General features: G+C 35.8%; 2 protein-coding genes and 1 pseudogene across 10 annotated transcripts; 2 read left to right on the top strand and 1 right to left on the bottom strand.

The window, feature by feature from the left end:
• Positions 1–17876: 17876 nt before the first annotated feature.
• tgo (Aryl hydrocarbon receptor nuclear translocator homolog tgo) lies at positions 17877–162577 on the bottom strand. 8 transcript variants are annotated; one of them, XM_089238949.1, is made up of 16 exons: positions 162347–162577; positions 160273–160321; positions 69262–69342; positions 42727–42884; positions 42072–42151; positions 39109–39201; positions 36299–36416; positions 31745–31774; positions 30538–30732; positions 29632–29815; positions 29382–29488; positions 27039–27189; positions 25404–25612; positions 23473–23744; positions 23030–23135; positions 17877–19145 (listed from the first exon to the last, which is right to left on the bottom strand). In XM_089238949.1, the coding sequence occupies exons 1-16, from the start codon at positions 162387–162389 to the stop codon at positions 18952–18954; spliced, it is 2070 nt and encodes a 689-aa protein (XP_089095075.1). In that variant the 5' UTR covers positions 162390–162577; the 3' UTR covers positions 17877–18951. The 8 variants fall into 8 exon arrangements, with proteins under 8 accessions (XP_089095075.1, XP_089095073.1, XP_089095077.1 ...); XM_089238947.1 differs by having other exon boundaries at positions 29632–29830; positions 162347–162564; XM_089238951.1 differs by lacking the exon at positions 69262–69342.
• LOC149080016 (uncharacterized) lies at positions 40289–41513 on the top strand (annotated as a pseudogene).
• A 427-nt stretch (positions 162578–163004) lies between the features above and the next one.
• Positions 163005–405865, top strand: homer (protein). 2 transcript variants are annotated; one of them, XM_089238952.1, is made up of 9 exons: positions 163009–163132; positions 258889–259045; positions 274800–274931; positions 350605–350979; positions 389943–390064; positions 392411–392567; positions 396468–396587; positions 396739–396819; positions 402066–405865. In XM_089238952.1, exons 1-9 carry the CDS (start codon positions 163107–163109, stop codon positions 402249–402251), a joined length of 1356 nt encoding a protein of 451 aa, XP_089095078.1. In that variant the 5' UTR covers positions 163009–163106; the 3' UTR covers positions 402252–405865. The 2 variants fall into 2 exon arrangements, with proteins under 2 accessions (XP_089095080.1, XP_089095078.1); XM_089238954.1 differs by lacking the exon at positions 396739–396819 and having other exon boundaries at positions 163005–163132.
• The last annotated feature ends 13228 nt before the right edge of the window (positions 405866–419093 follow it).

The following is a 419093-nucleotide window of genomic DNA, read 5'->3' on the forward strand; positions in this document are numbered from 1 at the left end:
AATAAGAAAAAGAATAATGATGTCAAATAAATGTCTTAAAAATGTTTTTTTTGCCAAAATTTTGATATTACGATTATAAATACAGATTAGGGGCTACTTGGCAACCGAGAGGACCAAGAATATGTTTGGGTATACATTCGAATTGATTCGTTTTCCCCGATCGTCTAGTTTAACCATTAACCCTTTATCTACTGACGATACTTTAAAGCAAATAAAAAATAATAAAGCAAACTTCAACTTTAGTTTTTCCTCAGAACAATTATTGATTGGAGAGAGAGAGAGAACACCCTTCCATCAAATACCTATAGATTGTACTTCAATTTCTGATTTTGTATGTAGCATCAATCGTCTCCTATGTCAAATCCCATCACCGCATTCTCTTATATAGGCCCTGGTCAAACAATATTGTATAAATAAATAAAGCAGTGGTTCTCAACCTGAGGCCATTTGAGCCTCTTGTGGTCTTGGGATATTTTACGGGAGGGGGGGGGCACGGGTGAAAATCAGATGTAGGGGGAGCCAAGACAAGTGGTGAATAAGGGAACCACAGACAACTGTGAAGAAATAAAGCGACCAAGTGAAATATGGTGGGAAAAAATGTGAGTTTTTTCAGAATTCAGCAGAGCTGTGCATAGAACCAAAGCCATCTTTATCCATGGGTCCCATGTGGCAATGGCTTAGAGTTTAGAGTCCCCATGTCCATAGCAAGGCCGTAGCGGGGGGGGGGGGGGACCAGACCCCCAAGTCCCCCCCCCCCCTCCCAAATGTGAGAAAATAACCGGAAAAAGGGAAAAAGATGGTCAAATCTATTGTTCTATCACTTTGGTCCCCCGAAATGAAAGTGGTCCCCACGAACAAAATTTCTGGCTACGAGCCTGGATTATCGAGTGTGAATATGCAAGCTGTTACGGTTACTTCAAGCTAGGTATAGAGCTTCAGAACATCACTGCTCGAGGACCCATGATCATAGGCGGAGATAGACTTGGAAGTCTGGTGGGGGGGTGGCAAGATGATGATGATGTCAATTCATATATACATATATACATTAGATCAGTCGACTCCACCTTTGACGCCGTACGGCCCCCGTATCTCCGCCCATGCCCATGATGTGTGGACGGCCCTTGCATAAAACCCTAACAAGAAGAAGCTCGTTGAATATCTAGCCCAGAATAGATGCCATCGAAGCACAAGCCATCGAAGAAGATGAATCATCGTTTATCGTTTTCTAGCCAATTTTGTTTTTACTTCAGTCCTTAAACATGCAAGCCAGGTGAACCAAAACATGGCCGGATCTTCGAGGAAAAAGCTATTTTTTTCGGTAAGTGAAAATTTTAACGTTTTAAAATAGTTGAGTTAAGAAAATAAATTCTAAAACTTTTGTAGCACATTTGGCGTTTTTCCAGGGAATGAAGCTGCATTCGCGCTTGCGGATTCACTGATAATGACATTAACATGGCCCTCACAGGGTGAAGTTGACAAGGCCAACATATTGGTCACATGTTGACAAGGCTCAGAACGATTCTCATCATTTTTTGTTTTTTTCACTCTACAAATTCACTATAGCAGGAAAATACGGAAAAATTCCCTAAAATAATTCACTAAAAATACACAAAATTGACCGAAGGCCCCACAAAAAACCTAGCTTAAAAGCTTTGCTGCAGAAGATTGGCATTTGATCATAGCCTCTTTATACTATCTATATAAAAATATGGGCCTCGGCCACATGCAATAACTTGAAGCCTTCATAATCTGAAATTTTTCAGATGCGAATGAATAAGTACCTGGATTAAACGTTTTAAGAGGATCCCGTTTATAACACTTTTCCAGAAACCGTCGTAAAAAACTGTGGCGGAAAAACATGTATTTGAATAGGTTTTTGACAGCCCTAGTCTGCACAAAATTGAAAAAGTTCTAGTATAATTTTCTTGACTACTCTTTCCTTGAATTCGCCACCCGCTTTCTCTCCCCCCACTCCAGTATACAAGTGTTAAACTCACTCTTTTAGTCATTCACGTGCTTGTTTTGGTCACCGTTTTGTTACTTGCACACGCTCTAGGCCAGTGGTTCTCAACTTTTTTTGACTCACGGGGCCCTTTTTAGTACATAATTTCTATGGAGGAGCCCTTTTTGTACAAATTTTTTATGGTGGAACATTGTACGCCTGTTTTTTTAATCATCTATCGAATTTACTGATTTATTTTACTTCCCTCGAGTCGCCGCGGAGCCTCCGGGAAGTGCACACGGAGCACCGGTTGAGAACCGCTGCTCTAGGCAATGCCATCTTAACGCATACCTTCCCCTCCCAGGTGGAGGCCTCAAGTGTAGGGGAGGTGGGGGGAGGGGCTCGTGAAAATGATATCTGGTTAACATTTTCAAAATTAAACATGTCTCGCCAGATAAGGGCCTCCGAAAAATGAGCCCAAGATGTGGTTAAGACGGCTGACTCTACGCCACTCACTGAACTGGTTCCTCGCTCTGTAGGTCGCCTGTTTGGTCATTCAGATGCCTACTCACGCTCTAAGTCACTCTTTTGCTCACGCGCGTACTTGCAAACTCTCTAGGTCACTCTTTTTGTCACTAACTGACAGTCACTTGCTGTCTGGGCAGAGGAGGATTTATTTCAGCGCCGTTCTCGCATCCTACTAATTTTCTTGGACACTCACTCCTCAAATTTGCCGCCCTTCTGAACTTGCTGCCCTGGGCTATAGTCCTTTAAGCCCTCCCCCCCTCCTGTAAATACGACATTGTCTTCAGTGGTATGTGGGTTTAAAATCTAAGTGTTGCAGGAAAAAATTAAAAAATAGCAGAAAAAAATGCTCAGATCGAGAGTTGAATATTTTTGGAACTAATAGAAATATATGAATTAATAGTACCAATAGGCTCTCGCTAATCTGGCACATATCACACCAGGGTATGCTAGATTACAAAAATCTCCGAATTACTGCATGCTGATTGAAAAGCCCATTTAAATAATATAAAATTCTGTTCATAGCCATGCACTGATGTTCTCTTCCATGCTCGAAGAAAACCGGCTTAAACACGCCGGATTACTGGAGGGATTATTGAGAGTCTATCTCTACATGTGGAAGCCGGGAGGAAACTAGGATTTTTGCCACCCGGGGGGGGGGGCAAACATAATTTTTCCGCCCCTACAACTGTAAATTCGATAATTTTATAACGGTATGTTCTTTGTTTCCACCTGAAATTGCTACCTCTAAATTTTTCCACCCGGGGCAGTTGCCCTTTTCTCCCTCTAGTTCCGGCCCTGCCTTGTAGTATGGAATACTTTATTTGAAGACAAAGAATATGGGTCTCCGATACAAATATGTCCATAAATCGGGTGTGCAAAGCTGGAAATTTTTAATGAATTTTCTTGATTTTATTGTCTCGTTTGAAAATTATAAGCGGTAAATGAGGTATTATTTTTGTAAATACAGACATGTCATCAATGGGTAAAAGCTTAGTGTTTTTACTGTAGCGTTTCTTTTCATTCAAAGAGAAGATACAAGTTTGGTGTGTTATAAAATTTTCTTTGACTATCTAAAATAGTTCAGATAATTTAAAATCGTCAACGAGACAAGCAGAGACCACAGAGGGCCCAGCTGGGGGCTTCTCACTGATGTTAACAAAGCTCATTTGGCCGGTTCCAACACCGGCACGCAAAGTCTGAATAGAGAACAAAACTATCCTGTGGTGGACTGAAACCGAAACTGTTTTATCATGGACCCTTCATATGAGAGGGCAAAAGCTGCGCCACGTAGGTTCAGCCTTTTTTTCTGATAGCTTGTGGCCATTTAAAGTTTGAGCGATCGCATACATTTTTCGCAAGTGCAGTGTTCCCGTTACGGGTAAGGGACTGATTTTGTGTGTACGTAGTGCATACTTAATTGATAACTGCTTTTTTGTGTGTCGGGGCTTTGGATTAATTTTTTTTCTTCAAATCTTCAAGAATCTTCTCAAGGATACGAGATTTCTGGTATCCGAGGTAGCTCAGAGTTTATTTCCTCTGGTTGATCGAGATCACCATTTTATTAATATTATTTTGCCTAATTGCTATCAAAATGTCGCAAAGAGAAACGTTCAATACTTCACAGGGGTCAAAAAGTACAATTTATAAGGAAAGTACCAACTTTGTCATGATCATTTGATAATTTTTGCCGCACCACGGCCATTTTCTGCTCAGGAGGACTAATTAAACCAGGACCTACAATTTATTTCCAATTCCGAACGACAGCCTTTTTTTCACTCACCTAGAGGTTGGTGTGGTAACCCCTCGGTGTGGACTTCCTGCGGTAGCGATCTATTTCTGTGGTCATGTCGCCGTATCTAGTTTGACATGAAAAGCTGGAAAAAAATATTTATCGAATACATACGAATGCATTTTTATTTGTGTATATTGTTTGTCCGGTTAACTGTGAGCCCTAATTTTTCGAGATAAAGAAAAAGGAAGTAGGAACATTTTGAAATAATAATGTTTCACATCTTTTTGATATTCTGCTCTCTTTTCATCTGCAAAGTTTCCATTTATTTTTGTAGAATTGCACTTGATACTTTTAATATAATTTTTTTAAATCTGGTAATGTGCATCAGAATTCCTTTACAATGTTTATAAATACAACACATAGGCCTATTATTTAGTCTGCCCCTTCAAACTTTTTTTTCCGTGCGGTATTTTTTGCGCGGTAACCGGCACAAATATATACAAATTTTATTGTCAAAAACAGCTAATTCATCAATTGTAACATATTAATATTTATAATTATAATATAATATAATTATAATTAATTATAATATAATATAATTATAATTAATTATAATATAATATAATTATAATATAATATAATTATAATATAATATAATTATAATTAATTATAATATTAATATTATATAATATTTTTAAAAATATTTGACTATGTATTTGACTGAGGTGCTTAATTAGAACGTTGATCAAGTGCTTGCGAACACCAAATCGGACTCACGCATCGAGTACTCTAGGTGCTTCAGGAAGCACCATGGTGCTCGCGAGCAACGAGAAGGGTTGAAGACGACTCTATTGATGTTGTGGCGTTGAAGGTATGTGCCTTAACAGTCGCTATGAGCGTGAACCCATCGCAGTCAAGAGATGTGAGATGGTAGAAGGTTCACAGCAAAGGCAGTTGAATTTTCTTTCTTTCCTGAATTCATCTTCGCATCAGCCAGCTGATAAAATCCTTCGCATGGTAAAAGGTACAACGGATGGTATGGAACAGGCAAGTTGAATGACGGAAAATGATGCCATTGGGGCGGTTCGGGCCTCTCGCACAATCAACAGATCTTGAATCTTGACTTTTTCAGAGCCCTTATTCCACCGATGCAAAAACTTTGCATAGCAATGTCCGTACGGTGTGCGTGGCGACCTACTGCTCGGTATGACGTCGTCCGTGGTATGACCCAGGCCCGTAGCATGAAATTTCGTTCTGGGGGACCAAAGTGATAGAACAATAGATTTAGCCAGCTTTTTCCCTTTTTCGGTCATTTTCTCACATTTCGGGGGCTCAGACCCACAAGTCCCCGTCCCCCCCGCTACGGCCTTGGTATGACCAACCAACTTCCCGCATTTCGACCACGTTGGAAGTCGTAAAATTGACTAGATTCTCTACAACGTCAAGTGCATGATTGTTGTCTTCAGAAAAATGCAACGCTGATATATACCCTGCTCAAAACAATTAGGGGAGCAAGCAAAAAAGTGAAGAAAACCGTGCGAGACAGCCACGTATTGGCATACAATGGATAGTACACGCGTATCAATGCGCAATACAGAAAAAAGACGTAACAAAATTTGGAATTAAGCTTTAATTCTTTGAAAATATGGAAAAAACATGAAAAGATGATTTAGGGCAACAATTTGGTTACATGTAAACGATAAAAAAAAAGTACTGTTTAGACATGATGCATGAGTTTTAATAGGGCGTGTGGTCTCCTCGAACAGCTAAGACTGCTGCACACCTGTTTGCCATGGATGCGATGAGGTTATCGATCAGACTTTGGGGAATACTGTTCCACTCCTCAAGAAGTGCAATCTGCAAGTCTCGGACAGTAACAGGCGGCCTTGGTCGCGCAGCAATGCGTCGTCCGAGCATGTTTGGGACATCATTCAGGTCAAGAGAGCACGCTGGCCATTCCATACGCTGTATTGTTTCAGCTTCAAGCATGTTCTCCACCAGACGAGCTCTATGCGGTCGGGCATTATCATCCTGGAAAACAAAGGAATCTCCAATGGCTCCAGTGTAAGGGATGACATGAGGTCGCAGTATCTCGTCTGCATACCTTCGGGCCGTCAAAGTGCCATTCCGAATGATATGCAGGTCCGTACGTCCGCCTATGCTGATTCCACCCCATGCCATCCAACCAGCTCGTCTGTATTGTGACCTTTCACGAACGAATGCGGGGTTATTTCGAGTGCCCCTGTCCCTCCATACCAGAACACGTCGGGTGTCACACTCCAGACTGAATCGGGACTCGTCTGTAAACAGCACTTGGCTCCAATCATGTTACTCCCAATCTCGATGTTCAGCAGCCCATCTTCTTCGGGCCACACGGTGGCGTGGGGTCAACGGAATGCAGACCATTGGCCTACGTGCATAGAGCCCTCCCTCAAGAAGCCGATTACGTACTGTTTGGCTGGACACCCTTCGTCCTGTTGCCAAGAGCAACCGTCTTTGCAGCTGCGTAGCATTCTTTGTTCTGTTTCGACGGGCTGTTAACCGTATATACCGGTCATCAGTTGCTGTAGTGGCGCGTGGGCGACCTTGCCCTGGTCGACGTCTAACATTTCCTGTTTCTTGGAATCGATTCCACAGCCTTGCAACAACACTTCTGGCGACTCCAACAGCGTCCGCGACACTACGTTGTGTTTGTCCGGATTCCAGTCTGCCTATAACACGCCATGCCATGGATTCCGGTAAATCACGTTGTTGAGACATCCTCAAGTCACCTTGTCTCAAAAAACAATACGGCGCAATCGAATTTCACAGCGACGGCAGTAAAACAGACGTTTCTGAAACATCCCGATTTCTGCCCTTATCTCCTTTTTCTGGTTTTTAACGTCATGAACTTTGATTTGCGTATGAAGTTTTCTTCTTCCGTTTCCTGCTAGGCTTTAAATTATGGATGATTCATTTTATGTTACTTATCGGTATACATCTTTGCGTAATTTTGTTAAAACCATGTGCTCCCCTAATTGTTTTGAGCAGTGTATATAACGAGAAAGATAAACTGTCCACAATTGTTAAATGTTCTATACACCGTAACACCGTTAACACCGTAAAAATTTAGCCTATTTTATACTTCGTAAAAAGAAACTTTATGTGGAATTCTTTGAGATGATCGGATCATTTTTTTTTTTGGCAAAAAAGGGAAAATTATGATAATTATGAGTACAGAATGAATATTATACTCTCATATTTGTCATATTACACGAAAACATGTGAGATTAGTGTGACCATATGATCGTATATTCCGGGCCATAATGACTTTTTATATAAAAAAATGTCCAATTTTTTTCCCTCGTACATTCAAAGGAGCCACCGTTTATTTTGAAATTAAGGAAAAAAATTATATTTCCAACTTATAAATTATTATTACGATAATTATGAATAAAAATATGAGTACTCATCTCACATATCTGTCATTTTCGAACCTTTTTATTCATGAATTACATGCAATGATATCATCCCGGTTTCAATATCTCTTCCTGTCAGGGCACCAGGCCCTCTGCCTTGATTCGAAACAAATTTTTTTCTGCTATATCTCAGAAAGTAAGCAACGCAAGCAGTAGTGTATCTACGGGGGGGGGGGGGTGGCGGCTAAGCGGGCTATAGCCCGGGACGGTGAATTTTAGAGTATAGAAAGAGGGGGAGAAAAAACATTTTTTTAAATTCACGTTTCGTAAACGTGTGGAAGTGTCATGTGTCATTTCTATCGTAAATAATATATAATTATTAAACCACATTGTTTAATTTTTGTTTTTTCCACACAGACTGCCGTTGAAGTAAAAACGGCCCGTGGCACGGCCCGGGGGCCTCAAGAGAAGAGGGGCCTCACAAAAATTAGATCTGGTTGAAATTTTCTAGAATTCACCTGGTAGGGCCTCAGAAAAACTACTTGGCCCTGGGGGCCCATGATGCTCTTAAGACGGCCATGATTACTGAAGGTGTTGGAAAAAAGATAAGAGAGAGAGAATTCAGCCGACATCCCCTAAAGAAGTGGGGAAGCGGAGGGGGGTTATCTTCTTCGGAGAGCTATCTATATATGGAGAGTGTTGGTGCAGTGGTTAGAACGAAAAAGAGTGGTTCTTTCCGTGACTGCAGGCTGCTGCACCTTTCCCAGCTGACTACAAAGAACATTTCAAAAGCTCAATTTCGGCTCTCTTTGAAAGTAAAAGACAGAACATTCCACTGATTTTAACGACGCCCGCCATATGGGAATCTTCTGCAACAAAGATGCTTTTATTGGCTGCGGTCGGGGCTTTGGTGAGAATCGAATGGATGAATTGCAGGGGCGTAGCCAGAAATTTCGTTCGGGGGGGGGGGACCAAAGTGACAGAACAATGGATTTGGCCATCTTTTTCCCTTTTTTCGGTCATTTTCTCACATTTCGGGGGGGGGGGGGCAGACCCCCAAGTCCCCCCCCCCCCCGCTACGCCCTTGATGAATTGGATTACAATATGATTTTTTTAACTGGTTTGAGAATTGAAATGGGATGAAGCTGGTGACCACATAAGTCTATATCGGATGCATGGTATGCATCTATATCAGATTTATGATATAGATCTGTGTCTGCCAGATTTACAATATCGGCCTATGTCATTGCAACATAAATCTATATCAGCCTTTGTCGTTACCACATAGGTCTATATCCGATGTATGATACGGATCAGTGTCTCCTTAGATAGATCGATATCAGATTTATTATATAGATCTGTCTCACAGATTTTTTAGCCAGAACGATATCGTAGTCCAATATTGATCTATATTCGTAACTGAAATTTTACGACATAGATCTATGTCCTTGTGCTGCTGGGGTCAGTCCAGAACAACATCTGTTTGCAGTCACTAATTGGAATATAAATAAATCGTGGTACAGAATGGTAGGCGGGGTCACGCGATTCTGTTTACTGGTCCTATAAGGACAGCTCTCCTCATGTGACGTTTTCCTGAAAAAAGGGGGGGGGGACAAATGTGAAGATTGGCAGAACCCACATTTTTATTAATTGTATACAGTATTACAAAACTACATTCGGTTATAAACACAGGATTACCAACAAAACGGAAAAAAGCTCCTCTTCATGTTACACTTTCCTGACGAAAACAAAGTAAATATCAAATATAGCTACTCATTTCTGATAAGTTCATACGTTTTGTATTTTGTGAGAGTTTTCTTTAATGATAATTCATGAACAATCGCCACAATTCAATCTTAGGTAATTTGGATTCCTCTTTAAGGGTGTGAACATAGTGTGTCCGTATTTCCGATTCTGGAAACCCGATGTTCATTTTCGTTTCAAAAAACAATTTCCAAGACATTGGCCTATTGAATCACATGATATTCAACTGTCAATTAACCGGAAGCATTTTTAAAATTAGTCATTACTGAGCATTTAGCAAGCATTTCCGAAATTAAAAATAAGCATTTAATAAATTTTATATCAGAAATGTGCGGTGATGCGGGGCCTTATGTTAAGTTGAAAAACAAAATATCATATATGATTTTTTTTTCCGATACAGCGACGCATACGTTCATGTGGTGATTATTCCAAGAAATGCGGTACTGTATTAAACTACATGTACCGCAATAAAAAAATATACGCAATGAAATATAGAAACAAAAGGCCACATTAAAATACATATTAGTTATTGCTCATTTCGTTTTAAATTCTAAATAAAAATTAATTACCACTCAATAAATTCCATAATTCTAATAAAAAAATTAATTACCACTCAATAAATTCCATAATTCTAATAAAAAAATTAATTACCACTCAATAAATCCCATATTAATTCGTATTTAGAATCAATTTAATATTATAAATTTGATTATTCAGACCTGTAGAGTTGAAATTTTGGAAAATTGTCTGGAAACTGATGAACATACCAAGTTTTGGAAACCATGAAGTTTCGTGGTGCATTTTTGAATATCACTTAAGAATTTTTCACAAAAATTGATTTCGGTATGACAGAAGGAAATCTGTAAAATACGTATTATTCTAACCTTTTAAATACCAAATTAACTTTTCAAAGAATTTTTTACGTAATCTATACCATTATTATATTTTTTTATTACGTAGCTTTCAATATAAAAGTAGCATAGGAAAAAGAACAAAAATGTAAGGAACAAAAGCAGTTTAATTAATAAGAATTTCCTTGTTTTTAAGTTTTTACTGAGATAGTTGAATTCGAAAAACGGGAGAAAACGCGGCAAAAACTAACGGACAACGCTTCTTTCCCAACTTTTCTCCGATTTTTTTAATTCAGGTATATCTGTGAATATTGCACTTAGAAAACGAAGTTTCTTCGTTGGTGTCAGAAGAGGGAGACTGGGCAACAACTTTTTAAAATTCTGCTAAATAATTTTTTGAAAAAAATTATTTAGCACACACCAATTTAATTAGCCCGATAGTTGAAAGTTTTGCCAGTAGTATACGTCTCTAATAAAAATAAAAAATACCAACTCAAATATGTTGAATAATGCATAATAATTAATATTAACTTATTAATAAGTTAATAAAGGCTTGCCATAATTTGTTTTATACATTTGTTAGGGAACATTTCGCAAAACACCTACAGAGGGGTGAAACAACCTGAATTTTATTAATTAACACATCTAAAAAACGAATAGTCCCACACTTATGTTGTCATCTGCCAATCACAAAGTAATTAATACAAGCCTTTATACTTCAAAATACCAATACCCAACAACATATGTAAGGGATGTTACGAGAGTAAAAAGTTGGTGGTATTATAAAGTAACATCAGTAGATAAAGAGATTAATGTGCTATAACATGTCTATAAAAAATGCAAAAAATTTTTGAGAACAAAGTTTTTCTATTTACATAGTCAAAGGCTTTTGCTTTACCTCACCAGTTCCTCTCCATGAATTCTCAAGAAACTTAGGTTATGCCTTAATTTGAACATTTGCTAATTTTTCCAAAAAAAACCCCTTCTTTCCTAACTCTTTTCAGATTTCAACACCCTTTTCTTTCAGTAGAAGCTTAATGTGGGTACATCATGCATTTGAGTAAATTTTATATTAGAAACACTATTCAACTAGTCTAAAAGGTGAAATTCTGTTACGTTTCCTCTTTCTATTCAATGAATCTTCTACCATTGATCTTTTACTTAAAATGATATTTGAAATGCTCTTGACATTATGTTTGACATTTATGACATCAATATGTATGACATCCACATCATTTAAAAAAAGCAGCTCTGGACAAACACTTCAATAATTATATATATCCAAAATTTTCAATAACTTTTCTTTTTTCATGAAAAACAATTTTGTTTTTCTTTTTGAGCAAGATATTGTGCTCAAAGGGAAATCACATCAGCAAATAATTCATTCCACGAATGAATCAGGAATGGTTAACTAATATGTCAAAGTAGGTAAAAACCAATGTAAAGAGTTATATTTCGAACACAGTTTCTCTCCTTGTTACCAAAAATGTGAACAATAGATTGAGGGAAGGGAAAACATGTTATTGGAAGAAAACTTAAAAAATATCTGGGGTTGCCATTGAAACAATAAGAGCGTTTTAAAGAGGCAAGATATCTCCTTATTGTGAAATACATATAAAAGCATCAAGCTAGGTAAGTTGTCTCATATTGCTGCCTCGCACAACTATATCATTGTATACCGTCGCCAAATATATCTTAATTTTTTAATCCACTATATTATTTCATGATCTCTGCATGTTTGGTATCATACGAAAGAGGAATAATGTAACTTTGTACAATCATAACTATTATATTATTTTCATTTACAAGGCGGCAACTAGATGCTTGGTCACCCGGGGCAAGCGTGCATTTTGATGCCCCCTTGTCATGTTGAAGGAGAGGTTTCAGAATGAAATTTGCCCCCCCTCGTGCCTTATACCCCACCCAGGGTATAAGACCCACCTGCTCCCCCCTAGTTGCGGCCCTGTTCATTTATTATATTTTATTGAACGTTTGCTGTTTAACACCTGGGGTTCCAATGTCTAGGTATAAACATGCTACCACCCCTTACTGCAGCCATGAGGCTGTTATAAATCAGGGTGTTGGTTGTTGGCCTCCTCCTGGTTAACACTAAATCTACCTTGTCTTTGTTTTACCGTCTTGAATTATTTTGCTACTAGCATATGTTTTTGTCCTATTTTATGAGAATTTAACTATAAATATTTATCTAGTATTGCTTAAACTTATTAATCAAATACGCAAAAGATGGCCTTATAGTTGCATAAAGCCTTGTATAAACTAAAGAGAAGAAGAGTTATAAATAAGATTTTTGGAAGCAGTTGAAGAGAAAAAAACAAATTTACCAAAAAGAAAATATCATAAATTTTTAGGTAATACAAATGATACTATATAATTTTATATAGATAAAACATTATATTTTATAAACATAAAAAAATTCAAATTAACTAAATGATTAGTTTAAAAGTTATAATTTTTAAATTCAAAGTAAATAAATGATTAGTTTAGAAGTTATTATTTTTTTACTAAACATCTGAGAAAACCAGCACACCATTCAATTTAAATCTCCTTTGACTTACGAGATGGGATTCCTTTAAATCTCCTCTGGAGTTGAGGGGTTAATAAACAGTTTCGAAATTTGAATATAAAATGATTGAAAGTTTAACAAAAACAGAATCCATTTAACTGCCAGGGACTTTCAAGAACTAATTTTATAAGCAAGGTGGTTTAAAGTGATAGCCTAAATGCTTTAACGCAATATGACTAGTATAATTCTGAATAAACTCACTTTACATAATTTATTTGAAATTTTCAGTTGAAATATTTTAGCACACTCGCATCAGGCAGAACTTTCTTATAAAATAGGGTGTTATATGATATATTAATATTTCAATACGTGTCATTAAAACTGCAATAACTATTTTTGTAATTAATACAGTAAAACCTCCCAGAAACGGCCACTAACGAGATTGTGAAAATGTGGCTGCTATTAGGAGGTGGCCGTTATTGAAAGAGTAATTTTATTTCTGAAAATTACAACTAAAATTTACGATCAACGTATATAATATGTAAAATGACAATCCATTCTGCAACTCATTACGATAGTTTTATAAATGATTATATTTTGATATTATAATTGATGAATTGCGATCTGCAGCACAATATGACATCCAAAAATTCAAACTTGCAGTGCTGAGGTAGAACAAAACAAAAACAACTTAGCACGGAAAACTCATATGGACCACGATGGTGCTTTTTTTGTTTTCTTTCCAGGGTGTCCCTAAATCCAATTTGATAGCTATAGACATAGGCACTGACATACATTTTTGTATAAAAAAGATTGACATATCCTCTTAAAAAATTAACGCCCTGGATATTTCTATTCCTATTTGCGAGCACCATTTTTTGGATGGAATCAGTGTTCGCCAATACGCATCAAAATTCAATTTTACTCCTCCAAGTTTTATTGAGGTGTGAAAATACTCCTTCAAATTTTAAATATTTTTTTTTAGTAGAGCTATATATTTCTGTTTTTCATTAAAAAAAATACCAGTTTTTACAAAATTATTTAAAATTTTGGGGAGGAGTGAAATTACTCTTCAAAATTATTTTTTTCTCCTTCAAACTCCTTCAAATACTCCTTCAAATTTTAAATAATTTTTTTAGTAGAACTATATATTTCTGTTTTTCATTAAAAAAAATACCAGTTTTTACAAAATTATTTAAAATTTTGGGGAGGAGTGAAATTACTCTTAAAAATTATTTTTTCGGATAAAACTTAACGGAACAATTCCTTGGAGTAGGGAATGCTGAACAAAGGGTTTCTAGTAATTAGATAACTTGCATATCCCCCTAGTGATTAGAGCACTGACAGCATGCTTTCTGTTGTCCCGTATGATCTCAAGTGCTTTTCCCTCTTCACTGCCTTCAATATACCCATCTAGCATTTGTATCCAGTATAAAGGAAAGCATACACAATACTTTTTTCCATGACGTTTGATGGGGGGGGGGGGGGAAGCTCCCTTGAAAATTATTTTTTCTTATCACGATATTTTTCTTCCTGACTCTATATCCAAAGTGGCCGTTGTTTGGATGTTGCTTGTAATGTTAAGTCTATGGGACGTCTTTAGTTCCAAAAAATGTGGCCGTTGTTCACAGGGGACTGTTAGAAGAGGCTTTACTGTATATTTTATTAAAATTTTCAGTAGTACATAAGTATTACTAGCATTTTTGCTTCTTACCCTATGTCTTGCATGCCATTTTGATTGGAACAATATCATTATCTGAACTGTCAATTTCTTCATATTTTTCTTTGTTTTCCCAATCATTTTGTATATCTGATCATAAAATTCATTTTCAAATTCATTACATTTATCTATTCATGGTAAAAAAATAAAATAAAACACAAATTAATCTTAAAAATTTATTTCTGTGGTGTAATTCATTGATAAAACTTTAATACATAATGTAAATAATTTCACTAACAAATGTAATGATTTATTACTGTCATATACAGGGTGCATAACAAACAGGGAATATGGCATTTTACTAGGGAACCATTGATCCTATTAGAGGTATACTTCTAATAAAAAAAAAGTTTTCGGAAATAAGAAACTGCAGTATTCAGATATGTTATTCATGTTTCAAGGGGTTATATATAGTTATTGAAATAAAAAACTTAACTTTTTACATAGTCCCTGTGCGCTCCAAACCCCAATTAGAAAGTTGTTGCCCTGTCTATGCTAATGTAGTATAAATAAGAGAAATATTGTGTTAGTTTATGACGTTCTTTCCAAGATTTTCTCAGATTTTTAAATTCAAATATCTCAGCAAATATTGTGCTTAGAAACATGGAAGTTTTTGTTCCTCGGGAGAGACAGCAACAACTTTCTAATTCAGTTTTTGAGCACAGGGTGTCTGTATAAAGTTTTTTTATTTCAATAACTATACACCCCCTTGCAATATGAATGACCAATCCGAGGTCTACAAGTTATTTGGATACTTTTCTAATTAGAAGTATGCTTCTAGGATCAATGGTTGACCAGTAATTTGGGGTGTGTGCTGTTAGCAATGCACTCCGCTATATACAGTGGAATTTGGTTAGTTAAAACTTGGCTAATTCAAATTTTGGATAATTTTATTAAGACCCCTTGAGTTATTTTATCTAATTTAATGTTAAAATTTCTGCATTCAATTTTTTTTTTTGGATAATTTGAAAATGGAAGGAAAAATAATGATTTTTGAGTGAGAAAATTTAGTTTGGAAAAATTCTACAAGTCAGACTGCTTTTCTCGATCAATTTGTTAAACAACAAATAATTAAAGAAAAAGATAATGTTTGAAAATTCTGTTTGTCTCAACTTGTTTCTTTGATAGATTACCATTTTTTTACCCACCGTTTTAATTTGCCCATTTTGACATTGTTTAGCCGCAGTGCATCGAGACTGCTTCAACCTATAGGTTGGTACAAGGTGTACCATCCATAGTCTGAATCTTCTGTCATCATTAAGAGTATGGAAAATATTGGAAAGTTCAGATTTCAATATGTTAATGAAAGTACATTTCCTTGATAGTATGAGAATGATAAGCAAAATTTGGGAATCAGGCTTTGAACATGGTCAAGACATTCTGCAGCGATGCTGATTCCAGAACAGTGGAATAATTTAGAAGCTACGATCAATTGTATTATAATTATAAATTATTGAAATTTGGGAAAAAGTTTTGTAACTGATAAAATTTTAATAATTGATTATAATTATCCTATATGAATGTTAATTACTGGGGTGGGAAGTGACAAAGTCCATTTGGGAGCAGTTTTGAAGCAGCAAAATATAGGATTCTGAGCAGTTTTGGAGCAGATATTTACAAATTGGACCAGTGAAATTAACTTTGTTAAAAGAATATTTTCGCTACCCCCACCCCTTTTCAAAATAAAACAACTGCAGTCTTTTGTTATCAAACATCTTTTCATCTGCTTGATTTTTGTTGTTTCGAGATTTTGACATCTTGTTTGAAAGAGTGGCTGTCATAAAAATTTTCACCCCAGTCTATTTAAGATGACAAACTTTTTGCTTAGGGCACTATTTGCTGTCTGGAAAAGCAGCAGTTTAAATAGGCTAAAAATTTTCTTTAAGTTTTTTCAATTTTTTTATACTCGAAAATAAATTGTTGCAAAGTGGGAGAGAAATTTGGAAGATTCAAAATGATGTTTGGCAATTCAGCACTCGTTATTTGGCGAAATTGGCGATTTAACATGTTACTTGGCGACATTGGCGATTTAACACTCGTTATTTGGCAACATGGGCAATTTAACACTCATTATTCAACAAAGTTCCTAAATTAGCATTTGTAATTCAGCGGACTTGCTCTTTTACTCACAGAGTGGAATTTTTTTCATGAAACATGGGGATTTGACATAATGACGATTGACTACAGTAATTTTTGTTGTTTGCAGTGGCAATTTTTTTTTCTTTTGAAAACGGAAACTGACTCGCATTTGCGCTTTGAAGCTGAAAGACCATTGCAAACCATCTTCAGCTGCGGTTATTATTGATCACGGTTATTATCAGGGTTTCACGATGGAAAGCCTGATGAGGTGCCAATAGTTTAAATAAGGGACCACAGTTATCTCAATCCCATTTTTGGGGTCAAAGTCGAATGCGAGAACTTGCCAGGAAAATTTGGAAATTGATTCAAAAAATAAAATACCCTACCTTCTATCTAATTTCGCAAACTTTTCTGGACTTCCGGCAACTCTTTCAATGAGAGACCAGATGAATTATCAGTTCAACATGCTTGTAGCACTTTAAGAAAAAACTCTTGGGGTAAAGCTATGAAAGGTAAATAAATATAAAATATTTTTTGATTGAAAATTTCCGTTCAAATGTAAAAATATCTCTGTAGTGCTTACAGTGTGAAAAGCACACATGGTTATATATAGCCTGTGAGTTTTTTCCCAGTACTGTACTTTACAGTGTAGTCAAACTACTTTCCAACAGAGACTACTATTTTTTTAAGGTCACAACATAGAGCGACTACAGAAGATGGAAGGAGGTGGTGCTGAAAAGTACAGAGGAATAAAACACGCTCTTCTCAGAAAGAATCGTTTTGCGGCAAGCAGGAACAAAAATTTTTTGGCATCCTTTTCGAAATTCCAGACACACTGAGGCAAAATTTGCTATTTTTGCTATTTGATGCAGAAAAATTTGAAAATACACCATTGGAGCACAGTGGCACAAGATGTTAATTTTGGTGCAGAGTTCCCACTCCTGTGATTAGGTTGCAATTTGTTGTCATTTTGGAAAGGTTAATTGGATAATTCAAACTTTTTTTCTGTGACTTTGGACTTTGAATTAACCAAGTTCGATTGTAATACATACAAGTTTTATCCCCCCTTTTCTAAGAAATAAAATTAAAATCACATGCCAAAAAGAAAAAAATAGGCGATGACTTTTGTGAGTGGTACTACATGATTAAACTTACGATTCTACTAGTTTAGCTTCTCCTTTCCCTGCTTCAACAAAAAAAAAAAAAAAAATTGCTGGCTATGGAGCAGATTTTGTTGCATGAGGGAAAAAAAATGTACATTTTTAACAAAAAGAATTTTGTTTTATTGTTATAATTTCTTTTTATCATTTCAATACACGGGAAAAACATGTGCATATATCAACCACAAAAAAATTTTAATAACTAAAATATGTCACAGAAATATTCATGATACAGAAATATTCATTAAGTACAAAGAATAAGAACACATTGGAAAATAGGTTTTCTGTATAACCCACTAAGTAATTGTCAACACATTTTAGAAAATCCTCACAAGTGGTTGTGACATTGAAGTTTGAATTTCAGAGATGGATCCTCTGGTTATGCAGGATAGAGAGAATAAAATTACTAACATAAGTTGATTTCACTTCCACATTTGTACCATTTCTGAAAATAATTTTCTTAGTTGAATCTGATGATCTACAACTAATTTACATGATAAAAGACAAACAATTTCAAAATATAAAAATATCACAAGCTATATTTCTAATTTTGCTCAACTTTCGCCTTATTCAAATAGAATGAACAAGAAGCAGTCATTCAAAATAATTTACAAATGTGCTATAGGAGTAAGGGTGTGCTCATCAATATTACCTTACACAGTGAGCACAAAATGTTATTTATGTACACATACTTTATAAGGTTTGTCCAATTTGTAGAAACAACCAGTCTAGTACAAAAAAGCGCATACCTTATAAATTAGAAGTCAAATGATCTAAACAAAAATAATTTTTATATAAAGAAAAATTAAATAAAACAACATTATATATAACAAGTACTTTAAGTATTTTTTCGTATTCAATGAAATAATATTGCGACAAATAGAATTTCTGTTATGACTTTACAGTAAAATTCAAACATGGTGTAATGAACTAATGAAAAATATTTGCACTTATTTGGACAGATATAATTACATATTATGGGAACAAATATTAAAAATTGTTTGAGCTGAATTAGAAATAATATCTAGATTACAGTAGTGACTTTTCAGCATAATCATTTGGAAACAGGTTACACATTCATCCTCACTCCCATACCATGAAACGGAAGAATTGAATATACTTAACACATGCATGGAAATTAACAGCACATGATGAAAGAATGATAGCCGCATACACACTAAAGTGTGTCATGTTAATGTGATATGAATGAGAAAAGTATTAGTGAATTTCTCATATGTACAGGCAGCTGAATATCACTCTGGAAATGTATTAAACATGGAAAGATCTTCAAATGAAGATGTTCCACCTTGATCCAGCATTTGCAACATATCTGAAAGTTCTTGTTGAGGAGGGCCACCACTACCACCACCATGGGATTGAGGATGATTTGCGGTTGATGATGGAGGACCATCTGCTGCACCTGGGCCTTGCCACTGACCCCACAGACCTGTAAGAATGATTGGAAGTTATAAGTATTTATACTTAAAACTAGACTAATGGCCAGTCATGAAGAGAAAATATTTCTTTTTAACCAAATACATACAAAAAAATAGGTACTTTTGATATGTAAAACCGCAAACTAAACTAAAAACCACAAAAAATATGTAACTGTCAAACTGCAGACTAGCATTTGAGTTTTATAAGCAATTCTTCAGCAGGATGAGGACGGTCTCACTGAGTTCGGGGAAGGAGGAAGGGGACAAGAGGCCAAAAAAATTTAGGGTCCTCCATCCCCTTGAACCTCAATTTTATAAATTTACAAAGAGCATCTGCATCCAAAAAAGGCACACATAATTACAACATGTACAGAAAAATGCTGACCAATACTATACAAAACGTACAGAGGATCCCCACATCCAAGGTTGGCAAGTCTTTGCCATAAGGCGTATATACACTAGTGCGCAGATCATGCAATGAAAGCATTTGCAATTGTTTGTTCAGCAATTTGTATGGTGTTGTGAACGATTCTTGAGCTGTTTTCACTAGACCCACCTGGAATCGGTTTTTTCAACAAACACAAAGGAAAGAAAGAAGCACAAAGGTACTTTGTGTACCCATGAGTGGATTAGAACCACTACAGGGGGGTTGTGCGTTGCATGATGCAAGTGATATAGTTTGTCTTTTTCATTATGTGGAATTAACCAGTGTATAAAATTGTTTTCTCTTATTACAGATTCTTAATTTTAACCGTTTGGAGTCATAATATTGTAGTCAGACCACGAATACATCCATCCACACAATGCACATTCTCTAAAGTACTTTTCTACAGGAGCTTCATAAATTTAACTTGCGTTGTGACTGCAGTCCCGGTCCAGTTAAAAAAAGACTTAAAATTTGTATTTGCACTCAGATCTGCACAGAATCTGCAAAAACAAATGAAAGTTGTGTGTTGATAACAACCTCGACCAATTGAAAGAAATGAACCACTCGTGTTTGGAGGCAAGGAAACAAATTTCAGTCATGAACTGAAGTTAATTGAAAGTTGCAGACCAGGTGCATTTATCATCAAAGAGCAATACATTAAACAAATTATTTTTTAAACTTGGCATTGGACTTCAAATATAAAATTGTGACCTTCTCTATGAAAACAGCAGACATGGAACAAGTCTCTGGATTCCATTCCAAAATCCAGGCAAAAAGGTTTCTATCTTTACATACTGTAACTTCTTAAAAATTGGTGTATTTTCATTAAATATGATACTTTGTTTTTGAATAAAACAATTTTTTACTTGATTATCACTTAATGATTTCCACTATCTCAGCAAAAATCCAGTGATAATGCTTTAATATCTGAAATGTGAATTTTTCAGAGAAAATCGCTTAACTCTGAAATCGCACAACTCTGGGTAGTGTAAGTCGGGTATTACTGTACAGTGAAACCTCACTACAACAGTGTGCTGTATATAACACTAAATCCATCTACAACAATTTTTTTTGATTCGCAGAGCATCATTATATCAAAATTTGACTGTATCAGGGTTGGCAAGTTTTTTGCCATATGAGGAAAAAACCACGATAAAAACTGTCCCGGAAAAAATAGATTCTTTTTCCCCATCTGTGCATGCAAAGTATTGTTATGAATTAATTTTTTATTTATTATGCAAATGGCATAGTTTTGAACTTAAATTTTGGTTTAATAAATAATTTTTAGGGTTGGTAAGTTTTTGCCATAGCTGGAAAAAACTAAGAGTAAAAACATCCTGACAAAAATGGGTTTTTGCCAAGCATAAAACACAAATTGACACTTCTTGCATTTTGTCTAATGTCGTTTTTAAAAAAATTGATACAAAAGAATTATATATTTTTATAATGACACCAATCGTTCCTAACGACATGTGTTCATTGTACCAAAAGGAAAAATACAGGATATTCGTTACATGAAAACATTAGGAACTTTTCCTATAGGTCTTTGTGATGGATGTAATGGAATGATCGCTAAAACATGGGGTCAGTATAACAAGCATAGACTGTACCTCTATTTATTTGTAACTGTATTTTCCACCAGATTACTTCACAATATAACATTATAAAGTTGATTGTTATAATGATTGTTAATGATTTCAAGTCTCAGTTACATATAATACACATTGAGTCAAATGTTTTTTTTTTTTTTTTTTTATCATAAAACTGTTTTTACTAGTTTTTGCCACTGTCTCAGTGAAAATATCTTTTTGCCGGCAAAATTCCCAACACTGGCCACACCAAACAAAAGTTAATGAAAATAAAGAATTAATGCAAAAGTAATGACAAGCACAGATATTTTGTAAAGCTGATTTCTCAAAGGAACACATTTTCCTCCCCCCCCCCCTACTTTGCACCTGTGGAAAATCGAAACAAAGCCTACTTCATAAAAGAAGATACAACATTTCACGGGGAATTTGCTGATTTTCATTATGCTGGTTAAGACACCACTGAGTATGAAGGTTATTATTCTTTGGTCTGTATTTTTTATAAACTCTGTCACACATTTAGCAATTCAGCACAATGAGTATGATGATGCAGTAATGGCATTTTTAGCAAAAACAACTATGTTTCACCATCATTTATATTGATATAAGGCAGGGGAAGCCAAACTGACCTGTGAGGTAATTTTGTGTGAGCCCCAGACAAGGTAAAAATATTGTGTACCAAGTCTTTGATTATTATTTGAGTCACTTAGTGTGCTCATCATTTCTAGCGATGAAATAATTTATCATATTATCATCATACTGCCTTTGCTTTTTGGAACACACAAAGTGCTCATAAAGTATGTTATGGCCATTTTCTTCTTTTTTCCCTGCCATCTCGGTGGGAAAGTTTGTTGTCCTTGTATAGTATATTGATTTGCATGCAATATTTGGTATTCAATATTGGCAATATTTGGTTTTCAACCTCAAAACCTTAACTGACAAGGTTATGCAGAGCCTGATAATTACAAAGGGCATAAATATATCTTGTTTGATGGTGGAGTTGATATTGTGCCAATGACCAAGAGTTCAACACCCGGGCATTTACCAAAAACAGAAAAACATTCATTTTTAAATTTCAACATGGCAGGTTTGTAGCATTCCATGCTGCACCAGACTGACAAACAGAACAACCAATATTCTGGTTAAAGAAACACCACACTAGAGATATCTCTAGTATGATATTGGTTACAGAAGGTAGCTCTCACATAATAAGAATACACGTGTCACAATTTTGGTTCTATGTAATTTTATTGATATGCAGGAACACCAGGTGATGGTGCGCAAGCATCCTTTCACATCTAACAGTTAGTGTGCCTGATTCATGTGTGTCTTGGTTCATTTTATCTTGGTGTCATAATGTGTTTACCCATTCCGGACAACCTAGGAGTGGATGGTCAACATGATCCCAGTGACTGGTTTTTGGAACGCTTTTTATCAGGATAATAATATTCCGTCTTATTTGATGCATGCGGCCACACTAGGTGCTGCTATGGGGGGGGGGCGCAAAATCAATTGAGAATTTTTTTTTGTCTATTGAAATTCTAACTCTGAATCTATTGGATGAAATAATTTGTGGAAGAAACTGCAGTTTTTGATGCCCTACATCTAGCTAGGAGCGCAACGAGATAAACAACAAATATGTGTTGGTTCATGAAGAAATGGAGAAATAGAAAGCCTATAAAAATAGAAAGAATACAAAGAATCATGAAGAATGGGGAAATGGAGAAGTAGAACACTGGAGTTGTGGCCCACACGGTGCTGCAGCTGACCATTATGTTAGCCTAGGAACAGAAAGAAGGTGGCCACCCCGATATATAGATAGAAATAAAACACAACATTAATAAAACTTTTTTATCTCATGCAAAATAGAAAATGCACACACTTCTTGATCCTGGAGCAGATCCAAGTTGAGTATATGTTGGACCAGATGGACTACGTGCTGGTGAGTTCATTTGATTGTAGTTCTGACTAAAGGCTTCAGAGTTTGCCTGAAGGGGAAAGAAAACGAATTAAGGAAGAAGTAAACTTTAATCTTATAAACTACTTCAACAAACACCAACTATGGCCATATAGCTATATTGCAATTTACTGCCATTAATGAGATGGGTTGGAAATGAAGGCGCTGTCTATCGGTGGTTGCCTCAAGTTTGTTAAGGAAAATATCTATATCCTCTCTTGGGTTCGAACCCAGGACCGTGACAGCAACCTTCATGGTGGTAGATGAGCATCTTACCACCACGCCACTCGGGCATAATATTATAAACTGGTTTTATTCTGAAATGATAAAACCACTGATGAAAACATATTTTTTTAAATAATACAAACTTGTGCTAGATGACGCTGTGTCCAGGCTGCTTGTGGAGATGATGAAGTTGTTGTTGCAGAGGGCTTGCTGATCCGAGTAAGGACACCTCCACCAGCTGCACTTACTACAGCTGAAGGAGGAGTTTGAGATAATGAGCCACCTAAGCTTGCTGTCCCACCACCACCAACACTGGTACTTGGATAATTTAAGGCTGAATGCTGCTGACTGCTTTCATAACTAGCATATACAGGCTGCCCTGACCCAGGGCGGCGTTCTTGGATAGTTTGTGATCCTGTTTATTTGATAAATGAAAAATATTTAAAACTAAAAAATCATAAGATAAATGGAGAAAATTTTTTATTGATATCAATCTGTTCTGAAATTTTCTTAATTAAATACAAATACAGGAATTACTACAATTGTAGTAATACAAAATACTACAATTGTAGGAATTTTAACCATAATTTCCAACTAGGACTAGTTCATTAAATAAATAAAAATGATTTAATGAATAAAAATAAATAAACCAATAACACTAAAATTTCTTTTGATGTAGTAAAATAGAAATAAATAATTCAACTGAAGCAGAATTGAAAGTTGATCTCTCTCTTTTTAGCTATTCAACAATTTTACAAATACATAGATTATTGATCCACAAATTCAATAATCTGACATACTATATTTTGCACACTCAAAAAATGCTATTGATAATGTGACCACCTGATTAACAGACTTGTGAGTGTTCAATTTTCAAGACTCGAGTGTATGTCAAAAAGGATGCTAAAAAATACACAAAAACACAGTGGCTATACAAAATTCAATTTTTGCCATAGTAGTTATGATCTCAAATTTGATTCAGAATCTGAAATATAAAAATGGCAGCACTAACTTCCCACATAACACTAGATATGAACTAAATATGTACTGTTGTGTGGGGACACACATATTTCCGAAACTAAGTGAAAGAAAGAAATAAAACAATTGTTGAAAGAAAATAATACAACAGTAACTTTCCCACAATGGTGATAGACTGGGGCCCCATGCTTTCTTTTTCCACCTGTGTGGACCTGTTGTCACTATGGATGAAAAATTACAACATTTGCGCAGAATGACAAAACAACATAACACCATACAGGGTGATTCTGAACTCATTGGTGGAACTTTAAGAACACCTAAAGATAGAACACTTAAACATGCAATTTTTTTCATGCAATGCATGGTTGCAATGTAAGTGGTAAACCGCTAGATGGTGCTGTCAGTGGATTCATAAAGAACTGGTTTTGAAACTTAATATCATTTCTACCATTAGATTGCTGAGGGGATGTCTGGTTTCATGCTTAGGATGAGATTGACATGCATTTCATGTATGGTGCTGCGGATGCTAATGCTCTGGAAACTCAAAGACTGCACTGGGAGCGATTTTCGACAACACACACGCCAAATCTAAACACCTTTGGGCAATTACACGGGTATCTGTGTGAAACGCCCTTGTCAGAGGCATACAGGATATGCTAGGAGTGTGAGGACACCACAAGAAGCCCATTTTGTACAGACATAAGTTCAACTGATGTTCAAAGATTTTTAGACACGCATGTTGTAGGGGAAAATTCCCAGTGCAGTCTTCAAGTTTCCAGATTGAAGTCACTTCAGCATGGCGGCACACAGACGAAGCGTAACGGTAACATTGGGCTGAGGTCGAGCTTGAAGAAGAAATAGTCATGATTAAACAACTTAAAATTCATAGGCCACTGATTTCAATGTTTTATATATATATATATTTGTTTGATATTTGAAACAAATTGACTAAAAACAATGTGTATCAGCAATGAATTCTAATTTTTAAAAAAATGAAACTTCATTATCAATACCAACAGTTTTAGCCGTGTCCATTTTTTGTTCATTAAATGACAAGTAATTATAAAAAATAATCGTTTGATAAATTAGTTCTCACCAGGATGATGTCCTCTGGGAACAACTGAAGAATAAACGTCTCCTGATCTTGGTAAACTGTAATCAAGGCCTTCAGGCTTTGACTGTGATGTAAGTAAATTTGTTGGACCCATGCTATGGCTATACTGATTCATACCAGAATCTCCAGATGAGCTGACAGGTCCTGGTTCTGACCCTGAAGCAGGCACATCCTGCTGGTGATGAAGACTTCTGTAAAAACATAATTTTTGAATTGAATATTTAATAACATTTGTATCAGTGTTTCACACTTAAAGTTCATGAGCATTTAAAAATGAAGAATTTAAAAAACTACCTTACTTAGCAAGTCATCACACAACTTTTCATAAATTTATTCAATGGATAGACATCTGATATTACCAAGACAAAATATACATAATATGCATATGAATGGGAGAAAAATTAATCATTGCATTACCTACAAATCATCTGCTTAATACAAGTGAATAATTTTTAATTATTCTCATTAAAAAGTTAATGAGATGAAAATGGATCAATTTAAAAGAAAGTATATGCAAATAAATATATATATGTGCAAGTATAAAATAATAATTGCATTCAAATCTTACGACTTATATAAAGGGTGATCACAAAATGATTTTGCAGATATACGAGCCCCTAGCGGCCATAAAAATCAAATTCAAGGTATAGGTATTTTGAAGTATGCACTCGAGAGTGAAGGAAAAAAAACAAAACTTCAGCTTTTGCAATAATGGCAAAAGCAACAGAATTTCAAAAGATCTGAATGACCTGCTTTTTTTATGCATCGCTAAGTGATTGATGCAGTGAAAAATGATGAATGGCATTGGAACGGTACCTGCAGCATGATAACACTGGGACAAGACATAGGCAAAGAAAAGTGGCAACTGTGATAACCCAATATCACTCTAATGAATTTCTGGCTCTGGGGATACCTGAAATCGAAGGTGCACACATCAAATCCACAAAATGTATCCAACATGAAAAGTGAAATCATATGTGCAGTTTAAAAGATTCCTCTTGCCATGCTGTTTCATTGCTATCCATCATCTCCAGCATACAAAGGGTCATCATGTGTGAAAGCAGAATATGTTGCTTTTCTGTGTTCTCTGTCCTGGTTACTTCCACATTTTTCTTTGTCTTGTGCTAGTGTTTATGCTACAGGTACACTTCCAACACCATTCATCATTTCCTACAGCACTAGTCGGTTAGGAACACATAAACATGGGTGTTGCTTTTTGAAATTTTGTTGCTGTGACCATAATCATGAGAGCTAGAATTTTGTTTATTGCCTCATTTTTGAGCGCATACTTTGAAACACCTATATCTTAAATTTCATTCACATTGGTCAATCATTGCAGCTGCTAGGAGCTCACATATCTGCAAAGTTATTTTATGAGATCAATCTGTGTGTGTGTGTGTGTGTGTATATATATATACCTTACGTAAGTCTATAAGCCTAGGACAATATGGATGTTGTATGATATGTTTACATTTATAATATGTTATAAAGATTTTTTTTTTATCATACTGTTATATTTAAAAGTAACATAAATCAGTAAAACACAAAAAGTAACATAATTGGGATTTAGAATTCACATAAAAAATTGCTAAGATAACCATTTTTAAATAAACTTACTTAGCAGATGTGTTTGTGCATACAATATACTCCACATCATTTGTGTATGGATTAAGAAAGGCAAAACTACTGGTTCTCAACCATACCCATTCACGATTCTTGGCACGAAATCGATACATTACTGATAGCACTTGACCCTTTAGTTTTAACACTGAAAAAAGTATAAATGAAATTGTTCAGCACAATCAATTTTTCATAACACAATTACAGCCACTCACTGGCTTATGAAAATTCAATTTACAGACTTTTTGAGTTCCAAACCTGAATATTTGGTGTTCTTTACCATTTGTAAATTGATCTTGACTATATCTATTAAATGTCTTAATCAGATTTGCCTCTCTTCTGCCCTTCAGTTGCAGCCACCATTACAGAATTATGGGCATTTGAAGGAATTGGAATTTATTTACATACAAGAATGGATTTATGTCATATTATAAAACTTGCACAATTATAATGTACATTTACATACAAATTAAAAAAAATTTCACTTTCAAAACAACTTTAGCATTGCTATACCAGCAGTAGAAAATGGTAAAAAAAGTATTGTGAGACAAAGTTACTGAACAATGCATGAAAAGTATTTGGGGGAAAAAGCACTCAAGAAATCTGTAAAGGATTTTAAATAAATTAAAGAAAAGGGAGTTTGAAGACAAAGGAATATGACAAATTAGTTGGAAACAGAAAAGTTAAACTGGGACATGATTCAACTCATTGAAGCTGATGAGAAAGGGTAAACTAATGGGAACACCTGACAGAGTTATAAGCTTTGGTAAAGTAGTTGAAAGAAAAAAAATAGAAGAAAACCATAGAGTTGTGGGTTTAGAAACATACCACAAAATTTAGCTGTTTTTGATGAAATCCCAGAAGGCCTGTAGATACGAAAATATGAATCAAAATGGAGCCTGATTTCAGAAAGTGAAGGGAAAGACCCGGGAGAACCTAATTTAATTATGTTAACTAATTTAATTATCTTAACTAATTTAATTATCTTAACTAATTTAATTATGTTAACTAATTTAATTATGTTAACTAATTTAATAATTATTTACAAATAACTGTGTAACTAACTCATTTCCACATCATTTACAAAAATAAAGTTATTTTTCCACATCATTTTCCCCTCAATTTAGGCTGGACATTTTGTTTTGAACAAGACTACCCTGTTTCTCATCTGAAGTCAGCAGATGTGTGCCAAATTGATGTGTGTGTGTGTGTACATATATATATATAATTATTGGAATTTTTGATAAAAGAAAAAAATTCAAATTCAAAGTTAAAATTTGCTATCTAATTTCAATTCTAATATTAGTATTAGAATTCTGAAAAATATATCTTATGGACAACTATCAAGAATTAAAAAAACATGCAATAATGTAAATGATTTTCTTAAAGCATTTTCTGACTTTTTAAATGTCTTGAGTGGCAAAGGTTATCCGTCTTCCTTTATGGGTTTCATATTTTCCCCCACGTTTTTTGACTTGTTAGTTGACGCCACGTGGCTCATAATTTGTGGCATTACCATTAAAGAGTTGAATTTCAGGTAGGTTTTTCATTTTTTACATTTTTATTTTCTACTTTTAAACTTTTTAACACACTTTTGTGGAGGTATCCATTTAATATTGTGCTACTAATGTATTTTTCGTGTTTTTCTAGTTTTTCAAACTTTTGTATTTTCTAATTTTTGTTTTTTTTTTACTTTTAAAGCTTGTCTTTAAAAAAAATGTTGGGAGGGGGGGGGGGTAATTTTATGCCTTTTCTTGGCTTACCATCATCAGAAACATTTTTGCTGCTTGGAACAATATGGGGTTCTCCCCTTGAGAACGACCTCCTTAATGTTCTATTTATTTTTGTGTTTTTCATTTTTTAATTTTTCTTTTAATTTTTTAATTTCTAGTTATGTGTATACAGCTGCCTTTGGAGCTATACTCTGGCTTTTGAAATATTTTAATTTGAACTTTTCAATACATTTGGTTCTTAATAATATATATATATATATATATATACACACATACATATATATCAATCTTACAGACAGCATCCATTTCCAGTGTTATTCATAAGTCAAGGAGAGGTTATGTTTGAAAGTTTGGGAAAAAGTAAATACTGAATTAATGCAATATAAAAAAAGACTAATTGAATAAAGTTTAATTATTTTGCTGATACTCAAGAAATGAAAAAAAATAAAGTTGTGAAAGTGACATCAACAATTATAATTATTCTAGTTGAGCAGTAAAAAACATGGAGTAAACTTGAATAGTGATTTAATGGAGTTGTATGTAACTAAAAAATTGAACTAACATCAAATAGAATTGAAATCAAAAAATTCAAAATCAATTAACTAACCTTGTTCAAAACTTTCTTTCATATGAGTTTGATCTTCATGATGAAAAAAGTCAAAGCATGTCTTTCCAAGCAATTCTTGTGGCTGGTAACCAAGAACACCCTGAACCCTAGAAAAAAAAAATAGTTTGAAATAAAATAAATGCAGAAATTTTATTTCATATATTAGTTGGAATTATGAAGACAAAATAATGTGGTTTTAGAATGGAAGTAAATATAGTGACAAGAAATGATCGTGCTATATTAAATTTACCTCTGGTCAACAAATGTGAACTTTCCTTCCATGTTATGTCTTGAAATGAACTCATTAGAAGAATTTGATCCCATTAAATCACTGCTGTTTGGTGTACTTGTAACTTGCAGGCGACCAATTGCAACCAGGCAACAATGGCTACTGCTATGTGCATCTTCAGGATCAAGGCGATCGATTTGAACACCTGGAGGCAAAATATCTAATCAAACAACTTTAAATGTTTCATCAGTTATGGAAAAAAAAAAGTTGAAAACAACAAACTACAGTTAAAAACAACTTTATCATTGAGAATTATCATCAATAAACATTATATATTTACTGATTTATTTTTAACTATTTTTTTGTTAAGTCTTGACTTAGATGTCGAGTCAGATAATATCTTATTTAAAATATTGAAAAAAAACTCCAAAAAAATGTGTTTAAAAATGTCATTACAGGTCTTTGTAAAGCTGAAAGCAAAATAGTATTACAGTAGCCAGGGCTGTAACTAGAGGGGAATGGGGGGGGGGGGTAACTGCCCTGGGTGGTAAAATTTAGGTGGGAACAAGGAACACCATTACAAAATTATATAATTTTAAAGGCGTGGGGGGGGGGGGGCGGAAAAAATCCTAGTTACGGCCCTGACAGTAGCAATAAAATAGTATTTCCTTCAACTGTAAAAAACACAAAAAAACATTCAATGCAATTATTTAATGTATATTTGGTTGATGAGTGATGCAAGAAATATACAAAGGTTATTTCCAGTATTAGAGAATTTTCTTTATATATATAGAAATCTCAGAATGACCCATGAAGAAAAATTGGAGTAAAGTTGTGATTACTGAGAGAGGATAAAACATCAAAAAACGTTAAAGAAAATATGAAAAGATTTATATGAAGAAAATGAATTATGTCATTGATACAAACCTGATGGGGGCCAGTTTTTTATGTAACCAGTGCAGTGAACAACAGCATAAGCATTTCCATCAGTTGATGGGCCAAGACTGTTACGTTGCCTCAGCCTGTGCAAATGACCAGGACACATAGCATCTGGTTGAACATTACCTATTTTCATACGGCAGATGAAACCTCGACGAGAACCCATGCAGAGACGCATTGATGCTAAAGTAAAAACATTAGGCCTATATCAACACTATATTGTAATTTTAAGGCAAATATTTATTTTAAAAAATGTGTTTGAAATAATATTTAATTTATTTTTTGGTAAATTGTAACAGTTTTTCACTTCAGAATATAATACAGTAAAACCTGTCTAAGACAGACACTGTATGAGACAGACGCCTGTCTTGAATGGAATCAAAAGATAGTCCCATTGATGATAAATGCTTTAATGTGCATCTTCATCAAAAGGAAACATGCCCAAAATGGAATATTATTTTGGTCTCTTAACATTCTGTTTCATGCAGGTTCACTGCATATGCATATATATATATGTATATATACATATATGTGTGTGTGTGTTTCTTTAGTTCAGAGTGCCAGACATTTATGAAACTGGAATAAAAATATAAATGCACAGGTATATCAATGGAATATATGTTCTTGCATATCATAGCATATATTTTGATTAATAAAGGACAGTTTTCAAAGAAAGTTGCTATTGTTTGAGGCTTCACCAGGGCTGGACAAATCCCAGGCATCAGGTCGAAATGGCAAATGAAATATTGGTATTGGCACATAAAATTTTCTTTGTGTAGTTACTAAATTGCAGGCTGAAAGCACCACAAAATGTTTGGAACTAATAGCAACATATCTGCTAACATGAAAGCTATTACAAATCTGCCAACCCTTAAAAAGTCAAAAGAAGCATTATTTTGGACCTTTTTCTCTGGGCAAATATTTTTTCGGGACTAAAAATTTTTTCTAAGACCTAGATTTCTTTTGCAATTTTCCCAGCCCTGGGCTTCACCATGAAATCTGACATTATATGTCTAACAACCTTATAAAATATAGCACATGCAGGAATTTTGTAGAATTTTAAAGTGAAAACCAAATGTGTCATTAATAATATTTTAGCCCCTAAAAATTGCTCAAGCATTTAACATATTTTTGTTAACTATTTAAAAAAAAATTAATGTAATTCGAAAAATAAGAATTAAAGAACTGTACGCACATTGGTGGCCTTCTTTCTTTACAGTGCCAGCTACATAATGGACGAAAAAAGGTGAATATAAGAAAAATTACAAAAATGAAATATTGATGAATATAATATACCATATATACTCATTTATAAGCCGACCCCTCCCTACTTCAGGACCACCAAAACTGCAATGAATTGAAAACCTGTGTATAAGCTGACCCCAAAAAAATCTGTGCATTTCAAAGAAAAAAATTCTTACATTTTCATGCAAAATGAATATCTTATGGAAATTTAAAATAGAAAATAATTCAAACTTCTTAATCCATTTCTTCGGAGTCTTCAAGCTCATCGTAATCCATCAGATCATCATAGGGGATGCAGCATCTTTATTTTTATCTTCATTTGGGCTGTGTCATCGCCATCGTCACTTTCAAAGAGGATATCATCTTCAGTTCCGTCCATCGCATTGTTGATGCAAAACTTTTTGAAGGATCGGATGATAATTTCAGTGGAAACAGAATTCCATGCCTCATGTTCCCATTGGCACACTAGGCCAATGTCAGGTTTCTTCAAGGCACCACTTTTTATGGTTTCTTCATCATCGGAACTCATCCATTCGATCCACAAATCCTTCAAATATTCTTTGAAAGGCATGTTGATGCTCACATCTAAAGGCTGTACAATCGACGTTAGCCCATCTGGTATCAAAGTCAATGATGTTTTCGATTTCTTTGCCTCGGCTATGACATTATTGGTTCTGTAGGGTTTGAACACATCCTATACCAATAATGCCGGTTTCTCGAACACTGCTACAAAAATGACTACTGATTGCGGGGGGTCGATATTTTCTCATCAAAAACTGACCCGAGTATAAGCCGACCCCCCCCCCACTTGAGGAACGAATTTTTCCACAAAAAAACTCGGCGTATACACAAGTATATATGGTAATTATTGGTATCATACATTTTATTATTTAGAAACATGAAGCATATGTCCACGTGCATGAAACCTAAAATTATTATGGGGTTATTTTTGTAGACTTCATATTCAAAGAGAAAGGTCAAGTATACAGAAGAACACCTCGTTTATCCGAACATCAATATTCCGAACAACTCGGTCAACCGAACACCTTCTCAACCTCTCATTTTCAGTTTTCTATAGTCAATGATGCTCAACTTGAATTGGAACTTGAATCCTCTTATCTCCCAACTTGATAGCTCCCTTCTAACTTATGGTGTGCCTCCTATGGGTGAGCCTTAATGACAGGGAGGAGTGTGCCTTCTTGACAACAAAAAAGTTCTTATCACAGTTTTGCTGGGGAGTAAGAGTATCATTTGTTACCGAATTTTAATCTATTCCTTTGCATTATTAAATTAGTTTTGAAATCGAGTTCAGATAAGAGGTTCTACTGTATATACAGGGTGCATAGCAAACAGGGGGGCATGTCATTTTGCTGGCGAACCGTTCATCCTAGAGACATACTTCCAATTAGAAAAGGTTTCCAAATAACATGTAATACTCAGATAAGCCACTCGTGTTTCAAGGGGTTCTATAGTTATTAAAATAAAAAATAACTTTTTATAGTGTCCCCATGTGCTCCGAAACCCAATTTGAAAATTGTTGTCCTGTCTCTCCCAATATGCACAAAAAAATTTAAGTTTCTAAGTGCTATTCTATTCAAATTCAACAAATGAAGGAATTTGGAAAAAAACAGCATTAAATGCGGGTAAAATGGTTTACCTGTATTTAAAGATCAACTATCCTCTAATTTTTTTGAATTTGAATATCTCAATGAATATTGTACTTAAAAACATGGAAGTTTTTCAGTTGGCATCAGAACAGAGAGTGTAACAACTTTTTAATTAGGTTTTGGGACGCACGGGGACAGTATAAAAAACTCAATTTTTTATTTTAATATAACTATACAACCCCTTGGAACACGAATGACTCATCTGAGTACTACATGTTATTTGGAAACTTTTTCTAATTGGAAGTATGCCTTTAGGATCAATGGTTAGCCAGTAAAATGCCATACCCTGTTTGCTATGCACCTTGTATATGAATTTAATTGAATTTAAGATACAGTCTGTTGCAAAAAAATACATATGTACCCGTAAAAAATTCAGTTTTAGCTGAATTATATTGTTAAAAAACTTGTAACTTAAAATAAGGTAGTATTGTTGAAAAGCTATGGAAATGATCAAAATTTTAGAGCAAAAAAAAGTTATATTAAATGAAAAGAAAATGTGATCCGCCCTTAACAGCTATATAGGCCAACATCATAGGCGGCTGGGGGGGGGGCACAATGATGATGATGCTAATTCATATATGCATATATACATTAGATCAGTCGACTTCACCTTTAACCCCCCCCCCCCGTATTATTGCCCATGGCCAACATCCAGGGTGGCATGGAATAAATTTAATTTCTTATGAAAACAGAAAACTCCAGCTGAAATTGCCTGGAAGTGAGACACACTGGTACTTTAAAATGTTGTAAGTACACTTTTCTCATATACATACAATAAACCCAATAAAATCATGTGCTAAAATTTTGATCATTTGCATATGGTGTTTTACAACTGTCCCTAAAATAACTCAGAAATAATTAATCAGGAATGACAGTGCACAGTAGATAGGAAAAGGGAGAAAAGGGCATGAAAATGACCTGACAAGTTCCCTAGCCCTTAGGAAAAACAGTGGCAACGACACAGAATTTAGAATATTATGCATAAGTACACATATACACACACATTGTATAAGCATATAGCCAAGCAACATACACTATACAATAAAATAACTGAACTAATTGAAAAGCCAAACAAATCCTTTGACATAATTTTTTGAGTACGATTCATTATACTCATATTTATGGTTAGAATGTCAGCAACAAGTGATTTTTCAATGAACAGGAGTAGACTATTTATATAAGTGGCAGAGTGTGTGGTAGATTATTCCAGAATCTAGATTCCAAGGAATTTGTATTATTCTAAAAAACATTTGTTCTGGCGTATGGTAGAATATTAAGATAAGTATGAGATCTTTAGAATTCAGTTTGCTGGAGAATCTTTTTGGAAATGTAAGGAATTCTTAAGGAGGAACCTTAACATGAAACTTAAAATGAGTTCCTTAGATGCTATGCATGGCCGGTCCTACTGTATACATGCAAAACCTGGACATGGAACAAGGAAATAGAAAGAAAGATCAACTCATTTGATGTTTGGTGCTACAGAAGAATGTTAAAAATAAACTCACAAAATCACCAATGAAAAAGTCAGGAAGAGCAGTAGAAATCTCAATACTTTGATAAGAAATGCTGCAGTGGGGAAGTGGAAGTATGCGGGGCACATCTGAAGAGGGTCTGCAGAAGAGGACACGACACTGATATTAGGAGAATGCAAAAAGAGAGGAAGATCAAGAAGAATTTGAACAGAGAACCTGAAGGAATGGAGTGGACAAGAGTATTGTTTGTTAAAGAGACAAACTCAGGATCAAGTAGGATGGAGAGCCATAATTTCCAACTTTCAAACGGGAGAGGGCACCTTATGATAAGATCTTTGGGTAACTAAAGGTTATAATGGGTTTGCTTGTGTAGTCGAGAAATTTAATTGTCTTAAATATAAGATCTGAAATGAAATACCGTGACACTTATAAAGGATGTGAGCTTGACCAATAGGGATATTCTGATTATATGCTATTATGTGTAAAAATCTCCTTTGAAAATGAAAAATTTGTTAATGTTTTACTTTCAGTAGTTCTACCCCAAACCAGATGACAATAAGTGAGAAACAGAAGAATCATTTTATTATACAGAAGTATTTTTATTTTTCAGAGAAAGAAAAAAAGATTTTTGTAATTATTCTGATTCTTTGGTTCATCACTCTCCTAATTTGGTTCATGTGCTCATCCTACTTGAGATGACTGTTGAAATTTATGCCAAGAAATTTTACTGAAGAACTATACTTAATGTTTATGTTGATAATTTGGAGGAATAGGAGATTTGAGGGTATTTTCTTATTAGTTTGACAGAAAAGTAGGCATTTCCTTGCTATTTAAGATTAGTAGGTTACTGTTGAACCAGGTGGCAATCTTATGGGTGTAGTTATTAGTTGTAGAGAGAAGATCTGTGTTGGATGATACTTTAAGTAGGTTTGTACCGTCGCCAAACAAAATTAGTTCAAAATTTTAATTTGGGGCCGTAGCATTTTGTACACCATTTATGAAAAATTTAATCGATAGTGGTCCTGAGCTGCTTCCTAGTAGAACATTGATAGAGGATTGAAGCAATTCCGACTTGATATCACATAACTCTACATACTGATATCAATTTTTGAGGTAGTTTTCAAGAAGTTGCAGCAGGAGACCATAGTAATAAACTTCTCTAATTTTTTCCAATGAATTAGTGAACAAACATTTATAGAAGCATTTACATTGTCTTCACAATGTATTGAAAATTATTTTTTTATAACCAAAAAATGTTCTCCATAACAAATTTTTGGCTGGAATGAAACAACTTAGTTATATAGGGGTACACTCAACTGTATCTACAGAAACTACAATCTATAGAAAAGAGACAAAAGCATTTACTTTTAAGATCAAGAATTCGTCCAGCATTTGGTGATTCTTGGGTTGATAGCTGCTCCCTAACTTTTTCTACATCATCAGGATGTACCAAATCATATATACATGCATTGAACCAGTCTCCCTACAGGCACAGAAAAATATAAAACACTTATACATCAACTGAGCTTCTGTTGTTATAAAGAAAGGGGGAAAAATATACTAGAGACACATCCTATTTAATTCAAGGGTTCTTCTAAAAAATTGAACAAAGATTTAAAAATCTGTTGCTTCAAAATTTTTTTCTAAATTCTAAATTTCATCCCTAAATCAAGAGGCAAGAGCTGTGGAGGTCTGTCCAGATATTATCATGAAATCAAGAAAATATTTAAATTGAAGTTTGACAGTTTTTGGTGTGAAACTTAATTTTACACATTTCTCACTGAACTTCGTTAGCAACTTATAAAACTATAAATAATTATGGTAATTACAGTTGAAACTATAAACAACTACAGTAATGTTGGAGGTAATTCAAATTTTCTTCATATACATTTGTGCAAGGGATCTACATTATCAAGGGACTGCCAATGTTAACATTAGATAGTTGCTATGTTTAAGTTCATAGCCTTAATATTAATAATGCAGTAAAACCTCGTTACAACAATGCTCGATATAACAATACAGTCAAACCTCGTTAGTGCGTCAACTGGTTAACACGTCACTCCACTTACCGGGTCATTTTTTGGAAGTCCCAATTGTCCTCAGGCTGGAATTGGCACAGCTATTTCTTACTCCGTTTAACGAGTTGCTCCGTTAATGAGTGACTCATTAACGAGGTTTGACTGTATATCCCTCTACAACAATATTTTTTCAAGTTTTGTTTGGAAATGCCCAACTCTAATGTTAATCTGGTGCCTCTTGATATATCAATATAATCCCTCTACAACAATGTTTTCTTGGTGCGCAAAGTATTGTTATATCAAGGTTTCACTGTATTTGTATTGACATTCTAGACAGAAAGGAAGTGAATAACTGCCAGATAATGCTGCAGGAATTTGAAGGAGTAATCTGAAAAGACGAGCTCAGAAGGATTTGCAGAGTGTGGTAATATCTTCCAACCCAAGTCTGTGATTATGTTCCATGTCATTCATCCTGAATGTAGGCCCTATTTGTGTTGAAAGCAACTGGTCGTCTTCTTTTGCCTGTAGAAAGTATTTCTTCAGGTTGTATGGATGTTTGTTTAGAAATTACTCAATTACTGAAATTATTTGCTACTCAAATGTACTTCGGGAGTTCTGACTATGTGCAACAGAAGAGATTTATATGGTGTGTTTTGAAGTTGATATATAAGGTGTTATAAAAAAAATTCCACGATATAAATGAAGTTGATAGTCAAATTTGATTGAATTTATAATTGATTGAAGAGGCGTTTGAATATGAGTGTACAACAGAAAGATATCTAAATTAGTATAGATGGCTATTTCAGTTGTTGCTGTTGAAGACAAAATTAACTCTTCTTATACCATAGAATTTCAGCTGAAATGGTGTTTTTTATTTTTTTTGTCAGTCCTTGTGTGCAGAAAATGACTGTTGAGTAACAAAACTGATCAAATGATCTTTTTGTCTAAGCCCAAAATTAGTACGATACTATACACACCCTTATTTTGTTCTTGCTTCCTCCCCCCAGATCAACAGATAAGTCCTGGCATTGGCGTACGCAAAGGGGGGGGGGGGTTTGGGGTTCTAACCCCTCCCCCTTGAGCCAAGATTATAGTGTTATTTTGCAGGAAAAAATGTAAACCTCCCTCAGAAGGGGAAAAAAAATCTGAACCACCATCGAGAAAATTCTGCGTATGCCTATGAGTCCTGGCATTCTTGGCATAGCTGACTTCTTGCACCACAGATTATTGGTGAATCATTGATCCTAGAGGCAAGCTTCCAATTAGATAAAGTATTCAAATTACGTGTTGACCTCAGATAAGTCATACATATTGCAAGGGGTAGTATGGTTGTTAAAATTTAAAAAAAATCAACTTTTTATATGAGGACACCCTGTGCTTTCAAAAAACCCAATTAGAAAGTTATTGTGCTGTCTTTTCTGAGGCCAATAAAAATTTCAATGTTTCTAAGCGCAATATTTACTGAGATATTTGAATTCAAAAATTGGAGAAAAGTTTGGGAAAGAACAGCATAAACTAACAGACAACTTTTCTCTTGTTTATGCCATTTTGCTCAACTTTTCCCTGATATTTAATTCAAATATCTCAGCATATATTGCACTTAGAAATGTGGAATTTTTTTTGTTGGCGTCAGGACAGACATTGCACCAATTTTTTAACTGGGTTTTTGAGGACAGGGTGTCCATATAAAAAGTTAGTTTTATTACCTCAATAACTATATAACCCCTTGCAATATAAATGATGTATCTGAATTCTACTTATTATTTGGTTTTTTATTTAGTATTTTTTTGATTGGAAGATGTTTCTATGGTCAAAGTAATTTGCAGCAAGAAAAGTTAGCTGTGCACCCTGTATGTATATTATTTCACTAACTTGAATTAGACAAAGGCAGTGGTTCTCAAACTTTTTCACTCTCCACACCCTTGCCAACACTTATATGCAGCTCTCCAGAATAGTCTGACAAAGAACTGCTTGAAGGCATAGAACAGGCACATATAATGCACGCTTTGAGAACCATTGAATAAAGGGAAGGGAAAATAATTCACTGAAACATTCAGAACATGCATTATGTTTGACTTAAAAATGAAACATCTTGAAAGAACATTATAAAAAAAAATGAATAATGTCTTTAACTCCTTAATTAAAAAATAATCTCACTTGAGACTGATTTAAAACAGGTGCAACTGAATCAGACACATAAATTATTCTCCCAGTGTCACAGGCAATAACAAACAAGAAGCCATCAGCTGCCTTGAATATTAAAAAAACAAAACAAAATATCAGTAAATGAAGGAAAGTTTACTATAGAATTAGTATTATAAACTAAAAGAACAAATGCTTATAACTACCTCAATGATACCAGATCAAAGATAATGCTAAAAATATCATGGCTTAACTCATAGTTTCCCAAACGTTTTGTTCCATTGCTCCCTTCAAAATTTTTTTTGTTCTCTAATCACTCCCTTCAACTCAAGAAAATCTTCCCATAGGATCCTATACTAAAACCACAGCTTCTATCGCCCCCTGGATTATTCCATCACCCCCGGGAGGCAATAATGCCTACTTCGGGAAACACTGGTCTAACTCATTAAATCTCTGAAAAAATTCAAAACATTGATCGTACTTGGTTTACAAATAGGGTGTTGCAGGCAGGTGCGATTGAGCTGGGTGTAGGATCAGGAGGATTGCCACAACCACTGCCCATTCAACATTACTGGGAGGGGGAAGGAAAGTAACTAGTTGACCCTGATCATATCCTATCTTTATCCATGTTCCTCATTAAATGTCTATTTAAAGGCCCGAGAAAGCCTTGTAGGACTAACAGAAGTGTTTCATTCAGTAATCCTCCTTTCCCAATCTTGACTAAATCATCTTTGGTAAATCTTTCTTTAGGTATAACAATTCTTTATGTCTACAATTGTACAATAATAAACATAAAAGTACAACCATGGTCTATTGTCACAAGTCTTCAACTATGACTCAAAGAGACCAGTTCTTTGAACACAATTCTACATTTTTTTTCTTTGTGTAATCTCTCCTTATCTTTCTCATTTGGCATTATATCTCTTTGTTAAGAGGAGATACTATTTTGTCAGTCTCCAGGAAAGTAATTGTTTCCTGAAGGGTCCTTGGTACCTGAATTGGGGGTAGACTAACCAATGAAAAAGGGATAAATAAGTTAAGATGATTTTAATGATATTTGGAGACAATTATCTTATAATAAGATTAAATAATCGCCGTTTGGGTGTACCCAAAATTCCAAAACGCACACGGCTATACCCGTTTCAGAACTATATGAAGTTCCTTCATCAGTAGCAGAAACAAAGAAGAAAGAAAATATTGAAAAAACTCCTTATAGCGGGAGTTACTCGCTGTTGTAGACAAGAGTCAAATTCAAAATAAATTTAGACCTTACTCGGGTCTGTCTCAACCAAAATGCATTCTCTTTCAACAAACAATTCTATCGTATGATTGAAGGCCTTGCCATGGGAAACCCTCTCAGTCCTGTACTTAGTGACATCTACATGCACTATTTTGGAAACAAAACTCTTCCGTGAAATTCGTTTTCCTTTATATGTCAGATATGTTGATGATTGCTTCGTTCTTCTTGACCGTAACGCTAACATTGACCATATTCTAAATACTCTCAATTCCATTGACCTTTGCATTCAATTCACTATAGAGGAAGAAAACAATAACCAAATTGCATTCCTGGATGTATTGGTCACTCGCCATGGAACAAACTTTCTCTGCCACTGTATTTCGCAAACCGTTTGCTGTTTCTCTACCCCCTCACAACCTCTCTGCGCATCCTCCATCACAAAAGTATGCCTCGTTCTACACATACGTGAAGCGAGCCATTAATATCTGCTCTTCGCCGACATTATTCGATGCTGAACTGAATATCCTTACAGCAGTAGCGGTCGATCGTGGCTACCGTACCGCTCTCATTGATAATCTACACAGCAAACTGATTAAAAACACTTCCAAAACGCCTAAATTTGAACAAAAAAACTTGATCAGTTTGCCTTTCTTCCCAAAAACCAGCCAACGCATCGATAAAATCCTTCGAAAATACAATTTTTCTGTGGTTTTCACCCCCGTCAATAAACTTCGTTTCTCTCAACTAAAAGATCCCATTGACACACTCAACAACTGGGGCATCTACAGTATTTCATGCCTATGCGGATTATCATACATAGGCTAAACTAAACGTGCCCTAAAATACCGTTTAAATGAGCATAGAAGATACGTAAGCAACCAAGACTTTAACCGCTCATCCATAGCCCAACACTGCTGGTCCTTTGACCATAAATCTGACGTCTCTTCTGCCAAAATCATCCAAAAATGTCCCTCACCGTCTGACTTGGATTTCTTCGAATCATTCCACATCAACAAAAACACAAACCAGTTGGTGAACGACCTATCTAGCACACCACCCTTCGCAAAAATCTGGCAACAGTTTCTACAATAATTATGCTTCTCCATCAGCATCACTATCACGTGCTCAGTTGTGATTGGCTCCGCCATTTTTCTTCTTTTTTCCATCCTGTTGATCTACTCTTTTGTCGCTGGTTCATTTTGAATTTCACTCTTGTCTACAACAGCGAGTAACTCCCGCAATAAGGAGTTGTTTCAATATTTTCTTTCTTCTTTGTTTCTGCTACTGATGAAGGAACTTCATATAGTTCCGAAACGCGCATAGCCGTGTTCGTTTTGTGAATTTTGGGTACACCCAAACGTGGATTATTTAATCATATTATCAAACCCAAAAGGCAATCCTTTTCTAATTATCTTATATCTGAGATTTACACAATCTATTCAACTTTAAAATTTTTCAAAACACTGGTCATAGAAACGAAGGTGTTTGCCCACAAAAAACAAAGTCAGTGGAATCTTAGGGGGTATCAGTTTCTATTAATTCCATAATGAAAAGCGATTGCTTCAACAAAACCATAAAAAATAAATTTATATTGAAACACATACCCACTTCTCAGCTCAAAATTATATGCAATAAATAAATTTTAGGTGATATACTAATGACAACTTGGTTTTATTCAGAAAATAATGCATATGGTTTATCAAATTATAAGAACAAATGTATATAAAACAAATCTTACTTCTAGTATTAAATGTTTCAACTCCTGATCTGTTAAAAAAGATGGCTTATAAGTACCATCACTGCTAGTATTTCCAGTGCCTAAAAATGTTAAAAAGAATTACATACACAACGATTGGTAAAAAATATATGAATTACAAGTCACAAACAGACAACTAGATGCAACATCGAGATGAATTTTCGGAAGGAAAATTCTACAGGCTTCTGCAGGGAATCAAACCACATTCCTCTCTCAAATCTGGGCAAGTGCACTAGACCTCTATGCTACAGAAGCACTGATTTTCCTGTGTTAGGGCATATTTGTACACTGCTATATTTTTTTTTTCCAAATTATATTACTCAGAAAAGAGGAGACTTTTCATACATTAAATTAAGTTGTATCTAAAATATTGAGGTTTTCATCATCATAATTTTCAAACTCATTCAGTATGCTTTTGTAGGAAGTAGAATAAAACAATAGAAGAGAAAAATGAAGTAGAACATTTAGACACCTTAAAATTACACAAAGCATCTAAAAAGCGTACTCGCCAGGATTGCAAGTAGATGGTGGCTCGATTCAATGCAGAGGCCTGTAATTCCTAAAAATTACTTCTATATCTTAAGAAAAAACCAAAATAATACAAAAGTGATAAGTAATATCGAGGAAAAATTTTTACCCCTCAAAGATTTCATATGTGCAACAGCCATCCGCAATATTGTTAATTTGTCAGGTTTCCGAGCGAGAGCACTGCAGGTTGGCACCATATCTGACAATTCAGTAATATAAGCTGTCATTTTGTTACGCCTACGACGCTCAATTTCGCTGTGGTTTTCTCTGTTATAAAAGAAAAAGATCAGAAGTGAACCAACTGACAAATATTGTTGACATCAATATTTTTTTTAACTCTGTAATACATCGATGAAAAATATGACTGTTTGAAGTATGTTTTATAATATGTACACATGTGAGTAAATAGTTGGTGCTTCTACTCATTTGGAAAACTTTTCTATATGCACATATTCATAACAAATACATTTTATAATTTGAAAAGAATAAGATTTAATTAAAAAAAAATTTTTTGCCAGAAAATACCTGATTAAAAAAACGGGTAACTTTGACACTCATATCTATGGAACTAGAAGTAAATGAAAGTTTATGTAATTTATAATTGTTCGAATTGAATGTGTGCGTGAATTCATGTAATATTTCTTTACTGAAAACTATGAAATGTATATAAGTAAAGAGATTGTTTTCTGCAATTTTCAAACATAGAGGTGCAGAGGCATCGACAATAAATAAAACATTGAGGGGACTGAAAGTTGCCAGTTGTCCCGTACATACAGAACTCAAGTCTATGTGTCCACCTGGAAAATTTCTTAGCATTTGTGGGAAATCGTGGAGTCCGTCAAACAAAAGAATTTCTTGAAAAAAAAAAAATAAATAAATGTAGTGCAATACTTTTCCGGTGTAAAAATACTTGACTACATATTTTCTCCGGCAGATGGCAGCACACTTTTCAAAATGTGTGGGAAAAATTTACTCAAAAGGGAAAGTTTTGAGGGAAATTTTGCAAGACAAGGTTATCGTTACTGAGTGAGGGTATCTTTACACAAGCGCACTCGTCATGACCCCTGTTCGCCATGGTTTTGCTTTATAAATTCATCAAATTAACACACTGCTCTCTTTTGCTCTCCCTCTTTTTTCTTCTTATCTCTCTCCCTCTCCATGCACAACAACAAGGTTCCGACCGCAACCTTGACTATACTAAAACAAAGACACATAAACCCAAGCTCCTCCCCGAATCCATCAGTGAAGGAGTCTCCCAAGTTTGGAATTCACCTAGTATGCATTGCTTGGCTCGCTAAGAAATATTTTGTGACAGCCATACATGTGGATGGGAAATCCCAGCAAACCACTCAAGGACAACACATAGCGCATGCATGTAGAAGAATCTTAAGATGCCCTAATATACGCCAGGGCTTCACAAAGGGGAAAAAAATTGGCACCAGCAAAATTTCTTAGCAGCTATAAGTGCATTTTTCTTTCAAGCAAAAGCTGTACAAAATAGTTTTTTTAAACTTTTTTGGGTTCTTTTCACCTTGGTAAACACCATGACATATTTTCCCAATATTTTGTGCTGTCCTCAGACTAATTTATCAATCACACATAGAACAGTGGCTACACAAGTTGAAGAAAAAAAACTAGTGTTACGGGGGGGGGGGGGGAAATCAGGGAAACTTTTCAATTATTTGATCATTAATAAAATGCTTGACTGGTTAGCATACAAATCTCATATTTAAAAAATGAGGAAAAAAACAAGATACAATTTACACTGTGTAATTTGTCATATGTATATGTTACAGCAAAGTATGAAATTCTTCATCTATAACACCAATGAAAATAAGTGATTGTTGTTAAATTATAAATTTGAAAAGAGTTTTGATGGATAGGCCGCACGATAGGTTTTTTTTATCCAGGAAATTTTTCCCTTTGTCTCTCGTGAGTTCAGATGTGTTGAGGAGTGGAATAAAATACTAGATTTTCATCAAATTCCACACAATTTTTCTCAATTTTTGAGAAGTTTTAATTTGATGAAATACTAAAATTTTATATCACCCCTCAACAGATCCCTTCTCACAAGAGTCAAAGGGAAACATTTTCAAGAAAAATTGATGAAAACTGCGTGAAATTTGAATTTGATGACAATCTAATATTTTATTTTACTCTTCAACAAATCCGGACTCACGAGAGGCAAAGGGGAACATTTCCTGGCTTAAAAAGAACTTATCATGCGGCTTACCCACCAAAAATCTACTAAAATTTATAATTTAACAAAAATCACTTATTTTCTTTGGAGCATTTGGCATCCTGCAGTTTATCTAATGAAAATTTTGTCCATGCTTGTTTCATAGAAGAATTTCATACTTTGCCTGATTGTCTTTTGCCATTCTATAGAATGCCTAGTCATTATATATAATGCTTAGGCAACGTATAGAATAAAACCGGTATTTCCTACATTGCTTAAAATGACCAGCTATTGTATAATATGCCTATGCATTCTATAGAATGACGGATTTCATACTTTGCCAGTAACATTTTACATGAATAAAAAATTCACTCCCATAGGCGTCATTCAAGTATTACGTCAGGGGGAGGGGTTTGAATGATGCTTACGTCATCAACCACCCTTTATAAAAATTTTAAATATTCTTATAAAGACACAATGTGTCAAAAACGAGAAAAACCTTTTGCTAGTGTGTGGGCACCTGAACTAACATTCTCCCTATTGATAAGTCCTCTACAGAGTCACTTTAATGATCTCTAAATGTTCTGCAGATCTTTCAAGTGATCTGGAAATGTGTCGCGGGCCGCTTAAGTACTCTGGAACTGTGCCGCACATCACTCAAGTGATCTGTAATCATTCCTGGGATCAGTGCCATCTTAAAGCATGGGCTCACCCATGCACAGCCTGGGGCGTCAAGGGAAGGGGTCCTCAGAAAGATTCGTTGAATTTTTTGAGAATTTGACAGGTTGGTCCTTGGAAAAACCACTTGGTCAAGGGGTCCATGATGCTCTAAAGACGGCCCACCTCGGATCACTTAAGTTATCTGAGAATGCGCTACGGGTAACTTGAACGATGTAGAACTGTACTGGGGTACCGCTTAAGTTCTTTAAAACTGTATCAAATGTCACTGAAGGGATCACTAAATGTGCAGCAAGTGACTAAAGTGATATGTGAATGTGCAACAGGCCTAGTTGAGTGATCTGAAAATGTGTGACGGGACGCTTAAATGCTCTGAAGTTGTGTTACGGGTTACTTAAGCAATCTGTAAATGTGCTGCTTGGTTCATTTTTACAAATTTAGGTTTGAGGCGGGGACCACACCAGATAACCCCAAGGGCTACACTCGGTCCATGGGTATAGCATATATGGCTTAGCGGGCAGGTCACAATGAATTTCTCAGAAAGAAATTTTGAGTTTTTAGCCTTCAAATAGCATTGAAATTAACAGACATTTATTATAATAACTACAAGCCTGGAAGTTTAGGCACTAAAAATGGTCAAAATAGGTACGCAAAAAGGCACTAAAAATACCTAAAATAGGCACTAAAAAAGTCATTTATGATTTATTGAAGGAAGAAAATATAACTAAAAACTAAGGTATTAAGGGGGTCCAAAAACTAGCTGAAAAATTGGTTGCACTTAATCTGTCTACTGTTTCAATTGGAGTTTATATTAACTGCATTACAAAGTTAAATTGATTTCAAGCCCAAAATGAAGTATTTGAAGTCCCTCAGGTCAATTCCAGGGCCACAATTAACAGACACATAGCCCAAAGAGAAAATTATCTGTGGGGGTACCTTTGAGTTATTAATTCTCGTTTGTTGTATTTATTTGGAATAATCACTATAGTTGAAACATAGCTACTTTGTTTTATTGTTGTAAAATAAATTTACCTTTCTTCATATTTCAACATATGCAGGGCTTCTTAAGTATGGACAAAATTTTGCTGACAAGGTAGAGGGGGCCAGAGTTTTGCTGACTGGTAAAAGTCATATATATATATATATAAGGACGTAATACTTGAACTGCTCCCCCCCCCCCCCATAGTTATATTTTGTAATTTATATGTAAATAATGGCATTCACTTATTACAGCATATGTTACCAGCGACTCTGGAAGAATTTAAGCGCATAGGGAAAATAACGCAATGATTAGATCATTCACTGCTCGGGGATCACCTAACAGCGCTTTCAAAAGCCGGGTCCACACGCTACGCAATTCTGAGCAGTCCAAAGCACGGAAGCCAAAGGGGATCCTCATGAGTACAGCCCGAAAGTTCAAGCAAAATGCCATAAATGCCTTTTTTTGCTTATTTTCAAACTTGTTTGGTAAAAATGTCTTTTCAAAATTTTCCTGCCGCAAATGCCTATTTTGACATTGTTTTATGTTTATTCGTGAGTTATAGAGGCCATATTCTGCACAACTTAGATATATTTAGTATTCAGAACTTCAAATCATATTGCTGTTTTTTAAAATATTCAACCCTTAATACCCATTCTTATCAGAAACCTCATCCCCCAACCCATTCAGATGCGAATAGGCATATGTGGCTAAGAAGATAGGAGTATTTTTGTTAAGCAGAAATGGCAAAGATGCATAGCTTTTTCATCTCTGCTTTACATACATAGTTTTCAGATAGAAAAAAACATTGTCAAAATTGCATCAAGATTGTAAATTCTTGTTTAACTGCTTTGCTTACAAGCGACTGACAAGAAATTTGGATGATCTCTATTTGACGAATAGGTGATAAATATGGTAACCTTGTCCTAACCTAACCACATGTTAGAAAAAGGAAGGAAAGAAAAAGTAGAAAAGTAAGAAAAAACAAATGAAAGGAAAACAGTATAATACATAAGTATAAGAGAGAGAGATAATTATTTATTATAGTCTTATCTCTTCCCCCCTTATCTGTAATACTTACAGATAGAGTAGGTACAAAGTATATTTCTCGTTTCACCCTCATTTACCTCTTCTCTTTCGCTCTTAGATCTACATAGTAGAAGAATATATAGATAAAAAAAACTTTTTTCTTGTAGGGTTGCAACAAAGCTTCGCAGTGATGAGAAGAGAGGAAAGAAAACAGAGAGCTTTTTTGAATTAATTGCATTGGCGTTTGGACATAATATTACATCCTTGACCGTGAAGTGGTTAAAGAAACAGAATTACAAGATAAAATTATTCACTAATGCTTTGGTCAGATGGTGTTGGACATGAATGTTTTTGTTTCAGACAAACACAACTCATATCTAAGGCCGGGATTACACTATAAAAGATTCATTTAAAAGTTCATTTATAAAACTTGAAAAATGCAACTGATAAGCCTATTGGTTACATTTGAGCAAATTCACCCGATAACCTTATTGATTTCATTTTTCAAGTTTGATAAATGAATTTTTATGAAACTTCTATAAAACTTGAAACTACCAATAAGCGTATTGGATATATTTACACAAATGTAGTTGCATTTTTCAAGATAACATTAAGAAGATAACATTATACAACCTTTCTAAAACTTTTATAGTGTAATGCTGGCTCAAGAAAAAGCTGGAAATGCGTTGGAAGTTATGTTTCTTCATATGCTTTGTGCATAACATGTGTTGTTCACGCACAGCACAGCAAGCATTGTAAATAAATAGCTGACCTGTGAATATCTCAAGAGCCCACCAGTTGATATCATTGCTCCAAGAGGGTGGGGTAGCAAGCTGACAAGTCTCTCTGTAGTCCATGTTACTCTGATTTAATTTTTTTTTGCTCCATAAATGCACTGTAAACACATGCACGTTTGCTAATTATATATTAATTTTTCAATTTAATTGTATACCTAATCACTTTTTTTTGCATGATAACATAAATTTAACTTGGCTAATAATGTAGTTATTATAATCTATTATTAAAACAGTAGATTGAGTGAGTACAGTAAATTTTTCAGCCAATTTTCGGACCCTTAATGTTGTAGCTTTTAGTTATTTTTACTTTATTCTACTAATTATAAATTCCTTTTTAGTGCCTAAACTTCCGGACTCTACACATGAGATTTTGTAGCGAACGGACGCGATTTTACTGTGCTCCATTCTCATGAATCACTAAATTAATCTCAAACGATAAAACATCCTGTTGTCCTGTAACCGCTTTTGCAAAAAGATGGCCAGCAACATTCTGCCAAATTGTTACCTCCATGCAATGCCCATTCCCTCAAAAGAAGAAGAATGCACAAAACTGGCAAAGGATCTGAAGAACTTTGCCAACAATGCAAGCCACTCTGAGGAGGAGGAAAAACAACGGAAAATAACCTGACTGAACACCAAGGTCCACATCTTTCTGGGTAGACGCTTCCGTGACACTAAGGCAATATTGGAAATTACGAAAGCCTCCAGAGTTTGCAAAGAAGACAACTCTTTCTGGAGAATTTTCCAATTCTTCAAAGAACTCTGGAACATGCCAAAAGATAACACCGGCTAGAAAACGATGAATGAAATCCTTCAGAAATTCTTTCACCTCGCCTACGTGCACCATCATCAAGCAGTGCAAGCAAAAGAAGAAACCAAAAATCGGGTATCCAGTTCCCGACCCCAAAAATCTGTTATTCACTCCGGTGAAATTTCTCGGAACAGATTCAGACAGCAAGAAATCTCAGGATCCTGAAAAAACAACTACAATCAGAAGAGATATGACAATCATAGCTCAACACTCCTGACGAGCCAATGGCGCCTTTCCTTTACAATGAAGTTGAAAATACGGATGCGGCTGCAAATAAATCTCTGGAGATTTATTTATTTCCGCCACAAAGTAAAGTGCCACCAATCCTGATTTCCTGTACAGTGAAATCTCAAAAGAACTGGCTAAAATCGGCACCTTCACAACAAAAGCTGACAAGGAGAAAGTAAAGATTTTTCCAGCCACCCATGATGACCACAGAAGCATCACTACCTTCTGTGTGTCCCAAAACATTGCTTACAATACTCTACCATTGGAAAACGAATGCTCTGAAAGCTTTGTCCTCAAAGGCCTGGAGCTAAATTTCTTGGATGTGGACATCGATTCAAAATTCAGCAACTAACACTTGGAAAGGACGGCAGCAAATTGTCCATCTGGCGGGTTGATTTGCCAGATTCCAACATCCAGGAAAATTCCGGATCTGAGGGAATTGGATTACCTCAAGATTAAAGTAAAGTTACAACGACCCCTATGAAGGCAGCAATTAATCATGTGCTACCGCTGTATGAAGTATGGTCATCACAGCTCCAGATGCATGAGAGTGGGTTTCATATAACGGGTGACCTGTTTACATTCTTTCCTATGAGTTTTGGAAAAAATTGAGCTTTTCAAAGAAATAATTGATCTATTTAACACATATATCATATAACACCTTAAAATTCTACATAAAATTCACTAAAAGTTATTTGAAGAATAATTTTATTCAATCAAATACCACAAATGTGCTTTTGCGTTTTTATGAGAAAACATGGAAATTAATTAATTAATATTTATTTTGAATCCGAAGGACAAAATGTACTTATTAAAAATCCAAGAACTCTCCTCATTTCCTAGTTTTTGAAATTGTGATTATCCATGTTATGTCGTCTACACACACGTAGTGCCGTCTTAACACATGGGTCCACTTGGGCACGGCCTGGGGGGGCCTCACAAAAGTGAGAACCGGTTCAAATTTTTGAGAATTCGCCAGGTAGGGCCTCAGAAAAATCACTTGGCCCGGAGGTTCATGATGCTCTTGATGGCCCCGCACACACGTAGCATAAAGATAAGTTTTTCCTACCTTTTTTCATTTATGTGTTGCAGCAAAATTTTCTAGCAAAATAGCATCTCTGAGTTCATACGTTTGTGACCAGAGGCATAGTATGCAGGAGAAAACATAGGGGGTGCCCTCCCCAAGATGATTAACAATTAGAAATATTTTAGTAAAAGACGAAAATTTTGGAAGAAAATACCTTTAGCCTATACCATATGTCATCTTCATCAATTTTCGTTAATTTAAAAATTTCTCTAGGATATTCCTTGTGCTTCCCCCAAACCTAATGTGCCCATCTAAAGGCTGATCTTGTGTACACCAGCGCTTGTTTGCAGGGTATTATAATGTGGTAGGCTTTCTCATGGTGCAACCTGGTAACGCAAATTCTACCAGAAGTCATTATACTGCTTGATCATTGTTTGACGCAGCATAACTTGATGGTCTTTGCACCAATCCAATCTGAAGGTGCATATGGACCCTCGAATGAATAATAACACATATCATAGCAAATCCATCTGAAAATATGTTTTTTGTTTTGGTGAAGTGCTTTTGTGCCCTCACCAAAACACCCTCTACCACCTTTGCTATTATGATTCGACCAGACATTCTATGATCAAAAGTGTTTGTTTAGATGTTTTATATCACCTCTTGAAGTTTGCCCCATAAATTCAGAATCGCCCTGTATTACATGTGAGCAGGCCCGTCATTTGGGGGGGGGGGGGGCGCCTGGCTTTTGAAAATACACTAAAAATGCTATGTATATATATATATACAAACATTGAGTACATGTGTTTTGCCCCCCCTGGAAAAAGTTGAAATGACGGCCCTGCATGTGAGAAACATCAATGAAGTAGAACCCCTTCCGCCACCTATCAAATAAAACGGTTACAATTCGTCGATCAAAATCAGCAATTGAATTCTGATTAATGTATTGCATGAAAAAAAACAATATATCATATGATACTAGGTAATATTTTATAAGTAATAATATTATTTAAATTTATACAAAAATTGCCACGTTTTTAAGACAAATAAATTTAATTGGTCGAATGGTCGACGCGTTTTGGCTCTTCAATGGAGAGCCGAAACGCGTCGACCATTCGACCAATTAAATTTATTTGTCTTAAAAACGTGGCAATTTTTGTATAAATTTAAACCAGGCAAAGTTACTCATTTTTTGTGATAATATTATTTAAATTGTTGGGTTCATCTCCAAATTTTAACAGTTGCTAATTGTGTGCGGTAAAAAAATATCAGTAATACTCAAAGTGTAGCTGTGATATCAACCATCCTAGATCTTCTGTAATTTTAATCATAAGTAATATGACAGTTAAGGGCGGCTACACATTGCGAGTATTAATTAAGTTAAGTTGCCACGTACTAATAACATTGGTTAAAATTCAACGGTAAAATTCATCGGTTAAATTCAAAATAAACTTGATAATTTAAATAAATATTATTTTTTGTAAAATATCAACTAATATCATGTCATTGCTTTTTCATGAAGTACATAAATCAAAATTCAGTTGCTAATTTCAATGAAAGAATTGTAACAGTTTTATTTGTTAGTTGGTGAAGGAATTCTAAACTGAAGAGCCAAAAAAACTGGTACAGGCATGCGTATGCAAATAAAGAGATATGGAACCAATCAGAGTACGGTGCTGCGGTCGACAACGCCTATATAACACAACAAGTGTCTGGCATAGTTGTTATATCGGTTACTGCTGCTACAATGGCAGGTTATCGAGATTTAAGTGAGTTTGAACGTGGTGTTATAGTCGGCGCACGAGAGATGGGACATAGCATCTCCAAGGTAGCGATGAAATTTGGATTTTCACGTACGACCATTTCACGAGTGTACCGTGAATATCGGGAATCCGGTAAAAAATTAAATCTACGAAATCGCTGCGGCCGGAAAAATATCATGCAAGGACAGGACCAACGACGACTGACGAGAATCATTAAACGTGACAGACGTACAACCCTTCCGCAAATTGCTGCAGATTTCAATGCTGGGCCATTAACAAGTGTCAGCGTGCGAACCATTCAACGAAACATCATCGATATGGGCTTTCGGAGCTGAAGGCCCACTCGTGTACCCTTGATCACTGCACGACACAAAGCTTTACGCCTCGCCTGGGCCCGACAACACCGACATTGGACTGTTGAGGACTGGAAACACGTTGCCTGGTCTGACGAGTCTCGGTTCCAGTTGCTTCGAGCTGATGGACGTGTACGGGTATGGAGACAACCTCATGGACCCTACATGTCAACAGGGGACTGTTCAAGCTGGTGGAAGCTCTGTAATGGTATGGGGCGTGTGCAGTTGGCGTGATATGGGACCCCTGATACGTCTAGATACGACTCTGACAGGTACGTAAGCATCCTGTCTGATCACCTGCACCCATTCATGTCCATTGTGCATTGCGACGGACTTGGACAATTTCAGCAGGACAATGCGATACCCCACACGTCCAGAATTGCTACAAAGTGGCTCCAGGAACACTCTTCTGACTTTAGACACTTCCGCTGGCCACCAAAATCCCCAGACATGAACATTATTGAACATATCTGGGATGCCTTGGAACGTGCTGTTCAGAAGAGATCTCCACCCCCTCTTACTCCTACGGATTTATGGACAGCCCTACAGGATTCATGGTGTCAATTACCTCCAGCACTACTTCAGACATTAGTCGAGTCCATGCCATGTCGTGTTGCGGCACTTCTGCGGGCTCGCGGGGCCCTATACGATATTAGGCAAGTATACAAGTTTTTTTGGCTCTTCAGTGTACTTCATTGATATCTTTCTCACATGTAATATTATAATTCTATGATTGTTACAAATATTTTCTAGAAGGCATATTTTTGCTGATGAAATTTTATTTTTCCACGTTTATTAGTTATGGACAAAAGTGCCTAAGAAAGGCATCATTTTTTTTCCTGGTGAATAAGTTTCCAAATTAAGGCCGTTTAGAGTCTGAGAATGCTTCCATGCACACAGTTGTTTGCTGAGCAGGAAAAAAATTCCCCATACTGTATAAGACAGCATGTTATTTATCATTTCGTAGAGCTATCGAAATTGTGTGAGCAAAGAAACAGGTCTGTGCACATGAAACAAAAGGCAATATGCACCCCCTACTACTCTAAAAAAAAAGTTAAAGGACACATTTCATGTTAGAATAAAATGTTCCCTTTCCTGCTAAGCATCTCAGTGTTCATCATGCCCCCCTCCATCCTGGAGCTAGGCCACCCCCCCCAGGTCAGATTTTTCATGAGCTCCCCCCAACATGAATTTGTATTGGGAAAAACAAAAATAGAAATGCATCTAATGGGAATTATTTCAGGCCCCCGAGCAGGAGAACTGAGAGACCCACTTCTTTTGTGGGGGGCGATGCAGGGACCTATGTTGAATAGATTTCATGATAAATTCTGGAACAATGATGTATGACAATAAATGTGAATTAAGAGGTGCTGCCTAGGCTCTCTTTCATTTTGACCTGGGGCCATGATGTTATTGGGGGCAGCAGTAGGGGACACTTTTTTTTGGATTAAACATACAAAGATTTGTTTAAGCACTGTAGAACATCCTCATCATCAAGGGGTCCAAGAAACAGCCTTAAATCTAAGAAGAGTTACGTGAGAAACTTTACGTTGGAAACCTCTGATGTATAGGACAAATATAGGCATAAAGAAATGAGAAGTCTGAACATTCCGGAGCCAAACAGCACCACACACTAGAGATTCTTCTATTCTATAATCGATTAAAGAAGGAAAGTCATTCGAAAAAATGTTGATAAAGAGTGAAATATCCTTAACAAAAAAAAGAGAAGGAACCTAATTTTTTTTCAGAAACCAGCTTCTCTAGAGATAGGTGACACTTTTGAAAGTGCAAGAAAGAAGGTGCGCTGAGATGAATTAAGCATTGAATAGCAGTATTTCAACACTCAAAAGTATTGCATTTACCTGCGTTTATTTATCCACTCGCACTTTCCCATCAAAATTATTTCGATGTGTAAAAATTTCTGTGAGAGTAAAATCACCGTCATAGTAAATCTGTCATAAAGTGCCGCCATGTCGCCTCATGCCTGGCGCCGACTCTGTACACACACACTATGGACATTTGCAAACCTTTGGTGCTATCATGGATGAAATATCCCCCCTGTAATTCCCAGTCTCCCCGGCAAGTATTTTGGGCTTCCTGAGCTGAAATTTCTTTTTTCCCACTATCGCTTTCTGTGTTGTCCTATTTGATATGTGTTTACTAACATTTTTTGATTATTTTTAATAACATGACTAATTCTACCATAAAGTTCTAAAAAATACATAAAAATCATAAAATTTTCTTTCCTCTCTGGAGAGAAGGAAAAATTCTACAATCTTTTCATCAGGACGGCCTTGACCTCCCTTTCAGCAAATGCCAAAGCAGTACAGATTTGGACTAATGGTGCTTTGCCAACAGGATTTTCGCTTTCTGAATCAAGTTGTCTGACTTGAAAATTTTCTCTTTACGCCAAACTAACAACAATTAAAATAACAAGCTCGTCCAGACATGTCTTGGGTTCGAAATTTTCAAGTAGATGAAATGGATAGACTTCGGTTTATCTATGTTTCTCTTATCCCCCCTATCAGGCAAAACTGATCTGACTTGAGATGAGCACACTTCAGTGCTAAAATTATTTTTTCAGGTAAATTTAAACTTTTTTTTCCCACACACTCACGCACTCTATCAAATTACATATTACACAATTTCTGCTTCATCCAGTCAGCATGGAGCCGCTTTTACCTGACTTATGGAAGAATTAAAAGTCCTTGGCATTCCTATACGATAATGCAGTTTTCTCAGTCGGATTCAGAGCTGCGCAAAACAGATTCGGGGGTGGAGGGTGGCTACGCAAAAAAATGACCATTAAAATCGCCCATGTTGTGCTAGTCACACCTCATAACTGGTTAATGCGTGGGTCGAAGCTGCGTAGCGCTGCGGGTGTGGGTCTGGCTTTAGAGAGAGTCCAAAACAATAGAGCAGCGGTTCTCAACCTTTTTTGACTAGTTTTTTGGTATATAATTTCTATGGCAGAGCCCGTAGGCCTAATTTTTATTTATTCATCAAAGTTACTGATTTATTTCTATTATTGAAAAATATTGATAACTATTTTTTTTTTCAAATTTACTGGGCTTGTTTATTTTCCTTGAGTGGCCACGGAGCCCCAACGGCTCCGCGGAGCACCGGTTGAGAACCGCTGCCGAAAACTAGTAGCTCTGTCACTGCGCGCATGCTCCAAAAGTATTTCAAGTGCATGTTTGCAAGTTGGTGCGCAAAATTTCCTGATACTGTTTCAGAATACTAGAAAATCGGCAAAGTTCGTCACGCTGGCTCATTCGCAATTAAGGCACCTGTAAAGGTATTTCTAGTTACGCTTAATTGAAACTAACGGCATTAGAGCGGTTATTGCAATCAGTGCCGTCTTAACCCATGGGCTCAGCCCCCGGGTCGTGCCCGGGGGCCTGAAGAGAAGAGGGTCTCACAAAAATGAGATTTGATTGAAATTTTCTATAATTTACCTGGTAGGGCCTCAAAACAAAAAACCGCTTGGCCCGGGGCCCATGATGCTCTTAAGACGGCCCTGATTGCAATCATTTCTTCGAAGAGACTGATTTTTAACGTGTTTATCGATCTTGCGTGATTACATTTTAACTATTTTTTGCTTTATTTTTCAAATAAAATCTACCAATTTTTGAAAAAATAAAAAACAGTTTTGAATAAAATATTATTCTTCTGCCTTCGTCGGAGGTGAAACAGCAGTGAATTGCCTCAATGGCGAGAGACCAGATTTGCAGGCAGTCAGAAAGGATTTATAAATAATTCTTTGGTGGAAAAGGTTGAGTGGTTTCGATGTTCATATTAATTTTTTCATCTTCTGTTCAAAAAGTCTTTTTACAGAGAGAGAGAGAGAGAGAGAGAGAGAGTAGACAGCCTCACAACACAAAAATTTAGGCACCTACCAATTTCCTTTCTTACGTGGAAGATGGATGACAGCACTTCTCGGACACGTCAGACGCGCACCTTAGACATTATAAATATGTAAGAAGACACATTGCCCATAGCATGCACAAATCCTCAAGATTATAAATTATTCAGAGGGATGTTTACGAGGTGTATGTGCGGTTTAGTAGTGGAAACCCTCGATCGATAACGGACACCCTTGGGACCGAAAATTTTGTCCGCGAAAGGGAAGTGTCTAATAATAAGTAGGATAATACACTGAAGCTCAGTGACGTGATTCAAAAATGTGTCCGTTAACGGGAGGTGTCCGCTAACGAAAAGTGTCCGTTATAGGAGATTCCACTGTAGAGTAGTAATTGTAAGTATATACTCAGATCTAAACTCAGCTGAAATTCGAAGCCAGACGGAGAATTGTCAGCCTGTCATCCTACTCGTGGAATCAATGTCTTCCAGAAGATAGGAAGCATTGAAAAAAAAGTGCAGGTAATCCAGTTAGAATTCCAATTCTGTGTTTCTTGTTCTTATTTTATACCATTAGCTTCAGGAAAATCATCTGAAGCTTTTCAGCAATTTCGTAGGAATAACGAAGTTAATCAGACACAGACTGCTCTACTACTTAACATTGTCGGAAAAAAAATCGATTTTGCAATTGCTTTACGGCTTAAAAGAATACATTTTTCGGTGAAGTCCCAATCGAAATAAACTGGGTAAAATGCCTATATAAAGGTAAGTCACGAAAACCTTAATGTTGAATCTGGATAGAGTAATGTTGTAAGTTATTTCGAAGGCTTAACCAGAAAATCAATTCGAGTACCGTGTCCCTTGCCAGATTTTAAGAAGAAAAAAAAAAAAAAAATCAGGAAAAGTTTTTTTACTGAATACCGTTTCATGCCGGATATCTTGAATGATATGATATAGGTGCATACTTGGGGAGGCAAGAAAGGTCACACATAAACGGTGGCGGGCTTCATTAAAATTTAAAAAAAAAAGCGGAGGGCCACCAAGACACTTATAAAGAAATAATTTTATATCGCTATACTATACTAATCAGTTGATTTTTACAACGGCTGGTGGGCAATGCGTTGAAGACCCCTGGCATTAGCGCCGTCTTAAGAGCATCATGGGCACCGGGCCGTGCCCGGGTGGGCCCATGCCTTAAGACGGCACTGCCTGGTGTATATATGCATATACTCGCGGTTAAACCTTGTTATAAGGTTATGTCAAGCAAGGCCGTATCTAGGATTTTTGCCACGTCTACAATTTTAAAATTCAATAATTTTATAAAGGTATTCTTTGTTTCAACCTAAAAAAATTACTACCCCTGAATTTTGCCACCTGGGGCAGTTGCTCCTGCCCGTCCCCTCTAGTTCCGGCTCTAATTGCCGAATGGCTTTCTTATTACTACGAAATAGAAAATTGATAGCTATCAAACTACCCGAGAATGAATAGTCATTTTCGGGTGGCAGTGTAAAGCTGGCGTTCACCAGAATGCGCACAGACACTGGGGGAATGGGAAAACCAGTTTTAGAGGGCCGCAAAGTTGCTTTTGCACTGGGCCGCAAAATACTTAGGTCCGTTCCTGCAAGACAGCTTTAAACACGCTTAGTCATTGTTCACGTTGATTTGTATGGTGCAACGTTTCAATTTGTATGACTAACCGTTGTGTGTTGCGCCATATATAAATCAATGTGAACAACATCAACCGAAACCTGTTTTGTCTTGTTTAATCGGTCTGCGTCCAGCCCAAGTTTTATGAAAGTGGAATAAATGATGCCCGAGTAATATCAAATGAAGAGAAAATTGTTTTATCTACTTTTCAATATAATGCATTCAAAGTCATTTACACGTTAAATATATAATTCTATAATATATTGCATAAAAATAAATATTAAAAAAAATCCAAAAATTTTCAAACACATGGAAAAACTTCCTCAAAACGTATAAAATAGCATGATCCAACAAGCGGAATGATACCAAATACTGTACGATTGACTGGAAACCAAGCGGAGATGAACATAAGTTCTGTAAAGAAAATTTACGTCTCAGCGGAAAAACCCACCACCGACCCTTCGAAGACCAGGCGAGTGCTCTACCATTAAGCTACAGAGGACTTGCATTTTCTTCTCTTAGAGCTTATCTATGTGCTGAATGGGGCCGCGTATGAGCAAGCTGATAGCTCTCTTAACTGGTCCCATTCAGCGTATAGATAAGCTCTAAATGTCAGTCCTTTGTAGTTTAATGGCAGAGCATTCATCCGGTTCTCGAAAGGTTGGAAGTTCGTTTCCCGTGTGGATTTTCTTTCCGGAACATCACCGATTGGTAACCAGTCGTTCATACTTCGTATGAACAGTGGAGCGTGACAACGCGTTTCTCTCCGCGGATTGGAATGATATCCAATCCGATAAAACGATTTAGGAAGGAGATCCCGCAAAAAAAAAAATGAAAACTGAAAAAAAAATTTAAACCAAGTAAGTATGTGCATATTCAAAATGATGATTATGAGGTTCATATTCAAAAGCACGAAATTTTCCAAATGCTTGAGATAGGATCAGAGAATGAAACTATTTTAACTAATTAAAGTCATCCATTTTTATGTAATAGTTAATTATTTAAAATATGGTTTTTAAAAATGTAATCAATTTCGTTCTATTTAAAATGATATCTTCTGAAAGGTCAACAACTTGAAATCTTTCTGGAAGAGGATCTCCGTACCTTTCAACAAGGGTGGCTCTTGCGTATCCCACCATAATTAAACAGCGTCCTTCACTGGAAAAGATGTTTTGTTGTATCAATTTTTCCACCATAAAGTTAACAAGAAATGTGAAAGTTGATATCCTTATCCAGTAATCAGCAAATACCTTTATGTACTTGTAAATAAACACTAATCTTCAACTTCTACCATTGTAGTAAATTATTACTTAAAAAATCAACTTTCCTTCAAAATATATATTTTTAGAGGCCTTAAAAATACTTCCTAAAACAAACATATTCATCTTTTCCTGTTTGTTTGAAATTGAACATTATTTGTTGTTTAAAGAACAAGACGCTCTTTAAATTTCCGAACTTATTCTTTAAGCCCTTTCTAAATTCAGTAATAAATTTTGAAATAGAGACGAAACTTTAAGAATGAATTCACTTAAAATGCCTGTAAATTTTCCGAATTCCTAGTACTATTTGCAAAATTCGATTGGCTGATAGAAACGTAGAAGTGCGCGAAACAGATGCGGTACAAAATTTGACAAAACAGATTCCCCAGTGCGGAACGAATCTCCTTCGTATTTTATCGCGCGACTCGTATTCTTTACTGATACTATTGGGAGTGAAATTAATCAATTTCAAGTGCACATTTTCGATAATCTAAGTCGTAAAAAACAGCGAAAAGTAAACAAAACTAATAAGATATAATAATTATATTATTTAGAATAAAATAGTTTCTGTAATTTTTCCGTGGTTCTCGCCACTGATGAATGCGTATTTTGGTACCAGAATAATTTAAATTATTTTGAAGTTTCTCTCGTGGAATTAACATATTTTCTATAAATAAAGGTTCTCGGTCCATAACTAGATAACCAATATTCGGTAATTCAAAGCGATATTGATCTTTTTGATTCTGAAAGAATCCAAGTTCGACTGCATTATCACTAGATTAGAAATATTATTTCGCAATACAACATATATATCATCTTCATCTACTACTTTCTATATTGGTATCTTTCTAAGGCCGGGATTACACTATAAACGTTTTATAAAAATAATTTTCTAAAACTTTCATAGTGTAATACCAGCCAAAGAAAGATGAGGGCTATAGCTTCTACTTGATTACGCACTCTTCTGACAACTCCACCTCCTTTAAAGACGGCGGTACAGAATCACCACAAAAAGGTGATAGAATATTGTAGGCGATTTAAAAGAGAATGTTTTTGCTACAATTGCAGAATTACGAAAATGATCAGCATAGCGCAATGTTCTCAGAGGTAATGAAACTATTCAAGTAAAACTTTGGTAATTTTTGCTTATTGATTTTTTTTAACCTTTCTGTACGCTGTATAGAACTTTTTTCAACCACATTGTTAGGAAATTCGTCTATTGTGGCTTCAGATTTTATATTTGTATTTTCTTCTACACGTGATTTTGGAACTAGTTCTTCATAAGTAGAACTCTTCTTTCACCGTAATTCCTTACAGTTTTAAACTCCAAACTAAAAACGCATAGAGACAATTATTTTTGATTAGGACAACAAAAGGATCAGATTGATTCAATGCACCCCTCTCGCATCTGTGCGTAATAGCGAAAAAATACGTGATATTTGGTAATCAAAATCAGTAAATTTTACGATTGACCTCGTTGGGCATTTTGTCTGTTGTGGCCTTGTATTTGATTGGATACAAATTTCACTGATTTTCAGAATTTTAGGCAGCCAACTTCAGCCTGTTGAAAAATGCAAAGAATTTTCGGTTAAAGGAAAAAAGGCCAGCCAGATGGCATTCAGACGAATGCAGATCTAAGCACGTGCATCTACGTGTTTTGTGATCCCATTCCTTTCCAGTGAGAGCCGAGTGATCTATATAGACTCAAAACTATGCAACAACTTTCTCTGCATAGCGCTGCGCGCGCGCGTATAGGGTTTTTATAATATTCAAAAAATGCGGATGAAAATAAATATTTTCAACTTCGGTTTTTCATATTTTCAGAATTTCGGTGTATAACCAATAAACGAACAACGTTTTTTAGTATGAATCGGTATGTACAGCAATTCGGATATTGCATATTTATATTACGGGTATTTCATTTCACGCATCGTATATAAAGTATACGAAATTTTATTTTACGGTTCTATTTGTTAAATCACATTCACGTCACGAATATGAGAGCTTGTTATATCAGCATCTACAATTTCAACCCATATTTCTAACCAACATTCAAACACGCGTTATTCGAATCCATGGCAAAGGAGAGAAATGCAAACGAAGAGATGATGAAAAAAGCAGTTCATTAGATGCAATTTCATCTATTAAGAGTGTATCCAATAGTTGTAGAAAAAGTTTTTTTATCAAATCAACTCACACAGCAATTTATCTTTCATTTAGTTCGATTTTAAACAATGTGTACCGAGATTTTATAATGTAAGCGCGCATGGCATTTGATCAAGTGGTTGTTCTTTTTCCGTGAGAGCATCCAATGCTGATGATGGGGTGATTATTAAAGACTCGATAACCTAACAGGATGGTAATTAGGCAACAAAGCAGGAAATTCAGTTACTCTAAGCAACAAGCTTTATGTAACGCAGCTCCACCCCATACAAACGGGCTAATCTTACGGAGAATCGCAGAATAAGCGATGGCTTCCGATTTGTAAATGCGCTCGAGTTGCTGCCTTCTTTCCGGTTTTACACTCAAATCAGCCTACAGAAAAAGGCTGGTTGTATGTACGACGAAACGCCCATTTTTAATCGCTTCTGGAGATATATATATAAATGTGGAAGTATTTTTTTTCTTTATACAAATCTATAATTTTAGACCGATTGTCGCCAAATTTCGCATACATACCAAACACCATGAATTGAACCATAGGCTATTTTAAAAGTTCATCAGAGCTGGGCAAATGTCCAAAATGGGCCGTCAGGCAACAATGGTTCCTGGGCCCCAACAATCACTTTCGGAATGTTTACTTTGGTTACTGTGGTTCCCTAACAATGCGTTTTAGACATGCACATACCTTTACAACGGTTTGTCACTTCTGTGATGCTGCTAGTATTATGTATAACCAAGGGCGCAGCGAGGGAATGAAATTTCTGGCTACGCCCCTGTGTATATCAGTTTATCATAATGGTTTTGTCACTTTTTCAATAACCTTTCAGTAAATGAAGAAAACCCGGGCATTGACGGGTATTATAGCAATATATAGATGTAAGTTTATGATCACAGCTAAAATTTATTTCCCGCGTTTCTTTTGTCCGATTAACTTGCCACGATAATTTTCAAGTAATACTGTAATGGTATAACACAAATATGATGAGGGAGAAAGATATTTTTTTTTAGTCTGTTATATACTATATACGTTGTTTGATTAAGCAAACTAACAGACTTTGTTTTAGACGAACAAACTTTGGATAAACGAAGTCAATTTCAAGAGATTTACCGCGTTTCATCCTTTTTTCCCTTTTTTACTTCATTTGTTAGCCGAATTGCTAGATTTTGGTAATCTTACATGGCGACAATTAGTACAACGAACAAGTTGATTCAATTGGTTGAGAAATTTTATTATCGATTCGTATTCCTTAAGTTACGTCCAGCGTTAACACTGCCGTGCACCAAATACGCATATTAATGCAGTAATTGCCGTTAATTTTTCATTAATAGTTTCAGCATCACGAGATTAAAAACCCATTACATCAATATATAAGTTAAATAAACCTTAGCAGGTTCAGTGTAGCTAACAATATAAATATTCCAAATGAAAAAAAATCTGATAAAAAATGTGCAAAAAATTTTAAATTAAAATAGCGATCTGCGGTATAGGTCAGATTGGAAAAGAATTGAGCTCAATTATAGAGTGCAACCTGAACTCTGCGAGTAGACAATATATTCACTAAAGCCAATCATTTTTCGGTATTATGGCTATTCCTAACAATGATGTAATTACATAATGATACTTTTGAAGCGAAAACGGTTAATGCTGCAGCACACATAAAAGAAAAAAGCAACGTCGATGCCACGGAAAAGTGTAGCATTGATTCAGGAGTGGGGGGGGGGGGTGGGAGGAAGACGCCTGATGGCAAAGTTGCATGTGCTTAAAAAGAGAATTCCCCCTCCCACGGCACCTCGATTTTTTCACCGAGTATAAAAGCGGTTAATTTGGAAAAGAAACGCGGCCGGACGTTGTGCGAATGATTGCCACCAAATCGAGAGAATATAATCACAACCTCCTTCTAATCTGGTTGGGCAAAAAGAAAATGAGAAGTGGGCGGGCGGACGATGGCATTACCGCTAAAGGTGGGGGGATAGATGAGGCTGGTCGATAATGCGATTTTCATTCGATCACGCGACGGCTGTACAAGATTAATGCGGGACGCTTCCACGCACACACACACACAGAGAACACGGACAACAAACTCGCTCTATTCGGATAAGATTTTAGATTGCAAGTTCAAGTGAAAACTAATATTTCTTCACTAGCACCGAAGGAAAGAAAACGAGAGTAGGAAGCAATTTTTTTTACGTGAGAAGGTTTGGGTAAAGGAAAAAAAAAGGGGGGGGGAATTCAAAACTGTTAATTATCTGATTCTTTAGAAGTATGAATGTTTCCGTAGTTTCTGAATTCGAGGCACAAACGCGCGCAATCGGGTCTCTTTCCCCCTCCTCAAACTCCACTCTTACAGAGTAATAGGGCCAAAAACATTTAAATTAACCATACAAATATTCATTCAGTGCCGGTTACTCACTTTTTCTCTGGAAGATAGACGGTAGCCCTTAATATATAAACTTTAACACATAACATGCACGACATCTACGTTAGGTTCAACAAAAATATAATTCCAACACAGTCACCTCTTCGGAAGTAAAACGGTAGTAAATTTCCCAGTGACAAAAGAGCGGGTTTGTGAACGGATTTAAGAAAGAAGCGAAAAATGAATAGCAAAGAACAATTTCTATAATGTCTGAAATTTTCGAAATCATACCACACAAACATCAAAATAAAAGTCAGAGAACAAGATATTCTTACATGTAAATTTGAAAATTCGAGCGAAAATTTAAAAATAAGTGATTTTATTTCCGATAACATTACTAATAATGAGAATTTAGCTTTTTTTTCAATACTGAGAAATTGAATTTTCTGGATGTTAATGCCGAAACTGATATTTGGAAAGAAAAGTGATTTGCCTCCTCCGGAAATCGAACCCGGGTCAACTTGCATACCGGGCAAGTGCGCTAACCAATACACCAGACACACACTTTTCAATTCCTTTTAACACGCATTAGTAGCGTGAAGCGCTGAGTGGAGTAGGTTGGCGCACTTGCCCGGTATGCAAGGGGATCCGGGTTCAATTCCCGGAGGAGGCAAATCACTTTTCTTTCCAAATATCAGTTTCGGCATTAACATCCACTCCACTCAGCGCTTCAGGCTACTAATGCGTATTAATAGGAATTGAAAAGTGTGTCTTTGGTGTATCAGTTAGCGCACTTGCCCAGTATGCAAGGGGACCCGGGTTCAATTCCCGGAGGATGCAAATCATTTTTTTTTCCAAATATCAGTTTTGGCATTAACATCCAGAAAATTCAATTTCTCAGTATATTTCAGGGCGAAAAAAAATACCATCTCTTTTTTTTTTTTCAATACTTTCAAATCTTTCTTCTTATGTGTTATATGTTCCATTATATTGTAAAAAAAAAACCAATTGATAATATTTTTAGGCACTTCTTTCACTGAGGAAAAACAATTTTTAATGTTGCTTCAACAATAAAAATTTGTATTGTTTTGGGATGTATGTACAGTAAAACTTCTTTTTTGCGGTCACCGACGAGACAAAAAAAAATCGCCCGTAAAAGAGGGGTCTCCGTTAATCAGGGGTTTGAAATACATACTTTTATTATACAAGGGGAAAATATTATTTGGCCGTAAAAGACGGGAGACCGCATCTGGAGAGTGTCCGTTAAGAGGGGTTTACTGTATTAGTAGTATTAATTATTAGTTTTTTCCTTCATGATATATGCTTTTATATTGGATTGCTGTATTTTGATTATATTTGACATCTATATTTTTTATGGGCATCTTTTTTCAGCCAACCTCGTTGGACAATTTGCCTGTTGTGGTCTTTGTGTTTGTATTTATATGGATCACCGTATTATAAATATGTAAAAATGAATACGAGATTCTTTATATTTATTAGTTATTTTGTTCAAACTTTCCAATCTGAGATGTTATTAAAAGGAATTTTTTCGTGATTCAGGATTTATTTGTGAACAAATCTAAATTTCCACTATTGATTTCGTAATAAAGAAACGTACTGTACATTTCAAGCCATCTTCTCTTCTACAGTAGAACCTCGACTATCTGGGGTAATGGTGGGAAAACAGATAACCGAAAACCCATGCTTAAACAGCCAGGAATAAAAAAATAAGTTGAAACAACAGTAATCACAAAATAGTGTAGATAAATTTCTGTATTTTATGTTTAAAACGAATATTCAGCGAATGCCCTCGTTCTAATGTTGTTCTAGTCACACCATCACAACTTCAATTAATGAATGGGAAAATACACGAAAAACTCAGATATAGTGACGTAGTTACCCAAGATGGCAATATTTCGGTATTTGCTTGAGCCCCCCTTATAATTTTATACCCAAAATTTAAATAGTAAACATTCACCAAAAGATCTTTGACCCTGGCAGTAGAACTATAAATGCCCGCTGTTTCTATGGTTCCTAAAGTAAAAAAAAATTGGGCTTCATAGACGTTGTCATTACAAGTGATCATTATCATTTTTTTCGCTCCACCTTCTTTCGTTATTAAAGACCGTCATTGAAGTAAAACACGTTTGAGCATCCAAATAATCCCATCTTCAATAATAAAACAATACCTTCTAACTTTTTTCTCAGCCACCTCGTTGGGCATTTTGCCTGTTGTGGCGTTGTATTTGTATTTCAAAATACCCTCCGCTCAACCTCAAGTTGTTTACAATGATTTCATGCATAGCTCTCCTTCACCTTCCACGAGGTTTTCATTTTTGTATCCCGGCAAATGCACTTCCCAGATAATCGAGGTTATACTGTAAATATTACTTTAACCATCGAACTATGAGACGAAAGTGACGTAAATGATGCTTTACACCTTTTACAGATCATTCAATTTTGATGAGCTACAAAACTGAAAGCGTAGGAAAAAGTCAGACATTTCGACGACTGTCTAGTAAAAGCTGTTATTCGCATATATTCTCGTTCTTATTCTTTATAAATGTGGAAATTAGGTCTGAACACCGGATACAGGTGCATGACGATGGTGATACAGCGATATTTCTTTTCCTTCGTAGAAATTGCGATGGCTGTAATCGTAACCTCTACACAGCATCTACAAAAGGGGAAGGGAAGCACAAACGACGGCTGACAGTTCTGGAACAACAAAAATATCTAGAACATGGAAAAAAGTAAATCGTTCGGATGTCACGCACAATTCCTAATGGTTCGGCGCCGACTGTCAGTCACAGTTCGTTTGGCGCAAAAATACATTTGAAACAATCTGTAATAACAGACGGTTTTTAAAAAACTCGATAAGAGCAAACTTTACAATTGAAGAAAAAATGAAATTGATAGGAGAGCTGAGACATGCAACTAAAATATTTCTAACAAGGGGAATGAGTTTCCACTGAATCTACGAAAGCATTCTTGACTACTTACAATTTTTTATTTTATTATATGCGCACATTTCAAAGTCAAAAGCACGCACATCTAGTATCGAATCGTATTTTCGGAGATCGAAAATACATACACCAGTTTTTTTTATGAAGAGGAAATTATTTTTTCTCGAATGTTTTTCACGTCTCACACTGTCAGACATATATCGACAACACCATTGATAAACATGATGGCCGTTGTCGGGAATAATATATATATATATATACGGTCGGTCACGATTAGCCGAGGTACTTTCCATAAATTCATATGAAAAAATTAAGTGCAGTAAAACGAATTAGGAAGCGCAAAACTGGTTCACCGAATGCTGAAGTGTGTAATAAGAGCTACGGTTTGTGAAGGTAGAGAACAGCCAGAAAAGAACATTCTAGACAGTGTTTCCAAAAATGGGCGATATCGCCCCCACGAGAGAGGGAAAGCGATATAACTGTCCCGGAGGCAGCCGTGGAATTTTATGGGCTTTCTTAGGCGGGGTTAGCCGGGGGAGATAGGAATTTATTCTTTATAAAAAGGAGTGGGAGGGAATATGAGAAAAATGTTCGAAAGACTATGAACTAAATAAAAATCTTGAACCTGTTGCTTTTAAAATAAGTTTTTTGAACATCCGTTACAGTAAAATTAGTAAACTACTTCACCAAACACCAACTCTGGCCATATCGCAATGTTGCAATTTACTGCCATTAGTGAGATGGGTTGGAAGTGAAGGTGCTGTCTATCGGTGGTCGCCTCGAGTTCGTTTGGAAAATAATATCTTATCTATATCCTCCCTTGGGTTCGAACCCGGGACCCTGACAACAACCTTCACGATGGTAGACGAGCATCTTACCACCATGCCACTCGGGCAATATATAATTAGGAAACTGGGCTTAGTCGTTATTAAGTCACAAAATTTATGAAGTCATTTTCACTCAGTCTCCACGGGTAACGTTATACTGAAGTCTGACTGTACTATATTCATTTGATCATTTTATTGCATTCTACAAGAATTAACTTTTGAGTATACGTATATAATTTCCACACTTCATGATTTTATTTATCCTCAGAACTATGCAAGATCCGTATTATACGAAGAAAGTCCGGTTCACATCAGCACGCATAATCGTGGTCCTACTGCATATACAATACTTCAAAATATGGAAGGCAAATAGCAGCACCAGCAGAACACGAAACAAGCAAAATTATGACAACATAAATACGTTAGGGTACCAATTACATTCTGTTATGTACCAATCGTTAGAAATTCCACACAGGAATATGTACGAAGTGCATGTGCGGTTAAATAATAGTTGCATCAGGGCCGGAACTAGTGGGGGCGGGGGAAAACTGCCTCGGGCGGCAAAACTTAGTGGGCGGCAGTTTTAGGTGGAAACAAAGAACACAGTTATAAAATTATCGAATTTTAAAGTTGTGGGGAGGCAGAAATACTAGTTACGGCCCTGAGTTGTATATAAAGTAATTTCAAGCAAAATATTCAGAAAGAACAATGTAAAGGCAGAGAACATTATGGGAACTCTTTGGCGTTTAAAACTAATTACGCATATCTGATGCAATCATAAAATTTGGTCTTTTATGACGAAAATAAATACAATGACCAAAATGCCTCGATCGTTTTGCCGAATAGGTAGTTATATTTTTGAACGAGTAGTAGTCCTGATGAGTATTTTTCGGTAATAAAGTTCGGATCACCTAATCAATGGTGAATGCACGTCTATCATAAACTCATTTTATCAGTACCAGTTTGTTTTTTCAAATCTTTTGCTTGTTGTTAAAGAGAAATGACAATGAAGTATGTGCGCTGTAGTATTTTTTGAGATTGTTCATTCTGAGACAAGAAATTACTTATGGTAAAAGTCAACAAAAAATATTGATACCATGTAAAAACGATGAATGATGTTAGAGCTGCTTTTAATTGATCAGCTTTTCAATCGATTTTTCAAAACGAAAACAAGACATCATCAAAAGACAACATTTTGAACATCAATAATTTGACGGAAATTTTTATGAGTTAACTTATCGAATCAAATGAACATCATAAAACGATTTGCATGAAGTCCAGAATTTCGTACGGACTCGTAACCATTCCATTTATTTTTCTCAAACGAGACGAATATGAATAAACTGTGGAGAAAAATCCGACTAGAGTACACATTAAAAGTTCAATTCCACTCTCGTTGCTGATGCATTATAAGTACAAAATTTGTGACGCTCCAACTTGCAAACTTTGAATCGAGAAACCTACTGGGGAATGTACTGATCTGCAGGGACACACAAAATATACAATCCTAATAGCATTTTCAGGCAAATATGAAATGGCATCATGCAGTGCCACAATAGCAAAAAATGAAGCAGTGCATGCTTTTGGAAAAAAAAACAACAAAAAACCGGTGCATTTCCTTTCGACTAATACTTTTTTTAGAGAAATTTTAGTAGGGAACTGGCAGGAAAATGCAGAGAGAGTCTGGCACAGGAGCAGCAACTAGGCTGTATAAGCTTACCTTGCAAATCTCTCTTTGTCCTGCATATTATCTTCGTCCATTCTTGTATACTTAGGGCCCTGGGCTTCCTCTTCATCAGAGCTGCAACGAAGATAATTTTTGTTCATGAAGCTCTAAACACTTCACGACAAAGAGAGACATGCAAACCATCAACCACTTTATAAACTAGCAGCCATATCGCTTCGCCAAATGCTCCCAAAAATAAAAAGTTTTAGTTTTGACTGCATCTGGATAAATGCATTAGGTTTATTGAATGCGAAAGAAAAAAAAATCTTGCCTTCATATTCTTGAGGACAGTGGCGAAGGAATCGGCAATGATGTTTTTTTTTGGTTCTGAAAGGCATAGTGTGCTTAAAATCATCCGCATTCTGTCTATTCTAGAGTTACACTTCATATTTAATTAAAACGACTTGATAAGAACACAAACATGCCTATTAAGTTTTTCCAGTTCACAAAAATTTAATAAAATATTCTTCAACTCACTGCTTCACTTCTTGTTAAAAAATTTTGAAACACAGTATGAATTCTTAGTTAAAAATTTTTTGAAATGACAGAGGAGAACGAATTCCGGTAAGTAATAAATCCATAACTTGTTTATGAAATACATACCGACTAATTCGTAAATCTGTTCATGAAATTGTTGAAGAAGTAATTTTAAAATGACACCCCCCCCCCCTCCTATATAAAAAATCATGGATAAGAAAATTTTTTCATTATCTTCCTTGGCATAATGAGAATATCGATCTGTAACGACTTAAATTACACAAGCACAATACGTATTTTCTAGCTCCGCTCTTTTAATTTAAATGAAATAACAGATAAGATGGAGGTCATGAGTGCACAAAACTCCTTCCACATACTCTATTTATTGTTTCCAAAAATACTGATCGTATTTAATATCAAAAATTAGAAACTATATATACAGTACACACAACTTTTAATCGAACGATGGCGATATCTTGGGTTCTAAAAGTTGTAGAATGAAGCGGTTTTCACCAAAAATTATGGTTTGTGATTTTTTTCCCGACTACTTGCAATTAGTCGTGATATGAGGAGTCATCTACATATTTCTTATTCTTCAAACTTCAAAATCTTCAATGTAAACCCTTATTTTTTTCCATCTTATCTGATTTATCGCATTGCATATTTACCCTAAAAATAAAATTTCATCGCTGTTAAGTATGAAAATGAGAGAGATATACACTCTAAACATTGAGAAACTGAATTTGAAGGTTGATGGCAGGGGCAAAAAACACACACCAAACAAGTTTCGAACGATAAATACTACATATGCTCCGCGAGTGTTTGGATTTAGCGCTGTTAAAAAATGAATAGTTTTTATTTTATGGAGGTGAAAAACAAACTTTTTTTATTACTCTTTTTAGTGACTTTATATCCGTGATTGAACGAATGTTTATACCATAATTATTTCAAACGATGTGTGTGTGTGTGTGTGTGTGTCACAAAGCAATTGCTTGTGACGAGAATTTCATCAATTTAGAAAAAAAGTATAAGAGTTTTCCGTCAAACAATTGCACTATTTTATATTATAACTTTGTTTCATTTCGCAATTTCCCAATTTTTAATAATGCTAAAAAAAATACAGATGAAACGAAATGCCGTCGTTTTAGCATAGACGACTCCACCAATAGCCACCACCCTAAACTTGGTGCACACTAAGATGATTTACGCTATTGGGAGAAGCGTTATTTATTGATTACTATCTCCATAAATATTAACATCAATCTAATTGTATGGTATTAATTTGTGAATTGTATGATATGAATTCTTTGCACATTATTATATTTACCATTTCACCTCATGAATGTTGTCTGAGGAATGAAACGAATTTCTGAACTAGTGAAAAATGGCAAAATTTCATTGTTCATTTGTTTACTCGAATACTTAAAAAAAAATGCTTGAAAAATTGGATGGATGACTTATTCATCGTATTACCGTACACTTAAAACAATAATTACCCGTTTCAGTAAACTTATGAGCTTCATATTTAAACATTTTCATATAATCGCTCATAGCTTGCGAAATAGAGGTCAGATTGGAATGAAAATTGATTTTGTTGGGTTTTCGATTATGCTGATTCGAATGAAGTAAAAATTAATGTATGCTTCTATTCATAAATTAAAAAAAAATGTGTTTTAATAATTCATAACTCATATTTTTAAAACAAGCCAAATTCAAAATGAGTAAAAAAAAATCATGTTTGGCCCGTTAGAATCTATCATTTAAAGTAAAAAGTAATGAGATACCTATATTATTTCAGCATTTATGCTCAAAAACAAGATGTTTCTGTTTAACATTGACACTCGCTTTTCCAGCCAAACAGTACGTAATCGGCTTCTTGAGGGAGGGCTCTATGCACGTAGGCCAATGGTCTGCATTCCGTTGACCCCACGCCACCGTGTGGCCCGAAGAAGATGGGCTGCTGAACATCGAGATTGGGAGTAACATGATTGGAGCCAAGTGCTGTTTACAGACGAGTCCCGATTCAGTCTGGAGTGTGACACCCGACGTGTTCTGGTATGGAGGGACAGGGGCACTCGAAATAACCCCGCATTCGTTCGTGAAAGGTCAAAATACAGACGAGCTGGTTGGATGGTATGGGGTGGAATCAGCATAGGCGGACGTACGGACCTGCATATCATTCGGAATGGCACTTTGACGGCCCGAAGGTACGCAGACGAGATACTGCGACCTCATGTCATCCCTTACGCTGGAGCCATTGGAGATTCCTTTGTTTTCCAGGATGATAATGCCCGACCGCATAGAGCTCGTCTGGTGGAGAACATGCTTGAAGCTGAAAAAATACAGCGTATGGAATGGCCAGCGTGCTCTCCTGACCTGAATCCAATCGAGCATGTTTGGGACATGTTCGGACGACGCATTGCTGCGCGACCAAGGCCGCCTGTTACTGTCCGAGACTTGCAGATTGCACTTCTTGAGGAGTGGAACAGTATTCCCCAAAGTCTGATCGATAACCTCATCGCATCCATGGCAAACAGGTGTGCAGCAGTCTTAGCTGTTCGAGGAGACCACACGCCCTATTAAAACTCATGCATCATGTCTAAACAGTACTTTTTTTTTTATCGTTTACATGTAACCAAATTGTTACCCTAAATCATCTTTTCATGTTTTTTCCATATTTTCAAAGAATTGAAGCTTAATTCCAAATTTTTTTACGTCTTTTTTCTGTATTGCGCATTGATACGCGTGTACTATCCATTGTATGCCAATACCTGGCTGTCTCGCACGGTTTTCTTCACTTCTTTGCTTGCTCCCCTACTTGTTTTGAGCAGTGTAGAACCCAAGATATCGCCATCGTTCTGTTAAAAGTTATGCGTACTATACGTATAAATTTACTGTTATGTTAAAAAAATTCTAGAAGAAAGTTGTTGATTTTTAATCAAAGAAAGTATGTTGATTTTTAATGACTAAAAACAGCAAAGTAAAAATGTGTTAAGAAAGACAATCAATTTTTTTCAAATAAAAAATTAACATGCCCTTCATATAATAGACGTTAACCATAAAAGTTTAACCTTATCATCACGCCTTCAGAAAATAAAAATTAATAAAAAAATTCGGTTGGTATTCTACTAAAATATCTATACCCACATTCAATTTTTTTAAATTTAAGGCGTAACACTATATCTCATATTCACAAACATTACATTCACAAATTATTTATAAGATGGTATTTATACACATATTTGATATCTAACATAACGACATATTTCTTTAAATCTCGGTCAATATCGCGATCTAGGAATTCAAACTTTTTGTTTTAGCCGTTGCTCCTGAGCTCTCACAATTTGCACACGACTGCCTATGCCCTATCCCAATAGCCCTATCAAAGCAGAGCCTAAAAAACTAATTGCTCATTATCAGGGTCCGGATGTTAATGACATTTGCATTTTTCAGTACTTTTTCACTTTTCAAAATTTCTTTCAAAATAAAAAGTAGGCTAAAATTTTTTTTAAACAAAAAAACCATTACTTTTATCGCTTAACTTGTATTTTCCTTTATAAATGACAAAGTTTATATAGAATCAATTCTAGGTATAAATTTAGTATTCATTAAAAATTCTAAGAACAGTCCACACTTAGCCAAACAACAAATGAAAGTGAATGCAAGAAATTCTAATCCTATGTAGGATGTTGAGAGAAATTTTCATTATATGAAAGGGAACATGGCATAGTACTTGCATGTACTACAGGGGGAGTTTTGAAATATGCAAACTCGTGTTGAATGATTTTGATCCGTAAGAATGCTGCATGCAGCAGTAAGATTTCTTAAGCTTTCCAATTTCATTTATTGAAGAACTGATGACGTACGTAAGATCAACCCAGCATTCTGGGGGGGGGGGGGGGTTCCATCTTTTAGTCCTTGCAGAGTATATAGCTTATTGAAACTATAGATAAAGTCTGTGAGCTAAAAGTGTTCTACATCAATTTGCTACCATGAAATTTGAAAACTTAAGGGGGGAAAAGCGGATTTATTGCCTTAGAAAATTTTTTAATGTCTTGATGTTTTTACAGGAATGCCTGAAATTGAAGAGAAATTAACACTGAGCTATTCAGAACTTCCTCTCTAAATACCCCTAATAACATCTGTTGATGTTGAAAAAATTTTATCCCGCCTTTTCAGAAATTTGATGAAATCTGATATTGAGAATGAATGTGATTTTCAATAGATGCGATAAATTTTTTTTTTATTTTAACTTACAGTTAATGTAATGACTTATTGAGTTTATAAAGAAATTCGTTTTGTTATTTTAATAGCATTTTTTGTCAATTTTGGGGAATTTTCTCTTTTAGTTTTTAAGAAATTGTTTCAAATTTTTAGGGCATTTTTTCGAATTTTTGGGACATTTTTAATGGTTATTTTTCAGGATTTTTAGGTCAACAACATCCGGGCCTAGCGCATTATTTTTTTAAATTCGAAAGTTCTCGCGCCTTAGAGTTTGAGAAAACCCCTAACCTAATCTTTCAACAATTAAGTCTCATGTGAAACGTTTAATCTCGCTCATTAGGATATATTGAATTAATAATGAAAAAATATTAAAGCACACGTGCTTCGTGTAGAGAAAAACCCGTCCACCTCAACGTACTTTTCATCCTGCAATATCTCACGGCTGTAGAACTCCAATTTCATTTATATCCCCATCAGGATATTCTTAAAATCGACTTATCAGAATATGTTAAAAAAACTTTATACAAGATAATAAATTAATTTGAAAACAAAGAAAACGCTACATTGATGTCTACTAAACTAATCAGTTTCACCAAATTTAAATGTGAACTCAATTTTATTTCACGCATTGTCAATAAAATATGTCTTGCTAAATAGGCACATTTTCACCGAAAATTTTGCTTCTAAAAGGTACCGATAACTTTAGCATTCACTATTTAACTCTATCTTAATAATATACCAATGTTATTGAGTTATGAACAAAACAAAAAAAAGACAATTTTAGAAGCGAAACTCTAACTGCTAGTATTAAAGATTAACGTTACTGCCGCAAATATGAACTTGCTGCACGTAAGAAATTTACTCCCATATTTCATGAATGGTCAAGATCAACTACGTGACAAATCAACAACGAATCATGGAATGCTGGTACGTGAGTACGCTAAACCCATTCGATATCCAAAAACGCAAGCATGTGTGAACATCTGTCTCTCACTTCGAACGGAACTTTTCTTAAGCCTATGAAGAGCGAAGTTGCAGTAACTATTTAGCAAGCTGCTCCTTCAACAGCATAAGTTGTTTATTTAGCCGTTTTAAACGGTCTTCATTTCTCATCTATAATCCGTGTATAACGAGAAACATTAACACGGGATTTGGCAAAAAGGCTCTTCCGAACAAACACTTAATTTTATCAAATATGATGATTTTCTCGAACTCTAATGAACAGTGTCACATTTCTTTTCTGGAAAGATAAAAACCTTAATGCGCGTTGAGCATAAAACGAATAGCCTGTATTTTTAAAAAATAATTTTGATGTTGTGCTCAAATTCATGAGGTAGATTATAGCCAACTCTTAAAGGTGGTTTAAAAGAAAAAGTTGAATATTAATTTTAATAGCCAAACTGATAATCTAAGAATAACTTAATATTTTGTCAGTTATAAAACCAAGAAAGTTATCATTAGTTCAGAAGAAATCACTCTCAGAAAATGTCCAGTTAAAATATTGATTGAATAAAAAAACAAAAGCAAAATGGAATCGTGAATATTATTTTGGTTACTTTGATCATTGGTCGTTTTTGTCGCAGCACGGTCATTTTTTGCACACGAGGGCAATTACCGGGACTCACAGTTTATTGCCGATTCGACAACGGGACATTATTTTATTTCATATCTCGCCAAGAGGTTGGTGCACTAACCTCTCGGTGGGGTAATTTCTGCAGTAGCAATGAGTTCTGTTGCCATGTTATTGCCATTTCTGCTGTTACTATCCATCATCAGGGCAATTTTTTTTAATTTTCCTCAAATTTAAGACAAGCATCCGAATCAGGCAATCATGTATGCTATAGAAAAAATTTGCGAAGTGAAGTGCACAAAGATATTTAAATCTTATTTTTAGGGCTGGGAATCGATTACAATTTTTAAGTTGTTAATAAAAAAATTTTAATCGATTAATCAAATTTTAATTGAATATATTTGTGACCATAAATTTTAATTATATAAATTAATATTAATAATAGATACTATAAAAATATATTTTATTCATTCTCTCGCACACGCCTACTTGGCAGATGTAAACAAATATAGGAATAATTAAGAAATTAAGGCTGCTCGCTTGAAGGAATTTAATATGCTAAACCTAATTTTGTCAAAACCTGTAACTTGAATCGTGTATTTGAAAAAAAAAATCGGTTATTTTAGGTTACTCACTGATTTTTCGAAATCATGCTATCATATTGTTGCTTGTTTTCCTAGAAACTGCTATCAAATGGTACATGAGAGAAGAGAAGCTGATGCTTCCAAGAAGTGAAAAACTACTGCTCATATGGAGACAATGAATTTTGGCCTTTTGTCTTCTAAAACCCCCCATTAAATTCCATTTGAAACTGAAACCATCAGTTTTTGTTGAAACAACGAATATTGATTAAAATATTTTCAAATATGGTCACTTTTCCAAAATATTATGAATAGGAACATAATTTGTAAGGCATCTAATCGGTTGTTTCCAAATTTTTCAAACAAAGCAATTCATAAATTTTTAATAAAAATTTTAATCGAGTTGATCAATTCGATTAACTCAACTAAAATTTTTAACTGCGATTAACAATTGATCGATTAACTGAATTGATTAATCGGACCAGCCCTACTTATTTTAGTATCGTATGTATAACTATTTTTCAATTCCCTGCAAAACTGCAATAGATATTTTTTGTACTAATCAACAACTAACCATGTACAGTATGTGTTTTTTTTTTTTACGAAATCATATTATATATTTCACGAAGATCGTGGAATTTGACCATTTCTTTAGTCAATCTCCAAGAGACATCCCACAACTCCTTCACCTTTACTGGTGAACAAAACATAACTAACTACACATAGCTGCAACTTACAGAATACTAATGAACTCGAAGCAGCGGAAGCGAAATGGGGAGGCGGAGTAATGAAAACAGAAAATTGATAACGGCAAAGAAAAAAACCCGGTAAATAGCAGACTGCACAACGGGTTATACGAGAGCATGAAATGCAGCTAGTACTGAAAATGAGCCATAGCTATTCAAGAACTGCAACAGAGGACGACAAATTACAACCTAACCTAAAGTCGCGTCAGGATTAGAAAATAAGTTTTTTCCTCTATATCATTTGCAACTTATCACTACCCAGATAAACAACTCAACAAGCTAAAAGAAAGCACAGTATGTATTTTTTTTTTTTCAATTTCAAAATCGCAGGTAATGAATTGAATTCTGCTCAGGTAATATTAATGTAGTATAGTAGCTTTCTGTTATCTCCATCTGGATAAAAAACCAGTTTTCCTACCATTAATTCAGAACAACAATCGCCACGGATGAAATGTAGTTCCAGTTTTAGTTTGGTGGTAAAATACTACCAAAGCGTGCGGTGGTTCTTGCCTTCTGAGGATTTAAGATGAAAGCAAAGAAATAATCCTTTTCGTAACAATAGGCATATAATAGCAATGAAAAACTAGAAAAGTCGTAATTTCTAAATGCTATTACTTCAAGTCAGATGATCTCATTTACACGATGGCAATATTTCTGCACTCTCTCACAGAAAAATATCATACTCACGGCCCCCACAAGGGCGAGGCTGACAGGGCTCCAGCCTTGGGTCTCGGGACAATTCTCACGACTTTTTGTCTTTCACGCTATAAATTCAATATAGTAATGCCCGTGTGAAATGGCGTTCTAGGGCCAGCCAAAGATCCCAGCCTAGGGGCCCTGCTGTAGCATGTGAGGGCCATGATCATGTTGAAAAGTTTCCTTAACGTAAGTCTAAAATTATAAAAGTAGCTTCCTGAACGTGAATTAGATTGGACTACATGAGAAGAGGAGAAAAAAAAATCTTACCAATCGTTGTTATTACAACCAAAGATGACTGATAATTACTTGAAATGATTCAGATATCATACTCCGAAATCCATATATAATTTTATTTTTTTTAGCGTAAAACACTTTCATATGAAAGACTTTAGAAACAAATCACCATTACAAAGGGTAAAAATAAACTAAAAACCACCAGATAGCAGCATCCCGTTCGTGTTTGTTAACATGTTCAAGTGGAGCGTGAGCTTTCATTGAACTAAAAAACGTCTACTAGGAAACACGACAGATAAACAAACTATCCTTTTCTATTGTTGCCCAAACAAAAATTTCACGCAAAAACTGACAAAGCAGTTGAAAAGCTTGATGACAGCGATTTCCGTAACATATTCACATACGATTCATCTTCGCTAGTACAAAACGAAAATGGCATGTTTTACACACGCAGAACAGTTAGGTGAAGCTGCGAACGAAGCTCTCACTCGAAAAGCTTCTTTTACCACGAAAGCAAATGTCAAATAATGTTAGTCGTTTCAACTGCCATGGCGATGAAATACGCAACCCAAGATAGTGATGTTTGATACAATAGCATGAGGCCTGAAGACACGGTGTATAAAGAACATGAATAGAGCAATGAAAACTAACTAATGAAGCATTCATTACAATAGAAAAAAGCTGGCAAGCGGATGAAGTTCTATTTTGAACAAAATGGTCAAAATAAATTTTATATGCCACGGAATACAATTTATCACAAGTACTATTTTCCTTTTTCTATTGTAATTTTTAATTTACGGGATAACAAAGAAAATCCAAATAGCAGGACTACGTTAAGATAGTTAATTACAAAAAAAAAAAAAAAAATATAACACGTGGAGCATTCTATTTGCTGAGCGAAACTAACTACAGTATTTTTTCACGCCTTGTTTTAAAGAAAAAAAAACAACTCCTAAAAAGTTAATCTACTGAAACAAGATTCCATTTACAGTATAAGCAAACAGGTATTCACAGGAGATTACAAGGATAGACTTGATCAGAAATTCTTTCATTCCGCTAAGAAAAGAAAATGAAAGGATATTCCTCCTCCCCAGCGATCACAAAAATGATAAGAACCCACGCGATTCTAGCAAAAATCTGCTACTAGTAACAAGAGAAGCCACGAAACAATGGCCCTTCTTCCCTTGATCGAAGAAGATAACAATTTATTCCCCCTTCAAGCATTGCTTCCGGTAGTACAACATAACAAAGGTAGAAGAGGCAACCGCAAATTCTGGTAACAATGATACGAGAGCATGGACCTAAGTAGCTGCTTGGTGGTAATATCCAGAGAAACATCAGATACTCCTCCCAGAGTGAAAAATTTTAAAACCAAAACTGACATTTCACCGCACTCATAATATGAAGCTAAAAGTTAGTGTAAAACAGCGGTTCTCAACCTTTTTTGACTTGCTTATTATATAATTTCTATGGCGGCCTCTTTTTTATTCATTTTTCATATTTTTGGAATTATTTAATTTTCCTCTAGTGGCCCCGGAGCCCTTCGCGAAGCACCGGTTGAGAATCGCTGGTGTAAAAGAATAATAATATAAATTGAAAATCCATCTTTAGAATATTTGAGTCCAAATTTTTTGACAGTTGATATAGATAGAAGAAATATATTTTCTCGACGGATTGATATTTCCTATGGATAAACTTAGAAATGAACTCTTTTCAAAAGTTCATTGTCGACTGAATTGGTACTAATAATTTGAACAGTTTATCCTACTATCTGAACTTGTCCAAATCGCATTACAACGCTTGCCTTTTTCCAAGCATAATACAGTGGAACCTCGTTTATCAACGTTCAAGAGGCTGAGTGAAAACGTCGTATAAATGGGTAAGTCGAATAACCAAGACTTTTTTTAGAAAATGACTTCACTCCCCACAGACATACAAAATATTATAAAATATTATTAGAAGTCTTGCCACGGAGAGCAACCGGCCTACAACGATACAATTAATTAGTCATTACATTTCGCTGATAGAAAAATTTATGGCAGATTGGCAGCACTAAACTTAAAGCATTACACAGAAACAAACTTCACATTCGGTTCACAACGCATACACGCACATTCCATCATGCACCAATTCCTTAGAAGTTCCGCAGAGGGAAAATAGACGAGGTGAATGTGTGGTTCAGTAGACTAATGAAACTACGATATAACGATTTTTAAATTACTGAACATGAGTAAAAACACTTAGAATTTTTTTAAATTATAACATTGAAAAAAAAAAACACTAACGGGTAGGATATTTGAATTTGTTTGAGATACAAATGCATCGCTGTCTGGTTTAATTGGAATACAGATGCGGTAATTTTCCCTTTTTATGCTGTTCTTTTTATGCTACTGAAACTCCAAATCGAATTTAACTTTTTTGTATGCGCTTCAATCTGAAAAAATACGGGTTCATAAATTAATAAACGTCCAAAAAAAGCAATAACACGACAAAGCTACAGAGCCACACCTTTTTTTCAAAGAAGGTGGGTATGAAGAAAGTTTATCAATGATATCATCTAATTTTTCTTCGAGTTGAATGTCTAATTGCAACTAAACTACCCTTGTGTCAGTATGCACTGACTGGAACGAATAAGGATTTCATTACACAGCACCGGTGCGAAACAAAGAAGCGATTGCCGAGAATACCTTAATATTACCTACAACGCAATTAGGGTGAAAGAGAAGAGGCAACATCCGACAAAGTCACTATTATCTTAATGAATCTTTTCCCTGCCACATACATACCCCTTCCTGCTACTCACATTTTTTTACGCAACTAGTGGTTAGTCTGGTAACAAACAATGTAAAAGAGAAAAAGACACGATAAGAAAAAAAAATGATAGACTCAAAACCCCCAAGAAACAAAAGGCAGCAGTCCACTCATAGCTATAGTGGCGTACACTAGCACGGGAAAAGCGAAAACCGATTTCTTTGAAATTATGTGTCGATCCATTAGAGATTCAACTGGAATAAAAGTACAGTAAAACCTCTCTTTTGCGGACACCGACGGAACAAAAAAATTCGTCCGTAAAAGAGGGGTGACCGTTAGTCAGGGGTTTGAAATGTGCACTTTTATTATACAAGGGCAAATTATTTGACCGCATCTGAGGGGTGCACGTTAAGAGGGGTTTTACTGAGTACTCATTGCTCCTAATATCCTCTTCTTACCGAAGATTAAAAAAAAAGATACCCGAGGGTAGACAACAATTACCTCTCAGCATGCTCGCGGAGAGAATTATTTAATCAAAAACGTTTAGAAAATAAAGTTTTTTTTTAAATACTAAAAGTATAATAGACATGAAACTTCGTTCGCAAAAAACCACTTACAAGCAGAATTTTCATCAGTACATACTAAAACGAAATGCCTGTGTATTGCCTGAAACTAATACTGTGTATAGTTATTATATGCATTAATAAAACACATTTTATTAGTTAAACCAGTGTTTTTGTACTAAGTATGAACTCAATTTGTTTGCCACATAACGGTAATTTCATATAAAATGAACACTCGAATGGTAACTATAGTTTAGCGCCAATTCCAAACGGTTCGACGAAAAAATCATGCCCCAGCTGAGATAGATGAGTTGCCACCTTGTGTGCCAGGCAATAAGTAAATAACTTGAGAACTTCACTAATATTCCTTCTCAGCTGCACATGCAAATTCCCCGAATATACCATTGGTGTATATCAGGGGTGCACAACCCGTGGTTCGCCAAGAGGTTTCATCCGGCCTGGGAAAAGTGTTCCGGTAGAAAAGTATCAATATACACATAACACGATAAACACCTGGACTGACCATATTTCCTTCATTCATAAAAATTCAATCGATTTACGTTGTTCCTACATCGAATTGCATTCGATAATGGATCCCACTTATAACGTTTTTCAGAAAAACCATCGTAAGTAAACGTTTTAAGTGGGAAAACGCTTTAAACGGCAAATTTGAAATCTCGATGAGTATCAGTAAAGCCGGGTTTTCTTAACCGCAGGTTTTTTGCGTCGCGTGCAGCGTGAAAACGTTGATTTGTTAAAGGGCCAGCCAATCACTTGAATGATCTGGGAATATGCTACGGGCCACTCAATTAATGTGGAACTATACTGCAGGATTATTTAAATAACCTGGAAATGTGCCGCCTAGTTAACTTTTAATAAAATTAGGTTTGAAGGCCATGGGTTCAGCATGTATGTTCTATATAATTCGTAATATGATTATATGAATAAATTCTATTATTTTCATTCACATTTTTTTCGCATTTACTTAGGTGCTGATCCCAACAAAGACGGGATACTAGATGTACCGATTATTGGCGTTTTTGTCAGAAGAATGGCAAAGTGGCAATCGATTGTTACGGCGGCGTATGCAACTGCCAATGACGCCTTACATTCATCGTATATGTATCATACCATGAAGAAGGATCCTGACCACCCACAAGACATTGCAAATATGTCGACTATGGTGTGATTAAAAAGCATTAAAAAAAACATATTTTTGGCTCTTTTTTGTTTTTCGTATTGTGAAGAACAGGGGTGCACAACCTCCACTCACTAATGCTACCAAGGGGTCCCATGCGCCCGCGAAAGGTGTTTTGGTAGGAAAGTATCATACACAACACAATAAATACCTGCGCGGACACCATATTTCCTTCATGAAAATCGGAATCCATACGGGATATTACCAATTTTAGCCAAAAATATTGTCAAATGCAAATAAAGTTGCCAAGTACACCCAAACAGCTGTCAAAAAACAAGTAAAGTTGCTAATTATACCCAAAAAATTTTCAAAGGCAAGAAAACTAGCCAACTATTGCTAAAAATGCTGAAATACAATAATCGCCAGTGGCGGGAAATAGAGAATTATGCGAGATGAATTTATATGACTATAATTGTGATAGTCATAATTATCATCTTATAATTTAAAGTTTGTGAAAATAATCTTTGATTTCAAAAATTCTCTCAAGTAAGCCTCGGTAAAAATAAGGGAAAAAACAGGACATTTTTCTCATAAGTTGGGGGCATCTAAAATCACGAAATGTCCCGAAAATACAGGTGATATCGTAACCTAACAAATTTCCGGTCCGCGAGCGTCAGAAATACCGCATATGTAGCCCGAGGAGTGAAAAGGTTGTGCACCCCTGGTGTACATAGTATATCGCAAAGTTTTTTTTCAGATTTGTCCAGCCCTGCTATAATCACATAGAAATATCAAAACTCGTTAGAATTATAGTATTTAAGGACATGTACTACGAGAACGTTTAGCTGCTAGCTAGTGTAGAGGCATAGTATGTTGTAAAAAATACTACGATGATTCAACTTTCAAGAAGTTACATGGTACAGTATATAAATTTTGTACACTGTACATTTTCACAACATTCCGATAACCAAAAGTGATTTGCTTCCAAAGCACAAGCACTATTAATTTCGTAATAAGATATTTTTGAGAAAAAGAGGTTCTGTGTCGATTCAACATATATTTTATGAAAGCCACAAATAGAACAAAAACAAACGAACTGAATAGGACGACGATTCAAAAACGAGAAGACCTTTCTCAAAACGTTGACTCTATAAGAGGATCAACAGAGATGAGTCGAGTAATGTGAATCAAAGAGGAATACGCTTATCAGACACACAACTGTAGATGTTGAAAATAAAAAAAAAACAGGCGCACTACGAAACGTGTCACGAATCCTTGGTACAACTCACGCGGTCACTTCGGCTGACACAATGGACACTAACAAATTATAACGCCTTTGCGTATACATCCTCAAAGTTGAACAATATACGAGGAAGGATATTTGAGGAATATGGAAAAGAATTTGAAGCATTCCCTAATGTCTAGAAATTCGGGACCTATTTTATTGTTTACGATTGCACGCACTACTATTAAAGTGAACACGAATAATACTGTAAATCCGACAAGACAATGGGAGGCTTCACCGCAGCATGAAAAATGAATGTTTATTGAAAGCAAAATGAGAGAGACACGGGAACCATCTGAAGACGATGAATATAAGACACTGATTGCGGCTACAGAAGATAACCAGGAAAATGAATTTCCCATCCATCCATAAAACTGAAAAACCTACAACTTTTCAAAATCAATTTTTTTGTTTCGAGACAGCATCAATGATGTAAAAAAATTTACATAAAATACATTGCTGTTACTTAAAAACGTAATTTTCAAGAAACCGAGATTAAGAGGGGGGGGGGGGGCAACACTGTAGTAGACGAATAAAAAAAATTCATATATTTCTATATCGGAATGTTCATTGTAATCCAGAGCATAGAATTAATAAATTTGGCCATTTCTGTAGCACCACGGTCATTTTCTGCACACGAGAGCTAATTAGACCGGGACCTATAATTTATAGCGAATTCCGAACGGCAGCGTTCGACATCGTTCTTTTTTTTGTATACTCACTGAGAGGTTGGTGTGCTAACCCTTCAGTATGGGACTCCATGCGGTAGCAATCGTGTTTTGTGGTCATGTTGTCGCCGTTTCTGTTGTACTTCCCCTCGTCAGGAAAGTTTCTGAAGAATCGGGTATCGAACTCGCGACACCTCTAAACATCCTTTGGTACTTTAGGCGAGTATCTTATCGACCTGGGCTACCGCGAGCGTAGAATTACAGTAGACTCGCGACTATCCGGCCCAGTTAAATAATAATAATAATTCTCCGTGATAAAATACGGAATAACTTACTTTTCCAAGGCGTTTCAAGTGCCATGAATCTGTAAAATCATTCATCAATCATTGCCGTCTTAACGCATGGGCTCATCCGGACACGGCCCGAGGGCCTGAAGAGAAAAAGGGGTCTCAAAAATATGAGATTTGGTTAAAATTTTCGAGAATTCGTTAGGTGAGGCTTCAGAAAAATCCCCTGTCAGGGGGCCCACGATGCTCTTGAGACGGCCTTGTCATCAATGAACAGTAAAATAAGTTTAAATAATTTTAAGAATTAAGTCTGCATTAATATTTTGTTTATTTTAAAAGTGTACGAATTCATACAGTATACGTGATTTTATATTCCCTGCAATTAAGTCAGACATTATAAAATTTATTTTTAAATTTACACAATATTTTTACTCTTGGATTTCCATTCTCGGTATAATAAATTTTTAAAACGCACAGTACCATAGACATACTCAAAGGAGGGATTTTCGGGTCAACCCCCCCCCCCCTTCCGAGATTATTTTGTATTTTTGTAGTAAAAAGCTAACCCTCCCCCGAGAAGAAAAAATGGTGGAAACTCACCCTCCCTCCGTGAAGAAAATCCTGCATACGCTACAATAGAGTAACAAGATTTTATAAAATACTGGCCTGTACTAAGAAGTCAGAAAATATGAAAAAAAAAGCGGGGTTTGGTTTAAAAAGTGTGTTTTAATGGTATGGTGGGGGAGGGGTAGGAAGTGAGCATTTACAGAACCCCGGAATATCCGGCTTTTTTGTTATCCGGCCTGTCCTTTCGCCACATTAGGCCCGAAAATCTACTGTAATAAGAAATAACTAAAGCAAAACATTTTTTATTCACTAAATTTTTTAGCATAGTTGTTGGAACTGATTTTGTAAACCCAACACTAGCGACCTATTATTATCTTATCTACTTTGTTAATTCTTATCCCTTACATGCATAGATTTACATGTGCAAGGTCCTTTAAACGTTCATCATTACAACCAGTTTGAAGAGAAAAATTCAGAATCACCTTTGCACAGTGTGAGGCCATATTCTTCCCATTTTGTATTTTGAATCTGCTGGTGATGTCCCAATTAACGACACCAACCCTTTGGTGCAGAGCATCTGTGACTCTGATTGCGCTAATTTGTTAAAATTTTTTTTTTACTTTGAAGTTTGCAACCCGAATTTTTTTTCTTACTATAGTTTGAATCACAAAGAAGGTGGTTATATATATTTAAAAAGTAATATTACTTCAACACATTTATTTTATATGCGATTTTTGAGGCTGTAAGTGCTCTTTACCCTCTTCACTCCCCATGTGTACCTTTATTTTTAACGGTTTTAAATGGTTACAATGATTTTTTCCCTTCAATTTGAGAACTGAAGTACACATACGGGTACCTAACTAAAATGTTCCTAGTAAAGATATTGATCCAAATTAATTAATTAATCAATTAACTTTTTTTGTTTTTAAAGGACATTTCGAGATACAATAAACAAATCAATCAAAAACAAATTTATTTTAATGGCCAGTTTTGGCTCAGATTTGAAGAGGTCCTGTATTAGCAATACAATTCGAAATAAATGTTTTTAATGATTTTTCCGGCTTTTTATACTTGTTATTAACTATGTAAAAAACTATTGGCTCGGAAAAAAAAAAATCATGAATTTTTTAAGGGCTATATTATTAAAACATGTTTGCATCATGGTTGAAGAGAAATTTTAAACTGTGCAATTATAAGGGGTACCAGTTTCACCCATTGCATATTTTTTATATACCCAGGGTTCCCACTCAATAAATTAGAAAAAGTAGGAAAAAGCAGGGCTAAAAAGTAGGATGGGGGGGGGGGGAGGGTACCCCCTTAGACAACATATAATCATATAATAAAAAAAATCACTAAATTCAAACAATTCAATTTCAGTAATTTCAATTATGTTTTTTTATATAGCACCATTTCAATCTATAAAAAAAGGGTTTTCTGTGTGTATGTTCTCAATACAAATCTACAATTTTAGATGTATCGTCGCCAAATTTTTCATATATACAAAACAGGACCCGACTTGAACGATAGGCCCCTTTAAAAGTTTGTCAAAGCTGGACAAAAACTGTTAGGCAACAATGGTTCCTGGGCCTCAACAATCACTGTCGGATTGTTTACTTTGGTTACCGTGGTTCCCTACCTATGCGTTTCAGACATGCAAATGCCTTTACAATGGTTTGTCACTTCTTTAATGTTGCCAGTATTGTGTGTATAATACATAGTTTATTCCTTTATAATGATTTGTCTATTTTTCAATCCTCCCAGTAATTGAAGAAAACCCGGGCAGCGTCGGGAATTATAGCTAGTATCCTATAAGATTGACTCAAGCCAAAGCAAAATGACAGAAATGACTTTGTTACCACAAAGCAGAATGTTTTGTATTGTTCTGCAGCGAACCCTACGCTGACTGGAAATGTTCTACAGTAAAAATTCCCATATAACAAAGTTTTCTACATTTTTCTTAAAATTGTTCCAGATCGTTCTGCAGTAGCACTGATTGTACTGCAACACACGCCATAGATTTCGGCATATTCTGCTTTGGGTTGGTTACAAAACAATTTTTGGACAAAACAGTGTACTAGCAACCACAAATATAAATCTTTTCTGTCTCTCCTCACAATATATATATATATATATTACATTATTTTTTTTGGAATCTTCCAAAGTGCAGAGTCGATCAACTCTCTTCGACAATGCACAGCAAATCATGAAGACGTAAGTTTTTCAAGAATGATGCTCCTTCGAGACCACTTCAAAAAGCACAGTGCAAAATGTATAAATTACAAGGTCCAATGTAAATAAGTCAAGGTGAACCGAATGGTTTTACTGCGTTGTCCATCCCTTTTTTAAAGGGATTTAGGGATTTGTTCACATTTTAATGTTCAATATGCCAGCGTAATCGTTTTCGACAAATGAAGACTGATTTCTAGATCTTTACTGAGCATTGCAAACATTGTTTATGCTTCTGCATGCCCTAAAAATACAGAGGGCAATTGAATGCTACAAACCAAAACCTAGAATAGGCCTGTGTATCAAACTGCTTTGTAACGCAAACTGTTGTCTCACTTATACACAAAACGTGTACCATAATTTTGAATGATGAATGTTACTCTCCAGGACCCTGAAATAGTAAATACAAAATTATTTTTTCCATCCACACAGAAGTTTTAAATGACTACCCTACTTTTTGAACCCTCAAACTAAGCAAATGAAAAATTAATAAACCAAATGGTCCAAATAACCACTCCCCACAAATAACCTTAAAAACGATACAATTTATGCTTTGGCAGAATCCTTAATTGCAATCTACTACATTTGTATTATTTGGCAATATATCGATGATTGCCTTCTCAATTAAAATCAATCCCACGAATTTTGTTGATAGGATTTGGTAAAAAGTAGGATAAAACTAGAAGAAAACCGAGAAAGTAGGACAAAAGCAGAACATTTTACCAAAAAGTAGGACGAGAGGGTGCCCTGTATATATCGACAATATATATCACAGAAAATGTGTGCAAGAATACAGCGTTTCTTGGCGTAAGATCGGAGATTTTAAAAAAATAGTATTCGAAGGAAGCATCGTCTTTTTTAAAGATAAAATTTTCGTGTAACTACGGTTTACTTTTATTATACAAACAAATACTTTAATGAATACTTATTAAATGTTTAGAACCAATTCTAAGCAGTTTGAATGCAATTTAATTATTACATATTTAAATGTTACACGATAATGTTCACAGTCAGTTTCCTAGAGACTGTTTTTGAAACAAAAATTAACATAGACCCTGCATGAGTGTAAAAGACGGCAGCGTCCAAAATTATGCTTTTAAATACGTAATCGCCGCGCCGGACAGGCCAAGAAATACGGCAAATGCGTTATTTTTCAGAAGAACCGAGATTAAAAATTTCAAAATATCCCTACAATTGTTCAGCGTGAATTGATACGAAAATAGATAAACCTCAACAAACGAATGAAAAGTGGAAAAAAACTGCCAACAACACATACACCTACGAGGTACAAATTGGAAAGGAAAACTGAATAACACTCGAGGCAAAACTCCGAAAGTCTTGATTCGTTTTAGGTAACTGGGAGCAATTGCGTAAGCACAGCAAACGAGCCATTATCTCTCGAACTGCACTTCCCCCACAAAACTATAAAACGTTTTTACTCGGTTTCTCTAGAGAGAGTACTGGGATGGAGGAGCGTGTCGCATAATTTTTTTATGATTGCTGCTGTAAGTGGAGAGAGGGCCTCCCCACACACACAAAATAAAAAGAAAGAAAACTGAAATCTCTCAGTGAAAAGAAACCACGTCCCTCTCACAACTCGCTCGCTATTCCTCGCCATCTTGCTAAGCAGAGAAGGGCAGCAGCTGCTTCTTGGATCGATCGACGCCGGAGGTTACAGAATGGATCGACAATAATTGAGAGTAATGGAACGGCAGGTGATGGGAGAGATTTCCCCCTCGAAGCTACCTCATGCTACTCTCTTCCCTTCCCTTACTGCTGTCTAGTTACTACATCGCTGAAAAGACGGGATGATATGCCGGATCTTACGCTCTGTCCATCTACTATCTATTCCCCCCCCCCCCCCCATTCACCTAACTCACGATCGACAATAGGCTAGCATGTGATCTCTGATCCCTCTTCTCGACCCCATGGCTAGTCTCGCTTTCTCTCTCTCGCGATATATCATCCAATGATTCCGGTGGCTGGTTCCTTTTCTATCCCTAGAATGGTGGCTAGTCATTCAGTAATCAGTGCTTTCCTTTTGGATCACGTACGTTGGATACGATTTCATATACGAGCCAAGTAGTCTTATGATGGCTAGTTAACGGGCGAGAAACTAGATCAATAGCCAACCATCGTCTTTATTTCAATTTCAATAATACACAGCAGAAACATATTTAGCGTTAAACATTCCAACGCTTAAGATGCTATCGAAGGTTTCACTATCAAACATTGAAAGTATTGAAGCAGTCGATGGTTTCTAGAAAGGTGAAGAAAAAAATAAATAACGGAAACTAATAAGAAAAATAGGTGAAAGATTGCAGGAAGAGAGGAAATACTATACAGTCAATCCGCTTACAACGCACTTAGAACGTTTTCCCGCTTAGTTTCTTTGTCCCGACTCTAATTATCATTAAGATTTCCCCTTAAAGCGTTTTCCTGCTTACGTGTTTTCGTGATTTTTTTTAAAACCTTATAAGCGGGATCCACTGTATTGCAAACCATCGTATACATGTCTAACAGAGGGGTTTCAAAAACTTGAAAAATAATACTGTAATATGAGAAACAGAAAATATTCATCAAAAATATTTTCCTTTGATACAGGAAGGAAGAAATGGTTATATTTACCCAGTAGGAGTACTCAACGCAAAATGCAAACGAACACACAAACATTTAAGACAGACCCGAATTTCTGATATAAGCTCAGAAGCATAAATTTAAAAAAACGCCAACTTAACGATTTCTAACAATGAGCAAAATTTATTTCGTGTAACCTACACAGGGGCCTGAAACTTTTTCTTACAATGACGAAAATTTCAGAATAGATCTATGTACCAAAAAAAAAAAAAATAATAATAATATTTTCTTTTGATATACAGTATGTTATGTTACGGTAAATGATTATCCATAATCATCAATCGTTTCAACAAGTTTAATAAACTTTCCTACATCTATCACTTTTACCAGTGCGGAATTCCCGAATGAAGTTGGTAAGTTTTATGAATATGGGAGAAATCATGCGGAAAAAATATCACTTAAATTCATCCACTTATCAGTATTTCCCGTACGTGATGGGTGCAACCACACATATTTTGTTATAAAAATTAAATAAGTTAATAAGGATAAAAACGTATAAATTATTATGTCTTGTAATGTTGGCTTTCTTCATATCTATCAACATTTTTAAACATAATCAGCATCACCGATCGACTCCATCATCTAGACTTCTTGGGGGGGGGGGGAAACCAAAGTGATAGAACAATACATTTGGTCATCTTTTTCCCTTTTTTCGGTCATTATCTCACATTTCGGGGGGGGGGGGCAGACCAGCAATTCGCGCCCGAGTGGTGTGGTGGTAAGATGCTCATCTACCACCGTGAAGTTTGCTGTCACGGTCCTGGGTTCGAACCGGGAGGGAAGATATAGATAAGATATTTTCCCTAACGAACTTGAAACGACCAGCAATAGACAGTGCTTTCATTTCCAACCCATCTCATTAATGGCAGTAAATTGCAATATAGCGATATGGCCAGAGTTGGTGTTTGGTGAAGTAGACCAGCAATTCCCCCCTCCCTGCGGCCTTGATTGAAATAATAAACACAAATCGATCAAAAAAAATATCAATGTGTGTGTCTCCCTTAAAAAGAAAACTTCATTAAATAAATTTAATTAATTTGGGTCGATAACTTTACAAGAACCATCGGAGTTATGTATATGTGTGCACCACAGGTTTCAATTTTGGAAAAGAATCATTAAAACCGTTTAAAACAATTCAAAACTTAATCCTTAGGGTCCACATAAGTGGACCTCTCTCACCAGATTTATCACATTTACCGTAATATATATGTTATTATTACTGAGCGCAGAGTATGTTAAACTATTGATGTGTCGTTGCTTTCTTTCAACACAGTAATGGCAGAATAAAGTAAACGCGTCCTTGAAATCTGCGCAATGAATGTTAAAAATGTATGGAAGGAAAATATTTCACTTTGTGGCCAAATCATAAATAACATTGAAAATAGGATGAAATTAAAGTCTAAGGAAGATATTATTAGAAAAAATAGATTACAGTGGTTTATTCTATTCTAACTTGCCTGGATCCCTGGAATCCAGGTTGTTGGAAAAACATGAGGGGCCTTACCGAGTTGAAGTGTCAACTCGGTAAGGCCCTTAATAATATCATTCGATCATCCCTCGCCGTGGGGGATGAGTAAATTACATTTTTATGCTTCCCTTTTTTTGAAATTTTGAGCAGTGTATATTGACTTCACTGCTACATTCTTTATTCTTAGATAATGGAATAGCGTAGTTAAAGAAATTAAACATTACTACAATGCTGGATTTGATAACAAAAAAAAAATTCTGCGAAAGAGTGTTTTGAAGATATTCAGAAGTGTAAAGCAAAAAATTTATTATAATATTTTTATTTTTCATCATGAGAGAGAGAGAAAATAATATTTTACCTCACTCCCAGCTTCCCATTCAGAAAACATGAAAGATCTTCCAAATACAGTACCAACATTCTAAAGTATTCTCGAAGGAATTTCTCCATGTAAAACGAATTTACGTCCGACACGAATATTTCATTTCTTATACGTTTTTACAAACAGAAAAGTCACAATCGCAAGCACGCAATCGACTGTCTTTTCAGAATACTAAAAACGTCCTACGAACAAGTGCTGAAAATTTGACACAGCAGTAAAGTATAGATGTTATACATACTGTACTACACTGGAATAAAGACTGCTTTTTCGCTTCGCTCTTTCTGAATAAAAGCCGTCATTTAAGTTACAAACTCTAGGGAAACCACCTTTTCTCGTCAGAATAAGAGCAATAATTTGCTGGTCGATATTGAAAAGAACACATTAGAAACGAGAAATTACAAAAAAAAAAAAAAAAATCACCACCAACACAGAATGAGGATAAATTTTAAACAAAGTAAAGAAACTCTTTTAGCGAAATAGAAATTTTAAGAGATGGTATTTTTTCGGCCCGAAATATACCGAGAAATTGAATTTTCTGAATGTTGTGCGAAACGAATATTTGGAAAGAAAAGTGATTTGTTTTCAATGACTTCTTTGTCCTTTTTTTTGGAACTGATAAACATTACCTGTCCAGCAATAAGATAAAATATTATTACGAATCACAAGTATCATTCCAGATGTTGTTAATCATTATTCTCATTTCATATTTTCAACAGAATGGATCAGAACTTTTGTACGGCTCCTATTTGTCTCAATATATTAATCAACAATAAATTAACCAACCAAAAGTAGGAGAATCGAAGGGCTTGCATCAAGGAGGAGTTAGCTGAGTCATTCTCAAATTTTTATCACCCACGGGTCCCTTACCCAATTCATGGTTCGTCTGCGGCTCCCCAGAATAGTTTAGTAGATATCTTTGATTATAAAAAAACCACTTTAAAACATAAATAGACACACAAATTAATATTTCCAGCTCGCCGCGACGCACACTTTGGGCAAGGGCTTGTCCAGACTTGATCAGTTGATCATTTTTGTCACCCACGGTTATTTTCTGCACGAGGACTAATTAGACCGGAATCTACAATTTATTGCCGATTCCTAACGGCAGTCGCCTTTTTATACTCATCGAGAGGTTGCTCCGCTAACCCCTTGATGTGGGACTTCCTGCGGTAGCAATCTTTTGCTGTGGTCATGTCGCCGTTTATGTTGTACCACTGTGTAAGGAAAGCTTCTGACAAGGACGAACCCCGGGTATCGAACTCGCGACACTTCTAAACATCTTTGGTACTTCAGGCGAGTATCTTATCGACCTGGGCTACCGCGCCCTGTCCAGACTTTTTTGTGAGGTCCTGTTTTTGTGAAAATTTTCTTTATTTTTAAGAAAAGAATAATTAATTTTGCGAAAAATAAGTAATAATAAGTTTGTGGGAAGCGAAGTAATCTAGTTAATCTATAACAAAAGAAATGAAATTTTAAATTTACGGTTTCATTAATTTTTATTTTGTGAAGGGTATGGAAAACGGACCCAAATTTTGGCTGGACAGACCCCTGACATTGGGAAACACTAGGTTAGATCTATTTAAGGCACTTTTGATCCAAATCTACTCTTTTGTTTAAAAAAAATTTCCTCCCTTTGGTACAAGACGAATGTGACTCCAGCAGTTAGTTCCTGTGTAGATAGAGAGTATACCATGGGTTTCAAACTCGTGTTCCGCGGAACCTTGGGGTTCCGTGACGGCTTTTTTTGGGGTTTCGCAAACGCCATGAAACCCTTAAAAATCCCGAAACCCGGGAGCTTTCAAAGAGGGAAACTTTCTTGTCACTGATACTTGCAAAGCTGTTCCTTATTCCGAACTTTAACGAGATAAGTGTCGTTCAAAAAAAACCAAAGCAAACATGGATGACTGAACAACTTAGTAACATAAAATTTTTTCACTTCGAATTTTTGAACCAGAAATTCATGAATGTCATTTTCCGTTTCATCAGGAAATTACAACTTGTAAAAACACTGGTTTTTGGTTTTTTTGGAAGTTTTCATCCACTAGAAGCGAGGATTCTTGAATTCCAAATATTTACGTGTACTTTACGGGACACCCAGGGCCATTTCAACACACGAGTCCCGTCCGAACACATCATTTTCATAGGGGTTTCCACGATAACATCTGGTACAATTACAATAATTGTGTAAATTAAGCGGTGGTGGTGCTTGAGCCGTTTCATTTTGTTCTAGGGCTATGATGTTGGGAAGGCAGTAGGGACACACTTTTTTTGGATAAGTATTCGAAAATTTGTTTGAATTCAACAGAACAGCCTCATTTTAATCAAGGGTTCCACGAAACAGCTTAAAACTATCAAGGGTTCCGTGAGAAGTTTTACGTTGGAAAACCCTGGCTTATACCATCGTAGCATTGGGGGAAGAAAGGGGCAAAAAAGGGGGATGACTCTTCCTTGGCCCAATGGAAGAAAAATGAGACTAACCCCATCTTGCTGCAAGCCCTTCAATTATGTGCCACATTTCGAAGGATAACATTTCACGCAGTAGAAAGGATAATTGAAACCATCTCAATTTCCACCAAGAAGTTTTCTTCATCTACATTTTCGTCGGAGTGATCAATTGAATAATTTATACTACTCTATCAAGAAATGCTCCTCCCACAGAAGTTCTTTCAAATTTAATTCATGTGAAAAAAATAATTTTGTGGCCGTTTTAAGAAACACGGCTAGTCGCTTCGAGATAATTCACGAGTTTCAAGTCACGCTTATAATTGAATGTATTGAAATGATGTCAGAAGTTCTGTAGGAAAAAGTAGCTTGTTACTCGAGACAATGCGCGCACAGTTAGCGAAAGAGTGATAACAAGCAATTATTAAACAATATAATGACAAACAGCATAAAATAAACTTTCAAAAAAATGTTTCTAACAATGAACCTTATTAATACCCTTTTCCCCCACTATATTCGGTTTCTCCATTTATATATCCCTCAGTAAAAACTTTTATTTATTTGTATATCGCCTGTATATGATGAGGACATTCAACCACTACCATCAGCGACGGGCAACTGCTTAACGTCTCGTTTTTTGAATACCCTCTTCATTACTCTTTTTTCTATCCTAATAACACAGATTGTGGTAAAACAGATGGCTCGAAAAACAGGAAACCGATAATTACTAACACGCTGCAAACGGAAATATACTTTATCTGAGATCCATCTTAATAAGGGAATGAATACATCGTTGTCATGGGCGTCGGTCATATCAGAGATGCGAATTCTAAAAGCTGAGATGCCACCTCAGAAGTCAAATTAAATCTCTACAATTACTAGATGAAAAAAACTATATTGGATTTTTTTTAAAACTCTTTTATATCAGTAGACTTGTGAAGTTCTAAAACAAATGATTGATTTTAACACTGATAACCAGAAAAAAAACGCCCGGATGTTGATGACATTTGCATTTTTCAATACTTTTTCACTTTTAAGGCATTTTTAGGATATTTTTCACTTATGAAATTCTTTCAAAATAAAAAGTAGGATAAACATTTTTTTAAACAAAAAAAAAAAGAAGCATTACTTTCATCTCTTTACTCTTGTATCTTCCTTTATAGATGGCAAACAAAGTTTATAGAGAATCAATTCCACGTAAATTTAGAATTCATTAAAAATTCCAAGAACTAACCACACTTAACCAAATAATAAATGAAAGCAAATTCATGAAATTCTGATCCTATATGGGATGTTGAGAGATAGAGGAATTTTCATTCTATAAAAGGGAACATGGTATAGTACTTGCATGCACTACAGGGGGAACTTTGAAACTAGTAAATTCGTGTTTTAATGTTTTTGATCTATAAGAATGCTGCATGCAGTGAGATTAACTGCAGTGAGATCTCTTAAGCTTTGTTTTGCCTTAGGAATATTGAAGAACTGATAAAGCGTATATAAGATCAATCTTCTGCATTCTGGGGGGGGGGGGGGGCATCCTTCGGTCCTTGCAGAGAAGTATGCAGATTATTGATGACATCGATGAAGTCAGCGTGCTAAAAAAATAGGTAGGCCAATTTGCTATCATGAAATTCGAAAAAATAATGGAGGAACGGATTTAATGCCCGTAGAAAATTTTTTGATGTTTTACAGGAACGTCTGAAATTGAAGAGAAATTAACACCGAGTAGATCAGATCTTCCCCCTCCAAATATTCCCCAGTAACATCTGCTAATGTTGAGAGAAGTTTATCTTGTCTTTTCAGAAATTTGATGAAATCTAATGCTGAGAATGAATGTGATTTTCAATAGATACTATAAGAATTTTTTCTTTCTTTGACTTCCAGTTAATATACTGACTGGTCAAGTTTCTAAAGATTTTTTTTGTTATTTTAATAGCAATATTGTCATTTTTAGGGAATTTTTCTTCTAGTTTTTAAGGCATTTTTTCGAGTTTTTGAGACATTTTTTATAGTAATTTTTCATGATTTTTTAGGTCAACAACATCAGGGCCTTGTTGATAAAAATAAAATCAATTCACACTATTATAAAGGCTACAAGGTATGACTCAAAAAACAGTGAATTTTTTATCTAAATTCATCTTAATTTTTTTCAATTTATCATTGCACAAAATTAACCCTTGTCCAACCTACAGTTCGGCTCGTTACACATTAGGCATAACACGTAAAACACTTCAGACCATGTTTGGTATTATAGATAAAAAAAAATTCATTATTCGAATCATTCGTGGATTCGAAAAGGGGATTTTGGGTTCTTTCCTTTATTGAAAACGAATTCACCGGAATTCGAATGAAAATTCGACGGCAAACTGGATCAATTGCTACGACTCGATTTTATGACGTTAAGTATGGATAAATAAAATTTCAACAGTGAATAAGTATCATGAATCAAAGAAAGATTGGCGAAATATAAAAAAAAATCAATTGAATGTTATGAAATCTTTAGAGAAACTGCGATTTACGCTATCTTATCGCGCATGATTGCATAGTACATATTACAAACAACATTGTTTATTTTAGCTAAATTTGTATTTTAACAGCAATTTTTTAAATTTTATTTGCTGTTGTTTTTTTTTTTCATCACAACGGAATTAACAAATAAAAAGTCATAAAACTTTTGGATTTCCGGCAACTGAGTCGTATCTATTTTCTTTGACGGATTTGCGCGCATTTAAATGTCCGAACGAGCGGAATAAACGAAACCACTAGTAAAAAAAAGCACGATTTACTTTCACCAAGCTCAACAACAGCACTGCCATTCTTAATAAAAAATTATTTCTAAGCAACGGTAACCGGAAAGCTGTCTCCATGAACTACCAAGCGCCTGACATTGATAAATCTTTATGTTTCGCATTTGTCGTTTCGCAAGAATCCGTAACAGGGAGAGAAGTTTGAAAATAAATGACGGCAAAAAAGAAAAATAGGGGCCCAGAGACATCCGAGGATTATGTAACATTTGCAGGACAGAATGGACATGTGGAAAAATCATGAATCGTACACAGTGCTTAACAAACATGGCAGGAAATATATGCAGAGAATGTTCCCTGCTATTTATACAAACTAAATAAATAAAATCATTTCCGCATTACAAGACGGATATAATTCATGAACTAGACAGTAAAATTTTGGAGTAGAATGAATACAGAAAACGATATCATTATTATTTTTTGTAAAAGAATCTCTGCATATCGACTTCTATTTTATACATAATACGTGCGTTTTATTATAATTCACATTTATATGGAATATTGACATTATCGCATTTCTAGGTGAAACTGTCGCAAGGGCGTAATTACACAGTCAAAAAAAATTTTCTTCAACATCGTTGCCACACCTTTTCAGGATGAAATTTTAACTTTCATTTAATCTACAGACAAATATTTGTTGGAAATTGTTTGAAAAATGTACAGAACTAATTCTAAGTGGTAGTTAAGATGCAATTTAATTGGTTAGTATTTGAATTTTATACTATAATGTCTATAGTCAATTTCCTAAAGACTGTTTTTTTAAGCTAAAATTAACTTCGACACCGCATCGATGTGAGCATACAAGAAATTATTGTGGGTGAAAATGTAAGCGCAGCGAGATATTTGGCAAGAAATGCCTCAAGTCCTTTTTCAAATTGATACGGAAGGATAATTTTTCTTAACCTTAGCTGTTTTAAAATTGCATTCAAACTAAGTTTGTGATGCAATAAGGGCTGTGCCAATAAAAAAAGGAAAGTATGAAACCTTTTCGGAATTAGAAAACTTATATGACACGATGAGTTTATAGAAACAGATACAATTCAAACACTCAAAATTAACTTTCCTGTGAGTTTTTAATATTACCTTCTAAAAACTCTGCTCTGGTCACTTTATATTTATTTAGATTTATTAAATTACTGTATTTAACCTTCACTTGTATAATAGAATTAAAAACCATATAAATGCATAACCAGGGCCGTAACTAGGGGGGGGGGAGCCACTTTTAGTAACATAGTTAGCATACCCTTTTAACACTTTTCCTAAATACATAAAAAAAACAAAAAAAAAACAAACATTCTACACAAAATATAACTTTTTCTTTACTTTCCTCTTACATAATTTTTCGTGAGACCATTTGTTACATATCACACATTTTAACTATGTCATTCTATGACAATCATTTGTGTCTATCAAAAATTGAATATTGGGCATCATTACCAGGGCTTGGCTATCATCATTAGCAGGATACTTTGTCGCCTGGGGCAAACCGGCATTTTGGTGCCCCCTTACCATGTAGAAGATGCAGTCAAAGGGTGAATTCAGCGCCACTTCTGGTACAGCGCCAGGGACACCAGACCCATCTGCTCCCCACTAGTTGCGGCCCTGATAATTACCATCTTTGCCACAACTGCTGTCGTTGTAGTCAGTTGACACAAATGGAGGTTCTTCATCATCTTCTGAAGAGGAAAAACTTCCTTCCGTTTTTCCGATTTACGTTTTTTTGGAGCTGGTTCCTTTACGGCTTAGACTGATGTTTTTCCAGAAGTTGATGGACTTTCAAGTGATATAGTGCTTTTTGCTTTTTTTTTCTTTTCCAGAGACAAGGCAGGGTGTCTCTTGAAAAAAAAACCTGCCACTTTCTACCTGAACTTTTTGTTTTTCTCAGAAAGGTGGCGGTGGCTTAAATTATTTCTAATGGCAAGTTGAAATTCCATTCTTTTTAAACCCTTTGTTCGTAATAAGTTTTATCCCTTTGTAAATAATACCCCAACAAATTGATCATCAAATCTACATCAGGAGATAAAACAGGCCTTTGTCCTAGTGGCACATTAAGTAATTTTTGAAGTTCATCTTCAGGTTTTTTTACGTAGTCTTTTAATGTAGATCCAGGTACTTAAAAAGCTTCCGATGCTTTCAATAGTCCCATCTCTTAATTTTTTACCACTGTTACCACCTTTCATTTTAATCTTGTCCCGCGCCTTTCTACGTGACATCTAGGGAAAAAAACCAATTTCGAAAGTGTTCGTATATCGCCTAGGGCAGTGTTTCTCAAAGCGGGCGTCGCGAAGCGCTGGAGATATTGATTTGTGTGCCTATTTACGCTTTGAAGTGGTTCTTTCGTAAGCGAAAATAACTACTAAATCATTGCGGGGAGTCACGAATGGACCATGAATTCACGTACGGGAGCCGCGGTGACAAAAGTTTGAGAACCTCTGGCCTACTGCGATAATGGGCTCATTCAAGTAGGCGCCATATTGAACATGGAGGCCTCCACCTTCGAAATCGAATCGCAAACCAAGAAACAAACTACACCAAAATGTAGCCTATTACAATCACTATCACTGCCTCAAATGATATAACATTATCACTCGAACTTTATTGATTATACTAAAAGTAATGAAAAGTGTTTATTAACTTATCGTACACGAAAATCAGAAAAAAATTCAAAGAGAAAAGGAAAAACAACACAGGTGTGTGAGCCTAGCTTCCACAAACAACTACTAAAGGGGAACGCTTTGTAGTTTCGGTAGTAGCTACTTACTAACATTAATGAAGAAGCAATCGTGGTAAAGGAAAGTAGGCGATATTTGAGTCCCCAATCTATATATATCTCGGAAATGTTCAAAATTATTCATTTGATCATTTGATCATTTTTGTCGCACCACGGTCATTTTCTGCACACGAGGGCTAATTAGACCGGGACCTACAATTTATTGCCGATTCCGAACGGCAGGCTTGTTTTTCATACTCATCGAGAGGTTGGTGCGCTAACTCCTCGATGGGGGACTCCCTGCGGTAGCAATTTTTGCTGCGGTCAAGTCGCCGTTTTTTGTTGTACCATTGTGTCAGGAAAGTTTTCTGACAAGGACGAACTGGGTATCGAACTCGCGACACCTCTAAACATCCTTTGGTACTTTAGGCGAGCATCTTATCGACCGGGCTACCGCGCCCCGGTAAAAGAGAAAAGGAAAAACAACACAGGTGTGTGAGCCTAGCTTCCACAAACAACTACTAAAGGGGAACGCTTTGTAGTTTCGGTAGTAGCTACTTACTAACATTAATGAAGAAGCAATCGTGGTAAAGGAAAGTAGGCGATATTTGAGTCCCCAATCTATATATATCTCGGAAATGTTCAAAATTATTCAAACTTATTTTCGATAACTCCACGACTGCTTTAGGGTGAAAAAGCATTGTCAAATGTTCCAATATCTTTGCCCTTTTAGTTATTTCAATCATTTCAATATATTCAGTACATTCCAATTCACTATAAAAAACCCTTAAAACTTTCTTCACGATAGGTGACTGACTGAAAATATTAAAAATTGCAGATATTTCTCTTGTCCAACATCAAGTTCAGATACGTCCAGCACAAAAGGTCGTCGAACTATAGAATTCCCGAAATGTTTCGGATGGCGCAGGTGTTATTTTTCTATTTTCTGTATCGAGTAGAGAACACGTTACGATTTATTACAAGATAAACATTGTCAAAAAATACCCGAGAGAAGGTTCGCGAAAAGTCGCATTAAAAATACGTTACAAGTTACACGTATAGAATTAAAAGCAGACCTATCACGTTGATAAGACGCCACGTTTTTAGAATTCCTGAAACACTGCAAAAAAAAAAAAAAACATAACAAGAAATGGCTCACGATGATTAAATCCATTTCAGTACGGGGTGAGCTGTAAATCCCTTTCGAGATGTTATGTACTGAATTGAAACACATTCTTTGCTCTGGTTGATAAGCATATCGATAAGCAAACCCTAAAACATAGGATCGTACATGTTCAAAATATTATTGAGTCTGGCTGTCTAGTTATACATACACTCAAGAGTAGCTTTTTTAATTTAGAAAACTAGTAAGTACATTGTATGTAAAAAAAAAGATTGCACCAACTGTGCAAGTCTCAGGATGAAATGTTGCGATCGGGGTTTTTTTTTCTATTGCTCTAGACTAGGATCAGCAATAAAATGAAATCTGCTGAGTATTTTACTATACTCAATGATCATATTTACCCATCAATGGATATTTTCTGCTCTGAAGACGAAAGGAAGGTCCAGAATGACGATGCCAAAATAAATTTTTTCTCAAATTGCGAAAAGTGATAAACCAGTCATCAATTGGACACCTAAACCGTCTCATCCACCCACTTCTGCATCTACCATGCATCCATTCACACCTCCATGATAAGTTTCATAGGCTGACTATAAAACTTATCATGGAAGTGTATGAGGAGTCATTCGATTTTTCCAGTATCTATCAAGGATCTTAGTGAAACAGTAATGCGAATTTGGCTAAAAATAAGAGTTGGAGCAGGGCCGCAACTGGGGGGGGGGGGGGGTCTTGTGCCCCGGACCAGAGGGGCGAAAATTTCATCCTTTTTTTTCTCTCCTTCAACATTACAAGGGGGCGCTAAAATGCGTGCTTGCCCCAACTGACCAAGCACCTAGATGCGGCCCCGAGTTGAAGTACTGTATGACTTCATATAAAATTAATTCCTAACCGAATCCCTGTTTAATCTATGTTAAACGCGATCCTACAAAGCGTTAGCGTGTGCGACTTTTTTTATTGGCCACGCAGTGTAGATTAGTTATTCGATGAGAAAAACCTTGGTCATCCCAGTACCACGGTAATTTTGTGAGCACGAGGTCAGTCCGGTACCTACAGTTAATAGCCAATTCTAAACGACCGTTCTAAAAGTTTTTTCTTTAGTATCTCTTGCCGAGAAGTTAGTGCGCTAACTTCTTGAGGTCGTCTTGGCACCATTTATGTTGTACCTCTGGGTCAAGAAATATTCTGATAAATGACTGAACTCTCAACAACTCTGAACATCCTTCTGTAATTTATTTAGGCGAGAGTGTTCTACCGACTTGTGCTACCATTACCCAAAATAACTTTAAACCACCACAAAACACTGACATATTTTTTACTATACTATATCGTATTAAAAGGAATTTGTGTGATTGCAAAGAGAACGACTCGCTAAACTCGGAGGGATTGAAAATCTATAGTTTGTAACTAGAAGTAGTCGCAAACAAAGGAATGCATTAGAAATGAATAAAGCAGCATATGCATGCCAACAGCACTTTAGTTTTCGAGAAAAAAAAAGCTAATGTAACTCGTCACAAGCAAAATTCAGAAGCTGGAAGAACATAACAAAGATGTCAGAATACAGGAATAAAATCGATGGTGTGAAAACGTGGGTGGAATTTTGTGAATATCAAAATTTCTTACATATGAAGCCTTCCAAGCGAGTGACGAAAAAAAAAATTGGAAACGCCGTTATATTTCATAACTACGAAAGAAATCAAATACATGTAAATGTAAGTTTTTTTTTGTTTCTTTTTCGTTTTTTAAAATAGACGTCAGAATTCCCAGCAAGTATTTCGAAAGATAAACAAAAGACTTCTAATTTCAAAATTTTTTTTTGGATGAATACAAAATGCACATTATCATAGAAAACTGAGAAATCATTATGCGATACTCTTATATTACGGGAAAAATTTAGTTTCGCGATGAAACTGTCGATTAAACCCATAAAAGCAAGCAGCGCAATTATATAAATCAATAGAATAACGGAAGCCCCATTAAAAACACCCGAGTACGTTAAAACAACACATCAACGTTGGCCGGCAAGTATTGGAAACTGCCAATAGAAAAATGAAAACATTTATTTGATAGCTTTTGTTTAATTTTATTGTTTTACACATTTCCTAAGTTAAGGGATGTTACGACCTCGGCTTCAAAAAGTTGGTTTTTCAAAAATGCAAAAGTTTCGTGTCAATCTGTTAATTGGTTCTTTCAAAATAAAAGAAAATGTAAATGAATGGCATGCAAAAATATCCAACAAAAAAACTTTTTCTCAAATTACTGTTTTCGGAGGTGCTTATAAAATTGAAAAAAAAACTTCACAAAGTTGCTGAAATTTTATAGAAATATTTATACGACATGTATCAGTAAAATGAAAAAAGCTCAAATGTGGATATTTAAACATTCGTTAAAATTTTATAAATTTGAAAAATTAAAAAAAAGAAATTTCTAAAATTTGAGAATTCAAAAATTTTTAAAAAATAATTTCCCATTAGTCAATTGCTAATTAAGAAATTTTATTGAAACGTGTTAAATAAACATTTCTACAAAAACTTCAGACATTCGATCAGAGAAAAACATGTTTAAAGTTTGTTTCTTAGATACTTTACACTACTTATTCATTTCTTTCTTTTGTTTTGAAAAAAACAAATTGACAACTCTTTTTTTTAAAGTTATGTTTGAAAAATCGGCTTTTTGAAGCCTAGTTCGCGACACCTCTTAAGGATTGTACTAGAATCTCAAACAAATTTAAGAATTGAATTTCTGGTTATCTTTTATTTTTGATATCGAAAATTCGAAAAAAAAATACACGGATGTCATTCAATGGAATATTATAAACCAATGCAAATACAACGAGTTTTTTAGAAATTTAAATCAAATATTTTGCACAAAATGATATTTTCTAACAAGCAAATTAAAACACATTATCAATGAATAACGAAAACTTTCTTGCTTTCGATTCTAAGAAATTCTTAGAAAAATATCGTGAAAATTATCATAAGTAGGCGATACCTACCGCCCCCCGCATAAAATAAAACCGCTACAAACACCGGTCTACAACCTGATGAAAACCATCATTATGCAATTAGCTGATTAGGTTCGCAGAGTTTATGGTGGATTTAGTTTATGGATTTGAGTTATTTTCTCCACGTTTCTCCAACTCTAGCGGTTGACTTTATCAATAAATGTTGCGGCTCATGATACAAAATATTATTTTTATATCATTTGCAAGCGTCAATTTAGTAATTGAGAGAAACCAAAATCTGATATTTTCACTTCAACAAATACACACTTTTCGTTATTTGGAAGATGAAAATAAATATGATCAATTGTGTGACAAGCGGTAACGAAAAACTATATCCTAGAATACTTAAAAATGAATTTTTGATAAAGAGAAACGGTTTTTCTAATTCAAACTGTACAAAATCTCCCTTTTAAAATGAATTCAAAGTTCGGTAAAGAGACGGCCAATTTCTTCACAAATACCATTAAATAAAGCATTTATGCACGTGTTTTTAAAACTGCAATATTTTGATCGGGCTTTTTTCCCATCCTTCGGGACTACTTTTTATAACAACTATAGTTAGGACAAACACCATGTATACCGTAAACAAAAGAAATTACTGACTTTTTAATGAATGAATTGGACAGAAATTAACCAAACAATAACAGATATCCAAGATAGGCAAAAGAAAATGTTTGGTGTGAAAAAAAGCAATACTTAATGCGCAAAATTTCCATTGTTTCATGAGAAAAAACAAATACTCGGTATTTATGTATACTTCAACTTCATTAGTGGCAACATTTTCCGCATAAAAAATCAATATCATTATCTGAATATAAATTCCTAAGGACATGGAAAACTTGTTCTAAACATTTTTTTTTTATTTGTTATGGCTTAATTTTTAAAATTGAATGCAATACGTGAGTATTCAGTTTTAAAGCACGTTGTTTTTATTTATGAAGATTGTGCTTAGCGTTTCGAGTCCATACCAAAAACTCACTATTCTAAACGACGGTTTAAATCACGATCCCACTAACTTCCTATTCTGAGCATAGGCACCGGAACCTAGGGGCTGAGACCATTTAAGCCCCCCCCCCCGAATAAATTTTGTAAAGGGGCTGAGCCCCCCAATAATTTCTGAAAAAACAATGCAATGCACCTTCCTCCACCTGCGTACGCGCTTGAGTCCCGTATATACTGGACGACCATCAATTTTCGGCCCCTGCAATGTTTTCTTCACGTCGGCGAATCTGATTCTGAGTAACTACAATGTTTAAACAAATGTAAAACAAATATTACACTTAAAAAACACAATTCCACTTAATTAATTACTCAATTCTTTTTCTGGCACTCAATTACCGATTCTCTTTCTCGCTCTTATATATTATAATTTATTATTGAACACAATGGATACTATCAGAAAGAGAAGCGCACGTTTAGAACCAGCATTACTAATCATCCATGCTATTAGTTTAAAGAATTATAATTCAGTTGATAAGCCAATGAATGTTAGCGAAAATTGTAGAAGTAAGCTTCATTTCAGCTTTTTTCATGTCCGATTTCTTAATAATTTTCTTCATTGAAGCATTCAACGGAATCGTTGCTCTATTTTTATTAAGAGATTTTTCACATGGACACGTTTTGTACGAGTCACATAATATACGAGAAAGATTTTCATACCTTCCTTTCTGGTTTGAAGTGCGTTAATATATAATATACTCTCTGCGTCAATCCATCCTTATTCATATTCTGTCATTTCTTTTATTTGTTTTAACCCTTCCACTTTTTAATATTTAAAAAGAGTATTTTTATTAATAGAATTAAGAGAATTTATTAATATGCTGACATACACCCACTTAAAATAAAGGGATATCTTATCCAAAACAGAAATATTATGTCAATGAAAGTGTTTGTATAATCAATATTGTGCTTTGGACGTCTTTATAAAATAATTAAGTTCCTTTAAAAACCTTTGCAGCACACCTATGATCCTTTCACGGCATAACGATACAAAACCTCCGAGGAAAAATTATGGAACACGTTATGCGACCTAACTAAAACCAACTTGTCATCTTAATTAACACTGTATACATACATTGTATAGCGTATTTACATGGATATTAAATTCAGTTATTCGATTCTGACTTCACGCATTTACTATTTTTTCTAGTGTGCCACATGCGACAGAAATCGCATTAAAATTAATGATTGAGTTCACTCTATAACCTTGATGTTTGAATACTGATGATACATTGGAAGGGAGATATGTCACGACTGTCTTTATCACTAAATGTATATTCACGTATTACTATATATTACTTATTTCACGTGCATACTATAGCATACTAATATCACAGATTATTTAGTTATACTAGAACCACTTGCACACATTTCAGAACACAATCACGAATTTTTCACAAAACAATAATTAAATAGCTTTGCATACTAAGCTCGATACTTTAATCATACCGGAAATCAAATCTGAAATTGATTACAACGTAACCATTCGACTGGATTATTTTATATAAATACTGTGCTCTATATATTTCTATCAAACTTTTTTCGCCCTCAGGTTTCATTGGCACGAGACAATGAATATTTTTCTTAAGGGGTGGGTGTCTTTGTTTGAAATCACTGTTCAAGAAGCAATCTACTTACACAAATCTACGTCTTTTGCTGTGAGGTGACGATGGTGTAGCACCGGGAGTAAGGGGCTGGGCAGTGGCCGTGGGCGCTGGAGGGGGCGCCGCCATGGCCCCGACGCCTGGCATCGGTCCGACAGCGGGAGCGATATATGACGTGGGCGGCGTGTAGTGCGGCGGTCCTGCGTAGGTAAACATGGCGGTGTCCACTAATAGTGGTCACTCGACGGCGGCTCTGTGCGATGTCATGTATTCCGCCTCTTGCATCGCAATCTCGCCATTCGAATAGTTGGCACGTGTTTTTTTCCAAGCAACACAACAACTGGACACTGGTCACCGTGACATAATACTCTGCATCAGAAACACGAGTCGTTATAAAAATAATAACCAAACGAAGAAACACAAAAACGAGCAGCAACTTCGGACATCCACAACCGCAACAACCAGTAAACTATGATGTGCGAGGGTGCCAGAGAAGAACAGCCGCTGTTCTCACACAGAGCTACACCCCAACCAACCCGCTAGCGCAGCACACAATGCATTGCCCTGCGCACCACCACCGTTCAGAGAGAGGACGTGTAGGGTGACCATATAGCGAGAGGAGAAAAGCACAAAAAAGCAGCTCGGTGGCGCCGTAATCGGCAGTAGTGATGGAACAACTCCACATTGCTCCAGCCGTTCTTCCCGTTCGCTGCCTCGACCTTTAGATAAATAGAGAAGCTACACAAGATAAACAACCACTAAACTAAATCAACGACAAGAAGTCACTCGAAAATGACGCGGTGATTGAAGACCACTGATATTTCGCTCTTTTAAAGATAATCGTTAATCGATTAGAATCAAAATTACTTTCATTAGATAAAAAGAAAAAAAGAACATTGAGCGTTATTTATACATTTCGGACATGAAGAAACGCCGGCTGGTCAAACGGGGTTACGAATGTACGGGAAGAAATACAGGTGATAAATGGCATGTTAATATTCATGAAATTGACTACCATCAGGAAATGTATATTTACCATTTAGTCTAGATTGACTGGTAGCTACGATTTCGAAGCAAATCGGGTGTAATATATTCTCGTCCTAATTTTGAAAGGGGCAAATAGCAGCCGATAAAAGTTAACTTTCGTTTTTTTTGGACACCATAACTCAATTGATGTAACAAACATATTTATTTGAACAAAAATCACCTACGAAATACTAAAAGTTAATAATAATCAACTTAGACACCAATCTCATTCTACATTGAAGTACAAACTTGTTTAAACTCAGATATTTTAGAAATTTAGTCTGAATATGAACAAATGAGTAATAAATTGAATGATCTTTATTTAAAACGAAAAACTTTTACATAGCAGTTGTATACATATACTGTATATATATACATAATATAGAATGAATATATTTTTTGGTTGATATATATATGTCCTGAAGAATTTTAAAAATTTATTAGAGTATATGATATACTCAACATGAATACATTTTTGCTTAATTTGATTTAACTGACATCATTTGGGTTTACGCTAATAGTTTCATTCATTTAATTCAAAGTTGTCTTCATATTTATAATTAATTTATAAAGAAGCAAATAATGTTCATAAATTTTTTCATCAATCAACATGCTTTTCCATATTCTTTCAACGGGTGAGACAGATTTGATGCTTTTAAAACACTACTAATTACTGCTTTACCCGATCACAACAGTTGTTCTTTTATCACTGCCATCTACCAGGTGATCCAAAAGTTTCAGAAAAATCAAACGTGATTTGAAAAGCATCGACGATGCAGTTTTCACTGAAATAGAGGAGTTTTTTTTTTTAACAACAAGTAATTCCCCGTAGCATACAAGACGTGCTAACAGGTAGCGCTTTCTAGATATCCACCGCAGGCGCGGATCCAAAGTGATACAGTCGAATCCCGTTATAATGAACGCCAAGAGACCGGAGGAATCACTTCGTTAAAACGAAATTTCGTTATAAAGGAATTCGAGGTTACCTAGCATTGTTCCTATGTAAACTTATTTGGGGGAATAAAAAGTGTTCGTTAAAACGAGATTTTCGCTATAACGGTATTCGTTAAAACGGGATCCGACTGTATGTTGGAGAGGGCGAATTAGTGGGAGCAAAGGGCGTACGGCGAATATCTGTATGTCGGAGGTAAAGGGCACCTTGTCAAAAGGAAAATTTCACGATAGCAGTTTAAAGATTTTTTTTAGTATGGCTTTCTGTGGAGCTCGCTTGTTTTATAAAGTGGATATCTCTTACATTATATATCTTACTCATTGTAACAGGACTTAGTTTCCTATACAAATACAAGGCCACAACGGGCAAAATGCCCAACGAGGTGGAGAGAAAAAGATGCCCATAGCAAATATGGATGTCATATATTTCTAAAATACAGCAACCCCCCCAATTACAAATGCAATTACAAAGACTATAAACAATATATATATATACACGATAAAATATCATACAATGCCCATAAAATGTATTTATGGTTGTCTTATTCTAAGTATGGATAGCTTCTCGATTAACCCGAACATGTTTATCGCATTTTTTTTAAACGTGTCACCTGTGTTAGAATTTACTACCCCCGGGGGGGTAAGCTATTCCATTTATTAACCCTATTAGAGAAAAATTCCCTGCGACACCATAACTTGGAATTGTCCCTTACCAAACGATACTGGTGTCCTCTTGTACAAGCAGTTGATTGACAGCGCATTAATAAATCATGGTCCATCCTATCCATACCGTTGAAAATTTTGAACACTTCGATCATATCTCCCCGACACCTGCGTTCATCCAATGTGAACATATTCAAAAAATTAAGTCTCTCTTCCATGTTTGGTGTTTGCATTACTCTAGGCGCGTGTGCCAACGAGGACATGCGTAGCTCTTCTCTGCAGCCCTTCAACCAAGTCTATGTCCCTCCGTAGGTATGGTCTCCAAAACCTTACAGCATACTCCAGTTCAAGAAGAACTGAACCTCGGAAAAGCGGAAGAATGACTTTAAAAGAACGCGAAGACACCTTTTTAAAAATAAAACAGAGCATTCTATATTCGTTTTTTTTACCACCGTTGAACAATGTTCAGAAAACCGAAGCCGCTCGTCAATGAGAATTCCCAAATCGGTAAGCCTAGTTGCATCCGGGATAGTGACACCATTCAACTCGTAAGAAAAACGTGGGTTGTTCGAACCAAAATGAGCGACCATGCATACCCCTATGTGTAGTGTAAAGAAAGTTCTGTAAATTAATAGCGTTATCTCAATATTGACGAAAACGGACATGGTGCCCTTTACCTCCGGCATAGTTTATATATATATATGTCTCGTATTTTACGGGCGAAACAATCATTTTCAATTGTATTTCTGGCTCTTAGAAGCTATATATTCTGGATCCGGGGGACACTCGATTCATTACAGAGCAGTCTATCAGTAGCAAATGTAATTATTTCGACTAAACTTTTCGTTATTAAAGAAATTCCCACGAATTTCTGTGAAAGAATAAATCAAGATATCACCCAAATACAATGAATGTTGCAGAAATAAGTCACTTCTTGGTTTAATTTTTTCCAGGTTTTTCTTTGTAGTGTTATATCCGAATTATTTTTTAGGTTGAATGTTTTTTGTATGTTATATCCACAAGTTTGTTTTAAGCGGGGTATGTAATAACAGAAGTAAAAAATACATGGAAGTGAATGGACCAAAAATCGGGATTACAAAATCATGTCATATCTACGGTATATCCAGGGTATGTTGAAGTGTACTAAATAACAGGTAAAAGGTAAAAATACTCGTACATTGAAGTTAATGGGTCAAAAATTGGGGATTAAAAAATCGTATGTCATATGCAGGGGTATGTTAAAGTGTACTCACTAGTTCAGCTTTTATACCAAATGCATTTTGGGAGAAAAAAAACTTGAAATTACAATTTATAAAACTGCAATTTTGTAATACTTAACAATCCATTGTGTTTTTCACGATTTATTAAAACAAATTGGAAAAAAATCACAATTTTTTTTTCAAGCAATAGCTATTTTCTTAATTAAATAATCTAAAACTGCAACATGGCTTTTTTTTCCACGATTTATTATAAAATATTTTTTTAAAAACTCTCACAATTATTTTTTTTCAAGCAATAATGTTACGAGTATGTTTAAGCAAATAGAGATGATTTTTCGAAAGAATTCTGTTGTTTACGATGTCAATAATCAAGACTACGATCAATACATAGAAGAAAACTTGAAGAAATGGTTCTTGGAAAACTTCTTGAATGGTGTAAGATGGTTCTTAAAAATAGATGGATTTTATGCAATTTTATAATTTTGTTCTAGAAACTACAGGGATTTTCACTCATCTTTCATCTGTTTCATGAAAATATTTATTGATTCTTTATAGCCTACAGTGTATAATTTCACCCTCTGTTCAATAATGAAAATTGATATTTCAAAAGACAATGAATTTACGATATTAACACCTACAGACATCACTACCAGCAAATGGATGATGATGATGAGTCTTTGATAGCTTTATACATGAAAATTAAACTGACAGCTGCTAAAATCATAGAGAAAGAAAGGTCAACTATTTGAACGAACTCACACAAAGCTGTTATCTTACCATTCAGCCTTCTTGAAACGACTATCTTCCGCTTTGTTTGTTTATTCGTCGTGCCAGGGCTTTTTTTTTTAATACGAGAGATTAGATTTACTATTAAAGTGGATTCTGAATAGCTATCAACACCATGGATTTATTCTCTCGAAACGACTGAGGAATCAAAAAGTTTGTAGATCAATTATCCAATCATTCAAAATATGGAATATACTTGGTGAAAGCAAAAAAAAAATGTTAGCAGAATGAAATGTTTGAAAACGTTTATGACGAAAGCATAATTTTGTGTACATATATCATAGCCAATGTCTGAAGTCTGTACATATATAATATAGTACAAACATTTTTTATCTTGATCTCTTTATTTTTAAAATCTTTTAGACATCCAGTCTGATGCAGAGGATCTTGATAACAAAAATATCACAGTAACTTATTTGTCATGTAAGTCAGTACTGAAAACAGCGTGGAGGAAGATAAAAAGTCGCTAGACAGCCAAGTGGTCAGCAATGCAACCTGCGATTCAATAGGTATGGGTTCGAATCCAAGTAAAGCATGAAAGCATAGCCGTTCCGAATCAGCTTCAAAGTCTCGGTCTAATTACCCCTCGCGTAAATAAAACGATCTTATCAATTAATCAAAAGAAGGGATAATATATAAGAAGAAAATATTCTTTCTAATGTTTTAGCTTGAGTTTTAGATTGTATTAAAAAAATAATTAATTTCAAAATTTATTGTAGAAGTAAGATAGATTGCTGACAGTTTCAATAGATAAGCAAAAAAGTTTGATATGAATGTTAGGGCTTATAAAACGGACATAAACATTATTATGAACTAAAAATTTTACTATTAAGTTCGTGAACAAACAAACTTAAATCGATTTAACTACGTAGCTCCGATATCATCAGAATACGAATTCAAAAAAAGCCAAAAATCAGGTGATCAAAAACATTCCTTTCAAAAAGCGCTCGCAAAATACATTAACTTTTATTAACATTACTACAGATTACACAAATCAAATAATTGGACTTGTCAAGGTCAAAGATACACCAGATTTTAAACAAGAGATAATTTTTATTTCAATGCAAATGCAGTTTGGGAGAATAAAGTTCTGTCGAGTCTCTAATGTAACGCAGTCACTTTTTCCGATCGAAAAATTCATTGTAAAGAAATAATTTTTGAATTTAGAATAAATTAATGATAATGTCAGCGTTCCCATAAACATTTCGTTACGCAGAAAAATTTTGTTAAACAGAAGTTTGTTATACAGGGAGTACTGTAATAAAAAAACATTTTTCGAAATAGTCTCAAATGATGTTCGAAAACTTTTCATATCATGCCACGATGTTTTCTAAGATCTACATTTTACTACATAAGATGATTAATAAATATTAACATGATATACAGAAGACTGGATGTTGTGAAGATATTTATTATTTGAGATGTTAATTTTTTAAGGAAGGAAAAAACTTATCTCTGCCTCTACCGGGAGTCAAACCCGGGTCCCTCGATTGCCCGACGAGTGCTCTGACCGCTAAGCTACAGAGGAGATAGAGATTTTCCTTCGCTAGAGCGTATATGTGCCGAACGGAACCGTGCAATGCAAAGGAAAATCTCTATCTCCTCTGTAGCTTAGCGGTCAGAGCACTCGTCCGGCAATCGAGGGACCCGGGTTCGACTACTGGTAGAGGCAGAGATGAGTTTTTTCCTTCCTTAAAAAATTAACATCTCAAATAATAAATATCTTCACAACATCCAGTCTTCAGTATATCTTGTATTAACAAGTGGAGAGCGACATTCATGTCAAATATTAACATGTTGTAATACAGAAATAAACAGCGTTTTAAAAACTAAATCTATCTACTCACAAAAATATTTGTATACAGGGTGATTCTAAATTCATTGGACGAATTGAGAGGTGGTACAAGACACCTAAACAAGCATTTTTTTTTTTAAATCATGGAATGGGTATGGTCGAATCGCAATAGTAAAGGCGCTAAAGGGTGCTTTTAAAGAGTGAGCAACAGCACTTCACCAGTAGCAAATATATTTTTCCAACGGATTTATTGCGATATGTGCTATCAGAAATTTTGCCACCTGAGGCGAAAGGAGTTTTCTTTCTTCACGTCTATTACCCTAATACAGTGGTTTCCAAAGTGAGAGTCACGACCCCGGGGAGGAGCGGATCACATTGATGATTTAGAGTAGTAATTCTCAAACTTTTGCCAAAAGTGGCTCCCTTGCTGTGATAACGTTTGTCGCGGCTCCCCAGAATAGTCAAAAAAAAAAAAAAAAAACCACTTCAATGCACTAAATAGGCAATCGTGAATGTCAACAGCTCGCCCCGATGTCCTAGAAAAAGGTTGGCGACGCCCCAAGAATTCGCCGCGAACACTTTGAGAAACACTGGTCTAATCTGGTATAAAAGACAACAATAAATAACCCAAAAATTTAAGGTGTTCTTTGTCGGAGACAAACTTGGCATTAATATAGTGTCGACGTTTCTGGCGATATTTTGGGCTGCCAAAATACAGTGGGGGGAATGAGTCGGGTCAAAACAAGCAAATTACAGTATTATTTTAGAAGCATCGTGAAAACCACTGCAGAAAAATGGCCTAAAGCTAGCTGCTTTTTATGGCACATTGTTTGCAAGAAGAGGAGTAAAACGATTCCGATAACAAACTGAAGGAAAACAGATATACGTATACAACTATCTTCATCGCGGTTTCCTTGCCCTAGTCAACGTTCATCCACGGCTTCCCAGGGCAGCCTAACAAAGAACCACTTCGAAGCAAGGAATAGGCTCATATGAGTATCTTAAGCGCAATGCCGCTAAGAGCCGTGATCCGCACTTTGAGAACCACTGGAATACAAAAACGAGCAGTCAAAACATTCCTGAGCCGAAATAGTAGCACCACGCTAGAGATAGGCATATCTCTAGTATGGTGATGGCAGAAAGAGGCATTTGTCGGAAGATGAACAAGGAATCAAAACTTGCTGAGGTATTCGGCAAAAAGGAAAGTCAACCGGGAAAATGTTGATAAAGAGTGAAAAGATCATTTACAAAGAACAAAAGAAACCTAATTTTTCAGAAATCAGCTTCTGTATAGACCTGACCCCTGAAAAACCTGATACATCCAAGTTCCCATCACTAATGGGATTTCGAACCTTCCCGAAGGATGGATGCAACTAGAAACGATATAGTTCGGCTATATCCGGCCTATCTGTAGAAACCGGCGGCACTTTTTGAAAGTGCAGGAAAGGAGGTGTATTGAGATGAATTGAGGGCATTGAATAGCAAAGGGTTAAATAGAGCATTTCAAAAGTATCGTATTTACCTTGGGCTTATTTAACCACTCGTGGTTTCCCCTGAAAAGGATTTTGATGTGTGAATATCTGCGAGAGTGACTAGTCATAATAAATCTGCTATAAAAAATGCCGCCCCAGGTGGTGCCTCGTCGCTTCATGCCTGGCGTCGGCCCTGTGTGCTATGAACCATTCGACGGTTGTAATGTGGGAGACCTTCTTTTGGTGCACACTGTTAACGTAAAACCCACCACAAGTCATTATACCGCTTCTCTTGGCGCAGTATGGCCTTCATGGTCATTGCATCAATGAAAACCAAAATCCAATCTAATCCGAAGGTGCATATTGTTCCAACATAATGAAGTAGGTCCATTTTTGCAGTGAAATTTGAAATTACTCAAACACTTCATTTCCACTCCAATGGATTGTATACGGCGAGCCCATTACACGGCACTCGTCTTCCATGATCTCTCATCTCTCGATTTATTTTTTGTTTGTTCATCTCTTGGGCATTGTGTAAGCGATTCCATTGAAACCTTTTGGGATCTCACTGCCAAAATTAGTTTCATCAATGCGGCACAAATATATTTTATTATAGCCTTTACACATCCGACCACATATTCAATGACGAAAAACGCTCGTATAGATGTGTTCTATCATCCCTTAAAATTTGTCCCTTCAATTCTCTTAATCACCTTTATACAAATGAATAACTTCTTTCAGAGTTGAAACATTGCAGTATCATTTTTATTTTAAGCCTTATACTGTGCTTCGTTCCCCACAATCAGTTTCACGATCATCTGAATGCGTTCTTCACATTGAAGAAAGTGATCTTGTCAACATCTCATCAACCGTTAGTCGAAGAGGTATGGTTTCAATTTTCACAGACGCGATCTATATTTTTAAAAAAGTAGAAATACTGGACTGAAAAAAAACAAACAAAAAAACAGGCTACACTGTCAGTAAAAAATTTGGTTGTCATTGATACTCTCGAAAAATGAGAGTTGAAAATTCGATTCTAATCGACATTTAACATTTCGGCAGATTCCATTGAATATTTTACATAGCAGATACTATATAGTGTGTCTATAAGTCCTAATTCGTATAGTTCAAATTCTCAAAATGTGTTCAGCAATCACTCTGTTCTAGTTTTGAGAGTGAAAATACATTATGTCACAAAATGAAAAATCTAATATATTAACGCGGTCTCCGTGACACACAAACAAAAAAAACAAAACTTTCTAACTTCCAATTAGAAAGTTTTGTTTTATCTCCTCTAAGCCCAACAAAAAATACTTCGTTTCTTAAAACAATATTCGAGATATTTAAATTCAAAAAACCGGAGGAAAATTGGGAAAGAACAGCATAAACTAATGGCCGCTATGGTGGTGGAGGGGTCATAGTGACGGACTCGCATCGCGAGAACCCGGATTCGAACCCCACCGTCGCCATAGTGGTGGTCGGCTGAAGTTTGTTTTTCTGTGGTTCCCAACTTCGAGGAAAAATACGAGCCGATCTCCCCGTTAAAAAGTCTCACCACAGAGAGTAACAGGCTTACAACGGTACAATCATTACACTTCACTCATAGTTAGAAAAAACTGATGGCAGATGGAAGCACTACACACAAGCATTACACAGAAACAACCTTCACGTCAGCTCACAACACATATACACACATGCCAACATGTACCAATTCGTTAGAAATTCCGTACAGGACTGTGGACGAGGTGCATGTGTGGTTCAGTAGTAGCAGCATAAACTAACGGGCAATGCTTTTCCCCCCCTCATTTATGCTGTTCTTTCAGAATTTTTTCTGTATTTTGATATTCGTATATCTCAGTGAATATTGTACTTGGTATTGTAAAAATGGAAATTTTTGGTGAGTCTCAGGGAAGACGAGGTAAGAAGTTAGACGGGGAAGGGGAGTATAAAATTTAGATTTTTTATTTCATGACACCTTGTATTTTCACGCTTGAAACTTTCTTTAGATCCGAGCACAACTCCGGTCTATCGCCATGGGCGATTCACTACCGAATGAGATGTGTCGCAAGTGTGAATGTGTGTACCTAACAGTCTGAGTGAGTATATAGTGTTGTGTCTGATTTTTCAGTGCTGTCATCTATATTTCAGAAGTGAAGTGTAACGATTGAATGTTTGTACCGTTTTGTGGGTCTCTGGCCAGACTTATTAACAGGGAGATCGGCTCGCATTCGCACCTCGAAGCACTCTTGCAACTGGTACAGGGAGGTATTTAATACATTTTGTGCATCTCCTTACGCTCTTCAGGGTAGTTACAGGTATTACGAAATCACTATGCAAGACAGAAAAGAGGTCCTCATGACATTGAGAACGATCGAAGCAGATTTTCGTACGTCAGTTTCGAACTTGGATTGACATAATTATTGATCTGTGGCAGGTTAAAAATTGGAACTGGATCAATGCTGGATGATGAACACAGTAAATAGGAGGAAAAGCAAAAACACCCGAAACCTGATGTGAAGTTTGTTTCTGTGTAATGCTTGTTATGTGTAGTGCTGCCATCTGCCACAAAAATACACTACTACTACTAAACCAGACATGCAACTCGTCCATTATTCTTCTGCGGAACCTCTAACGAATTGGTACATGTTGGACTGTGCGTGTATGTATAGTGAAACCTGGCGTGAAGTATGTTTCTATGTAATGCTTGTTATGTGTAGTGCTGCCATCTGCCACCAGTTTTTTCAACTATGAGTGAAGTGTAATGATTGAATGATTTATCGTTGTAGGCCTGTTGCTCTCTGTGGCGAGACTTTTTAAGGGGAGATCGGCTCGCAATCGCGCCTCGAAGTTGGGAACCACAGGAAACCAACTTCAGATCCAACCCGGATCTTCGCGATGCGAGTCCGTCACTATGACCACTCGACCACCACAGCGGCCACAAAAATATACTGTATGCTTTTGAATGCATAACACTATTGCATTCGGGAAAATTGAAGAAACCCAGAAGCTGTTTAATAAATAAATACTTTTATAAAGCACTTCAGCAGATTAATGCATATATTAATATTCACTTGGTGCGCAAAATTCTGAAAAGCAAAAAATTATTGGCATCAAACAAATTCAGAGTTTTTTCTTTAAAATTCAGAAATAACTGAGGCATTGTTTCATCAATCAAAATCTTAGTTTGATTTTCACAAAAAAAGTAGGGCTGGGAATCGATTAAAATTTTTAATCTTTTAATTAAAAAATTTAATCGATTAATCGAATATTTTCAATTAAATTTTTAAATACTGTTACTTTATAACAAACTTATTAGGCAACCTTTTTTTTATTAATTGATGCTAAAAAATATGTTTCATTGCTTCTAGCGACAGGTTAGTGAAATTAAACAGACATTGGAATAGATTAAGAAATTAAGGCTGGACGCTTGTAATACTGAACATTTCGGCATCCTAGAATTTCTTTACTAGGATCTCCACTTTTTTTCAGAAAATCGACTCATTTTAGGTTAGCCACTAATTCCGAAACCACTTCAAAAAAATCTTCATGCTATTACTTTTCCCCTCCAAATAGCACTGGAGGGTGGGAGGGGGCATGTTTCCAGAGTACGAAAACTGCTGTTCACAGCGGAGACAACAAATGTTTGTCTTGTCTTCCATAACTTTCACCAAACCCAATTTAAAACTGAAATCATTGCCAGTTTTCGTTGAATCGACTCGTATTACCGTTGAAAAATAATGTATGCAATAAACGTATTTATCGTTGAAAAATTCGATCAAAAAATAGTGAGTCCAATATTGTTAAATATGGTCAATTATCTGAAATGTTATACCTAGGAATATAATTTAAGATATCTCTAATCGATTTCATCAAACTAATCAAAACAAATTATGAACTTTTAATAAAAATTTTAATCGGATTGATCGAGTCGATTAACTTAACCAAAATTTTCTAATGCGATTAACAATTCATCGATTAACAGACTTGATTAATTGGACCAGCCCTAAAAAGAAGATTCACGCAAATGAAGTTAATAACAAAAAAAAAACAAAAAAAACAAAGTAACAGAAAAAGGTATTTTTTAGATAAAAAATTACATTACAATACATTAATATCAGCGCTTCTTTTTATGTGCGGGAAGAGGTTTCAGAGATAGTGGTGTGATTGCCTCAATAATCAGAATGTAAAAGCTCCAAGAAAGAAAAAGTAAAATGAGCCCTTTATTTAAATAGAAAGTCAGGCATAAAATATGAAGCAGAATCTTGTACACACAGTACGATGAAAAAATGTTTGAAAAAAAAAAACAAAATATAAAAGCTTGTTAATGTTTCAGTTTCGAAATGCAGAAAAGAAATTCTATTTATCCGTTTAGATTTAAATTCTCCCCCTTCTTAATCACAACTACGTTGTTATAAATAGTATTTTTCCATGACAAACGATTTTAAATTTTCAACTCGTGTTCCGTCTAAACCTTTGAGCTGGCTCTATTACAAAACGTTTGTAGGACAGGAGTGTTTAAGAAAATAAATATTAGTCTTAAATATCCGTAATCTTCTTTATAGATTCCTTATTACTAAAACAAAAAACATAGAATATGATGAAAACAAGGTATTCAACCTCACAATTTTAGAAGGATGCCCCCCCCCTCCCCACGCCTAAACCCGTTGGGATCCACCCTGCCTGCTTGTTTATCCAACCAATCACAGAACCGCAAATCCGAACATCGAGCTAGATATATCAGACACAAGGTGGTGTGCGTCAAAACAGGAGCCGTAAGAACGATGGCGAAACCTGTTCGGTATGGGGTTGCAACGGCTGCCCTTTGGGTCAAGCAGCACCTGTTTGACCCTCGAAAGATGTTTTAGAAGAAAAATGGTTGAGCAAAGTGAGCTGTGGAAGGAAAACAATGAGAGAGATCACACAATTCCAAGGCCGGACCGACCGACTGGCCCATGGGAACGGCCGAGTGGAGTCGGCCTTCAAGAAGCCTTTTCTTGAACGAACCAGCGGCTCCCGTTATACTGGTAGAAAGAAAACAATGCAGGTCAAACACCTCGATTATCACTAGCATTATGCCGTTCTAGGATCATATAAAGCAGGGTTCTCAACCTTTTTTTGTCCATGGCCCCCTTTCAACCATTTCTCATTCCTGTGGCCCCCCTTGCGAACATGAATAATTTTCTACTCCCTCTTCCTTTCTCTCCTCCCTCTCCGTTTTCCCATTAGAAGATAGTTATTTAAAAATTGTCTGAAGTATAAATATTTTTGAATTTAATTTGATTAATTTTTAATTTATGAAAATAACGAAAAAGCAAAATAAACATAATAGAATACAGTAAAAATAGAATAAATCCCTTGGGGTCACAAAGTATCTGTATCATCGTAATGTTACTTTTTGTGAAGTTTATTGTTTTGTGTTTTTCTCAGTTTGATTTGTATGTTTTATGTGTTGTGTCAGTCCAATTAAAAAAAATATTTTTAATCAATGTAAACTCTGCGCTTGAAGACGGCACAATGTCATCAAGTTACTGTACTGGATGAAATTTTTATTATTTCCAAATTAGTTTTTTTGTGTGTAAATGATTATGGTTTCATTGAGAAATGTCAGTTGTAGCTTCGAAAATACGCATTCTTATTATGATAAAAATCGCAAAATAGCAAGCAGTTTTATTAATTTTATTCTCTTCATGTGGATAAAAGTAGTAATGAAGGAGTAGCCACACAAATGAATCACAATTGAAAAGTTCAACCTTCCACATCGTTTTCAACAATAATACATGTATCAAAAATATAGGTTCATGTTGCAGCCCTACTATGAATTTAAAAAAATGAACTAAAATACGTGGGAAAAATGTTCAAATATTTGTTTGAACCATTTATTCCAGAGAAATCGTGTACGCAGTGACAAAACTGTTCGTGTGAACATAATAATGATTCATTATCAGGATTTCAAGCCCATCAGAAAATATAAATAATCAGATTTTCAAATACGAAAATTATCAATTTGTTGACTTCAATTTCGATACGGTGATAATCTGATAGTTCATTGGATGTGTGACAAGCTACCTTCAAGTGGCTTTTTGGTTCATAATGTGACCGCTCTCTCGCAGGCGAATGAAGCAACGTGCGTGTTGGCTTAAACACAACACAATATTTCACATAACAGTCCGTACTATATTTAATATACAGGGCGCATAGGTAACGGGGCATATGACATTTTACTAGCGAACCATTGGTCCTAGAGGCATACTTCCAGTTGGAAAAAGTACCCGAATAATGTGCGGTACTCAGATATTTGATTCATGTTGCCAGGGGTTGCATAGTTATTAAAATAAAAATGTTAACTTTTTATGCGGACACCCTGTGCTCCAAAACCCAATCGGAAAGTTGTTTCTTGGTCTCCAACAAAAAAAATCAATGTTTCTAAGTGCGATATTCACTGAGATATTCGAAGAAAGTTGGAAAAAAAACAGCATTAAAAATGCGGGGAAACCATTTTACCCGCATTTAATGTTGTTTTCCCCCAAATTTTTCCTCAATTTTTCGAATTTGCATATCTCGGTGAATATCGCACTTGGAAACGTGAAATTATTTTAGTTGACATCGGGAAAGACAGAGCAACAACTTCTTAATTGGGTTCTTTGGCACACGGGGACGGTATAAAAAGTTGGTTTTTTTATTTTATAGCTATACAACCCCTTACAACATGAATGACATATCTGAGTTGGACACGTGATTTGGATACTTTTCTAATTGGGTATGTCTCTAAGACTAATGGCTCACCAGTAAAGTGCTATACGCCCTGTTACCCATGCAGCCTCCAAATACACTTAAAAAGATAGTTTGAGGCGAAATACAGTCGACTCTCATTTTAACAAATACCATTATAATGGGAAAATATTGTTTTAACGGAAACTTTTCTAATTCCTCGGATAGGTTTCATAGGAACAATATAAAAATCTGGAATTCCTTTGTAACGAAATTTTGTTATTACGAAGTGATTTCTCGGGTCTCTTGGAGTTCCGGTCTAATGGGGTTTGACCAAAGCGTATTAATAAAGGGGCTTTAATACGCTTTGGGTTTGACTGTATTCCCCCCCCCCCCCAAAAAAAAAAAAAAAAAAAAATCTGACATTTTTGCAGTAAAGTAATTGAACTTCGGCAATTTGATCTGAAAGCAGTCCTTTTTATAATGATTATGTCCTTTTTACTTTTATAAATTTAGGAAGGAAACAAAAGGAAGAAAGGGTGGGGAGAAAAAGAAAAATGGTCAAGACGGGCTCGGTTGTGCGTAAATGCCTCGAAATTCCACTTGTGCGCAAGGGGATTCGTGCCTCACTCTCAGTTTTATGACAAAATTTCACATTTATGAGACGTTTGACTACAGGCACGATTAATCTCTATATATATAGCTTTCAATATTAACATATTTCATTTATACGAAGCACAATTTCAATTATTTGACACATTTTCATTTTGATTCGAACTCCAAATCTTTGGCATTTAGACATCATTTCCAACTATCAAATCCAAGCAGTTTTTGCAGATTGTGAAAACGCGTCGCTGAATTGGTTTTGCATGCGTATTATCAACACTAAAAACCATAAATTTTAGGTTGACAGATACAAAGATACGCATTGAGCGGGTTATGGACATTTCAAAGTGAGAATTTATTGCACTTTTTTAAAAAATCAGCAGATGCAGTGAGTCTCTAATAAACGGATTTAAATTGCTTTAAATGTAGTCATACGCCTTTTTAGAATTTTCTTTCTAATGTCCACAATATTGTTCTTGCAGGATAGGAAAATTGCATTGAAATTATTTAGGATGCTGCAGGCCAGTAGTAGGGCAGTTAAAAGGAAGCATTGCAGTATCGATTAAAAAAGCTTTAAAGATGTGGTGTCAATCTTAGAGGAAGTCCCAATACAGGGGCGGCTCGAGCTTACCTGCCGCCCGGGTGCGAAGCCTCATGTGCCACCCCTACTGGCAACCCTGCCAGGAGGCTGATAGGGCTTCGGTGAAGGGCACCTGGAGATAAACCTGATTCTTTTCTTTCAGAAGAAAGCCACACATCATTGTTTACCGTGCAAAATGTGCGTGCCCATACGTCCCGCTTTTGAAGTAGAAAATTTTTTGTTCTAGAATTATTTTACCATTCTTAATAAATGCCAGAAAGCTTAATCCTTGAAAGAGCACTTATTTTTGCGAGCCATCATCACTTATCCTGTAAAGATGATATTTAACCGGGTAATTTTTATTAAGAAAATTTTTTCAAAGGTATTTTTGGTATTCCAGGGGCCGGACAAGTGAAAAACCAAAATTTCCCTTTGCCTTTATTTGACTATTGTGGATCAAATTCTGAGTAAGGGTATGGGCCCTTAGGCTGGGATCTTTTGCAGGCCTCCTTCCAGTCAGATTTCTCACGGCCCCTTCTATAGTTTATTTATAGCCTGAAAAAGCCAAAAAATTATGCGAATTACGCCGGGCTCTTGTGGGGGCCATGGGTGAGGGAACCAAAATGCACACATGGCCCTTGTAATGGAGTACAGGGGTGGTGCTTGGCCATGCGACCCATTGTGGCCACACGGGGCACATCTTAAAAGGATGCTAAATCCGGGGTGAATGGGTAAAAAAAAATTCCATTGGCCAAAAAAAACCAAACTGTCGGCTCTGGAGGGCGCAAAATCCAAAATGAAGGGCCGAAAAAAATGTTTTGTTAGGAATTGTTTGGATAAATTGTGAGGGAGGGGCATGACCTTCTAAGGGTAGGGCTGACAGGGCTCCAACTTGAGGCCCGGGACTAAATCCTTATAACTTTTCTTTTTTCACTCTATAAATTAACTGCAGAAGGGGCCCCGTGGAAAATCGGGCATGGCCCCGTGAAAGATTCCCTGACGCAGGAGGGAGCAATAGGTAGGAGGTGCAAAAAATAAGACCCACACGGGTACAGATTTTGTCTCGAGCCGCCCAGATAGCTTACATTCTTGTTTCTGGTATTACGATCAGAGGCCTATTTTCTCAACGTTTCCGTTTTCGAGGTATAGTAGGACTCAAAAGCGATATGCCGTGAATTTTTACTGTGTTCAATTTTGTTGCCTTAAATAAAATCTAAGCTGCCGCCCCGGTGCCGCACCCCTTGCACCCTCGCTTAAGCCACCCCTGTCCCAATACATTATCACACAGCAATGTAGTTTTAAAAAATTTTTAAATTTCGTGGGTATTTTTCCCCCCATATATGATTTGATCTCTTGGAGTTCGTTATAACTGAATTCGACTTCATTTCTTTTCAGCAGAGGCAATGGATTGGCACCCCCTTTCAAAATTCATAAAAAAATACCCCAGAGCAATCATTCTCTATTCGATTTTTATAAATATATTCCCCCATCAGACCACTCTGTGCTGGCTGAAGATAGCTTTGTGCTAAACTAAATGGCTATCCGTCTGTAATTGCATGAAAACGATGGGTTTTTTACAAGCTTTCATTTTTCACCGATCTACTTCTTGGATTACATTTACTACCAGCACTCAAAAGAATGTCAATGAATGGCCAAGAAATCTTTGTCTGCTTTCTTTATGGCAGCCCTCTTTGAATGAAAAGTCTGAACACACACAATTTTCTGTCTTTACAGTTATTCCATTTTGCTTAAACCTCTTCTATAGTTTGTGTCAGGGCCTACTGTCACCACCAAGTCGTAAAACCACCGAGATTACATGAACCACTTTTTTTATTTCCTTCCCCATGTTAATGTTACTTGAATAGGGGAAAAATTGCGAAAAATATATTCTATGCATTTTGTTTGAAATTAAATTTTTTAGTCAGAGTGACTAAAAAAAATTTAATGTCACAAATTTCTTCGTGGCTCCCCTTTTGCAAGATTTTCATCCGTGGCCCCCCTGGAATATCCTAGGGCCCCCGGTTGAGAACCACTGATATAAAGCACAATCGTTCTCGCGGCATTAGAGCTATGCCAAGATCACAACGACATCAGTAAAGCTTTCTAAGCATAACTCAAGATTTACAGTAGAAGTTTCCAACGTTTTAGTTTGCACGGAATTCTTGATAGTTAAACAACACTGTTCCACGGAGCAGGGCCGTCTTAAGAACATCATGGGCCCCCGGGCCAAATGAATTTTTTGAGGCCCTACCAGGCAAATTTTCGAAAGTCTCAACCAGATCCTATTTTTGTGAGGCCCCCTTTTCTCTTGAGGCCCCCGGGCCGTGCCCGGGTGGGCCCATGCCTTAAGACGGCACTGCCACGGAGCCCAAACAAGCATTTCCAGAATACAGATATTTTTACTACTCTACCAACAAAATATTTTACAGCATTACATACATACGGGGTGATTATAAAAAAACTATCCCGACATATGGGCCCCTAACTATCATACCATTCACAGAAACTGAATGAAATTTTGGCATAAGGTATTTTGAGGTATTCGATCAAGAATGATATGGAAAACAACAGTGTCACTCTAACAGTTACGGTTACAGTGAGAAAATTTCGAAAATATCAAATGGCAACACCAAGTTTTTTGTATTGGAATGCGATCTCCATACTGAAAAACACTAAATAGCGTCGGAATGGCACCGGTAGCACGAAAATCCCCGGAGCTAGGCAAGGAAAAACTAAAAAAGGACTGCCGTGCACCAGAGCATTAATGTTCGTTTCATTCGTCACACCGTTTCTTCGGCTGAGATCCCAGCCTGATTAGTCCTCCACAAGGTCATGTGGAAAATTTGTGAAACACAATAAAATGCTTTATTTTATGCTGCTTCTCTGTCCTTATTGGTTGTCCTCACTTTTAGCCTATCTACCGCCGGTGATTTTCATGCTACAGTTGCCGTTCGAACGCTATTTAGGGTTTTTCACAATGGAGATAACATTCCAACAACAAAAAACTTGGTGTTGCCATTTGATATTTTCGAAATTTTCTCACTGTAACCGTAACTGTTAGAGTGACATTATTGTTTTCCATATCATTCTTGAGCGCATACATCAAAATACCTTATGCCAAAATTTCATTCAGTTTCTGTGAATGGTATGATAGTTAGGGGCCCATATGTCGGGATAGTTTTTTTATAATCACCCTGTATATATACAGCAAGTGTGTGTGCCATGTATACATCCGGACCTGCTGCACTCTGCCGTTGCTGGATTTGTGACTAGCCTGAGTGTGTTATCTCCTGTGGTGGTCATGTGGAACACATACTGCTGTAACAAACGATTTGGAGGCATTCTGTTCGTTATTTGCGTATCTTTTCTTTGACTTGTATACGTGAGCGCCACCTATCGGCTGTTTGAGGTTTTTCCTGTCTTAAAAAAGTTCCCGTGACCTAGCGATGCTAACCCCGCAAACCGTTTTTTATTTCGGTTATTTCCCCGGTTTTTATGAATTTTTAAAGTTTCTACGGACTTTTTGCCCACCCTGTATTTCTCTTTCTACTTTAATGGCAGCACAAGGTAGCACATTTGATTCTGATGTCTTCTTACTGGTTGAAATGAAATCAGTTATGGCGCGAGCAGTGACAGAAGCAAAGTATCTCTCGTATTGTATTATACAATTGGATCTTTTTGAGGGGCAAAATATTTAATTAAACTAATTTCGTTACTCTTATATCCTGTCGAAAAATGAATCAGCATGGATGTATGAGAAAGGAGTTTTCAGTACACATCCCAGACTTCCACTTAATTGTGAATAAAAATAGTTCATGAAATTTAAAGATTTAAGCAACGCACGTTGACGAACATTAACGAAAAAAAAATCCGTTGATTTGAATTAGAAATAGATTATTACATGTTAATAAGAAAAGTGGTATTGCGAGTAAATAATATGACATATGGGCCGAGTGAACCCACAGCCAATACACGCAACAGGCCTGTTGCGGTGCCTTACAGCGGGCGACATCACGTACTTTGGGAAACCCAGAAAAATAAACAACTTATTAGATAATGAATGCACACTGTAAAACCTTTTGAAAGTCATCTGTGCATCTCTATCACGTTTTAAATTTTTGCGAAAACTAATTGCCACAAATTCATACAGTTCACTAACAGAACATTTCATTATGACATTACTATAGGCCTGCATCGAGTTACAATATCATTATATTGTGAAAAAAAAAATTATATATCTATATTCCCCTATTTTATACCAAAACAGTGATTTTTAATAATACTCGATCATTTTGATGTGATGATTTGAAAATGACTTGTACATGAAGACTTGCGTGCTTCAACAGCACGAGGTTATTGTAAGTATACGCTTTTGTTTGTTGTTGGGACTTTTGATATGTTTCTATAGTGGAAAGAAAGGGCTCATTTCTACGCCACTGTTTTGTTGCTAGGGCTAATTATTTTGTTGACAACGCACTGGACCGTGTCTCATTTTTCCTTGTGACTGTGTTTTTTTTTCTTGCAACACAAAACTTCATCCTAACGATTGTTTTTCCCCCTTTGCCGAGCTTCTTTATGAACCGCCCCCCTTTTTTCGCAAACAACCTTTCCTCTTTCGACTAAACTAGCGTTTATTTTTTTTCACAAATATCTCTTGCCTATCACTCAGCACTTCAGGAACGAAAGCTTTTTTTCCCTGAAGCTGGGAGATTCTAAACTTTATTAACAAAACAAAAATTTCACACATCTCAGCACACTTCTCATAAAAATTTAAATTTTTTAAATTACCTATTTCAAGGAAGATTTTTTTTTGTTTTTAATTTTAATGTTGTTTCTACGGGCATGTGCAAGTCCAGAAAATATCCTGAGAATTTTTCGGTTGATATCTTTAAACTGAAGGATCAGAAGGCGAAATGAAAGGAAAAAATTATGAAAATTAATGCAAATCTGAATTCGGCCTGTAAAAGTTCACAATTCAGCAATGAATAAACGACATAAAAAATCATTTAAGAGAAATTGAGAGCATATTATTACAGTCCCCTCCTTTTCCATAAAAAATAAAACCCGTATACAGTATCAACCAACTGATTGACTTCTGGTAAAAAAGATTGCATCATCCCAACTTCGGATGGCGGTGGATAATAGCTTTAGATTTCAGGTTCCTCATTCAACTCGGAACTATAGAACAACGCCTCTCTACAGTGCAAAAAGACGATTACCAGAGAATTCAAATTTTTTTTCCCCCCAACACCAACAAAAAGTCAAACCTTTAGCAAATATACTAAATCTGCAGATGTTCTACAATAAAAAGATGATGAAAAACAAAAATTATTTTAGAGGCCGAATTTTTTTCCCCCATCGCAGGAAGAGTGCAAAGAAGAGATAGAAAAAATAGTAATAAAATGTACCGGGGGGGGGGGGGGAAGAGACACAAAAAAATGATGTCCGGATTTCGCCCTATTCGCGTGACAGCCTATCTGTTCTGTTTTTTTTTGCTCTCAGTCAGTCAGTAGCTTGTGATCCTCGAACCGAGACCGGATATTGAAGGAGGAAACGGCTGCGAAGAGTTGGTCGATGCTGCTGACCCCTCAAAATTCAGTAACCATGAGGTTTCGCTTAATGCAAGGCCAAAAAATGGTCTATTCATAGGTCTACAGAAAAAAATATTTTCTCATTTTATAACATCTTTCAGTGGCATTACGCAAAATTGCTGATAAAAAAAAAGCGCAACCGAATAAAACGAGTACAGTTGGACTCAACTTACAAGTGATCTAAGTTACGAACAAATGATATCCGCCGAAAATGCTTCGACTTTCGAGCAGATATTTCATTCCCGAGATTGAAAAAGCTCATTAGACATTGGAGATTTTTGACACTTTGAACTAATGACTGTCAGACTGTAACGGTAGAATTTTGCTAATTCGAAACTCTATTAACCAATGTCGGATTTTTTAGTGACGAGAAAATTATCGCCGAAGTCTGAAATACCCCTCTCCGTGAAACTGAAGCCTTCGCAAGTACAAATAAGAAACAATAATGCCTTTGAGAGTAATTTTTTCAAAATTCATACTTCGCTGGAGCAGCAGAAACATGGGCGGATATGGGGGGGGGGGAAACTCATCTAATATATACAATACTATATGCGTCTACCCATAGACGTACACAGAATTTTCTCAGGGGGTTTAAAATTTTTTTTTTCTTCTCGGGGGGGGGGGGGGGTTACGGTATTTCCTGCAAAATAACACTATAATCTCGGCGAACGCCAATGCGTCTACCTCTACCTATGAGCAACGACATTGAAATCAATTAGAAATGTATGTTAAAAAACTTTTTCCAGCTGCATAGCAAAGGATGATCAAATTGTCCTTTCGTCTGATGAACGTGTATTCGATTATAGATCAGTTTTTAAATTTTTTCTTTATTCCATCGTCCCTCCGCCCCCCCCCCTCAAAAATTTCTTTCTCATTATCCCCCAACTCAACAGAGCCCACCCATAGGATCCTATACTAAACCCATAGCATCTAACAACCCCCCGGACCATGGCCCCCACAAGGGTAGGGATGAAAAGGCTGCAGCCCTGGGGCGATTCTCATCATTTTGTTTTTCCCCGATATAAATTCACGATGAAGGGGCACGTAAAAAACCGGTCTGGGGGCCCTGCTTCAGGATGTGGGAGCCATGCCCAAACCACTCCATTTCTCTCAGTGGGCGATATTGTCGACTTTGGGAAACACTGGTATAGACCGAGAACAGGGGTGGAAAACTTTTGAGACCGAAGAGCCCAACCCGTCCACCTCTCGCAAGAGTTTGAAAAATTATTCGAGAGAGCTAATGATATATTTCTACAACTAAAGAAAATATATAAAGTGATAATACAATTAATATATATTGTTATATTGTATTTTTTTTATAATCACTAAACAAAACAATGAAGAGAAAACAACGAGAGAAAAATTTATTAAATGAGAAAAAAAAACCACAGAAACGGTTTTCATTAATTTTAATTGGTACATTTATGAGGAATGTGCCTTTACGTTGGACTCTTGCATTTAACTTGAAGCACGATTCCAAGTTGACATCAGTAATTTCGCTCCTCAATTTACAACTGGGTTGGGAAATCAAACCATATTCGTGATAGAAAACGATTGGTTACATAAATATGTAGACGCGATTCGATTATCCAGGAATTTTGCTTTACTGATGTTGGTTTGCTCGCCGTGACGTAAAATAATGGAGGTATCACCGTATTGTGTATGTGAATTGTATGCCGTACTCGTAAAATCTTTTATATTATGCGTAGAGTAAACTATACTGTGCTATGCTAAATTATTTTTATGTAATTAATATGTGGCATGAATAAAAGATTTAAAAAAAATTTTAAATCTATTTTAAAAAAATAAAGTTTTCTTCCAGATACGAATTTTCCATGATACACGTAATTTTTAGGAATGAATTCACGATAAATTTCAACGATCCCTTGAATGGATTTTCTTCGTTTTGCCAATGTATGTTTTATGATGTGATGAATAAAATTGAATTGAATTAAATTCATCACACGAGGTACCTTCATTTACCACAGCCCTGGTTTATCGCCTCTTGACTATATTTCTATATGTTTCGTGCATATATATTCAGCTGCTGCAACTCATTTTCAATAACAATGCTTTATTCACCGGCCCAATATTCACGTAAATGAACAAAGATGGTTCGACAAAATATTTGTAACACGGTTTGTTGCCTGCCCCGTAATTCAACATCCGGCATAATTTATAGAAGAACAGTCAATAGTCTACGCGTGATCGGCATCGTTACAAACGTGTTAATGTAGAAGTAAATATATTAAGGGATTTACTTAATTAACAAGTCATGTTCCTTAATAGCTTACAAAAGCAGAGTAAAGCAATTTACCACGATGTTTTTCTTTTTTTGTTTTTGTTTCTTGAAACTTATTTTAAACATCAAATCATACGTTGTTTGAAACATATGTCAATTAATTTCAAAAAATTTTGCTCAATTAGCAACATTTGTCTTAAGCCGGGTCCACATCCACAACGCTACGCGATTCTGAGCTGCGCAAACCGATTTTATTGGGGTGGCTATGCAAAATCGGCCATTAAAATGCCTGCGCTGTGCTAGCCACACCTCAAAGCCGGTTTTGAACGGGTTGAAGCTGCGTAGCGCTACGGGGGTGGATCCGGCTTTAAAGAAAGACCGATCACAAAATAATGTATATGGTTGGTATTTTTCATAACAATTTATTGCAGGAGTTCTCAAACTGTGCATCGCCAACCTTTGCCAGGGGCGCCGCTGAGCGACAGGACAACAAATGTTTTTTAAAAAGATCCTTTGTGAAACTACTCTGGGGGAACCGCGGGTGGAAAAAGTTTTAGAATACCTGACTTATTGAATGAAACAAAATCTGTTAATGTGTTTTCATTTTTTTTCTTTGCCAAATTAGAATCGCATCAGCTCTGTTATCATTTTCTGGTTATTCTACGGTACATGTAACTTGAAGGGAAACAGTGAGATGTGCTACAACACAGATAATATACTGTATTTTATGTAAAAATTTCGCGCATTTTGAAAATTTCATTAGAACACTGCCTAATGCATGAGACCCACCCGGCCATGCCTCAGGAAATCTCAAGTGTGTGTGTGTGTGGAGGTCATAACAATGAGATCTGAATACAATTTTCCAGAGTAAGTACCATACATAAGCTTACGCAAAGGGAACTTTCAGGAGTTAACCTTCCCCCCCCCCCCGAGATTATTATGGAGTATTTTTGTAGTAAAAAACAAAAAAGCCCAGGAGTAAAAAGTTGACCTTCCTCGAGGAAAATCCAGCGAACGCTACTAGCATCGTATATTCCTAGGGCCGCAACTAGGGGGGAGCAGGCGGATCTCGTGCCCCGGGCGCTGGACCCAAGGGGGTGCAAATTTTATTCTGAAACCTCTCCTTCAACATTACAAGGGGCGTCAAAATGCGCGCTTGGCCCGGGTGACCAAGCATCTAGTTGCGGCCCTGTATATTCCCGTGTATAAACCAACAGCCTATGATATAAGAACGAATTTTCGAACAAGAACCCCGTTTATACACGAGAAAATACGGTATGTAAATTGGTGGGCGGGTATTTGAAGCCAGGTAGAATTTCAAACCTCAGACAATCACTTTGTCCGAGGAAGGGGCTATTTCTTAGGACGTCCCAGCATTATAATATCAGATTATATTGTACCATTGTTATCATGGACTCTATCTGAACTCATGTATAAGCCGTGCGGTTACGTCTTGGACCAGAGACCAACAGTGTTGCTAACAATCAAAAAAATTTCTATATATATAACTAGATTCATTATCAAAAAAACAACTAAAAAACGGGCTTAAACAAACAGAATTAATTTTATTATTGAGATGACCATACGTGTCATATTTCACGTAATTTAATAATAGATTACTAGTACACAGGAAACTTTTTTGAAAAGTACTAGCAAAACAAGAAAATCAACTATATGGGCATTTTTTCAACTAAATGGGAGAAAAAAAAACTAGTTGGAAAATAACTAAGTTGGGGGCAACACTTGTGGACGGCAGCAATAACTCTTGTGTGACCAGATTTATGTTGCGAAACAATACTCCTGCTTTGTTAATGAAACATCCAATCATTTAAAAATGACTGCGGGTCAGAACGACCGACGAAACATGTCTGCTGCCATCTATCGGAAGAAATATAAAAGCCTGTTTCGCTTTCGGATAAAAAAAAAATAATCAGAATCTATTCGCGTTAAAATTAAACAGGACAAACTTTTTTCATTTGACAAAAGTTACGTCAATTATATCGAATATGCATTGGTGCTCAATCGAAATACAATTATTTCAGAATTTAGAGTGATTGGAATAGCTCAAATTGGAATTCTAAAAAAAAAGAACGTAAAGAAGTTATTTGCATTTTCTGAATTTTTTTTTTTTAGAGATTTGACTCAACATAAATTCAAGTATTAATTTGATATTTATAGAAAGTGAAATTTTTCGGCTAACGAAGACTTTTTTTTGCGGGTTTTCAGCCTCGGCTAACGAACGTGTTTAAGTTGACACGAATGCATGCACTCAAATAACAAGACAGTTAAACTTTCACACAATCATCATCAGAATTAATGTCACTTAAGCTCAATTATGTCCGCCTCATAATCACTTTCCAGATATACCTTTTTTTTTTTTCAGAAGTCATTTCATGTAAAATGAATTTTAAGTTAAGAGAAAAATGCATGAAAGGAAGAGCCCAGAGACTTGAATGTTTTTAGTGCACATGTTCTTTCAGTACAAGACTCTTAGCATCAAACTGAACGGTCTGGACATTCTAGGAAATTATCTTCTTTTTCATCTGCATGTATGAGGCACAGAAATGAGCTGACCACATCATATATGAGGACACCTACGAACCCGACTGAGTGGTGCACACTGTGTAAAATAAGACCCTCAGTGTCTAACGTTTTTTTGAATTCTCTTTCATCCAATTGCAAAACTATTCATTTCAACCTGCAGTCAGTTTTGTCTTTTTTTACAGTGATTCTTATTGTTTTATAAATACTTATCTTCAAATTTTTGGCCGCACCTGAAACAAATTAAATGATTTTCCATAAATACTATGACAAATTGTGTTTCAGTTAACGAATGTGATTGAGGAACGTATAAACTTTGTAAGTTGAGGTATGACCTGTTATACTAAGACTTTTGGAGATAGACAATTTCATGTGTGATGTATGATACTGAATATTATGCCTAAATATCTTTTGAGTGGAAAGAACATTAACAAATGGATTTTTAAAAAAAATGGATGAATGTGAGGAAAACATTTGGGTAACATGACCATTCATGTGAGTCTATAATCTTGAATTCTTTCCAGGAACACTTAATGCAAAGACATTAAGATTCCTGGTCCTAGGTCATGCTTTTTTCTGTAATGGTTACAATATTTTTTAAAATATTAAATTAATGGAATTAATTTTTTAACAAACATGACAAGTTTTTATATAGCAAAAAGTGGCAGGGAAGTATAAAGGATGGTAGAAGAGAATTGTTTTGATATTTAATAAGCTGTTGGAGAACAAAGAAATTTCAATTGACCCACTTCAGTCCAAACAACAAGTTTCCATGGAATTCAAATCTTCGTATGAACAGACATGCCACTAACTGACTGATTAATCTGTCAAGATTGCTAGAGAACTTCACAATAAAACATTACCCAGTTCAAACACAAACACCAGGAATAATGACAATAACGATAATAACTACAACCAGGGTCCTGAGGAAAAGTGAGAGAACATCAACTGGACTATCCAATACTAGAAATGAACCATAGTAAGCAAGAATATAACTATTGAACCCAGTTATGAGTAGAATTGTAAAACACTATGCACAAACTTCTCTAATAATTTATTAATTACTAATTCACACACACTAACTGAATTTATCCTTCCACTCACACAATGGTGAATATCTTGAAACAAACATTCACCTTTTTTTGTGATTTTTCTCTTCAAAATTTTTCAATGAGACAGTTTTAGGACAGTTTGGCTCCCATGTGTTGTAATATTCTTCTCATGCTCAGTTGTTATAATTTTCATATCATTGCAACTCTGTATAGCACTTTTAAGCAGGATTTCAAAAAAAAGAAAAAATTTTGTATACTTTTACCTGCATTTCTTAATGAACACTCTCAATTTCCATCTGCATTAATTTTATCATTTCTATTACTCTGCTGCTTCTGGTATTAAGCTCTGTTATAATGTGCACCAGCTACAGAAGTTGAATGTTACAAGAAAAGCATACTTCATCACTAAAATTCCATGTGTAGATTCCTAAGCACACTTAAATCTTCAAACGATACAGGAACAACACACAAAACTGGTAAGACCAACCAAATGTTAAGTGTAAAAAAGTGACAAAAACAGGCATTGTAACTGTGTATTATAGTACACAGAAATCAAACAGTACTTCATTAGCTCAACCAAGATTAAAAGTAGCAAAAAAAAGATAAAGAAAAGCAGAACTCTTGAAGCTAAATCATCACAGGGTTGAAAAACCTAGGTTCTTACTGAGTGAAAGTGTCTTGTAGATGAGTGTATTAAATTTTTACATGTCCTTTTCCAAAAATTTCAGGCATGTGATCTGCATGTTTTGTGCAAGGTATGTGAGTGATCTTAAGTATTGACCCTAAGTATTAATATTTTGTGGGCAACAAAAATTAAAGAGGAACAAATAATTGTGATCACCACTATTTTATATGTAAAAGTTTTATTTTGAATACAAAATTTTCATGACATGAATAACTTTCAGAAACAACTTAATAAGTTGAGGTCCAACTGTACTTACTTCTTGGTTGGCAAGGGAAAAAACAAAGAAAAAAAAAAAACAGAATTTTTGATTTTTGATCAACTTTATTACTAATGTCTATGCACCTGTTAATAACAATAACTCATGAATGGGCCAATCAAGAATTGGTGAAACAAATGAAACCATGGATTTTATTGTAACTATGCAATGAAGTCAATCAAGAGGTCTAACTCAGTTGGGTTCCAGGTAGACAGGTTGTTGGGAAAACCTGAGTCCTTACAGTATTAAGGTATTAGTGGGATATGTGAAATTATAGTGCATCACTGACTTTACTAATTAAAATGTTCTAGAAAAGGTTTTCTTCTCTCAAAAAATTTTCAAGTTGAAGTAATAAATATACCTTAATGCCCTGTTTATATATGCGAGATTGAGGTTAGTTTGGTGAATATAAACTTGCTTGGCCAATTTTTTTCCCTTGGGGGGGAAAAAAAGTGAAAGATTTGCACCCTTTTCTTTGGTGGATTTTTGGGGTTTCAGCCATCTTTCCCATAATCCTTTGCAATTTTTTTTACCTTAACCAAGTTGTAAAACAATAAATCCATCAGAAAGTGCAATATATATATATATTGGCATAATATATAGGCTTTACTTCTTTTTTCACTTTAGTATCTGACTAAAACACGGATGTTGTCATTTTGTTCACAGAGACAAAAAATGTGTCAGGCTAGTCCAGATAGAATATACATGGCATATGAAAAATTTTCAACAAAGTATGAATATGCCTATTGTTTGAAAATGGCACCAAAACATGTCGAAAGTTTGAAATTAAATTTGCTTTCTCTTCAGATTTATCATTTAACAACAAAAAATTAGATATTTATGACCAGCAAACCAGCAAAACCAAGCTGTTCTAAATCTTTAAAAAACTTCCCTACGCAAAAAATATAAAAAATACATTTGAATGAACTATTTTAAATTCAGCTTTTAGCTCTGCATAAAAAAATTAACAATGCTAATTAAGAAAGTTTTAATGTGTATTGGCAACAGCATGTCTCATTTTAAGTTATTCTGCCATTTGGATTGTGTACCACCCAACATGAATTGCATTGTTCAACACGATGATCTCTAGTAGTAGTTCGAAATCCGAAACATTCCTATCAAGGCTAAGTGTAATGCCAGCTATGTAAAACGTTAGAAATCATAAATTCTAAAAACAAATGTAAGTACGTAAATCTCTTTGTGTGATGCGAAATGAATGATTAGCAAAGATTATACAAAAAAAGTGTTGCAATAAATTATGATGAACAATTTTCATACAGTGGGCATTAAAAATAATCAAGTAATTCTAGATTGAAATCTAATTCAGTGTAATAATATAGCAGCTGACATTATTTATCAGTCCTACATGAATTCTGAAGATGGAGTTGCATTTTTTGGTCAATATTTATGGATCATTTGATAAAAAAAAAACCAGATAATACAATTTTTTTAGTTTCCTTGCACTTTGAATCGAACAAGTTCTACTGCAAGATATTTCATAAAAATAAAGCAAAGGAGAGACTCAAAAATCAGTAAAAATGCACTTCTCAATTGACACAAATGATTGAGAAACTTTCAAAGCTGTTACGAGATGATTATTGTAGATAATATTGTGTTACCACTTACCATCACACTGCCTGTGAAAGTGCTCAGAAAAAAAAATTACAACTAGCAACATAAGAGAAATAGATTATATAAATTTATGGAACAGTAGATAAACTTTGAATAACAATACTAACAGAAATCACCAATGAATAAGGCAAATATATGGAAAATACAAAACTCCTAATGCATGTCGTTTTTAGAGAAAAAATATATAACCACTAATCACGCTGACTGAGTATCCCACTCAGGTTGGATACTAAATCTTAACTGTCGGCTACTCAGTAGAAATGTCTGCTCACTTCAAATGTTGAAGACCACTGTGTTTGAACAGACATACTTTTTCTACTGAGCAACCAACAGTTACAATTTGGTATCCAACCCGAATGGGATCCTCGGTCAGCGTGATTAGTGATTATATATTTTTCTTCTGAAGATGGCACCCACTGTGTGGCAAAATGCATTAGGAGTTATGTATTTTTCATATATTTGAATTATTCATTGGTGATTTCTGAGTGTTGCATAAATTTATCTTGAAACTCAAGAAAATATATTTACGTATTCTGGTAAAATTTATTAAGTTTTACACATTTTATGTGTAGTAATGGTAACATGTTCAAGCTATTAAGAACAAACAGAGAAGACCTTCAAATATTATGCGTAACGTGTACCATAATTTCCAGAGTGAAAGGCCTACAGTATATATTACTTAAAAAGTCTTGCCGCAGAGAGCAACAGGCCTACAACGGTATACTATTCAATTATTACACTTCATGCATAGTTAGAAATATTGATGGCTGGTGGCAGCACTACACATAACAAACATTACACAGAAACAACTTCATGGAAGGTTCACTACACATACACACATTTCAACATGTACCAATTTGTTAGAAGTTCCACAGAGGAATATGGACGAGGTGCATGTGTGTCTGGTTTAGTAGTAGTATATATTGCTTCAAAGTTTAACTTTGAGTGCTAGCTACTTACACAAAAAGGTAAAGTTTCCCCAGCTCTTCCGAGACTATGTGAAGGATTTTGAGATTTTTTTTATTCAAATCTAATAGTCACAATTTTTAAATCAATAAAATATTTTGTTTGACTGCTAAATTTCTGAAAAAAAACTTGAAAGATTAATTAAATGTTTAATGTTTTGTAATGAATTTTCTTCAAATGCCATACTACTTGCATTATACATACAGTTGAACTTGGTTAATTTGATATTCAAGGAACAGCAAAACATTTTAATTATCAAGTTCATTAATATGGAATATGTGAATCAACCACATTACAACCTGATCAGCAATATTCATGAATCGTGGTAATCTGTTAGGAAACTGGTTAATAATTTTTGGTAATTATTCGTAAGGTATCAAGAAGATCCACACTTTCCCTTTACATATTAGAATTAATGCTTCCTGATATTTTCCATACATGCAATGATAAGAATGTTTCAGAATTTGAATTACAACTTGACTTACAAATTAAACAACACATCAAGTGGTTCACAGTCCAGATGCACTGTGGTTGAACAATGTTAAAATGGTCATTTAATTATCAATAAACATTAAGAATTACCAAGTTCCCATTTTGAAACTTTTTCATACAGACAAGTGATTTCTGAAATAGCTCATCAGCATCCAAGCCTTTTTGTTTGGATTTATAAAGCAAAGAAAACCTTTTCTCAGATTTAGACCATCCATTTTTCTGATCATCCTCATTTGTGATTTTTCACAAACCGAATTAAACAATAAATTCAATTGGGAACACAAATGAAATTCTGATATATGTTTGGCATATTATTTGGTTCCATTTTCTAAAGGACAAGCACTTATACTTTATTAACCCCTCAAGCCTGGAGGAGATTTAAATAGGAGTAGGAGAATCCTATCTTGTAGGTTGAAGGAGATTAAAATAGAATCGTTTGTTTTTACAGGCATTTAGTTAAAAAATTATAATGTTTAAACTAATCATTGAATTAATTTGAAATTTTTCATGTTTATAAAATAACAACTTTTCTAATAATATTGTATAGTATCACCTAATTTTTTTTTATTTTTGGTAAAATTGTTCTTTTTCTCTTCTATAATGGATCATGGCCTAAAAATCTGATTAATAACTCAGCCTCGTCGCTGTAACAAAGAACTACTAACTCAATTAAACAAGGCATATTAGCTCAAAAGGCTAAAAAACACGCTCTTTACAATAATATCTTGGATCCCTATGTGTTAAGCAGAAAACATTCATCACTCACAATAAAATATGATAAATGAAAATATTATAATTATGATTGTACAAAGCTACATTATTCCTCTTTTGAATGGTACTAAACATGTGGATATCACGAAATAATATAATGTATTAAAAAATTATAAGATATGCAGTTGGCTGCTGAGTGTCGGCCTGAAGTACAGGGTACGTCACTCGCCATTGAGGGGTTAAAATCAACCATGTAACTTGGGGTACCTCATCAAAAGTTGTCTGACATTTCTTCTAACCTTGTTCAGCAGAAGAATAACTGCACAGCTAATCAAGCCATATGCTTAAGTTTTAAAAAAAATTGCATCCGTTAAGTGTTCTAGTGTACATCAGGATTTGTTAAATTCTGTCTTTTAGGATCTATATTTCAGCAACTAAGTGGAAGCAAAGTCTCACATTGCTTATATGATTTTTTCAAACTGTTCATGTTTTCTTATACTAAAAAAAAAGAAATCAAGATTCTTTTCCCCCCTTTAATCTTCAAATTACATAAAACATTAAAAAAATTAAACAACAGGTAATTTCAACATTAAATTAGATGGGGAAACTCTAGGGTTTTCAGAAAAATTCAAATCATCAAATAGATTAGACTTAAAACCAAAATAACTTCTAGACAACGCGCACACACAATGTTCAATATCTCATTGCAAAGAGGAAGACTAAATGTGTCTAATAATTAATCCTAGATTCTGGTGTAATGTTATCATATGACGAAACATGAACAGTCACAAACATAAAGTACTAAAACTGTCTTTTCGTACAGAGAAAATCAATATAGCTTTGGATCCCAGCATGCTATCACTTTATAGACAGTGTTATTCAATTTGTCTTAGCATTTTAAAATGCTCCTAGAATCCTACTTCCTCCTTCTTTTGCTTGATAAAAACTAAGGCTCATAGTTAATTGGACAAAACAATATACACAAATAAAAATACATCAGTATGTGTATTCGATAAATATTTTTTTCCAGTTTTTCTTTTCATCTCAAAGAAGGTAGATACTTTCTTTATTAATGTAATTTTTTAATCCCTTTGAAACTATTAAATGTTTCTCTTTGTGACGTTTTGATAACAATTAGATAAAATAAGGATCTGAGTCAATCAGAGGAAACTGATTCTGAGCTACCTCGGACACCAGAAACCTAGTTTAATAAAGACGATCCTTGAATATTTGAAGAAAAGAATTAATCCAAACCCTGACACACAAAAATACAGCAGCTATTAATTATGTACTGCAGACACACAATGGTAGTAACACCACCCTTACCCGTAATGGGTCGCATTATGCTTGCAAAAAATGCACGTGACCGCTCAAACTTTAAATGGTCACATGCTATCAGAATAAAAAAAATCTGAACCTATATGTGGGGCAGCTTTTTCCCTCTTACATGTAGGATTCATGGTGAGACAGTTTCAGTTTCAGTACTGCACAACATAATTTTGTTATCTATTCGGACTGCATGCCGCTGCTGGGATTGGCCAAATGAGCTTCGTTTACATCAGTGAGGGACCCCCGGGTGGGCTCTCTGTGGTCTCTGCTTGTCTTGTTCTGTAGTTTATTTGTTGGCCAATTCATTAGGGGCCCTCAATTAGCTCTGCGTGACTCATACTTCATTCATAGGGGTCATTCAAGTATTATGTCAGCATCGAGGGGGGGGGCCTTCGGATTTGCTGACCTTTGATGACAAGGGGGGGGGGAGAGGAGGATTTGAAGGTTGCTTACGTCATCCACCACCTTTTTTGAAGCTATGAAATATTCTAAGCTGCTGACGAAATTTTGCTGACAAGGGGGGGGGGGGTGCAAAAATGGCTAAAAATCTGCTTACATAATACTTGAATGGCCCCATATCAGCTGAGTACTTGCCACCCAGCACTGGACCTGACTAAAGGGACTTTGTTTCCGTCCAGAGGGACCCCCAGGTGAGCCCTCTGTGGATTCTGCTCGTTTTGCTCAGTACCTTGTTTAGTCTTTTCTTGATCTGCTTGGTGTATGTACTGAAAAGGATGGGAACCACTGCTGTAAACTCAAACGTTAACAGACGAACTCCACTCGCTTCAGCAACTTTTGGTGTTCACGAATACGCTTTGAAGACTTGCTGATTTGTTTAGAGAACATTAAACATTCTTCTTTCAATTACTCGTACTCATGTTATAGACAATTATTTTGTGTTTCTGTGAACGATTTTAGAAATTCAAAGAAAATTTTATAACACACCAAACTTGTAGGTGTGGTCTTGTAGACGTGTGGTCTATTTATACTAATAATTCATATCTCCATTAGTTCCAAAAATATTCAACTTGACCTGCGCTTTTTAATGCTATTTTTTCAGTTTTCTCAATTTTTTTTCCTGGAACATTCAGGTTTTAAACCCACATGCGCCGCTACTGAAGATAGTGTCATATTTACAGTGGGGGAGCTTAGCAGGCTATAGTACAGGGCAGAAAGTTCAGAGAGGCCAAGAAAATTAGCATAATGGGAGAAGGGCGGTGAAATTTGTATAACCCTCTATAAATCTACCTCTGCCCAGACAGCAAGTGACTAGGTCAGGGAGTGACCAAAAGAGTAACCTAGAGAGTTTGCAAGCACATGAGCATAGGCGGAGATAGACTTGGAAGTCTGGGGGACAGGGCCATTATTTCTGGGGGGGGGGGGCAAGATGATGTCAATTCATATATACATATACACATTAGATCAGTCAACTCCATCTTTGACGCTGGGGGGGGGGCATTCACGCCCCCCCCATATCTCTGCCCATGCACGTGAGTGAACAAAAGAGTTTCTTAGAGTGAGAGTAAGCACGTGAATGACCAAACGAGTGACCTACAGAGCGAAAGACCAGTTCAGTGAGTGACCTAGAGTTAACTGTCTTAAGAACATGCTGGGCCCTCGGGCAAAGTGATTTTCTGAGGCTTCCCACCTGCAGAGACATGTTTACTTACTAAAATTGTAACCAGATATCATCTTCACGAGTCCCCTCCACACTTGAGCTTCCTACCGGGGGCGGGGCATGCATTAAGACAGCATTGCCTAGAGTGTGTGCAAGTAACCAAACAGCGACCAAAACAGTGTGCGACCATATGAATGACTAAAAGGGTGACTTTAACGCATGTGTACTTGCAGGAGTTGGGGGGGGGGGAAAGGCAAGCTGGTTATAGTACTGGGTGGTGAATTCGAGGATGGAGTAGTCAAGAAAATTAAACTAGAATAGAAGAAAGGTGGCAAAATTCGTGTAGCCCTCGGGTGGCAATACCATAAATGCGCTTCTAACTGAAGAACATCAAAATTACTCTCAATCTTCAAACATAAATTTCTCATTTACCCAAGTAACTTAGCAATAACTTCAGTGTCATTTAACATGCCAGGTTCAACCCGAAAACAGCTTACTTAAAAGACAAGATTGAAATCATCCATTTTGCAGAAGGGGAAAAAGTGAGTCTAATTATTGAAAACAGATTGAAACTTCACACCGAGAGAAACATCACATATGCTAAACAAATGAAACAAACTCATTTGACTGATTTTTTAAATTAATTTTCGGTCGTATGTATAGGACACAGTGTTTCAAATTGTGATTCAACTCTGTATTTTTGGTATATTCCGGGTAAGTCTAACTTCTGTGTACTATATTCTTCACTCAATACGCATCTTTCTGGAAAAATTCACTTATTCTCTTGATTTAATCCCCAAGCATTCAGTTGTGTTATTTAATAAATACTCTTTTATATGATGATACTTTTTAAACATATTAAATGCATATGTTACGGTAAAAATGATATATTATGTGGTTATGCATGATCACTGACCATTTTGTTAATTTATTCATTTTTGTTGACATAAACCGATAATTTACCATACTCAACAAAGATTATGTATAATCCAAGATCATATTGATAATTATGATAAATCTTCAATTAACTGCTAAATTGAATGAACATAACTATGGTCCACGATGGTGAATTTGATTGATACCTGTGAAAAAAAAGCCCACATTACCAGACTAATAATTATGGTTTTTATATGTTTTAATCTTTTTCATGCTTAATTTGATTTAGTTTTTATTGCAAAAGAGATGAAGTGCTCATATATATATATATATATATATATATATTATGAGCACATAATTAATTGGTCAAACATTAATTAAATTGGTTTAATGAACAGACAAAAGATTACATATACATTTTTCCATATTTACCAAGCTTTCCAACTTTGTTTGGAAATTATGCATAATCACTAGCAAAAGTGATGAATGTAATGAAATTTAATTAAACTTTTTTATAGAGATGATTAGTGATTCGTATAATCACCGGTGCATCACTTTTACAGTAACATATGCATTTCAATATTAAAATCTATCAAAACCAATTGTGAAGCCAAATGTCATATAACTGTGAAAGTCGTATAAACAGGGTTTCACTTATCACACCTCCCCATTAGCAGACACTCCCCTGTTCAAGGATAAAATTTTGATCCCAAGGGTGTCCGTTAGAGGCAGGTTCTGTACTCTGTATATTCTAATGAATTCTCCCATGCGTGTGTGTGATTGATTTAAAAGCATTAAAATTTAAGCACTTTGTACAATATCTTGGCACAGATATAAATAAAAAGAATACTGTGAACGCAGGCTACTTTGGGCCCAAAACAATAAAATAATGAAACATACTTCAATTACTGTGAATAACAAATTTTGAAACTAGTTTTGGTAGTTTTTGCTAAGTAGCAATACTAAGCAAGGCAACTGAGTGCATCAGTAGTTCACGAATGGCTGACTAGGCAGCAACAGTGGTGGGTTTTGTATGCTGTGATTGCATATGGCTTTCTCATCTCTCAAACTTTCAACTGTGGGGTTGTAATCCAGCTTTGTCAAGTTAGGCAGGTGCCTAATTAGAAACACAATTCAATGCTTTTAACTGTAGTATGATTAAAATTTCCTTTAAGTTTTCATTTTTCTAAAAACATTGATTGAAAATTTAAGCTCTATTAAAAAACTTCAAAAATATGCCCTACTTTGGCTCAACATTTTCATGGGCCAAAAAGGGTAATATTTTTGCAATCCTTGGTAATTTGATTGTGAGTACACTTAAAAACATAATTATGCGTTGAATAATTATGTTCATTTTGTAAATGTCTATCCTATTTCAAGTTTTTGTTTCCAGACTGGAAAGACAGCGTATTTATATAACACAAGTGTTAGCCTGGAAGTTGAAGTTATGCAGACTACCGCAACAATCACTTTTGAAACTGTTTAGATGAAATTAGATCTGTTGAAATAAACCAAAGGCAAGCTGCAGACAATTTCAAAATACCTTGAAGTACCATTAAAACCAACTTGAAAATGAATTTTCTAGAAAACCAGTTGAAGTTTATAATGTTTGGCACTACGTGCCAAGGAAGAACTAGCATTTGCTAGTCATGATTGAACATGTAAATATTGCCATTTTTATGATCAATACAAGTTGAAATATAAGTTTTCTTCCAAAAATTGAAGTATTATTATGAGCCCAGATTCAAGAAATACCACTAGATTTTCATTTAATGCTTTAAGATAGGACAAAGTGAAGTGAGCCAAAGTTACCCACATACACGGGCAACATTGGCCCAGAATGTTTTTGTTTAAATTAGCTTAAGTTTCAAAAACATCTGTTCTTCATTTTGTAGTGTTTGTTTTTACGTGTGGGCCACATATGAATAGGGAGTATTTACGTGTGTGTGTATGTATATGACGAATGAGTATAATAAATAATCATCACAGAAATAATAACACTACCCCTTCTATTTTTCCCATTCTCCATAACAATTTACATACATACATAATATATGATAACGTATCAATATAAATAAAGGTTAACGAAACCTGAAATTAGTAATATTTGGTTTATTGGAAAGTGAGTTTTAAAATTTAAAAAATGGGCCACATAGTAACCTGCATTTATGGTACATGAACTGATATAAAATTAGAAGTTGTCAGAAAAGTTGGTTGTGGTAATAAGAGTTTATATGCTGAGGCCAGTGTTTTGAGTATACAGAGAAACTAAGTTCATAAAAAAAATTTCCATCCGGTAAATTTTCCATAGGGTCCACATAAAAAAAAGGCTGTTGAATAGTCTTTACTTGTTAACTAGGAGAAGACCCCCTAATTGCTTCATTATGAGGACTACTCCTAGTCGATTCCTTCAAGTCCAATCCGCACTTTCTCGTGGTGCAGCCTGTAAGTAGCCATGTTTAACATATGGTGAACGGACGCGGATGGACTTCCTCCAACCCACACTGGCCAGTGTGGAGGATTATAGCCAAAAACCTTCTAAAAAGAAATTAGAGGAGACCATCATCCAGCAGTGGAATGAAAATGGATGATGATGATGATACATGAAAAAAATAATAAATCATATTTAACTCTATTCTGTTACTAAAAAAAAAAAATCAGGGAAATTCATTACAGGTATCCCTCGCTTTATGCTGTTATTTGGTTCTGCAAAATAATCGCGTAAGACGTAATTGAGTAAAGTGAGTGGAATTTAACATGGGCGAAATAGTAATTTGGGGAAGGGTCCTCCGGAATAAGTTTAATAAATTATATTCAAGCTCATAAATTAATCCGGCAATAAATAAAATCTATAAATCTTCTTTGTTTTGGATAAATGAATTTAATTAATACTATTTCACACATGCTATATATTTTTGGCAATCTTCAATCAGATGATGGATTAGTTCTGGTCAGTGAAAAGGTCTGCTTTCCTGAAATTTTTGGGATGGTAGGCTCATATATATTTTTTTAATGAAACAGTCAAGATTCGTTTCAGAGCTGCAACTAGAAACAAAAATTTGCTCTGTCAACTGGGCCAATGTCTATTTTGGCAACCCCTCCCCATGGACAACCGCTGTGATGGTCGAGTGGTTATAGTGCCGGACTCGTGATGCGAGGATCCGGGTTCGAACCCCACAGTGGTGGTCGGCTGAAGTTGGTTTTCTGTGGTTCCCAACTTCAAGGCGCAAATGCGAGCCGATCTCCCCGTTAAAAAGTCTCGCCACAGAGAGCAACAGTCCTACAACAGTAAATCATTCAACCATAACACTTCACTCATAGTTAGTAAAACTGGGGGCAGATGACAGCACGCACTACACATAACAAGCATTACACAGAAACAAACTATACGTCAGGTTGCACTACACGTACACGCACATTCCCGCATTTACCGATTCGTTGGGGGGTTCCGCGGGGGGGGGGGGGGTTGCATGTGTGGTGTAGCGGTAGTAGGTAGGGGCTCGGGGATCCATGATGTTCTTAAGTTAGCCACCTCGTTGGGCAATTTGCCTGTTGTGGCGTTGTATTTGTATTTGTAATTTTGAACATAAAAACAGTGAAATCCTGACAAACACAAGGGGCCATAGGAATATGCAGAATTTTCTCAAGGGAGGGGGGGTTTAATTTTTTTTCCTTTATAATAACACTATAATCTCGGCTTGAGGGGGTTAGAACCCCACACCCCCCCCCCTGCGTACGCCAATGCAAGGGGCACTATACCCTGCCCCATCATCCCCTAGCTTGTGGTCCTGTTAGGGGGCAGCATTATTTGTCTTATTCATGATTTCTAAATACCTTTTGCAAATGTGAAAATTCTATTCTCATTGGAATGATTTCTTTCAATCACAATTCTGATGGCATAGTCAATGTGTTAATAATTAAAAAAAATAAGCCATTTATTTTCTTGAAAACTGAGTGGGGTCAATAAAAAGTGGTAATGAATTTAACAATGAACAGCTTCTAGGTTCACGTATATTAGTGAGTTATAAAACAATTCAATAGAGATAACAATTTATTAGCTAACTCTGAGTGAAATTTCAACATTTTATACACACTTATCTTATCTACATCCTCAAAAATACAATAGATTTTTTTATTATAACCAAGGCCCGGATGTTGTTGCCCTAAAAAATCTTGAAAAATAACTTTAAAAAATACCCAAAATATTGGAAAAAAATTTCATAAAAATAATAAAACAATGTTAAACTTAAAAAACTGGTTATGTTTGAAGGTTGAAGGAAAAAGTTTTGCCATCAGCATCAAAAATAATATGTAAATTTTTTCTCAGGCTTTTTTTCTCTGACATTTAGATTTCATCGAAAATAACAATTTTTCGAATAAACAAGTTATAATTAACGAATCAGCTAGGAATACTGAGGTTATGGCCCCTACAAGGATAGGGTCACAGGGCTCCAGCTTGGGGCCTTAGACAATTCTTATCATTTTTTGTTTTGAAGAATCTGATCAGAGGGCTCTGTTGCTAGATGTGGGGGCCATGACTGGCATATGAGGGAGTGGGGAATAGAGTTTTTGTAGTAAAAAACGACCCCTTCCTAGAAAATCCTGTGCATGCCTGTGGTTAAGAAGCCAAAAAACATTTATTATTTTATTTTACAAGAAATTCAAGCATATTTCTTCATAAGTGCTCAATGTGATCAGTATTCATATAATTTTTTTATTCTTTGCCATTGTCAAAAATTTTAAAAAGTGAAAAAATATTGTGAAAATGCCAAAAATGCCCTAACAGTGAAAAAAAAAACAGAAAATGCAAAAGATGCAAAAAAATACAATTCTTATCAGCATGCAGGTCCTGATTATAACCATGTCATCTTCTCAATCTTCAATTTGCAAGCTGATTTTTGGAGATTTTGCATCATTAGAATAACATTTTGGACCAAATTTTACAGGTTTGTGATGTTTGAAATGAACTTTTCACAATCACATTATAACGAAATAAAAATATTGTAAGGCTGGGATTACATTTTTAAAGTGTTTGATAAAAGTTCACAAAATTTCAAAAAAATAACCAATAAGCTTATTGGTTACATTTTTGAAGTTTATAAAAGATCTCTTATCAAACTTTTATAGTGTAATCCCAACATAAGACTAATGTCTCTAGGCCTATTCATATAAAAAGTATTCCAAAAGCAATAAATATATTTATCAGAAAACAAAACTTGGCATTTCAAACAAAAATACATTTTTTTTTTCTCCTCCTTACTCAGAACAACTATTTTCTGAATAAGAATACAGAACTTTTGAACAGAATCTTTATTTTACAAATACTTCATATATTGATTCAATTTACTGGTTGACATTACACACACATACATTTTGATCATACTACTAGGTGGGATTGACAGGTATCTATGGCGACTAAAATTTGCAATTGGCACCTAAAATTTTCCATATGCGGTTACTAAATTTAAGTTAGGACAAAACAAAAAAATTTTGGAATTCATATCAGCATATATACTGATGTGGAAAGGGGTTGCCAAGTCTTGAAAAAGTTAAAACGTACATTATGTTTTCACCTGTTTTTTCTGAAAAAAAGTTTGGCTCCTACATAATTTTCTGGTGCCTCAATTTTTTTATGATTTGTTAAACCCTGATTACTAGTTAACACAAAATTAACTTCTTATAAATTCAAGGAATTGAATCAGACTTAAAAATTCTTTAATTAATCCGATATAATATTTGTTAATAAGAAATATGAATCAGAAAGTTAACTGCAAATGCTTTTATGAAAAGGTTCCCTAGGATGGGGTTTATCGCAGGCCTCCGGCTAGATTTTTAATCTATATTGAATTATAGTGTGAAAAACAAAAAAATGATGAAAACTATATCAGGCCCCAGGCTGCAGCTGTCAGTCCCACTCTTGTGAGTGCTACCCAGGGGTCTCATGTCCATAAGTGACCCCACCTTATGATATTTTGTATAGTACAATAAATTTTGAAAATAAGTAGGAAATATGTAGGCTGTTTATTTCAAGCTAAGTATGGGACTACCATAGCATCACTTTGCCTAAGGGGCTAATGATGTTGAGACGGTCTCCTGAATAGAAGTGGGATTAGCGGGGAGCTCAATAAATTCTAGGCCAGTGGTCTGGAGGCTAATCTTATTTGCAAAATTTTCATTCAGTAAATTCACTGAAAAAATCAATTCAATACGCATAAAGGATCTGACTTCTAGATGAGGGTCGAAGACTCTGGGTAAGACAAGGGAGCCACGAGAAAAAAATGTGCTTCAAAGGAGGCCATGGGCAAAAAAGGTTAAGAAACGCTGATCTAGAGCATAGTTTCCCAAAGTTTTTGCTCCATCACCCCATTCTTCACAAATTCTTTGTTCTCATCATTCCCCCCCAACTCAAGAGAGAGAGAGAGAGAGACAACCCATAGAGGATCCAATATTAAACCCATAGCTTCTACTGCCCCCAGACCATTCCAATCACCCCCAGTGGGCGATATTGCCCACTTTGAGAAACACTGATCTAGAGCATGTGTGGGGATGCAAATATGTTGTTGGTCATCCACGCTGTACTGTTGGCCGACTGAGAAAAAAATGCAAATCACAAGAACTAATGACTCAGTCAAGTTGCTGATAGCATGGAAAAAATATTGTAAAAATGGGCCACATATAAGATGAGACCGATGGAAAATGATGTGACAGGAAAGAAACAGAACTTGCAAGAACCTAAGAACAGAGAGGCTTGTACTCTTTCTAAGTACATTTCTTTTTGCCTTTTACCCCCTGTAATAGTAACTTGTAAATATTTCCTGAGATTGGGAGACAAAACTGTATAAATAGGGAAATCAATTTTGAACGCAGAAGTAATAGCAAATAATTACTTCTGAATGAATGAACGCCAGAACTTTGCCACTGGACTTATCCCGTTGCCGAGATCTCTTCTAGCCCAGCTTCATGGCAGAGTCTGGAACACAGAAGTAATAGCATGTTTCAGACTCTGCCACAAAGCTGGGCTGGAAGAAATCTCGGCAACGGGATAAGTCCAGTGGCAAAGTTATGGCATTCATTCATTCAGAAGTAATAGCACATTTTTTTTCATAACTTTTTTTTATTTTATTTTTATTACAATTGAGAAATTGATATGAACTTATGTAGGTGTAGCAATATGCAGAATTAAATAACATTATTAATATTTAGCTAAGTTATATACGTAAACAAATAGTATCTATGCTCTGCCAAAACAAAGAGACAACAGTTTACATTTTGGTTGAGGTCTGGAAGATTCTCCGAAAAACAGCAAGTCTACTGCAAATGCATTGTGATTGCAGTTCCACACAGTGATTATGAAAAAAATTTACTTTACTTGTACTTACTCAGTAGAAGAGAATTGTGGAAGTGGTATTCAAAAGCACATAAGGCTATATATAAAAATTGGTAACAAGTTATTCCAAACCAATACAACTAAATTTTTACTAATTTGAGGTTTTAAAACTATCATGCAAAGACTAATTTTTAATTGACCAAAAATAACTCAGGATATTATAAGCACGCAATTTAATTTTCAGCCCTTAACTTCAACCAATGTGCATGTGCGTGTGTTTGATAGCATCTACAGAAATTTGTATATCTTTCTGCTATTCAGTTATATTGAAGTACCATCTGAAAGTTTAAAAAAATACAACAAAAAAACAGTTGACAGTAACATTGACATAAGACCAAGGTAAAAGCAGTACAGTTTGGAAAGCACTATTGAAAGCACTTACGAAGCCACTGCCTCTTTTTTAATTGCTCTCATAAAACGCGCCACTGACGTTCACAAAATCACTTTGATAGCTTTGTGGGGAGGGGAAAACGCTGTTTATTACAATGCTTTAAAAACCTGGTTCCAACTGTCAAAGAGAGAGAATTTTACCCCTTTTAGCGGACATTACAAATACAAATACAACACCACAACAGGCAAAATGCCCAATGAGGTAAAATTGTCCTGGACAGAAAAATAAATGGAAAATGAGGAACTGAAATAATTTTGGAAAAGGATCTCTGTTCCACACAGTCAGAATTAGCAAAGAAACTCAGATTAACAAAGCAATCATGCGCCCCCTACAAGCTGGGAAAGCTTCCAAAATAAGGTTACCTGCGAACTCACATCTACAAATAAGAGTAGGCATTATGATGCTGTTACGCTATTTTCCTCCACATTCAAGACGTTTCCCTCTCATGACATTGTGAAAATAAAAATTCAAAAAATAAGTATATGATCCAAGTCTATGACAATCCAAAGTAGAGATGTTAAATTCTCAAGAATAATATTCACGAGAATATTCTTGAGAATATTGCCTAGATGGACTACTATCATAAATAACTTAAGAATATTCTTATTATTCTCAATAAGAATATTCTCCAGTTATTTATAAGAGTCCTTCCAAAGAATATTCTCAAGAATATTTAAAATAATATATGGGTCATTCTCACGAAATTGGCCTAAATTCTGTCCCCAGCAGTTTTATATTAAATTTATTTGACACAGAATTTTTTTTTTATCACTTTATTTATATTTCAGTTTCTGAAAAGTTGCCACTCTGTTTTAAATTTTTTCATCAACAAATTTTTAAAATTTGCTCAAACAAATTTTCATTTGTTAAGGAAATGTCCTCCTTCTGCCTGTCCCCGGCCCATTTCTCAAATTTTAAAATGACAACTTTCTATCTTGAAACAAAAAATATATTTTTAGGATCAGTATACTTTCATATTTCATCTTTTTCATAATTTTAAATATTTTTTATCAACAGTTCATAGCCAAATGAAAATTTTCCCAGCTTTTTTCCCCCATTTGTGACATTTGGAAGACATTGGTTCAAATCCTACAACACCAGTTGCCACCTATCAAATTTTGTGTTGGAAAGGTTAAGAGAGAGAGAGAGGAATGTAGCAATCACTTGAACCTCCTTTTAAATCAATTAGAATCGTAAATTAATTCACAAACTAGGCTTATTCAGGAAAAAGGAGGCGAGTGTCTTTATTAAATGTCCTTTTCCTGGCTATTTTTTTTGTGCGAAATATATAATTGAAAATTATTTTTACTTTTTCACATGTTTCAGTTCAGAAACATCTATTCAGTTCATCACACCATCAGATAATTCCTTCGATTCATCCATTCTTCATAATATTCAAGAGATACCCAAGTTTCTTTTTTATTTTTTGTGTATTTGCCTTATTCGTTGGTGTCTTCTAAATATTCTTGGGCAAAGTGGATCAACTCTTCTATACCCAAGTTTCTATTCTAAACCAACTTACCCTTCTCACCCAAAAACAAGACTTATTCAATCATCAGCTAAATGGATTATGTGAGTGTCTCAGTGCAGTTGAGGACAAACTTTTTCCTAGAGTGATATTCTAAAAAATGCCTTTAAATTAAAAAATAGTAACATATCAATCTCTGAAGACTTCTCATCCGAAACACGCAAGCTTCATGGGAAAATCTGGAACGTTTCTCAAAAATTCCGTGATAGGGACCAGAAAGTCAAACTTTTTCATAATTTTGCTTTTATAAATATGTTTGGGATCCCACTATCATCGATATTGTCCCTATCTTCCACACCCAATCTAGTACTAACCCTTCTTCGCCTTCCCACTCCTATCAAACCACAACGCCCCCCCCTTTATGCCACCCCTCTCTTGCAGCACTCGCATCATCCACCCAACCCCAAAATTGAAAAATAAAGTCTTGCTCTAAAGTTGGGAACCATTAACACTGAAAGTTTAAGAAATGAAGTTGATTTTCTGGAATCAATCTTACTTAGTCATAATCCCCACTTCCTTGCAGTAACAGAATCATGGTTAGACAATATGATTTTAAATTTTGAAATTTTACTGCCTGATTTCAATGCTTTCTGAAAAGACAAATTCTCGAGGAGGGGGTGTTGTACTAATTTTCAATAATTCTATCCCCCTTACTGAAATCCCTTTAGATTCTGACCTACAAATTGTTTGAGCAGAATGGCAGTAACCTGTTTCCCACTGGCCTTATTTTCTATCCATTTAAGGCCGGCTTTTGATTTTCACTTGTTTGTCCAACTCGAATCAATCCTTGAAAGTTTCCTTAATATACATTCCCTTCTTATCTCTGGAGACTGGAACCTCCCAGGAATTGACTGGAAAAATTTGAAATCACTGTCTGGCAACCACAGAATCAACAATAAAGTCTTGGATTTGAAGTTCAAATCACAATATCCCATTTATTGATTTCTCTCTTCATTACTCTATTCCTTCTTACAAACTCGCTACCAAATGTAATTTTAACAAAGCCAATTACCCTTTAATACAATTCATTCTTCGCTCCCACATTTCAATGATTTTCTATCAATATCCCCCTCCAACGATATTCATATTCTATGGCCAAATTTCAAACTTATTATAGACAAATATGTAGCTACAGTCCCGACAAAAATAGTTTTAGCTAAGTTTCTCCACAGTCCTTGGATTAACAGAGACATCATTCACCTTAAGAGAAAAATTCAGCATGCGACCTTCAAATATAAATCCAACAAATCTAATGCACTCAAATCCTCAATTTCTACCTCCCCTCGGAGTCTGAAGAACCTCATCTCGACCCAAAAGTCCAAGTACCTATCCCACTCTTTACCAAATTACTTAAAAACAAATCCTGCCGAATTTTGAAACTTCCTCAGGCCTAAATCTGTTGGACCAACTTCTCTCAAAATCTCCAATAAAAATGTCTTGTCTCCTTCAGATATTGCTACTGAATTCAATTTGGCTTTTTGCTCAGTTCTTTCAGTTGATCCTTCTCCTCCACCACAATACGCATTTATCGATTCTGTCCATAACTCAAAAATTTGGTCCTTTTCACTAAAGAAGGTATTTTAAAGTTACTAAAAAAGCAAATTCCATTCTGTAGGCCCGATGCCATTCCAAACTCCATTCTCAAATATTGTGCGGAAGAAATCTCTGACTATCTTCTAATCTTATTTAAAGTTTCACTGAACACAGACATCCTCCACACCAATATTGGAAAATCAATAAAATTATTCCCACTTGCAAAACTGGTTCCCTCTCCAACCCCCTTAACTTCAGACTAACATCTATTACTTCATTCTGTTGTCTGACTTTCGAACATGTTATAGCACAAAGAAATCCACACTCAATTAAACTCCATTAACTTTTCTTTCCCAACCAACACGGCTTCAGACAATCCCTTTCTACTACATCCCAACTGACAATTTTCATCCATGACCTTTCCAAAGCCATTGATAACAAGTTACAAACCGATATCTTCTTGGATTTTTCTAAAGCCTATCATAAAGTTCCGCACAATAGACTTCTCCTTAAACTTTTAAATCTTGCTCTTAATGTACAATTGCTCAAATGGTTCGAAGCTTTCCTTAAAAATCGTAAATAATTTGTTAATTTTAAAGATCATGATTCACCTTTTGCCACTATAAATTCCGGTAGTACTCAAGGAGCGGTTCTCTTGCGTTTTGTTTTTAATATATAAAATTATATATATATAAACCACCTCCCTGAAACCCTCAACTGCACTCACTGCTAGATTTTTTGCTGATGACTGTGTAATCTACCGTGCAATTAATCACAAGTCTGATCAAGAAACTCTCCAATGTAATCTTGTTTTCATTTTAGGCTGGTGCTCATTTTGGCATGTCTATCTAAAACAGTTTTCATGAGAGCTACTCGTAAAACTCTTCCCCTCGAATTCTCATACTCGATCAATAATGTAACCATATCCCAAGTTTCTCAATTTAAATATCTGGGTGTCATAATCTCGACTGACCCCTCTCTCTCCGCTGGAATAATCATATTGATTATGTCTACCAAAAATGTCTCAACAAACTTTTTTCCTTCACCGGAACCTCAAACATTCTACCAAGGGCATACCCAGGATCTGAATTAGAGGGGGAGCCAACTCACTGGCACTAAATTGATACGTCTATGCTGTGTGTCAATGCCCCCTTGCTAGGTATGCCATGCATTCTACTCATGCATCATTCTACTTGAACTTAATCTCCACCTACTTGCTACTCAAAGACGTATCTCCCACTTAGCCCTGCTTTACAAGATTATTCATTATTCATGGTTCGGTATTCTGACTAAGCCTTCCTGTTTCCAATAGACTTGACCACCCCAAAAAATTAAAACCTATTTTTGCCTCTACAGATTGTTTTAAATTTGGTTTCTTTCCCAATACCATAGCTGAATGGAACACAAGCTCCCCTCTACTATTATTAACTACCCCACGATCTCTGATTTCTTCTCAAATGTTAAAAAGCACCCCAAAGCAGAATGTGCCAAAATCTGCGACGTACGTCGCAGAACAATTAGCGCTACTACAGAACAATTTGGAAGAAATTTAAGAAAAAGTGCAAAAAACACTTACAAGTATATGGGGTTATTACCGCAGAACATTTCCAGTCAGCTGAGGGCCCGTCGCAGAACAGTGCTAAACATTCTGCTTTGTGGACAAAGCATATGTGTACATATCTACCGCGTCCTGTTATATAGCCCTTGAATGACCAACAATATTGCATAAATAAATATTATTTCTGACAAGCACATGTTTTCAACATGCTTAGTGTTTGATCAGTGTTACAAAATATGTAAAAATATCTTTCTCCTGGCATTAGGTAACCATAAAGAAGGTTTGACCATAAGTTAGGGGGGAAGTAAAAAAAATCCAAATTTCTTGATTGCAACATCAAGCTACAGTAATGTTTCATCTAGACTTTGCTTTGAGAATGCAACTTGTGCAAGGTTGGGTATTTGACTTGACTAGTGTCAAAAACTGGTTTAAAAAGTATAATAAATGTGTTAAAATATTTTTTTTTTTTGTTGAGTAGATCTGTTGAACAACCATAAACATTTTTTATGCAAACTAGGCTACACTTTGAAATACAGTAAAACCTCGTTAAGTCATCACTCCGGTTAAGTCGTCGTTTTTCTTCAGGCCCTTCCAGCTTTCATAGACAATAATGATGTTGAGCAAGACCTGATTTCTGCATGGGCCTCCACTAATTTGTGGCTCCAAATTGAAACAAATTATCCTTGTTGAAAAACCAGACATTTTTTTCCAAAGTCGAGGTCTAATGTGTGTTTTTCCCTACCCCGGGTCCTTCACAAGTCCCTCAAAGTGGACCCTGTGTTCGAGATCACCTTGTAGTTAGTATGTAATAGATTACCTTGATAAATTTTACCAAGATTACCTTGTAGTTGTTTCATGAAATAGTGATAAAGAATTAAAACACTAAAATTAAATTCCATCTGTATGTAAAATTGATATGCAGTAGTTCTGTTGTGAAGAAAAGCTAACTATTCTAACAGTTGCTCTAATAAGCCTAAATTAAAAATTACTAGTATAAATCCAAGTGTACCAATACATTTTAACACAATAAGTTAAGTAATAAAAGCTCTAAAAAAGGTAAAAATTTCAATTTTTTTTCTTCTGCAATCTATAAATTTTCTTAATATTAAAATTTTAATTCATATGTTAATAAATGTTATATTATTTTAAATTAATACGATTTTCACAATACTGACATTAAAACTGATAGCACTTCACTTAAGTCGTCACTCCACTTAAGCCGTCATAATTTTTCGATAACGTGAGGTGACTGCTTATCGAGGTTTTACTGTATTTATTTATTATATATAATTATTGAGTACAAAATATTAACTTTTTTTTTGTATTCTAAATTTTTTGGTCTCCACGAGATTGTATTGTGTAATAAATTACTGTGTGTGTGTGCTTAACATCCCATAAGAGCAATACATGAGAAATTTTACTCATTTATTCACACTCACAATATATCTTAGTACAAATCCAAAGTTTGAAAACTCGATTGAATGTGAGATGGCAAGACTCGGTAGCCAAAGCATTACCAGTTTTGCAAGTTGAGATGCAGCATTAATTGCAAAAACTATTGCGTTTAGGAACGCTTATCTACTAAATCATGGTATTACATATTGTTGTACTAAAAATAAGAAGTGATGGGGGAAAGTAGTTTCATCAACTTTCATATCCAACCAACACTGACCACGAGCATTTGCTAATTTTGTTATGCTGCCCAATTCAGAGCCATATCATTTTGCATGTTGCTGAGGTCTTTAATTTATATATTTGGTTGCAATCTTATTTCCAGTAAGAATATTGTTTTAATTACAGCATAGATAGAGATAGATTTGGAAGTCTGGGGGGAGGGGCACGGTCATTATTGCTGGGGGGCACAATGATGATGTCAATTCATATATACATTAGATCAGTCGACTCCACCTTTGACGCTGGGGAGGCAATGCCCCCTGCCCCCGTATCTCCCCCCATGCAGTACAGTCTGAAATTTTCAACATAATTTAATAACAAAAATCAACATTGCATATAAAAGATATATTGTGTGTAATTGAATAAAAGAACATTTAAAAAAAAGAAAATTCCATACACATATTTGTTTGAAAAATATAACTAGTTTATAATGACAATATAATTTAAAATTATTCTAAAGAGAGTAGAAAATTATTTAATCATTAAATTAAATATTTATAACTGGTATAATATTGCATTTTTAACATTACATGCAGTGTATTTATTTCCAATAGGAATTTATATAATGAAATTCACTATTTGAGGTTTTCACAAAAGTTTTTGATGCGACAGTTTAAACCATAATTTAAACCATCAAAAACTGTTATGTGTCAAAAACCTGCCAACCCTAAACTCGTACTCTAGCAAAACAGAGATAAATTAGAAATTGGTTGTCCCCATAAAATTGACGAAAAAAGGAGAAACACAAATAAAAATAAATAAAAATGCAATTGGCAAAAAAATTGTTCAGAGTATCAGTGCTTGTATAAGTGTCAAGCATTAATATCAAATTAAGTGCTAAAACAGGTAAAATGCCTCATCGGATTTGCCTATCTCTCAATGTGGTTATATTTCATTTTTTTCACCATAAATTTTTAACAAACTTCTTTGCTGACTATATTTAATTTATTAGCAGGTATCCCTAAGAATTTTTTTGTTGACATTTTTTTTCATAGCTTTTTTTTGTCAAATTTCTTGAGAATGACCCATATAATAAATAATCATTGTAATAAATAATCCCTATAAATAACACATGAGAATATTTCTTATTATTTTCAATAAGAATATTCTCTAGTAATTTATAAAATACTAGTCTTATAGAAAATATTTCTCATCAAGAACACAGGGAAAATTGAAGCTTGTAGCACACAATTATTAAACAAGAAAATGAAACTAACATAGATGAATTGCACAACTTGCAAATAAAAGTGATAAAATATGTAAGCGTATATACATTGAAGAAAACAACCGTTCTATATCTTAGAATGAAGGTGATTTTTGGAATAGCTTCTTTTGTCAATGAACTTTGGTTAAATTTTTTGCTTTCAACTTATTTCTGAAAATTTATCTGATTTTAAAAAGAATTTTTTGAATCTTTAAAAGGTTTGCAAAATCTTAATAACAAAAACTTTTGAAATCTCTCACTATGACCGAGAATATTCTGAGAAATTTTGAGAATATTTTCAAACTAAAAATAGTCATTATAAGTTGATTATGTCAAAAATTGTTTGTTTTAAATGTTTTTAGCAATGAAAGCTTAACTACACTGCTGGCCACCGTAAATGCAACACCCTGAAGGAAGCATGCACATAATATGAAATTTACAACATGCATTAGCGGAGGTGAGATATGCAAATGATTAGAATTTCAGCGCAGACGCACATCACGCGCGCCTGTGGCGCCACTTCAAAGCGCTATTTAAGGCTTGGAGATTTCGACGATTTGAAGTACGGCAATTGTGTTTTTCTTGTGGTTTTTTCAAAAAAACGATCAATTATGCCTCGTAAAAAACAGCGATCATCTTTTGATCAAGTATCCGAGTTCGACAGAGGAAGGATAGTGGCCTACCGAGATTGTGGATTATCTTTCAGTGAAATCGGTAGTCGTGTTGGACGAAACCAAACAACTGTAATGCGGATATGTGATCGTTGGATGCAGGAGGGTACGACGGACCGACGTGTTCGATCGCATCCACCTCAGTGCACCACTTCACGTGATGACAGGCGTATTGTGCGTATGGCAGTGACGGATCACTCAGCCACATCACGAACCATAGCACAGCACATTCAGTCTGTACCGCATCATCCAGTGTCTGCGCGTACCATTCGACGGCGTTTACAGCAGAGTGGTCTGTCCGCAAGACGTCCATTGCTTCGTCTACCCTTGACGCAGAACCACAGACGTCTCCGCCGCCAATGGTGCGATGAAAGAAGGATGTGGACGGCACAATGGAATGAAATTGTCTTTACTGACGAGTCACGCTTCTGTCTGCAACACCACGATGGTCGGATTCGAGTCTGGAGACACCGTGGAGAGAGGATGCTGAACAGCTGCGTTATGCACCGTCACACTGGTCCTGCACCGGGTATTATGGTATGGGGCGGTATTGGATATCACTCTCGCACTCCTCTAGTACGCATTGTCGGTACTTCAAAAAGCCAGCGCTACATCTCCGAGGTGTTGGAGCCAGTTGTCCTTCCTTACCTTCAGGGCTTGCCCACAGCCATATTTCAACAGGATAATGCGCGACCACACGTGGCACGCATTGTCCAAAGGTTCTTCGTCAATCGCCAGATTGAATTGCTTCCCTGGCTAGCTCGCTCTCCGGATCTTTCGCCGATAGAAAACGTGTGGTCCATGGTTGCTCAACGATTGACCCAGATTACATCCCCAGCTGCCACACCAGATCAACTTTGGCAACGCGTGGAAGCTGCTTGGTCTGCTGTACCCCAAGAACACATCCAAAGTCTCTTTGAATCAATGCCGAGGCGTGTGGCAGCGGTGATCTCCAACAATGGCGGTTACTCTGGCTACTGATTTTGGCAGGAACCACACTTCACAGAAGTCTATAAATTTAATCATTTGATGCTTGGTCAACATGTTATCTATAAAATAAATATTGTTGCGATATCTCTTGTCTTTCTTGGTGTTGCAATTTGGGTGGCCAGCAGTGTATATTTCATAGCATAAGCAAAATTATTAAAAATGTTTTAATTATTCAAAAGAAAAACTAATATTCTTGATTATTCTCCAATTTTTAAATCCAGGAGAATATTTTCACCTTGCATCTCTAATCCAAAAAGAAGAAAATTGTTGGCAAGCTTTTCAACTGGTACTGCAGAGTTATGTTCTATGCCTAGAAGGTGTTGGGGTGCATATGGTGGGATCAACAAAGGGGCAGGGGTATCTTATACTAGAGGATGTTCCAACTTGGTTAAATGGTTACTGCTAAGTATTACTGGCAGCAACTGATTCAGTGATGAACAGGAAGAAAAACAGGTTTTACACTGGTAAGAAAGACAAAACTTCAAACTTGATTACTGTGAGCTTGGGTAGCTCAGCTTCATAGCACTCTGTATATTCTTTTGACCTTACAGGTTTCTGTAAGTATCAACTGATTGATACCCACTTCAAATCTGGAAAAAATGTTGATAAAGTATCATTCTGATTTATCAACTTGAAGCAATCCTATTTTCTCTGAATCGAAATTCTGCATTTGCTTGAAAGATGGCAAAAATGTGTGCAGAGCAAAGCCATTTACTCCCATGTGATTATTAGTATTATTTATTTTTAACTATAAATTCATTGAGAAATCTCTCAGGAGGGGTAGCCTTTTTTTTTACGAAGTGGGTACCTAATAGATTCAATACATAATAATTAATTTGACATTCTCTCGATTTACAAATTTTCTCTAACCCTGTGGACACTCTACCCCAGTTAGACCTGTTAAAAGAGATTCTGCTGCAGATATTTATTTATTCTTGTACAATAATAAATGGGCGAATGTGTTATCAATCATGATATAACACTGGAGTGGATTTTCATGTGAACCATGAAATTTTTCAAGTATATAGTAAATAGTTCAAAATTTAAATTTGAAAGAAATTATATAAAAATAACCTAAAAAAACTTACTCTTTGATGCCTGGCTTTCTTTTCTTGATGGCTTTATTTGCATCAGCGCCTTAAAAGACAATTAGGTACGTATATAGGTCTATATATTTACATAATCCTGTCAATAATTTGATAAGGAATAACAATTGAAGCAATTTGTGTAGTAATAAATAGAAATACTGGAAGAATAAGAAATGTTACAACAAATAAATTGTATCCTGTAAGAGAGATGTAAATCACGCACTGAGGAAATAATACACACACACAAAATAACTAATGACGTAATATATGGGCTACAAGTGGTGTGCATCAGGCTTTTAACTTTTACACAGAGTGTTCCACATAGAAAACTTCAATGAACCTCACAGCCCATAAAACCCTTATACATTTCATATGGCCTGGAATATTATTGCAGACACTATATTTCAATTTTTATAACAAACTGGTAGGAACTTGATAAAATATACACTTTTTTAAAACTTCAATCACAATTTTTTAGCAAAATCTTTGAATATTATTTGTATAATCCAACATTTCCCAAGAAGTACATAAAAGGTTGTACATAGAATATACGAGTCATTCATCCTGTACTAGTTTCAATCTCCCTTGTTTATTTGGATTTTCTCTAAACTTTCCTGCCCACACCCATTCTCAACTATAGGCATAGCTTTTTAGTGTACTACACTACTTGAGAAATTGAAAAAAAATGTTTAGGAGCTAAGAATGATTTTGATTTTAAGAAAAATGGTCCTAAATATTTTTTTTACTTTTCCAGGACTTCCTGTCTTTTACCTATGTTAAAAGACACACTGTCATGAGAACAGAAAATTTATGTCATTCATAGACCCCAATTTAACAATCACATGGTGCAAATACAGATTTTTCTAGTCACCATGAAGGCACTAGTAGATTGATACAATTTTGTGGGTGGGGCTGTTGGTTGGAAGATACAACAAACCAAGGAGGGGCATGAATCCTCCCCCCAGGAATATTTTATTTTTTGCTCTTGGGGTAGTCACCCCATATGCGGGAGCATGGAGACCTGGGATTTATCAAGTGTCCCCCCCCCCCCTGGTGCACTATTTTTATTTTTCTATATTCCACACACAAGAAATTGTGGACCATTCACAGATGTAAAAGAGTTGAAAAGTAAAAGAAAACAGTTGAATTTTTTCATAAATGTCATTCTTGAAATTTCACAGCAATTAAGGATGATATAAAAAGACTGCTATAGAGATTATGTTAAGTAATCTTTGAAAAATAAGAAAAGCATTGGAGAAAAAAAAAGAAGAGATAACATGTGCCAAAGGAGAGAAAATGTGTCTGGTTCAGCGCCTGAGGCACTAGACCCACTTGCTCCCCCCAGTTGCAGCTCTGCATATATATAGATCTGTGAAGTAACTGAACATATGAATGGGGAAATATATTTACAGAGACGATTTTTTTTCCTATTTTAATCTATTCAAGAATGATAAACAATGAATGCTAGAAAATTTTAAGCATAATTTCATGAATTACTAATGGGGTTCCCACCTGCAAACATAGCAACAGAATATTGATTGATTTAAATACTTTTGGTTAGTACTACCTATATAAAAATAAATGAGGAAAACATCTTGTATTTATCAGGGAACTGTTAACATTTGTGATCTCATCTTTCTAAAAATGAATTGCAGATTTCAACCTAGAAGCAGCAAAACTTCATAGGAAATCGAAGATGCTTTCTATGATTCCAATAGGGTTCCATACCCTATGATTTTTTCAGTATTAAGTGAATGGTGATTGTAAATGAGAAAAATAAAAATATATAGCAATAATCAGTACTAATACAAATGATGAAAAACTAATCGTTATGACCGGAGGGCATTTACTGAATCGGTGATAAAAACCACTAACAGAAGGAAGGTGGAAATTCAGTGACAATGGATAAAAGCGTGGATGAGATATGTAAATTTTTTGTTACAATTTTTTTTAAATGTTGACAAGTATAACGGGACAAATTTGTAAACAAACAGCTGTGAAAACGGCGTTAAAAGGTCATTTCTCCATTGAATATTTTTTACTTGGCGCCTTATTATGTAACCTAGAGGCCTACCTGGTAACGTCTGTGATGGGGTCGGCGCAGTTGTCGCTGCCATCGAGTAGTTAGCCAGAGTTTCGATTGTTGCAAAACGATTTTCGCCGTATGCTGCCGTGGTTGATCATAAGGATGAATCGGACGCAACAATAAAATTAATAAACGAACTAACTGACAGTGTCAACAATGGTTCTGAAAACTCACACACATGACTGGATAAAATCTCAGCCAAGCGTTGTAGGGTTACTCCAAAATGACTGACAACTTTCGCCAATTGTTTGGAAATGACGCCAACAAATTGTGCTTTTATTTTGACGTAATAATGTAACTTATTGTTTGAATGATATTCTTGAGTTTGCTTCCTGCTCCCGCAAACTAGATTCATAGGAAAAAATTTGTAATTTTTGAACATACAGAAAAATTCAACATTAATCAAATGCAAAATCACTTGCGAAATACTCTTGCAAAATTAGGAATTTTTGGTGTTCTTGTAATAAAAATTGCCGTTTCTCAGAAAAAAGAAGCAATTTGTTGACAACGTTATACGGGAAGTGTTTTGAGGATGCAAAAATTTATTAAAATAATTTTAATCGAATCTCAAATTGATGGTTGTGAAAGTGCGATTTTCATTCATTTGAGGCAACCTTCGTAACCGAAAAATCGGCATGTTTGCGCATGCTCGCTGTTACAATTTCCGGTCCCTCCACATTGTCATGGCTGCCGACGTTAGTAGAGATGCATGAGCTAAGCTACAAGTCGATGGCTGTATTTTGCTTAGATGACTAAAGACTGTGCCAAAATGGGGTGAGTGGGACATATATAATTAACTATTTTACTTATCCTTTCAATGATTTCTATCAATTTCCTGCACAAAGTTATTCAACTGCATTTGAAGGCGCCGAATATCTCTGTTTGCAGTTTGACTCAACGTCAAACAGAGGGGTATAGTATGGACAATGTATGAATAGATCATTTTTATTTATGGAACTGCAGGCCATTTATGTAAACACAGATATTTAAGTTTTTATATTCTCCACCCTCTACTTCAAAGATTAGGAATAATGGCTCATAACGTATGTTTCCAGATCAGATCGAAGAATTCTAATATCGATAGGTTGTGTCAAAAAGTTTTCTTCACTAAGCATTCCTTGCTGAAGATTTTAGTGTTCTCAAGAGCTGTTTAATGTTTAAAGATTTTTTCGCTTATTCTAACCGCGGTTACCTTCGTTTATACTTAAAGTAATTTTCTAAAAATTTATTGCCCACTCAATGCCTAAGAAGTTGCTTCAAGTAACTAAACGTAAAATAAAAGATCGATGAAATTTATATAAAAATTACAGGCTCGTTAATGAATGCAAAAGAAAGTAAAATTCTCATTCAGAAAAAAAATTGGTTCTTAATTTTAGTACGTTCTTTACATCTCATAAATATGTCAGAAAAAGATCATGATTTCAATTTTAATTATTCTAAGTCATGTGGAAGATACATTCATGCTCCAATCATAGTCTATTTCAATTTATTTATCAAATATTGCTCTGTGAAAGAAAATAAAGGTCTGAAAAGAATATGAACGTGAATGTTGATATTGTAATTTTTTCTTTTTTTTCCTCTTTAATATGTGATGCCAAAATTAGTTCTGTTTTGGAGGAATTAAAATATAATTAAAGATAAATTTGGAAATATTAAAATGTGTTTTGTTTTTAAAACGTTTTGGTATATTTATGTACCCCCGCCTTCCCCCATTGGTTACTAGTGTGATCTTATTTTAGTAGTCTTTAAGATTTGTTTGAGACATAATCCATCAACTAAATGAGTTATTAGATAAGAAGATCTTGAGTAATTAATTAATACCTATTGAAAAACTAACAAACAAGAATCTCTAGCTTAATAGTACCTGGTATGTTCATATCAGCCAATATGCACTGAAACATGTGGATCTGTCATTTTTCACCATATTACACATGTACATCTGAATTTAAAAATTAAATTTTGGATACTTTTCCCCTTTCCAAAACAACATACTTTTTCTTCTCATTTACTATCCAATATTTTAGTGAATTTTTGGGGGGGGGGGGGAAAGGAAGGAAAAGAAAGGAGAGGTAAAAAAAAACCATGTAACTATTTCAGTTCAATCATGAATTTCATTTAAAAATTTGGGTTTTTGTTTACTAATTCTTCATAAATAAATATACATAAGCTTATTGATATATGCACAGCATTTTCATCTATGGGAAATAGCATAATTCCCCCTTTTTTTTTTATCATAACAGCTGATGATTCTTAATTTTAATTATCTAAGTTAGGTAGAATTTGAATTGTGAAACTAAAATAATGAGAGATTCAAGTTTTGGGTTTAACCAAAAAACCATTATGATTTCATTGAGGATGAGTATTGTGGTCACTCCGTTTGAAGACCCAGATATCGCTTGAAAAATTATAGATTTCCCTGAATTTAATAAAATACCCATTTTAATTTTATTTCTTAAAAGGATTGATAAATCTTTCAAAAAAATAAAATGTACTATGTTTAATTTTTTGTGATTTCATGTGATTTTCATATTATGTTGGTACAAAAATTATGAGTGTGCTATTTATCCTCGGGATTAAAAACATATTCCTGATAAAATTCAAATTATATTCTCACGGATATTTCCCAGGAAAAATAGTGATGTAAAAATGATTTTTTTTAAAATCAATTTTAGGGGGGAAAAAAGGTGTATAAAGGTGCTCATTGTGTATAAATACCATCTACCTATCATTCAAAATATAACCTGAATATAATATAATATATAAACCAAAACAAGCACCTGGCCTAACAATTTTTTTAACATACATAAAAATAAATTTTGTTGAAGATTAATATTTAATGTGTGTAGTGGGGTAAATATTTTTTGGGAACTTGATTTTGTTTCAAGCTGCACTTTGTTACAGTATAGTAAATATAACAGGACTGTAACAAATGTTTCTATTTTTATCAAGTCATATAAAGAAAAATTAACCATAAAAATTTATTTCAGTGCAGATTTTCAGCAACAAAATTATTTTAAAGATATTTGAAGGATGTTGTCAGATACCCTAGAATGTCATTTATTCAAATCAGTCTCTATTTTTTTCTTAGAATGTTTTTTCCACTAAATCTAAAACATCAATATAGTATAAATCATCAGTATCTAAAATTTACAATTTTTTTACTAATTGATCTTTTTTTTTCTTCATTCCTTCCAATTAATATAGAATTGGCAAGTTTCTTCATTATTCTAAAGATATAATTCCTTTGTTCTTAGAATAAAATTTTACCTTTCTTACATGTATATCTGGGCCTCTTCCAGTTGATTCTTATCACATCATTGGGTTATTCAATGAATTCAATGAGACTAATCCTTTCTTTCATTTTATTGAAAGGTATTTTATTTTCCCCCTTTCCATTAAGTGATTACTGTACTTTTGCGAAAAATTTCATAAATAAAGTGTTTATTTTAATAGACATATTCTGTCTAGGTTATACAGTTAAATTTGGTTATAACGGCATCGAAGATTCCACGAAATTTTGTCGTTGCAACAGAGGTTCGCGTTTTCAAGACCTTTTTTAAGTATTAGGAATATGATCACATACAATCCTGAAATTATTTCATTATGAGTAGGGTGACTATATTTTAGGGAGAAAAATGTGTGAAATTGGGATCATAAATGCGGGACATTGCCAATTCTCGCCAAAAATGTTCCAATTAGCGGCGGAATTGCGAAAAAATAACTTGAGTGCTGCAGCAAGTCTGCAATGACATAAAATGTATTTTACGGGAAAAAAGTTGAACATGGCAAAAATGCGAGATGAATACAGTATTTATATTTATAGTCACACATATTCATTGTAATATAATTCATAAAATATGCAAATTATATCCAACCCGATTTTTGTGAAGATTGTGAATCGAAGTAAGCTTCAATAAAATACGGAATATTTTTGTACGAAAGTTGGGAAAAATTACGGGAATACCTCGTATACGGGTCATACCAGTAAGCAAGCCAGAGCTCCAAACACCTGATGAATCTTCTTTTTTTTTTCATTAGAATAACACGATTATTCCCTCAATGTAATAATATGATAAGCTCTAATTGCAGAAATTTTTAGGGAAAACGCCATAAAAGCGAAAAAGTTCGTTATATCCGAGGCTCTTGCATTTTCATCGACGTAGTAAGCAAGGTTATAAGCCTGCTGATTCCCATATTCTCTATGGGAATCAACAGGGACAGCCAATTGGTGACATTATAGTCGAGGTCGCTATAACCGAGTTTGACTATTTTTATTCTCGGATACCGAAACGAAAAATATAAATTAAGCAACAAACATAATCATTAAACATAAAAATAGTTCATTCAATGTTTGAAATCAAATAAAAAGAATATGACAGTTATTTCAATATACCTCACTAGCGTTAGTTTATGTTAAGATAAGAAAAAAAATGTGATTTGATTGTATAAATTGATTTTAAGAAATCGAGCGTAAGAAACAGAAAGAACACCTTTTTTTCGGTCGATGCCTTACGCCAGGGCTTGACAAATCGAAAATAAATTTAGGCCCAAGCAAAATTTCATGAGCGCAAAGCATTTTTTTCCCGACAAAAATTGGTCCAAAATATTGTATTCTTTAACTTGTCGACTTACTGACTCTTTTCCATGCTGACAAACGCGCTGACGCAATTTCGATAATTTTATGCTGTGCTCAGACTTCAATTCAGCTATCATACGTGAACAAATATTAGTCGCCAATGTCAATTTTTTAGTCGGCATGGTGACCTGGCTCTTGGGATTTGTCCCGCCCTGTCTTACGGTAATGATCGTAAGGGCATTTGAAGTTGATCTAAGTCATTCAATTTATATCGGCACGTACTGTGACACGGGTAAAGTCCCGATCTTAAATTGGAGAATTCCCCAACCCACAATTATTGCCAGCTAACGTTATGTGTATTGTGATCGTTATATAAGAGTTAGCAAGTCTGCTGAATCAGTGGCTCTCTATCTGAACGGAAAACCGAAAATTTGAAAGAAAAATGATATCATCCAGGTACATCATTCGTCTCTCCATTTCATCTGTTCATAATTTTTGCCAGACAATGGTCATATTATTACTGGAGGGTGGATTACCAGGGATCGAGAAAAAAAATTTAGGCTCCAGATAAATTTCTTAGGAATCAAGCATAATTTTTTTTCCCAAGAAAAACAGTCCTACATAATGTTTTTTCGACTTTTCCGACATTTGACCTTTTCTCATGTTAGAAGACACATCATTATGAAATCAGAAAATTTTGTCTTATTCGTGCACTCTGATTTAACAATCAGATATAAGAAATTTTAATAGCATACTGATTTTACAGTCGCCATGACGACCCGGCGCCTGGGATTTATCAAACTGTTTATAGGGCATTCCAATGTCTAATTTTCCGTGTTATACTGTATATCGCTTGGAGTTGGGATTTTTTAGTTTGTGTGTGGCAGCTAAATATATTGGATGATCGTCTTGGCACCGTCTTCAAAAGTATCACTTCGACTCAGGAGACAATCTCATGAAGGCCGAGCCGGTTTCGGTTTTGAGTTCATGAAATCGTAGAGCGTCTTATGGTGCATTATGCGAATGCCTTTTGATCCGGTTTATACCGTCCCGGAAATTCGTATAACCTTTTAAGTGACACCTCTGTTTAAGGAACAGATGTCCTTATCCGTTTCCCTTTGAATAAGAACTCGTTTATCTCTGAATCATAGGCGGGGATAGACTTGGAAGTCTGTGGGGGGGGGCACGATGATGATGTCAATTCATATATGCAGATATACATTAGATCAGTCAACTTGTCAATGGGATCAGTCATGACGATGGGGGCAATGGCCCCTCCCCCCCCCCCGTATCTCCGCCCATGCTCTGAATATAGGACACCTCTGTTTAAGAGACAAAAAGTCTGGTCCCATAGGTGTCACTGTATGTTAAAATATAGTAGAAACTTAATTATAACGGACTAAAATTGGTATCAGTATGGGATGACCATATGGCTGCATTTTGTCCTGTATTTTCCGTGATAGTCCCTTTTTTCTGGTTTTATTTCCTCCATTTCGACTTTTTTGAAAAATGTTCCGGTTTTACCCGTTTTTTAGCCGAAGTTTTCTTGAATTTGTTGCAATATTATCATATAGAAGTTCCGAAAATTTCATGAATTGTCGCATTTCGCTTAGGGGAATCCCCCCCCCCCATAGACCCGCCCCTGCTCTGCATTAATCTTCAATTTTTCTTTCTGGCTAGCGGTATGAGTCACGCAGCGTATCCATGTTTACGCAAAACAAGACAACAATCGATGTTTAATCACTTTCTTGGAAATGCTGTTTAAACGAGTTAATTTTTTAGTACTTTTTTAAAAAATCACTTTTTAAACTCGGCAGATGAAAATAATCATTCTGTATTACAGTATATTAAAAAAAAATTTCTTTCAACTGTCCGTGAAAAGCGAAGTCCGTTATAATGAGGTTCTACTGTATTCTATTTGCAAAACTTCTATTTAAAAATTTTCTATAAAAAAATACACATGCTGTATTCTTGAGAAATTTACGTGTAAGATGATTGTATAATTATTATTTTTTCAAATATTGGGTTGAAAGAATGATCTTCATAAATGGTGTTGAAGGTATGTGGTGCGAAGAGGGTTGGAAACTACATCCATTGTTACTATAAGACAGCTTATTTGGTTTACATGGCTGTCGTGGGACGAAAACGTATTTCTCGAAGTAAATGGCCATTGTGAGTTTTTATTTGATGTTCTGGTCGTTGACATCATCTGAAGATGTTTGTGGATCTTGGAAAAAAGAAAGCCCCACGGTGTTTTTATGTTTCAGAAACGCTTCTGAATGAATGAACGCCAGGGGCTCTGCCACCGGATTTATCCCGTTACCGAGATCTCTTCCAGCCCATCTTCGTGACAGAGTCTGGAACAAAGTGAGTGTACCTAACAGTCTGAGTGTGTAGCTAGTGTTGTGTCTGATAGCTAGTGCTGCCATCTATACTTCAAATAGTTAGTGGAGTGTAATTAATCATTGAATATCTCTAACGTTGTAGGCCTGTTGAACTCTGTGGTGAGACTTTTTAACGGGTAGATCGGCTCGCATTCGTGCCTTGAAGCTGGGAACCACAGAAAGCCAACTTCAGCCGACCACCACTGTGACGCCGGTGGGGTTCGAACCCGGATCCTCGCGATGCGAGTCCGTCACTATGACCACACGACTACCACAGCGGCTCAGAAACGCTTCTGTAATCTTCCTATTTTAAACGTTCCGTATTTTTCCTGTTGTCATTGAGTTTTTCTAGCGTTTATTCGAATCTTCCACTACTTGAACCTGGTTCCTAAGGCTTCACGGGAGTAGAAACGAAGTTGCTAAGAATCAATAGAAATTCTTCTATGTCCTTTCTCACTTGCTTCATTATTTGTTTATTTTCTTTTGGGGTTTTTTTAAATTAAAAATCATCGTCAATGACCGAAATGCTACAAAACGAACATTGACTAGTACAGTAGGACCTCAAATCCCGACTCCTCGGGACCTAGGCGATTCCGGATTAGGGAATCTTCTGGATTATGGATTCACTTTTGTTTATTTCCCAAGTTTTCATATTTGAAGCAGTAATATACCTCTTTGATTCATATTTTCCTTTGAAAAAAATTATAAAGCAATAAATGCGTATAGCAACAGATGGTTTAATTAAAAACCGTAATTTATAATTTTTCATACCGTGTTACTAGTTATCCATAGAAAAAAATATCGTTATTCCTAAACATTTTTTGTAGTCATTGCTCGTATCCGAAAAAGACGGGAAATTTTTTTTTGTGCCTGAAGATTGTAAACGGTAGATTTTTTGGTTCCAAAATGTTCTCCACACAGTATTCTTACTGGTGTTCCGCGTTCTAGCTTTTTCAAAAGTTCGATTTACGTGTTACATAAAGCATCATATTTCCATTTGCAGCTGGGACCTGCCACATCACTTGACGTTTTCGGCATGTTCGGAAATTCACTTAGAATCACAGAAAAGCGCTAGACGAGTTCTAAAACACTGAGGTTAACTGTACAGCGCGGGGAAATGAAGAATGAAAAGTTCTTTTGATCAAAGCTGACTTTCTGACTGTCATTAAGACTGTCTGTATTCTGACTGTCATTACACGCAGTTGCCATCATTGTTTCCCAGAAGCCCCGAATATCTCAGAGGATATCAATAATAAGTGGTACCGAAAAGGAATAAAATGTCCGATGTACGAGTATTCGAAAAGACCGCGGTTGAAAAAATTCGGCTTAAGTGTCCGGATTATGGGTATCTCGATTTATTAAAAGGTGTATAAAAAGTAGGTGACCAATTAAATTTAGTTATTGTCGATTAGAAATGGGACGAATATTCGGTATTCGGCCCGTCCAAATAATGCCTAGGCATTCGGCTGAATATCTGTGTAAATCCAAGCACAACAAACTAATTAAAAAAAAAACTATATTAATTGGAATTTTTCGCATAAATTAAAAATTTGCTGACTATTTTATTGTGGGTGTATATCCCTTTTCTGTGAAAGATGTTATGTCAGGGTTAATTTCTAGGATAAAGAAAACATGAACCTGAAAATAGAATGCTATTGCAATAAGGTGGAAGTTAGTATGAATTACCCAAGTTCACTAACTGAAGGATGCACCTAGACAAGAAACATAAGCTATTGAAAGAGGCAAAATAAGAAAATAAGTAATAAATTTATGATGCATTATGCCTACTAGTTGAGAGTAAATAATGGTTGACATTTTTTTGACTAGATGCAAAATTGTGACAAATGTTGAAAAAATTGATTCTTTAAGTAATTTTAAAATACAATACCGTAGAACTTGGTTAATTTGAACTTAATTAATTGAAATTTTGGATAATTCGAACTTTTACGAACTCCCCTTGAGTTTTTGTCTAATGTTAAAATTTCTTGTTTAATTTGAATGCTTCGGATAATTCGACGTTGGAGGGAAAAAATTATGATTTTTATATCCGCAAATTAAGTGTGAAAAAACTCTAACAGAAGTCACATACACTTTGTTTTATTTGACCAAGCTGTTAAACAACAAATTTTCAAAGCAAAAGTTTTGAATATTCTGTTCTCTATTCTTTCTATTATAATTTAATGCCCACATTTTGATATTGTTCAGCTGGAGTGCATCGAGAATGTGTACCACTTGATAACAATTATGTTGTTCAACCTATGGATAAAGTGTACCATTCAAAATCTGAATCTTTTTATAGTCAAAGTACATACGTTAACGGAAGTATACTTCCTTGATAGCATAAGAATGACAAGCACAATTTGGAAGAGGGGTCATTCAGGTATTACGTCATCATCGATGGGGGAAGGGGGGTGGGTTTCCGATTAGCTGACTTTTGATGACAAAGAGGGATGGTTTGGATGATGCTTACGTCATCAACCACCCTTTATGAAAATATTAAATATTCTTAATGGCATCTTACTCGGTGGGCCAAAAACGAGAAAAATCTTTCGCTACTTTGTGGGCACCTGAACCAACATTTTCCCTAATGATAAATCCCTTACAAAGCCACTTCAACGGTCTCTAAATGTTTCTCGAATCCTTCAAGTGCTCAGGAAATGTGTCTGGGATGCTTAAGTGCTGTGGAACTGCGCTACGCATCACTCAAGTAATCCGTAATTATGCCACGAATCACTTTAAGTAATCTGAGAATGTTCCGCGGGTAAACTTGAGTGATGTAGAACCGCACCGGGGGGCCGCTTAAGTGCTCTAAAATTGTGCCACATGTCACTCAAGGGATCTCTAAATGTGCCACATGTCACTCAAAGGATCTCTAAATGTGCCACGGATCGTTTAAGTGTTCTGGAACTGTGTCGCGGGTTACTTAAGTGATCTTTGAATGTGCCACGGGCCTACTTCATTGATCTGAAAATGTGCCGCTTAGTTCATTTTAACGAAATCGGGTTTGAGAGGGCAAGTCACATCACATAACCTTCAGTGCCACATTTGGTCAGAGGGTCAAGGGTTTGTCATATAAATGGTTTAAAGGTGGTTCGCAATGAATTTCTTAGACATTTTGAGTTCATAGCCTTCAAATAGCATTGAAATTAATAGAAACCGATCATAATTACATATAAAGGTATTTTCTTTCGAAATTTCTAATTTTTTTCTAAATGTTTTTTACATTAAAATTTTTTTTTTTCGTCTGGGGGGGGGGCGTACGAGCCCCCTTATGCCCCTCTCCCGCTTACGTTTTTGATCCCACCAATATGTGTTAGGAGGTAGAGGGGTAGTGCTGACGAAATTTTGCTGACAAGGGGGGGGGGAGAGGGTCAAAAATGGCTAAAAATTTGCTTACGTAATACTTGAACGGCCCCAAACAGTTTCTTAACTGATGATTATGATTTGTTTCCGTAAATAAGTCTTTAAGCATGATCGAGAAATTCTGTAGTGATGTTGATTTCAGAAGAGTAGCTAAAGTAAATTATTATAATTACAAATAATTTAAATTTGGGAAGCAGTTTCATAACTGATAAAATTTTAATAATTATTAACTATTATCCCCCCCATATGAATGGTGATGATTAAGTTGCAATTTGTAGCCTTTTTACAGGTCCAGGATAGATTAATTGGATAATTCAAATTTTTGGATAAATCGAACTTCTTTCCAGTGACTGAATTTTGAATTAACCAAGTTCGACTGTATACCATCGGTGAATTTTATTGTCAGTATCATGAAAATAAAAGTCTTTCAATTATTAGTTTTTAATATTTATTTAAATAATAAATTGCATCATTTAAATGTAATATCATTTAAATGCAATATCATTTAAAATTACCAATAATTTGGGAATTATCGCGGAAAACATTTTCAATTAAAAACACCAATTTTATTTATGATTTTGATGAAGTTTAAGAAAATTAATATTTGGCCGCCTTATATTCGGTATTCGGCTAAAACAGCAGCCGAATATTTGGTATTCGGCCGAATCATTATTCGTCCCATCCCTATTGTCGATATTAGAATGGCACAGGGATTATATGCACAATCACAGTTGGGCCCCGCTTCCAGCACATATTTGATTGAGCGGATTATTTGATTACGCGGGAAACACTTCAATAACCATGTCACACCACTAATATATTGAAAATTAATGAAGGATCAATAATAATTAAAAAAAGAACACTAATCCTCCCTAAAAAAGCTTCAGGAATAAATTGAACGTTAGAGCGGAAATTTCGTCTCTCAAAAATCATAAATCTCATTTAACATTGCCCATAGAAAGAATATTAGGCTAAACCGTTTTCTGTAGGTCTAAATTTTAATCTTTGAAAATGTTTGTAATTCAAGAGTTTTTAGATTGAATGCATTAAACGGGATAGTTTTTTACATTTGCCTAGCATAGACAATTCACTTTTGTCAATAAGCGGCTGAATTTTTTCTTCACCTGTTTTGTTTACGGCCTAAATGCAACGTTACGTGATTTTTGTGCTTCTTGAATCCATAAATGTTTTTCCCCATGTATGACATGAACGCCAGAGCTCTGCCTATCCTATTCGAGAGCTCTTCTAGCCAGGCTTAGTAGCAGAGTCTGGAACAGACCTTTTTTTTTCAGCAACAGTCCCATTTTTCATAGCTCGATAGAGTAGAGCTATTTCGTCGCAATTGAAAAATATGTCTTCTGCATTGCATTACTTCCGGCAAGCATTGGATCTAAATTTCTGAAGATTTTTATTATAAACTGTATCGTCCACTGAACCAGATTAGATTGATTTTCAGTGGAATGTCGTAAACATCTAACTTAATTTTTTCTTCGCTGCGATTTATACAATCATCCTTTTGAAGCAGAAAAAAATTTAACCGCCACTTTTTGTTTAATCATAGCACAATTGATTAATGTTCCCTTGAGCATGAAACAATTTCAGTAAGCCTACAATGTGGTCGACATTGTCGGAATTTTATCTTTTCTGTTTTCTGTCCAAGCTTCCATTTTTCTTTAATTTTATAAGAATTTTTTTTAATGCTTGATACTTGATTTTGAGAAATCCCATGCACGTCTGCAATTCAAGTTTGCATTTTTCTATATTTTGTATTGCATTCTAAACCACTAAAATTTGTGGCACAAACTCATAGTTCCTTTTTCATCTTTCTACTGTTCAGGACAGATTATTACCAAGGTGATCAATGCCTTTACTTCATTATCCTGGAAAGTTGCCGAAATTGTTCTAATAAGCGGGGTATCTGTTTGTCCGTTACCCGATTAAGCGAGGTTGACTGTACTTCGAATAATCTAGGAAATCGTTCCTCACCACTTTTCGGATAGATCTTGCTTAAATATGAATGACAATTAATGACCCGAATACATTTATTAAATCTCTGAGCTATATTAATTGTAAGGATATGTCGCTCTTGCTGTTCATGATCTAATTGCCTATTCCACTGAAGTGATTCCAAAAGAAAGATTATACGCTCTGTTTGGTGGATGTCAGATTTTTCAGAGAATCGCGATCAAGTCTTATTGTTTTTTCTCTTTTATTGCATTTAGAAGTGATAGTAGTTCGAATTTAGCGGGAAATGCTTTTTCCTTCGGTAATCAAAAAAAGTGCTGTTTCGCCCTAGTATGAGCTGAGGCATTAGGGAATTCTATTCGAGCGTATTATATGTAAAGGAAATTCAATAGTTTGTTGTTCTTTGTCTATCTCGCAAGGCCTTCCCCCCCCCCCCCCATTTTTTTTCTAGCTTATCCGCGCTGGTTTGTAACCATCTTTTGTTATTGTCTTAATATTTATAAATAGCTTCTCTCTCTCTTGAGGCATCTCATAAAAAAAGTAAAAAAATAGGAAAAAAATATCTGATCTCAATGTTTTTCAAAGCGGGGCTCAGAAATCTTTTCGTTATACTTTACTCGGATCACATTGAGATCAGAAAGTCCAATGAGAGAGAAAGAAAACTGAGCATTTGCTTGGGTGGTAAACGGGAGAAAAATGTTTCGTTGATAAAAGCCAAGTTTGTTCAATAAATTTATAATGCAAAGTATGTCTGTACAGTGTTATTTCAATTCCGTGCTTTATATAAATATGGAATGTTATATTTCTGATTGTGTTGGATAACCAGAGGGCGTTGGTGTGTTTCAACTGTGATCGTAATTGGGTGACAATAAATTTCGAACCACGCTCAATTTACTTAATCCAGGTTTTAGTTGTAACATCACGATATCTCTCACTCTGATATTACAATCATAAAATTAACCTAATATTTATAGAGACCCCGTAAAAGCGCCTATATAATAGGGCGGACTCATCGTCTTCCATCTTGGAGTGGCAAAATTTGTTTTTTTTTTGTTCAAAGTGACGGCTAATTGTTAAAAAAAAGCAAGATAGGGAACACACACAGCGATTGTAATAGCAATAATACTGACGTCACACTTTGCTCAAAGATGGCGGATAAGTCAGCCTGGGGTGTCAAGGAACCCTACTCAAACCCTCTACTCAGTTTTTATTTGGCCGTGCACATAGTGCGGTGACCATGATGTACAGGAGTGCATAATAGGGACTAAAGACGAAAACAATTGCATTGTTTTGTTCTACATCGCACATACTCGAGAAGCGAGGTGAAAGAGAGAGAGAGTCCACTCAACGAGGTGCGCGATTTGACAAACCTGTTTGTTTTCACCGCAGTCTGTTGATTTTTGCTATCTGCTGATTGGTCCGTTTCTCCCATTTTTTTATTCCCCTCTTTTGTGGAGAGATCACCATCCCCTTACATTTTACAACCCCTCCGGTTATTTTCTCTATCCTTCTCTGTTGCTATGTGCGGGCATCTCTTCCTCTACCCCTATTCATTTTTTTCTTCCTAGTCGCAATTCTTGTAACTCGTACCTCTTCGCTCCACTATGAGCGTAGCCGCTGCGGTTATGGTGGAGTGAAGAGATAAGCTGTACGCGAATTGCGTCTAGGAAGAAAAACATGCATAGGGGTGGAGGAAGAGACGTCCACCCATAATAGAAGAGGATAGAGAAAATAGCCGGAGGGGTTCTGAAAATGTAAGGGTGTGATGATGATTATGCTATTCCTCCGCAGAAGAGGGAGAGAAAAAAGAGAAGTGGACCAATCAGTTGATATCGAAAATCAGCACCTCGAAGTGAAAACAAACACGGGTGCTCGAATCCCGCACTTCGTTGAGTACCTCTTTCTCTTTCTCTCGAGTATGTGGTTTAGAACAAAACAATACAACTGTTTTCGTCACTAGTCTCCATTATGCACTCCGACTTCCGTACCTACGAGTTTTCTTATTCATTCTGTTTTACGGAGCCTGTAGAATATCCTTCATTAACTGAAAATATGTTGTTGAATGGTAAATATGTTATCATCCTCCCGTTGGAGGAATCTGCAAAAATCTAGCATAATTGAGAAAATGCCTCTTACAGAAATAATAATTCAACTATTTCTATAGAACAGAGACAATTATAGATTTTTTATTGCCTTCTTGTGTCGTTAATGGTTGTGATATACAGTATATCGTATATTGACCCAAGCATCAAGGTTGTCGAAATAAAAATCTTTAAATTTTAATTTTTCTGAAATTTTGGTACGGTATGTTTTCATTTCTATATATTCCATCGGATTGAAATAAAAGTTTTTATTTTTTCAAACAAGCTCAGTCATAATCATGAAATATTTTACCTAACGTAAATCGCACTATGGTGACTACATTTTCAGGTATTTTATTGATATGGTTCCGAACCATGTTTTTTAGATCAGTTTAGATCTTTTCTCGTGTACGAATGACTAGTGTGAGTAGTCTTTTTTTAATAAAGTTTTCTTATTCGTATATCTTCCGTATACAAATATTTGTACATCTTGCATTATCGGCCTAAGGGCGATGTTCGGTCCTCATTTGTCTGTATACCGGATGCACTCGTGGCTAAATTTACTTCGAGGTTTATTGGAATCCCGTTAGGAATAATGTAGAAAAAATCATTTACCGACATTTTCAAGAAGTAGATCAAATTATTTGCAAATTCTGGAGGGTATTTGAAATATCTCGAGTGTTTCGCGTCGTTGTGTTCGCTACAATGGATGCGCCTAGATACATCACACTAAATTTAGGAACTGAGCAGGAAAAGAATGACTGTCATTTTTTGCGAACATATCACCTGTCTGACAAGAATAGCATATTGCAACGAATACAACAGTCGCTGAACCATTCTTGTTTTAAGAAAAAATTAGGAAGAATGACGACAGATTTTTAGATGATTTCTTTTCTTTCCCAAGTCTTGCGTAATTGGAAGAAAATTTCGCAGAAATTTCTAGGCTGTTTATAAGTTAGGCGTGGTAGCCAGGGAATTGTGAAGTAAGGCAAATATGACTCTTCCCCCCCCCCTGTCTTCCCCCAAAACTTAATATTTTGCAATTCAAATTTGTGGAGAACTACTTTTTATATATTGTAGAATGTTCAAGCAGACGAGACACAGAATATCAAAGTTCACTGAACTAATAGTGCAGTTGATTAGTTTGAAAAACTTCGAAATATTCAGACTCGTGGCAGAAAATGTCTTTTTTCAGACTTCACTTTTATTGGTTAGAATGAATAATTACGTAACAAAAAAAAATTAATTGCTAATTCTTGCGTATTAAGCAAGCTTTTGTGACATCTGTTTTTTTTTTTTAACTTTTTTTTCATACGATCTCTGACTGACTTGACTGGTATCTGACTTCAACTAAGTTGGACTTCATCGCTTAATCACCCAAACTTTATTTTTTAAATTTGATTGAATTTTGATTTCCTAGTAGAAAGATGTTGTTTGGGTATTTCCAGCTATATCAATATTGTTTTTTTTCTACTATCTGTGTTCAAAGCGTGTACACTACTGCGGTTTCTATGATACATTTCTCCCTGTCACTGAATAAACACATGAAAACATGAATTCGCTTTATTTAGACCTGTGTTTGCGTTGCATTAGCCCTTTTCTCTGTTTTTTCAGATAAATACGAAGCCGAAGAATTTTCAATGAACAAAAAGAAACAGTGAAAACAGTTTAAAAATTTGAAAGACCGTGCGTAATTTTCGCGGTCTGGAACATTCAAGAATTACTCTAGCCCGGTGGTTACGAATCTTTTGAGCTTTGGGAACTTCTATAACGAAAGAAGTATTTCAACGACTCACGTTTACAAGCCCGATGATATAAATATATTTTTCTATTTAAAAATATGATGTATGAGATAAAAAGTTTCTTTAGTAATTCACAATAAAAAAACATAATAAAGGAACATTCTAGCTTTTTATTCATTTTTCTTTTACGAAATAAAATAAATATTACAATTGTTATGTTCAAAGTTTCGATTTTTTTTGCTAAGGAAGCTGAAGTAAATAATATTTTCATTTGAAATAACTATTTTGGTTTGATTCTGATAATTATGTATAGTCCTGTTTGGTTGGAGACTATTGCGATGGCTCGAGAAAACTGGAGAAGATTGAATAACTACAAAATAGTGATAGATTTTTTATACAGAACGGAGTTTAAGGTTGAAGTTCGCGAAATCACTCGATGTTCATTTGAGTATCAAAGGAATACGATGTCCAAAAAAAAAGATATCACTTCAATCGAATTTAATTAGATGAACGGATTCTCTCATAAGTGACTTATTGTTGTCTGAATCTCTGCTGGGGCATGGTTTTTCGACCCAGTCATTTGAAAGAGAGTCTGAACTGTAGGTCTCGATCTAATATACCTAGTAGCGAAACATGGCGCGACAGTCACAGAAGTGACATGAGTTGTAGTCTACACCGTGCATTCCTTCACCGTTGAAAAAGTTTATTACCTGTGTGAAATTGAAACGGATTCAGAATTACCAGTCAATTTGCTCGACTTTCCAATCAGAGAATTTCTTACTCTGGTGGGAGTGGACTAATTCATTCGGTCAACATGGTCTAAACCAGAAATCTCCTAACTTACCTCCGTGTAATAATATGTATTGAAGGATTATTATAAGGTTATGGAAAATCATACATCCGAGAATAAAATATCCATTGAATGTAAAAATATAAAATACGGTATGAAGAAACAGAACGCGGCGAATTCCACGTGAACCGCCAGTAGTGACTTATGTCAGAGCCGCACTAAAAATATCTACATTATAAAAGCATATCATGTTTGGTACAGTCTTATATAACTACCAAGCGAAAACAAGAACAATGGAAACTTCTGATCCAAAGTTTTTTTTTGCCTCGAGTAAAACTACACGCTGGATAGTAACAGATTTAACTTTGTCATCCCTTGCCGTTGTGCACCTTGCATGACCTTGATCATGCCATCTGGATATGTGAGAAATAATCAAATCTTTTCTTCCCTTCAAAATTCCCTTGCTGTAGTAGTATTCATGTAAAATTTCAGAACATTCTGCTCAGTGGTTTTGGTTTTAGACTACTTTGAAAAAAGAGCACATCAATTAAAATCACCCTGGACATTACGGTTCCTTGCGATTCCGCTTGAAACAATTTTACTGTATCTGTTTAAAATTTGCGCAGTATATGTGTTCTGCTGTTATTTACACTGACACACATCGAACAATCATTAATTCACACAGTGGCACTACAAGTAAAGCAACGAAAACTAGGGTGGTTCTCACTGATGAATAAAATAGCCTTCATTTTCTGATTTTTTTTCTTCTCATTTTTATATTCATTATTGAAGAATTTAGTATACGGAAAACAAGTGTATCATTGCTCTTTCAAGTAATCATACCCTTTACTAACTCAACCTTATGTTATCTGTATAATAATTTGTGCTTCGCTGTCCCCCATAGATATATTTTTAAGTTTTTTACCCCAGATAATCAAAGATTCTGGTGCTGTTCCAATTGTTTTAAAAATGAAAAAATGGCTGCCGTTATATATATTAACCCCTATAAAGTGAGTAAGCCACTCCACTCAAGAGTTAAATCCACATGTCACTTTATAAATCCAATACACTCAACTTCTGATTAGATAACGAAACTGGTTTTTACGTACCCTTACAATAAATACTCCCTTTTGTGAGATTTGGAGAGGAAAAGGGCAAAAATATATAGCATGTGAACTCATTCGAGAATCTCCTAGTATTTTTCTTCATCTCCAAAACAATTACAAGTTGTTTTTGATTTTGGCACAAAAAAGCCATTTGTATAAGCGGACCAACTCCGCTTTCAGTGATGAAGAACAATCACCATTTTTGCGGACTATTCCCAGGGCTATATAATAAGGGCTGTTTCATGACGCGCCGGAATAGGGAGTACGTCATTGTCCTGACAGAACCGAGTGCACCCGCTTTGCTACCTTATTAACCCTAGAATACTAACTGTCTCAGAGACGTAGAGGCAGTTAAAAGGTAGTTTTTATCAGCTTTTTTTTTAGTATTCTAGGGTTAATTACGATAGTTTACAATATCTCTAATGAATCATTTCCAAAATTATCTTTTCGATTATTGTCATTAAGATTTTTATATTTCTTGCTTCGTTCAACCACTTATTTAAACATTTAAAATAAGTTTTACATTTGCTTATGAGATAACTTCCACTATATAAGAATATTTTTCTCGGATCCATTTTTCAGTTGCATCACGTAAGTCAGTAAAATTGGGTTGATTGAAAGCCAACTCTAGACAAATAACTTTCATTGTCTTTTGAATTTTTCTTTAGGTAAACCTAGAAGGCCATTGTTCAGGTAATCATAACCGCTAGGTTGAAAATGATTACTGCAAATATAAGAGCGTACTTACAGTTCACTTGATCGGTGGTCGGCTGAAGTTGGTTTTCTGTGGTTTCCAACTTCAAGGTGCGAATGCGAGCCGATCTCCCCGTTAAAAAGTCTCGCCACAGAGAGCAACAGGCCTACAACGTTACAAATATTCAATCATTACACTTCACTCACAATTTGAAGTATAGATGGCAGCACTGAAATATTAAACACAACACTAGCTACACACTCAGACTGTTAGGTGCACTCACTTTGTCCCAGCCTTTGCCACGAAGCTGGGCTGGAAGAGATCTCGGCAACGGGATAAGTCCGGTGGCAGAGCCCCTGGCGTTCATTCATTCAGTTTACTTGATATAGCCTCCTACATTCGGATACCCATATTTTGCGAGACTCTGGGTCTTTAAAAAAGTATGATAAGAGTAACTTGATCTCAAGTATCTTTGTCTTTCGAGAATTGTTCTTGCACGTTGCAATCACACAACTCATATATTTGTTTATCACTGATTCATACAAGCATTATAAAAAAAGTATAAAAACACCACACTATAAGGAGAAATCTCTCAATTAAAATAGTAAAATAAGCAACGTCAATACAGTACGTTTCGTGTGCTGATGTCGTCTGCTAAGAAAGTATCGGCTGTGACGTCACACAGCAGCCCCGAAACCACACCCAAGGGGGCAAATGGCCGTTTCATCATATAATCCTGGACTATCCTGAGCCTGGTGATCACGCTATTTTAGAAACCTGTTGTATTTTAAAATATAAATTAATTTAATTCTCCAAATAAAATCTTGGAAAACGGGTAGCTTCATATGAATTGCAATGAAATTAAATGCTGTCAAAATCATGTGTACCGGCAATTCCAGTTGTAATCTTTTGCCCTTCAAATTAACATTTTTTTTTTCTCACCCGTTGGTCAAAGAAACAAGTTAAACAGCGGAATCATTAATTTAAACTTTGCTTTAGCTTCGCGTCGATCGGTTTTTTGAATTTCTTAAGTAGCCGCCGTCCTATTTTCGTTTTCTGTGTCATTGATGAAATATATTTTTGGAATATTTTATAGTACTTCAAGTTAAGGTGTGCCAAGTATGATGGCATCAGGAGAGACAGGGCAACAACTTTCTAATTGGAAGTTAGAGCACAGGGGATACGTATAAAAATTTAGATTTTTTATTTTGTTATGCACTGTATTTTCACTCTCAAAGAACTGGTACAGGGCAATTTTTGAACGCCTGTTGAGCATTTTTTAGATTGGAATCGTACCTCTACGACGGACGGTTGATGAGATAAAGGCCGTGCTGTATAAATACCCCCTATCTTCGGTATCGTCTTTTCTATGCAGAAAAATTGCTCATATCTTCGTGTGCAACCATTTGTCGACTCCTACCTCTTGTTTTGACTGTAGTTTGAGTAGCTTTTTGCCTGGTCTAATGAACTATCATTCTGCGAATTTTTCGGCCGTCTAGACGCTTTATTCTATGTTTTTTTTCTGATTGGTGGAATGGACCATCTGCATTCTCTTTTCCTTTTTTGGAATAGACTAAGTGCGGTAGCTGACAACCCCAGAGCAAAAATAATATTAGGGGGCTTGAAACTGAAAGAACCCTTTTCTTTCCAGCAATGTTAGTTTGAGAAGAAAAAAAATTTTTAACAAAAATATTTCCCATTTGTTCGCTGAGGAAGAAAAAGCTTGCTTTTAGAAAAATTGCGGCCTCTATTTTTGGCGACCCGTTGCGACCGCACCTTTCGCACCTGCTTAACTCCGGACCAGCATCTGAGCCTCTACTGGGAAAATTAAATTAAAGAAACTTATACGCCTCTCTCTCACGAAAGTATTCCACCACAGGACTGCAACTAGGGCAGGGCAGTCGTGTCTGATGCCTCCGGTGCCAAATTTATCCTTTGTTCGTTCAAAACCGTAGGGGGTAGGACATTAAAATGGATGTTTGCCCCCAGACACAAAGAGCACATTTTTGTTTTTAGTTGTGGCCTACGGCCCCGCGATTATTTTTGTACTGGAACCTGCATGATTCTAGTGTTAACATTTAGTCACAGAACATTATGATCTTCTGATGTTTATTTTATCAAATCTCAAATAATGATAAATTAATATTTTTTAAATGAAATTTACAAATTGAATACAGTGAAACCTCGATAAGTCGTCACCTCAAGTTATCGAAAAATTATGACGGCTTAAGCGGAGTGACGATTTAAGCGGAGTTCCGTCAGTTTTAATGTGGAATGTTATGAAAATCGTATAAATTTAAAGTAATATGACATTTATTAAAGTATGAGTCAAAATAACAATATATTAATAAAATTTATAGATTGCGAAAGAAAAAATAATAGCAATTTTTTATCTTTTTTTATCTCTTATTACTTAAATTATTGTGGTGAAATGTACTGTACACTTTGATTTAAACTAGTAATTTTTAATTTATAGACTAACAGAGCAACTCTTTGAATAGGTAGCTTTTCTTCATAACAGAACTCTCTATTGCACATTAATTTTACATATGCATCAAATTTAATTTTAGTGTTTGAATTCTTCATTAGTAGTTGATGATACAGCTACAAAGTGATCTCGAGCACTTTTGACTTGGTGGAGGGGCCCTGGGCTGGGAAAAGTAAACAGAAGACCTCAACACTTGGGAAAGAATGTCTAATTTTTTTCACCAAAGATATTTTGTTTAAATTTCAAGCCCTAAATTAGTAGAGTCCATGCTTTCTATGATTATTTATTATCCGTGCCCGTTGCACTTTGACTTAAACTTGATTAATTTGATTCTTTGATTTACATAAATTTTGATTTCCTTGCACTATATGTAATCTTTGACATATCAATAAATTTTTGTTTTGCCGGAGATGCCCTGCTCTCCCCCCCCCCCCGGGGGGGGGCGAAGTGCTTACGTTGCTTCTTGCGACAGAGCTTGGGTGTCTCGCGGTTTGTCCAGTTTCTGCAATGGAGCCCAGGCAGAAATGAGATCTAGCTTGAACAGTCCACAACGTTCCAAAAACCTTAGTCGGCAAATGAACTTCCCCAGCGTACTTTCGTTACTTTAAACTGTTCCATTTGGGTATATAGGATTTTATGGTAACTTTTAAGCATATGGTAATGCTGTTAACAAGTTCTTTTTTTAATGGGAGCCATAAAATAGTCTGTTCCTCTTTCTCAAACTTTTTCATAGTGACGACTTAACCGAAATTAGCGACGAGTAAACGAGGGTTTAATAACATTGTGGTCTATGAGAGCTGGAAGTGTCTGAAGAAAAATGACGACTTAACGAGGTTTTACTGTATTTGATTGGATGAAACAACAGAAATGCCGAAATCGCTCTTTTGTTTCATCCAATCAAATATTCAATTTGTAAAATTTGTTTAAAATATTAATTTATCATTGAGATTTGAAAAATACATTTCCTATTTACTCACGATCCTAAATCCTAATTTATTTTTTTCAAATTTTATGTGTATGGTGAGATCTCTCTTTATTACATAATCGACTGTGTGATATGAAGTACTACGTTTAATGAAGGTAATAGATGCCGATCAATTGCCATGCAGACAGAAATGTTTTTTGAATGGTTATTGGTTTGAAGTTTATATGTTGAAAAGTTTTATTGGCTGGCTGGTTCTAGAATTTCATCTTTTTTGGAGAGTTTTAGAATTTCATCTTTTTTGGAGAGTTTTAGAACTCTGGAAATTCAGAAGAGTGTTTTATCGTTTTTATCTTATATGTGGCGTTGAGAGTTGGCGTGATCACTGGCTTCCGAGCAAAGTGAATTGGCAGCAAAGGAAACTCCCGATCATTCTAGTTCTCGGAGTGATTCCTGCTAGACCTTTCATCCTATTTTTCGAACATGTTGTGATACACGGTTATACGGCTGTCCAGTTTTTCGCCAACACACCTTTATCCCCTTCTTCGTTTCAATTTATTTTCTTTACGAGTTGGCTGGTGTGATTTGAATTTGCTCTACTTTTTATATATTATGTATTTCTCGTGCCTTTTATTTTTTTAGGATATGTTTGTTAGTGTCACATTCGTCGCATGTTAATTAACACATCCGCAACTTATTCGTCCTCAATATTAAAGGCGCCTCATTCACGGACACTCCAGCTGGCGATCAGATAACGCAAAGCACGTGGATAAATAATCGTTTCTCTGTGTGTGTGTGTGTGTGAGAGAGAGAAATTTTCATGTTCCTCTTTGTTCGGGATACAGTTGGCGAAAGAAAAAAAAAATCATACGTTCATTTGATGCATTATATTACGAATTTCAATGAGCGTTTCTCTTGTTCATCTGTGCAACTTTCTCTTTTGAATATTTTCATTTGTCTTTTATTAAGCGTGGAGTTTTCCCATGTCGTGCTATTTTCAGTCATATTGAAAAGTCGGATATGGTGAGCTTTTTGAATTTTGACTCATCTGCATAAATAAGATTGCTATGTAGTTTCGAAAGATTTTGCGGCATTAAGTGACTTCTTGACTTCAATGTAAGTTTTGAAGTGAAATATATTTGTAATTTTTTTTTAGTGAAGAAGAGATTCTATTCCATTTTATCAGTAAAAATATAACTAATTTGACGTATTCTCCTAAATATGTGTGTATGATGACCCTAAATTTTTAAATCTTAAAATTTTTGATTAATGATTTATCAGTTACTGAAAGAGAGGTGGAGAGAAGTTGTCGGGTGTTCATTTAAACTTTTAAACGCTCGTCCAGTGATTTGTAATTTATCGAATGAGATCGATCAACGAAGATACGTAGTTTTGGAATGGGTAGTTTTCGGAAAACTTACTTCATATTGTCAGTTTTCTTTTTCTAACGTTTTACCCAGAAATTTTTCGTTTTTATTCTCGCATAATGCCACAAAGTTGCATATACTGAGAAATTTACTTTTTTCTATTTTAAGTTCAGATCTAGGACTCAACTTTCTAGTGGATTCTTTCCACTAGAAAGTTGTTTATGTTTGATTGAATTCAGTAACTATCATAACCACAGTTTATTCTATTTAACCAAAATAATAACTAATAAAATAATTCAACGTGCTTCATTCTCTTTTTCAGTATTAGCGAATAAAATTATTATCTTCAGATTTTTCTCATATCACGTGACATTACACAAATTTATATTTTCTTTCTTTTTTATGCTCGAAATCAAAGGGAAAGTTTTGATCTGAAACTGCAATGATAGTAGTCAAGAGTGCAGAAGATATGAAATTGTACAAAGTACAAAAATACTGCCAAAATAACTCTTAACAAAAGGTTGGCATCCTTAGAAGGTTTTATCGGTTTTAGAATCATTTTGATTTGCATCGAGCATGCGAGGTTAGCGATTACAATAGTTTTGTGCTGGTATTTTACTTGATGAGACTACAGTAGTTTCCGCGATGGTAATGGTTGTCTGTATTTTGTAGCGAATCGATACATGCAATACAGTAGGTATCATAATTTTCTTCCTGGTTGTAATGAAAGTCTTGACATGCGAACCAATCATGTTTCACGATGATATAGTCGTTTTCGTGAGCGCAGGAATGATTCTCTTTTTTAATGTTTCTTTTGAAGATGTGGCTTAAGTTTTGATATCTTCTATGTTGTCGAATTAATAGTTTCGTTGTGAGTTAACGTAGAAGTATAATAAACGTAAGTGGAATCCTGATCCATCTTGAATTATTGAAGTCAAATTACCCGCTTATACAGACTTCCATTCGTGAAATAATTTAATTTTTTTTTCTATATCAGTAAATATTCGTGGTATCGTAAATCAGGGTTACTTGAGTCCTAACGTATAAGTTTTACCCTAATTAAAAAAAAAGTTTGTAGCTGTTCCCAGAACCCAGTTATATAGTTCGAGATATTTTGTAGTGTTTTTAATAGGTGGAAAAAGTGTGTATACACACAGGGCCGTCTTAAGAGCATCATGGGCCCCGGGCCAAGTGATTTTTCTGAGGCCCTACTAGGCAATTTCTCGAAAATTTCAACCAGATCTCATTTTTGTGAGGCCCCCTCTTCTCTCGAGGCCCCTGGGCCGTGCATTAAGACGGCACACACTGTGTGTACATTTGAACGTTGTTATTACCTTTCCACCATTTTTTATTACGGGTTATATTGCTTGTTTAAAAACGTTTTTTCGCACGCTTCAGTTTTTCCTGAATTTCAATCTACAATGGCACGCCATTCAAGACGAGTATATTTTACATCATGACTGTTCCTTAGCTTGACAATTATTGTAAGAAATCGTTAATTCTCGTAAAAAAGTAGCTATGAACACTGCTGAGATAACCTGAAAAGTGGGTTTCTTGGACCCAGTCCAGTAGTCCCTAGTCTTAACTAAGCCTCAATCATGCGTTTACTGAAATATTTTTGGAATACGTGAACATCAGATTTGTAAAGTGAAGGAGAGTAAAAATGATAACGAAAGACTTGCGGATAACTAAGAGTTCAAATTTAAAAAAAAAATATTTAAATATGAAAATGAGGATAAAACAGTTCGAAATCGTGCTATAGATAAATAATATAAAAAAAATTTAGTAACCTGTAAAATTTCACCAAAATTCCGGTTTTATTGCAAGAAAATTCATAAAATGTGTTGCGTTTGGGGGCTCAAGAAACCTTTTTTTTATTCAGTCACATTGAAAGTTTTTTTGTAAATAAAATTCATGAAATATATTGATACATATGGTTATATACGTATAAACGTATAATAAACTAATTTTCAAGTGTTGCTGAAATTTTCCAAAGTATAAAAAACTGATAAACTTTCTTTAGCAAAAAATTTTCTTTGAATAAAACTATAACGTCTGTGTTTCACTGATAGATGAAAAATTTAGTACAAAGTGACACATGCTCTGCTGCAAAAAAGGTTGCCAGGAGTCAAGAACTCAGGATGAACTATAACATTTCGTGAGAAAAAAAGAACTCGTCTGAACGTAGCGGTGATTATGAACTGAAAAATTTTCTCCCTATGAACACGAAAAGCCTTGATTGACATGTTGCGCTTTTAAGTTCATGTATTAAGGTTGCCAATCATTTTTTTTTTACCCTTTTATAAATTAATGGATAAAAAAAAAATCTTCCACCACATTTACGGAATCGCTTTTCATCTCTGATGACAACTAATATTTCATAACTTGAAAATAATCTTCCGAATTTTTTAATTAACTTCGGAAGTTAATTTTTATCAAATCACGCACATTTTTTTCTTTCGGTCTGCTCTATTTTTCATATTCAGTGGTATTTACCAATTTATTTATAATAAAAAGAGAACCATGCATTAATTGGTTACATTATTTTTCTATTCATTTCGATTCGGAAAAATGCTTTGGCAAACATTTATAAAATTTATTTACCCATCGTAAATCTGATGGGTTTATGGCAAATTTTATCCTTCTAGCTATGAGTGACTGTGATTTGTGTTGGAAAAAGTTCATTAGCATACATAAAAGAATTAATAGGATTCAGTGGAGAAATATCTAACATTCGAAATTTTATATTCCATTTGGCACCTGCCGTATTTATCGGTATCAACTCAATTTACAATAAATCGATCTATTGTGTGCAAAATTTCAATCACTGTCTGCCCAATTTTCTTTCACTTCCCTGAATTTGTCAAGTGAAGAAGAAAGATTTTAAATTTAAATCCTCCGTTGATGGGTGAGAGACCACCTTTTTCCACGTAATTCATTCTCTTCATTGGCAAATGTTCTCTGTCGGGCTGTTTTATCTATATGATGGGAAAAGGTGTGATAAGTTGGTCACACTCTATTCCCTTAGGTAGCAGTTGTAAAGAAAGACATTGGCGAAGAGCCAAGTAGTTTTAGACACCGGGTACGCCTAAAGAAAATTGGAGGTGGGGAGATATTTTTCTTTCAAATTTAGTGATTGATTTGGCTTCTCCGTTTCGAATTCTTTTATTTAAAAATTATTAATCTGGTATCCAAAGTTTTAAAACAAATTTTCACCCACTAACAAACTTGCATCCAAATCTTAGAGTCAGTTCATTGCCAACGGACTGGAATATAATAACCTAAAAATAATTTTTAAAAAATTATTGTGAAGTTGAACAACACCAGTAGATATTCGATGAGCCTAACTTGAGAAAGGAATGTATAGAGTGCCTAATAAAAAAGAATGATAGTGACAGGTCGATATTTGAATACAAAAATTTTCTTTTCACCATGCATGAACTCCGGTCATATCTACATAGGACAATTTACCACCAATTAAATAGCCCCGAATTCTCACTGCAGACAAAACGTCTCGAGCAGTGGTGATTAACTTTTTCCTATTCCGTGCCACTCCTCAACATGAAAACATTTATGCGTGGAACTCATTTTTTATTATCTAGGGTCACCAGACGGTCCGTATTTTTAATCTTCTCAGTGTGCTGGAAAAATGTAATTAAATTTAAAAAATTTGAACAAATTGACTCGGTATTTTCAATACTTTCAACACCGTCACTGATTCATTCTGTGAACCGAGTACTTATCAATCGGGTATATAGCAGCATATATCGTACCGACATCAGAAAGTCTTAATTTATACCATCTAAATTGTTTTCATGAACAGTATATTTGAGCTATTAGCTGAGTTTGGTCTGACGGTTTATTTTACTGTCCCGTTCGGTGCATATACAGGGTGATTCAAAACTTGACATACAAACTTCTAGAGGGGGTAGAAAACACAAAATAGAATCACATAGGAATACATGACCGAAAACCCCAACCTGATCAACTGGAGGGTAAACGAAGATGCAGAAATGACAAGCCAATAATGGGTGGGAAAACTCTTTATGTATAGCGATACTTTAAACGAGTCAGTACGTGTACACGTTAAGTTTCACAACAAGTGCTTAAAGTTCTTACCATCCGCGAAAAACGTCCGTTCATCCACGAAATGCTGGATATTTTTGAAAGGGTTCAAAAATCAATGCGTCGCCGTTGTGAAGCGTGCATAACTGTTGATTGTAAGAACTTTGAGCACTTGTTGTGAAACTTAACGTGTACAGGTACTGACTCGTTTGAAGTATCGCTAAATAAAGAGTTCCATCTATTATTTGGCTTGTCATTTCTGCATCTTCGTTTATCCTTCAGCTGATCAGGTTGGGGTTTCCTGTCATACATTCCTATGCGATTCTGTTTTAGAGGAGGTAGAAAACACAAACAAAGACCAAGGTTCGAATCCAGCTCGGCTTTAAGTCATCTAATTGTTTTTTCCACTACTCATCCAAAAATGATTTAAATTTTATTTTTCTTTGCTGGCACAATACATTGCAATATATTTTGCCAACTCTTAAATTATGAGTATGTAATAGAATCAATAATTATAACATATGTGGAAAAATTCAAACCAATAATGTTATAAAAATGTATCCGAACATAAATCTTTAGTATCTTTACATCCGATATTTAAATACATATTCGAATATCTATTTAAATATCGTTAATTAATATTAATCCACTTAATTAATATTAATTAAATGCCCTAGAAATACAGAATGTACCCACGCACGCGGCATTTAAAAAAATCATTATTCAAATTATTAATTTCAATAGATCTAGAGTCTTATTTTGACCTTTAGGAAGAGCAATAATATTTATCAACTTTAGCTTTGCCACTTTAATTATGTAGATTTTTTAATTAAATTTTTTTTCTCTTGTTTGTGTTGTCTATGTAAATGCAAGTTTCATTTTTCCCCCATATATTTTTCTATTTTGTTTTGTTTATTTGACATTTCTCGTCATACATTAAGAATTTTGTCTTTTTTGTGTTGTGTCTGTTTCTTCGTTGTTTATTTTTATCATTTCGTTTTTTATTTCACATTGATAATTTTGTCTCGTTTATGTTGTGCATGTGTCTTTTTTAACGTTTCTGTTCATGTCGTAATTTTATTTTATTCCTCAATTATCATGTAAGTTTTCAATCATCCCTACAGGCATCATAGCCTCTGGATGATAAATGTGTTTTACAAAAATTAATGTTAAATGTTTATGTGTGTAAATGAATAAATTTGATTTGATTTGAAATATTTATATAGCTGTTTACAATAATTAACATGAATGATATTCTTTCATACAATAATTTTTCTGTTTATTTTCAGTCGATTTTCTATCGAAAAATGCATATAGAAATTCGAATTTTTTTTTACTGAAATTTGTAATAATACTCTATCACATTTTCAAAAATTTTAAACGTGATCCACCTTTATTTGTTTCAATATTTAAGTTTGTACTATCGGTGTATACATTTGTTGGTTTAAGAAAGTAAAATCATGTATATTGCAATGAAATTAGCGCGATTGCACATTTTTGAAATATCTCGCGGAACAGCGGCAGAAATACCTACAATACCTTATATATCGTAGGTATTTCGCTCGCTGTTCGACGATCAGATACGGAAAAGAGGAGATCATACGGTTACGCGAATCATCTAAAGGCTAAAACAGCGTGATTGACTATGGTAGAGATTACGAAAAAATCGTACGATCACGGAATAGGAATGCACTTCCGAAATATGCCGCCCGGATTACAAGAGAATGTTGGTTCGATTCCCTGCAGAGACAGTCGATTTTTTTCCATTAATTCATCTTCTCATAAGGCAGTGGTCAAAACCAGAGCAAAATGATTTTCTTACAGGTTGCACAGCAGTGCGTGAAAATGTGTCTTCAGATATTTTTCAAAATTTGGCAATTTCTTTTGGAAAACCTTCGCTTACCCCACTTACTACCACGGCGTGCCTTCTCCCCTTGCTCTATAGAACAGTGGTTCCCAACCTTTTTTAGGCCATGCCCCACGAAATCATCTCTGAAATCCTGATGTCCCCCCCCCCCTTCCCGGAAGAAAGTGCACAGTTCCATAACAATTTTTTTTAATGTAAGAACCATTCTTTTTGCTTTGCGCCTCCTTGTATTTTAAAACGCAGAGTCTTTGCACCCCCCACACCTCAATTTCTGCCTACTTTAGCCTAATCAAAGGCAGTGGTTCTTAATAATTGTCCTGGGAGAGACTGGTGGGCCCATGAGTTCGGATGAGAAAATTAACTCATTGCTTTTTTCGGTATATTCTTTAACGGTCGGCATATAAGGATTTACTTTGAGAATAAAGATTTATCGGGCTGTTAGGTCATGGTCTGCTATTTCTTTCAAAAGTCGCCCGCAGCTGAGGTGGGCATTTTCAGAGGTGAGTCTGGTACTACCGAGTGCAGACAATAACAATTTACAAGACATGGGCGGAGATAATGCCCCCCAGAGTCAAATTTAAAGCCGACTGATCTAATGTATTTGCGTATATATGAATTGACATCACATCATGCCCCCCCCCCCCAAGTCTTTCAAGTCTATCTCTGCCTATGCTACAGGGTGTCCTGTAAGTGCTAACGCAGCCTTTATCTCATCAACCGTCCGTCGTAGAGGTATGATTCCACGTTAAAAAATGCTCAAAAAGCATTAAAAAATTACCCTATACCAGTTTTGCGAGGGAAAATACAGTGTGTCACAAATAAAAAATCTAATTTCTATATGCCCACTTTGTCCTCTAACTTCCAATTAGAAAGTTGTTGTACTGTCTCTGCCCTGAGGCCAACAGAAAAAATTCCATGTTCCTAAGTGCTATATTCGCTGAGATGTTTGAATTCAAATATTGGAGAAAGGTTATGAAAGAACAGCATAAACTAACGGACAACGCTCCCTCATTTATGCTGTCCTTTCCAAACTTTTCTCCAGTTTTTTGAATTTCAATATCTCAGTGAATATTTCGCTTAGAAACTTGAAGTTTTTTTGTTGGTATCAGGAGAGACAGGCCTACAACTTTCTAATTGAAAGTTATAGGACAGGGAGACCGTATATATATTTGAATTTTTTTATGACACTGTATTTTCACTCTCGAAACTGGTACGGGGTAATTTTTGAACGCTTTTTGAGCATTTTTTAAATTGAAACTATATACCTCTACGACGGACAGTTGATGAAATAAAGGCAGCATTAGCACTTGCAGAACACACCACAACTGCGGACACAGCATCGGAGAAAAATAGACCACGGCCTAACAGCCCGGTAAATCCTTATTCTCAATTACTTCATTGTTTGTGCATTGCTATATACAGAATATAGTTTTATAAAGAAGTTTGTGTGGGTTTCATTTTTCTTCATTTTATTGGCTCAGGTGTCAGCGGAAATAATCTTTCTTAAATTTTCCGTGGAACGCAAAACATTTGGTCAAACTTCTTCTACTGAAAGAGCAATGTACAAGAAAGAAGTTATCAACAAATTGTTAAAAAATTGAAAATTTGAACTGATGCAAAAAATAAAGGAACTTTGAAAAAAAGTTCCAAGCTTTCATAGATAAACTTAGATTGCCCCCTCGTGGAGCGCACGCTCTACGTTGGGAATCGCCGCTCTAGAATGTTAACGCTATTGCTTTTCTCATTCATCTTGTGAGGGAACCACCTGTGTTATTTCAGATGAGATTTACCGTTCTCTTTTACCTCGCACAAAGTCGTCTTTTTCAGCAATAATCAGGATTTCGTTCCCAAGAAATTCGTTATACTTTCCAATTTATGGTCGGATGTTCGTCCATATGAGGTAATTTACTCCCCCGACTATTTGAACTGCGATATAGAGTACAGTGCGAGACATAATTCTAAGACACTGAAATTTTAGTGAAATGACAAGGAGCGAAGTAAAAAATAGCAACAATTTCAAGCCGTTTTATGACGGCAAAAAATAACTTTATACCAAATATTGGAAATTAAAAAAAATATTTTCATGTTATTTTGTGGAAAAACAGAAAATGTAGTATAGACAGAATTATAAGACACCTACTGATTTTTTTTGAGGAAAATTCAAACAAATTACATATAAATTTACCAAAATCAATATTTTGTACAACCACCTCCATTGCTAATCAAAGCAAAAATGTGATTTGGCATGGATTCAACCAAATCAACGAGAGTGTCACAAGATACATCATTCCAAGCCTGTGATATGGCGGCTTTTACATGTTCGATGGAAGAGAATTGACTCCTACCTGCTTATACTGATCTGAAAAGAAGGGTGCATCATAAGTTTTCCATGGGGTTGAGATCAAGGGAACGAGCCGGTCATGAAAGAACATTGATGTTTTCTTGCTTGAACCACTGCTTTGTGTGACCTGACACATGAATTTGGCGCATTATCTTGTTGGAATATGCAATATTCGCCACAAAAAGAAAAGAAAAAAAAAGAACAACTTTATATATACCAAGTTGCTCCTGCAGAAGTTCTACGTAGCTTTTTGAATTCATTCTCGCGGGTAGAAAAACTATATCAGTCTTTCCTTGGGTAGAAAATGCTCCCAAACAATCATTGAACCACCAGCCATTTGACGGCTCGTTAATTGCAGCGTTCCAGACCTCAAAACATGCCAATATGAAGGGAAACCATCTGGACCATCAAGATTGATTTTTTTTTTCATCGGAGAACAGAGCAGAATACCACTGATGAGTCCAAGGCACGTCCTGTTTGTGTTTCAAAGTTAATGGAGGTTTTTCTTGATTTTCATCAATTTGATGTTACTCGTAGAACTTAAAACTCTAGAAATTGTTCGTTGTGAGCAGATGTTGTAAAGCAGATTTTATATTTCTGGATGACATTTTGCTCCTTAATGCTAGAGCACAAACATTGCGCTTTGATGGGGCAGACAAGCATTGGATGCTGCCAGATCGTTTTTCTACAAAATCACATATTCCATGATTTAAAAAATTTGTGACGGCACATCGAGAACATTCAATTTTATTTTCTATATATGTTTTATAAACACCGGTGCCACGCAATAGCAAAATTTCACAAATTTCACTTTTTTGAAGCACTACCCTGTGGCATTTTTTCTACTAATGAGGTACTTGTGAAGAAGGAATGTTTTTATTAGTTTGTTATCCACAGTTGACTTAAAAAAATGATTTGCATAAAGTAACGCAGTGCTACACTATTGTAAAATGTCGGAAATGAAAATGTCTTATATTTCTGTCCCACAAACTTCTTACTGGAATTCACAAAAATATTAAAATATAAAAAACTATTTCTCGGACGTCCTTGTAATTTCACTCACAATTGTGAACAACATGACCGATGCATGTACTTAAGTTTCATTATTGTGGAAATTTTCTTTCCGTTTTTTTATTTCGCGAATATTCGTAGCGCCTTATAATTATGTCTTGCTTATATATCCTCTATCTGCTGCTATCTACAGAACTGTAATGCTTGTCTACACCACCCTTCTAGTTTATAACATATAATGGCATTTCCACTCTCTTGTATGTACTCACAATATCATTTCGATACTAGCAGATTAATTGACATCTAAAAGCTAAGGACACCACTTTATTGTCTACTTCCTGCGCGTATTACACTACCGCTAACGGATGTTTATATAAGTATGTGTGTCTTGAACAAACGTAAGCAGATTATAGACGTTTAGGATTATAGTTATAGTTGTCAAGAGTAATTTCACTCCTCTCCAAAATTTTAAGAGAATTTTGTGTAGAGGGGAAAAATATTTCTTTTTTATTAAAGTAAAAAATAAATTAGACATGTGACTACCTTCTCTCTCTCTCTCTCTCTCTCTCTCTTCCCCTTAATTTATTAGAATTTTATAATAATTTTACATCGATTAGATTTTTTTCTTTATTGAGGAATTTCCTTCATCATTGGGGGAATCATTGGCTTATGCAAAGCCCCCCCCCCCCCCCCCAAGCCGAGATTATAGTGTTATTTTGTAGGAAAAAACGTAAACCCCCCCTTGAGAAGGAAAAAAAAATACTGAAAACCCCCTTGAGAAAATTCTGCGTACGCCTATGGGGGAATTATATAATTTATGTCAAAATATATTGCCATATGTTCATATTTTATAATTTATCCCGCAAAATTATTTCTTTCAGTATTTTAACGATAAATTAGTCGACATATCAGTTCAAAATAGTGCACTGAAAATGCAAAAAAAAATTTAGCCAGGTTTTCGGGTAAAATACTCCACTATGCGTCGTATAAATGTGAAAATCCCATAAAGGAGATATTTAAGAAGGTCGCATAAACGGCATCTACTGCATTGCTATAGTTCCACCTATATTGGTGATATAAGGGAAGTTTCAATACAAAGGAAGAAAGGAAATCTAATCAGAAAATTACTCTATTCACCAGGATATCACAAAAGGAAGAAGGATTTGGTCGCTCAGGGCACGACGATATCCATCTTGGACGCACAGGGCACGACACCTTCCTGAAATTAGCAAGATGCTAACTTTCCTTTTTGAAAGATAGATGTTGGCAGCGGAAAGAGTGATCATGTAAGATATGAGACGAAAGGCAGTTTAAATTCTGACACCATTCTGCTCGATGTAATGTATTAAAGTGGCGTATGCGGTCAAAAAAAGAAGACAGTTATGACAACACTAAATATTTGACATCTGATCCTCATAATTGTAGATGTTCGATGCAGGTGCAAATTTCCGACTCTGGCACATGGAAGTCAGGTGGTTGCTTCAAGATGGATAGAAGGAAAATTGATGCGAGTAAGAAAAGCATTTTTAAATGAATTCCTAGATGAAGATAGCTCTTGTCGGCCTTTTGGCTAAGATAAAAGTGTTAAAACTACATCTTCAGCGTTGTAGAAGAAAACTGTCGAATTCCATCTCTTAGCGTACGTCGGGAACACGTTTTGTTAGGTATTATTTCGGTGCCCTTCAATTTTTCAATTGTTTTTCATGAAGTCATTGGAATCCTCGAGAGACTTTATTTATCCTCGCTTAAGGTTTTCTTCGAACATAATGTTTTTACTCTCATCAATTTTCTTTTAATCCATGTTAGAGCAACCACTTGACTTGATTACATAAGATTCGGAAATTTGCAGTTACGTTGAACATCCACAATTGAGCGAATATCATGTCGGGTGTTTTGCGTGGCCGTAACCTTTCACAATAATATTCGTTCTAAGGTTTGGATATCAATGTATGTTTTTACCCGTAAGTCAAATGACATGTTCATTGTTCGTCTAGCTCTTGTGATAAAACCCATACGACAAGCATCACTGTTATTTCTCACATGTAAAGTCTCGCTCAGTTACACTCCATTAACCCGGGTATTTTATCTTTTACAACTACGGCATTCTTTCGTTTTTGAAATGCAACTTTTCGAATTGATGATGAAGCATTCTTTTCTCCCTCAACAAGGAGGCGGGTCTTCTAGATTTCGAACGGAACTTTTTCCTGTCAATTTAACTTTTGATAATTATTAATTATTCCGCCAACGATATTTATGAGCTTTGGCGAAAATCTATTGAAATTTGTACGTCGAAATATTTGGATTGTGACGCTTCGCATCTTGAGATCAATCAGTTCAATAATCTTTAGCAATTTATCTGAATCTCTTTTATTTAGTGTCTTGAATTCTCGTTATCCGAAAATTTTATTAGTAGAGCAGAAATTCACCTGATTTTGATCGGCATCGCTTTCTTCTATTTTAATTCACAATTTTTTAGCAAACTTTCTGAATATCTTACTCTTGGTGAGGAAAAGTGAACTTTGTCAAAAAATAATCTCGAGTTTTTTCCATGTTAAACCTTTTGTCATCGGTTATGTCTGGAGAGCTGACTAGTTCCCAGCTACAGCAGCTTTATCTGTGTACATTGCTCGTTGGACAAAAAAGGCAGGTACTTCTTTTCTCTCTCTCTATAATCATTATTCATAAAATTTTTATTTTGTTCTTAACTGTCAAAATAAATGGATATCTAAAAGCTTATCTGTTAATGGGTTTTTATATTAGGTGGGGAACAAAGTTCTTGCCAGAAATGATAGGTAGCGCCAGACGAGCTGCAGTAGTCGTATTTACAGTCCAATTGCCATCGTTTTGGTAACGTTAAAGTGTGTTCTAGTAGTACGCAAAATTTTGTTCGTTGTTTGCAAATTTTAGGTGTAATACGGGACGTGTAAAATGTCTGTTGAAAAATCTAAAATTCGTCACATCATTTAGGTTCACTGAAAATCCAAACACAGTGCTTTCCAGGCTGCAACCGGGATAAATTCCGTCTTAGGAGAGTCCACTGTAACTGGAAATTGCCTGGTGCGAGAGCAAAAAAGGTCGCCAGACGCACACTGACACACAAGAAGGTCACTTGGTCTGTCTGGTGGGATCACATAATCTATGACTTTCTTCCGAAAAAAAAAGATATTTCTTCCTTTTTATTTCTGTATCCTCTTTTCCAAGCAATAAATTTGAACTTTGTTCCCCACATAATATTGACAATTTGTTAGTAGAACTTTGAAACCTCAAAAACGTGAAAAAAACCGTCGGAACCATTAGTGAAACAATCGAAACAAAGTGAATTTTTCTATGAACAGAAAAACTCGAATATTTATAGATCAAAAATTTTCCCCGCATAAAATTTTACGCATAAAGAGAGCTAATCTATAACGTGCTTCACTTTCGCCGTTTTTGAAAATCAATGGCAGAAGATACTTGCTGTGGTCGATAAATTTCTCGCCTTAATAAAAGAAATTTCTCTTATTCCTTTGGGGATATTCAACAAAGTTTTAAGAAGCTTAAAGAATGCCTCAAAGAGAAAGTAGGAATTTAGGGGACTTTCAGTATCTTATAGAGTTCGAGTGCTGAGGAAACCTGCAGAATACTGTTTTTTTTAATGTATACTGACGGTTTTGTATTTGCTAATGAATTTTTTAAAGCTATTTTGTTCAACAATTACGTTAAATTTGTTTATGAAGGATTTGTGATAGTTTTTAAAAACTTTGTATATGCCGTACCTAAAATTCCTACAAACTGGGAATTCCCAGATTTCTTCGATTTTTGGAATATCAAGTAACGAAATAGTATACATTTATTCTCTTTGGGGAGATTTTATCTCTTCTCTTGCAAACATTCTCATAATTACAGTAAAACCTCGTTAAGTCGTCACCCTGATAAGTCTTTCTGTCTGCATGGCAATTGATCGGCATCTGTTACCTTCATTAAACGTAGTACTTCATATCACACAGTCGATTATGTAATAAAGAGAGATCTCACCATACACATAAAATTTGAAAAAAATAAATTAGGATTTAGGATCGTGAGTAAATAGGAAATGTATTTTTCAAATCTCAATGATAAATTAATATTTTAAACAAATTTTACAAATTGAATATTTGATTGGATGAAACAAAAGAGCGATTTCGGCATTTCTGTTGTTTCATCCAATCAAATACAGTAAAACCTCGTTAAGTCGTCATTTTTCTTCAGACACTTCCAGCTCTCATAGACCACAATGTTATTAAACCCTCGTTTACTCGTCGCTAATTTCGGTTAAGTCGTCACTATGAAAAAGTTTGAGAAAGAGGAACAGACTATTTTATGGCTCCCATTAAAAAAAGAACTTGTTAACAGCATTACCATATGCTTAAAAGTTACCATAAAATCCTATATACCCAAATGGAACAGTTTAAAGTAACGAAAGTACGCTGGGGAAGTTCATTTGCCGACTAAGGTTTTTGGAACGTTGTGGACTGTTCAAGCTAGGTCTCATTTCTGCCTGGGCTCCATTGCAGAAACTGGACAAACCGCGAGACACCCAAGCTCTGTCGCAAGAAGCAACGTAAGCACTTCGCCCCCCCCCCCCGGGGGGGGGGGAGAGCAGGGCATCTCCGGCAAAAAAAAAATTTATTGATATGTCAAAGATTACATATAGTGCAAGGAAATCAAAATTTATGTAAATCAAAGAATCAAATTAATCAAGTTTAAGTCAAAGTGCAACGGGCACGGATAATAAATAATCATAGAAAGCATGGACTCTACTAATTTAGGGCTTGAAATTTAAACAAAATATCTTTGTTGAAAAAAATTAGACATTCTTTCCCAATTTGAGGTCTTCTGTTTACTTTTCCCAGCCCAGGGCCCCTCCACCAAGTCAAAAGTGCTCGAGATCACTTTGTAGCTGTATCATCAACTACTAATGAAGAATTCAAACACTAAAATTAAATTTGATGCATATGTAAAATTAATGTGCAATAGAGAGTTCTGTTATGAAGAAAAGCTACCTATTCAAAGAGTTGCTCTGTTAGTCTATAAATTAAAAATTACTAGTTTAAATCAAAGTGTACAGTACATTTCACCACAATAATTTAAGTAATAAGAGATAAAAAAAAGATAAAAAATTGCTATTATTTTTTCTTTCGCAATCTATAAATTTTATTAATATATTGTTATTTTGACTCATACTTTAATAAATGTCATATTACTTTAAATTTATACGATTTTCATAACATTCCACATTAAAACTGACGGAACTCCGCTTAAATCGTCACTCCGCTTAAGCCGTCATAATTTTTCGATAACTTGAGGTGACGACTTATCGAGGTTTTACTGTATTTGAATTTTATGAAAAAAGAAAAGTTAAAATTCTTTGACTCTCTCTCTATATATATATACAGACAAATTTTCAGTATTATAACTGCAGGTGAATGATAATGTTACTATTTTTTTTCTTAAATATTTTTTTTTATTTAGACAAAACAAAATCAAAAACATACAAGACAGAAAGAAAACTACAAAGCAAAAACTATTTGACCCAAAGGGATATAATCCTTCCATGGGTCATAAACAGTAACACGAATGGAACAATCTTCTCTCGGCAACCTTGAGAGAGAAAGTCTACAAAAACAACAATACTCAATAATATTACACAATAATATTCAATATCAAAATTAACTTTTTTTTTAGAATATTACTTAAATTTTAAATGTTACCCCTCTGTCTCAAATTACAGTGATTAGTTATCAAATAAAATGAACTATTCAATATTCGTTATTTCAAATACGCAATTTATTATAGCTCTTTTAAATATATTAAGTGAAAAAGCAGTTGTCTATTAATACCTTATACCTCAATAACTCATTTCACAACCTTGGAGCATGAAAGCATAAAGACTTTTTATAAATTGTTTTTCTTGGTAATGGTATATGATATAGATTTTCTGTTCGCATAGTAGTACTTTGTGTAATTGCTCTTTTGGGATACCAGTAAGGATGTTTACACATGAACAGCAATACTTTATATGAATAAAGTTGACGTACGTTAAAATGAATTAGTGATACATCGCATTGCGAGAAATTATTGCTAATGGGTAGAATATCTCATCGAAAAAAATCATATAAACGTTAAAAAATTATGGATTTATAAATTACTGGGAGGGAGGGGGGGGACTTACGTATTCTTAGTCTCATATTATAACGTCTATGCTTCTACCAACAGTCGATCCTCGGTTTACGAACTTACTTTCGTTCCGGAAGTCCGTTCGTAGGAAGAGGGGGAATATTCCCGTCCAGAAACCGGGAATATTCCCCCCCCCCCCCATATATATATATAGGGATCAATGTAAAATTGATTAATTCGTTTCAAGGACCCCAAATAATTTATGTTTGAACTTTGACAGCAGTGCTTTACGTTCAAGTGCATAACGTAAATCAGATTGAAATCATTAGACTAACACTGAAAGCGCTTTTCCCTAGAGAACACAATCCCAACCTTACGAGATAGCGAGCTTATATCCCATATCGGAGCAAAGGCGGAGCTGTGTCTGGTTGCTTTAAAACCATCTATAATCTTGGTGCTGGCCACAATTCCTTCAAAACTGCATTCATATTTCTGTAAGTCACACTTGGTGCCAATCAGTATCAACAATATAATCAATAAGTATACTGCCATATCAATAAGAGCTATTAGTAATGTAGTATACAGTTGCCCTCGGTGGTGACACCATCGATTTTTAATAAGTATATTTTTACTAACATCCACACATTTTTCAAGCCTCTACTCAATGCATTGCCCACTTTTTTACTTCATTCTCCCTCTGCACCTACAACTTCGAATGAAAAAGACTCGTCAGACCAGGCAACGTGTTTCCAGTCCTCAACAGTCCAATGTCGGTGTTGTCGGGCCCAGGCGAGGCGCAAAACTTTGTGTCGTGCAGTCATCAAGGGTACACGAGTGGGCCAAATCCAAATTTCATCGCTACCTCGGAGATGCTATGTCTCATCTCTCGTGCGCCGGCTATAACACCACTTTCAAACTCACTTAAATCTCGATAACCTGCCATTGTAGCAGCAGTAACCGATCTAACAACTAGGACAGACACTTGTTGTGTTATATAGGCGTTGCCGACCGCAGCGCCGTACTCTGATTGGTTCCATATCTCTTTATTTGCATACGCATGCCTGTACCAGTTTTTTTGGCTCTTCAGTTTAGTTGATGTGCATCGAGTTCGATCTAGAAATGTGCGAAAAAAACAATCCCGATTTTACTGGGTGTTTATGGATTAAGTTCCTATACTCTGAATTGTGATATATGGACCATGGGAGGAAGAAAATTCAATAAAAATGTGCCGCTTTTCGCCTGGTGGTCGAAAATTGAACTATTTTTTATTGCATCTCTCTCGCATGGTCTTATTAAGATATACTGAAAATTTGGCTGTGTTCGGATAAGTTTAGTTTTTGAGAAAAACTACTCAAAATACACACGGGAACTTCAATTATTACGCCCTGTATTCAAGCCAATTAAACTTAAAGAAAAGAGATTCTTTGTTTTATGCAATATATAATTTCAACCCTTTAATTTGCAAGCATTGAAATATCCGGTGGAGAAAAATTTTGAGGGGTTATATTGTATATTAAGCAAGTGTGAGGTGCCCTCAATGCTATTACATGAAAAAAAAATTATTGTCAATATTTAAAAACTATGGGATGTTGCACTTCAGGGAATACACTGGATTTATCATTTATATATATTGGAATAGTTTAAATGTCCCATTTATTGTTTGCCAACTTACTTTTCTATCATTGTTGAAGAATGCACAGCAATATGTCTCCTCCACACATGGTATTTCTCTCCAAAATGCAAGAGTCAAAAATCATTCTTGGCTTGTCGTCAAGAAATAAGAGACAGTACTTTTCGGCCATTCTGCTGTCAATTATAAAAACTTCATAAACAGCTCACAAGTAAAAACTGAATGTTTAAGAGTTGCTTAGAAGCATCGATGCCGAAACGAGCTCAAAATATACAATGCCTTTATTTAAAATTATAAGAAACTCGCGTGTGTTGCTTGAGAGCAACACGGCCAAATAAAGAGTTGATAAAAAAAGAAGGAAAAAAAGCTGTACATATATAACTAATGAATACAAAGTGGTAACTATCGACCGCCCAATAATTACACACGTGATTCCTTGTGAAAACTAAAATGGTGAAAATATGAAAAGTATTTTCAGTTTTTTTATTTCACCTTATAATTAATGAGTAATTAATTTAACACACTTTGAACATTCATTACATCACTTCCGAACCCTGCCAAATTCACCGAACGTACATCAAACATTTTTGAAACTGGATTACAATAGTGTAACTCCAAAGAGAAATCAAGAAAAAGCAATCCAGTTTTTTCCTCTCTTCTGTGTGTGTGCGCTTTCAAATTTTCGAGGAGCATACACGTAAATTTGCCTAGTAATGTCTCAGAAAAATCACGTGTCCCAGATGGCCCATGGTGTTCTTAAGACGGCCCCTGAATCCATGGCCCCCACACGGGTGGGGCCATAGACTAAAGATATATACTACTATTATTACTTACTCTATGGGTGGGGCTGATATTCTGCCCGGGTGAATTTTGCATAGGTATTCGGACGAATATCTGTAAATCTTAGCACACCAAACTAATTTTAAAAAATTATATAAATTGGAATTTTTCTCATAAATTAACAATTTACTGATTATATTTTATTGTGTAGTGCATACCTATCCCTTTCTATGCAAGAGGTTAAGACAGGGTGAATTTCCAGAAGTAAAACATGAAGCTGAAAATAGAATCCAACTGCAGTAATGTAGAAGTGAGAATGAATTACGCAAATTCACTTACTGTAGGATGTACCTAAAAGACAAGAAATGTATTGGGCTACTGAAAGGGGCAAAGAACATCTAGAGTGGGAAAAATAAGTCGTAAATTTTATGATGCATTAATACTTGAGAGTAAATAATGGTTCACACTTTCTTAATTAGATGTAAAATTGTAACAAGTGTTATGAAAAAAAATTGATTCTATAAGCACAGTGATACCTCGGCTAACGAATGCTTTGGCTTACGAATTTTCCGGCTAATTAAGATTTTTTTTTGTGATTTTTCTGCTTCGACTAGCGAATACAGAGATTCAGCTATATAACGAACATTTTCGATATTTATGCACGCACTAACAAAATCTTCGTGTCGTGAGCTGAATCTTCACACCAATCATCATCAAAATTACTGTCACTAGGGCCCGGTTAACTCATGTCCACCTCGGAATCTTTTTTCAGATGTACATTTTTTCAGTGCGAGACTCATCAAGCTGGACAGTCTAAGATATTATCTTTTCCATCTGCATGTACCAGACTTAGAAATGAGCTGACCAAATCGCAAATGGATGAGGACCCATGAACTCGATTGCGTCGTGTCAATACGAGCTTTAGTAGACTAAAGCTGGTGTTGGTTGTGTTACATGCTGGGAAATAAAAAGATCAGCATCTCATTTTTCTGCATATCCTCATTTATGCAATTTTGAAGCTAGTCATTTTAGTTTTCAATCAGTTTGCCTTTTTATAGCATCCCTTTGTGTTTTAAAAAACGTATATCTTTAAATGCTGGCCGCTGTGGTGGTCGAGTGGTTATAATGCCGGACTCGTGATGCGAGGATCCGGGTTCGAACCCCACAGTGGTGGTCGGCTGAAGTTGGTTTCCTGTGGTTCCCAACTTCAAGGCGCAAATGCGAGCCGATCTCCCCGTTAAAAAGTCTCGCCACAGAGAGCAACAGTCCTACAACAGTAAAATCATTCAACCATAACACTTCACTTCATAGTTAGTAAAACTGGGGGCAGATGACAGCACTACACATAACAAGCATTACACAGAAACAAACTTTACGTCAGGTTGCACTGCACGTACACGCACATTCCCGCATGTACCGATTCGTTGGGGGGTTCCGCGGGGGGGGGGGATGCATGTGTGGTGTAGCAGTAGTAGGTAGGGGCCCGGGGATCCATGATGTTCTTAAGTCAGCCACCTCGTTGGGCAATTTGCCTGTTGTGGCGTTGTATTTGTATTTGTATAAATTTTTCGCAGAAGCTGGAACGAATCAAACGATTTTCCATAGAAATTTATGGGAAATCACATTCCGCTAATGAAGTGATTCCGGAACAAATCATTTTCGTTACTGAGGTATCACTAATATTAAAATAGAATATATCATTATTAAATTTGATTGTCAGCATCATGGCATCAAAAATGTTTTGGTTACCAGTTCTTTAATACTTATTTAAATAAAAAATTTAAATAAAATTAATTAAAATAATTAATTCATATCAATCATTCCAAATTACCAATAATTTTATTTTCAATTAAAAATGGCAATTTTATTTATAATTTTGACGAATTTTAAGAGAATTGATATTCGGCCAAGACATTAGCCAAATATTCGGTATTCGTCCCATCACTAGTTCTATCTCTGGGGCCCTGGACAATTATCGTTTTTTTATGCTATAAAAATTCACCATATCACTATAGAAGGGCTGTGGAAAGTCTCGCTTGGGGGCCTCGACAAAGATGCCTCTAGGGAGCCCTAAGCTCGAGTGGCGCAGTAGTAAAATGCTCGTCTCCCACTCTGAAGATTATCGTCAAGGTCCACGGGTTCGAATCCGGGCAAAGAACATCAGAAATAAGTTCTTTACCTACCGAACCTGGGGTGACCACCGATAGATGGCGCCTTAATTTCCCACCCAACTCCACTAGTTAGAAATTGCCGTATGGCGATATATGACCGGAGTTCGTGTGTGGTAAAGTAGTCTAGGGGCTCATGGTTGCGCCACGGCTTTTCATTGTAATTCTGAAACACAATTAACTTGATTAACACAATAAGCTTGTTGAATGAAATCGATCGCAGTTACAAATTGTCTCGATGAAGTCTAACAAATACAGTTAAAAAATTTTACGGTATCTTAATCTTATTTATGTGATAAAATGTATATGAAACAATACTCAAAACCATGTTTACAGAACAAACAGTAAAGACGAAGCTGTATTTTAAAAATTGAAAGCCAGGAGGGTGAAGGTGGCATGATTTTTCGGGGAAAAAAAATTAAGCATCTCGCATAGGGCCAGCAAAATTAGAAATGCCTAGAACGGTGAGAGCCTTAAGCCCGTCTCTGCGAATTTGGGCCCAGGGCAACTGCCCCCTTATAAATACGCAGCGGAATGAAACTCCATCTGAAAAAAATTACCAAGTTCTGCGCGAATCATGTAGGCTGAAATAAATTTCGAAATCGTCAAAATCTTTTTTGTAAGAAGGTCGATAAGATCGATTGCAGTCGCAAGGAAATGAAAAATCTTTATTACAACATGCAAAATTTGGCATGAAAATGTGACTCGATGAATAGTGAATTGAAAATATCAGTAACTACTAATTATTTTGAGTATGTCAATTCTCATAAAATAATTAGTTGATTTAAAGGTTCTGATTGTGAATTGTTGTTATTATTTTACTGTTTGTCACCTTCATCAAGTTACCATTTTTACAATTTTCATTGAAGCTTTTTATGAGTAACAGTTTCGATTAATTTTTAAAATTTCTCAAAAAAAAATTGCCGTTTTATATATCAACATGTATTCTGACCAAAACGACGACGGGAAAAAACGATTGCGCAGTAAACACGTACGTACTGTAGGCATCTTCCCTCAAAAAATTTGACGGGGAATGAGAACAAATTACCACATTTTGACAAAAAGTGCTGATTTTGGGAAAACATTTTTTCCAATAGATCTCGTTTGGCTAATGCTCTACAAATATTGGTGATAAATTTGCAATATGTTGGGGTGAATGTAACACGTAATAGCAAGGTTAAAATTACTCTATACGAAGAAGAAAAACCGCCAAATAGAACTGATGAAAATAAAACATGTTGTCTTCTAACGGGATTGAATATTTGTTCATTTTCAAAAATACTGCAATCCTCTGCTGAGGAAGGATATTACTTTCGTTGGTTGTTTGGCGCGTAACTCACCGTTACAAAAATTCAAAACGTTATAACTCATTAAATATTCGTTTGATCCTAAAACTTTTCATATTAGTTTTTCACAAGGGATTACGTGTATAATTATTGGGTGGTCGATAGTTACCACCCTGTGTATAGATAATTTTTTTTTTAACTTTTCTTGTAAAGTAGAAAAGTAAAATTGCAACTTTAGCAATTTTTTCAGTAAGATTGAACCAGTTCAAAATCATTACGGACTATTGTCAAAACTTCTAACCATCAGCATTAACATATTTTTCACATTTGAGGTGCGATTCGAATTAATATACAAATCTCTTTGTATCCATTCAGATCCTTGATCCCGATACTTGGATGAATACTTGGAATACTTTCTTACTTGGATGAATACTTGGAATACTTTCTTACTTGGGTGAATACTTGGAATACTTTCTTACTTGGGTGAATACTTGGAATACTTTCTTACTTGGATGAATACTTTCAAATTTCACAAGATCTGAAATTAGTAATCCAGGTCTGCCAATGAAAAAAAAAATGTTTTGGAGGCATTGCCTCTCGTTGATGCATTTATAAATGCCGCCTGGCAGTCAAGTGGTTAGGGCACTAGCTTCTCACTGTGCAGGTCTGGGTTCGAATCCCGGTTCGGGCATGGATGTTTACTAACTCTAACAAATTCGCTGGACGGATCATACTGATCCCTTGGGAATACGTGAGGAACACGTTTAAAAAAAAATACATATTAAAATACTGTCAAAAACAACTCGTGTTGAAAATTTTTATATTTTAAAGCTGATGATAGAAATGGTGAGCTCATGACAGAAATTCAAGCTCGTTTGTGTGTTTTGCACATCACGATGGATGCTCAGTTATCTTAAATTTAGAATGTAAAAATACCGTTATTTTACCTTGGTTATATACACTTGTGGCATAAAGCTATCGCGAGAACCACTTTTTTTTTAAATCAGAAAAACTGACGGTTTGAAGTAAAAATTGTAGATTATTTTTTTTCTGTACCGGCAGCTGGAAAACTTTCTCGTGGATCTCTACTTTCTCTCTCTTGTTATGAAGAAAGTTACATGTGCAACTGGAAGAAAATGGCTTTCGTAGTGAACAAGAAGTGTAATTGAATTTGCTAAACTGTCTCTCAGGTAGGCCGATGTTTGTTCATCATTAGCAGAAGTGCTCTCGTGTCTGCAGCTCTGCCCATTTCCACATTTTTATCCTATGTGAAGTGTTTTTTTTTCTCAATTCCTTCTTCGTAGAAAGCTTTATCTTTTCCACCTACGTAAGTAATTTTCTTTGAAAATGTGGTTCTCCAACGTTGTGTGTGTGTTCACAGTTCTAGAGAACAGTTTACGAAGTCAAGTCGGCCGTTTTATTATTTTTTTCATACTATTTCCTCCGCAGCCATTATGGAATAATAATTCCGGAACGGCGTTCTTCTAATCCTTTTGAAACTCTTCGTCGTTTCATTTCCCGGCTTTGTTTGCCTTTTTGTCGATTGTCTCATTAACCTATGCTAATAAATGCGATATCTGCCTCACTTTATATCTTACGTGTTTGATTAATTTTAGAGTTTTCTTAACTTCCTCTTAAAACTGGTGCTGGAATTTCGTATCGAGTCAAAAAAAAAATCAAAATACTATTACTAGACACACACACACAGTAAAATATAAGCGATTAATAATGACATATCGGAAAGTATGCAATAAAGCGATAGTAAAAACATAAAACGCTGTTTTTACGTTGTGAAGAAGTATATCGTTTTATCAGTATACTTATCTCCATCAAAAATTACGTAGCAGTTGTTTCAAGGTTCAATATTACTAAAGACTCGAGATTGATGCCCGCAACTACCTCAAAATATCAATGTTTAAACATTTCAATTCTGTATAAGGTGTATTCAGATATCAAAGTATTCAACAGAGTTTACCTCATTGCGAATACTAACGGAAAGAAGTAGATTTTTCATCTCTGTGTGCCTTTGCTTATCTTAAACCTCTGATCCGAATATTTATTTTTTATTTTTTTTTCCTCGCTTATTTACATTTATATTAGTTTTTTTCCCCTGCATCTTGCAAAATCACTAACAAAATGCTCACGTAAATCTACTTCCATCTCCGAACACAAGACATTCGGCTGAACAAGAGCAGAAGCCCACAATCATTTCTGAGCTTCCGCTGCGAAATCACCAGAAAATAGGTCGCGTGCAAATCAAAGGGTAAGCTTTCTTGAGAGCGGAAGGAACACATACAAATTGTTTCAATGCGAACAAAGAAGCACGGGAAGGGCATTCTTCACATAAGAAGCAACTGCTCCCTTCGAGGATTATTTGCCTTGTAAAACGGTGATTTCACTGGCTATGAAACACATTACGCAGAATTCGATATGACAGCCTGAAAAAAATAAGCATAAAAAGTACTTGAAGTTTTACTGTTGAACGCGCGCATACACAAACGCACAGAAGTTCTTAAACAAGACTGAAATTGAATGTTCACATGATTCTATTATGCAAGTTTTATGGAATATTCTCAAATTGGATTTCCCCAAATTTAGCTCATTTTTGTAAAGAATTTCATGCTAAGAAAGGTTAAAATTCATTATAAAATTCTCATATTGGGTCTAAATAAGTTTTTTAGTTTCGAACAAAGCTGTAGTTTAATTCCGTTTCAACTTCACAAATAATCAAGGTTAGCACAGTATTTACCGCGTGATGGTTTCTACCTGTTTTTATCTCGTAGAAAAAAATGTGTTTTTTTTTATGCCACTTTTAAAAAAAAATATTCTCCGTGTTTCTGCCATTTATAAGATATGTAGTTTTCTCTTCCCTTTTCGCATAAAAAATTATCATTTGTAAACCACAGGTGTGCAAACATGAAACACAACAATTGTCATTATTCTCACTGACATGCATATTTCAAATATAAATAAGCATATATGCTCATTTTAATGGACTAAAATCTTGCCAAAAAGTACCACTTCATATTATTTTATGCTGAAGCAACATAAGTAGAAAAAATTACAATAATTTTGGTCAAAAGATTCGTTCATCAAAATTGTTTTTAAAAAATGTTTGAAAAGTAATATTGTAACGAATCTATTTTCCCAGTATGGATATTTTTACTAACTCTCTGTGGCCTTACAGCACCTAATGCGTTTTGTTTGTTTATACGTTGTTAAAAGAAGTTGAGAAGAGAAAATCTATCTTCCAGGAGAAGAGAACGTGAGTTGGAATGTGGCTTCCGTTCTGTACGGTTGTCTGTTTTGAGTGTGCTTCGAAATAAAGGCTTCTTCTTTAAGTTCCGCAGTTTCGTGCTTTAATTGGACACCCCTCCAATATCAAGGGTTTAGAACTATTCCGCCATCTCCCGGAAAAGCGACGCACCTCCTACACGACGTCCCCTTATAAAACTGGCGCCCAACGTCGTGGCTCGAACTCAAGGCAGTACGAAACGGACATTCGAACTCGGTTGTGAGGTTCCTGATAGTGCCTAGAAGAAATGGCTTACCTGGCCAAAGGTAAGAAACGTGATTTGATCCTACTCGCTCTAGAATTAGGAGAGGAAGTTCCGAATGATTCGCGTGTAGTAGATCTCAAGCATATAATAACAAAGTCCTCCGGTTATGAGGAAGAATTCGTGAAAGCCCTGCTGGCTACTATTATCGGAGAAAGAGAAAGAGAAGAAGAACGAGCCAGAATAGCCGAAGAAAGAGAGAAAGAACGAATCGCACTAGAACGTTCGTTTGAACTTGAAAAGATGCGGTTGCAGCTTGAGTTTCAACGACTCTCGCAACCGGCAGAAGAGTCATCCGTCGCTCTCATCGATCAGCCCAAGTTCGACGTGAAGAGGTTGATCCCGAATTTCAATCCGAGTGAAGATGATATGTCGCTATTCCTAAAGTTGTTTGAAAGACAGCTAAAATTCTTGAAAGTGGAGAAGGTGAACTGGGTTGCGTATCTGCTGGGAGTTTTGCCGAATGAAGTTGCTAAACTCATTGCTCGAGAACCTGAAGATAAGGCTCATGATTACGACCACATCCGGGAGGTTCTCTTACGCCGTTTCAAGCTGAGTGCGGAAAGGTTCCGGCAGCTCTTCTCTACTCACAGAAAAGCACCTGGAAGTACCTGGAAGGACTATCACTTTGAGATCCAAAGTTACTTTGAAGGCTGGCTGTCCGAACTGAACATTGGAAACTTTGACGAGCTGAAAGATTTGATGATTTCGGATCAGATGAAGAAGAGGATCCCACCTGAAGTTAAAGAACATTTTCTGGATGTTTGGAGTGAGTGGACTACCCCTGATGAAATCGTGGAGAAGCTTGATGCTTATGATAACCTTCGAAAGAAAAAGAGCGAGATCCAATGTGAGAGGAAGAAGTTGCAGTCAAAGCAACATGAACCCCTTAGGTCCCCAGTGCGACAAAGAGACTTTCATTCTAATCAACGTGCGAATCCGGAATCGGAAGATGCAGGACGTCATCCTGTCTTAAGATGTTACGGGTGCGGAGAACCTGGTGTCGTCAAGTCCCGATGTCGAACGTGCAATCCTGCCACGAACACCCCAGAAGTTAGTGTCGACGAGTTGGACTTTTACAGTTTCTCAACTGAGAGACGTCAAAAAAATGCTATCGAAGTGATGATTTGAAACAGGCGCGGAGCAGTGTGTGCTGACACGGGTGCCACACATTCGGTGGCAGGGGAGAAGCTATATCATCTCCTACAAGAACATGGTTTGCCCTTTTCCCGCAAGACTATCGTTATGAGACTAGCCGATGGATATGCTCGTAGAGCCGAAGTCCTAACTACGACTGTGGACATTAACGTCCAAGGTAAAGTGATTCCCACCGAGATGATGGTGCTACCACAGGCCAGAGAAAACCGAACCCTTCTCGGTACCGACTTTCTCAGTGATGCTGGTATCGTCCTGGATGTTCAGCAAGGAAAGTGGTACTTCTCTGAAGCTCCTGAGAAGCGACATCCGTTCGTCGAAGGCCCATCTGAAAGCAGTGCCCTCCTGGCACTACCTGCTGAGTCACAATCGTGTCGACTTCGTGAAGATAAAGGTACCCACCTTACTTCTCAGCAACGAGAACTTGATTCATCCCCGGCGGAGTTCAAGCGATGCTTCAAGCCAGGGGGAGGCCCGATACCTTTCATCGAGCAGCGAGAACTTTATTCCTTCTCAGAAGAATCCCATAGATGCTCCAAGTTAGGGGGAGGAAGACCTTTCCTCAAGCACCAGATCAACAAGAGTGGTAATGACAGGGTATACCGCTGTAAAGGTGGCCCTGGAGAAGGCTACGAAAAGTGTCGTGTTTCAAATTCTCGCTCGACCTTGCGAGGAAGGCACGCTTGCTATAACTGCGGTCGACGTGGACATGTTGCCCGAAGATGTTGGGATCAGATAGTGTGTTACCAGTGTAAAAATCGTGGTCATATTGTCCGTAACTGTCCAGGCCGCCACGCTGATAAGCTATCCAGCCCAGTGGGTAAAGGAGCCAAGCAGTGTGAGCTGTTGAACTTCATTGTAGTGGAGAAGAGTTCACGGACTCTCCGCGAGTCCCAACGTGGGAATGATGTTTTGGATAAGATCATTGAAAACGTTGAGCCTACTCAGGAATCTGAAGATTTCCTTAACGGGAGGAAACAAGAACTCGTCTTGAATCCCGTAAACCAGTACCGATTCCAAAGGGAGTTGACTCCATTACGAGATGCTGAAACCCCATCCGCGGTTTCCCGGACCCCAAGAGAGCGGCGTTCTTCAAAAGTGCATCCGAACCCTAGTCGACGTCCCCAGAACCGGTGTGACTCAAAAACTGAACTTCGACCTGACACAAGAGTGTCAGCAGTTGCCCGAAGCTTCCCGTTCTGTTCGTCAGGAACTACTCCCAAAGGAAAGATGGCTGTTACTGGCTCCTCGCCGAGACGTCGTCGGAGCCAGAGGGGGAGATTGTAACGAATCTATTTTCCCAGTATGGATATTTTTACTAACTCTCTGTGGCCTTACAGCACCTAATGCGTTTTGTTTGTTTATACGTTGTTAAAAGAAGTTGAGAAGAGAAAATCTATCTTCCAGGAGAAGAGAACGTGAGTTGGAATGTGGCTTCCGTTCTGTACGGTTGTCTGTTTTGAGTGTGCTTCGAAATAAAGGCTTCTTCTTTAAGTTCCGCAGTTTCGTGCTTTAATTGGACACCCCTCCAATATCAAGGGTTTAGAACTATTCCGCCATCTCCCGGAAAAGCGACGCACCTCCTACACGACGTCCCCTTATAATATCTTAAAAAAATGCTTCTGAAATATAGGCTAGTTGAACCTCTGTCAACGTATAACCATTAGGACCGAAAGTATGATATCCGCTTATTCACTCATGCAAAATAAAATAAAATTGCTACATCAGATTTGTTTTATATGTATTCCATTAACGAAATTCTGCATTTATAACTTTTTACATGTAAATTTATACTATAAACGCGCTTTTCCACATATTTTGTGCAAAATTTATGAAGGAAAAAATGAATAGAAATATTTGGTATCATTTTTTTAGGAAGCGTTTACATCGTGATTGAAAATTTTGGACTAACAATAAACATTCATTTAAGCAGAGCTGCCCTTATGAGTATGCGATAGGTGCGGCCGCTTCGGACCCCACGCTTTTCGTGGCCGCGCACACGCGGAGTAGAAATTGAAAAAAAAAATTTTTTTTTCTTTTCATAATGAAAAAACAAGGCAGCTGCCCTTCAACTATTACAATTATTGCAAAAATCAAAGATGACCTAAGTAACACGGTAGGAACTTTTGATAACTTTTGATTAATGGACAGAAAATTTTGTTGGCAACGGGACTGTCAACCGATAGAAAGTGAAATACTACACATTAAACTGGCTTTATCCCTTTTGGATTCATCCATTTGTCGGTTTTTTCTTCAATTAACAGTATCGTTGACTGGAAACGGAGAAAGACGTTTTTTATTTCTCAAGCATAGAAGACGATGTACGCGGTGGGAACATAATTTACCCCCTCCGCCCCCCCCCCCCCCACACACACACACTATAAACTAACTTCGGGATACATAAAAATGGTTTTTATTAATTCAAATTCAACGAGGGACCATGATGGTGGACGTGTTTATATCTGACTGCGAAATATCGAGGTTCTATCCTGTATAGCAGGTGTTGTCAACGACCATCAAAATAAATAAGCAAATTTGGCAAATAAATTAGAAAAAGATGCCTACGGGCCTCCGCCACAGAATTTATACTTTAAAAAGTGCTCCGCTGGTCAAAAAAGGTGGAGAACCGCAGGTCTATAGCGAAATGTCCTGGAACTCAATGAATGAACGCTAGAACTTTGCCACTGGACTTATCTCGTTGCCGAGATCTCTTCCAGCCCAGCTTCGTTTCAGAGTCCGGAACACTTTGGAAAGAAAAATTCAACAAACATACAAAATTTTTATAATATATTTTCCCCGGACAATTGGGTACTCTTGTAATTCACAGTTTTTGTGATGATAACAGACGAGATGAGATTGGGAATTGGAGAAACGTTTCGGGATTTCGTTAAGACGAATGAATGTACATTAATTATGAAGCAATATATGTATACTTAAGAAGCAATTTTTTTTAGTAGTAAAAATTAGTATGGAAAACAAAATATTGAACTAAAAAATTCAAATTAAAATAAAAATTCGTGGCAACAGAGGAGTGCAATTTAAAAACAGTTCTACATGCTGCATCTAAAAATATATAATTTTTGGATGTTGGAATCAAAGCAAAAACAACTAGACGCAGCATGTAATTAAATTAAACTGTTACGTTATTTAAGAATTACATGAGCATCAGAAAAACAAAACAAATTTTCTGTACCATCAAGTGAGAACATGTATTGCTTGACAAATTTTTTGAAGAATGATAAATTAGTATTGAGAGTGATTTCTGGTGATAATGTATTGTAGAATTTTGGGATAAGTAAAATGTTTCTACAAGTGTTATGAGGTAACGGAAGTGAATACATATTATTTAGTCTATTTGAGGATCGAGATATATTTGAAGGTAAGGAGAATTGACCTTTGAATAGGAGGAGAATAGATTTATAGAAATATAATTGACGTAAGTATTCCAAGTTGTTGATGAAGTTGTATTGATGGTGTAGTAAAATTATTTGTGATGATTCTAATTATTCTCTTATGGAGGCTGATTATAGAGTAAAGGACTGAAAGGTAGTCAGAGCCCCAGACAGTTAGACCATATAGTAGGAGTGAGTGAAACAAGGAGCAATAAAGAGTTAGTAAAAATGACTGAGGCCGGGATTACACTATAAAAGTTTGATAAAATCCCTTTTATAAAATTCAAAAAATCCAACCAATACAGCTCATAGGTTACATTCGAGCAAATGCAACCGATAATCTTATTGGTTGAATTTTTAAAGTTTTATAAAAGGGCTTTTAGAAACCTTTTATAGTGCAATACTGGCCTGATTCAAGTAAGGTTTCAGGTAGTAAAATTTGTAAATTGCTAGCCGTGGTCTTTTTTGCAAGTACTTGACATGACTCTTCCATTTAAGATTGTAATCAATGTATATGCCAAGGTATTTAATTGTAGTAACTTGTTAATTACTTGGAGACATGAACAATTACAATCAGAAGTAATAGTACCATTGTGATTATATGGGAAATTAAATTAGGGTAAAAAAATGAATGTTAGTTTGGGAAGAGAAATTTATAAACTTAGTTTTTGATGTGTTTATCTGAAGGTCGTTAGCAACAAACCACTTTCGAATTCTAATTAAATCAGTATTGATTAGGTTAGTTAGAGATTGGAAATCGTCAGCTGAGTAAAGTAATACAGTGTCATCGGCGAAAGTTATGATATTGTCTTTTATGTTTGAGTTGCATAATCATTTATGAATATTAAAAATAATAATGGCCCCAAGACAGAGTCCTGAGAAAATTGGAAGCAAATTTGTCCTGGAACTGGGGAATCGATTCGTTTCGGAGCATATACCGTCCACAATGTGTTGAAATAGCTGTATAGAATGTATACAGAAATGAGATAAAATGGAAAAAAAAAAATTCACTTTTTACCAGTTATCCTCTTACCTGTTATTCACTTATAGAGATCCAACTATGTATGTGACCGTAGCCGTTGAATGTTATACAGAGCACCAAGCGCGCGCGCTCAAAAGAGCCTTTATATACAAAATTATCTATTACTATAATATTATTTGTATACTAAAGCTCTATATACAAAATTATCCATATGAACGAATTTATTATAAGGTAATTAACATATTAAACTGAAGAGCCAAAAAAACTGGTACAGACATGCGTATGCAAATAAAGAGATATGGAACCAATCAGAGTACGGGTGGTCGGCAACGCCTATATAACACAACAAGTGTCTGGCATAGTTGTTAGATTCGTTACTGCTGCTACAATGGCAGGTTATCGAGATTTAAGTGAGTTTGAACGTGGTGTTATAGTCGGCACTCGAGAGATGGGACATAGCATCTCCGAGGTAGCGATGAAATTTGGATTTTCACGTACGACCATTTCACGAGTGTACCGTGAATATCGGAAATCCGGTAAAAAATTAAATCTACGACATCGCTGCGGCCGGAAAAAGATCATGCAAGAACGGGACCAACGACGACTGACGAGAATCATTAAACGTGACAGACGTGCAACCCTTCCGCAAATTGCTGCAGATTTCAATGCTGGGCCATCAACAAGTGTCAGCGTGCGAACCATTCAACGAAACATTATCGACATGGGCTTCGGAGCCGAAGGCCCACTCGTGTACCCTTGATGGCTGCACGACACAAAGCTTTACGCCTCGCCTGGGCCCGACAACACCGACATTGGACTGTTGAGGACTGGAAACACGTTGCCTGGTCTGACGAGTCTCGGTTCCAATTGCTTCGAGCTGATAGACGTGTACGGGTATGGAGACAACCTCATGAATCCATGGACCCTACATGTCAACAGGGGACTGTTCAAGCTGGTGGAGGCTCTGTGATGGTATGGGGCGTGTGCAGTTGGCGTGATATGGGACCCCTGATACGTCTAGATACGACTCTGACAGGTGACAGGTACGTAAGCATCCTGTCTGATCACCTGCACCCATTCATGTCCATTGTGCCTTCCGACGGACTTGGACAATTTCAGCAGGACAATGCGACACCTCACACGTCCAGAATTGCTACAAAGTGGCTCCAGGAACACTTTTCTGACTTTAGACACTTCCGCTGGCCATCAAAATCCCCAGACATGAACATTATTGAACATAATGCGATAATATGATTAACCCAAACATTAGAAACAAACATTTAACAAAACATTAGAAACAAACATTTAACAAAACATTAGAAACAAACATTTAACAAAACATTAGAAACAAACATTTAACAAAACATTAGAAACAAACATTTAACAAAACATTAGAAATATACTGTATTATGTAATATATTATTTCTCTAATTAATCCGGCTTGGAAGAATATGAAAAATGAAACAAGCGGGAATGTAAGAAAGAAAAACATTGCTGTCTTGTTTCAACGCGGGTAAGTGTAGCAGGAGGAGAGACGTGAACATGATCCTTACGTGGTCCAAGTATTAAAAAGGCACAGCGGTGATATAACAACGTCGATCTCAAACAAAGAATGATCAATGACCGTTGTCCATTGTGCATTGCGACGGACTTGGACAATTTCAGCAGGACAATGCGATACCCCACACGTCCAGAATTGCTACAAAGTGGCTCCAGGAACACTCTTCTGACTTTAGACACTTCCGCTGGCCACCAAAATCCCCAGACATGAACATTATTGAACATATCTGGGATGCCTTGCAACGTGCTGTTCAGAAGAGATCTCCACCCCCTCTTACTCCTACGGATTTATGGACAGCCCTGCAGGATTCATGGTGTCAATTACCTCCAGCACTACTTCAGACATTAGTCGAGTCCATGCCACGTCGTGTTGCGGCACTTCTGCGGGCTCACAGGGACCCTACACGATATTAGGCAGGTGCACCAGTTTTTTTGGCTCTTCAGTGTATAAAGTAATTAAAAACATTAATTAACTCGTAATTTTAAAATTAACTAATTGACCAAGATCAATGCACAGCAGCTAATAGTATTTACCAGGTTTTTACTCCCCCCCCCCCCCAGACTTTACTAGTAGTGAATTCCTGAATTTCTGAAGTGATTCCGGGCTATTAGTAGAAAGACAGGTACCTATTTTTTTGAGTAGTTTCCAACAATAAATAGATAGTATAGTGAAACTTCGCTACAACGATATTCAATACAACGAAAAGATATTTTATTACGTTTAACTGATTACCTTTACAAAGATATTTTTCTGAATCTTGTTTGGAATTGCATACTCTAATGTTAAACACCTCTCTATAAATCGCCTAATAACGATTTAATTTTTTATTAACGATTTTTTTAGATTTTGAAACTGCTAAAACGATATTTTCCATATTTCGCAATAAAATTGCCTTCAATATATTTTTAAATTCCTTACACACACACACACACCAGTTCTTTCGAGGATGTTTAATGTGTAATAACATCGGAAGTTTGCATTATCTACCCTCCGAAAATGTCTACTACCACTTTACAGTATGAAACAACTGACTTAATTTTATTAATCAACTAATCAATTAGAATGTTTGGTTACGAACTATATTCTTTCAAATGCATTTTTTGATTGTATTAACAACGCCAATTCAGAAGAGACGCATAAATTTGGCGGGTACTGATGATAATGATACCTTTCGATATAATCCCTCTACAACGATATTTTTTCTTGGTCCGCAGAGTGTTGTTATATCGAGGTTTCACTGCATAATAAAATAATACATAATAATTTCGATAACAAATTGATATTATTTGAAAAACTTTCACCGCTTTCCATAACATAATTTCCTTGTGAGTCTTATTTTACCACATTGTTACGGAATCAACTATGAGGCTTTTAATATCCACTCAGTATTTTATAAGACTTCACAAGATCCAGAACGCAACTTACCTTCAAGCCGTTTTCCGGCACTGCTCGTACGTGTAAGGTGGAACTAAATCTAAACATTTTAGCTCTTTCAGTTTCTTTTTTTATGCATTTTTAAAGAATACAGTTTATGTTCTTACCTTTTAACGCTAAGTTGAATTCGCTTAACATTCACCGTTGTATTGTGTGTTTTTATCTTGTTATGGAAATTTTGAAAGATTTATGAAGCAATGCTATGGAACGTTCGTATTCTCCTCACTTCTTCTGAAAAGAAAGAGAATGGTCGTGTAAAAAAAGTGGAAAGAAAATCCATTCCTTAGATATATCGCCATATATTAAATGAAAGTTTTTTTTTAAAGATTTATTGCCATTAAAAGAACCCGTGAGTGAAACGTGTAGTATTTTTTTTCTTAATTTTTTTCTGAATAAAAATTGAAATACAGTAATATCTCACTTTCGCGTCGGTGCAAGGGAACAAGAAAAAAAAGACGCATAAATGAGAGAGGCGTCTAAGTGGATAGCATTATTTACTCATATCTTTGACCGGAAGTGCAGAATATCGTCTTTCTGTGGTTGCCAATTTCGACGCACGAATGCGAGCAGATCTCCCGTCAATAAGTCTCGCCACAGAGAGCATCAGAGGCCAACAACGGTACAAAATTCAATCACTATGTTTCATCCATAGTTTAAAGAATTGGTGGCAGATAGCAGCACTATGACAAGCATTACACAGAAACAAACTGGGCGCGATAGCCCAGGTCGATAAGATACTCGCCTAAAGTACCAAAGGATGTTTAGAGGTGTCGCGAGTTCCATACCAGATTCGTTCGTGTCAGAAACTTTCCTGACACGTGCACAGCAGAAACGACGACATGCCCACAGAAAAAGATTGCTACCGCGAGGAGTCCTACATTGAGGGGTTCAATATACTCACCAATCTTTCGGTGAGTATAAAAAAAAGGCGGCCTTTCGGAATCGGCAATAAATTGTAGGTCCCGGTCTAATTAGCCCTCGTGTGCAGAAAATGACCGTGGTGCAACAAAAACGATCAAATGACAAACAAACTTCACATTAGGTTCACAATACATACACGCATATTCTAACACGTACCAATTCGACATAAATTACGCAGAAGAATATGGATGAGGTGCATGTGTGGTTTAAGAATGTGTAGTAAAAGAATCGTCTATACCGCTATTGCGATTCGACCACACACCAAAATGCTTGTTTAGGTGTCTTTTATCACCTCTTAAGGTGGATGGTGCACGAAAATTTTCGGAAAACCTTATTTTCGAATTTTTCACTTTTCAGTAATATTATGAAATTTTCTGCGTCTAACAGTGTTCAAGTTTTTGTTCTACCTGTACCAGAAATATTTTTAAATATTTTAATATAAAGTACTGGCAGGCATTACACATGCTAATGTTTTCCACTAAAATGCTCTTTTCCCAAAACTGAGTTTTTTCTTAGATAAGGAACATTTTTTCGAACACCACTGATTCAAATGTCTTGAAACTTTGTGTGTCTTTCAACACTATGGTGTTACATATTTTAACACAAAGATTTTTTATCAAAATTTTTTTTTAAATTTTTTTGTACAAAATATGAGTAAATTTTGGAGATTTTTGAAAAAGTTGCGTGTTGGTGAAGTTAAAATTCCAGAAAAAAAAAACAAACAATAAAATCCTAAATGCTAGTATTAAATTGTATATAAATATCAATAGTATTTGAGAAAATAAAATTGAGTGTCTAAAGTGGATAGAAAATTTTTAAATGTCCCTTAAAGGAAGATTTTTCCCATAGGAAAGCATGGAAGCCAAGATTGTGCACCAACTCCCTTAAAGTTTCTTCCATGAATTTATAATCACTTTGTATACTTTTTACCACCCTCTGGCCCGTTCCAGTGCCCCATGTCCTCCAAGGACGATATCGCTTTGTTTAGGAAGCACTATTTTAGAGTATGCACATAAGAGATTTCTAAAACCTTTACAGGCTGAATTCAGATTCGAATTGATTTTCATTATTTTTTCGTTTTATTTCCTCTTCTGATTAGATCTCTCTAAATTTTAATTTAGAGACTTCAACCGAGAAATTCATGGAAGAAAACTTCTTCTATGTTTTTCTGAACGCATCTATATTCGGAGAAATTACTCTAATAAGGAGAACAAAAGCTTGTATTATTTTTCTCTTTAAAAGTGCAGGGTTTTAAAAAAATAAATTCATGGCGCAAGCGCTGAACTGAATGAAATTTTTGTTTTTAAAGTTATGTCCAAAACCTCACGCCTTCAAAAAAACAATAAAAACTGCTTTCATAAGTGAAAAACTACTTCAAAAAAGTATACTTTTTTATTAATTAATCAATTCCGAATTTTTTTTAATGTAAACAAAAAAAGTTAATATCTTAATTGTTCTTCTTTTTTCCACTTATTGTGGTTATTAGAAACAGACTGTTTTCTTCAGAACTCATGCTAAACTAGCTTCACTTGGAAAAGCGGAAGTGGATTATACAGTATAATCTAAATACGTACTTCACAAAAGATATTTCGTATTACGAAGAAGATTATACCGTAATAGAAAAAAAGGGTTTTTGCAATTTGAAATTATATATATTTCTGTGGAATATAAAGACGTTATTCCATCTTTCCTCCTCGCTTTATCTTTGTGTGTGTGTGTTTCCTTTTTTTTGTCGATTTGTATTATTTTCTTGAAAAAATGCCAGAGCTTTCAATTTTTTCTAAATCTTTTTGTGATATTGTTGGCGTTCAACCAACGTTGAACCATCAATTCCAGGATGCCAACAGCAATACTACGAAGTAGACAATATATAGTATGTAGCTCTTCTTTTCCTAAAAGAGACCATTTTACTCTCGCCCTTTTTTGCTTTTTTTTGTTAAGTAGTCACGCGAAACACAATTTTATATTTTCCTGTCGCATAGTTGGGCTCTCGACTTTGTTTAACTACACGCTTTAAAATATGAACAGAAGAGGCTGAACTTCAAAGTAAGATGCATTTAACTAGTTTTTGGATTTAGAAAGTTGTCCTCGAGAATTAAAGGGCTTGTGCAGCAAAAAGGCGTTGGTTTTTTTCTTCCACTAAACCAGTGGTTCCGAACCTTCTCATCATGCGTAGGGTGACCAGATGATGTGCCTGCCAAACCGGGACAAATCCTGGAAATCGTTGTTAAAAATCGGGGCATCAATTAATAATAACCGGGACGAAACCGGAACATTTTCAAAACTCTCATTAGGTGGGTATTACAGTGTGAAATTGCAAACTAACAATTGTATTACGAAAATATTATCGAAATACTTCTACACAGAGGCGCAAAAATGAGTAAAACATCAAGATATGGGAGCCATTGTTGCCAGACGTCCTGTCCCGTATATACTTGATTGAAGGGCGTATGCCATGAAGGATGAGATGCGTCACATTATATACTCATAAATTAATGTGGGGAGAACTTAAGTACTCTTGTCTCGTATTATAACGCTTATATATTATACTTATACGAACTTACTAATTTTTCCGGATGTCCGTTTGTAAATCGAATTGTTCAGAAACCGAAATAGTTTTTTTCCACACAAAGGAATGAATGTCAAATTTATTAATTCGTTCCAAGGACTACGAATATTTTCGGTGTAAACTTTCACAACAGTGCTTTACGCTCAAGTGCATAATGTAAAACCGATTGAAATCATTAGATTAACACTGAAAACGCTTTTACCTTACGAGATAACGCTTATGTCCCGTATCAAAGCCAAGGCCGGGCTATGTCTGGTTTCTTTAATTCATCATCTATTATATCAGTGTCAAAGCCCTCGAATTTTCTGCCTGCAATCTTGCCATAATTCCTTAAAAACTCAATTCATTTTTATTTCTTTCATTTCTAAACGGACTACAAAGGGGAAAAAATACGAGCAGGTTTATATTCACCACACATCTCCATACAAACCACGATATTGCACATTTAAACGGAGCTACAATTATTCAAAATGGGATCGGCGTCCTTTGGTTACATAAAATGGCAAAAATATAACTGTGAAATAAATTCCTAGCATATCTAACGTAGCTGAAAGTAAAAATGGAAAAAAAAATATTGAAAATAATTCTATTCCATTGAGCAAGCAAAAACCGGGACAAACAGACGTCCCGAAGGCCTTTTTCGGGACGGCGAAGAATAGCGAAAAACCGGGACATCTGGCTACCCTAGTCATGCCCCACTTAAGTATCTTGCAAAATCCTGATGCCCCACCCTCTTCGAGAGACGCACATGGGGCATAGTATGAGTCCCATGCAGCCCCCCCCCCCAAGATGATCAAAAGTTTAAAAAATAATTATAAAAAAATAAAACATTGAGAAAATCCTTTAAATATATATGCGATTTTAATCAATTCTGTGAATTTAGGATGCTTTTTGAAGGTTAAAAACTTAAAATTTCTTGGAGAATTTCTCTGGCTCACCTCTAATTAATCTATGTGCCCCTCCACACTTGTGCTAGACGCACACAGTGGCGTCTTGACGGTAGTGCCCAACAGGACCCAGGGCTCCAAAGGAGAAGCCCTACTTTATTGCAAAATTTTATTTATAATGAGATTATTTTTTCATTAATTTTGAACTTCCATAAATTTTGGAATTATTTTACCAATTATACGAATTTCTATATATTTCGAAATCGTTTCTTCATTAAATATGATTCTGCAATTACTCTGGAAATACTTTTCATTAATCATGAATCATCGTGAATTGCAAAATACTTTTTCTACCAATTCTGAAAGTATTTGATTCTGAAATTACTTTTTTCATTAGTTCTGAAATATTTTTTAAACGGAAATTTGGTACAACTTCTTTGACCAGTTTTGGAATACGACACCAATTCCTGATTGGTTTTTTAAATCATTTCTATCGATTCTGTAACTACGTAAATTTTTTCGTTCGCGGCCCACTGCATAAAGAAATCTTCGTATGCCGCATATGACCCGCATGCCCTGCATTGAAGGCCCCTGTTTTAGAGCTTCCGAAGAACATGGTATCCGTGAAAAAAAGAACAATAAAAATATAAGTAAAGTGAAGAGAAGGAAAAACATAAAACTGATTAGTTATTCAAACTGATCCTGAACAGGCTTACATGCTTACAGGCTTACAAACAGGAAACTCATTTGCCAAAACGGCAAATGAGTTTCAAAACACATAATAAGGAACAGATATACATAAACATATTATGAAAAAATGATTTGATAGTAAAAACCATAAGAAATGCAAAAACACTCTTTATTAATAACTCATTCTTGAACTACTCGCACTATAAATTAAATGCCCCCCCCCCCACCAGTTGAACGTGGGTTCCACGTTGGGAACCAGGGCATTGACTAAGAATTCAGCCCCCTTTTTTTGATCCAATACCACGATATTGTTAGTTCTATCTATTGAGAAACACAGGAACTAACTGCTGCAGTTACCTTTATGGCTGGTCCGATTAATCGGTTGATCGATCAACTGTTAATGACAGTTAAAATGTTTAGTTGAATTAAATTGACTATCAGTTCAAAAGTTTGAAAAATATTTGAATCACCATTTTCTTCAGATTTTTCAAAGGGGGGAGGGGAAAGATACAAGTCGATTCAGCGCAAACTGCTGATGATTTCAGTTCTGAATTGGCTTTGATGGAAGTTTTAGAAGTTAAGACCAAAATTTGTTTGCTTCACTGTGAATAGTAGTTTTCGTATTCGGGAAAAATTATCCCCCCCCCCCCAAAGTACCATTTGGGAGCAGTTTCTAGAAAAGCAAGACACAGTATATATATATATATATATATATATATATACACACACAGTAAAACCTCGATAAGTCGTCACCTCATGCCATCGGAAAATTATGACGGCTTTAACGGAGTGACGACTTAAGCGAAATGCCGTGAGTTTTAATGTGCAGTATTGTGAAAATCATAAAAATTTAAATTAATATAACATTTATTAAAATATGAATTAAGATTATGATATATATTAATAGAATTTATAGATTGCAAAAGAAAAACCGCTCAATTTTTTCCCCTTTTTTAGAGCTCTTATTATTTAACTTATTGTGTTAAAATATACTGGTGCACTTTCATTTATACTAGTAATTTTTAATTTAGACTAATCAGAGCAACTGTTAGAATAGTTAGATTTTCTTCAAACCCCAGAACTACTGCACATCAATTTTACATATAGATGAAATTTAATTTTAGTGTTTTAATTCTTTATCAGTAGTTCATGAAACAACTACAAGGCAATCTTTCACATACTAACTACAAGGTAATCTCGAACACAGGATCCACTTTGAGGGACTTGTGGAGGGCCCGGGGTAGGGAAAAGCACACATTAGTAGACCTCAACTTTGGAAAAAAATATCTGGTTTTTCAACAAGGATAATTTGTTTAAATTTGGAGCCCTAAATTAGTGGGTCCCACATAGAAATCAGGTCTTGCTCGAACAGTTCTTAATGTTTCAAAAACTTTAGTCTGCAAATGAACTGTTCCGTTTTGGCACATAAGGCTTTTATGATGACTTCAAAGCATATGACAATGCTGTTAACAAGCTATATTTTTAAAGGAAACCGTAGAAATGATCTCTGTTCTATTCTCTCGAACTTTTCCATGTGACGAGTTAACCTAAATTAGCGACGTGTAAACGAGGATTTAATAACATTGTTGTCTACGAAAGCTGGACAGGCCTGAAGAAAAACGACGATTTAACCAGAGTGACGACTTATTAGGGTGAAGACTTAACGAGCTTTTACTGTATATGGAGATTGAAAGTACAGGGTGGGCAAAAAGTCCGTAGAAACTTTAAAAATGGTTGTTGTCTTATCTAAGTATGGATAAGCTTCTCGATTTATCCCCTTATGTCGATTTAACATAGATGTGATGAACCCTGTCTTTTTTAAACGTATCTATTGTGTTTTTTACTACACCCGGGGATAAGCTATTCCATTTATTGACAACCCTATTAGAGAAAAACTCCCTGCGACACCACAACCTGGAATTGTCCCTTACTAAACGATACTGGCGTCCCCTTGTCGGAGCAGCTGATTGACGGTATATGAATAAATTATGGCCCATCCTATCCATTCTGCTGAAAATTTTAAACACTTCGATCGTGTTCTTCCAATGTGAACATATTTTAAGAAGTCAAGTTCTTTCTTCATAGCTCATGCCTTGTGTGCGAACGAGAGCACGCGTAACTCTTTTCATGTCCCTCTGTAGGTATAGTCTCCAAAACTTTACGACATAGGCTGATCATATGTCCCGGCTTTCCGAGACATTCCGATTTCTGCCAGTAAACGTTGCTGTCTCGAAAGCTCTTTTCGGAACGCTTGTTTCGATTTTGATTAGGTGACATTGACTTCCAAAGATATTCAGTTTTTTTTAATATCATAAAATAAACATTTACTTTGTTTTTTGATGTATTTAGTGTCCCTTATGCAAGATGGAAGTGCAGCGAGATGTATGGTCCTTGATTTTCTTAAACAGTATGATTGAGAATCATCCGATTTCAAAATGATTCTACACTTGAAATCGACCATTAAAAAAATTTTTTCATAAAACGTAGACACATTTCTCCCGTATATTCACATATTACTTATCTCTCATTTTATTCTGTGTTTTTAATTGTTAAGAATTATACAATTTTGAAATCGGGTAATTCTCTCTAAGTCACCCTGTAAAAGTACTAACTTGATATCGTCCGCTGCATACCAGAAGCACGAATGTACAAATTTTCCTTTTTTTTATCAGCTGTTTCGATACCTTGTTTTGCTATCTAACTTGTGCCTGAAACGCAAATGTGTATCCCTGTTGAAACACATGTTACAAAACATTTTACGAAAACAACTTCCATAGAGTAACATGGGTAGAGTTAAACATTCAAACATTTCCCACGTTCTTTTTTTTTACAAGGATAGTGCACATTCGTGATTCTGTCATGATGGAGCCGATATATTGATATTATTGTGCAAGTAGAATTTGATAAAATTACATTGTACGGTATTATTTGGAAGTTTTCATTTTGGAGAATCTTTCGCGACCCCCCCCCCCAGTTCATTGACGTGACCCACGGTTGGCACACCACTGGACTACTTCATCTATGAATAGCAGCATGTAGGGTCGTAATGAAATATATAAAATTCAAATATCTGCTAGTCGCCAGTTGACAGTAGCAACCTATTTTTGATAATCACGTGCATACGCATTCCGATATGTTTAATATGTTCAACACTGCAGCGAGCCGCTTTTGATGCCAAGAGTATTGCACTAAAAGAACGCATGCTCTGAAAACATGGCTAATTTTTCCTAAAATGAATTTCTATTGGCTGAATCTTTCATTTTACATGAAATGGCTCAAAGAATTTCAGAAAGAAAAGTGTAGGTACAACTGAAAAAGTTTCCGAGGCGGACACGAGTTAATCGTGCTCTAGGAACAATAATTCTGATAATGATTGGTGGGAAAATTCAGCTGACGACGCGGCTATGCTATGTTAGTGCATGCATTCATATCATCGAAAATGTTCGTTAGCTGAATCCGTATTCGTTAGCAGAAACAGAAAAATCATGAAAAAAATTTCATTAGCTGAAAAATGTAATCTGAGGCGTTTGTTAGCCGAGGTACCACTCTGCTTACAGAATCAATTTTTTTTTCAACACTTGTTACAATTTTACATCTAATTAAGAAAATCTCAACCATTATTCACTTTCAAGTATTAATGCATCATAAAATTTACGACTTATTTTCCTCTCCAAATGTTCTTTTCTTCTTTTAGTAGCTGGATACGTTTTTTGTCTAGGTACATCCTTCAGTTAGTGAACTTGTGTAATTCATGCTCACTTCCACATTATTGCAGTAGAATTCGATTTTCAGAGTTTCTTGATTTACTCATCCTAGAAATTCACCCTGACAGCACGGGAGGGATGCACACTACACAATAAAATATAATCAGTAAATTTTTAATTTGTGCAAAAAATTTCAATTAATATATATTTTTAAAGTTAGTTTGTTGTGCTTAGATTTACATAGATATTCAGCCAAACCGAGTATTTGGCAAAAGGGCCGAATAGCTGCCGAATATTCGTCCCATCACTAATTTTCATTATCAAGCGACATGAATAATTAATTTTAGCTGTCAAGAATCAGTAGTTTAGGAGTCAAGAACGATATCATTTCTTCGTTTCTATCTCTTTCATATCACCCCAGAGATGATGTAGTTAAAAGCTTAGGTCGTGTCGTTTTTCACGCTTGGAAGTTGCTGGCTCGATAATGAAACGACGCTTTCTTCATGTTGATATTGGTAGGGATATAGAAGGTTCCCTTAAGTATAAACGGGAATGAATATTTCGTCTACTTTATGGTCGTGCCCATGAAAGAGCAAGAAAAGTGATTTCTCAGTTATCAGCATATCATACATTAAGAAAGATTTTACGAGTTGCATATTTCTGTCGTGATGAGAAATTATGAAATCTCGTCCTTACTTGATACTAATCGCTCCCTAGTGACTGAAGAATAGTTACTTGCAGTTCAGGCATGACATGCTCGAGCACTGCTTCATCACTGCATCGCCATAATGACTATTTTATGATCCCTAGTAAAACATCCGATGGCTTGCGGCGCTAAGAGACTGCAGTAAATATAAGCGATGTGTCATGAAAACTTGGAATTTTTATCTCATATTTTTATCATTTGTCCTTGGTCCCCCCACTTCCTTACTGTCACCTAAAAATAATCATTTATAATGTGAAATGATGTTTTTCTGTTTTTTAAGGATGCATACCCATCGTCTGCCTCGAGTTTTGATCTTGAAGTTACATAGAATAGCAATTTTCAGAAATAAAAAAAGGGGATATGCATGTGTTGAACCTGAAATTATTATGTATAGACTCATCATTGTGTGAATTATATTATTATGGGTGCAGTACCACGTGAAATTGTTCGGTGAAGCTGTACGCTACGATGAAGGTCCAGGTTTCATCCCCTTGGTCCCAGTGGGGTCGACTAAAGTTAGTTTCCTGAGGTTTTCCAACTTGCAGGCGAAATGCGAGCCGGCTTTCCTTTTAAAAGAGTCCTTCAGTAAAGAAAAGCAGAACAACCCCCCTCACAAAAATTACGATCGACGCAAAATTCGAACATTTGTCACTCTTCAGTTTGGAAGATAACTATCTGCACTCCAAACACATAACCCGCATACTTTATAAATTCATGTATACGTCAAGGACTACATATAAGGACTACATATAAAAATCTTGCAGACTTTTACGAATTGATTAAAAGTTCCTCAGAAAAATGTTTTACGTGGTATATGTGAGATTTAGTAGACGTAGTAAAGAATATGTAGCCAGAAGACTGGTTGAGAACGAGCCGTTGCATGGGTATGTTAGAAACAAGTCTAGAAATCGATGATGTTAATCAAATGTGCTCTACTTACTTCTATCTCGTGGAACATGTGTCGGAAAGCATGGGAAGTCGAAGTCGCACCGGTGCTTGAAACCCTTAAAACCACACTTGACAATGAAGGAAAAGCCGGCTAATTTGTTTAAGAACATCTCGGACCATTTCATGTTAATTATGCTCTGGCGTTATGTGACAATGTGCGGTCGTATTTTATTGTCGAGTCATTCTACTTTGTCATGGTTCTTGTTAGTCACTGTGCGTCCTTTTCAAGCGACGTCCATAGTCGAGGCGTGAGTGGTGCAGTGGAAAGATGCTTGTCTACCACTATGGAGGGGAAGCCCAGGTCTGCGTGCTCGATCCCAAGAAACAACAATGAAAAGTTCTTTCCCTATCAGACTTAAGACGACTACCGATAGATGGCACCTCAATATGCTCTTGTCTTTGACGAAAAGAGAAAACGCGCGCGAGAACGAAAGAATAACATTTTTTCTCCACAGAGAAAGATTTCCGACCCGAATTTCTATTGCATTTTGCTATTCAAGTTAGTTTTATTATTGAAAACAGTCTCTAAAAATAACGCACACATCGAATAACATAATATTCCGAATGTATAGTATAATAAGCCACTGCTAGTCTAGGATGGTAAAATTGATATTTGTATCATGAAAATATAATGAATTCGCATAAGAAAAAAGTCGAACCCACCCCCCCCCCCATTTCCTGTATTTCCCACTCATAGAACGAGAATATACATGTTATACTGTACATGAAATCTTGCTTGAACAATAAATTAGTTTGATAAATGAAATATATCATTTTTAATTGTGCGCAATTACGTTATACTTATTCCAGTCATTTTATGAGTGGAATAAAAGTTTTTATAGACCTTTAAATTAAAACATAATAATCGAAGGCATTAAAGTTTAAGGGAGCTTTGAATGACTTGAACAGGTTTTTATAAAAAAAATTTCAAATGTCGCTGCAGATTCAAAAGCTTCATTTCTAATACTTTCAAAATTCCTTAACAGAAAATAAAAATCGTTTTAAATAATATTGATGTTTGATTCTTTTAAAAAAAAACACCATAATTAAGAAAATTAAGGAGAGAATCAAATAAAAAAAATGTTCTTTTCGGAACTTGATATTATAGGCCATGTAACTTAACTACTAATTGCTGCTACGAAGTTTATTTTTGCTATATCTGTTTTTCTCGGCTTCATATGTATTAGTGGTAAAAAAAAATACCAATCATGTAAAATCTACGTAAGTTGATCATCAACGGTGCAACAATCAACAGGGTACGTTCACTAGAATCAGCTTGATTTAAATCGTGATTGAAATCAACATTTAAATCACGACACATTTAAATTCTATTTTTTCTACATTCAACTTCAATTGCATTCTTAATAAAAATAACCTAGTATGGTATGCATGTGCGATCTGGGGATTATACATAATCACCAGTAAATGGTAAGTTTGATAAATTTTGTTCATATCCAAATGGTTGGCGAATATGTAAAATCACCGGATTTATTACATTTTTATCACTGTTCATAATTGTTCGTATATGAAAGAACTTGATGGATTTGTTAGAAAATTTATAGGGTATGATATACAGGGATTGGACAAAATAATGTGAACACCTGTGCAAAAAAACAACACTCGAGGGAACCTGTCTTATACGCCCGCCCTCTAGTGTAGAAGAGTTTCACTTAGTGGGCGATAATGTGCACACATCAGTCTAGTCGTAGCAGTGATAGCGTTCGGATGCAATGTATATTGGGGCGTCAAAACTTCGTTATGGCTGATCTCACAGATTTTTAAAGAGGCATGATTGTTGGAGCCCGTCTTGCCGGGGCCACAGTAATGAAAACGGCCACCCTTGTTGGTGTCGGGAGAAGTACTGTGTCGATGGTAATGACAGCCTATAGCAAACAGGGAAAGACATCATCTACCAAGCATAACAGTGGCCGAAGTCGAAGATGGCTGATAGACCCAGAAGGGTTTTGAAGCAGATTGTGTGGCCACAGAAAGCACAAGATAACAGCATCCCAGATAACATCTGAGATGAACACACATCTACAAGAAGGTGTATCGACAAAAACTATCCGCCGTGAACTGCATGCAGCAAACATACAAGGTAGAACGACTATTCCAAAATCATTGGTGACACCATGCAATGCCTTGAAACGACGAACATGGTGTCACAAACATAAGAATTGGACACAACAACAATGGTAGAATGTCATCTGGTCAGACGAATCGTCGTTCACATTATTCCAGAATAACAGACGTGTTTACGTTTGGAGAACGCCAGCACAAGTTTATGATGTTGACTGTCTCCTTTCTACTGTTAAGCATGGAGGGGGATCAGTGTGCTGTGGGGCGTCATGTCTTACTATGGTATCGGCCCACTTGTTGTCCTGGATGGGCGGGTTAAAGCATCGGTTTATGTCAGTATTCTGGCCGACCATCTTCATTTAATGGTGCAATATTAGCCCGTTCACACTGCTGGAATTGTCGGAGACCGGCTTGATGAACACGATGATGAACTGCAACACCTCGTGTGGCCCGCTCAGTTCCCTGATCTTAATATAATTGAACCTTTGTAGGGTATTTTGGAGGCCAAACTGCGCAGTAGGTTTTCACCTCCAAAGACACGTTCTGAATTAGTGACCTTTTTGCAGGAGTGGCTACGTATCCCCGTGACTGTGGTGCATGACTTGTATTTGTCCATCCCACGACGAATACAAGCTGTAATTAATGCAAAAGGAGGGCCAACAGCCTATTAATAAAGATTTTGTCTCATTTCACAGGTGTACATATTATTTTGTCCAACCCCTGTATGTAGTATATATTCTGAAAATAAATTAATTTCAATCTCACAGACACACACATAATTTTTTTTTTAATTCTTATATAAAATGCAGTCGTGTTCGTTAAAATTACACTATGAATAAATCGTCAGATTTAAACAAAATTTGTCGAAGATGCAGAGAAGGGTATAACATGCAAATAATCAGACATGTAGAGTGATTGACGTCCTCTATAAAATAAAGGCTATAGGCTGTTGAGAATGCAAAAAAAAGTGCTCAAAATTGTTCAATACAAATTGCTATGCCTCGTCGATGTCAAAGGATGTCATACAAACAATATATAGAATTTGAACGAAGGCAAAGTATCAGCCAGTGGGAAACGGGAATTCCTTACCGCGACATCAAGTAAACTAAGCCCCCGACAGGCATGCAACTGTAGAAATAATGGACTGAAGAACTCTCCTAGTGGAAAACATGGTAGTGGGCCTCGAGACGTGACAACACCACGGAGGGCTGATTAACATGCGTGGCAGTGACGTACCATACGGCATATTTCCCTGGTGATGAAGCACTATAAAGGGGACGATAGACGGAGCATTCGACGCACATGGAGCGGAAAAAGGTAATAAAATGTCAAAAACGGGAACAACGGACCAACGCTTTTCTCGAAATTTACCGACGTAAACACGCTGGTCTTCCAGGCATCTCGTGGTTGCCTGCGATATATTTCGGTTTGCGTCGAACAAAGACCTTTTATTACTTTTTCCTGCTTCGTGCTCGTCGAATGCTCCGTCTATCATCTCAGAGATGTCATAATGTCCGCATCCTCGACAATGCGCCGTCTATAATCTGAAGGGCAACGTGTAGCCATTCCTTTGCGAACGTCTCGGGCCGCATTGGACACATCAGTACAAACAATAGAATACAAATGCAAAGACTACAACAGGCAAATTTCCCGACGAGGTGGCTGAAAAAAATTATGCCCATAAAAAATATGGATGTCAAATATAACCAAACTACCCAATTTAAAAGCATATATATATCACCAAAAAAAAAAGTAATAATAAATTATACACTGACCAAAAAAGATTATATTTGTCTTATCCAAGTATGGACCATCCTGAGACAGTCAAGTTTTACCGCACTGTTGTGGGGTAAGGCTTCTGCCTGGTGCAGTCGCACTAAGCCCTGTAGGCTTTAGCTCTGTAGCTATGGCTAAAAACCACATGACGGACATTAAGAGAGTTGGCACCACCCGCGAACCTGACTCCGCTGGCTTTCGACTCGGGAATTATTTCCGTTTCGCCCAATCAGATCTGTACTGAGTAGGATGGCGGCGTCCGGTTTAATATATTACCTACATGGCCTTAGTTTCTGGGACAGGAATGAAGCGATGCATTGTCTAAGTAAGGGTAGCTTCTCAATTAATCCTCCTATGCTATCGTGCTTCTTTTAAACATATCAAATGTGTTAGAATTCACAATCCGAGGAGGTAAGCTTGTCCATTTATTGACAATCCTATTAGAAAAAAAACTCCCTGGGACACCACAACCTAGAATTGTCCCTTACCAATCGATACTGGTGTTCCCTTGTCGAAGCAATTGATTGATTGTCGGTGTATTAATAACTCGTGGTCCATTCTATCCATCCCGTTGAAATTTTTAAACACTCCGATCATATCCCCCGATGCCTGCGTTCTTTCAATGTAAACATATTCAAGAAATTAAATCTCTCTTCATAGCTCAAGCCTTGTGTGCCAAGAAGAGCACGCGTAACTCTTTTCTTCACACCCTCAATCGAGTCTATCTCCCTCTGTAGGTATAGTCTCCAAAACCTTACAATATACTTCAGTGCAGAACGAAGTAAGGCTCGGGACAGCGGAAGAATGAATTTAAGAGAACACAAAGAGACCTTTCAAGAATGAAACCTAGAGCATTCTATTCGCTTTCCTGACCACCGCTGAACAATGTTCAGAAAACCTAAGCCACTCGGGCTTAGAAGAGGCCACATGAAAATTCCCAAATCGGTGATCCTAGTTGCATTTGGAATGACATCACCATTGAACTCGTAAGTGAAACTTGGGTTGTTCGAACCAAAATGAGCGACTACACACTTGTCAACGCTAAAAGACATGTTCCATTCATTTTTTGACGATGCAATCCTGTTTAGGCTGGTCTAGAGCAACTCCCTATCGCTTTGATTCTCGACTACCCCCCGATCAACTTCACGCCATCTGTGAATTTGCTAACAATCCCATCGATACCCTGATCAAGTTTATCGATAAAAAGTAAAAAAAAGTGTGGGACCAAGCACTTCCTTGAAGAACTCCACATTTGACACATGTCCAATCAGAAAATTTCCGCTCACAATAACCCATTGTGACCTATTTCTCAACGACGATCCTATCCAATTCAACAAGTTGCCCCCAATCCTAATCTCATGTAAACGCTTCGAGAGTTTACCATTGTTGGACCAGATCGAATGCCTTCTGGAAGAAATAGATAAATTACGTCGATGTTTTTGTCATTTCCCAAAGCCTTAGTTACGTGATCATAGAACCAAAGGAAGGGAGGTGGGTTACATATGACTTCCCCTTCCTGAATCGATGCTTGTTTTCCGACAATACGTTATTCTTGTCTATCCACTTTACCAATAATTGCCTTTTGATAATTTCCAAAATTTTCGAGAATTAGCTCGTCTAACTGACTGAACGATATTTTGATACGATTTGTCCACTACCCTTTTTAAATATGGGAACCACATTAGCAAGCTTCCAATCGCCTGGAACGATACTCTCAGCAACACTACTTCTGTAAATCTGTGCAACTGGCACCAGCAGTTCATTTGCACATCCCTAAGGACCGTAGGATAAATATCATTTGGTTTTGGTGCTTTGCTTGCTCATATTTTTTAGAAGTTTTAGGATTTCCATATCTTATACCTGAACATAATTGAAGGCTTTATCACTCAATGACACATCCGTACTTTAGATATCACCTTCTCTATTAATGACTGACGCGAAAAAAAGTCATTGAAAGCACTACACATGCCTACATTGCTGTCAACCCTAAATCCTTCTATTGAGGGGAGGGGATAACTATCCCCTTACATCTATTGTTGACGAACCTGAAGAATGATTTTGGGTCAGAACCAATGTTATCTACTACAACTAAACCACACATGTACCTCGTCCATATTCCTGTGCAGAATTTCTAATGAATTGTTACGGAAACTGCGGAACTTCTAACGAATGGTGAATGGGCATGTATATGTTGTGAACCTAAACGTGAAGTTTGTTAATGCTTAGTTTTGTAATGTTTGTTATGTGTAGTTCAGCCATCTGCCATCAATTTTTCTATGAACAAACCTCTTGTTTACGAACAATGGGTATGACATCATGCAAAACAGAGAAGAGTTCTGTTCTGAATTATACCCACTGACCTACCACGCGCACTGATATCAACCGGTGTTTGAAAATAATCCTAACCTTTCCCTCGAAAGTTCGAAGATGGTTCTTCGAAAACAAGGAACCATTCTTTTATTGTTCGGTTTATCCGCGAAGAAGCTACAAAAAAAGTTAATAACCCAATGAAGAAAAGTTGTCTCCAACCGATTCCTGTGCAGGCAGAAATGTCGAGAACTTTGACACTGAGATTATAGATGATATAGTAAAACCTCTTTTTACGGACACCTCTGTTTTACGGACGAATATTTTTACCCCGCCGGTGTCTACAAAACAGAGGTTTTACTGGTTTGAAGAAACCAGATATGGCTCCGCTTTTGCCCCAATATATATTTGCTCAATACGTAACGGTATATAAGCCCGTTATCTCGTGAGGTTGGGATTGTCTCTTCAAGGGAAAAGCGTTTTCAGTGTTGATCTAATGATTTCTGTCGATTTTACGTTATGCACTTGACCGCTAAGCACTGTTGGGAAAGTTCACACTAAAAATATTCGGAGTCCTTGGAACGAATTCATGAGTTTTACATTGATTCGTATGGTGAAAAAAAAACTATTTCGATTTCTGAACAATTCGGTTTACGAACAGGCTTCCGGAACGAAATACGTGTAGTAAGTTCTTAAACCGAGGGTCGACTGTTGGTAGAACCATAGACGTTATAATATGAGACTAAGAGTACATAAGTTTCCCCCCCCCCCAGTAATTTATGATTATATAATTTTGTAACGCATCTCACCTTTCATGGCATACACCCTTCAATTACGCACATACGGGACGTCTGACCATGGCTCCCATATCCTGATGTTTTACTCGTTTTTGTAAAAGTAGTGTGATAATAATTTCGTAATACATTGTTAGTCTGCAGTTTTACACTGCAATTCCCACTAAATCAGAGTTTTGAAAATGCCCCGGTTTTGTCCCAGTTTTTAACAATGATTTCTGGGATTTGTCCTGATTTTTCAGGCACCTAATCTGGTCAGAACGCGGGACTGTTGACGGACCAAAAATTCGATTTTTTTAATTAGTACAGATCATCGTGAACATTTTGGTACCTCAATTTTGTGTCTACGAGCAGTAGAAGTCGAGATACGAAGAAAAATGTTCCACGTGAATATTAAAAGTCCTCAGTTTGAAGGGACACGAAGAAGACGAGGCCTCATGTTAACCTTATAAAGAGTGTGCACACAATTTTTCAAATCTTTCCGTTTTGCCTTTTTTGTTCAGTATAGCATCTGTGTTTTTAATAACATCTTTTCCTTTTATTTTTTGTTTGAAGTAAAAAACTCTGCTCAAACGTTTTCTCATCTTGTTTGTTTACATCAATATTGGTGCATGTGCTTCACTTTGTGTTCGACTTCTCTCGTATACAGTGTTATTTTTTAAATTTTTTCACAGTTATTATTTTTGTAATTAATACACAATTTGTGATATATGTAAATATGAAGTTGGCAATCTAATTTTAAGCACGGGAATTTTCTATAAAATGGAACAGTGCTTCCCAAATTGCTCCCAATTCTTCTGCACGAAAGAAAGAGCATTTCATCGATGTGTTTTTGAAACATGATAAATTTTGTGTATTCGTTCATCTCGAGCATCGAGAAATTACAGTACCACAACTATTGCAGTAGTATTATGCCACTGTTTTCATGACCGAAAAATATGAATTTGAAGATTGTGAAAGCAAAGAAATTTAACAAGTCGTTGGTGTATGGTGGGTTATTTTATGCAACTAAGTATGCATATGTGATTATTTTATAAGCTGTAATATTCAAACAAAAATTCAGGGAGGGGGATCTATTAATCAGGAATTTAAAGGGCGCGAATAACAACAGTGTTTTAATTTATTATGCATAATTTTCCTGTGAAATTTGGGACCCCCCCCCCCCCCTCCCTACACAAACCAATATAGATGAGCTGAAATCTATCCAAACTAAATCCACCCGCTTTATTTTAAACTGCTGGTCTTCCTCCGTTTCCATCACACAGCTCAAACGCCAACTTAATACTCGGTGACGTCTTATTCCTGACCGAGACAATCCCGACCGAAACGAAAAGCGTAGTATTCCCGACCGAAACCGCAGAGGACAGCTAAGGGGAGATAATGGGGATCAGGGACCCTCTTCTATTTCCGTTCTCGGGCATTTCCCCTTTGACCGATGGCCAGCTGTAAATTTCACTTTCGACGATAAGAGCAGGAAATGAAGTGGGGATGTTTAATCACAGTTACTGTGCGTTACAGCACCCAAGTTTAAAATTTTACAATTCAAATCAGCTTGAAAATTCATAAAAAAAGTGTGAAGGGAATTTAATCGGAAAGGAAGATGGAACGATAAAAAAAAATTAATTCATGATTCCTTAAAATTAAATATAGTTAAAAGTGTCTATATAAGAGGTTAGAATAAATTTTATATAATACTGTATATAGGGGCATACCTAGGTTTTTTGGCGCCCGAGGCAAACATTTTGCTGTGTTCGTAAATAGCACTGTTATTTTAAAAATCTTTCCTTTTCTCACTCTGAAATCGGAATTTCCGGTAAGTCGAACTTACGATAACTCGGAAGTTTTTTGTTGGCCGCTGCACATTCGACTTATCGAGATTTGACTGCACTTTCATTAACGTATTACAATTTGTACTTCCCGATACTTTTCATACTCTTGATGACGATAAAAAGATTCAGATTTTGAATGGTACATCTTGACACAACATAATCGGTATTAAATGATATACATTCTCGATGCACCCCAGCTGGATAATGTTAAAATGGGCAAAATACGATAACATGGGGTAAATCAAGAAGCTATCCATACTTAGAATAAGACAACCATAAATATTCATTATGGGCATTGTATAAAATATATTGTTTCTAGTTTTAATTGCATTTTTTTTATATGGCCATTTTTTTCTCAGCTTCCTCGTTGGGCATTTTGCCTGTTGTGGCTTTGTATTTTTATTGATGTCAAAGAAAGTGCAGAGAAAAACGGAATTTTCAAACGTTTATTGGTCTTTAAAGATTTGCTATTTAACAACTTGGTTGAGAACCTATAGGCCTGCTTCTTGTAGAAATTTTCGAAACCAAATTTGCTCATACAAAAATCATGATTTTCCTCCAACTTCGAATCGGACGGCTTTTATATAAAAGTGTTCGGATAATTTCTCACAAGTCCTTGAAATGATCAGAGGATGAATCAATCTTCAGGACGTCACAAATTTATTTACAGAAAACAGCTATTTAAAATTTTTCGCAAATAAGAATCTCGCATTGAGGATAAAGCAACAGCAACTCTCTGACTGATCTCTTGATCGCATCATTTTTATAGACTCGTTGAACGTTCGAGAAATAGAAGCTTCCAGCATCACTCGTAGTTCTCGAAGAGTGGAACTTCATGACGGGGCCAGACTTTTGCCGGGATGTTCTCGACCAATAGAATATCTTTCTTCTTTTCCTTATGGCTTTGTTAACTTGAGGGGTCGTCAGCAAAATTATGCTACCGATATTTTTCGTAACACTGCCACCTTCTTTAAAATTGTTCGTCCCGACAATTCAGTCTTCAAGTCGGTGGGTCACACTTGGTTACTCACTGAGGTAGGGAGCCAGTCTGTTGAGATGGACCACCTTGCATATTGATGATGGAGTCTTTTGAATCCGAATAACCACATCGTTCAATTTCTTCACGACTATGTAGGGTCCTTCCCAAGACGTGTGTGGAGTTTCAGACAGGGTCCTTTCCGGTGCTTCGGATTCCAGAGCTAGACGAGGTCTCCTTCCTCGAAGTCATAAGACATGGCCCTTCGCATCGTAGCCGTTCTTCATGTTCTCGGAACCGACGTTGATTTGGTCTTTGGCGATTCGACGATCTCGTCCCATAAGCACTTGCAATGGCGAGAATTCAGCACTCTTGTGGGCGGTTCTCAGTAACGGTCCCAAGATGTCCCTGGCGATTCCCCCGAACGGCGTTCCAACGTTGTGGTGTTGAAGACGGGTCCGGACACAGGGCCGTCATTTCAACTTTTTCCAGAGGGGGGGGCAAAGCACATGTACTCAATGTATGTATATGTATATATTTGTGTATATATATATGTACTATTTTTAGCGTATTTTTAAAAGCCGGGGGGGGACAACGGCCCCCCTTCTACCCCCCACCCCAAATGACGGGCCTGGGTCCAGGTGCGCTTCGGAGGATCTTTGAGAGCGGCGCAGTTCTTGCACCACTCTTCCACATCGGTCCTGGATTTGCCCCAACAGAATCGTTCACGAACCTTCTGGAGAGTCTTAATTATGCCGAAATGTCCACCGGTCGGACGTCCGTGCAATTCTTGTAACACTTCCTTCACACGACTCCTTGGCAGGACGAGTTGCCACCGGAACGTCTTTCCATCCTCCGACTCCCATTTGCAGTACAGCACGCCATCTGTCATCTCCAGGGAGTCCCATAGCCCCCAGTGCCTTTTGGTCGTCGGACTGGAAGAGGCGACGTCTTGCCACACTGGTTTATTTTCCCGGTGGATTCCTTCAAGTCCATTATTGGTCGTATGTCGGGATCTTCTAGCTGGGCCTTCCGGGTGTTCTTGTGGCTCCAAGGGTCTCACTTGAGACTTGAGATGTTATATATCTTACTAGGCCTATAGGGTTCGCAGGCCCATACTTTTCTTCAGCCTTGACGCAATGACGACGGTTCTGTGGACCCGGTCCTCTTGTCAGGGCGTCGGCATTTCTATGCCCTTTTTCTTTCCGAAAGTGGATCTTCCTCTTCATGCCATCGGGGATGAACCCTTTTACCGCTTCCGGAATGGCCATCGCTTTCTGTGGAGGAAATTTGTCACGACCACATCCAAGTAGGGCGATGTGTTCCCTCAGCGTGTGCAGCTGGTCATTTCTGATGTCCAAAGAAAATCCATGTTTCCTCAGGAAGTCCAGTCCGATGATACACGGGTCCTTTATATCGGCTACGAAGACGATGTGTCGGTAGGCGACCGTGGCGAACTTCACCGAGACTTCTAGTTTTCCGCGCACAGCCATTTTCTCTCCCGTGACTGTCTGCAGCGTCAAAAATGGTGGTACGTAGAGAAGTCGTTGCTGGAATTTTTGAGCTAAGTCCGTCGTGACGATGCTCACTTTGGCTCCGGTGTCGATTACCATTCTACATGGGATTCATCAATTTCACCTCTCACGTGGAGTCCATGATCTGCACCATGCAGCTGTGAAACGTGGTACACTCTAGAGCGTATTTCCCGTATTGGCAGCCGCGACTGAGCATGCGTTGCGATGGTGGCTTTTTTTCGTGGCTTTTCCAGCACATCCGTGACTTGTCTTTCCGGTTCCCACGACCGTTGGTGGCACTCTTCAGTTCTCTGATGATGTCCGCCGTAGAGTCCTCCGCAACAGCACCGCTGACCATTCGTCTGTCTCTCCTCGAAGCTTGCTGGGCTGCTTCGAATTTCATAGCGTAGACCAGAGCACTCTTCACGTCCTTGAAATAGTTTTCTCCGAACCTCAGTTCAAGCGCGTTCGTCAGGGCTGGATAGCTGGATCGGTCCTCTGCGGTGAGCGTCTGAAGCACTTCGGCAGCTTCCCCTCGAAGTGCGGCGGCTAGGTGGAAGGCGTTGAGAACACAGTCCCACTCATTCGAGAACTGCCATTGGGCAACCGGCTGTTGTTCAAAAATGTTCACCGTACATTCGTGCTGCCTCTTTGGTACTTCCGTTTGCAGCTCCGTTAAATGAAATGCGTGTCTGCTTTTCCATTATTACTGAAGTGCGCCATTATCCCGTACGTTACAACTGTTAGAACGCGCGGTTGCACGCTGGAATAACTTCACAGGGCTGGTGTCCGCGCCTTTTATTCACTGTAACGCAGATTTGCATACGGTTTCTTCTTCCCAGGTTACATTTGCATGCATGGTGTTCTTTTTTCTCCCGATAAATTTCAACAGGAATACCGTTTTAACGTTTGCGGAGCGGCCGTTTCGAAACGCGCTAGCGCATTATGTTAGACCATGCATTCTTCGATGAAAATTGTTTGTATTGTTGTGTACTATCACCCAAAGTTTTTCCCATCTTTTCTGAATCACCCTGTATAGGAATTGTTTCACTCTTTCCTTTCACTCCTTTTTTATGAGCAATTATTGAATTTCCATTGAAGCACATTCAGCAACTGCGTCAGTCATTTAACCAGTTTTCAAGTGAAATTATTGTACTGAATAACTGAAAATAACATCAAAACGATGTCATAAATAACATATAAGTGATTAATTACATCAATTATGTCCTATTGTTTATACCCTAGATCAGTGTTTCTCAACCTTTCAGAATACAAGGAATAAAATGTCTGAAACAATTTGACGGCTACTTAAGTGTCCGTCAAATTGTGTCCACCACTACAGGAGTGTCCCGTACTGTAATTATCGTTGCGCAGCAGATTTTTTTTGTAAACATTTGTCCCGTTCTTTTTAACGATACTTATTTCAATTTGTACTAATTACTAATGTTATAATACACACACACAGCAATTCATAATAAAAATTATATAATGATAATTATGGCAAAAATTATAAATATTCCTCTCGCATATTTGTGAGGTTCAACGTTTTTTCCGCAATTTTTCAGCAATTTTAATTGCAAACGGTGATTTTGCCCACTTTTGGTATTGTTTTTTGATGACTAGGCGACAACTGGCGATGTCCCGTATTTTACGGATTATAATTTAAGATCCCAGTTTTCACATGTTTTTCTCAATGAAACATGGTCATCGGATCATTTGAATAGTTTTTTCGTGAAATACTATTATACAATTTTGTTAACTGCGACTTGATGCAGCCCTTTATTTCAGCACTTTTCAGCTATTTTAGCAGTAATTAGCAAATTGAATTTAAAGCATTAAGTTATAATTTTGGCTTAAAATTTAGTGATATCCCGTTCTCAAATGAGTACAGCTTAACAAAAACACGTATGTACACTGGTGTAAGAAATTAAGAGAATTTGCAGACTTGGTCGATTATCTCTAGAATTACTGTATCGATTTTAATGAAATTTGATATGTACATACATTGATACAATACAAAACAAATAATCATTCAATAATTGTGTATGTGCGTGTAATACACACGCATGATCGTGCGTAACACTCGTTGGAGTCGGAAGGTATGAAACAGCGGTTGCAGAATAAACAAAAAAATGGGTTAATAGATGGTTTTATAGGGGGTATGGTCCTCTCTTACAGATATACAGGTCTCGCAGCGTGATTTGATACTTGAAATAAGGCAGTTTGTCATTTCCTGTGGCAATTGGTCCGACTCGTTCAGCAACGCTGTTTTCATTCCCTAGATGGTTCCCGGAGGGGGGGTTGCGTGTTGCAATTGCCCCCCCCCCCCCGAGCGTCCCAGACATGCTCTATAGCAGTGGTTCTCAACCTTTTTTTGTCCGTGGCCCCCTTTCAACCATTTCTCATTCCTGTGGCCCCCTTGCGAACATGAATAATTTTCTACTCTCCCTTCCCCCCCCCCCCCGTTTTCCCATTAGAAGATAGTTATTCAAAAATTGTCTGAAGTATAAATATTTTTGAATTTAATTTGATTAATTTTTAATTTATGAAAATAACGAAAAAGCAGAATAAACACTATAGAATACAGTGAAAATAGAATAAATCCCTTGGGGTCACAAAGGGTCTGTATCATCATAATGTTACTTTTTGTGAAGTTTATTGTTTTGTGTTTTTCTCAGTTTGATTTGTATGTTTTATGTGTTGTGTCAGTCCAATTAAAAAAAAAATATTTTTAATCAATGTAAACTCTGCGCTTGAAGACGGCACAATGTCATCAAGTTACTGTACTGGATGAAATTGTTATTATTTCCTAATTAGTTTTTTTTTTGTGTAAAAGATTATGGTTTCATTGAGAAATGTCAGTTGTAGCTTCCAAAATATGCATTCTTATAATGATAAAAATCGCAAAAAGTGGTAGCAAGCAGTTTTGTTAATTTTATTCTCTTCATGCGGATAAAAGTAGTAATGAGGGAGTACCCACGCAAATGAACCACAATTGAGAAGTTCAATCTTTGACATCGTTTTCAACAATAATACATGTATCAAAAATATAGGTTAATATTGTAATGATACTATGAATTTTAAAAAAAAAAACTAAAATGCGCGTGTGAAATTTTTTTTTAAATATTTCATTCATTCCAGAGAAATCATGTACGCAGTGATAAAACTGTTCTTGTGAACATAATAATGACTCGTTATCAGGATTTCAAGCCCATCAGAAAATATAAATAATCAGATTTTCAAATACGAAAATTATCAGTTTCTTGACTTCAATTTCGATACGGTGAAAATCTGATATTTCGTAGGATGACAAGCTACCTTCAAGTGGCTTTTTGGTTCATAATATGACCGCTCTCTCGCAGGCGAACGAAGCAACGTGCGTGTTGGCTTAAACACAACACAATATTTCACATAACAATCCGTACTATATTTCATATACAGGGCGCATAGGTAACGGGGCATATGGCATTTTACTGGCGAACCATTGGTCCTAGAGGCATACTTCCAGTTGGAAAAAGTACCCGAATAATGTGTAGTACTCAGATATTTGATTCATGTTGCCAGGGGTTACAGAGTTATTGAAATAAAAATGTTAACTTTTTATGCGGACACCCTGTGCCCCAAAACCCAATTGGAAAGTTGTTTCCTGGTCTCCGACAAAAAAATTCAACGTGTCTAAGTTCAAATTTTCACTGAAATATTCCAAGAAAGTTGGGAAAAAAACAGCATTAAATGAGGGGAAACCATTTTACCCGTATTGAATGCTGTTTTTCCCAAATTTCTTCAAGTTTTTGAATTTGCATATCTCGGTGAATATTGCACTTAGAAACGTGAAATTATTTTAGTTGGCATTGGGAAAGACAGAGCAACAACTTCTTAATTGGGTTCTTTGGCACAGGAAGACGGTATAAAGAGTTTTTTTTATTTATTTTAGAGCTATACAACCCCTTACAACATGAATGACATATCTGAGTTGGACACATGATTTGGATACTTTTTCTAGTTGTGTGTGTCTCTAAGATTAATGGCTCATCAGTAAAGTGTCATACGCCCTGTTACTCATGCAGCCTCCAAATACGCGTAAAAAATAGCTTGAGACGAAATACAGTCAACTCTCATTGTAACAAATACCATTACAACGGGAAAAATATCGTTTTAACGAAAACTTTTCTAATCCCTCGGATAGGTTTACATAGGAACAATATAAAAATCTGGAGTTCCTTTGTAACGAAATTTCGTTATTACGAAGTGATTTCTCGGGTCTCTTGGAGTGCCGGTCTAATGGAGTTTGACCAAAGCGTATTAATAAAGGGTCTTTAATATGCTTTGGGGTTCACTGTATTTCCAAAAAAAAAATCTGACATTTTTGCAGTAAAGTAATTGAACTTCGGCAATTTGATCTGAAAACAGTCCTTTTTATAATGATTATGCCCTTTTTACTTTTACAAATTTAGGAAGGAAACAAAAGGAAGAAAGGGTGAGGAGAAAAAGAAAAATGGCCAAGACGGGCTCGGTTGTGCGTAAATGCCTCGAAATTCCACTTGTGCGCAAGGGGATTCGTGCCTCACTCTCAGTTTTATGACAAAATTTCACATTTATGAGACGTTTGACTACGGGCACGAGATTAATCTTTATATATAGCTTTCAATATTAAAATATTTCATTTATACGAAGCACCATTTCAATTATTTGACATTTTCATTTTGATTCGAACTCTAAATCATTGGCATTTAGACATCATTTCCAACTATCAAATCCAAGCAGTTTTTGCAGATTGTGAAAACGCGTCGCTGAATTGGTTTTGCATGCGTATTATCAACACTTAAAAACCAAAAACCATAAATTTTAGGTTGACAGATACAAAGAGGCGCATTGAGCGGGTTATGGACATTTCAAAGTGAAGACTTGCGTGAGAATTTATTGCACTTTTTTTAGAAATCAGCAGAGGCAGTGAGTCTCTAATAAACGGATTTAAATTGCTTTAAATGTAGTCATACGCCTTTTTAGAATTTTTTTTCTAATATCCACAACATTGTTTTTGCAAGATAGGAAAATTGCATTGGAATTATTTAGGATGCTGCAGGCCAGTAGTAGGGCAGTTAAAAGGAAGCATTACAGTATCGATTAAAAAACCGTTAAAGGAGTGGTGTCAATATCTTGGAGGAAGTCCCAATACAGGGGCAGCTCGAGCTTACCTGCCGCCGGGTGCGAAGCCTCATGTGCCGCCCCTACTGGCGGCCCTGCCAGGAGGCTGATAGGGATTCGGTGAAGGGCACCTGGAGATAAACCTGATTTTTTTTTTCAGAAGAAAGCCGCACATAATTGTTTACCGTGCAAAATGTGCGTGACCATACGTCCCGCTTTCCAAGTAGAAAATTTTTTGTTCTAGAATTATTTTACCATTCTTAATAAACGCGGGATAACTTAATCCTTGAAAGAGCACTTATTTTTGTGAGCCATCATCACTTATCCTGTGAAGATGATATTTAACGGGGTAATTTTTATTAAGAAAATTTTTTCAAACGTGTTTCTGGTATTCCAGGGGCCGGACAAGTGAAAAACCAAAATTTTCCTTTGCCTTCATTTGACTATTGTGGATCAAATTCTGAGTGAGGGTATGGGCCCCTAGGCTGGGATCTTTCGCAGGCCCCCCCTCCCAGTCAGATTTCTCACGGCCCCTTCTATAGTTAATTTATAGCCTGAAAAAGCCAAAAAATTATGAGAATTGTCCCGGGCTCTTGTGGGGGCCATGGGAGAGGGAACCAAAATGGCCCTTGTAATAGAGTACAGGGGTGGCACTTGGTCACGTGACCCATTGCGGCCACGCGGGGTACTGCTTGCTAAATCCGGGGTGAATGTGTAAAAAAAATTCAATTTGCCAAAAAAAACCAAATTGTCGGCTCTGGAGAATCGGAAATGAAGGGCCGAAAATTTTTTTTGTTAGGAATTGTTTGGATAAATTGTGAGGGAGGGACATGACCTTCTAAGGATAGGACTGACAGGGCTCCAGCTTGAGGTCCGGGACAAAATCCTTATAACTTTTCTTTTTCCACTCAATAAATTAACTGTAGAAAGCGCCCCGTGGAAAATCGAGCATGGGCAAAGCCTCCCAGAAGTACCTAGTAGTATCTAGGAGGCTTTGGCAAGGGGCCTACGAAAGATTCTCTGACGAAGGGCTATGGAGAGAGCAATAGGTAGGAGGTGCAAAAAATAAGTCCCACACGCGTACAGATTTTGTCTCGAGCCGCCCAGATAGCTTCCATTCTTGTTTCTGGTATTACGATCAGAGGCCTTGTCTATTTTCTCAACGTTTCCGTTGTCGAGGTATAGTAGGACTCAAAAGCGTGATGTCGTGAATTTTTACTGTGTTAAATTTTGTAGTCTTAAGTAAAGTCTACGCTGGCGCCCGTTACAACCTGCCGCCCAGGTTCGCCGCACCCCTTGCACCCTCGCTTAAGCCGCCCCTGTCATAATACAATATCACAGCAATGTAGTTTTAAAAAATTTAAATTTCGCGAGTATTTTTCCCCATGTATGATTTGATCTCTTGGAGTTCGTTATAACTGAATTCGACTTTATTTCTTTTCAGCAGAGGCAATGGATTGGCACCCCCTTTCAAAATTCATAAAAAAATACCCCAGAGCAATCATTCTCTATTCGATTTTTATAAATATATTCCCCATCAGACCACTCAGTGCTGGCTGTGCTAAACTAGATGGCTATCCGTCTGTAATTGCATGAAAACGATGGGTTTTTTACAAGCTTTCATTTTCCACCCATCTACTTCTTGGATTACATTTACTACCAGCACTCAAAAGAATGTCAATGAATGGTCAACAAATCTTTGTTTTCTTCATGGCAGCCCTCTTTGAATGAAAAGTCTGAACACACACAATTTTCTGTCTTTACAGTTATTCCATTTTGCTTAAACCTCTTCTATAGTTTGTGTCAGGACCTACTATCACCCCCAAGTCGTAAAACCACCGAGATTACATGAACCACTTTTTTTTATTTCCTTCTTCTTCATGTTAATGTTACTTGAATGGGGAAAAATTACGAAAAAGATATTCTATGCATTTTGTTTGAAATTAAATTTTTTTAGTCACTGACTAAAAAAATTTAACGTCACAAATTTCTTCGTGGCCCCCGTATTAGTAGCCGTGGCTCCCCTTTTGCAAGATTTTCATCCGTGGCCCCCCTGGAATATCCTAGGGCCCCCCTGGGGCCATATGGCCCCTGGTTGAGAACCACTGCTCTATAGGGTTAAGGTCTGGAGATCTGCCTGGCCAATCCATCCGGCGAATATCCTCACTCTCTAGAAAATCGTCGAGCAGAAGAGCTCTATGTGGCCTCGCGTTATGGTCCATTAAAATGAACTCAGGGCCAACTGCACCCCTGAAAAGGAGAACGTAGGACTCCAAGACCTCATCCCTATACCTCACACCAGTCACAGTGCCTCTTTCAAAGACATGGGGAGGTGTGCGGCCATCCAACACGATGCCTGCCCAGACCATTAAACCTCCTCCGCCATAATGGTCGATTTCGCTGACATTGGAGGGTAGGTAGCAGGACCCTGGTTCTCTCCATATGAACGTACGCCGAGAATCGGTGCTTAGGCTGAACCGGGACTCATCAGTGAAGAGAACGGTCGCCCATTGATCCATACTCCAATCTCTATGCTCTCTGCACCATGATAAACGGATTCTCCTGTCCGTAGAAGTGAGCGGAACGCAAACAGCAGGTCTTCTTGCAAACAACCCTCTCTCATGAAGTTTTTTGGAAACAGTCACCCTTGATACACGGGTTCCTGTGGCTGCATACAAATCACGAGAGAGCTGAGAAGCTGTAGCACTCCTGTTACGCCTCGTTATAATCGACAAATGGCGATCTTCTCTGGCCGTCGTGGCTCTTGGACGACCTTACCCAGGCTTTCTCTCGATGGATCCGGTATCCTGGAACTGTTTCCATAAGTTACACACGACGCTGGGCGTTAAATTGAACTCTCTACAAATCTGGACTTGAGATTGGCCTGCTTCTAGCCTCCCCACAATTCGCCACCTCATTCCATCATCTAAACGTTGGTGGTTACTCATTTTTACTCTTACAATTTGAAATTAACCGATTGCTGCAAAATAACACCAAGAAATTCGCCGAGGTGTGCTAGCGAACGAAATGCGTCTTAACTTACGCGCTTATGAAGCCTGTTTCTCTACTGGCTCCGCCTACACACACGTGTACGCTTACGTATTTGATGTACAAGATTTGCATTTTTGTCTAGAAGCAGTGGTTTTACATTCAGTTCAGTTCTTTTCATGAAATTCGATAAAATATGCAAATTCTCTTAATTTATTTCACCAGTGTATGTTTGTATGGGCACAAATGGGTAAAGACAGCAGTTTCCTGCATTCTCTTCGATAATGTATGGTGAACCTAAATGTGAGGGTATAACTTTATTTGAACCCATATGCATATTACTACGCAATATCAATTATAATGGGTGAATGATTTTATCAAGTCTGCCTGCAGACCACCTATGCCATCGTCACGAGCCACCTCTGGTCCGCGGAGCATAGGTTGAAAAACAGTGCGCTAGATAGGTTTCAATGTTTTGGGTTTTTGTATCGGTAAAAATGGCAAGAATGGAAGATAAATGATAAAATCATTAAATATCAGCGTCACATTCTGGTTGGTTATAATTTCCATAATTTTTAATTTGATACTTTCCATAACTATTGTTGAGGAGGTAACTTGCAAATGCTTTTCGAATGAGTTGCTTGTATCATAGGCATATGACTTGGACGATAGTGGTCGATATAACGCTATAGAGATTGTGCACTAATACAGGGTGTTTCAAAAGACTCATCCGATTTATAAAAAATCAACTATTCAGCTTTTAATCCGTTTTGATCGAATAATATATAGGTAGAAAGAGAGAAATCTCGAGTTTCTCATGGAGTTGCCGACAGGTAGCGCCAACGCTCTTCCTTCGACCGCCACGTCAGTGTTTGTCAAGATTGGCTTTTCCCACAGTTATTAACCGATTCGGATGACTTCATTTTCCAGCAGGACTGGGCACCATCACACTGGAGCTTGGACGTTCGAGAATTTTTGAACAATCGCATTCTTTAACGATTGATCGGCCGTACGGGACCTGACGATTCAGTTAAACATCACTGGCCTCCAAGATCGGACCTCACAGTGTGCGATTTCTTCTTGTGGGGGTTTATAAAAAAAAGACTACGTTTATGTGCCTCCCCTTCCCGCTACATTAGTCGAACTGAAGATACGCATAACAGCAGCAGTGGATGCAAACATGCTCTCAAAAGTTTGCGATGCATTTGACTTCTGTATAGACAGACATATGTCGTGCATCCCAAGGTGGACATGTTGAGCACCTTTAATTTGGTTTGTAAAAAAACTCTGATTAGCCATGTAATATAAAATTAATCCTAAGTGTCTATGTGTTCAATATTTTTCGTAATATACGCATTTCAAATCGGGTGATTCTTTTTGAAACACCCTGTATTATGCGAGGATGATGTCACTCTCCGCTATCCATACGAAGGTTTTTAACAGCTGGCTGATGCGAAGATATATTTGGGAAAGGGAGAAAAATTCAACTGCCTTTGCGGGGAATCGAACCCACGACATTTCACTTTCCGGGTGAACGCACTAGACTACAAAGGCAACGAATATCTCAATATTTTCTTGGAGCTCATGTGCACTGAACAGGATGCATATTTCGCAAATGCACCGCTATACTCCGCGATATTACACGATTTTTTTCGTAAATTTTTCCACACAGCCAATCACGTTGCTTCAGCCTCTACGATAATTCGCTTAACTCTATATTTTAATTTTCGTATTTGGTCGCCGAACAACGGTGCAAACAAGGTAGACATTTCAAATGTGCAATTTTCAATGCAATATAATTCATTTTATTTTTTAAACACTAAGAGCACAAACTGAAATAGTCGAATAGCAAAAGGGGCGGATCACGATTTCAAATTTCTGCAAGTGTGATAGAAAATCTTTGCAAATTTTAGTAAAACATTTTCTAATTTATCAATGCATTTTTCGATAGCAAATCGACTAAAAATAAACAGATAAAAATTACAGTATGAAAAAATATATTGTGCATGTTAATAATCGTAAACAGCTATGAAATATTTAAACATCTATTTAAGTATCACAACTTCGAAAGAGAAAAGATGCCAAAAGGAATTACATTTTTTCAGAACATCATTATTGGTCTTAATTTTTCTACAAGTTTTTGTTATAATATTAATTGATTTATCATGTACTAAAATTTTGAGAGTCAGCAAAATATATTGTAATTTATTGTATCGGCAAAAAAAATAAAATTTTATATATAAATCATTTTCGGACGAGGAGTGAAAAAAAAAATTAAACGAACGAGCTGGATTCTCTCTCTCTCTCTCGAACCTTGGTTACCTAGTTCATACATAGTTTGGTACCCTATCACCTACACCTATATTTCAGTTGGTGGATCAGACCCTGCTAACTATCTAAAGCATAATTTTAATGAAGCCCACTGAAGCGTGAAAATTTTCCTTTTCTGTGAAATGTTTTTCTATTTTCATCACTCGATACCAATTAAACACGGGATTTTAATTTTTCCCTTACGCGAATTAAAGTAAACAATGTTTGTATGGCATACAGAGTGTTAATCGAAGTTATAATATGTTAACCTTTTAACTGCCGAATTAAGATTTGAATTGATTTTAATTTTTTTTCTATTTTCCTTTCCTTAGTTTAGAGATAGCCATAAAATTAAAGAAAAAAACTTTCCTGTATGTTTTGTGGACATGCCCATGTCCATAGAAAAAACATTAAAATTAAAAACAAAAAAATTAAAAAAACATATCGCCTACTTTATTGAAGCGTAAAAATTTTAGCGTTTTTGAAATTTATTACTATTTTCATCACTCGCTACCATTGACCACTAGATTTTAATTTTTCCTTTACGCGAATTAAAATAAACAATGTTTGTTTGGCTTACAGCGAGTTAATCTCTCTTTACAGTAATTGCATAACGAAGCCACCTTGTGATCGAAAGCGCAACAGATCGTACGATATTACAGTAGTGGGAATTATCGTAAACAAAGAAGAGACGTGATTGGCTGAAATCGCGGAATAGCGGTGCATTTGCGAAATTAACGAACGGGACCGTACATGGACGGTCGAACCTAACTGAGGCCAAAGTTCCCAATTGCTGAAATTGCCACCAGATGGCGACTTATTCGAGGATGATGTCACCCTCCGCTATCCGTACGAAGGTTTTTAACAGCTGGCTGATGCGAAGATATATTTATGCGTCCATGTACTGTCCCGTTCAGTGCACACGAGCTCTAAGGAAAGATTGAGATATTCGTTGCCTTTGTAGTCTAGGGCGTTCACCCGGAAAGTGAAAGGACGTGGGTTCGATTCCCCGCAAGGGCAGTTGACTTTTCTCTTTCCTAAATATATCTTCGCATCAGCCAGCTGTTAAAAACCTTCATACCCTGTATTATGATATTAATACACTGAAATAAATAATTTTCTTAAGCGAACATTAAATATTGAAAGAACAGATGTTCTATCATAGTGTTTTTTCTACAGGGTGGACAAACTCCGCAAAAACTTGAAAAATGAATAAAAAGCGGAAAAATAACAAATAAAAACGGTTTGCAGGGTTAGCATCGCTGGTCACGGGAATTTTTTTAAGACACTGAAAAAAAAAACCTGAAAAACAGCCGATAGGTGGCGCTGGTACGAGCGACTTCGGCGGAAATATGCAAATGAGACGGTTATGAGAACTTGCGCTTCTAACCCACAACCAAATCACCGTTATAAACCGTGTATGTGGAACTGCTGCACTGCCGTTGGTGGACTTGTGCCTCGCCTGCAATGTGTTATCCCCTGTGGTGGTGGTCATGTGGAACGCATACTGCTGTAATAAACGATTTGGAGACATTGTGTTCGTTATTTCCGTATATTTAGTTTGACTTGCCACCTACCGGCGCCACTTATGTTTTTTGTTATTTTTTCCTGTCTTGAAAAAATCCCGTGACCTAGTTTTTAATTTCGGTTATTTTCCCGGTTTTTATGAATTTTTAAAGTTTCTACGGACTTTTTGCCCACCCTGTATATAGTGCCTATTTCGTTCCACTCTTTCGAGGTTCACTAAGTTCTATCCTACTATTACTTTATGGCCAATAAGGCTCATTATCTAATTTTATCCTGCTTTTCATTTTACCCTGGGATCCCGGAAAATGTAAGAATTACCGTATGTATTTTAGGTGCGTTCGAAAACGTGAAAAAATAAACCGTCTGGTTGCTGGTATTGTCTTGTAAATTCACTGACGAAAAATAATTGATAAAAAATTTACAAACTTGCGCCATATGCGTATGAGTTTGATGGTATCTGTTTTAGGTGATAAGTATAAATATTCAATGATTAATGTATATTTGACATCAATAACTTTTTGGCGTGTACATAATAATTTGCCTCATAAGTACACTCGTGTGCAAAATTAAGAGAATTAGCACATTAGGTCGAATTTCTGAAAAACTAGTGAACAGATTTTAATGAAATTTGGTATACACAGTTGTAACAGAGAAAGAGATGTACCATACAAAAGTCATAGTACGTACACGTGATTGTCAGTAAAGCTCATCATTGCAAACATAGGGTATGGTCCCCTCTCACAGTCAGACAGGTCGCACAGCGCGACGGCATACTGGACACGAGGCAGTTGAGGAGTCCCTGTGGCAATCGGTCCCACTTCGGCAGCAACGCAGTTTTCAGGGATGGTTCTCGGAGGGTGATAGCGAGATGCAATTGCCCTCCCAAGAGCATCCCAGACATGTTCTATAGGGTTTAGGTCAGGAGATCTGGCTGGCTAATCCATACGCCGAATATCCTCACTTTCCAGATAATCATTGACCAGGTGAGCCGGATGCGGACGAGCGTTGTCGTCCATGAACAGGAAGCGAGGGCCAACTGTGACCCTGAAAAGTGAAACATAGGGCTCTAAGATCTCCTCTCTATACCTCCTAGCAGTCACGGACCCTCTACCAAACACATGGAGGGGTGTTCCTGCATGATGCCTGCCCAGACCATGACACCTCCACCCCCATAGTGGTCCATTTCCCTGATGTGGGAGCGATGGTATCAGGTATCAGGCTCTCTCCAGATGAGTGTACGTCGAGAATCAGTGTCCAGGCTGAATCGCGACTCATCTGTGAACAGCACGGTGCTCCACTGAAGTCTGGTCCAAGGCTGATGTTGCCTGCACCATGCTAAACGCGCTCTCTTGCTTGCTGCAGTTCGCGGGACAGTGTGGGTCTTCTGGCATAAAGCCCTCTGTCATGAAGCCTTCGGGTAAACAGTAAACCGTGAAACTCAAGTTCCAGTGGCAGCATGCAGCTCATGTGAGAACTGTGATGCTGTAGCAAAATTGTGGCGCCGCTCTGAAAGTGCCAAATAACGATCCTCATCATTGGTCATCATGGTTTTTCAGTGACCTTGTCCAGATCTTCTCGATATCGATCCAGTGTCATGAAACTGTTTCCACAAATTGCAGACGATGCTAGGCGTAACATCAAGCTCTGTAGCCACTTGCACTTGTGATTGCCTTGCCTCCATCTACCGACGATTCTCCATCTCATTCCGTCATCCGTACGTTTGTGGCTACTCATTTTACCTGACAACGTTTAAAATTGACCAAACTCTTGCGAGAAACACAGCGAATGTCGCCGAGGAGTACGAGCACACGAATCTTGGAAAACGCCTTGTGCCCTTATCATTCCCTCCGTGGTCACAGCTCCGCCCACACGCACGTGTACGCTTACGTATTCGACGCTGAATATTTGCATACTTCTTCGATGGCATTATTAGTACCTTTGGTTCAGTACTTTTTGTGGAAAGAGACACAATGTGCAAATTCTCTTAATTTTGCACATGAGTGTATTAACAGTCGATAATCCCCCCTTCTCATAGTAATTGACACCATCTAAATATTGGGTTTTAGCCCCCACCCCCAAGTTTTTTTTGAGCACTTATAATATTCCCAATAACTCTACACCTATGGGTTATTGAAGAATTTGCACGGTTATATCCTGTTACTTCATACGGGAAGAGATAAAAACCATGATTTTTCAGCTATTGGAAAAATTGACTACAAGAATACAGAACCTGATAACAATTTCAAACGTTTTCCCGAGATAAGGTTTCCAAGCGGGGGGCAGAGTAATTTCGTTTTTGAACAATGGGAACATACCAGGACACATACGGTGTGCCCAAGCATCTTACGATACCATGAGTTTTTTTTTAATTACAGAACATGACACATACACACAAACACATACAATACCAGGAAAAATCCATATACAGTATATAAAATTGGTTTTCCGGCTGTCTTCTGTATGTGTGTGCATATTCTCTTTACAAATCTAAAATTTTAGACCAATCGTTGCCAAATTTTGCATATACAGTCGAACTTGGTTAATTCGAAATCCAAAGTCACTTGAAAAAAGATCGAATTATCCACTTAATCTATCTTGGATCCGTAAAATGACTAAAAATGGCAACTTAAGCATCAATATTCACATAGAATAATAATTATTCAAATTTGATCATCAATTGCGAAACTGTTTCCCGAATATTAGTAATTGATAACTGTAATTTGTATTTTCTGATACTTTCCTTGCTTTTTTAAAATGACGGTAAAAGGTTTCAGATTTTGAATAGTACACCTTGCTCCATAGGTTGAGCAACTTAATTCGTATCAAGCGGCAAACATTCTTGATGCACTCTATCTGAACAATTTTGAAATGGGCATTAAATTATCAACTTTGGACTTGAAATTGTCAATGGTGCTGGTGTGTGCGCGAACACTGAAGCTTTCTTCTTCAATTGGGTATATTTACTTATTTATGTTATTGTTACTTTGTTTTTATCCGGGGAGTACAAAATAAACAGTATTCGTTCGACAATTTTCGATTGTCTCGTCGTAATAAAAGCGACATTAGCTAAGGAGATTTCATCAGAAATAAAAAATAAAAAAACATAAGAAAACAATACAGAAGATCAAAAATTAGTGTAAATATTTTATCTTGTTGTCGATATCTATGAAATTATAGTTGATATCTATGAAATTGCAGTGAAATATTGATATTTAGAGTTTGAAGGAAAAAAATCGGGTTTAACAAACCATCAATTTAACGAAAATCGTACGCCGGTATTAGTCCCTTTGAACGAGGGTCTACCATTCCCTGACATACTCCTGAAACGTTGGGTGCTATAAAGTACTTCTTGCTCTACATCCTCCTTCTTCAACTTATCCTCCCTTCCATGCCCCTGTGGCTTCGGTCGGGAATAAGACGGAACCTAATATCCAACCATTTACCTCCCATCGCTCGTCTAACCCTACTTTTGAAAATTATCCATGGCTGTTTTAACTTTGACACTTCCCATATTCTAATCAAATCTTCACATTTTTCCGATAGACTCAATCACTCTTAAAAATTGAAACCCCTCCTTTCATCCACAGATTTTTTCAAATTTAGTTCCCCCCTCCTCGAACAATTATGTATTGGAACAACATTACATCAAGTACTATAGATTGTACTTCAATTTTTAATTTTGTATGTAACATCAATAGTCTTCTATGTTAAATCCCACTATTGCATTCTCTTGTATAGGCCTCGGCCAAACTATATTGTATAAATAAATAAAAAGTGATGTCTCCATACAGCGAGATGGTTTTTTTTGTTTTTTTTTTGGTCAAAGACTTCCTTGTCTTCGAACAGGCCAATTATGAAACTTCGAACACCTTTAGATGACATGAATGAATGAACGCCAGAACTTTGCCACTGGAACCCCTTTAGATGACAGTAATTCTGAGGAAAATAATGTTTTTGAACCACAATGTGAGCAATTTTGAACAGCAAATGTTTTGAAATCATTAACATTATGCAAGAAATATACTTGAAATACTTTTTCAAGTAGGTTTCTGAGTACCAAAATGAGGAAATGAATAATTCTCAGTGTCTCGTCGTATAAAATGTTCATCAAATTTGTAATTATTTTCCTGTGCACACGCAATATCACTTTGTATGTTACTTACACAACAAATTGAATGTATAAATCACAACATAAAAACAACTGCAAGCGTATCATTGACTGACTAACCAGGGGAGGATCTAGAGCCCGCTGCCGGAAGGGTTAATTTTACAAATCATTTTATAAAATTACTTTCAGCATGGAGTGGCTATACGTCCTGCATTTTGTCCCATATTTTCTGTGATAGTCCCGTTTTCAGTCTTTCCCCCCATTCCGGCTGTTTTGAAAAATGTCCCAGTTTTACCCGTTTTTTAGTCGAAGTTTTCTTTAATTTGTTGTTGCAATATTATCATATAGAAGTTCCAAAAATTTTATGAATTATCGCATTTTGCTTGGGGGAGTGATGACCTCCCTTTCCCATAGATCCGCCCCTGCTAACAGCCCAACTAGTGGCTTTTTTCCAACTCGCTTCGTCTCAAGTACATGAAGTGGCAAACCTCTCACACATTCAAAATGACAAAAAAGTTTTAAAACATGATGATAATATAAACAAATGCTCAAATTCTCAAACTTAGTGATTTTTCAATTTTATGAGCAGTTTTTGGTTTGGGAGGAGGGAAAGAATTTGTTTCTCAAAATGTGTGTAAAATTTTGTCTTTGCGTGCATGATTTCTGAAATCTGATTCAACCAATCCTTATGAAATTTTGCACACTCATTAACCTAACATAGGTCTGTAGAATGAACCTAAATTCTTGAAGATTGATTGTAAATTTAAAATTTTAGAAATTTTGAAAAAAGTGTAAAAATTCTAAATTTTTAATGGGAAATTTAAAAAAAATACTTTTCCCCAAAATTTTGCAAAACCTGAGGTTCATCCTAATAACACATTTGTACCAAGCAAAGCAAAATAAGAGATCATTCTTACTACTCGTAGAATATAACTTACTTCAAAAATCATATATAGGGATATTTCAAAAGGTTTACAATGAAAAAGATAAGATTAGTAACTCTGCACATGATAAATTTTCAATCACAAAAACTAATCTACTTATTTATCTACTAATCTACTACTATTTAATTAATTTACAAAATAATGCATAGATTTGCCTTGCAGGGAAGCGCTAACCATCGTGTGCCCCCCCCCCCCCTGAATCCAACGATTTACGCATTCCATGACGTTGCAATTGTCACAAGCATGAGTGTATAAGAGGAAATTTGATGTGGAAATAATTTATTTATCTTATATATAAATGTGAAAGTATGTATGTATGTTTGTTCTTTATACAAATCTACAATTTTAGACCGCTCGTCGCCAAATTTTGCATATATGCCAAACAGGACCGGGATTGAACCATAGGCTACTTTAAAAGTTCATCAGAGCTGTGAAAATGCCCGAAATAGGCGAAAAACCGTTGGGCAACAATGGTTCCTGGGTCCCCAACAATCACTTTCGGAATGCTTACTTCGGTTACCGTGGTTCTCAAACGATATGCCTTTACAATAGTTTGCCTCTTTTTTAATGCTTCCAGTATTATAGTTTATTCCTTTATAATGGTTTGTCACTTTTCCAATCCTCCCAGTAATTGAAGAAGCGCCGGGTATTATGGCTAGTTTGATGTAAATTAAAAATGAATTTTTGGTGTTTATTTTTAATTTAGTACTCAACCTGGTGCGTAATTCTAATACAACACAATATCCGTGTTGTTATTAGAATGACCAGAGTACCGCAAAAACAACTACACAAAATATTCTATGTAGTCAGCGGAGCTTACTTGTTTCAAATTAATGGTGTGTAAAAAAATTCTAAATTTTTCAGTGATTTTTACTAGATTTCCAGTGACACCACACGCATAAAATAATTTACTGTACCCTCTATATATCCTATTTTCGTAATGTTCTGAATGATATTTTTTTCCAGGGAGCAACCCATCTTTACCACCAAAGCCCATGTCTTCCACATTGACCCGAAGACCAAACGGTCTTGGGTTCCGGCTAGCTCCCAGGCTGTCAACGTTAGTTTCTTCTTCGACTCCACACGGAACCTCTATCGCATCATCAGTGTCGAGGGTACAAAGGTAAGCACAATCTATTTCATCATATTTTTTCTTTCAGGTGTAGATGCTACATACATTCTATTTACGACATTATTAATCTTTTCCTATCCTATGTCGGATCTCGTCTGACAGATACTTTTATGTTTTCTGCTAAACATCTTGAGCCGCTTCGTCCCTTTAATCATTTTATGTAACCTAAAATAGAATGTAAGATCATGTTTATGTATTTTTCTTGTAACTTGAGATTATCTATATGTAATCCACCTAACTTTTCTCCGCTGAAAATGAATGAGAAATCGCAAAAGAATTGGACAGGAAAGGGTAAAAATATCTATAAAATTTACATTAATGTACGTTACACTATATTAACAAAAATTACCACGTGGACAGGGGCTGATGTAGGAGGGGCGCCAAATCAAAGGTTACGAAACAAATAATTACAAGAAAATTTGGAAAAAATGTTTTGTCTGCAAAATTTAAACCATGAATGTATTGGATGGAATAATTTGTAGATAAAGCTACAATTTTTGATGGATACACATGGTGTATGCGATATGTATGGTGTACACGGTGTATGTATATTTTTTTGGAAAAAAAAGAATCTTTTCTCTTGCTGTACTCATCATTGTAAACCTCTTGGTTGGAATAGATTGTTTGAATAATTTTATGCTTGAAAGTTGTGCTATTAATTTTGTAGAGTGAATAGGGGCTGTAGGTCAAACCTCATTTAAATTTTACAATAAAATTTATATAAAATAATAAACCTATCTCTTCTCAACTAATACAGAAGCAAAATTTTTTGCATTTTGTGCCCAGGCTCATTAGCGTTTGTTAAAAGAGGTTTATTTTATTGAACTTGGCGCTTGCCAGTTCTTTCTCCTCCTCTTTCTTTTTGTTGATCTGCTTGGAAATGAGCCAGTTCGGGTGTTACGGGCTCTTTCCCAGACTCATCTGTAGCATTCGGATCTGATCTTAGCTAATTAAACCCTAGGACTATGACTGCTGTTTTTTGAAAAGAGCGACAGGTGCAAAGTCCTCTAATAACACTTACCACAAAAATCTCTCCCTCTGGTGAGAGAAATGTAAAATTTGTGAAGTACGCACACTCGAAATTATAAAAAGCAACTGATAGGAATGGTTAGAACTTCCTACTTTCAAAAATTTTTATGCATCAAACATTTCTTCCCCGATTCAAATCATAGATTTTACGTTTTAAAAAATCATGTTTATCTTAAAATTCGGTTTTAAAAGTTTTATATTTTATTCAGTTTCGATTTTAAACATCGAACACTATCGCTGCTGTGAATGTACACTTGCAATAAAATAATAATAATAATTTTTATTTAAAAAAAAGAAGAAAAATACAATACATATACATACAATATTCTACTTAAGGGATCGCTTGATCCCTCCAGAGTATACAAACAAATATTTCTGTGGTGGCAAACACTTCCATACACAAGTACAAACAAAATATACAAACAGACAAATATTACAGAAGCCTTGGTGTGACAACACTGTAGTGGGGGCTAAGAAGTACCTTCCTATTGTAGTAAAAGATTAATATAATTAATTAGTGTTTTGAAAGCTCTTAATTCTTTTGCATATTTTATTTAATTTGGCAAATTATTAAAATATAATGGAGCTAAATATATAAATTGCTTTTGGGTTAATGTTTTTTTAGGTTGTATAATATTATATTGAAAACTTCGGATAGAGACATGTGTTTGTTCACACACACACGCACGCACGTTTTTTTTTTTTTCTTCAATATTAAATCTATAGTCTGATTGATAATGATAATTATAGGCAGATGGTGTATGGTTACAAGAGGAAATAATATTTATAGTTTTTTCAGAGGACTTTTATTAAAACACTTAAGTTGGACTCATAATCACCTCCCCAAACACATGTAGCATAATGAATAAGTGAGTAGAACCAAGAAAAATGAAGTGTATGAGAATGGAGGAGATATAATATTTTTCAAGCAATATAAATGAACATTCATGTATTTGTTACTAAGTCATAGGCTGAAATAGACTTGGAAGTCTGGGGGTGGGGGCACGGTCATTATTGCTGGGGGGCACGATGATGATGATGATGTGGCAATTCATATATACATAAATCAGTCGACTCCACCTTTGACGCTGGGCAGGGCAATTCCCCCCCACGGCCCCCCCCCCCCCGTATATTCGCCCATGTACTAAGTGCAGTTGCATGAGAGCTCCATTTCAAATTTTTATTTATAGTGACTCCTAAATATCTAAACACCTCAGTTTCCGAGACAATTGGCCAGAAACATTGGCAACCAGAACATCCCAACTCATGGCATCGAATTATAAGTGTTTCAATATTTCTATTATATAATTGAAAATTTATATATTTAGTTTTGTTGAGATTCAAGGTTAACTTATTATGCCTCAACCAAGTGTTAATTTTTGTTAAATCTTCAGTATCAGATTTCAACATGATATATGTTTGTTCTGACAAAATAATAGCTATGTCATCGGCATAGCTAATCAAATCATCATGCAGATCCAGATTATTGATATCATTAACAACGATTAGAAATAAAATTGGTCCAAAAACAGAACCCTGTGGGATGCCATTTTTAATAATCTTATATGTACATTTATTTTAACTTTTAACTGCTTGTATAACGGATATTGACGGATATATAACTTATTGACATTGTTATAAGTGTTGCCTCTCTTAGACCTGAACAATATCACTTATGCATAAGAATTGTATGATCAACACTATCAAAGGCTTTTTTCAAGTCTAAAGATATAGCAAGGGTTCTATCGCTGTCATTAATACTTTTTCTGAAAATTTCAAAATTGCCATCTCGGTATTCTTATTTTCAAGAAAACCGAACTGATTTTTCGAAAAAAAATAAAATTGATTTAAAAAAATTTATAATTTTGTGTTTTTCATTATTTTTTACACAATTTTCGAAAAAACAGACAAAATAAATATCGGACGATAATTTTTGAAATCATTGACATTACCGGACTTATGAATGGGTATGACAAGAGCATATTTTAATTTATCAGTAAAAACTCCACTGAGAATTGAAGAGTGTATGATGTGGGTTATGAACTTCAAATCATATTTACTGACATTTTTTAACATTTTTGGTGATTCCATCATATAACCGATCACTTTATTATTTTAAAGTTCATTTATTAAATTCTGTGTGTGTATATTCCTTTCCTCTATTTCAGTAACGACTATAGAATTATACTGGTTTGGTACTAAAAGCTCTATTTCATCAATTAACTCAGAATCTTCAGTTATTGCAGAATTTAAAAAAAATTCATTCATTTCATCCACTAATGTTTTAGAGTCAGCATTTACTGGAAGTACGATTTTATTTATTTTTCGATTTATGATATCATTAGTAACTTTCCACTATTTCTTGATGTTGTTACCACATTCTATAAATTTGTTATAGTAGAGAAAGCACAATCCTTTGCAGTTTTTATTTTCTTTCTTAATTGTTTATTATAGCTTTTGTAATCCTTTTCTTTATCATGCTTCTAAAGTATTTTGTTTAAAAACTTTATAGTCTTTCTTCAGTATTGACCATACATTTAAATTCATATGTAATTCATTCACTTTTCAAATTATTTGCTGTTTTGCATTTAGACTGTTTTGTCCAGAAATTACGATGCTTGAACATAATATCAAGAAATCTGTCACATAATACATTTGAATCGGTCTCATTAAAAATGTTTTCATAAAATTCATAATTTCTTACACATATTTTAAACTTGTCATAATTCACATTTTGACAAAAACGATTACTATTGTTTTGTTTATTAATTAAAAGTTGTGTATTAATTTCAAAATTACATTTAATAACCAGTGGTAAATGATCCGTTATCTCTAATTTTGATACTGCTGTTTCATATCTATAATTCAGCTTCGCGTTTCGAATAAAAAACGTAATCTAAACACCCTGACTTTCTTGTTGGTGTATTTATTTATGATAAAAAAACCAAAAATTCAGACATGAGACTCACTTAAATTACTAATAATTGATCTGAATTCATTTGTATAATTCATTCGAGAAAAATCATGTGGGATCTGTAAATTAAAATCATGCATAGATCTAACATTTCACTGTACAAATATAAGTCTTCAGCTGTATTCATATTCAAGGCAGTACTTGAAAATGAATATTTGTTATTTACGTATGCAATAAACGCCTCTCCTGATCTATTTCTATTTCGACATTCAAAAAAACTGTTATAACCAGGAATATTGTACAGAGATCTGTTTCATGATCTTTGATCCAAATCTCAGACAGTAATACGACATCAAATGGAACTACTAATTTTTCTAAATGTAATAATAAATTGTTAAAATTTTCACGGGCGCTTCTAATATTTACATATTGAAAGTTTCGGGACTGTTTGAAAAACGCATTAAATCATCGAATGTTTCAAGGCAAGGTAAATTGATACTTACATTATTTATTCCTGGAATTCTGCTGCTGATTAATTTTATCCAAGTCACTTATATATCACATGAGTTTTTCACCCTGCCTTTTCCTCAGCAAGACCTTGCTATCTCTCGGCCACGCAAAACCAAAATCGTTATCCTTCTTGAACTTCCGAACGTGGTAAAATATATCTTTGAGAGTCTTAAGTAAGATGATCATTTATGAATAACTTTTTGAATCACCATAACGTTCATCGATTTCACTTGCATTTAGTCCTTTCTTGCTTCGGATAGCGTCGATCCATTCATTTCTCACCCCGGAGTCTCTAAATCGGACAATAATAATAATTGGCCTAATCTTATTTTTATTTATCGTATTTACCTTATGTAGCTTCATTATATCATTCGGTTTAGACACGTTTAGGAGTTTTACCAATTTTAGTCACTACCTTCATCACATCCTCCCCCTTTTCCTCCGACATTCTCTGTATCTCGATGTTGCTTGACTTCGAAATCGTAATTCAATTTTATCCAGTTCATCGTAAATATGTTCTTGATTTTTTCCTTTAAAACATTATTTTCACTTCGCAACTTTTCATTGTCTATAATTCTTTCTTTACCTCTGATAGTTCAGCTTTCATGTCCTTGAGTGTTTTATCATTGAATTCGATTGATTTTCTCAATTCCATCATTTCAGATTTCAACACACTGCATTCTTCAGTGAATTTTTTTTCTATCTGTTTAGTCATAATTTGAAATTCTTCACGAATAATATCATGTATTTTTTCAAGCTCCAGTTTTTTTTAATCTTTGCTGATATTATGCAGTCATCAACCGCCATTTTTATTTCAGTTCAGCAGGCATTTTTTGAAATTTGAGTCCGTGGTTCCAACACATTGCGGATGAAAAAAGAATTCACAACCCAGAACATGAAAATACCTCCTTCCCTTCCAGTACTTCGCCTTCACAAATTGAACATATATCCACCATTGCTATGATTGATCAAAATAGATATATTAATACAAATATCAAAAACTCGTCATTCACAAAGAGATGACATATGTCTATGGATTAATTTTACTTCATCGACATACTTTTCTATCACACGCAAAAAACTTATATATTTTTAAAAAATGATTCATAGGAATGGAAATATTGAATAAATTTACGGAGCATAACAACGTGCGTGTCCTCCCTGCTTCGTGTTGCCACACAAAGTGGGGGGGGGGGATGTTTGTCCCTTTTTTGTATAAAAAATGCCGATTTTTTCCTATTCACATCTTAGCTAATAATTGATGTCGATAGAAATTGTCGTATCCAATTCCGGTTTTTCTTTTTTTGTCAATCATGGGTAGTTTTGCTCAAGTAGAGTAAGTATAACTAAAACAGATCTGTAGATGAAAGCCGGGCTTTAACTTGAAACGCAAAATACTTACCGCGCGCGCTACCAATCAAACTAAAGTGTTTACGAATTTATCGAAACTTTAGTAAAGTTTCTTTTTTTTAGCTGGCCGAAAGTTTATTTTCAAGAAAAAAGATAAAAGTAATAAAAATGGTAGAAGCATTTGTTTTCAGATAAAATATCATAGTATAATATGCGCATATGAGAATATCACTTATGAATAATAAAATATTAAAGTATGCAAGAGGTTGTTTGTCCTTTTTTTTGTATATTCATCCTATATTCCATAAATCTTCAAAAAATACTGTATATTTTTTACAGATTAATCTTCTAAATATATATTATACTCATTTTGGGCGCGCAAAAAAGCGCCGAGGATACTCGTGCTGCTATCTACTTTCTTTTAAATCTACTACCTTTTAAATCTATTGTATCTTCTAAGTTAGAAAATATATTTGAGTTAAAAAAAGGGAATATTTTTTATAACTTTATCATAAAAATTTATACACCTTTTCAATCAGAGTGTAATATTCAGGCATCTGTCCTGACGTTTTTTTGTAGGGTCTAGTTTTTATAAAAAGAATCAAAATTACTTAATTTTGTGAAAAATAAGTAATCTAGTTAATCTACATAAAAGAAATGAAATTCCAAATTTATGGTTTCATTAATTTTTATTTTGTAAAGGGTCCGTTTTTTAGATCCGGAATTTTTTGTAGGGTCCGGAAAACGGGCCCGAATTTTGTCTGGTTGCAGACCTCTGATATTGGAAGAAGAGTATGAATTTTCACAATTTGCAAAAACCATTGCCGATGGCAACTGCTGAACTTGAATGATGATTTTCAACGTTGTTAAGACATCGCTTAAGCTTACTGCCCAAACTATTTACGTAAATGTTGCTTTGAGAGCATTATTATTTTTGTACTGCATAGGTATACAGATGATGTGAAAAATAATTTGATAAATGAAGGTTTTCAATGCAGTGCAATACTTCACTAATTGTAAATAGTGCATATACTCAGGGCCGGAACCAGAGAGGGGCAGAGAGGACGATTGCCCCGGACGCAAAAATTTAGGGGGGGTGGAAAATTTTTAGGGGGGAAACAAAGAACACCATTATATAAAATTATCGAATTTTAAATTGGTGGGGAACGGCAAAAAGCCTAGTTACGGCCCTGCATGTACTTGTCTACATATCATCACCGATAGATGGCGGTATATTTTTGGAAATCTGCCCCCCCCCCCCCGAGATATCCGACCACGAGCCGCCACTGCTCAACACACTAAACTCTAGCGGCATACCGTTTCGGAATCACTGTTTAAAAGTAGAGGTGGGACAGATGTTCGGCCGAATGCAAGCCGAATAACGCTTAGCTATTCGGCCGAATATCTGTGTAAATCGAACTAATTTTAAAAAATTACATTAATTGGAATTTTTCCCATAAATTAAAAATTTACTGATTATATTTTATTCCGAGACGTCTATCCCTTTCGGTGACAGAGGTTATGTCGGGGTGAATTTCTAGGATTGGGAAAACATGAACCTGAAAATAGAATCCTACGGCAACAAGGTGGAAGTGACCATGAATTATATATGTTACTAGCTATAATACTCGGCGCTGCCCGGGTTTTCTTCAATTACTGGTAGGATTGAAAAAGTTTCAAAGGCATATACATACATTTCTGAAACGCATTGCTAGGAAACCACGATAACCAAATTGAAAATCCCGAAAGTGATTGTTGAGGTCGAGAAACCATTGTTGCCCGACAGTTTTTCGCCCATTTCGGGCATTTGCTCAGCTCTGACAAACTTTTAAAGTAGCCTTTAGTTCAAGTCGGATCCAATTTGGTATATATGCAAAATTTGTGTGTGGCGAGGATGGATCTAAAATTGTAGATTTGTATAGAGAATACACACACAGAAAATTAATTTTATATATAGATTGCCCGAAGTGCGGCCATTTCGCACGTCGGCCAAGAGTTTTGACCAAAGTTCGAATTGCAGAGATGATTCTGACTTTGGCCGGCCATTTCACGAAGTGGCTGGAGATCCCTAGCCAAAGCTCGATGTGCTGCTTTAAGATGGCCCGGTAGGAGCCAAATCAATTTATTTTAATCGCGAACGTGTGATACATGTCTTTATATATACCAGCTGTATTGGATTAGCTCCACGTGACGAGAGGGGAAAAAGTGAAATTTGAGAGAAAATTGAGAAAAATTATATAAACATAGTTTTTTGTTCCGAATTTTGGAAAGAAAAAATGATTACCGCATCGTGACTGCGGTTTGTTGGTTTGCCATAACTAGCGTGGACAATTATCATGGAAAAATACGCCAACTTGACGACGATCCCGAATCCTGTCTTTTGTTATCGGACTTTGATCGGGGATCACTGACTACTTCGCGAACGGGCCGGCCAGTGTCTGAAGTTCGAACATTGGCCAGGTCAATATTTAACGAAATTAGCCAATTCACGAAGTAGCCGGCCCCGTCACGAATTTTCCGATTTCGGCCTTTGGCAGTAACATATATATAAGTTCACTAACTGAAGAATGTAGCAAGACAAGATACGTGTATTGAGCTACTTGAAGGAGGGAAAAGGGCAAAAGCATCTAAAGAGGAACAAATAAGGAAATAAGTCGTATATATTTTTCTTTTATGATTCATTACTAGTTGAGAGTAAATAATGGTTGAAATTTTCTTAATTAGGATGTAAAATTGTGGTAATAAGAGTTGAAAAAGAAATCGATTCTGTAAGTAGTATTAAAATACAATATATCATCATTAAATTTGATTGTCAGTAAAAATCTTTAATAAAAATCTTTCTCAGTTACCAGTTTTTCAATATTTAATTAAAAATTGCGCATTTAAAAATGCGCAAATAAAAATGTCATTTAATTTGATTAATTTCATTTCATTTATTTCAATATCAATTCAAAAATCATTTGAAATTACCAATAGTTTAATTTTCAATGAAAAACACAAATTTTATTTATAATTGTGATGAATTTTAAAAAAATTGATGTTCAGCTGCCGATGTTCGGTATTCGACCAAATCATCATTCGTCCCATCCCTATTTAAAAGGGTCCTTGTTGAAACTCGATGCCCGTTTTATGATCACATGCTTGAATTGAAAGTTGAGTTTGAGAAGACGTTGACATCGCATAATTTCTCTCCCCCCCCCCCCGTCCTTGAAATTTATCGCACTTTACTACGAAAAATTGATCGTTTTAGTATCAGCCGAAGCTTTTCTTATTTCAGTCTTGTTTCAGGTTTCTAAAGTTTTACATGATGATATTATGCACTTGTGTGTATTCCTTCTTTGTTCCACAATATCGGCAGAGTAGTGGAGAGAGGGCTACGCATCTCGGGTCATAATGACCCATTTCCGAACAATTTTTACTTTTATTTATCCTTTCCTATCGATTTAGAGCCTTATCTTTTATGGAAGCGTACTTTTATTTTACTTCTTCTGTTTCCTCTAAGGCATTTTTTCCACGTAACGTTGGCTAGCTAATACGACAGTAAATAGTAAGCGAGGCGGAACGACACCGACGTCTGTCGCTGCCTGTTTTATTCATAAAGATATTGTTTGCTCCTAAGCTGCATGGAAAAAAAAGAAACTTAGTTTTTTTGTGTTTATTATTATTTTTTGTCCTTATTCCGATGTGGAAAATTCCTTTTAGCTTGACACGTACGTTCACTAAAGAGACAAACATTTTTTCTCCCTTATGTATGTGTTTTTTTTTCTCTCAGAGTTTGAAATTTCACCCATTTCATCCGCAATATGCGAAAATAAAATTGAAATAGATAATATTCTTTTTTCAGGGAACAAATGCAGAATTTTGTGTATGTTCACGTGTTTTTTACACTATAAATATATCTATATTTTAATACTTCATGAAAATCATGTGTATAAGGAATAAGCCATTAGATTGAAAAGTAAATCGCGTTCACGAAAAAAAATATTTTCTCACTTCTGTGACGTTCATTTCAAGTGTCAAGTTCGTAGAGATAGTTTGATACAATTGACGGTTCATATTATTTCATGGTGGTTGTTGAATTGTGGTTTCTATGCACACACAAAAATCGTACAAAATAGTTCTTATTACCCCCTCCCCCTCGGTTCTTTAAACATCCTACAAGTTTTCTCCAAAGATATGTCTCTAATGTTTATATCCAAATCAAGAATATCTACATGAGGATGCTCATCTTATATCGTACACACATTTTATGTATTACTTTTATCCACATTTCTTCATACTACAGTACATACCGTATTTTTTTTATCTATCCGCTTTCGTTTTTTAGAAACATAATTTTAGAGCAGTGGTTCCCAACCTTTTTTAGGCCCTGCCCCCACAAAAGCATCTCTTAAATCTTAATGTCCCCTCCGTACTTATGTTACGGGTACTTACTTACACCCCACCCCCCGGTGGTGAAACTTCATAGTTTCATAACAAAGTTTATTTTTTCCAAATAGAACCATTATTTTTTGTTTTGCCGTAAATTTTAAAACCAGGGGTCTCCCCCCCCCCCCCATCTCTGTCTGCTTTTACTTAGTCAAAAGCAGTGGCTCTTTTAATCGGAGGTCCTCGTCGGGGAGACTTCAACGGGTCCGTGATCCTGGATGAGAAAACCACTCATTGTTTTTACATTGGTATACAAAGAATATGATTTTCTAAAGGGGATTGTCTGTGGCCCTTAATTTTTCATTTTATTAACACAGTAGGTCCATGGACTTTATCTTACTCGCACAAATTTTCCGTGAAACGAAAAACGTTAAGAACCCTTAGTCAAAGCCCTTCCACTGAGAGAGAAAAATAAGGAAGTCATCAATAAATTGTTCAAACATTAAAAATTTGAACTGATAAAAAAATTAAGTTCAGAAGGTTCCAAGAATTCATAGAAAAACTCAAATTTCCCCCTTGTGGGGCGTTTGCCCCACGTTGGGAATAACCGTTTTAGAGGCTTGTGGCAACTACGTTAATTTTTGTTTCATGATCTTCATCATCATCATTGTCGTAGAACAGTCAAATAAGAGAATAATAAATTTCATTTCCGCTGTGGTGGTCGAGTGGTTATAATGCCGGACTCGTGATGCGAGGATCCGGGTTCGAACCCCACAGTGGTGGTCGGCTGAAGTTGGTTTTCTGTGGTTCCCAACTTCAAGGCGCAAATGCGAGCCGATCTCCCCGTTAAAAAGTCTTGCCACAGAGAGCAACAGTCCTACAACAGTAAATCATTCAACCATAACACTTCACTCATAGTTAGTAAAAAACTGGGGGCAGATGACAGCACTACACATAACAAGCATTACATAGAAACAAACTTTACGTCAGGTTGCACTACACGTACACGCACATTCCCGCATGTACCGATTCGTTGCGGGGTTCCGCGGGGGGGGGGGGGTGCATGTGTGGTGTAGCAGTAGTAGGTAGGGGCTCGGGGATCCATGATGTTCTTAAGTCAGCCACCTCGTTGGGCAATTTGCCTGTTGTGGCGTTGTATTTGTATTTCAACTTGTTGGAATTCGTTCTGAGCGTTTAACAAGCACTTTCTATTTAACATTTGTTTGCGAATAAGAAATAGTAATTACATGAAAGTTTAATTTTATCCTGGAAATGTTCAGCTCATACGAAAGCGTGGCGTTTAAGTCAAAATAAAAATATATTTTTAGTTTTCTTTATATACTACGGCGCATACGCTAAATTGAGTGAAACACTAATTTGTACTATTCCAGTCAATGTTATCTCACTAATCGCATCAAGAAGGAGCATTTTGAACAATAATGTAAATATTGCTGCTTTGTGAAGCGGTTAATGTTTAATTCATGGAAAAAAGAATTGGCATTTCAACGAATGACAATCAACAATTGGCATTTCACTATTGCTTCTCATACTGTTAATGTGTGCAGCATTTCATACTCAGTCGGTGAGAGTCTACAATTTGTGGTACAGTTTTTAAAAACCTTATTTCGATAGTTTTTAAAAATCATATTTCGATACAGTTTTTAAAATTAAGTTATTTACTACTGTTTTTGAAATGTTTCAAGTGGTGTTATATTTGTAGTGCGTAACTTCTTTTCCTCTTATATCTACACTGCTCAAAACAATTAGGGGAGCAAGCAAAAAAGTGAAGAAAACCGTGCGAGACAGCCACGTATTGGCATACAATGGATAGTACACGCGTATCAATGCGCAATACAGAAAAAAGACGTAAAAAAATTTGGAATTAAGCTTTAATTCTTTGAAAATATGGAAAAAACATGAAAAGATGATTTAGGGCAACAATTTGGTTACATGTAAACGATAAAAAATAGTACTGTTTAGACATGATGCATGAGTTTTAATAGGGCGTGTGGTCTCCTCGAACAGCTAAGACTGCTGCACACCTGTTTGCCATGGATGCGATGAGGTTATCGATCAGACTTTGGGGAATACTGTTCCACTCCTCAAGAAGTGCAATCTGCAAGTCTCGGACAGTAACAGGCAGCCTTGGTCGCGCAGCAATGCGTCATCCGAACATGTCCCAAACATGCTCGATTGGATTCAGGTCAGGAGAGCACGCTGGCCATTCCATACGCTGTATTGTTTCAGCTTCAAGCATGTTCTCCACCAGACGAGCTCTATGCGGTCGGGCATTATCATCCTGGAAAACAAAGGAATCTCCAATGGCTCCAGCGTAAAGGATGACATGAGGTCGCAGTATCTCGTCTGCATACCTTCGGGCCGTCAAAGTGCCATTCCGAATGATATGCAGGTCCGTACGTCCGCCTATGCTGATTCCACCCCATACCATCCAACCAGCTCGTCTGTATTGTGACCTTTCCCGAACGAATGCGGGGTTATTTCGAGTGCCCCTGTCCCTCCATACCAGAACACGTCGGGTGTCACACTCCAGACTGAATCGGGACTCGTCTGTAAACAGCACTTGGCTCCAATCATGTTGCCCCCAATCTCGATGTTCAGCAGCCCATCTTCTTCGGGCCACACGGTGGCGTGGGGTCAACGGAATGCAGACCATTGGCCTACGTGCATAGAGCCCTCTCTCGTGAAGCCGATTACGCACTGTTTGGCTGGACACCCTTCGTCCTGTTTCCAAGAGCAACCGTCTTTGCAGCTGCGTAGCATTCTCTGTTCTGTATCGACGGGCTGTTAACCGTATATACCGGTCATCAGTTGCTGTAGTGGCGCGTGGGCGACCTTGCCCTGGTCGACGTCTAACATTTCCTGTTTCTTGGAATCGATTCCACAGCCTTGCAACAACACTTCTGGCGACTCCAACAGCGTCCGCGACACTACGTTGTGTTTGCCCGGATTCCAGTCTGCCTATAACACGCCATGCCATGGATTCCGGTAAATCACGTTTTTGAGACATCCTCAAGTCACCTTGTTTCAAAAAAAAATACTGCGCAATCGAATTTCACAGTTACGGCAGTAAAACAGACGTTTCTGCAACATCCCGATTTCTGCCCTTATCTCCTTTTTCTGGTTTTTGACGTCATGAACTTTGATTTGCATATGAAGTTTTCTTCTTCCGTTTCCTGCTAGGCTTTAAATTATGGATGATTCATTTTATGTTACTTATCGGTATACATCTTTGCGTAATTTTGTTAAAAACATGTGCTCCCCTAATTGTTTTGAGCAGTGTATAAATTTTAGGTATGTTTTCTCGTTATTTTATATACACTCTTGTGCAAAATTAAGAGAATTTGCACATTGTCTATTTCACAAAAAATACTGAATCAAAAGTACTAATGCCACCGAAGAAGTATGCAAATATTCAGTGTCGAATACGTAAGCGTACACGTGCGTGTGGGCGGAGCTGTGACTACGGACTGAGATGATAAGGACACGAGGCGTTTTCGAAGATTCGTGTGCTCGTAATCCTCGGTGAAATTCGCTATGTTTCTCGCAAGAGTTTGGTTAATTTTAAAAGCTGTCAGGTGAAATGAGTAGCCACAAACGTACGGATGACGGAATGAGATGGAGAATCGACGGTAGATTGGAGGCAAGGCAATCACAAGTGCAGGTGGCTACAGAGCTTGATATTACACCCAGTGTCGTCTGCAATTTGTGGAAACAATTTCAGGACACTGGATCCATATCAAGAAGACCGGGACAAGGTCGTCGAAGAGCCACGACGAACAATGAGGATCGTTATTTGGCACTTTCAGCTCGGCGCAACAGGACTGCTATAGCATCACAGTTCTCACGTGAGGTGCATGCTGCCACTGGAACTTGGGTTTCACGGTTTACTGTTTACCCGAAGGCTTCATGACAGAGGGCTTTATGCCAGAAGACCCACACTGTTTGCGTCCCGCGAACTGCAGCACGCAAGAGAGCGCGTTTAGCATGGTGCAGACAACATCAGCCTTGGACCAGACTTCAGTGGAGCACCGTGCTGTTCACAGATGAGTCGCGATTCAGCCTGGACACTGATTCTCGACGTACACTCATCTGGAGAGAGCCTGATACCTGATACCATCCCTCCCACATCAGGGAAATGGACCACTATGGTGGTGGAGGTGTCATGGTCTGGGCAGGCATCATGCAGGAACACCCCTCCATGTGTTTGGTAGAGGGTCCGTGACTGCTAGGAGGTATAGAAAGGAGATCTTAGAGCCTTATGTTTCACTTTTCCGGGCCACAGTTGGTTCTCGGTTTCTGTTCATGGACGGCAACGCTCGTCCGCAACCGGCTCACCTGGTAAACGATTATCTGGAAAGTGAGGATATTCGGCGTATGGATTAGCCAGCCAGATCTCCTGACCTAAACCCTATAGAACATGTCTGGGATGCTATTGGGAGGGCAATTGCATCTCGCCATCACCCTCCGAGAATCATCCCGGAACTGAAAACTGCGTTGCTGCTGTAGTGGGACCGATTGCCACAGGGACTCCTCAACTGCCTCGTGTCCAGTATGCCGTCGCGCTGTGCGACCTGTCTGACTGCGAGAGGGGACTATACCGCATATTAGCTGTGGTGGTCGAGTGGTTATAGTGACAGACTCGCGATGCGAGGATCCGGGTTCGAACCCCGCAGTGGTGGTCGGCTGAAGTTGGTTTTCTGTGGTTCCCAACTTCAAGGCGCAAATGCGAGCCGATCTCCCCGTTAAAAAGTCTCGCCACAGAGAGCAACAGTCCTACAACGTTAAATCATTCAATCATAACACTTCACTCATAGTTAGAAAAACTGGTGGCAGATGGCAGCACTACACATAAGCATTACAGAGAAACAAAAAAAACTTCACGTCAGGTTTCACTACACGTACACGCACATTCCCGCATGTACCGATTCGTTGGGGGTTCCGCGGGGTGTGTGTGGACGGGGTGCGTGTGTGGTGTAGCAGTAGTGGTAGGGCCTCCAAAAAATGGCTCGGGGATTCATGGTGTTCTTAAGTCAGCCACCTCGTTGGGCAATTTGCCTGTTGTGGCGTTGTATTTGTATAGACTAATTTTCGGTTCGATCTCGCAACGTAGATTTTGGACATTCCTGCAATGATGAGCTTTACTAACAATCATGCGCGCGTACTATGACTTTCGTATGGTACATCTCTTTCTCTGTTATAACTGTGTGTTCATATCAAATTTCATTAAAATCTTTCCACTAGTTTTTCATTAATTCGACATAATTTGCTTCTAATTCTCTTAATTTTGCACACGAGTGCAGCTTCATAAAAGGGATTCTACTATTCACCCTGCTTATATTATTGTTATTGCTTGCGAATACAGTTGAACTTCGTCAACGTGAAACTAAGGAATTATTTCGTGTTAACCGAATTCCATGTTCTTATCTGGTAAAATTTTAAAAAAATTTCTGACGGGACCAAATTTACGTACATGTTTTGCGTAAAACGAAGTTCGACTGTACTCGGAATTCGATTAAATGAGTAAACATTAATTTCATATATCTTTTAATATAGGCCGTCATCAACAGCACCATTACTCCAAACATGACGTTCACAAAAACATCTCAGAAATTCGGCCAGTGGTCAGACATCAGGGCAAACACCGTCTACGGGTTAGGATTCGCCTCCGAACCCGAGCTTAACAAGGTAACAGAATATATTGCGTTTTACAACGACGTTTCTTCCTGCTTTCTTTAGATCATATATTTAACAGCCCATTTCCGACAGTTCACGTATGAATAAAAAATGCTCAAAGAGGGAGAACAGATCTCCTAATTGCACGAAGAATTTTCGTGGACACCTCTCAGTTCTTCTTATTTTATTTTAATTTTCAAATCATTACTTTGCCACCAGAAAATGAGTTTTACATGTCAAAAAAGTCACGAGTAAAAAATATTCTAAAAATTTTTTATTTTATTTTATTATGAATTCATTAGCATATTTACTGTTTTCTTTTTATTGATTAAATTTTTTTTCAGAATCTTATTGGTTGTGATATATTGAAAGGGGGGGGGGCTTGAAATATTTTGAATGTGCGTGTTAAGGTCAGCAAATAGAACGTGTGAACGAACAAAATCGATTTGGTTGGGTTGGGAAGAGAAAAGATTCATCGATTTTCGTTTGCGCCTATTGCTTGATGGCTGATCTTATCATGGGATGGATTGATGCTGTGGTACCTTGCAACGGAAATGAGTTCGTTGAAGTTCCGCTTTGGAATTCACGTTCTACTTTACTTGAAAATGGTTGTCTTCTCTCATAAAACTTGAATGGATTCTGGATACAGCGAATCAATTAGTGCATCAATCAGTTTCTCATTTGCGTGAAAAGTACTCGTTATAGTACAGAAAAAAAGTAGCTATGTGCATATAATTAAGCTTATAAATCAGAATTCGATAGAGTCGAAGTGTTTTAAAGGACAATGATTTTTTAATGCTTTCCAAATTTTGCTTTTCGAGCAATTGTAGGGGCGCGGTAACCCAGGTCGATAAGATGTTCGCCTAAAGTACCAAAGGATGTTTATATAGAGGTGTCGCGAGTTCGATACCTGGTTCGTCCCTGTCAGAAAAATTTCCTGACACGGGTACAACAAAAAACGGCGACGTGACCACAGAGAGTCCCCCATCGAGGGGTCAGCACACCAACCCCTCGATGAGTATAAAAACAAGCCTCCCGTTCGGAATCGGCAATAAATTGTAAGTCCCGGTCTAATTAGCCCTCGTGTGCAGAAAATGATCGTGGTGCGACAAAAATGATCAAATCATCGAACAAAATAATCGTAACATATATTTTAGGCCGAAGTCTTATTCCGCCGTTGAAACTTTGTTGTCACAAAGGGGGAAAAAAGTGAATTTTGTTGCGCGTATAAAGTTTTTTGCCGTGTTTTGACGGATTAGAAGTATAAGAAATGATTTCATGTGAATAAATGAGGTTTCTTTGAAAACAAAAAACGTGATAAGTTTATTGTAGGAGTTTGCTATAACCCACCCAATCGAGATCCAAACTATATCTCCACGCTTCATGAAGAAATTTCGTGCATGTGTAAACATAAGAGGGTAATAATAATAGGGGATTTTAATTATACGGGTATCGATTGGGAGAACATCGCCTAGGAATCAATATGAGAGAAATTTCTTAAGTTGGTGCTCGAAAATTTATTGTATTTGTAGAGGTATGAAAAGCTATTAGGGGCACATCAATTTTGAACTTGATTCTCACTAGTTGCGAGGATCTTGTTGAACATGTTTCGGTTGGAGACAAATTTTCTTCTAGTGTTCATATAGGATTACTTTTCTTAACTTTTTTCGTACCACCTTCGTGAATAAACCGAATAATAAAGGAATGGTTCCTTATTTTCGAAGAACCAACTTTTGAAGGAAAGGTTAGGGTTAATTTTCAAAGACCCGTTGCTGTCAGTGGGAAGAATTCAGAACAAAGCTCGCCTCTGTTTTGCCCTATGTCATACCTTTTGTTCGTAAAAATCGGGATTGTTCACCGCAACCCCTCTGGTTCACGAATAACGTGCATAATCTTTATCTTGAAAACAGAAGGGCATTCAGAGAATACAAAAGTGGAAGAGGTGACCTGCCATCATTTACTGAAAAAAGAAGGGCGTTGAAGAAAGCGATAAGGGATAGTAAAAAGGAAGTTGAATCCAGGTTGGCAGATAACATTAGCTCTGACCCAAAATAATTTTTCAGGTACGTCAATAATGAATGTAACGGGACGGTTGCCCCCCACTCTCGATAGGAGGGTCTAGGATAAAGAGCAATATATGTATGTGTAGTGCTTTGAATGACTTTTTCGTCGTCAGTCATTAATAGTGAAAGCGATGTACAAAGTACTGGTATGGCATGGGGTGACAAAGTCCTCACCGAAATACAATTGGTCCTAAAACGTCTAAAAAATGTATGTGCAAGCAAAGCATTAGAACCAGATAATATCTATCCTAGGGTCCTCAGGGAATATGCTAATGAATTGTTGGGGCCAGTCGCGCAGATTTACAGGAATAGTGTTGCTGAGGGTATCGTTCCAAGGAATTGGAAACTTGCTAATGTGGTTCCGATATTTAAAATGGTCAGTAGAAAAGCCGTGTTTAATTATCGTTCAGTGAGTTTAACGAGCTCCGTCTCGAAAATTTTGGAAATTATTTTCAAAAGGGAATTAGTGAAGTGGATATACGAGAGTGTGTCATGGGGAAGTCATGTGTAACCAACCTCCCCTCCTTTGCTTCTATGATCACGTGACTAAGGCTTTGGAAAATAGCAAAAACGTCAACATAGTGTATCTTCATTTTCAGAGGGCATTTGATCAAGTTCAACATGTAAACTCTTGAACTGTTTACATGGGATTGGGGCAACTTATTGAATTGGATAGAATCGTGGTTAAGAGATAGGTCACAACGGGTTATGTTGAACAGGGAATATTCACACTGGAAAGGTGTCACAAGCGGAGTCCCTCAAGGAAGTGTCCTTGGTCCTACACTTTTTTACTCTTCATCGATAAACTCGATCAGGTTATCGATGGGATTGTTAGCAAATTCGCAGATGGCGTGAAGTTGATCGGGAGTAGTCGAGAATCAAAGAGATAGGGAGTTGCTCCAGACCAACTTAAACAGAATAGCATCGTGAGCAAATGAATGGAGCATGTCTTTTATCGTTGACAAGTGCATGGTCGCTCATTTTGGTTCGAACAACCCAAGTTTCACTTACGAGTTGAACGGTGTTAACATTTATTATTATGGATGCAACTAGGATCACCGATCTGGATATTCTTTCTGTTGAGCGGCTTAGGTTTTCTGAACATAGTTCAGATGTGGTCAAAAAATCGAATAGAATGTTCGGTTTTATTCTCAAAAAGTCTCTTCGCTTTCTCCTAAAGTGATCCTTACACTTTTCCGGGGCTTAGTTCGTCTTGGATTGGAGTATGCCGTCAGGTTTTGGAGACCATACGTACCGAGAGACTTAGACTTGGTCGAGTGGGTGCAGCTCTTGATGGCACACGGGGATTAAGCAATGAAGAGAAGCTTTATTTTTTGAAAATGTTAGCATTGGAAGAGCGCAGATGTCGGTGGGATATGATTGAAGTGTTTAAAATTTTTAGCATGATGGATAGGACGGACCATGAGTTAATACATCGTCAATCAACTGCTTCTACAAGGAGACACCATTATCGATTGGTGAGGAATAATTATAGGTTGTGGTGTCGCAGGGAGTTTTTCTCTTATAGGGTTGCATACCTTCCAACTGTTACGATTTTATCGCATTTAGTACGATTTTGGCAAGTTAATGCGTTTATACGCTTTTGCTTCTAAAAATATGTTTTTTTGCCGAATCGGTAATATTGTCGTTTTCCTGCCTGTGTCGCAAACTGGTCGGCGTTATAAATCATCGATGAGCCGTTGGTCGACATTACTCCGTGGAACCTAGCTGAACATTCCCGCACACCCCACGGTGAGAAAGAGTGGACACCGCTGGAGAGGTTTTTTGCACGGAGAGTAATTTCCACGGAAGTTTTACTATAGTGCGGCTTTTGCGCCGAAGCGATGTCTCCAGCCGCCTCTGTATTAGACAGTAAACACTGAGTGATGCCAAAATCCTCTTGCATCCATTTGATGGATCAATATTTTTCTGAAATCTGCATGTCATCCTAGCCTTTTATGATTTCACGAATTTTACAACGTTTTATTTTTTTAATTCAGGCCGATTTTTCTAAATGAACTTGTGCCAAAATTGAGTTCATAATTCACGCATTTTTGATTGATTTACAATAATAAATTATTATTTTCTCGATATTCAAGTATCGTCGAAATTTTACCATGTCTGAAATATAAAATTACTTTTTATTGTTGAGTTGTTCGGGGTCGGTAGTTTTCATGATTTTTGAAACTTTTTGACAAAAAATAATGCCCTTGATTCCAGAGAGTGCGATATTATTCTATTACTGGGGGGGGGGGGGTATTTTTCGCCTATTGGCGGCCAACCCTCCCCCCCTTTACAACAGGTCTTGTTTATTTCATCCCACTCCTTTTTATCATCAGAGTGCTATGAAAAGTGATGTGAAAACACCAGCTTACTGACGAATTTTACAATAATAAAGGGAATAAAAGCAAATGTGATTCATCAAGTACCCCCAGAAAACTTCTCCATGGGGGATCCCAGACTGGAGCCCTGTTGGACCACGAAAATTTTTCACTTGCATTCATTTTACCAACAAATAAATTCCACGGCTTCTAATCAAGGACCCGGAACCCAATTCGCAGAATTTTAAAATGCAATTCATCCAGAGCTCCCAAAATGATATCTGTTAACATCCACATAGGGTTCCCGACCTAGAAGCTTGTTGGACATCCCCTCTGTGAGGGCCACGAAAAATTTTCATTTGTATTCATTTCACGAACAAATAAAAACCCATGGCCCCAATCAATTACCCGGGAACCAATACGCAGATTTTTATTGGGAGCCCCAAACTGGATTTATCTCGGCTTCCGCAGTTGCAAATTTTACAATGCCAAACAAAACAAAAATCATTGAGATTCATCCAAGGCCCCCAAAATGAAACCTGTCAACTTTTCCATGGGAACCGAGACCTGGAGACTTGTCGGACATCCCCCCCCCCCCCGTGAGAGCCACCAAAAATTTTTATTTGTATTCATTTTGGCAACGAATACAATCCAGGGCCACCCAATCAACGAGGCAGGACCCAATTCGCTGATTTTTATGAGGTCCCATACTGGATATATCTTCGGCTTCCGTTATTGCAAATTATTCGATGTTAAAGCAGCAAGAAAACCATGAGATCCGTCAAAGGCCCTTGAAAATGAAACCTTTTAACTTCCTCATGAAGGTATATGTGCAATACCACGCACCCGACCCTATGTGTTGCGAGCACTGGTTATATATGTTTAGTATACATATACATACCTCTCGGCATGGCCCCCACAAGCGCAGGACTGATAGGGACCGGAATGATTCTTACCACTTTTTGATTTTTCACACTATAAATTAACCACAGAGGGGCCCCGTGAAAAAGCTGGTTTGGGGCCTGCCAACTATCCCAGCATAGGGGCCCTACCGCAGGATGTGGAGGGCCACGCCTCTCGGTACATACACATAATTTGGTCCTGATGGGTCAAACGGTTCCCGATATATTCAGTAGTTAAATGAAAACTTCACCCAAAATCGTTACCGATTTCCATAACACACCAAAATACGTAACCGATTTCCATTGCATAGAAACAGGTTTTATTCGAGTTTTTGATTTTATATTATGGAATAGATATAAAGTTCTATTAATATATTAATCATTCTCAGGTAACTAGAATGTTAAATTTTTAGTTATGAATATTGGATGATTTAGCATCCATATAATAAATTTTTATTTTTCTTAATGTTTTCATGTGATCAGGGGAGACTGTGTCCCAGTGAGTGAAATCATATTTCATTTTAGATGAAACAGTAGCGTAAAAATGTCAGAAGATAGTCGCAAGCGAACAAATTTTTTACAGATCTGTTGTCTTCCTGAGAATGTTTTTTTTTTAAGTAAACTATATCTTTTTTTCTCATGCAGCAATTGTGTTTTTCTGATTATAATTATATAACTTCTTAATCAATTTTTAATATTGGGCACCCTTCCCCAACATCATCCTCCCCCTGTAAATCGGAAAACCGGCCGCTTTACGCTTTTTTATGGATAGAGTAGGATTTTTTTCTCCTGAGGTTGTGAATAATGGAATAGCTTACCACCGAGGGCCGTGAATTCTAGCAAAATTGACACGTTTAAAAGAAACACGATAAAAATATTGGGATAAATCGAGAAGCTATCCATACTCAGATGAGACAGCCATAATTTTTTATGGGCATTATATTTATATTTTATTATAATTATTGGTTTTTTATTGCTTTTATTGGTTTGCTGTATTTTTGATATAGTTTAGCTATGTATGTATTCGACATCCATATTTTTTATGGCCATCTTTTTTCATCCACCTCGTTCTGCATTTTGTCTGTTGGGGCCTTTGTATTTGAAATAAATGATTGGAAATCTCTTTGAACCCTTTCTTAACCATTTAAAGACTATTAGCTTTTCCCACGTGCACGAGTATATAAAATATCTCATATTTCTATTGTCGATCGAGAGACTAGTTGGCTATGTTTGTCTGTGTTGTCCTATGCTATTTTTTTCATGTAATATTTTATGTATCACGTACCGAATTTCTCGGAATCAGCACCGAATTCGGAGTGATGTGGGAAAAAGCATTGAAATACATTTGTGATCTCAGTGTAAGCACCTCATTTTGTCGTATCCTATTTTGTCACCGTTTGCAGGATAAAATTTAACTTTCATGTTTTTTTTTTATTTCCTTGTATTCTAAAAACAGATGTTGTTTTGAAAACGCTTTCCGTTTTCTCAGTACGTACTAAGCCAGAGTAATAAAAATTGTAGTTAACCCTCTAAGTGGCATTGACGCGATACACACCTTGCCTCCTTAAAATCTGCTTATTTAAGCTCTGGCAAGCTCAGATATTTTGTAATATTTCTCAATGAAACACTTTTCTCTACACCCCTTACTTTGCACCTGCTGAAAATTGGAAGAAAGCCTACTTTATTGAAAAAGATATGCCATTTTTCCGGGGGGGGGGGCTTAGTGATTTCTACTGTGCCGCAGAAATTGGTAAATAGTTGAGATATTTTCTATTTTATACAATAATGTTCGTTATTAATGTCTTGAAGATTAAAAACACCGCAATAGCATAAGCAAATATCCAAAATCATGTTTGTAAAAATGTAAGCGCCGTCGCATATTCTCTAAGAAATGCAGAAATTGCATATAAAGTGTATAATGATCAATCGGATTCCAGCCGCTGATTTAGAAGGGACAGTCGATCATAATGTATTAAAAAATCATAGTAAGCAATATCTCTAGTGATATTATTTGTATATTCTTGATGCTCAAGACTTTCTTACTGTATTAACGTACTCACGCTACTATTCTTGGTCCAACTGCTCGAGAGAATGGGGAGTTGATTGTAGCTTCTCTCCTTTCTGAACAAAGAAGTTCACAGAGGTGCATTTTCAAGCTCTAGTTGTATACCGAGCCAAATATTCTCTAGAGAGATTTTCCAATCAGTTTGACGTGCTCTCGTTTTACATTGTTTCTCAGCGGGACAAGCGCCAAGCTCTCCGTATTTTCATGTATGGGCGTGGTTATCACGACTTCTCTTCTTAAAGCATGCAAGAAAAACGTGAAAATTAATCGACGGAAAACCTCATCTGCATAAGCTTCTCGGTTTGATTGCCTCTGCGCAGGTTATTGGCTTTATGTTTTTACTGGAGGATCTGCGTGTATTGTTGTTCATTTTAATCTTTTCTCTCTTTTCCTCTGCACTCTCATATTTCATATCAGTAACATATCGGGAAAGAAATAAAAACGCAACTTGAGCAGTGTTTCGGAGTTTCATTTCCAAACTGCTTACGTGATTTTTTTGCTTTAATAATTTGTTACTCTCTGTATTTTTTGCTTCTCTTGATACTGTATCTCCATTTCAATGTTTGCTCGTATACATGGGTTACAGAATTCCTGAAACGAAATCCTCGTTTTCCTGTCAGACGTTACTTATCTTTCAAATTGCTTAAGTAGTGATCAAAAGTTTTCTTACTACTCAGAGTGGACTATTACAAATGTTTTTGTTCCTCAGTTGTAGACAGTAATACAAATACAAATACAACGCCACAACAGGCAAATTGCCCAACGAGGTGGCTGCATCATGGATCCCCGAGCCCCCACCCACCACTGCTACACCACACCCCCCCCCCCGCGGAACCCCCCAACGAATCGGTACATGCGGGAATGTGCGTGTACGTGTAGTGCAACCTGACGTAAAGTTTTGTTTTCTGTGTAATGCTTGTCATGTGCAGTGCCGTCATCTGCCCCCAGTTTTACTAACTATGAGTGAAGTGTTATGGTTGAATGATCAGTTTATTCGCTTTGTTTTATCTTTACTTCCCTATAATCAACGATTACCTGCGTCGTTAAGTTCTCGTCTTTAACGGAAAAAAATTTTGGTTTTTTTTTTATATCAATTTCTTACTTTTAAAAACTTGTTTCTTTTCCTCCTCCTGCCACGCCTCTCGGTACATACACATAATTTGGTCCTGATGGGTCAAACGGTTCCCAATATATTCAATAGTTAAATGAAAACCACCCAAAATCGTAACAGATTTCCGTAACACACAAAAATACGTAACCGATTTCCGACGCATAGAAACAGGTTTTATTCGAGTTTGTGATTTTATATTATAGAATAGATATAAAGTTCTATTAATATTAATCATTCAGGTGACTAGAATGTTAAATTTTGAGTTATGATATTGGATGATTTAACATCCATCTAATAAATTTTTATTTTAGGGTCATTCCACGTGACCAACGTAACATTCACAGCCGAAATGAGCTCTGTTTTTTGCTTGTAAATAATGGAATTTTATAAAAAGGTAGTTTTAAAAGTTATAAAACTTGTGCACCACCGCAGGGAATGGTATAAAAATTGTTGAATGCATAATTTTTACTCAATCTATTAATTTTTTTTCATAAATAGTGGCTGTGACCAATGTAACAGCTTTTATACCCCCTTAAAAAAATACTTCATTTCTTTTAGCAATTCCTCTGAATCTACATGTTTTCACGTCCCCAATTTCTTCACATTATAGCTTTCAAATGTTGAGTTTAATTTAATATACCTGCCAAAGCATCAAATTAAATAACTTTTTTTTTTTTTAATTATTTGTGCTCAAGTGCGTGTGACCAACGTAACGTGACCAACGTAACTTGCGAAATTGTAATATAAAAAACACATGTAAGCGGAGTAAATGGAAGCCAAATTCTTTTTATTTGCAAAGTATTGCTTATAAATTGATGTTTTCTGCGAATGGAATTAGGTCTCCAGTGTTTGTGTACATGTTTACACGCATATTTTTATGTGTTCACGTGATCGGGGGACTGTGTGTCCCATTGAGTGAAATCATATTTCATTTTAGATGAAAGAGTAACGCAAAAATGTCAGAAGATAGTCGCAAACGAACAAATTTTTTACTGATTTGTTGTCTTCCTGAGATTTTTTTTTAAGTAAAACATGCCTTTTCTTTTCTCATGCAGCAATTGTAAAAAATGGGAATTTGGAATATAGGATGTCTGATGTTTTAAAAAATTTAGTGGTATTAGAAATCAAGGACCTTCGCAGACGTATGAACTTGAGGTTATAAAAACGTAAAATATGAATGCACTGTAGGATGGTAGCAATTGAAATGGAATCGAAAGCCTTATCACTTCCAGAGCAGGTTGCAATGCTCACTTTAGTTTGTTTGTGTAAGCACAAATATTTCTTCTGTATCCATATTTTGCAGCTCTAATTTCCATATTATTTGTTGACATGCAGTACTGAACAACTAATTTGAACCGGATTTGTGATATTAGATACGAGCTAGTATTAGCCAAAAGCGGAATAAATGCGAGTAGGAATATTACGTATATAGAGTAGGTTTCGCTTCATTGGAGCAATGAGAATCGCATCTGTAATAATACTCGAAGTTTCGACAGTATTTATTCAGAGAAGTACTCGAAGTAAAAGCAGGATGCCTTTAGATAGCTAACATTTTTCTGATAACGATCGCTACGCTTCGCTTCTTGTATGCATATTCCGAAGTCGGGCTTTCGAGTAGAGCTATTTTCTAGTGGTAGAGAACGTATCAAAACTGATATTTGTAACGTACGTCATTTGAAGCGTTTTGCGTGTTCCTGACCACGCGTGGTAACTTAGAAATAGCGTAACTTGGAAGTTTGTTAAACACGGTGTCGTATTTGTTGTAAATGACTCAAAACTCCTGATGATATTTTCCTTATGTGTTGAGATGCGAAAGCTTTCTCTTCTGCGTTTCCCACTTAACTTATATGCCTATACTTTTTGATTGTTCATGAATAGCCCTTACATGATGAAAACAAATTGTGTTTGGTGCAGTATATCGGATTATGGGGGCCTATTTTTTTCGATTCCACTGTTGATGCCGAGAACCAATAAAACTTCCCCCTCTGATGCCAAAAGGCTCCTTATTACAAATGTGGCAGGAGGACTGGGACGACCCTAAACACCAAGGCACACTAATCCATGATATTCTGCCTCGAGTTGGCGGGAGGGCAGTAGAATGGTCACGAGAGAAAGCCAATTTTTTCACGGGCCATGGACCATTCCCCAGCTACCTAGTGGTTTAAAATATCAAACAACGGCAAATGCATACGCGTAGAAGTCGGCACACCACTCCACTATGCCACCAGCTGCCCCTACACAAAAGACTTCCATCTAATCAAACCATGGCAAGAGCTGGTGAAGAAGTGGTTTAGAAGGATGAGCCGGGGGGCTCGAGAATGAATCAAGAACACTGGAGAATCTCACGCTCTACCTTGAAGAAGAGGGCATCGAGAAACTGCACAGGAGAAGAATAGATATGGGCTCCCAGACGACCAGACCTCAGCAGCCTACAAGAAGATTCAGCAGACTGGCAACACGAGCGGCAAGAAGGCACATAGAACAACAAGGAAGCGACCCTGACACGTCCCCAGAGACCCCCGGGACAAACAGTGACATGGACTTGAATGATATGAATATGTATAAATACCGTTTGTTTACGACCTGATATAAATATGAAATTTGGTCAGTAGTTTTATTTTATGATGTAGAGACTCACTAAGAAAATATTTTTCAAAATTCAACCGCTGAAGGGATCATAAGGGGGTGCAAAATTTGCATGGAGTAACTTTAAAGCTATAAATATGATATTTGGTCAGTTGTTTTATTTTATAATATAGAGAGACACTAAAAGACAGAGAAAGAATTTTTCAAAATTAAACCCCTAAAGGGAACTTGAGGGGAAATTTTCAGATTACCATATCCACGCAGCGAAGCCGCAGGTAACAGTGTATCAATAATACATATCATAAATCAATGCTACCCATGAAAAGTATTACTGATAATAACACGAGTTATATCTATTGCAGTAAATGTGATTTTGCGTAATAACCTACCAAAACGGTCAGTTGGGCATAATAACTGATAAAAATCTGGTTATTATACATAATAACCGATTTATCACATTTACCGTAACATATCTATCTTTATTGATTACATCACTCATATTAAAAGGATGAAATAATTGATAATTAAATATCTTCTGTGGACTTTCTTTTTGAGAAATTAATAAAAGAAGATAGTGTCATATAATGTACGGCACCGTGCTTACGAATCTTACCTATATCTTTTACAACAATCCTATTCGCCTATAATGTTTGAGGCAGCACGATTGTTCATGTTTACGCGTGTTAAAGGCCTAATAAAAGGCCGTTGAAACCGATCGCGTAGACGGATCGATTTTTTCTCCTCTTTGAAGTCATCAGCATAATTGTATCCTTATTCCCGTACGAGGTATTGGAAAAATAATCAACTTCGCATGAGTATGGTAAATCAAACCGCAGTGCCAATGTAAAAATATGAAAATGAGCCAATTCTGTTTTTGCGCATTTTTTCCCGTGCTTAAGATGCATATACACTTGTATTCATCAAGATCATGAATAACGTTATTACATCCCACGACGTTACATATAACAGATACGATAGCTTTTGGTTTTACCAATCTGATGCAAACAGGAGTTAACTGAGAAATCTCCGTGGAACAGCTTTTGCCGAATTCCTCAGTCTCTGTCGTCTTTGCCGATTCGGGCTAGCTTATAACTCGATTACCTTATCGTGATGCAATTAGTCTCTACTCAAGTGATAAATCTAGTTATACTTCACTTTATTCGAAAGCCGTCAGTGACCAAATCTGGTTTTCGATTCGGCTATCATTCTTAGGAAGCAAACAATAGAAACTGCAGATCGTTCATTCATCTCATCCTCATTTTTTACTACAATAATTCATCTCATTTTGGAAATTTTCATTTTTATATAATGCCAGTCTATGTACAGTAGAACCTCCCATAGCGGAAACCTCCAGTTAACGGACACTTTTTTTAATTACGTCGAAGGGCTTCAAGGTATTTTGCTATCCGTTAATTCACACTTTTTGAATTACGTCGAAAAAAGGGCCTCAATATATTTTACTATTCATTATTATTTATCCATCCATTAGCGGACAAAATTTTCGGTCCCATGGGGTGTTCGTTATCGAGAGGTTCTACTTATTTGTGTATTATTTCTCGCTTTTCTGTGTCGCAACGTGCTGTTCTTTCACTCCACTGTAATTGGGCATATGTCTGTTGTATGAGATTATAAATAAATAAATAAATACGTCAGGGGTGTCCAACCCGCGGCGCGCGTGCCACGGTACCAGGAGTGGCACGCGAATGCTTTTCAAAAATTAAAGAAATTCTATTTTCCATTTCTCAATCAAAAAGATTTTCTCCAACTTTTAAACGGTCTTATTCTTATGAATGATTGTCTTGTAGGCTGCCAAACCTATATTAAGCATGGTAGGCACTCTTAAAATAATAATTATGTGATGAATTCCTATTCAATACGATTCTGTTCGGTTTTTCATCTTTGAGCATAGTAGTTGGATGTCCCATGTATAATGAGATTCAGGATCGTCTGCATAGGGAAAATGCATTGCCCCCTTCCTCCCCATATATAATACAATCACATTGTATATCCATGAATTCTTGGGAGGGACTAAGCTATCTTACAAAGTTAATTGGGGGAGGCAAGCACCCTGAATCCTCAGGTTCCGGTGTCTATGCCCAACATGGTGTAGGTAAGATGAACTTCTACCGATATACCTACATACACAAATCTGCGTTGCGATAATCGAATTTATGACTCGAAAATAAAAGCAATTTAGAACTCAAAAGAGTGACAAACTGAACATTTTTACGAACATAAAGATTTAGCACAACCGAAAAATATTTTTCAGGAACAGAGAGAATGCTCGTGTCCCGTAAAACGGGGCGTATGGTATGCGTGTTAAAATTCCAAGAGTGGCACGTGCAGTGAGAATAATATTGATTGTGGTACAGCAGCGGTTCTCAACTTTTTTTGACTCGCCTTTTCAGTATATAATTTCTATGTCGGAACCCTGTTTGACTCGAGAAGCCCTTTTTTGTACATAATTTTTATGGCAGAACCTTGTGGGCCTCTCTTATTTACTTATCTATCAAATTTACTGATTCATTTTATTTTCCTCGAGTCGCCGCGGAGCCCCTGGGAGTTGCACACGGAGCCCTTGGGACTCCGCGGAGCATCGGTTGAGAACCGCTGTGGTACAGCTTGGAAAAAGGTTAGTATTTTCAGTCGATAATAAACTAGTATTTTCAGTCGATAATAAACTAGTATTTTCAGTCAAGAAAAAGTAGATATTTTCGAAAATATATTTTGCCTGCTTGTTCAGATAAATGTGAAAAATGATTTAAAATATTTTATAAATAATTATCGTGTTTCCGTCGCTGCCCAGCCTGCGAGGGCTGTCTGGCGACTTACAAATCACTAGGGGTGGTATGTGAAGGGGAAAGACAAGTTTGTGCATGTGCATAAGTTGTGTATGTATGTGTAGAGAAGGATTGAAAAGAGCCACGAGAGGATTTTATTCACAAATCATTGCAAAATGAGTGCTCATCTAGAGAAAACACAAAAACAACGCAGTCGAAAGAAATATAAGTCATAAAAAGGGAAAGAGTAACGAAGAAAAAAAAAAATTGGCTTAACCCAGTGGTGGGCAAACTTTTTTAGGAGTGGAACAAAAAAGAAAAAATTTCAGTGGGCTGGACATATTCGGCCATTTATTCATAATTGGAATGTGTTCTATCTGTACTTTGAAGACTGCCACGGTTTCATTGCAAATGAAACACCGGTTTATCCTTTACAACTATGAAAAAATAAATATAAGTACAACATGTATATATATTTATTGCATATTATGTTCAATTTTTTGCATATGTAAAGAGGGTTTATAAATCAATTTCTATCTAAATTCGCACCACTGTATTTTCATATGCAAAAAGTTGAACAACTTCTTGAAATAACTTTTTAAAACCCTGAAAAATTGAAAACTTCTGTACTATTATTTTGAAATCTGCAGCGTGCTGGATAGAACCTCTAAGCGGGCCGTAGTTTGCCTATCACTAGCTTAACCAAAGAAGAAAAAACAAATTTGAAACCTGAAAACCATAATTGGTGATACCGGGGTTCCAATGGGTAGCGGAAACCCATCAAACCCCCTTCATCATTACTTGGCTGATTCAAATCTAATTAACCAAAGAAAATAATTTGGATATAACATACTACACAAAAAAACCTTGAAAAATATTAGTCTAAAACCGACATATTTGTATAGCATTCATTGTATGCGCGTGTGATATCCTTTTAACGTTTTCTCACAAAAAAAAACATGAATTTTTTTCAATAACGAATAAATTTCAAATTTCATCGCCACAATAGTTGCAGTCGTCATCTTCAGATAACGCCGTGCCGTAAGGAGAATTTTTTATTTTAGTCACCTGTGTCGACAATAAAGACAACTACTATTCTTACAACAAATTTTTGTTATGGGGCCGTTCAAGTATTACGTGAGCAGATTTTAAGCCATTTTGACCCCTCCTTGTTGTCAGCAAAACTCTGACCCCCCCCCCCCCCCCCGTTAGCAGAACTTCATCAGCTCTTCCTCCTACCTCCTAACGCATATTGGGATCAGAGATGTACGCGGGGGGGGGGGGAGACATGACCCTCCTTATAGTCCCCAGATGATCAGACGATCAAAAATTTATTTCTTGATGAAAAAAATATTTTTTAAATCAAAATTTCGGAAGAAAATACCTTTATATGTTATTATAACCAATTTCTGTTCATTTCAGTGCTATTTGAGGGCTAAGAACTCAAAATTTCTCTTTTAAGAAATTCATTGCGACCCACCCTTTAAGCCATATATGCTAAACTCATGGCGCGACGACCAAATGTGGCCCTCGGGGTTATTTGCTGTGGCCCGCCACCTCAAACCTAATTTTGTAAAAATAAACCAAGTGGCACAATTCCAGAATATTTTAGTGACCCATGGCACACATTTCCAGATCACATTCACAGATCACTTAAGTGACCCGGGACACAGTCCCAGAACACTTAAGCGGTCCGTGGCACATTTAGAGATCCCTTGAGTGATATGTGGCATAGTTTTACAGCTGGCCCCAGTGCCGTTGTACATCACTCAAGTTACAAGCGGCACATTCCCAAATTACTTAAGTGATCCGCGGCATAATTACAGATCACTTGAGTAACGCGCGGCATAGTTCCAAAGCACTTAAGCAGCCCGGACACATTTCCAGATCACTTGAAGGATCCGCGGAACATTTAGAGATCGCTAAAGTGGCTATGTAGATGACTCATCAATAGGGAATGTTAGTTCAGGTGCCCACAAACTAGCGAAAGAGTTTTCTCGTTTTTGGCTCACCGAGTAAGATGCCATTAAGAATATTCCATATTTTTATAAAAGGGGGTTTGGTGGCGTAAGCATCATTCAAACCCCCTCCCCCTTGCCATCAGAAGTCAGCAAACCTGAAACCACCCCCCCCCCATCGATGTTGACGCAATACTTGAATGACTTTTATTTAATAAAATCCTGTCCTGTGTAAACTAAATATCGTTTATGTTTTTCGAGATAATGAATTATTATTTTTTGTTTGTTACTGTTTGATCATTTTATAGATATTTATTCGAGGAAAATTTCCCTCAAATATTTCCCTTTTGAGTAAAATTTTCACACTTTGGAAAATGGGCTGCCAGCTATCGGTGAAAATATATTGTCAAGTACACTTAGTAAATCATTAAACTGAGTGTTTAATTTAAAAGAAATTTTTTTTTTTTGTTTGATGAACTCAAAAATTCCGCAAATGTCACGAAAATTCCTTCATGGATCAATTTTAGCCGAATTTTCCAACGACGGGCGTGCCCAGGACCCCGACTTCTAAAGGGCCCAAAGAATCCAAACTTCACACTTTTTTCTAATTTAAGGCGCCCAATATTTTCTTTTGCACCCGGGGCCTCGACCGACTTTAATCCGCCAATGCGGATATGGGAAATTTATCACTGTGGCGCGGAGACTAGCGCGGCGGCAAAGTCAATATATGAAAATATGAACTGAATTTGCCCTTTAGTAGAATCTCTTGCTGCAAGTTCTAAATTATTCTCCTGTAAAAGGAAGCGACATTTCGCTTCTGAATATCTTTTCAATCAAACATTAATAAAACCCACGGGATATATATCAGTTTTGAGACATTAAATTAACATTCAGATAACTTAAGGCATGATGATGCCTAGAAATGATCTTGAGGGGCGGCACCTTCGCGCCTTTATTACGGGTCTCCCCTGGTCAGCTTGCTAATCATACAGAATCAAACAATTTTCAGTCTTTAAGATATTTTTCTTGTGGCTTCATAATACAGTCTTATTAAGATTCGGTGTTTTATTGCCTTTATTCCATTTTTATTTAAAAAGCTCGATATTCTTATCAAAGCGAAAAAAAAAGTTGAAAATATCTGGTCACTTTCGAAATGAATGTTAAAAACTTTTATGTTCTTAAAAATTGCTATTTTTCGTTTCTATCGCAAGATAAGTCACCATGCATACGTAATTAGTTTTTCTGCATGTTAGAAAGTGGTGCTATTTTTAATCGCTTGGCAGTAAAATAAGATATAAAGATATGGTAGGAAGTGTGAGGAGCAGATAAAGTTGCATAATCGCCAACTCCAAGAAATCGAAGCATATTTATTTCCTGATTATGAGATGAGCACTGGCTTGCGCCATTCCAATCTCTCTCACTCACTCACTGAGTTGATCCATCTTAAATGAACCTTGTGTTGAACGTTACTTTCCAGACTCTTCCCTCTATTTTTCTATACTTATTCTTGAAAAAAAATCGGCATCTAGATACTTCAAAGCACCACTACAGTTCTAACGTATACTAAGTAACGCGTTTTTCTTAGTTTCCATTCGTAATGGTTTTTTTTTACTGTGTTATTCTCGGAAATCCAGAAATTCTACTCGTTAGAAAATATTTTTGTGGAGATGTCTTTTTCTAGAATCTCAATCTTTTCTGCTTTTTGGTCCTTTTTATTTTTTATTCACCGCATGTAGTTAGGTATCTCTACTTTTCTTTTCATGAGAGAGCGAGAGAAAAATTTCTTTCCGAAGTTATTCGGGATGACAGAATTTGGAGGTCGCTAACTTCGATCAAGATGATAAGACTTTTATTTATTTTTCACTTCTTGCTCCTGTATTTCTGATTTTTTTCTTCTTTTTTGCAATCTATTTTTTAATTTTTTTCTTCTTTTTTTTGCAATCTATTTTTTTAATTTTTTTTCTCTTTTTTTCTTTCTTTTTTTGCAATCTATTTTTTCCTTTTTTCTATCTTGGTATAAGTTTCTTGGCAACATACAGCTAATCTGATAACACGAAGCCACTAAATATATATATATATTTACTCTAGGTTGATAGATATTTTGAGGAAAGGAAAAATTCTAATAATGAATTAGCTACAGAGCTCAAAAAATCTATATGAATGCTCAAAGAAATGAATGAATTTTTTTTAATGATAAAACTTTTGATGTTATCTGTTTCAGTTTGGCTATATTCGTAACGTATAAGTGGAAGATGAAATTTAGAATTGGATTTTTTGTTTTTAAGAAAAGATGTAACCGTTAGGATACGTCCACACTCATATACAAAGTCGCAGAACACGTGTTCCTTGACAATGTTCTACGACAATCGCAGAAAAAATCGGGTGTTTTCGTTTTTTATAAGTCTAAGTCGCAGAACACGTCCACACGCATACACAAAATCGCGCAACACGTGTTCTGAGACTTGTCGCTCGACTTACTATGCGATACTGTGAATACCGAACTTATAATCAAGTAAATATTTTTTGTAGGATTAACGACTCGTTGTTGTCGCCCACCCACAACGTTGAAATTTCTATATACAGGGTATCCATGCTTAGCATTATCCATTGTCTTAGAGCAGGCATCTTCAACCCGTTGCTCGCGAGCACCACGGTGCTCTCTGAAGTACTCAGAGTGCTTGATGCTGGTGTCCGATTTCGTGCTCGCGAGCACTTGATCAACGTTGCAATTAAACAACAAATTGCAATTCAAAGGTTCAAGTCATCCTGAATCATGCATTCGTATGTCAAACTTGCCGTAACGATGCTCTTTTGATGATAGGTACAGGCAGTGCTCGCGACTGCAAAAAGGTTGAAGACCTCTGTCTTAGGACACGAAATGTTGCAAAAATTGCCACATATCATCCTAGATGTCAATTGAAAAAAAAAATTTCCTCAAAAGTTACGGGACTTAATTTTTTTATTCGGTCCCTGGGTCCTATAAGTCATGACTCAATAAAAATTCTTCGTGTCCTGACATAAAAAAATTATTTTACGATCAAAATATTGGCTGAGTTATGGCATGTTCAATTTCATGAATTTTAGGCACCTAACAGCGCATCATTCCGGTCAAGCTCTAAGGGGTCGTATAAAACTTTTTTCTAATAACAATATTTTCTTGATATTTTGTTCAATGGCATAACATTAAGAAATGTTGGAGTGCTTCTGGTAAATTCAATGAATCAATAAAAATAATATGGCTTATATATGTGACCCATTTCTCATTAAAGTGGGTGCTTCAACTTTAGCTAGCTATACTTCTGTCATTTTTAGTCGTAAAAGAATGAAATTTTTTGTGGTTAACATTTGTGTAAGGCCGGTATTACACTATAAAAGTTTGATAAAAGTCCTATCATAAAACTTGCAAAATGCAGCCAATAAGGTCAACGGTTACATTTTCTAAAATGTAACTAATAACTTTATCTGTTAGATTTTTCAAGTTTTATAAAAGGACTTTTATCAAACTTTTATAGTGTAATACCGGCCTAAGAAGGATTTTTTGCAAAGTACGACTTACAGGACTCGGGGACCGTATAAAAAATTTAATTTTGTAACTTTTTCAGGAATAATATTTTTACTTGAACGGCTTTTAGGATGTGATGGCATTTGAAACCGTTTTGAAATGAACACCAGAATTCTGCCACCGAACTTATTCCGTTGCTAAATTTCTTCTTGTCCAGCTTCGTGGCTGGAAGTTACCTCTAAGACTGACGGTTCAAAAATAAGCTATTTAATAGCGATAAGAGTGGACACTCCCCGTATAAGGGTGCATGTTGCTAATACTGTCTAAATTAATGCGATTTATAAAAAAAATTGCGATATAAAAAATTTTTGAAGCTCATATATGTAATCTAAAAAGTATTGTCATTATGAATTTTACTTCCTGCTATATCAGGTGTTTATATTAAATTTCAACATAAAATATAATTTATATAGATTTTTATATATTTTAGTTTAAGAGGTGTCATGACCCTTGACGTCGAATTTTCAAAAATGACTTCAAAAAATATTTCATTCAATTGCAAATAAAATACTAGGAATTTCTTGTCAATTGGTTAATTTGCTCTGTCAAAATAAAAGAAAGTAGTAATGAATTATAGTGTATATGTATACAAGAGAAAACACTTTGAACGTGATTTTTTTTCAGATTTTTCAAAAACCATTTTGTTTTTTAAATCTTTTTACACCGAATTCATTTCCATAAATCCTATGGTCATTCTTTTCTTCTCGCTCTCATACTATCTTCAAAATATTTTTATGTTTACTTATATTGTATTTATTTCGTTTCTGTAGTTTTTTTTTTTTGTTGAGAATTAATTCCGAACTTGTGGTGATGTCATTCGGAAATTTCATTTCTTCGTGGTTTAGATCACTTTTTTTTTCTTATCCGAAATAGTTACTGTTAAGAGATGAACGTGACTTGTGTTTCTCGTTTCGTTATTGGTTTCCGCTGCGTCGGCCTGCGGCAAGGAAAATAAAATAATCGTATACTCGTCCAAAGTGCATCCCTACATGCACTTGTGTTCTGGTATTTTTTTTTTTTTCAAAGAATAAGGGGAATCGTTCATGTAAGTTAGTGTATTGCAAAGGGCACAGTTGTCGTTGAGGGTAAACGTATTGTATTGCTGCTTCCGTTCGCTTAAATTGCCTGATGTTATAAAAATATTGGTCGTAATTTTCATTATATGTGATTTTCTGGGGGAAAATGCAGATTTCTATGTTCAACTTCAAAACGTTTGCATTTTCTCTTATGTCCGTCATTATAGCTCATGAATCCTTTTCAAATCATATCACCGAAAAATCATAGCATGAGAGAAATTATTTTACAATACGCAATCGATTGTATGGTCCAAAAATAGTTTTATTTACATATACTGTACTTTCAAACAATATGGGATGAATTAAAAGTCACTTTTAATTCTTTTGAAAAGTTCATAAAAATTGAACAAATTGCCGTACGAGTATGCAGTTTGCACTCAAATTGATGTCACGAATTCAGATTTTATTTTGCAATTTTTTGCTCTAGTCCGTGGAATTTTAAGATGGGTTATTACTCAGAATTTTATTTCTGGTGTATAACAATGAATAAAAGTTTCTTCAATCTCAAGTAAAACGGCAAGAAATACAATGTAAATAGATTTCACGAATTTACATTCTTCCCATGCTTTTTCAGAGCATTAATAAATGCCTCTATAGGCTCGTTACTGTATTTTAATATTTTTATATAAAATATAGAATGGATAATGCAATTAAATGCAAAAACTGTACATGCTTAGTTGAAATTAATTCGTTCACATACTTAGGAATTGCACGTTTAAATATGATATCATTTTGATGCTCTTCCTACAGTGTCCCGATTATTCGATATGGGTGGCACTGTCAACCAAAAACATGTAAGAAAATTATTTCGAAGAACGTAACTGTAATTTTTACTTTTCTAGTAGGACAGAAAATCGATCAAATTTTTTAACTGAATAATCAAAAAATTTTAATCAATTAATCAACCAATTAACTGAATTTTAATCGAATATTTTGCCGTAACTATATACTATAACATTAATTGATGCTATAAAAATATTTTTTATTCATGTAATGCATCTAATCGCTGGATGTAAACAAATGTAGGAATACGTAGATTAAGAAATTAATTAACTGCCCACTTGAAGCAATTTAAAATGCTTAACATATTTTGTCAAATTCTGGAGTTTCTGTCCTTGGATCTCGTCGGGGGTTTTTTTTTGTTAAATCTGTTATTTTCGATCGGTCACTAATTTCGAAACTACTTTCGACTATACTTGTTGCTTGTTTTACTACATAGAAACTCCCCTAAATGGTGCATGTCAGAGCAAGAAGAGCTGATGCTGCCAAGAATAGGAAAAACTACTGTTCATAGTGGAGACAATAAATTTTAGTCTGAACTCTCTCTCAATTCCAAAATGAAGTCATCAGCTTTCGTTGAATGAAATTACATTTCCTCATGCCAAAAAATGTAATCAAAATATTGATTCAAATATTTTTAATGTGGTCACTTATCCAAAGTGATATATGTAGGTACATAATGTAAGACATCGAATTGGTTTCTTTGGTTAAATCAAGTTAAATTTCAAACTTTTAAGCAGATTTTAATCGAGTTTCAATCGAATTGATCGAGTCGGATAACTCAACTAAAATTTTTAACTGCAATTAACAATTGATCGATTAACCGACCCGATTAATCGAACCAGCCCTAGTTTCTAGTACTAGAATTTTTCTTAGAATCAGAATTTAGTCTCTAGAATTTTTCTTAGTTCGTTTGATGTATTATCCATATCATAAAGCACGAAGTCCATATATTAGTATTTCTTGCTGTAAAAACAGACTAAACTAGAACAATGTTTCTGAACGCAAAGGACCAGAAAACTTCTAAAACGATTTGACGGACAACCAACTTACAGTAGGTGGGTTTTGTTGCCCATTTTCACTTCAAGGCAGCAATAGCATGAAACGAAACGAGAGCATATCTCCGACAACATAAATACCTTAGAGTCCACACATACAACTCAAACACACGTTCCGACATGTACCGATTCGTTAGAAATTCCACCACGAAATGGTTACGAGGTGAATGTAGTAGTTGTAGTATGTGCAGAGCCGGAACTAGAAGGGGCAAAGGGGGCAACTGCCCCCAGGCGTCAAACTTTTGGGGGCAGCAAATTTCAGGCAGGAACAAAAAACACTTATAAAATTATCAAATATCACAATTCCCCCCACCTCCTCACAAAAGTCCTGATTACGGCCCTGAGTATGTGGGTGTAATTTTTTATTTGAATCCATGTGAACATTTCTAATATTTGTTACTCACAGCCGGCCCCGTACTCACGGTAAATTATTGGAGGCTTTCCCTAGTTCTTAAATTGTTTCTTGCATTAATTCTGAATTTTCATCATTCTGAATTATTTCTTTCATTGTTCTTGTACCCATATTGTTTTTAATTTTTGTTAATGATTTAAAGTACCTTCTACTAAATGGACATTTAAACAGATACGCTGATGACACCGCTATAACCATAGCAGCAGTTAACTATGATGTTCTGAAAAACCATGCAGAAGCAGATCTGTGTAAAGTAAATATTTGGCTAAATAGTAATAGTCTTGAATCTTAATGAAACTACATATATCAACTGTATAATGACAACAGAGAACAATTGCAATTACAGTGTCACAAATCAGTCTATTCTTTTCATCATTGTGTATGCCCCACGATTTCTGAGGTCGATGAAATGAAATACCTGGAAATAACGTTAAATAGAAATCTTAAATGGAAATCTCACGCTATTGGAATCATTAATAAACTAAAATATATCAGTATTAAATTTTACCATCTGAAAAATATAATTTCAAGTTTATTTTCGCCATACGCTTTATTTTGCATGGGTATTCTTTATTTTAAAATATGGTATATGTATCCGGGGCGGTGACTGCAGATCTAATTTAGAACTTATGACAAATAATTTAAGGAAAACCATTAATATAATATCTAGTCAATATTCTTATTCTTCAAATATTGATTACAATGCTGATTATAAATTTGACATAAGCTTCATTTATATCGAATTTTACTGTTTCTACAGTAACCAAAATCCAACATGGTTCACATTGCGACGCACTTTCATAAAAACAAGACAATATGGAATTCAATGTGACATCATAAAACCTAAAAAAAGACACTCATTCAAAAACAATTTTTATATTTAGCACCCAAATCTTGTAACACAACAAGTAATGATATAAAATTCGAAAGAAACATAAACCGCTTCAAAAATTGCTTATAGATTTTATAGATTACATTAACTCCTTATAATTCAATTGCTAAAAATTTTGACTAAACCTCAAAATTCTAAAGAAACACCAATATATGCCAAGTGTTTAGCTAAGTTTGTTTTGTCTCTCTTATGCTTCTATACTTCACTTCTATGCAAAAAAAAAGAAAAAAAGAGAATGAAATACCATTGGGTAAAAATAATAACCATACTTATACTGTACCTATTGTTTGATCAACTTGTGTCATTTATGTATATTTATAATGCTGAGTAGTTTGTTTTAATAGCAAGTGTTTGCCATCGTTGAAATTATCTGTAGTTCGACCCTGGACAGATCAAATATAGATCCCTTGGGTCTATTATGGATATTTGCATTGATTTTCTCCCCCTCCCCATCCCATTGTGTTTGTTTTGTTTTTCCCTATTGATGTTTTATCTCTCCCCCCCCCCCACTCCACGTTATGTTTGCGTGTCAGTTCAGTTCTGAATTATTTCTTTCATCAATTCTCAATCATTTCTTTCATTAAGTCTGAATTTTCATGTATTCTGGAATTATTTCTTTCATTGGTTCTGAATCTTCATATTGGAGAAATGGAATTATTTCTTCCGTTCATTTTGATTCATCAATTCTAGAATTTTTTTCTTCCATTAATTCTGAATTTTCACCAATTATAGAACTATTGTGTCCGTTAGTTTTTAATTTTCATCAACTCTTGAATTATTTCATCAATAATGCTGGAATTATTTCTTTCAGTTATTTGTAATTCATCAATTCTAAAACATTCATTAGTTTTGCAGATTGTTTCTCTCATTAGTTTAAAATAACCTCCAGCGATGAATTTTTATCGATTTTTTGTGGTGATCTACATTTAATTGTGTTTTTAAAATTTTTGTATGGGTATTTCTCAGCATTTCTGTATGTGCTAAAATAATGGATGTCGCTTCCCTCACAAAATATAGAAAATTTGGAGGATGGTGGGGGGGGGGGGGGGCGGCGTAAACATTTGTGGTGTCCCGAAATTGTTGAGACCAAAGCGTATTAATAATAATCTTTAATACGCTTTGGTTGAGACGCACTTAGCCCCGCGTCTGGTAAGGGCGGCCCTTGGTATTATCTATGTGTATTATTTATTGTATCATTTTTAAGGTAATGGGGGGAGGGAGTGGAAGTATGACTTACTATTTTTCGCTAATAGATGGCAGCAGCGATTCTCGTTGATTCTCAAGGGTTCCATTAGACAGAATTAACATCCGTCCTCCTTTTTGGTGTCATTTCATTTGTCCTCATACGTTTTTAGAAAATTCGTCCTTTTGTCCACCTTTTCAGGTTTCCGCAATCATTCTTTTTTTTTTTGCACTCTGAAACATATCTCTTTGTCATGAGTGTTTGTGAGTGTGTTTTTTCCCCATACATTTTTACCAACGTCCTCGAAGTTCCGAGACGAATCCAAGTTGCCTCCAAGCAGGGCAGATGCTATTCTAACCATGGCCCCAGCAGCTGGGGCCCAGCTTGCCCCAGAATTACATGAAACAGACGGAAAGAGTCGGAAAAACAGCTCTTAAAGAAGAAAACCGCAATATCCATTTTGAGAATACTATACCATTGTTTGCTCACCAACATCAGATGCCATGTACTGAAGTGGGGGGTTACCTATTGCCTTCAGAAATAAAGAAAATGCAACAACACTCAGTCATAGGCGGAGATATACTTGGAAGTTTGGGGGCACGATGATGATGATGGCAATTCATATATGCATATATACATTAGCATTAGATCACTCGATTTCACCTTTGACGCTGGGGGACAATGCGTCCCCCCCCCCCCGTATCTCCGCCCATGCACTCAGTGCTGAATCCTCTGGTAAAAAAAAAACACTCCCAAAATATTAAAAAAAATTCTGAGGGTACAGAAAGAAAACCAACACCTTGCATCAGGGGAAGTAATGAAACTGACCAGAAGGTGGACACAATTCATCAAAGGCGAGAGGAGATGGGTCGTTTTATATATATATATATATTTATATATATATTTTTTTTGCTCCAACTCAAAATGTCTGTGCCAGACATATGTCAAAATGTCGAGAGACGTTTCAAGGCTATTGTATAATTTTTTTTGCTGTCATCATCCCACTTTTGCATGTGGTCTGAAATTCTGATGGAATATTTATATGCATATTTATATGGAATATATATATACGTTTATATATGCACATATTTTGCTATAAAAACTAAATTACTGTATTTTAATGTGTATAAGGAACCCCAGATTGTTTGGACATAAATACATCTTTTAAATTTGTTTCCAAATTCTATAATACTATCCACGTATAAGGATATAAGGAACCCCTCCTATTTTTGTATCCAATTTTTGGCAAAAAAAGTTCCTTATACACGTTAATATACGGTAAATGAAAATAAATATTATGGTAATGAAAAAAAACGTATTGAAATTCCATAATCAAACAGTTCTGTCAAGTAAATGCCGAAATTTTTTTTTTTCATTTATCATTGGTTACGCAAAATTAAGACACACGAAAATAAGCGTAGGGAAAGCATTTCGTCGATTCAAATTCTTGTCAAAAAGTGGTCCCGTTTCAAAAACTTTTGAAGAGAACCGCTATCATACAAAATAGACTGAATATGTAGCTTCAATGCGAATATATCGCCATCTAGTGTGTTCAAAAGGTTCTACTAAGTATCTTAGTTCGAAGAGTAGCCGTCAGATGGTAGCAGCATCGTAAAGTCAGGTCATCTTTTTTGGCATCAATGTGAAATATGATTATTTTTCAAAAAAAATTCAAATGTTATGACATTGAATATAATATAGCATGGATTTAGTTTCAAAAAATTGTTTTACAAATTATAAAAATGTCATATAATCCGTGTTAAAAGTTTAGGCACAAGATGAAAAACACAAATTTTAAATAATATTCAGAGATTAATTTAAGTGCAATTCAAATCGAATAAGATTAATAAACTTTATTGAACACAACACTGATGATTAGCTAAAACAATACAGCGAAACCTCGCTACAACGGCAAACCCTCATAATTACATTTTATCATATCTTGTTTGGAAATTTCTTTAGTCTAATGTTAGTATAAAACAGAGAGAGTTTTGGATAGGGAATCAAAACGCCGAAGTCATCGCAGTGCACGAGGGAGGAAATTTTCGGAATATTCATGTGCAAATTGGAAGGTAAGACCGTTGGGCAAATTTCTAATGTTTTTAACCTATCAAATCGTGGTATACGTCAAGTTTTTAAATAAGAGAGCGTTTTTGATGAAAAACTAAGATCAACGTGTATTTAAGCAGACAGGCTGGTTTAGAAAATGTTGTCAACTCGAAACTGTCTTTGTACGAATTAAAAAAATGCGAAAAATAATCTCAGGCTAAATATATCAAAAATACAGTACATAGACGTATACAGTATCAAAAATACTGTAAGTAGACCTACGTAAGGGACTGCAACTACATTTAACCGAAAAAGAAATGGTATGCTTACCATGTCCAAAAATCGTCACAGAAGGTGAGATTGAAGTGGGGCTAGAAATGTATGTTTTATGGCGACAAATAACTGAAAAATAATTTTCAGCGAGGGGAAAAGTAGAATTTGGATGATCATGGTTGCTGGAATACTTACTGGCACGACTTTGAGGATAGGTCATTTTTGTGGCATTCTTATCTGTGAGGTTTATGAGCATGGAGAACAATAAAATCCTCTAAGAGAACTCTATAGTTATCGAGAATGCCTACATTTCCCGAAGCCAGAAATCCTTCCAAAAACCGTTTCTGTCAATGGGAAAGATGTTTTTCAAAATGATACAGCAACAGGAAAATATTATTGACACTTAATTTTGGAAGAGTTTATCAACTTCGCCCAAGAATGTTAAGAAGACACCAATGAATAAGGCAAATACAAAAATCCTTATACATTTCGACACCAATGGGTGTCTTCTTCAGAGGACAAATAAATAACCACTAGTCAAGCTGACCGAGTTTCCCACTTGGGTTGAATACCAAATCTTAACGCTGGGTTGCTCAGCGGAAAAAGTACGTCTGTTCACTTTAAACGTTGTGGTCAGAATGAAGCTGTGAGCCTGCGTGAGATACTAATGCAGCGTCCTGATTGGACGCTTGTGAAATTGTGCTATCCGATTGGTCTATCCGAATTTTCTTAGGATTCCCGCTCGAAATGAATTTAAGCCATGGTGTTGCGATCGGGTTGTAGATTTATTATCGTTTACTAGTGTATTTTTGAAGGCCCGAATACATGTGCCTTCGTAGAAATCTATATATATATATAAAAAAAATCGACTGTGGACTTTGTGAAAAACTCTCGCTTCTTGAAATCTTCCCCTCTTGCCAACAGTGAGCGGCGATGGTCGATTTCTCACATTCCTGATTCCTAACACAGCGAACGCGTTCATTTAATTTTGCTTTTATGGGTCTCCTTGTCTGTCCTATATAACTAAGAGGGCAATCACCACATGGAATGTAATAAATGCCCCATTGTTTATTCTGTGGTATAGCATCTTTAGAGGGCATGAAACCAAAGTTTTTAGTGGGCACATCTATGGTTGTTAGATTAAACTTTTTATGAATCGGTTTGATCTTCAGTGAGAGTATTGGATCGTAGGGTATGACTACACTTTCTTTGAGTGGCCACTCGGTAATATTTTCTAAAGTGGTTCCTCGTGCCGGTTTTAAGAATTTTACAACAATTTTTTTTATTTTATATCAAAAATCACGCTCGAATTGTGACATTTCATGTGAGTTATAGATATGGTATTAAGGTACCTAATAAGTAAAAATATTAAAAATTTATTTCTGCTCTTAATTTCTCTTCGTATTTGTCATGTTTCCTTTTAAGTCCGACTATATCATACAATAGAGCGTATATTAATTTGAATAATTTTCAAGTTACGCTATGTATGTAGGATGGAAACCTGAATTATAGCAATAACCAATCTGAAGGCGAATTTTTTAAAATTAATTTTAAGGTTCGATTTTCAATGGTATCAATGTTCGGATTAAATAAAGATTCTGAAGTCTATAAAAAATAAAGTTAAATGATGAAATAAGAGTCCGAAAATAACAATGTTGGTTGTCTACGAATAATGTTATAGAATAATAATATTTTATGGCACATTTAATTTTTGATAATTTTTATCATGACAGTGTGAGCAATTACATCGCAATTTTTTTCTATTATTTCACGTTCAAGAACAAAATTCCATCTTATCTGTTTTCAAATATTGTCAGAGAATGTAGCTTGATGAAATGTCATATCCGTTTTAGTTCTTGTACGAGTATAGTATTTCGTGGATATATGTGTTTCATATATAAGTTTTTTAATAAGTGTATAAGTATTTGATTGAATTTATAGCGAACAGAAAACATGTGCATCGATATTCTATCTTTTCTCTAAATCATGGGTGGACATACCGGGGGGCGGGGGAGTCAGTGGCGGAACCAACTGATCTAATGTATATGCATATATATGAGTTGACATCATCACGCTCCCTCTCAGCCATCGTCATCGTGCCCCCCCCCCAGACTTTTCAAGTCTATTCCGCCTATAATTAAAATGTTTGCGAAATTAATAATGTGTTATTTCTTTTTGGTTACATTGCATTGATTTTACGTCTGTTTTGCAGGAAAGTAAGCCTTTAAAATTTGTATCAAGTCTTTCTACGAACACATTAAATTGATCCTCGCAGTTAGGATTGAAAAAATTAAGTATTGAAATCATGAATTCTTGATAACTTCCATACTATTTGAATCCGTTCACAAAAAAATTGTGAATGCTCCCGATTATGAAAGAATAATTTTGCTATTTTTCTGGGGTTTTTTTTCCACGTTTTGAGAGCTAGAACTGAATATCCTTCAGTATTCGATGGAAATCCATTTATATGGCTTTTAAAACCTTATTCCGTTCTAGTAAAAGGAAATCGTAAATGGCAGCAATGATTCTAAGTCTTTTGTATGAAAGTAGGCTAAATATCGGAAGCGAATCAATGGGTTAGTGCTCAATCACTTATGAGATTCTGTACAGCAAGGAAAACAAATTCACTTCTCAAACTTGATCGCATGTAGAAAGAACGAGGATCTGATGCCACATATCTTCCATTAATTTGATTTTCTTCTCGATCCCCTATACATGAGGTACACTCATGATGTTGTAGGACGTTGCCATCTTAGCCTAGATCTTTTCTTTCATTGAGGGAGAAAACACTAAGCTCATAAATTTGAGTTATACATAAAACGAATTGTATGCTTCATGCCAAGCCTGCAATTCTCCGTAATTGTTATAGATTAATCATTTTAAGAGGGAAAAGAGAAGTTTTGGAGACATTTTTCGGCATAAAAAGAATTGAGACGATTTCTGAAAGAATACACATACATTTATTTTACTTTTTTTTTCTTGAGAATATTTTTTACTGCAAGGGAAAAAACTGTAGAGCGACGAAAGCGTTTAAAGTAAAATATCAAAGTCAATCTATTTGCTTACATCATGGAGTAAATGTCTTGGTTGATGCGGCAAATTGCGTTTATTCTCGAGTGTGTGTGCCTAAGTAATTATTTTTTAATCTGCTAATAAATTATACAAATATAATTCTTTGTTCTTATTTGCAACCACGTAATTTCACGAATTTTTTCAGTGAAACGAAATCTAGTTGGAAACTGTCCACACTTATAGCTCATCATTGCAATCCATGAAACAATCTCGTGCTGATATATCTGAATTATTAAAAATAAATACAAAAAAATAGGATGAGTGTTGAGCTACTTTGCGAATTCATGATTCATTAGTTTTCTTAAATTATTTTGTACCTTTATCATTCCTGTGCTTTTTCAGTTCCAGACTCCTATACTGTATATATAATTTTATATAACTAGGGCTCGGATTTTTATGACCCTATCTTTGAAACATGCAAGCACCTTAAAATACGAAAATATGACCCTATAATTTTTCGCATTATTTTATACTGTATCTTTCTCAGTTAATGCTGATTATCTTAAAAACTAAACCGTAAACGCATCAATTTACTAAATTAAAATAATTAAATTGATTTCTAATTAAAACTATCTATATTCAAACTATCTATGTTCAAAATTCAAATGAGAACCCTACTTACCTTATGCACAATTCTTATTATTTTTAGAACGTTCTAGAATTGAACGTAAATTATTAAATGTATTATGAAATATATTTTGAAATGTTCAGCAGTTTTAAAACAGCTTTGATTTAGTTTTTTCTAAAAAATATTTGAACAAACCAGCAAAAGTCTTAAAAAACAAATAGAGTAATATCTGAAGAAGCCTTGTCGTAAAGCTGAAGTCTTGTTTTTTCAGTCTCGCTAACTCTCACTTTAGCTGAATAGCAATGTTTCTTCACGTTAAATCGCTTTTGTTCTAGAACTTTTAACATATTATTTAAAAAAAAAAAAAAAACTAGTATCACCGGTACTGAAAATATTTTCACTGAAATCCTGATGGAAAATTTTTTTAAACTTTTTTTCACTCTTAGCACTCAAATTTGGGCAGGGCCAGAACTAAAGCCCCAACTTCCCTGGAAGGCAATCTTGAGAGGGTGGCAAATTTTAGAGATAAAAATTAGTATTTACTTCAAAGCATAATGCAAAAAAAACCGTGACAGTAGGTTAATCGCACATGTAACTCGTAAGCATCCCACTGAGAAACTTCTAACAAATTGGTGCATGTCGAAATGTGCCGTAAATGTGTTGTGTATCAAACGTGAAGTTTATTTCTGTGGACTGCATGTTATGCGTTTTATGAAGTGCTACCATCTGTCTTCTGATTTCGGAAGCAAACAATTGGCAGTTTTATTTTATTTTAATTTATTCTGCCTGTTTTCTTGTGCGAGAATTTTAAATAATATAGACTTTTTTGATTGTTCTCTGTGGAGAAACTTTGGAAATCGGAGATTGGCTCGCATATACGCCTTAATGTTGGAAACCAACCTTCAACCGCATAATGGTGGTGGGGGGTGGGGGCTCCAAAACCAACTTAACCGCTCCTGAAAAAACCTAGTTACCGCTCTGACTTAAAACATGACGAAAACGCATGGAACTCGAAGATTTCGTTTGTCCTAATGAATAAGATCTTTCGCACGTAATTGGCGTGCTATGCATGGTTCCCCTTCAGAAGCATAATAAGGGGTCACCCATAGGAATAAAGTGGCTTTCGGGAAAGCAAAGGACCCCCCACCCCTAAAAAAAAGACAAGAATTTATTAAAAGTGTATTCTTTGGTGCACTTTAATGAATTCTTGTCTCTTTTTTTATTTTGATATTGTTTGATCTGTAGGTATTTAATGCATTTTAATAATAAAATACGTACAGATCAACTTTTTTGGTGGCCATTAAATATGATAATTGTTTGAAAATTCCTAAAATATGACCAGTAGCTCAAAAATGCCCATAAATGCCCATATGACTTGCCATAAAAAAGTATGAAATGTCACAAAAATTCGAGCCCTAGTTATGACACATACATTCACTATGTTGATTTCCGAAACCAATACGTTGTTTCCAACACCTAACATATTTTTGTGAATTTCAATCAGTATATTTAATATTTTTGTACAGTGACTTTAACTACGGTCTTCTGAATATACTATATAAAATAGTATAATGGGAATGTTCTAGAAAGACCCATTACTTTGTAAAATTCACTGAGACCGAGTTGCTTTTATCTTCTCGTTCGTAAGATTTTAATAACAAGTCTTCCCTTAGAATATATTCATGTCGAAATTATTGTGTTCTTAAAAATGTTAATTTGGTTTGCACTAGAATTCCACTTTGCGTAATGATTTTAATCCTCTTCTTTTCCTTGCGTCTAGAGTATAAATTTTATTTAAATAATGCCCATTATTGAATTACCTATATCAGCGAGATTTTTTTTTCATGCAACGCCGCGGATGTGACTGCTGTTTTTCGAGCCTACACAAACTAATTCATTATTAAATCTATTAATAATCCCAGAATTGAGCCAAAAGTTCTTTTAGCGGCATATTGCATACGTCTTTTGTAACTTTAAAGCTTAGTACGGTATATACCAAAAATATAATGAAAAACACCCAGCAGATTTATTTATCTTACTTCTTTTCTCTCGCAGCCGAGCCAGCAGCAAGGATTTGATGCTCCGGATAGGGAGTAAAAAACAAATTTTTTTGTTTCTTTCGCTTTAATCGTCCAATCTATTTAAATGCTCTAGGATAAGATACTTTCTTTTAAGTGTTTCTTCTATGAAAAGATCTCGAAAGAAAAATTGAATCACATAAAAAATTAAACGTTTTTAATACTTTCATTCCAATAAGTAAAAAAGGAAATGTGTTCTAAACCTTGGCACATAAGCGGAAAACGATAATAACCGAGTTTATTCGGCATTTTTTTTATTCAATTTATTCAACGCATTTCTTTCTGGCTTTTCAACCGCAAATTGCTGAGAAAGGAGGGGTTTCTTTTCCTTTTTTTATCATCAAGTTCGCCTTCATGGGCTTTTGTTTAATCTCAAGAGGAATAAAGGTTAATGAAAATATTTTTTTAAGTGAATGTAGAAAATTTTAGACCTCTACGCAAACGGAAGTTGCCTCTTTCGTCCTTAGTGAATACTTTGGTATTTCATGAAATTTATTATACATCTGGTTATAAAAAAAATGTACGTATGTGTTGAAATATACATAAGCAACTATTCGCCCCCCCCCCCTCCCAGAATCCTATGAAGAGAGTTCCACGATAAAATAAATAAAATTTAAGAGCGGATATATACTTCAAAAAATGCACACACATTCTGTATTTATAATAAAATAGTAAGTGTGGACCTCTTTCTGATGACGGAGCAGCAATAGATTGCATTGCTTGATGTGTTTTTATTTTAATGCGAAACATTGCTATAGATATAGAATACACATGGGAAGAATACACGATCTCTCTTAGTATCAATTTTTTCCCGCAATGCCTACCGCATTGCAAAAAAAGTCACATACAGTAAAGTTTCATTATCAGAGCACCTGTGCTATATATTTGACTCTTCCCCTACTACGTTGTGGGAAAATGAAATAATTATCATGTAAATTTTTTGATAAGTCATTTTAATTTTAATTAAAGCTAAAAAACAAAAAAAAATTCAAAAAATTATTTTGTACACGACGAATTAATTAACTTGGTACTTGAAAATTTCGTCAGCTCTATACGCTTACAATAAAAATAAAAAATACAAATTCAAATATGTTGAATAATTCATAATTATGAATATTTATTTATTTCACTACAAAGAAAGCCATGATTCGTTTTATACATTTATTAGAAAACATTTTGTAAAGGCAGTGTAAAACACTGCATTACACTTTTGTGTGATTACGCAAACACTTTTACAGGGACGAAACATCTAACTGAATTTTATTAATTAACATATTTAAAAAAATAGTTGTCCCACACTTGTGCTGTCATCTGTTAATCATTAAGTAGTTATACAGCATTTATACTTCAAGATATCAACACCCAACAACATGTGAGGGGGTTGCAAAATTAGTGGTACTTCAAAGTGCCGTTAGTAGTCAAAGGGTTAAAGATTTCTTTTGTCGGGAAGGAGTTAATTTCATTTGCTTTCACCAGATTCGTTTTTCATGTCAGCATACTTATAGTAGATTTTGAAGCATATCCTCTTGTTGACTTCAGGTAGAGGAAGAAAAACGGGTGGCTTCTCGCCTGTGTGGAGATAGGGCTATACAGCTGTTGCGGACATCTTGGCCACCATTATCGTGATCCCTTATCAGACATCTAGTTGAATTTTTTTTTAGTGTGTCATCAAAATGTCCAAACTCTGTCACACTCGAAGCATAACATCAGACACAATGCCTTAAAAATTCGAAAAGCTCCAAATGATGTGTCACATTCTGTTTTTATGAAACATTTCATGGACAGTTTTTATGAAAATTCTTTTTTCATCCAAATAAAGGCACATAAGTTATTCAAATATTTACTCATATGACTCAAGTGTTCACATTACCATATACAGTTCTACAATTTTGTTAATCCTATTTGATACCCATTACTAAATATCTAGCTCTTCCTCTGAAATACCTGCTGTCTGAAATTTTCTTTATTTGAAAGCCTCAGAACTCCAAAACTTTTAAAATGTGGAGGGTATTCATTTGTACTCCTGCAAAATATTTTCTAAAAAAGTTTATATTCTCATATTTATACTTAATTTTTTTTATCAAAGGATCTAATTTGGTTTTTCCTTTCTTGTAGAACTAAAAATACTATATTCATCGATGGTTCACCTTCGGTTGTCGAGTAAAGGTTCTGAATTTGTACCTAGCAGATGCTAGAAACTCTATGCACAGATAGGCTTAAAATAAATCAATGTGATTTATGTCCAATAAAATATAAGTATGTCCCGAACACAAACTGGAAGCAGTGAAATTTCTTTGAAAAGAACTCCTCCAATCTTTAAAACGATTTTTTTGACTTGAATAGAAACATTTCGGTATTGGAAGGAACTGCATGTATTAATAGGAAAATGGGGAATACATATACAATATATATATTTTGACTATTTTCAGCTATCTCCTTCAGAGGCAGAAAAATTCCAGGATTGAAGCCTGTCCCAATGGTAAAAAATCTTTCCACACGATAAAAGTTTAGCACACTAAAGGAAAAGTTTCTACACGATAGTAAATTGGCCAGTTGTATTTAGAAACCGAAAATTTGAACTTTTTATTTTTTATTTTTTTCATGAGTTACGGTTTTTTGAGGAAATTTTGACACATCCGTACCAAAAAGAAAATCACAAATGTTTCAAAGCTCACCGGTCATTATATAATAATGAGTATCAATTGTTATAAAATGTTTTACGAAACCATCTTCGTGGTTAGACCCGTGTTCGAAGTTAGTGCGATCCTTTGCATTGTATGTCAGATCGTTGTAACTATACAGTGGCACATACGTGTGTCACAGTATAGGTATAGTTATAGGTATGCATCGACATGTACTGTTTTCATAACGGTTATTTGTTTTTTAAGCGCGCATTTTCCTAAACCATCTTCATTCAATGATTTCAATGGTTTGAATCAGGGTTCACGTTGCCGATCGTCATTGCGCCAAATCGCGACAAAATATTTCACTTGGCGAATAAATAAAAGATCAAATCGCGAGTGTCCATTCGGTCTTTTGATGGTCAAATCGGCCATTTGACGCATGTGCAAAAATCTGGAAGTGAAATTTTAGTTGGCCAATCTTGAACAATATCCAGCTACTTTTGGTACGGTTCCAGAGGAGGGGGGGGGGGTTAACAGAGGCGATCAACCTCGTCTAGAAGTGCGACTAGTTGACCGCACCCCCAAGCGCCTACATGCAAAAAACAACCTGTTGTTTGAACCCTTTACTCGAGGATATTCTTTCCCTCACTATCATGAACCTCATTAAAACACCATTGCGAAACAGAATAAATGTAAAACATAGAAATAACAGTATTTCTGTTTCTGTTAATGGTCCCAGCAGGCAATAATTCAATTTCGAAAATACTTTTCAATTGTGGACAGCAAAAAAAAATCTCGGCGAATTCTTGAGAATTGAAATATATTTTGTACTGTAATTTATATTTTATATTAAACTATTTTTATTTGTACATGGTTTGCATTTTGATGTATTTTTCCATCTTGAACTTGATATACATGTAGTTAGTTGTTTTGGAATCAACATTTTATATGACGCGTCAATTTTGACTAAGGTTTTCTCTCATTTGGCTACAACTTTTCCATCTGATGAACCAAAGTGCTGAAATTGATTGATCAGGGGAATCCTGATTTGAATACACAGGATAATCCTGAATTCATGGGACAAACTCTAAGATTTGATATAACTCCCATTCAAAAAATTAGAATATAGTGAAAAATGGATTTTTGATGTTCAGATCTCGTTCATTTTAAAATGAATGAGATCTTGAAAAATTAACAGTGTAAATGACTGCAAAAAATGACAATGCTCTTGTGGCGCTGCTTGTCTTGTACAATTTTTATATTTTTCTTATGTTTTTTATGCCACTCACTAGCTAGGCATTATCTAGTGTGTTCTTGTATTGGAGTTCAGTCTGGCTCCAACTGTCGATCGAACATGTCGTAAAAATCTCTCTCTCTTCTATTAAATAACTTAAAAAAGAAAAGGAGTGATGACTCTGTATGTTTCCGAAATAACGACATGTTCGGTCGACAGTTGGAGCCAGACTGAACTATACAAGGACACACTAGATAATGCCTAGCTAGTGAGTGGCATAAAAAACATAAGAAAAATATAAAAATTGTACAAGACAAGCAGCGCCACACCCTGAAGATTGAGAAATATCATATATTATTCACATCTTCAATCAAAATCAATATAGAATAATATAAAAAAATGCTGTAACCATTCACAAAATTAGAATACTCTAGAGAGGCAAAAAAAAAAACTTTCAAAATATTAGAATATTTGTGAATATTTTATTGGTTGTCACTGAGGGCAACATTAGCATAAAATTTTCGATTGCTCATTTGCTACTACTATAAATACCTGCTAGGAAGCAGGTTTTAGTTAGTTATATGTTGAAAATGCGCAGAAAGAAAATCGTTTCGATTTCTACCAAACTTCTCATAGTGAAGCTGAGGGAATATGGCCTAACTCAACAGAAAATTGCCCGAAAAACAAGATGTTCTGAAGCAAGTGTAAGTAAAACTTTAAGCGCGACAGTTAGTTTTCAGAATAATCATAGTAGTGATAGTCGTAAGACAGCGACTACAAATCGTCAAGATAGAATTTTGAAGAAAATCGTGCAGAAAAACAGCTTCAGAAGGTTGCGATTTATTCAGAGAGAGTGGAAAGAAATAGAAGTGACTGCATATCACATCCTCCACCGCACTCAAACAAATGCATAAATTTGGATTTCAATAGTGTGTGCCTAAGAAAAAGTCACTCCCAAGCGAAAAACCGATAGAGTTCGATGGTAAAAAAATAGGCTTCCATGGGTAAACTAGACTGCGGAAACGTACTTTTTAGTGACGAGACAATGTTTTGCATGTCCCACGGTCATCGAGGCATCCCGCTTGTCGCTACAAACCCGAAACGTTCACTAAGCAATGTTTGAAACGCTCAATGAAATTCGTTAGCTCCGTTATGGTGGCGGAGCTGTATGAGCGTTGGGGGGCCCAGGAAAGCTTTGCATTTTGAATGTAACGATAACTTATAGTGTATACCAAGGAGTCTTAAACCATTTCATGCGACCATCATCCGAAGACGATTTCACTTTCCAACAAGATTCTGCATCTAGTCATACTTCAAAGACGAAAAAGGATTAACTTGAAGTAAATAAAATTAAAGTGCTTTCCTGTGTAGCCGGCATTCACCCAATTTAAGCCCAATAGAAAATTTGTGGGCCAGCATGAAGTGATGCCTGTAGCGATTCTCTCCAAAGAACAAAAATGGACTCTTGTTTACTTTGAAATCCGTGTGAGTCAATATCACTCTCTAGCAATGACTGTAGAAAACTAGTCAATAATATGCCAAATTGTTCATGAGATGTCATTAAGGCAAATTGGGATGCCACCAAGTATTGAATGTTTCTGTATTGTTTGTTTTGAAAAACCTATACTTTTTCTCTCTGGTTTATTATAATTTTTTTAACCAAGTTTAAAAGTATTATAATTTCATGATTTTTCGAAAAAATGCATTCCGTTTTTATTTTTAATGTATAATTTTTCTTTTGTGATATATTCTACAAACTATGTAGAATCCGTTGCACTCGTTTGAAATTTGAAAAATGGTGTTTTCATTGAAATATAATACAAATCTGTAATTAAATTTCGCGTTTTTTACTATATTCGAATTTTTTTGAATGGGAGTTGTATAAGATACCTGAACAAGCATTTATATGGTCATGGAATGTGTGGCGAAATCGCAATAGCAAAGGCGTTAGAGGTGCTTTTAGAGAATGCACAATAGCACTTCACCAGTAGCAAATATTATACTTTTCCTACGGATTTACTCAGATGTGTGCCATCAATCATTAGAGATCACGTGCTAAGAAAGCATAAAGAAATTTGCAGAAAAATTCGAAATTACTCAAACACGTATTTCTACTCCAATGGATTAGATGAGTGGTTCTCAAACTTTTATCTCCCGCGACTACCCAGAAAGGTTTAACAAAGGGACACTTTATGTGGCCCTAACAGGCACAAATAAATATCAGCTTCCCGTGAAGCCCCTGACAAAAGTTGGTGACGGCTCTAGCAGCCGCGACGTACAATTTGAGAAGCACAGGATTAGATAGTATTGGATGATACTGCGAGCCCATTACATGGCACCCATCTAACTCGACCTCTCCTCTCTTTCGATTTCTGTTTGTGGATCCATCTCTTGGCCATTGTGTATACAATTCCTATTGAAACCTTTAAGGACCTCATCGTCAAAATTAATGCCATTAACCAGTCATCTGGCCAACTAATTTCTCCTTGTGCTACCTGCGGTGCCATTTTTTATGAACATGCGTGCGCTTTTAAACTTTTTTTAGTTTGAACTATTAAAATATTTTGGAATATAAACGCGATGCACAAAGGCAAACTGAGAACAACTTGTTGGACTGAAGAATCACAAACACAAGAGAAGTGCATTTTTTATATGGTAGGAAGTGTCAAATAGCTCGTGTTATGCACTACTACGGAGAGCTTCCTTTGCAAAAAAAGTAAACATGGGGAATGTGTTGACACACATAAATATATTCCAAAAGTGAGGAGGGTTACGTTCATAATATGTCCTGTGACTGTAAGAAATGCTGCTGACTGATCCATATAGCAGCTGAACCTTTGCTAAAAGATATATGAGTTAGAAACAAATGCATCTTTTCAAAGAAATTCGAAATCGAAAAAAAGTGCTTGGGGATGCAACCTTGCGAAGCGCATGGCGAAGATAATAATAATAATAATCCCAGACCTTGGAACTCCATCTAGTGGCAAGACAATAAAGTATAAAGATTCCTGTGCAGGTAGCCGCAGCTGTATTTCGAATTATTCCGTCATATCCATGTGAGAAAGACCGGAAAATCACCATGACGTCATATTTTGTCGTAGACACCACCGTTACGTATGGCCGCGACGTCATATGCCGTCGTAGCTAGAGATGACTGGTTAATATGTCACCAATGTGTTTTAATAAACAGTTTGCAACTGTATAATTTATCCATATATTATTCGACTACAAAATATTCTAATAGACATTCCATGCTGAAAAATGCTTGTTCAGGTGTGTTCTATCACCCCTTAAAGTTTATCCCCCTGAATTTAGAATCGCCCTGTAGGAATTGAATTCAAGCATGTAAAACAACGTGCAAGACACGAGAAAAATCAAACACACCCACCGATCAAACTGACATAAGTTCTTGCATCTTGCTCGCATTATTATGCATTTCAAGGTAAACAGAAGTACTACTAAATGAGTGCTAAACTGTTTGCGTCGCCTGATTGCCTCTGTTCGAAATGCATTCTTTTCGATCAATAGGAAAATGTGAGTTTCCATGGGAACGTTTCGCGCTGTAGCGTAAATATTAAGTTACGAACTATCTCGCCCCCCGTTCTATCTATGCACGAAAAAACTTGAAGAGCTTCTACTATATATGTGTATGCGTATATGTGGAAAAGAGAGAGAGAGAGTATGAGGCGCTTTCAGTGATTCACTCTCCCGCGGCGATTTTTCTTTCATCCCTTATCCTTTCGTATTCAGGACAGGGAAATTGTATCTGCGATTCGCCCTTGCTTCCACCCTATGCATGTCCCGTCTGAGATGCTTTCACATAAAATAAATTTGGCGTTCAACCAAGGTGAGTGAGCGGATGGTCCAAGTGAAATTCTCTTTCGGACTGTTTTTTATACATTTTTTCCTACTGGTTCAATCATTCTTTATTTATTTTGAACAACGAAGAGACTAAACAAGAAAAGACCGCAGATTGAGTCCTGTGTGATGCTTGATAACTTGTGGATGGGCTCCGTGATTTTTTCTTTTCTTTTCTATCACTCGGTTGGTTCTTTCTTTTGGACTATTTACACTAGGGATGTGGATCTAAATAATAAGTCGGGTTTTTTTTATATATATTTATCTAGCCGTCTAGCTAACTCCCAGAACAGGCTCGCCTCGGACCCAATTGGATCAGTGGCTGTGAGTTCTATGAAGTGACGGTGAACGTCAAGAAATTTGTTTTGAAATGTCCTTTGTGCAATATACCGCATAAAAGCAAGATATATACGTGCTGTGTTATGCGGAAAAATCGTATGATCACCCTGTAACTGACTGAACTTCATAAACAGTTTCGGGTCTGCAACAAGCCTAGACGACAAAAAATACTCAACTTATTTTAGAGGTATCAAACAGAATATGTATTTTATATATAAGGTGATCGGTCAAGTACTTTGGCCGCAAACATGTCATTCATATTGCAAGAGGTTTACAGTTATTAAAATAATTTTTCATTTTGATCATTTTTGTAGCATCACGATCATTTTCTGTTCACGAGGGCTAATTTGACCGGGACCTACAATTTATTACCGATTCTGAACGGCAGCCTTTTTATACTCACCGAGAGGTTGGTGCACTAACCCGTCAATGTGGGACTCCCTGCGGTAGCAATCTTTTTCTGTGGTCATGCCGTTTCTGTTGTACCCCTGTGTCAAGTCAGTTTCTGACAAGGACGAACCAGGTTTCGATCTCACGACACCTCTAAACATTCTCTAGTACTTTAGGCCAGTGGTTCTCAACCTTTGGTAGCTCGCGGTCCGGTTTCATTTATTTTTCTACGTGGAAGGCCCGGTCAAATATACACGGCTAAAAGAATATTATAATAATGAATAGGAGAAAAAGGAAGCGGCCAATCACTCGCGGCCCGGTATAAATGATGTCAGGGCCTGGTAGCTGAGAGATACTACCTTAGGCGAGTATCTTATCGACGTGGGCTACCGCGTTCTATTAAAATAAAAACATTAAATATTTATACGGTTACCCTATCCCGAAAACCTCAATTAGAAAGTCCCTGTTTCTCCTTAGGGCAACAAAAACAATTCCACTTTTCTTAGTGGATTCTATTTGCTGAGATATTTGAATTAAAAATCGGATAAAAGTTGTGTAAGAACAGTATAAACTAACGAACAAGCTTATTATGCCTTTCGTTCCCAACTTTTCTCAGATTTTTCGATTCAAATATCTCAGCGAATATTGTGCTTAGAAACGTGGGGATTTTTTTTCTTTTTTGTTGGCCTTAGGAGAGACAGGACAACAACTTTTTAATTGGTTTTTTAGGACAGGGTGTCCGTATTGTTATATTTACACACTGGAAGAATATATATGTACACAATTGTCGAGATTTAACCCAGGCTCCTTGTGGTTCAATACACATTTAAATACGAAATGATGACTCATAAAAGAAAGAATCATGGTGCTGTTAAATTTCAACAATATTTAATCAAAAAATGATGAAAAAGGGTTTATATTACACAAAAATCAAGTAATAAAAACATTACGATAGCAAAATCTACATATTGCACAGACGATACTACATGTTCAATTATAATATTTTAAATTTGATGTTGGAATAAATCCATTTCCTTTAAGCTATCTTTTATGTTTAGTTTCACCATCTCCTCTGATAATTTTCACTTAATTTGGGTTTTAGTTAAATCTCCATAATTTTAATTAAAAATGTGGTAAGAATTTCCTTCCTACCTTTTTCTCCATACGGATGACCCCAACTTTCGATGAAAAGATGCAATGCCTACACACATCTTCTTTTTTTTTTGTCAAATCGATTCTTTGATGCCGCTACTGAATCTGCTCCTGAATTTTTTGAAATTCCAAAAGGGAAGTTTTAAGGGGCAACAACCCCCCTTTTCCCATTGGAATTTCGGTTTCAAAAAGGATCCTTCTATTAGGTGATGAAAATTATATGTATACAGATTAATATTAAAATTAACACCATTGGTCAATTCCACCCCCATGATCAACGATGCCTTGGCCATGCATTTGGGAGAAAACGTTTTTTCTGTGGGTGGTTTGTACAAAAGGAAAAGAAGGGGGCTTTGTACAAAAAGAATGAAAATAAAAATTAAGAAAAAAATAGAGGGAGCAAAGTAAAGGTTCATAAAACGACAAATATTCCCACGGAAGGGATGCGTAAATAGATCAAATAAAGCATAAAACTTAATTGCCTGCGGGTGGCATTAGAAGCCCTGGTCAAGGGATAGGTTTTCAGTATTGGAGAGAGAAGGGAAATACAGAGGGTATTACGCAGTCTTCGAAGAGGCCCTTTAAGTGTCGATAAAGGAGTGTTGAACGATGGAGGAAATAGAAGTATTTTGTGCATGTTTTGTACCTTTAAAAGGCTTTTCCCTCTTTATTATTATACTGGACAGAAACTCCTGCATGGAAGTGCATTGCTATAGCGCCTAAAGATAGCTATCGAAATCATTCAATTCGGGATGTCCTTTCCAGTATAAAAATAATAATAACTTCCAATAGAAAAAGGGGGGTTGTTGTCCCTTAAGACTTTACTTTTGGAATTTCAAAAAATTCAGGAGCAAATTGAGTAGTGGAATCAAAAGGAATCGATTAGACAAAAAAATGATATAGAAAAAGTGTGTTTGTAGACATTGCATCTTTCCATCGGACGTTGGGGTCATCCGTGACAAATTTGAATGGAGAAATAGGTAGGAAGGAAGTTCTTACCACATTTTTAATTAAAATAATGGAGATTTAACTAAAATCCAAATTAATCGGAAATTAGCAAAGGGAGATGGTGAAACTAAACATAAAAGAGTTTAAAGGAAATTGATTTATTCCAACATCAAATTTAAAATATTATAATTGAACATGTAGTTTTCTGTCTGTGCAATATGTAGATTTTGGTATCGTAATGTTTTTGTTTATTACTTATTTTTGTTTGTTTAATACAATCCGTTTTTCGTGTTTTTTTTTAAATTAAATATCATTGTAATTTAACAGTAGCATGATTCCTTCATGAGTCATCATTTTGTATTTTAATGTGTATTGGACCACAAGGAACTAAATCTCGACAATTGTATACATATACTGTATATTCTTCCAGTGGTCCGACATAACAGTATGAAAAATTGGCTTTTTTTAATTTTAATAACTTTGGAACCCCTTGCAATATGAATGAAGTATCTGAGATCTACATCTTATTTGGATCTAACTGGAAATTTAAATTTAAATTTGCCGAACCGTTGTTCCTAGATGTAGTTTGCGGTCAAGGGACCTCTAGCTGATCGCCCTTTATATATTTAACATATCCTTCCACTTTACCGGGGCTTAGATTGTCCTGGATTGGAGTATGGTGTAAAGTTTTGGAGACCACATACCTATGCAGAGGGACATGGGGGACTTGGTTATGGGGGTGCAGAGAAGAGCTACCGCTCACTTGTTGGCACATGGGGCTTGACTTTTTGAACATGTTTAAATTCGAAGAACGCAGGTGTTGAGGAAAAAGATTGGAATGTTTAAAATTTTTAATGGGATGGATAGAGGATAAACCATAAGTTACTTATACACTGTCAGTCGAGTGCTTCGACAAGGGGACACCAGTATTGTTTGGTGAGGGACAATTCCAGCTTGGAGTCGTAGGGGAATTTTTCTCGAACAGGGCTGTGAATAAATGGAATAGCTTACCCCCTGGTGGTCGCAAATTCTACCAGAATTGAGACTCAAAAATAAAAATACGATACTCATATTGACATGAATCGGAAAGCGATCCGTAGTTAAGACAACCATGATTTTTATGGTCAGTGTATTATATTTTATCATAGTTACTGTATTAGATTTTTTTAGTGGTAATTGCTCTTATTTTGGGTTGCTGTATTTTAGATTTACTTGACATCCATATTTTTTTATGGAAATCTTTTTTCAACCACCTCGTTGGTCATTTTTCCTGTTGTGGCCTTTGTATTTGTATATATATTAATATATAATATTAAACATTTGTACATCTTGCGAATATATTAATGTATCAGAACCTAATTGTGTGTGAAATCAGGTTTCATCGGAAGAATACGATTGAAATATCTATAGAATCCTTGGTTTTGTAGAGTATTATGTAACAGAATGAACGCGCGCGCGCGCGCGCGAGAGAGAGTTTGTAATGACTGGGTATACATCTTGAATCATACGACGTCAAATGTACATAAAACTCTATCATTGTTGCATACGCTTGAATGGAATTGAGTATATCATCGAAGCCAACACGAGTGATGTAAAAGCTGAATATTGTACCAAGGCACACACAAAACTGGTGAAAGCGACTTCACGAACCAAATGACACGAATTGCAACAAAACCGTCTGGGAAAACAGCATTAGGAAGAGGAGCCTACGGGTATGGGGTAGGTAAGTATAATGGCAAAATGCCAGACACGGATAATCCATTACAAGAGTCTCGTCGTATTTATATGACGAACCGGAAGCTGATCTGGATTTAATGGACGTTCAATTATGGTGTTCGAATTCATAAAAAAGTGTTCGCTTAATGGATGCCAGATTCAAATCTCTCACAAGTTCTGACGTGTACATAATTTACTATGCGTCAGGTTACCAGAGAAATTCAATCTAGGCCAGCCGCCAAAGTGCAAACCAATGCAGTGAAATCGAAAATCCGTGTACTTAAATCACTCTGCCAAAGTACGAGTCATTTCGAGCTCTTTAGTTATGTATGTGTGGTTTTTTATTTATTTATTTCTATTTATTTTATTTTATTTTTGTCGGAGTATGTAATTCAATAGGTAGCTGTTGTTTAATGCGATCACAGTCAACTTATCTTTCTGAAGTTTTCATGTGGTGGTGAAGTGTTGGTTCACGGTTTCAAATCCGATCCTGCTTTTTATTCAGTTGAATGTCGAAAAATATTGACAGTACTCCAATAAAAAAGCAAGTTTTTTTCATTGTCTGGCTCTACTTCAAAAGATTTACTCAAGTGTTTCAGTATTACAGCGCCTCTCAAAATGTGTGATGGGTTCACTTTTAAAAAGTAGAAAATCTCTTTAGCTAGACAAGTATAATATTATTTGAATTTATGTAGAGAAAAATAAAATAAACACTCGTAACAAAAAAAACTTAAAAAATCATATTATAAAAATTATATTTTGAATTTTATTTTAATGAAACTCTTGTTTCGAAAGGATAGATTTTTTGATTTAATACAGATTTAATGCTCCAATTAAGCGCTCGAGGGAATGGCGATCTGGTTTAAGTGAACAAACTGTCCAATCCCTTAATTCTATTTCCTTAACAAGACTTTTTCGTTACTGTGTTATTTTTGATGACCATCAAGAATAATTTTTTCTTCCTACATGGAAGTCGTCACAAAAAGATATCTAGAACATTGCAGAATCTCTTCAAATGATTTCTTTCGATTTCTCCACCAGACTGCCAGTTTTTTTAAATTCTAGGTATTTTTTAACTTGCTTAAGAAATAAATGACTGTAGTTACTATCAATATCGCTAGTTTACCTTTAATATGCTCCAAAAGCAAGCCTGGAACAAACAACGATCCAAATCCCGCCAAAATTCAACGTCATTACACCACGTGATTTATGCTAAACTTGCATAAATAAACCGACCATCGCTGTGAATAATAAATATTTATCTGTCATTTCAAAATGATTACGAAGTCTAAAATAAAAGAGTATTATTCAATTATTTTTCTTACTTTAAAATTCTCATCCTACATTCTTAGTGATATTTTTCAAGTGGAAATGTTGAAATTTTTCATAGCATTACTTTGCGGAAGAGAAAATTCTAAAAATATGAGCGAACACACACACGCATACATATATTTTCAGACTCGCTGTATGGTGTATGCGATTATTTAAAAGTTTTAGCAAATATGGTGTGATGCGATGGAAAGATATGGAATTTCATTCAATGAAATAGTTTGATAACTCATCAAAATATTTAATGGGGAATGTGTGCTGAATACCTGTGATTATATTTGGCTTGCTGCTTCTTAAATGTTTTTATTATTTTGATGTGTGCCACTGCTCTAACTCTGAAATTAATTGTAAATGCATCATTTTTATAACCGCGGACTTTTTGCTTGACCCTATTTTATGTTTCGCTCTTAAAAGCAACGTCCTAAAGGAAAATTGCAGTTTTCAACTCGAGGGCATTCCTGAAAACCCTTGTTGCGTTGCTTCTATCAGACCATATAATAAAAAGTAAGATATGAAGACCTCATGAATTGAATAATAATGAGAATGCATTGGACGTATGTCTCCCCCATACGCTGATCCAGAGGGGGGGGGGGGTGATAGGTACGATCACCCCTCCCAAGAGCCAAAAAATAAGGGGAAAATTTATCTGTCCCCAAAAAACACGGGACGATTTAACGAACCTAATTGTGTCTGCTTCCACTACTTTTGCGGCTCATGGTGTCTACGTCGGCTTCATTCACAGCCGATGATGTCTGCCTCAGCTCCATTCGAAGCTGGAGATATCTGCCCCTGCTTCATTCGCAGCTGATGGGGATCTACCTCCACTTCATTCGCTGCTGAAGATGTCTGCCTCTGCTCTATTCCATGCTGAAGATATCCGCCTCCGCTCCATTTGTAGCTGGTGATATCATCTCTGCTTTATTTGCCGCTGAAGGTGTTTGCCTCAGCTCATTGGGGGATTGCAATCAACCCTCCCAAGAGCCAAAAAATGAGGGGGGAAATTTATCTCCTATAAAATACGGGATGATTCAACGAACTTGAAGAATAAATCGCCCCTCCTAAAACATTACCTTAGATCCACGCCTGCACCCTGTTTTAGATAAACTATCGAATTGATTGGGATTATATTGTGAGAACAAGAAGTAGGTCGATCTAATAAACAGAGAATGTGTTGAGCTCTCTCTCTCCCTCATAAAGGGAGGATGATCTCAGGCAAGGTATTTTATATTAATCTTATTGCGTATTGAGTCTCATTGTGGCAATTACTGTCATGTAATGTAACTTAAATTGAGAGTTCGAAAAAAAAGCTGTTCATGAATAGAAATAGAAATGAAGATTTAATGGCGTCCAGTCGTGTCTCATAAGCCGATCGATTCAATGTTGATCGTAGGTAGGATTTCCTCAAGGAAATGACTATCAAGAGAATTCGACTTGTGTTCATTTCCTACTCAAAAATACGATGCGTATGTGAATGACTTGATTTCGTTCGTTCCCACACTTAACTGGAAGTTGATGCAGAAATAATGGGTTTATTGCTGTTAATAAATGGATTGTATCGTCACATAAATCAGTCATAGTGAAGAATTTCACATTTTCTATCATTGTGTAGAATTTCACACACGCACACAGTGTTACTTTCTTCATTATACTATATATATTTTTACAGTAGTAGATCTCGTGTAAAATTTGTCAATTACTTATGTTTTTTTGGTTTGCATAAAAAATTGACGAACATTAACAAACACTGCTGGTTGAGAAATCTAAGAGCATCATAGTATTGAAACTATTGTTTTTTCGCAATTTCATGATACATGCTGTGAAGGAACTTACTACTACGAAAGAGGTTTGATAGTTTTTTCTCCACTTGAAAGAGGAGAATGTCTTGTGAGAATTCAGTAGAAGTAACGTGCAAATAACGATCCGTACTCTGGAAGACGATTCTTTTACAAGATCCTTTCTTCTCGCGGGATATCTTTCCTACCTAAAAAAACAAAAACCATCTCTGAAAATATTTGGAATACAAGAAAAACTTTAAAAGCAACAAAAAATTTTAGTTCTAAAATTTATGGAAATAAAGTAGACCAACAAATGCTTTCGTGACTCCTGGTTTTTTTTAACCCTCCGTACAGCGAATCCACTTAGAATCGTGAAAGAATATATGTGCTGAAGCAGCAGCAAAACTCCAGCCTTCGAAGCGTGGATTGCAAAGAAAATGTGGGAATGCGGTTTCACGCTTAAGTTATCGAACTTTTAGTCGTTGACAGAAAGGAAGTGGGATCAGAAGTATGAAAGAAAATTCGAATATATCAATAGTTTAAAAAAAAATGATTGGAAAAACCTATTTTCAAACCCCAACGTCCCCAATTAATATTTGCCATGCACACGGGAACACCTCTGTACACTTCCAACGGTAAATCGAGCCCGCTTGTTTTCATACTATTTTTAATATGCGAATATATTTACCATATAATTGAGCAATATTAAATTTCAAAGTATTTGTATTCCCATGTGTTATGTTACAATACTTATTACCTGCTGCCACTCTACAAAAGTATCGATAGATATAAGGGGAACCACGTTTTTTAGCGACAAAAAATCTATTGAATCAAAAATCGAGATACATCAGATTCGGCGCTTCACGCATCCCAACCACTTCTTTGGTTACTTATACAAAATTAAGAATATAACCATTTTTTTTTCACTCAAGAAGTCCCTCTTGCGTTATCTTGTTCATACGTCATGCTTTGTTTCTTTTTTAGTTCTTTAGTCTGTGCAATTTTTAAATGAGCTCGTCCTTACGTTGCTCATTTTGACATGAATCCACCCGTCTATATATTCGTCAACCCTACATCTACTTACAAGAGACGGTTCATGTAATATGCCGTATTTATTGGTTTTTTTAAAATTATATCTAATAGTTCGAATATTTCAATTAACATTGATTTCACGGCTATTAAAAAAAAACTTCCATTTACCTTTCATCTGTCTAGATCGAGGTGAGTCTATTGTAACTGGTTATATGCATTATGTGATTTTCTCTCTGATTTCTAATCTGATGTTTTTCAACGGGGAATTTCTTCCTCACAAAATAAGTCTTTTTAATTTACTGTTTAAAATTCACATCCTGGAGGCTATGACTTTTTTTTTCGTATTTGCGTAGCCAAAAATTACATGTACAGTATAAAAAAAAGGGTAATGTAAAAAGTCAATCGTTAAAAAATACTGTATTTAGAGCTTACGCAATCATCAAGAAGCTGCGTCAGAAACGTCGAAAAAGCAATAGAAGTTTCGTAATTTCTTTCTCGGTTTAATTACGATTTAATGTTTTATTTGTACATTAAAATGATGAAGTCATTGGAGCAACAATTTTCACCAGGTTTATTTAAATTAAGAAAAATGTTTTCGTTTGAAATATCGTTTCGTTCATTATGATATTTGGTTCAAAGAATTTTGAGTGAGGTTACACTTTAATTGAACCATCCTGTAAAAATTACTTAAAGCTCGAATGTTGGTTTAAAAAAAAGATCGTAGTAGTATTTTTGAATATTCGTGATGAATGCAAACTTAAATGTTTTTTTTTACGTCAGAAGAAGAATGTAATCAAAGTTTCACGTGGCACCCAATTTTGTTTCAATAAATCACTCACACTTGGTCGTCAAAAAATCGTTATTAATTTCAATAATCATTCCTTGTTCTGATGTCCTGACTCATCGCTACATCTAATTCGTGGCTCTTCACGTGACTTGGTCAAAATTAAGATGAAAGTATAAAGGTATGGTTCAGAACGAGTTGATAAAATTTCTTTTAAATTAAAATGTATCGTCGAAAAATATATTTGTTGAGCTCAGCCAGAATTTTTCTCCGAAATACGAGTAATATCGATAACGAACGTAGAGAAACGGTCTGTTGAAAAATGCTGAATGATTGTGCCAGAGGTATTTATCGTAAATATTTACCTCCATTCAATCTCTTGTTCTTGTGTTAGGTAAGCAAGCACTTGAAGTTTGTGCCGGTGGCTGTTTTCCACTTCGATGAATGTTTTCAGCTGAGAAGTTGAAAACTACTCCAAAATTCAGGATGATGCAGGAAAGTCACGATTTCATCGGAAAACTGAGCTAGGGTGACCTCTTTCACAATCAGATCGATATTGTTCAAATGAAACTTTCAGAATAACTGTAGAACAGTCTCTCACCAACTATGAAGTTAAAACTCATCTCCGTTTGACGCAAAAGTGAGCTTGCGTTCAAGTCGTCTTTTGGTGATTTGAGTTTCTATGGATGACATAAAAAAAAAGTTCTTTAAATTGAGTCATTTCGTTCTTTCTCGGCTCTTCTCTATCCCTCTTTTTCTTTTATCATTATTATTGTTACTTCTTAGTCTTTAACTAGGATTAAAAGAGAAAAATGCTTTTTTAAAAAAATTGTCTTGATTTTTTTTTTTTTCGCTTTTAAAGACGTCTATCAGATACCTTCAACACTTATGAAGAAGAGCCCTTTTGTCTCTGGTGTAATCCAATAATTGGGAAGGTTAACTTTCGAGAACTGAGAACTATCCATTATTCTCTTCTTGGTTCTCATGGTTAGTTCTTTTGTCTCCATAGTTTTCTTTCCTCGCTACAGTATTTTTTTTTTTTCTCCTAACGGTAGCAAATGTCTTTCCTCACTCAAAATGAGCTGGAAGATCCCTATTTAACCCCCCCCCCCCCAACAAATAACCCTCGTTTTATGAATCACCTAGTTCTCTGTTTGTGCATTTTTTTCAGTAAAATATCTATTTAGTTTTCTTCATAAGCACACAGCTTATACAATTTTGTTATTTTGTATATTCAGTTGAATTGATGAATGTCAAGTTGATTATTACTGTTATTTTCTTACTCTGCGCAAATTTTATGCACCTTGAAGTCAATCTGGAAGTGTCATTTTTAGCTAATTTCCGTTTAGTTGCAAATTAATTTTGAAAAATTACTTATGTGCGTATACATACTGCACATTCAAAAATATAAACAAGTACTGCCTCTCTACTCATTTTTTCAATATGTTACTGCGAATCTGACTTTTGCTTTCATTTATATAACTTCGACCTAAATTCTGCAAAAAAAAAAAGAAGAAAAAACAGCTTTACATTATTTGCAGGTTGTCAGATTGGATGAGCTTACGGAGAATTACGTAGCTAATTTTTTTTCTTTTGTTTTTGAGCTGTGAGGAGTTGCATAGATATCAGACAGATTGCTGTCAGTGGCGAAATTAGTCTTGTTGCAGAAGTTCGTTATGTGGTTTCCTTCGAACACTTCCGTACTGTTTGTTTTTCTACGAGAGTAAACACAGTTTGTTTACTCAGAGCCGCCCTTGGGTGACTGTCAGCAGTTTAGGTTTGATACCGAGTCTTCATTTCCTCTAAACCCTCTGACTATGCTTGGACTCAGAGTCTCTCAGTCTTTTAAGTAATAATTCTCAGATCTATTTAAATATAAGATGATTCTTTTCTTAGAACCTAATCTGAATGCTGAAATATAAAGCCATTTAATGAGAAAGGTCACTTTTCCAGATTCTGCCAATGTAAATATCCTTAAATCTTCTAAATATTACGTCCAGTATCAAAAAATATGTTTGAGCAGCTTAGATTCTCTATATGCATCCTCTTTTAATTAGCAAAAGAATCTTCGTCTTTATACGTAGTCGAACCTACCTGTTAGTATCTCAAAAGAATCCCGCCGAACTATTTCTGCCAATTTACTACTTCATGCAATGTACAGGGTTATCATAAATGAATGACACAATTTTAAAAGTTCATATTTACAAAACTATTACACATAATATAATTAGTGATGTATGAAAATAAATAAAAACATTGCAGTTTTTTTTCCAGTTGCAAGTGTTCGATGTGTGAACCTTTCGTAACACGACAAACATCTAATCTGTAATCAAATTCATTCCACACGTTTTGCTGTTTTATGCAGTCAATGGTTAAAAAAATGGTTAAAAATGCAGCACCTATGCGTTTTTTTAAGTTCATTGAGTGTTTTCGGCAATTACACCACCATTGCCGAAAACAATGAATAAACTTAAGAACGCATCAGTGGTGCATTTTGAACGATGTTTTTAACTATTGATTGCATAAAACTGCAAAATGTGTGGAATGAATTTGATTACAGATTAGATGTTTGTCGTGTTACGAAAGGTTCACACCTTGTAACTGAAAAAAGACTGAAATGTTTTTATTTATTTTCATATATCATTAATTATATAATGTGTAATAGTTTTGTAAATATGAACTTCTAAATATTCATTTATACTAACCCTGTATTGTGATTGAACATAAGCAATTTCTTTCCCTAAAATATATGAAATTTGAAATTTTACATCTCGAATTTTTGAAGAGAAAACTCATTCGCTTTATAAAGATTTCTCGAACTAATCAGGCGCGAAATTATCTTCTTAGAATAAATAGCCTTAGAGCACGAATTACTTCGCTGAAACACACATTTCATATGTACTGCTTATTTTTATGTGATATTGTAATTTGAAATTGACCGATGCACTAAGCAGCCATGTAAAACTTCTTTCCCCGTTGTAAAAGCCCACTCCGTGTAATCTGTTTGATTATAAAAACTTGCTTTTTTTGTAAAATCTCATTTCTTTTTTGCGGTCGAAATTTGTAAATTCTCATTTTGCATTCCGCTGAATTGCACGGAATTTGTTATTTCAATGTCGGGAAAAAAAAACCTTTTTTTTTACGTCAACTGTAATGGAAATGACTGAAATTAGAAGGTGGAATGCATTACTTTTGGCGCTGTTGGCGCCGCCGCACGAACGAAACTTAAATCACTGACGTAGTGTTGCTCGGAAAGCCACCTTATATCACCGGCGGCAGCTGTTTGGTGGCAGTTGAGATTCGAGAAGAGAGAGGAATGAGGCAGCGCTTGCACGCGCTTCGTGCTCCAAAGCATGCTTTGTGTTTCGCTGGACGACACCTTGCCGTGATCATCTCTCTTTTGTGTTCCCTCTAATGGGTGTATTGTGGTCACAGTCGTCATTCGGTTGGTTGTCCGTCCTGCGCTCGTGTCAGGAGCGCATCATCCTTATAAGATCGTTACATCAAGACTCCCCTCCCCATGAGGACATGTGACGCTCGTGCATGGCATTATTTTACTTATCTTCAGCAGGAAAGGTAATTTATTATCATATTTTCCAAAAATTGCACGTTCTTTTTTCTATCGTAACATTTATGACTGGAAAAATGACATATCTTTTATGCCTCTGCTGCTTCCTTCCCATCAGTATATCCATGACAATCTCATTGTTCTATGAAAATAGTGATTGTTAACTGTATTTTTTTTCATGTGTATTGTGTGCAGTGGATACCGCTTATAACGTTTTTCAAAAACCATCATGAAAAACGTTGTAAGTGGGAATGCGCTCTAAATGAGAAATCTCGAGTATCAGTGAAAGTTGAGACCACGAAAATAAGTCGTACTAAGCGGAAAACATTCTAAGTCGGAATGCTATACGAGCATGGTCCTCTCATATCTGACAACAGGGCCCTAGGCTAGGATCTTTAGCGTGCTCCTCTATAGTGAATTTATAGAGTGAAAAAACAAAAAAAAAATGATATGAATCGTCCCAGGCGCCCGGGCTGAAGCCTTGTCATCCCCATCCTTGTGGGGACCCTGGTTATAAGCGGGATTCACTGTGCTGTGACTCTATTCTATACCTGAAACTACTTCTCTTGTTTTAGTATTTGAAACATGATGATTTTGAAGACTTTTTTTTAAATATATTAAACATTTTAGTTACAAAATTTAAGACAGGTGATGTGGTTATTATACATGTTTTGCAGTCCAGATATCTATTCGAAAGTTGATATTGCTTTTGTATTTTGGTAGTTTTTTTCCCCATCAATACTTTACACTTAAGTATGACCGATTTATTTGAGAAATATTAAAGGTTTTCGAAAGATTAACGTTAACACACACCTTACAGGGTACAATTAAATGTTATAGAATATTGGCTGTCATCGTAGAAATTTATATAAATATATTATATGTATATTATTATATATTTTTTCAAGATGTTCCAGAAATACATATGAGCTATATGTATCCGAATTATTATATACAAACGCAAGAGCCGCATTGCAGCCTGAATGCATTTAGCTAAACTTCTTCCTATTCATTTAAAGAGCATTCTGTTCTCTTACATGCTACTCTGCTCTTTCATTCCTGCTCCGATTTGTAAACAAACACATAAAGACATCGTTTTGTCTCTGTAGTACGATAAACATAGTGGGATAAATCGAGAAGCTATCCATACTTAAGTAAGACAACCATAATCTTTTTTATGGGCAGTGTATTATATAGTATTAATTATTAGTTTTTCTTTTAATATATATAAATTTTTCTTTCGTAATATATACTTTTATATTGGGTTGCTGTGTTTTGTTTATATTTGACATCCATATTTTTTTATGGGTGTCTTTTTTCAGCCACGTTGTTGAGCCCGTTTGCCTGTTGTGGCCTTTGCATTTGTATCGCTATATGATTCCGTTTTGTCTTTTGCACCCTTCGCGTCACAAAGTTTGCACACATATTCTAGAAACACCCTGTTCAATCATGCTTACTCGGTTGAGAAATGGATTTTGTTATCATGTATTGTATTATTCGTTCATGATTTCGGAAAACTTCTTGCGAGCTTTGATAGGTGCGTTAGCGTCAAAACGATGATATCGTCGACTCGTGTTTATTAATTCGTGTGTTAAAATTGACAATATATTTCTCAATAAGTTGAATTTTTTTTCTATGGAATGATACACTATCAGTGTTGTATGAAGCTCATTTGAGACTTAATATCCTCGTGATTTAGAAATCGGACAGAAGAGATCTTTGTAATAATTTAAACTTCGAATACATTTGAGGAAAAATAGCAGTTGATTAATACAGCATAAACACAGTTGATTCATTTCTAAAATAGGTGAAAGCTCAGTTAGTAGTTTCAAGTGATCAAACTGTGTTGGAAATTTAAGTCGAATCAATTTAAGCTTCGCGCGGAAAGATATTCAATATTTCACTAAGGAATAACATAATATACTACCATAAATATATATATAATTTTGTTTCCCCAAAACATTTTTATTTTTTTTAGTTGTATATGTGTGCATGCGGATTCCAAACTGATTCCGTTCGAAAAACCTTTTAAGATCATTTGATCTCTTTCAATGTGTGTGAAAGTATAGACTCTTTCAAACCAACTGCAAATACATAAACGATTCTGAGCTCAAATTTTATTCCATCTTCTGGCTTCTTATTCACAGAATAGTACGAGAATATCAAGTTTTGAAAATATTATACGGGTACACACTGTGGTTACTCGATCTCGTGCGAACTCATACAATCACATCATAAGCACTTTCGCATTGAATACTTAGCTGAAATGAAGAATGCTTTCCGTCATGTGTGTTTAGCTAATGGCTCCGGTTGTTTACTCGTGTCAGCATTTTCTGCTTCTATTGAATGGTTTTGTATAGCCACCCGTTATGCTGGTAACTCGCTTCACCATTAATCATTCTTAACAGGGAGCATTCTTATGCAAAGTACTTTTCCTCTCTTATCATGACGGGCACTTCCGTGCCTCCACCTGCTTAAGAAAATAAGAGGAAGGAGTTTATGCGCTGGATAATCCTTTTCATTCATATTCAGAAGGAGGTTCGCTGCCTTCTGTTAGAGATGCAATAAACTCAAAGAGGGTCGACTTCAGATCAAAATGACTGAAAAAGAAAACGTTTTTATTTTTGACTCCTTCTACTGGAAAAGTCGACAGAAAACGTCTAATGCTCATCGTTTTAAGGGCGAATGATTTATATGGAATGTCATTTTTGTGGCTGAGAGATTCGAGTCAAGAACAGCGTGGAGGTAGGGGTACGTAGTACTTATCCAGTCCATCTCCGGTTCAAATGGCATTCAATCTCTTGGAGATTATTTCTCTTTCACTCGTCATTCTCTTTTATTTTCCTTCGGCTCATCCATTCGATATATCAACAAATATTTCTGTGAAACTAACGATTTTTTTCCCGTTGTTGAGCACGACTGTCGTCCGTTGATAGAAAGACTTTATAGACTACGTTTCACATGTTTCTTGAAAGAATTGGGACCTGTCTGAAACAGAGTATGCATTTGAATCGGAAACTTAGCGTTATAGAAATTTAGTAATCTTCTCTCAGTGGCCTTTTTTTTAAAACCACTAGGTGGCTGAGAAAAAGATGCCCATAACAAGTATGGATTTGATATATTACTAAAATACAACAATCCAATTAAAAATGCAATTACAGAAATCAGATATATCACCTTAATTATTAAGATGAAACCCATCTAATGCCAAAACGAATGCTATTTTTTATTATCATGTTAAAGAAGGAATTATGATTCAAAAGAACAAAACGTGTGTATTTCGAACATTATAATCATTATCAAATATAGTTGTGTGAGAAATGCACTTCACAAAAATTTAGTATAAAATCTTAAAACATGTGACTGTCATCCTCGATAATACTGTACTCATTTGTTCTGTCATAGAATTTATGTCAAAAAGAGGGGGTCCTTGGAATTTCTATCGTTCTTGTAAAAAGACCATCAAAATTGTTCGTGTAGATTACGTGTAGCTTGTTTGCCTGGTTGCATCGTATGGGCCAGCAATATTACGAGGGTAACGCGGCTATTGCACAGTAGCATTCATTACTGTATACATGTATGTCTACATAATATGCATAAGCATGTGACGTATCAGAAGTGTGCACAAGATAAATTTGAAATCAAACTAAAGTTTATGCAAAAACTTAGCCTCAACTATTATCCAATTAGATCGACTGGTTTAGTCGTTGACTCTCGTTAGTTGTGGTTAGTCTGGTTAGTCGGGAGATAGATCGCAGTATTTCTGAGATAAAGGTGAGGTTCAGATTTTCTCCCATGACTGTTCGAAGGGTGCTGCTCCGTGAGTAACAAATGTTTTAGCAAAAAAACTCCAATTTTTTTTTACACTTTCGTTGTAAAAATCTCAAAATGGACAAGACCAGCTAGAGACTCGACTATGCAACTTTGTCACTGTGAGTTAGTTTTAACATTCAATGCTCAACCCGTGTATTCTCCACTGAATACACAATATAGAACTTTGCTCGTCGCCTGGGCTGGAGAACATCACTACTATATATATACACACTTGTTGATAGAAAACGAGCAGTATGGTCTAAGAAGATGCGTTTTATACTGCATTGGGCAAAAGTTTGCATCCTTGTACGGGAAAGAAACCACACGAAGTTAGACTGGTTTACCGAATTTACTGATTTTTCGGGGATTTCTGTGTATATTATATTGGTGCTCTTCTTGAAAAGCAATGAAAAAAAGGTTGCCATTTTGCGTAACCTTTTGACGCCAAGTGTTGTCGTGTCCCGGCTGTGACAAAGGTATTATAATAAAGAACTTTTTTTTCTTTACATATTGGTATGACACGGTTATACACACTATTTCCTGCGATATATAATTATTGATCGACATTCACTTTGTACGGGCAATGTGATTCCTTCCTAACGAAGTTAAGTCCAGTTAGCTGGTTTTCTGTACTTTTATTATCAAGGAATTATAAATTATACAAATAGAGAGAGAGAGAGAAAATGATCATATCAAAGCTGAAAGTAGGAGGCCGCAGTTCGAAACACGGGAAAGTCCTGATAAAGTAATTACATTATCAAACAACGGTTTTCTGGCGCTCTGTGTATACGAGCTAAAAATAATAAATAAAAAATTTTTCTCATGGTAGGAGTATGTTTCAAAAGACTAGTAATTTTTCCGAGACAGTAAACTGTAAATTCATATAAAAAAGTGATTGTGCTGAATCACATTATATTCTTCTAAGAAATAATAAGCTATGTTTCTGATCCGATTCATGTTAACCGAAAATTTCTTCGAATGCATGTATATAACTTCTGATTGAGAATCTGTTCTTTTGCTTTTAGTTTCTGAGTATTACATAGTTTCTTCAGCTATTAACTTTTTCCCATGTATATACATGTAAGTTAACGAATAATGTCTCAGATGAAATCATCACATGCTTGTATGCTTAATTCAGAATTCTCTCCCGTTTGTTTCAAGTTCTTGCTAAATGTACGGTATAGTGTCACTTTTAGCGAGTTCCTCGTTTCTTTAAGTTGATTTCGGATTCTTTACTTTTCCCTAATGTCTTTGCCCCTTCGAGGGTTGGAGAATGGGCAATAGCTGAGGGAACGCGTTAAAAGTAAATTAATCAAAATAAAGTTAAAGCGAAGAGAGAGAATGAATAAAGTCTATGGTAATGTTCACAAACCATTTGCATCTCTCTTCATCAAAATCTTTTTTTGGCTGGAAGCCAAACTTTTGATTCGGAGGTAAAAAGTGAAAAAAAAAAGTGTGAGAAAAAGAAATTTTTGTATGAAAAAATCTTTGTTCGCTATCAGTATATATATATTTATATATATACGTATTTTTTTATAAAACGTACACACGGGAAAAGTCTTTATAAAAAGAAATGGAGGGAAAGAGTGCATGTTGCCTCTTGTATAATACTACCATCGGTATTCAAGGGAAATAACAATAAAGTAGAATATGCACTCTCTCTTTCTATCCCTGCATTTTCTCTTGTTCGTGCATGTACAAGCAGTCACTAATTTGATGATTTGCTTGAAATTGACCTTCTAATCCAAGAAATGCATGGGCCTGCCTCGATCGAGTACATGAATGGTAACAAGAAGATGGAAGTGAGAGGAAAAACAGTTCGTAACAACGAGTTCGTAATTTTATTTCGCAAACTTAATCACATTTATTCCAGTAATTTTCCTAACATCATGTTCTGATTTTTATATTTTGTTGATGCATCGGTTCTTCGCTACTCCGAAAAGTTTTTCTTTTTATTGGCTGATACATGCTATCAACTCGTTACACTGTTTCTTTTGCTAGCTGTCCAGTAAAATAACTTTTACGATAACTTCGTTTTTCGTGAACGCTTATTTAATTTTTTCATCTTGTCAAATTTACCCGACTGCTATACGAATTCTCATAAATATTTTATGCCCTATACTATGAAAACTGTGCAGAGTTTTTATTATAATAATCTCTCTCAGTGTGATTTTTTTCATTAGAATATTAGGTTGATAGAGACAATAGTGGAAAGTGTAGTATATCGGTTATTCTTTATCACGTACATGTGGATATCGAAACAACTGTTGTATTCAAATTGTTTAAGTCTCATTGTTTACTCAAAACAGTCTTTGTGTTTCGGGAACGAGATTGAAATTCTAAAAGGTTCAGGAACGAATATGATAGGAATTCGAAACTTTGAATCTTTCTAGTTTGAACTCACGACCGTAAGACGTTTTGGAAAACCTGCTGAATTTGTGCCAAATTGTTTAAAAGCTTGCTTGCGTCCAAGTACGCGTCATAAATCAGAAATACTGCATGCCGTTTAGACGCCAAATCTTCCAGAAAAAGCAGTGAAAAAAGTAAACGTCGATTCCTTTCTTTAAGGCGTTTTCTCCTTTACCGAATAACGTGTGCAGAAGCAGGAGCTGCAAATATGCCTGCATGTCTGCATGAAAAAAAAAGCAAAGTACATGCAATACTCCAGCATGCATTTGGAATATTTCTGAATGAGAAATGAGAAAGAGGGGAGGGGGTGATGCAATTTCTCTATGTGGTTGTTTTACCCGATGCATTCAAAATTACTTGTCATCATGCACATGATAGCTTTTTATTTTTATTCTCCAAGTTCCAGGATGAGTATCTGCAGGAAAACTATACTTCATTTGTGATTGTAATCTTCTTTAATTTTGTTTATAATTACTCATGCTAGAATGGATCATTAATGCTCATTAAAAATTGTTTTAGTGTAATAAAAAATTGAATGCTCATTAGTGACTTAAGCGAAGTATGAAATCACAGCTGAGGTCATATAAGGTACTCTCTCTCTCTATATATATATATGTATATATATATGTATAATAATGAATCATGCACTATATATATATAATACTAAAGATATATTTATAAATAATCATATTTCTTATGCTAATGCATTCGGGTTTCTTTTACCTTTTTCACTTTTTTTACTGGAAGTGGGGGGGGGGGGGTTTGCCGTGATAGGATTCCCGATTATCAAAAGTTTTTTCTGTTCCTGTACAAAATTTAGTTTTATTATTATCTTTTATTGTTTTGATATACACGCCAACCGCTTTTGTTTTTAGAAAGGTGTTGTGTGCATGTACTGTTTCCGAGTCTTATTCGTGACACAATGCAGTAAGCAAACATTTTTTTGGTCTTAGAATGAAATAAATCAACAAAATGTCCCTCGAGCCTGTTGAGGTGTATCACGAGAGGGTTTTACTACCGTTGATGCATTTACTCTAGAACTTTTGTTTTCCGTGTTCAGTGATGGCATCGTATGTTCTCTCTGTAGATAAACGTTTCGGTTCATTCTTCTTTCTATTCAATATGATTACAATAGAGAAAACAAACTTATATGCGCACTTTTCTGTTCTTTATTTCGTACCAAGTGTCTTTTCTGATAATATGAGTGAATCTTTCATTGTTATACAATTAATCAAATTTCATTTATTTGCTATACTCCGATGAATATGCATAGGCCGAAAGATGTCGTTCAATATGCACAGGGTGCAAACCAAAGTCCTTGTACATCCTTTAATTTTTATGCAACTGATCATGGAATTTGATCATACTTAATCATAAACTTCTCCAATTAAAGAAAATATTCAATTAAAGTGTGGATATCATATATGTCATTCATTTTTTATACGAACCCCCCATGCCTACAACTTATATCTAGAAACTTTTCCTCTGCATTTAATGAGTAAAAAAAAAATTCCGCGTTTCCAAGTAAAATCATTACCGAGATGTCCACATTGAAACATTTAACATATTCTAAAAGGAGTATCTAAGAAGGAAGAAAAGTTTGATACTATGATTTGCTATAAGTACACACCACTTTTATAACTGCATCTATTTACATTGGACACACTGATGGGGATGTATAAAGAGAGAGAGAGAGACACTTCACATTCAACACTAACCATTATTTATTTCACGGTATAAAATGTGCTCAAATAAACAGTATCTTTATATAACTTTGTTTTTCTCATAACTAGTCCCCAAAGTAAGAATTTTTTTCACCTAAAAATGTGGGGGAAGCATATTTAAAATTACATACCTCGGCGATTATTTCACTTAGAAACGTGAAACTGCGTGTGTGTGTGCGCGCGCGCTTAGAACTATTTTTAAATTGAAATAATGACTGAAATATTTGCCCAATCGTTATGGATGTAATCAAGCCTTCATATTCATCTTATTCAAAAGTCCAATGACGATCAATAAATGAAGTTTGCATTTTGAGTTTTGAAAATGCAATTCATTTAATTGTATCAGATTAGTGTAGTTTTGATTATTTTAAAGCCAAGTAACCCAGAGCATCCTTATGCTGACCACACTCTACTGAATCCTTATTCTATGTTAATATTTCATGTCCCGTACAGAACCTCCTTTATATATGACTCGCAACCTTTCAAATTCTCTTCCGTTGCTTCATTTCCGACCTTACGTGTTTGTTACGGATAGACTGATTTCCGATATCTGCGAATCGTAATCAGAAAGATTCGAATCGAATTCCTACTCTCTATGGAAGAGATGGTTCTGACTCCAAGCGCTTCCGCTGTTATTTTGGATCTTTGGGCTATTCCAGTGTCCGGTTGCATGTGTGAGCTCAAAAACTGATTTAATTTTCCTATGAAGAATTATCAAGGTCCTTCTTCTTTTTCTTTTCGTGTTCAGGATAAAAATATCTGTCCCTACTTCAGAAACGCAAGAACTTATTTGTTCACCAACTAATGTCTTAGAACTAAATTACCATATTTCACAGAGATATTCAGAGAAAGAAGTTTTTTCTATTCAGTATTGTGTCTGAAACTCAGATTATAAAGGATCTTTTACGAAACTTGAAAAATACAACCAATAAGCCTATTGGTTACATGAAATAGTTTTAGACAATAATGTTTATAAAACATTTATAGTGTAATCCCGAACGACACGAAAAGTCGAAATCCTCAGAAATTCATTGTTGACTAATATGTGTGATAGCCGCTTCACTTACAAGCTATTGGCAAGAAATTCTGATGATCTCTGTTTGAAGAATCGGCGATAAATATGGTTACCGTGTGTTAATCGATAGTTTCCCAAATTTTTTATTCCATCGCTCACTTTAGAAAACACTGTTTTAACCTAACCGCATGTTAGAAAAAGGAAAGAAAGACAAAGTAGAAAAGTGAGAAAAAGACAAATTAAAGCAGTATAATAAATATAAGAGAGAGATACTTATCTATTATACTCTTATCTCTTCCCCCTCTCTCTTACAGATAATAGAGTAGGTACGAAGTAGATTTCTCTTTTCACCCTCACCTACCTGTTCTCTTTCGCTCTTAGATGTATATAGTAGAAGGATGCATCACGGAGGTAAAAAGAACTACTTTTTTTTTCGTAGAATTGCAGCAAAGATTCGCGGTGATGAGTAGAGATGGAAAAAAAACAGAGAATTGTTTTTGAATTAATGCCACTGGCGTTTGGACGCAATATTACGTCCTTTATCGTAAAGTGGTTAAACACGCACATCAGACTAGCATCTTTAGTATCGTTTAACCCTAAGGCCAGTTCCACACCCGCAGAGCTACTCCGCTACGAGACTCGCAAAAACCGGTTTTTACGATAAAATCTGTGAAAATCACCTCAGCTACACCTCAAAAACCTTTTTTTTGGGAGGGCAGCTCGGTGCGGCGTAGTTCTGAGTATCTATTGTCCGCCAGTTATTTTTGTTGCTTTACTTTCTACTCACTAAATGTTATACCTAAAACTGAAGAATTTATCGTAACCACATTGGAAATTTTTATATAGATGAAATGAAGTTATCACTAAATTTTTCATGCCACAGTAAGGCATCAGTTGCTATTTGAACTAATGACTTCCGACCGTCTGCCTTTCCTGGGACAAAGTGATTTTAATATAACTCAATCCATTTACCGCAGATAAATTACAAGTATTCCAATACTTAACAAGACAAGTTTTTATAAATTTCTTTTAGCACTTTAAAAAATATCAAATGTAGTGATAGAGAACGGCATTACTATTTGAGATAGCAATCGCGTACTTTTCCGTTTTAGTTACTGAGAATTCTTGTAAATTATTGTTTCTGCGACAAATATTCGATTCGTAGTTGCGTGCACCCCAGATCGGCCTCATGATCTATGTTTGTATGTGTCGGTAAGTAGTACCTACACTATAGAAACGCAGGTCATCTTTCTATCTTTCGGGTAGATGCATGCAAAATTTTGTAGGTTTTGTGGTCAAGCATCTTAACAGTCGTAGCATAGTTACAGAAAAGGTCAAGTACACAAATACATTTTTACCTTTTTTTTTCTTATTGGTAATGAGCCTAGGTCAGGGCTCAAGTAGTTCAATAGTTTTGCACTGTGGTCTTCAAATACCTTTTGAGAACGAAATCAACGTTTCATTGAATATAGAGAGGTGTTAGAGTTTATAGGTCATTCCTAGGGCCTTATAACTGGGCCTTGAGGAGCTGGTGCTAATATAGCGTGGCATCATTCCCCTGCCGAACCTTACGACTTACCCCCGGGGGTCGTGAATTTTAACACACACGTTTAAGAAGAAATACGATCAACACATTGGGATAAATCGAGAAGCTATCCCTACTTAGATAAAACAACCATAAATTTTTTTATGGGCAGTGTATTATATTTTACCATAATTATTGATTTTTCACTGCTCTTTTTTGGGTTGTATTTTTGATATAATTTAGATATATTTCACATCCATATTTTTTATGGGCATCTTTGTCAGCCATCTCGTTGGGTATTTTGCCAGTTGTGATCTTTGTATTTTCATCTGTATCATAGCATCACGTATATCAATAAAGGATTAATTTATTAACCCTTAACTGTATGCGTGTAAATTGGCTATCCGATGAGTTAAGGGACACAGAAACGCTTCGAGTCACGTTCGGTCTCTCATCTTCTTGCTCTACGCTTCTGGAGAGGAGCCACTCTCGCTTTCAATTCACGGAGAACTCTCGAAGCATCAGTTACTGCATTAACAAGTAAGCTGCACTAAAGCAAGCAAATGGCTGCTTCTTGAAGCACCCGCTCATGCTAAACAAAAGTTTTTTTAACCAAGTCTAGTTATTTGTTATGAATTAAAGAATTTCAATCATACTACTTTTCTAGCGTATAACTAACAAGCGAACAGTAAAACGACGTTCATGTAGGGAAAAGGAATGTGAGAGAGCGCGACATTACATTATTACGAATATGTATTAAAAGCGTGATGGACGCTATCAAACAAGTCACTGATTCAAAATGATATATAGCTAGACTATTTAAACTTTATCTTTTTCTCAGTCGCAGCATGATTTTTAAAACCCGCGGAAATTTTCTATTCATTTTTCATATTTTATACACTGTACGTGTAGTCTATTATTCAGCTTCATTTAAGTACTTGATTTGATATCACTTACGTTCGGTACAAACTCTCTTTTTCCTAAAAATATCAAATTCTTAACTGCAGATGAGTTTCATGACGATGGGTGCTCAGGAAACTGTAAACCCCAACAATATAAACATCAAATTATTAGAATCAAGGTGAGCAACTGAAATGGGATCTCGTATAATGCCCAGCAGATTGCATGCCTTCGGTAATTGATAGGAGCTTTCTACATAATCATGAACCTGACTATTGATTCGCTCAGAGACATTGAAGTTGCGTGTCTCCTGATATTGTGTTACCCTTTGAATATATTTCCAAGCAATTCCTTACATTTAGATTCTTTGCTTTTGACCTAAATATACAGAGTGGAGTCAAATTGTCGTCTCCTCTATTTTTGACATCAGAGAAGTGCTACTACTACTTTACTTTACTTTAAAGTACTTTACTTTACTTTAAACACCAACTCTGGCTATATTGCAATTTACTGCCATTAATGAGATGGGTTGGAAATGAAGGCGTTGTCTATCGGTGGTCTCCTCAAGTTCGTTAGGGAAAATCTTATCTATATCCCCCCTTGGGTTCGGGACCGTAGAGCGTAGGTAGACGAGCATCTTACCACCACGCCACTCGGGGGTCAGAGACGTGCTGTTGATGTGAGAGGTGAATATCAGCTGTGTGTGCGTGTTCTTGTGTGAACCTTGCTGCAGCCCAAGGTGTGCAAATCTGTTTTATCGCTGGATCTTCGCTGGTGGTCAAACTAATGTGATTCGAGTGTATTTTTCTTCGATACAATGCCATTCAGTATTTCGATTGAGAAAAAAAAAATTCGTGAAATAAGAAAATTAAACTTATTTTAGAGTGTATGAAGCAAGAGGTTCTTATATTGGTATGACACGAATTTAAAAATATCAAATAGAATTTGAATTTAGTTGCAAAAATATTATAATACATGAATATTGTTCAAATTTTAATATACTATTATTTATACTCTAGACCGCATTATTTATATTTAAAAATTCATATTAAAATTCATCAAACAATATATATAGATTTTTCTGGTAGAGTAAATTTTATAGGGAAATTGTACAGATTGATTCCACAATTCCCCTTGCCGTATTTTACTAGTGAACCGTTGCTCCTAGAGGTATACTTCTAATTAGAGAAGTATCTGAATATTATCTAGGATTCAGATACGTTATTCATGATGCAAGGGGTTGTATAGTTAAAAAAAATTCCGCGTATCTATATGCAGTATTCGCTGAGATATTTTATTTAAAAAATCAGAGAAAAATTGGAAAAGAACAGCATAAACGAGGGAAAGAAACGTTGTCCGTTAGTTTACACTGTTCTTTTCTAACTTTCTCCTATCTATGCTCATATTAATTGCTGGGTTGGGGAGGGGGGGTTATTTTTATCCCATTTTTATAACAAATTGAAATTTTCAAAACATTTCACGTATAATTTGAAAACGCAATTTTTTATTTATTTATTTCGTGTTTATGATGAATCTTCCCATCGATTTTAAAGATGATGGATGATATGGAAAAATGCACCATATGTTATCGCGAGTTTTGATGAGAGAAAAAAAAAATCCATAAACACAAACACAAAAATGACATTTTTGACGAATGACCAGGTTTTAGCGTGACATTTGAATTGTGGTATGATCAATAGGGGCTCATCCAGTTTTTCCCTTGCGAGTTTATGATATTTTGGTATAACGATGTTGTGAAAACTGCTCAATGCGTACAGAATGTTGCGATGCGATACCATGAAAGTAGATACTTAAAAAGCATCGTAGTTGTAACTAGTGCTCGGATTTTTATGACCTAAAAATCTTCAAAATATAAAAGCATTTATGACCTAAAAAACATGAAAAAAATACCTCAAAATTGGAAAATTATAAAGTCATATTTTTACATTATTCCGTCTCTTCTTTTTCAGTTATTAGTCATCAAGCTAAAAAAGTAAACACAAAATTAATCAATTTACCTTTTTAATTATAATTCTTTCCCCGAATTCAAATGAAAACCAACGCCTATCTTCTGCACAATAAGTGTTGTACAGTACGTTCTAGAATCGCACTGAAGTTTATAAGATCCAGTTTCAAATTTTAAGAAAAAATGATGTTGTATGGTTTCTTCAAAGAAATACTTTCTTCTTGAAGGAACTACTTTGAAAAGTTTTATTTTTTTTTAAATTCTGGAAAAATGATCAGATTAAACTATACTTGAAGAAGGCTTCTCATAAAGCAGAGATGTCTAGTTTCTGCAATCTCGTTGATTGTTTCTCAAGCTGAATGGCAGTTATATTATGCTGGAACTTATTACATATTCAAATCACGATGCAGTGGTATCATCGGTCTTTTTTTCAATCCGACAGACCCAGACATGGGCACATTTCCAGATCACTTAATTGACTCGCGGCACTATCATATGCCACTTAAGTGACCCGCAATACATTTCCAGACAACTTAAATAACTCGCGGCACATTTCCAGACAACTTAAATAACCCGCAGCACATTTGCAGATCACTCAAATGAACTGGGGTGCTATTTGAGGTCACTAAAGTGGCCCGCTGCACTTTCTCAGATCACTTGAGTGGCCCGAGGCAAATTTACAGATCATTTATGTGTGGCCTGCGACACGTTTTCAAACCAATAAAGTGGCTCGCACTCTGCAAAAAGTTGAGCAACTCTTGCTCTACAACGATATTTTTCATACCTTGTTTGCAATCGCCTGTAATCAAATGTTAAACTCCTCTTGATATAATGATATCCTTTACTACGATAAACCCCTCTATATAATGATATTTCTTGAGGATATTATGAAATCGCTGCTACGATATATTTTTTTGTATTTCACTCGAGAGAAAAAATATCCTTCACATACAATATATTTTTCAACTAATCACATATTTTAGTTCTTCCGAGGACGTCTCATAACTTCGGTATTTGGTACCACCTAATCACCGAAAATGAAGTTTGTTTTCAGTATCGCTGCTTTTTGTGTGATGCACCAAAGTGTATTGCGATAAACCTCTTCATAGGGGCAACACACACATATATCTAACTGAGAATTTTGTTTATCAACTAATCAATTAAAAAAATTTTACTGCAATAAAATACTCAAAAGAGCATCTTTTGGTGGTATTAACAACGCCGATTTAGAAAAGAAACCAACAGCAGCATAAATTTGATGGCTCGCGATGATAATGTTGCCTCTCAATATAACGCGATAATCCCTCTACAACGATATTTTTTCTTGGCCCGCAGAATATCGTTATATCGAGGTTTCGCTGTATTTGTTTCAACGAATATTTTTGTCAACAGAATATCATACTGTCTATCGAATGATACCATACTGTTCATGTTTCTAACATGGGCAGTTGTTGTCAAAAACGACACTTGTCATATTTGTTGTTTATATCTTGTTTATTTGTTGTTTTTTTTTATCTTGCCTCGTTTTTTATAACAACAGAAATGGACATGTTAGAAACATGAACACTATCGATATATCACCAAATGAGAACTATTTTATGTCGCTTTTTCCCCTCCATGTAGCGTGTCAGAAAAGACGTGACCTCTTCCTATTTATTGTATTTTATTAATTTATAGTTTTATTGGATGAACTATGCTAGCTAATAGGATCAATGTGTTTCTGTACTGCTCACTATGTCTTGTTTGATTAAATCTAATGAATTAAGTTCGTTTATTGTTGCTCAGGTAATAGAGTTTCGAAATAAATAACTCCCACTGCTTAAAGTGTGTTCATACTTTCCGGAAAACGCATTTAATGCATTTGACAGCCAGCACTTCCCGTTAACAGAATTATTGCTTGTCATAATCAGTGTCTCGAGCGTTATTACTCACTTGTGACGACTATAGCTTCTCCTATCTGTCAGTCTAACTTTCATTTCGGTTACCATGGTATTGTATGAAAAGAAAAAAAAGCTAATAGGGCAATCAAGTTAAAAATTTCAGTCAATTGCAGGTCAGTGGTGACCTCGATAATTTTTTCAGTCATCACAGAAAATGCTGTAAAAAGAAATGTCAAATTTTTGTATTCTCTCCCTCTTACTCTCATTTTTTAGTTATTTATCAATCCTTGTCGGTTTTTTAATCGATTTTATAAACATTTATTGAAAGTTTATGGTTTTCAAGAGTGTTTTTGATATTCATTCTATTTTCTTATTTATTTCGATTGAACTATGGAACGAAAACTGACCAAGATGAGATATTGCAATTGTTTAGCGATTACCAGGTTCGCTTATACGCTGTGTTTTTAGCACAATGCTAAAAATTCATTTTTAACGTACCGATTTTCGTTTTTATACATTGCATTCCCTCCTTTGGATGCTAGAACTCCGTTCGAACATTAAATCGAATTAAAATATTTTGCTCAAAAATTAATCTTCAAAGTTTCGATTTTTCTAAATTTATCTACAAGTCAGTCTAAAGAATGAATGAATTCGTAAATCAAAAATTAATTAAAACATTTGCATTATGTCGCAATAGCGTCATCAGTAAATCATTCACATATATATATTCAACTGTTGTTCAAGTTAATGAACAAAGTGAAATGACTACCACACTGTTCGATACACTTGTGGGTGGGAGAAACAACTTGCAGCACATTTTTGTAATAATATTTTGTACAGTATACGTATATAACTTACCATTCATAAGCAAAAATTATAAATGAACACGATCCACATTAATGGTAATTTCTGTGAACTTCATCGCGCCCCCTCCACTTGCATTGTTGGAAAAGAATCGACAAGCTCTAACAACTCAAATGGAATGAGAAATGCACTTTCTGAGATTCAAACTTTTAAAGTGCCATTAGCTACAAAGTGTAGCACTCAGAGAAGAGCCAGAAGATTTCTTAGCTGCAGTAAAACATTCTTTGCTTGCGCTTAGAATTGTCTTGTTAACCAAACGACTTCTTAATTCAGTGACTACTACAACAGGATGGTTACATCTTAAATCAGGCGAAACAGCGAATTTCAGTTGGAAATATAAAATGAAGTAAATAAGAGAAAGTAAAAGTTTCCAGAGAAAGATGACTTCTCTTTACATAGTTAAGAACATTTCACACTTTGGAAATCTAACTAAATAAATCTACTTATTTGAAATGGAGTTAAATAACATCGCTCACAAGCACGAAATATGATACTCTTTCTGTTTAAGCATGAAGTAATTCCACCCAATCCATCTTACAACTAATACGTTTTTTCCTTCAATTCCATGATTGATTGTCTGTTTGAAATGTCTGTAATTTTATGGGCATCTTTTTTCCAGCCCCCTCGTTGGGCAATTTGCCTGCTTTGGCGTTTGTGTTTGTATTAATATGAATGCAGTATTTCGAGTTTTTGGATCGATTGGCGAGAGTTTTGTTTTTGTTTTTTTGTTCGAGTTTTACAACATCTAACCAACTAGGATGAAACATAGATAAAAGTTAAGTCCTCATCCTTATTGATGCTTCATAGCAGACACTACCCTATGCTAAAAAATCATATCACGAGGTTCACTGACCGACCAGGTCAACAGTTGACACTGGTGGCAAGTAAAGAAGCACTGATCATAAAAAGAATTCGTCGATGAATTACGCCTAATCCTATGCAAATGTAAAACCGATTTCTCTCATTTTTATATAAATTGAACTTATATTAGTAAAACATTGTCGCATGACTCTTGTGGGTTACAAAAATGACAAATTATCAAGTTATAAGCATATGTGTAATTTTGGTTGGTTCCTCACGTATCTAACTTGAATTTTTGCAAAACTATTTAGATTACCGACATAACTCAAATGAAAGTAGCTAAATAAATATGCATTGATAACTTGCGTGGATTTTAATATTGTTTATGATGGTGTTTTTTTTTTTGTTTTTTTTTGTGATAGTCTTACTTTGAGGATTACCATGGAAGGTTATATTTCTATGTGTATCAGCATTATTCTGTTAGCTATTACTCTATATCAATATGATATTCTAACGTCGAATGGATCTGGAGAGAAAAGTAAGTTTATCCTCAGTTGGTGGAACATCGAACATTTAATACTGTCTTCGACCACATGATACTCTTTCGGCTGTCGCCGAGTTGACAGGCTGTTCGTGACCCTTTTGCTTTTATCTTGCTTCTTTCCTTGTGAAGATGGTACTTTTTTCCATCTTACCATTCTGTTTCCTTGTTCTTTGATATTCTTTTTTCTTTACCAATACCGTAATTTCCTTCGTCCATTTCCAGATGATCGGCTTCTTATTTTCCCTAGACCATTCCTTTATATTTTCATTGCCAACTGCTTCGCGAATCTAGTGACCATGCTGTTCATGTTTCACCAGTTCATATGCTTCTGTCTACTTCGATTATTTCGTAATTGTTAGCAACACACGAAAGAAACCAGGAAGCACGGTGCATGATGCAACCTAAGTTGCATGTCAACTAAAATATCTTCATAATCTATTTTCTTGAGTTAAAGTAATCTCCTGGAGGAGAAGAACACCTTTCCTTGGCTTTTATGACTAAAGCATAAAGCTTCGAACTTAAACTTCACAGTGGAAACTCAAAACTCTCAGTCGAATTTACCTCAGTTTATCACCGAGTGCACCATATACGTAATAAGCACACCAGCAAACGATAGCCTTTTTTCAAGAATCTAATTCTTTAACAAGTCAAGAGTCCCAAGGTGTCGTCCTCAAGAAATTATGAAAAAATTTAAGTACATTCATCTCGCCCAGAAACACATAAAACCAAAAAAAATTAGAGGCGGAATGCAATTATTAAAGCCGCAAAAAATTATTAAAAAGTGACAACAGTTGTATACTCATCGCCTCTCACGCATCTTAGCGATATACAGTGAAACCTGTGTTTAACGATACTTTCTATAACGATGAACCTGCCTATAACGGTATTTTCTTTGGTCCCGGCGGAATTCCTATTTGCTTAATGTATATGTATTTTGGAACCTGCCTACAGGGATAATCATTTTTTAGACGCACCTGTCTATAACGATAATTTTACCTCTTTAGAGAACTGGTAATACATTATATCAGGGTTTTTTCATCTTGGAAAACGACACGCCCCATGGTCCAGAATGTGAGACAACAAAAGATTGCAGCGCATGAGTGATAAGAAATGATTTCTGAACGGGACTAGCGATTGAAATGGAAAGAATTCGAATCGAAGAATCGAAAGAAATCTCAAACTCGGACAGTGATGTGCAAGCGTTCGGTGGCGCTAATGACGAAATTATTGCAGAACTTACCAGCCGAACAGAGTGGCGCAGTGGTAAGATGCTCGTCGTTCCACTATGAAGGTTACCGTCAAAGTCCACGGGTTGGAATCCAGGCATAGAATGTCAGAAAAATATGTTCTTCATCTACCGAACCTGGGACGACCACTGATATATGAAGCCTTCATTTCCCACCCAACTGCACTGGTTGTGTTTCTCAAAGTAGACTCAAATAAATATATGCGCATTCATATTTTTTTGTCAAAGCAAGCATGAATAACAAATGGTTTCAAATAAAAGCTCTGAATCGAACAATTCATGTCTTATTGAATTTGTAAATTATGGTTGTTTTTCTTTTTTTTTCATTTTGTTTCTACATCCCTAGTTGTATGATTATTCATTAATCTTTATTCATTATTTCTTTTGAATGATCAAATCCGATTCGTCTTCTTTTTTCTTCTTTTAAATCGTTCTTTCGATGCAATAAATGTACTACAAATTCAATGAATCTCTTCAAATCACGTTAAATCTCGCGTGAGATTTCGAAAAATCTAGTGTTCCATGCAAACGATTTCATTTTCCTCCGGCGCTCTTTTTTCGGGACGTTGATTTTTGCTTAAATCAACGTCTCGAAATTACTCATTCACCAGCTCTTCGCTTTCTGTTCCAATGTTGTCGATCACGTCTTCGTGCATTTTTTATACTCGTTCATTCGAAAGTTTTCTTCGAAAACCAGAAATGACTTCGTCCGTTTGAAACATTTGAATTCTATTTAATGGTGTCAGTATGTAAATTACATTTTCGGGCCAGAAAATGTTAAAATTGGCACATTCCTTTTGAAGAAAAAGAAGAGGTTATATCTGTTTAACCAGACTGGTTTAGTTTAATTAAAAGCCGTCGTATCGCTAAATAAGGGAAGATATCCGTGGACTTGGCGACGTTCATAGTTTGAAAAATTCACATTTTGACGTAATCGGTGAGGTAAAAATGGGCACGAACCTCATTAAAATTGGTGGCGATTTCGCTAATTTATAAACGTATTGCTTGTTCTGCTTCTTTTTTCACCTTTCTGATAACTACATTGCCGTCAAGAAACTCAGTAACAATTTCGGAAACTTCTAAATGTGCAAATGATAATTTAAATCAATAAACGAGTAATGAAAATATTTAAAAATCACTTTTGTGAATTTTTGCAGCTGAAATATTAGTTCTTTAGGAACGGCCAATTTCATTGGATTTTTACGGACTCATAATTCAAAAATGAGGAATCTTCTGGCTGGAAGTTTTTCCCGGAATACGCCTGTATTCTGTCTGTGTTGTTTCATTTTTCCGTGCGAGCTGATGGTTCGTTTCTTATTTTTGGAATAGAAGCTTCGTGTGACGAAAAGCAGATGCTGTGTGTACAAAGTAAATAAAATTGTCGAGGAAGTCGAATGAATGTCGAAAACGTTATCCAGGCGTGAATATACCTTGCAGCATGTCATCTTTTTCGATTCTCTCCTCAAATTGTTGAAAGGTTTAGCTCTCCCCACCATAATGTCAAGACAAAGTATCTATATACATGTGTGTGTGTGTGAGTATACAACCAAAGGACCCTTGGACAACCAATAAAAAGGAGGAGAAAAAGACGGGAAAAATAGTGAAAGCCTTATCTTTGTGCTATTTCTTTCCCAACTTTCGTTTTATGGAACAAATGACGCATTCCGAAAGATATCAGCGGTATTGAATCAACTTGGAATCCATTTAACGTTGCGATGCTTTCGACGGCCCACTAGCGTGATGATACTTTTCTGACGAGCTTCTTATATATTGTCCCTGAAATAGGTGTTAAGATTTGGCTGCAATCGAGAAAGAAAACAGATGAAAAAAAATATCTGCGCTCATCATTTCTTCTTCCCCGTCCGTTGTCTTTTATATTGTTAGTTGTATGGATGATTTTTCTCTTTGCTTTTGAATACACACAGGCCTAACCTTTTTCTTTTCATTAAAAAATAAAACAACTCTAAAGTACCGTGTATATACTTGTGCATTTTGACTTCGGATTTTTAACTCTTCCCAATGCGATTATATGTACGTATTTACTACATTAAACAATTTTTTCATTTATAAAAATCTGATGCATGTAGTACGAGGCACAAAATAAAAAAGTGATTTGCCATATTATAATAAAATTAATGCAATTCGTGATTTTAATTTTTTTTTTTCACATTGACACCACCAAACCAGAACATGGCTCCCACTCTGTTATTTTCCACAGATTTTGCTGTTTTCCACAGATTTTTGACATTTTTTGCTATGTATTTTGTAGAAGCGTTACGCCCACGAAATAATTCTGTATCAGCATTTCTTATGAGTATTTTTTTTTAGTTCTAATGAATGTATTAAAATTTCATCAGAAGGCTACATTGTGTAAACATGGCATTATTATTTAACATAATATACATTTCCAACTTACGATATCTTGGTAATCCGTTTTTTATTTTATTTTTGTACATTCGTATTATGAACAATGATTATTGTTTCGTGAACGGCTTTGTTTGGAAAATATTGTAGATGGATATTTGACTGTTTCGATTCAATATTTTAAAGTTAACTACGCATGAATTCGAATAACGCAATAACTAGTTTTATACCCCGCAACTTTTTCTCATGAATTGGGAGGAAGACTCTCTCCCAAAAACAAACTAATTGCTGAGAAAAATAAGGATATGTGATGCAAGAATGATGTTTTTGTCAGTATATAATATGCCAATTAGTATAGTACTTATCAAGTCTGATCAGATTCGATTTAGAAATTAAATTTGAAAACATATTATAATTTCGCGCTTAGAATTATTTGGAAAAATCGGAGACGAGACCATTTTTCACGCGAATGATTTGAGACATCTTTTATGGAAGAAGATAAAAACTACAGGCTGACTCGAATAAAACAACAATAATCAGATGCAAGAGTTGGCTGAATGGGAAAATGTGTTTAGGAAAGTACCGTAAATTTTCTGCGTAAAACCCACAATGTTTCTTAGTATACGAATCAAAGTTAGCTGCGTATTATCTCTCTCTGCAGCTTCTTTTTTTCCTGAAAGGTTAAAATAAAAATCAATATTATTTAAAGATAATTCGCAAGAATAGGTTTTATTTATGGCGTGTGAATGTGAGAGGATAAATCGATGTATTTTCTAAAAAAAACTGGTGCTAACCCTTTCCCTTCCTGAAGATTTTGTTATTGATGATAATGTAACAAGAAGTTTGCATTTTTCACTACTTTTGTTTTCCTCTGAGTGGAGATATTTGCATACGTAGCGGATTATGCGCAGGTAATTACGGTACTTTAAAATGATCGCAATTTTATTCATTGCATATATTTTGTCTTCAAGCGTATGTTCTGATTGTTGGATTTGTTCAACATAATGTATTATTATTCATATCATTAAAATTTATTTGTTTGAATATAAGGTCTCATGAGAATAAGTTTGTATTAATTCTGTGACTTACTTTCTAGTTCATCGAGAAGTTCCAGGAGGTGAAGGAGGCAACTCGTCAAGCAGCCCAGCAACAGAAACCCCAACAAGCTAATGGAAATGCTTCTACACCAGTTACCTCGGCTAGCGCCTCTCCATCAAGTAGCCGCAGCGTCCCTACACCACCGGTCCCGTCCCAGTCCCAGACTCCGACGTCCGAGGTCGTAGCAGGGGCACCTACTGAAGATGGCCCCGTAAACGCGACTATTAACGCGAATCAGCTCGATCACGTCGCCGTGAGTAGCCTGTCTTCGGGGACCCTTCCTTCCAATGTCAATGATATTGCTAACAGTCTCAAGTCGTCGCTGGTTGCGCATCAAAGGAGTCAAAGTCTCTCTGGACTGCAAGCAAGCAAGGTAAACACAGTTCATCCTATTGATAGCTCATCTTGGCTGTTTGGTTTTACTTATAATGGAATTGGTACGTTTACTTATGGATTTATTGCAGTCCATCCATGAAGTGTACAAATAATCTTTTCGTTCATTAGGTGGTGGTAAACGCACTTCCATTATTATTTTTTTAACGTATTTGTTATGTCTGCTTTATGGGAATTCCAAGCGTTGTTAATCAATGTTGGAAAATGAATAATGTTTGTAAGAATTTCCTCATCAAAACATTTATGTAATAATCTCTTGAATCTATTCCGCTGGTTAACATTTTCACTATTTTTACATAATATCATGTGTGAAATGCGTAATTAATTTTCATCTACACTTCTATTACTTCATCGGAGAAATCCGTAAGTAGAGTTTTTACATAGACAAATGAAACTCAAGGATACAAAATAGAGTTAAGTCATGAGATCTATACTGATTGCTCACATTACCTCGTGGTATCTCAAAAAAATGTTTGCTTCATTAAACTTTTTCTACCTTGATCATTTCTCTATGCTGAGTGAATTTTCACAATTTCTTACTGTAGAATGTACCGATCCGGTACTTGACGGAATAGATTATTGAGGAGGTAAGTACAAAGTATAGTGTTTTATAGGAAGAGCATAATATTTTTAAATTAAAGTTGAAACTTTTCAAGGTTTAAAATGTATGTATATCTGATTTCATGTCAATTTTTTATTTTTACTCAATGAAATACACGTATGCGCAATGTATCAAATCACGTAGTTTTTACACATCGACATGAATTGAGTACAGACATCGTAAGGCGTGTCGAATGATAAAAAAAAAACCAAATGAATTCGACTCTAATTGTTGCAGCGTAAGAAATAGCCAGTTATTTAAGTTAATCGTCTCTATACTAGTAATCTGTCATTGTTTGGTTGTTGACTGCTGACAGTGCAAGCATTGATAGAGACACGGATCACACAATTGCTCCTTCATCCCAAGTTCCTTACTTTCTTCCACAAATGAAGAATTTTGTCATCAACAACGAATGAGTAATATTGCTTCATTTGTAACGATACTGGGAGTTTCTAAGCAGTGCGAGGGAATGTGACTCAGTACCTATCGCTGTCCTGTATATCATCTGGAATGGGATGCTGACCTTTCAGCAGTATAGAATCAACATTCTTTGATTTGTCGCCCTTAACAATTAAGCAGTGAGAAAATTTTGTGACCAATAATCATATGCCTCACTGTACTCAATTTACAGAAAAAAACATGAATAAGCTTACCGAATTTTCATATACATGAACCACATCGAGCATGAGGGACATATGGGAAGAACGACAACATATCGATAATTACCTTCACAGACAGTCCAAGTGTTAAAACTTTTTTTTTCTGCATGTTCTTGATTGTATGAGCTATGGTATGCTGGTAAAAAGTTTTACATATCTTCGATACTTAATTTTTTGTAAATTTTCAAAGAAATGCATTAAGTATCCAAGATACAGTTGGATCCCGTTATAACGAACTTCAAGAAACCGGAGAAATCACTTCGTAATGACGAAATTTCGTTATAAAGGAATTCCATATTACATTATTCTTATGTGAACTTATCTGCGAGGATTATAAACTTTTTCGTTAAAAGAAGATTTTCGCTATAATAGTATTCGTTAAAACGGGAATAAATTGTATGTAAAACGTTTTGCCAGCATAGGATAGTGCCGCTGTTGTGGTCGAGTGGTCATAATGACGGACTCGCATCGCGAGGATCCGGGTTCGAACCCCACCGTCACCGCAGTGGTGGTCGGCTGAAGTTGGTTCCCGCAACTTCGAGACGCAAAACCGACACACAAACTAAGTACATATTTGGAAAGAACTGAAAAAATTCTAATAAGATGAACATCATTCTCATTGAAATATCTAGATTCATTGACGAGCTACAAGCGCTTAAAGATTGGCGGCATTTAAAATCGAATTGTCACCTAATTCTGTAACCGTCAATTCTGCAAACACCTTTCTAGCTACAATCGGTCAAATTCACCAAAAACTTGTCCAGTCCACCAGCTTTCGAAAGAGCCTATAATTAATCATATCGGTGGTCTGGTTCAGGAGAAATTCTACCTTTTGTTTGTAATACCCTCTTTTCGCTTCTTCGGCGTTGACCCAAGTAGAGGTTCGACGAACATTCGGGAAACGAAATTAAGGTGGATGAAAACGTATGTAAATCCATCACTATCTCAGATACGTAGATGTGCTCAAAGCTTCCTGCGCGTGCATTCTACTCATAGGTACAAAAACAGCGAGTCAATCCACATTAGCGAGCATGAGCCCATCAACTTCTTTGACATTTTTGCTGTTTATTGCATTAGCTCGGTCGATTTTTTTTCTTTCACGCTGAGCTCACTTTCTATTATTTTCTGATTCGCATGTTTTTCTTACATTGCTACAAATGAACCAAGTTGGTTCTTATTCCGTTGCAGTTTATTTTCCCTTTCATTTCTGAATTTTATTTTCGATTTCAGTCATTAGAGGGATCAAGTTGGTCGGCTGAAGTTGGTTTTCTGTGGTTCCCAACTTCAAGGCGCAAATGCGAGCCGATCTCCCCGTTAAAAAGTCTCGCCACAGAGAGCAACAGTCCTACAACGATAAATCATTCAATCATAACACTTCACTCATAGTTAGAAAAACTGGTGGCAGATGGCAGCACTACACATAACAAGCATTACAGAGAAACAAAAAACTTCACGTCAGGTTTCACTACACGTACACGCACATTCCCGCATGTACCGATTCGTTGGGGGTTCCGTGGGGTAGGGGGGTGTATGTGTGGTGTAGCAGTAGTAGGTAGGGCCTCCAAAAAATGGCTCGGGGATCCATGATGTTCTTAAGTCAGCCACCTCGTTGGGCAGTTTGCCTGTTGTGGCGTTGTATTTGTATTTGCATTTGTAAGTAGTTATACCTTCTAACCTGTAAACGGTTATGGCTCGTTTTACGAACGAACAGTACGTGGATATGCATTTGATTTATGGATTTCGTAGTGGTAACTCGGAGAGCCGAAGACGAGTACTGTCTGCGTTAACATGGCGGGTCTACGTTACCCACATCGTCGTATGCCCAACCGTGCTATATTTACCGCGATTCACCAAAGATTTAGAGAGACTGGTTTATTTGGTAAGGCGTACGAAAAGGGCCAGATGGCTTCTCCGCAACCGTCGAGGAGTTCGTGCTCGACCGAGTGGAGGAAGAGCCAAGTGTTTGTTCACGCCTATTCGAGAGAAGGTGGAATTTCACAAAAAAGAGTTGTGAATGTTTTACAGAAAAACCAGTACCATCCATACCATTTCACAGCCGTACAAGAATTACGGCGGTCAGACTTCTAAAAGCGGGTAACATTTTTCCGTTAGCTATTGGAGCGAGATATTGAAGAACTCCATTTCCTGAGATCGATATTTTTGGCAGATGAGTCAGTTTTCACTCGGGATGGCATATTAAATTTACATAATTGGCAACATTACGCTCAACAAAATCCCTTTGTAACGCGTAACTCATCGTTCCAAACGCGATTCAGATTGAATGTTTGGCTTGGAGTGGTTGGAAATGTTTTGATAGGTCCACAAATGTATTCCAAGGTCATGTGACTAGCGATATATATCTAGAGTTTCTGGAACATCATCTGCCAGAATTACTTGATGTCATACCTGCACCCCAACGAGCAGAAATCATTTTCCAACGCGATGGGGCCACTGCACATTCTTCAAATGTCGTTCGGGACTTCCTGGCAGAGCAGTATCCGCAATAGATTGGTCGTAAAGGGTCAGTTCTTTGACCACCTACATTGCCAAATCTGACTCCTTTAGACTTCTTTGTTTGGGGTTTCCTGAAGCAATAGGTTTACCGTACAGAGACAGTTTTCAAGACTTAAACAGCCGCCGCGATGATACTATAGTGAAATTAAAGGGTGATTTCTCGCTAAGAGCTGTAGTGGTTTCAGTTCATAAGCGGGCAAGGGCATGCATTGGGCAGGAGGGTGACCAATTTCCAAGGTTTCTAGAATATATAATTTTCCAAAATGACCAATTTCAGCAGCTGCTGTAAGTTTCGCACGTTTTCGAATGCATACGCGCTTTAATCATGAACGGAGATACGTCACTCTTTTTTCTTTTCATATTCCCTGATAGAAGACGTGGGGCAACGTCACACTTATTTTGTTTCTTTTTTTTTGTGTTTTGTTTTTTCTCAATTTCAATTTATTAATATGTTAGGTGAATGATAACAATACATTAGGTTAATGAAAATCACCAAGGAGACACCATGTCCCATACTAGTTGTTACAATGAAGTTAATTTAATAACATTTCAATTACCATACAATATAAAATAATACAATGAAAAAAAAATCAAAGTAGGCGGAGGGGGGTTGGGGTGGAAATGCGATTACACAAACACATATATTACCTAAACTATAAATATATATATAATAATGTAATAATGCAATGGTCACAGGGGGGGAGGGTGCTTTATTGATTATAAAAAAAATCTATAAATCAACATACGGTTATGTATGAATTGGACTGGCAGTGCAGAGTTGACAGCAAGGGGTATTTTAATTAAGAATTCGACCGGGGGAGGTGAAAAGACAGTAATAAACACACACACAACAGGGAGTGATTGAGAATCTGGGGATGAAAGTAAATTAATTAATTTAATTAATTAATTAAAGAAAGTAATTTTCAATATTGAAAATTTGTAGCAAGTGTTTTTTGAGGTTTTTTCTGAAAATTGAAAATGAGGGGGACTGTACGAGATCATTTGGAAGGCTATTAAAAAAATTAGGAATGAGAAAGCTAAAATGTTTTTTGAGAATAGTTTTATGAACTAAAGGCATTGAGTAAATAAAATTGTGTCTATTGGATGTTCTTGACGAGTTCAGAGATGAAGAGAATTGATTTTTTTTTTATGGTTTCAGGTTGAAGAATTTGTTTGCATAAAATGAAACGCGCGAAGTTTTTAATTGATTACAATGATATATTTTAAATATTTTAAATGATTAGAATGAGATATCCATTTTAGATTTTGATCAATATAAATACCTAGGTATTTTATAGAGGGTATTTGTTCTATACGTTGCCAATCACATGAATTATTACTAGTACAAATTGGTTTATGGAAAATTATGTCATAGTCAATAGGTGGAATATTGTGTAAGGAAAGTTGATAAATTTACTTTTGGAAATGTTGATATGGAGATCATTAGCAATAAACCAATTACGAACTGTTAACAGATCGGTATTTATATTGTTGATAAGTGTTGGGTATTCAGCTCCTGAATAAAGAATTACAAGTATCATCTGTTTCCTTTGTGTATTAACTTAATGCAAATGTTACTTTTCTTATTTAGCTTTACAATTTTCGTCCTTGCATCTGATGATTGCAGCAGGATGAAAACAATCAAGGAATTAAAATCGCGTCGACCAAAGCACCTCACGAGTTTTTTTTCTCCGTGAAAAACGCCGATTTCAGTGATGTACATAGCCTCTTCAAACCTTGGCCATCCACTGAACATATCTACATATCTGAAATAGTGATGTATTTACATACGTTTTCATCCACCTTAGTTTCGTTTCCCGAATGTTCGTCGAACCTCTACTTGGGCGAACGCCGAAGAAGGAGGTATTGCAAGCAAAAGGCTGAATTTCTCCTGAACAAAGAGAAAGACACCGATGTGGGTCATTGGAGGCTCTTTCGAAAGCTGGTGGATTGGACAAGTTTTTGGTAAATTTGACCGATTGTACCTAGAAAGGTGTTTGCAGAATTGACGGTTACAGAATTTGGCAACAATTCGGTTTTAAATGTTGCCAATCTTTCAGCGTCAATGAATCTAGATATTTCAATGAAAATGATGTCATCCTATTAGAATTTTTTCTGTTCTTTCCAAATATGTACTTGGTTTGCGTGTCGGTTTTCCAGATACTTCACAAATTTGGATGTTTTACAACTCTTGACACATTTTTTTCCATAATCGATTATCCGCCATAACTCGAAAACGGTTTGAGATAGTACAGGGTTGGTGGGGTGTTTCATGATCCACTTGGGCTTGCCTATCATCCCCTTTCGTTTGGAAAAATAGGTCGAATTCACCCTGTATATATAAATCAACAGAGTTGAGGTATCAGCAAAAGCAAAGCCATCAATTAATTCACTATAGATATTAATGCTTTTATCTAGTACCTTGAAGCAAATTTAAAATGACATTCAATTGAACATTTGAACCGAACATTATTTAACAGAATGAAATTAAGTAAATTCAAGTCTTTGTTTAACCGTTAATTAGTGTTTTATTACGTTTTTTTTTTATAAGTACGAGAATGATTAATAGATATCGCTTCTAGGGAAATGCAGTATACACATAAAACAATATAAACCGAATAGTACTGGGGTACTACGCGGAAAATACTACGTTTCGAAGAACGAAAAATCGCTGTAGATTTTTGCTCTCGAGAAGTGTCGTAGATAATAAACGCTCTCTTTTCTCATCAATTACTTCATTGTGTTTCTCGAAAGAAAAAATGATTATCGTGGGACTTCTGGATGAGAAAACATTGTTCTTTGCCCTCCAGTTTTTTCTTACATTCCATCCTCGTCATTCATAGCGAGAGCTCTTACTCCTCAAAATGAATCTTTAGTTGGTGGTAGAGAGAAAATCAGCGTGAAAAATAAAGTAGACTACTTCAAATTTTGATCGGAAGAGCTCTGGGCTCTGTTGCTTCTTCTCTCTAAGCTTTCAGGATACTCAAGTGCTTTTGTTGTTGTAAAGAAACCCTTGAAAAAAGGTCTGTGCTTCCTTTGTTTCTTCATTTTTTTCTATAAACGCCATAAAATACACATGATAGCATACTATGAACTGAGAGGGGATATATATACCACCAGCGGTGGTATTTATTTAGACTTTTAGTATTATCACAAAAATGAGAAACTTTGCCTTATTTTAATTTATATAAAAATTGCCACGAAATAGGTGGCTTGTTTCGTCAGCTTGGACAGGCTTTATTAACCTAAGTCGAGACAAAATTTTCAACACTTTGCAACAGATGGCTCCCCAATTCGAATTCAAAGACCACTCGGACGCAGCAAATACAAAGGCGAATTCTTCAGACGACCAGACCTAAACATCACCCCTCCATGACTCATTCGTGTGAATTCTGACCACGAGGTCTTGATGACGGCTCTCCATTGAAGAGCCGAAACGCGTCGAGCATTCGACCAATTGAATTTTACTTGTCTTGAAAACGTGGCAATTTTTATATAAACAGACTTTTAGTGTTAAGATATCAACAAATTCTCCACAAACTGATGTTCAACATAAAGCGATAGTGAAAAAGATGCTCTTTATTTACAGGCTCACACTTCTCTATGAATTCTGTAGGAAAGCAGAAGGGCTTCCTTTCTCCCGATTTATCATTGCGACCATGTTCTTTAAATTAAAATAAGAAAAACTACATATTCAACTAAGTACTTGGCCATATTTTCCTCAAATTCCTTCGCGTTCTTAACTCCTCGAAGCCAAAAATATCTCCCTCATCTATAAAATGTAGATCGATTATAAATATTCATGAATGTAGAAAATGCTAATCATTCATTTTTTTTCCAAATTCAATTATTGATTCATTTTATCTTATCATGGTTATCTTGTGTATACGAGAGTAAATTGAACCTTGACCTACAATTTCAAGTCGATTCTGAGCGATAACGCGAAATCATCCATACCCCATCCTGGATTCGTGCCCAGACGTGATGACCGAAATCGATTTTTCATCAATACACAGTGTAATTCTTCTCACTTGAATACTGTCGAGAGACAACGGCAACTGAGAAAAATGCAGATTTATAACTTTGTAAATTGCTTATTAACACGGCGTCGCTTGCTTTCTCAAAGTATTCAAATAAACTGCAGAAAGAAGAATCAAATCACACACACACACAATCCAAAATCATTGAGTGTATTTAATTGGCGTGAAATCTCTTTTCATTGCGAATTCTATACTTCATGCTTTATATTGCTTTTACCGATTTAAGCGAAAGAATGAGAAGTTTGCTAGATCTTAGCATATAACAGATGGTTGCGGTGTAGGTCAAATTAGTAAATCGATAATTTTAATTATCACTAATGACCATCGGTAAATATGCTGCTTTTGAAATCCGCAGGAACCATTATTTGGTTTTTTCCTTCTCTAAACGCTGTAAGACCATTAAGGAATCGTTAATCAGTGGAAGGAAATGTTTAATCATTAGTGCATCAAATCTCTACTGTACTTACCGTTAAGAATAAGTGAAATCAACCTTTTCAGTAATCAGAAGGTATAAGACACCATTTTATATGAGCTATACTCATGCAAGTTTTTCAGTCTCCAAAAAAAAAATTATCTATTCAAGTTTGATTGATGACCATTCCTAGTTTTCTCTCGATTATACGTTCCCAGATATCCGGACTTGTTATCGTGAATTACTATTACCTGTTGTCATGCTGTACTGCTTGTGAAAAATTATAAAATGCTGAACGTAACTTACACTCTTGAATATTTAATCGCACCCTTCAATTATCTAAAGGGAAAAATATATATATTTTTTTTTTAATCTAACATCACAGATTTTCAGAAGAAAGAAAATACACCTAAGGTTTGTTATAATGAGAAGAAGACTGAGTTTACCGTGATATTGTAGGCTTTGTTATCTATTCTTAAGCACCTCGTGTAGAGAGACGTTATCGGGATTAGTGAAGCTAACGACTTTCTGCATGCTCTCACCTATCCGAAGGGATGGTAGATGGCATCAGGATTACTGAAATCCAAGTTCCGCTGTCGGTCTCATCACAAGTTTATGTTGGTGCCCACCGATGCATTTACGATTAGACTTAATTAACTCGGCGCTGAGGTGCCAGATGAATTCTTGGATTTTAAAGTGTTTGATTTCAATGTGCTAATATAAATTATAAATAGTTGATTTTAGATTTGGAAATAGCTGATGCCATTCCGGCATTTATGATCAGACTCGTATGTGTTTCAGAACAAGAATATTTTATGGCGCACTCTTACCAATATGGTAATGAGTCTGAATGCAAATTCTGTTACTTTCTATTGTGTACTCGGTATCGTGCTGTCTACTAGCTTTGAATGGTGAATAAACTGTCTGTTTTATGTAAGAATTTTCTGGGAATCAATATTTTACGTTATTCGAAATGATATTATAGTGGTTTTTCTTCGATTGTAATTGTTGAAATATTGCATCGCTACAGAAAGATTGAATTTCTTTGCGGTGTTCTCATTTTAAATCTTGCCAAAGACGATATCCTTCTTTTTCTTTTGTGCCTTTTGGAAAACTTACTAAATGGAGAAAAAGTACCCGATCTTCTTGACAAATTGTAGTTAATGTTGATTAATGAAATATTCCGGTTCAGAGGAAAAACTTCGGACTATCTGTTTCAGGTTTCATGCATCATTCTTAGCATTCCATTCGTGGTTCCCTGTTCTTTGTAAGCGACCGACTTGGGAGCTTGTGTCATTTACCGCCCTAGAAGTCTGTCAAAGAGACATCATTTTTTTTCCATACATGGGAATTGCGGCGTTCTTCGAAATTAGATTTTTGACTTCATCCTGTGATTTTTTTCTTTTCTACTCATTTTGAAGGAATAAGAAGCAGGTTTTTTTTCCGTTCTGTTTGACTTCGGATTCGTCTTCTTCAATTACTTACTCCTTCATTTCTTCATTCTTTTCAAGTGTATTCGAAAGTTCGAAGAAAAGCCAAAACTCATTATAAACTCAATCGACTGTCAGAGTGAAATGATTGAATTTCAATTCAGATAATTCATTGTATTCAGCAGATTAGAAACAACGCCTTTTCATAATTCTATCAACAACGTAGAAATGACCAACTGTTTTAGACAGAATCGACTCCACAAATTCCTCGCTTTTTTCCATGTTTATGCTTACACTGTTGCCACCGACTTTCATCTTCAAATGGTATCTAATTTGCATCGTCCTTGTAGCTAATGGCATGAAGTATCAGTTATTTTATTTTTTTTTTTTTCATTTATTTAAACTTCGTTTCGGCACCTGTTTTTCTTAACACTGTTCAATATTTAATGGCAGAATCCATACTTTTCGGACTTTTCTTGTGTGTGTGTGTAAATGAGAACTGTAGTTTCTTGTTTGTAATGGATTTCCCTGATTTAATGCTCAGCTTTTGAATGCACAAGAAAGGGGGGAAAAAGATCCAGAGGTCTCAAGATAATAATGTTGCTCTCGTCACATTCTTGTGTATCTTTGGTAGCGGATGCCTGAGGGTTTATCTACTAAATGTAACCATGTATATGAATGTTTTCAGTCTGAATGAAACCGTTAACGATGGATGTCTTTTTCCCGTTCTCAAGCTTTTTCTGTTTTCTATTTTATTTGCATTATAACTTCCACATTGATTTCTTCATTTATCATCTTTTCGCTTTGCTTTCGTAAACATAATTTTTTTTAGGAAATGAGGTTATTCGATTATATATATTTTTTATTTCATTTATTTTTGTGAGTTGATGTGCTTTAGTAAAATTGGTGAAATGGATACTAGATTTTAGTAATATAGGGTGTCTCAGCACCAGGTTTAGAAACTTCTAGGAGGGTTGGGGTACACCTAGACGACTCGGAATCACATGACAATGCATGGTTGGAAATGCTTCCCTGACGCGATAGGGTACACAGAAACCACCAGAAGTGAAAGGACACCACGCAAGTGAGCACGCGTTTTAATAATAAGTACGCATCGAAAAAGTAATCGAGGTCAAAGGTGTTCAAAGTGTCATCCACGAGCTGTAATGCAGGTCTCACATCTCAGACACATTGAATTTCGAACATTCTTTAAGATTCCGGACATGTCTAGGACTTTCCTGCAATGCAGGCAATAGGGGTGTCATACACCAATGTTTTGGTATGCTTCCAGTGTGTGGGACTCCGGGAAAGTAATCAATCAAGACGTGATATATACAGCGATCGAGCAGGCCAATGCACCAAACTCCCGGAATCATCGCTTCCTTATAACGCCATCTAACGCGTCAGGAAAGCATTTCTGACCCTGCATTGCTATGTGATTCCGAGTCGTTATTAGCTGTTATCCAGAGCTCTTCGAGAGATAAAAATCCACACTCACAAGAACCAGTCCATAAATTAAGAAAAGTCAAAAGTAAAAATTATCAAGTTCATCCGCATGGCGTAAATTCGTGAGATTCATCTATAAGTTTAAATAATCAATTCATTCACACAGAAATTTATTTTGCATCTGGAGTTAAGTTCTTCTGTGAAGTAAGCATTCCCTATCTTATCTACACTGCTCAAAACAATTAGGGGAGCACATGGTTTTAACAAAATTACGCAAAGATGTATACCGATAAGTAACATAAAATGAATCATCCATAATTTAAAGCCTAGCAGGAAACGGAAGAAGAAAACTTCATATGCAAATCAAAGTTCATGACGTCAAAAACCAGAAAAAGGAGATAAGGTCAGAAATCGGGATGTTGCAGAAACGTCTGTTTTACTGCCGTAACTGTGAAATTCGATTGCGCAGTATTTTTTTTTTGAGACAAGGTGACTTGAAGATGTCTCAACAACGTGATTTACCGGAATCCATGGCATGGCGTGTTATAGGCAGACTGGAATCCGGGCAAACACAACGTAGTGTCGCGGACGCTGTTGGAGTCGCCAGAAGTGTTGTTGCAAGGCTGTGGAATCGATTCCAAGAAACAGGAAATGTTAGACGTCGACCAGGGCAAGGTCGGCCACGCGCCACTACAGCAACTGATGACCGGTATATACGGTTAACAGCCCGTCGAAACAGAACATAGAATGCTACGCAGCTGCAAAGACGGTTCCTCTTGGCAACAGGACGAAGGGTGTAAAGCCAAACAGTACGTAATCGGCTTCATGAGAGAGGGCTCTATGCACGTAGGCCAATGGTCTGCATTCCGTTGACCCCACGCCACCGTGCGGCCCAAAGAAGATGGGCTGCTGAACATCGAGATTGGGAGCAACATGATTGGAGCCAAGTGCTGTTTACAGACGAGTCCCGATTCAGTCTGGAGTGTGACACCCGACGTGTTCTGGTATGGAGGGACAGGGGCACTCGAAATGACCCCGCATTCGTTCGGGAAAGGTCACAATACAGACGAGCTGGTTGGATGGTATGGGGTGGAATCAGCATAGGCGGACGTACGGACCTGCATATCATTCGGAATGGCACTTTGACGGCCCGAAGGTATGCAGACGAGATACTGCGACCTCATGTCATCCCTTACGCTGGAGCCATTGGAGATTCCTTTAGGGAAGGATTATAATGCCCGACCGCATAGAGCTCGTCTGGTGGAGAACATGCTTAAAGCTGAAACAATACAGCTTATGGAATGACCAGCGTGCTCTCCTGACCTGAATCCTGAATGGACGACACATTAAGGCCGCCTGTTACTGTCCGAGACTTGCAGATTGCACTTCTTGAGCAGTGGAACAGTATTCCCCAAATTCTGATCGATAACCTCATCGCATCCATGGCAAACAGGTGTGCAGCAGTCTTAGCTGTTCGAGGAGACCACACGCCCTATTAAAACTCATGCATCATGTCTAAACAGTACTATTTTTTATCGTTTACATGTAACCAAATTGTTGCCCTAAATCATCTTTTCATGTTTTTTCCATATTTTCAAAGAATTAAAGCTTAATTCCAAATTTTTTTACGTCTTTTTTCTGTATTGCGCATTGATACGCGTGTACTATCCATTGTATGCCAATACGTGGCTGTCTCGCACGGTTTTCTTCACTTTTTTGCTTGCTCCCCTAATTGTTTTGAGCAGTGTATGTTAAATTAGGTAATTTTTTTTACGCGATTATTTTATGGAACCAATTAATCGCGTAAAGCGAGGGACGCTTGTATACACACGTCATTGTGTATCTAATTTTGCTCGAAAGTGTATTGCTTAACCATTTCATTCCCACATCAATCAATTGCAAATTCGTGGATCACCACTTTTTTACCCCATTCTGCCAAGGTAAGAAGTGGTATAGTGTTGGTGATGATGCGTACGTATAGGTGGGGAATCGCTGAGAAAACCGAAACAAAAGTGTTTGGGTATTGTGTTTTGGTTCTATTTGTGCTTTCGAAGAATGAATGACAGGTAAGAAGAGAAATCCTATTTTCGTTTACCGAAAAGAAAAGCTATTTTTGTTCATCTTTTCTATTTGTCTCTCCTCTCCAGTGTTTGTTTGGTGGGCTGTCATTCTAAAATTCCTTTAGTTTATTCTATTGTCAGTCCATGAGCTATTCTGATCGTTTTCCATCGTCAGCGAACCTTAAGCGATTTATCTGGTTCTCGCGGGATTCGTTGGGTGATACAAAACTTCCATTTCCGTTTACTGATAGGCCTGGCGTTCGGCCTCTCACTTCCGCCAAATGTTCTCCCAGATACAATCCGTCAAATCTATCTTGTTCGAATTTCTTGATCCTCGCGTACATCGTAGCGTATTATTAACGCGTCTACAGTTTGTCTATCTGTCTGACAGAGGAGGTGGGCTCAGACTCGGTGTCCTTTGCTGTTCTGTTGTAGGTAGAGATAGACACTCTCTCTGGTTCATTAATCTCTGAACAGCAGGAGTCGTGAGGGACACGATTAATGTCGTGAGTTTGCACTTTCATTTGCATAAATTAGTGCCGTGATGGCTTCCTGTTGGTTGCAAGTAAACTTGAAGTGAGTCCTAATGGACAGACGGTGAACAGCCGTGATTTGCATTTGAAACGCCCGTCACACCTCTAATTTTCTGTTTTCTGAACAGAATTTGTTTGTAAATTCTAATCAAAATATTTATCGGAGACACATATTAGCTATCATATGTTTCGAGTTTACAGATTTTGAATATCATTATGCAGCTTGTAATATACGGCGATTATTCATTCATGTATTCATCTCTGAAACGTATAGGCCTATTGCTTGGCCATACTTTAATAGGCAAAAGAGTCTTTTACCATTCAGTTTTAAAGATTTCTAAAGTTTATTCTTCATTTTTACCTTCGTTCCAGTGATTTGATGGAGGTAATTTTGTTTTCTTGCTTTTTGTTAGGATAATACTGTGCATACGTGTACTTTTTTACGCGAACCCTTAAAAACATGTCTGTTCAGTTACTCAATGCAACGCATTTCATAATTTCCTTTGCGCGTAATATTCCTGCTCAATACGACTAGTATAGTAATAGTTATATTATAATAATAGTTAAATTATATTCGTTATTATTTCTTTCCACCATCTAATTCAGATAAAAAATTAGACGCCTTACCTTTTTTCTCAGAGGCTTTCATTACGAAGACAAGAAGAAGAAAAATATGTTTGTAAAAATTTTTAAATGAGTATGAGCGCGCGCATGTGTGTGTGTAAAGAGAAACGGAAAAGAGGAAAGATATACTTTTATAGAGAAAAAAATTGACTTAATAAAGAAATTCAACTTTTGAATTCAAGAGATCTCGTTAGTCAGCTTTTGATATTTAACATAAACAGTATCTGCCGCTGTCAAAACCTTAACGTTTTGGTTCATTCTAAGGATCTGAAGTGTTCTTGCTTGTCTCCGAAACCTCATAGTGTTTGCTAACTTTTACCATGTGCAAAATCCGTTAGCTTTTTATATTGATTAAAGACACAAATATACAGTCCAAATACAGTAAAAGTGCGACATAACGAGTGCGGCTTATAAGGAGTGATTTGCAAGTTATTGCCAATATTGGAAAATTGGAAAATCCTCAAAAACAAAAAAAAAAACCAGTTTTTCTTTCTCTTTTTCAAAAATTAAACTGAGAATGACAATTATCCTCGCACATGTTTCTCGTAAGCATTTGTCTGAGGTGCTTCTAACAAAGACTGGACACAAAAAACTCTTCCTATTTTTAGGCTTTCCCACACGGGTTATGTGACAATTTTATTCGACTTTTGTGTCTCCCAGATCACGGTCATTTTTTGGAGTTTATTTGACCGAAATATAGAGTTTAAAGTTGTTTCTGAACAGCTGAACAAATTGTACTCGTATTTATTGTGATTAACGGGAAAATGTTAATGAATCCATATATCCCTAGAAGTGTGAGCAGTGATGTAATAATATAATTACAGAGATATTCAATTGCTCAGTCGGTCGGCTAAATCACTAAATCTTGCACAGATAATATTAAATTCTGTGCAAAAACGTTTAAGACAATCACCGAAAAAAAATTCATTTCATCACTAGAATGACCTAAAAGACGTTTTAATGAAGATAAAGCAGCAGTTTTCAACAACATATAACCTGACAGAGCAAAAAATTCACATTCGCTTATTACGAGAAGTCCATTATAACGACAAGTTTCCTCGTGATTGTGAGCTCTCGTTGTAACGGACTTTAATTGTAGTTAAAACAACTCTTTGACTTTTCCATTGGACACAGAAATGACGAAGAACTTTTCTATTTCATGTCGTCTAGCTATAACATTAGTATAATTCAATGAGCTTTTCTTTAAATTCGAGAAATGGGAAGTGTCATGTTTGAGCAAACAAGAATCTTCGAGGAAAAATCACCATGAAATTTCTCTTGCTCTATCTAATAGAGCACGTTAACCTCTAGAGTCAGGAAATTTTCTGGTTACACAATGAAGAGCCAGTTGATTGATAATGGCGATTAGCTGCTTCGCATGACAAATTAAGGTAATTGTTTTGTCTTTAAGAAGACATGTTTGTGAGTTCCGTATAATACTTATAGTTTTTTTCCTATCATTTTTATTGTTACTTTTTTTACTCTCTTTTTTCACTCTGTGCAGACATGGATATCTTGCATTGGAAATTACCGTGGAAACACAGAAATTTTTTTTTTTCCTATCAACCTTGTGATTATTTTCTCTTTCACTTGAATATTTTTTCTGAGCTTCTGATTGTATTTTTCTCCAAAAAATAGAGTGCATGTGTAATTTCACACGCCCTTACCGTGACGTTAGATGTGTCATCTTATAATTAAAAGCTACTCTCGTCCATGGCGAAATGAATTCTTTGTAAAATGAAGTTGTTGAAGCGCCAAAAATAACGAATGAAGCATAAAACAACCGAGTTTCACCCCTTTAAATATACTTTTTGCATTCTCTGTCACTGAAAATTCCTTGTTTTCTCAACCAGTTGTCCTTTTCTTTTCTCTAGATTATACTTTCCACTGATAGAATGACAATTTACATAGGACATAATTAAAGCTGTTGTTTTTTCCATTCGAAGGAACTTATGAAATTGAAGTTAAAATGTTGTATTTTATTGTATTAAGCCAGTGTTTCCCAAACTGAGTCATGTCGTTCCTTGGTAGGCGCTGTAATGGACTGATTCCAAGCTTCAATACTATTTTACCAACTTAAACAGGATCACATTATACACGCATAGCTAATGAATCCAACCTGACCACTCATCCCAATCATGTAAAACCGAATACATGTCATACCGACATTTTCAAATTCTGAACATGGGAACGCTCGCCATTTACGGCAAAGAATAACTTGACTGGTTAGATCTCTTTTGGGACCCCCTAATGTATTTTAAAAATCCGAAAAAGGGATGGGGGAGGTATAAGGTAAATAATAATTCGATAACCAGGTGATTTATATATCGCTGTTTATTTACTTCATATTTCAAATTAAAAGGTGGGGCTTATTAGAAAAGAATTTACAAAGTATAAAATAAAAATTCTGACTATATAAATGTGCACGATTAATTTCAATTTTTGAGATATATAGCAATAAGTGTATCCGCATGATTTGTAAGAATCTTAATATAATACTTCTATCCTTCTCTTCAGCACACTCCAGTTGCTACTAATAAATTTCTTTAGTCATGCAATAAGTTCGTCGTTGTTTTTTTTATTGTATATAGTGTAAAACAACATTTGTGACAAATTAATTACTGCTTGAAGATACCTTATTCCAGGTGAGAAGTCTTCTTCCAATACGTTAAGCAGTTTGAGATTTTTTTTAATGTTTGTCAGGTCTGTTTATTTTAAAAGTTGGCGTTTTTAAAACCTTGCGGGCTCTTTTTACTGGGATTGTGCTTGTATTCATGTTTGCATTGATTTTTTAATATAATATTGCATAAATAGAAAAATGAAATGAGCACTTGGTTGACACAAAAAGGAAGTGGGGAAAACGTTTATATTGTCACTCTGTTAAACGAGAAATTGAATTTTTCATCGGATGTCAACAAGCAAAGGCAAATGCCTCGTGGCCAAATCAAAAGAAAGTTGGTGAAGTCGCTGTTTTCTTTTGTCCTTTTTCGTTCCAAGTCTATTCATCAAATTGATCGATAAATGAAACAAATATTTTTCACATAGTTTATTTGAACTCACAAAGATGAGAATTTATTAACGAATCGTTGACATAAACTGAATCCTATCTAACATTCTTAATATAAAGATATTTTTGTTGCAGTTTGAGGATGAACACTCTTCTCGTGATTCTGAATTAATGATGCACCCATCCGTTTCAAATAAATGCTCGTTTAATAGATCGTTGCTTCATTTTGTATTTGGTATAGAAAGTAGGTTCCAGTATAGAAATAGATTGTCTGGCTGTCATGTCCCGTATATTAGTCAGGTTGTGGTTATTCGGATATTTTCTAAATATCTTTGATATTGATGCTGTTTGATGATATTCCAAGCATAATTACAAAAAAAGCTCGTCTATTTTTGTGTTGCTAATATAGTACACTCACAATACTAAATTATTTCAATTTATACATTCGTATTTTGTGCCTTGAAACATTGCTTGCATTTTCAGATAAATAATGCTTTGTTCCATACACCACCACATGAACACATTAAACAAGAACCCATAAGTCTCGTTCAAATCTGCTCAATGTGATCATGCATCATTCCGATAACTGAATAACTGTTTACACGGTGACGCCGAAACTCTCCCGTTTCACTTGTTTATTCATTAGCTCGGAAGTTCATTATTGTAATTGAGTTATTCGTAGAAAAAAATATTGAATAATGACTTTGAGCTGTAGTTTTTTATTTTTTTACATTGGTTAACTGATTCATTGTTGAATGTATTATTAATTTGATTATTGCTTCCGTTATCAAATCTCAATTCGATATTCTGACATGGTTCGCCGAAGTAATCTTTCCATACTTCCTTGATGTTTACTCAGGAACTCTCTCTCTCTTGGAAGTGTCAAATTATTTCTTTCGCTATTATTTCTGTTTCTAAGTCCCAGCTTATGCAAAGAGCGCGTGTACGTATAAATACTTTCTTCTGTAATAGCATTTACTGTAAAAATAACCATTGCAGGCTTTCTTGATTTTTGATTAATGCTTTAATCTCATTCTGCACCATCTCGGCTTTCTCTTTTGTTTGAAGTCTTATGCTTTGTTCCTATTGTTGAATGTCTAAAGCCGAAAAAAGTTAGTCCTTAAATCGTGTTGGTTTAGAAGGACAGTATTTTAAGAGCACATCAGCTCTTAATCTTCAAGTATAAGGAGAGAAACAAATGTGTTATAACTTTTCCTTTCTCTAGTAAAAATGAAATGACGTTCGCTTTCTATTTTTCTTTAACAGCTTGAAAATACAATATCGATTAGAACATCTACTGAAAGAAACTTGTTCCATTCAGGATTAATAAGACTAGGCTCTCTTTCTTATATCGAATTATGCCTTCGTTTAAATAATGTTCCTGTTTTCTCATCTTATAGGGATGAAAGACTTATAGTGTGGACCATGCAATTGAAATAAAAAAGAAATGTCAGATTAGAAAACTATAACATTTTAATTATTTTTTGTCTTTTTCAAAACATTAAATTTTGATTGGTTCATTTTGTATCTACGCATCAGTCTTTTTGTTGAATTTCATTGTTTTATTTTTACTACGTATTCGTAATTTGTGCCTTAGTTCTTTTCGATGTGAGTGTCATTTCCTCCTTATTTATCCTTTTAAAAAAATGTGTATGCGCGCCCGTAGTAAATTCACCCATGGACCATTAAATTTTGTATTTTTGTATCGTTGGAATGATAAAACTATTTAGAAATATTCGGCTAAAAACTCGTTTGTGTTTTTTAACAAATGATGGCAACCAGAACATAGCATTTTAGTTTGCGGCGAATCTATCCCTGGCAGCTGTATACAGTATGTACAGAGGGAGTTCGGGTGCGACAGAAAACCATTACAGTTGTTTATGTCCGCTGTGAAAAATTAAACCACAATTTAGAAGCTGGTCAACTAATTCAATGGTATTCTGTGAAGCAGCGATTGCCTTCTCCAGCATGCCCCAAACCATGCTCTATTTTCAATAAATCTGGTGACCTGGATGGCCATGAGAGGATGTTGAATCCGCAAACATTTGTTGAGAAGTTCTTAACAACATAGGTAGTGCAATTGGCTGTAGCATATTCATGACCTACGTGTAAGCCGTCAGATTCAGAATGGCAAGCAGAATATCCAATGGAAATTGCTTATGAGCGAGCACACAAGTGCTCTCAAATTAAGCACGATGCTCTCGTGCATAGAATGTATTAATAACATACTGTACTTGGATCTGAAATTTCTGTCATTTGCATAATTCGGACGATATTTTCATTCCGTGTTTCATGGCTGTCGCTGAGTTTTTTTATGGATGCATATATTTAGCGTATGTACGTATACATACAGGGTCATTCTATATTCATGGGACAATTTTAAGAGGTGATATAAGACTCCTAAACAAGCATTTTCAGTCATAAAATGTGTAGTTGAATCGCAAAAACTGTAGAAGGTGGTTTCTAGAGTGTGCACAACAGCATTTCAAAAGCAAATATCATATTTTTCTGACAAATTTGCTGGAATAAGTGCAATAACCCATTCGAGGGTGCAGGGTATTGTAATGTGGTAGGCTTGCTCGTGGTGCAACCTGGTAACGCAAACTCTATCACAGCTCATAATATCGCTTGATCATTGTTTGGTGCAGCATGACTTTGATGGTCCTTGCACCAATAAAAGACAAACTCGAATCCAATCCGAAGGTGCACAGAAAATCCGTCGAACGCCCACAGAAATTATTTTGTTTTTTGGTCAAGTGCTGTTGAGCACTCTCTGAAAACACCCTCTACCGCCTCTTGTATTCCGATTCGACCGCCTATTCTTCGATCAAAAATGCTTGTTTAGGTGTCTTATAAATACAAATACAAGGCCACAACAGGCAAAACGCTCAACGAGGTGGCTGAGAAAAAGATGGCCATAAAAATATGGATGTCATATATTTGAAAAATACAGCAACCCAATTAAAAATGCAAATAGCAAAAATTATAAACAATATATACACAAGATAAAATATTATACAATGCCCATAAGGAATACTTATGGTTGTATTATTGGAATGGATAGTTTCTCGATTTACCCTCGATAAAACATCTTAAAGTCTGTCCCATGAATTTAGCATCACCCTATATATAATAATCATATGAAACTGTTTCGTTCCATGTCCATCTGTATGCAGTGGCGTCGGAGCTGGGGGTGCTGTGGGTGCTCGAGCACCCACGGAAATTTGTAGAACGATTCCGAGCACCCCCAGAATTGATCCATAAATTGGAATTTCGCACATAAAACTGAAGACGAGCACCCACTGGTTGAAAACACTTCCGACGCCCCTGTCTGTATGTACGGTGTTCCAAACATTTTTGTGGTCATCTCTTTCTCGAATTGACAAAATTATCGTTTTAGCGTGAGTTGAAGGGAATATTTTCCTTCAATATCTTGCTTTGGCTGTGAACAAGTAAGAAACATTTCTGTTGCCATCTAAACTGAGTCAAACACGTGTTGCGGGTAAAGGAAATTATCACTTCAGTCATCGATTTTCGTGGAGGAAACAACTGCTGCTTCAGATCATGCGTCTCTTATTCGTCCAAAGAATAAAAACAATTTGAAATATATTCGGTTCGAGATGACTCTGTGTAATGAGGCGAGTGAAGTGTTTCTATTGTGCGGGATCGGATAGCCTTCATCCATACTAGAGATTTCCTCTTTTGCTATTCTAAAAAAATGTCTGGAATTCCACTATTACGGAATTCTTCGCTAAGGGAAAAAAAGATATATATATACTCTTTTTTTTTTCTCTTTCTCAATCTTTTCTGTTTGGCAGTAAGGCGAATAAACAATAAAAAAAATTCGCCCCTTCCCCCGTGATTTATGGCATGTTGTTCATTTTACAACCTTCCGGAACTTTTCTGATTAAGCAGTGAAAAATACTCTTTTTGGGCGTCACTCGAATTCCTGAAACTGTAAAAGAGTTTTTTTTTACTTCTGTTGAATGGGTTTTTTTTGATCAGTGCTCCATCTGGTATTCAAGTATTCTTATGTCAGAGATAAGTTCTAATAATTTAATGCTTTGAGCGCTGAAATATAAATTTTGTGACCCATAAAAAAGGGAATAAAAGAATAAAAACAAACATATATGCGTTAAAAAATACAATTTAACATTTGATCGTTTTTGTGGCACCACGGTCATTTTCTGCACACGAGGGTCAATTAGACCGGGACCTACAGTTCATTGCCGAATCCGTACGGCAGCGTTCGACATTTTGCTATTTTACATATCTTGCCGAAAGGTTGTTGCGCTAACCCCTATGTAGGAGGACTCCCTGAGGTAGCGATCTTTTTCTGTGGTCATATTGTCACTGTTTCTGTAGAACTCCGCGTCAAGAAAGATTCTGACAAGAACGAATCGGGTATCGAACTCGCGGCACCTTTAAAAATCTTTTGTACCAAGGTACAGGTGAGGTTCTTATTGATCTGGTCTACCGTGCCCCCACAGTCCGACAAGAAGTTATCATCGTATTTGTTTATTATTTAAAAGAAACCCCCGATACTTGGGATTTTGAATAGGGAGTGTACGAAAATATCGAAACAACTCCTGAATGCATGACTGAATTTAAACTTTTGTTATAGCGGATTGGTGCAAGTGGCGCTGTGGCTTTTCCGCTTTCAAGAACCTGTGCAATTTCCTTGACATATGGCAACTTTATTTATTGTTGAGACAGCGTTTTGCCCTGTTGTGAGCAAATCATGCCAGAGGAAACAGAATTCAAACGAAGGCAATTTGTTGAGATCGGTACCGTAGGTTACAAAGGTAGTGGTTGTTCTGGTGTTTCGCGAAGCACAGTTTTCATGATTACAACCGCATCCTAGTGTGGGTGGAAATTTGTGTTGAATGATAGAGATAGACGAACATTACATAAAATTATGAGCAAAAATAAGATGTTGGCAGCTTTAAAAGTGATAGCTAAACTGAATGCCTCATTCACAAACCCTATCGGCCCCAAAACAAAAAACATTCCATAAGCAGAGCATTTATAAACTATATAGTTACAATTCCAAAAGTACTCATCACTAAACCGCTAATAAAAGTGCGTCGAGTGTTTCTATATTTTTGTTCATGCCCTGCAGATTCCCCTTACTTAAAAGTTAGTTAGCAGAAGAACAAAAAAATTCATTTTTCTTTAATTTTACGTTAGCTGTTTGTTATTTTTATATACAGTGAAAGTCCATTATAACGAGAGCTCACAATCACGGGAAGAAAACGGACTTCTCGTTATAAGCAAACGTTAATAAAAGTTAATTTGATTTTTTTTGCTCTGTCATGTGATAAATTGTAAAAAATTCCTGCTATATTTGCATTATATTCATCTTTTTAATCATTTCGTTCATTCAGGTCATGAACAGACCATTAGTTGTGAACTTGATTTTTGGTCTCACTCTGAGATGTTCTTGTATAGAATTTCTCTCTCGTATTCTCAAAACGGTTCAGCCAACCAACTGAATAGTTAAAACTCTCACTGAGGTTTCGTGGACTCTCTCGATAACATTTTTCTGCTAATAGGAAAATTCTTTTAGCACGATTTGTGTTCACGAAAATGACTTAAGCTGCAAGTTACGGTCAAATAAACCTTGAAAGTGACCGCGGTCTCATAGATACCGGGAGAAACAAAAATCGAATTAAATCGTCACATTCCCAAGTGTAAGCGGGAAAGCATAAAAATATGAAAAGGGGAGTAAAAATTTGAGTTTTCTCAGTCATCCTCTGTTAGAAGTACAGTAAGTACTCAGAGTGTGTAATTTTGACGAGGAGCATCTGCGATGATAATTGATTAAATCATCTCTTCGGGGAATTTTTATGGATGTTATAGCGAAAACTTCATAATTTTTAGTCGTTATAACCGAATATTTTTTGTATCTTTAACATTAGTTATTTGGCAATTATTCGTTATAGCGGGGTTCTCGATATATACCATACTCGTTATAACGGACTCTTTTACTGTATTTTCAATTTTTTAACATGGCATGGTCATACCATGTTATTGAAAAGTTTTGACGTTTGTCAAAAGAGTACATCTTGCTATGTGTATGCTTCTCCCTTTTTCTGGTAGAGATACAATTTGGATTGAGTGCTTTTATCTTCCGTAAACTTGAGTGACAACCACTTTCTGTTGCCCGAATTGATGCGTTTTTCGGAGGGAAAGGTTCCGGTTCCTCATTCCTTGGCCATTCATGTTTAATAGAAGACGTTTCACGGACTCCGGGAATTGATACAAGAAAAGGAGGTATTGGACGTGTTCCCCTCCAGAACCTTACCCCTATTCCGCTTGAGAGGCGCCCTTCGCCTATTAATCAAACGTCAATACCACTAAGTACGACGCTTAGCTGCCAACTGACCTTTCTTTCCGATATTTCTTTCTCGACTTATGGATAAAAGAGTTGATGTAGTTTTTTTTTTTTTTTTCCCTTTCTGTCTTTTAATCAACAAAAAATGTGTCCCGGGATAGCGTTATCGTCTTCTGCTGTCCAATGTGTGTTTCGCTTCTCCATCCCTCCCTTCCAAAAAAGGGAATGTAATGGTTTTTTCTTTTTCTCCGTTAATTATTTTTGTAGCTGAATTTGTCCACACGAATGGTGCTTTCACTATCAGATGACCGAACTTATCTCATTGCCACTCGTGTAAAATGTCAGATCTTGATTGATGTTTTCCAGAATTCCCCGTTTTTTGGTTGCTTGAACTATGAAGAGAGACTTGATTTCTTTGATATGTTTACATTGGAGTCGTGAACGCCATCCTCCCCATCAAGATATTTTAACTTCCAAAATTGCCTAGGCAGAATTATTCTCATTTTAATCAAAGCAAAACACATGATTTTTACACTCGTTTATTACGACTTACATTATCGCGCTTGGCTTCCACTTTTAGTTTATACTAAATTGGCGCCCAGACATTGAAACATAAATGTATATATCATTCCATTCCCGCGGTTCAATTAACCAATCGCATTAGAGCTTTTTTTCTTAACGTGTAGAAGTATCTCTTATTTACTTTCACTTTCCTTGCGGCCGTTATTGTGTAGGGCTGCTCATAATTCTCGAGCAGGGGACCCCTTTAAAATATTGAAAATGTAGTATTTAGTGCCCTACGTGGAATTTTACTTGTTGGCATCAGGAGAGACAAGGCAACAACTTTGTGATTGGGTAGCACAGGGTGTCCGTATAAAAACTTAACATTTCTATTTCAATAACTGTGCAACCCCTAGCAACATGAATGACATCCGAGTACTACAAGGTATTTGGGTGTTTTTTCTAATTGAAAGCATGCCTCTAGGATCAACGGTTTGCAAGTAAAATACTACGTCGTGTTACCTATACACCCTGTATATTATTAACTGCAGTCGGACCCGCTTATAACGAACACATATATTACGAATTTTCATACATAACGTAGTTTTTCCTTGCCCCGTAAATTTCATATTGCATTTTTGTTGTTTTGATTGCTTATAATGAACACCGATTTCAGCAAAGTATGCTTATAACGAATTTTCAGCTGGTTTTGAAATAAGAATTGTCGGGAATTTCTTTGTTATCTTATCTAAATCTTTTTATTTGAAATTTATCTTTCACACAATGAGATCTTTTCCTTGGAAGAAAATCTATATCAGCGTTTTTGAGTATTGTAGAAATGGTAAAATCCTCTTCGCTTCACTTCCCCCCCCCCCCTTCCTTTTTTTTCTGTTAAATCCATAGAGAAGGTGCAGAGCCTTCTATACATCCTCTAAAGTTAAATCCGATTTGCAAAAAACTTTTAGGAAGGAAAGATTGAGACTTTTTTTTTTTTCAAGAATCCAACCTTCAAAACACCTTTTGTGCAGTAACACCTTTTTGGTGTTAGTGTTTGTAGTCCTTTGCGTGGGTCGGAGGTCCGGTGGCGCAATGCCGGCCGGCGTTCGGCCCGTGGTCTTGATGGCTGGCGGGGCTTTTTCTTTTATTTCCGCCATGGCCCAGCCGCAAGGTAGCCGGCTTATATCCCATAAGGGACAGAGCGGGGGCCATGTTTGGTGTTTGCATAACTCAAGCCCCGTGTACCAATAAGGACACACGTAGCTCTTCTCTGCACCCCTTTAACCAATTCTATGTCCCTCTGTAAGTATGGTCTCCAAAACCTTACAGCATACTCCAGTCCAGGACGAACGAAGCCTCGGACTGGAGTATTACACTATTGCTTCGGAAATCGAATTTATATAGCTGGTTGATAGAGAAAAATTGAAAAAAAGTGAGGTATCGGAAAAAAATTCAAGATTCAACATTGTTCGTCATCAACGATTTAGAACAAACAGAAATTGAAGAGAAGGTTCTTGGATGGTTCAATAAGAGATTGAGAAAAAGAGCTCATATTGATGTGGAAGCACTTCTTTTTAAATAGTTCAAAAAAAGCAGGCGAAAATGTGCAACAGGGGCCCGGCCCCTGCTAAAATAAAATACATTAAATTTTGCATTATTATTAGGCAAAAATTATTTTAGTGCAAAACATTTATCTTACACAATCATATCAGTTATGAAAAAAAAACGAGAAAAAGCGATTGCTAAATATTTTTGTTGAATTACGTCAGGTTTAAATAAAATTTTAAATAAAATTTTAATCTCTTTTTTTCCTAAACATATTAGTTTGATCTTTATTTATTTTAAGAATGCTTACAATATTGATAAACGCCTATCGTGTATGTAATTATGCTTCATTTCCCTTGAACGAATCATTTTCAAAACCGATACGGATGTAACGAAGTTCGCGTATAACGAATAGTTTCGCTGTTTTTTCCGACTTCGTTATACGCGGGTCCGACTGTATTCGTTTTTTTCCCCGTGATATATGCTCTTATACTGGGTTGCTGTATTTTAGTTATATTTGACATCCATAATTTTTACGGGCATCTTTATATAGCCACCTCGTTGAGCAATTTGCCTGTTGTGGCCCTTTGTGTTTGTGTTTGTTTGATTTGTGATTTTGGAAACCGTTATAAAATGCATCTATTCTATTTCGATATGATATCTAGTCAGATCATCTAGTATCCAATAATAGCATAGGAGTCATTGTTCTCATTGATTTAGATTGGAAGAATTTTTTTCCTCGAAGAATTTTAAGTTGTTTTACATTGCTTTCACTAAATTTTGTATTTAAAAAATAAGCTCTACTTCAACATTTAAAGTCGTGACTATTTTTTTTTACACTAACTTTTTCAACCGCTAAGCCGTGAGAAGATCGTAGGTGTGCCACGAAAACTTTTTAAAGAAATTTGACTAAATTGCTCCTAAAGAAGTCCAAACATAATTTCACAACTAATAATTAAGTTTTGTTTCGGAAATGTATCTTTTTTCAATAATAGTAAATTGTTTTGTCGGGTTAGTAATTAAATAATTAAAACTGTGCTTATTTAAAATCTCAGTTCAAGTGTACCGATAAAGTTTTACCGTTGTTCCAAGTGTGCCACGAGATAAGTAAGGGCGAATAAAAACTCCTTTACACAAACTTAAACATGCGCATTCTTTATTTTGTACCATCAACTTATTATTTTATAAACATCGAAAGAATTTCGTAAAAAATAATCAATTTGTAAGAGTTAACTACGTATGCGTGTTTAAACCGCGTCGTAAAATTTGTTAAGAAAGTTGACTGTAAAATGTGTTTCTAAGTATTCAATACAATCGTCTGAAATTGAATCCTTTCTTACACTTGTAAATTGTGAAGGCTATCTTATCGTTGAACCATCTATGAGGAACTTACTATTCGCTTTCAAACTCGTGTTTCTCAATCGTCTGACCAATATGCCATTCTAAGAGACATCTCGTAAAAGACATTCAACAGGAATGTTTCAGCATCCGATGATTTCCGAAAGAGAGTCATTCAGTTAAATAAATGATGTTACTGTGAAGAAACGAATACGTTTTAGCTTAATTAGATAGCGGAATTTTACTGCGATGCAAGTGGAAGTTCATTTTCTACACAAACTGATTTGTTCGATATAAATCTTTTCAGCCTGCTCCTCTCTTTCATCAATGAATATATATTCCGTTTCTCATACAAGAGTTCTAGGATGCCTCGTTATCGAATATTTTTGGATGTTACGCGCACTCTTTGAGACGAAAGTCTAATTAGTGAAAGAGGAGGAATTTTCGAATCTTGTTAGAAAAATAATATAATTTAGAGTGTTTTGCTTATTTTATTTCTTTAAAATCCTGATTTTAGTTTATTTCTCTTTGATAAGTTCGATATTTAATTGCGCTTCCTCGTGAAATTTTCGTTTAACTGCGTTTTTTAGGCCATTTGCATGGAAAAGGTCAAATCTGTTCCTTTAAATAGGTTTTGTATTTTCATTTGAACACGATTCTGTTTTCTATTGCATATACAGTCAAACTCGGTTGTAACGACATTGAAGATTCTATGAAATTTTGTCGTTACAACCAAGGATGACGTTTCTGAGACCTTAATTTGCGAAAACTATAATTAGATGCTATCAAATTCTGTGCACATGACGTTGCTATTTCATTAAAATCGGGGTGACCATGCTGGACGAGGAAAATACCGGAAATAGAAGGAATCATAAATACGGGACGTCGATTCTCACCAAAAATGTCAATAGTCGGCGAAATTGCCAATGCCATGAAATATAGTGACACAGAAAATCTGCTAAAATGTATTTCGCGGGAAAAACTGAAACGAACAAATATGTGAGATGAATATTTATAGTCATATTCATTATACACAATTCAAAAGTTATGCAAATTACCTTCATCCCTAATTTTAGTGAAGATTATGCATTAAAGTGAGCTTCGTTGGAAAAATGGGACATTTTTATAATAAAAAAATGGGAAAGATTAAAATACGGTAATGTCCCGTCTATACGGGGTCATGTCATGTCAATGATCAAGTCGGAGCGTCAAACATGTAATAAACCCTTTTTCGAACTCTAGGTAGGAATAGTGCAACAGACAAACATCGCCTTAATGTGCTGATCTCCAAGGCCGGAATTGCGCTTTAAAAGTTTGATAAAAAGATATTTTACACAAAACTAAAAAAAACAACCAATAAGTCTATTGGTTGACCAACACGCTTTTTGGTTACATTTGTAGAGCCTCAATATATATTCTTATATGTATTATTATTATTACTTTACTTTGTACATTGGCTCTCTCTTAACAAGCACGCTCTGGTCACGTGAAAGAATCTCAGTACACTCTGTACTGAAACACGAGATGATCACGTGACCGGATACCCCTTTCGGAGGGTCCGAAGGGCCATGTGTGTGTGAACATCAGTTCAGCTCCAGCTCTCACACGAGATGCACCAACGTCGTCTTTATCTCTCTTAATATAAGTACCATGTAAATAATATCTTCTATATAGCATCATAATTAAAGATAATGTATCTACAACTACGTCTCATTCATACGGAGTCAGATGCAATTGCGCTACCGTCACCACTTAGCATTAGATTCAGCACATTCTTCAAGTTTTAAAAAATAACTTTTTTAAAATTTGTAGTGTAATGCCGGCTTAATTCCAGGATTTTTTGTTTTGTGAAACGTTACAGAAACGGAAGCAAAACCGACGAAAATTTTGTCGTTATATCCGAGGCCATCCATGGGCGGAGATCTGGGGGGGGGGGCAGCATCAAAGTTGAAGCCGACTGATCTAATGTATTTGCGTATATATGAATTAACATCATCGTCATGCCCCCCCCCCCAGACTTTCAAGTCTATCTCCGCCTATGAGGTCATCGCGCTTTCTTTTATAAGCAAGGTTTTACTTATAAAAGGTGTTATTATACTGTATCCGCGACTTATTGACGTTATAGCCGATGTGTCGTTATAACCGAGGTCGTTATAACCAATTTACTGTACTTTTTTTGCACAGTGACCGTTTACTGTAATCCGCTACTTTCCGCTACTTACTGCTGTAGTACGCTACACGTAGCTCACACTCGGATATCTGATCTTTGTGTTTATATATGTTCACCCTCTCTCATCATAAAGTAGAGCGGATTGGCGGATGGACATCCTCCTCCCACATTGAGGTCACGTCCTGTCTAACTGAGTTCCGCTTTCGCTATTCAACTAAGCTACCGATTTTCGGAGCCATTTTTACAAAAGCTGGCCAGCCCGTCCCATTCATTCGGCTTATTATACAAGGGTGGTTTTAAAATAAGCAAATGTTCGATTTATTTCTCCGTAATGGAGCATTTCTTGATAACGGTATGTTATTTATTTTCGTTATTTCTTTCATTTTGAGATCTCGCCGAGTTCTGGACTGTATTGTACATTCCTTTTATGTCTAATTTATCTCTCTTACCCATTTCACGGAGAGAACGAGGCATATGAATGCCAGTAAATATTTAATGTTACGTCGGGGGTTTACCTCGTTTCTCTCGTTTGTTATTGGCGTGGCAAATTTTCAAAACATTTTTGGGTCTACTCGCTCGTCATTTAATCATTTTCGTTTTCAAATTACAACGGTGGATCCCTGCATATTTTTGCTACTTTTGAAGATAACAGACATTTACTATTGTGCATTAGTTATTTGTTGAACTATGGGTTTCAAATAAAAAAAAAATAAACGAAGAAAGGTTTTTCGGGTCGACAGATCATCTCGACTTTGACGAGAAAAACATTTCGACATTCAAACATTTCGTTTAACGTCGGTGGGGAATGTTTTATCGAGTTAAAAAAAGTTATACATACATATTTTCATCTCTCATTTGGCATCCTCTTCTACATATATTTATTTCATCTAATAAAATGCATTTTTGAAGAAATTCCTCTTTTCCATACTAAATTTGGTGAGCCATTTCAATGTTGATGTGCTTCGAGTCTATAAATTTTTCAATCGTTTCTTTTCCGTATTTTACCGTCTAGACTCTAGACCACAGTCTCTAGATTGACTATTCTCAAATATAAAGCTATCTTTTATGCCATAATGACTATTCTTATAATTTTAACACGAGTTTCGCAACTGACGTGGATATCGTGTTACGACTCTCTCAACTGTGCATTATGCGGTAATCGGGTGATTATCGTAAACCGTCTTTGTTCTGAGTTGGTTGAGCATACTACTGAATAATTCAGTATTTCAGTGGTAATGAATGGGTCTGCTCATATTGTTTGTGTCAGCGTTCCGCTTTTTATTAAGTTTGTTTTCATCATTGTTCCTTTGTATACTTAAGTTTATTCAAAATCTGACATTCGATTAAATTTTTAGTAACTTTCAGTTGCATTCAATATGTGTATATCAGCGTTGAAAATGATCTTAATTCTATCTAAGACCTTTGTCTTCGTTATTCCTGCTCTATATGAAAAGTAAATAACACGTTAGCAGGATAGTTCATTGATTGTTTAGAATATGTATATCCGACTGATTCCCCTCTTTTTTCTTCTAATGATTCGATACATCATCCATTGGCGTATCCTTGATTTACGATAAAATTGCAATTCTATAAACTGTTTGTGGTGGTGTACTTACAGTAAAATAAAAGAGGGATATCTGCTCTTTCCAGTTGATGACTTGGAGAAAGAAAAAAGAGCAAAAGAAAGACTTTTCTAATGTAATGTTTACGGTATTTAATGTTCCAAATCGTTTCTTTAGGCCATTTAACTTTTGAGCTCTAACCTTTCTTCTTTATCTCGTTCCAAGGAATCTAAAACTTTTTTATTAAGCCTATTTTTCGAGAGCTGATCATAACATTTTCTTAGCAAGAGGAATCTTGTCCTTTATAAAACTGATTCCAATAATTTTTTCAAGTTCATCGTGTCGTCAGCAGATGTATGTATTTTTATTTCTCGTGTAATAATATGTCTTCTTTCGAACCACGTGTTTACATGGATCAGTTCTATTTTGATCAGTTTCAACTATGTTTCGATAGCTACGTGTTTCAAGGCTTAAAATCTAAGTTATTAGGTAATAATCTACCATACGGAACTAATGTTATTTTTTACCAGACTTCCGATCGTTATTGCTGTTGCAAATACTTACCTGTAAAATCTGTAAATTACCGTGAATTTTAACATTCGGGAATTGTCTTTTCTTGCTAATGAAAATAAATATTTTGATAGCTGACTAAATTTTTCTCATCACAAACATAGTAAACTATTCAAATTCTCGATTGCATTTCGTTTTTTAAACGCTGTCTTTCTGAATTTAATCATTTTTGGATCAGTGATTCGTGAAGATATGATAATTAATACTTAAAATTAATGGTTTCTAAATTTTCTATATTATTTTATTTTATTTCAAGGACTATCTTTCGATTCAATAATGTGAGTTTTCACCGTAGTATAAATTTCTGCTTGTAAACATGAAGATGTCACCTGTATGAAAAATGATATTTTTCTCTGGAACACAAAATATTTGACGCACGAATTGACACTGACCAAACATAGAAAAAAAAATTAAATAATAAAAGAAGAAGATTCTTTGGAATCCTCTGCATAGAACCCATCCATTTCTTCTGATGATTTACGAGGAATACCGAACTTTTTACTGAGCTTCAGTGACAAAAATAGATGCTCTCAATGGGAGCTATTTCCAACAAAAAAAAAAAAACATTACTGATCATAAAAGATGATATGTAGACGATAATGGCTTTGATCAATCGCAAGTAAATATTTAGTAAATCTGAGTGATAGGGCATCTAAATATAAATTTTCGTAAATGTTTCCGTATATTTGATTGAAATTGATTGTGCGTTTATATGGGAAATTTAGAATTTATCATTTTTCAAAAGATGTTTATGATTATTAACTACGCATACTTTAGTGATTTGTATCGACATGTTGATTCTCTCTCTCTCTCTCTCTCTGTCAGTCTTATAAAATGATTTTCTTTTGTCTCGTGTTTAACCTTGTTTATTAAATTTATTTTCTAAATGTACACACGGGGCATTGCAATTTCAGTTTGATATATCGGGAACATAACTTTAAAAAGTTCTATAATACATAAAAAGAAATCTAGAGAGATGAATGTAAACGTCAAAAGTTATTAAATTACGATGAGAAATTGAATTTCGAAAAAGAAAATTGAAAAAAAAAAAAAACTTTCTGCGTCTAAATTTCATTGGATGAAAAAAAAAACGAGTTCTGGGTGTCTTTTGTTATTACTATTTGTATGCTTTTATACGAGTAGTAGTTTGAGTGTAGAATAGGAATGCTTTGCGTTTGGCTGCGAACGATGCTGCTGCTGACATAATCTGGGAGTACTAGATTCTGTCGTCCTTTCCTGAGAGCTTTACAGTCTTACAGTAGTGAGAAACAGAAGTAGCGTGTTTTATCTATTCTTTTTCTGTACTGTTGATAAAATAAGTTCCAATGCTGCTGGCAGCACCTTCTCATAGTCGGAAAAGGAAAATTCCCCAAAGTCGTGCGTTCCAGCTCAAATCCTTAGCCGTAAAAAACCCGGATCTTTCTCTGCGTAAACTTCCTCCGAATCTTTGTTCTGAAGGATTTTCTTCTCGAAAACCCTCTAGAATGCACAAGAGAGTTTTGACTATTTTTTTTAAACCTTTCGTGTATCATTTAGTATTCAGTTTTGTTTTTACATTTATTTACCCATCTTCTACTGGTTTTCTTCTTCGTAATGTTCTGTACTGTAAAGAAATTTCGAGAATTTTTGTTTGCAAAATTTTCTCTAGTGATTCTTTTTTTCTTACTTTGGTTATCACCGGAAACTGCTCTTAAATTGTTTTTAATTTCAAATATATAGCTTATAGAAAGCAATGAATGAAAGAAGAGTTTTAAACGTGTCAAAATAGCTCATAGAAGGCAAGGGCTTTCAACGTAGTCGCTCAATTCAATATCCCATTCAATTGTGCCTGCAATTTCTATTTCATCTACTAATTAGCACCCGTATGTTGAAATATAATCATAAAAAGCCGATTTCGTTTTGATTTGTCAAAACTACCTTTTAGCACGTCTTTAAATATCCAATTAAAAATCGCCAAAAAAATCTAAACGCTCAATCATCTTCCATAGAATTCCCAATTCTTTTATTAAGACACATTCGTCCATGTTATGGTATTTTGTCTGCATCTCCCTGTGACATTTTGTTAAAAAAAAAGTGTAAGCAATGTATCGTGTATTCCAAGTACGGCGACGTAAAAACCGAACTAGTTGGTGAATATATTATAAAGGTATAAAAATAAAACAAAGTTAAGTGATCTTGTCTTGACTGAAATTTTAGATGTTGAATGGTATATTCCGTGGCATATCTGGTATTGGCATGGCTCTGGTGTAAAAAATATTAGTGAACTGATATAAATATTTCTAATATCTTTCACTGAAATTCGTGTTAGGTTACTAAAAAAACTATTCATTTTTGAACGTCAAAAATCTGCAATTTTATATGTTCGGAAGTCCAATTGTAATTGAAAATAATAAAGAATAGGAATTACAAAGAGGAACAACAGCACATGTTGCGTTCAGATTTCATGTTTCGTTTATTGTTTTCGAATTGAATTTTCTATTTTTTTTATTCTGCTGCGAAAGTTCAAACCAATTTCACCGGCATAACTTTTGCATAACTTGGTAGTCTTTCAAGATGCACCAGCTCCCATTGGAACTTGCGGGAAAGATCTGAAGCCACTTGAAAATGGAAGGCAAGGGTTCTCTGTTGACGATTAGGAGAAATTTGCATTACAAAGAGACCAATCTTCTGCTTGCGTCGAAATTCAATTTTCGCACTTCAGAGGTGTGACGTGTTTCTGTTTGCCGATGGAGTTTAAACTATTGTATTCTGGATTGGAATGGCAAGCAAAAGCGTTGTTGCTATGTAGTGAAACTGTTAAAGAGTTTTGTCATTCGCATGTTAGTTTTCGTGACGCTTCAGAAGTCGTAATTCTGTTTCATGTTTATGTCAAGGATTTCCTGATGTAAAAACTTGTTATTGTGCTAGGTAGCCCCGCGTGTTTTACATAAATGGCTAGTGTTTCTTTTTCTGTTTGTTTTGAAATCGCGTAATTCTTGTTATGGATTTCTGTAGCGTGTTTTCAGAGAGAGACTTAAGTGACTTCAATAAATTTTACGGGCGCGGTAGCTCAGGTCGATAAGATACTTGCCTAAAGTACCAAAAGATGTTTAGAGGTGTTGCGAGTTCGATACCCGGTTCGTCCTTATCAGAAACTTTCCTGGCACAGGGGTACACATGACCACAGAAGAAGATTGCTACCACACTGAGTAAGTCCCACATCGAGAGGTTAGTGCACCACCCTCTCGATGAGTATAAAAAAGACTGCCGTGTTCGGAATCAGCAATAAATTTTAGGTCCGGTCTAATTAGCCCTCGTGTGCAGAAAATAACTGTGATGCAACAAAAACGATCAAATGATCGATAAATTTTGTTTATCTGTTTGCTCAGACATACTTATTGGTGATAAAATAATTTTTCATGTTTCGTTGCTTATGCATAAAAATAGTATCACCTTCCTAGTTTATTCAGATCCAGAAAATAAGAACGTTTTTGTTCCCTCCTTGCAATTTTCCGAAATGAAATATGTAAGAGGAATGCATAATTTCCTTCGAAATTTTGAGGAATCTCATTTAACCTTTTTTGCGATATAAAACTGTTATCCGAGAGTGAGAATGAGGATGAATCTCTGTGCTTTTGGCATTTGCCCCAGTTTCTTTCACGGTACAGGGTTTCTTTTCCTATTCTTGGTTGAAGTTCCTAAGTAGAACTGACTCTTAGAAGAAAAACTGCCATGAAGAGTTAATCTTTCGCTATTGGTGTTTGTGCGTCTACTTCTCTGCTAGAATTTTTTTTTCCTCAGTAGAGATGAGATCCACACAGATGGGTCTGCCCCGGGAGCTACAAGAAAGAGGGCAAAAAGATTTCTTTTTGATATACGAGAATCATATGGGGGGAAAAAAAATTTATATTTTTTCACTAGACATCTCGTATCCCGTTTTCGCACCCAATTGCAAAGGAAACAAAGATGCTTTTCTATTGTTTTTACTCAATGCTTTTAATTAACTATGCATGAGTTAGCATTATTATGGCTGAATTGAATAAGGTTTATAGCGTAACCTGATCGGTCAACTTGATTGTGCAAGGTGAGTGCTAGAGTGATTTTATTTTTATGCATGACTAATCAATGCCCTTAAATGCCGATCATAATCAATAGGGAAAGCTGAAAGAAATAGAATGACTGTTTTTGTACAGACAGAAACATCACTCGCATAATAAACATGTTTACTTAGATTTATTGATTTTTTTTTCTTCGGTATTATATGTGTGAGATACCTATGGTTTTTTTTTTCCTCTCGACAGGTTGGTTAGTATCAAAATGTTCCATGAATATCAATTGCAAGTTAGCTTTCTTTGCTGCGTAAATTCAATTTGTTATGTATTCTAAGATAAACAAAAAAAAGTATTTCAGTAATAGAGCTCAAAGTAAACTTGTCGATTATTTATACCTAAATTTTTTTATTTGTTCCATGACTTTCTCCTTTTCTCTGCGTGAAATCATTTTTTCAATATGCGATCGAAATTACTTAGCATAACACGATTAAAGTTTTTTTTTTTAATTAGAAGCGCAAGATGTTCTTCTTTGAAAAACCAATTATTCCTACCTTCTTTCTGTCAGAAACAAAAAACATTACGTTCAAAAATATTACTTTTAAAATAGTTCACATGCAAAATAAAAACATAACTGGTATCTTGTGATCTAACACTTATTCTTTCCTAAACGCAAGATCATTTGTTTAATTTTAACTTTTGTTGTATCGTTGATTTAAAAACCGGGATGATTAAATTAGAATAAAATAAGAATTTGGGAAATTGTCAATGAAAAATGATGTTATGAATTCTATAGGCTTCGTTTTTCCGTTCTGATCCAGTTTGCTTTTTTAAACTTCGTATTTAATTATTGTTAACTTGATTTCTTTCATTATTTGACAATAATTTAATTTAGCGTTGTTAAAGAATTTAGTCTGTAACTTTTGAAAACACACGCACAATTTTCCGTATTATACAATCATCATACAGTTTGTCTCAGTCACAAAGAGATGAAGTGGTGACAAAGCATACCATAAAGTGCATAAATATGTAGAACTAATATCGAAATACTGCGTGCATTCGTTTTCTTTGTATTTGTACATTGTACCTGTACATTGCTAAGTAATGTTTTAAGAGGGAAAATTGTCTGTTAAATAGAAGTGGCAATGTCATTATGTCAATGTAATAGCCTATGTGAAGTTTTTGTGAAGCAAGGAAATTGACATAACTACGGTCAGTCATGAAGAAAAGAAAGAAATTTCCATGGAAATAATGTATCATTTGAAAGTGATACGTATTTTTAAAATAAACCTTGATCCGATCGTGAAAATAACTCCCGATTATGAAGTGGGTAAATTATTATACAAAAAGAAGCTTTGCCTAGTTTCAATTCAAAGAAATTTTTTAACACGTTTTAACGAAAGACACAAATACAAATTTTCTTCTACTGGTTTACGCATTTCGGCCTTGCAACTGGAGTCTTTATGCAGTCTTTAGAGCATTTCGTATAAATCGGTGAAATAAAATTCATATTTATCCTTAAATCATGTTAAAAAATTTGTTTGAATAAATAGATTAGTGTTGATATTATTATCACATCGTTTTCCTACATCGCCTATTGGTTCTCAAAATATGACCATATGTTTTAGAATAGTATAAGATAATTCTCTTTTTTCGAATGTGACGTCAGTGCTGTCATTTCAACTTCTTCCGGGGGGGGGGGGGGGGGGCAAAGCACATGTACTCAATGTATGTATATATATATATATATATATATATATACCATTTTTAGTGTATTTTCAAAGGCCGGGCCCCCCCCCACCTAAATGACGGGCCTGTGTGACGTATCCCTCGTAGAATGTGCATAGTTAGACATAGGATAGAAAGTGAAATTTTTTTGTCTTGCTGCTTTAGCGTTTAGGTTTAAATTTCATTATAACCGTCAGTTTTCCTTGTTAGGTTCACGAATACAATTTCGCTGTTTGTCTGTTTGTTCACATTGATTTGTTGCGTTATGAATGTGTTTCAACTCTTTTATCTGAAGTATTGAACTTCTTCGATGTGAAAAGAAATTGGGGTAGCCTGTATCATAGACACTGTCGCGAGTTTTGACGAGAATACGTTTTTTGCGCCTTGAATCGCGTAATAGGCACTGAAATAATGAATTTATGTCATTATCATCAGCTTTATCTTTGGAATATGTAACAACAATACCTATTTTCGTTATGAACTGCTTGAGATATAGTGGAAAACAATTTTTTACGAATCAGGGCAGCGGGCCTAGTGCCCAGACGGGAAGAGATATTAGAACCGGAGTGATATTATTGGATTTGTTTTTTTAATATTCATCTGACGATATCATTGCTTTTGATTTGCGTTGCATACTTTGCGAGATATAACGTAAAATACTTTGTTACGAATCAGGACAGCGGGCCTGGTGCCCAGAAGGGAAGAGATTAAAACTGGAGTGATATCTCATTGGATTTGCCTTTGCCATGTGCATCTGACGACACCATTGTTTTCGAGGATGATGTCACTCTCCGCTATCCATACGAAGGTTTTTAACAGTTGGCTGATGCGAAGATGGATTTAAGAAAGAGAGAAAATTCTACTGCCGTTGCGGGGAATCCAACCCACGTCCTCTCTCTTGCCGGAACAGCGCACTAGGCTACAAAGGCAACGAATATCTCAATCTTTCCTTGGAGCTCGTGTGCACTGAACGGGACCGCACATGGACGGTCTGACCTAATTCAGGCCAAAGCTCACAATTGCTGACACTGCCACCAGATAGTGACTCGGATAAGTCGCCATCTGGTGGCAGTGTCAGCACTTGTGAGCTTTACCTGAATTAGGTCCGACCGTCCGTGTACGGTCCCATTCAGTGCACACGAGCTCCAAGGAAAGATTGAAATACCCGTTGCCTTGGTAGTCTAGTGATCTAGGGAGCTCTCCCGACAAGAGAGAGGACGTGGGTTCGATTCTCTGCAAGGGCAGTAGAATTTTCTCTCGTTCCTAAATATATCTTCGCATCAGCCAGCTGTTAAAAATCATTGTTTGTGATTTGGGTTGGGTACTTCCTGAGAGGTGAGCGTTTAAAGAATTTCGACACTCAACTTTTTGCGAATGATCCCAGTATCGTCTGATGATTTAAAAGACTCATTCACGTCAAAAAAAATGTGTATTTACGAAGAAAAAACATTATGCACATCTTACGACCCTTTTTTCTTGTGAGAAATAGAAATTGGAGGATTGTGGATGAGACGGCAATATTTCCATACAATTGATTTTGGTATATCTTCGATTTTATACATGCTCTTGATAATACTAATTAATATAAATAGTTTATAGATCTACATGAATATCTAAAGACATTCTGTTTCGGAGTGTTTTTCTATAATGTTGTTCATGTCGATTTGCTATAAGTAGTTTTTTATTTTTTCTGTCACTTTCTTCCATTTTTAAGGCCATGTAAGTTTGCTTTAAAATTTGTTCAAATAATACTATGACAGAACAAAAGCACCACACCGCTTTGGCTGGATGAGCGTCTCTATTTCAGTGGTAAGAGAATTGATGAGCTTACTTTTTTCTAGGCGACAGATAGTCCGAAGCATCAGGCTAAAGACAAGACCTCCATCGCCAGTCTGCCGCAGTCCACTGTCGAGGCTCAGCTCCGCTACGAAAACGACCGCCTCAAACTCGCTCTTGCTCAAAGGTAAGTCTTAACATTCGAACAAACAGCAATAAAAAAGTTGACAAATAATAAAGTTTTCTTTGTATTTGTTTGTGTGTTTGCTGTCATTCCAAACTTTCTGAGACTCGGTTTGTGGAAATTCTTCTCAGACATTTTTCTTTGACGTTCAATCTTCAAATAGGAAAAGTTCACAAGAGTTTTCGCAATTTTTTTTTACCATACTCAAAAATCTCGGAGCAATTTACTAAATCGAAAATTGGGTACGGAACGCTGCCTGCTATCTGTTAGCAAACAAGTTTTGTCGTGCTGTTATGCATTTTTGTACATTTATGAATTGCATTTTTTTTATACAATTATACACACATTTATACATTTTATACATTATTTATAAAATGTATTTTTATACATTTAAATGAAAGATTTATAAAAAATATTTATTCCTTCTAAATTCGGAATGTCATTTTTATTGAAACCTTACATTTCACGAGTGGTTCATACAGTCTTCGATGATGTTCATAATCATGGACATCAATGCAGACATGATCCATCATAACATCATGTCATTTAATAAATTATTTATTTAAATCAAAGATTATGAGCAATCAACAAGCGAACTGTCTTGAAATTTTCCGTTACATATACTGTGTAATTAACTTTCTCAAAATATTTACGAACTCATTTGGATATTTACGAACTCTGTTGGGTCACGATGATGAGCCGTGATCAAGATCGCCAATTGATTTATGATTAACGAATAGTTTGTAGTGTGTACTAAATGAAATTCATGTAAATAAGTAAGTTTGAGTAAAAAATAACTACCCTCAAGTATTACAAAAGATTCACTTTCGTAAATTTTTATAACAACCATCTTGAACAAGAGAATAACCATTGAAATGGCCACTCTGTCTACATTAACGAGGCATCCATAACAGACATTTCAGAGTTTTAGATTTTGAGACCTTATACGCCATATATATATTTATGTGCTTTATTTTCTTTTTTGGGGAGCTGTTTGTAAGAGCCGTTCCTTTTCTTCATTAAATTGAAATTAATAAATAAAACTGTTTGAGTCCTAATAATCTGGTGAATATATTTATCAGTAAGACAGTTTTGCAAGGTTTGGTAATTTGGTTTTGTATGAATTATTATCTTTTAGAACAAACACCAATCAATTTTGTTAATATTGTATACACTGTACACGGGATGCTCATTAGCCAACTTGGTCAAAAGTTAAAATTTCCTACAAAAGAAAAATGGCTATAAGCTAAGTTAATATATTTCAGTAGATCAACTCTGGCTGATTTTTTTTTTCTTTTTTTGCAATACATTGTTATTATCGCAGTTTCGATGCGTCCTAAAATGTAGATTCGATCTACTGTTTTTATTAAATTGGTGAAAATTCCATATACCGCGCATCCATCGTGCCTGAAATCTTCAAATTTTCACGCGAAACTCTCTTCGAATCTCAAAATTGTTTCCTACTCAAAAACGTGACTGTCATCTGAAACACTTTATCGAAAAGAGTTGCGGTGAAAATTTCTTGGTTACCAGTAATGATGAAAAGAAGCCGGTTGCCGAATATTTTAATGTTCTCCCTAACAAATTCAGTCAATTTCCGTCGAAACTTTTAACCCGTAACTGCATTTGAGGGTGCTGCCTATCATATATAAAAGTACATGCCTGAAACATATTCATTCAATTCTGAAAACTTGGGTCATTTTTAAGTTGAGAAACGGTACGCTTGCTATGATTCACAATGAATAAAAGAATTTTCGATGTAGTACCAAAATTTGCTCCACGTTTCATAGCAATTTCTTACTCGAGAGCTTCTTTCCCTATCTCAAGCACTTATTTGAAATCCTAAATGAGATCAGGATTGTTCAGAATTCATAAGTAGTTATACATGATATTCATATATGCACGAGGTTCTTGATATCCGGTTTGTGTATTGAAATATCAACTATTTAAAAAAAAAAAAAAGTTTTTTTTAGAAAATTTAGTTTTGAGAGTATGGTTTCGCTGATGTTTGATCATTTACTTTTCTGTTTCATCAGTGTTTTATTGGATAAACGTTGTAGCCAGAACTTTATTCTCATTGAACAATGTAAGAAACAGATATTAGCATTCATTATTCTGTACATCAGTAATGTTTGCTCATAGTACTTTCAAAATCGAAATTGTTTGATTCCCCTACTTTATTTAGAACTTCTCTCTCGATACAATTTCGTCACAGCGAATTTATTTCACGCAAAGCAGAAAATGGGTGGACTGTATTCACTTGTTCAACTAGAGCTGTAGTACTTGTTATCATTCGAAATTTTCGATGTAACTCTTTTAATCAAGAGTATGTAAATGTTTGCCTTTTAGCTCTGCCAATGCCAAGAAATGGGAGGTTGAACTCCAGACTCTAAAGAATAACAACGCTCGATTAACTGGAGCTCTACAGGAAAGCACGGCTAACGTTGAAGAGTGGAAGAGACAATTGCAAGCCCTGAAGGAAGAAAACACTAAGATGAAGTCACGGGTAAAGTCTTTATTATATTACTCTCTTTAGCTCTGCTTGCTTAGGAAACGTAAAATACTGATCTTTACAATATTCGAAAGGTTGATCGTCTCAAACTTTGGTTTAAATACGTTTTACTCAATCATTAAGTCCTTTTAAAAGCCACAGAATTTTTAAAACTACCAACGCAATGTAAAAGAATCAAGTAGAACCTTTCAATAGATTACGGACCATTTATTAGTGTAGGACAACGAATCTAATTTGCATTAGCAAGATGTCCTGGTTCATGAAGATTTGAGCTCTGACTTCTCTGTTGTTTGAGTGATAATTCATATTATATAGCTTTATTGTCCAAAGGATTAATTTCATGTTCAAGTAGGTTTGACTTAATAAGAATCCCTTCGAAGAAAAAAAATCAATTTATAAACCTTTGCCGAGATTTTCAGTTTTGCAATTCATTTATTGTATTCCTTTTCCTCACTGCAGATTTTTTTTCATCTGTCTCAGTTTCCGTATGCACCATGTCATTAAAGGGCTCTTTTTCTTCTAAAGGGAGTTTTTTCTTCTCGCCACCATCGCGAAACTAACAATGAAAAAAATTTCCTCAATACTAAAATAGAGGGAGGAAGTCAGAGATCATTTGTTTCACTTGATGTAGTTGCTAAGTTTTATTTATTTCTTATTTTTGTGTATTCTTTTTTATGTATGTATATCTCTTGTCCCTGCAAAGTAAAAGACGTCACTGGAAGTATTTGGCCGAGATTTTCCTTTAATTGGAAAACTGTTCGATTTGAAGAGATGTTCACACTTTTCCTTTTTTAATTCATTCTCTTGTACTATTGCCCAATTCTCGACTGTTACTCCTCCCAGCAGACGTCTTGCTGTGTCTTAGTGGAAGCGCGCTTTCCCTTTGGCTTCGTTTTCTCATCATCATCATTTATTCGTATGTACGTGTATGTGTGAGTGTGTGATGATTGTATTTCCCAAGTTTTCTGTCATTGATTCAGTAAAGCCATTGAATTCTACGTCTCTAATACTCGTACCTTTTCATGATAAAATCAGGCTTTGTATAGTAGACTTTTTTTACATTACGATTTTATCTTCGTAAATCGTCCTTTAATGGGATAGCCAAGATGCTGCTGATGATTTAATGATTGATGTCGGTTTGTAGTGCTTCAGATATTTCGTTTTTGTTTCGTTGAGTTGCAGTTTCCATTCGTTAATTTCTGAAGTCGTTAACTAACACAGTTGCATTCGATTAATTAAATAACAATTTTTCTTTTGAACACTCTTTAAAGTTTTTCTTTGCGTCAATTAGTCTTAAAAATTAAGATTAGCGTTTAAATTTCGATGAATTTTCATGTTTATCACCTATTTTTTCTTCACAATAAATCAAAACCATGAAAAAATTGAATATTTTAGTTAATGTGATGAACGCGGGCTTTTGGCGTGGATACGTATTTCACATGTCATTTCCTATCGTATATAATTTCTGTTCCGTCCATTTTAGATTCCACAAACTTGAGAATGCCATTTCTCATTTTTCTTTAAGTTCTGGGAAATAGAGAGGAATACAAAAAACTCGCCGCTGTACGAGTATTTCCCGTGAGATTGCATTGGCTTTTTGTGAATTCCCTTCACCTTTTCAAGGTTTGGATAAAAATTCGCTCCAAAGCTTCTCTATTTTTTGGGTTTCTTCATTTTACAGTATATAATTTAAATAAATTTTGTATAAAATAGTTATAAATAATTTTGGAGTACAATTTGTGTTTTATACTAACAAATTATTTAAAAATTCACAAATATTTAAACTTATAGATTGCATTCATAGAAACTGCAAGAAAAGTTGCAAAAATGTATATATATTTTTTCCTTCATAGCAAGATTTATTTCCATGTGAGTACATTGTACATATCCGTGCTCAGTCCTATCGCATCACAAATATTTTATGCTGCAAAAATACCTTTCACCACTTCAGCATTCATTTATACACTGCTTGACAAATGCTACGGAACAGTTATTTTTCTTTATACCTAATGATAGATATCCTTCACTTGACAAATGAAACTTGACACTTGTTTAATAAACATCTTGAAGTATCTTTATTATGTAAAACGGAACAGATATCGCCTCATGACAAAAAAAAGATAAGCAGAACATAAAAAATGCTCTTTACAGCAATTGTAAAAAGTTACAAAAGTGCTCGTTCTGCTGGAAATATGGACAGACAAGTTCATCAGTATGAAGTGTGACCTCCTCGGACACTGATGCACATTTGGCATCTGTTGTGTATGCTATGCTGTCCATTAAATTGCTAAGGAGAGCTTGAGGGATTTTGTCCTTTAATGCGATTGTGCAACAGTTTCAATGTTATCAGTTTACAAAAGCGCAAACATTACTTGCTCATTATTTTTTTTCAAGAAACTGTTGAATAACCATACTGATTGCATATGATTCTAGACACCAGCTACTATGGCGGGATCAGGGAACTCGTTACCATCAGCAGAATTTCCAGGAAATTGACCGCTGTAGACAAGGAGTAATGATGTGTTCGGGTATCATGAACAATCTCAGAAGTTCGCTTCATATCTTTCATGTAGATATCGTAAAATCACAGCGGTATTGCACCGACATTCTCCTAAGTCCTGTCCGTCTTTTCCGCGGCGCAATTCGTCCAAACTTACTGTTCATGAATGACAGTGCCCGTTCGCATAGGACAGATGAAGTGTCCAACGCACACATTAGCAAGTGAAGCTATTGAGCCCCTGCCATGGCTTGCATAGTCACCAGACCTAAATCCCATTGAGCACTCCTGATGTACTCGGCAGACATATTGCTCAAAGCCACAACCCTCTTTGAACCATACACGAACTCAAAACCACTTTGAAGGAGGAATGGGACAAAATCCTTCCCTCAAGCTCTCTTCAACAATTTAGTGGACAGCGTGTACAACAGATGCCAAATGTGCATCAGTGTCCGAGGAGATCACACTTCATACTGGCGAATTCATATCAGTTCTTATTTCCTGCAGAATAAGTACTTTTTGTAATTTTTTACAATTGCTGTATGGAGCACATTTTTTTCCTTTGCTTATCTTTTTACCCCATGTACTGATATCTGTTTCATTTTTTCGTAATAAAGGTACATCAGGATGTCTATTTAACATGTGCCAAGTTTCATTTCTTTCAAGGATGTCTATTGTTAAGTATGACGAAAAATAACACTGTTCCTTAGCATTTGTCAAGCAGTGTATTTGTGGTTATCAATGCACAATTGTTGAGGTACATCCTCTAAGTTATTTTCCATTTAACTATATTTTTTTTTTCGCCTTAATTCACCACCTTCAAGTGTGAGAATATTCTTGTATTTTTGATTAATTTATGCGAATGAAAGGAATTTAATTGAATAAAGAGTTAATCACATTAGTTTCAGAACAGAGAGAAAATAATCCACGAATCCTAAATTTTGCAAATTAAAAAATGCAGTCAGCATCAAAGCATCTGTGTGCCAAGTCTAATCTGTGAAAATACAAAATCTTGTTTTATGTGAACTCAAATTATAGTTGAAAACATCTTCAGTCCCAGTTTCGAATTCTCATTCAAAACAACTTGATTTTGTTCTTGGTATTTAATTATGTCGGAATAATTACCTTTATTTTCACATTTTTGATCATTCGGAGTTCTTGGGTGTTACTGACGTGAACTATATATTTTAAGATACTTAAATTCATTAATAGTATTAACCTCTCTACAAAATTAAACATTGATAAACATAATTATGGAAATTACTGAAGCTCACGAATTTGAAGGTTTTTGAAAATATGTTTCTGTTGAGTTGGAAGAAGCAACTTTGTTTTTATACTTGATTGTATCCGTACTCAGGATGATTCGAATCGGAGTTCTTTATGATGTTTTTTACCAGGTACTGGAGCTTGAAGCTAGCCATGGTAATCCAGATGCCATTGCGGAATTGCGCAAGGAAATTGGCACGCTTCGCAGTAAAGCGGATTCACTTGAAGTCGATGTTAACAATAAAGATAACGTAAGCATAGATTTGTAACAGCTATATATATTAGGTTTTGTATTTCTACTCATGTTTTCTGTTTCTCTAATATCCGCGCTAAAAATTCAACTATTTCTTTTACAATAAAAACCGCTCAGAAATCGAATGATATCGTTAATCTAAATTCTAGGAAATCGAATACATGCGGAAAAGACTTGAGGAGAACCATCTAGGGCAGTCAGCTGGACAGAAAGTGGAAGATAAGCTCAAAGTAATTTCTCACTACTAATCATAGGTTTTGTTAATAAAATTTATTTTCATCATAGTCTACCATTCATATAAATCTTTAACTTTCGTCAGAGACCCTCTGAAAAAATGAAAAAAGAACTTCATTTAATTAGTGCAAATCTTTTGTTGAAATTCGATTAATTAACTTTATTTACTCAATTTAATTAATTAATTAAAATTTCGTTAAAGTTACAGATGCTGAAAATTTTTCCTTTAGACGTGCGTTAGCTATTTTAAAATTTTGGTCTAAATTAAATTATTTTCGGGAAAATATTTCAGGTTAGCCGAAATGATAGGCATTCTAATTATTATGATTTTTTTTTTTAATCACATTTTCCTGAAATTTATTTTTCTTATTGCAATGGTGTGAAACAAACATCAATACAACATTAATCATATTGTAAAATTAAAAATAATTGGTTTAAGGTCGTTTAAATTATGCAGTGCTTTATAAAATTCTTTGATGAAATTAAGTTTCTCATAGAAATTAATCAATAAAAAACTCAAAAATAATAATAAAAAACAATTAACCATGTATGTGAATTGGTAAAAATTCATGCACATAATATGTTCCATTTTCAGCCTAACCGCTAGTGTTTCAAGCTAATGACTTTATTGGGGAAAAAAAATTCTGTATTGAACCAGTTTGTAGAGATAACAAAACGTTTGAGTTCATTATTAAGGAAAAACGTCATGGTCTAGTCAATAATTTTCATTTCTCACCCTCCAAAGAATCTGGTATCTACTTCATCCCATGCAAGAATTGCGAAAATGGATATATTGGCCAAACTAGAAGAAATCTAAATATTCGAGTTCTCGAACACCGAAAGCATGTTAAGAAGGGACGGACGGATAATTCGGCTATTGCCCAACACTGTTGGCAACATTCACATTATTTTGATTTTGATAAAGCGTTTGTTTTTAAAAAAGCAACACACAATTCTGAATTGAATTTTCTCGAGGGATACTTCATCAGAACATGCCAGAATTTCCTCGTTAATGATGGAAGAAACACGCCACCCATTTCGTCAGCTTCGACAGGCTATATTAACCTCAGTCGTGAAAAAACTTTCAACACTTTGCAACAGATGGCTCCCCAATTCGCATCCAAAGACCACTCGGACGCAGCAAATACAAAGGCGAACTCTTCGTACGACCAGACGTAAACATCACCCCTCCACGACTCATTCGTGTGAATTCTGACCACGAGGTCCTGATGACGGCTCTCCATTGAAGAGCCGAAACGCGTCGACCATTCGACCAATTGAATTTATTTGTCTTGAAAACGTGGCAATTTTTATATAAATAGACTTTTAGTGTTAAGATATCAACAAATTCTCCACAAACTGATATTCAACATAAAGCGATAGTGAAAAAGATGCTCTTTATTTACAGGCTCACACTTCTCTATGAATTCTGTAGGAAAGCAGAAGGGCTTTCTTTCTCCCGATTTATCATTGCGACCATGTTCTTTAAATTAAAATAATAAAAACGACATATTCAACTAAGTACTTGGCCATATTTTCCTCAATTAGTCTGAAATTTTGTTCTAATAATGCATTGCTGCTTTGCATAGAATATGTGTTTCAGTCGTTGGCGGATCTGTTCCGCTTCCTATGGCAGTCCTTTTTAAAAGTTGATATTTCACAAATTTCTACTAGTTTTGTATCGATATTAGTGGTGAAATGAAAGTGAAAAAATCAAGTATCAAAACGCTATGTAACTAAAATTTTTAGATGTATAATAAGTCTTTCCGGAAAAAAGGAAAAAACTTCAATAATAATATTGCATCTTTTATTAATATTTTTACTTCAGTGGAGCAGGTAATATTTTTAATCGCTGTGTATCAAACAGGTTTTCTTCTTTTGTATTTAACATGTTTTATTCCCTAGAAACTTGTATTTCCGCTTATTAATAATAAAGGAATACGGAATTCCGCTCGCTATGTTGCATGACATTTTAATTTAACTGTTTGGCTATGTACGCAATGCATCGTTTTCATTGTTGGCATACCTAATGTCGATTTCATTAGTTTCTCGCTTCATATAATGCGTGTTATGCAATCTTACACTTACTATTTCTTTCGTGGCCGGTAAAGCTAGTCCAAACACGATGGAAATCAGCAATCTATGGGGTAAAGAAAGTTGGACAAAATGACGCGAACTATTGTAGGTGTAACTTGGTTGAGCGCCAAAAGGATATATCTAGAATATTCGAAATGTGTGGCTAAGGTTCCACATTCACGTGGAAAAAAAAATCTGAATTGCTTTACACACACAGTTCAATGTAAATACAAATTAATAGCATCTTACACTTATGAGATATTTGTCGTTTTTATTTGTAGTTCCAATCATGCCTAATTCATAGAAATACTTGTTAACGACACGAATACTTAGGGTGTTTATGAAAATAATGAATTTAGTATGCTGTACTTTTCTCGCATACAGTATACACCTTCTTATTCATTTTGTTTCATCTCTTCGAGCGCTTTAAACACAAATGAAGGAAAAAACCAAGAGATTTGATTTTTTTAAGAACTGTATCCCCAGAACTGTATACTTAATGCCAGCTCTTAAGGGAAAAACCGCATAAATAAATATTTGTGTGAAGTTATGTTGGCATTCTCTGTATAAAAAGAATCGATGTATTATTATAAATACTGTATTCATGTAATGAATTTTTGCGTTGTTTTCTTTTGTGACTTCTTTATTTTTTCCTGCCAACTATCAAATTCTTAATAAATAAAATGCACATGATGGTATAAATTATGATATTACGCCATCTAACACATGATTAAAGTTGAACTGAGCATTTTTTTCGAGACCAGAGACATTAACTGAATGAAGTTATTATTTATAAAACGTATTTTATAAATAGGGATACGTAAATTTCGCAAAAAAAAAAATTAAAAATCAGAAATTTCGCATTTATTTGTAAAAAAAAAAAAACAATTCAGGTCAGAAATTTCGCATTTATTTGTAAAAAAAAAAAACAATTCAGGTCAGAAATTTCGCATTTGTACACACATATACATTAAAAAAAATTGAAATTTAAAAAATATATTTTGGAGAAGCTTTCTAATCATAAATTTAGGTTTAAAAATGATTTAGGTGTTGTCGCGGCTTCAGATGGACAAAATAGTCTACCTATATATGCTGGTACGTTTCATTTTTGTGCGCTGAATGTTATATGTGTAGAGTCAATTTATTTAAACTTTTCTCTCTCTCTGCTGCTCTCTTTCTCTCTCTCTCTCTCTGTTCAGCATAATAATATACTCCTTCACCATTTCCACCATTCTCATTTGTTAAAAAAAAATTCTTTTTTTCGTGAAAATACCTTTGAAATTGGCACTCAGAAGACGTTTCAAGTCTACCAACTTACTCCACAAAACTTACGTGAATGGATAGTTTGATCCCTCCAAATTTTCGATTAGTTCCATAATTTTCCTACAGAACTCGGAAGCGGAGGTCAACTGAACTCGTATTTTACGAACTAAAATTTCATTGTCCAATTTTCCTCTAAGAAACTTATCGTCGAGTTATCTGCATAGTTATTGAGAAAAGCAGCAATATGTTTCATACATTCGCTCGGATAAATGACAGCTTTGAACCGCGAATTCCGCCAGGTTACTAAAGGCGTTAGGAAGAATTTTGCTGGCAGTTGTGATACTTTTTTTTTTCTTTCTGGTAACTCAAATACGCGCTTTTCATTTTTCTTGAGGGCAAAAAAAGTTGTCTTCGTCTTGGCCACAACGGAATTTAGTTTTTTGAAAGCTTTAATGAATACGTAACCCGCGAGACTCACTTTATGCACCCAGCATTGGTAGTGCAAAATGCTGTCACCAAGAAGTGTTTTTAATAAGTTGAATCGCGCAGTCATGTAACATTTAACGATATGTCAATGAGATGGGAAGCGGGGTGTGTTTGGTCTTCAAAAGTCATATAACGCGCGAACCCCACCGTTGCCGCAGTGGTGGTCGTGTGAAGTTGGTTTTCTGTGGTTCCCAACTTCGAGGCGCGAATGCGAGCCGATCTCTCCGTTAAAAAGTCTCGCCGCAGAGAGCAACAGGCCTACAACGATACAATTATTCAATCATTACACTTCACCCGTACTTGGAAAAACTGATGACAGATGGCAGCCCTACACATAACAAGCATTACACTGAAACAAAACACACATACACGCACATTCCAACATGTACCAATTCGTTAGAAGTTCCGCAGAGGAATGTTGACGATTTGCATGTATGATGCAGTAGTTGTCATATAACTCGCGGAGTGATACTCGGTCCTTCATTTGAGAGTAATCAATTTCGTATTGTTTTATGGCAGTGGTTCTCAAACTTTTGTCATCCCCGCCTCCCTTACCCAATTCATGGTTCTTCTGCGGCTTCCCAGAATAATTTAGTGGATATTTGCACTTGTAAAAGAACCACTTCGAAGCGTAAATAGGCACAAATCAATATCTAGCTTTCACGACACCCGTGACAAAGGTTGGTGACTCCAACTTTGAGGAAACACTGTTTTATGGTGTCAATAAATTATAGCTTGGGAGCACGAAACAATTAACGACGTTCAAGTGTACATTATCGAGATTTCTCGTAAAAGTAGTAAAATTTTTCACATTTGTTCATCAAAATTTTCAAATTTTGCATTTATCGCGTTTATTTCGTAAATACCAAATTTACGTATCCCTAATTATAAACTATTCAATCTGCTTAGAATGTTTTTTGACAAGAACATTTGCGCAAAACGCAAGGGTTAAATGAAATACGAGCGGTGCAGTCAGTGGCGGATCTAGAGCTCACTGTTGGGAGGGGTGATTTAAAAAAAACCAAAGCCATGATGGGGTGACCATGCGTCCCGCATTTTGTCATGTTTTCCGGGACAGTTCTGGTTTTTCCCGTTTTTTTACTCCGTCCTAAATTTTTTGAATAAAATGCCCCAGTTCTTCCCGTTTGTTAGTCGAAGTTTTCTTGACTTTCTTACTCAATTAAAAACGTTGATACATGTAATTGAATGCAATATTATCATATAGAAGGATCCGAAAATTTCACGAGCATTACTGCATTTCGCTGTGAGTTGACTTCAACTACACTTAAGAGTTTCTAAAAAGGTTTAGAACTATTACATGGGGTGTTGCAAAAATAAATTATTATTGTAGAGAAACAATCGAAATGAAGTCATTAATATTTAAATAATTTATCTCGTGCTTATGTATACTTTCTAGGTTCTCCTTGCCGACAACGAAGGATTGCGCAATAGCGTGAGCCGTTTACAAGAGCAGCTGGACACTACGAAATGTAACAACAAGGCCAAACGAGGTGCTCTCGAGCAAATAAACCAGCGACTCGCTCAAAAGATCCAGGAACTGAAGGACATTCAACACGAGATCTCAAATTTACTCAATTCTTGATACCTTATGGCCTCTAATCCCGTGAGGATCGACTCGGAAACACACGATATCCGAATCCAGCGGGCATCGGGCTTTAAAATAGCACCAAACTAGTCCCCCATTCACACCCACCACTACCTATTTATATAGCCTGTTTCAGTTTTTTACCTCCCCTGTTCAAAATATGATTTCGAAAAGAACAAAATCGGTGAAAATTTTGAAAGTTTATCCTTCCCCCCCCCCCCGTTTTTTTTTATACGTATTTTACCTGGAAGGCATGTAAAGTTTCTTGAAGTTTCCACAATTTACAAGTTATTTGTTTCTTCTATTTTATTTTTATTTATTTTATTTTGTTTTTCTTTGCATAGAGTGAAGAAAGGCATTGATTACAGGGGAAATATATTGGAGTAAATTGGGGGAAGGGCGAATAGGAGATTTTGTGGTGTTTCGAAATATATTTGTAGGAGGAAATCTTAGTTAGAAGAGAAGAAAAAGAGTGATATTTCGATATATATAAATATATATATAATAAATATATATATATATATTTCAACAAAATGGAGGAAAATGGTGAGTCAGTTCGAGTGGAAGAGCGCTTTTCCTCAGTGAATTTTGTTATGTGTGTGTCCACTGACGCGATCAGATCAAGCCGCAAAATCGGTTCGTATCTGAGCGTTTTTCGTATGAATGAGGTTACCCGTGTACGTTGGTTTTTCCAGAAAAAAAAATTCATTTAGAATATAGCTCATTGCATGAGCTTTTGGAAGGAGAAAAAAAAATTTTTAGTTACATGCATTTTTCATCGTCAAACATAAAAGATAAAAATTGGATAAATGGTGCTGCATTGTTAGTCTGACGAGAATTTTTGACTAGTAAGCATTAGAAATATTGTTTTAGAACTGAGAATCACACATACATAATATTTTCCACATGTGTAATCAAACATTTTTTTTACAATATATGTAGGGGACAGTGTGTCGTTCTAGGCCAACCCGTTGCCCTGCACGATACTTTACGCACTCGAAACACAAAAGACGGTGCCATTTTTAGAGAATAATCATCAAAATAATGGTGCAAAGTGTTGTTTGTTTTTTTTCTTCCCTTTGTTTATTTTTTGTAAGTTTTTTTTTTCTTTATTGTTTATAGCTTTATCTCATTTTTATACTTTTACGTCCGTGGCGCTGTATAATTATTGGAAGGTAGCTATTATACATCGTAAAAAAAAAAAAAAGAATTATTATTATTATTATTGACGGGAGTTTGTTGACCGTCTTCAGGGACTGTTGCGCTGTTGTACCGAGAGCCACATGTGATGCGATTGGAAAGTCTCGCACTGTGTGTTCAAGTTCCTGTAGGATCTGATCCTTCTTTGTAGGTGCCTGCATTTATTATAGTTGTTGCGGCAATTTCCATGGCTTCTGGAGTTCGAGAGAATCATTTGCGCTCCAATTTTATCTGTTTTCGTAGCGAGATGGTGTGAATTGTTTGCACCATCGAAGTTTCTGGAGCTTTATGAAAACATCCTGATGAAAATCTCTAACTACATTAGCTTCTAGCGGATGCAATTTTCGAAGAACTGTATTTCGTCATTGGCCAGCCCTTCGTAGAAGTGTTTTATAACTGCTATTTGAGAAGCCAACTTTTCATTTTTTCATCAAAATGCATCCACATTGCAGGCAGCTACACGTCTCTACAAACAGATCAAGAAAAATGCGAAAGCATCTTTTGTTTTCCCAGTGTTTTTTATTATTATTTTTCTTTTTATGATATAATACTCATGAATATACTTGTATATGTATAATCTCATTACATTGGATCGGCGTTCAGGGCTGAATACTAGGGAAATAGGCTATGCAACTGTCCACAGCTATTGTGATTTGCTGTTTTCTTATTAGTGTACAAATTTGGTAATGCTGGTCTTATTGTTGTAATTAAATACTCATTTTTTCGAATAATTTATAAAAGAACAAATTTTCAATTCTCATTTATGGATAGAATCTCATCGAGAAATTATACGAAATATAAAGTCGCAACAGTATTAATTGTGAATGGTAGAATGTCTCACCTGCAGAAAAAGCAATATGTGTGTGTGTCGTTCGTTTTCTTTTTTTGTTAATGTACAAATGCAAATTATACTACAAAAAAACTGTTTCTCTAATTATGCATCGATTATAGTAAAAAAGAACGAGTCTACCCATTTAAAAAAGGACAAACTTATGTTTATCTTTACTTGTGGCTTTTCATTTCGTTTCCATATGTTTCTACATTTGCATTTCAATTTTTACAGATATCGCCATCTAAGAATCATAATTTTTTAATTTGTTTTTAAGAATGCATTGTTTGAATAAAAATCCTTTATTGAAATTTCCAAGTGGCTGGATGAAATCGTTAATGATGTAAAACTGATCTATCCAAGCATACTATTAAAATAAAATTATATGGAAATAGAAGTCTATGTATGTCCTTCATGATCATAGGCGGTTTCTTTCTTCTTTTTTTGAGACGGGTCTCATTAATATATTAATTAATTAATTCATTCATAATTAATTAATTAATTAATTCATAATTAAGAATTAATTAATTAATTCTTGCAAGATTTGTAAACAGTTTGATTGCCAACGTTCAATGGAGCCATGCTATACTGCCTTTATCGCAAGTACACTGAGTATGTATCCATCGAATTGTCATCGTTGAAGTCAACGTTAATTCATTAAGCTTCCCTTGAATTGAGGTGAGAAAAAAAATCGGCTCTTTCGAGTTTATGTTTGTCAAGTTTTAGTTTTACATTTGCGAATTCAAACCAAAACCTTTGGAATTTAACCGATTAATTAATTAAGGTTTATTTTGAACTCCGAACATTCAGTACTTTTAAAGGCTTTTACACAACGTGGGGCTAAAAAAGAAGTTGGTTAACCCGGGGTTACTGAATATTAAATATAGTCACACTCATTAATTTCAATCGCTGCTTTGTAATTTTTTACGAACGTAAATGTAATCACCCGAACAGTTGTTCATGGAAAAAAGGAGACTTTTTCATGCCTATACAGAAGCGTGCTGTGATCGATGATCCTATAACCTTTGAACACTAGTTCATGCGATTTTACTTCGTTTTCTGATGTTGAAATGTGTGACTGTGCATTACAAAAATGCGTTATACACGAGTGGCTGTCATGAGAAATTAAAATGATCAAGTTGGGAGATGGCCAAGTAACTCCTTCGACTCTTGTTGTACTTGTACCACAATGAAATTACACGAACGGCAAGCCTGTATGATAGCTTATCTTTTTTTCTGGATGTCGTCGTAATTTTGTTATGTCGCGTTCTTCTTTTTTCCTCTTTTTTATGGACAGAAACAATTTTTTCGACGTATAAATGGCGTGATACATCATCAGATTTTATGAAGAAATACCTCGGACTTTTTTTATATGTTCGTTTATTCGTATTTTTTACCCCGAGGTACAGCTTCGATTCAGATATCTCTTGTTGCCGAAATAAAGTTTAAAGGTTATGAGTTTGGTAAAAAAAAAATGTTGTTGCAGAAATTTTACTTCATTATGGAAGAAATAAAAACATATTAATGGTTTTTATGCTATACCTGTAAGATGCTGCGGTAATTAAATTGCGCACCCTATCGATGTGGTCATTGCTGAATATTTATTGAAATTAATCGTATTTTTTCACTTTTTTATCATTTATACTAAGTGACATTTACCAAAATATCGTAAATCAGCGATGAAAATCGTACATTTCATCCAGATAGAATCAAATGCATTTTAAAAGTGATACGTTCGCTTATCGAACAACCATCGAACACAATTATCTGAAGGAAGAGAAATAGAGAAATATTTAGTGATAAACAAATTACGATTTAGAGCATATCGATATACGTTACTGATTTTATCTTATTTTGATCAAAAATTTGCTTATTGTTTTTTTTACCCGCGTCTGATGAGTTTCAAGAAATATCTCACTCATTTTATTGAGTGATTGATAGCTTACGTTGTTGTAATTAAGTTGTTGTATAAACACTGATTCTCTGTCTCATTATACCTAAATAAAAGTTTACAATACTGAAATTTGCTTACTTTTCGTCCCAGAACATGTTTCTAATGCTCAGAAGTATGTACACCCTGAGCGTGGTTCGGATCCATTATATAAAGGCTGCATACAAATTTTGATAACAGTTTATACCACGAGATTTTTTTTATAGACATTACATTTTTTATACTTTTTTAGTTATGTTCACGTTTGTGAATTACAGGTGGAAAATATTTATACTATTTTGTCCAGAAACCGATTTCATTTCAATTTTTTTTTCCCGAAAACGGTGAAATCTACTTTTGCATGTAAATTTTATTTCCATTTCATCAATTTTCATTGACGATTTCAAAACTTTTTTGTTATATTTTGTAAAATCTATTAAAAAACATAAAAACTCTTTTTTTTTTAAATTTTATTTTTGGTTATTCGGCTGTTATTATTTATTTATTAAGATTTAAAAATACAAATTATAGTGAACCTCCTGCCATTATAGACGAATTGGAAAAAAATAATCAGATTGATGTCGACACACATTATCGCACTCATAAGAGTTGTACTGCTAACATAACCGGGGAAAAAAATTATATTAGCTCCATGTTAAAAACTCATTTAAGGAATGCAATAAGAGTTTTCTTTATAAATTGGTAATTTCAAGAAACCTCCGATCCCGTTTAGAAAATCTCCCATTATTTTTTGGGTGGTAATTATGACTTTATTTTAAGCCTTATTCAGTTTTCCGTGTTAGAAATCGAATGGTGCTTATACGACATGATGCAAAATATACCACATTTTTCTGAGTCACAGGATGGTTATAAATAAACTGACACTACTCAGACGTATGCAGTGCCCATTCTAATGAAGGTGTTTTGATGAAACCTGGTATACAGTATATATGGACCATGGGGTGAAAAGAAAGAGTTAATAAAAAAGTCCAATTTTTGACCACCAGGTGAAAAAGTGGCACTTTTTACCACACTTATCTTTCCCAGAGTCCAAATAACGCATACACTAAATTTTAACGAAATGCGTCCACCAGAACGTGCGCTACATAAGTCGGTAAATGTAATTAAGCTGAGTAGTTGTCAGATGAATTATACTGACATTACTGCGACCTATGTAGCGCCCGTTGTGGTGGGCATATGCGCTCAATCTCCCCGCCCCGTCTCCATGGCCCGCGATCTTGAACCTAATTTTGTAAAAAAAAAGCTAGGTCGCACATTTTTTTTTCCAGATGACGTAATTGACCCGCAATACATTTTCATACCACTTTAGTGACTCGTGGCATGTTTACCGATCACTTAAGTGACCTAACGCAGTTCCAGAACACTTGAGTGACCCACGGTCTATTTATAGATCACCGTGGCACAGTTCTAGAGCACTAAAGTGATCCATGGCACATTTAAAGATCATTTAGTGACCCGCGGCATATTTACAAATCAGCGCGGCCCAGTTCCAGAGCACTTGATTGACTCGTGGCACACTTCCAGATCACTTAAGTCACTCGCGGTACATTCCCAGATCACTCAAGCGTCTCACGGTACATTTATAAATCACTTGAGTAATCCGCGGCGCTGTTCCAGATCACTTAATTAAGTGGCCCGTGACATTGCAAGTCAATGAAGTGGCCCACACTCTCAGAAAGGTTGAACATCCTTGGTATGTTTAAACTATGGGGAAAAGATAATTGTGATTAAAAAAAAAAACGCTACTTTTTTACCTGATGGTCAAAAAATCGAAGTATTTTTTATTGAATCTTTCTTTTTTCTCCATGGTCCATATATCCTATACAAAAGAGGTGGCCAACTTCTCACTGTTCAATAAAATGGCCAGCTGCAGCACACCGGGGACCAGTAAAATGACCCAGAAAACTCGCAGATTAGTGTCCGTCACAAGTAATATCGTGAAATACGGGCAATTCAGTCTCATTAAAATTTTACCTTGGGCTCCACTTCTCATAAACTGATACATATTCATTGTTTATCCGATTCCCAGCTGGTAAATGCAGTGCATCAAAAATTACTGTTTCTTTTGCAAGTCCATTCGATTAGTACATCCATATAGTTTGAATTTTACAGGTAAAACACTTTCTCCACATATTTTTGCAATTATTATTTTTTCCATACCCCTGGTTTAGCAATCGTCGGGGCTACACAGTTTCAATAAACGCTCAAGGAATTGATTCATGCACCGGTAGACTTCCAGGGGAATTTCATTAACGGAAAGTATATATGCCAAAAGCCAGCCGCATATAGTATTGACCATCCGGAATGGATAAACACGTAGCTGTACCAATAAAATTGACTAGCTTCTCATAGACCAGGCAGACTTCCTGTAGATGTAGAAGGATGCACACATGCACCATTACCTGGTGGTACTCTTGTATGTCCATATGATATACATACACAGAACCAGGGAGAGAGAGAGAGAAATTTGTGTGATACGTGTGTATTCTTGTTACTTGAGTTACCTCCTTTTGGAACAGAATATCGGTATTTTGGTTGGAGAAAGTGTCACCAACGTGCCCGCTTTATTTTAAACTGCTGGTCTTCCTGTTTCCATCACACCTCAAACGCCAACTTAATATCTCCCCCCCCCCCCCGCTTACCTCCCGATATATCGCTCACCTATCATTACACTAACCACATTCTAATCAAATCTTCACATTTTTCCAATAGACTCAATCACTCCCAAAAATTGAAACCGTTTTTTTTGCATCCACAGATTGCTTCAAATTTAGTTTTTTCTCCCGTACAATTATTGATTGGAACATTCTTCCATCAAATTCTTTATATTTCACTCTCTGATTTTGTATGTAGCATCAATCGCCTATGTCTAATCCCCTCACCGCACTCTCTTGTATAGGCCTTGGCCAAACAATATTATATAAATAAATAAAGTGCCAATTTGAAATTTAGAGATGTGTGCTTTTCTGTTTTCGGCACAAAAGATCATCGTAATTGGGTGTTGGATTCTCTTGTTCATCCAATACGAGACACATTTTTGCTCTTTGTAATTATCAGGGCCTGCGTAGTCTAATCGGTGAAATTTCTAGGTGTTCTATGCTCAGAAGACGAAATGTCATAAGAAAAGTCACTTTTTCTGAAAAATTGAGTTCACATTCCGGAGTCTCGTTCGCCAAAATTTCGGAAAGTGGCAAAATTTTGTCTTTCTTTTTTCAGCTTATGAGGAAACAACGGATGCAAATTGTAATAAGTCAAAAGCCACATTATCGCATTTTGGCAAAATATTGATTACAAGTTTGCCATAATGAAATTTTGAAAAAGTGACAACATTTTTCCATCTCGTTACAAAATTGTGAGTTGGCATCCAATATCGAAAAAGTTTCGTAACTGTGAGCAGAACACCATCGACACTAGAAATAATGAATGTGAATACTCTGTTAATCAGGTCTGCTGTTGAAAATGATGGCTTAAATAACGATAAGAAAATCAATATAATACACAGTAATTTTACTTGGCCGCGTTCCGCACGAAATCACCTCACGGGCCAGCTGTTGGCCACCCCTGGCTTAAATAACAAGAGAGAGTTTCATCAAAATACCTTCATCAGAATGGGCGCTACATACATCTGAGTAGTTCCCGTTTATTTATAACTACCCTGTATCATCTGCTAACGAAATCTCTATTATAGAGATAACACACATTTTTATTTTCATCAGGAAAGTTTTTCCGAGTCCGCGCAGCTTTTATGAACGATGGTTTAGAGCAGGGGTGTCCAATTTTTTTCCAAGCCGTGCCACAATCAAGATAATTTTCGATGCGCGTGCCACTCTACGAATTTTAACGCACAGACTATACGTCCTATTTTTACGGGACACGAGCAATATCTCCGTTCCTGCTGTTCTCTAATTTCCGGGAAAATATTCAGTTTGTCACTCTATCGAGTTCTAAATTGCTTTCGTTTTTGAGTCATAAATTCGATTATCGCAAAGCAGATTGTGTATGTACGTATATCGGTAGAAGTTCATCGTGCCTACACCATGTTGAGCATAGTCACCGGAACCTGAGGACTCATAGTGCTTGCCCCCCCCCCCCCAATAAACTTTGTAAGATAGCTTAGCCTGCTCCCAACGCCCATCAAGAATTCATGGATATACAATGTACAGTAGACTCGCTAATCCGGGGCACATATCAGATCAGGATGTGCCGGATTACTGGAAGTCAATTGAAAACGCCCATTTAAATATTATAAACTTCTCTGCACGGACATGCAGCGACACGTTTTCCTTTCCTACGTTCAAAAAAAACCTGCCTAAAAACGCCGGATTACTGGACGGGCCGGATTATCCACAATCTTTACATGATCCTCATGCGGACGATCCTGAATCTCGTACGCATGGGACGTCCGAAAAACCGAAAAGAAACGTATTGAATAGAAAGTCATCGCATAATCATTATTTAAGAGTATTTACCATGCTAAATATAGGTTTGGCAGTCTACAAAACCATCATTCGTAAGAAAAGGATTGTTTAATTATAAGGAGGAATTTCTCCGAAAAATGAAAAAGAATTTCCTTAATATTTGAAAACCTTTCACGTGTTTTCTCCTGATACCATGGTGCCGCGGGTTGGCAACCCCTGGTTTAGAGTATGGGAAGCAAATGGAAATCATAAACATACAATTTCTGTATTATACTCGTATAACGAGCACGAAATTGTTCGCTGCCGTGAAAGATTATACCGAACAAGTCGATGTGTAGACAATGGCGAGATTATTTGCATTCCCCGGTTGAAAGAACTCTGAAGTGGTACGTGGTCTCTTTATTGTTCAGTGAATGTGTAACCTCTGGTGAAATTGGGGGTGTGAGTGATAAAACTGGTTGAAATGCTTTTCTCCAAAAAATGAGTTATCTATATTCAAATCACCACTTGAAATAACTCTTATAATTTTATGTGTTTTGAATCTGTGTTGGACGATTCGCTGAACAGAATCACGTGAAACTTGTAGTTTTTTTCCTCATTGTAAAAGATCAGATTTCTTGTTTTCAATGTGAATACACCTTAGAAAATGTGATTGATAATGTAGTATATGACGGGCTGTAACTAGGATTTTTGCCTCCCAGGGCGAACATGATTTTGTCGCCCCCACAACTTTAAAATTCGATCATTTTGTAACGGTGTTCTATGTTCCCACCTAAAACTGCTGCCCCCGATTTCGCCACCCGGGGCAGTTGCCGCCCACACCCCCTCTAGTTCCGCCTCTGTGTGTGTATTACAGTCAAATTCGCTTATAACGACATCAAAGTTTCCGTGAAATTTTGTCGTTATAACCGAGGCTGGATTTTTTTAGACCTTTAAAATAGAAAAAATATAATCAATCAAATTATACGCATGAAGCTTAAATTTCATCACGATCAGATTGACCATATTTTGTTCAACAAAATGCGGGAAATAGAGATCATGAACACGGGACATCGCTAATTCTCACCAAAAATGTTAACGAAATTGCTAATTATTGCTTATAAACACCGCATAAGGTGCTCTAAAGTAACTCTGCGATGAATTAAATTGTATTGACGAAAATGGAAGATTTAACATGACACATAGATGTGATGAATATTTATAATTCGTCATATTAAAATTTCCAAATTATGAAAATTATCATCTTCAATTTGAGTAAAGATTGTAAATAAAAAATAGGCTTCGTTGAGAAAACAGAGAAAACTGTTCATTTTTATAAAAAAAAACAGAAGATCTTATGAAAGAAAATAAACGGAAATGTCACATGTACGGGTCTAACATATTCTTAAATATTCATCGTTAATTATCAAAGCATATAATAGACGAACATTCCCCCAAGTGTGATAAGCTCTACTTCTGAGAATTTCTTGAGAAAACGAAATGAAAATGAAAGCAAAAACGACTAATAATGTGTCGTTATATCCGGGGTCGTTGTGGTTTATCGACGTTATGGACAAGGCTCATTTACATTGTTCTATACAGGAATAAGCGGCTACCACTTATTATTGACGATAGAGTTGTCGTTGCAACCCAGGTCGTAAGACTGTACATAGGACGCGGTAGTCCAGGTCGATAAGATACTCACCTGAAATACCAAAGGGTAATACAATTGAAAGCCGACGTAGATGAACCCAAAATTGCAAAAGAACCACGGCTATACGCGTTTCGGAACTATATGAAGTTCCTTCATCAGTAGCAGAAACAAAGAAGAAAAACTCCTTATAGCGGGAGTTACTCGCTGTTGTAGACGAAATTCGTAGTCGAATTCAAAAAAAAAATTCATTTCTAATTCATTTCAACCAAAGGGTGTTTAGAGGTGTCGTGAGTTCGATACCCGGTTCGTCCTTGTCAAAAACTTTCCTCACGAAGGGGATACAGCAGAAACTGCGACATGACCACAGAAAAAGATTACTACCGCAGCGAGTTCCACACCGAGGGGTTAGCGCACCAATCTCTTGGAGAGCATACGTATAAAAGACTGCCGTCGTAATTGGCAATAATTGTAGGTCCCGGTCTAATTCACCCTCGTGTACAGAAAATGATCAAATGATTGACTATATGATATATAGATCAGTACCATTTGATCTATATACAAATAACTATATACCTTTAACCTTTAATGTTTCATTCACACGATATCTAAACGAACTAAAATCTATAAGGGAAACTTGAAATAAATTAAGAGATGTAGATGTCTAATAATGTCACTCATAATTAAAACAAAGTCACATTATATATTCTATGATTAATTATGATAAATAATTATTAAAAAAGCCTTCTTCATTAAAATACCGTTTTAATGAAAAAAGTTTTATCCTACTCTTTTCTGTGGGAAAGGAAATCAGTTACAGAGAAATGTCTTGTGAAACAGTTCACATCATTATGAAAGTTCATATAAAAATGGAATTTTCCAGAAAAGACTTACCTCATCGCATACGTCAAACATCGAAGCAATTTCGGCTACTCTCGGGACATTACTCGGGCTGTAATTTCTTGGGCAAATTCCACTCCACATCGTTGCGTTAATTGCTTTCCATACAACGTGATGACGGGAGGGGATTTATCGAAATATGGCTCTGGGACCAGATGCATTCACTGTTCTATGAATGGCTCTGTTTTGTGAATTTGCAAAAAAAACATTATATAAACTTCTCCATATCGAATAATAAACTCTTTACCGCTGTGTGAGAAGAAGTATTCAGAAAACTATATTGGAATAAAAAAGGAATTAAAATAAATGGAGAATTTCTCAACCATTTGCGTTTTGCAGACGACATTGTTGTTATCAGCAGTAACTCAGACGAACTAGAAGAAATGATACAAGAATTGGCGAAGGCAAGTATTCAGGTGGGCTTGAAAATGAATCTGCAAAAGACTAAAGTTATGTTCAACCCCTTTGCGTTCAAGAGGACAACACAGAGATAGAAGTAGAAAGCTATGTGTACACCTGGGACAAGAAATTGCCATGGACAACGGAATCATTAATGAAATAAACCGAAGGATCAGGATTGGATGGAGCATTTTTAGCAAAAACTGTGTAATTCTGAAGGGTCACATGCCATTATGCCTGAAAAGAAAAGTGTTTAACCAGTGTGTGCTACCAGTACTGACTTATGGAGCTGAAACATGGACACTCACAAGCAAGACGATACAAAGGCTACAAACAACACAAAGGAGCCTAAGATGTAGGCATCACAAGAAGAGACAGAAAACGAATCACTTGGATAAGGAACCACACAAAGGTATATGATATCATGGAAAGAATTAAGCATCTAAAATGGAAATGGGCTGGACATATTGCAGGAAGACAGGACAACAGATGGACCACAAGTATTCTAGATTGGTACCCCCGTGGTGTTAAACGTCCGAGAAGGCGTCCCCACGCAAGATGGATTGACGAGATCAGGAAAGTGGCAGGAGTCAACTGAATGGCTAAAGCATCAGACAGAGCAGAATGGAACAATTTAGAGGAGACCTTCATCCAGCAGTGGATTGAAAATGGTTGTTGTTGATGATCATTATGATATGGAATAATATTTTCGACTGACAGAACACACATATCATTAGTTGAAGTTAAACCTCTATGGTTCACCCTTCATAAAAACATATTGAAAAAATTTATTAACAAAAAAGCGGATGTAAATTGGTGCTGTTAACATATTTTCAATTGAAATAATACATCAACACAGCAATTTAATCCTTTAAGCGGCAATAACGAAGTATTTCGCCTCCGTAAAAGCCTCTTATTTTAGTATTAACAAGCCCATATATTTTGTAAAACTGATTTCTCAAAGGGAATCTTCCCCTACACCCCTTATTTCGCGCCTGCTGAAAATTGGAAGAAATCTTACTTCATTAAAAAATATATGCCATTTTGAAGGGGTGTTTAATGATTTCTAATTGCCACTTAAAGCGTTAATTAATTAGAGGGTTTTTAATTGGCCGAAATTATTAATTACGGTTAAAATTACAGTTTGGCTTTATTTTACTGTCATCTATAAACAGATAAAATCGTGCTTAGCAAAATTGAATGGGTGTTACCTTGAATACCAGAATACCCTCTCAATTTAGTGCGATTTTATAAATCACTGAACACGTACGAAAAATTGCAACAGCTCTGAAAAAATGACTCTGTCGAGGAATCAACTCTTTCTAGATAAAAAAAGTATTGTACGGTGCAACTTCGAGATGATTCGACATTAATTATTCCCTTGATAGCCACAATACGAAATCTAATGGGGAAAACCTCTCTAATGCAGTATGGTTACTTCCCGTTAATCCTGTGTTTGGAACCAGAAAATTCAACCTGTGGACTACGGAAGCCACAGATATAAATAAGATATAATGATTTCTGAATTTTTTTTGAGCAAGAGTTGGTCGAGAAAGCTGGATCGAAATGTTTCAAGGTGAGAGGAAGAAAGTTATTTTGGACAATCACAAATACTGCCTCGTTCACAGATGACAAATCTTCCAGCAATGAAAATAAATGCCTTTTTCACCTAATTCGGGATTCAATACGAAAACTTTTCATAGAAATTTTCAGATCTTTCAACGCTTCCGATACTGTGGAATCCCAGAAAAAATCTCGCGGAATACCAGTTGGAAACCCACAATCTAGTTTGTTTTTGATGGCATGTGGGCTACATTAGTACTTATAGTGCAGTACGTAGGTTGTCAGAAATTGTTTGCACAGCAGATATCTCTGCAATCGTTGACTTTAGGAACTACTTTCAATTACAAAAAGTTTCCGAATGACATGCAGTTGCTCAAAATGTCTTAAATCTTCCAAGGCGTCGTATGCATAATAGAAATAGAAAAATTAATTTTTTATGTATGTGTGATAAAACTTCCAAATAGTGAAATGTAAATACGGGGCTCTGAGAGAGAGAGAGGTAAAAAAAATTGTAAAAAAAATTCATATTTTTAAATGCAATATTAATGGAGATATTTGGTGCATTTTCCGCCAATGATTGAAAGCGTAGTTCACAAATTGCGAAACCTAAATTATATTCAAAGTTGTAAAAATTCTGCAATTGTCAAAACAATTTTAGAAAAAATTAAATTGCTATTTATTGATCATTTTTGTCGCACCACGGTCATTTTCTGCACACGAGGACTAATTAGACCGGGACCTACAATTTATTGCCGATTCCGAACGGCAGCGTATTTTTTTTATATTCATCGAGAGGTTGGTGCGCTAACCCCTCGATGGGGGGGACTCCCAGCGGTAGCAATTTTTTTTTCTGTGGTCATGTCGCGTTTTAGTTGTACCCTTGTGTCAGGAAAGTTTTTTGACAAGGACGAACCGGGTATCGAACTCGCGACACTTCTAAACATCCTTTTGTACTTGAGGCGAGTATCTTATCGACCTGGGCTACCGCGCCGTGCTACTTATTGTGAAAAAAAGAAATAAAATGGTTGAGTTCATTCTGTTTGTGGTCTGAAAATTTTAACTTTTGAGCCAATTAAAACCAGTAGCCAACAATATACAAAGTTAATTTTTCTATGATACTCTTCAAACAAATTTTGAGATTTTAAGTAACTGCACGTCATTTGAAAACTTTTTGTAATTGAAAGTATACGACGGTTTTTAACAACTGGTTGAGATGCGAAGATACATTTAGAAAAGAGAGAAAAATTCAACTGTTTTTGCGGGGAATCGAACCCACGTCCTTTCACTTTCGGGGTGAACGCTCTAGACTACAAAGGCAACAAATATCTCAATCTTTCCTTGGAGCTCGCGTGCACTGAACGGGACCGTACATAGACGGTCGGGCCTAACTCAGGCCAAAACTCACAATTGCTGACACTGCCACCAGGATAAGTCGCCATCTGGTGACCGACCGTCCATGTACGGTCCCGTTCAGTGCACGCGAGCTCCAAGGAGAGATTGAGATATTCGTTACCTTTGTAGTCTGAGGCGTTCACCTGGAAAGTGAAAGGACGTGGGTTCGATTCCCCGAAAAGGCAGTTGAATTTTTTTTCTCTCTTTCCTAAAGGATCCGGGTTCGCACCCCACAGTGGTGGTCGGCTGAAGTTGGTTTTCTGTGGTTCCCAACTTCAAGGCGCAAATGCGAGCCGATCTCCCCGTTAAAAAGTCTCGCCACAGAGAGCAACAGTCCTACAACGATAAATCATTCAATCATAATACTTCACTCATAGTTAGAAAAACTGGTGGCAGATGGCAGCACTACACATAACAAACATTACAGAGAAACAAAGAAAACTTCACGTCAGGTTTCACTACACGTACATTCCCGCATGTACCGATTCGTTGGGGGTTCCGCGGGGGGGATGTGGGTGGGGTGCATGTGTGGTGTAGCAGTAGTAGGTAGGGCCTCCAAAAAATGACTCGGGGATCCATGATGTTCTTAAGTCAGCCACCTCGTTGGGCAATTTGCCTGTTGTGGCGTTGTATTTGTATTTGTATTTGTATTTGTATAAATATATCTTCGCATCATCCAACTGTTAAAAACCTTCGTATGGATAGCGGAGAGTGACGTCGTCCTCGAATTGAAAGTATGTTTTTCTAAAGTCAACGGTTACAAAGATATCTACTGTGCCAACAATTTGAGACAGCCTGTATATATGTGATCTAGTTACACATTTTCGCAATTCTTCGGTCAGGTAAGGGGCATTTTTCCCCACCAAACCAATGGAATGGTAACAACTCGGAGTAGTGTAGAAATGGACGCTCTCATGATCAATTTTTATTTCAGCTCGAGTGTTTAAGTGGACAATGAAAGCTTACGCTTTTTGCCAAAATGGAACACGAGAGCGTTCACCATTGGCGTACGCAGGGTGGGTTCTAACCCCCCCCCCCCAAGCCGAGATTATGGTGTTATTTTGCAGGAAAAAACGTAAGCCCCCTAAGAAGAAAAAAAATTGAAACCCCCTCCCCCGAGAAAATTCTGCGTACGCCTATGGCGTTCACACACACACATTTCTATACTACTAACTCAAAACCTTATATTTCTTATGATTTAGTTTTGTAAATCATAAATAAAACACAAATTTTATTCAAAATGTTTCAATCGATATTATATTAAATGGGGAAAAATATGATAATCAAAACAGAGAATTCATTCATGCTGAAAAGGATGTTGCGACATTTCCTCCTTTTTCAAATATGAAAGCTGCGAAAAAATAAATTAATAAATTACTCAACTGAATTTACCACTTTTTAATATTCTTTCCTAGACGCATCAAATTGAAAGATGAACCAATTGGACCATACAGACAAAAATAGAACAATATGCCTCTTATGAAACTAATTCAAATCCATTTGCTGATAATTTATATATATGCCTATTCCGCTAATTCCTTTAACATAATCTTAATAAAAATGCTAATTATTTATAAGATAATTTATTCTTGCATAATTAGTGTGAAAGTAACTCGATAGTTTTCCTTTCCCGCATCTTTAAAAAATACATTTCATAAATATCATCAACAATAGTATTGAAAATGGTGAATTTCTTGAATTTTCTTTAAACAGTCATTTTTACACGAGGATTTAGAAACGCAGATCTGATACTTCGATTAAACGCACGCATACGCACAATGTTGTTATTTGTGCTCATATATAGCTTAGTTTTACTTTCTATTTCAAAAGATTCAGGAAATATAAATTCAAAGCAGAATTCATTTTTTATTATCCGTGAATACTAATTATGGTAATAAATCAAAATTTTCTAACAATCAATTTTGTTTCTTTCTCTTAGAAAAATAGAATCTGCTTCATTGGAATTTATTGAATATGTGTGCATAATATACAATATTGCTGTAATAAGGAAAACTATATGGCATTTTTCATGAAAAAAAATTGTTCATTTTTTCTTCAAATTGCTAAATTAATTATAAGAATCAAACTCTTGTTGAACGTTATTCCTTGTTAAAGTTTTCACAACATGATCAGATGTTGACTAATAAAGATAACTTGGAGAATTCGATTTAATAAATGACGTTCTCCTCAATTATCTCTATGATAGGCCAGTTTTATTTATCAATTCAGTGACCATAACTTACCATACGTGGAAACGATATCGATGGTAGTTCCATGAAATTTTGGAATCAGTTTTTGATGAATTTTGCAGATTAATTCCAAGTTTATCGATTAAATCAATGGCGAAGTTTCTTTAATAGTAATTGATATGATTATGAAATTATGATAGATTGACGAACTAATTTTTTGATTTGGTTCAGGGTTCCCGCTGTTGATCACCATCGCGCCAAGTAACAATGATATGCTTTGTTCGGTGAGTGAATAAAAGATCGAACTCACCAATAACGCCAAACCGAGTGTCAATTTGACCAACCTTCGCTCCCACATACCTACGAAT

Source organism: Pholcus phalangioides, unplaced genomic scaffold (assembly GCF_987345545.1).
Source record: "Pholcus phalangioides strain wild (caught in Gottingen) unplaced genomic scaffold, Ppha-v1.0 ptg000011l_1, whole genome shotgun sequence".
Classification (NCBI taxonomy): domain Eukaryota; kingdom Metazoa; phylum Arthropoda; class Arachnida; order Araneae; family Pholcidae; genus Pholcus; species Pholcus phalangioides.

Coding starts and splice junctions, on each gene's coding strand:
- tgo (XM_089238944.1), bottom strand. CDS start 106,666: ATGTTTACCTACGCAGGACCGCCGCACTACACGCCGCCCACGTCATAT. Junction 69,343..106,484: donor AGCAAAAGACGTAGATTTGT/GTAAGTAGATTG, acceptor TCTTCGTTGCAG/CTCTGATGAAGAGGAAGCCC. Junction 30,733..31,744: donor AAAGAAAGAAGGCCACCAAT/GTGCGTACAGTT, acceptor TTTTTACTTTAG/CATCAATGCGTCTCTGCATG.
- homer (XM_089238952.1), top strand. CDS start 163,107: ATGACTAAAGACTGTGCCAAAATGGG. Junction 274,932..350,604: donor CCGAACCCGAGCTTAACAAG/GTAACAGAATAT, acceptor CTTACTTTCTAG/TTCATCGAGAAGTTCCAGGA. Junction 392,568..396,467: donor ACACTAAGATGAAGTCACGG/GTAAAGTCTTTA, acceptor GTTTTTTACCAG/GTACTGGAGCTTGAAGCTAG.